Source organism: Nycticebus coucang, chromosome 24 (assembly GCF_027406575.1).
Source record: "Nycticebus coucang isolate mNycCou1 chromosome 24, mNycCou1.pri, whole genome shotgun sequence".
NCBI classification, from domain to species: domain Eukaryota; kingdom Metazoa; phylum Chordata; class Mammalia; order Primates; family Lorisidae; genus Nycticebus; species Nycticebus coucang.
Window position 1 is genome coordinate 15,998,948 of NC_069803.1, and position 576,716 is coordinate 16,575,663.

At 35.8% G+C, this 576,716-nt stretch overlaps 1 protein-coding gene and 1 non-coding gene across 3 annotated transcripts; both read right to left on the bottom strand.

Annotated features, from left to right (window-relative positions):
- Nucleotides 1–82,202: 82,202 nt before the first annotated feature.
- Nucleotides 82,203–422,312, bottom strand: SGCZ (sarcoglycan zeta). Of its 2 annotated transcripts, XM_053578621.1 has the most exons (7): nt 422,118–422,312; nt 232,780–232,881; nt 163,699–163,786; nt 120,378–120,500; nt 99,656–99,728; nt 88,416–88,539; nt 82,203–82,935 (listed from the first exon to the last, which is right to left on the bottom strand). In XM_053578621.1, the coding sequence occupies exons 1-7, from the start codon at nt 422,310–422,312 to the stop codon at nt 82,741–82,743; spliced, it is 900 nt and encodes a 299-aa protein (XP_053434596.1). In that variant the 3' UTR covers nt 82,203–82,740. The 2 variants fall into 2 exon arrangements, with proteins under 2 accessions (XP_053434596.1, XP_053434597.1); XM_053578622.1 differs by lacking the exon at nt 120,378–120,500.
- LOC128576615 (U2 spliceosomal RNA) lies at nt 119,885–120,075 on the bottom strand. Its single transcript, XR_008377451.1, has one exon. It is a non-coding gene; the product is annotated as a U2 spliceosomal RNA (small nuclear RNA).
- Nucleotides 422,313–576,716: the final 154,404 nt, after the last annotated feature.

Sequence of the window (576,716 nt, forward strand, 5' to 3'; positions counted from 1 at the left end):
TTTCACTCATGGCAGAGGGGAAGGGGAACCCACTGCCCGGTGAGAGCAGGAAGCAAGGGGAAAACAGGTGGTGCCAGGCTCCTTACAACAACAGCTCTCCAAGAACCTAAGGAGACCTCAGAAACTCCCTGAAGAATGACGGCAAGCCGTTCCCGATGGATCTGCCCCCATGACCAAAACACTTCCTGCTAGGCCCACATCCAACACTGGGGATCAAATTTAAACATGAAGTTTGGAGGGAACAAATATCCAAATTTGTTTGGAATGTCTTTCTTCAGGAGGTCCTTGGTCTCGGGGATTCGAAGATTGAACCCATGGACCACAGATCAGTGGTAAGATAGGATTTTATTAGACAGAAAGGAATATAATACGAGTAAATAGCACCAGAGCTTCTGGCAGAGGGGAAGGCCGAGTGGGGAGTCTCCTGCCTGTGTCCTCTGTCAAGGCGCATACATGGTATTAGGTCCTGGCAGTTTTTGCCTCAGGGAAGGGATTAGGGTGTGTGTTCCCTACTCAAGGTGGAAACAGTCAAAACATTTTAGGCAACTTTGCACCTGACCTTGCCAGAGCCCAGAACATGTGGCCTGGAAAGAGCAGCCTGTTTGTCCTGGAGACCAGGGTCTGATTTCTGAGCTCACTTGGCCTAGAGCAGTGGTTCTCAATCTTCCTAATGCCCCGACCCTTTAATACAGTTCCTCATGTTGTGGTGACCCTCAACCATAAAATTATTTTCATTGCTACTTTATAAGTGTAATTTTGCTACTGTTATGAATCATAATGTAAATATCTAAAATGCAGGATGTATTTAGATGACCCCTGTGAAAGGATCATTCAACCCCCAAAGGGGTTGCAACCCATAGGTTCAGAACTGCTGGCCTAGAGAATGGAGGGTTCCCCATCCAGCCTTAAGTTGGAGAACCCTATATCAATAGGATGCTCTTTTCTTTCTTAATATTTAAAATCAAACACTGCATAACTTGGAATTTTTTTTTTTAACAAATCCAGTATAAAGTTAGAGCAACTTCTGATCATAATTCCACTTTGTATTACAAGTATTCAATTACTAGAAACCCAGGAAAGTGTGAATTATCATTATTTTCATGATGAATAAAATAGCTTTTTAAGGTGAAATGACATCAGCCAGTATATAAAAATACCTATTCAATCCATGAATCTCTTCCCTGGAGTAATGCACGTCTTTGTCTCAGTTTTTGCTACAGTGGAGTGTTTGTTCTAAAGTGAGCGGCGTTCCCAGGCAGGATTCTTGGCAGCAGGACAAATGCAATCTTGGTGTCTCCTTTCCTGATCAAATTCCCCTGGGAAATATTCACTTCTCTTGAAAAAATACTACTGCCGTCTGGTGAGCCCTTTGTCCTGTCTTCTCAAGAAGAATATTCTTTCATGGCAGAAAACATGTCTTTTAATCTGTTGCTCTTCTACAATGCCTGGAAGAATATTCGGTATTTAAATAAATAAATATACGTGTTTTGAAACCTCAATGTCATAATCTGGGAGACTCATCCTCGAAAATCTCAATAGTGATATTTTGATAATAACAGCAATCATCTGATTTCAAAGCATTGCTAACGTGGGATAATTCTAATATTTTAAGGATTTAAAAAAATGTGATTTCTCCTCTTTAGATGATATGCTTTGGCAAGCTAAAGAATATTAATTCAACATCCCAAGTTAAACAAGAAAAATGAAATCATCTTGGTGTTAAGTTAGCAGTGATGTCTAGGTGTCAATGTTTTTCAGCTCCGTAAACGACTTGGGAATTCTTAACAATGACATTTGTAAGATGTTTTACAGTTTACAAAATGCTTTCACACACCTACATTGTTGCTAATGTAGGCGTCGGATTGTTTTTACTTCTATAGAAGAATTTTGGTAGTGAACCTTGGCTGTCCTAAATGTGCAGTGAACCAAATGATTCATTTTATTCCAAAAAAGGAAACCAAGTGGAGGATAGCCAGTGGTCTGGTGCTTCTGAAAGACATCTGACTTACCACAGGGGTGGAGAGAGTCCTGGGGAACCTTACAGATTGATTTTGCATTGATTTCAGAAACATTAGAATCCACCTTACGAATGTCCAAAAATAGAAATGCAGTACTTAGATCCGCTATCCAGTCAATGGCTTCCAGCTAGCCTAAGTTTTACTCATCTTACGATCATTTCAAAGAAAGGATGGGTGACGAAATCCAAATAGCTCCTTAGAAAATAATTGTTGAGTTTTTCCCCTTTTAAGTCTCCATTAAAAAAAAAATAAAAATTTTTAAATCCCACAGCAAGTTGAAGTTTTTATTATAGTATTCAGAGTTTGAGTAACCATCGTTAAATTTAAATGATGTAATTACAGCAATTAAGTGTGGAACATGTAGGACATTTTCAGTATATTGTATGCCATGTAGACAAATCAATAATCACCCAGGAACTTGACATTTTTCTTGACTTTTAACGTATTTTAAACTTACATCCACCTTTATATTAGTAGACCTTATGGCACTCCAAGAAAAACCACTCAAATATGTCAAATGATTGCAGGGAAAAATAAAATTTCACATCATTATTATAATTATTATTATTTCGTATTTGTATATGACACCCTCTTAGAGAAAGATAAGGAAATGTTCTAGCATTGTCACCTGGAATATTTAAACTATTGTTGACTCTGTGAATAGTATTGGGCAGTTGAGGTATACAAATCACCAGTTGGGTTCTATAACACAGATCTAAGCCATGGGCAGGAATAGCCTGTGTTGGTTGGTGAATGATCCTGAGGAGAATTTCTAGGTTTAAATACAGGAAGTAAGTTCATAAGCATTAAGCCCTGCCAGACATTGTGGGAATTAATTAATGAGTGGCTTTTTTTGTGTGTGTGTGGTTTTTGGCCGGGGCTAGGTTTGAACCCGCCACCTCTGGCGTATGGGACCAGCGCCCTACTCCTTGAGCCACAGGCGCCGCCCATGAGTGGCTTTTCAAAATAGGTGCTCCCATTAGATTTGCCTAAGTGATAAAACAGTGGAGGGGTATAAAAAAATATTGCATTTGACCTGTGTGGCAATTACTATTTTTTAAAGTCAGCAATTCCCCCAAATATAATGCTTTATGCGGGGGTCCTCAGACTCCACATGCAGCGGTGATTGTATTTGTTCCCATTTTGTTTTTTTACTTCAAAATTAGATATGTGCAGTGTGCATAGGAATTTGTTCATATTTTTTTTTAAACTATAGTTTGGACCTCCAGCGGTCTGAGGGACAGTGAACTAGTCCCCTGTTTAAAAAGTTTGATAGACCTCTGCTTTAGTGTGCCAAGTGCTTTGAAGATTGAACCGTCTTAGAAATGGTCTCTCTCTGACCACGTCCCTGCCTTCCTGTCTCTCTGATCCTCTTCCCAAAGCACTAGAAGAAACCCCACCTTTGGATTTTCTTATCTAAGAAAGCTTCTTTGCAAAACAAATGCAATTGTGGTGGCTCCCTCCCCAGAAATCTCATCAAATAACTTGGAAAGATCAAACACTAAGAGAGAAGACCTCGGAAGTTCTCGCCATGATCAGACAGGATTTATTCTTTTAATGGGCAGCTCCAGGAGACTTCCCAAGAAACTTAACCTGCATAGTAAGACGAGCTCTGTTCCTGTGAACCACTGTCAGAGCTTTGAGCTTATCATTTCCCATAAAAATTATTTATTTCTACATCTCCCATTTTCTTCTCCTCTGTGAAGAAGGCGTTTCAGCCTGAACCTTCTGGTCCCTGTTAGAGTTCACATTTTATGACTCCATGCACCTGCGTGCACACAGTAGCGATAAATTTGTCATTTTCTCCCATCGTCAACATGTTTTTCTGTTACAGGGGTGTTAGCTGTAAACCTTTATAATGAGGAGGAAAGGAATTACCCCTTTTGCCCATACAAAGTATTTTAAGTAATCTAGAGACAATTTAAAATGTGCGGGATTTTATATGTAGGTTATATGAAAATAGCGTTAGCTTGATAATTAGAATTCCAGTTCTGCTAGGGGAAAAGGACAAAATGGGTACTCTGCCATGGAGCTGTCTGCAGAAACCACCCCATCTGGGTAGGAGGACAAGGATGGGCCCCCTCTTTGTGCAGCCCACCTGCAACTAACTGCACACCCAGAGGAGGGAGGACCTCAAAGGGGCCAGGCAGCCCAGGCACAGTAGGCTTTGGAAAGTGAGTTGGAGCTAATGATCATGTCCTTACCTGTCCATCAAAATGTTTCCATGTGACATCTGAACTGGGGGGCCCCACCTGGACAGTATAAAACAGATCCCCACACCCTTACAAGAGGCTTTTCTTCTTGGGACAATGTGGTCCTGTTCCCTGTCTGTGGAGAATGCATATTGCTCTGTAAACCCACCTCTGGCTCTTGCTCTGTAAATCTGTCCTCTCTCCCTCAATTAACTTTTTTTCACACTTGCCTTGATTTGGTGGGTCTGGCATTTTTTTGGCCAAGAGCACGCCCAGAACCCAGACAACTGCCTGATACCCGACAATAGTAGGCAATCTTACATAAGAATCTTGAGAATCTGAGGATTTGGGTAGTTAAAGGGTTCCTAGAGCCCATCCCCTGTGGATAATGAGGCCCAACTTCATGCCAGGTACAGAGGTCTAGGAAGGAACGGAGACCAATATTCAAGAAAAGAAACTTGTGGTTGATGGAGGTGGGAGGACAGCCAGCTGAGGTGCCTTGTGGCAAAATGATGATTTCCAAGACCTGGCAGATGAGCTGTACTAAAAGTAAGAAGAGCAAGAAAACCCAGAAATCCTCACATCAATCTCCTCTTTTGCTATTTAGGCTGACGACAGCCTGCAAGCCAAATTCAGTCTACCATTTATTGTTGGAGAACTTGTTTGGAGGTTTTAGAAGGGGAGCACAGCTTTTCGTATATGCTTGACCAGAGAAATGTCTTCCTCTGTTAGGGAAGGTCATCGTCTTCCACTGAGAATGCACCTTCAGGACGGGAGGCCCATGGAGCAGTGAGGGAGGAAGGGGCACCGGCCTAGCCAGCCAGATCAGCCAAATCAACACCATATCAATGGGGCGACAAAAGTTACAGTACGTTCACACCTACTTGTTTTTATAATTAAAGTTGTATCAAAAGACAGCATAAATGTGTTTAATGTAATGGATTTATGTATTGTCTGTATCTTGTTTCCTAATGAGAGAAGTGACTAGTTGTAATAGAGACAATCTGATCTAAAAGATAAAATATTGAGTATTTGCTTTCTCACAGAAAAAGTTTGCTGAATTGTACAGTACAATGTCAATCGTAATCTGATTATTCTACTTCAAAGAGAATGAAAATCTGTGTGATTAAAAAGGAGATGGGTCTATTTTTGTTCCTAACGCTGAACGAATTATATCCTAGGTCATGTCCTATTCCCAGGGAAAGGTCCACCCTTCCCTAGTGCTTTTTTTTTTTTTCCTTTGAGACAGTATCTCTTTGTCACCCTGGGTAGAGTGCTGTGACATCATAGCTCATGGCAACCTCAGACTTTGGGGCTCAGGCCGTCCTTTTGCCACAGCCTCCAAGAAGCTGGGTCTATAGGTGCCCCCACAACACCTGACTAATTTTAGTGATGGGGTCTGTCTTTTGCTCAGTCTGATCTCCAACTCCTGTGCTCAGGCAATGCACCCACCTTGGCCTCCTAGCCTCATGCTTTTTAGTGAACTCAGCTCATTTGAGTGGACCCAAGAATTTACCAAGCATTTAATTAGGGGTGTCCAACCTACATCCTAGGAACCACATGCTGATTTTATGAGGACACTTTTTCCTTTTCTATGGCCTTAGATATTGTGAAAAGTATGCATGGACCTTTTGTTTCTTTTCTTTTCTTTCTTTCTTTTTTTTTTTTTTTTTTTTAACCAAGCAGCTTTCATTAGTGTTTGTGTATTTTTCTGTGGGGCCCAAAACACCCCTTTTTCTTCTCATGTATGGAATTACATAATCTCTATTAGTAACAGAAATACTTATACAATGAAAAATTCATGAATAGGACAATTTCTACCTAAATTTTCAAAAAAAATCATGCCTAAATTTTATTCTTAAATTAAAAATTTAAAAATAAAAATCCTAGCCAGGTGTGGTGGCTCCTGCCTGTAATCCTAGCACTCTGGGAGGCTGGGGAGGATGGATTGCCTGAGCTCATGGGTTCGAGACCAACCTAGCAAGTTCAAGACCTGGTCTCTAAAAATAGCCACACATTGTGGCAGACACCTGTAGACCCAGCTACTTGGGGGGTTGAGATGAGAGAATTGCTGGAGCCCGAGAGTTTGAGGTTGCTGTGAGCTGTGACACCACAGTACAAAGCGACAAAGTGAAACTCTGTCTCAAAAAAAAAAAAAAAAAAATTCTAACTCAGACCTGCTATTGTTAGTATTAGAGTATTTTTAATCTACAGTACAAAATTATTTATTCAAAGTAGTAAATGTGTGAAAATATAGGCCAACAGATAGAAGATTTATTAATTCTGTAGATCATTTAGTGGTAAATTCTGTGTGTCTTACACTAGACTGGGGATGGATGATGAGGTCACAGACCTTCCCCAGGAAATGGTCAAAATAGAGTGGCAGGAACCGACCTTTAAATATAACACGGGGCAAGCATCATAATAACCCTCGGTCAGCCTTGCCCTGATTAGCTTGGGCCTTTGGTGGAGCAACTGGCTTTGGTGGTGTAGATGGAGTCAGTCTAAAAAGCTCCTCCTCCACTGAGTCAGAAAGTTGTGAGATTGAATCTTGCCTCTGCCACTTTCAGACATGTAAGTTTGGGTATGTTTCTTAATTTCTCTTATTTCCTCCAATATAAATGTGACTAATGTACACTTGTGAAAATTAAGTATAATATTGAACCTGAGCTTAGCACATTCGTGACAAAACAAGTTGACTATTAGCACAATTATGGTCGAACTTCAGACTTCTCACATCCTTTTCTCTCTGACTTGCTACGTAATCTATCAACATGTCATTATCTGCCTCTACTTAATTTTTGTGCGATAAGAATCAGATAATAGTCAATACAATAATAAATTGGGTTCTGGGTTTGTTTTCTTTAAGTTGTTTTTCTTCTTTTCCCTCTTCTCAAATTGAGACAATTGAAGAAATATTGATTTATCGTCTCTACCTGAAAAAGACTACACTTGAAAAACTCATTGCTAGCTAAAGCCTTCACCTCAGTGATTTGACTATACTCTAATTATTAACATAGAAAAGAAAATGACAAAAAATGGTCTCTTAATAAAGCAATATATCACTGTCAAATAGCATATGGAGAGCCACATCAATATGAGCCCCAAAATCAGATCAAATTGAAATCCATTTTAAAGTAGGCTGCCTAAAACTTGTCACTATTTATTATCTTTATGACTACAGTAGACAGCATGGTATATTAAAAAAGCAAGGATTTTATTGTCAGAAACCAGCTTTAAATCCTACCTATACAATTTAGGAGTGTGGTCCTAAAGAAATCAAATATTTGTGAAATTTCACACCTGTGCTGTGTCATCAAGAAGCCAATATGTATTATGGAGCTTTCTTGAATTGCCTCTTTATTATTTCTTTTTATTATTATTAAATCATAGCTGTGTACATTAATGCGATCATGGGGCACCATACACTGGTTTTATAGACCATTTGACACATTTTCATCACACTGGTTAACATAGCCTTCCTGGCATTTATTAGTTATTGTGTTAAGACATTTTTATTCTACGTTTACTAAGTTTCACATGTACCCTTGTAAGATGCACCGCAGGTGTAATCCCACCAATCACCCTCCTTCCGCCTATCCTCCCCCCTTCCTCCCCTCCCTCTCCCCCATACTCATAGGTTATAACTGGGTTATAGCTTTCATGTGAAAGCCATAAATTAGTTTCAAAGTAGGGCTGAGTACATTGGATACTTTTTCTTCCATTCTTGAGATACTTTACTAAGAAGAATATGTTCCAGCTCCATCCATGTAAACATGAAAGAGGTAAAGTCTCCATCTTTCTTTAAGGCTGCATAATATTCCATGGTGTACATTGTGGTATATGAATTGCCTCTTTAGTCATCACATGCACTCCAAACCCTCCGGCTGTGTTGGTGATGACCCGGGGAATGGCACGTCCACCTCCTGGATACATTCCGGGACCTTCATATAGATTAGGATTGTTCTATAGGCTTTGAGGGAAAAGAAGTTGTCTTTCTTCTTGGTAAGCCAGAAGGACTCAACGTGCTAGCAATAATTTTGCTTCCCTAAGGAATAAAGTCAAGCAGGGATAGTGACAGGTGAGGGCCAGAGATATAAGGTAAAGACCTAACCCGTGCTGCGAGTCCATGAATCTAGTCCTGGAGGAGACCAAGCTGAAAAAAGAGCAGAACTGAAAGGGGGAGAAAGAGGCACCATGAGGCCATTCAGGGAAGATTAACCCCCACACATGGGATTTTTGACAGCACTAAAGCCGCGTCACAGCATTGGTTCAGTGTAACTCTGGATTTTGGCACCTGTCCCAGTGTAATAATAGTGTCCCATTCACTCTCTTTTTTTTTTTTTTTTGGCCGGGGCTGGGTTTGAACCCGCCACCTCCGGCATATGGGACCGGCGCCCTACTCCTTGAGCCACAGGCGCCGCCCGTCCCATTCACTCTCAAACACAACCCGGTTTGACAACGGTTTTCCCCTCCTCCTAGTTCACTCCCGTGCTTTACCTACACTGCAAATATTAACTAACATCTTCTACACCACTTGGAGATAAGCTTGCTATGAGGAGTAGCCAGTAAATAGTCAAGAAAATGCACAGAAAGGAGTAAATGATATGAATTTTTGGACTTCCATTACTGTTACGCTTTTAAAAGGGCAGAATATAGGGTTAAACTTATATAAATTGAGTGAAAACATTGACTTTGGGAGATAATGACCCAAATAAAAAACAAAACCAGAGTATGTGAGTTGACCACTCACTGACCTCCGGATGGATGATGAGGTCACATCCATTGCTGGGTGCTAGGACAGCACCGTCCCCATCTCTGTGTGATGAAGAGTCCATTTCAAAGGACATCTCTTTCAGACCAGGTTTCCACTTAGGATTCTGAGTGTTCACCATCCAATTAGAAAACTAGATGACGAGAAGCCCTGGCAGTGAAATGAGCCAATTTTCTCTTAGGCATCATGAACGATGGGAATTCTCATTTCTTTAGCTTTTTATTAAATTACACAAGTTAAACAATGGTCTCATTTTAAACAAAACCTTGCAGGACAAAATTTCATTTAAAAGGAAGCTAAACAATTAAAACAAGATTCAAAAGCCACGTTTGGGACCTTATTTGCTTAACACCTTGGTCTCTGGTTTTCTGATTCAAACGGATGGAGAAAGCTCTGCCATCCACTTCACCGTTGATGGTTCCAGCTCCATTTGTATCAGTCGTGTGATAGGCAGGGCACGGCTCACAGGGCAGTAAATAGGAGTCATTATACCCGTTCTGATTATATAAAACTCAATACCAACCGGGCTGTGTCCAGAGGGACGAATCACACGTCCCTAATTTCCTGTTACCTGTATCTCTATGTTATTGCTGTCATCCGCACACAATTATTTAGCTATTTAGATGGCTGGCAATGAGATAAGTTAGCTGTGAACTGAACATATTTAATTACTTTTTTCTGTCGTTGGAAAAACTGATTTTCATCAGGGGAAATTACACTTTCAAGAGCAATAAAGGAGGAAGGGAAGGGATGGCCTTTGTCAGAGTTTTCCCAAATATATAAAACAAATTCTCCTGGCTGCTATGTGAATTTTGAATATTAAATGAATAGACGTGAGATAATTATCTCTTAATAAAAGAAATTGGTATTTGTGTATATTTGACAGATGGTGTGTTGAATTGGTACCACCTAACTGAGGTTATCTTGTCCCCCAATAGAGGAATGAAAAACACAGCCCAGGTTTTGACAGCCTTATTCCTATGCTTCATTTAATATGGACCCCACAGCACTCATTTCAGTACAAAGAAATCCTGTTCCTTGGTGTCTGGCAAAACGTCACCGCAAACTCTGTTTAATTCACTCTTCATTTCTCATATCCAAATCAATTCTCAAATCAGTAATATGTGGTTATGTATCTAGACATCTAGTGCTTTAGTATCTATCGGCCGCCTCAATGATTTGGCAAGCTGAGAAAACAATTCAGCCAAATAGACAAATCTATCATTTTAATGAATACTATTAATTGCAAACAAATGAGAGGCAAACATATTCCAATCAGTGTTGGCCTTGCTGTGTATTGAGATAGGGATGACCAGAAATCTAGCAGAACATGCTCTTGTTAATGAATAATGTCCCTGCCATATTCTCCTCATGATCAAATTATCCAGTGTCTGCAAAGGGGTCCATCAAGAGATCTTTGTTGGGTGGCACCTGTGGCTCAAGGAGTAGGGCGCCAGTCCCACATGCCAGAGGTGGCAGGTTCAAACCTAGCCCCGGCCAAAAACCAAAAAAAAAAGAGATCTTTGTAGCTAAACTCAACTTTGTCATGCCCATCTGCCTATGTGAAAAATCCTTTGAATCTTGTAAAGGGATTATTTCTCACATAAGAAATAAATGTTTTAGATCGTAGTCTGTGCCCTTGGTAAGACCTGTGTCTTGGTAGGGAAAGACTGCCAAGAGTGGGCTAACTCGGAGGCATATTTTGTTTTATTAACTCTGTTGTTATTTCTCTCTCTCATTCATTACTTTGCTAGGGAGGAACAGTTGCAAATTACAATCTGTGACCTTAAAAATAAGACCCTTTCACACATAGGCAGCCCTTTGTTCTTCTCTTTGTCTTGAGTGTGAGGTGTCCACAGAAAGCACCCAGCTACCCTCCCCCTACCCACCACCAAACTCTTTTCTACGCCCCCGCACTCCAGCTGGAATTTTTTTTTTTTTTTTTAATGACATTTTTTTCAAATGCTAGTGCATTCAGATGTGGGGGTCTGGAAGTGAACCTGAAATATTTCCAAGGTACGCCTGGGCTAAAGTTCAGAATTTTTTCCTTTCACTTACAGTAATTGTACTACGCAGCTATGGATATTTTTGGATTTTCATTTTAGGATGCAAGTATTACTACAAGAAGGTATCTTCTAAAGGAATTTCTTTGCTTTAATTAAAAAAAGAAGAATGTAAATATCATACTTCATCTTCTTTTTATAACTACAAAACTCGTATAGGGAAAGAGGAACTCAGAGGAACTTTGAAAAGTGTAAGGGGCAGAACAGTTATTTATGCAGGGACAATTTTTGTACATTTCATGCACAAAGATTCTAATCCTCTAGTTTGTACCCCGACAAAAAGCCAATTTAACTCAAGGAGAATTTGGACTCAAAAGTCTCCTGTCTCAGCAATAACTAATTTTTTAAACTACTTTTTGAAATGGTTTAAACCTGTGTTCTAATCTAGTTCTGATGTAGCAGCGTCAGCATATAAGTCAAACCAACCAGCAACAGGAGACCAAAAATCATCTGTTTTAAGAAAGATGTTTTGTTGTGTTAATTGTGATCACATCGAATAATTATGTTAGTCAAATTAAGTCATAATTAGTCACAATAAAATCAGTGATGCAATTTGATAGTTTTTTTCCACTCATAAATATAGAAAAATGATGAGTTTAATATCCTGAACACGATACCTTGTACAAAATGCTCTTTCCAATTTGATTGTGACTGATGATCATAACAGCAATGTAAACTCTTTGTTGAACGTTTTCTAATTGCCAAGTACTATGCTTAATGCTTAAACCTGAATTCTGTCCAGTAACACTGGGCTTTATTTGGCTCTTTCTCGGTTATTTATTTATTTATTTATTATTTTTTATTTTTATTTATTTTTATTAAACCATAGCTGTGTACATTAGTATGATCGTGGGGCACCATACACTTGGTTCATAGATCGTTTGACACATTTTCATCACATTAGTTAACATAGCTTTTGTAGCATTTTCTTAGTTATTTTGCTAAGACCTTTACATATGTGAATCTCGGTTATTTATTTAAGCATTGCCTTTCTATCATTCTCTTTATCCTCTTTCTTGGGGGTGGGGAGGAAACTCCTGTTAGATTTTAAAACTATTTTGATCTTCTAAATTCTTTAACATTTCTTTGATCCTTTCCATGAACTGTTGTGCTGAATCCTGAGGAAGTTCCTTCACCCGATTTTCTAACTGACATCGTCCATTATCTCCTGATGATTTTATTGCATGCATGCAAAATCCTGTCATATCTTTCTAAATATAAAGAATATTCATTAGTACCCATCTACTTGTGACTTTAACTTTATTTCTGTTTTTTCTTTTTTAATTTCTGTCTTCATCTTGCAGACCTGGAAGTAAATGAATGCATAGTCTTCATGGAATTCTAGAGATGGAAGCAGGAGGGTTACATGATGTAAATCACTGTAAATTAAATAATAAATTGATGATTAAGTTCTAGATCAGCGGTTCTCAACCTGTGGGTCGTGACCCCTTGTAACAATGAAAATACATCCAGCATATCAAATATTTACGATTCATAACAGTAGCAAAATTACAGTTCTGAAGTAGCAATGAAAATAATTTTATGGTTGGGGGTCACCACAGACTGTATTAAAGGGTTGCAGCATCAGGAAGGTGGAGAACCACTGCTCTAGAGGATGAAAGAGAGAGAAAAAAAAAAAAAAAGGAGGAAGTGGAGGAGAAAAATAAGAAATATGTATCTGGATTGTGAATAAACTCAGTCTTTTTTTAAATGACAATGTTTATTTATTTATACAATATATTTAATCTATAATGCTCAAGCATTTTAGACCTGGAAATTGCAATATTTCTTTGTGTTCCTAAGAATATTCAGGTATATTTCAAACATCTCTAGCAATGGAAGAAAATAGTGATCATTATTTGTTCATTTTGGCATCGTTTTTGAATTATTGAAGAACCAAGGAGAATTTTTATTTAACTTTTACTCCAATAATCTTTTGAGGCACAGAGAAACAGCCAGCCAGAGACTCCTTAGTCCGAACTACATAGGACAGAAATGTAATTGACTGTGTTTGAGGTCTCTGTTATAGCATCTTAGACTGAATTCTATCTTAGTGAGTTAGAGAGACAGATTAATAGTTTGGCTAAAAATGTCTGAGGAATATAATAAATATTCATGATCCAAATTATCCTCATGCCTATACTGACCTTCAAGAAAAGCTGGTACATCTAATCTATAACTGGGTAGCCATGTGCCACGTTAAAACTTGAGACTTTAGTACAGAAAAACGATGAGGTTGAGAACTAGAGGGCAGTTTGTTCACTTTGCTTCCCTTGGTTCATGTTCTCACTTTTACCGCTGCCACCTGTAGCTGCCACCCCCACAAACTGGGTATTGAGTAAAGAGACACAATAGCTGTTCTTCAGTACACCAACATTTTAGCCTTGAGGTAGGCTGGACACTATTTTTTTTTGCAGTTTTTGGCCAGGGCTGGGTTTGAACCTGCCACCTCCAGCATATGGGGCCAGCGCTCTACTCCTTTGAGCCCCAGCATTCACCCATGGGCACTATCTTTTTTAACAATTCTCTATTCCCATTTACTACTTAAATGCTTTTATGCTTTTAAAGTAAGTCTTTGTACATTTTTTTATTTCTTTAAAGTTTTATTGGGCTATCAAGTCTACAGCTTTTTCTCACTCTATATTTTTGATGAGTTAATCAGTGTACACTCTAAAAATATGTTTAAGATTGGTGGGAAGGTAACTAATACTTATTAGCATCTACCATGAGTCCGTCACTCTACTAAACTATGTTATATATGCTTGTGGATGAAAATATTTATAAATACATATGTACCTATGCCAAGTACAAATAATTCAATCATTACAACTCTTTAAAGTATTTTAATTCTCATTTCATGAATGTATTCAATCCAAAAGACATTTATTAACCGTTTAGTATGTTCTAGGCCCCGTACAATGAATAGGAATTTCATACTAGTTGCCTGGATGGAGATAATATAAAATTTGCAGAGATAAATTAGTTGAGATCCAAAAGAACAGGTATATACCTAAGGTCACACTGAAAGTAATAACATCGAATCAACTAAGACAAGAAATTTCCATTCCTGAAAACAAAAGTTAGATAGCTTCCCAATACTTCTTTTTTTTTGGTGCAGATTTTTCTCCTTACCCATTTTTGACTGGGCAGTCAAAGAAATCTCTCTAACAGGTTCTCCCTGCCCAAGCACTTTTTACGGTAACAGCCTCTCATTTTTCATGGTTAGATAACATGCCAGTGATAGCGTGTCTTACCCCTCAATATAAATTTAACCAATCTTTTGTTCTTTCATAGTATCTTGTTCTTTTACTTTTTAGTATTCACCATGGTTCTTAATTATATACCTAATGAATGGTGATTTCCTTAGTATGTGATCCTCCCACTAAAATTTCATGGAAACTGGACCAATTGCTGTTAGTTTGCTTGTTTTTCCTAATCCAGTATATACCCAGGACCTAGAGTAGTATATATATATCCTTGAGATTTGCTTGTTGAATAAAAGCAAATGTGGACATTTAACTATTGGTCCAGGTCACTACTTACCAACGTAGATACTGGAGTTCCCCTATTTTGTCAGCTACTGAGTTTGTTGAAATGTGGGGAAGTCTGAGAGGTCCAGAGAGATGGCCAGTGTTGCTAGAGCAGCATGGATATGAGACCCGGCAGGGCTCGGCAGGCTGGGAATTTACCCACCACAGTGACACTTCCATGTTTTAACAACCCATAGAGCCACCAATGAGCATCAATATGAAAAAGTAGAAAAAACAGAGCTACTTTCTATCTTAAGTTTTTCCTCCATAACTTATCATTTTAAACCTCCTAAAAAATTTGAACAGTTTCAATGCATAGGATTATCACGTCGTGCCCACATAAGGATGTGAAAAAAGTATAAGAATCAAATCCATTTGAGTTTGGATTGATTTTTTTTTTTATAACTTATTTCCAAGGTAATTCTAAATATTTACTTACATGCTCATCTTTATTCCAGTGACAATATAATACAGATGTAAATAACTCATTCTTGTTTAGGAAAAATATTTGAGTTAAACATATTTTAGGTTTAAAATATTCCATTCTTATTTTTCTTGGTGTGTTGATCTATTTAAAAAAAAATCCTCTTTTAATAATAGGATTCAAACAAAATTTGCTGAAGTTCTTTATGATTATTGGAATCTTGTTTCTGTGCAAGAAACCCGCTGTAGGCACACATTTTGCCTATTCCTAAAGCAGCCAATGCCAACAGTTATTACTTAAATAAAAACATAAACATACGTCAATATTAGAGAAGGTAAACTTTTAGAAAAGTTTCATCAAATAAAAACCCTTGAATATACATTACTCAAAACAGTTTAGAGTAAGTTTTAATTTGACGAAAGGCCAAGAAACACATTAAAAAATGCTCATCATCCCTAATCATCAGAGAAACATACATCCAAACCCCGCTGAGATATCATCTAACCCCAACTAAGAATAGCCCACATCACAAAATCCCCAAACTGTAGATGCTGGCATGGATATGCAGAGAAGGGACACTTTCTATGGAAAAAAAGTATGAAAAATTCTCAAAAACCTAAAAGTAGACCTTCCATTTGATCCTGTAATCCCAGCATTAGATACATACCCAGAAGAAATATTATTTTTCCATAGGGACATTTGCAATAGACTGTTTATTGCAGCTCAATTCACGACTGTCAAGATTGGAAGAACCCAAAGTGCCCATCAACTAGTGAAACATAAGTTAACAAACTGTGGTATATGCACACCATGGAGTGCTAGTGAGCGATAAGAAAGGAGACTTTACGTTTTTTTGTGTTTATCTGGATGGACCTGGAACACATTCTTCCTAGTAAACTATCTCAAGAATGGGAAAAAACTATCCAATGTACTCAATACTAATATGAAACCAGTATATAAACAACTACATGCCCCCACGAAAGATAAACAGGAGTATATTACAGTGAGCAGGAGGGGAGAGGGGAAAGAGGGCAATCGGCAGGATCTCACCTAATGTGCACAAGGTGAGGGTTCAGCACACCTGGGTGACGGGTTCAACTACAATTTGAACTTGACCTTAGAAAGCTTTACCTTAGAAAACAATGTAACCTAAACATTTATACTCTTATATTAATCTGAAACTTTAAAAAATATATGTTAAAGGTAAAAATAACAATTAAAAAATTAATCTAACCACTATAGATTTGAAAATGTTAGTAGGTATCTCGTGTTATACACAGGTGCCACCCCAGAGCCATCTCTTTGCATTGTGAGCAGTCACCATTCTCTTCTTATAAATATTGTTCCAAATGCCATAAAAACACAATGCAATCTTTTTGTACATGTCCTCTATATTTTGTTTGAAATTGTTAATCTTTAGGAACTTGTTTATATTTTACTTAATTTGCTAATTTCTGATTCCCCAAGACAGAATTAGTCAGGCTTCTTTTAGGCTCCAGCTTCACTGTGAACAAATTTCTGTCCTGGCATTTTGAAGATAAGGGAAATAGTTTCACATACGTATCTTGTCTACTAAACTGCGAAATTCTCTATATCACTATTGCTATTCTGTTTTTTTTTAATCCAAGACGTATGTAATTTTTAAGACAGTGAAACAGGCTTCCCTTGGACATATGGGTTTTCTTTTTGTTTTCTAATTAGCACTTGTGCTTTTTTAATTCTTCCATAGTTTAGTTTTCCTTTTCAGTTTTGTAGCTCTCTTCCTCCTACCCTGTTTCCCCGAAAATAAGACAGTGTTTTTTTTGGTGTCTTATTTTAGTGTCTTATTTTAAGGTGTGCTCCCAAAGATGCGCTAGGTCTTATTTTCAGGGGACGTCTTATCTTTCCCATAAGTAGGTCTTATTTTCGGAGGATGTCTTATTTTCGGGGAAATAGGGTAGCCGTGTGACATAGAAATAAAATAAAATTCAAGAAATCGTCTGGTTGTTAAAATATATTGTCATAAACTTGTCGCCCTGGCACATTAGTTCTATTTACCTTTATGTAAAGCATTTTGATGCCTTGTGTATAATGCTTTTTCTAGCTCATCTATTAAGGGCAATTAAAACAAAAGGAGGAATAATGTTCTCCAGCTGCTTTTACTCCTGGGAACTTCTAGGTAAAGGAACAAGATAGGCTTTGGTATTTATGAAGTTTGTTGTCTGTTAGGACTCCTAACTGAGGCTAACACAACCTTTCACACAATCTTAATTAGATTTGATGTTTTATTTGTCTTCATTAAAAGGCAAATTAATTTTTAATTAAAAAGGAAAAGATTACTGCATCACTGGATTATTAAAAAACTTTCCATTTCTTAATTCTATGAGCAAGACATAATTATAAATGACTAACAAATAAATGCCTTAGGGCAATGATCTAACCCATGAAGTTACCCAATTCTATGGGGACAAAGAAAAATATTTAAATAGTTTTCATTGAGATATGTTAAAATTTTTCCTCTATGAATACTTTGTATTAAAAACTAAAACTCTTTTAAGAATTCTAAAAAACATAAGAAACCCGAATTCTATTTTAGTATCTTCTAGAACAACTGGACTTAGTTCAAAATGTACTTAGTAGCAGTGTGGATTTCTCTTGGTATTTATTCTTCTCTTATTTACTCCAGACAATAACAGGATAGTACTTTTATCTATGGGGTAAGTTAAAATACAAAGATAAGACATAGGAAGGAAAAAATTATAATTAAAACATTATATAGATAATAAGCAGATGTGTAAAAAATGGGTACTATAGGTAAATTATAAAATGGCATAGTGAATGAATATAAATGAAAGAATTATTTTTAAAAGATTATATATTGATTTGAAGAGCTGTTCATGGCAAGAAGAGGGAAATGGACGCTTAGTCCAAAACTATTGTTTCTCCTACTGCTGTTTTGAATGATGAGAGGAAGTAAATAGAAAATGAGGAAGAATTTCTTACTGAAGTTTTTGCTGTCTAAATGTGAAGTACCTGGACTGTTTGATGTTCTTGGAACCCGTGTCTCCTTGGGACAATCATCTGCCACCTGGCTGAAGAAATCAGCTTCAAGATGTGAACAAACTACGGTTTTTGAGACAATGGTCATGGCTATCTGACCAATCTCAACAGCAGGATTTTCTACCAATTTATCCTGGAAAAAAGTAAAAGTTAAGTATAATTTTTTGATGTATAATGTAGAAAGGAAGTTGGAGGGAGATGTGCTATTGGCTGTTTTGACTGAACCAGTGGCTCAAATTCATTACTAAAACACAAAGAAGAATCAGAAACCATTTTATAATTAGTGTACCTGGGTTCTTCATTTGGCATCCAATTCACTTAAAGTATTACTACTCCAGGGCGGCGCCTGCGGCTCAACGGAGTACAGCGCTGGCCCCATGTGCTGGAGGTGGTGGGTTCAAACCCAGCCCTGGCTAAAAAAAAAAAAAAAAAAAAAAAAAAAAGTATTATTACTCCAAGGGAATTTCTTGCATAATTATAACACTAATAATGAGAATTTGATGAAAAACATGATAATTGAATAGTATAACTGAAAACATCTCGCTCTAAAAGCTTATGCAGAATGTACTTCCATTATGAAAAAATGATTGCCTTCCATTTTAATCATTTATTTAACAACATTGCCTTAAATTTTTTAACTGTATTTTGGAATTTCAAAGGTGGTTTCTCCTCTGTGGTGGGGCAGTGGTCCATTTATCACTGGAGAATGTGAAAAACTATAACAAATGTATTCCTGCCTCTGTAATGTAATGTATATAGAACGTTAATGTAATTAATGTATATAGAATGTTAATGTAATTAACGTATATAGAATGAACTCATTGGAAGAACAAATTGGATCTCTCTCCTATAGAAACCTTCACTGGAGGTATAATGCCATTCAAATTATTTTATCTAAAATTTATATCTATATATGTTTTGCCCTTTCTGTCATAAGCCCTGGTCTAGGGTGAAGAGACCTGAGTTAGCAACAGAAAAGAGGGAGGCTTAGATCACTTACGTCATTTCTTTGGACACAGAAAGTATTTTCTGAAAAGCAAATGCAATCTCTATCTTACTGTCGATCTAAGACAGGGAAGAATGATGTGCTGAAAAAATTCCCAAAGCGTGAAAATGAAAGAGTCTATTCAAATCTATGAAATCAGGAAGTGAAACTCACGTTCATTTCATTTTATTAAAAATGGGTTTACTTATAATTACAAATGGGGAATTTCTTTTGGAATGTGTAGAGGGAAAAATCTGTTTGAACAATAATGAGAACTCAAAATTTTCAGTGGCTTACTTTTCCCCCTTATCAAATCAGTGAGTAGTAGTGAAATCAAAATGTACTGATTTGGGCCACGTGAAAAATATCTCTAAGCAAGGAAGAGTTTGGCAGTTTCTTAAGATGTTAAACATACTTCGCAGCAACCCGATGCTTAGGTGTTGACCAAGAGAAATGAAAACATGTGTCGACCCAGGGATTTGCACATGAATGTCCATAGATACTTCACAGAAGAGCAAAAACCAGAAACAACCTAAAAGTACATCAGCTGGTGAATGGACAAAACTGTTGGGGCAAATGGTGGTACGTCCACTCAAGGGAAAATTATTCAGCAATTATTCAACAATTAAAAGTATCAAGTTACTGATACCCTTAACAATGTGAATAAAACTCAAAAATATCATGCTAAAAGAAAGAGCTCATGTACAAAACAGTGGATATGATATGACTTGATTTATTTGGAATCTTAAAATAACCCAAACTAATCTGTGATACAGGACAGAAGATCAGATTTCACCATGGGCTGTTTCCCTGGGAGGGTTGAACAGTCTCTGTGGGGGTGTGATGGAATCTTTTGAGATGATGATCATGTTCTGTATTTTTATTTGCATGGTGGATATGTAGTTGTAGGTATTTGTAAAAAATTCAACATTTTAGACTTAAAATGAGTCTATTTTATTGTGCAAATATTATACCTCAATACAGTTTAATATTTTAAAAATCAATTACAGGGATGTTTGTCTACCCTTTATACAACACAGGAGCTCACAGAAACTATTAAAGCAACTATAGTATCTAATAACTCTTTACAGGTTTACAGCGTGTTATATTAGTATTTTGAATAGATTATTCTTACTCAAATTAATTTGCAGGTAATAGCTAAAATTTATTAAAAACTTACTGTGGTTATGTGCCACATAAGGACATTTCTGTCAATGATGGACCACAGGTATGATGGATCCATAAAAATAGACCTGAGAAATTCCTAAACTTAGTGACATCGTAGCTGTCATGGCCTTGGTGTGATGCATTACTCTTATGTTTGTGGTGACCAGTGTTACGGTCAAAGACATAACAGTTTTGTCCATTCACCAGCGTTAATGAACTGCCAGTCATGTAAAAGTATAGTGCACACAATTGTCTATAGAACCTAAAACTTGGTAATGACAATATGTTACTGTGTTGTAGGATTGTACATCTATTATCATATACTTTTATCATTAATGTGGAGTGTACTTCTTCTACTTACATAAAAACAATTTGTAAAATAGCATCAGGCAAGTCCTTTGGGAGGTATTCAGAGGAAGATATTTTTATCCTGGGAGATGACAGCCCCGTGCCTGTGTGGGGACCAGATGTAGAGGAAGAAGACAGTGACATTGATAGTCCTGACCCTGTTCAGGCCTAAGCTAATGTGTATGTGTGTGTCTTAGTTTTTAACAAAAAAGTTTAAAAAATTAAAAAAAATGTATTATAAGGCTCATGCCTGTAATCGTAGCACTCTGGAGGCCAAGATGGGTGGATTGCTTGAGCTCAGGAGTTGCAGACCAGCCTGAGCAAGAGGGAGCCCCCATGTTTACTAAAAATAGAAAAAAATTAGCTGAGTGTTGTGGCGGGTGGCGATAGTCCCAACAACTCAGGAAGCTGAGGCAAGAGGATTGTTTGAGCCCAAGTGTTTGAGGTTGCTGTAAACTATGACACCATGGCATTTGATGGGGGGCAACAAAGTGAGACTCTGTCTCAAAAAAAAATTTATTAAAAATTGAAAACAAGCTTACAAATTAAGATATAAAGAAAAATACTTAAATACTTTGTACAGCTGTTTGTGGGCTTTAAGTATTATTACAAAAGCCTCAAAAAGTTTTAAAAAATAAGCTTATAAAGTAAAAACGTTATAGTAAGCTACAGTTAATTTAATATTGAAGAGGGAATATTTTCAAAATTAGTTCAGCCCAGGTGCTCCATGTTCAGAAAGTCTATAGCAGTATAAGCAAGGTCCTGGGCCTTCACAGACTCTCACCACTCACTCACTGACTCATCAGAGCAACTTCCAGTCCAGTAAGCTCCATTCAGTGTATCTTTAGTATCATATTTTTGCTTTTTCTATGTTTAGATATGTTTAAGTACACTTACCATTGTCTTACAATCACCTAAGTATTTAGGACGGTAACATGCTGTACGGTGTATGGCCTGGGAGCAACAGGCTATATTTTACAGCCTACATGCATGTTAGCTAGACCATCTAACACCTACACCCTCTGTTGTTTACACAGTGAAACCCAATGACCCCTGTCTCGGAATGTATTCCAGTACACAGTAGGTGACGTGTGTCTGTATATATTACTTAAATGTTCATAGTATCTTCATAAAGGTTGTGCTATTATCTCTACTTTACAAATGATAAATCTGAAGGTTGGAGAGATTAAATATTGCAAAGGTAGTGAATGACACACCCAACCAACTTGTGTCTTCACTTTCTGTAGATAGTGAGATAACCTGAAAAAGCTGAAGTTGGGGAAATTCACTCTGTCTATGTCAGATCTGCTTTTGAGAGACAACAGATGGTAATTTTTTAAAAAGCAACCCATACTATAATATTTTTTTGTATTCCTTTATGTCAACCCAGACTTCTCAACAGAGAATTGGTGCCATTAAATAAAGAAAGTACTACATTTCTAGAGAGCTAAAAAATTCCAGGCTCTGTTCTAAAAACTTTGCATGTTAAATTCATTTCAATCTGACAATAATGCTTGAGGTGGGCACAGTTCTCACTGTTACCCTAAGGGACCGAGTAAGCTGTGTGGGCATACCCCTAGTCAACGCTGGTAGTATTGGACTGGAACTGTTTGACAACAGAAGCTGTACTCAACCACTAGGCTGTGCAGGCTGTGCTCATTTTGCACAGAACCATGTCAGCGCCTTCTCCCTGGATGTCAGAACCACGCAAAGTGAAACACAGTTCTGACATGCTCAGCTCCTGTTAGTACTGAACTGTGCAAACCCAGGGCTGCCTGTATCCCTTAGGGAAAATGTAAAGAAGATTAAAAATTTCAGTGCAATTCCATGCTGTTAGTAATCTGTAACATTTTTTATCTTACTATATGCTGACCAAGGGAGTATTTCATCATAATAAATGTCTTGGTATTTTCATTTTTAGTATGAATGTATTGGTGCATATTCATTACCCAGCAAAATAAGTTAGGTATCTTTAAAATTACCTTATTCTTAGGTAATTTATGATTAAGATATTTCTTGTATAGTTTTCAATGCATTTGTGCAATAACATGTGCATGAATATACACAGTAGGAAAATATTGACATATTTAAAAATAGAGACTTTTGCAAGAGTTCTTTGAAAGAGAAAAATGACTTGATGCCAGAGCATTTTATTTTGGTCAGATCAGCCCCCAGAGTGAATAGAAGTCAGATATATTTTCTTTCGATTAAGTGAAATGCTAAAACTAGATATTATTAACAAGGTACAGATAAGCTAGCATGCCTTAAGCTCCTCCTGGATATCAGGAAAAATCCCCATATCTGAAAACACTGGAGCTTTGGAAGTTGAAAGATTTCTTCCATGATCTATTATTAGTATATAGCAGTCTGAGATTTGAATCCACATCTGTCCCTAAAGCTAATTCTCTTTCCAGGAGAACAAGCTCCTTTATCCAGACCACAGATTTTGGCTTGTAAATTTAGCTAAATTTACTTTGCTAAACTTGGACAACTCTACTGGATTTATCTCTAGGATATATTAGCTGTTGAATTGGGAGCGTATATTTTAGAAAGTGATTGGACAGAAGTTAACTAGATGTTGCTTGCTTTACTGTCCAAATACTAGGAAAAAGAAAAGGGGCCTCTAGGTGGCTATAAACTCTCCTCATTCTCTAACAGTATCCTTAAGGGCTTCGATCTCTTCCCAAAAAATGTATACACATTTTGAGAAAGGAAAAAACTGTATTCAAATTGTAATCCTCAACTAATGTTTGACTTCTACCAATAAGAGGTGCTCAATCTGTCTTGTATTCATCTTTTGTTGATGAATTGGTATATTTCAAGTATTACAATTTTGAAATATTATAATTTCTGCTTCACCAAGTCAACCACAAGCACATGTGATGTTTGGTGTCAATTCTACTGTCCGTGCTTAGAAGATGACACGCTGGGTGTCACACAACACACTAGAATGAAAGCCACACTTATGTATAAATAGAGCATATGTGTGTTTATTAGACCTGACCCTGTGACACAACCCTATCATCTAAAAAGTCCACATCCAAGAACCACAAAATTGAGTTCGACCAAAAAAATTACAAAAAAAACTCATGTTTTTTTTTTTTTTTTCCATTTTTAAACCGTTTTATTTTGTCATAATTGTAGATTTACATGCAGGCATATTCAATAATAAAAAACCTGTATAGTCTTCACCCAGACTTCCCTAATGTAACATAGTATAATATCAAAAGGAGGAAATTGACATCGATAGAATCATTCTACCTTATTCAGATTTCAGCGGTTTTACATGCACTCCTTTGGGGGGGATGGCTTGTATTTTTTCACATGTACAGATTTGTGTGACCACCACAGTCAGGACACAGAACATTTCTAAGGACCCTTCATGGGTCTTTTATAACCCCACCTACTTTTTGCTTAGGCTGCCTCTTCATCCACTGTGCCCTAGTAACTACTAGTCTGTTCTCCATTTTGAATGTCATACAAATGTATGTTTCCACAATACAGTTTTTTCAAGTAACAGTGAGTCTGTCCGTCTGTCCTTCCTTCCTTCCTCCCTCTCTTTTATTTGTTTATTTATTTATTTATTGAGACAGAGTCTCACTATGTTGCCCTCAGTACAGTGCTGTGGTCACAGCTTACAGCAACCGCAAACTCTTGGGCTTAAATGATTCTCTTGCCTCAGCCTCCCAAGTAGCTGGGACTACAGGCGCCCGCCACAGCGCCTCACAATTTTTTTGTTGCAGTTGTCGTTTGGCAGGCCTGGGCTGGATTCAAGCCTGCCAACTCCAGTGTATGTGGCTGGCACCCTAGCCGCTGAGTTACAGGCAATGGACCATTTTCTTTCTTTTATTGAGACAGAGTCTCACTCAGTCACCCCGGGGTTGAGTGCTATGGCGTCATAGCTCACAGCAACCTCAAACTCTTGGGCTCAAGTGATCCTCTTGCTTTAGCCTCCCAAGTAGCTGGGACTTCAGGCACCCTCCACAACACTTGGCTAGTTTTTCTATTTATAGTAGAGACGGGATCTCAACTTGCTCATTCTGCTCTCAGAACTCCCGAGCTTAAGCAATCCACCTGCCTTAGTCTCCCAGAGTGCTTGGATCACAGGCATGAGCGTCTGCGTCTGGCCCTTGGTACCTCTTTAGATTAGTGTCCTGGACAATGTCCAGGCTGGTTCATTTTTTTTAAATTAAACTTTTCATTTTGGAAATAAGAATACAGAAGGATTGCAAGATAATTGCAATAAACCTTCTTATATACCTTACCTAGATTTATTTACCTATAATTAACATTTTGCCACATTTGCTTTATCTCTCTATATACATGTGTACTACATATTGCATAATAAGATCCTCAGTATTTCTTATTCTAATTTTTCTCCCTGAACTACTTCAGAGTAAATTCCAGAGATTATGACTTTTTAGCATTGAATACTTCATCGGGTATCTCCTACCAACAAAGACAATCTCTCACATAACCACACTGTAGTGATCAAATTCAGAAAACTTCATACTATGTGATACAATCAGTTGTATCTAATCAATAGAGTTCACATTCAAATTTTGTGAATCTGAATCAAGTTGTATGAATAATCCATATTCAAACGTTGATAAAATTTACAATCCATATTCAAAATTTGTTAATGTTTGTCAATATTGTCCTTTCTAAAACTTTTTTTCTCAATCCAGAATCTAAAGCAGAATACAGCATTGCATTTAGATGTTATATCTGTTTAGTCTCCTGTAATCCAGAAAGGTTCCTTAGCCTTTCATTCTCTTTTATGGAATTGACATTTTTTTTTTTTTTTTTATTGCTGGGGATTCATTGAGGGTACAATAAGCCAGGTTACACTGATTGCAATTGTTAGGTAAAGTCCCTCTTGCAATCATGTCTTGCCCCCATAAAGTGTGATACACACTAAGGCCCCTCCCCCTCCCTCCATCCCTCTTTCTGCTTCCCCCCCATAACCTTAATTGTCATTAATTGTCCTCATATCAAGATTGAGTACATAGGATTCATGCTTCTCCATTCTTGTGATGCTTTACTAAGAATAATGTCTTCCACTTCAATCCAGGTTAATACTAAGGATGTAAAGTCTCCATTTTTTTTAATGGCTGAATAGTATTCCATGGTATACATATACCACAGCTTGTTAATCCATTCCTGGGTTGGTGGGCATTTAGGCTGTTTCCACATTTTGGCGCTTGTAAATTGAGCTGCAATAAACAGTCTAGCACAAGTGTCCTTATGATAAAAGGATTTTTTTCCTTCTGGGTAGATGCCCAGTAATGGGATTGCCGGATCAAATGGGAGGTCTAGCTTGAGTGCTTTGAGGTTTCTCCATACTTCCTTCCAGAAAGGTTGTACTAGTTTGCAGTCCCACCAGCAGTGTAAAAGTGTTCTCTTCTTTCCACATCCACGCCAGCATCTGCAGTTTTGAGATTTTGTGATGTGGGCCATTCTCACTGGGGTTAGATGATATCTCAGGGTTGTTTTGATTTGCATTTCTCTAATATATAGAGCTGATGAACATTTTTTCATGTGTTTGTTAGCCATTCGTCTGTCAACTTTAGAGAAAGTTCTATTCATGTCTCTTGCCCATCGATATATGGGATTGTTGGCTTTTTTCATGTGGATTAATTTGAGTTCTCTATAGATCCTAGTTATCAAGCTTTTGTCTGATTGAAAATATGCAAATATCCTTTCCCATTGTGTAGGTTGTCTCTTTGCTTTGGTTATTGTCTCCTTAGCTGTACAGAAGCTTTTCAGTTTAATGAAGTCCCATTTGTTTATTTTTGTTGTTGTTGCAATTGCCATGGCAGTCTTCTTCATGAAGTCTTTCCCCAGGCCAATATCTTCCAGTGTTTTTCCTATGCTTTCTTGGAGGATTTTTATTGTTTCATGCCTTAAATTTAAGTCCTTTATCCATCTTGAATCAATTTTTGTGAGTGGGGAAAGGTGTGGGTCCAGTTTCAGTCTTTTACATGTAGACATCCAGTTCTCCCAACACCATTTATTGAATAGGGAGTCTTTCCCCCAAGGTAAGTTCTTGTTTGCTTTATCAAAGATTAGGTGGTTGTAAGATGTTAGTTTCATTTCTTGGTTTTCGATTCGATTCCAAGTGTCTATGTCTCTGTTTTTGTGCCAGTACCATGCTGTCTTGACCAGTATGGCTTTGTAGTGCAGACTAAAATCTGGTATGCTGATGCCCCCAGCTTTATTTTTATTACTAAGAACTGCCTTAGCTATACGGGGTTTTTTCCAGTTCTATACAAAACGCAGAATCATTTTTTCCAAATCTTGAAAGTACGATGTAGGTACTTTGATAGGAATGGCATTGAATAGGTAGATTGCTTTGGGAAGTATAGACATTTTAACAATGTTGATTCTTCCAATCCATGAGCATGGTATGTTCTTCCATTTGTTAATATCCTCTGCTATTTCCTTTCTGAGAATTTCATAGTTTTCTTTATAGAGGTCCTTCACCTCCTTCGTTAGGTATATTCCTAGGTATTTCATTTTCTTTGAAACTATGGTGAAGGGAGTTGTGTCCTTAATTAGCTTCTCATCTTGACTGTTATTGGTGTACACAAAGGCTACTGACTTGTGGACATTGATTTTATATCCTGAAACATTACTGTATTTTTTGATGACTTCTAGGAGTCTTGTGGTTGAGTCTTTGGGGTTCTCTAAGTATAAGATCATGTCGTCAGCAAAGAGGGAGAGTTTGACCTCCTCTGCTCCCATTTGGATTCCCTTTATTTCCTTGTCTTCCCTAATTGTATTGGCTAGAACTTCCAGCACTATGTTGAATAGTAAAGGTGACAGAGGACAACCTTGTCTGGTTCCAGTTCTAAGAGGAAAAGCTTTCAGTTTTACTCCATTCAGTAAAATATTGGCCGTGGGTTTGTCATAGATAGCTTCAATCAGTTTTAGAAATGTGCCACCTATGCCTATACTCTTCAGTGTTCTAATTAGAAAAGGATGCTGGATTTTATCAAATGCTTTTTCTGCATCTATTGAGAGGATCATGTGATCTTTATTTTTGCCTCTGTTAATATGGTGGATAACGTTTATGGACTTGCGTATGTTGAACCAGCCTTGCATCCCTGGGATGAAGCCTACTTGATCATGATGAATGACTTTTTTGATGATAAGCTGTAATCTATTGGCTAAGATTTTGTTGAGAATTTTTCCATCTATATTCATGAGTGAGATTGGTCTGAAATTCTCCTTTTTGTTTGGGTCTTTTCCTGGTTTTGGTATCAGGGTGATGTTTGCTTCATAGAATGTGTTGGGGAAGATTCCTTCTTCCTCAGTTTTTTGGAATAATTTGTGCAGTACAGGAATAAGCTCTTCCTTGAAGGTTTGATAGAATTCTGGAGTGAAGCCATCTGGACCAGGGCATTTTTTGGTTGGAAGCTTTTTTATTGTTTCTTTTATCTCAGTGCTTGAAATTGGTCTGTTCAGGAGCTCTGTTTCTTCCTGGCTAAGTCTAGGGAGAGGGTGTGATTCCAAATATTGATCCATTTCCTTCACATTGTCAAATTTCTGGGCATAGAGTTTCTGGTAGTATTCAGAGATGATCTCTTGTATCTCTGTGGGATCAGTTGTTATTTCCCCTTTATCGTTTCTGATTGAGGTTACTAGAGATTTTACTTTTCTATTTCTAGTTAGTCTGGCCAATGGTTTATCTATTTTATTTATTTTTTCAAAAAACCAACTCCTTGTTTCATGAATTTTCTGAATGATTCTTTTGTTTTCAATTTCATTGATCTCTGATTTGATTTTGGATATTTCTTTTCTTCTACTGAAGAAAGATTAGATCTTTAGATTGTTCTTCTTTTTCCAATTCCATAAGATCTCTTGTGAGATTGTTGATGTGTTCTCTTTCAGTTTTTCGAATGTAGGCATCTAAAGCGATGAATTTTCCTCTCAAAACTGCTTTTGCAGTATCCCACAGGTTTTGGTAGCTTGTGTCTTCATTGTTGTTATGCTCAAGGAAGTTAATGATTTCCTGTTTTATTTCTTCCTGTACCCATCTGTTATTCAACAGAAGATTGTTTAATTTCCATGCCTTTGGGTGGGGTCGAGCATTTTTGTTAGAGTTGAGTTCCACCTTTAGTGCCTTATGTTCTGAAAAGATACAAGGTAAAATTTCAATTCTTTTGATTCTGTTGATATTTGTTTTGTGTCCCAGGATATGATCAATTTTGGAGAATGTTCCATGGGGTGATGAGAAGAATGTATATTCTTTATCTTTGGGGTGGAGTGTTCTATATGCGTCTATCAGGCATTGTTCTAGGGTCTCATTTAAATCTCTTATATCTTTGTTTAATTTCTGTTTAGAGGATCTGTCCAGCTCTGTAAGAGGAGTGTTAAAGTCCCCTGTTATGATGGTATTATCAGATATCATATTGCTCAGACTGAGTAAGGTCTGTTTCAAGAATCTGGGAGCATTTAAATTGGGTGCATAAATATTTAGAATTGAAATGTCTTCTTGTTGTATTTTTCCCTTGACCAATATAAAGTGACCATCTTTGTCTTTTTTGACTTTAGTTGCTTTAAATCCACATGTATCTGAAAATAAGATCGCAACTCCTCTTTTCTTCTGAATTCCATTTGCCTGAAAAATTGTCTTCCAACCCTTGACTCGGAGCTTTAATTTGTCTTTTGAAGCCAGGTGTGTTTCTTGCAGACAGCAAATGGATGGCTTGTGTTTTTTAATCTAGTCAGCCAATCTATGTCTCTTCAGTGGGGAATTCAAGCCATTAACATTTATTGAGATAACTGATAAGTGTTGTAGTATTCTATTCGTCTTATTTTGTGAGAGTCCATTGCTTAGTTTTATCTTTTGCATCAGTGTGGAGGTTAGGTTCTGTCCTTTGATATCTGAGTTCTTACTTTGCTGCTGACCCATTGTGGTGGTCAGTGTGCAGAACAGGTTGAAGTATTTCCTGTAGAGCTGGTCTTGTTGTGGCGAATTTCCTCAATGTTTGTATATCCGTAAATGATTTGATTTCTCCATCAATTTTGAAGCTTAGCTTAGCAGGGTACAGAATTCTGGGCTGCAAATTGTTCTGTTTAAGTAGATTAAAGGTAGATGACCATTGTCTTCTTGCTTGGAAAGTTTCATTAGAGAAGTCTGCGGTCACTCTGCTGGATTTGCCCCTGTAGGTCAACTGGCGCTTACTCCCGGCAGCTTGCATAATCTTTTCTTTTGTCTTGATTTTGGACAGGTTTATCACAATGTGTCTTGGAGAAGCTCGGTTAGAGTTGAGGCAATCTGGGGTCTGATATCCCTCTGAAAGCAGTGTGTCAGAATCTTTGGTGATGTTTGGGAAATTTTCTTTTATAATATTCTCTAGTATGGCTTCCACTCCTCTGGGGCTTTCTTCTTCCCCTTCTGGAATTCCTATAACTCGTATGTTGGAACGCTTCATAAAGTCCCATAATTCCGACAGTGAACGTTCTGCTTTCTCTCTCTTCTTTTCTGCCTCTTCTACTGTCTGAGTTATCTCAAGAACTTTGTCTTCTACCTCTAAAATTCTTTCTTCTGCATGGTCTAACCTGTTGCTGATACTTTCCATTGCATCTTTAAGTTCCCTAATTGACTGTTTCAGTTCCTTCAGGTCTGCTATATCCTTTTTATATTCTTCATATCGTTCATCTCTTATTTGATTCTGTTTTTGGATTTCCTTTTGGTTATTTTCCACTTTATTAGCAATTTCCTTCATTGTTTCCATCATTTCTTTCATTGTTTTCAACATGTGTATTCTAAATTTCCTTTCTGTCATTCCTAACATTTCTATACTGGTGGAATCATCTGCAGTAGCTACCTCATGGTCCCTTGGTGGGGTTGTTCTAGACTGGTTCTTTATGCTGCCTGGAGTTTTCTGCTGATTCTTCCTTATGAGTGATTTCTTTTATCTGTTTCCTTGCCCTAATTTTCCTTTCACTTCCTCTTGCTCTTTAAGTTCTTGTGCCTGTGGACTAAGGGTTACAGGACCAGAAGGGTGAGAGGTTGAAGAGCAAAAAAGGGGTGAAGGAAAGGAGGACCGAGTGATAAGAAAGATAGAGAAAGGAGAGGGGGTGGGTATAAGGAATACTGACAAAAAGAAGAGAGGCACAGAAAGAGGGAGACAGGGCAATATAGGTGTACAGTAGAGTACTTTGACACAACTTTAAAAAAAAAAACCCACCTTCTGGGGGTGCCCAGTTGGGTGGTTCCCTTGAGGTCAGCAGCTCTTTGCTAACCTGATCAGACACAGTACCCCACCTCCACCAAGTAGAGAGGAAAGACAAAAATGTTATAAATCAAACCAAAACAAGCAAACAGAAAACTTTACAGGGATAAAATTGCGTGAAAAACCAAATGATAGCAGTAGAAACACTAGCAAAAATGAAGTTCTAGTTATTAAAAAAGGCAGCAATGGGAAATTATAATTAAACTAGAAAAATTGAGAAAGAAAAAGGGATCTGTATGGAAAAGATTGAAATTAAAAAACAAAAGAATATCAACAATGTGAAAATAAACAAAAAGAAAAAACAACCAAACCAAAAAAAAGAAAAAAATACACAACCAAAAACAAAGCAGTTTGTATATGTTATTGAATATTGTCTGGGCAACACGTGGTCTTCTGGGGTATGATATGTTAATCACAGTTCTGATACGACTGGAGGCTGCTGATTTCTCAAACCCCAGCAGGTAGACACCCTAAATCTCTCTTCAGCCCACTTAAAAGGCACTTTGAACTTGTAAACTTGCTGAGCAGAAGCTTTCCCAGCTTTCTCGCTGGAATCTCTGCTGAAGTGGCTATCCACTTACCCAGTGTGCCAAAACCGGTCTCACTCTGCCCCTGAGGGTTAGGGCTGCAAGGCGGCTCAGACCCCACCCTTAGGCTGCTTGGTTGCTGGGTTACCAGCTCCCACCCATTTCTAGCTCTGCGACCCTGAGGGCGGAGCTTACCGGGGCAGATCACTGACAATGGTTCCGTGTTACCCACCGCCAAACACTATTAGCTCCGTCTGGTTCAGTGGCTCAGACTGGGGCCCTAGACAACAGCCAAAGTTCTCCGCACTCCCGTTCAGGCCCTCCCCAAGGCAGTTCAACTCAGTGCCACGTCCAAGGGCACCAAATCAGTTCACAGGTAAGGCCTTTTTGGTTTGCAGTCTGGCTGCTACTGAACTTACAGTTGTGGGCGGGTTTAGACGAATTGAACACACGCGACCACTTGCTGATTTTCCAGTGTTTTAGTCCTCCTCTTGGGGTCCAGAAGTCTCTCGCTGACTCCCTGTATCCTCATAGGAGTGATGATAGGCAGATCGCACCAGCCAGAGATGCCTGGAGTCCTATCTCCCCAGACTCATGGTGCCCAGATGCAAGGAAGCTGTTACTCAGCCGCCATCTTGCTCCGCCTCCGAAAACTCATAATGTTTTAAGTAAGGTTATGATTTAGTGAGGTGGCATAGCCATTCTGAGCTGCATGAGGCCGGTGGGCCACAGGGTGGACACCCCTGCTTCGTAAAACATAACAGTGAAAGATTCCTTCAATTTGCTTTGTGAACATTGAAGGAGGTGCTTGGGAGAGCTATCTTTCCTTTCCTTTTAACATAAATAGGCGATGTTTCTATCTTATATGCCATTTTACTTTCACAAAATAATTAAAATACGAATAGGCAGACAGTGTGATTAATAGAAATACAGAATATTTATCCATTTAATTGTTAAATTATAAAACCAAGATCCAGAGACTTTAGAAATTTGCTGATCATCTTAGAAATTTGCTGTGGATGGACTTAAAGGAAGATTGCTTTGCAATTAACTTAGTGCCTCTTCCACTCTGCCCATCTTTTACATTTTTAATTCCCTACTTCCTCTTCAGTTATTTAACAAAGTACTAGTCAAATTTGCTGTCATTATTCAATTATGAAATTGCATATTAAAAACCAATACGTGTCTAGCAGAGCGCATGGGTCTATGTAAACTGCATATGGCCTGGGTTGAATAGTGTGTTAGGTCCACCCAGAACCCCAGACTAGGATTTATGTGGAAATAGGGTCTTTGCAAATGTAAGGTAAGGATCAAGATAAGATCATACTGGATTAGGGCAAGCCCTAAATCAATAGAGTGTCCTTATAAGAAAGAGATAAAAACAGGCGTGACGGTGGGGACAGAGATTTGAAGGGGTGAACGCCAGGGAAGGACACAGATTGCCAGCAACTGCCAGAAATGAGGAGAGAGTTTTGAGGCATTTTCTCCCTCAGAGCTTCCAGAAGGAACCAAACTTGCCAATAGCTTGATATTGGAGCCTCTTGAACTGTGACACAATATATGTTTCTGTTTCTTTTTTTTTTTTTTTTTTTTTTTGGCCGGGGCTGGGCTTGAACCCGCCACCTCCGGCATATGGAACCGGTGCCCTACCCGTTGAGCCACAGGCGCCGCCCATGTTTCTGTTTCTTTAAGCTAGAAGTTTACAGTGATGTGTCACGGCAGTCCCAGAAAACTAATACACCATAGAAGAAAATATCAAATTCCATGACCTGGAAAAGCAATAAAACAAAAGGAACAAAAACAAAGACCAAGCAGTTCCTTAATCTGTGGCCATCAGTGAGCATTGCCATGCGACCTCCCATTCAGTGGATAAACATGTCCATTTTTTCTTTGTAATTGAGCAGGAAAAATGAGGTTTTTATAATTTGTAACAGTGTTGTAGTTGACCTTACAAACACCATTGGATACGGTATTCATGGGCAGCTGCAAGCCCTTCAGGATTTATCACCTGCTTTTACACTGATGCTCCCATCATGTCAGTTGCAGAGTGACTGGAAAGGTGGTACATAAAATGGACATAAGAGCAATTATTTAATAACTAGATCCTTTCTACCAGGATCTGTGCTACATAGCTTTACATATTTTCGAGCATTTAATTATAAAAGATCCAAAGTGGTAAATGCATTCATTTTCTATTGCTACATAAAAAAATTACAACTGGCTTAAACACGTGACGCCCAGCTGAGGCTCAGAGCCTCTTTCGAGCTCATTCGGTTTGCTGGCAGAATTCACTTCTTTGTGCTTATAGAACTGCGAGCCCGCTTTTCTTTCTTTCTTTTTTGTTTTTTGTTTGTTGATTGTGATCAGCCACTAGCAGCTCCTGGCTCCCCATACGCAGTTCACAACATGGGAAGCTATTTCCGTGTAGGCCGGCGGGAGATCGTCTGTTTCTCTCACTTCAAGTCTCTAAATTTCTCTGTAAAGCCATCATCATATTAGGTCAGGTCTACTTAAAAGTCAGCTAATTGGGGATCTCCATGACATCTTTCCCACATAGCGTAACCTACTCCTGGGAGTAAAATCCCAGCTTATTTACAAATCCATCCCACACTTGGGGGGGGGGCGGGGAGGAGTTATACGAGGATTATAGACCAGGGACAGGAATTTGGGGACCAATTTAGAATTCTGCTTACCCCAGCAATACTAATAGTTAATGTTTATTGATTCGTAGTGTTATTAATAATCTTTCATAATTGTCAAATTTGAAGCATTAGTTCTGGAGAGGCGTTCAGAGATTACTGGCCTACTGTGCTGTTCACTTTCTGGTATTTCCTCCCTCTTTAACATTCCTCCTTATGTCACATGTTTTGAGAATTATAAACTTACATCGTAGGTCCAAACTTTTCACATTTTTTATTCTCATTTATTATTTCTAATTTTACAGGGGCTTGGCCTTCCTTAGATTTCACTTCAGAGTAGAAATACCTAAACATGAGTTATATATGTTATGAATGGAATTAAGTAGAGGTTATATGTTTTAGAGTTTCGATAATATGTGTACCTAGATCCCTTTTTAAAAATAAGGGTTTGTTTGACAGCTCTAATTATGAACTTTCCTACATTCTTACCGACATAGCTGCAGAACATTAAAAAATAAAAATAAAGGTGAAAACTCACAGCAAGATTGGGAACTAGGCTTAGCAATGCATACAAGGCAGAGAGAACCCACTGCACAGGGCTGGTGAACCTGACGTGAATAGTGGATGGAGTAATTCATGAACTCCCTTGCTCTTTGGTGAAAAGTCATGAACCTGTCCACCTGAGAATTTGTGTTTACAAAGATGACTCCTCTGTTTCTAAGTGTTGGCTCTTTTGCCTTTTTTTCAGAAATGTTGTGTTCTCTAAAGATAAAAACCACAGGACTACTGGTTTTTGTGGTGTCACTCAGGTTGATGTTTTGCTGGCTTTATACACAAACTAACAAAGTCAGTTTGTCAAATTATAGGAAACATGAAAAAAAATTAAAAAATGGATAGAGGAATCAAGGGGAGAAAAAAGGAGATGTGTGTGTGTGTGTGTGTGTGTGTGTGTGTGTGTAGGGAGACTGGTAGGGCCAGCCCCATCTGGGAATATAGTCCCCAGAAATAAAGCATTGTCCACAGTTAGGTGTAGTGGGGTCAAGATAAGACGTGTTCTAAAACAAGAGAATATAGGACCATAAAAGTGATAGTGAGTTAGAATCACATTTGAGTCCAGCAGAACTATGTATGTTTTACAATTCTAGCGTGTACATATATATATAAAATCCTAGCATATTAAACTGCCAGTGTGAAGAATAGCAAATCAGAACTCAAGTGCTAAGAATGGGGTTAGGGCCAGCTCACACGCTTGCATTTTAGTAAATAGTAAGAAGAAAACAATTTTCCATCATCTCGACATCACTAACCAAGAAAAAAATCAATAAGGTGTTTTTAAAACCTTTTCTGAAATACCAAAGGCCTTGAAGACTTCATTCTAAAGATTCAGAAACATAGAAGTTTAGGCAATATTAGAGATAAACACCTAGCAGACATGAAAAACAAAATAGTCACACTGTTAATTTGGATAACTTCCAATGTAGATAACAGAGAGTTGATATTTATTATACAGAAAGAACTCTTACTAATTGACGAAAAATGGGAATATACATCAATGAATAAAGATATGGAGTAACTATCTGAAAATGAAATCCTAACCCCAGAAGACAAACAAAATACTGTTCACTTCATTGGTAGTAGAGAAATTCAAATTTGAATAACAATAGGCTAGGATTTTACATTTGTAAAGTTTTCAAAAAAAACATAGCTGAGAATAGCACATTCCTGATAAAAGACATGAACTGAGGGGCCTTGTTGGAAAAGGCTTAATCATCTCTGAAAAATATTTTTGAATGAAAATTATGAAATTCAAGCGTGTAGGTAAACTCTTATAATTATAAAACAAAAGAAAACAACCTTCCTGCTAGCTGTAAATGACCTCATGATTATATCTAGGCATGGCCATTTGTGCAGAGAGAAAAATACACCATGATAAATGTTGAGATTTTTATAGCATTTACATTAGAAAGAGAAAAGAGTGACCCTCAGAAGTGATTTGGATAAATGGTAAAACAAGGAAAGGAGAATAGGACAGTTACCACGGAAAAGAAAGAAAAATGTGTGTATTAAATTTTAGTTTTTATTTGCTTAAGATAATGAGATACTGATAACATTTGTTACTGAGTTTTTAATATCATTTCCTATTAAGAGATAACCATATTTATTTGCTAATTACCCTGATAAAACAATAAAAGGCAAGAAAGTATTTAAAAATCTTAAAAGTCATTCCTTTCTGGGAGTGAAATTCAAAGTAATTTTCATTTTTTTCTAAGTCCATTATACGTTATATTTCTGTACTTTCTAATTTTTTAATAAGAAAGTTTCTTATTAGAATATATGGACTTATAACTGTTCACTCAATCATATATATAATAGCTATTCAATTAGGTAAATGATTTTTTAATAATGCTATATTTTGTTTAAGGAAGTACAGTGAACTTTAAATGTAATACCAAGGAATGAACGGTTTATAAACTCATCTGTCAGTTTAACAGAAACATCTAAATTAGGAAATTGTAATCACAGTCAAGTCAAGATATTTTGGTCACAAAATAAATTAAAAAAAATAAAATAAAATAAAACCTGACTTGTGTTCTTGGCTCAATGAAGCGTCAGAGTTCTTCACTGGAAGGTAAATTGTATCAGGTTTTAAGAGACTTATACTTTTTGGATTATTTGAATATGGTCTCAATTGAAACCCCAGAGTGTAGTACCAGTCTTGTGGATATAAAAATTTTTAAATTGGGGGGCAGCACCTGTGGCTCAAAGGGGTACGGCACCGCCCCATATGCCAGAGGTGATGGGTTCAAACCAAGCCCTGGCAAAAACAAACAAACAAAAACATTTTTAAATTGGGCCGGGCCTGTTGGTTCACACCTGTAATCCTCTGGGATGCCAAGGCAGGTGGATTGCCTGAGCTCACAGGTTTGAGATCTGCCTAAGCCAGAGTGAGACCTTGTCTCTAAAAAATAGCCAGGCATTGTGGCGGGTGCCTAAAGTCCCAGCTACTCAGGAGCCTGAGGAAAGAGAACCTCTTGAGCCCAAGAGTTTGAGGTTGCTGTGAGCTGTGACACCACAGCACTCTACCGAGGGCAGCAAAGTGAGACTTGGTCTCAAAAACAAAACAAAACACAACAAAAAAACCTTTAAACTTGATTACTTAATATCTCCACGCCCAGGCATGTTGAATGGAATGAAAGGGAATTAGCCAGGCTTCACAGCTGAGAGGCTGACATACCTTAGTCCTTAAAACACCTGTTTTTTTCAGGTTCTTTTTATACATTCCTACGATTTCCTTTCTTTCTCATTCATTTTAAGGGATTCTTAAGAAGCAATATATGATACATATTTTTTCCTAGACAGACTGTCACTCTCTTGCCCAGGCTAGAGTGCCATGCCATCCGACAAGCTCACCTAGCTCACAGCAACCTCAAACTCATGGATTCAAGAGATCCTCCTGCCTCAGCCTCGTGAGTAGCTGGGACTACAAGCACCCGCCAAAACACACAGCTAATTTTTCCAGACAGGATCACACTCTTGCTCAAGCTGGTTTCAAACTCCTGAGCTCAAGCCATTCTCCGGCTTCAGTCTCCCAGAGTGCTAATTACAGGCATGAGCCACTGCGCCTGGCCCGTATGTATACATTTTGAGAACGGAGAGAATTATCAATAAAGAAGATAAAATGACTGTCTTAAAGGATGTGAGATTACATTAGAACATAGGATTCCCAGTACAAAAGGGAAAATAATATTGAAGGAAGAAAATATGGCAGATACCTTTTTAGTTGAAATTTTAACTCTTAAAAAAATGTGCCATGAAGTTCTTTTGCTTGTAGATGAGATGATGTTGTCATTACTGGGATGTGTGTACAGAGGGCATGAATTCTCGAAGAGTCACTTCTGTCAAAAATAAGCCTAACACGCAACCAGTCAAGAGCTTGCTTTGGTCTGTCCACTGGTCTATTGGCTGGCTGGCTGCTGCAACACGTCTGTCTGGAGGTATAATCTGACTCCAGGATGTCTAGTTCACTGCTATTTTCACTGCTCCAACCCTTCAGCATGCCTCTTGAAAATCAAATTTATTTTTAGCATAAAGTTTGGGAGTGGTGTGAGATAAGCCCTTTGTTATATCTAGGAGAAATTGCCAACAAAGTCAAAAATTCTCTGACAAGTGTGAAGCGTGGCTATACTATGGGGTTAAGAGGGTTGTCTTTTCTTTAGAATAAGAGTAGACACAGTAGTTATAAGAAATATTTGCAATTGTTCAAAAGAAAAACCTGATCTCCACCGCTGGGTCTTTACAGAGAGAGAGAAAAATGGGGAGAACGGGGGAACTGATTTAGTTAGTCCTGTGAGCTGAATGATCTGAAAAATTTAGAGTGAAATTTTTGTGTTACAGTTAAGAAAAGACAGGAAGAAACTTCAGGCCTTTAGGCTGAGCATCAGGCTGGAAGCCAGGATTAAAAGTAAAGCTATGGGTCTGGTGGCTTATTTTTATTTTGTCTAGCTTTTAAATAACTGACAATTAGTGAATCCTAGCAGCTGTTCCTTTAGCTATAAAACGTGGTTAGTTCCCAGCACCCCGATATCATCTAGAATTCACCATTTCTTCCACCTGTTACTGAATTTCTTCAGAGGAACTCTGTTCTGGAATTTATCTCCTTCCAACAAGGGCCAAATATTTCATGACAGAATTGATTTTATTTTCTCCTTCATGGACATATTCTGTAGATACCACCCACCCAGCATGACGCTTGTTAAGTAGTTCAAGAAATCATTCTCCCGCTCGCTTGCCTTGCCGCCATTCAGGAGAAACCTGGGGTAATTGCCTCTGATGCCATCTTTTCAAAGGATCTATTTCACTAACCAAGAGGGACGTTTCAACTGTCCCACGAAATTCTCCCAACTGTTTTCAAATGAAGTATGGTAACTTATGCTTCTCTAAGGGAAAAGAGATTTTTGACAGTTTTAACTTCTGAAGAAAGAAATCTGTGACAAGGAGCTCTAACTTCTTCTGTACTTTGCTTCAGGCCATTTCTGCAGCTTTTTGGCATCCCTGATTTCTATGTGATATCCTTCAGTGGTTTCACATCCCCTTTGCCTATTGAAAACCAATTATGAATGATCCCCTGGTGCTTTCTTAGGCCACTACCTGATTTCTATCAGATTCTGCTTTCTAATCCTAGTCTCAGGGACAAGAACTTCATTTCATGTCTTAAAAATAATGTTAGGCATCTCATTAGGTTGCTTTCTTTTTTTTTAATTTGAAAGCTAAATTGGTGCCGTTGACGTAGTGCCTGATCCTTGGATTTCTCAATAAGCTCTTAAATAGTTGCCAGATTGAAGATCTACGGCATAATCCAGATACTTAGGAGAGGAACAGAGTCGCTAAACTCTTTCTGCACATCATCTGTTGTAAAATGTTGTTGGAAGATCAAAAATGCACTTGAGATATTGGAACCTCAAAAAAATGCAAATTCTCATTACTCAGGAAGCATCGCCACAATAAATAGCATTTTTTCATTGAGTTTTCTTACATATTCGTTTGTATCTTTTTAATTGTGACACAAAACTAAAATTATGAAGCATTCTTTAAAAAGACACCCCTATCAGCATGTTGCATGAAAAGCTAATCAAAGTTAGATCCTGGGGTTAGAAAACAGTGTTAAAAGGCTTGCTAAAAATCTCTAATTGCATCCTTAACATCATACCGCTTTTTTAAAACAATCGAAGAAAATTAAGAATAATGAATCAGAAATTTGAGCCTTCTATTTTTCTAACAAGAAACACATTTTAAAAATAAAGACCTCTCTTAGGTCTACAGAAATGCCAAATGGAGTATAATTAGTTTCATCTCTGTACTGAACAGAAAGTATAGCTGGGTTTTAAGGATGTTAATCTGAATTGCATAACTTTAAGATTACAATACTATTAGCAAGTGTCACTTTTGGAGATCAAACCTTCTGAATCTTCACAGTGGAAAACCCATTAAAGTATGTGTGAAATTAAGAATTTTATTGAGTTACATGATTTCTGCAGCCCTAGATCAACAAATACTTAGGCTGTCCTTAGTGGTCAGAGGATTTTCTTGAATGAGAAGTTTTTATACAATCAGAGTCATTTATATTTTCATTATTTTTGTTGAATATTTTACAAGGTAATAGAAGGTATTTTGTTTTGAATGTAGTTTAATTTTTGCTTGTATGTTTAGGTTTTGTATTATCAATAATGCAGAAGTTCTAGATGTATCTGGCAAATGCTACAAGGTTGTGATTTCATCTCTAAAGAGTAGCTCTGCTCATGCTGAGTAGATTTCAGTAAAAGAATATGAGTAAGCAATACCCTTATGCCCTATGAAATGCTCCAGCCTGTGTGAAGCTGTTAGGAAAGTCTTATTAGTGCATTTATCATTCCCAAAGAAGCATATCTGTAGTTCCTTTGAACACAGATGCTTTCAGAGCCAAATCAGTGCTGACTGTTCTTGTGTGACAAAGAATGATTTTTACAAATAAGCATGTGTAATAGATTTGATTGTCAGGAAGTCTAAGGCAGGGCCCTGATTAAATGAAATTTTATTTCTCCCATACTTGAATTCTGTTCTTCTTATCAGTATATCACCAAAAAATTGTTCTCAGTTATTACTTATTTCATTTTATTTTTTTATGGATGCATAATAGATGTACATAATCTGGGGGCACATGAGATAACTTAACACATTCATAGAATTTGTAAAGATCCAATCAGTGTACTTAGAAAACTCATTACCTTAAACGCTGTCTTATCTTTATACTAGAACCATTCAAATTTGTCTAGCTATTTTGAAATATACAATGGAGTATTGAAAACTATAGTCCTAGTAATCATCTAACACTGAGTCTTATTTCTTCCATCCTACCCAGATCAACTCTTCATCCCCACCCTCCTCCCTATCTTCCTGGCCACTGGTATTCCCCTCAGTTCACCTATTCACTCTCAATTATTGCAACTGCATTTTGAATTTTATTAATAAAAATATGTCAAACAAGTTTTATACCTTGTTATAGAATTACCTGTGTAATAACTTCTATTTTGTCTCTCAATCCCCAAGCTTAAAATGTTCACCACCTATCCCTTTACAGAAGTAGTTATCACTTTCTATTTTAAAGTATTATGAAAATCTATAGTAAAGGTTGCTAATTGGTTAAGAGCAACAGTGTGTATTCAAATGAGCCTAAATTGAGTCCAGGCACTGTCATTTATGAACTCTATGATCTTGAACAAGTCCCTTTCTTTACCAAAACTTCCATTATCTCATCTGTAAGTAAAAATCGTGATGGGGTTATATTGAGATTACTAATAATGGTACCTATTTCACAGGGTCACTACAAGATGAAATTGTCAGGTGCATGGAAAGGTCTATATAATTGTTTCCTATGGTAGTAAAACAAATGTTCAGATGTGCAACCTGGTTTTACATGGAAATTCAACTCTTAGCACTCTACATGAACCTTCACACACACTCAAGCAAAAACTTAATCTACTTCCTGATACTTCAAGTAAGAGTTAAAAGAACGAAACTTTCCATATTCAGAGTTTGATTTGTGTGTTTAGTTTGATTACTGATTAAGGCTTAGATTTAATGGTACATTACGATCCATTTCATTCTGGGGTTAGTCACAAATTTGGAAATCTGGGTCCCTATAAGGCAGCAGGGTAGGTGGAAAAGACCCCTTCCCACTACACCCTTTGGGCCTAATCCTAATTTTTCTAGAGGCTTGCTCGCTTCACTTTTACAGACCCACAGGAGTCTTATAAGGGTATATGTGAAACTTGGTAAATGTGGAATGTAAGTGTCTTGGCACAGTAACTGAGAGAATGCCAGGAAGGCTATGTTAACCAGTGTGATGAAAGTGTGTCAAACGGTCTGTGAAGCTAGTGTATGATGCCCCATGATCATATCAATGTACATAGCTATGATTTAATAAAAAAAAAAAAGGTCATAAGTCCAGTTGCCCAATTGAAATGGGCGAGTCTTTGTCAGAATCAACTTGCTTTCACGCAGAAAGGCTGAGAGTCCCTTCTACCTGTCTCCCTTCCACTATATCCTGGACTTACCCTATTGATCTCCTAATCTTTATGATAAAGAAAACTCACTCTGCACCAGAGCTTCACAGCTGACTTTTCCGCGGGAGTACAGCCGAGTTAAGTCTTGGTCTAAGAACTAACACTGACACTATTAGCAACTACATTGTGGGAATTCTTTTCCGAAGTGTCAGAGGACACTTTTATGCCTAAATTATTCTCTGCAGAGAGGGTTGGTAGGGAAAAAATCCAGTGCTGACGTCTGGGGTGTAAGGAGTGCTCCCCTAAGAAAGGGTGGGTCCCAGAAAAGGGCATCTTTTCTCTCTCTTCAAAAAAGTCCAAAGGGAGCTGTAAGTGGCTTTGTGTTTTTTCCCAGTGTCATGTTGTGTATCTCACAGCCCTGAGGAAGGATTTCACAGAAACTCAGACGTAGTTACAGGATGAAACGCTCATAAAATGAATAATAAAATGGAGTACGTTACATCGTAATGTTTTAACCTGACACTTCTGCATCTGGGAACTGTGAATGTCAGTAATAACAGCCCTTACCGGAAGATTTCCTTTTGCAATTGAGCAATCTTTTGTCTACGGAAAATAAAAGGAACCAAATAGCATAAATAACTCTAAATATTTCTCATCAGGCATTCCCTAGCATCACAAGGTACTATATCTTTTTAAAAGTAAAAAGGATCAGGTGACACCTGTGGCTCAAGGAGTAGGGCGCTGGTCCCATATGCCGGAGGTGGTGGATTCATAAACCCAGCCCTGGCCAAAAACCACACACACACAAAAAAAGTTAAAAGGATCGATGTGGCTGATATGCTTTACGGCAGCTGTATTTTCCCAAATGAATGACTTGCTTTTTATGAATATTCTAAAAGCAAATGAGAGATCCATTTGCAGCCCTCATTAATGATCCCTTTTTAGCAGGAACATGTTTCTAATTTTATATATCCATAAACGTCTCTTTTCATCGTGTGAATGAAAAATATTTTTTTCCCAGAATTTACACTTCAGTGCTAGAGTTTGAACAACATGATGCTAAAGATTTCAACATTTGGAAAAAAATGAATTATAAAATGACGTTAGCCTCAATGCGTTGATAGCATATTGGTCCTTCTACTTCTGGGCCCTGGCCTACATCCTCTTTCTGACTTGTTATTTATGCTTTCTAGTCTAAAAATGGGTGACGAGTGATGCTAAAAAACAAGTTTTCTATCTAGACATTTGATAAAACAGTATTTGCTGTATAAATATCATTTATAATCACAGATAATCAGTTTTTCCCAGAGGTATGTTTTTTTCCTCTTGCTCTTCTTTTCCACAGTAGGTCACAGTTCAGAAAAATAAAAAACTAATTTTGTATCTGAGGTATAATTTTCAACTCACACATTCCTACACTGAAAGATAGAACAGTAACCACAATTATTAGTCAACTTAGGTACAATGTAACTCTTAGTTTTCAAAATAACCCTCATAGAAATTGCACTAAGGGAATCGTAGGACGCCTTTGCTTTTCTCTATTCCTTCATTCAAAGGCTATTTGAGTGGCTGTTCTCTACAAAAATTCTACAAAGCTTTATATATACCCAAATGTATCAGGTAGCTCAACTGTTATAAATGTGCATAGGATAAATTCAATAAAAATAAGAGGAATAATGTATTATTATAGAGGTATGTGCATTATATTCTTTCTGATACAAGGTAGACAAGTGGCAGGGATGTGGTGAAGGGCTAAGAGTGGGGACTGAATTGTAGCTAGGAAGCAAAATTGCAGCTAGGGACTGTTGCTTCGTCGGAACTCGGAGTCAGGAGACCCTACTGACCTTATGCTGACCTGGGGCTCATCGCCACACAACTAACATGTGAAATTTGATCCCTAGTGCAGTGATTGTCAACTGGTGTGCTGTGAGAGGATCTTAGGTGTGTCAGGAACATTTTTAAAAATCATTAATTAAATTATTTTCAAAAGAAGTTCAAAGCACAGTAAATATAGTCCTTATTTTTTATTTTACTCCTTTTTTCTTTGACCAACATCATTGTGCCATGAAAGTTTAGCTATAGGTTCAAGTGTGCCATGAGGTAAAAAAGGTTGGGAAAAAATGCTACGCTAGTGGGTTCTTTGGGAAGATTATGAGGATGCCTGCATTAAATAAGGAGTTTGCTTTGTAATCCCAACCTGTCAATCACCTCAAAGTGGGGGGAATGACAGCCAATCCTGCCAATGGGGGGTTGGGGGGGAGGTGGGATAAACAAGTAAGGATATAAAAGAGCATATGCCCAGATGTTGGGGTCTGTTCTCCACTCCCAGACGGGGACCCATCTCACTCTTTGAGACATATTCTTGTTGTATCATGTGTTCCTTTTGCTCTGTAGTAAATTTGTACATATGTTATTGCTTTGTTTCTCTGACCACTCTGTTCAGCTTGACTTGGTACCAATATCTATTCTTTGTTTTGAGACGTAGTCTCACTATGTTGCCCAGGGTAGAGTCCCTGGGGTCAACCTCACTCACAGCAACCTCAAAGCCCTGGGTTCAAGTGATGCTCCTGCTTCAGCCTCCAGAGTAGCTGAGACTACAGACACCCACTGCAACACAGGCTCATTTTTTCTATTTGTAGTAGAGACAGGGTCTTGCTTTTGCTCAGGCTGGTCTCTAACTCCATGAACCACTACATCTGGCTTCAGCACCCATTCTTGACACTAGGAGCTGGGGGACCAGGGAATATTCAGCCAGATCTAATAGTCAGACCTTGAGAGGTCATAAGAGGAACATAGACTTTATGATCGGGGAAGGCTTCTCAGAAGAGGTGATACGTGAACTGAGCTTTCAACAATAATTAGGCATTAGCCAGAAGAGAAGAGGGATGCCATCCCTGAGCAGCATATGTGAAAAATCCCCGCAGCCAGATGACCATTAGGACATCGTACGCTGACTAGTGAGAGAGAAGTCTGAACCTATAGAGTGGGAACTAGCATTGTTATTTATCTTGGAATTCAGAATTTTGCAGAAGGTTAATAAGAGAATGACTACAGCGAGATTTGTTTTAATTTCACATCCTAACATTATTTTTATAAAATCATGATCTATTTTTAGAAGTCAACCTGAGCAATCTCTCCCTTCCCTGCCTTTTAAAAATGAAGACACTTGGGCATACAGAGTTAAGTGAATTAATCCTTAGGTCTTTGTTTTCAGTGGTGAAACAGCACTAGAAGCCAGAATTTTTCATTTTCTTAGATAAATGCTCAGGGACCTTACCCTGGATTCCCTTCCCACTTTCAAGATATGCAGTGAATAGTTTAATAAGGTATTTAAGTAAACCATCACCATTATAAACATGCAGATCCAAATTGGAATGATTTAGTTTGTCAAACATGAAGTCTATGCCAAAACCTACTCCGTGTGTTCAGCTGCTCGGAAAGAGCCTGTCAACTTGCTAGAAGTGGTCATCAGTCAGAGGACATGTCTGTTCCAAGAGCAGACAGCTGCTCTTGTCTGAGGTGTAGAAAACCGCTATGATAATACCCTGTGTGTTAGCCATCTCATTTGTGCTGTTAGAACACACCTGTGAATTTCCCTAATAAAATTATAATTGCCTCTCAGTAGCTATAGTTTTCAAATCATTAGAAATTCAACATTTTCTACTAAAAATGTAATATCATTGAAGGCATGAATACTACGCCCATTCAATTAGTTTTCATACACAAAAATGTTTATGTCTATATTTACTAACAATTTGTACTGTGGAATTAGGCTGATTCTAACACATTCTGTTCAAGATATGTCAGAAGACAAGATGTATTATCATTGAAGAACAGTTGGGAAACTAATCATCATACGAGACCACTAAGCATATTTCATGTAGACAAATAGTATGGACAATATGAGTTATATTGTTATTATCAACTGGAAAAAATTAGTGACATTAAGGGGAAGAAGAAGGCTGTCCCTTTTCATTCACTCATCATTCATTCCCAAATGGAATTATTATCTCTTCCATTCCCTTCTCCTTTCTTCTTGCATTAGACTTATTTTAAAAACTATGATAAAGTATTACTGATACGACCAAGCCCAGCCTTCCATTGTTTCTCCCTCTTATGCCGTCTCTTCCCAAGACTCTGACATTGACATACGCCTTTGCCGTACACGTCCAGTATGCGCTTTTACAATATAAATGTATATCATTGGACTTATTCATACAAATTTATTATTATGAGTCTTTTATATTCCTAGATGATAGGACACTGTTCTATTCTTTTTGATTTCAAACATACTTTTTAGATTTTTTTTAATTGCTGATGTTTTTCATCTGTTTATATCAATATTAGGGAAAACTGAGCTTAATCGTCCTTTTCTTTACTATGTATTTTTTTGTTATTGATAAAATTGTCTTGAACCAAACATGATTACCTCATCTACCACCCCTATTGGCACAATCATAAGCCAGCGCCTAGTGGTAACAGTTCAGATGGGCATTCCAGAAAAAGAGTTCCAAAATTGCTCTAAGATGAGACAGAAGAGGCACTGATGTTGGTGCATAGCTACCTAAGGGGAGTACGTCGAAGGTAACTGTAGTGATATTCAGCCATGGGGTATGTAGCACTTTTTCTAGAATGAGTTTTTTAACTTAATTGTCAGGACTTTGTGTGTGTATACATATATGTAATCTTTTTCATCGAGCAAGACTGACCTAGTAAAATTCAAAGAAAACTGCTTTGTTTTGCTCAAACCAGTGCTTCAATCACATTCCATCAGAGCTTCAATGGCTTTAGATGATATTTTTGACAGATCCCATATGCATCAGTCTGGGTCATATCAGGAAACAGATGGCACAGTCAACATTGAGATTAAAGAGAGTCTAACAACGTGGTTTTTACAGAGATATGGTAAGTCTGAGAAACCAAGAGGAAAAAAGTTAAGCCCTCAGGGACACCTCACCGTGGGTGCTAATCAGCTGTGGGTCTTCAGAGGTAAAGCTGGAGAAAGATGATCGGAGTCCTTTTGTCATTCGCATGGTACTCGGTGTGAAAGACACCATAGGGGAAACACAGGCACTAGCCAGCTTCACTGAGGCCTGGCAGTGCCAGTGAAATAAAGGCTTTGTCTTCCCTTTCTTTCCTCTCTCTGAGGTCCGGCCACTGCCCTCGTTGTCTGGACATAATCAGAAGCAGAGGGCATGAGAACTTGGAACTGCAGTGTGCACTGAGTGAGGAGCGGAGCAGAAAACAGGAAAAAATTTTTTGCAAAAGTACAGACCTAGGATAACAAGCATAACAGCTTTCTGGTGCATTTTCAGCAATAGAATCATCTCATTTCGTGTTAGAGCACCCAGCCGGTCTATACAAACCCTCGAAGCTCACATTTGGTTTCTGACTACTCTCCCTTCACTTGACCGGCCCTCGGTGAACTTCCTGTTGTGTGGTCCTTTCTTCTTTCCCTCCTCTGCCCACTGCTCTGCCTCTGGCCGCTCCAGGGATCCAGCAGGGCCTGGGGATAAGAATGAGAATTAAGGGAACATAGAGACCTTTTTACCGATTAGTGTACTGTTTCTTGACCTCACTCAACTGATAAATACTTTTCATCATGGCAAGCATTGAAAATGGTCCTTCCCTTAGCACTACTTTCTGGGAAACTTAGGGACTGTCACCTGTGTCCTTGACACAGACCATGCACTTTCAGATGTCTCTCCATGTCTGTCCTTTGGTGATGTCAGGATAGTAGTAGCCAGTCTCATGTCGGAATTATTTTCCTTCTATTTTCCAACTCTGTACACTGTAAGAAAACTGATAGAAAAGAGAGTTGTTCTTGACCACTGTATGCAAATTATGATGGTGGAATGTATTGGATTATTGCCCTATAGTTTAGGCCAGTTTTGCATCTAATACGCAAATTCATTTCAAAATTTCTGATGGACATATTTATCTGTTCTTTGGATTTTCCTTGTGTTCTCTTACTGACACTCTCAAAAGCAAATGAGTAAAATCATTAAGTGTTTATTTGATATGAGAGTCGTGATTCTCCCCTCTCTCTTCTTTAAATGGTCTTTATCATGATGACATAACCCCATACTTCTAGCTCTGTCTTTTTGTTCTGGCAGAAACTCTTTGTGCTGAGGTCCTTTCCAGGTGACTTAGCTGGATCGGACAGCTCCTTCCTGCCCACAGGAACGCACAGACCCTTGACCCACCTGGCAATCATCCTTACACTTTCACTTTTTTCTGTTCAGAATGGCCCCAAACAGGTTTGGACTAAGGAAGAAGCTTTATTTTCTTGAAGGCATACCCAATTTTCTCAAGGTCTGTATAGTTCTTTCTCTGATGACTTTTTTTTTTTTTTTTTTTTTGACTTAAGATTAGGAGAAAAATAATTTCTTCTCTCATAAAAACAGAAATAGCATAAACTGTTCATACCATAAACATTCTGCAATCATCTTCACCTCAATCGCCTCATTCTGCAATTGTCTTCCCTTGGTTTTTAGGGATAGTTTACTACTGTTGCAGACCAAATTCCCTGGGAAACAGGCTCTGATATAAAGCGAGGTATGCAAGACAATGTGGGGTTACTTTTAACATACATGGTACAGGGAAGGAAGCAGAGTTTGGAAAGAGGTTTAACAGGTGATGTGATGAAAGCAAAGGCCTCAACAGTTAATCTGGAAACCTCTGAAGCTAGGAAGACCATTTAGAGTTTTCCTGATTTGATTCAAGGAAGTCATTCCTTCTAAACTCACCTGCCATTCTTTAGCTATGCCCTGCCTCTGGGAAGGAGGTGTGACTTTGGAAGTGCCAGTATCCTTTAGCCTCATGCAAGTTGTGAGGAGACACTCAAGCTGCCAAAACTCAGAAGTTGGGAAGATGAGTGTTTTGGTCCTGGAGGGAATGTCTGGGCAGAGAATCGTGAATAACAATGCAGCCATCTGTTAATCAATCATATGCCACTGTGATTAACACTTTGATTTACATGTGGAGGCACTTAGTCTCTGCTGTCAGCATCACTGGCCTCTTGCACAAATTTGTAAGACATCAGGAACTGTCTCACTATGCAGGTATGAAGAATGTGTGTATGAGTGTGTATCTGTATAATATTTCAAGGCATAGAGAGAAACCTGAAAAGACAGTCATTCAAACTTTAACAGTGTGAATTTCCAGGTGGTAAGATTCTAGGAGAGTTTTTAACTTTGCATTTCTCTTTACCTATTCTTGAATTTCTTGACTTTTCTAACTACAAATTCAGGAAATAAAGTTTCTGAATTAAAAAAAAAAAAAGCAACAACAACAAAATGCAGCTGCGTTAGTTTTATTAAAAAAGTATCAGCAGCTCTTGGCTTTCACAATGAAGACTTCCCCACACTATATGCCTGGGCCAAAACCCCAGAAGTTACATTCCTCACACTGGGCCCAGGAGGCTGTGACTACTGCCAAAGATTCTATGACTCCATTATCACACTTGCCTGAAAATACATTCCACGTGGAATCTTGCTTAAAAATCAGTTTTGCATGGGGGTGTCTGATCTATAGTATCTGTGTCACCTTCAGGATTCAAACGCTAGAAAAATCTCCAAAATAGAAATTGTATTTTAAAGGTATTTCATAGCCAGAAAACATCACCACTGGCCATTACCTTGTATAGTCTGTCTGTCTCTCTGTACACACACACACACACACACACACACACACACACATACATACTCACATGTGGAAGAAATTTTTTTAAGAATTAAAAAGAACACCAATTTCTGAATTTTTAATCACCTTTACACAAACCTGTTTATTCCTCAAAGTGCATTTTTATTCTTTTTTTTAATGTAAAGAGAATTTCTTTTCTTTCTTTTTTTTTTCTGATACAGGGTCTCACTTTGAAACCCTGGGTAGAGCGCTGCGGCATCATAGCTCAGAGCAACCTCAAACTCTTACGCTCAAGTGATCCTCTTGCTTCAGACTCCTGCATAGTGGGACTGCAGGTGCTGCCACAACACCAGGGCTGTTCCTAAAGATGGGGTCTCACTCTGGCTCAGACTTGCTCTAGCAGCTGAACTCAAGCAACCCCTCCACATCGGCCTCACAGAGGGCTAGGATTATAAGCGTGAGCCACTGTGCCTGGCCTAAAAGTGAATTTTCTGAATCACGTTGAAATATGATCAACTGGTGAAATGACGTTGTGTTTATAGTTCTGTTTCTTCTTCTAAGGTGTATTTTCCCTTATTTTTAAAATAGGTATAATGGTATCTGTTTTGCAGGGTTATTATTTATAGTTAACAAAATGATTAAAAATGGCTATAAACATTAAAAAGTAACCGTATCATTACTTTTTTTATTTATTGATTTATTTATTTTTATTTTTTTTTTGTAGAGACACAGTCTCACCTTATCGCCCTTGGTAGAGTGCCGTGGCCTCACACAGCTCACAGCAACCTCCAACTCCTGGGCTTAGGCGATTCTCTTGACTCAGCCTCCCGAGTAGCTGGGACTACAGGCGCCCGCCACAACGCCCGGCTATTTTTTGGTTGCAGTTTGGCCGGGGCTGGGTTTGAACCCACCACCCTCGGCATATGGGGCCGGTGCCCAACCCGCTGAGCCACAGGAGCTGCCCTACTTTTTTAAAATTTCAAATTAGGGCAGCGCCTGTGGCTCAGTTGGTAAGGCGCCGGCCCCATATACCGAGGGTGGTGGGTTCAAACCTGGCCCCGGCCAAACTGCAACCAAAAAATAGCCGGGCATTGTGGTGGGAGTCTGTAGTCCCAGCTACTCGGGAGGCTGAGGCAAGAGAATCGCTTAAGCCCAGGAGTTGGAGGTTGCTGTGAGCTGTGTGAGGCCACGGCACTCTACCGAGGGCCAGAAAGTGAGACTCTGTCTCTACAAAAAATAAAAAATAAAATACAATTTCAAATTAATGGGAGAGTACACATGTTTATGTTGCATTGTTTTCAATTCTAAGGTAAAGTTCAAGTTGTACTTGAGCCCGTCACCCAGGGGTCATGTTGAACACACTCTCATTGTGCGTATTAGGTGAGATCCTGCCAATCGCCTGCCCTCTTCTCTCTTCCTCACTAAACTGTATTTGTGTTTTTTTTTTTTTTATTTTTTTAATTTTTTTTTAATTTTTTTATTAAATCATAACTGTATACAATGATATGATTATGGGGCATCATACACTCACTTCATAAACCATTTGACACTTTTTTATCACAGTGGTTAACATAGCCTTTCCGGCGTTATCTCAGTTACTGTGCCAAAACATTTATATTCTACATTTACCAAGTTTCGCAAATACCCCTGTAATATGCACCACAGGTGTGATCCCACCGATTCCCCTCCCTCTACCCACCCCCCCCTTTCCCACTTCCCCCTGTTGTTAAGTTGTAGCTGGGTTATAGCTTTCATGTGAGAGTCCCAAATTAGTTTCATAGTAGGGCTGTGTACATTGGGTATTTTTTCTTCCATTCTTGGGATACTTTACTAAGAAGAATATGTTCCAGCTCCATCCATGTAAACATGAAAGAGGTAAAGTCTCCATCTTTCTTTAAGGCTGCATAGTATTCCATGGTATACATATACCACAATTTATTAATCCATTCGTGGATCGATGGGCACTTCGGCTTTTTCCATGACTTAGCAATTATGAATTGGGCTGCAATAAACATTCTGGTACAAATATCTTTGTTATGTTGTGATTTTTGGTCTTCTGGGTATATGCCCAGCAGAGGAATTACAGGATTGAATGGCAGATCTATTTTTAGATCTCTGAGTGTTCTCCATATATCTTTCCGAAAGGAATGTATTAATTTGCATTCCCACCAGCAGTGCAGAAGTGTTCCCTTTTCTCCGCATCCACGCCAACATCTCTGGTCTAGAGATTTTGTGATATAGGCTAGTCTCATTGGAGTTAGATGATATCTCAAAGTAGTTTTGATTTGCATTTCTCTGATGATTAAAGATGATGAGCATTTTTTCATATGTCTGAAGGCCGTGCGCCTGTCTTCTTCAGAGAAGTTTCTCTTCAAATCCCTTGCCCAGCCTGCGATGGGATCCCTTGTTTTTTTCTTGCTGATGCGTTTGAGTTCTCTGTGGATTCTGGTTATTAAACCTTCGTCAGAGTTATACCCTGCAAATATCTTCTCCCATTCTGAGGGCTGTCTGCTTGCTCTGCTTACTGTGTTCTTAGCTGTGCAGAAGCTTTTTAGTTTGATCAAGTCCCAGTAGTGTATTTTTGAAGCTGCTTCAATTGCCCGGGGGGTTCTCCTCATGAAATACTCACCCAGACCAATTTCTTCAAGGGTTTTCCCTGCATTCTCCTCTAGTATTTTTATAGTTTCATGTCTTAAGTTTAAATCTTTAATCCAATGAGAGTCTATCTTAGTTAATGGTGAAAGGTGTGGGTCCAATTTCAGTCTTCTGCAGGTTGCCAGCCAGTTCACCCAGCACCATTTGTTAAATAGGGAATCTTTTCCCCACTGAATGTTTTTAATTGGCTTGTCAAAAATCAAATAGCGGTAAGTAGCTGGATTCATCTCTTGGTTCTCTATTCTATTCCAGATATCTACTTCTCTGTTTTTGTGCCAATACCATGCTGTTTTGATCACTATCGATTTGTAGTAAAGTCTGAGGTCTGGTAGTGTGATTCCTCCTGTTTTGTTTTTATTTCTGAGTAATGTCTTGGCTATTCGAGGTTTTTTCTGATTCCATATAAAACGAAGTAATGTTTTTTCAAGATCTTTAAAATATGACAGTGGAGCTTTAATAGGGAGTGCGTTGAAATTATATATTGCTTTGGGTAGTATGGACATTTTGATAATGTTGATTCTTCCTAGCCATGAGCATGGTATGTTTTTCCATTTGTTAACATTTTCAGCTATTTCTTTTCTTAGAGTTTCATAGTTCTCTTTATAGAGATCTTTCACGTCTTTTGTTAGGTAAATTCCCAAATATTTCATCTTCTTTGGCACTACTGTGAATGGGATAGAGTCCTTAACTGCTTTTTCAATTTGACTGTTGTTGGTGTATATAAAGGCTACCGATTTATGAATGTTGATTTTGTAACCTGAGACGCTGCTGTATTCCTTGATCACTTCTAGGAGTTTTGTAGTAGAGTCCCTAGTGTTTTCCAGATACACAATCATATCATCTGTGAAGAGCGAGAGTTTGATCTCTTCTGACCCTATATGGATACCCTTGATCGCCTTTTCTTCCCTAATTGCGGTGGCTAAAACTTCCATTACAATGTTGAAAAGCAATGGAGACAATGGGCAGCCTTGTCTGGTTCCTGATCTGAGTGGAAATGATTCCAATTTAACTCCATTCAATATGATATTGGCTGTGGGTTTGCTGTAGATAGCCTCTATCAGTTTAAGAAAAGTCCCTTCTAGACCAATTTTTTTGAGTGTTCTGATCACGAAGGGATGCTGGATATTATCAAAAGCTTTTTCTGCATCAATTGAGGGAATCATATGGTCTTTGTTTTTTAATTTGTTTATGTGCTGAATTACATTTATAGATTTACGTATATTGAACCAGCCTTGACACCCTGGGATAAAACCAACTTGGTCATGATGTATAATTTGTTTGATGTGTTGCTGGATTCTGTTTGTTAGGATCTTGTTGAATATTTTTGCATCTATATTCATTAGTGATATTGGTCTATAATTTTCTTTTCTTGTTGGGTCTTTTCCTGGTTTGGGGATCAGGGTGATATTTGCTTCATAGAACGTGTTGGGTAGTCTTCCTTCTTTTTCTACATTTTGGAACAGGTTGAGTAATATAGGTACTAATTCCTCTTTAAAGGTTTGGTAGAATTCTGACGTGAAACCATCTGGTCCCGGGCTTTTCTTTTTAGGGAGGTTTTGTATAGTTGATGCTATTTCTGAACTTGATATGGGTCTGTTCAACATTTCCACTTGATTCTGGTTAAGTCTTGGAAGGTGGCGTGCTTCCAAGTATCGGTCTATTTCCTTCAGATTTTCATATTTCTGAGAATAAAGTTTCTTGTAATATTCATTAAGGATTTTTTGGATTTCTGATGAGTCTGTGGTTATTTTGTCTTTGTTGTTTCTGATTGATGATATTAGAGATTTTACTCTTTTTTTCCTGATTAGGTTGGCCAGAGGTTTATCTATTTTATTGACCTTTTCAAAAAACCAGCTTTTTGATTTATTGATCTGTTGTATTATTCTTTTGTTTTCAATTTCATTTAATTCTGCTCTAATTTTGGTTATTTCTTTTCTTCTACTGGGTTTGGGGTTGGAATGTTCTTCCTTTTCCAGTTGCGTGAGATGTCCCATTAAGTTGTTAACTTCCTCTCTTTCCGTTCTCTTGAGGAAGGCTTGCAGTGCTATAAATTTCCCTCTTAGAACTGCCTTTGCAGTGTCCCAGAGGTTCTGATAGCTTGTGTCTTCATTGTCATTTTGTTCCAAAAAATTGGTGATTTCTTTCTTAATCTCATCTCTGACCCAGCTATCATTCAGCATAAGGTTATTTAACTTCCATGTTTTTGTATGGGTATGCAGATTCCTGTTGTTACTCAATTCAAGTTTTATTCCATGATGGTCCGAGAAGATGCATGGAATAATTTCTATTCCTTTAAATTGACTGAGGTTAGACTTGTGACCTAAAATGTGATCAATTTTGGAGTAAGTTCCGTGGGCTGATGAGAAGTATGTGTATTCAGTTTTGTTGGGATGAAATGTTCTGTAGATGTCTGCTAAATCTAAATACTGGATGGTTAGGTTTAAATCTAAGATTTCTTTGCTCAGCTTCTTTCTGGAGGATCGATCCAACACTGCCAAGGGAGTGTTGAAATCTCCAACGATTATGGAGCTGGAGGAAATCAAGTTACTCATGTCTGTTAGAGTTTCTCTTATAAATTGAGGTGCATTCTGGTTGGGTGCATAGATATTAATAATTGAGATCTCGTCATATTGAGTATTACCCTTAACAAATATGAAGTGACCATTCTTGTCCTTCCTTACTTTTGATGGTTTAAAGCCTACTGTATCTGCAAATAAAATTGCAACACCTGCTTTTTTCTGATTACCATTTGCCTGAAATATGGATGACCATCCTTTCACCCTGAGTCTGTATTTGTCTTTTAAGTTGAGATGTGACTCTTGTATGCAACAAATATCTGGCTTAAGTTTTTGTATCCAGTCAGCTAACCTATGCCTCTTTAGAGGACAGTTTAAGCCATTCACATTGATGGAGAGTAAGGATAAGTCTGGTGGAATTTTGGGTATCGAGTTTTTCAAAGGTCCAGTGGACATTTTTAATCCTTTCGCCAGTGTGGAAGTTGGAGTTTGATCCGAAGTTTCTGAGTGAGTTTACTTTTGTGGTATAGGATTGGGTTGGTCATTGTGGAGGATAGGTCTGAGAACATCCTGAAGAGCTGGTTTACTTATGGCAAATTTTTTCAACATATGAATGTCATTGAAGTATTTAATTTCTCCATCATAGATGAAACTCAGTTTAGCTGGATACAAGATCCTGGGTTGAAAGTTTTTTTGCTTTAGGAGATTAAAAGTTGATGACCAGCCTCTTCTTGCTTGAAAAGTTTCAGCAGAGAGATCTGCAGTTATTCTAATATTCTTACCTTTGTACGTTATAGTTTTCTTTCGCCGGGCTGCTTTGAGAATCTTCTCTTTCATGTTAACTTTAGTGAAGCTAATTATGATATGTCTGGGAGATGGCTTATTGGGGTTGAATCGTGCTGGGGTTCTGAAGCTGTCTGCTATCTGAATTTCAGATTCTCTAGGCATGTCTGGAAAATTTTCTTTCATAATTTCATGTAGAAGGGCCTCTGTGCCCTTGGCTGCCACTTCATCAGTCTCCGAAATTCCTATAACTCTTATGTTATTTTTTTTCGAATTATCTGAGAGCTCTCTGAGTGAGTGATCCGTTTTTGCTCTCCATTTCTCTTCCTCTTTGAGAGATTGGGAGCGTTCGAAGACTTTATCTTCAATGTCAGAAATCCTTTCTTCTGCTTGCTCCATTCTGTTACTGAGGGATTCTACTGTATTTTTCATATCTTTGAGGGCTGTAAGTTCTTGTTTCAGTGTGTCTAAGTCTTTGGTGGTTTTGTCTTTAAATTCGTTAAATTCTTGAGACAGTTTTTGAATTTCTCCTCGAATTCCTAATTCCATTTTATTAATCTTGTCTGCAAACCAAATTCTGAATTCGACTTCTGACATCTCAGCCAGTTGTTTATGAATGGGATCTTCAATCACATCTGCCGTATCTTTTCTTGGGGGGGTTGATCTATTCTGGTTATTCATGTTACCAGAGTTTTTCCGCTGATTCCGCCCCATGGTTTACTCCCTTTGGTTTTTCCCCTGGGGTTTTATCGAGGGCCCGTACAGTGTTGTGGCCTGAGAAACTGGGGCCCTGTCTGGTGTGGTGGAGCAAAGTGGTTCTGTCTTGTTTTCAGCTGGTTTCTGTTCGATCCTATTGCAACTTCTACTCTGGCTTGAAGTCTCAGCTGTGTGGAAAAATCAGCAATTAAGTCACCCCGCCTGCCCACCTCTGGCCCCAGTTGGAAAAGGAGAATCAAACCTTCCTACAATCGCACACCCAGGGCACCACCTGAAAAGTCCTCAGTCTATTAGCCCAGTTCAAAAGGTCCGAATCAACTGTCTCAATCGGCACTTGTCTCAGGTGGAAGGGTTCAAGAGGTCTCTGGGAACTGGATCACAGGGGCCTGGTGACTCTTCTGAGACAGCTCACCCCAGTGCAGCGTGGAGTCAGGAGGAGCCACCCTGCAAACAGAGCAGTCTGGGAAGGTTGACGTCTCCTTCCCCACTTTGCCCCTCCGTCGGACCCAGTCACTGGTATCTCTGCAGATGGCTAACCCAGTTGCCTGCAGTGAACAGACACTCCAGGGGTTTGCACCTGCCTGAATCGCAAGGAAGTCTGCCAGGCCCTCGCAGACTGCCGCTATCTAGCAGGAGGAGATGGGGCCTGACATCTTTGAGTGTTTGATGCAGGTGATGGGAAGGAGGTGTTCACTCAGGCTTAGCCCCGTCCCTGATGGATGCTGCTAACAGAACAGAACAGACAACTTTGTGAGGTTCTGTCTCTGTTCCTGTCGTCGCCTACAGGAGACGGGCTGTTTTGAGTTCAAACGTCTTTGCTGCTGGAGAATTGCGTCTGAACACCTCTCTGGGTCGGCCCCGCCCTGGAGGCTTCTGGGTTTGTGAGCCGTGTCACCGGTGGCCTCCTCTGGTTGCCCAGGGAGACAGGGGGTGTGGCCTCAGAATATCCAGAAGTGAGCGTTCTGCCGTTAAAGAAAAAACGGCTGTTGATCTACCTCCAGGGAACTGCTGCTCTGGTGTGGGCACTCAGGCGACCCTTTTCTCCTCTGTCCCGCGCCCCAGAGTCAGCACTGAGCGGCCGCAGTTTGTGCTGGGTCCACACCCCTTAAGAGATCCCCCAAGAATCAGAACTCTTGGGGGATGGGCCCCCAGACCCGGATTGGGAGTTGGGCGGGGGGAAGCTAGAGTTTCATTCAGTTTCACGCAATACTACGGTCCGGGGAGGGCTCCTGCACTGCACCGCAGGGAAGTGCCGCCAAGGCTTGATTTCCCCTCAGCAGAGTGCCCTCTCCTCGCTCACGTGTCCCAGAGTCAGCGCTGACCTGACGCAGCGCAGGCACTGTGCACTCTCCTCGAGAAATCACCCAAGGAGCCGAACTCCTGGGGGATAGGCCCTCAGACCCCGAGTGAGAGTAGGGGTTCTCAGCTCTCAGCGGGGAGGCCAGAGTCTGATTCAGTCTTGGGCCCCCTATGCCCGGGGAGGGTTGGTGCACTGCACCGCAGGGAAGTGCCGCGAGGCGTGACTCCCCCTCAGCCCGGTGCCCTCTCCTCACTCAGCGCGCCTCAGAGTCAATGCTGACCAGTCGCAACTCGGGGACTGTCCACTCCCCTTGAGAAATCACCCAAGGATCCGAAGTCCTGGGGGACAGGCCTCCAGACCTCAGTGGGCGGGAGGGGAGCGCCGGGGATTCAGGGTTGCCGGCAAAGGATTCCCAAAGTTTTATTCAGCCCTATGTCCGGCAGGAGAACGCCACGGCACCCCAGTAGGGGAGGTAGGTCCAGTTTTTAGAAGGTCTCTCCCGTGGAGTGTAGTGGGAGGGGCTTTAATTTCTGCCCGCTTGTTCAATTGTGGGGCTCCAGAGCCGGTCTCATGGGGGAGGGGGACTCCCGTCCGCTTGGTGGTGGATTTTGTACCTTTTGTTTGCGTCCTTGTGATCACAACTTGCCTCAGCGGTGTTGATGTGCGTTCTTCAGCCTTCTCTCTTGGTGAGGCTCAAGTCTACCAGGATACTTACTAAATTCCTGTCCCTTAACTCTCCTTCTGGACGGGAGCCTTTGTTGAAAGCTGGCTTCAGTCCGCCATCTTGTCTCCCCTCCACTGTATTTGTGTTTTATCTTTCCCGTTGGCATGTAGCCAGTATTGAGTACACTGGGTATTTCTTTTTCCATTCTTCTTCCTCCCCTTCCGCCTCCTTTACTGCTGGCCTCCAACATCCCTGAGAGAGCAAGATCAACCTCTGCTCATTCTCTTTCTCCCCAGTCCTATCTTGATGTGCTTGCATTGCTAGTAATAATAGTAATAACTATCTTGAGATAGTTTACTAAGAAGAATGTGTTTCAGCTCCATCCAGGTAAACACGAAGTTGTGAAGTCACCACCTGTTTAGTAGTTGAGTAGCACCCCACCTCCCTGGTGTACATACTTTGTTAATTCATTCCTGGGTTGATGGGCAATGGGATGATTCCATGACTTGGCCATTGTGAATGGAGCTGCAGTAAACATTCTGTTGCAAATGACCTGGTGGTAAAATGATTTTTGCTCTTCTGAGTAGATAATTAGCGATGAGATTGTGGGATCAAATGGAAGAGTAGCTTTTCATTCCTTAAGAATTCTCCATACTTGAGACTCTGTCTCTTAAAAAAAGAAAAAAAAAAAACATTCTTCATACTTCTTTCTATAGAGAGGTTGTTTTAGGTTAGAATCCCATCAGCAGTGTAAAAGTTGAATATCATTGCTATTACTGACATTATTATACTTACTTTATTAATGTAAATAAAGCAGAGGTGACAAATGTTTAGGTTGGTTATTTCTCCTGAGAGTGTTGTTGATTTTGCTATGTTGAAGGAAGGGAAAGAATACCAACAATTTTCCTATATCTAACTCAACAGTTTTCTTGCCAGTATATAAAATATATAAATATAAGGAAACTTTTCAATCAATATTGCACCAAATGTGCCTGTCTCTTCTTCCCCCGCCCTTCTACCTCTTTTTTCTCTTGCCTCCGTCATCCCCAGGAGAGCAAGACCAACCCCTGCTTATCCTCTTCCTCCCCATCCTACTCACTGAGAAGAAAATGAGGATGAATATGTTTATTCAGATCCACTTCCACTTAGTAAATAATAGATATATTTCCATTCCTTATTGCAGGTGCATGCGGGAGTACTTAACAGAAGAGTCATATCTTGATGTGCTTGCATTGCTAGTAATAATGATTTAATAAGCTTAAATACTCAAGTGTTAGTTATAAGTAGGTTAGGAATTGAATTAAGAAAATGATTGCTGGCTTGGTGCCTGTAGCACAGTGATTATGGCACCAACCACATACACCAAGGGTATCAGGTTCAAGCCCAGCTTGGATCAACTAAACAATAATGACAACTGCAACAAAAAATATCTGGGCATTGTGGCAGGGTCCTGTAGTCCCAGCTACTTGGGAGGCAGAGGCCAGAGAATTGTTTAAGCCCAAGAGTTTGAGGTTGTTGTGACACCACAGCACTGTACCAAGGGTGACGTAGTGAGACTCTGTCTCAAAAAAAAAAAAAAAAAAAAAAAAAGAAAGAAAAAAATTGCAGAGGATAGGCAGAGGAAAATAGAAACAGGAGAATAGTGGATTCAGAAAAATCCTGACCCCAGTGCAACACATGCTGCTGGAGGCCTGGCACCTTTAAAACTGCAGAAGTATCTTGCTGGAATTTCACCTCTTCACCAGAGCAACTCCACAGCCACCGAGGTCTCTAAGCAGACCAAGACTTGTCTTGGATGGGTGGAGGTCTCTTATTGCCCCGCGATAGGGAGTGCTTTTATAAAGTTAGAGTATGCAGAATGCTTACACTTTGTTAAAGACAGCAAGATTTGTTCCAGACCAGATGAGGAGATAAAACATCTGTTTGCTTCTGTCACCTTGGTATGACGAGAAGCATCTATCTGAGCAACAAGCTTCTTGAGTCTTAATGGTCACTACAGTGATTTGTGCATTGGCCTCATCGAAGTCTTCTCTGATGTCCTGCTCTCAGCCTGTTTTTCACCTTTCCCTACTCTGTTGGTGTTAAAGATCATAAATATCTTAGAGCAATAAAAGTAAACAGTAAACCTGTCCAAACGACTTAAAAATTAAAGAAACAATTTAGTTAGGAAAATGCAAGTTCAGCAAGAACCATGTCAGAATTGTTTGCCTTTCCCTCGTGAAATTTGTGATTAAAACAATGGTGTATAAAATAACAGAGCGAGCCTGGGACAAGCTGCTGCCTGTGTGTCGGTCTTCACAGGAAGAGCACACAGACTCCTGGCCCAGCCAAACTCTTAAACTTTCTCTTTCTCTCTTGTATTTTTGTTCCTTCATCCTCTCAGTTTGACCAAGCCACTGGGAAGGAACCCATAGCATTATTGGGGCTGGTACCTGACCCCTTATATTTTTTTAATAGCATTTTCATTTGTCTCCCTTATTTTATCATAAGAATGCAGTATATAACATACAGCATACAAAACATGTATTAATTGACTATTTACATTAATGAGTCTGGCCTCTGGTCAGCAGGAGGCTACTAGTAGTTCAGTTTGTTTTTGTGCAGTGAATACATAATACACACCACATAGTTGTATTCTCAGGAAAGCAACAAAACCAAAATAAGCAAAAATATTTATACCTAAGGTTTTTTATTTTTTATCAGACCTTTAAAATATTGGAGAAACAGAAAGCATTTATTTAAAATCCAGGCAAACTGGAAAAATTCTGTTTAGTTAGATATGGGAAAAACAATGAAAAAATTTTGTTAGAAAGTCCTTGTTACTCCCTAATGTCCCTCAGTCTTTCTTTATTCTTCCTTTCCATTCTCATTTCTCTGGAGAAAATCAAAACAAGAAAACAAATACAAAATAAAGGATGGTCAAGATTTCCACCTACTTTGTGCAGGGAGGTTCTACCCTTGCTGTACCCTCAGAGTCTATAATACTGTTAGAAAGTCCTTGTTATGCCCTAATGTCCATCAGTCTTTCTTTTTATTCTTCCTTTCCGTTCTCATTTCTCTGGAGAAAATCAAAACAAGAAAACAAATTCAAAATAAAGGATGGCCGAGATTTCCACCTATTTTGTACAGGGGGATTCTACCCTGTGCTGTACCCTCAGAGTCTATAATACTGTATCCTGAGGCCATCATATTCATACCCAAAGACCCCCTAAGATATATTCTCTGCACCAATATATTCTCCATCTCTCAGAAATATTCTACTATTTCAGATGGCAGAGCTAAAGGGGGCTAGGAATGCAGGGCTTGGCTTGCACACAGCCCTAAAAGATGCTCTAAAAGAGAGTGAACCAGCCAGTTCCTTACAAGAGCTTCCAACCTATAGCCCACTGTTTTTTTGTTTTTTTTTTCATGAGGCTACTTTTTTTATTATTAGATTATAACTGTGTACACTGATGCATTTATGGGGTACAATATGCTAATTTTATATTTGGAATGTTTATATCAAACTGGTTAACACATCATTCACCTAACGTATTTGTGTTTAGACATTTTACTCTATTATTCATGTATTTGACATGTATGATTGTAATATACATAATAGGTGAGGTCCAGGAGGGTAATCAGAGGCTATTTTATAATTACAAAAATGCTATACAGTGCTGAAAACTTTTTTTCATGTTTTCTACATTGTCTGAAGTCAAATGTCTTCAATCAATTGATATATCAGACTGTTACAAATTTCCCCTGCAAATAATATCAGTGAGATACCCAGTTTATACTGGAAAACATCAATAAAAACAATTTAATTGACAATTCCTACACATGCAAGAGAAGTTAGAAATATGAATAGTGAGATATTTAACATACAAACATACACATTTTTATACATTCTTAAGAATGCACATTTGTGAAATCTGCACATTTGTGAAATCTGCACACAATTTCATCTTGTCTTGCTAATACAGTATTAACCGTTTTACTGATAAAATGATACCATTGTTGGAATGAATGATTAATCCATTAAAAGTAAACTCAAAGTTATAACTAGTTTTTTAATCTATTCGTACATAGTCCTTTTCTCCCTACATGACAGTTGCCAAAATAATATTACTTTCAACAGCTGTTTAAAAACTAACATCAGAAATAAGGGTGATGTTATTTAAGAAATTTGCAGAATCAATCACTCAAGTCCACTGACTTTTTGAAAATTGTCTTAGGATTATTTTGTTTGTCTATGGTGGCAGACATCACAAAATTATGCAAGGATTTTCTTATGGGTCATCATCAACTTTCCTTACGGTTTGTGTATTTTTTCAGATTAATATGAGCGTACACATGATTAGGTTACATTGTTTACATTTGAAAAGTAACCTCCAAGTTGCAATTAAGCCCCTCACTCAGGAGGTGTGCCATATAGCTCTACATTGTATGTGTTAGATGGGAACTTACCTAGGCCTCTCTCCTCCCCTGCCCATCTTGAAGTTATTTGTGTTTTTCTTTCCTGTGGGTCTGTAGTTACTCATCTACTAGTTTCAACATGGTATTGAATGTATATGGGATGCTTGCTTTTCTATTCTTGAGATACTTTATTTTAGGGGACTGTTCTCCAAATCCATCCAGGAAAGCATAAAAGATACAGTAATTCACATTGCTGATTCTGTTCTTTGTAAAATTTAACTGTTCTCGCAGAGATCAAATTTTGGCTAACACTTATCCCTGCGATAGCCAGCATACCTTAGAATGATACAGCAAATCCCCACTCAATACTTCATCCTTCAACTCTAGTATGTTACCAAACTGAAGATTCTGTGTTGAATTTGCAGGGATATAATTAACAACACTTACAAATTTGTTGCAAAGTGTCACTTATAATAGTACCTTTAGCTACAGAGATTTTGCTGAGACAATATACAGGGAAAAGAACGCATCTGATCTCTTAATATATTTTTAAATATGTACAAGAAGCCCTTCATGTTATCTGGTCATGGAAGGTACACCATTTGCATATACTCACTCAATTCACCAAATTCCATCCAAGTAACTTCATGACCTTTCTCTTGAAAGTTTTTGAAGATAACTATTCTCTATGTTCTGTTCTCCAGAGTACCTAAAGCAAGTAACTTTGATGCTGAGTTGTGGTTCTCTTTGAAAGGGGCAGTTGCTTGTACTTTGAAATGTTATCAGGGTCTAAACATCCTACAAGTTAGACGAGGAATTCTTTAACCGTTTGCATCCACTTTGTCTTCTCTTCCCCTGCGCCTAGAGTACAAACTACTTTATAAGTTGCTTCCGTGGTCTTATTACCAGGTCTTTTTGCTGCTGGAAAGAATTGTCTCTGCTTTTGTTTTTCATCTTTTTAACGTTTTCAGTACAAAGTCTTCTTCCTCTAATTTAAAATGTCATGGTCCTTGTGAATATTAGAGTGCCGATGAGCACCAACTTTCTTTATGTTGCTATTGCAGTATCACAAAGCAAGCAAAACATCTTTGGCAGAAACAAGGTAATATCGTAATTCTCAATCCTCATTAAAAAAATCGGTTCTCTTAGTCTTCTTTGACGTGAAGGGCTATAAAAATAATTAAAACACACTGTTGAGCTGTGCAACTATTCCCAAACTCCACTTCAAAGAGAAACACAGTGCACCATTGTCAAAAGGTGAGAACAGACTGGATGGATCCCCATAAACTCCCACCAAGCAGCCTCAAGCGGCACGAGTTACCTGGAGAAGGTTAGAACTGCTCTGGGAGCATCTTGGCTATCATTTTAGCCTTTCTGACTTACTGCTGTTTTCCGTCTGGGAGGATTATTTTGTTGAAACCTTTGGTATTCTAAATATGTTCATTTTAGAAGTCTTAATAATGTAAAAGATGAACACAAATATTCTAATAAAAATATATATTTTTTTGAGACAGAGTCTCACTACGTTGCCCTTGGTAGAGTGCTGTGGCATCAGAGCTCACAGCATACTCCAACTCTTGGGCTTAAGTGATTCTCTTGCCTCAGCCTCCCAGGTGGCTGGGACTACAGGTGCCCACCACAACGCTGGGCTATTTTTTTTTTTTTTGCAGTTGTCATTGTTGTTTTACCTGGCCTGGGCCAGGTTTGAACCCGCTAGCCCTTGTGGCTGGTGCCGTAACCATTGTGCTACAGACAATGAGCTCAAATAAAGGTTTTATTTTGTAAAATTTGGATTCAGCCAAAAGGTCACACTTAAGGACCTAGAAGGTCACTTGTGGCCTAAAGGCTTTAAGACCACACGATCCCCATCCATCTATTTAAATATTTCCATTTTAGTATGGTCAATAGTATGGGAATTAAATGGGTAAAATTATAATTGGTACATATGAAATTAAGCAAAACCCTAGGTTTGCCCTAACAGTGTGCCATGTTGGTGAACATCTTGAATTCTATTTGTCCTGGGAAAATATGAAACTATTCATTCAAAAGATATGACAACCACAAAATCTCCCCAACCTTATCATCAGTTCACTCTCTATATATGTAGAATGGGACTTAGTTGCATTTGAAAGATTCTTTATTTTCTGAACCGTTTTCACAAAGCTAAATTTCGCATATTCTTGACTCATGGAAACTTAGTTTTGACATCAGATACACAGCTGGCTTTTGTTGATTGAGAAGTATGTTCTGTGGTAACAGTCAAATCCTCCCGTAGATGTGAAGGACTTTGATGTCTCTAACTTTAAAGTGATCCATAGTATATTTCTGATTTTTGAAATTTATACTTTTAAATCTTTCTCATAAAAACTGCTCTATTTTTCTACCAATATACAATATATGGTAATGTATTCACATATATTGACACTATGTCTTAGATCTTTCTTGATTACTGGATTAAATTTTCTTTTAAAATTTCAATTTGAACGGGCGGTGCCTGTGGCTCAGTCGGTAGGGCGCTGGCCCCATATACCGAGGGTGACAGGTTTAAACCCGGCCCCGGCCAAACTGCAACCAAAAAATGGCTCGGCGTTGGGACGGGCACTTGTAGTCCCAGCTACTCGGGAGGCTGAGGCAGGAGAATCACTTAAGCCCAGGAGTTGGAGGTTGCTGTGTGAGGCCACGGCACTCTACCGAGGGCCATAAAGTGAGACTCTGTCTCTACAAAAAAAAAAAAAAAAAAATTTCAATTTGAACAAGTTGTGATATTTTGCAAACTCCAAGATGAGGAATGAGAAAATTATTTAATATGTATACTTTATGAATTCTCTGGGCTTTTCTTATGCTTTGGAGATATATCTTTTTTTTTCTTCAGCATTTGTTTGAGGTAGTACTTCTTGGTTAGAATAAGTAAATGCATTATTTTTAAAAATAGTGGAACTTTTTTTCCTAAATTAATCTGATATTGATATGTTGTTGCAAGGGCAACCATGAATTCAAATTTATTAGGTATAGTGTAGAATTAATGTGATATTAATGCTTATGAACAATAATAAAAGAAGATTTAAGAATTTGAAACAACAAATATTAAGTTATTAGACCACTCTCTTATCTTTAATGTTAAGCTTATCCTCATTTTCCTTTTTTTTTTTTTTTTTTTGAGACAGAGTCTCAATATGTCGCCCTCGGTACAGTGCCATGGTGTCACAGCTCACAGTAACCTCCAACTCTTAGGCTTAAGCGATTCTCTTGCCTCAGCCTCCCAAGTAGCTGTTACTACAGGTGCCCACCACAACACCCAGCTATCTCATTTTCCTTTTAACAGGGGAATATGTTCATCAGTTTGTATATTTTTATTTCAACAAAGCTTTTACAATTGTCAAGGTCCATATTTTAAAAATAATATATGCAATTTACGGTACTCTAGGAACAAATTTTTCTTTAATATTCTATATAAGGAAATCATTAAATTATTACCAATGTTTGTTAGTTCCACATACATGCATTATTACTACATACAAAAATGTCTCATACTTCTCCAGATTCTTCATTTTCTAGCTTGAGCTCAGATGTCATCTGAATTCCTGGATGAGGCAAAATGACGATCCATTTTCAACCAATTTGTAATTGATATATAATTTTGTATTCTTGTCACAAATAACATTCTGTCAAATATTTATAGGAATGCATATAACTCCTCAGGAGTATCAAAGGTAGCCATATGAGATAATCATAATTCAAAATGGCAAGCTACATGTAACAAATTGAAAATTCTGAGGATAATTTAGAAAGTTTCTATTTTTCAAAGTGTTATGTTTTCTGAGCAGTGTTGGCTAGCTGGCTTGAGAATATTTCTTTGCACAGTACTGTGGTGTGATTTATTTATGTATTTATTTATTTATTTTAAGACAGAGTCTCACTTTGTTGCCCTTGGTAGAGTGTCATAGTGTCATAGCTCACAGCAATCTCAAACTTTTGAGCTTAAGTGGTTCTCTTGCCTCAGCCTCCCAAGTAGCGGGGACTACAGGCACCCACTGCAACACCTGACTATTTTTTGGTTGTAGTTGTCATTGTTGTTTGATAGGCCTGGGCTGGATTCAAACCCACCAGCTCTGGTGTGTGTGGCCAGCACCCTAGCTGCTGAGCTACGGGCACCCAGCCAGTGTGGTGTGATTTATGCAGTCAACGTGTAGTCCTAGCTACTTGGGCGGTGGAGGCAGGAGAATCGCTTGAGCCCAGGAGTTGGAGGTTGCTATGAGCTGTGATGCCATGGCACTCTATCCAGGGTGACAGCTTGAGGCTCTGTCTCAAAATAATAATAATAATAATAATAATAATAATCTCAAATAACAGTAGAGCACAGTGCATCAAAACTTAGAGCACATACACTTCAATATATCATTCTCTGTTAAAAAAGAAAAAATTCTCATTAAACAGCTGGGAGCGTGTATTTGGAAACACTGATTCAGTGATACATGATTCTAAAGTAGGAGATTTACAATATCCCAGTCTGATTACAGATGACTATTGCTGCCTTCTGTATGATGGTTCTTATAGAAAAATTGATTAAAGAAAGAGACCACAAAGGTATTTGGAGAATAGTCTTATTTATGAAGACAAAATGTTATATTATTATCATTATAAAAAAATAAAGCATTGGTTTGCATTAACTCTTTCAATTTAGCATTTCTTTTTATTTTAGATACTTTGATCATTATTTTCCCAAAGGAATATTTTTCCTAAAATAAATAATATTACTAAAATAGCAAAAGCCTTCTATTTAATATGAGAAACAGATATCATAATTTGAAATTTGTACTAAATGTTTTTATTTGTATTTACTTTAAAAAATCAATGTCATGTACAGTTTAAAATTTTACAGTGTATTACACATATTTTTTCAAATAATTCCAATATAAACATATTTCTTAATATAATACACCATGTAGAAATTTTATTGGACTGTAAATACTTTATTATAGCAATAATTTAACTAAACTGATATTTAAAATTAAACAATACAATATTACATTTTTGAAAGATACGCTTATACATCTTAAAACTATGTAGGAACATCGTCTAAACTGATATAAATTATATTGTCACAGTTAAGTATAGTTATGTTATAAAATGTTTTTTCCCTTGTTTCCCGAAATATATGTCAATTCGTAATTTTTGTTCATATATAAAATTTTCAGTTTCTTCAAAAGCACAAAAGGAACATTAATATGTGGAAGTTATTACAAATTCAACATTAGCTTTAAAAACATGCAAGCCTTTGAAATTAAAGACAACAACCAAGGGGAAACGTATGGTGAGATTCCAGTACACTTTTAAGCTAGGCAAGATTTTTGTTGTTTTGTTTTGTTTTTTCCTCCAAATGAAGCTTACCATCATTAAAAAGTATAGATTTTAATTGTTCAATGGGAAAAGTTCACATATTGCTCCTAAATTTCCCCAAAGAAATAATGTATGTATGTCAGATTACCTAAATTTGGGGTTATATCATTCAGAGTTTCCTATACATTTTGAGTAACCACAAAGGTATTTGGGTGAATGACCTTATATTTGAGCTCATTTGAGTTATCCACTTTTCAAACCAAAATGAGATGGAAGACTAAAATCGGATGCCACTGACGGAATTTTCTATATTTAAGCAATTAAGAATTGCTTAAGAATTAAGAATTAAGAAACTCTACTTAAAATTTGTCCCTATATTTTAGGCTGAGAAAATATAATCTTTTATTTTAGAAAGCAGCCTGATTTTTTTGTTTTTGTAATTGTCAGGGTATGCAGATAGGAAACATGATTTTATTTTATTTTGATAGATTTTCTTCGTAAAGAAAAGTGTCCCCACTATATCTTCATCTGTTTGACAAGGATATTTGGAGAAAAGTGCAGAGAATTAAATGAAACGTTTTTAGGTAGTAGATGATTATTAGCTTAAATACATCTTCAGAACATAAATAAAACTCAGAAAATTGCCAACTTACTCAGGGAGGCATTAATATCTTACCCATGTGCTTTACTTTCTCTTGTGATTTTTGAAATGATTTTTCTTTTCTGGGGTCGTAAAAAAAAAAAAAAAAAAAAAAAGAAGAGAAATCTAGACATTATAGGCAGAAGCCAAGCCTGCAAAAATTGCCTTCATATGTGGGTTATATGTATTTATTTCAATTGGCTGAAGCCATCACTGAAGGGATCATATTTGTAATTGCTATGAGTTTAAAGCAAATTATGTATTTTAAAGGAAATAATTGCCTTCCGTCTTCAACTATTTCTTGGTTATCTGTATCCCTTCAATTTTTAAAGCATAACATCATTTGTACAATTCCTTCACGTTTTTGAACACAACTATGTTTTGTGAACAATGATTCATCCCTGTTCTGCCGAAAGGAGACATGTGGAATTCCTTTTACTATCCATTTTCAAAGCAATGCAGGACAAAAGTAAAATCATCTCCTGATAATTGGGATAAAGTTTTTACCTTTACACACATAGAGTAAATGGATTGCTTCACCATCACAGAACGATTTAACGCAATATTGCAGATAAAATGCCAATTGTCTTTGACATTTTCAGTGTGGCATTTTAATTTCAATATATATGCATGAGTTGCAGAAAGCATTTTAGAAAAAAAATCACCACATTTTTCCAATATCGCGCCACATTTTCTTGTATATAGTCTTCGACAGTTAACAGTTTTGGCATTTATCATGTCATCACACCAACCCAACCAGATCAACCTTGTCTTCAGTTATAGGAGCATGCTTAGTAGGGCACAGTTATATATAGGTGTCTGCTAAATGTGGATTAAGATGTTGATTATAAATGACATAAAGCCAAAATAAAGATAAAAAGATAAATCTGAGGCAGAATACGTTCAAATACTTTTATTTTCTAATTCCTGATCTTTGATATTTTTTAACCTTCATGATCTGAATTTTGGCAGGTGACTCTTGGGCCACTACGAACAAAATAATTTTAACTTAATGCAAATTATCATATGATACTTCAATACCATCTGTTAGAAGAAATGTGTATTATTTTAGTAGTCTAAAGGAAATTTGTATTTATTTGGTTCTACCCATTCAGGAGGTGGCAAAAAAAAAGTAGTTAAAAAAAATATTTTTTTCTAAACAAGTATGGTGAAATTAAAAGTTCAGACTAGTACCATAGGAGCCTGGAAATTTATTTTTTAGTGTTATCATTGACCATTTTCCACCTCTATAGCACCAAAATGAGCTAATTCATTTTTGACAACCAGAGAGTTATTGTAAAACAAAAGATAGTTACCTCTAAGTTGCAAATATTAGCTATTGGTTCTCTGTTTCATTGTTTTCCTCTGCTTTAATTGCTCTAATTAATTAGTATTTATTACCATGAACATTCTATACTAGCTTTGATAAGATACTCATGAACATAATTATAAGCTAGATTGAAGAAAATGGTATCAAATGGCGTAGAAAGATTTGAATTTTCTCAGTTGGAAAGTTATCTGATCAAAACTTCTCTATATAATTTGTTGAATGGTTTTAAGGTTGAATATTGGAGCTTCTAAATACTACACTGTTTCTAGGCCAATCAATATGGTTGGTCATGAAGATTTGTCAGGCTATCCTCTGGGGTACCCTAAAGAGCACACAACATAAGGATAACCAATTTTTTAAAAATAATTTACTAGACCACCCTATCTCACTTATATAACTCCATATCCCCTTAGGGACACATGATTATGGTTTAGATTCATAATTTAGTGTGTTGGATGACAAATTTTTCAGCTGCCTTCCCAGTAATTCAAGCTACTAATCATTTATTATTCCATCATAGAATTGAAGGGATAGAAAGAATTATGTCCAATTATTAAGAGAATCTTGCAAATTCATGTTGAGACTTCAAGTAAAATGTACCATAATGATGTAGTAACAGCTGAGAGAGACAATTTGAGAGAGACAAAACTGTGTTAGCTTGGGATACATTTCATGGCGAAACTCAGGTTAATTTTACACTTGACTCTACCAGGCCCCACATCAAAAGAATAAGTATCCCTGAAACATGTCATTTAACATGACATGAGCCACACTGAAGGTCGAAGCACTTTGTAAGGTCCAGAATCCAGAGTAAATGTGAACCCCAGTAGAGAGTGATTATGCAGTAAGAGTTAATATTATTTTGGGAGACATCAAGGCTTGTATTTCTCATCATTAGAATACCATTTTGAGAATTTTTTCAGGGAGAGAGACATTCCATAGTAATTTCAATTTTTTTTTTGTAGCTGCTAGGTGATGTATCATACTCAAGCAGCATAATTTCCCGCATGCAACCAAGAGCCACCATTAACAGGAATAAGGGGCTGAGTGACAAGAGGGTTCGACCAAGGCCAATAGAAGGACATGTAGGAATTAATGAAATTATAAAATTGGTTGATAACTTACATTTTAACTGTAGATTAAAACTTGTAGCAAATGCTTATTTTTAGTTTTCTTTAGATACAGCATTCTTTTATATTTTGAAATCTAATTATAAATTTATTAGTCACTCATCACATGGTTCTGTTTTCCTAATTGATATTCAAGTGGTTGGGCTGTCACATATCCTACTGTAGAACAAAACGAAATGTACTAAAAAGGCCTTGGTGAATTGAAACGATAACACTCTCCTTACAGTGTTTATCATAATGAATCTCAGCCTGTTAACATCTTACTGCTCATTTTCTCCATAGACATTATGTTTCCCATTAGGACATTATCTTATTTATTTATGTTATGAGTGATCTGACATTTCCCACCAGCACAGAGCTCCCTGAGAATTGAGGCCTTGTCTGTATTTGATTGACTACTGTTTACCAGTGCCTAGGATAGCACCTAATATATAGAGGTACTCGTTACTGAGCAGGTGAATGCACTAAAATGTTAAAAAAAAAAATGGTAATAGAGGTGTGTTACTTACTTTCTCCAAAACACAGCTTTTTTTTTGGTCTATAAAACTTAATCCAACATTGTTGAGATTGTAATTTTACAAGTAACATTAATTATCTTAATTCACTGTATAATAAACAACATATGCTTAATTCATGTCAGTTTGTTTACTGTGTTTTGAACAGCAGACTAATATTACCTAGAATTTAACTTGCACAATCCAGATAATTCTATTGTATACTGTAAATTACACAATGTTCAATCATTTATTAAACGCAGACAACTTTCTACCTCTATTCCTTATTCCTTTCTTTTCAGTACATTGTTATATATATTATACTTCCACATTAGAGTAAATGTAAATTCTACATAGCATGGAATTAGCCAATTTAAAACTGTAAGGAATATGAAGGTAATACTGATGCATGTAAGAAATATTTGACATTTAATCACCTTATTTTACAATTCAGGAAACTGAGGCCCACTTTTGAGCTGTTGAGTTGAGATATCTCACTGTTAAAATAGAGCATGCAGGCTACTATTAATGAGTCATTCCACTACCCTTAACATTATAAATAATCATGCCACTCTTTCCTAAAAAGCTTAAACTTAGTCTTAGAATCATTTTCAATACACATACAATGTTCCATTTTCCAATATCCCTTTTCAATTGGTAAGAGTTGGCATGCAAATTGAAATCCATGTGTAGTCACTGGTAAAGCCTAAACCTCTTACTGACATTAGGAGTATATACCTTATTGAGTGACATTCAAAGCATTGCAGGAATAAGATTCTGATTGTTTGAATTTTAATTTATTGGTGATTTAAAAAGCATCTTAAATGGATTTAAAAAATCAAATCCATTTTACTTATGGGAAGTTTATTACTTTAAGATAATGTATTACAGTAGAAATAAATAATATATTTTTTTTGGGGGGGGGGACAGAGCCTCACTCTGTGCCCTGAGTAGAGTGCTTTGGCATTCTAGCTCACAGCAACCTCAACCTTCTGGGCTCGAGTGATCCTCCTGCCTCAGCCTCACCTCCTGGGACTATAGGTATTGGCCAGCCATCATGCCGTGCTTGTGTTTTCTTTTTTTTGTAGAGACGGGGGTCTCCTTTTGCTCAGGCTGGTCTGGAAATCCTGAGCTCCTACTATCCACCCACCTTCTTCCCAGAGTGCTAGGATTACAGTGTGAGCCACTGTGCCCCGCCATAATTGACATACTTTAAAAGATGAAATGTACAAGGAAACGTTTATTTATTCTTTTAATATTCCATTTAGAAGTTTCAATTCTTATTTTATGAATTTTTTTCTATTAGCGCTTTCATTTGAAGCTCTGACTTACTAAGTTTATTTTTTAGGACCTTCAGCCTACTTTTAAGAATACTCACTTAATATTATCTGCTAGATATACTCAAAACATATTGGAATGCCAGTAAGTGAGCTATAAATTCAAGATGAACTATAAGATCTAATTTAGTAATTAGGTTGACTTGAAACAAAGTAGTATATCTTTCCAGAATTTTACCTATGTCTTTCTTTGTATTTATATTTTCTTAATTAATTTTGAGAAATTAATAGGTTACTTTCTCTATATCTCAAAGTCCTTAGTTGTGGTGACCAGTGAATTCAGAATCTTGCAAGAAGTAAACAGTGGGAGAGTACCGAGTTCATCGTGTTGTTAAAATTTAAATACTGTATAGTTTTGCCAAGCCTTTTCTGCAGGTGGACCTGAGGGTACAGAAGGGATGTGCTTGCATGGCTAGAAATAATGATGTAATAAGCTTAAAACCAAATTTCAATTTTTTATTATAAGTAGGTTACAAATTGAATTAAAAAAATGATTGTAGATGATGGGCAAAAGAGGGAGCAGAGACAGGAGAGAAGTGGATCAGAGGACAGCATGCTGGTGTTTTCAAACAGGGAAACTGTCTTGCCAGAGTTTCACCCCTTCCCCAGTGCCCCTGGGCTCAGAGTTTACAGAGCACTGAGAGACCAGGCTCACTGCCCTTGCAGGGAGAGTGAATGCATTTGGGGAGTTAAGAAAATAGCAAGGGAGTAAAAAACGGGCTGGAGACAGGGCAAGGATCTAAATCTTGCTAAGATACAAAAGGTCTTTCAGGGAGATAAGGAGGAAAATGCCTCCTTTCTTCTGTTTTCTCAGTATTGGCAGCAGCGCCCGCTCTTCTGAACACGGGATTTCCTGGGGGTTTAATCGCCACTCCTGAGATTCGTGTGCGTGGTCTTATTGGGGTCTGCTTTGACATCTTGCTCCTGGACTGTCTTCCCTGTCCCCTGCTCTGTTTGTGTTAACATCATAAATAAGTTACAGTAATGAAAGTAAGAGGTAAATCAGTCTAAGGGAGGGAGGTAGTTAAAGAAATAGTTTGGTTAGAAAATGCAAGCCTAGCAAGAACCATGACATAAGGGTTTAGCCTTTTCCATCAGAGGGATGATTAAACATGATGACAGTGATGTGTGTAATACAAAGGGAGCCAGTCCAGAGTTAGGGGCTTTTTATTGGTCCTCATGCTGGGAGGTGGAAAGCTCTCTGGCCCAGCTTTTAAAAACTTTCTTCCTGTGTCTTCAACTCTTCATGTTTCCCTTTATCCTCTCATCTCTGCAAGTCCCTGAGAAAGAACTCACAGGGTAGTTTGGGGCTGGTCTCCAACATGTTCCCCTGAAATTACTTTTAAAATTGTTACTTGCCTGCATTATAATGTACATGTATTTATATATACTATTACATAATACATATAAAATTGCATAATCGGAGAAATTGTGCATATTTCAAAAAGTGTCTGCAAGTTTGCAAATGCTTTGGGTATATTCAAGTTTGACATTTTACCTTGTGGTATTTTATGCTTATTTTAATAATGTATAATTGTGAATTAAGACTGTCATTCTCAACATTCTAAACAAGCTCATTACATCTTATCTTTTATGAATATTAGGTAAAATGATAACTTTTAATAAAATTTAAAATAGTAAAAATTAATAATAAAATTTTAATAAAGTTTTATTCTTTCTTTATCCATGAATATATATGACAGTAATATTCCTGAGAATGAACTAACAAAATATTCATATGCTATGCAGAAGTGGTACATTTGTTATTCCAAAATGATGAAAATATTGTAGCCAATACCATTCTCCTTTTAATCTTTGGCTTTTGGGAAACTTAAACATTCATATTATAATCAACACAGTAATTATAGTGACTAACCTTTTTCTTTCTTCTGTCTTTCCTAATGTTTTCCTTTAATTTTATTTTTCCTGTTTTAAAGGTGTAGTCTAAATGATAAGAAATCTTACATCCTTCTTGAGACAAATAATATACATAACTAAATAATTATTACCTAGAAAATGTATCTAGATCAGCTAAAACATATTTGCAAAATACCTTGACTTAATATTTAATTGTAGCATGTAAAATGTACCTAGCATTAGTTTTGAACCAAATCAGTCTATTCATTTTATCATCACAATTTATACCGACGACTGTGTGTGCGCGCGCGTGTGCTGGGTAGGGGGGGATGAGTAAATTGGGCGTGTTTTGAGAAAGTTTAGTATGTATTTATAAACTGTAATTAAATTTTTTATTTTCTGACAGTCTCTTTTTAGTAACAATATTTATTTGATAAATTGAGTTCAATTTGTATTTTCAATAGTTTTAAGTGATTCCTTTTTTGATTTAGAATAGATTTTTATCTGAACATGTGTAACTTTTTAAAAGTCACTGGTGAATACTATAATATCGTGATTTATCCATTACCACAAAACCTACTTTCATGGTAAGTGATACTTCTTACTGAGAGGGAAAGAAAAATGTACCTTCCACTCAAAATTCACCATGTCACCTAAAGAAATCGTAAGCTTCTGTCTAGTAATCAGAAGAAGCTACAGGAATATTTAAGGCTCACACAGGAGCTGTTGTCTGGAGCAGGTCCTTTAGTGATATTTGAGTGTTCTAAAAGTATAGAATATATTATAGATACAATATATGAGAGATATAAAAAATAATATTGCATTGAAGTTACTGGCTTTCTATCTGCTCCCAAACTCCATTCTCTACTACCCCCCATGTGAAATAATAAGAAATATGTCAGTACCTGTCCTTGGTTCCTGACACCAAGCTCCCAAAACCCTCTTAAATAAGGATGCTAAGAGACCCTTTTGTTCTAGTATTTGGTCTTTGAGTCTGCTTCTGAGACAGAGTTTCTCAGACCTGGGTAATTCCCTGAGTGATAGGAGTGTCTTTGTTCAAATGAGGTGGGATTCTGGGTGGGAGCCCGTCATAGGGAGACCCAACTTTAAATGAGAAGCTTGATATTTTTAGCCCCACTTCCCCATTGCATAGGGAGAAAACAGGGAGAAATGGAATTAACGTTATCATAGATCATGCCTGTATGCTGAAACCTTCATAAAAGTCCTGAAACTATGAGGCTCAGAGGTCCAGAGTTTCAAGTTTGGTTAACACACACACTGGCATAGTGCCACACCCCACCTCTCATGCTTCCTTACAGATCTCGCCTTAAATCCCTTTACATCTGGCTTCTCAAGTTCTTCAAAATATCCTTAGTCTAACGAGTCAGCAATAGTTAAGTAAACTTTTTTCTGTGAGCCACGCTAGCAAATTATTGAGCTATGAGAATTGTAGCCCATTGGAACAGAAGTTGTCAGTAACCTGGGATTTGAAGGAAGGGGAAATCATGCAGGGACTTAATCTGTTGGGTCTGTGCTAACTTCAGCTCGTGTCAGAATTTATTTGAATTGTAGGATACGCAGCTGGTGTTGAAGAACAGGTTGTGTAGAAAAACAAATCACACATCTGGTCCCAGAAATATTGAGTGTTTTTTTTCCCCATGTACCCTACCAAATCCAGGCATTATTACCCTGGTTGGTATATGACTGGAGGTATCTGCTAGAAAAAGTAGGCAGAATTTAGTTGCCTATATTCTAGAAAGATCCAAAACTCTGCTGTGGATAAAGTCACAGAATATATATATATATATATAATAATTCTCCAAACTGAAAGCACTCCTTTACGTTCTGTGTAGACTAACATTTGAAAGTCTTCATGAGGAATATAATAGGTTCTGTGTTTGTGTTTGTTTCTAAATAGTATCTGGATCAGTGTATAGAGATATCTGGACAGCAAAGGAAAAAATTTAATCGTAACTCTTAAATAAAAACTCTCAATAGATGCTGCTTCATGGAATGTGGGAGGAACAATGTTACTCTCAAGGCATGGGTAGCAATGGACTGAATATATTGTTAAAAGTTAATAGTGTCCATGCCATTGTTTTAAACTATGCTGATTCTTAATAAGACAATGGAGAAAAATACATTACTAAACATGTAAATGATGATTAGCACGTTTCTATTTCAAGTTGCACATATGTGTATTTGTGTGTGTGACTTGATATATGTACGTGGGCGTAGTTTTGTACACAAGTACATAGCAAGTGGTCTTGTACTATCTCAAAATCAAATCAGGAATTCTAGAATAGGTAATTAGCTAGTCATTGGTAAAATGTAGCAATTTTCATAAGGGAAGTATCTTTACCAAATATAAATACATAGATGAAACTTACATTTAAAAAAGTACATCTTAGTAGAATTGATCTTAAAACGGAATTAAAAAGGTTTCTATTTACTACTAATACTGACACCTTCATTGAATTATATTTTTTTCGGTAGAATAAATGAAATGATAGCATGTGAGTTTTGATCCTCTTTGTTTTGACTATCACATTTAATCATGGTTACATAGTAGCACCAAAATTAGGACAAAATACAAGAATTACAGGAGAGATATTAAATTATATGAGCTCATTACATGCTTTAAAAGGTCTCATTTCTGAAGGGAAAAAAAGGTTTCCAGCTGCTAAAACTTTGCTGCATTTTCTCCCCCGGCAAAGCATACCTCAATCCAATCTAAACAAAAGATACAATAGACTGATTTTTGAATAGATATGTTATCTACAGTTTATAGGACAGACAGTCCATAAATAGAAAAAGATTGATTTTACATAAAGCAAGATAGAGTACAAAAGCACAGCTTTTGTAATTTGGTAATATTGCGATTTTACAAACATGTTGCATAGTATGTGTAAGAAAATAGTTCCGTTTTCATATATCTATATTTACAAGAAAACATTTACATGAAAGTACAAAACAAAATAAATGAATAGTGGACCCGATTTAAAGAATCGTATAAATAACGAGACACTCCAACTATAAATTACATATTTCCATTGTTAGTGAATGTCCTTGCATGTCTTTAACCCTGTTTGGCTTTTATTTATAAATATTCAAACAAATGAGATATTAAGACTGAAAAAAAAAGAAAAACCCAAAAAGAATCACGGTTCATTATACCTCATTTCCTTTGAAGTTTTTCATTGACTTTCTCAAAGAACAGAGCCACATCAATTAATGCTTAAAAATATAGCCCTATTATTCTAAAAGTATTTCAAATTAATATATTTTCCAAATAATTATTAGAAGACATTGAAAGTTTCAACTCAGCTGAGTAAATTCATCTTAGGCCCATTTGTAATATAGTCTTTATATACTGGTTTTATCAATAACAAGGAGTTTGCTGTGCATGTATAGACCAGACGTGAACCACGTGGACCAAGTTTCCCTTCTATAACAAAAGAATTAATGTCTACAGCTCAGAATCCTGCAAGGAGAATGTTTATCATCTCATGGAATAATTACAAGCCCCTTTATTTGTTTGAATAAATTAATAGAAGCAGCAGTGTTTTAGAGTTAAATGTTATAGAAATCCTGGTCTTTGGTCTTTGACATTAAAATGACAAATGAACTGCAATATAAAACAATATAAATAACATTGCTCAATGATATTATTCATTAGTTTGTAATTGTTTAAAAAGAATAAAAGTACAGTGTATTTTTACTTTATAATGATATTTTGCAATATTCATTACTATAATATATACTGGTATATAGAGCATGTATTTATGCATATGGTCTCATGAACAATTATAATCAGACCAAAGCTACTGGAAGAATAAGGTGCCAAAACCTCACTCATAGGAAACTCAATATGAACTTGGCGTTAACGGCCAAATATTTTATAATAACGTTCAAATACCTTCGACTATTTTAATCATAGAATACTATTATATTGACAACTCCTATAAAATATTAATATGCATTAGACACTCTCCAGGCGATTGCTGCCTTATACAGTGACACCATGATTGCAATGATATAATTCATTCAGCGTCTTACTGTAATAAACACCATTTTTGTAAAATGAGGCATTGTCTCCTTGAGGCATTTGCATGGTAGCCTATGTAGGAATTTTGAATGGCATAAAATGCTATAAAAATTCAGTCATTGATCCCTGTGATCATGACACCTTTCTTGAAAAGACCAATGGTTTTTAGCTTAATGGAGATAAGTAATAAACATTCTGTTGATCTTTCTGTTGTATTTGGTAAATACTTCTCCTAATTTCCTAAATAGTCATTGTACATAATATTCTTTTCCTTTCTCCTATCAATTACACACGATTTTTTTCCAAAGGGACCTTAATGTTCAAATGGTAAGAGCAACTAAGGGAATATGGAAGAGGCTACAGGCAAGTAGGACGCAGAGAGGATTTGCATTTCAACCTTGAAGAGCAGATTTTTTTTTTTTTTTTTTTTAGAGACAGAGTCTCACTTATTGCCCTTAGTAGGGTGCCGTGGCATCACAAGGAGATTTTTAAGATACAGAAAGAAATGATGCATGCTAGCTCAGACAAGGCTACTGAACTCAGGGTTGCTGTCTTTTCTTTTTTTTAACGAATCAGTGAAATTTCAATAAAACTTTTTCTGTATCCTTCTCACAAATAAATAAACTGTGGTCAAGGTGATTAAATATTTCTTACAGAATTTCACATGGCTGCCCAGGAGTGAAACTGGGATTGGAACTCCCGCCTCCCTTTCCTGAGATTTGGAGTATGTATGTGTACAATTATCTTAAATCTTTAGATAATTATACAGATTATCTGTCTAACTATTGTAACTCTCTATTTGGTTCATAATAAAATAAAAAAATAGGACTGTTAAATGCAGGGTAGGAATAGAGAAGGTATTCAGCCAAAGAACAGGAAAGTTTGGAAGATCTTTTTGTTATTGTTGTTTAAAGTGCTTTATTAAAATAGTCTGATAAAGAAAAGATTAATGTGACCTTATCGTATCTCTCCTTTTCATTCACACATCCCAGTTTATCCATTTCTGGCAAAGAACTTCAATGCTAGCAATACATCTTACCAAAGCTCTTTCTTCCTTCCCACCTTCCTAGGCTCAACTGCGTATGACGTTATTAAGATGCAGCTAAGAAGATAGCTGAGCAGGGCCCATGTAGTACACTTTAAAGGAATCTTTTTCTGAGTGTCATTTAGGGACAATAAAATTTACATTATGTAAAACTGCATTATATTTATAGACGTTGCATCATAATGATGGTACTGAGAATACAAATATAAATCACTTTGACTAGTGTGCAACAAAGGGACCTCTATATAAAGAAAGAATCAAGCTTTTTTTTTTTTTTTTTTAAAGGAAATCAAAGACTTTGAGTCACATTTTTCCAAACTCACAAGAAGCTCGAATTCTGAGGCTGGGTCTATATGTAGATTCTGGGGAAACTGAAATGGCTAATGAAGTAATTTAAGCCACTTATTTAGTGTTGGATAGAAAAGCCATCTCCATCGTTATTTTTGTCTACTAAATTGAGCAGATATTTTTATAGCATCTGGGGATAGTTTAAAACGCTCAAGCTTGTATATAATTTTTGAATTGTGTCTATAATTTTGGAATATATTTGAATTATAAATTTGACAACCCTCACGGGAATTGGTTTTTACATGTTTTTTTCTTATTCTTTCCATCTTTTCTCCTCTTGTGACATATAATTTAAGTTTTCAATGGTCTTTTCTGCAACGTATAATATTTGTTCTTGTAATTAGAACATGTTAGAACTGGAAGGAAGCTCAAGAGACCATTTGATTGGATAGTCTGTTGTAAAGTTGAGGAAACTGAAGCCTGGAGAGCTTCCCAGACTGCCTAAATCAGCTCAATTGATTAGCAGAAGACAGCTGAGATTAGAAACAGGGCCAACTGCTAATCAAAAGTATTGTCCCTGTCTGACTAAGAAAAATTTCCAATTGTTTTAATTTAGGAATGATTACAACTTCAATATGTCTCAAATTAATACATAATGTTTCCCATAACATGGCAATTAGCACTGATAGTTTATCATATTAAATTTTATTTTTAACTATAAACTCATTGATATGATTTTTAAGCAATTATATATCTTAATTCTCCCTCCAATTTTGATTTACAGACTTATAGCCCCTCAAACACAAGTCAAAATTTATTTTTAAAAAAGTGAGCCAGCTTTCCAAGCTGATAAAACTTTTTCAATTATTCAATATCTTGTTATCCAAACAAGATAATTCTGGCCTAATAATTCACTTGTCTGCTTTCATTAATTCTACTTTCACTGAACAAATTTCTTCAACAAGCTTATAGCCCTCTCTTTACTCTGAGCTGTACAGATCTGAAATCCAAAGATTGTATACCCCTTAACCCTCAAAATGAAGCTTCAACCCATCTGTTAAGCATGGGTGTGGGGGAGAAAAAGAATGACACATGAAAACTGAGGACTTACCTTATAGGAATCATGTCATCTTCCCATAATAGGAAACATTTAATACATTCTTGGATTCTGTAAGTTTCAATAATTTAAGTCAGGGAATGTTGTGATGAATGAATGAATCTACAGGGTTCTAGAGTTGTTTATTTTGAGTTAATTTACAAAAATAAGCAGGGGAGAATGGAAAGAACTGTGATTTCTGATGTCAGGGCAGCTACACGGTCTCATGAACATAACTAAGCATTAACAGCTAAATAGAAAAGGTGACCAAATTACTTGAAATCTAAATCAGATGGAATAGACACATTTTTCAATTTATGTCTTTTTTACTGTTCAGTTGAGGATTTTTAATTTCAGTCCCCCCTTAAATCTTAACCTCCAGTAAAAAATAAATGGAGAATAATTCTGAAGATGATATCCCAACATTCTCAGAATTATGCATCACATTAGTATTTATTGAGAAGATGATTGGATTTTCCCAGAGTGAATGGAGCAAACAAACATGGTGCTATTAAAACCTTGGTGTCGGCGGTGCCTGTGGCTGAAAGGAGTAGGGTGCTGGCCTCAGCTGCTGGAGGTGGCGGGTTCAAACCCAGCCCAAAAACTGGAAAAAAAAAAAAAAAAAACCGTGGTGTGAAGGATAGCCTGTGAAAGTTTAAAGAAGTGACCTGTGGATCCCCATCATCTGTATGTCCCTGTAATCCTCTCTCATATTGCAATAAATTAGATGTTTTGTTAAAAGCAAGTACGTCGCATGCAGTAGCCAAGTAAATACCATATAAGGCCGTCCAAATCTGGCAAATGACAATATAATGGCATTTTGTTAAGATTATATTGCTGAGTGCTTTCAAAATTACCTAGTGTACAAAATTCTAGACTTAGTAGACAAAGAGTAACAACACACTGAGTCCAAAGAAACTAGGATAACTCGGGGAGAGATCCTGTCTTGTTTTGTTAAAAAACCAGGTAGTGAATTTAATTTTTACTAACGCAAGCATTACAGAATGCTTCAGAACTTTAAAATTTGGGGATAAAAGATGACATCCAAAAAAGATGAATGGAAAATTGTGCTTTCAGACTGTGGGGTGAGTTTTCTTACAGGGTTAACCGTTTCATCTCTCGCCACTGGGAATTAATTGATGTGATATATAGATGTGCAGTTCAAATCCAAGTCCTGCAAAAATCTAAAACTGTGTGCTTCACTGCATGTAGCAAAGGCACCTATGTTTCTCTCCCTTTTGAGCAAAAGTTCTGATCCAGTTGTCCTGCTGACAGTGATTTTCGCACTGCTGTGTCACTCACACTCTCTGGGTAGAGCAGGTGGCGGCGGATCCCAGCTCACACTGGAAGACGTCGCTCTGTGGACCATTGGAAGCAGCTCTGACTGATCACCAGGGAAACCGAGCAGCAGTGTGAAGCAGACAGACAGGAACAAAAGGCTATTCTGGTGTGAGGAGAAATCAGTCGCTTCAGCTCCACAAGCAGATGTTGCTACGGGCCTGACAAGTGGAACTCAGTCCGGCTGGAGAAAGGTAAAGTTTACCGTTGGGGCAGACACAGAGTTCGTACACAGTCTGTCGAGAACTTGAGGAGCTGGGTAAAGAAGATGAAAATGAGCCGGTCGGTAGATTTCCCAGCCGGATTGTATCTGCATTTAAAAATATCTAGGGAGAAAGAAATGGCATTTTAATTCAGGGTAGTAATCTACATTCCTCAGAGCACTGAGTAATCTGCTTCCCTCCCCAACATGGTCTAATAAGAAGTGTGACCCCACAACCAATTCTGCAGGCTTTAGCGGCCATGGTTTGTTGAACAAATTACATTCCTCCAGTATAGCCCAGAAGCACCGCGGTCATCTTCTCCTTTGAGAAGGAGACACCAAGCCCTCACTCTGACATGCAATATTATACATTCTGTTCAAGTGGCCCGCTAGTCAAACACCATGGAAAATTGATGATTTTACAGGGTCTCTTGATTTAACTTCTGAACTGTGCATAGTCTAAAGAATATACAAAGAAATAAGGACGTGAGTATAACATTACTGAAGAGATGGACAATTATTTCAAAAAAACTGATTTTTTAAAAATACATATAAAAGCGTGTTGACTTTTCGGTCCAAAGGTTATGCCAGGTAGATAAGGATCATACTGAACGTAATTAGTGTATGCAATCAGATTTGAAGTCACCGTGAGACATATTCGCTGCATTCAAACGCCTACTTCACTCGATCTTCTAACATGGGAAATCACTTATTCTAAATCAGGCTCATCGTTTCAGGAGCAGCAATTTGACAAGCATGGGGAAAGCGCCGGAAAATTGGACCCTGAAATTGAGCAAAGGAACAGCTCTCTCCAGCTGTTCTTGATCCCCTCACCGTCTAGCTAATTATTGCCTAAAGGGCATTGCTAAATTGACAGGGAAAACAGAGATACTAAGATTTGGAGTCGTGCAAAGGTGCAGAAAATGCACTGAGTTGTACGAGGAATTCTGGAGTAGTTCCCTAAATGGCCTTTCAGCCACAGGTTCGTTGGCTTTGCAGTTTTGCCTAGTGCCAGAGTGAACTTTTGAGAAATGCAAATCGCTGATTATGTCACTTGATTGCTGGAAGGTCTCTACTGCCCTCCCCCACACTTCAGACTAATCCTGGTGTCTTTCCTTGGTCCACAGGCCCTACAGAAACTAGCCTGCCTCTCTCACATCATTTCCTGTAATTTTTCAAGTTCTCAAAGAGTGAAAATATCAAAACCACTGGGCTTTTTTACTATCTGGTTCCTCAGGCTGTAAGTATCTCCAGCTGTCTACAAGCAGGGTGCGCTATCAACTTGATAGTTGGGGACTGAGATTTCATTGTTTAAATTTTTAATTATTGGAATCTATTTCTTATGCAAATAAGCCATAAAAAGAATTCATATACCATAAGCAGATATATTTGAGATTATATGCAAACCAGTTTTCTCCAATCTTTAATAAAAGGTACCCTGTCAGAACTTTCCTAAGCACTCTGTTAAAATATCACTCATCCATACATCTCTAATAGGTACAATTTTCTCTCTAATAACGATCCCTTGATAACTTGGTTCATTGATTCTCTCTTCCACTAGCAAGTAAGACCTATGATGATCTGAGAACAAGGCCTAGAATTGTGCAGTGTGAGTTGCACAACACGATGTTTCTCCTTCACCTTTTCCTTGTTTCTCCTCTTTGTCAATATTCCATGGATCTTTCTCTGGCTTTGAAAATGGAAGAATTCTTATCGGGCTCTCCCATTGCAATTTATTACTTTTAATATCTTATTCTGCTCTTATAGCCCTGTTGGTATCTTTCCCTAGCAAACCATATCTTCCTTAAAGATACCATCATTCCTGTTTTTTAAAAAATCAATTCAGAGTATTTGGCCCTGCACATTACACCTTTTATATAATACAAATAATTGCCAAATCAATAAATTATAAAATGGCTGCATTTATCACCACTTTTCAAAGTTAGAGAGTATGATTAAAGCTTATGTTTGTAGATATCAAATGTCGAAATATATTACCTTATAGTTATGTTCTGATTTTTTAATAACTTCTCTGCACTTAATACATCAGAAAATAAAAGTTATCACAGTCTGAAGCTTGAGTATGCCTGCTATCCACAAGCAGGCTAGCTCCTCAAAAGTAGTGGGGAAAAGGACCGGAGCTGTGTAAGTTTACATCCTCCTAGTGAAAGGGGTCCTCTCTCCTCCCTGTGCTAACCACTGGCATTTCACTTACTGATGTTCCTCAGTGCAAAACCCAGCGTGAGAAGGTCTGAGGCCCCAGGGCCACACCAAAAAGCAGGAGCTAGCATGCTTGTAGACAGCAGGCATCCTCGAGCTTTGAAATGGCCCAAGAATTAAGGAACAAGCCCTGGGAAGGTAAAGTTGAGGTCTAAATGTTTGGAGGTGAGTTAAGAAAATGAAAATGCCAGGAAGGCTATGTTAACCAGTGCGATGAAAAATATGTCAAATGGTCTCTAAAACCAGTGTATGGTGCCCCATGATTGCATTAACGTACACAGCTCTGATTTTAGATGTTAGGGACTGGTAAAAGCTCAAGCACACGTAGAAGGGAAGACCCAATGTTATGAGGGGTGACTGTGAGATTATGAACGGTGCATTTATTTATAAGCACAGAGCATATGTATCACCAGTGAGCCCGGTGCCTCTAAGGGTCTGGCTTATACGGCACCTCACCTCGGGCTTTTAAACACAGCTAGGCCTTGCAGGTGGCAACTTCATTGATGAAGTGAGGCTTGGAGCACTTGGGCCTGACGATGTGCAGGCTGCTGCAGCATAGCCACAGGGCTGGTCTCCAGCCTTCCTAGGGGTACCCAGGGCAGTGGCTGGCTAGAGCCCAATACTTAACTCCATAACCTTCTGATATCCAAACGGGAGCTTCACCCATATAAAAAAAGGTAGATTTTATTAATAGAGAAATTCATTCATAGGAGGTCCTTAGAAAAAGTGCAATTTTCCTGGCTTGAAATAGAAAAGTCAGCCACAAGGTCAAAAGGACTTTTCTGTGTATTCCTTCCAGCTGTACATTCCGGGGCAATGTGGATGGGCTCAGCCATGCCTTTTTCTGTTTTGCCAAGGTACGTACTTACTATGGTGCTGTTCATTTTCCAACTTCTAACATGGGTGTTGGTATTCTACATGGCCCTGTGAGTCATAGAATCCAAGAATTCACTCATCCAGTTCTTAGCTGTTGAAAAATTGATTTTCCAAATAAAAATTGTTTCCCCTCTGATCTTGTTAAGCGTGCTGTACTTAGCATTATACCACTTAAAATATTCCATGTGCAATTAGGATTGGTGGGGCCTTGGTGTGTGCCACACCTTTTGGGGGCAAGGCACGATTGTAAGAGGGACTTTGCCTAACAAAAGTATATTGACTAAAAACAGAAATTCCACACACTACGACATCTGAAATGAGTTGCAATTTCATTCTTCTACAATTTTATCTGTGATTTTAGAAACCTCAATATCACATCTCCTCTGACATGAAGTAGTTTAAGGACAGGGGTGTTATATCATTTCTATTACTCAGTAAATGATCAATCTGCCTTTCTGTATTATTAATATAAAAAATAAACCAGTGATAAAAAGCTCCAGCCATGATTTATGTACAGCATAATACTCAGTTGACAAATGCCAACCTGTAATTGAATCACAGGATTGGGCTACATACTGAATAAAAGAACACAAGTAATTCATATCCACCGATAGGGATTACGGCATCATTTGTTATGAATAACGTGAATGAAACAGTTAGCATGAGAAAAGCAACTCCTTAAAAAGAATGCAAGATGCCTAGGAAAGATTTCTGTTTTGCTATGTCAAAGAAATCCTGAAAGGATACATGGATGTAGTTTAAAAATATTATAAAGCAGAGTTCTAGATCATTTCAATTGTAATATCCACTAAGACCCTAACATGGTCCTGCAAAATAAGTAACTATAACTGAGAAAATGGCATAAAGGTACCAAAAAAAAAAAAAATAATCCCCATTTTGCTTCTATTAATTTACACCTTCATTGTTACACCTGAGGAGGTTGTGAAATGCTCCAAAGCATCTCACTCAACTTCTTTCAGTGCTCAATTTGATTTTTGTGAGTTTATACTAAAAACAAATACAAGAAAAAAAGGTACTCAAGAAATGAATTGGTTGGAACAGTATGACAGATGGAGAGCTTCAAAGATGTTGAGAATTCTATTAAAAATACCCAGACCGGAATATAAATCATGTGTAAGCAGTTAGAACAATTCAGATAGAATTAAAAACAAACCAAAGGGCAAGATGTCCAGGCAGATTTGAAAGACAACAGATGAGACTCCTAGAAATTAAAAAGATAAACTAAGATTAAAAGCAATGTATGAAGACTAGATATTCAGGAGAAACCCAAGAATATAGACCTGAATTCTATGCCAGAGGGACATCAGTGAACAGATTCAAGTACAGAGAAATATGGAAGCAGAAACTGGGAAGGAGAGGCTGAGAGATCTCGAGGGTAAGAATACAAAAAGGTATAGAGTGTCAACCAAGACCATAGAGAAAATGTATAAGAGCTAGTATCTGAAGAGAGAGTGCTGAGGAATTTCCAGATTTGACAAAAATGTGAATCTGGAGGCACGGACATCACTTTTTTTTTTTTTTTAAGACAGTCTCTCTCTCTGTCACTCTGGGTAGATAAAGTGCTGGGAAGTTCACGGCAAGGTCAAACTTCAGGGTTCAAGCAATCCTCTTGCCTCAGCCTCCCAAGAAGCTGGGACTACAGGCATGAACCACCACGCCTGGCTATTTTGTCTACCTTCAGTAGAGATAGGGTCTCGCTCTGGCTCAGGCAATCCACCCACCTCAGCCTCCCAGAGCACCGGCATTACAGGTGTCAGCCGCTGTATCCAGCCTACAGAAACCCTATTTTATATAGCGAGCAAGGTAAAATACATGTACGTCTCACATTATACTGAAAGTGGAAGATCAAGGAGAAAGAGTTATTTGAACAGGCAGTGGTTTAAAAAATAGTGTTTAACACTTAATGTTTTTCTTCCATGTCACTTTTTTCCCTTAAGCATTAACATCTATATCCTTATCCAGGAAATACCATTAAGATACATGATAAAATAAACTTTTTCTTTTAGAAAAATATAGGCACTTTGTCTATGGAAACAAACAACCAATGTACTTTTTTTGGAAGAATTTTTTGAAGAACAAAAGAATGCACAAAAACAAGGACTGTCTTCAGTCTTGATATTATCTTTTTTTTTGGAGTTTTTGGCCAGGGCTGAGTTTGAACCCAGCATATCAGGCTGGCGCCTACTCCTTTGAGCAGTCTTGATATTATTTGATATGTTTATCTGCTGATTTTGAAACTATAGAGATTTAGATGCCCCACGATCACTGATGAATAAATGAATATCTTTCCGTAGAAAATAATGGGTATTTAATTTTAAAGAGTAACATAAGGCTTACCACATTTCCTATTTAAGAAGTATTAATACTTGGAGAAGTCAGACTTTCTCACAAACGAGTTCTTCATGTTTCACTTCAAAGTACATGTATATAATTTGAGAAGACGCCCGCTGACCTGTAAAGGCCCGGTCTCTGCCCCCGGGGACTCACCTCTCCCTCTGTCGACTGCAAATGCATCTGCTTCCTGCAGGTTGCCTTGAAGTCTCCTGCAGCCGCGCTCACCTGGACTCCGCGAGGAGCTTCCATTATCAAGGATCTTGTTGGTGATTCAAGTCTAAGGGTGGGTGAGGGAATTATTAATAGAAGAGAGAAAAATCCTGGTGAACTAAAGGACAATATTAGCTGAAAAGACCAGCCAGACAAATATACAGGGGGATATAAATAAAAGTCCTTGCCCTTTCAAAAGAAGCCAAAATGAATTTTAGAAAAATTTCAGACTGCCTTCTCTGTCTGTTCACATCAATCGTTTACCCTCATTTATAAAATAATTTGGTAGCAGTTTCTTATGTTATTTCTCTTCACAATGTTCTTGTAACATAGATTGTGATAAGTTTACTTGTTTAAATCCATTATATTTTATCAATAGAAATGACAGAATTTTAATAAATAATTACAACTTAGGGCACATGTAGTCCTCTGGAAAGAGTCCCTGTCTTGCAAACGTGAGAGCTTTAATAAAAATCATTAACATTGCAAACTTCCAGGCATGCACAGTCAACATTCTGCAAACTTGAAAAGTTCAAAGTTTATATTATACCTCTAGGAATTCATTAAAATGAGAAAATAAGACATTTCCGATATCACCTAACCTCTACTGGCCCACTAAAATGTCCACAGAATGAGTGGCATTAAATAAAATGGAAGCTAATATGCAAAAATCAAACAGAAGGTACTAATGTGATTAGAGGGTGCTTAAAGAAATTATGAGGGGAAGAAAGTATTTTAGATAGATGTGCCTACAAAAAAAGAGTGAGAGGCAGCATCAAAATTACCTTCAAATATAAACTAGAGAAAAAAAAAGCAAAAAAGACAGAATAGAGAGACTAGAATTCAGTGGTAAGAAGTGCCAGCATTAGTATCTGAGAGTCATACTGCTGGGGTAAGTGCTCTGTCCTGGGGTTGTATGTGTCTGTGTTCCCCTCGACCACAGGACCTTAATACAAGGACGGTTTCCTTCAGGCTCACTGGCCATTATCCAGAGCAGCTGATTTTTTTTTTTTTTCAAGGCAATATGTTCAGAGTCGTTTTGCAGAAAGAACTACAGCAAATGGTTAGATCTCCGAAGTTCAGCTCATTCTTAGAATTGAAGTTGGACTTCAAGGTTTAAAAGTGGTACTGAAAGAGCAGAGCAAGCATGTAGAAGCGATTTCAACATTTTCACTCTCTGGTGGTGTTTTCTCCACTCACAAAAGCAACTTTGGAACTTTCATCTCTATGGGCCCCTTGGACACCTTCATATAATGCCTAGAAGGGTCAGGTTTGGAATATATCTGATTTTTAAAAGTATGTTCTTATTTTTATAAATGAAAACTCACATTTTTTGCACAAAACATTTGAGTATTTCAAGGAAAAAAATCATTCTACTTCTTAGTAAAATTTACTGTTAACGTGTTACACACAGTATCTGAATGTTAAAATGTGTATTTTATAACTGATTTCCCCAATGCACTGTCAAACATTTAATACCTTGAGTGCTATTATCTGTGGGCACTACTATTTCCATTTTCTCATGATCTAAATATTAATTGTACAAGTTTTAAATATGATCTAAATACTCATTGTAATTATGTAAGTTTTGGATATGACTGAATCATTCACACAGCAGTCAGATAAGAACTGAAGCAAAATAAACTAATGTTCTAAAACAAGAACACACTTGGTGAACTTATAGTCAGTGTGCTTTTGCTCCCATTTATATCTGGTAATATGCTTTAGTTTATGTCCCAGGATAATAGGTTGGTGTTACTATTCATATACTCCATAGTTGAAGATGTACATTAAATGTGCAAAAGGTTAATATATATTTGACTTTGGAAAAGGAACATTAATTATTAATACTTAACAGAAAACATTTACTATATTTATATCCATTTTAGACCTCAGGTATTTGTTGCCAAAGCAGTCTCATATGAAAAGCAGTATTCATATGAGTACTTTTCTGCCTGGGGGATCCCTGTCCAAGAAGCAGGAAAGATTGAGAGCTGGCTGGATGGGTTCAGGAATGGTGCCCAGCAGCATCCGTTTCATCACCTCTAATTTGACAATTACAATGTTTATTTGTAAAATTGCTATATGGATTAAGGGACATAAGTGTTAGGAAAGCACTTTGAGACATTAACGGGATCTCTGTCCCTGTCTTATTTCTCCATGCCGTTGGTATCCGCCCCCTTACTAACTAATAAGCATCCCTTGCCACAGTGGCCACGATAGAGAAGCTGATAGAGACTCCCTGAAGAAGTTTCCTAACCTTAAGGATCTTTTGAATTAACCACCCTCCTTTAAAAAAAAAAAAAAAAAAAACTTAACCATTTGGTACAATGACTCAGAACAAAACCCAAAAACATCAGAAGGAAATTAAGATTCATGACTCTTTTGCTTTTGGATTTGAAGAATTGTTTTCTTGATTTACAGGATAGAAGAGATGAAAATCAACGTAATTGGTCTCAAATAGTTCACTGTAATCTGTTACTTAAGCCAAGTCCCCAGGGGTGGGATGTTTATTCTGTAGGCCTTAGAGCAGCAGTTCTCAACCTTCCTAAGGCCATGGCCCTTTAATACAGTTCCTGTGGGTTGAGACCCACAGGTTGAGAACTGCTGCGTTAGAGGTTTGGGGAGGGTAATAAATAAAAACACCAGCAAAGTGGTACCTTTTTATAGCAGTGCCAAATGCTTTCAGTACTGAGTTATTAAGACTTTGAATCACACAAGTTTCCTTCTATATTTTGTAGCAGCCGGTAAGGCAGATGGCTAGGAGGAGTGAGAGTTGTAAGAAACACCTGTGTAGCTCAATAATGGAACACCTTGGTGGAAAGGGCATGGAGAGGGATTTAGCTTTCCTAACAAGCATGAGAGCTCGGGAGATAAGAGCAGTGGTGAATGGGCAGTCTCTACACCTGTGATGTTGAGAGGCACGAGATTAGCCTTATATTAGGCTGGAGGAGCAGGCGGTCGGGAGCATGCACATTCTATCACGGACTCGCTTACTCGGTCTCCTCTCTGCCTGCAGAACGCCAGCACGTCTCTCTGCTAAAGATTACCAAGCTGTACTAAAAGACTAAGATCTATCTATTCTAAGAAGACTGCTTTTCTCTAAGCTAAAGTAGATACCCAGCTAAAGTAGATACCCTCAGGCACCTAACAGACCTGACCAAGGTAACTTAGCGGTCCATGTCCAGAACCTAGTTAAGCCGGGCCGAGACCTGGCCAGTCCTGGGCCCTGACAAGTGGTGTCACGAATGAGATGTGTCAATATTTTGCTAATGTGACAAAATTAAATGTAGTAATCAATAAGAAGTGATGCAAGTGTTATTAAAAATAGCATTGTTTTTAATAGTATCCATTATTCAAGCAAATAACTTCATGATAGACACTGGTAATTTAAAATTAATTATAAAAAGACTGTCCAGTTAAAGGGTCTATAAAAAACTTTATTAGACTATTTGGAGAATTTAATTCCAGGTTCAAATGAACATGTTGTAGTAGTGAAATTGTTTGATGAACATAAAAATTAAGCAGGAGTATAACTAATGTGTACGCTTTTCTACAGCATCAACTACCTTTCATAGGCAAAAAAATCCTAACTGGGTTACCACGTATATGGAAACTGAACTACTTTAAGCTGATGCTAGTGTAATTAGCATAACTTCATTGTGAACACAGACAGAAGCCCGTGCCATAGTTGAATTATCCAAAATCAGTATCTAGAACTGCAGAGGTATCTACCTTTACACATAAACTATCTGTAGCTGTACAGTATCTATACATCCATCACATGCTAAGTAGGGGAAAAGTACATTTTTCTACAAACAGTGTGCAAATTTTGCTCTACACCTCCATATGAATTCCAAGAGAGTTAAACTGCATGAAGTTTGATGATAAAGTAATATTTGCATTTAAGCACAAGCGGTTTCATCACATTTGGAAAAGGCACTGAAATTATGATCTTATCTATCCAAAAATACTGTAGAATATGTATGAAGTTCAAATATTTGAAATAAAAATAGGCATCTCATATTTCCAGCTTATCAAATGGGTTGAATATTGTGTAATATGTATACATTTCACTGATTATTTTCTAAAGAGTATTTTCCTAGTTCTGTTAGATTATTCATTACAGGATAACAGAAGAAGCATTACCTGTATTGAAAATGTTGTTGCATACTATAAAGTCATGTAAGTTATGACCAAAAAATGACTGGGGAAATTGAGGTTAAAGACTCATTGAAATTAATGACTATGTTCAAAAGTTACATCAACCTAATGAAAGAATTAAATGAAGGACTTTGGATAAGAAACACATGAATTCTACTTCCAATGTTAAATCTAGTTCCACTCTCTCTCGATACAGCTCAGTTGCCATATAAACAAAATCATAGTCATAAACCACTTAGAATCATGTACTCATAACAAAACATGGTTAGATTCACCCTCTTGTATTAGTAAGCTATCCATATAATTGTAGGAACATAATAAAAGCTAGTGTTAATACCAAGAGCTTATTCTGTACTTGAAACGTGGTGTGGATTATCTCTAAATCATCCAACCACTACTGAGAAGTAGGTGCTCTTCCTATATTTTACCTAGGACATACTCGAAGCTAATGTAGAGTGGGTATTTTCTCAGTATTCTGCAGCTAGTGCAAAATTCCAGAACATCCAAAGCAACCTTGTAAACCAAGACAATGTTGGAGAACTTTCAAACTTAACTACATAACTACAGTGGCCAAGACAATGCTGGAATAAGGATAACAAATAGAACAAGGGAGTGAAATAGAAATTCCAGAAATCGACTTTCACTTGGGTGGTCAACTGATTTTTGATAAAAGAAATAGAGGTATCCATTGGGAAAAGCAAAGTCTTCTCAACAAATAGTGCTAGGATAACTGCATATCTTTATGGACAAAATGAACCACAGTTGTGTAGCCGTTCTATATACTTTTACTATAACCAAAAGTAAAAGCTAAGACAGGCAGACACAGGAAATCACAATTTACCAGAGCAGAAGCCTCCATGGAAACAGTTTTGGGTAGAGAAACCATTGATGAATGGCTGGAAGCTCAGTGTGGACAAAGCTGAGAAAAACTCCAGGGAACTCAGTCATGGGGTAGGGAGTACCACATGTTTTTTTTTTTTTTTAATTTTCTTAATTTTCTTACTGTGGTAAAATACACAAAACATACTTATCATCTTAAAAAAAAAAATAAGTAAAAGTTAAGGTTCAGCACGGCGGCTCATGCCTGTAATCCTAGCACTCTGGAGGCTAAGATGGACCTGAGCTCACAGGTTCAATACCAGCCTGAGCAAGAGAGAGACCCCATCTCTAAAAATAGTCGGGCTTTGTGATGGGTGCCTGTAGGCCCAGCTACTTTTGAGGCCAAGGCAAGAGGACCACTCAAGCCCAAGAGCTGGAGGTTACTCTGAGCTGTGAAGCTATGGCACTCTACCCAGGGCGACATAGTGAGACTCTGTTTCAAAAGAAAAAAAAAAAAAAAAAAAAAGTAAAAGTTAAAAACATAGGGTTTTAAAGGAAAATATCTTAGCGACTTGGGAGTAGGCCACACGTTCTTTGTTTCCAAAAAAAAAAAAAAAAAAAGTTTTCACTTTGTTGCCCTCGGTAGAGTGTCCTGGCACAACGCTTGGCTATTTTTTGTTGTTGTTGCAGTTTAGCCACAGCTGGTTTTGAACCCACCACCCTCAGTATATGAGGCATATGCCCTACCCACTAAGCCACAGGCACCACTTTGAAGCTACATATTCTTAACATTTGATCAAAACATCACAAGTGTCTATCATTAGAAAAATATGTAAATAAAATATAAAATGTTCACATAATGGAATATAATCAGCTTATTGCAAAAGTAAAAAGCAAAAATCACTATGGATACAGAAAATATCATAGATGGACACAAAGACATTATGAAAAGTAAATGAAATCTTAGAGACTACATAGTGTTTTTGTTTACATTCAGCACTAAGTTGTAAATATCATCATAATACAATATAATAAGGATATTTGATCTTTTTATTTTTCATCTGAAAGTTCAATAATTTGATATATTCCTGGGTAAAAATAAATGCACCCAATATCAATACATTTTTTAAATAATAAAATTTATAATAAAATCTTAACAAATATTTCATTGGAGGCCTTTGAAACAGAAAAAAAATTATGTTAAAATATTTGAGAGAGAAAGTATGTGTGACAACTGTCAAAATTTTTAATGATTATAAGATGGGAATTTTAAAAATTAGTACTCAATTTATTTTAATTAAAAGCATACTAGAGTAGCAATAGAAATTTGCTTAATGGAACACATGACAATCTAAAACAGATCATAAGAATTTCTTATACTGAGAAATTAATATCTGTCATTTCATGGCAAACTACTAGATTATCAATAAGGCTTATAAATTGACTTATTTGTATTAAAAATAAAATTAAATTCTTAACATGCTGCAAAAATAATTCCAGCTTTATTCAAAATATGAAAATAAATTATAGGCTGTAATTTTCAGTAGAAAATTAGAAAAAAATGTAGAAGATTTCATCTATTGCAAATAAAAACTAAGACATAAATAACCTAATGTACAAAATAAATAACAGAAAATTGGAAGTACAAGGGATATCCAAATTCTAGTAAATAGAAACCTTTGAAACCAAGCAGAAAGTCTGTTTAAGGAAAATAATTGATAAAGTTTATTACATAAAAATATATATGCATAGAAGCATATTACTTTACATATATATAAGAACACACACATGTTGCAGCAATAATTAAGGCAAATGCTTCATTATGAGAAAGCAGTTTCAATGTGTGTGACAATTATAGCATTAAAATATTGAAGATAGACAAGACTACCAAATAGATATTCAAAGATCATAAATGAAAAGAGAAACACAATGATATAAAAAAACACAGGCAGTCGGGCGGCACTGTGTGGCTCAAAGGAGTAGGGCACTGGCCCCATATACTGGAGGTGGGTTCAAACCCAGCCATGGCCAAAAACAAAAACAAAACAAAAATGCCCCACAGGCAGTCTTTGAAAGTGTACCCATCACAATGTGTGTAGAGAGAGGATTGTACGTTCATTTGCTTAGAAATATTGAGCCTCTGTGTAGTTTGCTGACATGATAAATGTAAATATGTATATAAGTATGCTTTTAAGCCATTAAGAGAGTAAAATGTAGCTGTGATTTTTTGTTTGTTTTTTCCTGCTTAAGTCTTAGCTGTACAAATTTCCTCTAGATATCTCAGACTTCTCAAATCACCATGCAATCCCTATTAGAATATTGTAGACTCAAGTTTTCGAAGTAAAATCAGAGTAAATCTGGATTCTCTTTGAGAACTATGAATATAGACTCTTAGCAACATAGTTCATATGGATCAATAGTTAAATAATGCCCTACTTCTCTCCCATACAGAATTCTTATGCCTCTGCTGAAGAGGGTTTCACAGACCAGCTTACTTACATTATAGAGGGGTTTTCCTTTTTTGTTTTTTCATAGTAGGGACTTTCAATTAAACTCTTCACTCTATTATAATAACACCCTCTAGAAAGGCTTCTTAAAAAATGAAACCCAAGTTTATTGGCAATGCTTGTGGATTTCTATATGATCAACCAATGATAGCGGTGAATTACAAGTGTATTCATTTTGAAAGTGTTATAGCAGATGTATCAGTGAATTTCATACTTGCTTTCACTGGGTACCGAGGGATTATTAGAGAGAAGGACTAATGTCAAACTGGAGTCTTCCCACCACCTGTTTTTCTCAAAGCACTTCTTTTTTTTTTTTGCACTTTTTGACTGGGGCTGGGTTTGAACCCACCACCTCCAGTATATGGGGCCAGCACCCTACTCTTTTGAGCCATAGGCGCCACCCAGCAATTCTGTTTTTTTTTTTTTTTTTTTTTTTTTTTTATGGCTTTTATATACCAAAAAGGCAGAAATATTTTGTTTCTAAGGTGTTATACAAATGTGTAACCTAGATCTTCAGGAGAATTCTCACTATTCTGAGAAAAGAAGAATTCAAACTTGTTTTTTTTTTTTACAAAGTAAGTTATAAGATATAATTGCTAAAACTTAAGCATCAGAAGAAACAGAGGGAAGGGAGGAGGCAGGGAAAAAAAGAAGAAAGATAACTTTCTTATAGTTCTTTTCTCATAAGTAGAAAAACACCAGCAAAGTAATTTACCCCTTTATTGAGGAGATGTCTGAGGGCAAAATTCTTACTATTTCACAAATGGTAGCTTTTCTTTGAATGGGAAAATTATGCAAACCAGGGCTCCATGTGTTCCCGGAGATTAACTTGGAGCTTGTGAACCTTAACATTTCATTTTAAAATTGTGTTTGTACAAGGATGATGATGAAAATGTGTCAATTATATGATTAAATTTTAATTCACTTTACTAATTCCAAGTCCAGATTATTTTCCTCTTCTTGGAACATTAAGAGATCTGATTGCCAAACAATCTCTGGGTAATGGGCATTACATAATGAGTTTCATCACTCTCACCATACAGTGCAGAAACTCTTTGAACTGTAGTCATTTAACTACACATTAATGTAAGAAATAGAAAGAACATCAATGCTTGGACAATTTCAGGCAAATTTACTATTATGTCTTTATCAACTACTTGGCATAAATTTTTTAGCTTTTAAAAATTCAGATCCCCTCTACAAAACAGTGTCATCTTATGTAACAAATACAGGAAAAACTATACTTATAGGTTTATTTATTTGTTTTTATTAAATCATAGCTGTGTACATTGATATGATCGTGGGGCATCATTCACTAGCTTTACAGACCGTTTACCAAGTTTCACATATACCCTTGCAAGATGCACCGCTGGTGTAATCCCACCAATCATGCACTTGGAAACTAACACAGAACTTGGTATATATTAAACAGTCATCAAACATCTAAATAAATAAATTCTGCAAATCTGCTCCACTCCCCAACCAAAATATTATCTACATTCTATAATGAACGTTAGGAATGTTCTAAAGTCTCTCATTCCTGACAATAACAAATCCAGAGATAACACAGCTACCCACACCCCAAATGATCGTTTTACTCATTGGCCAACTAATGTTACCTTGTTGATTAGAATTAAATGTCAAGTAGGCATACTTCTTACTGCTCTGAAAGGAAATGTCTCACCAAAGCTTATGAATAGCTTCTTAGACACACCGCTCTTAATCACCAATCACAAATAAAGACCGAAATATCTCCATAATTACTATGCCTTACTTCTATCTCAGTTTTGGAATTTCTTACCACTCATTTTGGGGGTTGCCAATCTGCTTTTAACACTCGATTGTAAGTCTAGTTTACTGCAGTGTTTAATCATGAATAACTAGAAAATACAACCCAGAAACACTGCCTACCAATTACAATTTAGTCACATTCATGTTTTAATGAATTTGGAGACACGTTAGCAAAAATAATTTTAAAAACAGTTGATTCTTATTTCTCCCTTGGCAATAGACTCTTCATAGTCAAAATTATAGGACAAGTATATAATTACAAAAATGTTAGAAGCAAAAATGTTTCTTTCATAACTTAATAATGTTTAAACATTTTATTGACTAAATTGGTAAACACCAGTATTAAAACACAGATGAAAAACAATTGGAATCAGTGCCAGTCTTTATAATATTAATACAGTAACTGTCGCCACATTCTTTGTATCCCACTTATTTAGTTTCTTCATTATTCAGTTTTGCTAAGTTTCAGTAATTTAAATTAACTACCATTTATCACACTATTAGATACAAGACACAGTGCTGGCTGCTCACTACTGAAAAGGAAGATTTGAGTCCTGTTCCAATGGAACTTGGAACATGTTAGGTAAGAAAGGGAAAAATTACCCTAAAAATGTTGAGAAAAACATTTTTTTACTGGCTTACTGGCTGAGAAAAAAACCCTAAATCAAGACTACAGCACATGAAGAGGACATCAAGAGGATTTTTACACACATTCTTCAACACTTGTAAATTGTTTATTGCATACAGTAAATAATCATTTTGCTCTTATAAAATATGCCCTGGTACATGAAGTGGGTCACCTTTTTCTAATTTTCATTACCTCATTCATTAGTTCATTAGCTGTTGCTTTCACTAGTGAGAAACTGAGTTCTTTAGGAAATTTGATCATAGAACTCTAAAGTTCTACAAAATTCACTACTGTGAAAGCATGGAGTTTGTTGCCTTAAAATTTTCAACTTTATTTTCTGTTTTAAGCATTTATCCACGCACTAAATTAGAAGGATTGAACGCCGATCTTTATGAAGGGCTTAAAAACAGGCTTTGTTTACTTAATATTTTTAATGCATTTTCCAAGTCAAGAGATTCTGTCTGATATGTTGATCCGATATTAAAAGTGACTTTTAGCATGTGACTTATTTTTTAGTATCACTGTTATTTTTTTATTTTTCTTATACAACAGCAAATGTATTTTGGAACATAATTTATCTTTCTGAAATAAATTATGTAAACCATCTCTAATCCCCTAACAACAATTTCCTTGTTGAATTAAGAACACCCAAGGATCTGCAGTTTGACATTTCAACTTTTATCAACAGAAGTCAAAACTCTGGGAAGGATTCAAATATTAATAATTCTTCATGTTGACACCTGACAATCTTTTTGGTAAGGAGTGCTTTTACATCTAACTGTGCCTCCTGGAAACATCACAATTTCAGGAAGAAGCTGACTGCATTGGAAATATCAGACTAAGAAACCCATCATAGGGTAATTAATTCTGCCCTTTTCTACTTAGTTTCTATTTTGTTCCATATTTCTCTCTGCATGACACTCGGAGATCATCCCTAGCTTTCTACTTTCCAGCTTCTCTCTCTCTGTGCCTGTAGACGGCATATATTTCATTATGTCAGAAACTGTCACAAAGAAAACTTTTTCTTTTTCTTCTCCATAATCCTCCTGCTGATATATTTACTATTACATTCATAGTAATGTTAAGAAAAAAATTAGAGAAACTTAGAATAACCCACATTACCTTGTCCTTAACACCTATTTACCATGAAGTTGGACAAGGTCAATTCTCCCTACAAGTATGTCGCTCGTATTTTATTTTAGTTCTTCATATACCAAGGATGGATGACCTACAGGAATGGAGATGATGACACAGGCGTAAGAAAGAGCACTTACCTGAGGTCTTGGGATGGTTCTGCTCTGATGTGAGGGGTCTCCACAGAGTGCCCAAACACTGCTCCTTCAGTCCCTGGGGAAGCAAGAACACAGCAGTCAGTATAAACAAATTCAGAGACACAGTGGGTTTATTCTCTATTTTCAGGCATCAAATATTCTTCTAAAAATGGAACAAACTAAAAACAAGAGCATAGAAAATAAAGAGAAAAATTGGAAGAAAAATACAAAATAGTGAAGAGTCAAAGTTCATAAATTCTAAATGTCACTATGTTAACCGATTTTAAGGTTTTATTGTTTATGTAAGTTTAGATAGAGACTTCCCACCCTCTGGTCAAAGACTAAAAGAACTCTGTTTCCCCTGCCGTATTTTTTAGTTGTGTGAATTTGAAGGAGAAATAAGTCACAGCACTCATTTTTGTTTTTTAATAGAAGGTCATTAATGAACAGGTGGAGGGTGAACTCTAGTGTGGGACCTATCATTTCACAGAATATTTAGCAACCCTCTCACACACAGCTCCATCCTTTGACATACAATCAACATCAAATGTCACAGAATGTGTCAAGTTACTTTGACCCGCCTACAGTTAAAGCTCTTTCTAAAACCATGAACTGCTTTATATTTTATTTTAGAAGGTTCTATATGGGGTCATGGTTTTCTAAAGAGGTCATGTCCTTTAACCCTCTCCTTTGGAAGTTGAATGATATCTATTTAAACTTTCATTTACTGACTTCATTTGATTTTCCAGATTCCCCAAACTTTTCCATATTTTAACTGAACAAAACAGAATGTTTTTCTGCTTCAAAAATCAAGTGAAAATAAAACTTTTTTGTACAAAACATTTTTTTTGGTAATTTTATTATTTCTTTTGTTTTAAGAAATCTGTTTAATCTTCTTTAAACATCTTGATGTAAGAACCTCACGTCGGCTCTATCCATGGCCTTAACACTGGCTTAATAACGCAATGCAATCCCAAAACATAAATTTTAAACCTATAAAACAATCTGCTTCTGCTTAACGTGAAGTGGAAACATCATATTAAATATATTAACTCAATAAACAATGATGAGACTGCCACTAGGAAATTAGAGCTATTTTCAAATTCTGTAAAAATAAGTGGCCAGATAGGGAAACCACCAGATGAGTCCTTTAAACAAAAGAGCAGGATCAACCCTGACCTTCAGTCACACAGGAGGGCAACAAAAGAAGTGGTTTTTACATACTGATGAGTGTGGCACACAAGAGGTTCTACAAGCAGAATCCACAGTCTTCAAGGCAAAGGAAGTTAACAAAACACAAGCATCTCCCCTCCCCCAATCCTCTTCCCACAGTAACTCATAAAAATCTTAGGCAGCATTTTAAACTCTGAAACTAGAATACGGTCCTGGGTAAATTCATCCAGATCTCAAGACAAATACTCCTTCAAATTTCAACCTGAGTCAGTGAATATATTCAAATCTTTTTTTATTATATATTCAAATTTTTTGCATGTCTTCATCTTGCTTTCCCCCCCTTTATTTGCACCTGTTTTCTCTGAATGTAAATTGATAAAGTCACAGCCTGAACTGGAAACAGTTTAATTTTATTCCCAGGTCTTCCTCTAATTCTTTTTTTGATCTTGGACAAGTATTTAAAGCCCTCTGGTTCTTATTTGTAAAATGAGGTTGAACAACATGATCTCTATTGTCTTTCAATTTCCAATGGTTAGAGCTACGTGATTGTCTATTCAAACATGTCAAACCTTTTATACTACAACTCTTTTCATTCTTCCTCAAATGCAATTGGAAATGAAATTGTTCCTTAAAATCGACAGAAATGAAATTATTTTGGAGGAGTTATTATGTTTGAAAAAATGTATTAACTGTCACTTTTATTCTATAAAAGAGTTACTCTGAATTCTGAAAGCAGCATTATCTTTTAAAAGAAGTAATACCAATCTGTTCCAACATACGCTACATCTCCTATTTGTATTATTTTCTTCATCTAAATAGTGATCTTGCCTCTGGCTAATGCCACAAACCCAAGCTATATGTTGGTATTTGTATCAAACCTATTCATATCTCACCTGTACAAAAAACTGTACTCTCTTGAACACTGCTTTTGCCCTGCCTTCAATACTTCTGTAATCTTATCCATTCCTTTGCTTGGACATCTTTCCTTTTACTCATACATAAAATCTCTTTGTGAATTTTCCCAAGTCTTTTTTTTTTTTTTTTTTTTTTTTTTTTGAGACGGAGTCTCACTATGTCACCCTTGGTAGAGTGCAGTGGGGTCACAGCTCACAGCAACCTCCAACTCCTGGGCTTAAGCGATTCTCTTGCCTCAGCCTCCCATGTAGCTGGGACTACAGGCGTCTGCATGTAACACCTGGCTAGTTTTTTTTATGTTGCAGTTGTCATTGTTTTTTAGCTGACCTGGGCCAGTCTCAAACCCGCCACCCTCCACCCTCGGTATATAAGGCCGGCGCCCTACCCACTGAGCTACGGGCACTGAGCCCATTTTCTCAAGTGAGCTCTTCAGTCGCTGAACATATCTACTACCTATAATATGCTCATTGGGAACCTATAATAACTTTCTGAAATTTTATGAAAGTGGTGTTTCTTTTTTAGGCTAAAATAAACATCAAGGACATATTCCTAATATGCTGCTGTATTCTTGTCAACACCACAATGTACTGCATGAGGTAATTAATAAATTTTGATCAAGATTAATATTTCCAAACCTTCTTGAAGTCTTTGAAAGCTTTTTCCTCCTGTTTTTCATCCTAGTTTGATTATTGCTATAACCATGCCCAAACACCCGAGGCAGAACTGTGGAGGTATATGGAAAAGGCCCTTTCACACTTAACTTTCCTATCAGTCTGTTTCTTCCCACAGCTTTAGTGACACCTGTATTATATTTTCTACGAATTATTCCTCAGGACTACTGTCAAATCGTGTTCTGAAACACAAAACTGTGTAATTCTCACTTACAATGCTTTGAGAATCCAATTGTTTCTAGAAGTCAAACCTAAATCCTTAGTAGGAATGACTATACCTCAGATATAGTAAAATTATTGTGTATTGTTTGATGTTTACGGTCTGGCCTGGGAACTATTTCTTCTTCCCAGCATACCTCTACCTATTTAATACCAATTTCACTCTCCAAAATCTAATTCTGTTTTTTCAATTTTATATTTTTATTTACTTATTTAGCCCGAGTCTCACTTTGTTCTCCAGGCCACAGTGCTATGGTATAAGCTTAGTTCATAGCAGTCCAAACCCCTAGGCTTAAGCAATCCTCCTGCCTCAGCCTCCTGAGTAGCTACAACTATAGGTGCCTATAACATAGCCTGGCCAATATTTCTATTTTTAGTAGAGATGCAGGTCGCTCTCTTGCTCAGGCTGGTCTCAAACTCCTGAGCTGAAGGGATTTGCCTGCCTTGGCCTCCCAGAGTGCTAGGATTATAGGCAAGAGCCACTGTGCCCAGCCTAAAGTCTGATTCTAGATTATATTCTCTGTAAAACATTTTCTGCATACTCACCCTCTGCTTACTTTCCCCAGGCGCTTGTAAAAATTGCATTTCTAACATGGCATTGCAATTTGCTTTAAGCTTTTACCCAGTAACTTATGAATTCCTTGAATTCAAGGGCTTTGTCTTAATCAAATTTGTATATTTAGCACAGACCCAGGCTTCTAACAGACAGTGGAAGATCACTAAATGAAAGAATAGTAATGAAAGAATAAAAGTATGAATAAATCAATTTTACCTATTTATATTTGATATGTAAAACATGCTAAGCTTTTGTTTCCTAGCATATTTCTTGGTTTGATATCTTAACACAAACATCCTGAGGTGATGACCTGAATTTATTTAAATGGTTATTATGAACCTAGACAATGTAAATTTTTCTAGGAAACAGGGAAATGATATCCTTGAATTGTTCTTTCAAATGAAATTTCAAAAAATCCTACTGTGTATTGGAGACTGGAGAATAACCTGCCAAGATTTCTGTAAAGAAATTGTTTCATAATCTGTATTTATTTTTCATTCATCTTTTTTCATAATTTTTAAAGTGTCTCAGGGCACTTACTCTTAGATGCCCAATCAGTCCTCTCGTCCACGTCTACGGTTTTCAAAAGTTAGAAAGAGATAATGGAAAAGATATTTGGTGATCAGATGGAAGAATGTATTAGAATAGAGCTGTTTTTTTGAGATGTACATTTTAAAAAGAAATTATTCATTAATAAAAAATTAGCTTAAAACCCATTAAGACCAAAAATGATGGCGTTCTTGTTTACCAAGAATTTATAGATTTCAAGTAGCTCGTGTTTTACTAGGTTTTATTTCTCTCAGGTTTTTCTTTCTTTTTTTTTTTTTTTGAGGGGGAAGCCCTTTATTTGTTAATTCTTCCTGTGCTTTTTAACAAATAAAAAATAATTGAAATTTAAAAGCACATGTCAAGATAACAATTATAAGAGGGACTTGATCTGACAAATGCAATCTGTTAACCTAATTCTTTGTACCCTCAACGAATCCCAAACATTAAAAAATAAATGAATAAAAAGATTTCATGAACGATCAGTTATTGATCTTTCTGATGAGATTCAGAAAATTAATCAAATAAGATTTCTAGGTAAATTTTCTTTTACCAATTTAAAGAAAGTCTACAGAAGTTTGTAAAACACTTAATTTAACCAGTATATTTTTTTCTTGAGATTTGGACATTTTATCAAATACAGGTATTACAGCTGATACTAGTTTTATCTTTTTTAAGGACATTTATTCTTATTCATGTACATTTTGCATATCACTCTTTCCTTGATAACGATGATGATTAATACATCCAATGAAATTTAATCTTTTCTGGTCCTTATAAAAATTCACTTATGTAAAAATCTGTCAGCAGCACCACAAATTCAGATTTCTTTGTGGGGTAGGGAAACAGTAAATTTCTGAATCTTGTCTTTTGGCCTTATTTTATGCTTCAGGTTTTCACCTCTATTTGGATTACTTTCTGAAGAAAAATAAGTTGAGCTTCCTACTGCTGTTAGTCAAACAGAGGAAAGCAGTTGCCAACTGGCAAAACATTACCAAATGAAATGCACAATGATAGGGTTTCATTTCAGAAGCACTCTAATTTCTTAATTTTATTTCCCATCAGAAGTTTTGGTACATTGACATCAAAGAGCTTTCTATGGGGAAAAAAAAAAGTAGAGAAGTTGTCCAAAGAGAGATACCAGCTGATTGTCTTCAACAGCTTAGATTTGTTTATGGATTTGGAACTTCTACAAACATTTTTTATTATCCTGAAATAAAAACAACTCTTGCATGCTGAAAAGATATGAATTGTATCAATAGTTTTTTGAGCCAGGGATATATTTTAATTTACATAAACTGACATGTCAAATGATTTTTAACATGGTTTCTCGTTACACACACTTTAGTAAAAAGTTAGACTTTCTTTTATTTATCTCAAGATAGTAAAGAGATTTTAAAAAATCAATGATTCTCCTGCCATTTTCTGGGCCTCTCTGCAAATATGTACAAAATCAGAATCTGAGATCTTTGTACAGGCAAATTGAAGGAGAGGTGAGTAATTAGTCTGATTGTTGAAAGTTTATCTTGCTCCAGTTATTTTAAAGACCAAAATAACAAAGATAATTCTCAATATCTCCCCATAAATAATTCATTTGATTTCTCACTCATAAACTTAAAAGGAGCCATAAATAAAACAAAATACAAGCAATAAAATACAAATTACTAATCAATTTTGTTTGCTTGTTTTTTTTTTATATGTGGAAAAATGAGTTACCTTAAATAATTTGAGAATTTGATCCTTATTAAACTTGATACTGAGAGATTTGAAAAAATCATATTGGAATTAAATCATTCTTAAACATCATCTTCCTGAATTTTCCAGGGATAACATGAGATTGATATTTTATGTGTAGAACCATGATTGAAACCTATGCATTCTATTTTATAAAAAAATTGGGCAAATGTCCCCAGATCACCGATCCATTCAGCCACAGATGTGAGGGACAGGTAGCTCCAGGATGCCTTAGATTCATATTCACTTCCTCCCACCTCAATCATCTCTCTGCTTCTCAGAGCTCCAAGAAACATACTCAACACACACACACACACGAAAAAAAAAAAACAAAAGAACACCCCCAAATGCCTGCTGAGTCAACACCCCAAGGCTAACCTGCAATCAATGTGGGAGAAGAGCTCATGAGTAAATGCACCAGCTCCTGTCTTCAGGTTGGACAGTTTAGAGAGGCGTTTGGGGAAATCTTCCCAGTTGACCAAACATCAGATTCTTTTTCAATTTGGCTACATTTTGAAGAGAGAAATACTTTGCCCTAATTTCCAGCTATTTGTACAGTATTTTCTCACTCATGATACCACCTCTCCTCAGATTGACCTTGTGAGAGGATCAGAAACTCTCAGAGGAAGAAACTGGCTCTGCAATCCCTTCTAAGGACACTACTGACCACATCAGGGCTGGCCTCTTGGTGGACTGGGTCCTGCTTCTTTAGCTCCTTGCTTGGAAGAATCACAAGCAAGGCAGGTGGGCCGGAGTCATCACAGACAGAAACTTCAACCCATGCCTTGTCTCCCACACTCACAGAGACGGGCCCGTTCCTCTCTCTGGAACCTATTTTCTACTTTGTATAGCTTCCTTCTTTTCTGCACTAAAACCTGGACCTGACAATGGTCACGGCGGACATGTGCTGTATATTCAAATCACAAAAGTCACAAATTACCACACCAAAACTCAAAGATAGAAAATAATACTAATAATCCCATTTTACAGTCGAGGAAATGGAGACACAGAAAGAGTAAGCTTGTACATGACCCAGCTGGTACTCTAGAAAAAGTCCGAAGTAGTCAGGGCTAGTGCACACACACGATCATTCCTATTTCAGTTTCTGTTTCATTTGTCTTTTAATTAAAAAAATCGTCGATACATTATATTTATACATATTTACTGGGTACGTGTGAAAGTTTGTTACATCCACAGAATGTGTAATGATCAAGCTAGGATATTTAGGGGTCCAGTCATTCAAGCACTTTTTATTTCTATACAATGGGTACATTTCAGGTGCTATTGAAATCTTGTAGCTATTTTAATAAATATAATGCATTAATGTTTGCTATATCACCCTATTCTCCTATCAAACATTAGAACCTGAGCCTTCTGATTGTAGGTTTGTACCCATTAACCAGCCTGTCTTCCTCACCCCGTCCCATACCCCTTCCCTGTCTCTGGTACGCACATCTATTATTTCATTCAAGATCTCCATGTTGCTTTGTTTGAATCACCAATCCTGAATTTAAGAAAGTAGGAAACTTTTATTGATTGCTCCTATCTTACAGAAGATCCCAATTTAGTAAGGAAATGTACCATTTAATGAAATTGATCAACTATAGATTAGTGTGGGAGGCAGCGTCTTGCTCTCCCCACCCCCAAAGATCTCCATCCTAATCCCCCAAATCTGTGACTATGCCACCTTACAGGCAAAATGGAATTTACGTGGCAAATGGAATTAAAATAGCTAATTGGATTATTTTTAAATAGCATTATCCCATCCCTAGAGGGCCCAACATGATCATTAAAAATGGAAGAGAGGCAGAAGAGGGAGAATCAGACAGACGCCCGGCGGCATGAGAGACTCCGGAGAAATTGCAGGCTTTGAAGACGGAGCGAGGGGCATGAACTGAAAAATGCCAGTGGCCAACACACGGAGAAGCTAAAGAGGCAAAGGAAGTTCATTTTTCCAGAAAGGAGCACAGCCCAGCAATGACTTTCACTATAGCTCAGTGAAGACCACTTCAAACATCTAACCTCTAGAACTATAAATACTACATTCATGTTTCTTAAGCTTCTGAATTTTTGGTTAATTATAATAGCAGCAACAAGAAATTAATACAACTACTTAGTAAGTTACAAATGTAAGCAACCCATTTCAAGCTTGTAACATAGTTTTCCTTTTATCCTTCCCTTTCCCTCTCTCTGTCCCTCCCTTCCCACCTTTACGGTCAACTGAAATGTTGCCCTGTTTATCATTTATATAGACATTAAACGGTCAACTGAAATGTTGCCCTGTTTATCATTTATATAGACATTACAATTTTACCCAATTTATGCAAAGACATTACAATTTTTACCCATAAAATTTTACCCAATTATGCATAGGTGAAATTAGGAATAAAATTTGTTTTTACACATTCCAGCAGGTTCCTTTTAAAGACAACGGTCAGCTTGAGTATGAGGGTATTGTTGGCTTAAAGCTAAAATTTGTTATTTCTCAATTTGCAAAAGACCTTTTAAGCTTCAGATCAACATTATATTGCTGTATATCAAAATTGACAGTAACATCAATCACTTATTTTAATCTCATCCCTTAACATTGTTAGGCATACCCTAAGTTTTACATTTACATAGCTTCATGAAGATGAAGCGGTTTCTCCAGGAATATCTGAGAGTTAGTTGAGAAAGTTAGATATGAAGTACTGAAATATGCTAATTTCTTTTTATCTCTAACTTTTTCCGGTGCACTAAATAAATCGGCTTAATAATAATCTAGCTACTAAATAAATCAGACCCTAAAGCTCTTCTTCTTGTAGAAATTCTTGTTCTAGATCTGAACGTATTGTATACACATGTGCAATGGCACAGACAAAATGAAATGAAACTGAACTATCAGTGAGGAGACACAAGTCTGATTCCTGATCTGCCCCGACAGGTGGATGTATGGTCCACAAATCACTTAACCTGAGACACCGTTTGCAAATGAAGACAATATTATATGTCCCCAAGTACTGAGGAGTAAATGAATTCCTCCAAATGACTGTACTTGGCAAATGACATGCCTATATGCTGTCAATTTCATTATTTTAATTTATCTTATTATTGTAACAATGTTTTATTTTTGTTTCAGAATTCGTTATATACTGTCACCATTTATTTTTCATCTTTTTTTTTTTTTTTTTTGGCCAGGGGTGGGTTTGAACCCACCACCTTGGGCATATGGGGCCAGGGCCCTACTCCTTTGAGCCCCAGGTGCTGCCCTATTTTTCATCTTAATGTGATCTTCTGCATCTTTCTTCCAAATACTTCTGAAAGAACTCCTAAATTACTTCTGTTGAACTGGACTACATAGAATGCAGTATTATAAAACAAGTTCAACATTATTTTGTATGTAATTATGTATATACGAGAGAGTGAGAGCCAGAGAAAAAAGACAAACCATTAAATTTAGGAAATCTTTACAGTAAATGCTACAAGAGGAAAAGAGTCATTTTATTAATACCTAATAGTGTGTTCTAGAAACACTAAAGCTAATAATTTCTAATATTTATGGACCACTTTACTATGTGTCAGAAATGCTTTGCATGGATTAGCTCACATTAAATCAGTGAAAATTCAGAGAGGTATTATTATTTACCAACCCCCTGGTTTACAGATGAGAAGTTGATACCTTTGAAACCTTTTAACTAAATGGTCCATAATTACTCTTACAGAAAGCAGTGGAGTTACAAAGCTGGATGCAGGCTCTTAATAACTATACCTTGAATCCCCCCAATAATTACTTCCCAGCCTGATCTTCATCCAGCCTATGCCCCTGCCCATCCTACCCTTAAAAACACCTGCACTGGCATGAAACTGAACACACTTGGATTCAGCAACAGACTGTCATCATCCAGAACTTATGTTTTGAACTCTGATAGCTCCTTCTCCGTGAGCCAAAATTAAAAATTTCCTTTAGTGTACTCCATCCAAACAACAATTCAAAATAACTGTTAAATAACTGCCAAACCGGAGGTAGAACCAATAATAATGAAAGGATATTAGAATATGATTTATTTATTGGGTGTAGAAGTTCATTTTGTGGCTTTCCCCATTTTTTCCTATTTTTTTGAAACAGTTTTGGCTCATGACATTTCTGTTATTTAAAATTCTGATATGAGGACAATTAAAGTTCTAGTACATGGTGGGGGGAGGGGAGAGCTAAGAAAGGGAAAAGGGGGGGTGGAGGATAAAGGGATAGGGTTCACCTTTTGGGGGCAGGACATGAATATAAGAGGGTCCCTATCTAACAAAAGCAATCAATGCAGCCTGCTTCTATGTACCCTCAATGAATCCCCAACAATTAAAAAAAAAATTGCCACTTTTCATCACAATGTTTAAAAGACAGACCCATTCTGATGACTTTGAAATAATTAGATTTTTCGGTCTGAAACTGTATTTGATTTGTGTGAACATAAGTAACTCTAGGTTTTCCATATGCCTATCTAATTAGATATACATGTGGGCTAAGTGATGTTGGAAATGACTGATAAGAAAGTAATTCACACAAGGGCAGACAATTAAGTTCGCAAATTCTTCCTGTAACAGTGCTCCTTACCTCATGGCTGAACATCAGTTGAGATACTCCCCTCATCACGGGGAGACCATAGTGATATTCTGCAATGAGGTATTAGCACATTTTCTAGGATGACCTCATGACCTTATACAACCCTTAATCTTAGAACAGACTGGCCAGGACCTCACAGGGTCTGGACTTTTTTTTCCTCAACATTTCTTTAAGAAACATCTTTTTTTCTCCATTGGACTTTTGGACTTTCTGTAAGTGTTGTTATTGAAAATAAGAATTAAAAGTACTTTTTATAGGGTGGCGCCTGTGGCTCAAGGAGTAGGACACCAGTCCCATATGCCGGAGGTGGCGGGTTCAAACCCTGCCCTGGCCAAAAAACAAAACAAAACTAAAAACAACAACAACAAAGTACTTTTTATAGAAATTATTAAATAAAATTGTTGCTAATCACAAAAGGCCATGAATGGTATTTACTTAACAATAGGGGGAAGTGGGAAGGGGGAGGTGGATAGAGGGAGGGGGATCGGTGGGATCACACCTGTGGTGCATATTACAGGGGTATTTGCGAAACTTGGTAAATGTAGAATGTAAATGTTTTGGCACAGTAACTGAGATAACGCCGGAAAGGCTATGTTAACCACTGTGATAAAAATGTGTCAAATGGTTTATGAAGCGAGTGTATGATGCCCCATGATCATATCAATGTATACAGTTATGATTTAATAAAAAAAAATATATATATTAAAAAAAAAGAAAATTAATGAATTCATCAGTCTGCACCTGCCAAGGATCTTTGCTTATGGCCACTTGAATGGAGGAAGTCTTTTAACTTCTTATTAGCTCTGCATTTTTCATTTTCTTTTCTGTTTTCTTTCTTTCTATTTCTCTCTCTCTCTCTTTTTTTCTTTGTTGTTGAGATAGTCTTGCTTTGTCTCCCTGGCTAGAGTTCCGGGGCCTCATCCTAGCTTAATGCAACTTCAAACTCCTGGGCGGACATCCCTCAGCCACCTCAGTAGCTGAGTCTACAGGCATTCGCTACCACACTCAGCTGATTTCTCTATTTTTTGTAGAAAGGGGATCTTGTTCTTGCTCAAGCTGGTCTTGAACTTCTGGCCTCAAGCAATCCTCCCGCCTTGGCCTTCAGAGTGCTAGGATTAGAGGCATGAACCAGCACGCCCAGACTTTTGCTTTTTCCTTTCCTGTTCAGGACTGTTCTGGTTCTGTTTTCTGTATCATTTCTTTCTTTTCTTTTAAAAATTTGTAACTTTGTAATTGGCACATAATAATTGTACAAGGAACTTCAGATGTCAGCAGTAATAATAGTAGTTGCTGAGAGATGCCTGTTTACCTTTTCACTGTAAGAAGTACCTCCTGGGGCGGCGCCTCTGGCTCAGTGAGTAGGGTGCCGGCCCCATATGCCGAGGGTGGCGGGTTCAAACCCAGCCCCGGCCAAACTGCAACAGAAAAATAGCCGGGCGTTGTGGCGGGCGCCTGTAGTCCCAGCTGCTCGGGATGCTGAGGCAAGAGAATCGCGTAAGCCCAAGAGTTAGAGGTTGTTGTGAGCCGTATGACGCCATGGCACTCTACCCAGGGCGGTACAGTGAGACTCTGTCTCTACAAAAAAAAAAAAAAAAAAGAAGTACCTCCTGGTGCACACAGACACCAGGGAGGAGATGAGGCGACAGAGGCAGGGTGCAATATTTTATTTTTCTTTCTTTCTAGTTTTTTGTGTCCATCGGCTCTCAAATTTTCTCTCTGAATTATCAAGTTCACCTTATCCACCAATCTTTTGGACACGATGCTTGTGGTTTGCCTGATATTTCAGTGTCAGAACACTTCCATTGCCCTTGACTCCCTTCATCCAGCTTTGAACATTGAAAGTTGTCTAATGGTAAAATTTTCCACTGTAAAATTTAATCTATGCAAAGCAGTTCTCTGTTCAAGAATTTTGAGTTGCAAAACGATGGGAAATTGAGCGAAATAACGGACATGATTATAGAGTGTCTATATGGAAAAGAAATAAACAAAATCCTATATCAAAGTTTTTAAAAGTCTCAATATGGGTTTCAAGTTTGCTGATGATGAGAACAGAGAGTGAAGATATGTCCTGGATAATAAAACTAGGAATGTCACAATTCAATGCAAAGGAGTGATAGGATGACATGTGATAGTGTAGGAAAGACTGTGGCGGATTGAAAAAGAGTACAACTTTTGGCTCAGCACTTGTAGCTCAAGTGGCTAAGGCGCCAGCCACATACACAGAAGGTGGCGGGTTTGAGCCCACCCTGGGCCTGCCAAACAGCAATGACAACTACAGCCATAAAATAGCCGGGTGTTGTGGCAGGTGCCCGTAGTCCCAGCTACTTTGGAGGCTGAGGCAGGAGAATAGCTTAAGCACAAAGAGTTTGAGGTTGCTGTGAGCTGTGATGCCACATCATTCTACGGAGGGTGACATCCTGAGGCTCTGTCTCAAAAAAAAAAAAAAGTACAACTTTAGAGGCTATTGTGAAGGCCAATATTGTCCAATGATATTATAATTATTCGTTTTACTTTCTTTTCCTTTGTAGTTACATATTAGAATTTCTAATTTTTTTTTAAAACCCTCCTGTGCCATAAATAGTTTGTTGCTGACTTCATAACTCCTTTATTAATACAGGTTACTACGCCATGTTTAATGAGGAACTTAGCTGTCATTTGGAGTATGCAGGTGTCTGCTACCCTTACAGTTGCACATAAGCACATGACTGAAGTTTCATAAATGATGAGTGTTAGGTCCAGGTTGAGACATTATATAAAATTGTTTTCCCTGTACTTCCTCTCTCCCCCGCTTCTCCCGTGCTGGAAGGCACGAGTGAGAGTATAAGATCCCCTAGTGACAGTATGAGATCCCCTAGTGACAGTATGAGATCCCCTCAACCTGGTGAAGGACAATGACCTGGGCCTCGGCCATTGCAGCTCTCCATGTTCTCAGTCACCTCCGTTACTTGATGGCTTACAGAGCCTGCTCATGTCCCCAATGGCATGTGATAAATTCATGTGATTTGATTTCTGTATTATGAGGCGTAACTAATATTACATATCTGTCTTTTATCCTTTTTACATTTTCTCAGCAACTCTTCGAATATCTCTAAAGGTCTAGTAAAGAGTGAAACCTTCGATCTCTGACACTGCACATACAATTCCCACTTCATACATTTCAACCTCCCTTATTTTCTTCCTTTCATCCATGTCCAATGTCTTATTTTTGTAGACGAGTAATTGTTATACAAATAACAAACAAGGACAACAGTAACGATGTTTACAACTATCATTTGGTGGAAATAGCATTTATCAAATACCAAAATTGTGCCAGTGTTGTTCCTAAATTATTTTTGCATGTCTCTTCTTCTTCAAAGAAAAAAACACTGTGTAGTAAGTGCTTCTTATAATGCTCCTTTTATAGAAGGAAAAAGAAGGCTACAGAGATTCAATAATGTGCACAGTAGATAAGACAGAACAAGGACCCTTGCTCCCAGCAACAGTCATTTGCGCTCTAAATGCTGGAGACTATGACTATGTTATGCTATCTGGCCAAAGGGGTTTTGTAGATGTGATTAATGTTATTAATCAACTGACCTTAAGCGTGGATTTTATCCTGGATAATCCAGGTATCCAGATAATGTAGTCTGGCAATGTAATCACAGGAACTAGTAAAGCAAATGACCATTTTGCAGCTGTTGGCAGAAAATGAAATAAGAGAGAAGCAGTGGAAGGGACAATGCAAATGGAAATCATGAGGGGGAGTCAACCCTCTGCTACTGAGGCAGGATTCTTAGGGAGCAGAAGGATGTATAAGCATCCCGAAGATGCAAATGCCAGGTCCTGACGGACAGCCAGCAAGGGACCAAGGAAATTTCAAGCGATTCTCGCTCATCAGTCTATCTGTGATATATTTTTTAAACATCATCATGATATACAGGGAAGCAGACTACTCATTTACACAAAGGGAGGTTAAATTATACTTCCAAGGGATTTTGTGATCTAACACCTGTAGCTATAAGAAGAACTTTAGGGCGGCACCTGTGGCTCCATGGAGTAGGGCGCTGGCCCCATATGCTGGAGGTGGCAGGTTCAAACTCAGCCCCAGCCAAAAACTGCAAAAAAAAGAACTTTAAATAGCAAATGAAAAATTTTGAAACCACTACATAGACAAGTTGGGTGCTACAATTGCTTTTTCATGTAATTGAATGGTCTTCTTTGAGGACTTTCCTCACAGTTCACATTTCTATTATTCGATTACATTTTCCAGAAGTTTTGCTTTAATAAAAAATAGGAAACACTGGATGTAAATTTGGAAACATAAGTCATGGAGAGGGCTGCCAGAGGGGTGCCTGGAGTAAACAGCTTATTTTGTGTAGATGGCATAGTTTATTGTTGATATACTTCAAAACCTGAAATAAGTTTTTACCTGGAAATTTAAGAGGAATGGAGTGGCTCTAATCTTTAATGTTTCTGAAATGTTTATCTTGGGGATGTTTAAAAAGTAGCTAGAAAACTGAGTTGAATGAATGGTCCAGGTCTAGAAACTTAAAAATGTTTCACCAGAGAAAATTAAGTGATTGCACGCCCCTTTTCTTGGCACCTGATCTAATCACATTTTTTCCGGGGCTACTCAGACAAAGCAGCTCTCTCCCGTTGTCTGAGTATTATCACATTCTTGGCATTTGGACAGCTCAGAAAAACAATGGTCTCCCTCATGGAAAGGCTGACTCCAAGCTGACCCCATCACTGTTGTCAATTGAATAGACAAGAACAAGGATGCAGGATGAACCAATAAAAACAAACCAGCAAATATTGATTTTCACCTAGAAGCATGGTGTTTCATTTAAACGACAGCTCTTCAGGACATCCTTCATTTTGTTGTCAAACAAGCATCGGAACTTGTCTACCCTTCTAATCATTCCATGAGAAGCTCTGTCCTAATTGGCAAAGGAGAAAGGACTGAAGACCTGGCTTTCAAGCAAACCTCAGAACGCAGGGTGGATTCATGGTTGGTTCTCACTATTCTTTCAGGTTGGCAGTTTTAATCATTACTGTTCAGAAAAAAAAAGAGAGAGAGAGAGAGAGAGATTGCCTTTCTCTTTGAACAATTAGCTACTCTCCCCTTTTCTCTCATAGGCAAAATAGGTTTAAGTCAGAGTAACAGATTTTAATCTAACATGAAGCTATTCTACAAGCCTAGTCTTTCACTTGTTAAAGGCAGGGGACTTACAATTCCACTTTGATTTTTAAAGTTAACACACTTCTTGGAATACAAATGGAACGGACTGCAGATTGCAGTTGACTGATTCTGCCTGAAAGCACCATATTTAAGAGTCTTCTGTGTGTAAAGGTTTGCTCCTTTTATTTGTTTACGAGGTCTCCAGAGATAACTGCGTTAAGGAACATCGATGGCCAATAGTAGGGAACACAAAATGAAAATAAAGCTTTCAAGTATACATAGGGGGCTAAGATAGAAATCTCTTTATATAGTTAGTGATACAGAGAGAAAGAGAAGCTCAAATAAGTATGTTTAGATTGGGCGGCGCCTGTGGCTCAGTCGGTAAGGCGCCAGCCCCATATACCGAGGGTGGCGGGTTCAAACCCGGCCCCGGCCAAATTGCAAACAAAAAAAATAGCCGGGCGTTGTGGTGGGCGCCTGTAGTCCCAGCTACTCGGGAGGCTGAGGCAAGAGAATCGCTTAAGCCCAGGAATTGGAGGTTGCTGTGAGCTGTGTGAGGCCACGGCACTCTACCGAGGGCCATAAAAGTGAGACTCTGTCTCTAAAAAAAAAAAAAAAAGTATGTTTAGATTATGATTTAAGCTAACTGTTTTTTTCATAAGTCAAGTAATATCAATAGTAAAAATGACAAATTTTAAGCATAAAGTATGTTTAGATTATGATTTAAGCTAACTGTTTTTTTCATAAGTCAAGTAATATCAATAGTAAAAATGACAAATTTTAAGCATCTGAATTGGGGTATAGACAGGCGATGGTGTCTAGTAACTGTTTATCATTTCACTTCTAGTTCTCGTATCCTGGGAGTATCTGAACATATCAGGTGAATCGTTGCTGCTTTACAAACAGAATAACCATAAATATGCTGAACTACATTAGATCGCTGAATGATTTTAGTTTTCATTGGTTTTGCCTTAGGTGTCTATACACACCCATTGTCTAAATTAATTCCAACCACTTTGGTCACTCTGCACCAAAAGTCTGTTTATAAAATGCCATTGTTCATAAAGTGTCAAGCCAGAGGGATTCATTTTAATTCTTATCAATATCGCTTAAATATAAAGTTTTACACCGGAAATTTAAAATTCTATTAGAAACTTCACACAGATTTCTGTCACAGGTAACTTTGAAGTTCTTGTCAGCACAGCCACCTAATTTATAGGAAGCCCCCTGGAGTTGGCAGCGACGCTTTGTAGTGCGACTGGTCACGTGATCCCAGCACGGCCTCCAAGTGTGTTTCAATGCCCTAAAACTGCACACTACACCATGCACAAGTTTTTCTTCTATGCATGTGAAATTCCAAATTATATTTGCCTTTGAAATCTTTATTTTAGGCAAAATAAGGAAAACAACCATGGGAAGGAATAAAGTGACTATAAAGTTAGTATCCGTTATTCTGGTGAAGGAGTGAAGGTCTGGTCGGGACGTGAGGCGTGTGCTTTCCTGTGTATCTGTGTGTCTCTCTGTACGTCTCTGGGCACATGGGCTTTGTGTGAACACTGGAATGTGATTGGACAGTGAGGGGAGCCCTAATCAAACTACATATTCTCTATTATAACACTTATTTGTTCAGAATGTGGAGTCTGATCTATATAAATCAGACTAAAATTTGGCATTGCTTGCTATGTGCACGCTGACATATCCAAATCGGACCAAAACTGGGCATTGTGCTACGTGCACGCTCACAGCCCTTTGGCCTCTCTTTCCTCCTAAGTGTTACACTTTGGCCTCTTACAGAAACTGACTTAGATTCCACCGTATGATCTCAAAATCGTTACTACTTTATTATCTAAGGTCTTCTGAAAGCCTATGATACAGACCTCAGTTGCAAAATTAATGAGGGGTCTCTGAGATCATTGCCAGATATAGATTAATCAAGAGATTATGAAGAATAAATGCAAAACGGTGTGCACGTGAGACAGACTTGAAAAAAGGGATCCCGCAGGAGGCCCATTGATTTGTCCATCTACACAGACACGCGTACCCTCCAGCCAACCCAGTACAGGGTGGCCACAAGGTTCTTGCGCAAGTTAAAATAGTTCAGCATAGAAAGTGCACAGAAATTCTGTGTCCACCCTGTCTGTATTCTAGGCACATGGGGTGGCTGATGAGGGAGGGAGAAAAGGAGGACAGAAAGAGAGGGGAGAGGAGGGGACGGTACAGACGACTGCTCCAAGGCATCTGGTTCAAAAGCAGAAAAATTTGGGGGCGGTGCCTGTGGCTCAGTCGGTAAGGCGCCGGCCCCATATACCGAGGGTGGCGGGATCAAACCCGGCCCCGGCCAAACTGCAACCAAAAAATAGCCGGGCGTTGTGGCGGGCGCCTGTAGTCCCAGCTACTCGGGAGGCTGAGGCAAGAGAATCGCTGAAGCCCAGGAGCTGGAGGTTGCTGTGAGCTGTGTGAGGCCACGGCACTCTACCGAGGGCCATAAAGTGAGACTCCGCCTCTACAAAAAAAAAAAAAAAAGAAAAGCAGAAAAATTTATAATAGGAAGCTCTTTTTTCCCTGACTTTGCTTTGCTGACAGTTTAAGGATGGCTTCTAGGCCACCGGGCAAAAGATAAAAAGTCAATCAATGGGCCTAATTTTGTACAGAAAGCACTTCACTGGAACTAATAGGAGATCAGTCATAAAGAACAGAGGAAGTTAAAATTCCACGACAGCATAAAAGCTGCCAAGAGCTCCAGAACTTTCCTTTACTTAGGACTACAAAGTGCCCAGTTGGACTATATCTCATTATGGATTAAAGAAATGTTGAGTAAATGCACAATACCCTAAAAGCTATCTCAGGATTATTTTGATTACAAGAGCGACAATCAGTAGGCATTGCCAAGTTTCAAAGGTTATTAATGTTACCCAACCCTCCACCCTGAAGGCATTTTTATGCTAGGTCTCCCTGATTCCCCAGGAATCAACAGTTCAAATGTTAGTGCTCTGGAACCTAAAACCCAGATCCTTTTGGATTTGCCTGTGTTCTAAGCCAGACAAAACTCTCATCCTTTTTCTTGTTGTTGTTGCTCCCTTAACTCAGGACTCAAGGTCACCCTGGGTCTCCATGCATGTTTCATTTCCTCATCTGCCCAGGAAGTCTGAAGCAAAAGGGGATCAAGCACCTGGGCATCCATGGGGAGCGCCCAGTGGTGCAGACCCGACCCCTGAGCAGGACAATCTCACAAGGAAAAGGAGGTGAGATGGAGACAGTAGCGCTGAGGATGGGACTCATGTATCTCAGCCTAGGGATGCCCAGTTAATATTCCCATTCAGTCATTTTTGTGGAATTTCACCACCATTTAATAATACACCATTCTTGAAATCAACACAAACCCTGGTGTCTGGGACATTTGCAATATTAACATGATCTTTATTAATAAATAAAGAACTAAAACTTAAAACCACTTCACGATGTACCGAGAACATACTACAAACTCACCTGCAGGCAAGTAATGTAATTTGAATACTAAAATTGTTATCATTTTAGTCATGCAGATGAAAGGAACTCAGAGGCATGGACAGTTTCCTTAAAACACTGAGTGTCTGAGGCAAGGTTTAACTCAAACAGCCTGAAAATAGGTTGTACTTTCTTTAATTGCCATGATAACTGCCCACACATGGCCCAGAGCACTCAGTTTGACCTAAGTAACTATGACTGACATCGCATGAGCTATTCCCAAACTCAACTTTCAGAAGCAGTAAGTCAAGCAAATTATATTTTTTCTTGTTTTTTTTTTTAAACAATTAGCCTCTTTGTATTCTATTATAAAATTTTAAAATATTTTATCAAAATAATATGTGTCTAGCTGGGCGTTGTGGCAGGCACCTGTAGTCCCAGCTACTGGGAAGCTGAGGCAAGAGAATCTCCTAAGCCCAGGAGCTGGAGGTTGCTGTGAGCTGTGACATCACAGCACTCTACCGAGGGCAATAAAGTGACACTCTGTCTCTAAATAATAATAATAAGTCATGGTTGCAAACCAAGTAATTGGAAGAGATGGTACTTGAAATTGTGTTTTTACATCAACTGGCAATTTATTTCAATGACCCTAACATTATAATGATGAATGACTTTTTTATTTTTTTGTTTTTTAGAGACAGAGTCTCACTTTGCTGTCCTCAGTAGAGTGCTGTGACGTCACAGCTCACAGCAACCTCCAGCTCTTGGGCTTAGGCGATTCTCTTGCCTCAGCCTTCTGAGTAGCTGGGACAACAACCACTTGCCACAATGCCCGGCTATTTTTTTTTTTGCAATTTGGTCAGAGCCGGGTTTGAACCCGCCACCCTGGGTATATGGGGCTGGTACCCTACTCACTGAGCCACAGGCACTGCCCAATGAATGACTTTTAAATAATGTGTATGTCATTATTTCTTTATTTACAAACTTTGAGGATAGTTTCATAGTATTCTCTATGAACCCTAGAGAATACAGATTTAGTTTATTTATATAACCTTTCCCTCCTACTTAATTCTATAGCTGATATTTCCATTTGAGTTCTTTCACTTTTTTTTAAACTTTTAATCGGTATCCTTAATTTTATTTGTCTGTTACCTTTAGCCACCTTGAGTATTTGCATTCCATCTTTTTGGTTATTTTTTTTTTTTTAGCCCCCGGAAGGGGTGGGTGCACCGTTCCCAGAACTACTGCAACACCAGGTCGATGTGTGGAGTGGCCGGAGCAAGCTCCTATTCCAACTCCCTGTTCCAAAAATCCATTTAATATATTGTCCTCGGATAGAGGACGTATCAGATATTAAACTGGTAAGAACAGATACTACACTTGATCTTAGCCAAAAGGCCAAGAAGCGATTGCATTCCATCTTTTCTTCTGCTTAACTTACCTCCCTCCACCTGAGAGAAACACCATTACTTTTAAATAAATCAAGGCTGCTAATATTCACATTCTTTCCTCTAAGCGCAACCAGTGCCTTCCACATGAAGACTATTTGAAAATCAAATGCTGTGACATCATGATATTTATGTGAGACTTCATGTTAAGTCTGGCAATCATGCATCTTATTAAGGAGCTTCTTGGGCAGTTGCATATTCTATTAAGAAGTAAGATATTCTATTAAGAAGTAAGCAATGGTCCAAGACCTCAAACTAGAGTACCTGTAACTTTCAGCTTTTCAGCCCCAATGGTAATCTCATCTTCATCTGCAGAAAACAGCACCCTGCCATCTTCACTGGCTCTCACTTCAAATCTTTTACACTGAGCTTCCACAGCGTCCGCTCCTACGGTCAGAGGAAAGGTTTACAGATGAAACTGGGATGCGCAGACCATGAACATGTACTTTGTTTTAGAAAGAGAATAGAAATGCACATATTATTTGGTTTGTTTTTCTCAGCTGTTATGTTTTACATTTGATTTAATAGTTTTAAATTATTGCCCTCTTCAGGAAGCCGTCTAATTTGGTCACATAGTTAGTTCCAGGCTAAGTTGGCTGAGCATACAAGTGACCTCTAAATTTCTGGCATTTTCTTGATAAAGTCTATGGGTTAGCTGGTTAAAAACACTCCACATATCCACAAGGAGAGAGAATGTTTGCTTTGTTCTCTGTTGAAGGCTGAAGACTTGGCATTACCCTTGGCCCCTGCTATAAAAACTATGAACAGAAAGACTTAGGCTTTCTCTCTACAGTGCAGACTACAGTAGCTATACGAGCTACATCACAGGCTTCTTGTAAAACATTATTCAACTGTGAATATTTAGTTATTCTCCATTTCATAGATTCTCCTATTAATATTTTCACCCTTTTGCGTAACTGAACTAGAATCCATTTTATAGTCAATCTCACAATTACAGAGTGTTCTTACTATTCCCTAATGTATCTTCTAAATAATGGTATTATTTAAATAAAGAATGAAATTAGAAATGTATTTCCAATGGTTTTGCCAACATTGCAAATCAGTCTAAATCGCAGGCACCTCCTATATCTGAAACATAATTAATTTGAGAGTTAGGAGAGCTTCTAGAAGATCTAATCGGGCCTTCTAGATGAATATTAAGAAAAAAACTTGGGATAGTGGACGGGGTGAGAAATTGACATTTCCATAACATGAATTTTTTTGCACAACCCATCTGGTATATGGGTGTGTATCTTCTGCTTCTGTTAAGATATGAGATATGCCTCCTCGGCTATTTGTATCAGAAACTCTTGCCAGATACAATTCTTCCCAGCCAAAGATGTAGACGTGCCAGAATTTGTGCATACTTCTTTTTATTTATATTTATGTATTATTTTTTATTTGCTATATGACCCACTCCCCCAGGAACTCAAACATGAGATCATCTTTGTATTAAAAAATATCCTCAAATTTAAAATCATGACTGGTTTCTAATGGCCTTTGAGAGACACATGGTAAGTAGGTCAGTGTGTGCTAGACTTAAGCTTTCTTCCTCTTTGGTTCCCAGTTCCTCTGTAGCATTATTCCCAATCCTAGCGTGGGCTGCAGAAAATGACACCTCCCCACTGTCACAGCTTCCAAGGAACATTACATAAGATGCAAAAACTAATTAAAAACCTTGTAATATGCACCATAATTTCTCTGAAAAACAAGATAAATATTTTCCTTATATTCTGAAAGTAAAAACATGTTTTTAGGGCCACATAGAAAATATGAACAGCTTCAACTAGGTCTATACTAAGATAAAAGTAGTATTACATTGGTGGACAGTCAAGTTCAAAACAGTGTGAGTGGTGTTTTAATAACCCGTTATCTTTTTTTCATTTTTAAAATAAAGACCTATCCTTATAGAATTTAATGACATTATTCTGCCTGAAGTCCTTGGTTTTATTACATTTGATCTTGAAATTGTTATTTAAGCCACTTGCATTCATCTGAGTACGCTTTCTCCTAATCACAGTCTACTTTCATGTATTGTGTTCTAGTAACACATGAGCCATCATAACCCAACCCCTGGATGATGTTCAAAAAACTATGCTTGAGGACAATGTGTCAATTCAGGTGACTTCTTTTTGGTTTTGAAGTACATTTGTATAAATCTACCACTGAGGGACTCAGGGATACATTAATCCTGAACAGCCTGAAAGATACCACAGATATTTTACGTGTAAAACCTTAACATGTCCACTCCATGGCCTCCTTGAAATATACCAAGCTGCTGAGCTTAATTAATTCACCAGATACATCACTGACTTCAGTGGCATTGAAATGTGTTAGACCACTTTATATACTTACATGCATTAGGAAGACTTTTCTTGGCATAATTCCCAAGATAAATTGGGAATTATGGAAGATAAATTGTTTAACATAAAAATCCTATCTTAGGTGTCATAAAATACATTAGAAATGTAGGTGGAGTGGTGTCTGGATACGGTGAAGTGAGTTGAAATCTTAATTCATTAAATTTAAATAAGCCAAGGCAAATAAGTAAACGCAAAAATATTTATGCACTCAGAATAGATGAGATGCATCTAAGCCATAAATAAATGCGTGTGGAATCATCCAATTGAAAAATAGATACAAAAATTAATATTGCAGGCTACATTTTATTCACCATATTAGCATAATTACAGAAGGAAAATTTATAAGCCATTAGCCATGCATCGACAGTAAATAAATATTTTAAATCAGAGAAATAATTTCGATTATACACGTACTGCATTAACATATATTGATTTTATGTATCCAAATGGAAAACGGCAAAGTACGTCGCTAGAGATGGAATGTTTTGCCCCCTCCAAATCTGAGGTTGAGACTTGATATCTGGTGTTGGAGGTGGGCTAAGTAGGGGTGGTGTTTGGGTCACAGGGATAGACCATGGATGGCTCAGAGCCTTCCCCATGGTAATGAGAGAACTCTCACTTCTGAGTTCAAGGGGAGCTGCTTGTTTAAGAGAGGCTGGTGCCGCCCCTCCTCTGCCTTGCCCTTTCTTCTCACCACCACCCTCCTGCTAGCTTTGCCTGCCACCTTGCCTGGAGATTCCCTGAAGCCCTCCTGAGAAACAAAGGCTGGTGCTCCTGTCTGTAGAAGTCGGAACCACATGAACGTCTTTTCTTTATAAATTACGCAGCTCATGTATTCCTTTACAACAACGCAAAATGGACTAAACCCATATAGTCCCTTATTTGAAACATTTATGCTTAATGTATAAGACATTATGAAACTGATTTTATCGTATCCTAACACGCATTTTCTCAATTCATCTTAAGCATCAACTTGCTAACTACACTGGGAAGACAAAATGCTTCCTTAGGAAGACCTCTGAGACGGCGGTGCCTGTGGCTCAAAGGAGTAGGGCGCCCGCCCTGTATACAGGAGGTGGTGGGTTCAAACCTGGCCCCAGCCAAACACTGCAAAAAAAAAAAAAAAAAAAAAAGACAGACCTCTGAGGAAATTCATGTCAACAACTTCAAAATCGAACGAAGAGACGCTAGCAATAGAATAAGAAAGAAAATTTGGGGCAGCGCCTGTGGCTCAGTCAGTAAGGCGCCGGCCCCATATACCAAGGGTGGCGGGTTCAAACCCGGCCCCGGCTGAACTGCAACCAAAAAATAGCTGGGCGTTGTGGCGGGCACCTGAAGTCCCAGCTACTCGGGAGGCTGAGGCAAGAGAAACGCTTAAGCCCAGGAGTTGGAGGTTGCTGTGAGCTGTGTGATGCCATGGCACTCTACCGAGGGCCATAAAGTGAGACTCTGTCTCTACAAAAAAAAAAAAAAAAAAAGAAAGAAAATTTGCAGGTGAAAGAAAAAACATATGTACACAAAATAATAAACTTCATAAAAGGACTTAAGGATTGAAGATACATTCAAATATTTCCTCTAGTTTTTTAATGTTCTTCATGCATTCTCTAAATCCTATAACTACATACAACTCCTGCTTCTTTTTTATAGTAGAGTCTACAGGTTTCCTTTTATTAGTAACCCTGAACCCATATGAAGCACCATTATCAATGTGAGATAAAAGTTCTTTCGCTCAAAGTCCAAGTTTTTGCCCCTGTTAACATAGCTGCAGTGATGGCTTTACAAATTTCCTTTCTTTTTCATTCATTCATTCTTTCTTTTTTTTTTTTTACAATAGTCCTCACACAAGATTCACTTGTCTAGAAATGCTGTGCAATTACAGATACAGACCTCAGTCTCTGGTCTGTATCAAGCAGTTTCACTTGTTCTTGTAACGTCACGACTTCTCAACTTCACTTTGTTTCTTGGGAGCACCTCACAGCATCAGCAGGAGCACTTCATGTGGGTTCAGGGTGTGTGTCATTGCACTAACACAGTGAAAAGGACCAGAGAGCTGCAGGGCTCACTTGTTACTCCGGTAGGCCATTCATTTGAGAGTTCACTGTTGCTACTGCAGTGAGCTCAAGGGTTGCAAGTGTCTTTTTAACACGCCCTGCGACGTTGGTCTCTCGTGCAGGGTGTGTTAGACACCTGCAACCCTTGAGCTCACTGCAGTAGCAACAGGCGGAGGCTACAGAGTCATCACAGGAGTATCGTGTAGACTGCCGTTCATTTGATGCAATTATGATTTCTCCTTTCTTTCAGTTTTCTTGTTTCATTTTCTCTCTTTCCATATATCGCTTCTCCAGCCATGCAAGTTACAGAGGACCAGATTATGAATTCTCAAAGAGTTTTCTCACCTTTTCCCAGATTCAAGAATGAGATATCTAAGATTCCATAATGTGTCAGTGGTATTTTATAAAAGTGATTCCCCCTGCAACTAGTTTAGGATGCCTGGTTTTTATGAATGGGCTTCTTATTTCAGCTATTTATCTTGTACAAGGGCCAGGATTTATCTATCCTTGTGAGGGCATTTTTCAAACCCCAGGCTAGATTAGAGGCGCTCTGCCAGTGTTCTTCCACCAGCAATAATTTTAGTACAGGCACAACCTCTGAAGTTTCTGGTAAGGCTTCAGCGGTTTCTGACGATTTTCTTACATTTTTTTTTTTAGGTTTGACTGTACATTTTAAGTAATGTGTCCATGTGTGTGGGAGGGTTATGTAATCAAGGTAGTGACACGTACTACAACATTTGCAATATAACAGAAAGTCTATTATATTGCATCCCTGAAAAAGGCAATGCTACTCTCTCTTCACTTTGTCCCTAACTTTTCCAAACAAAGCTTAGAAGTAACCATCTGGTGGGCTGACTGCGTGCGAGGCAGCAGTCTAGTATTTTACAAACAGAATTTAATCTTCATAACAACCATGGGATGTGATCCCCATTTGACCGATAAAGAAACAAAGGAGTAAAAAAAAGAAAAAAGAAACAAAGGAGTAAAGGTTTAAAAAATTTGCCTAATATCTCACAAGTAATATCCTCCAGAGTCAGGATTCAAGACAAGGCAAATGGACAGTAAACTGTAACATGTTGAGAGTCTGTGTTGCTAAATTACCTGCCTATTGGGAAAGGTACCATTTGGGATTCTATAAGATTAGTACTTTTTGGAAATACTTTTGCTAAAGATGTATGACAAAGTTAATGATCACTTTCTAAAGAATCTGTGTTGACTCTATTTCCTCTCCAGCAACTACCCTTACCCCTCTGCCCAGTTCCCCCCCATTCCAGGAAGAAAAACTTCTGGAAAGAGTCCAACTAAAATACCATATTAACAACAAAAATGTAATTCTTCCTATTACACTCTCCTTAAAGCCAACTCCAGGCATTCTTTCTTATGAGTATTATCAATAACTGTATCAATAATTAAATCAATAATTGTCAACAATTATTGAGAAATACCAATACTATCCATAAATTAATCATTATCAATAACCTGGAGAGCAGTAGATTAAATGGCTACCATTTATATTTTTTAATAAGGATATTTCAAGTGTGCTTATTGACATTTACTTTTACTTAAAAATAGTCTTACCCCACCTACACCCAGGTGGAATAAAGCCATTTTAATTGTACAAAGAAAAAAAGTAGTTTTGCATTTCCTCTTGATAATCATCTATTTTCTTATCACTGAAATTCATTTAGTGGGGGCATGGTTTTGGTGTTATAAATCAGTGAGTTGAACACTAAATAAAATTTCAAGATAAAAAATTTAAGAAATAGTATAATACACTTTTATTATAACATGACCATAATAAATCATGATATTCTTAGGCAGCTGTGTATTATTATTGATTTGTTAGCGCTAATGCACGTTTTTATGATTACATAGGGAGTTTAGAATTGCTTGCTTCTGAGAACATTATTTATAATTTTCAAAGAAACATAAAATATTTTGGATTTAGATGAAAGCTATTAAATCAGAAAGAAAGCTATAGTTTATAATGTTATTAAATAATCCTCAAAATATGAGTGGCACAGATGTGTTTTATGTTCATGCTCATTTCTAGCATAGGTCAGCAGAGGCATCTTGATTCCTGCAATCACTCAGAGATTCAAGGGACGAAAGAGTCATTTCAACACCTTATTTGAAAATTGTGACAAGAAAAAATGATATGGCTAATCAAGCACTGTCTTAACCTTCATTTGGAAAAAACACATCACTTATTTCATTGGTGAATGAAAATTATGTTGCCGGGCGGCGCCTGTAGCTCAAAGGAGTAGGGCACTGGCCACATATGCTGGAGGTGGCAGGTTCAAGTTAAGCCCTGGCCAAAAACTGAAAAAAAAAAAAAAAGAAAGAAAGAAAAGAAAATTATGTTGCCCAGTCTGTTTTAGGAATGCATAAAACTGCTACTAAAGTAAAAGAAAAGGATTACTGATGACCAGCCCTAATGACAACACATCTTTTGAAAGTCAAGATGGAAAAATGAGTATTAGACTTATTTTCTCATGAAACAATTATAAAACTGGACAAAGTATATGGAGCAATTGTTTTTCAGATATTTGTCAAAAGACTCAAGGAGGTGGTGATCTCTGAGAGAAGAAAGCACAGCATGAACTCCACATTCATTTCAATAATCTTCCTGGGACCATTTGCAAGTCACAGCACAGGAACACAGAGCTCAGGGGTGTTGATGGGGAAAGAAAGGAGAGATCAGATTTCAGACATGTTGATGTAGAAGGGATTTATGGGGCCATGTAAGGGAGAAAAGGTGCTGAGTTTAGAAGCAGCTCTATAACTCTATAAAAAAGTTCTCTTAAGACTTTCTCCAAATACTGTGATGTGCATGCATGGGGGATAGTACATGATAATTATTGGATAAGGATTACTGGAGGATTTTTGACATAAACAAAGGTTATAAATATAGATTTCTAGATGTTGAACTATCAGCCTATTAGACTGCAGATCCTTCCGTGGCACCCTGGACACTGAATCGAGGCCTCAGAGTGCCATAATTTACAAGTAAAGGTAGTCTAACTCAGAGTGAGGACTACTCTACATCCACTCTCGCAAGGCTAAAGTCAATCTTGAACAGGATCGAGCTGCCCTATCAATAAGGTATCGTCCTTCCTTGAAGAAATGAGTACCTTTAAGACAAATCCATTCTTTTTTTTTTTTTTTTTATTGTTGGGGATTCATTGAGGGTACATGTGCAAGTAAGTAGGAAAAGATGACCCCAACCAGGAGAAAATGATTAATAATAAAGGAAGCTCAGGTTTGCCCAAAACGTTAGCAAACAATGATTTGAAGATCTTATAAAGATGTTCAAGGATGTACTCTAAATGAAATAATTTTGTTGTCTCTTATGATTTTTTTTTCTTTTTTTACCAAGTGCAAGCACAATGGTATTTTTCTATAGGTCATAAAAATTTTACATTGTCTGTGTTTATTCCCCTTTCTGTTACAAAATGCAGCATGCTTTTTTTTTTTTTTTTTGCAGTTTATGGCTAGAGTTGGGTTTTGAACCCACCACCTCCAGCATATGGGGCCAGCACCCTACCCCTTTGAGCCACAGGTGCCACCCTGTAGCTTGCCTTTTAATAATGTTTTTCTAATGCTTTTTAAAAAATATATACCTCATCGCATTTACTTAATTCTTGTGTTAAGACATTTATACTCTACACTTAAGGTATGATAATTGTAGTTGTGAAAGGATACAATAATGTAAAACCCAAACTTGCCTGGCTAGTCTGCTTGTCCCGCTTATCAAACTCACTTGGTTTAATGTGTGTTTATTTTACATTTGCATAATGTTATTCTATAACATTATAGATACCTTGTAACTGCTTATAGTTTAGTAAGAAAACTCCTATCTTGAACATGTTTTATGAGTCATTTTGATGAATACATTGATACCATATTAAATTTTCACGTCACAATGAAACCGGAAAGCTGATAGCTACGTATCAGAATTCCCAGCAATCTTGATATGTCAGAAGGATGGGATGATAATTTTTAAATAAACATTGATATACACAAACAAAATATTTATCTTAGAAATAAAGATATGCTTTGAAAAACTGCATCAGAAATAGAACGTGAAAGAGATTTATCAATTTTTATTAAAAACATTTCATGAACTTTTAGATGACTTTAAGAGGTAAGTACCATCTTAGACTGTATAAAGAGAAATGCAATGCAATTGAGGAAGAAAATGGTCTCTGGATTTATTAAACCATATCCGTATGGATTACTCCATCTCATTCCAGTACTTTGTTATCTGATTGTTTGAATTTAAAATGAAAGCAGAGTGTAATCACCACTGTCAGTGAAGAGATACAAAATTCAGAACGCTGTGATCTTACTATCAGACGTCTAATATAATCTTAATTTGAATTAATGAGAGTGTGACATAAAGCACAGAGAATAAGAGCCCCAAACATCTTAGTCACATTTTACATGAGTGTTCCAGTTACGTTTTGGGTGCTGAGGTTTAAGGTGGATGCTGACAAATCAGAAATTAATAAGAAAAGAATAATCAAAATCCTAAATAAATATTTATATTTCTAGGCAAGATAGAGTAACTTGAATAGGACTTACTCTTTCATCTGAATAACAACAGAGAGATAAAATGTACAAAACTATATTTTCAAAACACTTGGCATCAGAAAAGTGCATGCAATAAAACCTTTTGGAGGTGAAACAAATTCAAGATTATAGTCGCAGATTTCAGATGTCATATCATAATAGTAATATTAACAGGCAGAGCAAAATCAGCAAAGATGGGGTAAACAGGAGTAACACACCCAAACAACTTGACCTAATTGTACAGAAAATTCTACCCGATGAAGCAGAACACAATATTTTTTCAAATTAAATGTAACATTTTCCAAGGTCAGAATACACTTGAAAGAATGCCAGTAATACAAATGATGTAATGATAATTACATAAGGAATAGGAATTATGAGTAGAAAAACTCCAATCCCCAAATTATTTAGAAACTAAAAAAATACACTTCATTATAGTCCATGAGTTGAAGAAGAAATAAAATAATGTAGAATATTTAGAACTAAATGAAATGCAAACTAAATATGTAAGACCGCGTTAGCACTAAAGTTAATTTAAGTACAAATGTACAGAACTAAGCACCTATTTAAGACAAGTGGAAAAAACTAAAATCATGACCTCACTGTGCATTTTAAGAAACAAGAAAAGAAGACCATTTTAAATCCAAAGTATCAAAAGAAGGAAATAAAGATCAATGTAGAAATTAGTGAAATGTAAAACAGAAAAGCAATATAGGATATCAACAAAATGAAAATCTATTTTTAAGAAGATCAATAACATTGATAAACATTTAGCCAGACTAATGAGAAATAAAATGAAAAGACACAAATTTAGCAAGATCAGAAATCAGTAAAGTTAACATCACCGATTCAAAAGTGACTAAAAAGTTAATAAAGATAAAAACAATTTTATTACTGTAAATTTGATAGCAGATGAAATTGACAAATTTCTTAAAAGACACAACTACCAAAGCTCACTCTAGAGAAGTAAAATTGTGTAGCTTTGCATTTATTAAAAAAAAAAATTTATGTTAAATAACACATAGTTCAGAAAGGAAGAAATAAAAGTCTTTCATTCACAGATGACATGATTCTGTTCATAGGAAATCTTGAAGAACAATGTAAAGCTATAAAAGGTAATGTGATCTTAGAAAATTTGAAGAATACAATATCAATATCCAAAAAGTAATTGTACATTTTTATAGTGGCAATAAACTTTTGGAAATTTAAGCTAGATCGAATGCTGTTTGTGATAGCAGCATGATACAGTTTGGGAGGGCCCTCTGATCTGCAGTTTTGCTTTCCAAGATTTCAGTTGGAAAATATTAAATGGAAAATTTAAAGAAGAAACAATTCTTAAGTTTTAAATTGCATGTCTTCTGAGTGGTAAAATGAAATCGTGTGCCAGCCAGCTCATTTCTACAAGGGATGTGAACCATCCCTGCCCATTAGATGGGTAAGAATTTATAAAGATGAAATAACACATGGTGGTGTGGGTACAGAGGAGTGGAAATCCTAATAAAGGAGGGTGGAAAGTGCAAAATGATATGGGCACTTTGGAAAACCGAAGTGTCTTTGTAAAGTGAAACCTACACATATCCTATGACATTGTAATCCTCCTCGGTATTTACCTATGATCCAGCATCTCCACCCTGTCTACACTACCTTCCAGGGATCACTTAGTTGCTTTCCTGTTGTGTGTTCAACTTATCCTTATTTTACTTCATAATTGCCACAAAACTCAAGAGTAATAATGCTGGTAGTTTGAGTCTGCCAAAGAGAAGCCAAAAGTGGTTTATTTAAGTGAAAAGTTGAAAGATCTCAATTTAATAAGAAAAAAAAAAAATCCTATGCCAAAGATGCTAAGATCTATAGTAAGAATATCTACAATCCATGTGATTAAAAAGGGAAAAAAATGATAATTTTGCTATTGTACCTCTAACTGCAAAAGTTACGGCCATGATGTGTGATAAGTGCTTAGTTAAGATGGAAACACAGTAAATTTGCAAGTGCAAAACAGAAATATAAACTTGTTCTGACCACAGTTGGGTACTAGTGATTTCAGGCATAAACATTGGATCTTGGAACCTCTCTCCCATGGATAAGGGGGAACTACTCTATTTTATTTTACATCTCATTGAATACATGCAAGTTCTATATGTTGAAAATTTCACATGACTCAAGAATACAAAGAAAATCTAAATAAATGGTGACATAAGCTGCGTTCATGCGTTGAAAGACTGAATAGTAAGATGTCAATTTTCCCTTAAGGAGTATATTCAATTTAGTGTCAATAAAAACCTTAGCATAAATTTTTGCAGAGATTGACAAGTGATTCTACATTTTTTAATAGAGATTCAAATAATCTAAAATAGCCAGAACTATTTTTATAAGGAGCAAAGCTGAACAACTCTCTGTAGCTAATTTCACAGTTCACTATAAAGCATCATATACAGGGCAGGGTTTATGAAAGGAGAAACCAATACATCAATTGAGCAAGATAGAGAGCCCAGAAACTGCACATGTAAAATCGATGTTTTTCTTGTCATATTTTAATGAGATGTAAAGGAGGAAAAAGAGCCTTTCCAACAAGAGGTATTGGAACATATATAAGAATTAAGTGAAAGTGGATTATATATTATAAATATTTATAAGTACTTATATTTATAAAACACAAAAACATCAGATAACAAACATGGGTTCAAAATATACAAAGAATTATGGAAATGCAATAATTAGAAAACAACCCACAAATAAAAGGCAGAAAACATCAAATAGATATTTCATCAAAGATCTGCAAATGTGGGGGAGGGGCAAGATGGCCCACTGCAAGCAGCTTCTGAAAGAGGCTCCTCTCCAAAAGGGAAGATAACGTCCAAAAATAGTCCAATTAAGCTGAAGACTGGGAGCCCAGCTGAGAGAGAATTGAAGGCTGAAGGTCACCTCTGAGGCAAGCTGTGACTTCAAGAAACCAAGCTTCAGGTACAAAATTCATGTGAAAGGAAAAGTGTCCATCACCTCCCCCAAGAAAGCTCTGGTCTTTTGTTCTTCTGTCTCTTTCTTCTCTTTGTCTGCTCATGCAGGTTTTCTACAGACAAATGGTGAACTGTGGACCAATTGTCTCACCCCACAGGGACATAGGGACTACTTCCTCAAAGGGACCCTTCTGTGACTCTGAACACTCTATCACTAGGCAGACAAACTGAACTAAAGCCTTCCCCACCATTCTGAACTTCCAGCACACCCTTCCCCCCTTACCTGATGAACTAGAAGCCTAACCCCTGCTGAGACTAAGGGAGGAGGTTCTTGAGCAGTGCCCCCACTCCCAGTCTGCTAGACCAAGCACTCCCCCAGCAAGAGACTCTGGGGGCCATGCCAAACCCCCACCCCCCCATTCCACCCCCGCCAGGAACTCCGCTGGCTCCCCGTGACCCAGCGAGCCACGCCTACCCCTGCTGGCAGATTCCTCAGGCACTCACGTGACCCAGCGAGCCAAGCCCGCCCCTGCTGGGGGATTCCACCAGCACCCCGTGCAACTCAGCAACCCAACCCGCCCCAGACAGGGGACTCTGTAGGCGACCCAGCAACCCGCACCCACAGCCGCCCAGGCCAGGGACTCTGCCAACAAACACAAGGTCCCGTGCCCAGCACCCACCAGGCCTATGCCAGACCCATCCAGGAACTCCGGGAGCCATACAACCCTCATCCTCCCTCCCTCCTGTACCCTCCCTGCCTCGGCACAGGCCTGCCTATTATGCCAGGGACTCTGGTAGCTGTGTGGCCTGCGCCCTCCCTGCCTAGGCGCAGAGCCCTCCTCCTGGCCAGAGACTTCTGGAGCCTTGGGCTCTCTGTGCCAAAGCCACTGGGCGCCAGGTACTAAAAGAACTGTGTGCACCATCCCCTGCCCTGTTGCGGGATCCAGGTGTGCCATATTCCGGAGCTGCTCATACAGCTAGAACTCCCTGGCTGGGGCAGTCCCAGAGGAGCTACACAGGGTCACTCCCTACAAAGATCCAGCAATAGTATAGTGATCCTGCCAGGATCTAATCTCGGAGAGACACCTCCTCAACTCTGAGGATGGCCACAGACAATGGTGAAAAACAATCATGAGGCGGAATAAATGGAAAGCTCTGGCAATATAAATAATGAGAATAGATCAAATCTCCCAAAGAACAACAAGGCAGACACAGTACGAGATCCCATGCATAAACAAATGGCTGAGATGTCAGAAACCGAATTCAGAATCTGGATAGCAAATAAGATCGAATTAGAATTCCAAGCAGCAAACCAAAAGATGTCTCAAGAATTCAACGAATTCAAAGACCAAATGACCAAAGATTTTGACACATTGAGACAAAAATTTGCAGCCTTCAAAGACCTGAGAAATACAGTACAATCCCTCAGTAACAGAATGGACCAAGTAGAAGAAAGGATTTCTGACATTGAAAACAAAGCATTTGAACACGCCCAAACTTTCACAGAGGAAGAGAAATGGAGGGCAAAAACAGATCATTCTCTCAGAAAGCTCTCAGATAATTTGAAGAAAACTAGTATTTGCCTTATAGGGATCCCCAAAAACAATGAAGTAGCTTCACAAGGCACAGAGTCTCTTCTTCATGAGATTATGAAAGAACTTTCCAGACATGCCAAGAGGTTCTGAAATTCAGATAGCAGACAGTTTCAGAACTCCAGCACGACGCAACCCGAATAAGACATCCCCCAGACACATCATAATCAATTTCACTAAAGTTAATATGAAGGAGAAAATTCTGAAAGCAGCCAGATGTAAGAAAACCATAACCTACAAGGGGAAGAATATTAGAATAACTGCAGATCTCTCTGCTGAAACCTTTCAAGCTAGAAGAGGATGGTCATCAACTTTTACTTCCTAAAACAAAGTAACTTTCAACACAGGATCCTGTATCCAGCTAAACTGAGTTTCAGTTGTGATGGAGAAATTAAATACTTTAATAATACTCACATGTTGAAGAAATCTTCCATAACTAAACCAGCCCTCCAAGATATTCTCAGACCTATCCTCCATAAAGACCAGCATAATCTACCACCACAAAAGTAAACTCACCCAGTAAATTTTGATCAAATTCCAACTTCCACAGTCACAAAAGGATTAAAAATGTCTACCGGACTCATGAAAGGCTTATCAATATTCTCAATTAATGTGAACGGTTTAAATTGTCCTCTAAAGACGCACAGCCTGGCTGACTGGATACAAAAGATATCTGTTGCATACAAGAATCTCACCTTACCTTAAAATATAAATATAGACTCAAGGTGAAGGGATGGTCATCCATATTCCAGGCAAATGGAAAGCAGAAAAAAGCAGGCATTGCAATCCTATTTGCAGATACAATAGGCTTTAAACCAACCAAAATAAGGAAGGAAAAGGACAGACACTTCATATTTGTTAAAGGTAATACTCAATATGAGATTTCAATTATTAACATTTATGCACCCAACCAGAATGCCCCTCAATTTATAAGAGAAACTCTAACAGCCATGAGCAACTTCATTTCCTCCAGTTCCATAGTAGTCAGAGATTTTAACACCCCTTTAGCAGTGTTGTATAGATCCTCCAAAAATACGCTAAGCAAAGACATTTTAGATTTAAACTTAGCCATTCAACATTTGGATTTAACAGACATCTACAGAACATTTCATCCCAACAGCACCAAATACACATTCTTCTCATTAGCCCATGGAATATACTCCAAAAATCGATCGCATCCTAGGTCACAAGTCTAACCTCAGCAAATTTAAAAAAATAGAAATTATTCCTTGCATCTTCTCAGACCATCATGGAATAAAAGTTGAACTCAATAACAACAGGAATCTGCATACTCATACAAAAATATGGAAGCTAAATAATCTTGTGCTGAAGCATAGACGGGTCATAAATGAGATTAAGTAGGAAATTACCAAATTTCTGGAATAAAACGACAATGAAGACACAAATTATCAGAACCTCTAGGATACTGCAAAAGCAGTCCTTAGAGGGAAATTTATAGCACTGCAAGCCTTCTTCAAGAAAACAGAAAGAGAGAAAGTTAACAACTTTACAGGACATCTCAAGCAACTGGAGAAGGAAGGACATTCCAACCCCAAACCCAGCAGAAGAAAAGAAATAACCAAAATTAGAGCAGAATTAAATGAAATTGAAAAGAATTATTCAACAGATCAATAAATCAAAAAGTTGGCTTTTTGAAAAGGTCAATAAAATAGATAAACCTTTGGCTAACCTAACCAGGAAAAAAAAGGGTAAAATATCTAATTTCATCAATCAGAAATGGTAAAGACGAAATAACAACAGACCCCTCAGAAATTCAAAAATCCTTAACAAATATTACAAGAACTTTACTCTCAGAAATACAAAAATCTGAAGGAAATGGATCGATACTTGGAAGCACGCCACCTACCAAGACTTAGCCAGAATGAAGTGGAAATGTAGAACAGGCCTATATCAAGTTCTGAAATAGCATCAACTATACAAAATCTCCCTAAAAAAAAAAAAAAAAAAAAAAAAAAAAAAGCCCGGGACCAGATGGCTTCCCGTCAGAATTCTACCAAACCTTGAAAGAAGAACTAGTACCTATATTACTAAACATCTTCCAAAATATAGAAAAAGAAGGCATACTACCCAACACATTCTACGAAGCAAACATCACCTTGATCACCTTGATCCCTAAATCAGGGAAAGACCCCACACAAAAAGAAAATTATAGACTGATATCACTAATTAATATTGATGCAAAAATATTCAATAAGATCATAACAAACAGAATCCAACAACACATCAAACAAATTATACACCATGACCAAGTGGGCTTTATCCCAGGGTCTCAAGGCTGGTTCAATATATGTAAATCTATAACTGTAATTCAGCACATAAACAAAAAATAAAGACCATATAATTCTCTCAATTGATGCAGAAAAGCTTTTGATAATATCCAGCATCCCTTCATGATCAGAACACTTAAGAAAATTGGTATAGAAGGGATATTTCTTAAACTGATAGAGGCCACCTACAAAAAACCCACAGCCAATATCAGATTGAATGGAGTTAAATTGAAATCATTTCCACTTAGAACAGGAACCAGGCAAGGTTGCCCACTGTCTCCATTGCTCTTTAACATTGTAATGAACATTTTAGCCATTGCAATTAGGAAGAAAAGGAGATCAAGGGTATCAACATAGGGTCAGAAGAGATCAAACTTTCACTCTTCACAGATAATATGATTGTATATCTGGAAAACACCAGGGATTCTACTACAAAACTCTTAGAAGTGATTAAGGAATACAGCAATGTCTCAGGCTACAAAATCAACACCCATAAATCTGTAGCCTTTATATATACCAACATTAACCAAGCCGAAAAAGCAGTCAAGGACTCATTCCTTTCACAGTAGTGCCAAAGAAGATGAAATATTTGGGAGTATACCTAACAAAGGACGTGAAAGAAACCTATAAAGAGAACTATGAAACTTTAAGAAAAGAAATAGCTGAAAACATTAACAAATGGAAAAACATACCATGCTCATGGCTGGGAAGAATCAACATTGTTAAAGTGTCTATGCTACCCAAAGCAATATATAATTTTAATGCAATTCCTATTAAAGCTCCACTATCATATTTTAAAGATCTTGAAAAAACAATACTTTGTTTTATATGGAATCATAAAAAACCTCAAACAGCCAAGACATTACTCAGAAACAAAAACAAAGCAGGAAGAACCACACTACCAGACCTGAGACTGTACTATAAATTGATAGTGATCAAAACAGCATGGTACTGGCACAAAAACAGAGAGATAGATGTCTGGAACAGAATAGAGAACCAAGAGATGAAACCAGCTACTTACTGTTATTTGATCTTTGACAAGCCAATTAAAAACATTCAGTGGGGAAAGGATTCCCTATTTAACAAATGGTGCTGGGTGAACTGGCTGGCGACCTGTGGAAGACTGAAACTGGACCCACACTTCTCACAATTAACTAAGATACACTCTCACTGGATAAAAGATTTAAACTTAAGACATGAAACTATAAAAATACTTGAAGAAAGTGCAGGGAAAACTCTTGAAGGAATTGGCCTGGGTGCATATTTTATGAGGAGGACTCCCCAGGCAATTGAAGCAGTATCAAAAATACATTACTGGGACCTGATCAAACTAAAAAGCTCTGCACAGCCAAGAACGTAGTCAGTATAGCAAGCAGACAGCCCTCGTATTGGGAGAAAATATTTTCAGGCTATACCTCTGACAAAGGTTTAATAACCAGAATCCACAGAGAACTCAAACATATTAGCAAGAAAAGAACAAGTGATCCCATCTCAGGCTGGGCAAAGGACTTGAAGAGAAATTTCTCTGAAGAAGACATGCGCATGGCCTACAGACACATGAAAAAATGCTCATCATCCTTAATCATTGGAGAAATGTAAATCAAAACTACTCTGAGATATTACCTAACTCCAGTAAAATTAGCCCACATAACAAAATCCCAAAACCAGAGATGTTGGCATGGATGTGGAAAAAAGGGCACACTTCTACACTGCTGGTGGGAATGCACACTAATACGTTCCTTCTGGAGGGATGTTTGGAGAATACTTAGAGATTTAAAAATAGACCTGCCATTCGATCCCGTAATTCCTTTACTAGGTATATACCCAGAAGACCAAAAATCACAATATAACAAAGATAACTGTACCAGAATGTTTATTGCAGCTCAATTCATAATTGCTAAGTCATGGAAGAAGCCCAAGTGCCCATTGACCCATGAATGGATTAATAAATTGTGGTATATGTATACCAGGGAATATTATGCAGCCTTAAAGACTTTACCTCTTTCATGTTTACATGGAAGGAGCTGGAACATATTCTTCTTAACAAAGTATCTCAAGAATGGAAGAAAAAGTATCCAATGTACTCAGCCCTACTATGAAGCTAATTTATAGCTTTCATATGAAGGCTATTACCCAACTATAGCACAAGAATATGGGGAAAGGGCCAAGAAAGGTGAGGGGGGAAGCTGGGTTGGAGAAAGGGTAACTGGTGGGGCCACACTACGGTGCATCTTAGAGTGGGTACAGGCGAAACTTACTAAATGCAGAATACAAATGTCTACATATAATAACTAAGAAAATGCCATGAAGGCTATATTAAACATTTTGATGAAAAAAAAAAAAGGATTTGCTAATGGAAAATAAACACGTAACAGACACTCACTACCATTAGTCAGTAGAGAAATGATAAGAGTGTCACTTTATCTTTCTATAATTTCTGAAGATCAAAATATATTTAACACTTAAACTATAGTAAGCAGAAAACTGCCCCTCTCAAAAATGCTGATATCCTAATCTTCAGAATTAGTATGTTTTGCTGCAATGGCTGCAGATGGAGTCAAGGCTGTTAATTATCTGAACTTAAAATAAGGAGAATATCTTCTATGATCCCAGTGAAATCACAAGGATACTTGAATTTGAAGAGGTAAGGTGAAGGAAAACCAGTGTTAGAGTGATGCCATTTAAAAAAAAGGCTCAACTAGCCATGCTGGCTTGGCAGATGGAAAGGGGGCATGAGCCCAGGAATAATGCCAACCTTTAGAAACTGGAACCAGCAAAAAAATAAAATGAAATAAATTCTCTCCTGCAGTGCCCAGAGAGCACAGCCTTGCCAACATCTTGATTTTCAGGACAATGAGACCTGTTTCAGACTCCTAACACTCAGAGTTACATAACGATACTGTTATATGGGTATAAAATACTAAGTTTGTAGAATTCCATTGCAGCAGCCATAATTAATATAATTAATTGAGCTTCACATTGAGCTCCAAAAAGAAAAAAATAAAAAAGGAAAAAAATCCAAACTTTGAGAGTCTTTTAATACCCTACATTGACAAAAGGCAGATGGATGTAGTAAGTTTAATTCTGAAGCTAGGTTGGTGTAAGAATGCAAATATTTGATTAAGGATTTTCTATTTATCTCCTTTCAAGATATTTTACGAAGTTCAAAGATCCTTTGATAATTTTGTACATTAGTCTAATATAGGAGTTACACTGAGTTCACCTTTTGTGTATACAACCCCGTCTTATTCCTTCCTCAAAAAAACTGGCATATTTTAAATAAGGAGAAAAGTGCATTTCTTTAGTCTTCACATTTGTAAATGATAGAGTATGTCTGTAGGGCTTTTAATTAAAGTCAGTAAATACCTATTAAATAGATATTAAATCAGGGGCTGCCGTGAGACCAGAAGAGGGTTGAAGATCTTTTCTGATCGAGGTTTATAAATGAGAAATTTTATTGGAACTAAAATTGAACTTGCTGCTTATTTTGGTTAACACAGAATGTTGTTCATTTTTTAACAATGAATACAATTTTCTTCCTCTTTATTTTCATATCAAGAATTTATGAGATTCACGTGATCTGATACAAATCTCTCCTACTCACATGTATATAAATTTAAATTTTTTAGAATAGATTTGATGTCCTCCCCAATTTTACCTTTTATATACTTTTTCATAGCTATAGTGAGATAAGTGAAACCAGGCAAATTTGATCAAAGAGATAGATACCCGACCTTAAAATGTCAAAGTTTGAGTGTTTTCTGACCTTTGACAAGGTCCAAATTGTTACCATGGGAGTGTCTGGGTAAAGATAAACAGAGGTGAAGGTCCCTGGAGGCGAGCAGCAGAAATACACTCCCAAATGAGCCATGGTCTTTGTCCTCAAATACCTTACAGACTAGTGAGGGCCATGGATAAAGAACCAGGGAATCACGGCATCAGACAATTACTACAGTAGGGAAAATTAGAGGGCAGCATCGAAGTACACAGTAGGGACAAGTAAACCAGACAGGAGTCACATGGGATTAAAGTATAAAGGATGTAAAAGAATTATCTAGGTAAAAATGTGGGGGATAATGTTCCAATCAGAAAGAATAATATTTTAAAATATAAGAAGAGAAAAGAGAGCTTGGTGGACTTTGGAAATGGCACACATTTCCATACTGATAAACAATAACCCTATCTCTAGACTAGAATTGGGTTCTTTGCTGAACTTTTGGACCTTTGCCCCAGCAAGGGCATGGAAGGAAGGTTATGGCATGATAGGAAGGAGACAGCCCAGGGTAAATGACTTCTGTTCTTTTTCTCATATTTGTTACTTGGAGATGGAGCTTACTCTGTGGCTTCTCCACGCTTCATTGTGAATAGGGTTATTTTGTGTGTGTGTCAAGTATCAATATTACTCAAAACATGAATGTTACCTTCTGTCTTATTTGTGAAGCCCAGGTCTATGTTGGCAAATTTACATCCTTCCCAAGTCTTTTGAAACCAGGGTAAGCATTATCCACTTGTCAGGGGGCCCAGACAGAACAAAAAGGCAGAAGAAAGGTAAATTCTCTGTCTCTCCTTAGCTGATGACTCCCCCACACTTCTTCTCCCACTTTTAAGACAGAAGAACTTAGAAATCAGAACTCTACATCTCCCTGGCCTTAAGATTCCACCACTTACTACACACTGCCCCCATTCCCTAGTTCCACAGGAATTAGGCCTCCAACTGAGTTACGGCATTACCCCATCAGCGTCTGGTTCTGAGGCTTTGCAGATGGTCTGTAGTGGGACTTCTCAGCCTCCATATTCATGTCAGCCAATTTCCGTAATACATCCCCTCTCATCTGTCTGTCTATCCATCCATCCATCCAATTTGTTGTTTCTTTGGAAGACACTAATTCACATAAATCCATTTTTAAAATACATGCATCAACCTTTAATCAACCATTGCAAAAGTAGCATCCCAGGTATTTTTAAAGAAAGAGCATCACTCTATAAGCAGATTACAAAATAGTGCTTGTCAAAGATTCACTGGAGACATCAATTGAAACAGACTCCCCACCTCAACATGCTAACTAGTCATTAGGCTATGTTCTCTAGCCTTTTTGTGTATTGTCAAATCTTCAGAAAACAATGTACCTGGAAACTCTGTCTAGCAACCTGATAAAATGATTTGGAGACAGTTAAAATTTCATGCTGTTCCTTGGTTTTTATGCAGAGGTTATATAAAAAATGTCCATTCCATAAATATTTCAGTATTTTTGTTACAAAACCATCGTCTAAAACATTGGCCATTATGTCATTCATTGTTACTCATGTAAGTATTAAGCTACAAGTTCAAGGCCTAACGAGAAATTTTTCTGTCTAAAATAACATAGTATGCTTTCCTTAATCTGACAAGTGAACTGTATACCAAATATCTACCTTTTTACTTGGTTTTGGTCTTATTTTGTTTTTAATATAAGTTGCCAGACAGGCAGCTCAGAACCAATTTTAAGGCTCAGTTGTAGACATCAGCTTCATATAAATTAGTGACATGATAATTTTAGATTATTTTGAGTTTTGTTATTTGTTTCTTTTAAAAATATATATCCTTTCTGATGCTTTGGGATATTATAAGCTATATGAAATAGCATTTGTAATTTAGAAAGACACTTCGAAAAGAAGTGAACCAATTTTCCTCATAATAACTCCATGTTTTGTTTTTCTTGCATTTTACATAGAAATAATTTGAAGTTCAGATAAGTTAAGAAAATTGAACAAATATCTAATGTAAATATTTGTTAACTGTGCAAGTTACACAGTTAACATTAAAAGCCAGTTTTTCTACCACCAAATTCTATTTATCACATTATCTGGTTAAAGATTTCTCTACCATTTAACATGCCAAAATTGTATTTTTATTTACAAGTAATCTTTTTAAGTTTCTTAATACGTAAGGTGAAGTTAGTATCAGAAAACATTATATCTGTATCTATATAGTATAAAATAAACTTTATATCTTGGCCATTTACTAGCATTCCACCTTTAATGGTTGCAGTATAGTGTAAGAAAACTCAGAAATTATAATTTAGATCATTATGCCTTATGTCATAAAAAAAAAAACTTTGAGTAAAGGCTATGTGTAATATAGTCAGTTATTTAGAGCTTTCACCTCTTACTGAATAAACATACAAATCAGTATAGACATCCGAAATTATTCCCTTAAAAAGTTAAATATAACAAATGAGAACATTCCAATCCTTAAGAGAAAGAAAACTAAACTGGCAAATAAAAAGAGTGGAAAATGTGTGAAATTCACCTTTCAGTTATTTTATTGGAGAGCATCTCATCCCATAAGATTTGAAAGCACAGACTTGAAGTTTATGATGTGATTTTCTTGAGATGCATCTCCACCTACGTTACAATGGTAACAAGAAATACGTCCATTCTTTGCTCATTTTCATACAATGTGTTCCATATAAAAAGCGGCAACTCTGGCCTGCAGCTCACCGTCTCTGATACGTGTATTATTTCGAATTACCCATTTTTAGTAATGGTTATGACCATTTATTTCCAGGCGGTCAGACAATTAAGTTTGCAAGGTCATCCTAGAAAAGGCGCCACATACCTCATCGTGATTATCACTGCCGTCACCTTCCAAGGGCTCCCCCTGGGAAGCTGTGCCCTGATGCTCCACCTAGCTCACCCTGCAGAGCACTTTTCCCAGAATGAGTTTGTGAACTGTCTGACCTCATATAAACAAGAGGTCCTATTTCTGTCATTTTAGGCAGTTTGGTTGGGCCGTCCCCCTTTTCTGTGTGTGCTGTTATCTCAGAGTCTTGGAGAGAAGAGAATACCTGGGCATAGCCCTGGTGGCCTTCAGTCCACACCTAGTCAAGTGAGTTCTCGCATGACATGTGCACATAGCTATGTAAGTCAGTCAATCACATCTCTTTTTTGGATATATATTTTTTTTACATAGCAATATTTAAATTCAGCAACTACTTGCTGAACTAATTTAGTTTTCTTTTTTAAATAGGAACTATAAATCTCCTGCAGTGTAAAGAATCATCTTACAAGAAAGGTAGAGGGTAATGGTGACTGTTTTTTTGAGAAAAGTTTATTTTTTTAACAAATTCTTTTTTTTTTTTTTTTTGCTTAAACTAGGATTAATGACAGCCTGATTTCTATAAATAGAACACTAAATTAGCTAGGTAAGCAACTTGTATTTAATTAGTTTTTCCATTTAAATAAAACAACCTGATCAAGTTTGCAGAGAATGACTGTTAACTGATAAGCTAAATTAGAAAGGGTCAGTTTTTTTAGTTGCATTTAAAATGACCGTATTTTGCCATGACAGAGGGGCATAAGGATTCATTGCAATTATTTTAGTCTCATCCACACATTTGTAAAATAAATATGCAATTCAGAAAGGAAATATTCACACCCAACCTTTCTTGATTATGATGTTAATGGTTACAGTTTTCTTAATGCTAGTTGAGTTGACATTGAACTAATTTTCTCTATTTAAGTTTTCTATTTATTTTTATAGTACATTTTTGTTTACCATGTTAAGATATTATGAACATACTTAAAATACTCAATCTGATTCTTCCATTTATGTGGTAGTGTTCTACCATGAAATAGACCCAGATGACCAAGGGAGGAACTAGTTGCCCTATGTTAGATTATCTCAAGAAGGAACATTTATGGTCATTCTACCTACCACAGCCACCTATTTAGATTTAAACTCATAAGGGCAAAGGACTAATTCGCTTTTCACCAAACCTAACACAATCTTGCATAAGAAAAAATATATACTTGACTTGAAATTTGGGGTAGATTTGATCAGGTGGCTAATGTTATGTATAAACTGGCTAGTGGCTGTAGTGAGCAGACTACAATTTATTCTAGAAGATTTTCTTTCCTCTGTGTAGAGTAGTTAATGCTGAACTCTCCTTGCACACAGGGTGATGCACTATTAATGTTTCTTGTTCAGACTGGACACGATTGCAAGAATAAGTATAGGAAACTTTCCAAGCAGATAGGTTATGGCCTGTTAGAAGGCTTGGAACTTCATAAAGAAAAGAAAAAAAAAAAAAAAAAAAGAAAGAAAGAAAGAAAATGGGTAAATGTAGAACAGTTATAATGGACTACCCTCTTTATAAACTTCTTAAATCATCTTTTTCATGTAGACCCATCTGATACACGTCTGTCACTTCCTGTGAAACTATGATTGTTTCAAAATAAACAATGGAATTTACTTCATTAGCAAAAATAAAGGAGGAAAAACGCATATCTTTATTTCAATAAATGAAGCAAAAACATTTGAGAACATTTAAAATCCATTAAGGATTTTTTTAAAAGTACAAAGTAGGTAAAGACTGGAGCTTCCTCAACCTGATAAATGGTGTCTACAAAAAATACACAGCAGACTGGATACAGTGACTCATGCCTTTAGTCTTAACACTAGGAGACCAAGGCCATGGATTGCCTGTGTCAGGAGTTTCAGACCAGTCCAAGCAAAAGTGAGACCCTCATCTCTACCAAAAACAGAAAAAAAACAGTAGGTGTCCGTAGTCTCAGCTACTCAGGTGGCTGAGGCAAGAGGATTGCTTGAGCCTAAGCGTTTGAGGTTGCTGTGAGGTATGATGCCATGACACTCTACCTACCTTGTTTCCCCGAAAATAAGACAGTGTCTTATTTTAAGGTGTGCTCCCAAAGATGCGCTAGGTCTTATTTTCAGGGGACGTCTTATCTTTCCTGTAAGTAGGTCTTATTTTCGGAGGATGTCTTATTTTCAGGGAAACAGGGCAGCAAGACAGAGTAAGACTCTGTCTCAAAAAGATAAAGTAAAATGCAATGCAATGAAATGAAATAGAAAAACATATAATTTAATAAGAGCAAAATATTGAACATTTTCTCAAAGACTAGAAACAAAAAGGGATTTTACTGAATCACTCCATTTAATTTTGACTGGTTATCCTAGCCAAACTAATCAGGTAAAGGACTTAAAGGAATGAGAGAAAGGAAGAAAGGAAATTCTTTTTCAGATGACATAATTTGGTTCATAGAAAATAGAAACCAATCTATAGACAATTAAAATTCATGAATGTATTAGTAACATAGCGTCAATATGATTTTCATTTTTCTGTATTAGCAACAACTAAAACATGAATTTTTAAAAAATATACCAGTTGTAAAAGCATAAATAATTAAGATAAACTCCAGGAGTAAAATTAATGAAAGATCTTCATACTCTTTCACCAACACGTTTGAAATCACTGCCAAGAGAAATAACTGACTTAAATAATGTAGGGGGTGGATATTCTCTTTTCCTTGATTAGAAGACTGAACATTATAAATATGAAAATGTTCCCCCAAGTTGATTAATAGTTCAATGCTTCTACTTCTATTTATATACCAAAAAGATGCATATGAATGCACATCAAAAGATAGGCATAAAAGTGGTTTTGGCCCTTTTCATAAAAACTCCACACTGAGCTTAACTGAACTAAAAATTTCATTATGAGTAGAATAGACAGCTAGATTATAATATACTTGTATGTATTTTTCACTAGGCATAGTAAAAAAAAAATAGAATGACTGCTACATTCATAATCATTTTAGACTATCAGAAAAATATTTAGAGAAAGACACCAAGTGCAAAATAATGTATAATGTGTGAAATCATTTCTATAAACTTAAAACAATCAGAAAGGGGATTAAATTTGAGGGTGGTAGTGACAGAGAGCAGAATACAGACTTCTAAGCTCCTGTTCTATATCCTGACCTCACTATTGTTTGCACATTGCATTCACTTCACAAACATCCCTCAGAGAATAACTTTAAGATTTTTTTTTTACTTCTCTGTATATATGTCGTAATCCAATAAAAACTTAAAGAAAAAAAGATACTGTAGTCCAGCTGTTCTCAACCTGTGGGTCGCGACCCCTTTGTAACAACAAAAATACATCCTATGTATCAGATATTTACATTACGATTCATAAAGGTAGCAAAATTACGGTTATGAAGTAGCAGTGAAAGTAATTTTATGGTTGGGGATCACCACAACATGAGGAACTGTATTAAAGGGTCACGGCCTTAGGAAGGTTGAGAACCACTGCTGTAGTCACATCAACTATTAAAAGTTGTATGAAGCGAAAAAGAAAGGACAATTTAGAAATCTATATATATTAAGTTGGTATAGATATTGTAAACATGTTTTAATGGTTAAGAGAGAACCCACATGAATCCTTGGCCCTAAACACTGAGGTTCAAATCAGAAAAAATCATTCATCATGTGGTCTGCCTAATTTAGAAAGGAATATTAAATTTCAATGGGAAGACTAAGGAGAGGTAGCCCATAAAATTGAGAGGATACAAACCTTGAAGTTTGTAAATGAAAATATAAATCTATTCAGCAGAGTCAAAATGTAGATAAAATCTATAATCAATGGCTCATGTGTATATGTCATTGTGTATATAAAACCAGGGAAGGGGGGTTTGGTTTATTTCTTGATAAATGGTAATTCTAAACTGGGAAAACATATTTTGAAAGACAATCTTTAAGTTATTTTCTTTGCATTTATATGTACAGTTAGATATAAGTTTATGATTGATCAATGAACATTATAAATTCTGGGAGAAGCAATCGTCATTTTGCTCACTGTTGTATATTCATTCTTAACACAGTGCCTGTCATGTGACAGCATCCAATAAATATGTGTTAGGTCAATAAAAATACTGAGCCAATTTACTAAAATAAAACTAATAGGAGAGCGAGCTGACAGATTGTTTTTTACTGAAATAAGCATCATGCTGTAAATACATTGATTTAATTCTTATGACAATTACATGGATGTAATCCTATAGCTAGTTTATTACAGTTCAGATTCCAATAGCTGTGAGAGTGGGACTCAAACTAAGGAGACATTAGGGAAAATATATGCTGACAACAAGAGTTCTCAGTGAAAGTAGGATATGCCACCTACTGGAAGTTTTCTCTAGGATCTCAACTGATATGGGACTTCACTTGCTATTCAGGTGACTCCATTTGTATTTATTGGGAGTATTGAATTTCAGAATACTTTTAACTTTAATACACACAAATAAGTAAATCTTCTCTTCTGTATATTCTGACATAGAGTATTTGTTACAGAAGACTTCCTTAGAATACTTTTACATTATGTTTCTCCCAGTGTTTATTATTTTGAACTTCATAGAATCTTCATACCATGTTTAATTTGGAAACATTAATTTATTGTTTTATTGTATAAAGATGTAGAGATCTTCCTTGGGTTCTAAACATTACCCAATTGTGTCCCCCTGTGGATTAGTGTTTGGCATAGGCTGACATTCCCAAGGATCTGCTGGCAACATCCTAGATTCCTTGACCCCCCACCCTGTACTGAATAAAGTACCTGTGGGACACAGCCAGGGAGTCAGTAGTGTTTGGGAATTTAGACAAGGATCTAAGGGTCATGGGCTGGAAAAGTCTCAAAGGCTGAAATTGCTTAAGGGTTCCAATATAAATTAGCAACATAGACTAGGAAAGTTAAAGTTTACCCCTAAGACACTGTAATCCTTTCATTTTTTTTACTTTATACACTTACGATAATCTCTTCTTTCTTTCCATGGTTCTCAATCCACTGACATTATAAAACTTTGTTTCTTTTTATCTGTAATTAATTTTGTATGTTTCCTACATCTCGTACTTTTTAATTTTTCCTGGTTCAATAAAAGACCCTTGAGGTTTTTGTTGTGGGTGGCACTTCTTGCTACCTCTTGGCATGTGAAGCTGCTCACCTCTCATAGCTTCATAGGCTATTTATTTGAAAATAGCTTAGTGTAAGAGTTTACTTTTCAGGCCATCACCTCACCCACCATTCCATCCTTGGGAGCAGAATGACAACATCACCTCATTTATTTAATAAATAATTCCCCTGCTTTCACTCAGTGATTTGAAAGGACATCACTGTCTTATACTGAATGATGATAAATACATGGTTCCTTTCTGGGGTTTATAGCCTGTTCTCTGCTCTTAAACTGTCTATATCTATGCTGATCTCACACTGTATTAATTATTGTGCTTATAATATCTGATATACATATATTTTTTATTTGAGAGTATTTGGAAATATTTCATCATCATAAGTATTGTCATTTTAATTGCTTTCCATTTGTAAGTTAATTTGGGAGAGAACTGATAAATTTAGTAAATAAAAATATATATTACAAAAATTGCTTTTCAATGTCTATTTTTAATAAATATCAATGTAAAGTAATTTATAGAAAGCATTACATTTACTGCTAATTTTTTATGTTCACCTGAAACATTCACATCTAGCATAGTATATCCACCAGAATTAATGAACTGTTGGAATGTCAGAAAACTAATAGGGAATAACTATAAAACTGTAATGTCCCGTCAATGATTTGTTAAAGGGCCAGATACTGTAGGTAATTTAATTGTACTTAGCACCCTGCAGCAGTCTCGTGAATGTCATGACCCACAGAACCACCTGCCTATGCTGATAAATCAAGTGACAGCCCTTATAAACATAAAATGCTGGGATTAAATGTTTCATTAGGGTAACTCTAAGTAAAAGCCATCTTATTGTTCTCTTATTAAGAAATGAATACTGCTATTATTAATAATGACAGCTAGCACTTCTATAAGACTTAATATGAGTTGAGAACTTCACTTACATCAACTCAACCATCAAAATAATCCCACAAGGTAGACATTATCATCTGGCCCATTTTACTTTATGAAACTGAGCACAAAGAGGTCAACTAACTTGCCCAAACCATACAACTTATGAGTGGCAGCATGAGAGTTCCAGAATCCATGCTCTTCGCCATGATGCCTTTGCCTTCCAGGCCAGTTTGAACAGATGCCGAACTTCCAGCACCAGTTGGGTTTCTAAGATGCTCCTTAAAGGATAAGCTGAGGTCTGAATTGCAGGGCACAAGGGGCACCTTGTTCCCCTTTCCAGTCTTATTTTTCTATCCTGCTCAGTTCCTTACATGTGTAGCTTTCAAAACCACTCTTCTATCCACTTTCTGCACCCTGCTCTCCATCTGTTTCTAGGAAAACTCTAAGGCACAAACTAAGTACACCTTCGCCCCCCCAGACATACTTGACTTCTCATCAGTTGTCTTTCTAATTTACATCATAAAGCATATCTTTGATGCTATCTTGCCACACTGAGCTCAAATTTACGTGGACTTTTCCAAACAATGTCCATACTTTTCTTTCTTACATTGAAAATAACACAATGTGGATCCAAGCTTAAACCTGGATCTTCCATCTACAAACTACCTTTCCTGACAAAAATATAATAGACAACTGTTATTCTAATACATCCAGAAATATATTTACTAAGGGGTGGAAACAGAAAAGATAGAACAGAACCAATAGTAACATTGCAATCAGTTTTAAGATTCCTCTAGTCAGCAAATAAGATTAGCTCCGGGAACTATGGTGAATGTGAACTCAGGGCAAACACAGAGGAAATGTCTCTAGTTCTGAAGGCAAGAGAGATGTAAGGACAGGGAGATGGAAAAGCATTTAAACTTTCTAATTGTGTGTCCATGGAGTTAGCCCAGAACTCAGGCCACCATTCAGTATATGCTATTTAGTTTTGTGCTTCTTGAAATATATATATCCCTATGTGAAAGCTCAGTTAGGCTAAATATTTCTTTACTTTGATTACTTTGATTATGTTGACTATCCAGAAAGAAAAAGAAAATGGGTGATTTCAGATCATAGAAAAGCTTTTAATATGTCACCCTAAAAATTATAAAATTCCTAGGGGGGAAAGAGGAATAACAAAGGAAAGACTGGATGGAGGCCAGAAAGCCCATTTAGAATCATAGTTACAATTACTTGTAACACGACATACTATTATTTGAAACACTTATGAAATTCTATTTCAAAACTATCGGTTCTTATGCTTGTACTGTGCCCCTACTAACATTTTCCTCAATCTGCTAAATATCCTTCATATAAAGAAAATCATTTGGTTTGCTGAAAAGGCATATTTGGTGTTCATCATTTTCTATGCTCAGCCAGTGACCCTGTGAACTTCCACCTAACACTAAATCAGCCTTTTTGCATTTATCCCTTTTTATATATATTGTAAATACACTTTCGTTTAAAACTACTTATTCCTAAGAATCACAAATTTAATTCAATAGGCTATGTGTAATTTTCAGTACTTTTATGTTATTTTCATTCATCTCTTTCCTTTTGTTATCAGTGTTTCAACAGGTAAATATTATGAATAATTTCTATTTTTACTGTGTCTTAAAGAGGTTATTGAAAAGCAGAGATGACCTCTTTAGTGTTTCACTTCCAAAAAAATATAAGCCTTCTAAATGGTCAGTTGATTATAGATGGGAAAACAGAAACAAGAGCTGTTTTTTGAAGGTAAGTTCATTAGATTCATCAAATCAAAATACAACCCAATAAAAATGGATTGAAGTAGTGAGGAAAAGAAACTTGGCTACTCTATCTTTTAATACTAAAAACTGAGGCAGAAATAGGTTATTTATTAGTGTTTTGAGGATAGCCAGTTGTAGAGACCTGTTGAATTTAAAATCAACATGGCTGTCAGGGAGACACAAACAAAAACAAGCTGGTTTATTGGATTTTGTGCTTAAAGGAAAAGAGAGGGAAGGCTAGAGGAATAGATTTGCATGTTCTTTGCATATATGCAATATGCCAAGAGAATACATCATGACTTAGATAACATGTAGATGACACAAAAACAGATGGAGAAAGCTCTAGGGATGAACATTCTCAGCTGGAAATTATTTGAAATAAATGCTGTATCATTAAGACTGAAAATGAGACTAATCTAAATTTGCTTTCCACCAATAAGGAGGATTTAGTTATTTCAGTAATGAGGATCTATAAAGTAAATGAGCATTTTATGATAACTGAGATGGAAATAGACATGTCCTACAGACTTTATCAAAAGTTTCTGAAAGTGATTTGACAAGATACATGCAATCGCAGGGTGAGATCTGAAAGGACAATGGTTCAAAACTAGAAACTTTTTCAATGAATGTTCAGAAAAAATATAATTGCAAACGAGAAACAAACACCAGTCAAAGGAATTTGGTTATTACCGAAGAAACTCAATGTTCCAGAACAGGAAGATTATGAAAGCCTCCATATTTCAGAACTATAAAGAAAAAAAGGAAATATGAAGTAAAGAATAAACAAAATGAAAACCAAGAATAAAATAGTAACATAAATTTCTAAAACCTATCTCATGAATAAGTTTACCTAGAAAAATATTAGGTCTTGAAGAAAATGTTCAAGATAATTTAATCATACATCAAATGATTAAATGTACTGTACATAGGGGCTACTATATGTCAGGTATGATTATAACAGCCAGACAGAGAAGATACATTTCTCACTGGACCTCAAGTACAGTATTTTCTTTAATAAGTTCCATGTAAAACATAGTAATGTTAATGAGTTACATATAAAAAAGACTGGCACCTTTCAAAATTAGTAAATACTTAGATAAGAAGTGTTTATTTTTATTTTATATTTTTAAATTAATATGCAGTAAATCTTTTGTATATCAGTTTAGTTTATCTCATTTAGCATAATAGCAATAGTTCTTTTTTTTTTTTTTCTGATTGTTGATTATCATTCCACGTGTTAATGTACCACTGTGTATTTACCAATTCACCCGATGAAGAATTGTGATGCTGGGTTTTGGCAATTGTAAGTAAAGCTCCTGTAAACATATATAAAAATTTTGTTTGCATTAGTTTTCATTTAACTTGAGCTAAGACCTAAAAGTGGGATCGTTTATAAGGAAAGGCAAACTATTTCTTTTTTTTTTTTTTTTTTTTTTGTAGAGACAGAGTCTCACTGTACCGCCCTCGGGTAGAGTGCCGTGGCATCACACGGCTCACAGCAACCTCTAACTCCTGGGCTTACGCGATTCTCTTGCCTCAGCCTCCCGAGCAGCTGGGACTACAGGAGCCCGCCACAACGCCCGGCTAAAACTATTTCTCAGAGTGGTTGCATTATTTGGCATTCCTAGCAGGAACAGTAGGAAGGTCTCAGCCGTTTTACGACCATTCTAGCACTTGGTAATGTCAGTATCTTTTATTTTAGTCACTATAATTATGACCAAATTATTTGACTGATTTGTGATTTCTGAGAGTCTGTAATGTGCAAATGGGTATGGTTAATTTCTAAGTGTATAATTTCTTTAATCCCTAGCTGTGTTTACCTGTAATACTCTAATGTGACTTGCTGTCATTTAAGAGCAGCTCACAGATCAAGTGAGTAACGAGTCTTCCAGTGAGAATAAGAAGCTTGCATCATAAGAGCTTAGCAAAAAGTATGAAGAAAGGGGGTTCCTTTTCCACCTACTCCTCACTGGACTGGTGGCCTATTCTTTATATACATGTTTCTAGAATGATTATAGAATGAAGAAGTGTGGCAAAAGCAATGTAAGACTAGAAACTAGAGATATTTTTAAAAAATATTATGTGGGAAAATTGGTTCCAAAATCTATTATATTAACATGCTTTAATTCTTATGGGAGAGGATAAAGAAGGGTAACGTATTTATTGTAAGTTAAACTGATGAGTTATAAGCTTATAGAAAACAAAGCAGGTGCATGTGACCAATTTCAGAATAGAAAGTTCAAAACTAAGCCACACCAAAATGAACACATTCTCCTTTTTTCTATAGTATCATAGGATAAATACATAAAGGAAACACATAGGATTACAAATTTCTGACTTCAGGCAAATACGTAACAAAACAACTAGAGATAGTATTTAAGAAAGAACTTGCAAATGTATTCAGAGCTCAGTGTATATTTTGTCCAAGAAAGCTGATTAAGGGATGGATAACAATCTTCAGAAAGTCTTCAGAGATTTGGGCAACATCGTTTCTTCATTATGTGTGAATGAATTATGAAGTGTGTATTGTCAGGAGTTTAATAAATAATTGACAACAGAGGAATTGCTGTGGTTCACTTTTTTTCTCTTCCGATGCTCAATTTTCTATTCCCTCTGTGGTTTGTTTTCTAGTGTGTGCATTATCTAACTTGGAATTTCTCCAAAAGTACACATAAGAATGGACACAAAATCCACAGTGAAACTTAGGAGGAAGAACGTACTGTAAGTAACAGCCTCAGACCATCATAAGTAATGTCCCTCTACCATTTGTGTCTCTCTATCCCATGACCACACTAGTAGGACTGCATGCAGTCTGGGCTTGGCTGCGATGTCATCAAGAGCCCCTAATACTTAAGTAAATGATCTTTTGTGTACACATGGACTCCTAAACTTTATTTAGTTTCTTACCTCCAGATGTTTTTGTATAATTAGTCTCATAACTTTACATCTGTGAACATTATGCCCCATTAACCAAATTTCCAAAAATGAGTTTCTTACTAAGGCCAACACAAAATTGCAATGTTCAATAAGTCAATTATATATGAAATTCAAATGCACCTGTAAATCCAAGGTCCTGGAAAGGGCCCCTCATTAAAAACAAACCTTCATTAAGAGTATAAGCTATAAACTCATTAATTACAAATAAGTCATATAGTTATAAGGTCTAATTAAATATCTAAAATATAAAGTTTAAAACTACTCTTTTGCTATGTTGTTTACTTTATTGTATTTTTATCCTTTAGCAGGCTCTATAACATATCATTTTTATTACATATTATTTTTACTTTACTATTTAATTTTTATAACATTAGTTTTAATTTATATGATTGCATAACAAGTCTTTTTTTTTTTTTGGCCGGGGCTGGGTTTGAACTTACCACCTCTGGCATATGGGGCCGGTGCCCTACACCTTGAGCCACAGGCGCCACCCTGCATAACAAGTCTTAATATTAGAATTTAACACTGAATTCTGATATTTGGAATAAACACATAATTACAAAATTAATAAAATATCCATCTTCTTAGGGCCTTCCTTAGTATTACAAACTTAATAATTAGTTCTTACATTATGTTTATTGAAAAACACTTGTATTATTTCCTTATGTCAATATATAAGCAGATGGTTTGGCCTAGGTAGTGCTAAGTTGGAGGAAGGTGCCATTTTTATAATGCCTTAAAAGAAACACCATTTCTCACCTTCATTCCTAAACACTCAAGACTAGATTTCTTTCTTTACCAACTGAAGACATTATTATGAAAGACATATTTGGAAACACATATATTTTGCCTGGAGGAGGAAACATTTTGAAGACATCTTCCTAGTAGTCAAACCATTGGTATTTCCTGCTCTATGGGCATGAACTACATTAACCAATTAACTATCCCTGATCTTGGGAACTAGAGGCTGTTACTATGCTGGCATGCTCTTTATTAGCACTGTTGAGTGGAGATGGCCTCATGGAACTACAGTGATTGATTCTAGACAAGGAAGGGCATGAGGTACTTGGAAAGAGGAGGGTCCAGGAAAGGTTGAAAACGACCAGCAAAACTATCTACCTCAAGTGTTACTCTTGGTCCTCTAGGAAAAAAAAATCTGTTAGTATTCCTTGATTCTGCACATATACATCTACAAATAGTTGTAAATGTAATCAAACATCTGAGCCAGTCCATTTTTCCGTTTTTAAAGTAACAAAGAGTAACTTCACAAAGTCAATGTAAGAGTCAGACTATTAAATATATATATATAATATTCCTGTGATATAACTTTTCAAACTACATGCATTCATTTCTCGCCTTTAGATATAATTCTCAATATACCTGAGTTACAAAGATTGAGGGCCCTAATTTATAAGAGTGCCACCCTTCTCCTGATATCATAGGCATCTTCAACTTACAACTTTCCCAAACTGATTAATATCAATTTATTTAATATCAGTTTAACAACTATGAAGTAATTAACTGATTAACAATGAGCTCAAAATCAACAACACTTTCAATCCTTCAATAAGTATATTCAGGCAGGGTGTGGTGCCTCATGCCTGTAATACTAGCATTCCGGGAGGCCGAAGTAGATGGATGGCCTGAGTTTGAGACAAGCCTGAACAAGAGTGAGACCCCTCTCTACTAAAAATAGAAAAATTAGCTGAGCATGGTGGCACAGGCCTACAGCTCCAGCTACTCAGGAGGCCGAGGCCAGAGGATTGCTTGAGCCCAACAGTTTAAGGTGGCTGCAAACTATGACACCAGGGCACTCTACCCACGGTGACAAAGTGAGACTCTGTTTAAAAAAAAGTAAGAGAATTATAAAACCCTAAGAAAAGAAATTGCCGATAATACTAACAAATGGAAGAACATACCATGCTCTTGGCTGGGAAGAATCAACATTGTCAAAATGTCTATTCTATCCAAAACAATCTACAGATTCAATGCAATCCCCCCCAAACATCAATACTATATTTTGAAGAACTGGAAAAAATTGTACTTTGTTTTATACAGAACCAGAAAAAAAAAAAAAAAAAAAAAACATATAGCTAAGGCTATTCTTAGCAATGAAAACAAAGTTGGAGGCATCACCCTGCCAGACTTCAGGCTACATTATAAGTCCACAGTAATCAAAACAGCACGGTATTGGCACAAGAATAAAGACATAGACTTATGGAACAGAATAGATGAAACCAGTCTCTACTTGTCATTTGATCTCTGATAAACTAAACAAAAACGTACAGTGGGGAAAAGACTCCCTGTTCAATAAATGGTGCTGGGAGAATTTGGATAACCACATGTCAAAGGAACCAACCCCACCAACCCAGGAATGGATTAACAAGCTGTGGTATATGTATACCATGTGGTATATTATACCAGGCATTAAAAAAGATGAACATTTCACATCTTTTGTATTAACCTGGATGGAGGTAGAACACATCCTTCTTAGTAAAACATAAGAATGGAGAAGCAAGAATCCAATGTACTCAATTCTAATATGAAGGCAACAGATGATCGAATACAAGCTGGGGGGTAGGGAAATGATGAATTTGGGAGAGGGGAGGTGGGAAGGGATTGGGGGTTACATGTACGGCATACTTCTTGCGGGGGGGACACAATTACAAGGGGGACTTGACCTAACAAGTTCACTCAGTGTAACCTAATCCTTTGTACCCTCAATAAATCCCAATAAAAAAAAAAAAAAAAAAAAAGAAAAATGTATATGCAATATTAAGCCAAAAAGTTTTCTTGATCTTTTCTTCAAGATTTACCCAGGTCATTTTATAGAAAATATTCATTTTTATTAAGACATCCCAAACCATTAAAATATTTTCTAAAAAAATGAGCCAATCACAAAATACATAAATTTAGTATGTGAGAATAATCAGTAACCTTCTACTTTTTACATATCCTACACCATCTGCAGTCAATTAAGTGATTCCCAGGTGTTCACAGTAATTGCTTTAACACAAGATTACATGTCACTTTAGGGTTCTTTAAATATTTATTATAAAACTCTCATCTACATTTTTTTTTCCATTCATTTAGGAAGAAAACATACTTAGGCTTAGTACTAACAAAAATAAGCTGATTGTACTTACATTATTTTGTGGACTGAATTTTACATAAAATTATTTTTATAAGCCAAGACTCGACACTGTCTTAGTTTTGCTTATCTTCTTTCTTTTATATTTTAGTGCAAAACTCCCTACCTACCCTATGTGGCTGAGATGTCAAAAATCACAACACATGTCATTTTGCCAGGACTACTGAATATTAGGGAATATAATGGACCAGAAAATTCACCAACTAATTTCCTTCCCTACAGGTAAAAAGTAGTTTTTCATTTTAACTCTTGGAATAGGAAAGAACCCTAAAGACACTCTCGTAATATACATTTATTTCCTATGAAGGGAAAATAAAGCCCAGAAGTTTGGTCAAGTGCATAGAGTTATTTACATGCAGATCAAATAACAATTACAATCACTAACTTGTACATAATGCATGCTCTGCTCCAGGAAGTGGCCTTTCATATATATGAAGTTTATTTAATTTTTGCATCTATTATAGGAGGTGGATACTCATATTATACCCCACAGAACCCTGGAAAGGATGTCTAGAGTAACTTGTAAAGGTCACATAGCCAAGAAACAGCAGATATGGAATTTAGCTGGCTCCAGAATCCATATTATTAATTGTTAAATTTTATGTCTTTCCTAAAACTAGTTTCAGAAGAAATCTTCATTTCCAGGTAAAGTATTCTTACAACATTTGATGTATTGTGTAGATCGTATGATTTTCCTGATTTCATTGTGAACTCAATTCCATATATTCCTACAGGTTTTAATAATTTTCATTAATCTTATGTTCTGAATTTTTATGGTTTTGTATAAAATCTCTTCATTCATCATAATCAAAGTGTCTCTCTAGTAAGCATGTTCTGTGTCTGATATTATGAAATTTTAGGTTAACTTAAATTTTTGGAACATTAAAAAACTTCCCACCAGTTGAAGAAATAGAGTAATATAGTTTCCCTTAAAATTATTTTAGTCACTGCTTACACTACTGAGGTTTTATTTTGTCATCGGAGGTGAATGGAAAATACTCTCATACTTTATGGGGGCAAGACATGATTGCAAGGGGGACTTTACCTAACAATTGCAATCAGTGTAACCTGGCTTATTGTACCCTCAATGAATCCCCAACAATAAAAAAAAAAAAAATTAAAAAAATTAAAAAAAAACTTCCAGACTCAAATTATCTTTTAGCATCTTGCATAAAATAAAAGGCTTATGTTTTGATCAAATCCTAAGTGTGTGGACTCAGAAAGAGTTTTCTAAGCTGTTATAACTTTGCTTCCCAGCACTTTCTTGTGAGTGTGTGTGTGTGTAAGACAGACTTGGATGTTAGAGGATGTATTGAGGTGGGCAGAGAAGCAGTGACCCAGTTAAGTCCTAGGATCTTGAATTTTTACTAAATAATATCAACTATATCATCAGTTCACGCTATTTCTGAAATGAAAAGATCCAGCCACAATCACTGATGTTTGGGGATCTCACCTCAATAGACCAGTACAAACACAGCTCGAAGTATGTCATTTAATGAATATTTAAAAGACACACATATGCTCTTGAGAGTATGTCTAGATCTTTATTCCTAAACTCAACCTACCATATTTCTTAGTCCCCACTCATAATTATTTTATATCCCTGCAGTCTGTTGTCATGTATTCAGCTTTCTTTAAAACTTTTTGGCACAAATATTGTTAGGCTCAATGCTTCTTTCTTTTCTTTTTGAGACAGGGTCTTGCTCTGTCACCAAGGCTGGAGTGCAGTGGCTTGACCATAGCTTCACTGTCATCTCAAACTCCTGGGCTCAAGCAGTCTTCTTACCTGAGCCTCTCAAGTTGGGATTACAGAAGACAGGGTCTTACTATTTTGCCTGGGTTAGTCTTGAATTCCTCACCTCAAGAAATTCTCCTACTTCAGCCTCCCAAACCTGAGCTGGGTTTACAGGTGTGAGCTACTGGGTCCGGCTTCAGTGTTTCTTTTGATAAAAGTGTTATTAAAAATAATACCTACTATAGCATTCAGATTTCTATTAAACAGTATGCATATTTTAATCACCATACGTGAAAAGAACACTTGTTTCTCCAAGATCACGTGTTCTTCCAAAGTAGAGTGTCATCATATCATTGGTTGTATTTCCATTAACACCTTTACTATCCAGAAGATCACTGTATTGAATAAACGTGCATTCATAGAAAGTTTTTTAAATTAGGTTTAGTTTTATGAATTTCCTATGTTAAAAAATTGGTTATGTCATTACATGTACAGTATTGTTCATGTTTATTGACTCAAAAATACAAGAAGCCAAATCAAAGAAAACGATTGCTTACCATATTCTAATGTCTAATTTTCCTGATTGAACAAATCTCTTATCATAATTTTGGAGAAATTTGACTTTTAAGTGTGGAGGTGATTGACAGCCTCTGGAAAGGGTCACAACCAGTCCTGAGCCTCTATTCTGGCACATCTGATGGTTACCACTGCTATTCTTGGACATCATAAATCTCCCTGGGCACAGAAGGGAAACACCTCAGACCTCTGAAGGCATCAGAGCCACGTCCGCTACAGAAACTGTCTATATTTCACTGCTGTGAAGTTTTTAATCATTAAAGTGTGAAACAGGATAGAAAACTAGTATGGAATATAAATATCACTTAGTTTAATTGCTTGCAAAAGACATTTTGTCTACCATATAGTGAGGCCTATTAAGGCAGTCGCCCCGCTAAGCATTCAAGAATTACTGAAGAAAATCATAAAATAATGGATTAAAGATTGTAACTAAGGTTTTTATACAATTTGGGTATGTCACTGATTTTTGAGAAATGGAAGTGAGAATATCAAAGATGAAGAAATGATTCTGACCATAACAGTCAACAGTTCTTAGTTCATTCATTCAGAATTCATTCTTCCAAATTTGTTGACATTCATGGTGAAATATGAGATATTGTTTGAAGCATACGTTTGTTGTTTTAAGTGAATACTAAAACTAAACTTTTGGAACAATGACATTTCTGTTTTTTAAGACCCAATCAACTCTAACATTTTTCTGGGATAGTAATATGATGTGGCATTAGAGAACTTCTTATGATGTTTGTGACACAGAGCCACAAAAGCAGCCTTACTGGGTTTCTCAGAAGTCATTGCCTGTGACTGAAAGGCAAAATGAAGGAGGCTACTTAAAAACCAAAAATAAAAAATAAAACTAGCTCTATCCTTAAAGACTTCTTTTTCCAACCTCTCAGGTTGTCCTTTTTTATTTTTATCTTCCAACTATAGGCTAATGGCAAAAAGCACAGAAGGAGGAAAAAAAGCACATGAAAGTAGTTAATTTTAGCCACCGCTTTATCAAAAACAAAAGATCATCTGTTAATGTAAGAAAATGCGATCTATAATACCTTAGCTAAGTTGGCTAAGATTTATTGGAGAGTAATACTTTTGCTGCAATCAATTTACATTTTTAAGCTACTCATAAAAGTAGATTAAATTTATTCTATTAAACATCAATGTAATGTTATTGGTAAATAAACTAAATACGTGCAAGAAATTACGGAAAAGATCACTACATTTTTAGCAAATCCAATTACTACAACATTAATTACTATCAATACTATTGTAAATAAAGTCTGTATCAAAACTACATGACAGCATTTTATTTGCACTACCCTGATGAAATGATTTTTATTCTATATATCACATATTGTAGCAGTTTCCTAAGAGAATAAGGGAAGCTTCACAGATGGTACATAATTCACCTCTTGTACTCACATTATTTTATAGAAAGTCACAAAAAATATCATCATGCTATGCACACATATGAATATGTAACAAATGTAAAATCACATACTCTTTTGTCCCCTTTTTTAAAAAAAGAAATGTTCTGCTAGGAAAAACAGAGTATTATAGATTGAATAATAGAAATTTTTGACCTGGAGAATGACTCTGAGACTTAAGAAAGTCCTTGCTCTTTCTTCAAGGAGTATGACCTCTTGGGATGTTGTACTTTCTTTAACCACTTCTCAGTAACAATCTTATTCCTCTCTTTCAGCTTTATTCTAAGAAGAAAAATTTGGAGGAAGAATTCTTGAGTTCATTAATATCCTCCAATGTTATGTAGGTCATGAAACTTAGAATATTAGACTTAGTGGGGGAAATTCTGATATTACTGGGTCAAAGTGAACAGAAATCCTGGAATTGCTTAAATTTAGAAAATTATCTGTTGAATTGATTTTTTAACCCCAAATCTAAAAATGTCTAGATTTAGTTTTAATTATTCTTGAACTCAAACATATGTTATATATATATATATATATTTGCATTTATTGGATTAGAAAGAATTTAGTTTCATGATCTTCAAATACATCTGGATTACAACTAGTACTTGGGGTCTTCTGAGTCCCTGCACTATCTATATTCCTGTGAGTTCAGCAAGTCGGAAGGTAAGTTCATAAAGAAAAAGGAAGGAATAAGGGAAATGAATATTTTCTATTGAGAAAAATGGTAAACATATGTAATGAAAACAAAATCTAGAAAAACATTCAAATTTTAGTTTGCTACATTAGTGGAACTGACTATAGTTTTGTAACAGTAATCAATAGGTTCCATCAGCAGTCAATAGAATTGTTTCAGTATTTTTTCAATATTATAAAATGGTGTCATAACTATAGTATAATCAAGGTCATGGCCCTAAGATAACTAATTATGCTCATTATATTGTGTAAAAGATAACATAAATAAAAATGAAAATAAAAATAAAATAAAATAATGAAAATAAAAGGAATAGAAAGAGGGGTTAAAGGTTACTTTATGTCAATAAGATTAGAATTATAGTCTTTTAAAATGAGGGCTGATTGTTTACCTTGCTTAAATTCATTAAATTATGTCTTCAAATTCTACATAGAAGTGAATTTATCCCACATGAATCAAAAGTTTCCATATATCAGATACATTTTCTATAATAGGTTTTATAGCATATTTCTACAAAATTATAATTTATTGGGTGCACTTCCCTATCACAGAGCTACACTGCATGGAAAGTTTCACTATAACTTATTAATACCACTAATCACAATAATCATCATCAAAATAACTGTAGATTCAATATGTAATTGCCTCTCATTTTCAGACATTGAAATAACCCAAATTCTTAGAGAAATACTCAATATAAGTTTCATTATACCAATTCTAGAGAACTGAAAATTGAGTCTATAAAAGACACATTAATTTTTTGGCATCCATTCAATTAGTAAGTTGCCCCACATAGTTTGGTTGCAAATGTGAGCACCTTATCTTCCCATCCCCAGCCCACTTCATTTGTTCCATGATCATTAAAAAATAAATAAAAAATACAAAGTAGTGAAAAGATGTAAGTCATCAACACGCCCAGAAGACCAGGATATTAACCAGTTTTTAAGTTTCATTGGAATAAATGCATATCCCTGCACAGAAAAAACTTCTATATTATCAGAAATTTAGACATTTGCTGCATTTAGAACATGCTTAACTTTTCTCTCCAATTCCCTTTCTCTTCTTCTCCCTCTTTTTCCTTATCTGAGAAAAATTAAAATTAGGTCAGAGGAGTGAATGAAAATGCCAGCACCATACATTCTTTATATTCCTTGCAGGAAAGCATGCAGCTAAATGCCAAACAATATTTGATTATAGCCCCATATAATCAAATAGGTAGGAATTACACAGCTATTGTGTTTGACAGTGGGCACTGGTATATAGGCTTTTTGTGCTTTTGACATTTTGAATTTTTCACTAAGATTTCTTTCTATATTAAGAAGTGAATGTAAAAGAAAGTTCTATTTAGCTCAAGAGTTCTCAACTTTAAGAAAATTACGATGTGCAAAACATGCCCAGCTAAGGCCATTTCTGGAGGCCTGCTTCTGTAGTTCCAACATCACAGTAGTGAACTGGCGGGGACATTTAAGTGGAGGGCATGATGCTTCTGAATCAGCTTTGCATCCACACACATTTTTAATTTTTTTTTCTTTTTTTTATTGTTAAATCATAGCTGTGTACATTAGAGCAATCAAGGGGTACAATGTGCTGGTTTCATATACAATCTGAAATAGTCTCATCAAACTGTTCAACGTAGCCTTCATGGCATTTTCTTAGTTATAGTATGTAGACATATGGTTCTCCTTTATAACTGACATTTATCATAAAATGCTACCCAGTTATAGCAATTAGTATGCAGGTATAGACAAAATTTTATGATTTAAATAATATAGAAAATAAAACTGAATTTTTATAAATAAAATGCAATTGTACTTTTAGAAAATACATGTATAGCTAATATGTTTCCCCTTTGGCCACATTAACACAAATAACATAGCAAAAATATTTCATATACCCACAAATAAACTGCCTAGAATCAAAATTCATTCATGTTTATAAATTTTACTTTTCAAATTTGATATTAGAAATATTGGAAACATACATTCACATTTAAATGATGCTTAATTTCTCCCTAAGAATAAGTTCTCAAAATGCAATTTACATTTCTCTTTATTTCTCTTTTTTCTCCCTTTCTCCTTCTCTAGATATACATATAAAGATACATCATGTAAGTGTTAGATAATTTCCCCACAGAACCAATACACTTCTAACAATATTTAATATCTACACACAAATCAAAACTTTGCATAATTTTACATAGTTACAAATCACTTTTGTCTTATAAAAATTAAGTAAAATTCTTTGTAATTGGCTATAACATAAATCTATAAAGTATTTATTAGAAAAAATACCAATAATTTATCATTAACTTATAAGTTCTAAAGCCTCTAAGCCTTAAAGTATTGGTAATTTCAACAAATTTATAAGTATCTAGTACATGTTAATATTTATTATACTTGATTTAGAAATTTCTATTTATACTATGCAGATAAATGTTTATTTAAAAATTATTTTTCTCAGGAAGTATACCGAGTCTTCATGATGGTCTATCACCTCACATGTTTGTTGAAGTCTAAGTACTATACTTTCAACATATGCTACGGGAATAGTCATTAGGAAAATACCACATTTCATGATGCAAGAGTAATGACCAGCAAAATTAACGTAATTCAGTCTTATAATAACACAATGGTAAGAGTAATAACTACCAAATACAGGAAAACATAACTAGCCTATGACACATCAAAGCATGTACAAGACTATTGGGTTGTCATGAGATGTCCACATATCAGGTAAGTCACACACTTTTATTTTTCCCAATTAAAACAAGCACAGAGTTTTCAAGTAGTAAGAAGATATGAGTATGTGTCCCCCCTGAAACACTCACCTACTGTCAGCTGTCCAGTTAACTGTCCCCTGTGATTTCTTGCATTCACTGTCACATTCCTGTCAGACTGTAAGACTAGTGGACTGTCCTGGGAAACATGTATAAAATAAATAAATCACATTATAAACAGAAACATACTGAAACTTATGTAAAATTATACTGCATTTGTTCGGATATTATCACAACTATATTTTTTGCTTTATGTTAGTCAGTTATTTTAACATCCTAAACTTTGGTTAACAATATAAAAACCGTAAGTGCCTCATAGTAATTACTTGATAGGAAAGGAATGGTTTGTTTTTGTTTTTTTTTCTTAAGGAGGGGATTCACTAGCAGTTGCAAGCCTTTCCAATTCTACTGATTTTTGCTAGCATGCTTCAACTAAGATTTTGTTGTTTAATTTCCTATATTTGAGGGAAATGACAAAAACACAATTATTGTTGTAAAGTGAGACATAGTTGTGCAAAAGCCACAAACGTTAATTCCATTGTTTTTCATAACTCGTTTTTTTAAACCTCAAATCAAAAGTTTTATTACTGCAGCTTTAAAACGTCTAGTCCTTTTTCCACAGGTGGTAAATATGCTTCAGACTTTATCTCTGAAAAGATATTAAATGTTTTGAATTAACTCTATCATTTATTTCAACTGGTATGTCCAAATCTAGGTTGAAGTATAGTTCCCGGATTAAGGACTGTGTATACAGCTATGTTATACCCAGTAAGGATAATGCCACAAAGGGAATGGTTCATGTAAGAACACAGCACAAACACACTCAGACACACACAAGCTTGTCTTCAATGCTGGCAAAATTCAACTTGAGTGTTTAGAAGAGGAGTCTTCAATGAAACAGAATAAATTTGAATGACAGAGATAGCAAACGCCTATAAAACACCCTGCAGTTCCAGAAATTGTGAAAAAAAAAGTATGGGTTGAATTTGTACTTACGTTATTTCAATATTTGTACTCTATAAAACATATAATTATTGTTTAGGCTTTTAAAATTTAATGAGACTATGTGTTTTCATTGGAGTTAGTAGACAGAGTAACCCTACATTTCTATGAACATTATCATAGTAAATCATGTAAGTTATGTATATATAATTTATGTATTGTGTAAGTATATTAGACATAATTTAATTTTATTGTTTTTCATAACTCGTTTTTTTAAACCTCAAATCAAAAGTTTTATTACTGCAGCTTTAAAACGCCTAGTCCTTTTTCCACAGGTGGTAAATATGCTTCAGACTTTATCTCTGAAAAGATATTAAATGTTTTGAATTAACTCTATCATTTATTTCAACTGGTATGTCCAAATCTAGGTTGAAGTATAGTTCCCGGATTAAGGACTGTGTATACAGCTATGTTATACCCGGTAAGGATAATGCCACAAAGGGAATGGTTCATGGAAGAACACAGCACAAACACACTCAGACACACACAAGCTTGTCTTCAATGCTGGCAAAATTCAACTTGAGTGTTTAGAAGAGGGGTCTTCAATGAAACAGAATAAATTTGAATGACAGAGATAGCAAACGCCTATAAAACACCCTGCAGTTCCAGAAATTGTGAAAAAAAAGTATGGGTTGAATTTGTACTTACATTATTTCAATATTTGTACTCTACAAAACATATAATTATCGTTTAGGCTTTTAAAATTTAATGAGACTATGTGTTTTCATTGGAGTTAGTAGATAGAGTAACCCTACATTTCTATGAACATTATCATAGTAAATCATGTAAGTTATGTATATATATGTATTGTGTAAGTATATTAGACATAATTTAATTTTATTGTTTTTCATAACTCGTTTTTTTAAACCTCAAATCAAAAGTTTTATTACTGCAGCTTTAAAACGCCTAGTCCTTTTTCCACAGGTGGTAAATATGCTTCAGACTTTATCTCTGAAAAGATATTAAATGTTTTGAATTAACTCTATCATTTATTTCAACTGGTATGTCCAAATCTAGGTTGAAGTATAGTTCCCGGATTAAGGACTGTGTATACAGCTATGTTATACCCAGTAAGGATAATGCCACAAAGGGATGGTTCATGGAAGAACACAGCACAAACACACTCAGACACACACAAGCTTGTCTTCAATGCTGGCAAAATTCAACTTGAGTGTTTAGAAGAGGGGTCTTCAATGAAACAGAATAAATTTGAATGACAGAGATAGCAAACGCCTATAAAACACCCTGCAGTTCCAGAAATTGTGAAAAAAAAAGTATGGGTTGAATTTGTACTTACGTTATTTCAATATTTGTACTCTGTAAAACATATAATTATTGTTTAGGCTTTTAAAATTTAATGAGACTATGTGTTTTCATTTGAGTTAGTAGACAGAGTAACCCTACATTTCTATGAACATTATCATAGTAAATCATGTAAGTTATGTATATATAATTTATGTATTGTGTAAGTATATTAGACATAATTTAAGGGCCATTTAGGTATAAAAATTATTGCTCTAGTTCATCTGTAAGATAAATACAAGTAAGTCAAAAAAGACAACATACATTTCATTTAATAAAGAAATAGACCTGGTAGAATTGAAAATTCAACCATTATGCACCTTTCTTTGTAATACAGGAATATACTTTAACCACAGGGATCCTGGTGAAATTCGGTTCTCAGCATTTTTCCCTTCCTTTCAAATTATTCCCTAAATTTCCTCTCAGAATTAAGTTTTACATCTAAATTAAAATTTTACTGTGACAGGCCAGGTGTGGCGGCTTGACACCTAGAATCCTAGCACTCTGGGAGGCCAAGGCAGGAGGATTACTTGAGATCAGGAGTTCAAGACCAGCCTGAGCAAGAGTGGAACTCGTCTCTACTAAAAATAGACAAATTAGCCTGGCACTGTGGTGAGCACCTGTAGTCTCAGCTACTCAAGGCACTGAAGCAGGAGGATCTCTTGAGCCCAAGAAGTTTGAGGTTGCTGTGAGCTACGCTGACACCATGGCACTTTTGCTCAGGCAACAGAGTGAGAATCTGTCCCAAGTTAAAAAAAAAGAAAAATTACTATGATAGCAATAGCAATTCTTTTACATACAAAAACTATTAACAAGTTGTGATCTGAAGTAAAAAAGCGATTATCTACACCATATTCCAGTATGTCATCCATGTTATTAAGTTATACTGATTTGGTAAAATGTGATCATATAAACTGAACCAAAATCCAGTACCAATTTTTGGCAAACAAAATAAAATACTTCTAAAAAACATCATTTTCTTTGACAAATTACAGAATTATTTCTTCATTGTCCACAAGTACACTAATAACTTCGGGTATTAGAACCATTGCTCTAGGCCTGATACGTGGCACGCTATCCACTCAGTTCTAATTAAAATACAAATATATAATAAAAATCTGTATGATGAAAAATGGTGCAAACTCTTTCAGTCCTCTAAGAGACCCAGAATCCTAAGCAGTTTAGTCTGATACTGCACATTTTTAGGTGAGAATATGTACAAAGGTAAAATGATTAGATTACGTTGTTTGCATTTCTAAGGTAAATGTTAAGTTGTAGTTGGGTCCTCATGCTCGTGGTGTGTTGAACACCCTTACATTCTTACATTGTGCACATTAAAATTAAAAAAAAAATTGCTGGCTTGGCACCTGTAGCTCAGCAGCTAGGGTGCCAGCCACACACACCGGAGCTGGTGGGTTCAAATCCAGCCCGGATCTGCCAAACAATGACAACTACAACCAAAAAAAGAGCTGGGTGTTGTGAAAGGCACCTGTAGTCCCAGCTACTTGGAAGGCTGAGGCAAGAGAATCACTTAAGCCCAAGCGTTTGAGGTTGCTGTGAGCTGTGATGTCATGGCACTCTACCAAGGGCAACGCAGTCTGTCTCAAAAAAAAAAAAAAAAAAAAATTGTCATGCTTGAATTAAAACATAATATTAATTTCCCACTCACAACTTATCAAAAACTAACATTTAGATCATATAAAGTATTTTATAATATGATCCAGTTCTAATTTTTTAGTCTGCATAAATAATTGCCACAAGGCAGCGATTCACCAAATTTCCTGTTATTCTCAAATATCTACCATTTCTATTCATTTCCATACATCCTCTTGTTTTTTATGCTCGAAATTCAAACCACTTTTCCTTGTTTTGCAAAGTTACAGATATTTTGAAGTCCCCATCATAATTCTGTCCACTGTGAAGCCTTCCTGCTTCCCTGGAGTTAAACCCGCTCTGCAGTTTCTCAGACAGTCACTGTTGATGTTTCTAGCACAAGACTTGTCACAGGCTCTTTGCCTTGTTTCGTCTTAATCATCCATGTGCTTTGTATCCTCCTTTTAACTGAACTTTCCTGAAGACATAGTGTGCTGTCATCTTCTTTTTCCCATACATACTTTTGAAAGTACAGTTTGTGTCATGCTTGACATAGAGTTCATGTTTAATAAACGCTTGCTGAGTGAATGAGCTGAACTGAGACATTTGCAATATACTGTGCGCAGGCCACAATGTGATCATCAGGATTTGTGTTCAGATCACAGAGCACTTACAAAGCTCTTGCTGTTTCTTCCTCTTTATTTCTTTCTCTCCTTTTTGTTTTTTATTTTTGGCCTAGAGCAAGGATTATAAAGAGCTATTTAAGCATAACTACAAGTCACACCCTATTATTACTTGACTTATGGTCATAAAGCCTGCTGCCCAAGGCAGCCTTTTCGTTTCTTTTCTTAAGTACTACATATCTGACCTGCATAAGAAGGTACAAAACGGGTAATTTTTTAAATTACTATTATTTTTTGAGACAGAATCTATGTCGCCCTTAGTAGAGTGCTGTGGCAGTACAGCTCACAGCAACTTCAAACTCTTGGGCTAAGTGATTCTCCTGCATAAGCCTCCTAAGTAGCTGGGACCACAGGCGTAATGCCCAGCTATTTTTTTTTTTTTTTTTTTTTTTTTTTGCAGTTGTCATTGTTGTTTAGCTGGCCCGGGGCCAGGTTCGAATCCACCAGCATCAGTGCACATGGCTGGCGCCATTACCACTGTGCTACAGGTACCAAGCCTGAATTCTTTGTTTAATAAAAAAGATTACTTGAAATTTAATTTCTTTCAGAATGCAAATAATTATTGAAACCTTTGTTTTATCTTTTTTTATTAAATCATAAACACATAGATCATGTATACATGACTGCATTTATGGGGTACAATGTGATTTCATATAGAATTAGAAATGCTTACATCACACTGTTTAATATATACCTCATCTTGTTTACTTAGTTATCGTGTTAAGACATTAACACGATAGATCTGACACATACTTTTGCATTATGCACCATTGGTGTGATCCCAACTTTATTTGAAAGAATAAAGTGAAGTGCTCATCATGAAAAGAAGTAGCTCTAGGGCTGTTGACGTAATGTCTTCAAACTCTCAGTGTTCACTCTGTCTTCAATGGAAGTCATGCAGGTGAGATTTACTCACCAATCAATGTGTGTGTATTCCTACCTTGACACTTTTATTGTGAATTCTCCATTTAAGTTTATTCTCAAATAATAAATTTTCTTTTTTTTTTTTTTTTGTAGAGACACAGTCTCACTTTATCGCCCTCGGTAGAGTGCCATGGCATCACACAGCTCACAGCAACCTCCAACTCCTGGGCTGAAGCGATTCTCTTATCTCAGCCTCCCGAGTAGCTGGGACTACAGGCGCCCGCCACAACGCCCAGCTATTTTTTAGTTTGCAGTTCAGCCGGGGCCGGGTTTTGAACCCGCCACCCTCGGTATATGGGGCCGGTGCCTTACCGACTGAGCCACAGGCGCCGCCCTCAAATAATAAATTTTCAAGTCATAGAGGCCACTGCCAGGAATATCTTCGAAGAATATTTTATAACTCCCCATTGTCCTTTTGCCTCCTGCCCCCCTATTTAAAGCTAAGCAGTAATCACAGCAGTGTAGACCTGTGCCTCCCAAGGCCCTTTTTATCCCGACCCATTATATTGATAATACTGATGAATGTGTATCCAGAATGATGCTGTAGGGAGCAGTTATACACAAGGCATTCCATTGACAGAGTAGCTATGGTATTCTGACCCTCCCTATATCAGTATTACAGGGAATTATCCCACTCAACTCTAGCCATGGTTGATAATCCAAAGAATTATGTCTACCTAAAGTAACAGCAATCTGGATAAACAGAAGAGTGCTATTGATTTAATTAGATTGCACAAAATTCCCAGAGAAACTTCTTTGTTCCTTTTCCTCTCAGATGTTTGCAGCAGAAAGGAAATATCCTCCTCTCAGCACGACCAGGTTGGGTGCCACCTGTCCCCTCTTGCTGCCCCTTCAGTCTTGTTGAGGGGACCTGGTGCTTACTTACACCAGCTCTAAGATGGCAACCTTATTCACTCTGAGCGTTAGCAGTCTCTGCTTAATCAGAGCACCCACGATGAGAGCCTGGCTGAGGCATACCCTAACTGATGAGGGAAAGGATATGGGTGTTACCTAGGTAGAAAGTAAATATTTTATCTTATTTCGGTGAGCTAGACCCTTTAGCATACATGAAGATCTACTTTGTAGAGTGGGGAGGAAAATTTGCAGATTTAAAGCAAACGGCTAAAGCAAAGTAAGTGATTTGCAGCCATTGGATACCTTGTTTAGCCAATTTAGATGTCCTAAGAAATCAAATTTTAAAGGAATTCCTTTAAATAACCTATTTGTATGAGTGAAGGAAATACTTAAGTCTTCTAGAATGGAACCATCCAGTATTGAGTCAGTAGCTATGTCAGACCAAGTGTTGTACAAAGTTTTTCCACTTAATTTACTAGGCCCTTAGAAGTCTTCCTGGCCACAAGTTGTCTCCACACTCTCTTTCCTGTAACCATGCTAACTTTTCTTATAACTCTAAAATGCTTTCAGGAACATAAAAGGCATATTCTTTATCATTCAGAATCTTGTATTTTTGTGGATGAGAGACATAGAAGCCATATGATGACATATATTTTATACAGATCTATAGAAGCACCAAGATGATTTGTCTAATATAAATGGGCATGTTAAAAAGCATTTTCCGGAGCATATTGCAAGTACAAGTTGGATCTATCTGGTATAGACCACAAATGTCTTAATGCTGTAATTAGGTAAATAAGGTGAAGGCAATTTGATTAGTAGGATGTAAACACTCCAATTTGTACAATCAACATATTGAATCCCATAATGGCATAAATGTATTCATGATCTATGTCTGAATGACTTAAAACAAACAAAAAATAACAACAACAACAGAAACATTTTCTGCAAGATAGAGTGCAGAATACCAGGCAGAAGTTAGTTAGTAGTAGGTAGGGACCCAAGAAAAAATGCAGAACATAATTGGTAGTGAGAAAAGACTAAATGGAATCAGAAGGAAAATAATAAGGTGGGGAACTGAAATCAATTCAGCCAAACACAGCAAATCACAGAGAAGTTTGTGACATGAAAAGAAGTGAACATGTAGAAATTAGAGGTCATATGAACCATTCTAAGGAGGAAGGATTTTTTTTTTTATTGCGCTTCATTCTTTTACTAAGCTTCTCTGATACTGTATTTTTCATAAATTGAAGATACATGGCAAACCTGAGGTAAGCAAGGTTGTAGACATCATATTCCAAAAAGCTTATGCATACTTAGTGTATTTATGTGTCACATTTTGGTAATTTTCATATTTCAAACATTATCATTCTTCTTTTTTTTATTAAATCATAGCTGCGTACAATAATGCAATCATGAGGTACAATGTGCTGGTTCCATATACAGTCTGAAATATTTTCACCGAACTGGTTAACATAGCCTTCATGGCATTTTCTTAATTATTGTGTTCAAACCCTTATACTCTACACTTAGTAAACTTCACCTGCACCCTTCCAAGATGCACCCTAGGTCTGGACCCACCAATCACCTCCCTCCCCCCCCCTTCCCCATATTCTTGTACTGAGATTGGGTTGTAGCCTTCGTATGAAATCTATAAATTAGTTTCATATTAGGGCTGAGTACATTGGGTACTTTTTCTTCCATTCTTTGGATACCCTGCTAAGAAGAATATCTTCCAGCTCCATCCATGTAAACATGAAAGAGGTACAGTCTCCATCTTTCTTTACAGATGCATAATATTTCATGGTGTACAAATAGCACAATTTATTAATACATTCATGAGTTGATGGGGACTTGGGTTTTTTCCATGACTTAGCAATTGTAGGATAATATTTAGAAATAAACACATCCTACATCAAGCACACAAAGTGAATTCAGTGTGAGTTTAAAATGACTTGCTTTTCTTCCAGAGGCTTAAGGGACCTGTGCCCCCCTGGGATACATGCAGAGTTGGCTTCCCTAGAGTTACACATTCCATAAGCCATTTCTCTGAAGCTGTACACCCCTTGAAGCCTGAGAACAAAGGGCATGCCACCCTTCCTCAGAGATATGGGCCAGAGGGTTGACGTATGTTAACAACATATTGTCAGAGGTCTATAGGTACTCTGCCCTGAAGGAAAGACACAGTCATTACTTCATACTGAGTAAACAGAGTGAACGCTTGAAGATATTAACTCTGTTCCCCTGTGGCTACTTTCTTCTTTGTGATCTTTATTTAGACACCTGCTCAGAAATTAGTCAGTGTTTAGAAGAACAGGTTTACTACAAAAGTGATTATATTGATATGATAACAAAATATTTCAAGTTAATTTCAGATAGGTAAAATAAGATAATGATGGAACTAACAGATAACAGATTAAGTGTGTACATAACTAAAAAAGTATAAAATCAAAACCCTGAATAAAGCTTTTCATACACGCCATCCCATCTCGTGTAGTCGTTTCTTGACTTAATAATTACAGGAGCGAGTTTACACCTACAGCAAAGCTGCTGTTCATTCGTGTCTCTGGTCACGCAACAGCAATTATGAATTGCGCTGCAATAAACATTCTGGTACAAATATCTTTGTTATAGTGTGAATTTTGGTCTTCTGGATATATACCTCGTAGAGGAATTATAGGATCGAATGGCAGATCTATTTTTAGATCTCTAAGTGTTCTCCAAACGACTTTCCAAAAGGACAGTATTAGTGTGCATTCCCACCAGCGGGGCAGAAGTGTGCCCTTTTCTCCACATCCACGGCCAAGAACACAGTAAGTAGAGCAAGGAGGAAGGATCTTAACCGAAGTTAAAGAGACAATGGCAGACTTCAAGTTGTCTATGCTCAAAGCAACTGAAGACAAAATTCATGAGATCTAAGTAAATGGGGTAAAAATGAAGTTAACTATAAGGAAACCTCAGAAACCCAGTTCCAACAAGGACTGGTAATCACTACGAGAATGTTGGGGTCAGTCTCACCATGGTCACAAGGTGAAGTAGAGAGGCTACTGCCAGACACAATATGAAGAGCTTAAGATTCTTTTACCAACTATTTAAAGATTTGTGAAGGAACAAATGGAATTTGAGTGAGTCCTTAAAGCTTAAAGTCTTATGAAATATGTCATGGTATGTTTAACCATATTCGGCTTTGTCATACTATTTTTATTTTCTTTCTTTTTTCATAGATAAGGGGATTTATTTTTCAATCCTATTTTTATATTCTTATTTAATTTGAAATATAATGAGCATTGTAGATAAAGATCCCTTTACCTTTTCCCACTCCCTAGTAAAAACCACTAAGTTCTGGTCTTGTTGTACTTTACAGATTAAGCAGACTCCTTGACAATGTGCATATGAAGTATATACACACATCATGTGATGGTCCCAATACTGAGCAACTGTTACATAAGATGATAAAAGACGTCAAAATGAATATAAGATCAATGAACAATAATCTCATGGAAAAAGCACATTAAAATCTGAGTAGTATTATCATGTAAATTCATGCATCTTGTTATTTTACTAGCGCTACTGGTATTATAGGATGTGGTTTACTGTGAGGTTCTAATAGAAGTAGACTGAATTCCATGGAATTAGATTATGTGACATAGTTTAGGCTACATAAATCATTTTTATTGTTTATTGCTTAGAGCTTATTTATTATTGCTCTCAAATAGCCTTATAATGCTGTAATGCCTAATATAGTTAACTTCATTAACATTCACTCACTGTGATGACAGGCTTTTGTTGTCACTGTTTTACTCGTGATGTTTTAAGGAGTTTGTGAAGATGGATGAATCACACAAAAAAATTTTTACAAATTTGTAAAAATTCCTTTGGGAACTCAGTTCACTTACCTGTAGAGTGATAAGTTTGGTCTCACCGGTCTAAAATATTTCCATTTAAGTTGTTGCCTATATTTAACAATCTTTCAAAGATTTTCTTTATTTATTTTATATTTATATCATATTCTTTGCTCAGAAGTATACACTCTTATGATATTAAAAAAATCACATTTTTTGTATTTAGTTTTTTTCTTCTTTATTTTTCTTACACCTGTTGGTAAATCAAATTTACTCTATTCAAAACTGGCCAACTGTAGCATTTCAGAGAAAAAAAGTCACCATGTATAGACTTACATATTTACATATATGAAATAGTTATACCCAAGTTTCCTTTACATGAAAGTTTTGGGAATTATATTATTCATATCTCTGCAGTGATAATATTTTGGTGATAATATCTACTATGATCTTTGAAAGACTTTAGTGACAAAGTATAATGGCATAAATAGATATAATAAAAGCACAATACATGAAATGTCATACACTACATATAGAAGTCACACAGACACACACACACACAACATCTGCACTGCCTTTATCTCTGCTATGTACTATATTTGCATGTAACTTCCCAGATTTCAAGTTAAAGTCTGGTTGGCATTCAAATAGTTAGTACTTGTTGTATTTGCTACAACCCAGTAGAAAGTCATTATGCTTGCTAACAACTCACAGCTAATTTTTCATAAACATTTTTTGCCTAAGAATCAAAGTTAGGGAATAGAATTTTATTAAGTTTTAGCTATACTATATTTGTAGAACCTATAAATTATATCATTGACTTGCTTCTCGATTATCATAACTAGATCAAATCCAGTGAATTACTAATTTGTTAAAAAATAGTCATGAACATTAAACATGCTCATCAGAATGTCTGAAGTTTGTCAAATAATGTAGGAGAATGCAACATCTTGACTATAACTTAATGGGAAGAATTTTCATAACTAATTTAAACATAGTATCTGTTTATTTCAAATGACTAAATTTTTATCTTAAATAAATTACAAGTTTGCAGAATTTAGACACTGTAAATCGAAACTAGAAAAGAGGAAACTAGGAAAGGGTATTTAAAACATAATAATATTAAACACAATTGTAAGCATTTCATGCTTGCACATTTTTTATGATACCATCACAGATTTTGTCATTTCTTTTCAAAACTATGGAATTGATCTTTTTAGAGATAAGTTTAAGGTTTCACCATAGCATACCAAAGTATATGTTCAGCATTTTCACCTTCAATTATTAATATTCTGAGACTATGATTTTAATAGCTCAAAAATTTTATGATAGGAAATTAATTTATTCAATAACAACTGCTCCTGGACATTAAGGAATTTCTACTTTCTTGCTAATAAAAGTAATGCTGATGTAAACATTCTATGCCATAATCATTGTGTAAATCTGTGATTCTTTCATATTCATTTCCAGAAATAGAATCACACAGGTTTCATTATCTTTTACTTATTTCTAAACTAAGCTTTGTATCAGAAATATATGCAGATCTCAGAGGACAAGCCTAAGCTACCATATGTCTGCAAAGCTCCCAAGGTAATTATGACACACACTCTGTAACACCACTGTGTATTCAATTTTCAGCCTTTAGATGATCTTTATAATCCATATTGATCTCTGATCTCTATGACAGAGAAATTTCTGATAGTATGGAGAGTTCTTTAACTTGAAAATTCTGGAGGACAAACAAGGTCTTATGATATGATGATGTCATCTTCACCATCTGTAGTCAATGTGCTGATGGGAGATGAAAAGGAACTCGTCTGGAGATATTCCCAAGGAGTCTGCCAAGGTTTGATTAGACAAATGTCTTCAAATGTTTTTGACTGGCTATTTCTTAAATAATTTTAAGAAACAATTGTGTTTTTATATATGCTTAGTGTCAGTTAAGTAATTAATTGTAATTTCACATGTCTTTTTTGTTAATAAGAAAAATATTAAACATTGTATAAGGTGAAATAAGATAAAGATTGGCTGTAAATAGAATATTTGAGGACATGACTCTATAGACGTCTTTAATTTTCTTATTGAAATAAAGATTAACTCTGAAAGGTATCACTTACAAATTTGAATGTCTTAAATTTTTTTCAATGTCTTATGAGATATGTGAAAAAATTCATCCTGAAAAATATTTTGGTTATATTTTAAAATGAGTCTATCTTGTTCCCATCTGAAACTGGAACTTCACAAAATGGGCCAAACTTCAAACTCAACAAAAAATAACAGAAGACAGGACCCAAATTGGTTTTGATTATCAAATTAAAAATATTCCCTAGGGTGGTGCCTGTGGCTTTGTGAGTTCACCGGCCTCATATACCGGTGGATGCAACAAAAAATAGCTGGGCATTGTGACAGGTACCTGTAGTCCCAGCTACTCAGGAGGCTGAGGCAAGAGAATCATCTAAGCCCAGGAGTTGGAGGTTGCTGTGAGCTGTGATGCCCCAGCACTCTATGGAGGGCAACAAAAGAATAAAAATTATTCTCTAAAAGAGAAATTAGTCTCTAAAAGAATAAAAAATAATTATAATAATTCCCTAAAATAATATTACTAATCATCCCTTCGCTTACTGGCTGAAGAGATGTTAATATCCCTGGGTATTATATCGGGTGGTATGAGGACTATACTTTTTTTTTTCCATAAAGTGGGGAAAACATGAATGCAAGCTTTATAAGGTAGCTTCATGAGAAATCATATATGGTAGTTGAGTATCTAATACTTAGAATCTTAATTAAAATGTTCTGTGAATCAAGTTTTTTGGAAATATCTTCCCATTTTTGCAGGATTATCTACATTCTAATCTAAAAACTTTTAGAGCAGTGGTTCTCAACCTTCCTAATGCCGTGACCCTTTAATACAGTTCCTCATGTAGTGGTAACTCCCAACCATAAAATTATTTTCGTTGCTACCTCATAACCGTAATTTTGCTACTGTTATGAATCGTAATGTAAATATCTGATATACAGGAGACCCCCAAAGGGGTCGCAACCCACAGGTTGAGAACTGCTGTTTTAGAGAATGATAATTTCATTTGTTTTTGTATGATTCCTATGAATTGGTAAATGTGAACTTTTTTTTTTATTAAATCATAGCTGTGTACATTAATGCGATCATGGGGCACCATACACTGGTTTTATAAACAGTTTGACACATTTTCATCACATTGGTCAACATGGCCTTCCTGGCATTTTCTTAGTTATTGCATTAAGACATTTACATTCTACATTTACTAAGTTTCACATGTACCCTTGTAAGATGCACCACAAGTGTAATCCCACCAATCATCCTCCCTCCACCCATCCTCCCCCTTCCCTCTCGTCCCTCTCCCCCTTCCCCATATTCTTAGGTTATAACTGGGTTATAGCTTTCATACGAAATCCATAAATTAGTTTCATAGTAGGGCGAGTACATTGAATACTTTTTCTTCCATTCTTGAGATACTTTACTAAGAAGAATATGTTCCAGCTCCATCCATGTAAACATGAAAGAGGTAAAGTCTCCATCTTTCTTTAAGGCTGCATAATATTCTAGTGTACATATACCACAGTTTATTAATCCATTCGAGGATTGAATGTTTATTGCAGCCAAATTCATAATTACTAAGTCATGAACTTTTCTTTTTTGAGATAGAGTTTCACTCTGATGACCCAGGCTAGAGTGCACTGGTGTCAACCTAGCTCACAGGAACCTCAGTCTCCTGGGATCAAGTGATTCTCCTGCTTCAGCCTCCTGAGTAGCTGGGACTATAGGCACCTGCAACAAAGCCTGGCTATTTTTTTCTACTTTTGGTAGAGACAGGGTCCCAGTCTTGTTCAGGATCCTATGGCCTTAGAACTCCCAGGGTGCTAGGATTACTGGTATGAGCTAATGTTCCTGGCCAGAATTTTAACATATAATACTAAAGTTCTCTCCTTGAGAAATGTAGATACTTTCATATCCAGGAACATCAGAAAAAAAATGGTGTCTAAGATGTCTCATTTGACCAACACGACATATTTAGAAACATTGGTTCACTACAGGGGAGTTCTGGCGTAATAATTTTGACTTTAGTATTTCTCAACGAACTTGTAATCCATGCCCCATATATAACCCTGCTTTTCCTCTAACTTCCTATTTGTTTGTGGTTTTCTGCTGGGGATAAAACAGTCAGATCAGGCTGCTTATCTGGAGTTTAGATAACCTGCCTTGCTCTGAAAAGTGTGTACCTTCTTGTCCCTTCTTAGAACCTCAGCTGTCCAAGCCACGATCCTGATCTATATCCGCTCTAAAGCATTTGTACTTTCTAGAAACAAGTGACCGACTATTGCTAAACCTCCATCACAGTTTTGCATCTCTCCTTTATGAATCGTGTCTTGACAAACCAAAATTAAATTTCTCTATACTTTAATTTTTTGTAAGTGTGATGTTGATATAATCCCCTTGGGGCCATTGAAGAATTTTCATGTATTTCATACTTGTACTTACTTACCAATGTCTTAAATAAAATGTTGATAGCTGAGCTATATAAATGCAATTAAATAGGGCAACCACGTATCACTATTTTTCTGAGACAATCCTAATATGCAGTATTGTCCTGAATAATCATAATTATTCTGGTAAAAAGCTTGCTCTCCAGGAATAAAAGCTCTGATTTGTAGCATTTGGATATTTCTATGGTACAAATGATGTCAATCCACCAATATATGACATCATTGAACTTGGGGGTGTGAGTCAATACCCACAATTATCTCTTGCAAACTTCTAGGCATAGATTCTTACATGCTGCCTAAACAAGGGAAATAAATTATGTTTATTCTAATTTTAAGACACTGGTTGTTTCTAAGGTACCAGGGAAGGACTCTTGAGTATATTAATCTGAATCCATAATATTGGTGAACAGCTTGTTAAAACCTCAGCTTTGATCTGTGTCAGAAAAAATAGCAAAATTTGAAAGAAGCCAAATTTTACATTTCAATTGTCATGTCCTGACCTATCCTTTTTGTTTTTTCCAGAAATCACATGGAGTAACTCTTTAGCAGAAGAGATGACAAACTATTTTTCCATTTCTACACCGACTCAAATATATCATCATGAATGTCAAATTAAAAATCAATATTAAACATTTAAGTCAAAAAGTGCTTTAAAATTTCATAATTTTGTTTGTGAGATATTTTAATCACCTAAGTGTTATCATGAAGAGGTTTTCCTCAATGATAATATCATTAAAGGGCTATATTTCAAATAGTTACAAAATTATTTATTAAGAGATTTAGTGATAATTAAAATTAAAATAGAAGATAATTTACCTTTTCTGTTATTTCCTTCATAGTCCTAGGCTTAGCGGTACTATTTTAATTACAACAAACTTTATTATACTTTGAAAATAATTGACTATTTCCTTCCTTTATATTCCAGGAAAGTGTCTCTGGTTTTCAAATAGCAACATTTCTCCTATGCTGGGCAGATAGTTCAAGACCTTATACTCCCTAAGATGTGAAAAGAAGGTGGGGCTCAGCCAGTCTTCTGGGGGGTTTTCCCAATCTTTTAACAGTATTTAAACTTGGATTTTTTTTTTTTTATTGTTGAGGATTTATTGAGGGTACAATAAACCAGATTACACTGATTGCATTTGTTAGGCAAAGTCCCTCTTACAATTGTGTCTTGCCCCCAAAAGTTGTGGCACACACCAAGGCCCCACCCCCCTCCCTCCTTCCCTCTCTCTGCTCTTCCTTTCTCCACCCATCCCTTCTTTCTCTCTCTGCTCTCCCCTTCCCCCACCCCCACCGTGACCTTAATTGTCATTAATTGTCCTCATATCAAAATTGAGTATGGAGAAACCTCAAAGCACTCAAGCTACCCCTCCCATTTGATCCTGCAATCCTATTACTGGGCATCTACCCAGAAGGAAAAAAATCCTTTTACCATAAGGACACTTGCATTGGACTGTTTATTGCAGCTCAATTACAATCACCAAAATGTGGAAACAGCCTAAATGCCAATTCGGCCATTAAAAAAAATAGAGACTTTTACATCCTTTGTAAACTTGGATTTTTATTATCAGCCACTACATTACTACACTACCCCCAATTCTTATGTTAAATGAGTGATAATTTTTGCACATTGTTTCAAGTCTTCAATCATGAAAATCCCCAAATATGGGATAACACATTAAAAATTACTACCATACTGTATGGAGTAAACTCTCTGGGTACCTGTACCTGTCGTTTTTGCAATGTACAAAAACGAATGAGCATTGTAATAGCCTCCCAGGAGCTGCAGGACAAAGATTTTATTTTGTGTCTTATCTCACCTCAAAATATAGCAACTTTACTAGTATCCTAGAAAACAGGAAGAGGTTAAAGTTGGTTTTGTCATTTTACAGAAAAAAAATGGAATCATTTTTAGCAAACATGATCTGTAAGTTTCTAACAAGCAAGCCCTCAAACAGATGGGCTTCCTGCCTCCTGATGGTGTGTGTTAGAAACAGGCTTCAGAGTAAAATCCTTCAGGGTATCTTTCTCTTTGACAATTGTCTCCTAAATATATTCTAATAGTTTAATGTTTGCTTGTTTTCTTGTGTATGTTAAAATAGAGTTTGAACATGCAATTTCTTATGCTACTGTTGTTGCTGTTGCAGATTGTACTAAAGTTAACCTTATTCCAAACATTTGACAGAAAAGTATTGAACATGACAGAAGGTGAATCCTGACCTTGATTGAAGAATTGACTGGAAGTTTCGATTGAATTCAATACCTGGCTATCTTTTAGCATTCTTAAGGTTAATTACTAATTCTGCAGAAGTACATAGTTGGTTTTCATAAATATTTCATTTTACTAGGCTATGTACAATCGGTTGGTTTCAAATTTGGATGGACATTATCTAAAAACATGTGACAAGGGCTCATAGCATTTAATTTCAGAGCACAGCTTTGGGTTGTAAGAATGAAAATCTATAACCCAGTTACAACCTAAGAATAGGGAGAAGGGGGAAAGGGAGGGGAGGGAGGGGGGAGGCAGGTGGAGGGAGGGGGATTAATGGGATTATACCTGCGGTGCATCTTACAAGGGTATATGGGAATCCTAGTAAATGTGGAATGTAAAGGTCTTAGCAAAATAACTAAGAAAATGCCACAAAAGCTATGTTAACTAGTGTGATGAAAATGTGTCAAACGGTCTATGAACCAAGTATATGGTGCCCCATGATCATACTAATGTACACAGCTATGACTTAATAAAAAAAGAAAAAAAAGAAAATCTCGACCCACTAATGATCTGTTATTTGTTTTTTCTAATGTTGCCAGGATTTAATACAAGCTTCTCTTAGCTTCCTAAACATGTTATTGTATATGACAATCTCCTTCAAAACTTGCTCCCAAAATAGTTTTAAACACTGTTCATTTCTATGCTTCTTAAACATATATTTAGAAATCTTCAAATATTCCCTTTCCTTATATCCCCCCCTTTTTATTAACCAAAATTCACTCCTTATAATTTTGCATTATGTTTCTCAAGTATTCACCTAGGACAGACTATTATTAAAACAGCAATACTGCCCTAATAATAATAATTATTATCACCATAATCTCAGTATTGTATAAAGTAAAACATGTGGCCCTAAACTCATATGGTCCTTAGGCTTTTGGCACACTCTTCCCCCGTCTCAGGTTTGTATACCTATTAACATGTTTTTAAAAAGTAAATGTACCAGCTCGGTGCCTGTAGCACAGTGGTTATAGCACCAGCCACATACACCGAGGGTTCAAACCCAGCCCAGGCCAGTTAAACAACAATGACAACTGCAACAAAAAGTAGCCAGGCATTGTTGTGGGCGCCTGTAGTCCCAGCTATTTGGGAGGCTGAGGCAAGAGATTGCATAAGCCCAAGAGTTTGAGGTTGCTGTGAGCTGTGATGTCACTGCACTCTACCGAGGGTGACATAGTGAGACTCTCTCAAGAAAGAAAAAAAAGTAAACATACCAAGGAAATTTTACGTGAATATACCAAGGACATGTTTATCTAACACTTACAATTTAAGAATTCAAAATCAGAAAATGATGAAATTAATGAGTTTCACTCTTTTACATATACCTGTAAATACAGAGAACACAGGGTCTGATACTGTACGCCCATAGTAATACAAGGCAGAGCTAAAAGCTAGGTTTCCGGACTTTGAGTCAAATTTCAATTAACAACCAAGGTCAAATATGCCATTCAAACATTTCTAGGCCACAAACTCTCCAATCCTTAGGGAAACCAAATGTAAACCCTGAAGGTGAAATTAGCTTTCAAGTTAGAGTTGCTTCACTGCCTCATCTAAACCACTCAGTAGGACGACTTCTTCCCAAGTCCCTTTGGATGTAGTCAGAGCCCCGCGAGTTTTCTGGATAGCCTCAGAAAATGGAAATAATGTGATAATCAGTATTTAACCTAATAGGCCCTTTGAAAGCTTCCAACCTTCCTGCTCTCTCAGCTGGAAACTGCTGACATTAGCTGCCTGAACACTTACCAGGGAGGTCACCACTTTTCCCTCTTAGACTCCAATCACTTCCGTCTGCTCTTCCTTTTCCTTCTAAGGATCACATTTCTGGCAATTTGAAGACATAAAAGGAAAGGGGACACTGTTACCTTCCTGATACTGTCTTGGGCAGGTGCTTAGACACCACTCTCTTTTTTTCTTTTTCTCTGTCTTGGACATTTACTCATTCATTTATTGGAGACACCTCACAACCGCGAGGGATTCCTCCCTTGTAGGATCCTCTGTGTGATGGGAAGCTTCTGTTCCTACTGCTGGTGGGAGACTGCTTCTGTATCCCCGGGAATCCCACGGTGTACCCCTGTAGGGCTTCCTTTACCCATAGCGATAGCTCACTTAGAGCTAGGGTCACATAGGTTCAGGGAAAACACTTTGCATTCTTCATCTGCTAAATCTCAGGAGCAAAAACCAGTGAAAACTGCCACAATCTGTCAGACTTTCACGTTTTAATTGTCTCAGGCTGAGTCAAGCTCTGGTTCACTGCATCTTCCGAGTCCTAAGAGAAACACATCACATCCTCCAGGTGGAATCATTCGTGCTCTATCAGTGCTGGAAGGGGACAGCTCCCTGGTGAAAATCTCTCTAAAAATTAATTCCCTAAAAATCATGCACCTGTGTATCCTTGGTCTAGGTAAGCATTCGGATTAGCATAAATGATCTCAGACCTCTTTTGCAAGTTTTGCATGGCAGTTTCATACCTTACTTTTGAATGCATTTACTTGACCCTCACCTGAAATCGTGATTCAAACCATTCCATTTAATCATCTTGTAACAGTTTCTTAGGGATCTTGTAGCATTCACTTTTGCATTCCCAGCACACAGCGCAGATATTGAACCAGAGCAGGTAGCCAATAACTGCTTGTTTGTTTTTTTTTGTACAATTGAAGTGATTGTTAATTTACATCCTGTGCTGTGTGCTCTGCAAAAGGAAAATGTAAGTGGTTCTTATTTCCCTCAGTGAGTTCAACAATATTTCATCAAGTATTAACATTCCTGCCTCTTCTCTGTCACTTGACTTTTTGTATTCTTCACACCTTCTCTATACCCACTGACTTAGCTCACTTGCATTGTTCTAAAACTTTCCGAATTATTTCCTTATCACATTATCTTCACTTTCTAATCAGAATTTCATACCGTCTCCAAGGTTATTACTCTAAAAATTCAAATTTGATCATTTCATTCTACTCCACCACTCTGCTCCGGTTTCTTCTCACATACTGAATAGCATTCACCATTTCCAGAATGATACTTTTTGAATGTAATATTGAATAGTTGTCCGCTATTGATTTCTATCTTTCTGCAGTTTTATGCTTGTAACGTCCAACAATGTTCACCTATACAGAAACTAACAGGGTCATGCTCTTTCATAATTTTCAAAATTTGCAAGCCTCTTTGCTTTGCATGGACTACCTCTCATGTTTCCCTGGTGAAAGCTCAAATGCCAGCTCAAACATTTCTGAATGGAGTTTGCAGCTCCATTCCAAAATAGTTACTTCCTCATTTATTTTAAATGTAGACCAGTGATGCTCCTATCAGACACATCATTCTACACTATTTGTTTACGTGATCTGTGTATTCACCTTGACTAAAAGATAGTCTCCTTATCATAATAAATAAAGATCACAAAGTCAATGAATTAAAAGTCACTAATGTGCTAGGATGCCTGAGGTGGGGGGGGGGAAAAAGGTGTCACAAGTATTGGGGCAGAGAATGATGCCCCAAGTAGGGTGCTCTGTTACGCTGAGGACTTTGAATTAGGAGAAATTGAGAGGCCTTAGAAAGCTGCCTCACTTTTGTGTCTTCTGTTATTTCTTCACCCACAAATACAGGGAGGGACTTTGTCTGGAATTTCCTTCCTGAGATAGGAAACTTCTTCTCTCCCCCCAAAATATAACAGTCTTAAGACTCCCTCTAGGAATTTCATCAAATAATCAAGAAAGAGTAACCATCGGAGAAAAGAACAGACTAAAAGTCATCAGTATTCCCAGTCTATTTTTTAAAATTATTCTTCTGAAGGCAGCTCCGAGAGATTACCTAAGAGCCTTTTATCGACATATGACAACCTCTGTTGACAGTGCAGCGCTGCCCCTCACGTACCCGTAACTTGTCAGTTCTATTCAGTTTCCAAAGAGAATAATTTATACACCACTGCCTGCTATTCCAAATCCATTCATTCCCCTTAAAAATTATTCCTACCCTTTTAAAACTGCCCACAGCTCCCCGCCCTTCCCTCCCTAGGCTCCATAAGCTTCAGCCATCTGGCCCTTCTTTGAGCTGTATTTTCATAACTCCTTTGTCCATATAGTTATAAATAAATTTGTGCACTTTTTTCTCTTATTAATCTATTGTCAATAATTTCAGTGAACCTTTAAAGAGGGCACAACAGGGGTATCTTTCCCTATTAAACCTGTTAAATATGATAACAGATCTCAGATTTATTTCTTTATTTCCCTTTTCTTTTTGGTCAGGGCTGGGTTTGAACCCGCCACGTCCATCATATGGGGCCGGCGCTCTACTCCTTTGAGCCACAAGCGCCGCCCCCAGATCCCAGATTTCTGTACTCTCTATATTTCTACTTTCCAGGATGAACACTTTGTACCAATAAGATAATATCAAATAGATGCCTATTAGTATATAACTGAATATATTTCTAAATAGCATGCCAAATGTTCAAGACACTTTCAATAACAGGACAACATCAAGTTATCATAAAAAGAGGCTCGTATTCTTCTATGAGCTACCTCTGCATGGGACTTTATGTTTGTAATATACTCAAAATATGCACAAATCCTTGAGACATGTCTTTAATAATCCACAAGGTAGTTTTAAATGGTCAGCCGACAAAAACCAGGGTAACTGCCATCGTAAAAGACTAGAAGGCCATATATTTCTCCTGGTAAATTGATGTATTAAGGAAACAGCCCTGGTTCCCAGGCTTGGCATTTAATGGGGAAATGTCTCTGCAAAATGAAATAATAGGAAGATATTATTCCACTTCTGCTCTTGCTATATAATTTAATCTTAATTACCATCTTAAGTTTAATACCCTAGAAATCAGAGCCTGAGGTAAAAGCTTAGGTGCAGAAACTTTATTAAGGAGTACAATAAATCAATGGGGAGTGTAGGGGGGAGCAATGTGTTCACGTTTGGTTTTCTTTGAGAATTTAGATAAAGAATGCCCCTAAAACATAACATTTATCAATTTTACAAAACATAAAGTTACTTAGAATTCATCTGTAAGCTGATTTTGTTTTGTTTTGTTGTTTTGAGATAGTCTCATTATATCGCCCTCGTAGAGTGCCATGGTGTCACAGCTCACAGCAACCTCAAACTCTTGGGCTTAAGTGATTCTCTTGCCTCAGCCTCCTGAGTAGCTGGGACTACAGGTGCCTGCCACAATGCCCGGCTTTTTTTGTTGCAGTTGTTTAGCTGGCAGGTTCGAACCTGCCACCTTTGGTGTATGTGGCTGGTGCCATAACCACCGTACTACAGGTGGCGAGCCTATATGCTGATTTTTTAAATTACACAACAACAGATAGACAGGTACTCAAAAGCTAAAATATAGTGAATTACAGGTTACCTCAATAATATGCATGCAAATTTTGAACTCTTTAGAAGAATCTACCTTTTCCTCTACTTTCCCCTTTGTTTTTAACAAACTCTTTAACAAAGAGCAGGAACATATATCTAGACAAAGGAGGCTGGCTTAGATGACTCCATAAATCTCGTCTCTTTAAAAAAAATAAATTTTGAATCTACTTTATTAACAACCACAAAACAACACAAAAGCATGGAGAATCTGTACCTATAGTACACGTTAACATGCCACAACTTTTGGCAGGTTAAAACCATGTGTAGTATCCCTATTATAATAGAGAAAGCCAGTTCTAGCATCTACAAAGTAAGTTCACAGCCTATTCTTTTGATATCTAATAACTCTGAATTTTCAGGACATGTGATTTCTAATCTGAATCATGTATCATAATTCATTTTTTCTAATTTATTCCTTAGAGTAAATAAGTTCAGCTGGCTTCCTGTGCAAACTTATTCTTTAATAGGTTAGCTAACATCTTGATCTTCGTCTAAATGAGATAGGTCTAAACAGAAAAGTCAACTAGCTTTCGAGCTTTGTTCAACTCCTTTTTATTTGTCACCATCTTTTTGAATGCTAGAAGTCAAATGTAAAACTTCTGATCCAAAGGACTAGAGATTTTGGTCAAATGGGATTAAACCCAAATTAGGAGGCAAAAATATTATAATCTACTTTTATAGGTATAGGCAGAAAACTATACATACAATCTTCCATCATTGTCAATTATAAAGGTAAAAAAAAGTGGATGATAACTAGGATAGTTCTATTTTGAATACATGCAGATACAAATGGTCTGTGTGTTATGGAATGACAAGAGGAAAAAAGTATTATATTACTAATTTCACACTTTCAAAAATAGATAGGGATATAAATCTGGCTAATGTAATATTTATTATACCAAAGTAAAAGCGAATCAAGATGATTAAATGTTTCTGTAACCTCAAGGTAGATTTTTTATTCATTTATCTAGCACTCCTAAACTTTTCTCTTTAAAAGGAAGAAATATCGCTGTCACTAAATTTTTAACGGACTGGAAAAATGCAATTTTATAATTAATATTATATCCATATGAGATATGACTCTAAAAAGATATTACTTTGACTTTTTTTAGTTACTATTGTTCCTAAGTCCTTAAATCTGTAATCTCTGATGGTGTCTGAATGTCACTTAGATTTTATATATTGTCTTCTTAAATATTAAAGGATGAAACTAGTCATTATTATTATTACTGTTGGTTCCCTTGTAGTATGAAAGACAAATTTTTAAAAATTGACTTTGGATATTTTTCAAACAGGGAAATTATGTTTTTAGACTTTCATTGCTATTAGTTTGACCCTTTTCTCAATGTGTTTAAGCTATAGGTTTAGGCTTTTATACTGAACTTATATCAATGATGGTTTTATTGCCCTGTTATCATACATATTGAGGAAAAATTTGGAACAAGAGAGAGGGAGAAATTACATAAGAAAAGAAAAGGTCAAACAATGTGGAGCATAAAAGTGGTTTTTATAATTTGATAATCATATCCACCCTCAGTTAAGGTTATTCCAGATCAGACAATATGTTTTTCTCTGCTATTGCACATATTTCATCACAACTATGCATTTTGAGACCTTAGATGATTTCCACTACTGTAATGGAATAAAAGATTTTGCGGTCACATTTTTGGGATGAAGATAGTTTAGAGTAGATTCTTTCCCTTTCATTGTCTGAGCCACAAGGAGATCTTTCTTTGGCTCTTTGTCAATGAAACATTATAGGTAGAGGCTTGCAAGAAGGTGGAGCAAGATGGCAAATTATAGACGTCTCCTTGCCGGCCACTCCTGGTGAGACATGGGAGGGTCCACTCTGGCCACCCCTGGGTGGGGAACCTATCCAGAGGTATCATTCCAGGAGCAAAGTGAAGATGTGGGAGACTACAGGAGCCAACAAGGAGGTCTGGAGATGAGGAGGACCAGCACAAAGACAAGAGCCTGGGTACTGGCAGAGGCTGACTGGCCCCTCATGTGCAGGACAGGGGATGGGAAAGGGCTGTCCTGCAGGTTTTTTGTTGTTGGACGGGGCTCCTTGGTGGAGCTTCCTTGGAAGGTATTGAGAAAGTGAGCAAACTCAAACAGCCTAGGGTGGCCAGGATTGAGTATCAGGAGGGGTGGATCGCCCAATGGCTTGGCTATGGGCAGGGTGCCACCACCGTGGGAAGGCTGTGTGGGACGTACAGTCCCCTCAGGGTCCTGGTGCATGGCCAGCTCTTTCTTGTGCATCTGCTGAGCTCAGGCAACTATCCCTCAGGTGACCTGAACAGCCCTCAGATCCCCCAGGAAAGCTTTTTTTTTTGGTAAGGGGGCATTGCTTGACATACCTGCTAAGAAATCTGGTGAGAGCTTCAGGAACTGAATGCTGATGAAGAGACCAGGACCTAACTGATGCCAAGTAAGTCAGAAGACAGGACTAGGTCTCCTCTGCAACTAGAGGGTGGCTTCTAGCATCCATCTTATATAGCAAAATCAGCATGTGTGCTCTCCATCTCTTAACAGTACAGGCAATAGATTTGTATTTCTTTTTGTTGCTGTTGTTATTGTTTTTGTTTTATTTTTGTTTTGGTTGTATTTTTATTTTATTCAATAGCAAGGACTCTTCCATTTTTTTTTTACAGTTTTCAGGTCCTTTTATTTTTTTTTTTATTTCTCTCCCTTTTTCTCTCATTTGGTAGAAATTTTCTACTTTTTTCATATTTCCCATATAAATTTCACATACAACAACTAAGATATCCTTTATTCTTCATCTTATATAATTTTATTTTTCATTTATCTATTTTTATTTTACTTTTAAATTATGTTTTTCTTTACTCTAAGGGCTGGGTCTGGCTCAAGGAGGCAATGAGCTCAGGGTCTAGGGTACCTTTCTAGCTTTGGCCTTTGCAAGGATAATATTGGTAGATCTCCAGTGTGATGTATTACTGATTTTTTTCAATATTTGGCAGAGGTGGGTTTTTGCTTTTTCCAGCCTGGTCAGAAGCTCATGCATGACCTTGAGGGACCCACCAACCCTGGGCCTCTCAAAGTCCTTGAATTGTGCCAGTGGGTCAAAGCACCCTGTAAAACATGACTATTTCTCCTGTTGCTCTCTTTCTCTCTTTCTATTCCCGTTTGCCCCTTTTCTTCCTTTCATTCCTTTCAATCCTTTCTTTTTCTTTCTTTCTTTTTTTCTTTGGCTTTTACCTTTTAATTTTTCCTTTTCCCCTTCTTGCTCATTAACCTTCTCTTACTTTTGGCCTTATACCAAAGGCCACTTCAATACCTAACTAGAGAGACTAGGTGATTCAAAGAAAAGGAGGTAGTGAGAAGAAAAAGTAGGGAAAGAAAATGAACAAGAAGAAAACACACATGAGGAAGAATCAGCAGAAAATTTTTGGCAACCCCAAAAAAACAGAACAGAGCAACTCACCAAGGGACCATAAGGTTGCCACTGCAATGGATTCTACCGCCAAAGAATTAACGGAAATAGTAGAAAGATAATTTAAAATATGGATGGCAGGGGGCAGTGACAAGATGGCTGACTGAAACCAACTTTCCACAGAGGCTCCCGTCCAGAAGGAGAGTTAAAGAACAGAAATTTAGCAAGTAACCTGGTGGATTAGAGCTGCACCAAGAGAGAAGGTTGAAGAATGGATATCAACCCCGCTGAGGTGAGCTGTGACCCCAAGGATATAAGCAAAAGGTACAAAATCCATCACCAAGCAGATAGGAGTCCCTTCCCCCATGAGAACGGCTCAGAGTGCCCCACAAACAAACGAGCAGAGTTCAAAGGTCCTCCCACTACACTCCATGGGAGAGACCCTCTAAAAACTGGAACGACCACCTATACTAGGGTGCCATGGTGTTCTCCTGCCAGGCATAAAACTATATAAAACTGTATATATTCTCTACCTGCAACTCCCAGCACTCACCTTCACTCTCACTCTGAGGTCTGGAGGCCTGCCCCCCAAGAGTCCAGATTCTTGGGTGATTTCACAAGGGGTGTGGACAGGACCTAAACTACAGCTGGTCAGTGCAGACTCTGGGGCATGAGAGTGAGGAGAGGACTGTCGGCTGTGAGGGAACCACACCAGAGCAGCAGTGCCCCGAGGAGCAGAACATCAGCTGTCTTTTGGCAACAATTGGGCTCACTTCCAGATATTCCGAACCCACACCCCCGTCTCCATGTGAAACCAGAGGAGGCCGGGCATCTACTCAGGTGGCAACCATCACAGACCTGGGATGGAAACTCAGGCGCAGTGAGTAACTGGTTTGTCTGAGGCGGTACTGGCCTGGGTGGAGCGCGGGGAGTAGAAACACATGCGCAGAGCCGGGAAATTCCCAGGGCAGGGCTGACCCAGAGGACCACTTTACTGAGCCTAAGATGCACCCGGCCCTCAGGGGATCATCAGCCTATAGAGAAAGGAAGACAGGTGGCTAGAACTGACAGCTAACCGAATACAAACCTGCAGGAGTGAAGACAGGGACTGAGGCACAGGCTCTGGGAACTCAAAACACCTTCTCTTCTGCAGGGGAATTTAGCAGGCACAGAAACAAATTCCCGCAAGGTTGTTCTGCTCTGTTCTGTCAGTAACATCAATTGCGGTGGGGCTAGAACTGAGTGAACACTCCCAGCCTCCATCAAGCGCCTGAGGTTGTCAGGCCTCACTTCCCCCTGCTAGATATTGGCAGAGCGCAGCGGCCTGGCTGACCAGAAATAGATGTCCTTGTGATTCAGGCAGGTGCAAATCCCTGGAGTATTTGTTCACTACAGGCAACTGGGTCACAGCTGGGGCTATAAGTGACTGGGTGTGACAGAGGTGCAAGGTGGGGAAGGAGGCATCAACTGTCCCAGACTGATCTATTTGCTGAGTGGGTTCTCCTTACTCCAGAAAGCACTGGAGCAAGCCATATATGAGTAGTCACCAGACCCCTGCCATCCAGTTTCCAGAGATCTTTTAAACTCTCCTACCTGTGTGGTTCTACGAACGTTTGATTTTCCTTTTCCAATTGTTGCCTGTGGGGAGTGGGGTGACTTAATAACTGGTATTTCTCCACAGCTGAGACTTCAACCCAGAGTAACTGTTTCACTAGGATTGAACAGACACCAGCTGAAAACAAGACAGAACCACTTATCCCCACCACACCAAACAGGTTCCCAGTTTCTCAGGCCATAGCACTGCCCGGGTCCTTGACAAAGCTCCAGGGGAAAAATCAAATTGTGTAAAACAACCATGGGGCAGAATCAGTGTAAAAACTCTGGTGACATCAATAACCAGAATACATCAACCTCCCTGTCCCCCCCCCCCAGGAAAGATAAAGATATGGCACATGTAACAGAAGATCCCATTCATAAATAGCTGGCAAAGATGTCAGAAATCGAATTCAGAATTTAGATTGCAAACAAGATTAATAGAAAGGAGGAAAATTTGAAATTAGAAATTCAAGGAGCAATTCAAAGTAAGAATTAGAAATTTGAGGAGAAATTCGAAAGTTGTCTTAAGATTTTAACAAATTTAAAGACAAAACCACCAAAGATTTTGACACACTGAAGCAAGAATTTGCACCCCTCAAAGATCTGAAAAATACAATAGAAGCCCTCAGTAACAAAGTGGAGCAAGCAGAAGAAAGAATTTCTGACATTGAAGACAAAGCCTCTGAATGCTCCCAAACTCTCAAAGAGGAAGAGAAATGGAGAGCAAAAATGGATCATTCTCTCAGAGAGCTCTGGGATAATTCAAAGAAGGCTAATATCTGCCTCATTGGAATCTCTGAAAGTGATGAAGTGACCTCGCAAGGCACAGAGGCTCTTTTCCAGGAAATTATGAAAGAGAATTTTCCAGACATGCCAAGAGATTCTGAAATTCAGATGGCAGACAGTTTCAGAACCCCAGCACGACTCAATCCGAATAAGAAATCCCCCAGGCATATCATAATTAACTTCACCAAAGTTAATATGAAGGAGAAAATTCTGAAAGCAGCCAGATGTAAGAAATCCATTACCTACAAAGGGAAGAATATTAGAATGACTGCAGATCTCTCTGCTGAAACTTTTCAAGCCAGAAAAGGGTGGTCATCAACTTTTAATCTCCTAAAGCAAAGTAACTTTCAACCCCGGATCTTGTATCCAGCTACACTGAGTTTCATTTATGATGGATAAATTAAATACTTTAATGACATTCACATATTGAAGAAATTTGCCATAACGAAACCAGCTCTTCAGGATATTCTCAGACCTATCCTCCATAATGACCAGCCCAATCCTCTACCACAAAAGTAAACTCACTCAGAGACTTTTAATCAAACTCCAACTTCCACAGTGGCGAAAGAATTAAAAATGTCCACTGAACTTTCGAAAAACTCGATACCCAAAATTTTACCAGAATTATCAATACTCTCCATTAATGTGAATGGCTTAAACTGTCCTCTGAAGAGTTACAGGTTTGCTGACTGGATACAAAAACTCAGGCCAGATATTTGCTGCATACATCACATCTTACCTTAAAAGATAATATAGACTCAGGGTGAAAGGATGGTCGTCCATATTTCAGGCAAATGGTAATCAGAAAAAAGCAGTGTTGCAATTCTATTTGCAGATACAATAGGCTTTAAACCAACAAAAGTAAGGAAGGATAAGAATGGTCACTTTTTGTTAAGGGTAATACTCAGTATGATGAGATTTCGATTATTAACATCTATGCACCCACCGAGAATGCACTTCAATTTATAAGAGAAACTCTAACAGACATGAGCAACTTGATTTCCTCCAGCTCCATAATAGTTGGAGATTTCAACACTCCTTTGGCAGTGTTGGATCAATCCACCAAAAGAAGCTGAGCAAAGAAATTTTAGATTTAAACCTAACCATCCAACATTTGGATTGCAGACATCTAGAGAGCATTTCATCCCAAAAAAACTAAATACACATACTTTGCATCAGCCCACGGAACATACTCCAAAATTGATCACATCTTAGGTCACAAGTCTAACCTCAGTAAATTTAAAGGAATAGAAATTATTCCTTGCATCTTCTCCAACCACCATGGAATAAAAGCTGAACTCAGTAAGAACAGGAATCTGCATACTCATGCCAAAACATGGAAGTCAAATAACCTTATGCTGAATGATAGCTGGGTCAGAGATGAGATTAAGAAGGAAACTGCCAAATTTTGGGAACAAAACAACAATGAAGACACGAATTACCAGAACCTCTAGGATACTGCAAGGCAGTCCTAGGAGGGAAGTTTATAACACTGCAAGCCTTCCTCAAGAGAATGGAAAGAGAGGAAGTTAACAACTTAATGGGACATCTCAAGCAACTGGAAAAGGAAGAACATTCCAACCCCAAACCCAGTAGAAGAAAAGAAATAACCAAAATTGGAGCAGAATTAAATGAAATCAAAAAAGAATTATACAATAGATCAATAAATCAAAAAGTTGGTTTTTTGAAAAGGTCAATAAAATAGATAAACCTTTGGCTAACCTAACCAGGAAAAAAAGAGTGAAATCTCTAATTTCATCAATCAGAAACGACAAAGATGAAATAACAAGAGACTCCTCAGAAATTAAAAAAATCCTTAATGAATATTACATGAAACTATGTTCTCAGATATATGAAAATTTGAAGGAAATTGACCAATACTTGGAAGCAGGTCACCTTCCAAGACTTAGCCAGAATCAAGTGGAAATTTTGAACAGGTCCATATCAAGTTCTGAAATAGCACCAACCATACAAAATCTCCCTAAAAAGAAAAGCCCGGGACAAGACGGTTTCACGTTAGAATCTTACCAAACTGTTAAAGAGGAATTAGTACCTATATTACGCAACCTGTTCCAAAATGTAGAAAAAGAAGGAAGACTACCCAAAACGTTCTATGAAGCAAACATCACCCTGATCCCCAAACCAGGAAAAGACCCAACAAGAAAATTATAGACCAATATCACTAATGAATATAGCTACAAAAATATTCAAAAAGATCCTAACAAACAGAATCCAGCAACACATTAAACAAATTATACATCGTGACCAAGTCGGTTTTATCCCAGGTCTCAAGACTGGTTCAATATACGTAAATCTCTAAGTATAATTCAGCACATAAACAAATTAAAAACCAAAGACCACATGATTCTCTCAATCGATGCAGAAAAAGCTTTTGATAATATCCAGCATCCCTTCGTGATCAGAACACTTAAGAAATTTGGTATAGAAGGGACATTTCTTAAACTAATAGAGGCCATCTACAGCAAACCCACAGCCAATATCGTATTGAATGGAATTAAATTGAAATCATTTCCACTCAGATCAGGAACCAGACAAGGCTGCCCATCGTCTCCACTGCTCTTTAACATTGTAACGGAAGTTTTAACCACTGCAATTAGGGAAGAAAAGGCGATCAAGGGTATCCACATAGGGTCAGAAGAGATCAAACTTTCGCTCTTCGCAGATGATATGATTGTATACCTGGAAAACACCAGGGAGTCTACTACAAAACTCTTAGAAGTGATCAAGGAATACAGCAGCAGCTCAGGTTACAAAATCAACATTCATAAATTGGTAGCCTTTATATATACCAGCAATAGTCAAGCTGAAAAAAAAGTTAAGAACTCTATTCCACTTACAGTAGTGCCAAAGAAGATGAAATATTTGGGAGTTTATCTAAAAAAGGATGTGAAAGATCTCTATAAAGAGAACTATGAAACGCTAAGAAAAGACATAGCTGAAAATGTTAAATGGAAAAACATACCATGCTCAAGGCTTGGAAGAATCAACATTGTTAAAATGTCCATCCTACCCAAAGAAATATACAATTTCAATGGAATCCCTATTAAAGCTCCACTGTCATACTTTAAAGATCTTGAAAAAACAATACTGCGTTTTATATGGAATCAGAAAAAACCTCGAATAGCCAAGACATTACTCAGAAATAAAAATAAAGCAGGAGGAATCATGCTGAACCTCAGACTATACTATAAATCGATAGTGATCAAAACAGCATGGTAGTGGCACAAAAACAGAGAGATAGATGTCTGGAACAGAATACAGAATCAAGAGATGAATCCAGCTACTTACTGTTATTTGATCTTTGACAAGCCAATTAAAAACATTCAGCAGGGAAAAGATTACCTATTTAACAAATGGTGCTGGGTGACCTGCTGGCAACCTGCAGAAGACTGAAACTGACCCACACCTTTCACCATTAACTAAGATAGACTCTCACTGGATTAAAGATTTAAACTTAAGACATTAAACTATAAAAATACTAGAGGAGAGTGCAGGGAAAACCCTTGAAAAAATTGGTCTGGGAGAGTATTTAAGCAATTTAAGGAGCTTCAAAAATACACTAATGGAATCTGATCAAACTAAAAAGCTTCTGCACAGCCAAGAACACAGTAAGTAAAGCAAGCAAACAGCCCTCAGAATGGAAGGGCAATTTAAGCAGCTTCAAAAATACACTACTGTAAATGTCTTGGCACAGTAACTGAGATAATGCCAGGAAGGCTATGTTAACCATTGTGATGAAAATGTGTCAAATGGTCTATGAATCGAGTGTATGATGCCCCATGATCATATCAATGTACACAGCTATGATTTAATAAAAAAAAAAAAAAAAAGAAAAAAAATACACTACTGGAACCTGATCAAACTAAAAAGCTTCCACACAGCCAAGAACACAAGAAGTAAAGCAAGCAAACATCCCCCAGAATGGGAGAAGATATTTGCAGGTTATGTCTCTGATGAAGGTTTAATAACCCAAATCCACAGAGAAACGTATAAGCAAGAAAAGAACAAGTGATCCCATCACAGGCTGGGCATGGAACTTGAAGAGAAACTTCCCTGAAGATGACAGGTGCACAGCCTACAGACATATGAAAAAATGCTTATCATCTTTAATCATCAGAGAAATGCAAATCAAAACTACTTTGAGATATCATCTAACTCCAGTAAGATTAGCCCATATCACAAAATCCCAAGACCAGAGATGGCGTGGATGTGAAGAAAAGGGAACACTTCTACACTGCTGGTGGGACTGAAAATTAATACATTCCTTTTGGAAAGATGTTTGGAGAAGACTTAGAGTTCTAAAAATAGATATGCCATTCAATCATATAATTCCTTTACTAGGCATATAACCAGAAGACCAAAGATATTTGTACCAAAATGTTTATTGTAGCCCAATTCATAATTGCTAAGTCATGGAAAAAGCCCAAGTGCCCCTTGATCCACGAATGGATTAATAAATTGTGGAATGGAATGTACACCATGGAATGTACACCATGGAATATTATGCAGCCTTAAAGAAAGATGGAGACTTTAACTCTTTCATGTTTACATGGATGGAGCTGGAACATATTCTTCTTAAAGTATCTCAAGAATGGAAGAAAAAGTATGTAATGTACTCAGCCATACTATGAAACTAATTTATGGCTTTCACATGAAAGCTATAACCCAGTTATAACCTAAGAATAGGGGGAAGGGGGAAAGGGAGAAAAGGAGGGGAAGGATGGGGAAGGTGGCGGAGGGAGGGTGATTGGTAGAGTTACACCTGCGGTGTATACACCTTAGAAGGTTGTATGTGAAACTTAGTAAATGTAGAATGTAAATGTCTTATAACAAAAACTAAGAAAATTCCAGGAAGGCTATGTTAACCAGTGTGATGAAAATGTGTCAAACGGTCTATAAAACCAGTGTATGGTGCCCCATGATCGCGTTAATGTACATAGCTATTATTTAATAATAAAAAAATAAAATAAAATAAATAAAATATGGATGGCAAAAGCAATAAAAGGGATTGACAAGAGAGTAGAAAATATTCAAAAGGAAATCCAAAAACAGAACCACATAATGGATGTAATATATAAATAATATAGAAAGGATATGGAAGAGCTTAAGGAATGGAAGGAGTCAATCAGGTAACTTAAAGACGCAGTAGAAAGTATGAATAACAGATTAGACCACGGAGTAGACAGTATCTCAGAGCTCATGTATAATGTTCTTGAGCTAACCCTGGCAGTTAAATAGGCAGAAATAAAGTGAGAGAAAGAACAACATTCACTGATAGAATTACGAAACTTCACAAAGCATCCAAACATACCAATTATAAGTATGAAGTGAATGAAGAACATCCAAAGGAAGGGAAGCCCTACAGGAGAATATCATAAATTAAAATTTTCCAAGAATCACTAAAACTTCTGAAACACTCCTTTTTAAGAAATATTGAACCCTAGGTCATCTCAACACAAACAGAGCGTCTCCAAGACACATTGTAATTATCTTGTCCAAAGTTAAGGGGAAATAGAAAATTCTGTATGCAGTGAACAGTAAGTGCCAATTGACCTTAATGTGCAGATCCATCACGGTGACAGCTGTTTTCAGTTGAAACTTTCAAACCAGAAGAGAATGGAAATCTGCATTTAATGTTCTTAAACAAAACATTTTTTAGCCCAGAATTCTATATACTGCTAAACTGAACTTCACAATAGATGGAGAAATCAAATCTTTTACTGATTTTTAAACAATGAAGAAAGTCACCGCAATAAAACCAGCTCTACAGAAAATACTTAGACCTATGCTCCACAATGAGCATTACAATGGACCACCACCAAACAACCAGAAACTAATGGACAAAACCTACCATCCACAATGGTTCAAAGGATAAAATTACATAATAAATTTTCACAAAATAAGATGAATAGAACTCCACCACACTTATTAATTCTCTCAATAAATGTAAATGGCTTGAATTATCCAGTGAAGAGGCACAGGCAAGCTCATTAGATAATGTATTTGTTATCTTCAGGAATCACACCTGACCTCGAAGGACAAAACAAGAAACAAGGTGAAGTGTTGGAAGACAGTATTTTAAACAAATGGAAATCAGAAGAAATGAGATCTGACACTCTTATTTTCAGATGCAAGTGTATTAAAGCAACTGAAGATTAGAAAGACAAAGAAGGTCACTTCATACTGGTCAAAGGAACAATGCAAAAGAAGGATATTACAATTCTAAATACTTATGTACCCAACTTAAATGCTCCCGGATTTATAAAACAGTCCTCAATTAGTCTGAGCAATATGATAACCTATAAAAACCATAATAGCTAGGACTTTAACAGTCCTCTAACAGAACTGGACAGATCCTTTAATCAGAAACTAAATGAAGATACAAGAGACTTAAATGTGACCTTAGAATAAATGGGCTTAAGAGACATATACAGAACACATCATCCTAAAGGTAAGGAATATATGTTTTTCTTATCAGTCCATGGAATATATTCCAAAATAGATCATATCTAAAGACTCAAATTAAATCTCAACAAAATTAAAAGAATTGTAATTATACCTTGTATCAGACCACAAGGCAATAAAAGTGGAGCTAAATCCCAGCAAATATTTTCGTTTACACACAAAGAATTGGGAACTAAACAACCTTGTTTTGATTGACAGTTGGTTTATAAAAGAGATAAAGAAATTACTCAAACATAACAATAACATATTAAATTCCTCAAACATAACAATAACGAAGCTACAAGTTACCAAAACCTGTAGGATGCTGCAAAAGCAGTCCTAAGAAGAAAATTTATTACATTACATGTCTACATCTGAAAAACAGAAAGATAGCACATCAACAACCTAATGAATCATCTAAAGGAAATAGAAAAGGTTGTGGCGGGCGCCTGTAGTCCCAGCTACTCGGGAGGCTGAGGCAAGAGAATCGCTTAAGCCCAGGAGTTGGAGGTTGCTGTGAGCTGTGTAAGGCCACGGCACTCTACCGAAGGCCATAAAGTGAGACTCTGTCTCTACAAAAAAAAAAAAAAAAAGGAAATAGAAAAGGAAGAGCAATCTAACCCCAAACATACCAAAATAAACAAAATTAAATCAGAAATCAATGAAATTGAAAAAAAAATCATTCAGAAAATCAATGAAACATTCTTCAAAAAGAGAAATAAAATTGATAAACCTTTGGACACTTTAACTAGAAACATTAAAGTAAAAATCTCTAAAAAATTCAATCAGAAACAAAAAAAGGAGAAATAACAGATACCACAGAGATATAAGATATTTTCTCTTATTAATACAAGAAACTCAGTGTCTAGAGATTTGAAAATAAGGAGGAAATTGACTAATACCTGGAATTACATCATCTCCATAGACTTAACCAGAAAGAAATAGATCCGCTGAACATACCAACATCAAGCACTAAATCAATGAAACAATAAAAAAGCTTCCAACGAAGAAAGGTCCTAGACCAGATAGTTTCACACCAGAATTCTATAGAACCTTCAAAGATGAGCTTGTACATATATAGCAGAACCAATTTCAAAACACTGAGAAGGAAAGAACCTTTCCCAAAATGTTTCATGAAGCAAACATCATCCTGATACCAAAACCAGGAAAGGACCCAACCAAAAGGAGAACTACAGCCCAAGTTCAGTAATGAACATAAATTCAAAAATACTCAATAAAATCTCAGGTAATAGATTATAGCTACACATTAAAAAAATTATACATCATGATTAAACAGATTTCATCCCAAGAATGCAAAGCTGGTTGAACACATGCAAATCCTATAATGTAATTCACCATATCAATAGAAGTAAAAACAAAGAACACATGTCCTCTCAATAGAAGTAGACAAAGCATTTGATAAAATTCAGAATCCTTTTCTAACAAGAACATTTAAGAAAATAGACATAGGTGGCACATTTCTTAAATTCATTGAAGCCATCTATGACAAACCCACAGCTAATATCATACTGAATGGAGTAAAACCAAAATCGTTTCCACTTAAAACTGGAACCAGACAAGGTTGTCCTCTATCACCACTATAATTCAACCTAGTGCTTGAAGCGCTAGTCAATATAATCAGGCAAGAGAAGGGTATCCGAATGGGGGAAGAGGAGGTCAAACTCTTGCTCTTTGCTGATGATATAATCTTATACTTAGAAATTCCCAGAGAATCAAACATAAGACTCCTTGAAGTAATCAACAAATACAATAATGTTTCAGGTTATAAAATATATGTCCAAAAATCAGTAGCATCTGTGTGTGCCAAAAATAGCCAAGTTGAGAAACTAATCAAAGACATAATTTCTTCCACAGTAGCTTCAATGAAAAAGAAACACCTAGAAACATACCTAACAAAAAAGGACTTCTATAAGAATTATAAAACCCTAAGAAAAGAAATGACAGAATATATTAACAAATGGAAGAACACACCATGCTCTTGGTGGGGAAGAATCAAAATTGTTAAAACATCTATATTACTCAGAATAATCTACATATTCAATGTAATCCCTATTAAAATACCAACATCATACTTTGAAGAACTGGAAAAAAATAGGATTTCATTTTGTATGGAATCAGAAAAAAACTCATATAGCCAATACAATTTTTAGTAACAAAAACAAAGCTGGAGGCATCTACCTATCAGACTTCAGGTTATATTACAAGTCCACAGTGATCCAAACAGCATGGTATTGGCACAAAAATAGAGACGTAGACTATGGAACAGAATAGAAAACCATAAAAGCAGAAGAGATGAAATCAGTCTCTTACAGCTATCTTTAATAAACTAAACAAAAGCATATGCTGGGGAAAAGATTCTCTATTCAACAAATGGTGCTGGGAGAACTGGATAAGCACATGTAAAAGACTGAAACTGGACCCGTAGCTTTCATCACTTAACAACTGACAGATAAAAGATTAAAATCTAAGGCATGAAATTATGAAAATCTTAGAAGAAAGTGTGGTACAAACTCTTGAGAAAGTCACCTTGGAGAAAGATTTTATGAAGAAGACTTCAGTGGCAAGACTTCAGTACAACAACAAGAACAACAACAAATAAACATACGAGATTTAATTAAACTGAAAAGCTTCTGCACAGCTAAGGAAACAACAATTAAAATAGACAACCTTCAAAAATAGAAAAGGTATTTTCAGTTATGAACGTGACAAAAGCTTGATAACTAGAATCTATAGATTACTCAAATTAATCAACAAAAAAAGAGCAAACAGTCTCATCTATCAATGGGCAAAGACATGAACAGAACATTCTGTGAGAAAGACAGATAAATGGCTAACAAACTTATAAAAAAAAACCAACTCATTGTCTCATCATCAGAGAAATGCACATCAGAACCACCTACAGGTATCACCCAACCCCAGTGAGCATAGCCCACATCACAAAATCCTAGAGTTGCAGATGCTGATGTGGATATGGAGATAAAGGGACACTTTTGCACTGCTGGTGGGACTGCCAACTAAAATAGGCTCTTTGGAAAGAAGTATGGAGAATCCTCAAAGAACTCAAACTAGACCTCCTATTTGATCCTGCAATCCCATTACTAGGCACCTATGCAGAAGAAAAAAAATCATTTTATTATAAAAAAGACATTTGCACTAGATTGTTTATCACAGCCCAATTTAGAATCACCAAGATGTGGAAGCAATCTAAATACCCATCCACTCAGGAATGGATTAACAATCTGTGGTATACGTATGCCATGGAATACTATTCTGCTGTAAAGAAGAGACATTTCATCTTTTTATTAACCTAGATGGAGCTGAAAAACATTTTCCTTAGTAAAGTATCTCAAGAATGGAAAAGTAAATATCCAATGAACTCAATACTAATATGAAGCCAGTAGATGACCCAATACCCACCCATATAAGAGAAAAATTCAATTAAACTTGGAGGGAAGGGGAACAAGGAGGGGGTAGAGGAGAGGGGATCACTGTGCTCCTACTTTGGGAAGAATTTAAGGGCATAGGACACACCTTTTGGGTACAGGACATAACTACAAGAGGGACTACACATAACAAATGCAAATATTGTAACCTAGTTTTTTGTACCTTCACACTAACCTGAAATTTTAAAAAAGATAGTTTAAAGTAGACAACGTGTTAGTTTTTGCTCCCTATCCTTAGCATAAAAATTCACACATCTTAGCTATTATAATTGAATAAAGTAAGTTTATATAGTACTGATAAAAATGTATATTATGATTACTTAGGTGCCAAGCAGTGTGTCAACGTGATTTATGAATAAAGGTACTTAAAATAAGTCTATATTATTTGCATTTTCCTCCATCTTCAGTTTTCTATGTGTTATTTATAATTTATGTATACTTTATTCAACAAGGTCATGATTCTTTACCTTTTGTATCACAAACCTTTGAGGGCAATATGGAAAAATTTCATTTCACTATCCAAAAAATCAATTTGAATATGCATGCAATATTTAATGTTTTGGGGGCTCAAATTTATAAATTTTATAGTAATCTATAAAATCTAAACTAAAAACACACAAAGGAGATAAATAGAATTAAGAAGACCATGTCAAAATTTTTTTCTGCAAACATTTTTAGTAAATAAACCGTACTCCAAAATGGCTAAAGAATATTTGACTCAATTATGCACACATAGTACCGCCAATGAAATACAAATTTATGATTTAAAAGTCTCTCCAGATTGAATGAAATTGTTGAATCAAGTACAAGTTTATAGAGAATCTGCATTTCTTGATAGTTGGTATTTCCCTGTAGCTCCAGCAGGCTCTGCTGTCTAATTAAAACATGTATAGAATGTAAGATAATGTGCCCTAAAAATGACACATCGCTTTCTGGTGTTGGAAGCCAGTCTGAATATGTTGGAGGCCTGGCTTGGAGATTTCTTTTTGTTTTTTAGGCTTTTTTTTTATTAAATCATAAACACATAGATCATGTATACATTAATGCATTTATAGGGTACAATGTGCTGATGTCATATAGAATTATGAACACTTACATCACACTGGTCAATATATACCTCATCTCATTTACTTAATTACTGTGTTAAGACATTTATACTCTATACTAATGGACCCGACTTGTACCTTTGCATTATGCACCATAGATGTGATCCCACCATTCACCCTCCCTCGATCTGACCTTCCTCTACCCCCCGCCCCGGGCCACAGTTGTGATCTATTCTTCATATAAAAGTGCGAGTGATTGTAAATTGGTTTCATAATAGTACTGAGTACACTGGATATTTTTTCTCCCATTCTTGAGATACTTTACTAAGTAGTATATGTTCCAGCTCTATCCATGTAAACGTAAAAGAGGTAAAGTCTCCATCTTTTTTAAGGCTGCATAATATTCCATGGTATACATATACCAGTTTATTAATCCATTCATGGGTCTATGGGCACTTCCCATGTCATATTTTCTTAATAAAATACATTTCTTTTTCTTTCTTTCTTTTTTTCTTTTTTTTTTTTTTTTTTTTTTTGGTTTTTTTTGGCTGGGGCTGGGTTTGAACCCGCCACCTCCGGCATATGGGACCGGCGCCCTACCCCTTGAGCCACAGGCGCTGCCCTTTTCTTTTTTTTTTTTTAATGGTTTTTGGCCGGGGCTGGGTTTGAACCTGCCACCTCTAGCATATGGGACCAGCGCCCTACCTCTTGGAGCCACAGGCACTGCCCAATAAAACATTTCAAAAAGACACTATTTTTGAATTTAAAACACACAATTGAAGAAAGCAGTAACGAAATCTTGGGGTTGATCCAAAACCTGTGATATCACACCTTAGGGTAATAAAAATAAATTCACTTACCAAAAACAAACAAACAAAAAAAAACCCACCATGTATTTACTTCTGGGAGACTTGAAACACAAGATTATCCCTAAATGATATCATTGTTTCTTTTTGTATTTTTCTCCTTATTTTTTTCTCCATCTTGTTCTGTATTTTGATGCCCATCCATCTCCTTTCATGAACATTTATCTTACCAGATGTATTCAGCTTAATCTATATCCAACCAATCATCAAGCCACAGGCCCTAGTCAAATGGAGTAAACTTAGTCTTCCATTTCTTTCATACTATCAAAACTAGGAATTTGATAAATGTTGATTGCACATCTACTACGTGAAGAAACAAAACTTCCATATGCCCTAAATATTATTCAGAATAATGTTTCTCCCTTTGCTTTAATTGAATTCAGATTATCCCTTAAGAATAATACTGTATAGGATATACGCTAAAGGATCTTAATTCTCAGATACCTTTGTTTCTCAGAGTCAGAAGGTACAGCCTGTATCTTTACTTCAGATCCATGTAGTCATTTCCTCTTCCAAAAATCCTTACATTAAGAATTTTATTATCAATTTATTCTATTTTCTCTCTGCCCTTATTGAAGGGATTGTCTCTTCACCACTCTCTGTGCCTCCTTTGTATGAACTCATGCACACATGAATATTTTATACACCAACTCACTCTCTTCCTTTATATTCCTATCCTTGGCGTTTTGGGTACCTAGTATTGCATATATTTTACTTCCTCTCTAGAAAGCTTTCCCTCAACATTTTTTCCTCAGCCATCCACTCCTAGGGTCACATACTGAAGTTAGAAAATCACAAAGTGAAACCTCCCATACTGTTTCTAGCTACCTATCCATGTCACTTGCTCAGTGCTCCACTGCAATTCTGTTTTATTTTATCAAACTCTCCAATCCTCAACCATCCCTTTCTCCCCACCTATCATCCCTTCTGAATACACTTCATTTTCAATCTCCATTTTCTAGTTCAAAAAGTCCTTTATAGAATTTTTTTCTTGTTCAGAAACTATGATATCACCTTTTAAAAAAATCTTTGCTTTATATAATTTGAAGTGTTATTAGACATATGTAAATTCAGGATTTTTATATCTTCCTTATGAATTGACCATTTTATTAAGATATATCTCTTAATTTTTAGTGATAAGATTCTTTGCTAAAATAAACTTGTCTGATTTTACTATAACTATGCTGATCTACCTTTACTACGTAAGCATGGTATATCATTTTATCTTTGGGTTTTCAAATTACGTATGTCTTTAAATTTGACATATATCTCCTATCTTTATTCATTCTGACCACCTTTGCTCACTGGGGGTTTAATTCAATTTACATTTAACTTTATTGTTGATATATTATTGAGTTATGCCTATCATTTTACTTTTTATTACAACTTATCCCACCTGTTGATTTTTCTGTCATTTTCTGTATCTATTTAATGTCATTTTTTACTTAAATTTTATTATAGAATTTTTATTTGGTTCCAAGCTTTAGCTGGAATTCTTGTGTATTTTTTCTCCACTATTTACATCTCTAGAACATTTATAGTTATGTTAAAGACGTTGTCTGCTTACTCCAATGCTGAGATCATCTGAAAGTCTTAGCATGTTGTCTTTTTTTCTATTGATTTTTGGTCATGTATTCTTGCTTTTGGTATGTCCAGTAATATTTAATTTTATGCCAAGAATTGCCTATAAAGGTTTATGAAAGGTGCTTCCAGATAATATCTTCCACCAAATTTACACTTTTATATATAGGGTAAGTAGAGCAAAATACTTACTACATCAATCCTTTCAGAGGTTGATTGTGGTCAAACCTGGGTTTCAGCCGTTTTAAATCTCGACCTTTCCTGGTTAAAGTCAAATCCTTGGTCATGGTCCTCTTAGTGTTTTAACTAAAAATAGACCTACCATATGATCCAGAAATCCCACTACTGGGTATTTACCCAAAGGAAAAAAAAGAAATTCTATCACAAAGACACTTGTGTTTGAATGTTTATAGCAGCACAATTCACTATTACAAAGATGTGGGCACATACGCTCACCAATATATGAATGGATTAATAAAATGTGGTATATGTATACCACAGAGGATTGCTCAGCCATTAAAAAAAGTGTCTATTATCTTTTGTAACAACCTAGATGGCTCTGGAAAACATTCTTCTAAGTGAAGTATTGCAAGAATGGAAAAACACACACCACATAATACTCAATACCAAAATGTAACTAATTGATCAATGCTTATGTGCACAAGTGGAAGTAAATACTCATTGGAAATTAAGCTTGGTGGTGGCGGGTAAGTGAGTAAATTCACACCTAATTGGAGACAATGCACACTTTCTAGGTGAAGGGCACACTTTAATCTTCGATTTAATGTTTACTAAATTAAACTACGTAACTAAAATATGTGTACCCCCGTAATATTCTGAAATTAAATAAAAATAAAAGCCTGACAAATCTCTGGCTGTTCCACAGAACATACACACGTGTTATTACATCCTTCTTTTTAGAGGATCCTGAGCTTAGTTTTATCTTGTGCCCTCCAAAATTAAAAATATCCCAGGTATCTTAAGGGGAAGCAACCTGTTTGCTTAAGACTCCAATCCTCCTCATACTACATACTAGAACTTTGTACTCTAGGCACCAGGAGATTATCAGAGAGTTTGCTCTGTCTTTTAGATACATTCAGCCTAACTCCCGAGTCTTTACAATCTAGTTTTCTGGCTCCAGAAATATAGAGCTTCATATAGAAATATAGTCTTCCTAGCATTCTATGAATAGAAAATTAAACATGGTGTTTTTGAGGAATATTTCACATACTTACTGTTTATTGAAAACATTATTTAATACCTAGAATGTTTGATTCTGGTGTGTTATTAAGGAAAAGAAATAATTCTTTCCATTAAATAAAAGATAATTGGGAAAACTGATATTTATATGAGGGGGAAAAGAATAAAGAACCTCTGATTATCCCCAGGACAGTGGAGCGTTTCCATAGAAACCAATGAAGGTGGTTTCTACATCTCTACACTTGTCACTTCTAGACCAGTGGTTTGCTAATATAGGATAAACGCATTGTTCACAACTTTATCAATCTTTGTCTATGGGTAAAGATTAAGGAGAAATTCATGCTGTAACCTTAGTGGCTTATATTCATTGACAATTTTGTGGGGAAGAAAATGGGGACTATTCTCTCCCTTAGGAGAACACATTCACTATAGAAAACACGTGTTTTTGGTTTTGCCTAGGTAATTTGTAACTGCTTTGTAAACAAGAATGATCGATTGTCAGGACCAATTATTAATAATGAAACTATTTACCATTTGAAGATTGGCTTCATGCTAATGCAGTCAATATTATTTTATTTTTTCTCTAAAGGGTCCTCAGGTCCTCAGATTGGCATCCCACGTTCAAGTTCATGCATCAGTCTTTACCTTTCCTACAGACAGTCGTTTGCTTCCTTTCATGGAACTCTCTACAGGATACTGAAGTGTCCCGCTAATTCCTGGAAATTGCTTTATCTATAGCATATTGTTGTAATCACATTTCCATTTACCATTTTAGGCATTTGTCTAAGACCTACTTTAAAAATAGCAATATTCATGGAGCCTTGGCCAACCAGCTTAACTCACTATTTTGTGACCGCCCCAAACACTTCTAATTAGTGAACATGTGCAGAGTATATTTAAAATGAGATGGTTAATCAGTTGAGAGGAAGCTTCTCACAAAAGCTTCCACTGTTTGGCAAGAGTGTGCTGAGCTGGATCTGAGTTTAACTGACAGCCATGCTTTTATATAATACTATATTAGACATTACAGAAAAATTTTGTCATGATCATTGCCTCATTTTAAAAAATTATTTGATCATTTAATTTTTAATGAAAGCACTAATATCACATTTATCATACTGTAAGTTATTTTCAAAGTTTGTCTTTTAGATTTAACGCTAAATTATTCATTGTATTCCTAGGATATATTTCCAGAAATAAATCTGTACACAGCAGTCTTTGAACATTTTTAAAGCTGTTAAGACATATGTAAAATTGCTCCTAGAAAGACTGAAGCAATTTATATTCCTATTAACACTTTGTGAGTGCATGTATCATCATAATAGCAAAGCTATCATTAAAAATTTCATTTGAAAAGTAAACAAATGTATCTGTTCATAGAAATAAAATCACACTTTTAATATGCATTTTCTTTATTACTAATGAGTTGACTTTCTTCCCCTTTGTGTGTAATAGGGAAGTTTTTGAGAGTTATCTGTGATTATTTGTAAATATCTCAATTTCTCGAGTATTTTTATTTTCTTATAAATACATAAGTAATTTTTACATAAATATATAACATTTTCAACATTATATAACTTTTTAAAAAAGCATTTGACTTTAGTTGTTGCTAATCATTCCCCCATCTTGCTAATTGTTTTTGTTACATGTCATTTATTTTTTCAATAGTCATATAACATGAAAATCTTTAAGCTAGGAGTTAAACTGGTAGTCATCAGGTGTTTCCAATGTCCTATTGCTGGTATGTGGCAGACTTACATATTATTTAACTATCTAGGGGAATGTGCCTCTATTTGGCTTTGCTATTTAATAATTAAGAACTTCGAATCAATGCAGATACACATTATAGATTTTTGCATAAAAGAAAAAATATCACCCCCAAAGTTACAGTAAATTCTCTATGAGATATTAATAAGTTTGTTCTCTAATTTAGCAAAATTATTTCAAAACGTCTTTCCTATTCAAAACTATTTTACAAAATGCTCTTTGAACTACTGTTGCCATCTACATGTTTATAGTTCTAATGAGATAATCTTTGACATGCTAATGTTTCCGCGTGTATGATAGAAACATGGTTTTACTTTTAGAAAAATCGTATTTTGGAATGTTTTTTATGTTCCACCAATATTCCCAATTGAATTCAGCTGTCAGCCCCCATAAAGCTACATTGACCAAAAGCCTACTTCAGAGACTATTTCAATAGTTCCCTTGGTTTCCGAGGTTATTCATAAATAACACTGGAGCTTTATTTTTGTGGAGTCATCATTTGTAAGAATCGGGAATAGGGTTTATTTGAGCATTTGGTGGTATCTTTTAGGGAAATGATAGGATTTCTTCTTTCTCTGGTGAGGGATGACAGAAAAACTGGTTCATTTTTCCCCCATTATTTGTGAAAAGAAAAATTTTATGCCCTATGGAATAAAGAACAATTCTTTGAGGTAAATACAATGAGTTATTAAACCCTGAGTGAGGTTCTAAAATGGAAGACGTAAGATCTTTGTTGGTGTATAATTGAGAAAATCCTTTGCCTCTCCTTATGTGAATGTGGAATACTTTCTTACCCCTCAAGGCATTTTTAAATTTAATTATAAATCTCTGAAATTGACATATGTTTGTATTTGTTGCTCTATTTTTTATTGTGGTAAAAACTGGAAAACAAAGCTTATAGCATTTCAACCATTTTAATGTGTACACTTAAGTGGTATTAAGTATATTGACAACATTGTGCAATCATCATTATCGACATCCAGAACTTTTATCATCTCAAAGAAATCTTTTTCTGCACATCTCCCTACATGCAGCTACCAGTAACCTCAAACCTGCCCTCATTCTCCATGGATTTGACTATAATGGATAGTTCATAGAAATAAAATCATACAACATCCCCACCACCTTTGCATTTCATTGCTTCTACCTACCATAATTTTTCAAGGTCCATCTGTGTTGAAACATGACATATTTTGTTATCAGTATTTCATTACTATTTATAGCTAATTAGTACCCCATTATATGGATGTACCATATTTCTTTCATTTATTCACTGGTGGACATTTTAGTTGGTTCTACCTTTTCGTTGTTGTAAATACTATCACCATGAACATTTGTGTACAAATTTTTATTTATATACTTGTTTTCAGTTCTTTGAATAAATACCAAATAGTGGAATTGGCAGGTCATACGCTAACATTTTTTATCCTTTGGAGGAAGGGCCAAGCAGTTTTCCACAGTGGCTGTTCTAGTCTACGCTTCTACTACTAAGGTGTGAGTGTTTCAATTACTCAACATTTCCACCAAGACATGTTCTTTTCTTTCCTTTTTATGATAGCTATTCAAGCAACTCTGAAATGCTATCTAATTACAGTTTTGATTCGCATTTTCCTGATGGCCCTTGATGTTGAACATCTTTAACGTGCCTAGAATCTATGTGTATATCTTCTTTGGAGAATGTCTATGTAAGTTGTTTGCTCCTTTTATAATTGAGTTGATTGTCTTTTTAATTGTAGAGTTTCTTTATATTTTCTCATGAACATTAGCTCATGAACAGATATATGAGTTACAAGTATTTTCTCCCACTGTGTGTGGTATTTTCCTATTTCTCTGATGCTCTCCTTTAACTCATGTTTTTAAATTTTGACGAAGGATGATTTATCTAGCATTTTGTTATTGGTACATTTGATGTGTATCTAAGAAACCAGCGCCAACCCCAAAGTCATGAAGATTTGCTGTGTGTTCTCCAAAGAATTTTTAGTTTTAGTTTTTATATTTAGTCCTTTGATCTTTTAAATATCCTTTCAAATGAGTTAATTTTTGAATATGATGTTCAGTATGGTCCAGCTTCACTTGTTCTTATATTAATATCCAGTTTTCCCAGGGCCTTTTTATTGAAGAGACTGTTCTGTCCCTATTGAATGATTTTGGCACTTTTGCCAAAAGTCACTTGACCATTGGTCTTCGAGCCTGTTTTTATGCCAGTAACATGCTGTTTTGGTTACTACTTTTGTATAGAAAGCCCAGAAATAAACTCAGGTGTCTATAGCCAAATGATCTGGACAAAGGTGCCAAGTATGCATGTAATCTTGACTAATCCAGATGATGCTTACACGGGTTTACTCACTCCATTCATTAAATCAGGCATATTCTGCCTCTCCTGCGTCTTGCAGGGAAGCTTCTGTCACACATATTAGCAGATTAAGGTTATGATTTTTTTTTTTCATGCTTTAACTGTCTTACTTTTCCGACTGCTACTCCTTTGGGACATCTTGCTCCTTCCATCAAAACACCCCATCGAGCGTCCTGACCTAGGCTTTCTCTAATCTCATTCAATTATCATTCCACTTGGAGGTCTTCAGTATCTCACCATGTGGATGGATCCCTTGTCCAACTCTCCGGATTCATGATTAAATGAGCTACAATTTTCCAAAGGCCTGATGAATATTTCTATTAAAATATCCAGATTAAGGTTGTATTTTTAAAAGAATACCCTGAAACACGAACCCTGTTTTCTTTACCTATGTTTTCTTTATATTCACTCTGTATATAACTGCCAGAATCTTATTTGTAAATATAAGTTATGTAAATTCTCAAAATTTTTTAAAAAAACAAACACTTAAGTTATGTAAATTCTCAAATTTTTTTTAAAAAACAAACACTTAATGGCTCTCATGTTTCATTAGGAAATTCTTAGTTCCTCACTTAAGATCACGACGACAACCAGGATGGCCTCAAACTTTCTTTCCAAGCTCAGCGCCCATACCTCAGCGATTAGGGCACTGGTCACATACACAGAGGCTGGTGGATTCAAACCTGGCCCAGGCCAGCTAAACAACGACAACTGCAACCAAAAAACAGCCATACATTGTGGCGGGCGCCTGTAGTCCCAGCTACTTGGGAGCCTGAGGCAGAAGAATCACTTAAGCCCAAGAGTTTGATGTTGCTGTGAGCTCTGATGCCACAGCACTCTACTCAGGGCAACATAGTGAGACTCTGTTAAGGAAAAAAAAAAAAAAAAAGACTTTTACTTCTTCCTCTTAGTATTTTCTCAAGTTCTCCTTTAATCTAGCAAGCCCCTTCTATTTCTCTGACTAGTATCTTACAAGACCTATATCCTAGGCCAATAACCCCCTGATGCTTTTAATGCCTTTTATCTGAGATAATATATGGAAAACATCTTAAAAATGAAAGAAACTACATTGAATTGCTAAACATACGTTGGAACTATTTTCTGCAAAGAACAATAAGCTTCTTATATTCTCACATTAGCCAAAAGCCAAAGCCATAATAAGAAACATTATAAAAAGGAAGGTAATTAACCTTGAATAAAATTCATATAAGATGAATGGTATAAGTATAAAGAATAGAGTTATTTTATACAAAAATATAACTTTTCACTGATTGCCTTGAAATAAAATGTCAAGATTAGGAACTCTAAATGCTACATGGGACACAGATTTATTTTAAAACTATTATCATACAAAAAGACACACAAAAGCTCATTGTTCATAGGCTAGTAATTTTGTGAATAGCTACTCATATAGAAAAATCAAACATTGCTTCAATAAACAATGTATCTATAGATTCATAGAAGTGCCAAACTAAAATTATTTGCTCCAAATATATATTTGTTAAAACTGAGGGACTCTAAAACTTCCAGTGAAGCTTAACACATCAGTGATGAAATACTGAGATGCTAGCATCCTCTTGATTGTCAGCGAAAATAGTGAATAACCAATTATATTAAGGAAACATCAATGTTATTTTATCCTAAAAATAAAGGAGTATGGGTTCATGTGAATTTTATTGACTTTCTCTTTTTTGTAGTAACTTCAACAATATTAGAAACTATAAATTTTATTGTTGAATCACTCGAATAACAAATGAAGTGGTATTACAACTATATAGGTGGAATAGAAATTATTCCCTTAGTTGGTGAGTTACATTTTTTTTTTTACCTAAAATAAATTAATATATTTCTAAGACAGCATAAAGCATATGGCACTCAAATTCTCATGTGTCCTATTTCCAATTTAGTTTGTATCTGAAACACTATAGTGAAAATGGTGACACATAATATATGATGTTTTTATAATGGTTTTACACGTTTGTGAAAATAGAAATAATAAAATCATAAGACCATCTACAAATGATGCAGGAATGTCATTTTCGAATGAATACAGGTATTTTTATAGTAGAAAATAACTAACTATACATAGCTCATACATACATAGCTTTACACATGAATACCACAGCTATGGAAATATATCATTATTCTTGGAACTTACTTTCCTTCCTAAAAAAGTGGCCAAAGTAAGTAATAAATATTCTCTGTGGCTATAATTTTAAACTTAATTATGTTGACTGTATAAAATTAAAATTATTCAATTGTAATTCCATAAATAGCACACATTTTGTATTGATTGTGGATATAATTTGGTTCTATTACAGCAGAAAGGCACTGACTAATAGAAAATAAGAAAGAATCGATTTTCAGAGATCTGTAGACAGTGAAACTATCAATAAGCGATAATTTAGAGAAGATATTGTGATTACATGAAAATCTATAATATTCATTAAATCAAGTCCTGAAGCAAGCAGCATATAATAATGTATTACAAAATTATATGTATGGTAACTTAGGGTACTTTAGGGTGTAAAGATTCTAGATAAAATAGATTGAACACATACTTTATTTTGACCAGTATTTCTTTTAATATAAAGCCGAAGTGTAAAACTTCATCAGCCAATCAATGTGAACAACTAATCTACCCATATTACTATTATAAGAACATAATTGCATAAATTTAAAGAGATGAGCAATTATAAGCATGATAGATGCCTTGTAATTCATAGTATTGCCATATAAATTACATTTGTTTATATATAATCACAGCCTCCAATATTTCTAATATTCATATTGCTCCTTTAGAAATATCAGGAAATATCCAATATCCTTTTACAAAAAAAAAACAACTCAATATTTGGGTTTTGCATATCTATACAAATCATTAAAAATTCTGCTATTAAGTAATTTAAATGGCCTAAATTCTCCTATAAATACACAATATTAAAAATACAGGAATTTCGTCCGATTTTAAATTAATAGAAATATCCATCTTATTAACAAATGTTCACTTCTTTTAAAACAAATGCATAAGACACAATTTCATCTTTCAGAGAAAGTGTCTTACTAAACTATAAAGTAAAGTGCTATAAAATTATTCAGACAAGAAATAATGATAGTCTTTGTAGTAGCTTGCAAAATGGCCACAAATTCCTGTCATCAGGGAAACCCCCTCAGCACAGTAACTCTACCCTTCCTATCAGGAGGTAGAGTCAATTTCTTAATCTTTTCAATCTATGCTCAGCCTTGTGACTTATATTGGTTAATACTTTAGTTGACTTGCCACAGGAGATTAGCAAGAGGGACTTTACCTAACAATTGCAATCAGTGTAACTGGCTTATTGTACCCTCAATGAATCCCCAACAATAAAAAAAAAAAAAAAAGAATTCCACTTTTAAAAAAAAAAAAAAAAAGGAAGCCCTTTACAATGGTGCTGCCCTCTGTTGCTGCTGGGAACCATTATGTCATCACATGATAAGCCTGATCTCTACCTTGAGTGCCATCTAATAACCATAACCAACCTGGACATGTGAGGACATGATCATTCAGGCCCAGACAATTTGCATAAACAAGAAAACTTGCCTAGTGAATGATAAAAGTTGAGGGACATAGTAAATACATAAGGTTTTATGCGATTACATTTTGGGCCAAAGCTGTTTTAATTTTAATTATTACCACAATAATTCTTGACAAAGATAATTGATTGAGATTGGATGACTTTCCATTTGATGAACTCCAGCAGGGTCAGGAGTATTTTGATTCCACCTCCCAGGCTTAGGTTTTGATGATCGAAGAAGAATGCAACTTGGTGGAAGTGTAGTAAGTTGAGTAAAATTAAACATGATGTGCTGATGACAAATCAAAGGGCAACAATGACGCAGGGTCAGATAGGCACTGATTCAAAAAGGTAAAAAAGTGCCATTGCTAATTTGTGGGCATTTGCATTACTTATGGTAAATTTCTCTTATCGTACTTCCTGATAAAATAAACATATGGTAACCTGGGTATGTTATCCAGGGAGATTTAGGAAAAGAATTTAGGAGACATACAAATAAAAACAAACATGTATTAGTGCATTGCTTTTTTGTCCTCCACGCAAAATGCTAATTTATACCAACTTGCTTTCAAAAATTTACAAAGAAATCTCCAGCAAGAAATAAAATTGTAGACCGTCACTAATTATACCCAAAATATACTGATGGAGAATATTTGCACTAATTTGCATTTCAGGAAATAAGAAAAATAGAAAATGAATTTTATCAGGAAAAAAGAACAAATATGTCTACACTTACTTTTACTTAACTGATCATTACTAGTGCATCTGAAAAGAAAGCAGTGACTGGCAGACACATTTAAGAATATGGCATTTAATTAATTGTTCCTCTCGTCTCATTCCTTATTTCCCAGTCATGCAAATTTCAACGTCAATACTTTTGTAACCTGTTTAAAGACCAGCAGTAATTCAGTTTCAGAATGGTGTCAGGGTATAAAAAAAAAAGTTTAGCCACACAAAGTAAATTTTACTAGTTGAAAATATTTGCCTATCTGAAAGTCTATGAAAAAATCTGAATTCCTAAGTCCTTTTCTACCATTATTTACTTTCCCGCTATTTGACAAATATCTCCAGTACTTCCTGCCCTTTGTCTTTCTCTCCCTACTGTTTTTCTTTTCCTGAATTATGTAGGTTGGCCTAATCTTTCTTTAGCAAAAATGAAAGGGCCTGTAACTACAAAGAGAAGAGAACAAATCACAGGGTTCTCTTTGGCCCTGAGGGACAGAACAGGAAGCTTGAACTGAATTATAGTTTGGTTGTACAACATATGCTTATTATGACAATCTTAAAAACACAGAAATGTCTAAATAAAAGTGTGCTCTGTCTTCATGTTTAATTTCATCATCTGTTATAAATTCTATTAACAAATAGGTGATGCTTTCTCAATTTTTTTTTTTTACTAAAAGTAGCCAAATAGATGGAAGAATTTTTTGGTTGTTGTCCATAAAAGGGAAGGAAGGATAAAAAGAGGATGAGCAAGAGAGTGAGAATGACTCAGCAAAATGGTAAAATAATTTTAGAGAATAGGATGTCTAATGTTTCATTTAAATTGTTTACATACCATAATAAACACTCCATCTCCTTAAAACCTTAACTGAGTCTTTACAACATGAAAAACCATATGTGGATGTATGTGTGACTTTTAGCAACAAGAAAGTAAAGAAATCTAGGAAATGATGGGATCTGTATTCCATATTTGACCAAGGAAAGAACTTTCATGTATTTATAATAATAGGAAAAAGAAAAGAGGGTGTTTCAGGAAATTGAAGCTAGGCAAAGTTTCCTGGAAATCCACTGGAATTTTATGGGCATAATAAGGTTATCCCCAGAACACAGAATAAGGATTGAAGGTAAATTTTTAAGTTTCGATAAAGCAAAATGATCAAAGGCAACATAGAGGTTCGCTTGTAACAAAAATTTTGTACTTAGCATCTTAATAAAATTAACAAAATCAAAACTATAACAAATATAATTTTTTCTTTTTATTCTTAATCCCTGGGGTTTTCAGGATCTTGATACATATTAGTAAATTTTAGATAGAAGTTATTCACTTTATCACAAATGTGCTGATCCAGAGCAAGTTCCAGTTCACAGGAGACCACTGTTACTTCAAAGGAAATTTCATTTACAGGTGACCCCTGGCGATTTCAAAGGAAATTTCAATTGGTATGGGGATAAAAATTCAGGAGAGATTATATCCTAAATTTTTCAGTTATTTTATCAATGTAGACCAAAGGAAAATCAGGAGGACAATATGGCTGAAGTTCAATGAAAGGCAAAAATCACCATGACAATTAATCATGAGACTTATTATCATGATGATAATACATGGTAAACTTTATAGTAAAGAGAAAATTTATCAAGATAAAATGCGGATAAAGTAGTATTTACAGAATTTTTGATCGGTTCTATTTTGATAGATCCACTGAGTATACAATGAAAAAACCATCAATGCCCCTACAGATAATGACCACAGTGAATGTTTTGAAGCTATAATTTAAGAGTATGAAGGGTGTGGCCAACACTTGCCATTAGGGAGGGGATGATTTTCCTGTCCCTGTGCTCTATATTGTTTTGGTTTTAAAATTATATTTGAAGAAACAATCCCTCATGTAAAAATTATTTACAAAATAGCCATCCAAACAACATTATTTCAATAGATAATAATTAAGAGGAATGGATGTTGGATTATGATATTGAGTGTTTTTATCCTTCATTGTTAATACATGTCTTTATACCTTACCACTATGCTATTTAATAAAAATTTTAGAACTCTATCTCATAAATATTAAGAATGTTTAACACATTAAACTACAATAACAAAATAATGTGAAAAATAAAAAGCTTTTCATTAGTGAAATTTCTGTTAGATATTCTTAAAGAAATATATTTTTTTAATTTGAAATGTAGTTGATTATAAAAGTGTAAATTGATATAGGCATGTTAACACTTTAGTGCCTTGAGGATAAATCCCAAATTCCTTAAGATTCAAAATTGTTTCCCTGCTTTTACATTCCTGTTCTTCAAATAATTTGCTCACACATCTCTTAAAATACTTTTCAAAAACTATACAACCTTGAATATTTTAAAGGTGATATTTGAAATATTTTTAATATCATAAGTTTAATATCTGCACAGGATAAAATGCCTAACAAGGATACAATAATATTGTATGTTTTCATTTGGTTTTTGGAGACAGAATCTCGCCCCTTCACCCTGAATAGAGCACTGTCCAGTCATAGCTCACAGCAACCCCAAACTCCTGGGCTCAAGCCATCTACTTGCCTCAGCCTCCCAAGTAGCTTGGACTATAGCTGCCATGATGCCTGACTAGTTTTTCTATTTTTAGTAGAGATGGAAACCCACTCTTGTTCAGGCCGGTCTCAAACTCTTGAGCATAAGCAGTGTATCTTCCTCAGCCTCCCAGAGTGTTAGGGTTATAGGTGGGAGCCATTGTTTACAGCCTTTAAGTTTTAATTCAAACTAATGTATTAATATTATCCCACCATGTCCAACCTATGGCCTACAGACTGCGTGCAGATGATCTGAGGACTATTTTGCTTATCTGTAGTGCTCAGTGTCACAAAATGTATGCACCAACCTTTCTCTTGCTCAGCTTTTGTTAGTGAATGTGTGTTTAATGTGTGGCCCAAGGAAGAGTGCATGTGACAGGGGTCCTCAAACTGTGGCCCGCGGGCCACATGAGGCGGTGTGATTGTATTTGTTCCCGTTTTGTTTTTTTACTTCAAAATAAGATATGTGCAGTGTGCACAGGCATTTGTTCATAGTTTTTTTTTTTTTTTAAACTATAGTCCAGCACTCCAACGGTCTGAGGGACAATGAACTGGCCCCTTATTTAAAAAGTTCGAGGACACCTGGTGGGAACACTTAAGGGAAGAGTCATTTTTGGTGAGCTTGCATTACTAGTAATAATGATTTTATAAGCTTGAAACTAATATTCAATTATTAGTTTTAAGTGAAACAGAAATTACATTAGGAATAGGATTGCAGAGACTAGACGAAGGGAAAATAGTAGTAGAAGATTTTTATTTGAGAAAGTTCCTGGCTTTGAGTGCAAAGCATGAGACCTTATCACTTTAGTATTCTGAAGCCTGGCTTGTTGAATAGCCCCTCTGCTTCCACAGCTCCTGCGGGGCTGCACGTTGCAGGCCTTATGGCTGTTCTCTGCTAGGGCAGGGCTGTTTGCTCCAGGAGAGTGCTTTTTGGGGAAGTTAAGAATGCAAAAGTTTAAACCTTGTTGAACACAATAAGAATTGCTCCTGGACCAAATAGGGAGATAAAATATCTCTTTTCTTCCATGGCCTTAGTTTGGCCAGAGGAGTCTGTCTGTCTGGACACAAGGCTTTCAGAGTATTAAAACATCACATCTGTGATGTGTGACTGTAGGTCAGCTAGGACCTTGAGTCGGGCTCCTGTTTACCTTTTCAGATTCTGTTTGTGTTAAGATTATAAATACTTTGAAACAATAAAAGGTAGCAAGAAAAACAATACAATTAACATAGTCAGTTAAAGAATTAGTCTCCTTACTAGAAATGCAAGTGCAGAAAGAACCATGATGGGATGGTTGCCTTGTCTTCATGACATTTCTGATTCTAACACTGATGTATGAAATAAACACAGAGCTAGTCTGATACTCAGGCAGCAAACTGAAGAAGGGTGTGCCGTCTCCAGAATCCCTGCTGCTCTTAAAACTATTTGTCTTTGTCTATTACTCTTTATAACTTTCCTAATCATTTTCATGGGTCTTTCTCACCTCACCAACCCACTAGGAAGGAGAACCATAGTGTGTTGGGGTAGGACCCCTGATAGCTCAAGACAACTCTTATTCCAATGTGCAGCAGAAAAAAAAAAAAGTCAGTGCACTCACTGCTTCCTGAATGAACTATGTCTTTTTTTTTTTTTTTTTTGAGACAGAGTCTCACTTTGTCACCCTCTGTAGGGTACCACAGCATCACAGCTCACAGCAACCTCCAGCTCTTGCACTTAGATTCTCTTGCCTCAGCCTGCCGAATAGCTGGGACTACAGGCGCCCACCACAACACCCAGCTATTTTTTTTTGTTGTTGTGGTTGTTGCAGTTTGGCCAGGACTGGATTAGAACCCGCCACCCTCGGTATAGGGGGCCGGCACCCTACTCACTGAGCCCAGGCTATGTGTCTATGTGTCACCCGAACTATGTCTTTTTAAAACTATTTATTTTGCTTACATAAATCAACTGATTTAGAATTGAGATCCCTATCATTCTTTCAATTCCAGTTCAAATTCTTTCACGCAGACACATCCAAGATCATTCATATACAGTAATTTAGTGTGCAGGACCTTATTGCAAGACAAAATATCATGAGAACTATCCCCATGCTTAGTTCTCAGGCCTGAGAAGGACAAGAGCAAAGATTAATTTGTAAACTAATGAAGGCAGTTTCATCAAGTGCCTTATAGTCTCACAGTCAGAACGTTATAGTAGGAGATGAAGAGACAGGGCAGAGACGAGATGTAGGGGCCTGCAGCTCAGGTGCAGGTACAAGAATAAACAACTTGAGCAGAAGCCAACTAGAGGGGCTGATAATCGCCCACAAGAACCCTCTTTGACCAGCTTGACAGCATCTCTACCACCTGACGTGAACTTTGGCTAATTACAGTATGATTTATAATCATTGTCGTTTGAAAATGACACTTGAAATTGCCATGACAGTTCTAAAACAACCACATACAGTATGAATATTGGACGGACACCAATTCTTACTAAAAGCCATGCCCTTCACCTTGAACATTCCTCCCTTCAATTAGTAGACTACAGTTGATCTGAAACCACTTCCTCCAAAGCAGCTGCTCTTTTCCAGCCTGCTTGCTCTCTTCCCTAAGACTGTAGTTTGTTTTCAGTAAAAGCTTTCACTTATTTGTCTCCCATGGTATGTCATTAAATTATTTTCCCCATGAACACCAAGAATGTGGAAAAACCTCCATTCGAGGGAAGGATTTTATGAAGAAGATTTTGGTGGCAATTGCAACAACAACAAAAAATAAATAAATGACACTTAATTAAACTGAAAAGCTTCTGCACAGCTAAAGACACACAATTAAAGCAAACAGCCTTCAGAATAGGAAAAGATTTGCATGCTATGAATCTGACAAAAGCTTGATAACTAGGATCTACAGATAACTCAAATTAATCAACATTAAAAAAAGCAGACAATCCCATGTACCAAACTGGGCAAGAGACATAAGAAGACCTTTTCTGAGGAAGACAGACAAATGGCTAACATTTGAAAAAATGCTCATCATCCCTAATCAGAGACATGCAAATAAAAACCACCCTGAGATATCACCTCACCTCAGCAATATTAGTAAAATCACAAAGTCCCAAGGATGCAGATGCTCACATGGATGTGGGGAGAGGGGAAAACTTTTACCCTGTGACTGCAAACTACAAGCTATAAACTCTGCAGCTTTTTTGGAAAGAAGTAAGGAGAATCCTCAAACAACTCAAATTAGACCTCCCTTTTGATGTTGCAATCCCACTACTAGCCATCTACCCAGAAGAAAAAAAAAATCATTTTATCTTAAAGCCATTTGCACTAGATTGTTTACCACAGCTCAATTTTTGATCACCAAGATGTGGAAAAATCCCAAAAGCCCATCAACTCTGGAAGGGATTAAACTGTGGTATATGTATACCATGGAATACTGTTCAGCAATAAAATAGATGGAGACTTTACATATTTTGTGTTAACCTGGATGGAGTTGAAACACATTCTTCTCAGTAAAGTATTATAAGATTAGACAAGCAAATACCAAGTATACTCTACACTAATACGAAGCCAGTAGGTGATCTATTTTGCGCTCACATAGAAAAAAAACTCAATTCAAGTTGGAGGAAGAGGGTAGAGGGCACGAGGGGGCATTGGTGTGCTCCCACTTAATGGACACAATGTAGAGGTGTATGGCACACCTTTTGGGTAGGGGACCCAACTACAAGACGGAGTTTACCTAACAAATTCAATTCATGTGACCTGCTTTTTGTACCTTCACATTAACTAGAAATTTAGAGAAACACACACACAAAAAACACCCCCAAACAATCCTCCACCTGGAGGCTAGTAACAAAAAAATAGGATAATATTCTGTAGCTCACGCATCTCTGTGCTATTCCCATTTTGTGCTATTTTTGTTGCATGCTACCAACACAGGGGAATAGGTGATGAGGCAGTGTGTTTACACAAAACTGAGCAAAACAAAGCCACAAAACTCTTAAAATTCAGAGGTAGATCTTCTGTTCTCTTCCAATCTTTTCGTAGCATGTAGTTTGTCTCTTTAAAACTCTGAAAAAATATGGCTACTATTTTTAGACAATATAAATTCCCTCTAGGATATAATTTACCAAGTGTTCATATTGGTAAAATCTTGTGAGTCAGAGATCAGGAGTAATGAGGTTACCTCATATACACGCAAAATATTCTACTTGTCTAATATAAGAGCAAAGTATTTTTTAGAGATTTAATTTATATCCTTTGAATACCCTAATCATTCATTTATTCAACAAAGAAATATTCATTGACATGGGTGTATTTTTTGTATACTCATAGACTATATTAAAAGTACGCTGGTTACTTAATATCCATAAGGCACAGCTGTATGCAGGGATCAAAACTCATAAGATTGTTGCTTTATGGAATTCACACCTTTTGCACTTTGTCCTTTGGAATTCAATTAAAGAATCCTATTCTCCACTTCAGAAGCCATTATGTATGTGACATCTGAGATAAAATATCTTACCACAAACTATTGAACGTGTTGCTTTAGTAGCTGTTACCTAGGGCAGCGTTTTTTTCCCAAACTGTTGCTCAAGCACATTAAAGGGTCATGAAATCAATTTAGGATGTTGCAACAATAATTTACACATAAATGTGCACAGAAGTATAATTGAATTACAATAGAATAGACTTGGCTAGAATATGTTAAAGGAGAAATTTTCAGAGTGTATAAACTGTGTTTTACTGTGGTTCATATTCGAAACAGATTGAGAAACACTGACATAATACACGTGTGTGTGTGTGTGTGGTCTGCTCCTAACAGCTTTGGAATTTAGTAAATCCTTATCTTCATAATGACTTAGAGGATCTTCTATAGCAATTGTCACCCCACATGCACATAGATAGGCGAATTTGGCGTAGTGAAGAAATTATTTAGAGAACAATTTATTTCAGCTCTATGACAAGAAATAACACCGGTGGTGCTCAGATTCCCAGATACTTGGGAGGCTGAGGAAGAAGGATTATTTATGGCCAAGAGTTGAAGGTTGCAGTGAGCTGTGATCACACCTGTGAATAGTCACAACATTCCAGCCTGGGCAAAGGAGCGAGACTCCCATCTTTTAAAACTAAAAAGAAAGGAAATAACACTGATGCCCCTTTAAAAATCTACTCACTGAATAGACTTTCTTCCCAAGGAATAAAAAAAATTAAGGACCCTTGAACCTATTTAAAAACAAACTCCATAGCATGAATCTCAAGAAAGATATTTTAGAAAAAGTACAGAGAGTTTCCCAGAACATGAATAATAATAGAATTCTAAAGAATTCCCCTTCACCCTCTTCCAGATAAGCCTCTGCTGATTCCATTCACTGCCATAGGGATTTTATAGTGGTTAAGAATGGGAGGATCAAAGCCTAATAACCCCGGATTTGCCCAAGGACTTTTTCCTGTGATACTCAGGTAATTTCTATAACTCTTTGGAGCCACATTCTTCTTTTCCTCTGTAAAAAGAACATGCTAATGTCTACTTCCTATGGGTGCTATGAGATTAGATGATGATGTGTGCCAGGCTCTTCATGTAGCAGTTAATATGTAAAAAGTACTTAATAATTGGTAGCTGGAGATTCAAGATGAATTATTAACAGGTACCTGAAATTTTTTATATGTGCTACTCTAGGGCAGATGACACTAATGCTGAATTACGTTGTCACATCAGATCATTTTAAGGCATTTGAAGACGTGTAATATTGACTAGTAACAATTTTTCTATCTGCTAATGCATCCCTGCTTCAAACTCTCTGGAATAGGCTGTTAACACACTGAAAATCTGATATTGTACAGAGAAATAACTAGAGGTGATATATACCTATGTTCTATGGTAGGCCTTTACTTCACTCTCTCACAGCTTTGGGCCACGTCATACGTGTGTGTGTGGTGTGTGTGTGTGTGTGTGTAAAGAATGAGAACTACAGACATATTTTTAAGTAGTTGTTTATATAGGCAACCAGAATGGGCTGCACCTGTGGCTCAGTGAGTAGGGCACCAGCTCCATATACCGAGGATGGCAAGTTCGAACTTGGCCCTGGCCGAACTGTAACAAAAAATAGCCGAGCATTGTTGCAGGTGCTTGGGAGGCTGAGGCAAGAGAATCACCTAAGCTCAAGAGATGAGGTTGCTGTGAGCTGTAATGCCACAACGCTCTACTGAGGATGACAAAATGAGACTGTCTTTAAAAAATAAAATAAAATAAAATAAAAATAAAGGCAACTAGATTGAAGATGAAGGGAATCTTCATCTCTTTGTAAGGCTTCAGGGATGTCTGTCAAGAGCCATTACCAGTGAGAGACAATAGCTTAATCCCTAGAAGAAATGTATCATAAGCAGAATTACTATAACCTCCCTAAATTTTCTTAAGGCCAAAAAATTATTCAAATATCTTGCCTACAAATAGTCATAATGACTACACAATTTCATGGTGGAACTGAACTGTATTTTTAGCCACAAATCATCTTATGTTATTAAAATTGATTTAGCACATAGGCAAAAAGTTAAAACCTCCCAATGAATTCTGTGAGGCTGATAATATTTAAAGCAAAAGCAACCAAAGCAAAAAATTAAAATATATGTAGAAAAAAAAATCCTAAAATCCTTACATAGGCAAATGCCAAAAATAAAGTATCAACAAACTTAATTTTCTAATCTACTAAAAGATCGATACTTCACAAAAGTTTGTTCCAGTAATAAAAGAAAAATTCATCATTTGGCTATCATTTCATGTAATTTACTCATTAAATAAGGAAAAATGACAAAAATCATCTTGATAAACATCTAAATATTTAAAAAACTCAATATTTATTTCCAAAACTATAATCAAGCTAAGGTAGAAAGATGATTTTTTAATCTTTATGTTACTTATTTACCTTTTTTTTTTTTTTTTTTTTTTTGAGACAGTCTCAGTATGTCACCCTTGGTAGAATGCCGTGGAGTCACAGCTCACAGCAACCTCGAACTCTTAGGCATAAGTGATTCTCTTTCCTCAGCCTCCCAATTAGCTAGGACCACAGGTGCCTGCCACAATGCCTGACTATTTTTGTTGTCGCTGTCATTGTTGTTTAACTGGCCTGGGCCAGGTTCAAACCCACCAGCCGTGTGCATGTGACCGGTGCCCTAATCACTGAGCTACAGGCACCAAGCCAGTTATTTGCTCTTTAACATGGAAACACTTTTTCTCTGTTTCTAGGCTATGACAATCCTTTAGTTTCCCTTCTCTCTGCTTTCAGGATATCATACCTGTCTGATTTTTCCTCCTACCTTATGTGGCTTTCCTTCTTAGTTTGTCATTGGTTCTTTTACTTCTTCCCAAATTCTTCAATCTTAGAGTACCCCAGGATTCATTTCATAGACTGCTTATGTTTTTTTAATCTGTGCTATTTTGGTATTATTGTCTAATCTCATGTACTAAAATATACATTTATTTACACACATGTACACACAATTTCTGTGTGTAGCCTAGACCTCCATTATGAATTATAAACTCATATATACACTTGCCTGCTCAGTTAATAGACAAATACAAGAGCTCCAAAGCTATTTGTCTAATCCTTCCCCACTCCCACATTTCAAACTCTTTTCTACATTGATGAATGGCAACTGCGCAGACAAAAAAAAAAAAAAAATTCAAGTTGTATTCTCTCTCCTTGATGTATTATATATGATCCGCTCTCAAGTCCTTCAACTCTATTTTAAAATTATACTCTCCTTAATGATATTCATTACCGAGTGAAGATTAAAATATGCAAAACATTTAATAGACTATTTGGCTTTCAGTAAATATAATAAGGAATGATATTTCTGGAGTTGGCCATTGTGCTAAGGTTTTTACTGTTCATCTAAAAATTACCACAACACCGTAGTCCCTAATATATTATGGGCTTCTATGAACTTCATTTTGCAGATGACAAAACTAAGGCACAAGGAGGTTAACTAAAGTTATAAGTCAGATCTCTTAAGTAACAGACATATAATTTGACATCAGAAATTGGACCCTAGAGCTGAACACAAAATTATTTGAAATATAACAGAAACACTAAATGTCAAGAAAATGGTGAGATTACATTCACAACATAGAAAAGAATAGCTTTTCTACCCAAGCCCAAAGCCTATGAGATAAGTGAATGGAAAGCTCAATCATTTGTTTTATTGCTTAAGTTAATAACAAGGTATTTGTGATATTCACAGGAAGAATATTGCTGTGAAATGTTCCTGGACAATACAAAAGAAGTCCTGAAAAAATTGAGAGAAACCATATTCCTAGAAAGGAAGACTGAATGTTACACAGATGTCATTCTCTACAAATTAAATATAACCATAATTAAGTTCCCAACAAAAAAGTTTTTATTTAACTTGACAACTAATTATTAAGCCCATTTGGAAGAGAAAATGCACAGAAGGCAAATAGGCAAATACAGCTAAAAATGGGCAATAACAAAGAACTTGCTCTATAAGTTATAAGACATTCCTTAAACCTAGAATTCAAGTTTCTCAAAAGTAATAGCAATACAAGTGAATAAAGAGACCAGAAGTAAATTCATGCACATCTGAGAATGCAGTGTATTAGAAGGGTCATGTTTCAAGTCAGGAATGGAAACAAAATTGAATGTTTAATTCATGAAGTTGTTTAAAATAAAGAGATGAGGAAGCAAAAGGACGAAGAGAAAAAGGAGAGGAAAAAGGAAGAGGAGAAAGAAGAAGTTGGCGGAGATGTAGGAAGGGAGGGGGAAGGAAAGGAAAGATAAGGAAAGAGAAGGGAAGGCACAGAAAAGAAAAAGGAGAGAGAGAAGAGAGAAAATAAAGAGAAAAGAGAGAAGAAAAAACGAGAAAAGAAGGAAAACAGAAAAGAGAAAAAAGGAAAAATAGAAAAGAGAGAAAAGAAAAGAAAGAAAAGAAAGACAGGGAATAAGAATCCCACATAATTCTATATATCAAACTCCAGAAAAGTTTTCAAATCTCTCTCATTTTTTTCTCTCTCACACACACATATACACACACCACATGCACCCTATTTAAAACACAATTATTGTTTTAAAAAATCTTTATTTTGAAAGTCAATTTCTTAATGCAAGCTTATGCTATAGAAAAGCAGATGTCAAGAAAAGATAGATGATTTCATAGCACCACAGAGCATATATCCCTATCCTATCCAAACCCACATCTCCAGAAGGAAAGAGCTGTGTAACATTTATGAAAAAAATCTAACCCAAATGAACTAAACTAGATAGAGGAAAAGGTGGTGAGAATTAGAGAGTCCTGGAAAAGTCTACCAAGAATGGAGGACTGTATATACCACTGGAAGGACTCTACAGAGACAGAAAGGCCCCACTAAAACCTACAGAATTATAATCCATCCATATCTGTCCATTCAGGTCTTGTTGGCATAAGTCAACTGGTAACAGCTCAGATCCTCAGAAATGAGAAAACAGCCACAGTCTGCCCTACCTTTCCAACCAGCAATCACTGTAGGGAAGCAAACCCAATGGGTCGACAGTAATTCCTCTGCCTCAAATTGTAACACATCAGACATCATTTGAACCAGATAAAGGAAGTGCTTTAGGTTTAAAATTAATAATATTTATATAATTTTAATAAAACCATAGCTCAAAGTCAGTAAAACAACTTTGTCAGATAGAAAAGAAGATTATAGAGCTATGCAAAATTCTGAGAAACAAATTACTCCCTTTATAAAAAAAAACATGAATTAGAGAGTGCAAGGGCAAAATTCATTTAAAGAAAAACATTAATTGAAGAAGAGAAGACTCTCAATGACAGTTACTTGTGTTTAGAGAAAAAACACATGAAAAGTAAAATATATTTATATGTAAACATAAGAAGTTTAAGATAATTAATGAAGCTACGATAGCTATTGAGAAAAAGATAAGAATTATTGCTTTCTTTAAAGAACTTAATGAAAAAACTGTAAGTTATTAAATGAAAAAATGAAGAAAATTTTCTGAAATGAAAGTAGTGAAATGCCATAAATATCTCATGCATCCAGGCAGAACTTTGATGTCATCCATGGGAGAAAAATGCGAGGCACCTCTCAGATGTTTTTGTGCCCATATTTGGTGCTAGGACATAATAGAGAAAAATGTTCACAAATGTGAGGCAAAGAAGGGACGAACCTCTAATAACAGTCCCAGAAAAGAATAAGGGCAATAGAAAGATACCCAAAGTACAAAATATTTCAGGGATTATAACAACAACAAAATAACCTAGTATTGTTACAGCTTTTAGAGTTTAGCAATTTCTTTTGTTTTTACCAGAAATCCCCCATCCAGAGAACAAAACAAAACAAAAAACAAAAACCAAGTAACAGTGAATTAGAAGAATGGATGATTTGAATAATGAACTGACATGGAGAATCCGTAGTACAGGATCCGTGACGAGTACTCAGCCATCTGTGTGCAGAATCAAGATCAGTCTGCTAAAGGCAATTAATGATGCAAGGTGGAATATAAATGTTACGAACTCTGAACAAGTGAAAACTACATAACTATCAAAAATCTAGATATAAAGAGAGTGAGGAAAAATAAGAAAGGAGCAAATCATCTCAAATTATACTGCAGGGAGTTAACAAAAGCCACTTGAAATAAAAACTTGGAACTAATGCATCAAGCCTCTTAATGATGTCCATAATCTTTTCTTCTTAACTATTATATTATGGTAAAGAAATATTGACGTTCAGCAACTTTCCAAAGTACTTAAGATTTTTGTGATCAATTTATAATGTTAATTGTAAATAACATGCACGTCTATATAAAAAAGCATATGCATTTTGTATGCTATGTTTAATGTTTACATAGATATATAATTAGACAAATGTGATGACATTCACCAAATGTTAATAGATTTTCTTTTGTGCATGTAAAGAGTTTGGAATGATGTTTGTGCTTTTAAACTCAATAGTACTGTGAAATCATAAATTTTACCTATATTCAACACCTAATTATAAAATAATAGTGATAATAATGTTGATAGAAAAATGATTATGGACGCCTTCAGATTCTGTTTGAATGAATTGATGAACTGACTTGTAAGGGAGGAAGAAACCTGCGGAGAGGAGATTTATCATAACACCTGAAAGATATGGAGAAGGAGATTGGCAGGTTGTGTAACCAGGAAATGTATTTGCTGTACAACCTGGTCCCCTGGCTGTGTGTCTGAGCTATTCACGTGTGTAAGAATTGAACACACAAAGTGCAAAACTAGTTGTAACCAAGAGCTGAGTTAGCATTTCAGCTTCAAAGCCATGTGAAATGGGCATAAGGTGGGAGCAGAGCTTCATTCACACCTCTGCTAACACAAGACTCCTAAGAACTCAAGACCTCTCTGCTTTGCTATGGAGTCCTTGGAATTGGAATAATCTAGTAGTAGTTTCTCTGGTACAATTATCAGTTCATCATGCAGGATGCTGGAGGCAGTGACAGTGGTGAGGATCACTTCAACTAAGGATCCTTGAATGGAGAAAAAACAAACATACACACAAACAAAACAAAAAAAAAAAACAAGAGGGCTGCTCAGCTCATCTCAGATAAAGTCTGGTGATGCTGAACAAGGTTCTAGAGAACTGCATGTAACAAATTTTACTAGTAAGAATCTGTGAAAAGTGTGTAATTTAACCACATCAGTATCTTGGCCTCTTGTGACTTTGGGAGATATACTCCAAGTTACATTAAAAAAAACAAAAGTCTGGTCATTGAAAGTCAGAATTTCCTGATATTTCCAAGACTTGGCCTTAATGTTAGACTAGCATCTTTAAGACTAATGCAGAAGGTTATCATTGACCCAAACGTCACATCCTTTGTATTTTCCTTGTCTGCAGGAAGATATACTTAACTTCACCATTGTTCAGTGGGTCATTCATCCTTGAGAATAATGTTAATTTTGAAAGATACATTGAATTCTAAGATGTTTCCAGACAATGTACAATAGTTTTCTGTGTACAATAGTTTTCAATGTACAACATTTTTGATGGACTACTTAGAAAAGATTTGTTTTTGACAAGCATAAAGATTGATGTCTATGGGTAATAACAGAATTTCAATTCTCTATAGGTATTTTGTGGGGTGGGGGTCATTTAGCTTTTAAAATGGGTCCAGCCCAGAGTTTAAGAGGTTAGATGATGAGATGTGTGTCTATAACCAACTACATTTTCTGCCCAGTAGAAATCTTCCCTTACCCTTCCATCAATTAAATAACTACATAACCAGAAAGTAACTTTGAATAAGAGAATGCGGTATGTCAGGGTGGAATACTGGATATTATGAACAAGGCAACAGGCTGGACTTAATGTGAGAGAAACACACGCATACACTTCAAGCCAAATTGTCATATATGGTAAGATTTTTCTCAGCTTAATTGAATCCTTAAAAGAGCCTTTTGAATTCAACAGATTTCTTAGGCCAGAGCTATAGGAACATTGAAATTTTATTATCAAAAAATTTGAATACATGAAAACGTGCAAAACTTAAAACGTTTAACTTATTTTTTTTTAATTAAAAAATCTCATTTCTATTTTGCTACTGAAATGTTCCTGTTTTTCTTAAAAGTTAAGAATTTTGGTAAGTTTCTACCAAACACATTTTATTTTTCCTCCCATTGGGTGAGGCATTTAAAAACAAACAAGTCACATACTTCAGTGTTCTAAAACTTATACATAGGGGGAAAAAAGAGCTATTCAAATAATCCATTTACAGTGCATAAAAGATAAACTCATGAAAACTGCCTTAATCTTATTTTTAACCTAATTTTACATACAAATAACAGTAATCATCCCATGAGTTTCTATAACTTGTTAAACATTCTGAAGGGCTTTTTCATATATTTTATTATTTATATTTATCAGGCATACATAAAGTAGGAAAGACAGATTTTTTTTTTTTTTTTTTAGACAGACTCTTAAGCTGTTGCCTTCAGTAGAGTACTGTGACATCACAGCTCACAGCAACCTCCAACTCTTGGGCTCAAGCAATTCTCTTGCAGCAGCCTCCCAAGTAGCTGGGACTACAGGTGCCCACCACAATGCCCAACTATTTTTTTCTTTCTTTTTATTTATTTATTTTTTTTTTTTGTGCCATTGTTGTTTTAGCTGGCCTAGGCTGGGTTCGAACCCGCCAGCCTTGGTGTATGTGGCCAGCACCCTACTCACTGAACTAGGGGCGCCGCCCTGGGAAGACGGATATTACACATGGGTCACTAGGATACTTTTGAGAAGGCCTGTTACGGTCTATCACTTCTGTTTTTCAAAGTCATTTTATTAATAAGAAAACTAAAGCTCAGAGAAATTGTGGCTGGCCTCTTAAAAGTAAATAGACTTTATAGCTGAAAATAAGCAACACTATGCATTCACGGACAAGCAAATCCTAATGTGGAATCTGCCTGTGAGATACATATATACACGTGTGCATGTATCTTTATTTTTGTTGTGTGTATGTGAAGAAATTTCCCAAGGAGTGAATGACTCTCCTTCTCTTTCACACTGCAACCAGATTTCCTGACTGATGATGTCCCCATCTGCCTATGCTTTGCATGCTTCCTGGTTACTGGGAATGAACAAGGCTGAGCATCTATTTGTTAATCAATGCAGTCAGGTCAAACAACGCAGCAGGTTTGGGAGATGTTCCCCAGCATTCACAGGGATGAAGGTTAGAAAGACCAATGGTATATAATGTTAGTGGACTCTGCCTTACCTGGTCCACAAGTGGAATCTTGATATATACCTGTTTTTCAGGAAAATCCTAATTTACACTTTTTGTTAAACTATCAAAAATATCCTGGCTGAGAAGATCAATTCTGTGACCTGCCTGCAGGGGACAGGGCTTCACGATCTTTTAAATTATGTTCCCAGGCAGCCACTACAAATTGGTCTAAATGGCTTAGGAGATCAATTATCTTTGCTGTCTCTGGATTTACCATTAGGATGATGCATTTTCAAAGAAACTTTGGCCTATCTTACTCTCAGCTTCTTCCCGTATTAAGAAATTTATTGATTTCCCTATATAATTATGATCCTTTCAAATATTAAGCTGTTTAAGAGTGCCAACACAAGAAGAGCTTAATAAATAACTGTGAAAGGCGAGACTTCCAATCAAGGAAAAAAACTTATGCAAAGCAAGCTAATTTTTCTCAGTTTTCATAAAAATAAAAGAAAGCAAACACAACCAACAAACTTTTTATTGTAATAGTTTTCAGAGTTTACTTATGTAAGGTCAGGTGTTTGTACATCTGTCTATAGTGTTACTTGTCTGACCAAACTTCAGAAAGTTAAGTAGTGTCAAAGTAAAATTTCAAGTATCAGAGCACAGTCGCTATAGCAGAGGTTCTCAACCTGTGGGTCACGACCCACAGGAATTGTATTAAAGGGCCACAGCATTAGGAAGGTTGAGAACCACTGCACTATCGTGTATTAGGGAAGCTCTGTCACTTCCCATGTTAAGAAATAAATACAAAGTTGATATAATGATATTAAAAGTTTTATGGATGAGAATCCTTTGTTCTATTATCACTTTGATATGTAAAGAAAAATGACTTTGGAGCAAATGATTCAAATTATGGCTTACTAGGCAACCCATTTGCTGATGTCTTATATTGATACCATTAAAGATTGCTTTAATCTAAAATATATTTTCATATTTATAAAGTAAGTATAATCTTTTTCCAACTTTATATAACAAGGTTTCTATTATTTCTGTCTTGAATTTATTTTCACAAATACATATGTCAGGAGAAATGTCTGTTAGACTTGAAAGATTCTAGTAAGATTTGGATGTACTCAAGAATAGTTACTGCTTTCTGAAAAATAACACACTTTAGCTAAAATGAACATAACTCAGCTACAATCTTTTGGTTTTTCATCATGCTGCCCAGGGATAAGACTCATATAAAACACACACACAAACACACACACACACTTGAAGGATAAATATTCTGGTTTAACTGATATACATCCAGAAATGAATTTCATTCCTTACTTAAAACTCTGTCACCCCTTTCAAAAATGCATGTCCATTTATAAGCTGAAGAGTTCAATATATGAAATTAAAAGCATCAATTCATGTCAGTACTTTTTGCAAAAATTATTCAAGATGCATCATGTACCCCCTTTGATTGACTGTAACTGTGTATTTTAAATAAAGGGCAAATTTTATAGACAAGCAAAAGCAGCTCTACAGTTTAGTTCAAAATGGTTCTCTGATTCATTAGTTTGAAACTAACCTTTGCCACTGTTTTTCAGTATTTTACTGCTTTGATTTCTACACATAGGTCTTTAGCTTAAGGAAACTAAATACGTGCTGAATAGATAAGGGGATTCTTTTCTATTTCAGTCTAAAACATAACCTCTAAATTATGTTTTACAGTAAGCCAAAGCCAGTATCACATACCTTTCGGGAATGAATTTCTTTCACATACAATGGAAGTAGAAACTCAGATATACCTTCAAGTCGAATTCCCTTCTTGGTGACTCTCAGATTTCCCATACCATCCTACAAGCAATGAAATATAATTCACTTTTAGGTTAATTAGAGAATGAATATCTGGCCAAAATTTTCTTAGGCCTAAATTGAGAAAACGAGCTTAAATCAGAGATGATTTAAGGAAAATGAGAGATTGAATCTGCTTAATGAATGATTGTAGCACATTGCATGCATATAGAGGGCTCTATTTAAAATGAAAAAGAGAACTAGGAAGGAAGGGTATCTTTTCCCAGGTCTATGAGAGACCAAGATTTTCTTTCTTCATGCATCAGTCAGTTAAACTAATTATTAGGCAATATTGATACTTACTACTTGACTATTGAAAACAACTTTGTTTGCCAAGAGATCTAGTAATATTTTTATATTACAATTATACAAAAATTGTATAATATTCAAATAACCCCATTTGCACAATAATGTTAACAAGTATTTAATTAATGACACGAGTAAGCATGGTGCTCCAGTATTCACGCCAGGAGGAAGCAAATGTTCTATCCTTTATAAAACACCATCTGTGAGGAAAAGCGAACACACACACAAAGAACGTTTCTAAAACATAATAAAGTAAAAACAGAGCACCCTTGGGAGTTAAAAAAAAAAGGAGATTCTACATCTAGTAAGAGAACGCACCATTTCTCACGAGAGATACTGTCTATGATAAAGGACTTGAAAATGAGGCATTTCGACGGGGGAGGTCTTTGGAGAGGGGAACAAAATGAACGTGCTGGTACATTTAGGAATTAGCACGCCATCTGATCTGGCCAATTTATGAGGCTTGTACTTTGAAATATTGGGACAGAAAAACAACTGAAAATATGTCTAGAGGCCAGAAAAACGAAAGTCCTAAAGTTCAAAGCTAAGGGGTATGCACTTAGCTAGAGATGAGAGGATTCTATCCATCTTCCAAGAGAAGAAACTGAAAAAAATATATTAAATGGCTCAATGGCTTAAAATGTTAAGATTTAAGCTTCAAGAAGAGTAAGCTGGCTAAAGGATTGTGTAGGGCTAACTGACAAAGTATTAGCAATAAAGCACAAATTATCCACCTGAGGAGTGTGGTGTAAGAGCCTTCCATAGACTCATGACTAATCTATAGGGAGATGCCAAAGGGAGGAACATTTAAGATTAATCTAAGGTTTCATGGACTCAAATAAGCATGGAAATGTAGCAATTTTTAAAAATTCAAATATTAAAATATGTAAGGTCAGGGTCAAAAGTAAATTTAGCTTTTTAAGATTCTGACTTTCTAACATGGATGTATCACTGAAGAGGCATAGTCCATTAACCAGCACATCTGTAGAAAAAGGCAGTGGAGTGACACTTACTAAGGAGGACTTGAATCTAGCATTGTGCATAAGCTACCCTGCTGCAGAAAGACATGAATAAAACAAAGGAGAAATTATTGAATGATAACTAGGTCTAGGAGTTGGGAAAGGCATTTTATATATCCAGGAAATTTGTGATCAGTATCTGAGGAACTGGACAGAATATTGTGGTCTCCCCCTCTGTCCCCTACCATACCCCCAAAGCAAGCCAGTGAGGTAGCATAACATGAAGGTTTTAGTCATAGGCAATAGTTAATGTAGAAAAGTTTGGATGAAGAATGAATAAAGAGAATTTCAAATAAGAATTGAAGGACTTTAAAAATACTTTTGAGTTGGACTAAAGGAAACTGACTAAGCAAGAGAGACATTTTGAGGTGGTAAGGTCTCCATTGTATCACAGACACAGTAATGGATCTTAACCGAATTAAATTTGGGATAAGACAGAAGGAATTCGTTTCTGGAGGAATGGGAAGAACCTCAAAGCTGACACTGGCAACCCTTATAGGAAACCAACTCAGAATGAATGGGTGAATGGATTCCAAGCAGAGCTGAAGACTTTAATAAGAAAACACATATACTTTGGGTAGTGAAGACACATGGAGCTGCTCTGTATCAGTTTTATAGTATCTGCTTTTATTTCCAAAAACAGATGGTGTCTCTGATTTAGACAGTAAATAACAAGGTCACACATTCATTAATCAGTGTGGTTTGGCAATATTATACCTATCTAAGAACTGACAGTGAGAAATAACTCCAAACTGAGAATTCGCTAGACAAGAATAGTGGGAATCCTGAGAATGTTGCATTCTAATGGATCAAAATAGATGTTTTCAAATAGTTGACCATTATTTTTCTTGTTGAGTGGTGACAAGTTAAGCAAGAAGCAGTCTTAGGCTACCAAAACAGAGCAAAGTCAAAGAATGGTGAATGGTGATAAATTAATGAACAAGTTCAGTAGAAGTTGTAAAATGAGAAATGTTCAGACAGATGAATTGTCAGAAAAGGAAACTGGATTTTGAGATCTTGAAGGGAGTGAATTTTCAATTCTGATGAGAGCTAAAGAACAACCCACGCAATAGAAGCAGAGGTACAGACAAAATTCTTGGGATTCAGAACATTAAAAGAATATTAATTAGAACATATTAATGTTCATTGGGGCTTTAAAAACATTATTTTGTCTTGACTAAATCTCATACAGTGATTGGCTGAAAGAATGGTTCTGAAATCCTCTCCATAGAGTAACTATGGAGATACCTAATGTCACTATTGGACTACCTAAGAGCAATTACAACAAGTTCGGTCACCACGCAATTCTCATTTCAGTTTTAATCCTAAAAAACGTTTTGATTAGATGATTAGAAATAAGAGCACTGGGCATCCAAATTTAAGTGTACAGCTGCTTATGCTATGTACATTTTTAATCTTTGAATGATTTCAAGCTTAAGCTCAATGAGTTGTCTTCTATTTTCTTCATAATATATGACTTTGGATATAGAAGTGATTTCTTTTAAATTTTATAAAGCAAAATGTCCCTGTATAAATATAAGACCATTTTATGATATTATGTGATAAAGCTAACCCCCTCCCCCATGGATATTTGTCTCTCATTTTTCCTGATTTGAATGAAACAAAGTGATGTTTCACATTTGATATTTAAATGGACTTATAAAATGCATAAATTCATATATCTATTTTACATATATTCAACTAATGGCTCACACTCACGCATCAAGTCCACTAACATTTATGAGTTCATGAAATAATCTGTTCTTCTTCTATTGGAATTATAGAAAAGGAATTAGAAAGTGAGTTCATTTTTACTGTCACTATAGCTTGCTGATTCACTATATTCTTAATCTCTTTAACACTAGAAAGGAAGGAAAGAATTTCTGATTTTTTAGTTAAGGATGCTATTGCCAAAACCTTCTCTTCTCCTTCCCACTCCCTTCCCTTTCCCTCTTCCTCCAATCTCTCTCTCTCCCTATTTAGCAGAAATAAATAGTTTTCTGCTCTTTTACCCACTTCGACAGAGATTACAGTGCCATTTTGGAAGGGATATGGGGTTGCATAGCTTGGGTTTGAAACTTCACTTTACTATTTTCTAAATGTTGATTTTGACATGTGGATTATCTAAACCCAAATGCATTTACTATAAACATCAGAAAAATCTCAGTATTCCTCACAGGGATGGTGTAACAAATTAATGAGGAAATAGGTGCATGGATTACTATTGGGCCTGGTGTATTTGCAATGCTTATTCCTTTTCTTGTAGTTTATTGAACATAATATTTTAACAGCAGATTTACTTGGTCTCCAATCAACACATTTTTTAAATCAACCACTTTTATTTTAATTTATTTCTGATTACCAATGGCACTGTGACAATTCAAGACCACTTTGTCTCTAATATAGCAATTGCCACCTAATCACTGCCTACACTATTACCTTACTACATTAGTATTTTTTCTTGCTCAAGAACCTACAAGGTCACTCTAACCTCTAGATAAAGACTTGCATCATTTAATTTAAACATTTAGTGTGCTTTCTAAATAATCCATTGTAATTGTCATCTTCATGTTTAGGGGAGATATTATGAAACAATCTCTTCCAGGGTGGCCTGATCCTCTCTTTTAGAATGATTTTCAAGTTTCTTTAAGTATTTCATGCAATCTTTTGGTGTTTTTTTTTTTTTTTCTCTCTCTCTCTCTGTTCATTTGCTACCTCACATTTCCACTACACTGAACTGTCAGGATTTCGTTTCAGAACAGATCTATGTTTTCCCATCTAAATTCCTGTAACCATGTATTTTACTTTTTGAACTGATCTACCCTATCTCCTTTTAATACCCTTTCCCATTATTCAAGACCCAGTCCAAACAATTCTATTGTTAATATCCTAGTCAGTAACAACATTTCTCTCTACACTGTCTCCAAAATGCTGTATTTGTACTTATAAAATATATCACATTCTGTTTCTATTTCAGTTAGCTGTATATTTATTTCTATCTCTTCTTGAAAAGTTTATAATCTTATTCATCGACGTGCCCATTCTCCTTTTGTAATCTTTTGGAGAGTGGGTTTTTTAGAGTATGTGCTCAGTAAATGCTTGACTGTCAAATTTATCAGTAGAACTTAGCATTTGAAAAAATGAAACAGAATTAAATTGATATCCTTTTAAAATTCATGATAATGAAAATTTATATATTTTTTCTTTAAAAACTGTAAGTATAATTTTCATGTGCCTGATTTTTGTGGCAAGGGGGAGCATACTTCGTTGAGAAACATTTTTTGGAATTTATTACGTGAAACTAACTTAAAAATGAATCATAGGGATGAATGTCAACAAGAGAATATTAACAGTCATGTCATTTTAAATTGAATATCCACATTCAGAACTTTGCAATGATCTGACCCAAATTCACTGTCCTCAACATTTTTAATGATTTTGGCTACCATGTATTAGAGGTTACTTAAGTGTTAACTATCTCCAATATTACAACTATAGCCCAGGATGAAGGAGAGAAATGGAGTGGGAAGGAGGGGGGAGGTTTGATAGAGGTGGGGGTAAACAGCGGGACCACATCTATGGAGCATATTGCAAGGGTACAAGTCAAATTGTCAAGTGTAGAACATAAATGTCTTAACACAATAATCACGTAAATGAGGCGAAAGCTATGTTGATTGGTTTGATGTAACCACATCAGATTGTATAAAAAAAACACACTGTACCCCACATATGCAAAAATGTATTCATAATCTATGTGTATATGACTTAATAAAAAAAAATCTCCAATATTTAAGGTACTCTTCAAAAAGAAAATGTACTTGTCAGAGTAATAAGCATATTAACAGAAAATTCAGAAAAAAATTGAAATGAATATATACACTAAAACATAGAAAATATACAATTTATTATCAATATTTTTAAATATGATGGAAGGAATCCACTAGCCAGAAGAGAATTAAATATAAATTTTAGATATTTTCCAGTTAAAACTGAACATCCTTTTATAAATTACTAACATTACATGTTTCGAAAGAAACTGAATAGGAAGAAAGGTAAATAGAGGTGTTTTGTGACTTTGAATATCTAATGATATTATTCCTTCTATACTTACATTGGCATGATGAAATGATTTTATAGAGTCCCTTTAGTGACAAATTGGAGCCTGGTATGACAGCTATTTGGGAGACTCTGAGCATTAAGTATTTTCAATGAAGTAAAAGAAGTACATAGAAAATGAAAATATTAAGTTGTTTAAATGAAATTGTAAGCTGATGTTGTTCTTTTCTCTGTAATGTTCACTAAATGGTTGAAAAATCTATTTAATTTTCAAAATCCTAATTAAAGGGGAAGTTTAAAATACCTGTGCATTCTTTTTCTTACTTCCTTTATGTTGATTACATTCATATACTTTAATGAGTTGTTTTTCATCAACTATAAGAGAAAAAACAAACAAAACATAATTTGACAGCCTGCTTTCTATGTGTAGTTTGCCAGAAGCCTTTATTTTATTTTCAATTTAATTGGCCTTGTTTTATTCCTAGATATTATTGGGAAATGAACTACAGTGATAACAAATGACAGATATAGGAATTTGGCCTCTAATTCAAATTGTATGGAAACATTTTAGAGATTGAACCTAATAATATAACTTATCATTTGAAATATGATTCTGTTTCATTGCCCACAGTTGTTCAAATTTCATAATTTATATATCTTAAATTGTCAAAGTTATAAGAGAAAATATTAAATATATTTCATGCTAAAATAACGGCAAATATTTTGTTTCTCTGACTTATACTAGTTCTTTTAGCTACGTGTAGGATTTTTTAAAAGCATAGTAAAATAAAATTTGTCTTCCAAAGCTTTTCTTCTGATAACACATTTATTTCCCTTATATATAAGGAGTGTGCCAAGAAAATACATAAATAATCTAAGGGAAAAACCATTACAATTATAATACTCACTATATACTGATTATGAAAGATGAATAAAGTCACATTGAGCACCTCTTATAATTGCAGAGGTCAAGTGTGACTTGAACATTACAAATTTAAAGTCATTTTTTTCCTTTCTTAAAATGTATACACTTTTTTTAAGGCACCCTCTGTGTAAGTTTCCTTTCTATTCTAACTAACCACATATCACTAACCTCACAGAACATATATGATTGCTAAATTAAAAAAAAAATCATTCAGGATAAAAATTCAACCAATCAAAATAAAATGAAAATACATTAATCTGGCAAGGCAGACAAGATCACAGTCACTCATGACATGGAGTAAAAATGTATGTACTCAAATAATCCAGCAAGAATATTGAAGTAAGGAGCCAGGCCAGCCAAAGAACCTGTAACTTGACATAAATGGTAAAATTATAAAATTTATTTAACAATAAAGCAAAACATGTATACATATACACAACATATACACGTATATAGATATATATGAAAAATTCATATAAGACAATGGAGACCAGACCATAGCTATTTAATTCAGTAGAGACATTTGAAATACACATACATTTTATATTTAATATTCCTCAGAAAAAATACATTTTCCCACAGGACATTGGAATCACTATCAGCAAAAAAATGCTAATGTTTCCCTGTCCAATATTAACTAGGTCGTACAAGTTTAAATGTCTGCAGATGCAACAGCATCCACCTTAACTTGAAGTTAAGGTTTGTACCCAAGGGATAGAATCAGTGGTTGTGCTTACTACCATGTTTCCCCGAAAATAAGACAGTGTCTCATTTTAAGGTGTGCTCCCAAAGATGCACTAGGTCTTATTTTCAGGGGACGTCTTATCTTTCCTGTAAGTAGGTCTTTTTTTGGAGGATGTCTTATTTTCGGGGAAACAGGGTATAAAATAACTGAGGATGTCATTATAAACAAATCATATTTCTTGATAGTAAATGGAGACTAATACAAAATCCTAAGGCATTTTACTTAAGGTAAATGATAAGTAATGGATTAATAATAATGTTCTATACCCTAAAGATCGCCATCTGTAAGTTGGTGACTGAGGGACTTCCATATGCTAATCTTTTAAGGAGGGCACAATGCTTAAGGGCTCACTATTAGCATCCTTCTCTTCCCAGCTGCACTTAATAGAACAGCAGAATTATAATTGAGTCAATGGGAAAGTAAAAAGAGTTATACTTTTAAAAATAAATTTAGAAAACAACTTCATGACATATTCCTGCTCAAAGAGTCATAATGAATTAGCATAGTAAGCATTCTGAAAAATTTGAAGAAACACACTTCTTTATTTCTAACAGTGGTCTCTAAACATGTTGCCCCCACTACTTCACCCACCTTTTGGAGTGGGTGGAATAATATCTCTTTAAATACACTGGGAAAATTCTGTACTAATCAGCTGTATTTTACAAACTCTGAAGAAAGATCTCTTAGAAGGAAGATGCATTTTTTAACACGGAGGCAGTTAAAAAGTTCCAAGCTTTCACATCTCCACAAATGTTTACTGAAGAGCCTATATGTACAGAAGCACCGAATGCCCTTATAACTTGGCTTCCCAGCTATCTTTAAATACCAAGGAGCATATGCTGGACACTGCTAGAAATTTGGTCTATTTCATGGATGTCATTTCTTATTGTTAATAAAAAGTGGGTAAAAGAGGTAATCTTGAGCACATGGGTGGTTTTGCAAATGATACTTGCCAGTGATTACCATTATAATTTAGTCCTAAAAGGAAGATCACCCCTTGCCTTGAATAAATGAAATGTCTGGACCTTTAAATTAAGGCTAAGACTTTAGTGTCTGATAACCCCATAAATGTACTAGTCACAGTAAGGCTATGTCTAAGAATTTCTTCCAGACTCCTAAGATAACATCTTTAATTTCCACCCTAAGTGTGGCTGTAAACATAACTGAGTTCATACAGCACTTTAGCAGATATTGAGACTGTAGCACATTATAAGAACCCTGGAAAATAAACTCATTCATTTTCTCATTTTATTTAAAACAGAACAAATGAGGTTAAGTGAGTTTTATGCTGCTAATAAGCTACTCAGCCTATGGATACAAGTTAACTCCAGACTACTATAAGGATAGGAAATGCAAGTTAAATTCATTTTATTATGTAAAACCAGCATAGCTGTCCCAATTAGTAGTCATTATTCTTTCTGAGTTAACTTGTATCCCTTGTTTCCTAAAATTTGCCCTTTTTTTTTTTTAGCATTTCCCCCTGATTTCATTGGCCAGCACAAATTTCTTATTTGGTTCAGGCCTGCATCATGGTCTCCTGAAAACAGCTCCGGCAGGACAAAACTCTAGTTGGAAATGATTATAAAATCCTCCCTGGAAGCCCTCAGAACAAACTATTGATATCTTTAACATAGTCTAGCCCCCTAGACTATGTTAAAGATAGCTATTAATAAAAATATGTTTCCATATAACAAAATAATTGCTTTTTACATTCATCATATGAACAGTTTGTAACATATTCATTGTCTGTAATGCAGTTGTGTATTTCTGCGTATTGCATGTGTCTGTATAAGAGTTGGGCTGCAGTAGTAGTTAAGTTGAAGTTGTTGAGCTTAAAATTGTAGGTAATTTTGTGAGCTGGAATTGAGGGAATATTAGGTGAATGTCAATATAAAAAAGACAGAAAGCTCATGAAGACGCAGATAAGTGAGCTGATTCTGTGGGAGTAGACAGTGGTATCATTCAAAAGAATTTTCTGGTGTTGGGTTGCTTTATGGTTCACAAGTCTAATATCCATAGTGATTTGCCATGTGCTTGATTTAGTTTATCAAACTGTAATATTGACCCTTGCAAACAAAAAAGTAGCTTGGGATTTTAATGTCTGAAAATTCTTTTAAACCTCAAGGAGAATGTGTCATTCAGAAATGCAACGGGTCATGTCTTAATCCAAACTTCAAAGACCCCGTAAGCTTCCTTGAAGTTTGCTATAGATTTCCATCTATTGCACCATGAATTTGGACGGTGAAATTCTTGTCTTTTGTTTTTGTGTCTTTTCCCTGAGTGGTCTGGCATCCCTTCTGTAATCTGATAAATTCCATTACAGACACTGGTAGGCACCCATTAAGAAACATATAACACTCGTTTATTTTTCTACATTTTATCCATTATGCCTCATTATATTTCCATGTGTCACTTATTTCTAAGTTTGGTTTGTTCACCAGATATCACAGACTGACATCCTGTAATGGAATCTTTCTTGTGGGAACTTCCCCCTTTGGCCTTCTCCAACTTCCTTCCCCAGTGTTGTTTCCATGAAAACTGCCATTTCCACAGATGATTCAAGCAACAGTCAGCGACTAAACCCAAGCCAGATCATACTCTTTCCCTAGAACTTCTTGAATTAAGGACAATAAAAACAGCCAATTAAGCAATCTCTCTTTGGACGTAAACGTGAAAGATAACTGTGACCCTACTTTATAAGTTACTTTATGTAATTTTGTGCTACATAAAAGAAACTAGTTTGCAGTGAGAGAGAGCGCGCGCCTAGGACAACCACAGAAGAAAAGAATAAATAAGGAGACTAATTTCTGTTGGTAACATGTCCTGGTTGCTTGTTGGTCCCGAGGCCAGGGTGCACGAATATCCTTCCCAGATTTCTTTTCACACTTCCTTTGATATCATGACCCCCCCCCCAAGGCTATCTCTCTCCTCTTTTTCCCACACCATTTCCTAGTATAGGACCAGAACACTTGAATCCATTTTAACAGATTCTCCGGCTTACACATTCCTACCCTTTCGCTTAATCTCATCTGGTATCACGGCTGACATTCTTTTACTTAAATTGAAATCATATACAGCTCCCTTTCTCCATCCCTCATTGTCCTCCATTTGGTAATCTCTGTCCTATCCTTTATAACAATCCAGACATACCTAACTGAAGGTATGTTCTCATACGAGCGCAGAATCCTCCTTACTATGGAGTCATAACCCCATATCCATTCCCTTCAGGAGCGTTAACAAAGTTTGTGTCCCTCTGTATCGTTTTCACATTAGCCTCTGATTACACCTGCATTAGGCTTATTTTAAAGGAGTGGCAAGACCCAGCCAGCACGTAGCAGCAGGTGCGGGCAGGGCAGGGGTGAGATTGATTTCTCAGAATGCTTGATCAGGTGCTCAGGAAACAAGGCTGCATTTGGGGGTGCTCTCCTAGCATATGTAATTTTACACTTGGGACGTACCTTAGGAAGTAATATAACTTGTTCAGAGAATGGCTCCTACACGCATGGAAAAAGTGAGGACCATGTGAAGTTAGGTTAAGATGCTCAAATTTTGGGCGGCGCCTGTGGTTCAGTCGGTAGGGCGTTGGCCCCATATACCGAGGGTGGCGAGTTCAAACCTGGCCCCGGCTAAATTGCAACCAAAAAAAAAAAAATAGCCGGGCGTTGTGGCGGGTGCCTGTAGTCCCAGCTACTCAGGAGACTGAGGCAAGAGAATCACTTAAGTCCAGGAGTTGGAGGTTGCTGTGAGCTGTGTGAGGCCACAGCACTCTACCCAGGGCCATAAAGTGAAACTCTGACTCTACAAAAAAAAAAAAAAAAAGAAGATGCTCAAATTTTTTTGACTGATGGTGAAGGAGCAGATCAAAATGTTGGTGAAGTGGCTGAGCCCGAGTGGATATTCCCTGTATAATCAGAACACCCCGGAGTGGATATTCTCACAACACCTGCCAGACCAGTATGAGATATGGGAAAAGCCAGTGGTTAGTCCAATTACCAAGTCCCTTAGAAATCACGGGTGAAAAATAACCAAGAAGTTCAGTGGGACCTTTCAGTATGGGTCAGGGCTGATGGGGGGAAATGCCACCATACAACTCAGCTCACAGGTAGTGACAAAAATGACGGAACCCTAACACAATAGAGGCCAGGTCATGCCCCAATCCAGGTGAGCAAAGTCATGGATATGAAAGGCTGGGTCAGAGGAACACCCAAGGTTACAACCCACAGAAAGAGGCTTCCTGTCTTTGTATCAATAGAGGCAAGAAGATAGTTAAGCAAAGATAGTACTGTTCAATTTGTAGCATTAGAACCTATTAAGTGTCAGTGACCAGGGAGCTAAGGGCAGTTGCCTCGATAAAGAAGTCTTGATTTTTTGCCCAGTTTTGATCACGAGCCCGTTTTTCTACCCCAGAACCTGTTGAATTTTCTTGGCAAATGTTGTCAGCACGTGGAGGCGGGTGCTCACCTTATCCCGAGAAAAACTCAGACCCGGCTTGGTCGGAGGCCTATGTGGTGGGCACCACATGTAGGAAGCAGCCAGTTGGAAGGCTCAGCAGGGATGCAGGACAGCGAGCCTGGGAGAGCTGGAAAAAGCCCCGAGCCACCTCCACGATTGCTAGTTACTGAGAGGTTAACAGGTGTGACGAGTGCCCAGAAATCAAGTAAAAGGGCTACGAGCTCAAGGATCGCCACGTGCTCCTTTCCCACGTGTTCGACTCCCATTTGCTCAAGGTCCAACACCTGCTCACTTAAGAGCGACTCCTCTCATCTGGTTCCCAGAGCGCTGAGCTGCCCGAGGGCTCGTCCCCCAGCTGCAAAACATCTCTGGGCTCCTACACATGCCACCAGATAAACCACCTGATTCCACTTCAATGAAGGATCTGCTCCAACTGCGCAGGCACCAAGCTTCAGCCTTCTCAGCTGCAGAAAGCCTTGATCGCAAAGGTGCATCCTCCCTGGAGTGGCTGACATAATGGAACAGCAGAGTGACAGTGTAAAGGCGCACCTTTGGTCATTCATCCAGGGCCATTCTAGCTCCAGATCTCTTTGTGGAGTTAGACAACAGTAATTACATGTAACTTTTCAAGTCTAGACAAATACTGCAGATGTAGGTTAGTTTCTATCTGCCTGAAAGACAAAGAAATGTCTCTTCTTTACGTGATCATTAAACAGAGTGTTGGTAATGGCTGCTTAGAATTGTGGATTTCTAACTAGAGAAACATTTAGAAAACTATTAAGAGACAAAATGTGACACTTAATGATGTTGAGAGGTGATCACGGGTTATAAATTCACTATCGATGCTCTTCCTGGATGTTAGTAGAAAATTCAGTCATTTTCATGGTTTCCTTTTTATCACATATAACAAATCAGCTGTTATGTCCTATGGAGATGTTTGAGGATGGGCTTGCGTGGTTTACTGGTGTTCATAGGTCTTGGGGTGTTGGTATTCAGACAAAAAAAAAGTAAGCATTCGTTACCAGAAAGGTCAATGTATAAAGTATAAGGCATGAACCTACAGAGAATCATACAGTCATGTGAAACAAAGGAATAGATGGATATGGAGCAAAAAAGATGGAACTTCAAAAAAAGTAAAGAACAGTACTTAGAAATAAAAGGCTATGAATGAGGATGATATTTATATGCATTAAAAATGTGTGCATAAAGTAGAAACAATCTGTAAGAACCCAAAGAAAAATCATTAGAAAGAATGGAATGGCTGAAAGAGGACGCTGATAATGGAAGGGTCATGGAGATACACAGAGGGAATGACAGAAGGAAAAGTGAATAAGAAACCACTGGTGAGGAATAAGAGAGGGACGGTGAAGGGATTAATAATATAATGAGGACAATGTTGCATAAAATGACAGGGCACTGGCCCCATATGTCAGAGGTGATGGGTTCGAACCCAGCCCCTGCCAAAAACTGGGGGGAGGGGGGGGCAACTTACTGCAGACCTGGTCAATTCCATCCCTTTCCCTGCTATTTTTCATTCAGTGTTTTCCTTTCGCTTCCAGCCTCAATCTGTACTATGAAATCAGTTGTCTCAATGTTCTCCTAGTCATTAATACATCCAATTTAATGTTGGATGTTGAATGCTTTTTCATAGAGCTGGCATTCATAATCTTACAAAGCAAATATTTTTTTGTCCATGTCTGAGGGGAAACTTAACCAAAAATGCTTTTCGGATTCTAAACCATACTCTGGTAAGTTATGATCCAATTATAGGAACAGTTTTATTGTTTCAAAGATGTATTTCCCGTCATGTAGCCTATTCTTTCTTTGTTTCCCTAAGTTTCTTTCTCTTTTATTTATGGATTTTTTGCAATGCAGTGCAATTCATTTTTACTGCATAGCCTCCCTGTGGTTTGGTTTCAGTAAGGAATGGGATTATGTTTTCCTTGACTTTTTATCTTTACTGTTTATCCAAATTATCTGTGTGTACAAACCCAGGTATTTGGAGGTACTTATGAATATTGACTAAGGTTAAAAAAAATTACTATGTAGAATATTTGAGAGGAATTAACCCTGACCCTAACCCTTACCTTCTCAGTGTACCCACTGAGAAATTCTAGAAAATCTATAATATACTGAAAAACTAATTATATTTGAAGGTAATATACTTTTTTTTTTAATTATGGAACAATATATGTAACAGAAAATGAACCATTTTTAAGTATACAGGTAGAGGATGCAGTTTTTATTGTTCAAAGAACTTCCAAGCCACCCAAGAGTGAGTGTCTAAAGAATTGACTGTCCAGGGAAATCTGGTGCAAGGAGCCAGCTCCCTGTCAGTCACCTCTTATTCTAAATAATTGTTGAATACTGATGAAGAAATTCCATTGAAGGAAGAAGCAAGTGTGAAAAGGCTACGTACTGGGGTGGCACCTGTGGCTCAACAGAGTAGGGCACTGGCCCTGTATGCTGGAGGTGATGGGTTCAAACCCAGCCCCGGCCAAAAATTGCAAACAACAACAAAAAAGGCTATATCCTGTATAAGTCCACGCATATGACATTCTGGAATAGGGAAATCATGGAGACAGTAAGAAGATCAGTAGTTGCCAAGAATTCAGGGAGGAAGAAGAAATAGCAGAAATAATATTTTATTTCCCTCCATGCTCATCAATCCCAGTGTGACTTTTTAAAAACTGAGAATAGAAGTTAGATTGTTTCCTTTTTCCCTTCTCTCTTGTAAATATTCTAACCCAAAGTTATTGTTTAAGAGAGTACTGTTTGATAACTTTGTAAAAGTCTCCCGTTATGTTTATTTCCTTAATTTTCATAATAAAATGCTTATCCTAACACCTGCTCAGGAAAACTATGGCATCTGTCCTTAATCAGCCGTAGAGACTACTAGCCCTATAACTTGCCAGAGGCTATAATGTCCTATTAAAATTCCAGCTGAGAGACATTATGTTATTTTAGAGAACAAGTCTCAGAGAAAAACTACCCATTTTTCTTAGAAGTCTACATTCTAGCATTTGATAGAACCTGGCAGCAGAAAGATTCCATATTGAGCTAATGTGAGTGTAGCCTCCGGCAGAATTCCTGTGCTGATGTGAACTTCAATGCAATGTCTTGAGTTTTTATTGAGGAGTTCTACAATAATCAGCTACATGAATTCTACTTTTTAAATTGCCATAAAAGTTGTGCTAAGAATAGTTTCCATTACATGAGTCATTGTTTATCATGTGTGTGAAATTTCCTTATGAATTCAATAGTGGGGGGCAGCATTTGTATTCCTTAGAAAATTGTGTGCTCCTTTTTTTCATAGTATTTTAGTTATCAAATTAAGGATTTATGCTTAGTTGCATAGCATAAAAATTATCATAATAATTTTCATATTTAGTTTTTTCCTCTCAACTTTTTGTGTTACTAATCTGAGAATACTTAGATTTTTAATATTTAAAATAAAATACTTAATACTTAAAAGGTAAATACTTCAAAAATAAAACAGTATCAAGTATTTTATAAAAGAGAAATATAATACACATATATTATAAATCTCAATATTAAATAAAATTATTTTCATCAAATTATTAGAGCATATTTCTAGATTTAAAATACATTCTATATGTCAGGTATTCAATTAACTTTGAGGGGCCATGGAGAGGACCTCAAGGAGATAGATCATAATCCTCTAGAGTAGCTGAAACTTAGCAAAAATTTTCACCAAATTTGTTAGGAAAATAATTTACTTTAGGCTATATTCTGAAAGACAAGGCAAGACCAAAAATAAGTGTACATTTTTATGACTATATAGACAATATTTAATGTCATTTAAACTTAAAAATTATCTGGTTCTGGGTCAACACTAAGCTTTGCTTTAGAATATATATATATATATATTTTTTTATAATGCGATTGACAAGTTAGTATTTCAAAAAGTGATGAAATTGGAAGAGTATGTTTGAGCTAATAGTACAAGATTTGTAAATATACTAATTCCTAGGAGAAACATTTAGCCTAGGTTATTTTCTTATATTTTGAGAAGTGTGCAAAAATTCTAAGATGTTAACATTCTTTTGGAAAATAATTGAATATTTTCTTAGATGGAGGGCTAATGTTACTATACTATTCTTTGAACTATGTTTACTATTGCTTTCTTAGTCTCAGCTTTATCTATCTAGTGAAGCAGGTGTTTCTTCAAGTTGTACATTTCTAATAATCAGTAGCAGCATCACCAGTGTGTTAAGGATACACAAGAAAATTCTTCCTATTTATTATATCCAAAAGTATTGCACTTTTGTTGAGACATAAATATTAAATACAGTTGATAACTGGTTTAGAGGCAACTTTCCATTTGTTTTTTAAGTACACTAAAAAGAGATGCAAAAATATTCTTATTTAATAAAATGGATATAGTTTTCAAAGAGTAAAACAAAAAACTAAATCAGTTCAAATAAAATATTTTCTTTTACTGAAATAAATTAGCCTCATTGCATTTTAATGTTATTTTATAAATGCACACATAAACACACATACATACACCATAAAGTTGATGAAACATAAAAACACAACTTAATGACATATTATAATAGAAACACCTACGTAGTTTCTAGCCAGGTCTAGTTATAATCATTGCCAACCTTCCTGAAGTCCTATAAAGATGTCTTCAGAATCAAAACTTCTCCACCCTTGCCATAAGTCACCACAAACCTGACTCTTATGGGCACTATTGCTTGGCTTTTCAATTTTTTTCTACCAGCTAAAATTGCATGTCAAAACATAATATTCACCAATCTCTGAATTTTTTCTAAATTCATCATATAGCATAAATTCCTTTGTGCCTGTCTTCCTTTATTCGATATTATAATTTTAAGACTTGTCTACATTGTTTCATGAAGCTATTCTTTTATCCCATGAAAGTATATTCTAGAGTTTATTTATGCATTCTAATGTTGAAGGATCTTTTAAGATTTGGGTGATTGGGGGGGGGGCTTGGAGTGTGCCACACCTTTTGGGGGCAAGACACGATTGCAAGAGAGGGACTCTACCTAACAATTGCAATCAGTGTAACCTGGTTTATTGTACCCTCAATAAATCCCCAACAATAAAAAAAAAAAAAAAAGATTTGAACTATTAAGAAAACAAATTCCTCTGGATTTGGGCTATTAATAATAATAAGTACTTCATTTAGTAACCTGGTATTCAATTAAGTACAAAAATAATTGCATTCCAGTAGGCAGATAGTTAAGAATAGGAAGATTCAGAATATGATTCAAATCAATGGACAAGTATTGTCAATCAATTGCCAGAAAGAAATTCATCGTCTTTCTCCCCACTCCTTTCTCATCCAGCTCAGGAAACTGAAGGCTGCCAACCCCCAGACAATATCTGTTGATCTCTTTGCATCCACCTTTTCCTACTGATCAAAGATAACCACAGTCCTTCTTTGTACAGCCTTTCTGTGACTTTCATTACTCTCTGTGTCCAATTGATTATTTTATTTCATAGATTGCTCCTCATACAGCTGTAAAAAACAATCCCTTTTTGTACTCACATTGACACAGAGCTTAAAATTTGTGTTATGTTCTGATGTAAACTTTTAAAATGCCTCTGTATTACATCCAGGCTTATTTTTCAGCCTGAAAGAAAATTGTATCATGACACACCAAGCTTGAAATCATTCAATAGCTGTTCTTAAGCCAAAGTCAAGATTCTTAGCACTGTGTTTTGGGCTGGGAATGTGCTTTTTTCCTTTATACCTTCTGATTTAGTTTTTCATCTGTTCCCTTTCCCAATCACTACAGTTGAGTGAGATGCCTTCCTGGAAAGCTGATTAACTGTCAGTCCTCCAAATTCTTTACTTTAGATCTATAACTGTAAAATACAAATAATATCCATCCATGCACAAAATGCAGGTTCTCAGTAAGTTTCCACAAAGTGAGTAGACTTGTATAACTACCATTATTTGCGCTGTATTTTAATCATAAATCTCCATTCCTCTCTGCTCCAATAGATTGAAAGGTTTTTGAGGTAGATATTATGTATTTTTAAATCAATTTTTCCCCAGTGCCAGCACAATATGTGGCACACAATTGCAACTCGACATATATTTTCTGAATGACTAGTCAATAAATAAAAGGCATGGTATCATCTCTCAAAGAGGTCACAGTAGTTGGGGGATAAAGCTAATACACTTGAAAAGTCAAAAAACTGATCTTGTGTCTGAAGAATCTGATATTCGGCATTCTGAAGAGACAGATGGCTAAGAATCTTAGCCTTTCTAAAAGATTTAAATAGTGATTTAAATAGTGATTTATATCTTTCAGCCTTTATAAAAGATTTAAATAGTGATTTTCTCAACCACGTACATGAAATACGAACATGATGCCCAACAGGTGTTATTACCTATTCATCTTCCAAGTCCCAAGGCTTCCTCAACTATTCTCTGAGTAACTAGTTTCACCAGGCAACTAACGTCTCACTTCACAATCTTGGGTCTTTTATGTCTTCTTTTCACCTGCTGTTTCTTCTATGTTCTCACCAACTATCTAATTTTTTCTTCTGCCTTCACTTACAGACAAAATCATCTAAAGTATGATGAGTATGACAGCTCCCAGACTGGTCTTCCTATGTTTGGTTTCCTGAAGTTTATTCTGTAATGTTTAGCCAGAAATCTGCTCATTTTACAATGTTTAAAATATTTGGATGTTCCCCATGTCAGCTCACTTTGATTTGTTTCTACTTCCATCTCTTTTTTTTTTAAAGAAACATACCCCACAACTACCCTTATTTCTATGAGCTACCTTTTTGTACTTGTAGACATTATTTGAAAAAGTTTCATGTATTCCTAAGTCTATTTCTTTATTTTTTTTTGCAGTTTTTGGCTGGGGCCGGGTTTGAACCCGCCACCTCCAGCATATGGGGCCGGCGCCCTACTCCTTTGAGCCACAGGCGCTGCCCCTTCAGTCTATTTCTTATAAATACACCCTGGGCCAGGAAATTAATTCCATCAACAATTTCATTACCTCCTACTTCATTTTCAATTATTACTTTAAACATCACTGTTTCCACTAAGTGTCTTTGATTTTAGGTAAGTACTAACCTTCTACATATATTTACAAATGTGCTTTTTACTTGCCTATGATTTTCCTTTTCTATTGCAAATAATAAGTCAAATTTACAATTTTACTGTCTAACATTATGCCTAAACAGGGAAACACACCATAAATAATAATTTATTTTCAATTATTATTGCTTGTGGACTAATGAGGCAAGGATAATTTTGAAGAATATAATCTGAGATTAATGTTACTAGAAAATAACCTTATTTTAAATTCTTAAAGTAATAATTTTATTTAAAAGATGGAAAATGAAGAAAAGCATTAAAAAACAAAATAATGCCCATAACTGCCACCATTTAGATGTGAACACGGTAAGGTATGTTCCATGGAGTGTTAGGAGAATTAAAACAAAAATTAATAAGGCTTGCAAATGAGGGATATGACTTTTTAAGAAAGAGAGGTTATATTCCAACATAGTAATATTCTAATATTTCTAGTATGCTAATATTATAATATTCTTAGAACACATAAAGAATCACCCAGAGGAAATGCAACATCTACCAAGTGAGTAAAATACAATGTAGTGTCTGTGTAAGGTCAAATTCCTAAGTAGTTAATCATAGTTTAAAGTAAATACACACACACACGTATGTATCCCTAAATGTGTATTTGTGGGACTTGAAATGTTTTTTTCAAATTTCTAGAAAATACTTTGTCACAAACTTCTAATGCTAAAGAAAAATTACTTTAAGTCCTTATATGATTTCTACTTAATGACCAATTTTTGGCCCTTTAATGTTTAACTATTCTGTTAGTGAAGCCACATGCATATTATACAAAGTTTATCAGATGATAAAACTTTATTTTCTGAAAAGTTGGCATAATTGAGCTGTAACCATCTGTATTTATTCCTAAGCAGTTTTTTAGTTCAACATGAATGACAAATATTTGCTGACTATATTTAAAAACCACATGTGTATCTTGATTTGATTTTGGCAAGCTAACATGTCCATTGGTACGAATAAGACGTTTATCCCCACACTACTCTTAATTCCCAATATGTTGTTATATCTAACTTATTATATTAAGCTCTTCCATCTTTATTACACATTTTATTCATTCCTGAAGTGCTCCGTGTATTTTGTGGGTTTACACACCACAACCAGATGTTTTGCTGTAATCATGTCGGGAATGCCAAATAATTTATATCTTCAATCAGCAGTAAAAGAAGAATACAATTTTTATTTGTACTTAAAAATTCAAAGCCTATAGTCTCTGCTTTCTCAACTCCATACAAGCTCATAATTTAATTGTTAATCATGCCAAGAACAGCAGATAAACTGATATTTCTTCCTTGTGAAACTAACACACAAACCTCAGGAAGAAGAGACTTTTCATTTATTCTTCAGCAAATACTGGCACATTTATTTGGCTTAGATGACGATTTTCTGAATCTTTAAATACAGCATTTTAAGATCTCGGTAAAGTTACTTAATCTGAGACTTAACTTGTTAATTTGTAACATTCAATAGTGATATATGGTCATTCTACTTCACAGAGTTAATGAAAAGATAAAATAAATCAAAACTTTGTGGAAAGCACTGCCTACTGTAAAACTTAATGACAGGGACAAATAGAAAGGCTGAAGGTCATTAACAAGAGTTATCAATTAAAGGACTGTCTCTGGGACTTCTGGATCAATCAGACAAGTTCTTGGATATTCAGTATATACAGCTGAGGCAGTAGCCACAGGAGGCGGCAAGGTTTTTACTCTTTAAATACAAGAATAAAAAGCACTGCATTGCCTGAGTACAGCATCAGATCCTCCTTCTTTAGATACCTGAGAAGGTCTGAGAAGTGTCTAGGTAATTGTATACAGCTGGTTCCCTAAGAGTTTGACAACAATTTTGACTTTATGACAGTGCAAAAGCAATGCATACTCAATAGAAACCATACTTCTAATTTTGCATTATCTGTTCCTGGGCGACCAATATGCCATATGGTATATCTCTTGTGGTACCTGGCAGGGGCGGCGAGACACAGCTCCTGGTCAGACAGACCGTGACCATGACTGCAGGCAACCCGTGCTGAACAGTGCTCTGTACTGCCAGATGGCTTACCCAACTGTAGGCTAATGTTAGTGCCCTGAGTACATTTCAGGAAGGCCAGGCTGAAGGCTAGGCATACAGAGATACCTTGGAATCCCAACTTAATCAGTTGCAGAACTTGTTAGAGTTCCAAATCCTTCGAGTTCCAAGACAGTCCCCTCTACCTTTAAAATAAAAGAAACTAAATCTACTAAGTGTAGAATATAAATGTCTTAACACAATTACTAAGAAAAGGAGGTGAAGGCTATATTAACCAGTTTGATGAAAGTATTTAAAATTGTATATAAAACCAGCACATTGTACCCCATAATTGTATTCATGTACACAGCTATGATTGAATCAAAATAATAAATAAAATAAAATATATTAAAAATATAATTATTATATTATTATAATAATTATAAAAAATATAATAATTATATTATTAATTTTATTATAAAATAAAATTAATCCATTCCTGGATCCCACAAACTCAAATTTTCAAAGTGATTTTACCAGTACATACATTGCATGTGAAGGTAAAAATGTTAACAAATAATAATATTTGAATAAAAATGTCTATTAATAAAACTAAAAATATAAGAACCTAAAAATATCAAGGCCTGTTTCATCACAATTGAACACCTGGTCCGAAACATACCCTCACTGTTAAAAGTCCTTCAACCCTTTTACAAACTTTTCCGCTGCTTCCAAATTAGGACTGGCAGCCTCTTCATTCATAACACCACTATGGATTCTAGTCCTTTTCTTAATGTTCTTATACCACCCCCTGCTGGCTTTAAACCTCTCCTTCTGAGCACCAGTATCAGGCTCGCCTTGACTTGGCTTTCTCATAAATTATCATTTCAGAAATCACATCAGCAGCCAGCTATTTTTCATTAATCCAAAGTAAGAGGCGTTTATTCCATCTCGTCCACACTTTTCCATCTCCTAGAGGTCAGCATCGTAATCCCCTTTGCCACATCAGCTGCTGTGATAGCTTGTTTTTCAAAATCATACAGTCAATTTAGGCATCCTGAACATAGTAGTGAGATCAGCCACACCGGTACAGCTCTCATGCTCAGCGATAAGCTCTTTCTTAACTTCAGCTGTAGCTCTTAACAGCTTTCCTCGTACTCTTATTCTCCTCACCACACTTTTTAGGACCCATGGCAAATACACTTAGTTGTCGTTAAATAAAAACACACACACAAAACAGGCACAAAAGTGTAAAATTAGCAGTGAAAATCCCACGAGATGCTTTCACTATAGCTCTGTAGTGAACCGAAGGACGAAGCGTCTGGGTGGCCGGCGGGCTGGGGAAACAGCACAAAAGCACATGAACAGCGTGCTGGGCCTTCCGATTCCAAAGCAGTGTTTGGATGTTGGGCCAAATTTGCTCAAAATTTCCATTCAGATTCCAAATTGTTCGAGTTCTGGGGCATTTGGATCCTAGGGCCAATGTTGTATTTAAACACATTTTCAACTTACACACTGGTATGTGAATGTTTTTCTTTTTTTTTTTTTTTTTAGTATCTTCTACCCCAATTTCCTGGAGGAAAACTAACAGACTAAAGAGAAAAAGCAAGATGAATAAAAGAAAATACTGCATATTAAGGAAAAAGAAATAATATGAGGAATGAATAATAAAATAATAGGGCGAGCTAACATGTCTTCAAGAATCAAGTAGGCTTTATTTAACAAAACATGAGATATAATGAAACTGGATGTTCCTGATGCTGATGGAAAAGAAAATGAAACTTACAGGTTTCTTAACAGCCACCTCTACATTTCAAATTAATGAAATATTTTGAATATTTTCATGGAAGCTATACTTACCTCTTGAACTCTGTTCAGGAACAATCTAAAATTACAGAAAGACCACCATAAAATACATAATATTTACCAATAGTAGAAATAATGCAATATGCTCTGCCTACAGTAAAGTGTGTACCATTTCTCAAACACAAAGCACTATTTCTGAATTTAAGTAATTATGTTTCTTATTACTAACACAATACTATAAAGACAAAATGAAAGAGCTGATGGTACTTTCACAGTATTTTAATATCCCTTTGAAAATATATAGCCTTTAAGATACCTCCTTGTGATAACGACCTGTTCTAGTTTCCCAAGTTTAGGAAGGTAACATTCATGCTATTAATGGTTCGCTTTAAAAAAATCATGTAACTATAGTCTGAATATGTTATAAATGGTACGTTTTTATTGTGTCTATGGTCTTTACAAGGGTCTCAATTAACTATATATTAAACAATATAGGAGATATTGTTAAACTAGGGTCATACTCGACATCTATATTATCCCCAGACTGAAAGCCTCAAAGAGTTTTAGAAGACAAATCAAGACATTAACACAAGTCTGGCTTCAGCTCTGCTTCTGTAGCTATAATGTAAATATTTTCAATTCATTTGTTTATTTATTCAATGAAAGGTGTACATCATTCAAGAAAGAAAACAGTTAAGCTTCAATATTTAACATCCTTGTAAAGACATGAAGCTACATGATATCAGTAATAATGAAGAAAAATACATGTTACTTAAGACCAAACAAATTGATTTCTTTCCCTGGTATGAGTTGAGTTAAAAATACAAGGTAAATAAGTTAAAATTTCAAAGTAGTTGACTGTATCCTAGGGTAATCACTGATATAACTGTCCTAATTTTCTCAAATCAATAAGGAGATAGCATTTTTCCTAGACAAGCCCAGATTATTTTTGAGGTAGCTACATTTAAAGTTCAAGCATTTGGGTAAGGGGCTTTTTGACAGGTGTTATAGCTCTTGAGTACAGAAATGTGTCATTTTCCAAACCCCAGTGAGAACTTTGGATTTAATCTTGGTAAATGTATCTAGTGACTAAACTGAGTGATAATACTACTGCTGTATTAATTAAATAGATTTCTAAAATAATTTCTATACATTTACAACAGGTATTCTCCTGTTTATTCTCCATTAAAACCAATACAATTTTATTAGAATTAACTATTAATATCACACACGAACAGTTTTCTTAGTTACAATTCCTTTCTCCTTAAGATTGATTCTAATAAATAATAACATTATAATAATGGCAGATAAATTTAATTCTTATGTATTTGGACTCTGCATTATATCATTTAATAGTTAAAACATCCTGAAAATTAAAGCTCAGAATATTTTAAGTATATCACCTAAATCAGAAAGTTAAAAATTGTTAAAGAATGTATTAGAATCCAACTCTGATCTGAGTTCCAAGTGTGTGCTCTTAACTATTATGCTATATTGAATAAAGTAACTTAATACTTAATGTTAGGTTCACAATAAAGCAACTTATTTTAAGTTTGAATTCATCAAGATCTATTTCATAAACACGTTGTTTTATGTTGCCTGTCTGTATTAGGCATTTAAGAAACAAAGAAGCATTATAACTCATTTATACACATACACACACATAAACACTTATACATGTGGATTTATATTATTATTCAATAGAGGTAAAAGTGTACATGAATAAGAAAGAACTGGAAGACAGGCAAAGCTCTTGTACCTGTCCTGGGATTAAGACTCTGAGATGGCATCACACCCACAGCCCCTTTATGAGTAAGTTAACCAAGTAGCTCCTTACAGATGATTACTATGATTGGCATCACACTCTTCTGCTGCCCTGGCTTGGCCAGTATAAACTAAACATCCTTTACAGATTCAATTACAGAAATGTATGCTTTCCATAGCTTTGTATGTTAGACTACCACAAGAATTCTATAGATAGGGAATAATTTATCCTGAAATCTGAATTTTCAATCCAATAAAATACTTTTTATTAAGGAGTTTGAATTTAGTGTACATAAGGAGAATTAACAGAGGGTAAGCAAAAAGATATGAAGACATAAAACAACAGTCAAAATTTAGGAGAGATTAAAGATGGCGGCCGAGTAACAGCTTTCCTGCAACTGGGAAAAGCAAGTCTGGGGAAACAAGACTCCAGGCATCTCTGGCCGGTGGGATCTGCCTATAATCATCCCTTTGACGATACAGGGAGCCATCAAGGGACTTCTGGACCCCAAGAGGAGGACAAAAACAGTGGAAAACTGGCAAGTGGTTGCGTGTGTTCCATCGACCTAATCACTCCAGCAACTGTAAGTACAAGCAGCAGTGAGACTGCAAACCGGAAAGGCCTTACCTGTGAACTGTTTCGGTGTTCTTGGACTTGGCACTCAGTTGAACTGCCTTGGGGAGAGCTTGAGCAGGAGTGTGGAGAACTTTGGGCATTGTCTGGGGCCCCAGACTGAGCCACTTAGCTGGGCGCAGGAAGCCATTGTGAAAGAACTGCCCCGGCAAGCTCCACCCTCAGGGTCTCAAAGCAAGGACTGGGCGGGTCAAAGTAACCTACTGACTGAGCAGCCTAAAGGCAGGGACTGAGCTGTCTTACAGCCTTAATCCTTAGGGGCAGAGTGAGACGGTTTTGGCACACTGGAGCCTTGGGCTGTTGCCCTGGGTAGAGTGCCGTGATGTCACAGCTGATAGCAACCTCAAACTCCTAGGCTTGGTGCCGCCCAGACCTCCATAAGAGCTGTGCAGCGACCCCCGACTGGTGACCCGCACCCACCGGGCCTCCACATTCCCTGACCAGGAACTGCGGGAGCCATGCAACCCTGCGTCCTCCCTCCTGTGTCCTCCCAGCTTCCACACTAGCCCATCCATCTGGACAGGGACTCTGGTAGCTGTGTGTCCTTTGGAGCCCTCCCTTCCTCTGTGCAGAGCTCTTCTCCTGGCCATAGACTGCTGGAGCCTTGGGCTCTCTGTGCCAAAGTCACTGGGCACCTGGCACTCCCAGAACTGTGTGCACCACCCCTGTTTCGGTGTTCTTGGACTTGGCACTCCATCCTGTTGCTGGATCCGGATGTGTCACAAACCGGAGCTGCTTCCACAACCAGAACTCCCTAGCTAGAGAAGCCCCAGAGGAACTACACAGGGTCACTCCCTACAAAGATCCAGCAACAATAGAGTGATTCCGCTAGGGTCTAATCTTGGAGAAACACCTCCCCAACTCAAGAGGACAGCCAGAGGCAATGGTAAAAAACAATCATGAGGCGAAATCAACAGAAAAACTCTGGCAATATGAATAATCAGAGTAGATCAACTCCCCCAAGGATCAATGGGGCAGAAACAGCACAAGACCCCATGCACAAACAAATAGCTGGGATGTCAGAAATTGAATTCAGGATCTGGATAGCAAATAAGATTGAATTAGAATTCCAAAAGTTATCTCAAAAATTCAATGGATTCCAAGACCAAATGACCAAACATTTTGACACATTGAGACAAGAAGTTGCATCCCTCAAAGATCTGAGAAACACAGTAGAATCCCTCAGTAACAGAATGGAGCAAGCAGAAGAAAGGATTTCTGACATCGACGACAAAGCTCTTTCGAACGCTCCCAAACCCTCAAAGAAGAAGAGAAATGGAGAGCAAAAACAGACCACTCTCTCAGAGAGCTCTCAGATAATTTGAAGAAAACCAATATTCGTCTTATAGGGATCCCCAAAAGTGATGAAGTGGCTTCACAAGGCACAGAGTCTCTTCTCCATGAGATTACGAAGAACTTTCCAGACATGCCAAGAGATTCCCAAATTCAGATAGCAGACAGTTTCAGAACTCCAGCACGACTCAACCCAAATAAGACATCCCCCAGACACATCATAATCAAGTTCACTAAAGTTAATATGAAAGAGAAAATTCTGAAAGCTGCCAGACAAAAGAAAACCATTACCTACAAGGGAAAGAATATCAGAATAACTGCAGATCTCTCTGCTGAAACCTTTCAAGCTAGAAGAGGAAGGTCATCAACTTTTAATCTCCTAAAAAAAAATAACTTTCAACCCAGGATCCTGTACCCAGCTAAACTGAGCTTCATTTATGATGGAGAAATTACATACTTTAATGACATTCACATGTTGAAGAAATTTGCCACAACTAAACCAGCTCTCCAGGACATTCTTAGACCTATCCTCCATAAAGACCAGCATAATTCTCCACGACAAAAGTAAACCCACCCAAAAAATTTTTGATCAAATTCCGACTTCCACAGTGGCAAAAGGATTAAAAATGTCCACGGGTCTCTCGAAAGGCTTATCAATACTCTCAATTAATGTGAACGGTTTAAATTGTCCTCTAAAGAGGCATAGGTTGGCAGACTGGATATAAAAACTCAAGCCAGATACCTGCTGCATCCAAGAATCGCTTCTTACATTAAAAGACAAATATAGGCTCAAGGTGAGGGGATGGTCATCTATATTCCAGGTAAATGGAAAGCAGAAAAAAGCAGACGTTGCAATCCTGTTCGCAGATGCAATAGGCTTTAAACCAACCAAAATAATTAAGGATAAGGATGGACACGTCATATTTGTTAAAGGTAATACTCAATATGATGAGATCTCAATTATTAATATTTATGCACCCAACCACAACACACCTCAATTCATAAGAGAAACTCTAACAGACATGAGCAACTCGATTTCCTCCACTTCCATAGTAGTTGGATAATTTAACACCCCTTTAGCAGTCCTGGATAGATCCTCCAAAAAGAAGCTAAGCAAAGAAATTTTAGATTTAAACTCAACCATTCAACATCTGGACTTAACAGACATCTACAGAACATTTCATCCCAACAGAACTGAATACACATTCTTCTCATCAGCCCATGGAACATACTCCAAAATCGACCACATCCTAGGCCACAAATCTAACCTCAGCAAATTTTAAAAAATAGAAATTATTCTTTGCATCTTCTTAGACCATCATGGAATAAAAGTTGAACTAAATAACAATAGGAATCTGCATACAAGTACAAAAACATGGAACCTAAACAACCTTATGCTTAAGGATACATGGGTTATAGACGAGATTAAGAAGGAAATCACCATATTTTTGGAAAAAAACAACAATCAAGACACGAATTACCAGAACCTCTGGGATACTGCAAAGGCAGTCCTAAGAGGGAAATTTATAGCACTGCAAGCCTTCCTCAAGAAAACGGAAAGAGAGGAAGTCAATAACTTAATGGAACATCTCAAGCAACTGGAGAAAGAAGAACACTTCAACCCCAAATGCAGCAGAAGAAAAGCAATAACCAAAATCAGAGCAGAATTAAATGAAATTGAAAACAAAAGAATTATACAACAGATCAATAAATCCAAAAGCTGGTTTTTTGAAAAGATCAATAAAATAGATAAACCTTTGGCCAACCTAACCAGGAAAAAAAGAGTAAAATCTCTAATTTCATCAATCAGAAACGGTAATGATGAAATAACAACAGACCCCTCAGAAATTCAAAAAATCATTAACAAATACTAAAAGAAACTCTACTCTCACAAATATGAAAATCTGAAAGAAATCGACCAATACCTGGAAGCACACCACCTACCAAGACTTAGCCAGAATGAAGTGAAAATGTTGAACAAGCCTATATGAAGTTCTGAAATAGCATCAACTATACAAAATCTCCCTAAAAAGAAAAGCCCAGGACCAGATGGCTTTACGTCAGAATTCTACCAAACATTTAAAGAGGAACTAGTACCTATACTACTAAACCTCTTGAAAATACAGAAAAAGAAAGAATATTACCCAGCACATTCTATGAAGCAAACATCACCTTGATCCCAAAACCAGGGAAAGACCCAACAAGAAAAGAAAATTATAGACCAATATCACTAATGAATATAGATGCTAAAATACTCAATAAGGTCCAAACAAACAGAATCCAACAACACACCAAAAAAAGTATACATCATGACCAAGTGGGATTTATCCCAGGGTCTCAAGGCTGGTTCAATATACGTAAATCTATAAATGTAATTCAACACATAAACAAACTTAAAAATAAAGACTATATGATTCTTTCAATTCATGCACAAAAAGCTTTTGATAATATCCAGCATCCCTTCATAATCAGAGCACTTAAGAAAATTGGTATAGAAGGGACATTTCTTAAACTAGTAGAGGCCATCTCTACAGCAAACCCACAGCCAATATCATATTGAATGGCATTAAATTGAAATCATTTCCACATAGATCAGGAACCAGGCAAGGTTGCCCATTGTCTCCATTGCTCTTTAACATTGACATGGAAGTTTTAGCCATTGCAATTAGGGAAGAAAAGGCGATCAAGGGTACCAACATAGGGTCAGAAGAGATCAAACTTTCACTCTTCGCAGATGATATGATCGTATATCTGGAAAACACTAGAGATTCTACTACAAAACTTTTAGAAGTGATCGAGGAATATAGCAATATCTCAGGCTACAAAATCAACACCCATAAATCTGTAGCCTTTATATATACTAACAATAACCAAGCCGACCAAACAGTCAAGGACTCTATTCCTTTCACAGTAGTGCCAAAGAAGATGAAATATTTGGGAGTATACCTAACAAAGGACGTGAAAGATCTCTACAAAGAGAACTATGAAACTCTAAGGAAAGAAATAGCCGAAGATGTTAATACATGGAAAAACATACCATGCTCATGGCTGGGAAGAATCAATATTGTTAAAATGTCCATACTGCCCAAAGCAATATATAATTTTAATGCAATTCCCATTAAAGCTCCATTGTCATACTTTAAAGATCTTGAAAACATAATACTTCGTTTTATATGGAATCGGAAAAAACCTCGAATAGCCAAAACATTACTGAGCAATAAAAACAAAGCAGGAGGAATCAGGCTGTCAGACCTGAGACTGTACTGTAAATCGATAGTGATCAAAACAGCATGGTACTGGCACAAAAGCAGAGAAGTAGATGTCTGGAACAGAACAGAGAACCAAGAGACGGATCCAGCTACTTACTGTTATTTGATCTTTGACAAGCCAATTAAAAACATTCAGTGGGGAAAAGATTCCCTATTTAACAAATGGTGCTGGGTAAACTGGCTGGCAACCTGCAGAAGATTGAAACTGGACCCACACCTTTCACCATTAACTAAGATAGACTCTCACTGGATAAAACATTTAAACTTACGACATGAAACTATAAAAATACTTGAAGAAAGTGCAGGGAAAACTCTTGAAGGGATCAGCCTGGGTGGATATTTTATGAGGAGGACTCCCCAGGCAATTGAAGCAGTATCAAAAATACACTACTGGGACCTGATCAAAGTAAAAAGCTTCTGCACAGCCAAGAACATAGTGAGTAAAGCAAGCAGACAGACCTCAGAATGGGAGAAAATATTTGCAGGTTATACCTCCGATAAAGGTGTAATAACCAGAATCCACAGAGAACTCAAACGTATTAACAAGAAAAGAACACGTGACCCCATCTCAGGGTGGGCAAGGGACTTGAAGAGAAACTTCTCTAAAGAAGACCGATGCACAATCTACAAACACATGAAAAAAAGCTCATCATCCTTAATCATCAGAGAAATGCAAATCAAAACTACTTTTAGATATCACCTAACCCCAGTAAGAGTAGCCCACATAACAAAATCCCAAAACCAGAAATGTTGGCGTGGATGTGGAGGAAAGGGCACCCTTCTACACTGCTGGTGGGAATGCCCACTAATATGTTCCTTCTGGAAGGATGTTTGGAGAATACTTAGAGATCTAAAAATAGACCTGCCATTCAATCCTATAATTCCTTTACTAGGTTTATATCCAGAAGACCAAAAGTCACAATTTAACAAAGACATCTGTACCAGAATGTTTATTGCAGCCCAATTCATAATTGCTAAGTCATGGAAGAAGCCCAAGTGCCCATCGACCCACGAATAGAGTAGCAACTTGTGGTACATGTATACCATGGAATATTATGCAGCCTTAAAGAAAGATGGGGACTTTACCTCTTTCATGTTTACATGGATGGAGCTGGAACATATTCTTCTTAGCAAAGTATCTCAGGAATGGAAGAAAAAGTATCCAATGTACTCAGCCCTACTGTGAAGCTAAATTATAGCTTTCACATGAAGACTATAACCCAACTATAGCACAAGACTATGGGGAAAGGGCCAAGGAAGGGGAAGGGAGGGGGGAGGTTTTGGTGGAAGAAGGGTAGCGGGTGGGGCCACATCTATGGTGCATCTTAGAATGGGTACAGGCGATTGCACTAATCTACACAGCTATGATTTAACAATAAAAAAAAAAGAAAAAAAAACAATAGTGAAAATTTATAAGGAAATAATAAAGAGGGAAATCAGCGTATACAGATGGCGGGGCTTGGAAAGGAATGACAGGTGTCAGCTAATCACACTGTCAGGGCACTAAAGTTTAAACCCACAAAATCTTACTCCTGAGAGGATGACAAGTTAAGTGGTTTACTACAGCAATGTTGAATTCTGAAAAATGTTTGTTAACTCCATAATGCCTTGTGTATGAAGCCGCTGAAACCATGGATCCAAGATTGATCCCAAGAGCCAAGCGACTACTGAGTGAGATACTCCAGTTTAAATCCTAAGCTCTACTGTTTACTAAATTCTACACTAGAAATTGAAGGGATAGTCCTTTCTTTCTTTTTTTGAGAAATAGGATAAAAAAATTAGGGGCTTAATTTTATGGATTATTTCAAGTCCTTTCTTAGCCTAGATAATTCCTTCTAACTTAATCCTTTCAAGTTCTATTTAAAAAATAGCAAAATTTATGAACTAGGACTTGATATAGTATATCAAGAGAGAACGGGACCTGTTAGTATATTTAAAAAGTATTAAAAGTAATAAGACAATATAAAAACCAAACATGTTTGCAAATGCTGCTAATTCACATAACAAGCCCCACCAATTTTTGAGTACATATGCTAGAATGTTTGCTAGAAGGTTCTAGAAATAGGTATGTCAGCAGTAGTTTCACCACTTGTTAGCAAGGCATACTTTGATGAGCATTTCGGTGCACTAAACGTCTTAAATATTTATATCCTCAAATTAATATAATAGTGTTTAAGATTGTATGGCTGTGAAAATTCATTGCAAAATTAAAAATATGGTTACTATAATTATAACATTGACAATAATCACTATTGTTTCAAATATTTTACTTTGGCTCTTAAAAAGAATGCTTTTGTAGTATGCAGAGCTACATACTTTACATTTGAATTGAATGGAGTACATCAGAAAGTGTCAAAACAGGTTAAGATATAGAACAAGAAATACTTGCTACTTCCCCATAATGTCTCCACACATTAACAATTACTTATTCAATATCAATTTGCCCTGTGAAGTATAAGAGTAGAGGCATAAAATGCCAAAAGCATTGAGGGTTGATTATTGGCCAAACATTTTATCTGTATTATCTTATTCAATTCTCACAAGTCTTGCAAATAGGTACTGCTATTATCCCTCATTGGCAGTTGAGAAAATTGAAGCTAAGAGAAAATAAGGAACATGCCCAGGTCATACAGTATAAAATGGAAGAACCAGGATTCTCTCTTTGCTAAACAGAAAATTTGATCAATCAGCTATTGTGCTGTTCACATGATAACTAAAACCGAGCTAAATGCTAGCTTAATTTTTCACAATGACAAGACATATTTTCTTAAGCACAAAATGACCATGAGGTCAATCTCTGCCAACCTTTACCATGAATATATTATCAGTCTCTAAGTTTGCCCTGGCCCAAGTTTATTCACGTTATTTATTCACTCACTCATTTACTCACTGACCTCTGTGCCACCTCTAAACCATGAGCACCATAAAGATACGCTCCACATATTTATGTGGGTGTGTCTTTATCTCCCCATCATTAGCTACAGTATTGAATGTGCTACACATTCAATAAGTGTGCTAAATAAATAGATCTACATACTACAAATATATGAACCCATTTTACACTAACATTCAGGTTAATATTTAAAATGGAGTAACCAATGCAGAAAGAGTTTTAATGAGATTTGTCCACCTCACCCAACTAGAAACTTGGGACTAATTAAACCTACGTCATTCATATGCACACGTCACGTTTTTCTATTACAAGGCCCTCTGTCATCTCTCTGAAGCTCTTTCAAGTGCAAATTATATAAGCAGAAAATTATATTTCCTGACTATATTAGGGTTACAAGTAAAGGGTGGCGATAAATTTAAAACATGTTGTACTTTCAATGTAAGTTGTTTCTTATAATGAATTTTTGACTCCATAATGCTGGTGATTAGATATAAGAAGTCTTATTGTCAACAGATGGTCACACAGTATATGGTTAAATTTTAGTTATATAAATATAGCCAGTGTTCAAGAAAATAGTTTAGATTTTAAGATATGATGCTATGTACATAACTTAGAAAAATAATTAGGTTAGAAAAACTTCATGCAAGATCCAGTATTCACTAAGTGAAATTTAAGAGATTAATTTTATATTACAACCAGTTTTAGAGCTGTTTTTGTTTTGAAAATTAATAATTTTGAAATGCTTTTCTTTTAAATGGGGTTTTTCTTAAACATAATTCCTTGTTACTTGAAATGTATTGATACAAATTTGCAATTGTAACATTTATATTTACATGTGTGCATAACTAAATTAATATCTTTTGTCACTGAGTCCAAATGCATCATTTATTTTAATTACAATGTAATGAAATGAAATGGTAAATGAAATCACAGGAACATTTTTTTTCCTGGAAAACACATATATTACATATTTACATGTTTAAAAATGTAATTAAATTTAGTGTTTTTTGTTTCAGATTAATGTAAAGGTGCACACTGTGATAATTTTAAAATTAAAATGTAATTGGAATATCAGGTCCCACATGACAACAGATTCGAATAGTATCACAGATGAGCTGCAGTAAACTTTATGCTAGGCTCTATACTACCATTTATATTTTGTTTACATACCCACTCTTCAATTTAGAAAGTGGGGCTTAATAAAAATCATTTCTTTACAAGGCTGACATGGTGACCAACATATATTCACAGAACTGTGCCTTCTTTTATCTTTTGTCAAAACATTGCATTGAGTTTGTACCACATTAAATGCATTCATGAGATATAGTGTCTTGCTCAACCTCATACAGCATCCACTCTGTACAGAACAGTTACTATTTTATTTCATATCTTTGAACATTAGTGAGCACGCTGATGTAACTACCTACAGCTCATGGTTCAGCCTGATTACACTTTAGAAAACTCTGCCATAGCTGAAAATGCAAATTTACAACCTGGCAGACCAATGAAATTAATGTCAGGATAATTTCTTTCCCATTAAGTTGACTTGCCATTGGAACAGAAACTTCAGAGTTAAGGATAAATCAAATTATAATAAATACATGGGTGTGTTTTGTGTGTGTGAGAACAATAATACTCCATGAGTTGTTTTATAACATAAGAAACAGACTAAGATTCAGTAGCATTCTTTTTAATGATTAGATCCTACTGTGGTTAACAAAACATAAGAAAGGAATCTTCTATTCATTAATATAAACTATAATTTATTAATGACAAACTGTAATTTATTAATGATATAAATTATCAGACATTTTTTGTGGATTCAGTTAGAATCATACTGCTTATCTGCAGATTTAATGTGTTTCACTACTAAAAAATGACAAAATATAAGTCCCACTCTAAGTCCACAGGATTACTTCATGAGAAAGGATTTATAGGACTATAACATTTTAAATCTTTAAAACAGTATCTTATTATATACTAGGATAAAAGTATCAAAATGGATCTCACAGCGTATGCATATATAAAACACCCGAAATGATATCTTACATATTATGACTATTTTTTCTGAGATGTAAGAAATTATAATGAAGTCACAAATACATCAACTTTAATTTTTTCATTAATCAGTTGGTAACTTATGTAAATTACAGGATTACACAAATAGTTTGTCTCCTGAGATGTTAATATACTTAGTAAAAAATACTTTGTGCTGTAATTAACATTACATTCATAACTTCAAGGAATAATAGCTGCCTACTATCAACAAAATGGTCTAGGTAAATTATTTATGAGCAAGAAATATATGTATATAATCTCATTATGTAATTGAGATACTAGGAAAGAGTAATTACCAAAAACATCTAAAAAGTTTGAGAATGTTTTGAATCCATGTTTTCTTCTGGAAGAAACTGAGAACAATTATCTCAAGGACAATTTCAGTTTTTTAACTAACAAAAATTCTGAAAAAAATTGTAAATACGTAGAGTTAATGATAAAAATTATAAAATAAAGTACTTAAGTCTATCATTTGTGATTATTATTCCCAGACTTCTGGTTGAGTGAGTAGAGGTGATCGAAAATGCTCAGCAATCTCAATAAGTGTGAGAGGGAGAAGGATGGAGAAAAAAAAAAAAAAAACAGCAGAGGAGAAGGAATAAACAGAACAATAAGAGAAAAGAAAGAAGACTCCCAGAAAAAGTAACAGCAATAGCCAATAAACTTAAGAAAAAAATGGTTTTAATAGTAATTAAAAAAATTAAGTAAAAGTGGCAAGACTATTAAACCAGCAATATTACGATTAGAAATAATGCTTGCAAAAGTGCAGCAATGCAAGTTCCCTAACATTGTAATATTCTCCTTGGAAACGTGACTTCCCTAGACTTGGACAGGGAGCTATTCAAATGAGCTTAAAAAAATTAGAATAGTTATAATTTGATTGTAGGAAACAAACTGGATGAAGCTATGTTGACATTTTATAAAACTTTCCTCATTCAAATATTTCTCACTTTTAAAACATTTTAACCTTTCCAAAATTATAATGAGAAAAACACACTTTGTTTAATGACAAAATAGAGCACATTAGTGTATCCACATTTATAGATAACATCGATATGTCTGGTCTCAACCATGTAATATATTTTTTTTAATTCTCAAGTAATATTTTTACTGATTCACATGGGATTTTTTTAAATTAATTAATTAATTTATTTAAGGACTGGTTGTTGGATTTAATAGGTCTCCAAAGCTCAGACCTATGATTTCATAATCTACCAGTCGAGCCTCCCTCAAAGGGGATTTTTCTTGAAAGCTACTTTTTTTGTTTTTTTAAATTAATATGAGAGTACAAATTTTTAGGTTACCTTGTTATCAAGGCCAAGTTCAAGTTGTAGAAGACCCCTTCACCTAGGGACATGCTGAACACCCTTACATCGTGCACATTTGATGAGATTCCCCCAATTGCCCTCCCTTTTCCTGCCAATTGCACCCCCCAACCTCCTCCCTCCTTCCTCCTCACCCCTCCCCCTAGACTATATTTGTATTTTATCATTCATATGGGCATGTAATTGTTTATATATTGGTTCCATATTAGTACTGAGTACATTGGATTTCTTTTTTCCATTCTTGGGATACTTTACTAAGAAGAATAGACAATAAGAAAAATAGACCATTTTTATCCTTCATTCCGTCTGTGCCTACATTAGATCTCTCAAAATTGTAGTATACCATCAGACCCAGGATGTTGATATTCATACACTCCGTTGTATTGTTATGCAGATGACTAGAGTTTCTACCTGTAATAATTTGTGTTTATATGTCCTATGAACTTTTAGCATGTGAATAAGCTCACCATAATCAAAGTACTACATAATCCCAACTCCACAAAGATACCTCATGCTCCCCTGTCTTAGTAGACCCACCTCTCCCCTGTGTCGCCATCCCCTCTACTGTCCCAGGACAATCATGGCCCATTTTCCATTTCTATAATTTCATCCTTTAAAAAGTGCTATATAAAATGGAATGATGACTAATTATATGTTGTACAACATGGTGAGATGAGAGTTTTTTAAATGATTTCACAGACTTTTTCAATACATTTCTTATGTAGTTCAATAGGTGGATACTGATTTTGCATATCAGGGTGACTAGTCTAGAGAGAACTCTAGAGAAAAGAAATAATATCATTAAAGTATTTCTAATCTGGAGTTTAAATGCAAAATCATTTCTTTATTGCCTTTCTTCTTCCATAAGACTAACGACAACTAAAAAAACTCTTGTGACTGACAGTTGACATATTGCACTTTTGATGTAGACAGGTACCATAATGACATTCTGAAATTTATGAGACTTTTCCTACCATGCTATTTTTCCTTCATTCTTAATTCACTGATCATCATCAAAACTATGAATGTCCACAGCCAGGTAATAAGGGAAAAATACTGACTTTTTTCAGGCTGAGACTAAGCTACTATAGTTACAATCTAGAGACACCATCTTTCACATCCAAAAGCTACAACACAGCACTATTTAATTTTGGATCAGTTGCAAACAGCACTCTGGCATTTTGCTCTATACCCACAGGTAATAAGCCCCAGACATGCAGTTAGAAGAGAAAGGTATTTGTGTCCAGATGGCCTCATTCTGTTCTTCTCACTTTTTTTTTCCATAAGCAACAGTTTACTTTTATTATTTATTAAATCATAACTGTGTACATTAATGTATTTATGGAGCACAATGTGCTGATTTTCTATACAATTTGGAATGCTTACATCAAACTGGTTAACATAGCCTTCACCTCACTTACTTAACTGTCGTGTTAAGACATTCATACCCTACTCTTAATAGATGTGACACGTACCCTGGCAACATGCATCATAGCTGAGGTCCCACCAATAAAAATCTGATACTTCGGTACGCTTCACAAAATTTCACTGTAACACCTGCCTAACAGAAAGAGAGCTTTCAATCCTTTGTTCAGTTTCATTCAGTTAACAGTTATTGCACAATTGTTTTGTGGCATCTGCCAGAGCAGATATTGAGGTTTGGAAAAGCCCCGTGTACAAATGGCAGACTGTAGCTTCTCCACTTCCAGCATTTCCTGCGAAAGACCTCTAGATTTACTTGACATTTTGATTTCATAAACCACAGGTTTCATCTGCAATTATTATTTAGAACATGGTTATTCAGACTACATATCACTGTTACCACTTTTGTCTTTTATTTTTCTTTTCTGCCAAGGTGGGGCAGTAAAACTCAGTGCGGGAGTGAAATTATCCCGCTCCTCACTCCTGGCACCCCACGAGTATCCATCATCCATTGTTACTTCCCCATGAGTATCCAGCATCCATTGTTATTTCCCCATGAATATCCATGATCCCTTGTAATTTCCCCCTGCATCTGTAATCTCTAATTCTTTTCTCCCTCCTCTGCCCAATAGATATTCTAATTTGTTTCTAAGCAACTTTCAAAATACAGTAGAACGTCTTGTAAGTTGACCACCCCAGAACTCTAACAAACTGGCCAACATGTGGAGGTGGTCGACATAAGGAACTATGTCTATCAAAAGTATTTTGAAGGGTAGACTAGGCACTGGTGTGGGTACACAGCTTCCCCAGGGGATTCCCAGGATACCATAGGGACATTCAGTAAGGAGGTATGCAGCACTTTTTCTAGGATGCGTTCGCAAATTTAATTATCTGACCTCATATTCCAAATTACTTCGTTTTTTAAAATTTGTTGTGGGTCCTCATAGTACTCAGGAAAAGTTAATGTGGGTCAAAGTTCCAGGGGCACTTGCAAAGAATGTGAATTCTTTATTTTTTCTCTGAAATATTATAGGGGTACAAATGCTTTTGCTTACATGCATCATGTTTGTGATGTGGGAATCAGGATGATAAGTGCTCCATTCTGTCAGACAGTACCCTGTTTCCTGGAAAATAAGACAGTGTCTTATTTTAAGGTGTGCTCCCAAAGATGCGCTAGGTCTTATTTTCAGGGGACGTCTTATCTTTCCTGTAAGTAGGTCTTATTTTCAGAGGATGACTTATCTTTCCTGTAAGTAGGTCTTATTTTCAGAGGATGTCTTATTTTCGGGGAAACGGGGTATTCACTGTTCTCATCGGGTAGATTTTCACCCATGTCATCCTTCTCCTCTCCCTCCTTATGTTCCACAGAGTTTTACTTCCCTCTGTACACGTGTGTGCTCCTTGGTTAGTGCCAATTTAATAGCGAGTACATGTAGTGTTCTTTCTTTAGATACTTCACTTAACATCATTTCCAGTTCTGTCCAAATTGTTACAAAAGGCATTAATTCCTCCTTCTTCATGGCTGAGTCATATTTCAAGGTGCATCAATACCACATTTTGTCCATCTACTTATGAACTGATGTACCTCAGTGGGCATCATTCAGCTGTTTTCTATGAAAAAACATAACATAGAAGGGTTTCATACTAGGAGTTACAACCAAAAAAAAAAAAAAAATGGCTAGATATTTGGGAAATAGCTGGAATTATCCACAGGTAAGTAAGGGGTTGTCCGACATTGGCAAATGGATAAAGTAGGGGAATTAGTGAACTTAGAATTAGTGGTCCCTGAGGCCTTTGTCCTCCATACACAGACTTCAGCCTGACTGTATGAGACTTTTAACTCTTCCAGGAGACTTGAGGGAAAGGTACATAAGAGGACAAAAAATAGGACAGTGCCCACCTCGCTAACTGGAGTTTTGCACTACACGGCAGGACGCTTTCTGAAAGCAGAGAGAACACGGTCCTTATGATGATAAAAGAAATAAATATGTCCCAGGTTTTAGTCCTTGATGTCTCATGGCTCTCGGAGTTCCTGGTTTGTTTTCCTCTTCTGGATACCGTCTTGGCTGATAAAAAAAGCAGCACTGTATTTTTTATGTGATGAAACCAAAAGGCCCCAAACAATATGGAATGCAACTGTACTCAAAAAATTTATTAGGTTATTAACTTGATGGAGGAAAGGAAATAAAACACCATGGACAGCTGTGGGGGGTCAACTTAGGAGTCTATCGGAGTGGGTCTGTCACTGTGTCCAGGATTGTTCTATCTTTTTGGATAGGAGTTAAGGAAGTAGGTGCATCTATTCTAGATTCTGTGCTGTCAGAAAACAGATATACATTTAAATTTTATAATTATACATAAATATATATTTAAATTTTATAAACTTATATACAAATGTTGTAAATATATATATAAATTTTCCTAAAAGTAACAGTATTTTCTATTAATACAGCAGAACTATGAAAACTGGGAAATTCATTCATTTAATGATATTATATAATGTACAAAGCTTATTTATATTTCATCAATTATTTCAAGACTGTTCCTTGTAACAAAAGCAAAACCAAAATCAGGTCCAAAAGTCCAATTCAATTCAGTCTAGGATTGCGTGTTGCATTTAAGTGTAATGTCTGTCTTGAGATTCTATCCCCACTATGTTGTGTAGTCATGACTTTGATATTTTCGAAGAGTAGATATTAGTTATTTTTTACAACATTTCTCAATTTGAATTTCTCTATTTCCTCATGAATAGATACAGATTTTATGCTTTTGTTCAAAACACCATGGATTCCTGCTGTGTCTTTTCCAGGGTCACATAGGAGACAGGAGATGATGGGAGTTCATCCCATTAATGAGGTTGTTAACTTTTTTCACTTGTATAAGATAGTATGTCCCAGACTCAGTCCTCTCTAATATTATCATTTAATTCACTGTTATTTATAAGTATTTATTAAAAACTAAATATAATAAGTAGTTGGAGAATATGTAAATATCCTATTTCTTCACAAACATTTACTACTTTCATTCACACAAAAATGATTCTTCCTTCAATTATCTAATGGAATATTTATGAAAACTAATGACTGTTCTAACCCCATCATTCCTTCTGCATTTTTTATTTGCATTTTACTATGAATACAATACTTTTTTCCTTCCCTACTTCTTAATTGCCAAATTAACAACTAAACACTACTTATTTATTCAGAATATAAATGACTTGGCATATAATTGCACAATTAATTAGTGTAGAAAAATCAGGTAAACATATTATTATTAGGTAAGAAATTATCATTTAATTTATTTATATTTTAATGACAAACTGATTTTTATTTTATTAAATGGGCTAAAATTCCTTACCATGAAATTTTGTTGTTTTTTTTTCTTTCTTTTTTTGCATACTGTAATTTTATGTATTAAATCTCACATTTTAGTGGGTTGCAGCCTTAGCCCCAGCTTGACCTTCAGAAGTATTTCAGGAACACTCAGGGAGATAGAGTTGGATAACTGCCTTTCTTTCAAGTAGAAGAATCTGGAAAAGTCTTTTTCCTGGAGAATCTTTTGTTATGGAAAATGTTCTGTGTTTCTTCTGAAGTAGGTACATTCCCTCCCTGCCACAACCCTAGAGCACTCTTTTGGACCTTCATAGTGAGAAGCTGCCGTAGTCCTGATCCTGTGGGAGGTACAATCTGGGAAAGTGTGAAAGCTTCCCTAAAACTGGGCCACCGGGGGGTCTCACGCTTCGCCTAATCCATACTCAGTTGCTATTAATTTGTCAAACTTAAACCATTTATATGTTTCTACTAGATTATGATCAGGGAAACCGATCCAGCAGGTGACTCTCCATATTTGGCTGTTATTCTATTTTCTGAATTAGCTCATCTATCGGATTTTTAGGTGGCATTATTTTAATGTTTTTGCTTTATGTTCTGTCATTTATGGGTATGTAACCTCATACCCTTTAAAAAATTTGTCTAGACTCTTTAATTCAATACTGCATAGGGCTATTTTAAAATGAAATTAGTACACAGAAAAAATCATGGTTCCACATATCTAGAAAACACTCAAAACACCATAGCTAAAGGGAAAATGCAAAGTGTAGTTTCAAAATGTCTTATGCTTGTTTTTTATTTAGACATGCATGACTTCAGATGATATTTATACTACATTGAATGTTTACATAATTTATAGCTTCTATATTATTTATAGGAACAATGTTTACTTTCAGACTCCTAGGGATTGTGGTATATAATGACTTAAATAGACTTACTTTCTAATCTCCTTATAACAGATGGAAAAACATACCATGCTCATGGCTGGGAAGAATCAACATTGTTAAAATGTCCATACTGCCCAAAGCAATATATAATTTTAATGCAATTCCTATTAAAGCTCCATTGTCATACTTTAAAGATCTTGAAAAAATAATACTTCGTTTTATATGGAATCAGAAAAAACTTTGAATAGCCAAAACATTACTGAGCAATAAAAACAAAGCAGGAGGAATCATGCTACCAGACCTGAGACTGTATTATAAATCCATAGTGATTAAAACAGCATGGTACTGCCACAAAAGCAGAGAAGTAGATGTCTGGAACAGAATAGAGAACCAAGAGATGGATCCAGCTACTTACTGTTATTTGATCTTTGACAAGCCAATTAAAAACATTCGGTGGGGAAAAGATTCCCTATTTAACAAATGGTGCTGGGTGAACTGGCTGGCAACCTGTAGAAGACTGAAACTAAACCCCACATCTTTCACCAAAAACTAAGATAGACTGTCACTGGATAAAAGATTTAAACTTAAGACATGAAACTATAAAAATACTTGAAGAAAGTGCAGGGAAAACTCTTGAAGGAATCGGCCTGGGTGAATATTTTATGAGGAGGACTCCCCAGGCAATTGAAGCAGTATCAAAAATACACTACTGGGACCTGATCAAACTAAAAAGCTTCTGCACAGCCAAGAACATAGTGAGTAAAGCAAGCAGACAGCCCTCAATCATCAGAGAAATGCAAATCAAAACTACTCTGAGATATCACCTAACCCCAGTAAGAGTAGCCCACATAACAAAATCCCAAAACCAGAGATGTTGGCGTGGATGTGGAGGAAAGGGCACCCTTCTACACTGCTGGTGGGAATGCCCACTAATATGTTCCTTCTGGAAGGATGTTTGGAGAATACTTAGAGATCTAAAAATAGACCTGCCATTCAATCCTATAATTCCTTTACTAGGTTTATACCCAGAAGACCAAAAGTCACAATTTAACAAAGACATCTGTACCAGAATGTTTATTGCAGCCCACTTCATAATTGCTAAGTCATGGAAGAAGCCCAAGTGCCCATCGACCCACGAATGGAGTAGCAAATTGTGGTACGTGTATACCATGGAATATTACGCAGCCTTAAAGAAAGATGGAGACTTTACCTCTTTCATGTTTACATGGATGGAGCTGGAACATATTCTTCTTAGCAAAGTATCTCAGGAATGGAAGAAAAAGTATCCAATGTACTCAGCCCTGCTATGAAGCTAAATTATAGCTTTCACATGAAGACTATAACCCAACTATAGCACAAGACTACAGGGAAAGGGCCAAGGGAGGGTAAGGGAGGGGGGAGGTTTTGGTGGAAGGAGGGTAATGGGTGGGGCCACATCTATGGTGCATCTTAGAATGGGTACAGGCGATTGCACTAATCTACACAGCTATGATTTAACAATAAAAAAAAAATATTTACTTTGTCAAAAAAAAAAAGCAAAAACAAAATAACAACACAGAATGCATTTCTCAAGATATCGGTTAGATTATAAATTTGTATTGGTTACATATCCTAATCTCCATACACAATTGATGAAGACTCTAAAGTGATTTAGATGGATTGCAGCTCCTGCAGTTGTAGCCAAGAAATCCATTTCAGAACTCTGTCGGGAGGTTAAAAAACCATTAGTTCTGATGAGGTGACAAGTTTGATAGGAGCCACAATTAAAAAGGAGAAGAAAGAAGTGTTTTTAAATGGCAAAGACTAAATTGACATGGAAACACAGATTTCTTAGTTCTTTGAACACTAAACAAAGTGTTCTAGAACAAAGTTCTAGATTATTCAATAATCTAAACAAAGATATATTTTATCAAGTGGCTATTAAATATAAGAAATTATTGGTTCAGTCATCCATCTGATATTTTTAATGTAAATAATCTGTAGCACATTGCTTTCATAGGGCTATATTAATTTTTTCATAAATATAGCAATTGAAAATCACAACCCAGTAATCCACTTATCTGTTTAAGTTCCTAAAAAGAAATAGGTTACATGTATCTGACCAAATTCTTGAATATGAAAAATGTGATATAATTCCATCATAGTAACATAACAAATAATCATATTTGATACCCAACTCTGGATATTTTTACTCACATTCTCTTTTTATCACTAGTCTAAACTATCCTCTATGCATATCATATAATTGCATTTTAAAAATGAAGCTTTATTCTTAATATGTGTATGATTAACAAAGAGCATCTTAGAAACTCTTAGACATACTAGTTACACAGGTGGGCTTGACTTTCTTCTGCCTGTTGAATAATCTACATTTATTTCAAGGAGTATATCATCTACTGAATAATTATACATAAAGTGACTCAGTAATTAATAAAATGCATAGTTATTGGTAAAAATTTAAGTACGTTAACACAAATGCAGCTTGCAGTTGTCTTACTGAGCATGTTGTCTTACAAATGCAATATGGAAGCATCACCAAGGGAGGAACTTCAGAGTGCCTGTCTAAGCATCTTTTGCTGTTCACAATAATGAATATATCATTCCATAGAGGTTTTAACTGACGTATGCAAATAAATAAGCTATCACAGAAAAGGAGATGTATAATTTTTACCCTGTAAAGTAAAAAAAAAAAAAAAATTACTCTTCTTGCTCTTTTGTTTCATATAAAAATGTTTCCAATAGTCAAGGAAATAAGATTCCCCCCAGATGGTAGACACCTTCGGGGAAATCTCTGGCATTTATTAAATTTGGAATTTCAAACAAACTCTGTCTGCAAAGAATCCAGATGTGCTCCAAAAGAGTATAATTTGCTCTAACATTCTCACAGGACAATTAGTGACTAAGTCTCCTGAATAAGATACCAGAAACAACCGTCATTAGAATTATTAAAAAGTATTTTTGTAAGCAATGTTCAGTTAAGCGACAACATTTTCTGGTTTTAGGAATAAACCTTGCCTATAACAACTACCTAAAATCTGATTCTAACAATGATGTCCATTAAAATCAGACACTCTAAACTTTTAAATTTCCACGGTGATTTTTTTTCCTGAATTTTAAATAAGAATTTTAAGCTATTTCTAAATTTGGGGGGCATTTTAAAATCATCCCTCTTTTAAGTAACCTTTCAGCCTTGGTTCCCATGTGTGAAAAAAGAATTCCTCTTTACAGTCTATTCCTTCTGTCCTTGCCCCTAAAAATCAATCAGTCAATCTATCAATCAGTTAACCACTCCTAGTCAATCATGGAGTCAATACCTGAAAACTAGACATTAGTAACTATATGCCTGTCATAGTGATAAGTAGAAGGTAATACAAAAAAAATTAGAAACTGTTATCTTTATTCTTGTATTATTTGTTGTACACCTGTATAGATAAGGTTCACATATAGAGAAGAAAACAAAAGTTAACTTTATAGAATAATCTTTATATGCCATGAGAGTTCAAAGGAAATAGAGATCAATTAGGCTACTATAAACCAGGGAAAATGAGTAGAGATGGAGAAAATCAATGGATTTGAAGGGATTTTAGGATATTTTGCAAGCAAGAAAATGAGACCCTGATAACCAGGTTAATAGGTCCTGAAGGCAGTGTTTGAAGAATTCCTCAAAGTAAGCAGTTCCAGGAAGAATGCTGAAAATCGCATGAAGACTAAGTCTGTGAAAGGGAAGTCTGGCAGTAACCACCTTGTGCACAGGCTAAAGATTCTACGGAGAAGGTATCTATCTTATCCTGAGTGTCTATTTCAAAGATGTGTATATCTTACCATTGAGTTATCTATTTGAAAGAAACATCGGGGAAATAATTCCATTATTTATTCTTTTGTTGAACAAATATTTGGGGTTTTATTCAGTAGCAGATAATCTTCTATATCTTAAGGATAGAGTAATATGCATAAGACAAAAATGGTGGCGTCAGAGCTTCCATTTGGGGAAGAAAGACATGAATCTCATAAAATACGTTAAATTATATAGTAAAAAAATGTTGTGGAATAACATAAAGAATGGAAAGAGGACAGTAACAGCAGTTTGCTTGGGGGAACATTAAGCAAGTTGGTAGGGGCGGCTCACTGAATAGATAGTATTGTGGAAAAATACCTGAAAGAGGCAATGGGGTGACTCTTGTAGAGGTTTGTGAATATTTGGAGGAAGCATGTTAAGGCAGAGGAACAGGTGCAAGGCTCCAATACAGTGAACTGCACAGCGTATCCAGAGGAACAGTGAGGGAAAAATAAGTCATGAGGGGTTTGCAGTAATTTAGGGGAAAGAAAATGATGGCTTTGGAAAGGATAGTTATTAGCAGATTTAATAAGAAATCACAAGGGGTTTAACCTTTGCTAAGTGACTGAATGAGGTTAAGCAAGAAAGAAAGGGGGGGCTCTCAAATTTTCAGCCTAAGTCATTGGAAAAGTGAAACTTGGCATCTCCTAAAATAGGGAGTAGTCACTGATCATGGATAGATTATTACGAGTCTCACTGTGGACGTGTTACATCTGAAGTTCGTATGACTCCCAAGTGGTTGTATTGAGGGCAAGTTGGATATGCAATTCTAAAATTGAGGACAGAAGTTTGGGCTACAGACATTAATTTGTGAGAACTCAGAATATAGATGACATTTCAAGCAATGAAAGACATGATATTTATAGAAGACAGTAAAAAAGATGAGGTCTCAGGACTCCCCCTGAGAGACTACAACATTGTTAGATCTAACAAGACAGAAGATATGGGAGATTAGAGATAAAAAATAAAGCAATGGGTGATATTCTGGAAAACAAAATAAGGAACAAATTTTAAGGGAGAAATGAGCAATTAAAGACTGAAAACTAACTGTTGGATTTGCACAGTCACTAAATGATTCAAAAAGATCAATTTTAATGGAAGGGTATGAGCAAAAGAGTAAGACATGAAGAGAGAATGAGATGAGAGAAATTGTAAATAATAAGTTTAGACACACTCTGGGAAGCAGAGGCGTGTAGATCACCTGAGCTCAGGAGCTCCAGAACAGCTTGAGCAAGAGGAAGACCCTCTCTACTAAAAATAGAAAAAACTAGCTGGACAATGTGGCTGGTGCCTGTAGTCCCAGCTACTCCAGAGGAGGCAAGAGGATTGCCCAGGGCAACAGAGTGAGACTGTCTCAAAATAAAAAAAAAGAAAAAAAGAAAGAAAATTTAGACGAAATTCTGAAGTTTTCATGTGAATGATAGCCAAGAGCTAGAATTAAAACTGGGGGGCAGGGTGGTTTTTGATGAGAAATTGGTAATGCATATAAAATATGAAGGAGTGGAGAATTCTTAAGATGGAAAGAGGAGATTTAGTACATAGCTGGATCTTATTTAACAAGAGAACAGAAGGCACATATGCAAACAGGTTCATCAGTCTGGTAGTAGAACTTGATGAAATTCTTATCTGATTGAATACATTTTCTGTCAGTGAAATATTAATGGGCATCTACTGTGAATGAGCATAAACCCAAGTATTACCTATTTTCTTCTCTAGTTGAGGGTCTTCTTCTCTAAGTGAGAAGAAAATTGACTTACTGAATAGCTAAATACCAAATTTAGAATTAATGTACCTGAATTTATGGAGAAACAAGATCCTGTACAGCCATGTTCTTCTTCAGATAAATTCATCTATTTGGGAGTAGATATAAAGTGATCAGATAACTAGTGTTAGTTCAAGGGAAAACAAGGATGAAAGAAAATGGTAAGGTAGTTGAGGTTATATGAACGTGCCATGGAATTTACCTGGGAATGAGTTGTAGGGAATATCATGGGATTATCGAGGCCGAAAAAATGGGAATTTGACTGGTTTTACATCATGTCACAAGAAAAAAAAATGCTACAACAGTAGGAGTTGGGAACCAAACAAGTGCATGTTCAAGTCTGGAGTTGAAATGATGGAGCATTTGTCACTTTGGCAATGGGACAAGTCCTTGGTATTATCATGAGAATAAGTCATTGAGTTTGGGCTAAAGAGAAAGACATTGTAGGAGAAGAGGTCAAGGAACTGCGAAACCAGGAAATGGGGATAATCATAAATCAATATCTTTATATGTGGCATGAATTGCAAAGGAAGAAAAAAAGGATGACATTTAACATGAAAAACTGCAAATCACAATGTAGGTATGACAATTTGATACTGAATAACATAGTAGCCCCTTTTTAAATCAAGAAAAAAAAAATAGGAGGGGCGGCGCCTGTGGCTCAGTGAGTAGGGCGCCGGCCCCATATGCCAAGGGTGGCGGGTTCAAACCCAGCCCCGGCCAAACTGCAACAAAAAAACAGCCGGGCGTTGTGGCGGGCGCCTGTAGTCCCAGCTGCTCGGGAGGCTGAGGCAAGAGAATCGCGTAAGCCCAAGAGTTAGAGGTTGCTGTGAGCCATGTGATGCCACGGCACTCTACCCGAGGGCAGTACAGAGAGACTCTGTCTCTACAAAAAAAAAAAAAAAAAAGAAAAGAAAAAGGAAAAAAATAGGAAATGCATGGAGAAACATACTAATAATTAGATATGTTGAGATACTACTCTTAATATTAGAAAGGTCAGGTGACCAAAAATACAGGAAAGTTAAAAAAGACCTAAACCACATATACATAATCAAGAAGACAATCATTAAGGAGATTGACTATTTGTTATAACTTATTTAGATCTTTATATTAGGCTATAACAAAAACATGAGTCAGTATCATACAGTGGAATTATTAAAACTCTGATTTTTGATGTAATAAAATAAAATAAAACTGATAATTGATGTAATAAAATTTACAGTGGAGAACAGAATTTTACAAGGACTTCTATATGAAAAAATTAAAATTATTCCTACTAAATAATATCTGATGTATGTCTCAAAGTGAATATATAAACCAAAATTACACAATTAAATAAAAAAGCATCTCAGGCCTAAAAACATGGGAAACATTGAAAGCAGTAACAAAGTCAAAATAAAGTCAACATCCTTCAACATGATAAGTGCTTAAAAAGAAAGAATAAAATGAATAAATTAAATTTCCAGATAAGAATCAGAAATAGAGACAATGGACACTGAAAGAAAGGAAAAAAAATATATAAAGAGAAAAGCCAAAATGATGATGTAGAAAACACAAAAGTGAGAGCATGAATTGTCATGTTAAAATGCTGGCTTGGAAAAAGTTAATGCTATATGCATACTATTACCTAATGTAATCAGGCAAGAAAAATAGCATAAATAAGTGAAAATATACAAAATTTAAAACTACAAGAGAAAAAAAACTACATGAACTTACTTTGAAGACTTTATGTTAATAAATTTTAAAAGTTAAATGAAATGTATAGTTATGTAGATAAATAAATACACTTTATGAAAATTAATTCCATTACAGATAGAAAACTTACACTAATTTATGCAGAAAAAATAGAGAATGGTAAACTAATTCAGACCTAGTAGGTATTCAAAGGAATGATAAAATACATCAGACCTGGATGGTTTTCAAAGGGAGTCTACCAGCCTTCAGAAAAGATAGTCCTGAATGCTATATAAATTGTTCTAGAGCACAGAAATTAAAACAATTTTCCAAGTTCATTGTAGCAATAAGCATGATATAAATAGCTAACTTAGATAGATACCCCGAAAGAGGAAAATTATAGAACAATCTTAGCTATGAATGTCTAGGCAAATACCAAAACATAATTTTGGCTAACAATATTCACTATTGCATTAAAAATAATAATGGATCATCAAGTAAGATTTATTTAAGGAATGAAAGGGCTGGTTAAATATTGGAATATCCATTACCATAAAATCTATAATACATAGTGTTAACAAGAAGTATATATTTAGTTTTTGTTACCAGTTCCTGACACAGAACTTCCAAACCCTGGACATTTTTTTTTTTTTTATAAAATCATAGCTGTGATCATAGGGCACCATACACTGGTTTTGTTTGACACATTTTCATCACACTGGTTAACATAGCCTTCCGGGCATTTTCTTAGGCACTGTGTTAAGATATTTACATTCTACATTTACTAAAATGCACCACAGGTATAATCCCACCAATCAACCTCCCTCCGCCCATCCTCCCCTCCCTCTCAACTTTCCACATATTCTTAGGATATAACTGGGTTATAGCTTTCATATGAAAGCCATAAATTAGTTTCATAGTAGGGATGAGTACACTGGATACCTTTTCTTCCATTCTTGAGATACTTTACTAAGAAGAATATGTTCCAGCTCCATCCATGTAAACATGAAAGAGGTAAAGTCTACATCTTTCTTTAAGGTTGCATAATATTCCATGGTGTACATATACCACAATTAATCCATTCGTGGATCGATGGGCACTTGGGCTTTTTCCATGACTTAGCAATTACGAATTGGGCTGCAATAAGCATTCTCGTACAAATATCTTTGTTATAATGTGATTTTTAGTCTTCTGGATATATACCTAGTAGAGGAATTATAGGATTGAATGGCAGGTCTATTTTTAGATCCCTAAGTGTTCTCCAAACATCTTTCCAAAAGGAATGTATTAATTTGCATTCCCACCAGCAGTGCAAAAGTGTTCCCTTTTCTCCACATCCACACCAACATCTCTGGTCTTGGGATTTTGTGACATGGGCTAATCTTACTGTTAGATGATATCTCAAAGTAGTTTTGATTTGTATTTCTCTGATGATTAAGGATGATGAGCATTTTCATGTCTGTAGGCCATGCACCTGTCTTCTTCAGAGAAGTTTCTCTTCAAGTGCCTTGCCCAGTCTGCGATGGGATCACTTGTTCTTTTCTTGCTTATACGTTTGAGTTCTCTGTGGATTCTGTTTATTAAAACTGTGTCGGAGACACAACCTGCAAATATCTTCTCCCATTCTGAGGGTTGTTTGCTTGCTTTACTTACTGTGTTCTTGGCTGTGCAGAAGCTTTTTAGTTTGATCAGGTCCCAGTAGTGTATTTTTGATACTGCTTCAATTGCCCGGGGGGTCCTCCTCATAAAATACTCACCCAGACCAATTTCTTCAAGAGTTTTCCCTGCACTCTCTTCTAGTATTTTTATAGTTTATTGTCTTAAGTTTAAATCTTTAATCCAGTGAGAGTCCATCTTAGTCAATAGTGAAAGGTGTGGGTTCAGTATCAGTCTTCTACAGGTTGCCAGCCAGTTCACCCAGCACCATTTGTTAAATAGGGAAATTTTCCCCCCTGAATGTTTTTAATTGGCTTGTCAAAGATCAAATAACGGTAAGTAGCTGGGTTCATCTCTTGGTTTTCTATTCTGTTCCATACATCTACCTCTCTGTTTTTGTGCCAGTACCATGCTGTTTTGATCACTATCGATTTATAGGATAGTCTGAGGTCCGATAGCGTGATTCCTCCTGCTTTGTTTTTATTTCTGTCTTGGCTATTTGAAGTTTTATTTCTGTCTTGGCTATTCAAAGTTTTTTCTGATTCCATATAAAACGAAGTATTAGTTTCTCAAGATCTTTAAAGTATGACAGTGGAGCTTTAATAGGGATTACATTAAAATTGTATATTGCTTTGGGTAGTATGGACATTTTAACAATGTTATTCTTCCCAGCCATGAGCATGGTATGTTTTTCCATTTATTAACATTTTCAGCTATTTCTTTTCTTAGAGTTTCATAGTTCTCTTTATAGAGATCTTTCATGTCCTTTGTTAGATAAACACTCAAGTATTTCATCTTCTATGGCACTACCGTGAATGGAATAGAGTCCTTAACTGTTTTTTCAACTTGACTATTGTTGGTATATATAAAAGCTATCGATTTATGAATGTTGATTTTGTACCTGAGACGCTGCTGTATTCCTTGATCACTTCTAAGAGTTTTGTAGTAGAATCCCTGGTGTTTTCCAGATATACAATCATACCATCTGCGAAGAGTGAAAGTTTGATCTCTTCTGACCCTATATGATACCCTGGATCGCCTTTTCTTCCCTAACTGTGATGGCTAAAACTTCCATTACAATGGTAAAGAGCAGTGAAGACAATGGGCAGCCTTGTCTGGTTCCTGATCTGCGTGGAATTGATTTCAATTTAACTCCATTCAATATGATATTGGCTGTGTGTTTGCTATAGATGGCCTCTATCAGTTTGAGAAATGTCCTTTCTAGGGCAGTGCCTGTGGCTCAGTGAGTAGGGTGCCGGCCCCATATGCCGAGGGTTCAAAACCAGCCCTGGACAAACTGCAACAAAAAAATAGCTGGGTGTTGTGGCAGGCGCCTGTAGTCACAGCTGCTTGGGAGGTTGAGGCAAGAGAATTGCGTAAGCCCAAGAGTTAGAGGTTGCTGGGCTGTGTGACGTCATGGCACTCTACCCGAGGATGGTACAGTGAGACTCTGTCTCTACAAAAAAAAAAAAAAGAAGAAGGAAGAAAAATAAAAATCCCTTCTATACCAATTTTCTTAAGTGTTCTGATCATGAAGGGATGCCATTGCAAGCCTTCCTCAAGAGAACGGAAAGAGAGGAAGTTAACAACTTAATGGGACATCTCACGCAACTGGAAAAGGAAGAACATTCCAACCCCAAACCCAGTAGAAGAAAAGAAATAACCAAAATTAGAGCAGAATAAAATGAAATTGAAAACAAAGGAATTATACAACAGATCAATAAATCAAAAAGTTGGTCTTTTGAAAAGGTTAATAAAATAGATAAACCTTTGGCTAACCTAACCAGGAAAAAAAGAGTGAAATCTCTAATTTTATCAATCAGAAATGACACAGATGAAATAACAACAGACTCCTCAGAAATTCAAAAAATCCTTAATGAATATTTCAAGAAAGTTTATTCTCAGAAATATGAAAATCTGAAGGAAATTGATCGATACTTGGAAGCACGTCACGTTCCAAGACTTAGCCATAATCAAGTTGAGCAGGCCAATATCAAGTTCTGAAGTAGCATCAACCATATGAAATCTCCCTAAAAAGAAAAGCCCCGGACCAGATGGCTCAGAATCTACCAAACCTTTAAAGAGGAAGTAATACCTATATTACTCAACCTGTTCCAAAATATAGAAAAAGAAGGAAGACTACCCAACACGTTCTATGAAGCAAACATCGCCCTGATCCCCAAACCAGGAAAAGACCCAACAAGAAAAGAAAATTATAGAGCAATATCACTAATGAATGTAGATGAAAAAATATTCAACAAGATCCTAACAAATAGAATCCAGCAACACATCAAACAAATTATACATCATGACCAAATAGGTTTTATCCCAGGGTCTCAAGGCTGGTTCAATATACGTAAATCTCTAAGTATAATTCAGCACATAAACAAATTAAAAAACAAAGATCATATGATTCTCTCAATTGATGCAAACCCTGGACATTTCTTAATTGACTGGGGTGAGAGTAACATTGTTTGTTATTACTAATAAGCCCCCAAACACCATACCTGAGATCATGTGAACAGGAGCCTTCTGGTGGGCCCCTAAATAGCTTCAGGGTGTGCCTAACTGCCGGAAGAACCATGAAATTAGAATGTTCTGGCTTTTTGCCCCACCCCTCAACCTCCATTGTAGAGAGAAGAACTAGAGATTGAGTTACCACCTGTGGCCAACGATTAAATCAACCATGCCTATTAATAAAACTTCCATTAAAAAACCCTAAACAATAGGGTTCAGAAAGCTTTTGGGCTCCTGAACAGTGCTGAGTGGGAGGTGTGCCTGGAGAAGTGTCCCTCCCACTGAAGTTGCCTTAAGAATCTCCTCATTGGGCTGTTCCTGAGTTGGGCAGTTTATAATCCACTGATAATAGTAAGTAAACTGTTTTCCTTATTTATCAAATGTTGTCAAAGCCAAGGAGAGGATTCTGAGAACCCTTGACTTAAAGCTGGTAGATCAGAAGTACAAGTGGCTGAGGACTTATGACTGGCATCTACAGTGGGGTTAGTTTCGTGGATGGACCATTAACTTGTGGGATCTGATGGTAACTCCAGGGAGAGAAAGTCAAAATTTAATTCAATCGTAAGACACTCAGCTGGCATCTCAGAACTGGTTGATATGGGGAAGAAAACTCCATACATTGGTGTCAGAAATGTGAGTAAAAACAGATCATACATCCAGGTTGTTCATGTGGGAGATAAACTCAATTAAATTCAGGTAAGGAGGAGCGGGGAAGAGGTTGGGTAAATTCCCACCTTCAGGTACACTGCACAGGTATATTACACACTTCTTGGATGAAGGGCACAATTACACCCCAATCTTCAACCTTACCAAAGCAAACTATGCAACCTAATTGTATGTACTCCATATTCATCTGAACTTTGAAAAAAATGCTAAGAGAAGCCCAGACCCTGCATATTAAAAGATCTAAGAAAACTATCTCTTTAGTAGACTTCTAAAAACTTTTTACTAACCCAACTTTGTTTCTTTAAAAAATGCTTTAAAATAAGAATTGATGGATGCTTTCTTAAATGATGATAAATTTAGTTCAATCCTTAACCCAGCATCTTACTTAATGGAGAATAACTAAAGACTTTCCACTAACATAAGAAAAATGACAAGTAGGCACATTATTTCCACTACCATTTATAATTCTTCTAGAGGTATCCAGAAATGTAAGTATAACAAAAGCAATTAGAATCCTACGAACGTGAAAAGAAATTCTAAACCTATTTCTATCTGCTGAAGACATTATTATGTATGTACATGGAAAACCCCTGTGAATCAATGAAAAATGATCACATTTTAAGTAACAATAAAAGAAATCAGTAAGAGAACAGGAGATAAAATTAAATGACAGAAATTGATAGCCTTCAGAGATTACACAAATAATTAGAGAATATGATGGTAAGCAAAATCCTATATTTACAGTAGATTGTAACACTGTAATGCAACACACAAGATAAAATACTTAGAAATAATCTTAAGAAGAAATGTGCATAACCAACTGAGAAGAAAACTGTAAAGGGCTCCTTTAAGTCATAAGTATCATCTTTTACAAATGGAACATCCTCTTTCCCCTAGTAAAACAATTCAGTATCATAGAGATGTCAAATCTTATTATAATTAATAAAATTTGTAAAAATCCACAGGAAATACTAATAGGCTATTTTTAGGTCTAGTCAATTTGATACGAAGCTTATGTAAACAAATAAGCATGTAATATAGTTAGGCAAACACTGGGAGAGATTTGAAATAACTAGGGTGGTGAGATGGGGGCTCTTGCCCTATGAAATCTTGAAATATCAGAATTAAAATTTTGTTTTAATCATTACTTCTGAAAATGTAAATAATTCTAATTATATCAAGCCATATGAATTTTCACTTCTATGAGTCTGTAATATTCTTTTATTAAGGCATGAGAGTGTATTATAAATTGCATTAACATTTTTTTGTCATTAACTGTGAATATGTTTCTCAGTCTGGAGTTTGAGGTTATCATGCTACCGACACTGTTAAATCCATTGACTTTTTCCTTTCTTCCACTGTTTTGATTTTTTTTTTTTTTAAGGCTTTCATCAATCCATATTAGATAATCATATATACGTGGTCTTGTATAGTGTTAGATGTCATAGTTTAAGCTTCTATTCTAATCCATCTAGAAATTAGTTTGGAATACAATCTAATGAAAAGTTATCAAAGTATGTTCTCCAAGTAACTAATCAGTTTTCTCAATTCAATGTATTAAATAATTTATTGACTCTTCATTCATTTTGTTTGCTTTTTAGTCTCACTGAAGAAATACAGGCATCAAATGTCAAGTAAAGAATTGTATTATGTACAAAGTAAAAGTGCCTTTCATGCTGTGACCCCACAGTAGACCCATTACTGTACATTCCCAATGATTCTCATTGCTTATACAGTTCTCTCTTCTACCAAGTAGGGCCAGTTTCTGCCCCATACTATCTTTTTTGTCTGAGCTGATAATAATAGGCAAAAAAGGAAGAAGATATATCTTTCTAATATTTGGTAAAATCTGAACCAGCCAAAAGATTCATAAGATTTGGATAGATTGATGACCGTGTTAATTACTAATGGTCAAACTCTAATGCTTTTGGCCTGAGGCCATTACAAAGCTTCTGAACAAGGACTATATAATTCAATCCCCAGGAAAAAAAATCTGTAAAGATTCAGAGAGAACAGAGAAAAAGATTTTGAACATAAAATGTAATTTTCCACATTCAGTAATTGTTCATGCCTAGCCACCCTGGTAGTACAGATGGAGTCACATCAAGATTCATAATCCACATTTTACAATTTATTGCCCTCATTAAACCCAAATGACTACCTTCTAAGCGTCACCCCTAAACATATGGAAGCCCCCAGAAATTACTCACACAATTATATAGTTTCACAGAACAGTCATTAACCCCCAAAGATGCCTCTACCTCTCTGCTAAGTGTTCTAGCTTCTCCTGACGACTCACCAGCCTTCTCAGCCTCTGGGGAGAACAGTTGGTTAAATTTGCTCACTGTATACACCTTTACCATTTCCTGAGATTCAGTTTGCTAACTCTTCCTGAAATTCATTGTAAAGGATATTGAGCAAGAGTGACAGGACACGTGAATACTTTCTTCCTCCAGCATTTCTGACTTTGCATTGGTGACAGGGGCCACACGGGTGTATTGCACGTGGGGGAAGCACACCACCATTTTCACACACTCCATTACAGCTTAGCAGAGATACAGCTCATGTTTTATTTCCAGAATTGCTTTTGAAGAATGGTATCTGCTGGGTGTGACCCAATCATCTCCCATATACAAAGTCTGGAGTAGATATCAGAAGGCTATAAATCAAGATGATTCCCTGTTAAATATGAGCCATCTGAAAGTTAGTTATATAAAACCAACTAGTTTAATTATTTACAGTGTCAAAATTATAACTCTAATTTAAAAAATGATACATGATGAGGTTTTCCTTTTGCTAATCACCATTTAATAAATACATAATATGTTTTGAATTTCTACTCTCCAATTTAATCATTATGGATAGTTTATAATTATGAGGAAAAGGTCTAACAATAGACTGTATGTCCCAATTTCCCCTGTCCAATAATCCCAAGTTATATACCTGTGAGGTGTCCTAGCCTAATTACTTTCATGCTCCAAAGTGTCCCACTCTGGGAAGAAAATTACACGTCTGGATAAAAAACACAAGACACTAACAATCATATCAATGCTAGATGGCAAAGAGAAAAAGAACCTGACAGTTAAATGGTAAGCTAATCCCAGAAGGTAAAGATCATGTACTGCTAAAGTATTTCCACTAAAATACAATGTCAAGAAGTAAAATAAGGGTGGGGCCTTGGTGTGTGCCACACCTTCTGGGGGCAAAACACGATTGCAAGAGGGACTTTACCTAACAAATGCAATCAGTGTAACCTGGCTTATTGTACCCTCAATGAATCCCCAACAATAAAAAAAAAAGAAAAATAAGAAAAAAAACAACATTACAGTTATAGAGACTTGTGAGAGCAAACAATCAGTTGGGAAAGAGAAGAGTACATTCCAGGAAAAATGAGTTTTCCAGTTTTATAAACAATTGAATGAGGGAGTAGATTCAGGGACGGTACAGTTGAATTGAGGCCAAACCACAGAGGACCTTGAAAATCAGGCTACAGGGGTTGAGCATTATTTGGTAGGAGAGCACAGAACCTGGAGAGTTTACAGACATTTAGGGACATGTTCTGAATTTCTTCTGGAGAAATTCATCTGGGAAAGAGATTTTAGAGTAGACTGGAGGATCACCGAGTGTTATGAGGAAACAGGGCATTTTGAAAATAACCTTTCAGACATGTTGACTAACTTAAATTATTTTTAATTTGGAAATTTTTTTGTAAGTCCCAATTGAGCAAAATTAATTAAGCTAACCAGTCACAGCCTAGAGTATCTTGCAGAGGACTTATGAGTCTCATCAAGGGGATAAAGACAGCAAGAACAAAGGTATCCCATAGGATTCTTGGTTAAGGCTTATTCTATAGGCCTGAAGTTACTAGTGTGCTGACAAATGATTAATAACAATCTCTGGGGCTGGGGAGGAGGCCTGGTTTATATCATTTGCTGATTTTACTATAAATACTCCCACCACTGGGAATTTCAAAATATCTGCATGGATTAATGAACACAGATGAGAGAAATGTACACAACTGGACTCCAGCTGGTGAGAAGCAGCCCTGGCACATTATTGGCAGAAGTCTGCTTACTTGTATCAAGGATGTAACTTCTAGTTATGAGTTAACTAAAAGTCTTTTTCCAAGAATACATAACTCGTGAATAAATAAAGTAAAATGCTCTAGGATACATGCTGTCACAATGAAGTTATTAAAAACCAATCATTCTTGAATAGTAATAGGAGTACACATACGACACGGATGCCCTGGCTGAACATTTCACCTATTAGGGAGCTAAGCCATGGTCCCTGCCACACACGCATTCCTTCAAGATGCACCAACCTGCCAGACCATAATGCAGAGAAATCAGAAAAAAATGGGAACTTAAATACAGGAAGTAAATCCAGGCTGAGCCATTCTGACTTTGAGTGCACAGAGGATAGTCTATGCTACAGTGGTTTTGTCACTTATACGGTGGAGTAAACCACAACTTGTATTTATTTTCCTGTTTGGTGAAGCTTCCCTCCCACTCCCTTTGGCAATGAGCATTTTAAAAGTTATTCACTGAAGTATGGAGAATCCTCAAAGAGCTAAAAGTAGACCTTCCATTTGATCCAAAGATCCTCTAAGTGGAGACCCAATCTCATTACTAGGTATCTACCAAAAGAAATACAATCATTGTTACCATAAGGACATTTGCAGTAGAATGTTTATCACAATTCAAGTCGTTATGGTCAAGATGTAGAATTAACCCAAGTGCCCATCAACACATGAATGGATTAACAAGCTGGGGTGTATGTATACCATGGAATTCTATTCAGACATAAAAAGTGGAGGTTGTACATCTTTTGTATTAACCTGGATGGAGATGAAGAACATTTTTCTTAGGGAAGTATCACAAGAATGAAAAAGGAAATATCCAAGGTACTCAATACTACTATGAAACCAATAGTAAAATAACTACAGGCCCACATGGAAGAAAAACGTAATTACATGCAATGGGGGAGGGGGAGGGCAGAGGGGAGATGGGAGGGGATTATGTGCTCTCACCTAATGGGCACAATGCAAGTGTATAAAACACATCCCTAGTGCAGGGCTCACCTACAACTTGGGCTTGGTAGACAAACACAATGTTACCTAATTGTTTGTACCCTCATATTAATCTCAAATAAAAATTTAAAAAAATAAATGAAAGCAATATACCAAAACAAACAAAAACAAACAAATACAAGAACAACAACAAACAAGAGTTAAGAAAACCTAAAATTGATTTTCAAAGACAAATCAAGTACAATTGTCATCTTAAGACCCATGGGATTGGTTCCAGGACCTCCAGAATACATCAAAACCTACAGTGCTCAAGGTCCTTATATAAAATGGCATAGTATTTGTATATAACTTATGTTGATGTTCACACAGTCTAAATCAGGCATCCTCAAACTTTTTAAACAGGGGGCCAGTTCACTGTCCCTCAGACCGTTGGAGGGCCGGACTATAGTTTAAAATAATAAAAAAAAAACAACTATGAACTAATTCCTATGCACGCTGCACATATCTTATTTTGAAGTAAAAAAACAAAACGGGAACAAGTACAATCACACCGCCTCATGTGGCCCGCGGGCCGCAGTTTGAGGACCCCTGGTACTATAGGGATTACTTATAGTACCGATTACAAGTAAGTGCTATACAAATTGTTGCTTGCTCTCTAAATTTGTATTATTTTTATTGACACATACTTATTTTTTATTGACTCTGTTCTATCCCTGGTTGGTTAAATCTATGGAAAGCTGACTGTATTACATTTCTATTTCTCAAGAAAGTTAATGATAAATATGGATTCAAAGCAATACTTTTATTAAAAGTGAAATAGCTGATATAATTGCAACTGCTATGGTAAATTTGGTTTAAAATTTCAATATCAAAGATGAAATATATTTGACTTCATAAGGGTAAAAAACAGCATTCTTATTCATCGTGAAATATATGAAAAAGAAATGCATGTAGATTTGATGGTTACACATAAAATTAATATTTATATCCAAAATGGCTCTGAAATTGTAGCAAGTGAAACAGAAGCTGTTGTTGTAAAAATCTCAAATAGTTTTATATTTATGCAAACCTGATACTGAAAACACAAAAATTAAAATTAATATGGCAGTCACACTGTTCTGTTTATCTCTCCTCAAACATTTTTTAGAAATGTTTCAGGCATTATAAGCTGGTTTGTAAGTCAATGATTGTGCTCTTCAATGTCAATGACTTTTTGAAAACAAATGATTAAATTTCATTTGAATTTTGTTCAATGGCAGTTTTAAAGTTTTAATCAATGTTATGCAAATGAACTGCCAAACGATTATTTCAAAGCTTTCAGCTTATTACAAATATTAAAAACAAAGTTTATAAAAACAAAGATACCAAAATCTATACCTACAAATACAAGGTAGAATTAGATGATGAAAATTCATATTGATATTAGAATTTTAATATTAAAATACATATTTTGGAATATCTTTAATACTGGTTAGAATTTTTTCATTGATTTAATATTTTAAGTTAATTAATGTTTTATATAGTTTTGTACCAGTATGGAAATAGCTATAAGTTCATAGAATCCAAGTTTGGTGAAAGGTTTTTGAAAACTTAAAAAAAAATACAAGTTATGTAATGAGATCTGTCGAAAGAAAGTGTTTATTGAAGAAAGATCCTCTAAGTGGAGACCCAAATTTGAAATAACCCCTTTGTGTTCTTAAATAAAAAACTAAAATTAAGAATAGCCACCAATAGTTGAATTTATTCTAAATTTATCAGTGACTTCTGAATCTTTAAAAATAGTACTACATTAAGAATCAATTTTAAGTGTCAACAAATAAATGAATTTCAAATGCATTTATTATAATTGTAATGTTAAGTATTCTGCTTTTAACATTTTAAAATATTCAGACCATCAAGGTATATTATTTTGTTTTCATATCAACATTGCTATTTTTTGGATGGCATATGTCTTTGAAAAATTCTTTATGAATAAAATGATTTTATATGTTCAGGAGTATAATAAAACTGATTTATTAATGAATGGATAAACAAACGTTTTAAATATGCATAATTTTATTATTTTAAATTTCTTAATTACTCTTATAAATGCTCTGTTTGGACACTCCATGTATATTGCTGCAAGCCAAAGATATCATCGAGCCTTTGTGTGTTTTGGTATTTAATGTAAGGAACATTCTAGAATAAAACTATTGAGTTTATCACAACCCTGAAAGAAGATAATAAGAGTGGAAGGGAGAGAACTGGAATGAAAGGATGGAAGAGGTTTAACAAACGTAGAATTAGGAGAACTTCTACTGATATGGTGATGGACCATATTCAACATAATATGGTAAGAGTAAGATACCAGTGGACTATAACCTATTGTCTTTAATAGGAAGAGGATATTCAATAAAAGAAATGATTTGGTATAGGATACTAAGTTTGAAATGAAATGCATTATTCAGCAACTGAAAGTTTGGTTCTGGAGCTAGAAAGAATAAGAGTATATTTTAAAAAATAATATTTTAAAAATACAATGCCTAATTTTTAAAAAAGAGAAAAAGATAAAAAATGTAAAATTATGAAAAAAGTCCTAATTTCCAAAGTCATAAAGAAGTCAGAGCCACAATTTTGATTATTAACTGTTAATTAGAGTTGCAGCCATGTAGGGTTTGAGATGTGAAGATACAGGTACTAAGGCCCAGGAGTTAACTGTGTAATGTCCTGGGAGAAAAAGCAGAATTGGCGTAGGGCCAATAAGCCCTAAATCTCAGACTTCCTGGGAGAAATTAAAAAAAAAAAAAAAAAAAAAGAATAATAAGATCGGGAAGTGTTAGGAAAACATGTTTTATTTGGCCTGGAAAATGATGACAAGATTTTGCTATCTACCTTGTGACTTCAATTTGAAAATAAATACATGTGGCCAGGCACAGTGGTGCAGGTCTATAATCCTAGCACCTGGGAAGTGGAGTGCTAGTGGAGTGTATTCTTGAGCTCTGGAGTTGGAGAGAGACACAGCCTGAGTGAGAGTAAGTCTGTCTCTATTAAAAGTAGAAAAATTAGTCGGGCCGTCAGCCCAATCACGTAGTCCCAGCCATTATGGAGGCTAAGGCAAGAGGATTGCTCAAGTCCAAGAGTCTGAGGTTGCTGTGAGCTATGGATGATGCCACGCACTCTACCCACGATGACAGAGTGAGACTGTCTCAAAAAATAGAACCAAAAACTGAAAATAAATACACGCACACACAGTGAGAAATAGAAATCGTAGGTATCAACAATGAATGGGTAAGATCTGATTTTTTAATGGTCTGAGACTATTAAGCCAAAAAATGAACTTGGAAACTAGCACAGAAACCTGAAAGCCATAGAGTTCAAATAGATTATACTCCAGCGTCAGCCTCCCAGAGTGGAAGGCAGATCCTACCATTCAAATAGCTTGTCCTCCAGTGTCAGCCTCCCAGACCAGAAGGCAAATCTTTATGAAAGATGAACCAGTTATAAAGGAGTTAAAAGCACATGACAAAATGGAGCATCGTGAAAGAGACTGTGACAAAGAGAAGAATTAATGTTCAAGATGCTTCAAATAATAATCTAAAATTATCTGATGTTATACAATAAATATCTTTTTAACCTATCTCAGAGATAAAATAATTGACACAAGTATAATTAAAATAAAGGATACTAGGAAATATAAAATAGCAGTAGAAATTTGAAACACCAATTTTAATATTTAAATGTGAAAAATAGATCCATTGATATAGAAACACGATGGAACAGATATAGTACAGTTTAAATATAATTGAGGGGAGAATTATAATACTGGACAATTACATTTGGGGAAATACCTGGGATGTAACACAGAGATATTAAAAGCATATAAATAGAAATGGTGAGGTAAATCAACGGAGAATGTAATAGAAGGTTTCCCAGTAAGAGTGCAGGAGAAAGTAGAGAAAATGGAAGAAAAATATTATTGATAAAATAACATACTAGATTAGCGGTTCTCAATCTGTGGGTTGTGACCCACAGGAACAGTATTAAAAGGGTCACAGCATTAGGAAGGTTGAGAACCACTGTAGTAGAGTATTTTATAATTAAGTATAAGGACTCACAGTAAAATAGTAAATCATGTTCAAAGTAGAAAACACATAAGTAAACGGAGAATAGACATCGTGTTGAAACTTCAAAGCATCAGGGGCAAAGAGAAAAATCATAAACACTAACAAGACAGGAAAACAAATAGATTAACAAAATCATGATCATCACAAATAAAATCAGACTTTTGTAATCACTGAAACAATGAAATGAGAATTTCTCACGATGAATGAGAGGGGAGCAGTGGGGGATAGGGATCACGATGTATGTCACAGTTGGAGGCTGGCCACAATTATAAGAGGGACTTTATCTAACAAATGCAATCAGTATAACCTGATTCTTTGTACCTTCTATGAATCCAAAACAATAAAAATAAAAAATAAATAAATAATAAAAAAACTTCTGACCTACTTCCAGTTTCACAGAAGTAAATAAAGCATAAAGTTAAATGTCTCCTATCTCAAACACAACCCATTAAAAAGTCTCTGGGGCTAACGAAATCCAATTATATATGCCTTTAATGAACACTCTATGGATGATCTGGAAATGTACTGATGTAATGCCAGGTCTGAGACGGGAAAAAGTAAGATCAGTCAAACGAAATGATCTCCTGTCAGCGGCAATGAAAACATTTCTTCTCAAATAGGGTCTATCTTCTGGTAGAGTACCCTTTACAAGTCTTCTCCTATTTTTTCATCTGATAAAATATTATAAAATTATTATTATATAAATAATTAGCAGGGAAAAAAACCTCATGCATAGCCATACAACATAAATGAACTCTGAATCGTCTATGAAACACATTCTAAGAGGTGAATTTCCTATTGCCACCTTTGTATACATTAAATTTTATTTACATTCATTCACTTCTCAGCTTTATGTATAAATTAAATTTCTGGCCATCTTATTTACATTCATTCATTTCTCATTTCTCATTCTTCATTTCTCAGCTTTATGCATTAATGTGTGAACTTTAAAGGACCTTTCTTTAAAGGTCATATTCCTGTGTCTTTAATTGATGAGTTTTATTTTAAAACATTTCTGTTCGGTGTGAAAACCAAAGTAGAATATAAAGGTATACTGTCAGCACCCTTCGATCAAAAGTATACCATGCACATCCCCACCCTCCATAGCCTCAAAACATATTGATATTTAATTGACACTTTCTAGTGATGACACATTGTATAGCTTGAGTCAAGCTCCAATAGTTGATGTCATTCCTGGCTTAAGGGCGCTAAGACTCTCATCCATTCATTAATTAAGCAAACACATGTGTTTTTTAACCCTCTCCTGTACAGTAATGTGTGGGTTAAATGACAAAGCACTGGGGATAGTAAAGAAAAAGTGGAGGTATTTAGAAATAAATAGGATTATAGCTTTGGTAATCAGAAGAGATAATTATTGACATAGAAAATGAAGGCTAAATAATGAAAATATTATATGTAAGTTACCTGTTTGAAAAGGCTGGAGTCATTTATGCTTCTGAAACATGCTCTATCTTTGTATGGGTGATATCAAGCAGGTGTCAAGAGCATAATTATCATAGTACTTGGATTTCTATCCAATATCCACCATTGACTAGATAGTGATATAGACAGATTCCTTAGCCTTCATTTCCTAAGTTGTGAAACTGGCATAATAATCATGCCTACCTCTGAAGATTATGTATGTAAAATATTTAGAAAATGTATGGGAAAGAGATGCTGAAGATTAAATCAAATTATGTAGGTAAAATACTTACAAAATGGATGGGAAAGAGAATGTGCTCAGTAAATGCTATCATTATTCTGTTCCTACCCTGTTTCCCTGAAAATAAGACATCCTCCGAAAATAAGACCTATTTACAGGAAAGATAAGACGTCCCCTGAAAATAAGACCTAGCACATCTTTGGGAGCACACCTTAAAATAAGACACTGTCTTATTTTCGGGGAAACACGGTAGTTTTTCTCTCACAGTCTGAATTATATCTCTGGCTCATTTTAGCTATTGTAATGGTTTCCAATACTACATGATGATTTAAAAATCCATGTATTAAACATAGACTTTACCCTTGAGATTCAGATGCATGCATTTAACTAGAAGTTACTACTGTGGCAATAAGAAAGAAATAAAAGAGTAGGATACTGAAAATGAAGAGGGTCTAGTTTTCATCAATCGAGTTAGCAGAAGGAAACAGATGGCATCGGAAGACTTGGATGTTTGCGGAAGGTTTAGTAAAATGGACTATTGCAAAGGGAGGACATTTTACAAGGGGTTGGTTCCCCTTTGACAAATAACAATACTGTTATTAACTAATAACAGCACTCATGTATTGGTCAAAGGGACACGGGGAGGGCATGGCCACTTGAAGCAAGAAAGAAGACACTGGATAGAAAAGGCAGGACTGAAAGGAACATTAACCTCAATTACAGGACACAGCCAGTCAGAGATAACCCCACAAGAAGGCGCCAGGGAAATAAATATTCCAAAATATTCTGACCTCATTTTCTTTCTTCCTCTTCTAACCCAGCAGGCTTATCTATTGAATGAACACAGCAGAAATCAGAGGGCAAGGAGCTCAATGCAACTATCAGAATAAACATAGATATGTAGGGGCAGCCAAAGGATATCTGGCATATAACGTCTAACTAAGCAATTCCCAAACCATGTAGAATTATCAATAAATTTTCTGCAAAAATATCTACTAGCTTTTTAGTAAATTCTAACACCTTTTTTATGGAAGGACAATTTTAGTTTTAAAAGTATTAAACTAAAAGTCAGAGCAAGCTTAAAAATGTATACTCATTTTACATATATTTAGACTCAGGGAAAGTACAAAAGAAGAGAAAAAGCTCTAAAGGTAAGAGCAGGGTGAGGTTATTACTTCCTTCCTTTTCCTGGCAATCTTAACAGTACCACTGTGTGTTCCTATACCTTGCCAATATTCTCTCTATTACTCTCAAGGTCTGGCCAGAAGGATCACCCAAGTCATTGATAAATAACCTTAACACTAAGCCACTTATTTTTGCTCCTGGGCAATATGCTTTCAATTTTGTGTGAGGACTTCCAATGAACATATTTTCTGAACCAGAAAAGTGGAAATTATTGTAATGTTTCCCTTTTTTGTTCTGACTTCCTATGGCTGATTTCAATCCTTGACAATCTCTGAAGAAAGGGGAGAGAGAACTAAGCAATGGCTCAGATGAGATCCGAATCTGATGCCACATCTTCCTGGACAATAGTTAGAACTAGACCAGTTAGGCCTTTCTCCCATAGTCACATTTATTCATTAGTCTGATACTAAATACACAGTAAAAAATTCCTCGTACTTGGTGTTAGAGATGTGGAAGGAGACAAGATAGATGCTCCCCTCCCCAGTTTCCTTTTCTACTCAATATTGCATCTAGAGAACCTCAAAGCTAATATAATGACCATTCCACAGCCCATCCAAATCCCTCAGGTTTTTCTAAGAGCAGTTTTCATGGCCAGTCCACTGAAAGAGTTATTTCTGAGCTCACTGGAGTAGGGTTACAAGATGGCGAGCTTTAGGTTGACTGTGGCTAGCCTGTCATTCCTCCCATGCCCAAGAAAAATCACAACCCTATTACATATCTGTAAGAGATCAAATGGTAACATTGTGCTATTTGAAGGAAGGCAGAGGAACAGATTGGCTTATTGCCAAGTGTGGGCGTTAATCAATGAGGATTTGCATAATCACCTTGAGAAGCAGTTCCCTCATATTCACCAAGGTCAAACTTATTCTCCCTCAGCAAATTGTTAAGAAAAACATGTCAACAATTGGAAAGGACTCAACACTAGTTATTTGAACTTTACAAGACTCATTTTTCTCATCACTATGATAAGAATAATATTCGTTATCCCTACCCAAATCTCTTGGCTTTTCTGGCTTTTCTGTTTTATTTTACTGGAAAGTACACAACAGTGGTTAACTTTGCATCTCAAGAGATGTTTATTCCTTACTGCTTATTATGTTAGAAACATGGAATGCTAGTTATAACTTCTTTACAGTTGATAGTAGAAGCTAGTTATATTAGTATATAGCATTTCTGGTATAAAAAACAAGCATTAGAATTAAATTTAGATATTCTATAATTAGGTCTTCCCCATTAAAATAAATATTACTACATCTTGTAGGCATTTGCCATTGTAGAATGATGAAAGTATTTCTTTTAAGACATAATTTTCCTTGATTTCTATTTTCTTTTTGTTTTTTGCATTACCATGAAATAATTCTAATCAAGCTGTAGTTTCACCTAAGTTAAATTTAATGACAATAATGGAAATAACTACCTCTTTCAGTGTATGTATCCAAAGTCTGCAATGTTATTATACATAATAACTAGTAAAGTAATATTTTTATTTAAACAATAAAACATTCTATTACTCTTCCTCATGAAGGCCAATATGAGTAACATTCCATCTTTACTGAACATGTACGTTAATTTCTTCTAGAGATTAGGTACATGAAATTATTTCAGATCCAAAGACATCTCTCAAATATCACAGAAGCTTACTAGCCCTACCCTTTTGCATCTGTCACCAGCATTTTCACCCTATGTTAGGGCAAATCAAAGTTCTTTTACAAGGCACTCCATTTAAGATCATGAATTGTGAGCACAACACTGGGCACTTCCGTCTACTTTCATCAGAACACCCTCCTCTTTACATTCCATTCCTCTTACAACAGGGAGCCAGGGAATCTGAGAAATGCCCTTGAACAAATCTTTCTTTAACTGGACCCACACCTTTCCCCACTCACAAAAATTGATTCAAGATGGATAAAGGACTTAAATTTAAGGCATGAAACAATAAAAATCCTCAAAGAAAGCACAGGAAAAACACTGGAAGACATTGGCCTGGGGAAAGACTTCATGAAGAAGACTGCCCTGGCAATTGCAACAACAACAAAAATAAACAAATGGGACTTCATTAAACTGAAAAACTTCTGTACAGCTAAGGAGACAACAACCAAAGCAAAGAGACAACCTACACAATGGGAAAGGATATTTGCATATTTTCAGACAAAAGCTTGATAACTAGGATCTACAGAGAACTCAAATCAATCCACACGAAAAAAGCCAACAATCCCATATATCAATGGGCAAGAGACATGAATAGAACCTTCTCTAAAGAAGACAGAAGAATAGCTAACATATGAAAAAATGTTCATCATTCCTATATATTAGAGAAATGCAAATCAAAACAACCCTGAGATACCATCTAACCCCAGTGAGAATGGCCCACATCACAAAATCTCAAAACTGCAGATGCTGGCATGGATGTGGAGAGAAGGGAACACTTTTACACTGCTGGTGGGACTGCAAACTAGTACAACCTTTCTGGAAGGAAGTATGGAGAAACCTCAAAGCACTCAAGCTAGACCTCCCATTTGATCCTACAATCCCATTACTGGGCATCTACCCACAAAGAAAAAAATCCTTTTATCATAAGGACACTTGTACTAGACTGTTTATTGCAGCTCAATTTACAATCGCCAAAATGTGGAAACAGCCTAAATGCCCACCAACCCAGGAATGGATTAACAAGCTGTGGTATATGTATACCATGGAATACTATTCAGCTATTTTAAAAAATGGAGACTTTACATCCTTTGTATTAACCTGGATGGAAGTGGAAGACATTATTCAAGTAAAGCATCACAAGAATGGAGAAGCATGAATCCTATGTACTCAATTTTGATATGAGGACAATTAATGACAATTAAAGTCATGGGGGGGAGGAAAAGCAGAGAGAGGGAAAGAAGGAGAGGGGTGGGGCCTTGGTGTGTGTCACACTTTCTGGGGGCAAGACATGATTGCAAGAGGGACTTTACCTAACAAATGCAATCAGTGTAACTTGGCTTATTGTACCCTCAATGAATCCCGACAATAAAAAAAAAATGTCTATTTCATTAAATGGTTCAAACCATCAACTCAATTGAAAGCTTTGTGTGACCCTCAATTGACATCAAATAGTCTAGATTTCCCCTGACTGAAAAAACAACAGAGTTAAAGTGAAGAATGGAAACTGGTCTGTAGATAGACTGGAATTAAGCTAACAGCCTCGATTCTTCTCTCATCTTTTGGAAGGTGGGTGAATTATTTGAACATTCTAAAACTCAATTTTCTCAGCTTTAAAATGAGAATAATGTCACTTATCCATTAGCATTTTTGCTTGAATTATATTAAGTCATATCAATAAGAACTATTCTTGGTAGCTCTCTGCTGCTGACACGTTTTCCTCTGAGATATGGACTTTTACTATTACACCATTTAATAAAAATATACCTGCCTTTGGCCATCCAGTATGGAACTTCATATGTAAATTCTCCTTGAAATAAACAGATTCAAAACTTAATTTGCATATTTGTTAAAACTGAGCTTATTACTTGCACGTATTAATACTAAGAGGATCAATTCCTTTTCCCAGGTACAAATCTCCCACACCCGTCAGGTTCAGAAACTGAACCTGATCAATATTATTTTGAGATGTGAAAAGAATGTGGCACCCCCATTGATCTTGCACAGTAGAATGCCATTTCAGAATTATTTGAAATCTTGTCTAAATAAAAGCTTCATTAGATTATTTTCTAGTGATGTATCAGATTTCTTTGAATGCCCTTTGGTTGACATTGTTGTATGCTAAGTATTATTTCTTATAAGCTGTAATTATGATTGCTTAGATAGATAAATTAGAATTAATTTCTTACACCCCTTGTTTTCTTTACCAGTAAAATCTTGTAGGTCTGAAAATCCACCAGTATTTTAATAGTGCCTACCATGCGTTTACACAGCGATGCTCAAGCAAACTTGATACGTATTTTTTTAAAAAATGTCTTTCTCATTGGTTGGTCTCATTTACACTCTGAATATATAGGTTCTTTCATACCTAACAAATGTTTCATTAATGTGAAGAAAAATATTCTTTCTTACTGAACATTAGAACCACTTCCTTTTAGAGAGATAGTTTATAATAAATTTTCCAGTACTTTTCAAGTTAAAAAAAATCTGTTATTAAACTGCATAATGAAGTTATTGAATTAAAACATCTTAATTAATTAAACCTCAGAACTCATTATCATGCTTTGAGTTTAATCAATATTTTTCAATTATTTGCAGATATATTTTACATTTCTTAACAAGGCTTTTTCAAACACTAACAAATAGCTGATCATATTCATCTATAATTTAACTTTAACTTTCTTGATCCATAATTCATATTCTATAAAGCGTATCTCCTGAATGTATAGTTCAGTATACTGCAGAGTTGGTCAACTGGTTTCCATTTTCCTCTCCCTGTTCTGCCTTTAAATATTCTTCTTCTCTCAATCAGCCCTAGACAATTGCTAATCCACTTTATATTTCCATATTTGCCTATTCTGAACGTTTCATATAAATGGTATCATGTAATCTGTGGGCTTTGTTATTGGCTTACTCTAATATTGTTTATAAGATTAATCAATGGAATAGCAGGTGTGACCATTTCCTCCCCTTTTCTGAACAATAATATTCCATTGCTGGGATTTAAAAGATTCTGTTTATCCATTCATTAGTTGGTGGACATTTCATTTATTTCCACTTTGCAGACATGTACAAACAAGTGTGTTCAAGTTTTTGTGTGGAATATAAATATATTTGCATTTCTCTGTGGTAGATACCTAAGGGTCAAATTGTTGGGTCATCATAGGTGTTTCATTCTAAGCAAAATTTCTCTAGAATGTGATAGAAGCATTTTTAAATTATTATGATCATTTTCTTTATACAAATTATATTATGTGAGCAAGCCACATACTGAATATATGAACTTGCTTGCCTTAGTTACACATGGAATGTTTGAATCATCTTAGGTCATTTCCATGAGGCGCCATACCTAGGCTTGGATTTTTAAGAGTGCAAAGCTATAACTTCCTAATCAGTAATTTTTATTTTTAAATGGAAAAGCAAAATATATGCAGAGAGATATCAAAGAACGGCTTCCATGGAGCCCTCAACATTAGTTAGCCTGGGAACCCAAAGTGGTGGATCTTCAAGGAATTCAAATTAATTCATGTAACTGAACATGTGCAGTGATTGTATTTCTCTTTTTTTAAATACATTTCAAACAATGAAGATCAAAGCATGTGTATGCATAATATTTGAAGTCCTGGAAGTCAGTGGAAGATATTCTGAAAACCAATCATAATTTACCGAAAGCAGATCAGTTTCACTTTTTGCACTGAATTCCTTCTATTTTTAATTGTTATTCCTTCTTTCTATTCCACCAATCCAAACCATTCAAGATACAGCTCAATTCACATCTAAAACAGGTAACTGCCCAGATTAACTTTGCCCATATTAATGCTACAGCAAGTACTATTCCTTATCTTTCTTTAAATTATTCATCATATCAATAAAACACATCATAGTACATACTTACAAAATATATTGAGTTTCTCCTCATACTGTTTTATTTTTTAAACATGCTGGAAGCAACATAGGTTTTATAAAACAGACCTTTTGAGAAGTTTCTCTTGTTTTTAAATACCGCTTATATTATACTGACAAGGAGAGAGATATATTCTTTTACTGATGAGGGAGAGAGGGAGACTCAAGAAGAGAGAGAGGGACATATCTTTGGGGTCTGAGAATTTCTGCTGTCAAGTATTTACTTTGTACCAGCCTTTCAGTGATTGCCATAGAAAAAAATCCATACATTTTCAGTGATAAAAAAGAACTGTCTTTGCAGTGATTTCTTTCTTTTTATCGTCGATAGAAAACTTAGTTTCGCACATCAATATTTCTCAAAATGTTGTGTTTATATTCCTGGGAGTTTAGAAGAATAGTTTCCTTTTTTCCCTCCTAAAAGTCTATGCCTTATGCAAGTTTAAGAAAAAGTATGCAAGCAACATTCATGTCAACTAGATATTGAAAGGCTTGGATAGCTGCAGAGAAAAGCCCGCTAAGCCTGTTAATTTTACACTTTTAATTCCTCGGAGCTTTAAAATCATCCGACATATTTAGGAAAGTATCAGTTTTACGTGGGAGAAGTATTTTGAGAGGAATTTGAAAGAAGACAAATGAGATCTGGCCCCTGGCTATGTAGAATGAATAAAGCTCAGAGAGGAAGAACAGAAAAGGAGACAGAAAAGATGGATGGGGAAACCAAGAAATAATGTACCTGAGGGCCATAAAAAAGCGAGAACGGGCCCTCTGAGATGAGAGGCGAGGATGCCAGAGGCGGAGCTGCATTATCGTTAGCTCAATTTTAAATTTCACTCACACGTTATAACAATCATATGTTTAGACTGAGCTGTAAACACCCATTTATCTAGCACAAATTACTTCAAAAAACAAATCACAAAAACTTTCCCAGGGTTCATCGTCTGTTAAAACTGTGCTAGACAATCTTTACGATTATGCTAAGGAAATTGTGTAATAAATGGTAAGAAAACGCCTGTTTTATGAAACATGAAACAACGTAATTGTAACACATCCTTTAAAAAAGAGGCTGCCTTTTAGAGGACTTGGGCATTTACGAGCATTTGCAGAAGTGAGGGGACAAGAGGGACGTCCAAAGAATCTTAGAAGTCTTTCATACTCAGAAATAATGATCAATGATGAAAATGATATTTAGATTTTTAAATGAGGTGAGGAAATTCAGACTTCAGGTTGTCATTTCAAATTAGCTGTTTTATTATTTTTCTTTAAGAGTCAGAAAGGATCTTTTTTATTTGGCACTGCTGAAATTCATGAGGATGTTTGTGACTATTAAAAGGAAGTAGAGATTCTCAGGATATTTCCTTCTCCAGGGCTGTGTTTAAGTCTTTGTAACTGACATCCATGCCACGCGTGTTTCTATTTGTTCTCAGCCATGGCCTTCATCCTGCTCTGGTCTCATCTCAAGGAGCTGACATAAGGACATTGTATTGTCTAGATGTCAATGCCCACCCATTTCCGTTAATTCTGGCCAGTGAATGGCACTGATGTGAGACTGGGAAGCAAGAGGAAAGAAACAGAGAGTGGATCTGCTGCTGCTTCTCAGGCCGTGGGACTCTTCTGGCTGTGGCTTTAAATCCCCTGGGCTGCAGATGTGCCTAGGTGGCCTGTCCTTCATGATCGAAGGCCCTGCCTGGCAAGGAAGCTGCCTAAGCCCACAGTTATCTGCTTCTTTTTCTGGTTAGCCCTTGCTCCTGAATTTTGGGCCTACCCTCTCTTTTCCTTCTTCTCCACCCTAAATTTGATAAGGGCTACCTGCCCGTGTTAACTCTGAGCTGCCCATCTTCTTCCCTGTACCACTCTGTAATTAGCTCACCTTGTTAAATTTCCTCTTTAGAAATACATGACACTAATTCTGTTTTCCTGACTGGAGACCAACAGGTAAAATGTAGTTCAGCTGAAGACATAAACCTTGCAAGCGATGTCCCTATTTTAAGGCTATGATGTGAGTGATTTTTCCTTTGTATCTTCTCACCACTATTTTTTTTTCTCATGTATATTCCATTAAGATTTAAAGTAAAATGCACTCGGAAAATTATATACCATCAGATAAAGAAAAAACTTCTTTTTGACTCAGGAATTATTTTTATTATATGGCACTGGGCATACCATTGGTTTAGGAAACAAAACAACCTCCTCAACAGGATATCACATGTGGCAAACAGATCAATTTGCTTCTAATATACCCCATGTCAAGGACCCCCTCGCCTAAATTGGGTCTGATTAGTACACTTAAAAAGCAGATAAAGTACAGAATTAAATGTGATGGTAATGCTGACATAATTTTTCTCTGAGACTCTAGAAATGTGACCATATCAGAGCCTTAACGTTCCTGATTTTCAAAGCTGTGATTGTCAACTATATTGTGCTACACAGCTGTGGTGTATGTCATGTAATTTTTTAATTAAAATAGTAAAATATTGGGCGGCGCCTGTGGCTCAAGGAGTAGGGCGCAGGTCCCACATGCCGGAGGTGGCGGGTTCGAACCTAGCCCCGGCCAAAAACCAAAAAAAAAAAAAAAAAAAAAAGATAAAATATTAAAGTTGACCTACAAGTTGATTTTAAATACATTAGAATACTCCATTATTATTATTAGAATAATATCTTAACACTTGTGTTTCAATAGGTTTTTCTTTGCAATGGGTCTTAAGCAGGTATTTTGAAATATAAAAAGCAAGCTTGCATGAAGCAGCCCAGTTGACTCACCTTTACCATAGTTATTTACATTCTTGTAAAGAGCTGTTGGTTATGTCTTGGCAAATAAGCGATGAGATATATGCATCTTCTCATCTCCTATGACCCTGACCTTTGCTCAACAAGCTACAGCTTCCACATCTTCCTTGTGCTCTTTGAACATATCAAGCCTACGCCTTCTGGAGAGAAAGCTTCACCTCAGTCCCTGCACTTCTTTCCGCCCATGTCTTGGCAAAACTGGTTTTTTCTTCCAAAGTAGGACTCAGTTCTCCATCTCACAGATGCCTCCTTGATCACCTAGTCTGAACTGAAATTGAATTTCCCTCTCATCCCACGCCAGTCACTTTCTTATGAAGTTTTTCCTTTCATTTTTTGCCCACAGCACAGATTACTGAAATTAATTTATCAAAAATGTTTGTTTCTTAATTATATTATGCCTCTATGATGTAAATTGTAAGAGAAGACAGATCTCATTTGTTTTGTGTCGTTGCTAGAGGTCCAGCTCCTTCAATAGTACCTGGAATACAGTGGGAACTGAAAAATCATTGCTGCACGGATGTGACTGATAACATGAACACAAGTAGGACCAACACTATATGGTAAGTAAAGACAAGTTTCTTTACTTACCACAGCCAATGTGTCACACTTTATGGGGGCAAGACATGATTGCAAGAGGGACTTTGCCTAACAATTGCAATCAGTGTAACCTGGCTTATTGTACCCTCAATGAATCCCCAACAATAAAAAAAATAAAATAAAAAAAAACTAAACTTGTAACACACTGTCTGTCAGATTATAGACAGAAGAACATTGAGATTTGGAAAAGTTCAGATGTTTCCCAAATATAATCCAGCTGTGTAATGGTGAATTCAGGAAGGAATAGGTCAAAGTGGTCGAGTAACTAGTTCTAGGTCTCCACCTATTCATAACCAAAACATCTCTTCCAAGTGTCAAAACATTAACTATTAGATTATAAATATACGTTAAAGAGACATTATGTCACTCTGTTACAACATAGGTATATTATATAAAATATATATCACATATATTACATACTAACTCATCAGACGAAATATTGTTTCAATGTCAAGAACTGAGAAAGGATTTCTTTCATCAAAAATGAGAAAATGTTCATCCATTTCTCACAAATCATTTTGACAAGTTTCAGCTGGCACATTTTTTTCCTTTGCATGTATTTCCAAAATTAAGCAGAGACTTTCAAAATAGTGACCTTGTCCAATTTTTTCCAAAGTAGCTCTTAAAGCACCTGAGTACACTCAAAGCACCTGGATACACCACTCAAAAGTATTGTCACTGAATTTTGACAATAGGGGAAGAAGGAACCTCTTTCATCCTGTGTTCTTGCTTTTGTTTTACTCATTTGTTTTAAATGAAGGTGTTAAAAAGTCATCCAGTGGAAGGATAGTTATTTTTGGAGAGAATGATGATACACATAAATAAAGAGGAAATACAGATCACATTTTAAGAGTTGATTTTAGGCGGTGCCTGTGGCTCAAGGAGTAGGGCGCCGGTCCCATATGCCGGAGGTGGCGGGTTCAAACCCAGCCCCAGCCAAAAACTACAAAAAAAAAAAAAAAAAAAGAGTTGATTTTAATGCATGAAAATTCATTCTCTTTCCACATTCTCCAACCACCTCCTCTACTTCAGTAGTGCATGTGGGGTAGAGATACAACACAAAAAACATCAAAAGAAGTAGAAATCGAGAAAGACGATTTAGGATTTATTCAGGCATCACAGAATGAGGATAAGTGTGAAAGGCAAATCGACAATTCAGGGGCCTTAAGGCAACTACTGAATTTGCTGTTATGGTACTTAGACCATGAGCTATGTAGACTATTTGATCACATTTATGACCTCAGAATTTATTCAAACGAAAGAAGCTGTTTCCAGATATATCTCAATGTCCTAAATAAGACCACTGGATTCTTGAGAGTTGTTTCCTCTACAATTTCCCCACTGCTCCCAGCCTCAATGCCCAGTCTCTAAATAGATCTTTAGTCTTTACACCCTCTCCATATTTCTACCACATCTTTACCAGGTTGGCACCATCTCTCTCCTGAATGTCTTTACCCAGCTTCTTGTCCCTACACTTCCAAATTTACTTCTTCTCAATTCTTTTCCACAGTGGCCTGAGTGACCATTTCTATATAAATCAGCTTATATCACTCCCTGTTTAAACCCCCTCAACCACATCCCATTGCAATAAGATGGTACCAGAATTGTGAATTACCAAAGTTACAACTCTCACCTCATCTGGAGTCCTATGTAGAACCTTGTTTGTGAGGTTCCAGTATTTTTTTATTTACTTGAAATTTCCACGTTTCTGTCTTTATCAGGGGTCTTTATTCTTTCTCTCAGAACTCAGCTAACAGTTTTCAAGTTTCAGATTAAAGATTCACAAATAAGTCATTCCCTGAGCCCTATTCAAAATTAGTCTTACTTTTATTCTATTTTATAAACATATTTTTATATTACTGCATAGAGCTAACACATTTTAACTGTATAATTTGGTGGGTTTTCAAAAAATATTTGTCTTATTAACTAGGTTTTTAATCCCAAAATCATTTCTGTTTTGGGGACCCAACACAGAGCCCAGAGCTTGGGCCATGCTAGATTTTCAGTAAATAGATGATTAAGTTGACAAATTGATGATTACAGATATGACAGTAAAAATCAAGTAGTCACTCATTCAAATAAAAACCCATAGTTATTCAATATTTATTTATACTGGACAAGAGCATTTATAATATGAAGCCTTAGAACAGTGAGCCTCATATTATATGCTTCTATCTTGAGATTCTCATATGTGGCTATATAACAAAATGGGAGGGAGGGGGCAGGGCCTTGGTGTGTGCCACACCTTCTGGGGGCAAGACATGACTGCAAGAGGGACTTTACCTAACAAATGCAATCAGCGTAACCTGGCTTACTGTACCCTCAATGAATCCCCAACAATAAAAAATAAAATAAAATAAAATAAAACACCTACTCCCTAAATATGTACACTTATAAATCAATGAAAAAGACAAAAATAGGATGTTACCTAAAAAAAAAAAAAAGAAAGAAAATGGGACCTCTTATTCTCTCCCAACCTGAGTGGCTATAAATGAGATGAGAACAGCCTTGGAGATGAATATTAATCATGTCATTAAAAGTGAATATTTCTATCCTTTTATTATATGTATGTGTTTGTATACATTATACGTGTATATATAGTATACACACACACACATATATATATAAATATAACTTTTTTTGAGACAGAGAGAGGATCTCACTATGTTGCCCAGGCTAGAGTGTAGTAGCCTGATCATATTCACTATAACCTCAACTTCCTGGGCTCAAGCAATGTTCCCACCCTTAGCTTTCCAAGACTGGGACTGTAGGCACACTCCATCACATTTGTCTAACCAACATTAGAAAAATTTTTATAGAGCCAGGATCTCTCTATGTTGCTCAGGTTGGTCCTAAACTCTTGGCCTCAAGTGATCATTCTGCCTCAGCCTCCGGAAGTACTGAGAGTGTAGCTGTGAGCCACTGCACCTGGCCTAAAGCCTCTCTTCTGACCAGACATTCACCCTTTGGTAATTAAAGTTGTCTGAATTAGAATAGGAGAAAATCAGAATATTAACTTTCTTAAAAACGTCCTACATGGATTCCTCATATGAAATTATCAGAATTAGAGACAGGAAAAGCTGTATAATTTTTATTTTGTATAAAGATACCAGGTCCAAAAATTTGCATTAATTGTATTAATAAAATATTTGCTATTTAAGACACATCTGCTGTCACATGTCAGCAAAAATAGCTAAAGCTAACCATCACATTTCTGAATATGCTAAAAATTACTTGTTAAGAAGCATTTTTATTCTATCCCTTTCAGTCTTACACAAATGAAATATATTGATATGCATGTATTGCAAAACATGAAGATATACACTGATTTTTAAAGCAGATTACTAGTACGCAAATTAGATTGCTTTACCTCTTCTAAATATGAACAATTATTCATACATATTACAAATATGATAGATTGTGTGGGGAAAAGTTCTTTGAAAGTGAGCTTTCACTAAACAAAGTTAAACCAATAAATTAATGAGATGATAAATGCTTTGACATCCTGGCCTTAAGTGTGTCAATTTGAAAGGTAAAACTAACTTCTATTTTTGCAACAAGATAAGAAAAAACTGATTTTCAATGACTCAAATGGATCTCCAAGTAGAATTATTATATATTAAAATTCACATAAGAAAAAAAATTCACATAAGGACAAATTCTATTCTGGGACTATAACATAGGTATTCTCTGTAATGCTAATTTTTTTTTTTTTTTGTAGAGACAGAGTTTCACTTTATAGCCCTCCGTAGAGTGCTGTGGCATCACACAGCTCACAGCAACCTCCAACTCCTGGGCTTCAGCGATTCTCCTGCCTCAGCCTCCAGAGTAGCTGGGACCACAGGCACCCGCCACATAATGCTAATATTTTTTAATAAGAGTTTCAAAAATCACAATTGAACTTTCATTGCAAGTACACTTCTTTTCAAACTGAACCCTGCCATCTCTATGGTACAGTTAAAAAGTAGAAATTTTTTAGTTTGTTAGTTTAAACAAAACAATAGTACTGACTTTTTCTTCAATTTTTTTCCTTTTTTTAAAGAATTTCAATAGCAATTTTTAAAACAAAAGCACTTGTTTTTAAAAATTCCTATGCTCTTCAAAACAAATATGATTATAGACAGACATGTTTTAAAAAGTCAAAGGACATTTAGGTTTAAACCCACTGCATTATACAATTAAAATAAATGTGATTATTGAGCCAATCAATGGGGTTTTTCTTAAGATTTCTCAAATTTGAAATATTTTAATAATACTTAAATAATGATTTAAGTATAAATCATAATAAATAATATGCAAGATTATTATAAGATCATAAGTATGTTAAGTATGTTCCTCCCTAGCAACAACCCTACAATTGTTGCATAGCCTGTAGGGACTCCTTTAAGACATCCAGTTTCTGCTCTTGAAAAGAAACCTTGGAAGTTTTTGCATAAACATGGGTATAGAAACCATTGTTGCTAGACATAAGACATATAAAACACATTCGTGTTTCCTATTACTTAGAGAAATGTCTTAAGGTCATGTCTGCTTGAATTTAGAAAACTCTTGGTTCATTACACATAAGTTTAACTATGCTAAAACCAAGATCAGACATACCCCGGGACAGATTGAGAATATGACATTTCACCCTACTGCCTACAGTATATAAATGCCAAGCTGACATAAGAATAGTTACATACAGTATTTCTAAATTACATCCCTGAACTCTAAGCTTTCTGAGGATATGGGCCATGTATGTTCTTGTTGACCATCCCATACGCACCACCCACTAAAATGTCTAGCACGTAGTTAATCCTCATTAAATATTTATTTCATGATTACCTGTTATTTTAAAATATTAGCTACATTTTCATGATTATATGACATTTCCTATCTGTTTTTAAGGAAACGCGTTCATGTGTTTCATTGAGTTTAAGACACTATTAAAAACATGTTCTCTTTCCAGTATAGTACAAAGGGGGAACATTCTCATGTGACGGAAGGGAGAGAGGATTAGGAAATATTTCCATCTCATAGTACCTTGGAAGGAAAGCCGCAGGCAGCTGACTAAAGGGAGATGTAACCCTGGGAAGAGGGTATTCAATACTTAAAGGCAGGGGCACAACTGTCCAAATGATGTGAACATCAGTCCCACCAAACCAACCTTGAACTTAGAATTGACATTCAAAAATCAATGTTCAGAAAGGAATAATGTATGTTGTATGGTGTTACCAAATTCTAATTCACAATGAGGAACGGCAATTAGCACGGTCTTTGGTCTCCCAGAAGAGGACTCAAATTCTAACTCTGTGATAATGAAAAAAGCAAGCTTCAGTTTTTACTTCTGTTACAAAATCGAACAATCGTTAAGACCCTGAGGTATTTTTGTAAGTGTTAGAGAAAATATATGAAAGCCGCGCAGTAGAAAGTTTGCCACCTTGCTGCATCCAGGATACAGTAGCTGTGATAATGATGTGTGTTTCTCTTTGGATCGCTGGTTATGGGTACACATGAATGTCTAATTCATATGGCTGCAAAAATGTGGTGAAATATTCAAATGAATTGCATTTCCAATTTAAATAGATAATCTCAGCATAAATGCTGCCAGGTCTTGCCTTTTGCAGCTGTTCTGTTTAAATAATTCACCTAGTCATCAGGTAAAAACACATACTCTGCATTAACTTTAAATAGCTCCACAACAGTGTGCATCTTAATGAGTAACTTAACCTTTTACTTGGCCTCATTTTCATTTTAATCAGAAATTACAGCTAACCGTGGAAATCTCTCACAAGGGCTAAGGTATTCAATACACACTCATGCCAATATTTTAAACATTCAGTAATAGTGCACATGTGAGAATGTATCAAAATATTTAGCAGCAACTACAGGATGACATAACTTTAATTAAAATGGTTTAATTTGAAGAGTATTTGACATTCTGAAACTTGGTAAGGACTAAAAATAGAAAAAAGAAATTTATGGTGTGAATTATGTACGTGAGTAACATGTAGTTAGGTGTATTATGTGGGAAAATAAAATCATAACAACTAAACTACAAATTATAAGTTAAGCTTAAATTGTACTACAATTTGTAAGTTTAAGCTATTACTAAAAACTACTGATGTCAGACATTGCTCCAAGATTTTAAAATAAAAATGTTAAGAATTGTTATTCTTTGCATAAAGATCAATGTATTAAAATGTTGGTCAAATTCTGATCATTAAATTTTAATTTTAGCATTCATATCAATATCTTTCCTCAAAATAAGGTGGCATGAGATAATATTTCTCACTAGAGAAACATAATAAGACAAAAATATATTTTATGATATTGCTTTAGCTACCTCTTTGTTAATATAACAATTATTTTAATTCACAAAAAGTGGAGCTTATTTGAAGGAAGTCCAGAATAACTTTTGTGTAGGCAAAACTAGTTCATTTTTCATACCTCAAAGACAACCTTATTCTTTAAGCTTAATTATTTATATTTCAATACTATATTCACTAAGTTTAAATACTTGTTGCCTTTCTTGTCCCTTTGCAAAATAAAGTGCATGTTCCTAAGATTACTATTGATAATAAGTGAATGGTCCTAATAAATCCTGTTGAATACAACAATCTTGTGTAAGTTAAATGGATGATGACGGAGATACTTGAGATTGAACTTAGTTTTAAATTGCTCGCATTCTAAAAATAAGACCCATTATACCTTTCTGTCCAGCTCCTTAATTCTAGACCACTGAAGTTACATTTCCCTTGTCTATACTTAATTGTCCTTTGTAATCCTATGGGAATACACCCAAGAATCTGTTTTATAAATCTATTTATACATATATCCTGTAAAAAGACAATAAATCCTAGAAGAACAGTCTTTTTTCGGTATTGATATACCTCCAGAAGTATCAGAGAATAGACAAAAGGAGACTTCTAAAATTTACAATAAAAGTATATTAAATAAAAGAACACATCTCTGCAGTAAGACTGATTCAGTCTCCTACTAGTCTATAGATTATTAATCTGGACTTTTTTTTCAGCTCACATCCCATGAAAATAAGGTAACATGATTTGAATTTATACCTTTCCAAAAGCTGAGATCCATAATATTTGTTTTATAACAGACAAATGTTTGTAATCTTAGATATATAAGGGGATTTGGACATAAATTTGGAGAGATTAAAAAGAAAGCTATAACCCAATTATAGCCTAAGAATATGGGGAAAAGGGAGAGGGAGGGAAGGGGAGGGGAGGGGGGAGGATGGGTGGAGGGAGAGTAATCAGTGGGACCACACCTACGGCGCATCTTACAAGGGTACATGTGAAACTTACTAAATGTAGAATATCAATGTCTTAACACAATAACTAAGAAAATGCCAGAAAGGCTGTGTTAACCAGTGTGATGAAAATATTTCAAACTGTATATAAAATCAGCACATTGTACCCCATGATTGCATTAGTGTACACAGCTATGATTTAATACAAAAAAAGAAAAGAGAAGACAAAAAGTAGTACAGAAATTAATCTTTTAAATGTAAAACGGATTGTACCTTCCTAACCTCTTATCAGCTGTTAATCTCCCTGTTATTGAGAGATGTCATAGATCTGCGACAGTATGGTCTTCATTCACATATTTGAGTGAGCCTCAGAACTTCTTGGAGAATTCAAATTGGATTCCTGGGTTCCCAGCCTCAGAGATTCTGATTATGTAAAATTCAGGCTGGAGTTGGAAGGATTTTTAACTACTATGCTTTAGAATCTGTCCAGGACTCATTTGGGCAAATAAAAGGGCAATCATTACTTCATCCATCATATACTCAAATAAAATTATACATGATCTGAAAAGAATTAACAAGCATGGAATTATTAAAAGATTTAGTTTAAGGACATCAGATAAAATATGCAACATGTCCCCTTCAACCAATGCTATCATACTTATTCTACTATAATTACAAATCATAATTATTCTACTATAATAACATAACAGTAAGTTGGGCAATCATGGCTTAAATGTTTGTGCCCTAAGGAAATTTTTTTTTTGGAAATGATGGGAAAGCCTTCCAGTCAATATGTGCAGATCTAGGTAAATGAAGACATATGTTAGTTTTCGAAACATTTAATAATTGTTACCACAAAGTACCATGAAATTATAATCATAAATTTGAAATTGAAATTTTTAATGTAATTGGAAACATACTTTGAGATTTTGTTTCTAAAATGCTGATTAAAATAGATACTTTAAATTACAAATGCACTTCAAGAAAATCACTGTTATTCATTTCTTAGCTCATTTAATAATATTTTGGAAAATTGTGCTTAATGGGGTGCTTGAAGATTTTACCAAATTATACTGCTACTTCTATCATTTCTTATTAATAGAAGAGTGTTTTTACAATGCCCTGAAGTAGGATTTTTCAATAATTTCAATAAATTTCAAAGAAATACCACTTGATTCATTGGGTCTTTTGATATTAATGAAAAAGAGAATATTAAATAATGCTTCACAAGAGTTCATGATTTATTTAAATATAAATACATGTTTTCAATCCTATGAGTTCCAAAATTACATTATAATAGATGTCTCCAAGTTAAAAGCATTCCATTTATTATAACAGAATATGAGCACATTCAGAAATAAAGAATATATTACATATCATCTCACTATAAAAATTGTGTAGGAAAATGACTGAGAAATAAGTTTGAGCCAATAAAATAACTCATTTTCAAAAATGGAAATAAAATTTGAACGATTAATACATATTTTAATCAAAAATTAAACCGCCATAGTTCACAAAATAGACAGGAAATAAAGAAAAACTTCATGTCATCATAGAAATCATATCATTCTTCTAAATAAGAAAATGACTATAAAGTAATTGGCATGCTCCTTGTAACATTAGATGCTTTCAATCACATCCAAGTTTAGCACTTTTGAATATTTCCTTAACAAAAAAGGGAATTTACTGGAGGTATATTTTGTTTGTTTAGATATTTTCTTGAGGCAATGGCTGAGAACATATCTTGAACTTTAAAAAGGCTTAGGTAAACCACTTCCAATCTTTGACAGAAATGAAAGTGTGCCTGAGATTTACCCTCACTGCTGTGTACAGATTCTCCGTGGAGTGAGTGAATATAACCACATCAGCGTGGCCAAACCACCTGCAGCTGTCCTGGTTGCTATAAACTATATCTTTTCTCTGCTCTGCTTCAGTATAAGAAAACCTAATCACTATCATCACTTCTTTGCATTAATGGCAACATGTTTATTTATTTTATAGTTTCCAAAAAACTTTCTAATATACTACTTACTTTTATCACCAGCAAAAGCCTGCGAGTTCATGAGGGAAATTTCTGTTACTATTCTAATACTACTTCAGTAGATTAGGCAGCATGTCTAGAGAATAAGGAGAGAGCAAGCCCAGGAGCGGATATGATTGAAACCCAGCCACACAGATACCCCCACAGACAAGCCCACACAGAGACACACTCACACAGATATCCCCCTAGACACGCCCACACACAGATACCCCCCAGACACACAGATACCCCGATAGACACGCCCACAGAGACACGCCCACACAGATACCCCCCAGACACGCCCACAGAGACACGCCTACACACAGACATACCCCCACAGACACACAGATACCCCCATAGACACGCCCACAGAGACACGCCCACACACAGAGATACCCCCCAGACACACAGATACCCCCATAGACACGCCCAGAGACAAGCCCACACAGACATACCCCCACAGACACACAGATACCCCCATAGACACGCCCAGAGACACGCCCACACACACAGATACCCCCCCAGACACACAGATACCCCCATAGACACGCCCAGAGACACGCCCCCACACACTTTTATACCAAAATGGGGAAACAAATGATTGCCAAAGGTGCCTGTTAAGATGAATATTTCCCATGAAAAGTAACGTATCTAGAAATTGAATTATAGATGAACGTGATAAGACTGAACTGTTGTCCCAGAGAGAAAAACTATAGTAGCTCCTATTTGATATTTTATGTCAATGACAAATTTCCATATTCTGAAAAAATAATCTTATTACAAGTAAGAACAGAGTAAAGATATGTTCTGGAGAATGGAAGATTACCTAGGGCCTGAAACTGCACCCATGAAACCTGCATACAACTGAATAGACACACAATGGGGTGAAAAATGTAGAGAAAATGTTGAGAAATGGGGTACAAAAGTAAAAAAAAAAAATTTAAGTAAAAATTAAACTAAAAAAATTTTTTTAAAGTAAAAATTTGACTTGTTTTACTCTTCTGCCCACAGGGATCAGTCACAATGGTAAATTATAGTAGATACTAATGACCTCTTTACTTGGATTCAAAAGTAGAATTCCCCCTTCTTATGTTACAGAAGAAATATTTTACTATAGGAAAAATTTCACAGTGTGTCTGGCCAATTTATTAGCTTGCAGGCCTTATTGGTAGCATTTAGCTTGATCTAGCCTCAATTTCTTCTGTAAATTGAACAGAGCGATATCGATCTCACAATTTATTGATGATTAATAGAACCATGGATATAAACATGCCTAGTAAATTCTGTAATCTTATACAAGGAGTACTATTATGGAAAAAATAGCATTTGGGTGACTCACTTTTCTTGCCACCAACAAAACCCAACGTAAGTGAGGGTTATGAGGTATGTATGAAAAGAGAATGGGGGTTAAGTCATTATTTTTGGTATTTCTTCCCAGGATCAAGCTGGTGGCTGAAATATCTAAAAGATAATGAACCTGAGGAAGATATATGGAGATAGGTTATTTCACACTCAACCTGTTTTGCAAGTCCTATTCTAAGAGCCTATCTCAGAGATTTCTGAGACATGAAACAACGTGTAGCTGGAAAGGTAATTCTAATGAATAAGAATTTTGAATACTGTCCCAAGAGATCTCTGACTAAGTTCTAAGTGCACCTGGCCAGTGGAACCCACTATTTCTTCCTTCAGCAGTTTCTAGGCAGCAAGACATATATTCTTTTCTTTATATAAATGTTTTAAATGGTTCAAGTTTGACTTTATCTGGTAGTTAAAATAACAGACTTACAACTCAGTATTTTTATTCATTGAAACAGATGAGATGACTCTTATAACAAGCTCTTCCTCAATCTCTCAGTAATTATTGCTTTTGTTGTTGATTTATCAGTTTGAAAAGAAATACGCATGCATCTGGGGACTGCTCTATCTGCTGTAATCATTATCTCTTTTTGCCCTCCCTCTCTCAATTTCACCACCTACATTTTACCAGCTACATTTTGTCTGCCTTGTGAAGATCATAAACACCTACATTTTTTCCATAACCTTAAATAAGAGTATAGTCTCTGTCCACAGATTGGCAGAAAAAGTTGAAAGCAGGGAAGGTAAATTACATTATTAAAATACATAAACTTTGGTGGTACCTGTGGCTCCAGGAGTAGGGCAGAGGCCCCACATACCGGAGGTGGCAGGTTCAAACCTGACCCTGGCCCAAAACTGCAAAAAAAAAAAAAAAAAAAAACACAAAAACAAAAACATAAACTTTGATGTTAAGTCATGTGCTAAGACATATCTTCTTCATCATTTCAAAGCCAATTTTCATGGGCCACATAAAGGAAAATATTTCTAGCATGAGAGGCCAATTTTTTTTTGCCAATAAATTTAAACAATCATATAAAATTATGCACTTTATTGCTCAGACATCAAGTACTAGTTTTAGTGGGTTTTTAAAATATTTTGAAGTGAAATTTTTTATTTATATTCACTAGGTTTTTAACATAGATTAAAATATTTTCATCACACATGACTTAGTATTTGTTGAAGAAGTTTATTTTTCCTTCTAGTTCTAGAAATGTGTATTTTGGGTCTAGATCCTGTTGTACCAGTTATAACCTACGTCTGCCATATTCTAAGCAATTTTCTAGGTGGTATGACTTGAATCATAAGACACGCCTTTTTTCAATCGGATTTTATTCTGAGGGGAGGATAATTTTACATATTAAAAAAAAGCAGATTAATTGGTATATGCTATTAAGGTATCTGTCATCACATTAAAAGCATTATATTATGAATTAGGCCATTAGTTTTTTCTAAGGGTTGCAAAATTAAGAGCTAATGTTTAACAATTGAGAAGAATAAAAATTTGGTTGGTTATAAAGAATTTCTTCATTTTTTTAACAGAGGATCAAATAATTTATTTTTGTTTAATTTCAGATTATGAGGGGTACATATTTGATGGCAGAGTTTCTTAGCCCAAGGAATTCAAAATATTAAAGAAATATGACTCCTCAGAGATAACGAGAAAATAGGAGTAGATTGAGATGGGAATAGAGAACTTCTTGTAGTATGAAAATATTAATTTTGCTACTAGAAAGCATTTATATAAAAAAAATTAAGAAAAGCATTTACACCTTTCTAAGAAACTCCTTTTACAAAAATAAAATTATTTTGACCACTTCTTTGCTTATAAAAGTTTTTATCATTGTTTGATCTACTACCATTAAAATGTGGTTCACAAATTGGTGTCAGTTTTCAAAGTCTGCAAACCACTGCTTCATGATCAACAAGTGGGACAAAATATTTAAATACTTGCTTAGCAATATGAATTGTCCATAATAAATTTATTATATTTTATAACAGTAATTTAAAAGGGACTGGAAACAGAACAAAAAACAATGAAATGCAACAGAAGGTTTGGCTAGCCTACCACTGCTGCCATACAGTCAAGAAGATAGTGAAATTGGGATAACCAATCAAAACTTTGTGGGTGTTCAAAACATTTTAATCAGAAATATATCAAGAAGACATCACTGGATGACCTAGATGCATATTTCACAAGTGCAGGTTGAAATAAAGTCACATATATCTCAATGTTAACTGTCTACTGGCACAATAGATTAAACTCTATGGCAATGTCATATGTATGTTAATATTAAACATCTGACGGAACTCTGGGTTTCAATCACAGGGCAGCATAAGCCCAGGAACAGATCTCTACTGAGTTCTTTAAAGATTGAGAAAAGAATAATAAAGAAATCATAAATCAAAAAGAAAAGCTGATCTAAAATGTACCCTACTCAATTCAGAGGCTAAAAGAAACTTAAAAGCCAGATATTAAGCAAGTTAGCTGGTGTGCAATATACAGAAATATATCTGAGTTCTTAGACTAGGAAATAATAATAATAAAGCAAGTTACGTAACTCGTCTTATTCCTCTCATTGTTTTAACTGCTGAGAGCTTAAGAAATAACTTCTGGTAAGTGGTTCCTCATTTGGAGTTTTGATGCGATATTCTCTGCAGATACTAATCATTTTTTTCAATTTGTATCCTGTATAAGGTTTTTTTCTCTTATTGCATTATACTCTTTACGATTAGTCTAAGAGTTATTCCATCACCTGTGTGCACCTAGCCAGCACAAAAAAAAAATATTTTCAATAACTTATTTTGTCTCTTGATTAAGTGCTATAGAAATTGTATTTTTTTAGTTATTTCTTAATTTACTGGCAGCAATAGTGTTTGATGAAAACAAATTCCCAATCGCCCACTTCTCTATTACCCCTATTACAACAAATTAAGGTAAATGTGCTTTTAAGTAATGTATGCCTAATTTCCGTTTCTGTTCAACTTCTACTTTAAGGTTAATCAGTAGGTGTTGTTATAAATTTCGTGGAACTCAGAATATTGCATAGTGAATTTGTTCATTTGAAAGTCTAACCTTTATGCTAAGTAACCTTTGTTTCCATAGTGATAGAAAGTGTGTACCCTTCTCATCCCCAATATGATTATAGAACAATGATTTATTTTCTCCTTCACAATTCATTGGGCTGAGCACTAAATGAGATTTGTTGGAAGTATTTTTTCTTCATTTGCTGGTAACAATCCTTTCCAGGATCTCCACTGTACAGACTATATTAATCTTATTTTATTTAGTGCATTCTCTTTCTACAACAAGAGTGCTAAACTGCATCACATGGTTATGATTCTGGGTCCCTAATAATTCTACCTGCTTTTTACCCTATATTATTCACTAATTTGACTCTCCTCTGTTTTCTTAGCCTTTTTATTTTTTGTTTTCGTAGTTCTCCCAAAGAGGAACAAAATGAAACAAAAGAAAAAAGCAAATTTTTACAGCCACACTTAATACTTTACATAATACTTTAGCTCAAACAATGGGACTAATCATCATTAATTATTGCTCTTCACAATTACCCCATTGCCATTTATAATAAAATCTTTGCTTATCTCTTAAGTCTTATTATCTCAGCTTTGGGGTTGGTGTTTATTTACTTTCTCTATTCTGGTTTTACTATAGTTGAGTATTACATTGTATATTTGCTATCTGCTCTTCAGGAGCTCTAAAATTTTCTCTAACCATTTTTCTTATTATCGTTAACATATCCCTTTTTTCTTCCCTCATTTACAAGACAGATATCAAAAGGATCCTCCCCTCTGAAGTTCTGACGTTAGAAACTTGTTGGCACAACACAGAGAGGTCAGGCCCTGCTCAGCAGAAAAAACACAAATAACAAATGCAAATTTCCTCCCAAGGCCCTAGTTAGAGTATGTTTGTTCAAGGCAATTAAAATATCATTTCTTTCCCACTGAATATGATTCTTTCCTCTTTTTTCTTTTTAAAAATATTTTGAGTATTTTATTGCAGCACTATTAGAAGAAATAACTAGTTGCTTATATTAGTATGCAATTCTTTGCAGATCTAGGGAGATGACCTGTAAAAGTTCATGGTCATTTTTTCCACTTTATAACATGTCTTTAGAGATTGATCACATGACTTCAAAACATATTTGTACAGTATTTGAAAGTTTTGGAATAAATACACCCTAACATTAATAAAATGAGATTATTCTAAATTATTCTTGGGTGGCGCCTGTGGCTCAGTGAGTAAGCACCGGCCCCATATACTGAGAGTGGCGGGTTCAAACCTGGCCCCAGCCCAACTGCAACCAAAAAATAGCCGGGCGTTGTGGCGGGCGCCTGTAGTCCCAGCTGCTCGGGAGGCTGAGGCAAGAGAATCGCATAAGCCCAGGAGTTGGAGGTTGCTGTGAGCTGTGTGAGGCCACGGCACTCTACCCGAAGGCCATAAAGTGAGACTCTGTCTCTACAAAAAATAAACAAATAAAATAAAATAAATTATTCTGAAATGTCATTTCCTTTTTTATTCTTTGCCCATTAGGTTAATCAAAATGTATCTCAACCAAAGGCAAGAAGATTATGTTACAGTGGTTTCATGTGACTAGTCAACATTCCAGGGTATGAAATTGTGTCATAAACACCAACAAGGCTGAGCTGTATTGATATAAAGCTTTTCTTTTTCTGCCATCCTACTTCAGGTCAGCATTACTTCACATTGTCTTTTAAAAGGACTTTACTTACTCTTTGCTCTGTCTTCCTCTTCTTCCTTCTATAAAACAGTAAAGGCAATTTGAAACATTTTCCAAAATTTTACTAGAATTACTTCTATCAGAAGCGTCACTGTTTATCTAAAATGCACAATAGTCACCGAATCAGTTCCTCCGGATAGCTGGTCTTGGGATCCCACAGCAAATGAGATGTTATAATATCAGCGATGACTCAAAGATATTCTAGTGTGCAGAGTTTAAATTCTTGGACATGTTACATTTACCTAAGTCATTACATAATAACATACAAGAACACAATTAACCAACAGTGGACTGCCCAGGGAGAGATTAAGTTGGGCCAAATGAGAACAGGGATTTGTTCTACCCTTTCCACACTTCAAAAGAAAAAAAAAAAAAAAGGCTTCTGGATTAGAACAGCAGAATAAGCTCTATTGGTAAGGACTGTTGTCTATCTTGTGTGCTCATGTACCACAAGAGTCCAGAAGAGGACTTGATACACAGAAGCAGTCAAAATTTACGTTAAATTTAAAAATCTAATGGCAACATCGGTTATGTAAAGAAGAAAATCATTTTGAATTCAGAATCCTACCATGAGACATTTTAAGAATGCTGGTAGAAAGTCTATGGGCCAAACGTTTTAAAACAATGAAAATTTCAGCAATGTTTTAATTAAGAGAGGCAAATGAGATTTTGATATGGGCAAAGTCTACAAAATAGGCAATGATATGGATTTAAATAAAAGTTTAGACTACCCAAGAGACTGTAACAAACTGGTCAGCATAAAGGGGTGATGAGGAACTAGGCCTACTTAAGGAGGTTGCCAATGTAGGGAGGTGGTCAACTATGGTGGTTCTACTGTCTTTTAAATTTGGGCACCCTGAGCCACTGGGATTCATTTTGAAGGACTGGCTCTTTGAGGTTCACATGTGTTCACATATATTACCATGAAAACCAAATCAAAATATGATATATCCATGACATTAAATACCAGGATAGACTAGTACATTAAAGTTTTTAAATGGATAATAAGAGTTCCAAAAAATATTTAATACTCAAACTTCCTTGATATACATGTAAGTGCAAAGGCTTAAAACTCACGTGGTTTTAAGAGCTAAGCTCTTCCAAAACTACAGATATGTGAAAACACAAATCTATCTAAACTTTCACACGAGGAAATAAAGTATGGAAAAGGTCACAAGAAATTTATGTTTAATCAAGAAATGCTAGATTAAATAAAACAACAAATATTCACGGAAGAGCTATTTTAGCTTCAGCAATAAGAACAGTTTGATTTTTTGTTTGGAAATATGAATCTATTGGAGTACTGTATGCTAACTATATATAATACATGTACAGGGTAGACAGAAAGTTCATGTGCACACGAACTTTACATCACCCAAACTTTATGTCCACCCAGTAAATACACACACGTGTAATTTATATAATTAAATAGCATATATATTTAATACGTGTGTGTATTTACTAGCATATATATTTAATTTAATGACTTGATAGACTAGATTTGGCTAGGCCATGTGACTTTCCTTCATGGAAATCGCCTGGCAGACAATTTCAGACTACTAATTTAAGCACTGAAAATCTCACTTTGAATTTCAGCTTCAACCTTGTCAGAAAGGCCTTAGGCACTCACTGGGGCATGACCAAGTGAAGTTCTCTAATTGGAAAATGTAAAGATCTTTCCCTCTTCTTCCTCTTCCCTCTCCCTCCCGTCCATGACTTTCTCTTTATTTCTCTCCCTCCCTCTCTGCTGCATAGCAAATATCCTCAGGTAACTTACGAATCACCAAAGTATAATAAATGCAGAAGTAGAATGAGTATAGAATTTATGATAAGCTAGAGAAGAATATGAGCTATTGTTGAGGAAGAGAAGTAATGGAAGGCTTTAAGGGACAACACAGTTCAGATGGATTTTGAGAGAAACGGTCAGTGGGTCTGTTGATAGAACACATAGTTAGGGAATTTTCAAATGCCAACAAATAGAAAATGATGATGTCCCTTATGCTGTTCACAAAAAAACTCTTTTCTGGAATGTAAGGAAAAGGAAGGTAGGAATTAAAAAAACGGAAGACCCTATGATGCAATTATGAGCAGGCTTCTATCCAATGTTAGATATTAAAACTAGCTTTGCTCAGGCTAATAAAGCCCATCACTGTAAAATACCCAAACACTATGGATTAAGAGAGAAAATATATGCAAAGCTTTTAAAGAAGTGATTGATGTTCAGTAAATGCTTCATAAAGGTCGGGTATTACAATTATATGTTAAGTAGAAATTGAAGGTCCTGTCAAAAGAACCCCATCCTCTCAACCTCATACAGACAGTATATTGGAAAATACACACAGATATCCTACATGGTATGAGTATCAAAATGTACATTCTATATCTAGAACTATGATATCATTCTGTAATTTATACTTCTTTATTGAAGAGAATATATTGACATTTTTACGTGTTGGTGCATATTTGCATTTGTGCCATTATTTTATCTTTTAACCAATCCTCTATTGATAAGCATTTGAATCTTTACAAATTTTTACTATTTTCATCCATGCCACCATTGAATTTTCAAACATGGTGAAAACCAGTAACTTTTTCCAATATTTTTTACCCCCTTCCACATTTATCCTTGTACATTATGGTGATGTACATCAGAACTATTTTTTCTGGTGTTGAACGGCTGGTAGAAATGTATGGGAAATTTTAATGTTAACATGTCTTATAATTTAACCATTCGCACTGTGTAATTCCAATATATTTTCAAAGCCCTTTTCGTTGTAATTGGAAAAATACATAGATGTTTAAATTTTCCTATCTTAAATCTTGAAATATATGTGCTTTCAGTTTGCAATTTTTTGTTTTTTATTCCATTTTGTACTCTGTTATGTTCATGTTTTTTGTTTTGTTTTTCCAGAAATAGAGGTCTAGCTATGATACTCAGGTTGCTCTCAAAGTCCTAGCCTCAAGTGATCCTCCTGTTAGCCTTGTAGGCATAAGCCATCATGCCTGGCCTATCTTTATTTTTTTCTAATTGATTTGTAAACACTCTTCATATAGTGATAGTATCTCCCAGACCTTTCTAACCAGTGAACTGTGGTTCATGAGTATTCTGGTAAATAGAACAGGGTAAATAGAACATGAGTTGATGGGCACGTGGGTTGATCCCACATCTTTGCAATTTTGTACCACTTATTCATCTGTCTTCACAGTGGTTGGTTAAAGCCTGAGTCTGTGTAAGTGCAGGCTTGTCATCACCAGCTGAGAATAGGATATTTTGTTTATGTCAGTTTGACAAGTAGTATTATCATTTTCATTTGTGTCATGATATAAATAACTTAAAGACATCACGCAAATGTATGATGCAAATAGTGCTTTTGTTTCTAAATTCAAGTTTATTTAATTATAAGATTTTGATACCTGTTTTTAGTTAACTTTATCATCTTTATCATTGTAATTGAAGATATAGCAAAAGTGAGAGAAGTTGCAGGCCTAAGATAGTAAAATGTCAGTGTGAACTAAATGAAGACAAGAGAACAAGTAACAAGAAAATTAAAAAGATTACAAACATTTACCATTTATTGATGAAAATTCAGTGAAGTAGAGGGACAGACTGCTAAGGGATTCAGTTTGTCCTTCTACTATGTAGATTCAGAAATTTTAAAGTCAATAATAACTACCTAAATATTAACCCCAATTGCCATTTAATCTATAAAGGAATTAGATTGCTTTATATTAGAATGAAAATTATTCATCATTTGTTCATTCAATAAAGGTTCACAGAGTGCATACTATTTTCTTTTCTATTTCAAAGTATTACAGGAATACAAATGTTTTTGGTTACACAAATTGCTTTTGTAATGCTTGAGTCAGGGTTATAAGTGTGCCTATCACCCAGACAATGTTCATCACACCCACTGGGAAGGTTTTTGCCCATCTTGCTTTGGCTCCTCCATCCCCTGTTTGATTTCCAATGACTTTTACTTCCCTCTATTCTTATGTGTGCCCAGGGATTAGTTCCAAGTTGAAAGCAAGTATACACCATTGTTTCTCCATTCTTGAGATACTTCACTTAGGATAACAGTCTTCAATTCTTTCCATATTGTTGTAAAAAGCCATTGAGGCATCCTTCTTCATGGCTGAGTAGTTTTCCATGGTACAGATATGTGTGTACCACATTTTCTTAATCCACTCATGAGTTGATGGGCACATGGGTTAATCCCACATCTTTGCAATTATGAGTTGTGCTACCCATTATTTCTCAGGTACTCCTGTTCTGGATGCAAGAGATTCAGCAATGAACAGAAAAGAAGCCTATCATGCTCCCATGAAGTTTAAATTCTGCTAAACAGAGATCTACTATATAAAGCTAAGAAACAAAATTTGCTGCACACCAGATGGTAAAAAGTATTATACAGAAAAATGCAGGCACACACGGGGGTACGTAAGGGAAGAGTCATATCTTGATTGCTTGCATTGTTAGTAATAATGATTTAATAAGCTTAAAACCAATATTCAATTATCAGTTGTAAGTAGGTTAGGAATTGAATTAAGAAAATAATTGCAGATGATGGGGAAAAGGAAACAGAGACAGGAGAGAAATGGATCAAAGGAACCATAAGCTTGGTACAAAATGCACTACCAAAGGCCTTGTCTCTTTAAAACTTAAGAAACCATCTTGCTCAAACTTTACCCCTCCCCCAGCACAACTCCCCTGCAGAGGTTGCTGAGCAGGGCTGCAACTCACTCAGGAAGAGTAAGTGCTTTAAGGGAGTTAGGGAATGCAGAATGTTTAAACTTCAGAAAAGACAGTAAGATTTGTTCTGGACTAGATCAGGAAAAATATTTCCTTTCATCTGTCACCGTGGTGTGGTCAGAAGTGTCTGTCTGAGCATAAGGTTTCTTGAGTGTTAATTGTCACTCCTGTGATTTGTTTGCGTGACCTAATTGGAGGCTTCTCTGATTTCCTGCTCCTGGACTGTGTTCACCATCTCATGTTCTGTTTGCGTTAAGATCGTAAATACCTTAGAACAAGAAAAGTAAAAAGTAAATCAGTCCAATTAAAGAAATAGTTTAGTTAGAAAAATGCAAGTATTAGCAAGAACTAATAACATAATCGTTTGCTTGTTTTCATTAGACTTGTGGTGAAACATGGCGTATGAAATAAAAATGGAGCTAGCCTGGAGCAAGGGCTGTTTTGATGGACCTCACCATGAAAGGCAAAGCAGTCTCCCAGTCCAGCTTTAAACTTTCTCTTGTGTCTTGTTTTTTTCATTTTCTCCTCATCCTCTCGTGTCCACCAGCCTCTGGGAGGGAATCCATGGTAGAGTTTGGGGCTGGTCCCCAACAAAGAAGGACTAAGAATAATTGCCAGAGTGAGGAAAGCAAGAAGAAGAATATTTTTAATAGGACAGTGAGAAAACATTTTTGTTCAACAATTTGGTTGATAGAAGGCAGTTAGTAAACTTCACAAAAGAAATGTACTGTTATAATGTGATTTTTGGTCTTCTGGGTATATACCTAGTAAAGGAATTGTAGGATTGAATAGCAGGTCTATTTTTAGATCCCTAAGTGTTCTCCAAACATCTTTCCAAAAGGAACGTACTATTTTGCATTCCCACCAGCAGTGTAGAAGTGTTCCCTTTCCTCCACATCCACACTAACATCTCTGGTTTTTGGGATTTTGTGATGTAGGCTAACTTACCGGAGTTAGATGATATCTCAAAGTAGTTTTGATTTGCATTTGTACCAGAATGTTTATTGCAGCCCAATTCATAATTGCTAAATCATGGAAGAAGCCCAAGTGCCCATCGACCCATAAATGGATTAACAAATTGCGACATATGTACACTATGGAATATTATGCAGCCTTAAAGAAGATGGATTCCTTACCTCTTTCATGTTTACATGGATGGAGCTGGAACATATTCCTCTTAGCAAAGTATCTTGAGAACAGAAGAAAAACTATCCAATGGACTCAGCCCTGCTATGAAACCAACTTATAGCTTTCATATGAAAGTTACAATCCAAGAATACATGGAAAAGGGATCGGGAGGAGAGAGGAGGAGAGAGGATGGGTGAAGGAGGGTAATTGGTGGGACTACACCTATGGTGCATCTTACAAGGGTACATGTGACATTTACTAAATGTAGAATACAAATGTCTTAACACAATAACTAAGAAAATGCTGTGAAGGCTATGTTAACCTGTTTGACAAAAATATTTCAAATTGTATATAAAACCAGCACACTGTACCCTACGATTGCATTAATGTACACAACTATGATTTAATAAAAAAAAAATTTTTTTAAGAAAGAAAAAAATGTATTATGGTATTGCTAATGCACATCAAATGGATATTTACATGTATACCATGATGGTGTTAATAAAAATAGATTATATAGAGCAAGACGAAAATCCACAAGCGTTTTAGTTATAGGAAGGAAAGAAATGGAGACAGAGATTGAAGTGGTCAAATGTGTCAAATTGTATCTGTTATTTCTGCTTTAATTTAGAAAAATTTCATATGTCTCTAAGTTGAGGAAAAGAGTCAGGAAATAATTAATGCATATTGGATTCTGGATAAAATGGGACAAAGAGCCATAAATTCTCATAGTAGGAAACTCAGATAATGAAAAGCATATATAGAGAAAAGTGTACAAGGCGTTTTGCCAAAATAAATGAGTTAGAGCGAAGATTGGAAGTACATCCTGGAAGCGACGAGGAAATGGAAAAAATGTCTAACATCAAGTAACAAAAGTTTCAGTTGTCTCTAAACCATGTTTCAAAATTGTTGTCTTTCTTACTGGGAAGTTTGAAAGGAGATATGTTACTGTTTGTTTGGGGAATGGTGACTTAGCAGCCCTGAGCCCCGAAGTATTAAAATGAATGAATGACTGAAACAGTTTAATATGCTTCTTGTTCAAATAGAAGCAATGTATACACTAAATTCTCATTATCAAGGCTCTTTACTAACATAGGAACTATCATAAAGATATATCATAAAGAGTGAAGACATTTTAAACCAAGTAAGTTCTTTGAATATTTCAGATAGCATCATACATGTTTTCCTTTTACTTCTGGAGTATGTTAGGGAGTTTCCTCTCCTCATTTCTTTCTTTCTTTCTTTCTTTTTTTTTTTTTTTTCTTGTTTGCAGTTTCTGGCCAGGGCTGGGTTTGAACTCGCCACCTCCGGCATATGGGGCCGACACCCTACTCCTTTGAGCCACAGGCACCACCCCTGCTCCTCATTTCTTATGTTTCCATGGGTAAACTTTTTTCCTCTGCCTGGGAGATTAGAATATTAGTGTGGTAACTTCTAACCCACTTGCACTCTCCATTTCTTAAGGGCCACCTTTCCTGGCCATCATAATCAGAGGTAAGAAGCAGTATTTTCCACCAGTAGCCAGCCAAAACGCTGCCTGCTTTGCAATCTCTCTGCGGGTAGAAAGATATCACAAGGAATAAACAGAAGTGAAAATTCAAAGAGGCTTAAACTGGACATGGTACAGTAGTTCAGTTTTACAAGTAATTAACTATACAGTCAGCCCTGCCTATCCTCAATTCCATGAATTCAACAAAACATGGAAATATTAAAAATAAATTTTAAAATGACAATAATATTATACAAATTAAAGACAGTCTTACATCTATTTAAATAAATTTACATTATATTAAGGATTATATCTCAGAGGGGATGAAAGAGGTTAATTGATCTACCTTTTCAATCTTATGTTTTCTTTTCAGTACTACAATGAAGCCTAAATATGAAGTATTTCAGGAGCAATTAAGCACACAATATGACTTTTCGCACTTTATAGACATTTCAGGAATTCTACATATACAGTATAAGTTTACTAATAGTCGGTTCCAACTATTTTATAATTAGGGCCTTTATTTAAAATGTGTTTCTCCCAAACTGAAAAAATTTACTTTCAACTCTGGAAATGGATTCAAAATGAAATTATGTGTTCAGCTTTAAAATTCAGCAAAAGTAGAGTTAGTCAGTTGCATCAGAATTACTGATCTATTTGGAAATGCATGGACAGCCCTGTGCTTTAACAAGCCTCTGGTGGTTCACACACAGAGGAAGTTGGCTTCGGAAGTGACAAGTAACACTTTCATTTGTCAGTTTCCTGCCCTTGGATATAAATTCACATTAAAACTTCGAGGTTCTACATTCTCATTTAAAATATTTTTACAAGTTCACAACATACCTTCACAGTTTTCAATACATTATTTGTGGACAAGTATAGAAAAACTTTTGTTTTAGTTTTGGTTGATAAATCAGGCTGGTAAAGAGGCATTTCATTTCCAAAATAGCCATTTCACTCCCAGCAAAGGTGTTATGAAGGACTTAGCACCCTGTACAAACATTGAAGGAACTTGCTTCCTTAGGGTACATCAGGGAACACGACAGACAAAATTTCCTGACCCTCTGCAGCCTAAGTGCATTCCACACACAGTAAGCATAAACATAGCAAATAATTTATAGTATTTTATAATAAGAAGGTATTAAAAGTTATGGAGGATAAAAATGTTCAGCCAGGTATGGTGGCTCAGGCCTGTAATCCTAACACCCAGGGAGGCCAGCGCGGGCAGACTGCTCAAGCTCAGGAGCTCAAGACCAGCCTGAAGAAAAGCAATACCCCATCACTACTTAGAATAATTGAGGCAAGAGGATTGCTCAAGCCCAAGAGTTATGCCATAAGCTATGATGATGCCATGGTGCTCTACCCAGGGAGACAGAGTGAGACTGTCTCAAAAAATAAAAGAAAAGTTGCACAAGTCTTGCTAAGAGGAATTGACAATGATGATTTGGAAGGTGGGGTTTTAGGAAGGGTGTAATTCAAAAGCCTGGAAGGTAAGATTTGATCAAAGACTAGAAGGAAATGAATGAATGAAGCCTTTTAATACAGTTCCTCATGTTGTGGTGACCCTCAACCATAAAATTATTTTCATTGCTACTTCATAACTGTAATTTTTCTACCGTTATGAATTATAATATAATATCTGATATGTGGGATGTATTTGCATTGTTACAAAGGGGTTGTGACCCCTAGGTTGAGAACCGCTGATCTAAACAATGGAGTTATTTTATCCTTTGTCCATTTAACACATGTAATAAATGAGCTTCCACTTTGTGCTGGTATTACTGATATACAGATAAATAAGGGACCTTTCCTTCCATCAGGGAGCACCACAGTGAATCATTTCTTGCAATGATGTTGGTGAGTACTGTAACTAAGTTATATGCAAGACATACTACTGACAAAAAGTACAAAATTATCAAATCTCGGTGTTGAGATACTGGAAAAACACTCAATAAGGACAAACACAAATATGACTCACAAATAACCCAGCCAAAGCCCTACTCTAATTTTCCTTCATGATCCTCCATCAGTGTATCTAAATTCTTCACAGATAATTCAACTAAACATGTTGCTTGATGTCATGATAATAGCCATGGTGTTCCCTTTGACTAGAGTGCTCACTTCTTCTTCACTCCTTTGTCCAACTATTGAAATCTCAGTTCTCATTCAGGTCCAGTTCTATGCTGCCTTTTTTTTTTTTTTTTTTGAGACAGAAGCTCACTATGTCACCCTCGGTAGAGTGCCGTAGCGTCACAGCTCACAGCAACCTCAAACACTTGGCCTCAAGAGATTCTCTTACCTCAGCCTCTCAAGCAGCTGGGACTACAGGCGCCCGCCACAACGTCCAGCTATTTTTTGTTGCAGTTGTCATTGTTGTTTAGCTGGCCCAGGCTGGGCTAGTACCCGCCAGCCTCAGTGTATATGGCTGGCACCGTAACCATGGTGCTATGGGCGCTGAACCCAGTTCCAAGCTTCTATTAGAATCCTTTGCTCCACTCTTTGCTTTCCCAAAGCATTGGTATAACTGAAGCAATAAATTGTTTCCCTTTTGCTAAATGCTTTTTACACCTCTGTTTGCTCTTACATACTTTTACCCCAATCATATAAGAATACACTTCCATTAAAGAGAGATCCTTGGAGATTTTTTAATTATAGCAACTTTCTAGCCATGACAGTAAGTCAGCACAAATATGCCACTGTCTATGTCAATACTATGAAATACGTATCTGTTAATATATTAAATTATATTCTACATCATACTGAACATTCACCCATCTGACCTCAGACATGGGAATACGCTGAATGCTTTATAGATCCTGACATAAAAATTTAAATGCAACTAGTGAAATTTGCCAACTAAACACATACGGCTAGATTGCAAATATTTGAAAATATTAAGTCGTTCATTTGGAGGGACATGCTACACATCATGATATGTATTTAACTATGCTGTCCCATTCTCTAGCCAATCTAAAAATATTTTAAATTCTTACTATATTTATCCTGGACGAAATATAGAGTATACTCCCAATGGTGACTGAAGAGAAAAATGAAAAGGCAATTATTAGAAGTATTTCAACTTTCTTGGAATCTGCAGAATATGGTGAAACTTCAAGGAAATACTAATAGTGAGAAGGGAGTCAGAGAATAAAGACCCAGTATTTTTATCTCCTGCCCTCTAATCTCTTATCAGTGTTCCCACTGGCAAAATTTACTAGAAGCCAATCAGCCAAGGAACTCAGAAGACAAAGTCTATAGTGATTTACCTTTCTAGGCACAGAGCAGAAAGGAGAAAGAAATAAGAAAGTGGATCTGGAAGGGCAAAGAATTACACAGCACGTATTATACAAGTAGTTAAAGTGCACGTTCTTTGTTCCTCCCGTTAACTGCTTTTTACTTGGCAATCTCCAAAATTAATAACAACACATTTGGGATAATCTAACCCACTGTACTGGAAATATGGCCCATGGACTCCTGAAGTGGTAAGATCCTTTCAAGGGATCTTTGAGGTCCAAACTATTTTAATGATAATGAGACCTTATTTCTCTCTTAGTTGGGTTGGCATTTTCATGGATGGTGGGAAAGCAAATGTAGCTGTCCCTCTGTATGGGTCAAGGCGGAGTTGTTAAACTGTACCAGTAGCTGAAATACCCTTTACTGTCATCTTGCAAGATGAACGATTTGTCACGGTGCAGTAGAAGTTATTACTTTCATTAACTATTGGACTCCGATTACACCCATTTTTAATGACAAACAGAAAGTCCGAGCAAGACCCTTCTCCAGGATATCAAAGTACATTTGTTACCTGGAGATAAAGAACTAATATGATTGAGCTGAGAGCTGAACTAGTCTGTTCTTTGATAACAAAGACTTTTTACTTTAAAGAAAAACTGACAAAATATGATTACTCAGACTTGGAATTTTACCAGATCTTTTCCCAAGAAATAAAGTTAGGGTTTTTTCTTCAAAGGCAACACCTGACAGCATCGGTTGATGAAAATTCAAACTTCTAAGCAAAAACTAGAATTTTGAAAAACATTTTTTACCCAGAGCTTAATAGCTTTTTAGTATTTAAAGACTTTTTAAATGATATTTTTGGTGACATTAGCATGTTTTTTGTTTTTTTTTTTTTTGATGTTATATAATGAGATTTGTCAGCATTTGGAAGTTTTACATAACTTAAGAAATGACTATTTTCAAAATTGCCTTTTCATGTGAACAAAAGATCTGGTTAAAGAGCAACACAGATCAATGGATTGTTTTTTATTATTAAATCATAGCTGTGTACATTAATGCAATCATGGGGTACAATGTGCTGGTTTTACATACAATTTGAAATATTTTCATCAAACATGCTAACATAGCTTTCACGGCATTTTCTTAGTTATTGTGTTAAGACATTTGTATTCTACATTTAGTAAATTTCACATATACCCTTGTAAGATGCACCAAAGGTGTGGTCCCACTGATTACCCTCCCCTCCCTATCCCTTTCCCCATATTCTTGGGCTATAATGTTTACATGGATGGAGCTGGAACATATTCTTCTTAGCAAAGTATCTCAAGAAGGGAAGAAAAAGTATCCAATGTGCTTAGCCCTACTATGAAACTAAGTTATAGCTTTCATATGAAAGATCAATGGACTTCAATGACATTTATTAGAAAAGATTCAATGGTATGATATCTTATACTACACTGGTAGTAACTCTTAGCAAATGACCACCTGCCAAGCTTTCCTGTCGATTCTAAGAATATCCACAATTTTATGAAAACTGCCCCTGGCTTTTCTAAACACTTGTCTGTGTAAGGGCAGACTTTGTTCATATTCTTCAAAATATTATAGTAAAATAATATTATATATAGTAATAATATAGTAAAATAATATTCAAAAAATATTATAGTAAAAACTGTTATGTCGTCTATTATAACAAACATTAAAGAGATCTGCAAACTGACAAAGAATGACATTCTTCTCAGTAAGTATTTTCTAAATTACATTTTTCATAAAAATGTTATTTATGTTAAGTAACTGAGTTTTAGTGTAATATTAAATGTACTAATAAATGAACAAAATTTTTCTCTAATTTCTAATATAGTAAATAACAAAAAATATAATCCATCATGAAAAGTCAGCATGGGGCGCTCAATAACATTTAAGAATTTGAAAGGAACATGAGGCCACAATGTCTAGAACTACTAATCAAATGTTTAGACTCCACATAAAATTGCAAATCCAGTAACCAAAATGTGTGCTGTACCCTCAAACTATTCTAAAACTAGAAGGATGTATTAAAGTTTTCATACTGTTATCCAGAAAATACATGTCATTATGGTTTCATATTTTGTACATTTTACTTAAAGAAAGATTTTAATATAAGGATTTGTGGAGTATGAACAACATTGTATAAAGTCATACTTCAGAAATTATTTATGTATTTCAAAGAAATAAAGTTAAGTGATTATTGATGTCTATTGTAAGTAGCTTGGCATATAAACTCTGGAACTTATTTAATAGATAGCTTACTGGAAATTTTATGAGAATTATAATTAAGAAGTTATGAAGCCATAAAATATTTTCTCAAATGGTTACACATGATAAATAAACCTTTCATATTGTATAATTTATGAGTATTTTAAGAGCTAACATTGAATAATTTTCCCAAAGATTCGGAAGGAAAACAATAGCTATTAATTTCAAACTTTAGCACGTCCTAACAATAAGTTATGGAAAATTTATACATGTTTAATCACAAAGACTCAATTCCAGATGATTAAATTATGGAAGGAATCCTGGAATTCTATTATTTTGTATATTCATAATTTTAGAAAATACATTAATAAAGTATATGTATTACAAATCTTACTTATTACACGCATTTTCCAAAATGAGGATCTTTAGACAAGTTTGCCTTAGATTTCATAAATCTGATTTTGTTTTAAGACTCAAATTATGACAATTATCATTAATTTTTAGGGAGAAAAAATAATATTATACCTTACATAATTTTAAAACATGGACAGTAACTGTGGCTCTCCCTTAGATTCTATTTCAGACTTACGCTTGCCTGGAGAGACTATGTAGTCAAATACGAAAAAGCATGAAAAGTGCTGTGAGAGGGATTTTGGAAGAAAGGCTGATTTGTAATTCAAGTCACAAATGAATAATTTGGATATATTTTGTATTTGAAATGTAAGCCATTATCCCATCAGATATTTGAAGAGACTAAATCAAGATGTTTTTCAGCAATACTTAATTTTTTAAATTAAAGAAATTTCTCTGAGAAACAGCCTAAAATATTACTGCAATACTATATTAACTGATTATTAGAAAACCATAATGTTGTGATCACACCTGAACATCTTCATCACAAAGCCCTATTAGCCTGTCATTTGCTGGGGGGAAAAGAAAAAAAAAATTAATAAAAGAAATGCTATTATAAAGAACTTCCAAAAGAAGCATTCTTCTTCCTTTTAAAACACCTTTATAATTCAAAAAATAATTTTTGTAAATTCCAAGCGACAAGAGATAATTACAATAGAAGATCTTACACAAAGCTTCCCCTGCAAAGGTTTATTATAAATGCTAAGAATTAGCCCTGCCTACTGGCATGATTAGCCTCTCAGTGACAACAGGGTAGAGGGACTTGAATCTCCCATTACACATTTGTTAAAGGGAACATTTCTTTTTTCTTTTTCTTTTTCTTTTCTAATTTTTATTATCAACGTCAGAAAGAGAAACTCTGCAGAATAATTTAGATATTAACATTTTTTTCAATAAATAGATTCATTCAGTATGTTCAGTTTCCTTTCATTCTGAGCCCTTTGTGTGAAACTCAGGAACATTTAATGAACAATACATAAACCAGGACAGCCTTATCAGCTCTAAGAACAGGCAAGTCCTATATTGAGTAAATTTAGGGACCATGAAAATACTTCAGAGTTTCCAAGTATTTCCCCCCTCCGCAATTTGCATGCTAATTAACTCTTTAAGTTAAAGCATTAAAGGTAAGTTTATAGACTCAGGATCTACACACACATGAAAAAAAGCTCTTCAGAGAAGTTTCTCTTCAAGTCCCTTGCCCAGCCTGCGATGGGATCACTTATTCTTTTCTTGCTTATACGTTTGAGTTCTCTGTGGATTCTGGTTATTAAAACTTTGTCAGAAACATAACCTGCAAAATCTTCTCCCATTCTGATGGCTGTTTACTTGCTTTACTTACTGTGTTCTTGGCTGTGCAGAAGCTTTTTACTTTGATCAGGTCCCAGTAGTGTTATGGCTTTCACATGAAGCTATAACCCAGTTATAACCTAAGAACAGGGGGAAGGAGGAAAGGGAAGGGAGGGTGTGGGGAGGGGGGCGGAGGGAGGATGATTGGTGGGATTATGCCTGGTATAATACCCTTACAAGGGTATATGTTAAACTTAGTAAATGTAGAATGTAACTGTCTTAACACAATAACTAAGAAAATAGCAAGAAGGTCAAGTTAACCAGTGTGATGAAAATGTGTCAAACGGTCTGTAAAACCAGTGTATGGTGCCCCATGATCGCATTAATGTACACAGCTATGATTTAATAAAAAGAATAAAGGAAAGAAAGCTCATCATCTTAATCATCAGAGCAATGCAAATCAAAACTACTTTGAGATATCACCTAACCCCAGTAAGAGTAGCCCACATAACAAAGTCCCAAAACCAGAGATGTTGGCGTGGATGTGGCGTAAAGGGAACATTTCTTGATAAGAAAATATATTTGTACAAACTGAGTTAGAAGTTTTGGTAAGGCTTTTAGCAGTTTTGGGCTTGGTGTGTTTGCTATCAGCGCCTTGATTCAACGCTACATATAAAAGAAAAAAAAACATAGATGTAAATGCACATATTTATATAGTACATAAATTTTCTAAATATATGCTATAGACATATGCTCATGCATAGACAGAAAGTATATTTATACATTATACTATATACTATAAATAACATATGCATTTATATCCTATATCTCATGTTTATAAGATATATACTTATATATACATATATATTTTAATTTGCTTAATATACATTGCCCAAAAGCTTTCTCAATTCTCTACTACTTATATTCATTACCATAGAAAGTTGATAATTACTAATTATAGGTGACAAGATTGCTTTCATATAGACTTACACTGAAGCCATCATTTTTATTCCAGTCATTATGTTTTTATTGCAAATAAATCCTAGTAAATCTGGAGAATAAAACCTGGAGAAAATACTTTTAATGAAAAAACTCAGCTTTCAGGCCATGAACTTGCAAAGACCGAGAAAAGGGACATTCAAACTACACCTAGATTATTTTAGGAAGAATTGTTTTAAAAGCTCTTATTATTCACAGATTTTAGCAACATTTCTTAACAGACACAATACTTTCAAGGCAAAAAAAGTTCTCTGATTTTAGGAAAATAAAGAGGACCAACAACACTCAATTTATATTCTTGTTTGTAACTTATCTTCAAGTTGACAGGACCTATTCACAGGGGAACTACTTAAAAATAACAAAAATAATTCAGCTTAAACCACTACTTCACATTAATTTGGATTTAATCCAGTTAATCTCAAGTATCAAAACCTGATTCATCATTATTATAAAGAAGTGAGTTCTCCCAGAGTTACATTATGATGTTATAGTATGCCCCTGTAATGACACTGATTTTCTTTTCCAAGGAAACTAGTCAATTACATACCATCCGTCAAATACAGGAAAATAAACATGTGAGAATAGCAACGAAAAAGCTAATTTGAGCCAGCAGTGAGAAGTAGACTTATTAAACATTAACTGTTTTATAAACCTCTTAACATTAAAACAATACAGGGGCCTACGGAAAGATAGCAAAACCAGCGGTTTAAAAAAAACAGAAATAGAATGTTGATGGGACAACTTGTTAGATATTTATAAAATTACAAAGAAAGATTCTTACCTGCATTAAACACAATAATAAACCCCAATGTATCAAGAATCTAATAGAGAAACATGAAGGAACGAATAGTACTGAAGTAAAACAAGGGTAGATTAATTACTCTGCGTATAGGAAAAGGTTTTTTCAATTATGATTCAAAATTTACATGTAAAAAAAAATACTGGTAATTTTACAACATTTAAAAAAATTTGCAGGTGGTGCCTGTGGCTCAAAGGGGTAGGGCACCGGCCCCATATGTTGGAGGTGGTAGGTTCAAACCCAGCCCCGGCCAAAGACTGCAAAAAAAAAAAAAAAAAAAAAACGCATGGCCAAAAACACATACGCACACAGACACAACAATCCAAAGTCACACAATTGCCAAACTGTGAGAAAATTCTTGCAACGTGTATCACAGGAAAAGGCTAAGAACCAGAATACACAGAGATGTTTTGCAAATCAAAGGGTAAAAGACAAAAATGCTGATGAAAAAAAGGCAGAATGCATAAACAAAGAAATAAACCAAATAATCCAAAGAGATATAAAAAGGCTCTTAAACATATGATAGTTGTTCACCCTCACTCATAATAAAGGACATACTAATTAAAGCATTTAATATGCCATTAAACATCATTCACATTCATTTTCATCATGAAAGATGAGATACCACCTCGCATTTTTGGAATTGGCAAACATTCAAAATGATAAATACACACTGTTGAGTAGGCTGTGAGGAAAGGGGGAATTTCATACACTGCTAAATAACCAATATTGATTGGACACTTAAAAGACAGGCCCTGGGCTTAGTGCTTTATATACAAAATTTAATTTGGTATTTACAACTAATGAGGTTTCCTATTTCCTCCATCGAAAAGGTTCAGGAACAAAAGCATCGAGTGTTGAAATAACTGTCCCAAAGACACACAGTTGAAGTTGCATCCAAGTCACTTGACTGATTCTAAGGCCTACATGCCCCACAACCTCTAAGCTATAAATCATAAAATGTCAAGAGTTCACACTGAGAAAGGAGAAAGGGTGTCTCCCAGGGTAGATTAATTACTCTGGGTGTCTTTCAACAAGAAGATAATTCATTTGGTTGCTCCTAATGAGCTAGGTCCCTTCCATCCCACCCAACATATCCCGACTAGCTACCCACTGTTACCCCACATGTATATGTGCCTGGCCCAAACTAGATCAAGCAGAGCAACATATGGCAAAAATTATCCAGTCAAAGGACTGATGAATGAAGAGCCAATCAGAAGGACCTCTGGCCCGGCCTCATCATCTTTAGAAGGTACAAAACCTGTATTCATCACAGCTACTAAAACCAAAAGCTATAGAGCTGGGACTGTGGTGGCCGCCTTCCCTGATACAGTGAAGCAACCTGTTGGCTCTAATTGGGAAAAAAAAGGTTATCAGAACTTAAAAATGGAGAGAGAACAGAACTGCTGGAATCTGGATTTAGCATTGTCAAAGTACTAGTTCCTCATCAAATGTTTTGAAAAATTAATTGTGAAGAAAAGATATTTAACATACTTGACTAGGTCTTATTAATTGGAACAACAACGGGATTATCAGGGGAAGTTTCTGATCTGGAAAATTCTTACTAAAAGCCTCATTTTAGAATGGTTAATGTGGGGGGGTGGTGCCTGTGGCTCAAAGGAGTGCCGGGTTCAAACCCAGCCCCGGCCCAAAAAAAAAAAAAAAAAAAGCATAATGTGGTATTACGGCACGATCTGAAGTGAGGGGGATTGGAAGAAACAATCTTCTAAACCAAAGCCTAAACTGGTAGCTGATGTCAAAATGTAACAGACGGAGCTGAAGATGGGAAGGCATTAATCTGAAGCCAGAAACTGGCAAACGCTACCATCGCTGATTTCAGTAAAACAGTTATTAAAAGAATATAAATGAAAAATGGAAGAATGTATCTTAGATCCTAAAATTAGAAGGCTGTATAGTCAAAGTAGGGTAAGCAAATGAATAAAAAGGTTAAGGGAAAATGAAAGGAGAGGTAAAGTCAAAAACAGGACGGGAAAGACACAAACTCTGCTTGCCCAGTTGATTTTGCTTCACACGTGTTATAAATCTAACGTAACCACAGGTTCCTACAGATTGGTTTTCACTCTGACTTGCAAAGTCCCTCATGAGTCTAATTGGTTTCAGGTAAAACGGTAGAATCCTAATGAAGACTAAACAACCGTTCATGGACTCAGCACTCCCTCTCGTCCTCCCGATCTATCCTGACCATTCCAGCCTCCAGGGCTCATTTTATGCATGTATAGCACTGATGCTTTTCATGCATGTATTTTTTTTTTTTTTTTTTTTTTTGAGACAGAGTTTCACTTTGTCACCCTCAGTAGAGTGCTATGGCATCACAGCTCACAGCAACCTCCAACTCTTGGGCTTAAACGATTCTCCTGCCTCAGCCTCCCAAATTGTTGGGACCACAGGCGCCTGCCACAATGCCTGGCTATTTTTTGGTTGCAATGGTCTTTGTTGTTTAGCAGGACCAGGCCAAGCTCGAACTCTCCAGCCTCGGGGTATGTGGCCGGTGCCTGACTCACTGAGCAATAGGTGTCAAGCCAAGCATGTGTGTTCTTAATATAATTTACTGAGTTAATATGTATATTTTGTTTAATTGAGTTAATATGTATTATTTTGTTTTTAATGTTTTGGAAAAACATATTTGCACTTAAAATAATGCTAATGAAAGAAAATACAATTCATTTGAATGCTGTTTCTAAAGTTATGTATGAAGTATTTTTTTTTAAATAGCAGTAGAACTTTGTTCTGTAACAATTTCACAGATAAACTGGCCTGCTGCTATTACAGAGGTGAGATTTAGGAATATTGTCTTTCATTGGCATGCGAACTGCAATGCAAATCAATTATTTATTTTTTTTTTTTCAAAAAGGAGGCGGGAGAAAGTCTCTAAATATGGATTCTTGAATAAGAAGTGAAAAACAATAAAGGAACAGATGGAGGCCTGGTTCTACTTGGTGCTGTTCAGGATTAAAGGCGAAGTGCTTAAAGCCACTCTGCAGGAGAAATTGCTCAAAATTGCAAATGCTATCTGAATTCCTGTAATAGCATTTTGTAAAAGCATGATTCAAAAGGATGAAGCAGACCTTGAACTTTGCAAGTTGATTCCTCTTTTCTCACTGACCTTGCTACTTCAAAATTCCTCATTTTAAAAACCAAGACATTGCTTTACCATAAAATGCAATACTTTCAAATATCACTGGTGTAAACATTATTTCAGTTTTTTTTTAACTTTCCAGATACTGCTAGCTTTTTGAAGAAAATATTTCAATATTCCTTGACATTTTATTTTTATATATTTTTTTTTTTTTGTAGAGACAGGGTCTCACTGTACCGCCCTCGGTAGAGTGCCATGACGTCACACGGCTCACAGCAACCTCTTAACTCTTGGGCTTACGTGATTCTCTTGCCTCAGCCTCCCGAGCAGCTGGGACTACAGGCGCCCGCCACAATGCCCGGCTATTTTTTGGTTGCAGTTTGGCCGGGGCTGGGTTTGAACCCACCACCCTCGGCATATGGGGCTGGCACCCTACTCACTGAGCCACAGGCGCCGCCCCTCCTTGACATTTTATATCTAAATGATGCATATGAAAAAAGAACCCTATAGTAATTCTACTTCCAGGATAATGCATTAGATGTATTTTATATAAAACAAACAAAACAAGTCTCTGAAAAAAGACAGAAGTTAGACTGGCTAGGAATCTCATTTCAAAGCAGTGGCAAAGGACTGCAGGTAGAGAGCTCCTTGGGTTTTCTTTGGGTCTGCTAGGTCCTGCATTTGAGCTGAGGAAGGTATCAACCTGGAAACAGCTACAGGGACAAATTTCAAAAGTCCCAACAAAAGCTCCTTCTCTATACCCAAAGGACAACGAAGTGGGGAGCCCATCAAGGAAAGAAACTTTCCAGGCAGTGCCTGTGGCTCAAAGGAGTAGGGTGCTGGCCCCATGTACTGGAGGTGATGGGTCCCTGACATTAAAACCCAGCCCTGGCCAAAAAAAAAAAAGAGAAAAGAACCTTTCCAGAAGGGTCCAACCTGTGGTCCACATCTAGACTATTTGAGAACTGTTTTATTTGGGTTGTCAGATAAGGTGAAATTATGCACAAACCTTTTTTATTTTTTCTCATCTGCTTTCCTTACAGTTCGTGTATTTAATACGTGGCCCAAGACAACTCTTCTTCCAATGTAGTGCATGGAAAAAAAAAAAGGTTGGACACCCCTGCAAATTAGGCAATAACCTCCCTACTTCAGTCAAAAATTAAGAGTGGCTCCCCTCACCCCTATGGCAGAAAAGACCAAGTACACAACCCAGATTTCTAGCTACCCTGGACTGTAACAAGAATTGACACCCTGCCCTGTCCGGGTGGTGTCAGAGAAAGCCATGTGTAGAGCCAGAGCATATAAAAGGCAGAAAAAAATATCTCTACTGTCATTCCTGCCCCTGATCCCTGAATCAGAAAAGACTAAGTGGAGAGCTGGTCTTTTATCCTTCTCTGACAGTAACAAGGGCTCTCCACCTTTCCTCTTTGAGATCCTTTGAAAGGAGAACTAGTGGAAACTCAAAGCTTATCCTCTTAACCTAGTTTTAAGACTTTCACCTCTCATGTATGGACAGAGCCAAGGAAAGAATAGAACATTGCCCCTTTCAAAGTAATAGGTGGTCCTGTCCCTTCCCCTGAAAGAATGGTTTCAAAGAAAGCTAGCTAAAATAGGTTTAAATAAGATCTATAGCCTTATAACATAAACTCTGGCCAGGTTTCAAGAGAAAATCACTCGCCACATCAAGTTCCCCTTTCAAAACCATTTTACAAACTAAATTGACGACGACGTTGTTATTTAGTCCTGTTCTTTCTCCTTTTCTAATGTTCTTAAAGCCAGGATTTTAACCAGGATAAAAATAGCCCAAAGGTTTGAAAGGAATACTAATGTGACTAATAAAACTTGAAGCCAGACTCCAGAAAACTTACCCTGAAAAACTTTCCCTTTTAGCTTCTTACTCAAACATGGCCTGGGTCCCTGACATTAAACCTCACTTGCTCCCTGATGTGGAAGGACAGACCTCTAGGGTCAAGTTCATCTCAGAGAGGCAATTAAGCCTGATTTCAAGCCCCTGGCTAGCGATACTTTCAGAGAAAGATATTTCTGAAAAGGGAGAAATGTAAAAGTTGATTATATGAATTGGGTCTCTTTTATCATATCCGACTGAGCCAGAGCTGAGAGGTGGAGGGAAAAAAACATGGGGGGCACAGAGCCCCACCTCCAAGAATTGAATTTTCTGCCATCCTAGCTGCTGAAACTGCCTCCTGCAAGTGCAAGACCAGTTGTACCTAGTAGCTGCTGAAATGACCTGCGTGGCTCTTCACATTAGTTTTCCTTACTTCAATCACTCACCAATCTGCGACTGTCAGCTCCCGAAAGCTTTTCTTTTCTTTATATATATATTATAAATATATATATTTTATTAAATCATAGCTGTGTACGTTAATGCGATCATGGGGTACCATACACCCGTTTTATAGACCATTTGACACATTTTCATCACACTGGTTAACATAGCCTTCCTGGCATTTCCTTAGTTATTGTGTTAAGACATTTACATTCCACATTTACTAAGTTTCACATGTACCCTTGTAAAATGCACCGCAGGTGTAATCCCACCAATCACCCTCCCTTCTCTCCCTCCCCCCCTTCCCCTTATTCTTAGGTTATAACTGGGTTATAGCTTTCATGTGAAAGCCATAAATTAGTTTCATACTAGGGCTGAGTACATTGGATACTTTTTCTTCCACTCTTGACATACTTTACTAAGAAGAATATATTCCAGCTCCATCCATGTAAACATGAAAGAGGTAAAGTCTCCATCTTTCTTTAAGGCTGCATAATTTTCCATGGTGTACATATACCACAATTTATTAATCCATTCGTGGATCGATGGGCACTTGGGCTTTTTCCATGACTTAGCAATTATGAATTGAGCTGCAATAAATTCTGGTACAAATATCTTTGTTATGATGTGATTTTTGGTCTTCTGGGCATATACCTAGTAGAGGAATTAGAGGATTGAATGGCAGATCTATTTTTAGATCTCTAAGTGTTCTCCAAACATCTTTCCAAAAGGAATGTATTAATTTGCATTCCCACCAGCAGTGTAGAAGTGTTCCTTTTTCTCCACATCCACGCCAACATCTCTGGTCTTGGGATTTTGTGATATGGGCTAATCTTACTGGACTTAGATGATATCTCAAAGTAGTTTTGATTTGCATTTCTCTGATGATTAAAGATGGTGATCATTTTTTCATATGTCTGTAGGTCATGTGCCTGTCTTCTTCAGAGACGTTTCTCTTCAAGTCCCTTGCCCAGCCTGCGATGGGATCACTTGTTCTTTTCTTGCTTATACATTTGAGTTCTCTGTGGATTCTGGTTAGTAAACCTTTGTTGGAGACATAACCTGCAAATATCTTCTCCCATTCTGAGGGCTGTTTGTTTGCTTTACTTACTGTGTTCTTGACTGTGTAGAAGCTTTTTAGTTTGATCAGGTCCCAGTAGTGTATTTTTGAAGCTGCTTCAATTGCCCGGGGGGTTCCTCCTCATAAAATACTAACCCAGACCGATTTCTTCAAGAGTTTTCCCTGCACTCTCTTCTAGTATTTTTATAGTTTCATGTCCTAAGTTAAAGCTTTTCTAGTGCAAATGAACTTTCTTTCAAAATAATACATAATATTTCTCATTCAAATAAAATCCCCTACCTTCTCTTTGACCCTGAGACTTACAGAAGACCAACCTGATGTGTGGTTGTGCCATAAATTGCAATTGTGTGATTCCCAAATAAAAAATATCCAGGTAATTTAGAGATCCAACTCCTTTATTTTTGCTCTGATACAATATTCACAAAGTATGTTTTCCATAAATTCTAAACCTGCTAAGTCAATTTGGAAATGTATTTTATTATGTTATAAAATGTTTACGTTTTCTTCTCTGCCCACATTATTATATATGGCTTTGTTCTTAATTTATGAGCATTTAAGAATTCCTTTACTTTATTTACGATCTATATTACATATAACAGTGTGAGGAAAATTAAAGCACCCCTTTTTCATTTGGATTGTGTTGACTGAAACTGCACTTGACTTTTTCTGCACACTGGTATAACTGAAGTTTCATATACATTAACTGTAAAAATGAGTAAAAATGTGTAACATACTATTAATTTTTAAAATCATAAAAAGCACAATATTTTTACAACAAATCAGTTTTCATATTTATTGCACTGAACGTTATAGGGTTTAAAATTAGTTTTCTCATAATTTTTCCCAAGAGAATAATTTTCATGCAAAAGCTTTAGCCCTTTGAAAATAATGAAAGCAAAAAGTAAAATAGATCCACCATGCATTTTAGCAGATTTCTAAGATATACCACATTTTCCAGGAAATACATAGTCTTATAAGATATGACATTATCACATCTCTTTAAGATATGACATTAATGTTTCAAACGGGGGCCCACGCCATGCAAAGTACTAGGCCTAAGTCAGCTAGTTTCATGAAGGAAACATTGAGATGAAGATATTCTAGTGATGTATTTTAGTTCACACTCTTATTAAGTGAAAAAGTTATCAAACCAAGATTCTTTCTTGCTAAAATCATCAGCTTTCTGTGATACCTAACGCATATTTTTTAAATTGCGGGATCAAAATACAAATCTTTACAAATATGTTATCTGGTTGAGACATGAAACTCAGCTTCTCTAAACATTTAACAGAATCCAAGATATAGTAAAACAACAAATTAAATTTTACAAAAATATTTAAATTGCTAATAATGAAATGAGATCATTTTCTACGTAAAACAAGCTTATAATGAAGGAGTCATTAGCAGACATCCTCAAAACCATTGCTACATGCAAAAGCAATCAACATTCCAATTCTTAGAATGTCCTTTAAACTCCATAATCTAGTACGGTCATTAGTTTATTCACTTGCTTGATCCAAATAAAAGGTGAGTTAGGAAAATCAGAGCAATCAATTTAAAAAGGACAATCATGGATACTGTGGCAATAAGCACTAAGCAACTGGTGGCATTCAAGTTTCCACCTGGTTTTACCTTGGCAATACTTTGAAATACATGCAATGAACCGCCTTGTGTTACTTGATCATTTTAGTCTTCTACAGCCTCTCTGGGAGGCCACAACAGACCAATCCATCAGGTGGGGTAAATCAGATAAATTACTTCACATACGGAAAAGGTCTTGTACTTACTTGTGTCATCATAAGTTCCAAGAGCCAAAACATATACATGCTCATGGGGGGGTATTTCCTTTCTGATGTTAGAATAGTCTGCAAATGGAGTAAAAAAAAAAAAAAAAAAAAAAGGAAGGGAGAGCTTACAAATAATAAAAATGTACAATGCAAATTAAAAAAATGAATACCTATGGAACTAGTAGCAGTTACACAAACAGGCAAGAGATAGAATGTAGATGCTCAAAAAGATGTCAACAAGGAAAGCACAGGACTCCAGATGCTCTCTAGTAAAATGCACATCTAAGCTTCACCATCTGTAGTATTCCGTGGCCATCTCATCCATGGCCACTAGTACTGGCTAAAAAGAAGATCAATATTAAGAAGGCATCAAAAAAGACTTCATAGGAGGCACTTTCCTGATACCAAGAGACTGGTTTAACTACAATTATTCACAGTTGCCGATTTCCTCTGTAGTAAATTGTCACCCTGGGCCTTGTGCATCCATTTCAGAATCCAAACCACCCTCTACTACATCATCTATCTAAAAATACTGTATCATGAGGCTTGGATTTGTAGAACTGAAAGAAATTCATAAACAGGACAGCAATATTACCTTTGTCTATGGGAATTGTTGAGTCTAGTAAGGGGAAAAAAAAAAAAAAAACTAGGGAAAACCTAACTTCATCATTCCACCCAGGCATATAGGCTGTTCATCTGGATGAAGTGAAACACACAAACACAATTATAGCCACTATAAAAACAGTAATTCAAATTTCCTCAGTTCATAGATTGTTTGGAATTTTTTTCTGAATATTTTTATATGGTCTCCCCCAGCCTCAGACATGACCCCCGATCCCAGTTGATGCAAAGGCAGACACCACATGTTCCTCTCTCCTCTCTCTGCCCTGCCCGTCAACTCGGCATCCATCTCTTCCCTATACTTCCACACACATGCCTAAGATCTAAATGGACAAAATGGGACTCTTTACTTACTGATAAGGGTATCTCTTCCTTCTTACACTAGGCTGAACTGAACATGTCGGTCTGGATTCAAAGATTAATGACAATCACCACTCAGTTTTATTCATGGTCAATTATATTCACCATGCAAACAAACACAAGTTATATTCCAGACAGGCAGATTTAAGTGAGTGGACATGTTCCCTCCTGGCTTCTTAGCTGTTCCCAGAGTAAGTCCTGCCAGCACCTCCCCGCAGCCTAAGCAGAGCAAGGAGACTCCCACAAATGAAGAGTGTCACACAGGGGATCTTACTGACTTTGTCACAATAAGGAGCACTTACCTGTCTGCTGACTAAAATGTAAGCAGATTCCACTAGGGCATAGTAATGAATTACCTTTTCTCTATTTCTAAACAAATCACTGGGTCCAGATGTGGCCTGGACAAGATGTTCCACTTAGGTACTATCTACTTGTCTGGAGGTTGTGATTTCCAGATGACACATTTAACTAAAATTATAGCTTTATAAATTTGTATAAAGAATTTATCTTTTCTTTTTCTCCAGAAATACAATATGAATGGTGTGGTGCAATACTGTGGCTAATGGCACAAATACTTTTTCTAGATCTTGGTGGTTTGTGTCCCTAAGTTTTGTGGATTTTTCTTCTTACTATGTCTTCAGTTCCTATTTCTATTATACCCCGTCACGACCACAAGCTCAGTGATCTACATATTCCATCAAAGTGTCCTCAGGATCACCATTCTTAGCTGAATATACCAAGGCTTTATGTGTACGCCAGTTCATCCTGCCTGGGTCTTCCCCTCCTTTTCCCTCCCTCATCTCTTCATAGCCGGAAACATCCTGATAAGAAGGCTTATCAATAACCCTACGAATAGATCCAACTTGTGTTTTCATCCAGTAATCCAATACAAATACAATATGAATGGTGTGGTGCAATACTGTGGCTAATGGCACAAATACTTTTTCTAGATCTTGGTGGTTTGTGTCCCTAAGTTTTGTGGATTTTTCTTCTTACTATGGCTTTACAAAGGCTTTATGTGTACACAAATGAAATTGTTCTGTCATTTCTTCAGTTGACAAGATGGTAATTGTGGCCACATCCTAGGCAAAAACTGAGATCACTTCTAGTCTTTGAATTTTGGAAAGAATTTACCTGATATAGTGGAGGGTCCAAGAAATGGACCTGAGACTGAGTTCTATGGGATTCATCATGGAACCATCTCCTTCATCATAGTAAACAGAGTAAAAATGAACATTATGTACAATATAGAATGTAGACAAAATGGTGAGAATAATACAAAACAGTATATAATGGTATATATTTTTAATTGAATCTAATCTCATCTCATCGAATCCAGGACTCATTTGAGCAGTAGGAAGATAAAACTGTGAAAATGACATTGTATATTTAGCATGCACAACATTGAAGTAGGAAGGAAACAAGAATCTTCCAACACTTTTAGACAGAGATACCACTGTACATAAGTCAAAAAACCATGGTAATAATGAACTTAAGATACACATGACCAAATCCCAACAATCGCTTTTACTAACAACCTTTCTATCAATAAGTACAGTTCAGATTGTAACCAGTCATCATGATTCTGTCTATAAAGTCACGCTTAGAACGTCCTAAGCATGAGAGTATCAGGGTTTTCATACGCCTATTTGATTTCAATTTCCAGAGGGGAATTAAGAAAACAAAATGTAGAAATGGCTTTAAGGTCAGAATAACACAACATAAACTCTTAGGAGGGTTATGGGCAGTATTTACTTAAACATGTGGGAGGAAAATGTCCTTGTTGAAATACAATCCTCTGCCTTATCAAAAGTGTTCTAGTGTTTTTGGTAATAATTTTAAAGCAGCTATCATTTTAGTTAAATGTATCATCTGGAAATCACGACCTCCAGGACCACTGCTATTTTATAGAATCAAACCTTTTTTTTTGTTTTGTTTTTTAACATATGAGGAAGTGTGCCAGTCTGTAACTGTACCACAGTGACCACTTAGATTTTAATTTAACCTATTTTAACATTCTCAGAAAGTTTAAAGCTCTCATCTCTGTCATTATGATGGATCTCTGTGCCATTGCTACAGGGCAAAATTGTTTGGAGGAGAACTCTCAAGTACACACTAAGGACAGAATTACCTGGGATCCAGCTCTATTTTTTCCTGATGTGTGTATTATTTTCAAGGATACTACAGAAGTGATATTTCAAATCCCTCTAGCAACATCCACTGAAATCAACTTGGGGCAGGCAGAATGCGGTAGCTTGATGAATATTCATAACAGCACATGGCCCATTATGATTCAATGTGCTGTGCAAAATACAGCTGCTTTGCTCCTAGCCTACCAGGAAGAGAGAGGTACTTGTTTTAAGTGGTCCCCAGGGTCAAAACTAGTTAGCAATTTCATAGTTAGAAAATTATCCCTCTCACTATACATGTTAAAAGCAGGGTCTCCTTTAAAACACTCAGGGATCTATAAACCAGCTTTTCTCCTTTCTGTTAAAAGCAAACTATTTGAAGATGACGACAATAAAAATAGATTGTGTAGGAAATTTAGCTCCCTTCATGTTCTTTATCTTTTCTGCCCTGTGTTTATTTCTGATGAATATTTGTATTACAGCAGGGGAATTTGGAATAGAAAAGATACAATCTGTCAGCAACCTACTATTGACAATAAAATTCAATCATATCAAGGTACAGTGTTACCTAGTGGAAATGTCATTTAATTAAGAAGAGTCTCCCTATAGTCCATGTTTTTGCTCTAACCCTAACCTTAACAACCCTAACCCATTTTGTTACCTTTTCATTTTTAATATGGGACCAAATAATTGCTCATAGCTAACTTCTCCAAAGTAACTGGATCAAGAGGATAAGAATTCAAGTCACAGAGTAAGAGAAAATATTTGCAGAAGACTCATCTGGAAAGGACATTTATCTGAAATATACAAAGAATTCTTAAGTCTCTGCAATAAGCAAATGAACAGCCTGATTTAAAAATGGGCAAAGACCAAACAGACACTATACCCAAAAACGATGCATGGGTGGCAAATAGGCACTTGAAAACATGTTTAACATATAGGGAATAGCAAATTAAAATGAGATCCCACCTTGTTAAATGGCCAAAATCAAGAACACTGAAAATTTCAAATGCTGATAAGGACACAGAGCAATAGAACCTTTTATAAACACCTAGTGGAAATGTAAAATGCTGTAGCAACTTTAGAAGACAATTTGGCGACTTCTTACAAAACTGAACATACCCTTAGAATATAATCCAGCAATTACACTCCTTTGTGGTCCGTATAAAACCCTGCACATGGATACATACAGCAACTTACTCATAATTATGATGATTTGGAAGTAATCAAAATGTCCTATAGCAGATTAGTATAATATCCAGATAAAGAAATATTATTCAGTATTAAAAGGAAATAAAATATCAAGCCATGAAAAGATACAGAGAGTTTTACTATGTAAACAAGGCCAATCTGAAAAGACTACCTACTGTACAATTCCAACTATATGACATTATGGGAAAGATAAAACTATGGAAATACTAAAAAGATTAGTGTTCCTAATCTTTCCTTCCTAATCTTTTCCTTCCCCCAGAGGTTCTTTAAGACCTGTGGAACTGGCAGTGATCGACGGAAGAAAAATAAAGTTAAAAGCGAGAGGTAAATAAGACACACAGAAAAGAGTTTTCAAAGGGGGGAACACAGCAGACCACTGCTAGCTTGTGAGGTTACAACAACTGGCAGTGAGTGTTTGTTCCACTCCGTTTTTATTGAAGGCTACTATTTCAGTTAGCCCCGAGAGTAGCTGAAGAAGGGAACCAAAACATCAGCAGTTTCTCCAAGTAAGCGTGTTAGTTCTTATTCTGTCTATAATCATTAACTTGCAGGGTCTGAGCAGCCTTGAGAAATCCCAAACCTGAGCCTTGTGTGGGGGCACCATACACAGATTCCTTAGAGGAGGTTAAACCCCTTTAGTCCTTTGTAGAGTAGATGCCACCATGTCAGTCTCCTCTGAAGAATTGGTGGAACGGAAGAATTTTCCTCTGATCTCCACCCCAGAGGTATCTTTCTCTGTGATAAAGGTACAAGTCCTCCCTCCCCCATATTTCAGGACTCAAGCTGTTCCCTTGATCTCTGCCCTGGCCATAATACAAATTCCCACACTGTGTATTTGCTTTGACTATTCAGTGGGCAGGGGACAGCCTGGTTGATGATTCTTGCCAGGCCATTCTCTTCTTCATGACCCAGAAGACATGTCTGCAAGCTGTATCCTTCATAGGCAAGGCTTCTAGCAGAAACAGGAACTGCTCTGATAAGTAATTTAGCTGTTGGTTTAAAAGTAAACTAGCTAACTGGTTTTTATTCTGCCTTGATCAGCTTATTTCTTTGTTTTCCCTTTTTCTGGGGGTGTTTTCCCTTGCCAAGAATGGAGTCTTCAGACCCCATTCTGCCTGCAGAAAGAATTCATTTGCAGAGCACAGTGGACTTTTAGGGTAGGGAGAGTGCTTTGTTTAGCATGATGGTAGACAGATGTCATTATATATTTCTCCAAACCCACAGAATGTATAATATCAAAGGTGAACTCTAAATTATGGATTTGAGGTGATAATGTTGATAGTGTTGGTTCACTGGGATGCTGGTAGAGAGAGGGGTTGGCTGGAAGAATGGGATAACATAGTTTTTATTAGACTTCTCCATACTTTCTCATCAGTTTTGCTGTGAACCAAAATATTCTCTTAAAAATAAAATTGATTAATTAAAAAAAGAAACAGAAGCATGAAATATTCTGTATAAAAAGAAAAGTAATAATTCTCAGGTTTAATCTAAACCTGAATATACATAAGTATTTATATGTGGTGTACCTTAAAGGGCTTGTAAAATGTAAGAATTTTGTGTTGAACTTAATTGTAAGCAGCCTATGTGTCAAGATATCTTAAGGCTTAACTTTAAGATATATTACACTTTCAACTTAACTTTTTTAAAATCAACAATTTCTTCAAAAAATTGTAAATGTTTCTCATTTATAGGAATTGTTCCAACTATTGTTTCAGATTTATATGATTTTATAACAAATGAATAACTCTTTTGCTATATAAATTAATGCTTAAATTGTAGAGATAGACTTGAATTTTTTTAAATTGCCCTTATTTCTTTCTCCCTCATTTACAATTAAAATATTCAATATCATATACACAAGAAGTGAACAACAGGATATGTTTATTTTTTCATCAGTGGTAAATTTCTTGTGACATATTACTTATGAATAATTTGGATTCTAGAGACGATGGTTGTCATGAAATTCTCTGGCTGGGAGGAGAAAGAGAAGTCCAAATTATCAGTCAGTCTTTTAATAAGAAGGTGATTATTTAATAAGAAGGTGATTGAAGGTGGTTATAAAAAATATTATGAAGAAACTGAAACTATTATCTGCTTTACTTTCTTAGTCAAAATTCAGAATTTAAGCCGCATGCCAATGGCCATCCATTTTCAATTTATGCAAAAGTAAAAGATGGTCTCATTTCAGCAATACTCAAAAAGGTCTCAGAATTACTTTCATTCAAAATCTACCTTGCAATTGTTTCTAAATAGTGTAAACAAATTCTGCCATTTGCTAAAAAAAAAAAAAAAAAAGTGTATCATAAAATACATAGAGCTTTAAATACACGGAAATCTCCTTAAATCACTTTATTCTAAGAATTTCAAAATGATTTAATGGAACATAAATTAAATCGAGAATATATTATATTGGTTATTTACACATTAATGACAATGACATAAACGATAATTGTTTTAATGATTCCTCATGGAAAGATGCTACTGTAGAAGGATACTGATTCCAAATTGCTCTCTAATAGGACATTTGCAGTAGCAATTTGGGAAATGGCCTTTCATTTAAATTATAACACACCTGCAGATTTTCTTATGTCACCTAGTACAAGTGAGGTATGGTGGCAGGATTTCAAATATATACCATAAGAAAAGTTGATTGGTATATTTCACCAGTAGAAGAATCACATTTTGAATATTGGTGCACTTAAAAGAAAAAGTAGTCTGGTTATGAGGAGTTTAGAAGATTTCTTCATCATAATGAAGCCAACACAGGAAAGGCACTACCTTGGTTTTGCTAAGGATACACACTTCTAACAAAATGTATATAGTTCAGAAAATATCTTTACTCCAAATATAACTTTATAGTCTTTTCCTAATTTGTGCCCCCCTTTCCCTAACCTCAGTGAGAATGGCCCACATCATGGTCTCCATTTCACAGATGCTGGTATGGGTACAGGCAGAAGGGAACACATATGCAAAGTTTGTGGGACTGCAAACAAATATACCCTTTTTGGAAAGAAGTATGGCAAATCCTCAAGGAACTAAAAGTAGACCTTCCATTTGAGCCTGCTATCCCATTACTAGGTATCTACCAAAGTGTAAAAGTCACTTTACCATAAGGACATATGCACTTGAATATTTATAGCAGCTCAGTTCACAAATACAGATTTGTGTATCTGTATGTATGTTTTTTTGATGTGGAATCAACCAAGTGGCCATTGGCCGATGAACGGATTAATAAATTATGGTATATGAATTCCATGGAATACTATTAAGCTATAAAAATAGATGAAGATTTTTCATCTTTTGAAACAACCTTGACAGATTGCAGAATATTCTCCTAAATGAAATATCACAAGAATGAAATAAAAAGCACTGCATGTACTTAGTACCCATTTGAAATTAGTGCATTAAGAATTATATGATCACATGAGAGAAAAACTAAATTCAAATCAGGGAGAGGGCAGGAAGGAGTTGGGTAAGGTCCCACACAACGGGTACATTGCATGGGTATATGGCTTACTTCAGGGGTGAAGAACACAACTACAATGCAGAATTTAACCTTATAATTTATTTATCCTAATCATATGTACCCTCCATTTATATCACCCTGCTGGATTCCCTTGAGTATTTCTTGCAGACCAGTTTTAGTGATAATAAACCCAGAAACTTTTGCTTATCTGGGCATGTCTTAATTCCTTCCTTGCTTTTAAATGACTGTCTGTTGTGATATAGAATTCCTAGTTGACAGTTTTTTTTTTTTGTTTGTTTGTTTTTACTACTTTGACTATATCTACCCAATGCCTACTGGTTTTCAAAGTTCCTAATGAAAGATCTATCGATAATCTTATTTTAGTAAGTCACTAAATTCCTTGTGTCCTTATGTTCATTTCTTTCATCAAATATGGGAATTTGGGGCCATTACTTCCTTAAATGTTTCCTCTGTTCATTTTCTCCCTCTTCTTCTGGAACTTCCACAATGCATATATTGTTCTGCTTGATGTGTCCCACAGGTATTTTAAGTTTATTCTCTTATCTCAATCTTTCATTTTGTTACTTAGACTTAATAATTTACATACTTCTGTCTTCTAGCTTGCCAGATTTTTTTTTTTTTTTTTTTTTTGTAGAGACAGAGTCTCACTTTATGGCCCTCGGTAGAGTGCCATGGCCTCACACAGCTCACAGCAACCTCCAACTCCTGGGCTTAAGTGATTCTCTTGCCTCAGCCTCCCGAGTAGCTGGGACTACAGGTGCCCGCCACAACACCCAGCTATTTTTTGGTTGCAGTTCAGCCGGGGCCGGGTTTGAACCGGCCACCCTCGGTATATGGGACCAGCGGCTTACCGACTGAGCCACAGGCACCACCCGCTTGCCAGATTTTCTTCTCCCAGAAAAAATTTGCCTTTGAATCTATCTAGTAAATTTTTCATTCCAGTTAATGTGTTTTTCAGCTCCAGAATTATCTTACATTTTTTAGAATTTCTATCTTTTTATTAATATTGTATTTATAATTTATTTCATTTTCATTATCTCTTTATTAAGTTTTTTGAGCATCTGTAAAATCAATGTTTTAAAATCTTTGTCTAGCAGATCTGCCCTCATGTTTTTTGTTGTTTTTTTTTTTCTCCAGGGAAATTTATGTTTATGAGATTTTTGTCATTGTTGAAAGCTACACATTTTAATCTAAGAATGTGTAACTGTGAAAATCAGATTCTACCCTTCGTCAGGATTTCATGATTTTTTAAAATATGTTTTGTATGCTGTCTCTATTTAGTGAATCAACTTAGTTATAAACTTAAGATCTTTATGAAGTCTTTTCTGGCCCTATACCTTTCCTGAGGTATGTGCGGCAATGTACTAATTTTCCCCATATTTGAGATTGTTTTTCAAGATCCTGGTGTTCAATGTCTGGCTCCCAAAAGGAAAAGAAAGTGGGAGAAGACGACTTTGGCCCTTTAAATTCAATGGAAGTCACTACAGCCAGGGAAGAGATTTTCAATAATGAAGAAGGGTGAAAAAAAACAATGGTCTCTTTGCACTTCCATGATCAGAAGCTGTAATATGCAATGAGAACATAAATCTCTTATATTGGGAGGAATCCATCCTTTTGGCTACATGAGTTTTGTGTTAAGACAAAACTGTATATTAGCTCTATCACTTTCCAGCTATACTACATTTCATAGTTTGTTTAATATCTGTTTGCTTCAGTCAATCGGTATAATAGAGATAGTTTGCTATTATCTACATTAGGTTATATGCATCAGTAGTAATCTACTTCATTCACTAGATTTTTCAAATACACTGAAACAATAATCATACAAAAATCACTACCCTTGTCTTTAAAATGAAAACATAAAAATAATTCAACTATCATGATATGGTTAATTTCAATTTATTTTAACTATCTTGTTCCAATAAGATGTTCCCTCTTCAGGAATTTTTTACACTCTCAAAATATTCATTGAATGCCCCTTTCTAAAATGAATTACAACTGCTTCATACATGTCTGATCATACCGTGTACTTTATTATGCCTTGTCAACAAGGCAGTGCCACTTCTAATTCCATAATGATGACTGTGCAAGAAATGTTTGATTTAACATATTTAAAATTTGAGCCCAATAATAATTCAGATAATTATCAATTTTGTCTTTTGAATGCTGCAGATAAGTTAACTGTAGACCCTGATATCTTAAGTGATTCATTCAAGTTAATTCATATTTTCAGAGAAAAGTACAGAAGTCAGGCTTCCCAGATTTTAAAGTCAATAAATTTTCATAAAATTGGCCTGATAACTTTCAAATTCAACTGAAATGCAATAAGTATACTGGGCCCAAATAACCTCAAAAAATTAAGCTTTCATCATTTGACAACATTTGAAGATGAAATAATAATTAGTGTTATGTTTAACATACAATTAGGGCTCATGTATATGCTGGCTTTCTGTAAAATTCATTTCCACCATAATAAAATCTACTCTCACCCAGGGTTGTTTCCACTGCTGTAACCTACTCACTAGTTTTCTTGCATCACTTCAGCCTACTTCCTTCCAGTTACTTCATATAACAACCACAGTTATCATTTCAAAATGGAATTTGAACAAGCCACCACCAGCACTTTTCTTACTCCTTCACCTTTTGATTGCACGTTTTTAATGCCTCTCCATCATTCCGAGGGAAAAACAAAGTCTCTTGTCATGACTTTTGAAGTTCATCACCTTACTATTATCTACCCAGCAAGGTTTCTCAACCTCACCACTATCAACATGATTAGCTAGATTCTTTATTGTAGAAGGTTCTTGAATTTTCCTATTTAGCTTTTACCCATTCCTTATATCTGAACTTAAATATCACTCAGTCAGGGAAGCTCTATCTGATCTACTTTTTATCTCATTTCATAAGAGAATATCAGGAAACTCTCCTTTATAGCATCTTTCAAAATTACAAATCCACATTTGTTTGTGTTATTATTTGATAAATGATTGTCTCCACAAGATAAGCTAATTATTCTCCTCTCACTATTTAATAATTTCCAGAATCTAGAGAAATTTCTGACACATAACAGTGTTTAATAAATGTTAAATGACTTAAGGAACATGTTTTTCTCCATGAGGTAGATACTATTTGTAATTTCATCTTAATGATGAAATAAACCATTAAAAAGGTTATGAAAGTTGTCAAAAGTTGCATCTAGGAAGTGCCAAAGCAAAAATAAAGCCATTAAATTCTAGAGACAACACCCTAGCCCTTGTACTCTTGGACAATCACTCAGAAAATCACTTTAGAAAATGACTTTTGATCTATTTGTTTTATATCCTTTCCAAGTGTATTTCTGAGTACATAGCAAAGACTACATATATGACGACTGGGGTCTTAGTACTTAAACTGAGAACCATTCTGATGCAGAAGAGAGACAGTAAATAAAGGGCAGAGGAAAAGTGTCAGGGATAAAATTCACCCTCCTTGAAAGAACTTCAAAGAAAGTCATTTCAATTAGATAGAGTTCTGAGCAAAAGATTGGTTTCCCATTGCCCTCCATTTTATTTTATTGTTTTTGTTTGTTTTTGAGACAGTGTCTCACTCTGTAACCCTGGGTAGAGTGCCATGGCATCACTGTAGCTCATAGCAACCTCAAACTCTTGGGCTCAAACAATCCTGCCTCAGCCTCCCAGTGTCTGGACTAAAGGCACCCACCACCATACGCACCTAATTTTTCTATATTTTTTTTTTTTCCCCAGTGGAAACAGGTTCTTGCTCTTGCTTAGGCTGGTCTTGAACTCTTGAGCTCAAGAAATCCACCTGCTTTGGCCTTGCAGAGTGCTGGGATTACAGGTGTGAACCACCAGGCACAGCCATAGCCCTCCATTGATATCAACATAGCCAGTCCTTTGTTGCATTCCGATAGTCATACCAACAAATAAGTAATGCTAACACTTTTACTCACTTATCAGATCTAAGTCTCGGGTACAATAACCACTTCACCAGTACCAGTAAGAGAAACAACTCCAGGCTGATAGACAAAGTGTCTTCAGGAAAACCCGCTTTCATTTATTTGGATACATTGGGGGAAAAAAACCATCATTTTTAGCCAGACATTTTAATTACATCTAATTAGTGCTTTCTAATTTTTTTCCATCAAAAACTCAATAAATCTTTCATAATTTGTATTTTCTTCAAAAATGTAACACAGATGAAAGCATGGCAAATTAATATTATTTCCCCAAACAATTATATGGCTTGAAATATAGATAATCTCTATTATTGTAGAACGTTATTATGCTCAACTCATTTAATGTACTTGGTATCACATAATAGTGAATAATTTGCAATGCTTAAAAATATGGTAATTAGCATCAGTTCATAAATTACACTCTTATCAACAGATATTATTAAAGATGCTAATTAAACGCCTGTAAGAGATATGCTACTTTTCTGGCAAAAGCTACACATACTTTTCCAATCTAATATTAAATTAAAGGTACAATATCCAATTATTCTGATGACATAATCTCTGTGGTGAGTTTCTCAATGGAAACTATATATCCCATATAAATTCTCTCAAAAGAAGATCCCCTTTTCTGATAAATTATTCAATATAGCCTATAATTATTAACAACTCACTTAAAAAGTAATTTACCATAAATGTCACCTTAGCTCCATAAATTTGAAAGCTAATATTTACTAAATATTATAAGTACACTATTAAATGAATAAAAATGATAATTTCAGGGCTCATTTCATAGCCCTTAATTTAATAAATCACTCTAAATATTAATTTAAAAATGAAATAAATGTCAATGTTATGATGATGATTTTAAATAAATTAATAATTTTACTTTTTAGGTTGGTAAACTTTACAAAGATTTCAAATGAATATCGTCTCAATGTCAAAGAAATGATTATGAATAAATACCTCAGTATTTGAAATAATTAGAAATGTTCCCAGATCTTTTCAAATATAAACCCCCAGATGTGTGATTAATTTCCCTGTAATACAATCAATAATAACAGAAAATGTTATGATTTTCTTTTGTAAGACTTTTTCCACTAAACCACATTTTTCAAAAAATTTAAAATTTTCCTTCCCAGTTTTTATAATTTAGCATTTTCAGCAGGTGGGCACTGGTTTATTATATTAATTTTAAATAGTTCCAACTGTAAGCAAACAAAATGACCTTTACCTGACCTGAGCAACGTTTTTGTGACTAGAACTCCCATTAAACTTTAGAAATACTGGAAAAATTATTGCTTTTATCTAAAAATCTTCATTTAATAAAGCCAATTCTCCATGGTTTTAACTGGATTGAAAGCCAAATATAGAAATTTATCCCATCATTCCCTCTCCGGCAGACTTAATATCATTCTTACTATCAACTCAAGGGCTAATGTATTTATATTCACTTTTTAAATTCCTTTGTCAAGTCTTAGATACACACAGAATGACTCAAACTAGTTTTGTGGTGATTGTTCCAATTGTACTTGGGTATCATTAATTGATAAGAACTCAGTGATGATGTTTGACACTGCAGGAATGGATCTTTCTTCAAATTAGAAGGAGTTTCTTTATACTGATACCACAAGGCACAGCATAATGCCCTATTAAATTGGGGGAAGGAATGTACCAATTTGTAAATTTTCTCCCTATATATATGAAAATATTATTTCTATACTAATGCGCTTCTGTATGTATAGTGATTTAAAAAGTAATATTTTTCTAGAAACCTATTTATAAGGTCTTATTTTTCATTTTAAATATGCAAAGGTGATGGTATCAACAATAAGAAAAACTTATTTAGTGAATATCTCTCTAAACCGCAAAAGGAGTCTATTTTCTTATGTTTGTTTCAAGAATTGCAAGACCCAGTCTGTGTTAACTGATGGTGAAATGATCATCAAAGAGTCTTGGAATATTATGCAGCCTTAAAGAAAGATGGAGACTTTACCTCTTTCATGTTTACGTGGATGGAGCTGGAACATATTCTTCTTAGTAAAGTATCTCAAGAATGGAAGAAAAAGTACCCAATGTACTCAGCCCTACTATGAAACTAATTTAGGGTTTGCACATGAAAGCTATAACCCAGTTACAACCTAAGAATAGGGGGAAGGGGGAAAGGGAGGGGAGGGAGGGAGGAGGTGGGTAGAGGGAAGGGGATTGGTGGGATTACACCAGCGGTGCATCTTACAAGGGTATATGTGAAACTTGGTAAACAGTCTGTAAAGCTAGTGAATGATGCCCCATGATCATATCAATGTACACAGCTATGATTTAATAAAAAAATAAAAAAATAAACAGTATTTTACATTTTGTGGGTTTTGATAGTTCTGAATGATACCTAGGAGGAATGCTCATTAAAATAAATAACTGGGTCACTGAACATTAAAGATGCAATTTAGAATAAATTGAAATTTATAATAACATTCACACCTGCTCCCAAATACATTAAATGTATTACAATGGGATATGAAGTACTCTATGTATTATTATATAAATAAAAACATCTATTTTACTATGATAAAATAGCTTAAATTATAACTATTTTCAAATTGCATTTTTATGGATAAGATAATTAAGAATTAAAAAGAAAACCTTTCTTCTCCATCTGCTGTTACCATCAGGCTAAAGTCTCTAATTTTATTATCACATTATACAGGTGTGATAACTTCAATAAAAATCTCTATCCACCATCAATGCTAGAAAAAATATTATGCAAAAGATTATATATAACTTGAAGAAATAATAAAAATACATAAACAAATGTTTCTACCCCCAAATAAAATGCTATTCATGTTGATCCAGCATTTTCAAACTACACAGGTGTTAATAAAAACATTTGTTGAAAATCACAAATAAATAGAATTGACTGCTTTACTGTATTTCAAAAGAAGTAAAAATAGCTTCTGTGAAAAATAATATCTCTAAATAATACCCCATTGGTAGTAGTTATTCACTGTTAAATTCTAAGTCATGGCATATATGTGAGATAGGGAAGGACTGAAGAAAAATTGCAGATGAAATGCAAGTCCCTTATTGAAAGGAATAGAATTTTCCATAGAAGAAGAGCTACCTGCAAATGGGAAGGGTGATGTACAATGAAATAATTTGCCATTCTCTAAATAAACAAACAATTTCTACATTAAAAACCGGTGTACTAAAGATACTTTGTTAAACACATGAAAGACATAATCCAATTATTTTCAATTTGTGTTTTTTTTTTTTTTTTTTTTATTGTTGGGGATTCATTGAGGGTACAATAAGCAAGTTACACTGATTGCAATTGTTAGGTAAAGTCCCTCTTGCAATCATGTCTTGCCCCCATAAAGTGTGACACACACCAAGGCCCCACCCCCCTCCCTCCATCCCTCTTTCTGCTCCCCCCCCCATAACCTTCAATTTGTGTTTTCATATCAAATCTACCGCTTCTACTTCTGAATATCCAAACTTTTGATCATTTTTCAAATCATACAAATTGAATGTAGATCATTAAGACGCTTCCTTTGGTCTATGCTTTTGTAAATCTGTAGGCACATACACACATACACATGTGCACACACATTTAAGCTCCTGTATTCACAGAGATGCTAGAAATAAGTTCTTTAACGTATTTGATTAATATCAGAAGTCCTTTTCTTCTGTAACAATCGTAATAATTCTCCAGAGTTTAAGCATGGTTTTGTTTTAGAGAGTGCTCTTTGAATTAATTTCAAGAATGAAAAAAACAAATCATACTGGATCACGCTACATGTGAAATTAAAATATATCTAATAGGAATACAAACCATCCTGAAAATCAATTACTTGTCATTGAAAAAAACCTTTTATTATATCCAAATGATTTTAGCCACCAAGGAGTTACTGAAATTTTTAAAAAGTCACAGACAGTTTTAATCTTGCAAGAGCATCATTCCAAAATGTATGAGATAAACTTGAAAAGGTCAGATCTGCTATAATTAAAATCATTCTTTAGAGCTCTTTATAATATCTCGAGTTAAATATCAAGATAAATATTTTTCTCTCCAATCTAGCATCATACTGTAGACTTATTTAATGAGCTATTTTGTTGCTTTAAAAAATGGTACATTTTACATTGCCTGAGTAGATTATGCTGGAGCTCTAAATCTTACACTATTTACAAACTGACCATATTTATATTTAATGCTGTAGTATTAGAGAAAATAACCATATTTTAATACAGTCTAATAAAAATGTATAGCTTTGTTTTCTTTCTTACTCTATGTATATAACATCAATATGTAAATATTATCAGTATCTATCAATTGCAAGTTTTTCAATTAATAGTAAAGTAATTATGAGATTAGGGTCAGGGTAAAATTAAAGAAACTGATAAGTAATTGCAAACATGAATTTTTGTGAACATACATTTTTACTATTTTTATATACAAAGTAGCAACATTATTAAGACATTTTTATGTTGAAAGACCTTTTCTTGCCATTCAAACACAGGAGATCTCTATGAAAGATTCATTTTCATTCCCGTAGTTGTTATGAAAATAGAATTTATATGATTCAAAATACATTAAGATTAAATTTTTCATTTGCGATTCACAATAAAGCTAATATTTTAACTTATTTCACATCTTCCTTGGTTGGCTTCAATTTACAAAACACTTTTGTGGTAGAAGCTGCTTTGGATGAAAACCAAAATTCCTTTCCCAAATTTCCAACAACTTATAATCATGGTTTTATAGCCAGAGGATAAGATAATCAGAATTAATTACAAAGTAAGGAATTATATGACAAGCTCCATATAGTTGATATATTCATGGTTTTATAGCCAGAGGATAAGATAATCGGAATTAATTACAAAGTAAGGAATTATATGACAAGCTCTATATAGTTGATATATACACACAAAAAATTATTTCAAAAGATTCAATGTTGGATATGCACATTGTGATGGCTGTGTCCACTTGACTGAACTACGGGATGGCCAGAAAGCTGGTACAGCATGACTTTTGGATGTGTCTGTAAGGGTGTTTCTGGACCACATTAGCATTTGAGTGTCTAGTGAAGAGTCCGGAGTAAACCATCAGCAACAAAAGACATTCACAATCAAAAATGTGGCTAAACATTATCCAATCCACTGGGGACATACCCCCAAATCATAAAAAGGCAGAGAATGGGGTTTCCAGCTTCAAGACAGTATAATATTGGCCTTCTGAACCTCCATAATAATGTGAACCAGTTCTCACACTAAATCTCCTCTTATGTATACCTATATATCCTATTGCTTCCATTTCTCTAGAAAATGCTAACATACATATATGTCCTTGTCAAAACTTATTCTCCATTTCTCTAGAAAACCCTAACATACATATGTGTCATTATCAACACCTTTATCTGTATGTATATATATGTATATGTGTGTGTACATGTGTGTGTTTTATATATATGTGTGTTTTACATACTACCCTGCTTCCCTGAAAATAAGACAATGTCTTATTTTAAGGTGTGCTCCCAAAGATGTGCTAGGTTTTATTTTCAGGGGACGTCTTATCTTTCCTGTAAGTAGGTCTTATTTTCGGAGGATGTCTTATTTGGGGGAAACAGGTTATATATAAAACATACACACGCACACACACACACATATATATATTTAACAACTTATTCTCCTATGTGAACTAATGACCTATGTAAAACACACACATATATATATAAAACAATTTATTCTCCTATGTGAACTAATGATTCAGATAAATCTCACAGGTGGTGCCTGTGGCCCCAGCCCCATATACTGGAGATGGCGGGTTCAAACTTGGCCCCAGCCAAAAACTGCAACAACAACAACAAAAAAAAAAAAAGAAAGAAAGAAAGAAAATAGAAGAAGATAAATCTCACAATGATGCCAAATCTCCTTTTTAACTCTTGAGAGAACACCTGCTTACCTGGGGCTTATGGTCAATCAGCATTTGATGAGATCAACATGCTTCCATTTATCAAACATTTTCAGTATTTCAAACCCTGCCCAAGTCCTATTATGTATGCTAATACGGTGATTATTACAACAACTTGGTGAGGTAGTTATTACTACCCATACTTTCAGATGAGAGAATAAAGCTGCAACAAGTTAAATTAGCTGCCAGAGTCTTGCACAAATGACCAAATAAAAACTAGTCTGGTACTATTTAATCCTATATTTATACTTTTACGCTGTGAGTCATTGTCTTGAAGAATCAATTTCTTTTTTTTTTTTTTTATTGTTGGGAATTCATTGAGGGTACAATAAGCCAGGTTACACTGATTGCAATTGTTAGGCAAAGTCCCTCTTGCAATCATGTCTTGCCCCCATAAAGTGTGACACACACCAAGGCCCCACCCCCCTCCCTACGTCCCTCTTTCTGCTTTTCCTCCCCCCCCCCATAACCTTAATGGTCATTAATTGTCCTCATATCAAAATTGAGTACATAGGTGAAGAATCAATTTCTATATTCCTCTGTGCATTTCCAGAAAGAGACATACCTTCATTGACTCTATACCGAAGTGTTATAGGCCTTATTGAGCTTTCTATAAGGTATAAGAGCTGGCTGCTACTCTACCTGTCACCAACACAATAGATAGATTTTGTTGCCTTTGGGAAAACTCCTAGGAACTCCTACGGGTTGCATATGTTTTTCCTCTAATTTATGATTTGGGTAAACTCTACTGATTCTACTTACTAACATTTCCTTCATTTCAAGTTCACTCTTTATAAACTCCCCAATATTTAACTCTATAGAATGTCTCTCTATAAAATTATCTGCATGGATTACCACAAGTCTGCCACTGTTGTCTTCCATGAAGAAAGAGAAAGCTGCTGGCCAAAAAAATCCTTTAAAAAAAACTTAGAGAATCTGAAGTACTTTGGATTTAAGCATTTGAGTTTATGAGCTCATTAATGAATGTTAATATTCTTCATCCAAATCTGCTGCCTATATTTTTATGCTTCTTACCACCATGAGTTGTTTTACATACTAGTGATTTTATTACCCTATTAGTATTCTATTAGTATTCTAAATTGAGTGTGGGTAGTAGAAATGCCACAATTATCTTATTTTTATTAGATACCGCCTTGTGGTAATTTTACACAATTTTATTCCCTTTCAGTAGTTTATCATTTACTAAACCTGTCTAAAACAATGTGTGTAACAGGCTAATAAATGGCTCTGTTTAGCTAAATCTAGTCTAATTACCATGAAAAAGTTAGGTCTAAATTTCTAAATATCATAAACCATTTTTGAAGTGCTCTGATTTTCATGAGAGAATACTCAATATTATCTGATGTTTACAAATGTAAAAGAGAAGGAAATACAGAAAATATTTATGGCAATGCTATTCATCTTCTATTGTAGTTCGTATTTTTCAGCTGAGTTTTTATTTTATCATTATTTTAGTATCATTCTGCAACCTTCTGCTCTTAATGTAAACTATTTCATTTCCTGGATACGTTTAGATTTTAAGAAGCTCACACAAAAATTATTTAAGAAAAGAGGCATGGGATAAGTTGAAGATATTTACTTTAAAACTATTTGAAGAAAAAAATAGTGGAGATGGAAGCCGACTAAAACAAAAGGCAGACAAGCACCAAGTTTGTAGAGCAGCAGAAACTCTTGCTCATTGCTGGTGGGACTGCAAAATGGTACAGCCAGCAACTTTGGAAGATCATATATGGCAGTCTCTTACAAAGCTAAGCATACTCTTAGCATATGATCAGCAATCATGCTCCTTAGTATAGACTCACGTATGTTAAAAATTAATGTGCACATAAAAACCTGCACAAGGAAGTTTATTCACCATTGCCAAAACTTGGAGCAACCAAGATGGCCTTCAGTAGGTGAATAGATAAATGAACTGTAATATACCCAGATGTTGGACTATTATTTGCCATTAAAAAGAAACAAGATCAAGCTCAGCGTTCTTAGCACAGTGGTTATGGCACCAGCCACATGCACAGAGGCTGGTGGGTTCAAGCCTGGCCCAGGTCAGCTAACAATGACAATCATAATAATAGCAACAAAAAATAGCTGGGCATTGTGGGGGGGCACCTGTAGTCTCAGCTACTTGGGAGGCTGAGGCAAGAGAATCGCTTGAAATCAGAAAAGGTTGTGGTATGATTTCAACTATATGACATTCTGGAAAAGGTAAAACTATGGAGAAGATTTTAAAAAATCAGTGTCTGCCGGGCTTATGGGAGATGGAGGGATGTATAGGTGGTACACAGAGGGTTTTTGAGCAGTATATTATTGCTATGATAATACACACCTGTCACTGTACATTTGTCAAAAACAATGGAATATGCGACACCAAGTGTGAACCCTCATGTCAACTGTAGACTTTGAATGATGATAATGCGTCAATGAAGGGTCAACATTTGCAACAAATGCACCGTGGGGGGTGAGATTTTAAGAATAGTGGTAGGGGATTAAGGGATGTATGAGAAATTACTGTGTCTTTTTCTCAATTTTGCCATGAACCCAAAGCTGCTATAAGAAAATAAAGTCTATTAAAATATGAAAGTGTAGTAACGACAGTATTATATTTCTAGGCCTGTAAGACTGAATGGAAATTTCTTCTGAATCCACCAAATAAAGAAAGGGTTCTCTCTCTCTCTTTTTTTTTTAGAGGCAGAGCCTCACTTTGTCACCCTCGGTAGAGTGCCGTGGCGTCACAACTCACAGCAACCTCCAGCTCTTGGGCTTAGGCGATTCTCTTGCCTCAGCCTCCCAAGTAACTGGGACTACAAGCACCCACCACAACGCCCAGCTATTTTTTGTTGTTGTTGTTGTTGTTGTTGTTGTTCTAGTTTGGCCGGGGCTGGGTTTGAACCCACAACCCTCAGGATATGGGGCCAGCACTCTACCCACTGAGCCACAGGCGCTGCCCAAAGAAAGGGCTCTTAAAGTGAGAACCACGCTAGAAATATCATCATCTGTTCTCTTGATCTCTGCTTCTTGACCTTCTTACCTCTTCCGTGATATTCTGGCTTCAACCTTTTGTACACAAATACTTGAGATGAAGAAATGATCAGATACACAAGAAAATGACTATGTTAGTTTTTTTTTTTAATAAATAAAAGTGAAATTTAAACTAAAAGAGCTAAGTGGGGATCAAGTTGATTGGTTTCAACTTAAATTCATGATCACAAAGCTCATGTACTTTCATTGCCCAAAAAAAAGTGATCACGTTATCATTTCCTGCTCCATTCACTCTTACGCTTTCCCAGAGTCACATTTCATAACTTCTTTTATCTCCTCCCCATTTCCATTCTTTGATTTTATTTCCTATTTCACTTATAAAATAGGAAAAAATGAACAAAAACTCCAAAATCCCTGGTCACTATGTCTGTTCACCAGCATACATCTATACCTACATTTTCTGTTTAACCTCCTTTTCATGTGTATGAACTATCTTTGATCTTAATTAATATCGACATGACTGTTTGTGATATGGTCCTGCCTCCTACTGTTGACTCAAGACCATTACTCCAGCCATCTTCCTGCGTCAGTAACTTTTCTTCCTGCACTAGATCCTCCTTATCATCAGTTGCAAACACAGCAAAATGGAGTTACTCTATTTCGCGTTGGGAAAAAAAAAGTCGCTTACCCCCCTCGGCCTCTACCTCAAACTGCACTGGTCCTTTTCTTCCCAGGAAGGTTGTTTATCTCTAATCATTTTTCTCTTCCCATTATTTCTTCCATATATTTTATTCAGCGTTATTTTCTTCCACTTTCACAGACAAAATGTGCTATTTTCATGATGACTGATACAGGAAACTCTTTATTTGTACATGAAATGGCCAATCACTGTGCCTCATTATTGTTAGCAATGGCATTTAACATAGGCTGGCCGTCTGGAAAGTATCCATCCACACCTGTCTCTATTTTTTATACTACATGACTAGATATTTTCTGGACAGTGCTCATAAATGATCAAGGATCCTTGAAATATTTTTTTCTTTTCGTTAGGGCAACATTTTTTCTTAGGTTTTTTTTTTTCCTTCTAGTCTCCTTGAAAAATTCTATTCATCCTTCTTTGTCATTTTTTAAATCTTTTCTCCAACACTTACAGTTTTCCAAATGTCTTCATTATGAGGATCTTTGCTCTTTGCTCCATACGCACACACCTTAAATTCAGTATCACAGTTAAAATATGTTTTCTTACTACCAGGCTACTTTTTTTTTTATATCCAATTGGATATTTTCTCAATCTTTGTGTTGAATCTTTCTCATCATTCCGATTTCTTAAGGAATATGGTTTTGTTCTTGAAATTCTTAACTTTAAAAATAAATCTAGACTTATTCCACATAATGTGTACAAATAAGTTCCTTGAACTCCCTCTCTCCCTTGGCGTTGCCTGGCAAATAGCATTGCTTTAGTTCTTCTGGAAACAGAGATGGCAGCCATTTGTTGAGCATGGTAGTACTAAAAACTATCCAATAGGGGTGTCTGGGAAGACACATGGAGCAGAGACTCCTACCAGCCCTGGGTCCCTCGATTCTATATTGTTAGCCCAGAGAGAAATAAACTGTCATCTCATTCATTAAGTCATTTGGTGCCTTGTTGCTATAGGAGCTTAGTTTCTAACTAAAATATCCCCTAAAATAGTCAAGTTCAATCACTATGTTTACGTATTATAATAGAGGTCACTTATAGAACACTACAGACTACCTGTACTTCTGTGGAGTGATTAGGTTTTCAAATTAATTATTAAGGGGAAAATCTTGCACAGCAAAGGTATCGGCGTCCATCTCTCATTGAGCCGACGACAGCCCGACACATTGCAATAGAGCACAGGTTGAAGTTGTTCCTAGCAGGGAAGGGTCATGCTGAATATTACAATCAGAACAAAGACTTGTTCACACAACGAAATACCATGAATCACTGAACTCTGACTCACAGTTGTCATTTTTCACTCCCCCACAGTACATAATTACATGATGGAATCATTTGCCCTTCGTGGGTCATCCAAATTGTCCCTGTTAGCTTAGCTGTCTGATTATAGTTTACGACACTGAATCTGCAGGGCCCTTTAACACTTAGCTTCTACTCAGTTAGCTATAGGCTATCTAACAATTTCCTACTGTAAAGTTAAAAACGTTCTTATAAGTATCTTACTTTTTAAAAAAAATTATAATGTTTATAAGCTAAGAGGAATGTAATAATCTTATGAGACAAACAAAATATAACAAAATATAATAATTTATTCACTATGGATCCTGCAACATCAGCTTTCTACCTTCCTGCTCATTGATCTGTCCCCTAAAATGTGCTGATTAGTACTGTGTCTATTTCTTCTAGATTCTAAGGGGTGAGTCTTGAAATGTTCCTTAGGTTAAACCATTACTCTTCTGCTTAGTGACAATTTATTCCAATTGTATTTCCCAGGGGTGAAGCTTATTACTTGAGAATATTTTAAAACCTAGACTATCTCTGCATCTTCAGCTGACATCATCTTACCCAAAAGAAAAAAAATGTTTTCTTTTGGCCAGGTACCTTTGGAACTAGCATCTTCAGAATTAGCTTAATACTATTTTTTAAACATAGACTATGTCACAAATTTTGCATCTTATCTTTGCAGAGAGGCCAGGCTAATCTTGTTGCGTTGTTCCCAATTTAATATGTGCAGTGCCAAAGGGAGCATCACAGTACTGTTTTAAGGATTAGGGCTTCCACACTGCAGTATGTGTTATAACAAGCTTAATTCTGTTTTATTATTTCATTCAGGACACAGCCTTTTGGGTTTCCAGACAACCTTGGTGGTCAAACAGGGTCCTCACTTGTGACAAGCTTTGTCCCTATGTCCATGAGGTTCCCAAGTGTGCTTCCTCCAGAAGTCACATCCCCTGATGTGAAAAGAGTTTGATTTCTTCTTTCTGGCTTCTTCTGGTCCTAAGTAAATCTCAACCTGATTATTCCCAACTGTCTCACTAGTTCTTTGATGCTACGAACAAAACAATGTTATCTTATCAAGAAGCTTGAGATTAATAGCTTGACATTTGTTTGATCTTATTTCATGGATTAAAGTTTGACATAACTATCCTGTATCTCATTGAGATGTTCAAAATAAATTATTTTTAGTTTATTGCTTTTGACCAAGAAGGTCATAACTTTCCCCTTAGCTTGACAAAAGTTTAACTGAGGTTTCTCTTGACTGTAGGCCTCTGACCTCTGTTTCCTTGGATCATATGCTTCAGGTAAAGTAATTCTAAGTTCTTTCTCTGCCTCTTTAAAATGTAAATCTCCCAGCCTCTGGCCAATTATTTTTCTTTTAATTTTTTTCAAATATTTTAAATGTAGCTCGAATTGTAGGAGTGGGAAAGAATCTGTGCCAGATCAAGATATTAAAAATAGTTTAGAAAAATTCCCCAACTCTTTTCACCAAAGTCTTATTTATGCTTTTCTTTGAATTGGATATATAATATTGTAATTTTGACATTTATCATGCTATTACCTGATTTTTTATTTCAAATTAATATGAAGGTACAAATTTTTAGGTTACATTGTTCTCACTTTCAAGGTAAAATTCAAGTTGCAGAAGAGCCCCCTCACGCGGGTGTGTGTGGGGGGATATGCTGAACAGCCTCACATTGAGCACATTAGGTGAGATCCGGCCTCTTATCCTCCCCTACCCTCCCTCCCTTTTCCCTCCTCCCCCCTCTCCCTTGCTAGACTATATTTGTGTGTTATGATTCATATGGGCATGCAATTGTTTATATATTGGTTTAATATTATTATTGAGTGCATTGGATTTTTTTTTCCAATCTTGAGATACTTTACTAAGAAGAATGTGTTTCAGCTCTATTCAGGTAAACATGAAAGCTGTAAAGTTTCCATCCTTTCTTATGGCTGAATACTATTCCATGGTATACATATGCCAGAGTTTGTTAATCCATTCATGGGTTGATGGGCATTTGGGTTGCTTCCACAATTTGACAATCATCAACTGAGCTTCAGTAAATGTTCTGGTGCAAATGTATTCATGGTAAAATGATTTTTGTTCTTCTAGGTAGACACCTAGTGATAGGATTGTGAGATCAAATGGTAGGCCAACTTTTAGTTTCTTGGTATTCTCCATACATCTTTCTATGGAGGTTGTATTAGTTTGCAATCCTACCAGCAGTATAGAAGTGTTCCCTTCTCTCCACATCCACACCAGCATCTGAGGATTTGGGACTTTGTGATGTGGGCTAATCTCACCAGGGTTAGGTGATATCTCAGGGTGGTTTTGATTTGCATTTCTCTGATGCTTAGGGATGATGAGATTTTTTTTCATGTATTTTTTGGCCATTCAGCTATTATCTTCAGAGAAGTTTCTATTCAAGAAACTTAGAAATGGGGTTTTTTTTCTTATTGACTAACTTTAGTTCTCTGTAGTTTCTAGTTATTAGGCCCTTGTTGGATTCCTAACATGCAAAAATCTTCTCCCATTCCAAAGGTTGTCTGTTTGCTTTAGTTGCAGTTTCCTTAGCTGTGCTTTTTAGCTTGATCAAATCCCAGTTATTAATTTTAGATTTGCTGCCATTGCTGGAAGGGGGTGGGGAGTCTTCCTCATAAAATATTTCCCAGTCCAATATTTTCAGGTGTTTTCCCCCACAGTCTCTCTTGAATTTTTATTTTTTCATGTTTTAAATTTAAATCTTTTATCCAGCAAGAATCAGTTTTTGTCAATGGTGAGAGGTTGTGGGTCCAGTTTCAGTATGCTTGCGGTATGTCAAACTCTCAGTCTTGTGGATGATATAATCTTATATCTGGAAAACCCCAGGGACTCAACTACAACACTCTTAGAAGTGATCAAGGGACATAGCAGCATCTTGGGATACAAAATCAATGCCCACAAATCAGTAGCCTTCGTATACACCAACGACATTCAAGCCGAGAATAAATTCAAAGACTCTATACCTTTTAACAAAGAAGATGAAATACCTGGGAATATATCTAATGAAGGACATGAAAGATCTCTATTAAGAGAACTATGAAACCCTAAGAAACGAAATAGCAGAAGATGTTAACAAATGGAAGAACATACCATGTCTAAGGCTGGGAAGAATAAACATTGCTAAAATGTCCATGTTACCCAAAGCAATCTACAGATTTAAGGCAATCCCCAGCAAAGCACCAATGTCATACTTTGAAGAACTTTTATGGGGGCAAGACATGATTGCAAGAGGGACTTTACCTAACAATTGCAACCAGTGTAACCTGGCTTATTGTACCCTCAATGAATCCCCAACAATAAAAAAAAAAAAAAGAAAAAGAAAAAATAGGACACCATTTCATATGGAGCTGGAAAAGATTCTGAACAATCAATACAATTCTTAGAAATAAAATCTGGAGGCATTGTGTTACCAGACTTCAGGTTATAGTACAAGTCTATGGCCAGTTTTACAATAGGTAAATGCCTCTCTCCAGGACCTGGGACCTGTTCCTTTGAAATATACTATCAAGGGCCCTCATTTTTGCATCGCTGGAGGAGGTTAGGAATGTAACTTCCATACACTAAATTAGCAAAGCTGTCTGGCCTAATCACATTGACAAACCTCCCTTCTAACATCACCGGGTAGATTCCCTCAGCTCATGTCAGTACTTAAAATCTCTCCTACCCTTTCTTTCAAAAGAGCTGAGTTCTAGTCTGTCTATTACATTGTAGGTTTTGTTTGTTGTCTTTCTTTTATAATCCTAGGGATCAATAGAATTGTTTTGACTCTGAGTTATTAAAGGGTATTAAGTGCTTTGCATATGGTTTATTGAGGTTATCAAGTGCTCTTTTAAACATGTGCTTAAATATGCAGTGTTTGTTCCTTCTGGTGAGACTGAAGTGTGAGAACAAAAGTGCCTGAGTAGAGAGCCCCTCTCAGAAGCCAGTGCTGGGAACTCCCTATCTTAGATGGCTCTGAACTTCTCTGCAGTAACTAAACAAATCCAAGTGCAGATTGTGCCATGTTAGTAGTTGGGAAGTGAAGGATCTTAGTGGCGTAAGAAAAGAGCAAGACATAGGATACAATGCAAATCCCATCATTTTTGCTTTTTAACTTCCTGTGTTTTCTCATGAGATTTATGTCGGTGTTTCACATTCATTTTTCTCTTTCTCTTTGACTGTGCTCTTGGATAGAGTTTAGAAGCCAAATCAGCCAGTCATGCTGCATAACCATTTCTTCACGAAACCACAAGTACTGGCTCTGTAGCTTCCACCGAACCCTCAAATGCAAGTTGCTGAGAACCATCCCAAGCTGCTTAGTTCCTCATGTGCCTGTGTTACCCTATATCTTTTTTTTTTTTGCGACAGAGTATCATTATGTCGCCCTCGGTAGAGTACCGTGGCATCACAGCTCACAGCTACCCCAAACTTTTGGACTTAAGCGATTCTCTTGCCTCAGCCTGGGACTTTTGGGCTTAAGCGATTCTCTTGCCAAGTAGCTGGGAATACAGGTGCCTGCCACAATGCCCGCTATTTGTTGTCACAGTTGTCATTGTTGTGTAGTTGACCTGGGCCAGCTTAGATCCTGCCACCCTTGGTGTACATGGCAGGCACCCTGCCTACTGAGCTATGGGGCCACACACCCCCATCCTTTTCAAACTTCCACACTTCCTTTCTCATTCTTTGCTTCCTTATCCAATGAAAAGTAATCAGAAAAGATTCCCGACAACTAAATTCCCAACACATCTACCATTATGTCTGCACGTGTGTTCATATCCTCTATCTTCTTTTAGTATCTCCTGGTCAAGGTCAACCTCTCTTAGAGCATTAGATCCCACCCCTCCCTACCCACTCAGGAGGGCAGCTCCAGATAATCTCCACTCTCTCTTCTGCATCATCATGTCCCCTCCTGCTGTGTCAACTCATTGTCATTAACCAACCAACCAAAGAAACACAAGTTATTATTTCTTTCATATTAAAAACCGTGGTCTCCTGATTCCACTTCTCTTCCCAGGTATATCTGTATATCTGATTTCTTTCCCTTCACAGACAAAACCTTTGACAGGGTTGTCTTTTTCCTACATGTCAAATGTCTCCTTCCCCTTCTGCCTTGACTTCCATCAGGATTTTGCTCGTGGTTCTCCATTTACTATTCTTATCAGGGACCTCAGAAGCTTTTATGTTGCTAACGGTAATGATTAATTCTCAGGTACTTTCTTATTTAGAGGGTGCTTGATCTATGTGCATCTCTCTTCCCTAAAACAAAACAAAAAACAGCCCTGTTTATTTGACTTCAAATAGCCCATCTCCTAGTTCTCCTGTTTAGCTCAGACAGCCTTCAATGCCTTTTGAAGGCTCTTCCTCCCTCCCTGGCCTTTTTAAACTTTGGTGTTGACCAGGGCTCAGTTCTCACATCTCTGTTCTTTTCTCCCCTGGTGAACTTTTCTAGTCTTAAAGATGCACATCCATCTATATGCCAAGGATTCCTCACTTTGAATCTCTATTCTGATTGTCTAATCTGAATTGTTGATGGTCCCACTTGAACGTTAAATGAACAATTCAAAATTAGCAGGCCCTAAGTGGAGATTCTCTATTCCCCAATTTGTTTTTGCAACTGATCAAGGACAGAAAACGTGTAACAATCTTCAACTCCTCTCTCACACACCGTATCCAATCAGCAAATCAAGTCAACTCTGTATTCAAAGCACTGTATATCCTAGCGTGGCCAGTCTCACCATCTCCACTGCTGACAACTTCATAAAAGCCACCATCTTTCTTACATCAACTTAGCTTTCTTCATCCCCAGTTGCCTGTTAAATATCTGTTTGAGAAGCACAGTATCAAGGAAATGAGCTTTATAGTTAAAACATATTAAATGTTCTCTTTACTTTGTCCTGTGTTTTAATCTATTTGTGATATACCAGGTATAATAATCTATGACAATATGTTGCCTACCTTCAAAAATTCTCCAATGTCATCCCATCACCATCAAAGTAACAACCAAGATTCTTAAAAAATCCCAACATGATCTGGCCCCTATTTCTTCTATGGTCTAATAACTTACTCTTTACTATTTATTTATTCACTCTGCTTCAACAATGCTGGTTTCCTTCTACCTAGATCTTGATATAAGAATAAAATAAAAATGAAGTTTGTTCTACTATTTGGATAACCACATTTTTATATGCTTAAACAGAATTAACTATTGCTTGACCTCAGGAATTCAAGATCAGTCTGAGCAAGAGGAAGACCCCATTTATAGTAACAATAGAAAAATTAGGCATGGTGGTGCTTGCCTGAAGTCCCAGCTACTTGGGATACTGAGGCAAGAGGATTGCTTCAGCCCAGGAGTTTGAGGTTGCTGTGAGCTGTGATTATACCATGGTACTCTACCCAGGGCAACAGAATGAGACTCTGTCAAAAAAGGGAAGGGAAGGGAAAGGGAGGAGAGGGGAGGGGAGGGGAGGCAAGACAAGACAAGACAGGACAGGCCAGGACAGGAGAGGAGAGGAAGAATTAACTAAATTATTATAGACACTTAGCTATTTTCAGTTTTACCTCAATATGTTACTTTCTTTGTGAGACCTGCCCTAGTCTCTGCATTTAAACTATAACCCCTGTCATCTTCATTTCCCTAAGAACTTATCACTATCTAATACAGTATATAATTTACTTTTTCGTCTTATTTGTTATACCTCTCCCCTCACGAGAGAATCAGTTGCCTGATGTCAAGGATATTTAATTCTTTTGCTCACTGCTCTATCCCCAGCATATAGAACAGTGTCTCATCAGTGTCTGATACTGCTATGACTCCAAAAGATAGTTGCTGATTGAATGAATGAAACAGAAAACACTTATTAAGAACTCCGAAAAATGATGAAGGACTAAATGTATTTGAACGCTGCTATTTACACCTACCTGCCCAAACGAGGGCCCCACAGACAGAACCCATGAAGCCTTTCCACCCCAATCTTATTTTTCACTCTACCACTTGAACTATGCAATTTCATTTTATAAGATGTATAAATTAATTTCTACAAATCTTTGGGGGAAATTAAAATTCCAGGGATATGCCTTCGTGGCCTCTAACTTTTCCCGACAGCGGCATTCCATCAAATATTTGTTTGAGGAGCGTGGTATTGAATAAAGTCCTTGTCTGGCTAATACAGGTTAGATTGCAATGCTGACCAAATGGGTTGTCAAGTTTTAGGCACAGTTAGTTTTAATTGATTTTATTTTATCACAAATATTTAAGAGTATTCTTTAATTACTCCGATATAAGAATAAAATAAAAATAAAATTTGCTCTACTGTTTGGACAAAAACATTTTTATATGTTTAAACTGAATTTGGATTAACTATATTATCATAGACACTTGGATATTTTAATTTGCTTTATTACTTTACAAATATTAAATCAATGTGTATTATTCATTAATTGATTGAAAACAAAAAATTTAAATGCAAATATAAGGTTTTTTTAGTGTTGATTCAGCACATTCACAACATTTGTTCACTTTTATTAGATATTGGGATTAACACCACTGAGAAAGGTATAAAGATATTTATATATTGAAGAAAAACTAGAAAATTAGTGTACTACCATTAAAAGTAAATCTAGACTAGGTCAGCTAGTCATAAAATTTACAAGTTGTAAACTTGTAAATTTAAATAATTAGGAAATTTATCATTTCCAATGATTTTTATTAAACAACCTTTGTCAATTCAAGAGAAATTCCTGTGTAAATTTGCTCTATTTGTTCAGTCAATGCAAAATAAAAAGCACTATTGTAAAATTGTTTTTCTGATTCTACTTGCAACTTAGAAGAAAAAGTGAGTAAAAATGACAGAAAATGATATAAATATTATTAAAATCTTGGTATAATTGCTTTGAATAGACCTATTACTTGCATAAGAATATGATGTTCCAGACTTATAATAACTGTGTTTTCAGAATTATTATGATTATTTTGTAGTTTTTGGCCGGGACCGGGCTTGAACCCACCACCCATGGTATATGGGGCTGGCGTCCTACTCCTTGAGCCACAGGCACCACCCCCCTTTCAGCAAAATTATTAATCCTCACTTTTATACCTCTACAATAGACATCTGGTAGAGGTCATCTAATAGATTAGGAATGTTGAAATGAAAGCAATTTCTCACCATAAAAACACCAACCATCTTTACCAAGGTGAGATAACTTTAGAGGTCTTTCAGTTTGAGAGAACTTTTCAGTGCCCAAATTAGTTTCAATACATTGTAAAACATACAGAGTATACTACTTGATGGAAGAAACATTAAACTCAAAGCATAAGGAATTAAACATATATGTATGTATGTCAATAAATTAAAGTAAGTGTATATACTAAAATAAATACAGTCACTTTCTGCTGACATTCAAATTTAAATACAAAGGTTAAGATAATTTTTAAGTAAATAAAATTGTATTACACTCAGATGACTACAAACAAAGAATTTTAATCTAGGTGGGAGATATTACAAAAAGGGAGAAATAATAGAATTTTGTATGTATTATATATAAATATCAAGTGTATCACTATGGAACACTTGAAGTATGACAATGGCAAAAAATAATAGAAACTCTTTAAAGGAATCTTGCCCATGTTAGCTATTTATCCAAACTGGTAGTTTTTATATTTTATCAAAATTTAGGTTTTGCAAAATAATGAGACAAACAGCTATAGAAAGGAAACTATTGAATAGTATGGCTAAAAACTTCAAATTTAAAACTTCATATCTATGTGCTTAAGAAATGAAGATCACTTATTTTACTATGAGTGATGTGTACATGTGCATATTGGGACTGTAATATGATAAATATTGTCTAAATAATGAGGTAAACAATGCAACGTTTCAAGAGTTGAAGTTGCATTTTGATAGTTGTGACTAATTTATTATCTCTGTTTTGTTTACTTCCCCAGTTAAATAATTTCCAGTGCGGTTAACAAAGTAGACCGGAGACTTTTAGAAATTACATTTGCAACCATCAGAAAAATACAATTTTATATTTACAAATGACTAATAAGTTTTGGGTTTGACATCATAAATAGCTTCCTTTATCTAAAATTGTATTTTATAAAAGTAAAATTAGAGGCACAGTGGTATAGCGGACAGTGAATCAATGATTAACTTCCAAATTCTAGTTCAAGTTCTGTTCTTAAGTAGATACATCAATGTTCACTTGCCTCGCATCTGAAAAATTTTAAGTTATTATTTTGGTAATCTGTAAAGGTTTTTTGATGTGAAAACCTATTATTATAAAATCCATCTTTGTCCTGTGGGAAATACGCTAAAGAAACGTTCTTTGTAACAACAGATACCATCCATGCTGGTAACCTTAGTGATCTAAAAATGGTAATCCATTAACAAGAGAGAAAAATAGAAATTAAACTGTAGCCATATCAAGCGACCTTTCTCTCCTAGAGTTACGTTGTGATTCAGACTTTGCTTGTAAAATACATTGGTAGCACATTGTGAGTGTGACGCCTTTAAGGATAAATGCAGATATAAAAAAAAGATGAAAAAAATATCTAATTGTCCTTGGTTCAACAGAGAAAGAAACTTTTCCTCCTTCCATTGTCTTAGAGCACTCACCCTTGTAGTTATGAACTCTATTTTTCTCTTTTGAGATGTACATAAATCTTTTTAAAAGGTAAATAAGCCTTTTGCAACTGTTATAACCCAGAAATGTTATTTCTTAAGGACCTGGGAGGTATCTCTTTGAAAAGAAAGCCCCAAGGAAGACAGTACCCCATGTCCCAGTTTCTGGGGGACTGTAACTTCAGCTGGTACCTGGCTCCAAAGTTGCACCACCTACCTCTTCTTACAAAGATAGGAGAAACTTATTTTTCTCAAGAATAAAATCAATAGGCAAACGAAAGTGGTTACCCAAGTTACTAGGTGAATTTAGGTTGAATTATGTGTGACAAATGGCGCTGTCAATTGCCCTCACTTGAGAACTTATTTTTCAGCTTGAAAAATGCATGCGTAGATTGTATGGTGTTCACTACAGAAGAGAACGAAATTTCACTCCATCTTTGCAATACCTTTGGTGGAGCGCCTCTGATACACATCACATTCTAGTGTAATATTTATTTAACGATAAAAACGATTTTCTTTTTCTTCTACTCAATATGTAAGAGGTTTGGGGGACTGGGAGGACATTTCCTTTTTTATTCTATTTCCTCACTAAGCCCAAAGGTTATACTGTTAAAAAGAGATGACTAAGAGTCCCAGAAAAACTGAGAGCAAATTTTAAGAGAAGAACAAACAAGTGTGGGCAGATCAGCAAAATTGGTAGGAGGCCAAACCTGCTTAGAGACTGCAGGGAGAGAAGGGTCTAGACCAAACAAGGGCATTATAATTAAATATTAAGTTGTTCATGCCTTTATCCTAAGTGCTCAGAACGTGCATGAAATACAAACATTCCAATGCTAATAGTATTTTGGAAGGGAAGAAACTGAGACAGAATGCAATATGAAAGAATTTGGGGAAGAAAAAGACATTAAAATACTACAGTTCCATAGCAAGACAGCAGCCAAGCAGGGGTCCTCAAACTTTTTAAACAGGGGGCCAGTTCACTGTCCCTCACACCACTGGAGGGCCAGACTATAGTTTAAAAAAACAAACTATGAACAAATTCCTATGCACCCTGCACATATCTTATTTTGAAGTAAAAAAACAAAACGGGAGCAAATATAATCACACCGCCTCATGTGGCCCGCGGGCTTCAATTTGAGGATCCTTGATTCCCTACTAACTCTTCAGGATTTTCAGGAAGCTTGCTAGATTGGCTGATTTCTTTTGTCCTCTTCAAGGATACGGTATCCCTTAATTATTTCTGGGTCATATCAGGATCATCTACTCATTATTATTCTTTTTTTTTTTTTTTTAGTTTGAAAGGTTTATAAATTTTGGATAAATAAAAGAAGCTGTATAATTGGGCTTTTAACTAGAGGGCAACAAATATGTTTTATATTCCCTGCAATCATAAACAGGGCAAATGCATGTGAAAAGGTGACCTTTCTTTAGGGAAAATAGCTCTCCTCTCTACCTCTCTCATTTTATAAGTGCCAGCTAGAGCCACCTACATGGGCTGTGTTGAGCCACTACGTTAACACTTCAAGTGCCAATGAAAGTAAAACTCTGTCACTGATACATGTATTCAGGGAAACATGTTTTCAACACTCACTGGCTCATATAACATTGTTTTCCCGATGTATTTTTTCTCAGAGTTTCCCAAATACTTTCTTGTAAGTTGTAACATTTACAGATAAGCAATTTTAAAATATTTAGCACTTTTAGAAAGTTTCAATAGCAGAAAGGATATGACAGAATCATATTTCCAGAATGAAACACCATGTACACTGATACGTATCTTGTTTCTGATAGCAATATACCATTAGCAAATATTCAAGTAATCTATGTATTCAAGGATCTTAATCCTTTGTGAATATACAGGGTGTCCATAAAGTTTATGTACAATTTACAATGTAATACTATTTTCAATTGCACATGAATTTTATGGACACCCTGTACATGTGAATAGGTGTCACTGGCCTTCCAATGCATTTAGTTTACTTTTGTTTATAATATAGACCATTAGGCAATAAACATCCTTATAAAAATGTCATGTGTCTATTTGTAAGTTTATGGGTTAAAAATTTTCTGGGTCTAGGGCAGCGCTTGTGGCTCAAAGGAGTAGGGCGCCGGCCCCATATGCTGGAGGTGGTGGGTTCAAACCCAGCCCCAGCCAAAAACTGCAAAAAAATTTCTGGATCTTTAAGATATGTGTTGTGTTTTAAAATACCGATGAATATTGGTCATTGAAATTCAAGTGAATGATTTACACTTCCAATAATGGTATCCAACTGAGCCAATTTCCTAGCACCTTTGCCAACACCATTTATTACTTAAAATTCTGGTCTTTTTCAATTAGCTAAGTGCTTTCCTTAGATTTACTTTGACAGTGAATGATTTTGAATATATTTTAATATGTTATTACATCATGTGTGATTTTTCAATCTGCGCCTATTGTTAGCCGTTAGCTAGATATGACAGGGCAGATAACAGATGTGGTTAGGCTCTTTTGGACTGATTTGGGTCCGGCTGACCTGGGCTATTATGGAAATGAGGTTGATTAAGACCTTATAGGTGGGTTGTTATCAAGAGTTTGCAAATGAGTTGTTTTCACAATTTTGCATGTGGGTTTTTTTTTTTTTTTTTTGAGACAGAGTCTCACTTTGTCACTCTCAATCGAGTACTGTGATGTCATAGCTCACAGCAACCTCAAACTCTTGGGCTCAAGTGATCCTCTTGCCTCAGCCTCCCAAGTAGCTGGGACTGCAGGCACCCACCACAATGCCTGGCTATTTTTAGAGATGAGGTCTCGCTCTGCCTCAGGCTGGTCTCAAACCTGTGAGCTCAGGCAATCCACCTGCCTCAGCCTCCCAGAGTGCTAGGATTACAGGGGTGAGCCACCACACCCAGTGCTGGGTTGTTTTGAGAACAGAGTTAATTAAGACCTTGAAAGACTTCCCAGAAGCTGCTATTACTACTGAAAGTTGTGTATAAAACCTCAAAATATACTTTGTATGGAGCCTGCAGTCATTAGGACAGGGCCCAGCTTGCTGTGCAAGTCATTAATAAACTTTCTTTTCTTGCTAAAACTTTACTAGCTCTTACCAATTATTTCTGTGACTAACTTGAACCACTGAGCCACTCTTTTAATTATTTTTTTATTTTTATTTATTTATTTTGAGACAGAGTCTTACTATGTCACCCTCAGTAGAGTACTGTGGCGTCACAACTCACAGCGACCTTCAACTCTTGGGCTTAAATGATTCTTTTGCCTCAGCCTCCCAAGTAGCTAGGACTACAGGTGCCTACTACAATGTCCAGCTATTTGTTGCAGTTGTTTAGCTGGCCCTGGCTGAGTTCAAACCTGCCACCCTTGGTGTATGTGGCTGGCACCATAAGCATTGTGCTATGGGTGCTGAGCCACTGAGCCACTCTTAAAACTATAATCCAATAACCCAGTAAGAAATATCTCTTTTTATTTAATAATACTATGTGAAGTACTCCCTCTCCTGGGTTATTGCTTAAAATAGTGTGAACAATTGCCCACTGAAATAGCGTAACAAATATATTTTATATTCCCTTCAATCATAAACATGGAAATGCATGTGAAAAGGTGACCTTTGGGTGGCGCCTGTGGCTCAAGGGGTAGGGCGCCGGTCCCATATGCCGGAGGTGGCGGGTTCAAACCCAGCCCCGGCCAAAAAACAAAAAAAAAAAAAAAAAAGAAAAGGTGACCTTTATTTAGGGAAAATAGCTCTCCTCTCTACCTCTCTCATTTTATAAGTACCAGCTAGAGCTGGAGGTCTGTGAGCCACCTACGTGGGCTGTATTGAGCCACTACGTTAACAGTTCCTATTGATGCCCTCCCAACATTACAGTTGGTTTTCAAAAAATAAGAACTGCAAATACAACAATCAACAAGAATAGCACAATATTCCAATATTTACATGTCACTGCAAATCTTAGTTTATAAGTGCACACGTGTACGTATGTACAATACTTAAGTAATATAAATAGTACACATGGAATAAAGATTCACTCATGTATGAAAATACTATTGGTTAACATTTTGTTTCAACATGCTGATTATTACAATATGGCATAGTAGCATATTACTGAATTGGGGAAATTCAGTGAATATATATTAAAAATTATTGTGGAAAAAATACAACTATTTCTAAAATTTCCTTTGTATTAGAACTCAGACCTCCCTAAGTTCACAGAGCCATTTCTTTCTTTCTTTTATATATATATATATATATATATATTTTTTTTTTTTTTTTTTTTTTTTTTTGTAGAGACAGAGTGTCACTTTATCATCCTCAGTAGAATGTCGTGACATCACACAGCTCACAGCAACCTCCAACTCTTGGGCTTAGGCGATTCTCTTGCCTCAGCCTCCCAAGTAGCTGGGACTACAGGTGCCCACCACAACGCCCGGCTATTTTTTTGTTGCTGTTTGGCTGGGGTTGGATTTGAACCCGCCACCCTCAGTAAATGGGGCCGGCGCCCTACTCACTGAGTCAAAGGCGCCACCCCACAGAGCCATTTCTTTCATGAACTGCTTTTGGCAGCCTTATATCAACCTGGTGCCTATGTTAAAAAAAATAATAGCATTGTACTACAGTATTAAGAACCATTTAGCTTCAGTGGGGCTATACACTTTGAAGGTTATTGATCATTTAATATTACACACACACACACACACGCATATATGCTCATACACACATACAACACTGTACATTCTTTTTCATCATGATTTTAATTCTTATAAATTAACTAGATCAATTAAACTCCAAAATAAAATTGTAAAAATTATGTAAATATTATGGAATACTATTTGGTTCTTGATGCTTAGGAAGCTTTTTTCTGAAACCTAATAAACTCTACCTACAAGTAACTACAGTCATGTTATAGTAACAAAATGGCTCTACTTCCTAGAACTATTTTCAGAATAATAGAATTGATAACATACATGACATACAAGTAACCAAAATAAAACTTCATAAGGAAGAAATATGGAAAGGATTTTTTGGCATGAAAAAAATCCCAAGTGCACTGACATATTTCTAATTAATTCTCTACTTTTTATAAGATAAACTCTTTCTTATACAATGTATCATGAAAGTCAAGAGAATGAACATACTTGAAATCCCACAGTAGGAAATATTTTATCTTCTATTTTCAAGCATAGTATAAAACATGATTTAAAACATAGTTAAGTTTTATGTTAGAAATCATCTATTGTTTGTTTGTTTTTGAGACAGAATCTCACTCAGTTGCCCTGGAGTCGAGTTCCATGGCATCAAAGCTCATGGCAACTTCAAACTCTTGGGCTCAAGAGATACTCTTGTCTCAGCCTCCCAAGTAGTTAGGATTACAGGCGCAAGCCATAACACCAACATAGTTTCCCTATTTTTAGGAGAGATGGGGTATCACTGTACATCAGGCTGGTCTCAAACTCCTGAGCTCAGGCAATCCACCTGCTTCAGCCTCCCAGAGTCCAGGATTATAGGAGAGAGCCGCCATACCTGGCTGAAATCATCTATGGTTTAAGAATAAGTTAGTGATAACCGGTAGCCTACATAAGAATCAGTGCAAAACCAAAGCACACTTTCTGGCTTTCCTTATCTTTATTATTTTATTTTTTGATTTTTACTTTTTGAGAGAGATTGTTACTCTGTTGCCCAGGCTGGAGCACAACGGCTTCATCATAACTCACTATGCCCTCAATTTCTGGTGTTCGGCTGATAATCCTGCCTCAGTCACTTAAACAGCTGGGACTACAAATGCCCACCACCACACTCAGCTAATTTCTCTATTTTTTTGTGGAGACAGGGTCTTGCTCAGGCTGGCCTCAAACTTCTGGCCTCAAGCAAAATTCCCACCTTGCCCTCTTTAAGTGCTAGGACTTAGGTGTGAGCCACTGCACCAGGTCCCTATACTGTTCCTCAAGTAGTTTTACATCTTGAAAACCCAGTCTTTGCTGTACATTCATTTATAATAATCTCTGTTGTGCTTGTCCTCATTTCTCAAGTCTTGCCTTAGAACGTGTGGGTTTTCTGTTGATAGTAATCAGGAGCATATCAGTTATTTTCTTATCTATGATCTTTTACATTTTCAAAAAAATGACATACCACCTTCCATGTTTTGTGCTTATTTTTGTGTCTTTCTTTCTTCAACATTAGTTTCTTATGCAGTGGTTGTTATCTCATGTTACCAACACATGCCACACTGTTTAAAATATTATGTTCATTCCGTAAGTGCTGGTTATAAAAACTTGAATTCTAAGAATATGGGGAAAGGGAAGGGAGAGGGAGAGGGAGGGTGATTGGTGGGATTACACCTACGGTGCATCTTATAAGGGTACATGTGAAACTTACTAAATGTAGAAAATAAATGTCTTAACACAATAACTAAGAAAATGCCAGAAAGGCTAAGTTAACCAGTGTGATGAAGGTATTTCAAATTGTATATAAAGCTAGCGCATGGTACCCCATGATTGTATTGATGTGCACAGCTATGATTTAATAAAAAAAAAAAGAAAGAAAAAGAAAATAAGATGCCTAGTGTGATATATAACACACAGAAAATTTCATTAAAAATCTCTATGAAAAAAACCAAAAAACTTTGAATTTAGACTTTCCTTAAGATTAAAACAAAAGAGTGATGATAGAGTCAACAACAAAGAGTTTTCATAATAAATATTTTAATAATAATAATCCTATAAACTCAACATGGTTTATATAGTGCACCTTGAAAAATCCTTTAAAGGCTATACATCATTAAGAAGATATTATGAAACTCACATTCTCCAGGCAGTGCCTGTGGTTCAGTGAGTCAGTGAGGAGGGTGCCGGCACCATATACCGAGGGTAGCAGATTCAAACCTGCCCTGGCCCAAATGCAAAAAATAGCTGGGCATTGTGGCAGGCTCCATAATCCCAGCTGCTTGGGAGGCTGAGGCAAGAGAATCACCTAAGCCCAAGAGTTGGAGGTTGCTGTGAGCTGTGATGGCACAGCATACTGCTGAGGGCAACAAAGTGAGACTGACTCTAAAAAAAAAAATAAAAAAATGAAACTCGCATTTTCTATACTGTATAATCTCTCTTGTGAACATTAAAAATACTCACCTTATTCAATTGCAAAAACCATTGATAATGCCATGTAATTATCTTTATGCTACTGGAAATGGTAAGCACAAGCTACACATTCTTCTTTAAGCTTAACTTTTACTAAATTAAAATAAAGTTTTTAAAGATTCAGTTCCTTAATCATGTATTCAATAAGCACAGCCCCAAATTAGAGCATTTCTTTTATGTTGGAAAGTCCTGGCGAATAGCACATACTCATGACTTATGTCCACTTCATATAAAACATGGGCGAGGTCATAACTAGTTGTAATATTCGGATTGAATTATTAGAGCTTTAAGTTTTTTTTTTCTCTTATGATCCTACAGCCATATGTTGAAGGGCAAGTAAGACACACCTGGGGGGAGCCCAGATCGCACTCATTTCAGCACACCTGCTGACTCCTTCTACATATAGACCCTGTATTCCTGCTGACTACAATTTTACTAATCCTCTGACCTCATAAAGCAGCTTTCATACTGCTAATGTGATCATTGTTGAGTGTCTTAATAAATATTCTATAAATTATTAAAGTGGTAGAAAATAAAGTGGGTACTATGAATACTTACGCTATAGGCAAGAATATTTGCATGGATATTGATTACACATGTGAACGCAGACATTTCAAAAATAACTAATAATATGGTTGAAGGCTGACTCCCCACTCATCTCTTAAATTGATCAATGTCTTAGTTTCAAATTAAATTTAAATGTAGACTTTACTTCATACAAATAACATTTCTGTTCAGAGCCCTCTATATTATATGTTTTCACATAAAAAAGACACATAAAAATAGGTTGATGCCAAATTGTTCAATCTTTACTGAAGAAGTCACTGTAAATTTAGAACCTTCTCAAGTTTGGGATGAAGGCTGTATCAATTTTGGCTGTAATTTTGTAAATTAATTACCCCATCTGGGATAAGAGAAAGAAGGTAATGGATGAGAAGACAGTATAGGACTTCAGTAACAATGTCACATTACGATTGTAGCGATCTATGTACGCATGGTTAACTCCACTTCAAATAACTCCATTGTCTTAATTCAGACTCTCAAAAAGATTAAAAGAGACAGCGCATAATAGAACAACGTGTACCAAATAAAAACAATATAAAACTCTGACTTGTCATATCTAGCTTGGTGATATTGAAGAAGATAGCCATTCTGAGCCTTTGTTTTATTTAAAATAAACTTGCTCTATGGTTGTCAGACTAATCCCCAACCCCCTGCCCCCATGTAACCTAATTACAGAATAGATATCCATTAATCACTTTGATGAGAAAACAGGTATCTATAATGAAAGAAGGTAAAGATGTTTTTCTTCTCTGTTTTCCTCTGCCCCAATTATATTTCCTCCCACTTAATAGTCACTGAATTAATTGTGCCTCTGTCTCATGTAGTAATACATCAACATCAACAACAAACAAATAGAACAAACATAAAAACTCTAGAATTTTGAAATTTGTTAAACAGGTATTCTTTTTTAAACTTTTGGAAGGGATCCTCCTTGTTATCAATGCCTCCATATTCTAATGTTACAGATGAATAAACTGAGAAACCTAGAAAACCTGAACCACTGGAATAAACAATGGCTCATGGGCCAGCCCCATATCCCGAGGATGGCGGGTTCGAGCCCAGCACTGGCCAAAAATTGCAACCAAAAAAAGAAAAGAAAAGAAAAAAAGACATCACACATAAGCCATTTTATGAATGGTCATGAACATTTAATTTTATAAAGAAACATTAAAGTTAACTTCAGAACTTTTTGTGTAGTCCAGCTGATATGTCCACTTCATATGCAACATGGACGAAGTCATAACTAGTTGTAATATTTGGACTGAATTATTTGAGCTTTAGGTTTTGTTTTGTTTTTTCTCTCTTATGATCTGACAGCCATATGTTGAAGGGCAAGAAAGACACACCTGGGGAAAGCCTGTACCGCACTCATTTCAGCACACCTTCTTGACTCCTTCTACTTACAGACCCTGTATTCCTGCTGACTACAATTTTACTAATCCTCTGACCTCATAAAGACTGGCAGGGGCTGGCATACGTGAGCGCATGAAATAAAGTGTGCCATATTGTTTAGCATCTGTTCCTAACTCCCCATGAAGTTCTCTGCAACAGCAGCACAGGGCTGTCAGATTCAATCAGCTTGGTAGTGAACTGCACTAAGATGCATTAGCCTTCATCTATGATTGCTCTTTCCATTATTATAGCTACATAAAAAGCACTTGGGTGTACAATGAAGAGGTTTAATGTTAATAGATCCATATTACCAAGACAAATTCCTTAGCTTTTGCCCTGATATTTCTGTTTCCTGAGATCCAAATGTTAAATATGTCTCCCAGGATGAATAGCACAATTTTTGCAATGATTACATGTCTATCTTTCTCTTTAAAATGCATCACTTCATTCTTTAATAAACTCTTTTGACTTTAACTCCCCAAGTACTGCCTTCCTCTCATCGTCATCCCCCCAAATAATTCAATTTAAATATATGAATTCTCTTTCATACAAACACATGTGCAAGGCACTTTGAAGTTAGATATATTTAGGTTTCTTATCAGAACGCTCATTAAAAATATTTTATACATTAGGAATATATAATACTGCAAAATAAGCAATGATTGACATTAGGCTTTTAACACACAAATTTAAATATTTAAAAATCTTTAATCTGCCAAATGCTAAATCTGGTACTAAATATCTCCACATTTCTGAGTATACAAAAATGTTAATTTGCACATTATGGTAGTACAGATAATCATTTGAACTCTGATAAAAATTACATGCTTATTCTTGAGAGGCTTAAGAACAAAATAATAAAGAAAATTAAAAGAAATATACTATGTATTTGTTAACCTAAAATAGAGCAATGCCTTTTCATCTTCTAATAAGTCCCAAATATCAGTAATTTAATATGAATTGTTCATAACATGATTTTCTCACAGATCATATATCAGATAATTGATAGTACTATTATTGCTAATTTCAAGTTTCATTTATTGTCTTTTTATGCAGAGAAAAATTTTATTGGACTCTTTGACTATGTTATTTGTGAATAGTTTCGAAAAGCTGATGAAATATTTTCTGAACATTTCAGCTTTCAAATTAACATTTCAGAATATTCCCGATTGTCTAGCACGTGCCAACTACCATTTAAATGTACAAAGTACAGAAGTGTCCGGGTAACTTCTTTGAAAGTACAATGAGGTTAGCATAAGACGGAAAATGAATCATCAAAAAGTTATTCAATGATTTGAGATGCTACAGGTTAAAATATTTTTACCAAGAATAAGTTTTAATAATTTTTGAAGGAATAACATTATCAGGACAAGTCACTCAGATAGGCAAATCCATTTCTTGACCACAAAGGGTCAGTGAGGTTGTACCATCTGTGAATAAGGACCTGAGATTTCATAGTCACTCACTGGCAGTCTACAGGTTCTCCAAAATTCAAGAATCCTGAAATAACCCGAAGAGTTATAAAGATGACAGAAAGATAGACATGAAGATAATGGGGAGAAATGCGACATGCCAGGATGTCAGGTAACAGCTACTCCTCTCTTGTTTTTCTTTTACTTTCCAATCACAAATGCTGTCTATTTTTCCACTAGCTTCCTTTCCCACTCACACTGTAACCACACTCAAAACACCTAAGCATCATAACGTAAGGTGGACTACAAATTTATTAACGTAAATAACATCATCATATATAAAGAAGAGGTTAAATAAGTTTGGCAGTTAATTTGCATCCTTAAGCAAGAATTTTCTAAGATCCATTAAACCAGGCTAAATGGAATAGAATATCACCATTAAAATTCTACATATATAATTTGATTTAAAATAGAACTAATTTTGTCAAACAAACAAATATAGAAGTGATTATTTTAAAGCTTTTATAATATAAAATTGTTTTCCTCTAGGGTTCAGTATGTGTTACATTGTTTTAGGCAGATGTTTTAGTTAAAGAGAATAACTAAATGACACTTAATAAAAAATCCTGGAGACCAAGTATACCTGTATGATCAAAGTCAGGCACTAAAAATCACAAAGAAGGCCAATTGTGGAGAAAAAATTTATTTGTGCCCCAGAATTCAAAGAAAAAGAAACTTCACACAAACACTGCCATTGTTTCCTCTAGGAAGCACCCGAGTCTTCTTTTGATAAATGAAGGGACTCAAAAATGACTGAACAGGTTTTTCTGATGGACAAGATATGGGAGAGAGAAAGGAAACCAGGTTGGCAAGGTGGTCTTGTTATGTGGCTAAGTCTCATGATAAAATTCATTAGGGAAATGTTTTTTTCAGATCACAAGAGGTGTCAAACTCTCAGCAATACTGTCCCAGATCAAATGGGCAGGGCTTGGCTACCTTGAACAGAAATTCTCTATAGATGAGAATTTCTCTTCCAGTCTACCCACCTTATAACATTATTCCTGTGTGCTTGTTGCCATCTCAAAATATGTGAAGGAAATGTATTTGGGGTTAAAATAGTTCTTATTTCTATCAGCCCTAAAAAAGAACTCCTTCAAGATATACATCCCCTATAAAATGAGTATTTGTCAATTATCACCTTAGGGTTGTATCCTAAATAAACGTTTAAAAGTCAATGTTAGTTTATTTCCATAGGCAAACCAAGAAAGAGATGTGATCACTCTATTACCTACCATGAGAACAACAGTTTTACAAGGAGACGCAAACTAATACAGCGTCTTTGGAAAGAAGGATGCAAAATTCTCAAAAAACCTCAAATTAGAACTCCCATTTGGGCGGCGCCTGTGGCTCAGTGAGTAGGGCGTTGGCCCCATATGCTGAGGGTGGCGGGTTCGGACGCAGCCCCAGCCAAACTGCAACAGAAAAATAGCCGGGCGTTGTGGCGGGCGCCTGTAGTCCCAGCTGCTCGGGAGGCTGAGGCAAGAGAATGGCGTAAGCCGGAGAGTTAGAGGTTGCTGTGAGCCGTGTGATGCCACGGCACTCTACCCGAGGGTGGTACTGAGACTCTGTCTCTACAAAAAAAAAAAAAAGAACTCCCATTTGATCCTCTAATCCCAACACTAGGCATCCTCCCAGAAAAATAAAAATTGTTCTATTGTAAGGACATTTGTACTAGACTCTTTATCACAGCTCTACTTACAATCTCCAACATTTGGAAACAACCTAAGGGCCCATCAAACCAGGAATGGATTAACAAGCTATGGTATATGTACACCATGGAATACTATTCAGTCATTAAAAAGGTGAAGACTTTACATCTTTTGCATTAACCTGGATGGAGGTGGAACACATTCTTCTCAGTAAAGCATCACAAGAATGGAGAAGCAAGAATCCAATGTACTTAGTAGTAATATGAAGCCAGTGGATGATCTAATATGTACCCTAAGAGAAAAACATGATTCAATTCAAATTGGGCAAAGGAGTTCTGAGGGAGGAGGATCAAGAGAGGAGAGAGGAGAGGAAGGACAGGGATTGTTGTGTTTTCATTTAATGCTACAATGTAAGGTCATAGGGCACAACTCTTGGGTGCAGGGCACAACTACAAGAGGGCCTTTACCTAACAAATGCAAACACTGTGACCTCGTTGTTTGTATCCTCATATTAACTTTAAATCAAAAATAAATAAAAACAATGTTTAAGTATAAAGAAAAAACTAAGATCTTCTAAAAGATCAAAATAACCCTCCTAAAGCTATGAAAGCAGACAATGGCCTTCATATACAACAAGAGCATTTATATGGCAGTAGTTGAAACCTGATGTCTTATGAGTTGCTGTTTATTAGGTACCAGTAACTAAAGCTCAGTGACACTTACTGAGCATTTACTATTTACCAAGCACCAGGTTTTGGGGGAAAACAAACTACACCGTGAGTTCTTTCCCAGTGACTGGTGGAGATGAGAGTATGAGGGAAAATCAAGAGTCAAGACACAAAGAGAAAATTTTTTAAAGAGCTGAGCTGGGAGTCCTTCCACCTCCAAGCGTGAGGACCAGTGGATGCCCCTAGCTCTGGCTGGCTCTGTTTTTATTACACATCACTGTTTTAATCATCAGTCTAATGGGAGGAAGCTAAACCCTTACTTCATGGTTCTTTCTGGGCTTGCATTTTCTAACCAAACTATTTCTTTAACTACATTAATTAGACTGATTTACCTCTGACTAGTATTACTCTTTTATTTATTATCTTAACACGACAGAGCATGAGACAGGGAACATGGCTCAGGATCCGGATGTCAAAGCAGACCCCAATCAGACCACGCACAGGAATCTCAGGGGGGACGATTAAACCCTGGAAAGCCTTGTTCTCAGACTAACTGGAGCTTCTGCCCATACAGAGATGACAGAAGAAAGGAGGTATTTTTCCTCTTATCTTTGCTGAGAGACTTTTTTCTCTTTTCAGGTGCTTGTCCTGTTCTCCAGGGCATTCTGCATTCCCTTGCCAACTTCTGATATGCACTAACTCTCCTTGAGAAGGCAGCCCTGCCTGCAGTGAGCCTTGTCTCTCAGGGCTCAGTGACCTCGGAGCCGAGTCACACTGGGGGAGGGATGAATCTCTAGCAAGACAGTCTGCTTGAAAACGCCAGGCTTTCAGGCTGTTGAACTTTGAAACATATTTTGGGTTTCTCCGATCCACTTCTCTCCTGTCTCTGTTCCCTTTTGCCCATCATAATACTTTGTTTTACATGGAATCAGAAAAAAACTCAACTAGCCAAGACATTACTCAGAAATAAAAACAAAGCAGGAGGAATCACGCTACCAGACCTCAGACTATTGTATAAATCGATAGTGATCAAAACAGCATGGTACTGGCACAAAAACAGAGAAGTAGATGTCTGGAACAGAATAGAGAACCAAGAGATGAACCCAGCTACTTACCATTATTTGATCTTTGACAAGCCAATTAAAAACATTCAGGGGGAAAAGATCCCCTATTTAACAAATGGTGCTGGGTGAACTGGCTGGCAAGCTATAGAAGACTGAAACTGGACCCACACCTTTCACCATTAACTAAAATAGACTCTCGCTGGATTAAAGATTTAAACTTAAGACATGAAACTATAAAAATACTAGAAGAGAGTGCACAGAAAACCCTTGAAGAAATCGGTCTGGGTGAGTATTTTATGAGGAGGACCCACTGGGCAATTGAAGCAACTTCAAAAATACACTACTGGGACCTGACCAACTAAAAAGCTTCTGCACAGCCAAGAACACAGTAAGTAAATCAAGCAAACAGCCCTCAGAATGGGAGAAGATATTTGCAGGTTATGTCTCTGACAAAGGTTTAATAACTAGAATCCACAGAGAAGTCAAATGTATAAGCAAGAAAAGAACAAGTGATCCCATCGCAGGCTGGGCAAGAGACTTGAAGAGAAACTTCTCTGAAGAAGACAGGCGCACGGCCTACAGACATATGAAAAAATGCTCATCATCTTTAATCATCAGAGAAATGCAAATCAAAACTACTTTGAGATATCATCTAAGTCCAGTAAGATTAGCCCATATCACAAAATCCCAAGACCAGAGATGTTGGCGTGGATGTGGAGAAAAGGGAACACTTCTACACTGCTGGTGGGAATGCAAATTAATACATTCCTTTTGGAAAGATATTTGGAGAACACTTAGAGGTCTCAAAATAGACCTGCCATTCAATTCTATAATTCCTCTACCAGGTATATACCCAGAAGATCAAAAATCACATTATAACAAAGATATTTGTACCAGAATGTATATTGCAGCCCAATTCATAATTGCTAAGTCATGGAAAAAGCCCAAGTGCCCATCGATCCACGAATGGATTAATAAATTGTGGTATATGTACACCGTGGAATATTATGCAGCCTTAAAGAAAGATGGAGACTTTACATCTTTCATATTTACATGGATGGAGCTGGAACATATTCTTCTTAGTAGAGTATCTTAAGAATGGAAGAAAAACTAAGGTACTCAGCCCTATTATAAAACTAATTTATGGCTTTCACATGATTTATGGCTTAGGTTATAACCCAGTTATAACCTAAGAATAAGGGGAAGGGAGAAAGGGAGGAAGGGTGGGGAGGGAGGGTGATTGGTGGGATTACACCTGCGGTGCATCGTACAAGGGTATATGTGAAACTTAGTAAATGTAGAATGTAAATGTCTTAACACAATAACTAAGAAAACGCCAGGAAGACTATGTTAACCAGTGTGATGAAAATGTGTCAAATGGTCTATAAAACCAGTGTATGGTGCCCCATGATCGCATTAATGTACACAGCTATGATTTAGTAATAAAAAATAAATAAAAAGAAATGTCAAGGTCAGTTAATGAACTCAGAGTGCCTGACTCCAGGACTTGTACTCTTTTTTTTTTTTGTAGATACTTGTGCTCTTAACCAGTTAGCGGTACTGCTACAAAGAAATTTGTAAGCCTTCAAGATTTACAACTTACTAGATTGAACATACTAAGTTATCAAAGAAAAAGACTAGGTCAATCAAAAAGTACTGTGCCCTGCTACATAGATACAGAGAAAAGACCAAGGGGAACTCTGGTAGTACCAATCCAAGTACCGCTCAGGGAAGCATTAGCCTTGGCCAGTGAATATTTCAGATAATTTCAGCCTGATAACCTCAAATAGCAAATTTATTTTAGTCTTTTCATAGTTCTGTTTCTATGGTCTTTGAGTAACTTTTTAAGTCTGATTTGCCCTCCCATGTATGTTTACCTACTGAGAGAAACAGCACTAGACATTGATTCTTTGGGTACCCAAGATGTATTTCTCATCTATTAATAACTTTGCATTCTGTTTGAGGATCACAGTCATAAGTCAGTGAGGAGAATTTAATATCAAATAAAGAGTTATCCCAGGTGTGATAATGAAACCAGATTTCTGAGCTTGCAAGGCTGACAGCCATATCTTAGACTCAGTTAAATTCGCAAAATAACAACCATTATTTTGAGAGATTGCTGGGGAAGAATCCAATGATTATACACATATGTTCATATTTGTAGGCAAGTACAACACATACACATAAAAAACACACTACAATGTCAGTTTTACAAATGATATGAAAGTAGTTTCTTTTAATCTTTTCAATTATCTAAAATACTAACCTACAACAACTAGTACATCAATATGTGGGCTTCTAATCAAGGCTACGATGAAATACATGTTTGCAGGAAATATCATGTCCAAATAATGATGGCCATACACCTTTGCTACTAATGCTTTAAATTATCTTAATATCAAAACATATAATAATCTTTCAGTTTTTGCTAGAAAAAAAATCAGATGTGTTGGTTGAAAAGTGACTTACATGTAATAATATTGTGTTTGACAAAAGTCCATAAAATTTGCCAACAAGATATAAAAGAAAGCATTATAATAATTTCATTACTATTATTAATTAGCAGCTGATGAGCTCTTTAATATTACTCTATTAATTTGGGGGGCAGAAATTATTAATCACTGAGCATTTGTTGAGGATACTTGCTGAAAAACTCTCCTTGCCATTAGGAGAGCTGTTTGATTGTTTTTCTGTGAGTTTTTTTTTTTTTTTTTTTTGCAGTTTTTGGCCTGGGCCGAGTTTGAACCTGCCACCTCTGGTGTTTGGGGCTGGCACCCTACTCCTTTGAGCCACAGGCGCCGCCCAGGAGAGTTGGTTTTCATATGAAAAGGAAAAATAAATCTCTGAATTTAAGTGGAACAAGATCTATTATAAATTATATTAAGAAACAGAATATTGAGCACAATTAGGCTAATAATCTTAGAACATTTTTGTAAATCTATTTTCTAATTCCATTCATTACTAGATACTAAAGCAGCAGTTCTCAGCCTGTGAGTCACGACCCCTTTATAACAATGAAAATACATCCCAGCATTAGGAAGGTTGAGAACCACTGCACTAAAGTAATTAAGTTTGCTGTAATGAAAAAAGTTTCACTCATAATAAATGTAGTCATTACAAACCACCTTCCCACTCTCTTTTATGTTTGTTAGTTTTGGGGTTTTTTGGACCTTCCACTCACATTTGACATATTGAGACATAATGATTATGCAGTGCCTATAATTTACATGCGTTGGGATCAAATTTGGACCACGTCCATATCTGATATTTGTTTTACTTCTCCGAAAAAACTCTGTGGCTCATTATAGTTTTAAGACCTACAAACTTGGTAACATTTCTTTAGATATCAGGAAAATATTGAAATTTCTGTTTATAAAAGAAAACACAACAAAAGGTTAATTCTAGAATCTGTAAATTAAAGCACTAAAAAATTTTCAATTACTTAAATTCTACATGTTTTCCACCAACAATTTTAAAGGAATAGTTTTTCCTATCTACCTACAAGTAGCCCTCAGGGAGATATTAATGGCAAGTCTATAAACATTGAGTTGTTCTGAGAGACCAGTGGCCAAACAGAGCTATCCATAGCAACTAATATTTTGTATAATTATGTAAATGGAGATGTGTTGATACTCTTTTTTATGCATCTAAAGAGTTGCGGTTTTTTTTTTTTTTTTTAATGAGTCAGAAAAATGAGCTAGTCCTTTTTCTTGTAGGAATGGAGCCACACACATTCAAATCAATAAACTTTTCCAACTCTTTCATTAGGGAATCAAAACTGTCACCAACTTTTAAACTAATACCTTACTTGCTTATTAAATATAAATTACATGATATCATAAATGTGACAGTTGTTACATTTATGATATTACGTAATTTATTAAATATAAATTACATGATATCATAAATGTGACAGTTGATAATTACATTTATCATTGCTTTATGCGAACAACTGTCACATAGTTCTAGAATTTTCTTGGGTTTTTGTCTGTTTATTTTAGTGTTTGGATTTCAGAACCAGCTACTCCAGTAATTTTTCACTGGTGTGCCATAGACAATGTTAAGTATGCTTCAAAAATTCTTAAAAATCATTAATTATTATCATTTTTTGAGATGGAGTTTTACTATTAGTAAAATAGTAAAACTATTTACTAATTTAAATAGTAAAACTATTTACTATTTATTTTACTATTAGGTTAGTTTTACTAACCCTCAGTAGAGTGCCACAGTGTCACAGCTCCCAGCAACCTCAAACTCTTGGGCCCAAGTGATTCTCCTGCCTCAGTCTCCCAAGTAGCTGGGACTACAGGCACTTGCCTCGATACCTGGCTATTTTTAGAGACGGGGGTCTCGCTTTGCTCAGGCTGGTTTTGAACCTGTGAGCTCAGGCAAACCACCCACCTCAGCCTCCCAGAGTGCTAGGATTACAGGTGTGAGCCACCTGCCTAGTCTCTTTTCTCACCTTTTAGATCCTTACTGGCCACCATGATCATTATGGTCATTGCTTTCTGGATGCTTATTGGTATTGGATATTATGGTTCACACCCTGAATTAGGTGAGTTGTGATTTTGACACATGCTAGACAATGCCATTGCTCCAGTTCCAATCCGTCAAACCTCCCACAGATCCTCTGAGTCCTCGGAATGATCATTACCCACTTCCTGGTGAAAGATGTCTATGCTGCTAGCTCTGTAACCTCCCAAGTCCCATGGAAGTGCTGTTGACTATCACCATAACTCATTTCCATTCTCTTGGGAGCATATAAATACTCCTGAATTTCTCCAACTTCACACAGTTGTTAAAGGGGGATTGGGGCAGCATCTTTATCTATCTCTGTCTAAACATATCAACCACACTTCCCCTCTGTTCCGCCAACCCCACACCAAAGGGAGAGCTCTCTGCAAGGCACTCTGCTCCCAAACAAGAGCTGGGGAAAACATCACTGGTTTTCAGCCTTTTTTAATGGAGATGGGATTTCAACAGTCGGTCCTTATTCCTCCCCCAGGGAAACGTAGGAACCCTAGTGACTGCCCGCCTCTCTCTATTTTTCTTTCACTTCTGGAGCTCCTCTCAGAACTCCTGGAAGTCTCTTCACCTCTCCTTCTCATCTGTCAGAGACTTGCTATTCTCGCCTCTTTCCACGCCTTATAATTGAAAAAGTTGGTAAGGAGCAACGCACCACAGTCATTCCAATATATGAGAAAGAAAACATGTTGTTATGAACTTGATCGTGTTCAATGCACCATTGAATATGCCCACTCACTGAGTTCCTACAGGGAAATTACTAACACAAGAAACTGTTTGCCAACTCACACTAGCTGTTATAGTTTCTATGGAGGAGGCACACAGTGGGAGGTGAGTTCTATGTAAAGAGCAAGGAGCACGGAGAAATAAGCAGATAAAAACAGAAAAAAATATTTGCAGATACAACTATTTTGGTTTGGTCTGGTCTGGAGTTCCCATCACTGTTTTTTTTTTTTAATGAATGAGCAAAAATTTTATTTACTAGAGACTATACACCTTAAACAAAACTTGGGAACTATGTCATTTCCTTTTCTATAATCTCATTTCTTTTTATCTTTCAAAAGATGGAAAAATAATCTGCGCAAGCCCCTACTGACCTTTGCATCCTGCAGATAATCTGGAAAGTTCCATTTTCTTCCACTTTTCTGCAGCCGACAGTGAAGGGTCCTTTAAGTCTGACTTTAGCTTCTACTTTAGCAGAGAGCTGAGACCCCATGTCTGCTCGCTCTTGCCAGTGCTGAAAGTGCTGAACTCACAGCGCAAGTCCCAGCCTTGGCCCTGGTGGATCTTCAGATTTCTGTCCCTGCGGACCCAGCCTTGGGTAACTGTAGGGGTGCAAGGCCCCCCCCACTCCAGCTCTCTACCTCAGTTCTTGTCAGGAGTACATTTCACAAACTCTATTAATAGAGTCAGCCTCACAGAAAAAAAGAGAAAATACATAAAGATCACCTGCAGCAGTTTCACAGCTGCTCCTGTTACCAGTCTGCTGAAGCGGTAAAAAAAAAAAAAAAAAGCCAATTTTTTTTAATCCTTTAAACAAGTACCTGCTTTTCCTCAGCTGTCTGATGCTTTAATGCTGTCATTCATGTGCTGTGGCCACCCCCTTCCTTTTCTCTTTCTTTTTTTAGAAAAAAAAAAAAAATATTTTGCTACTTACTAGTCTATCCCTGGCGTAAGAAATCTTTCTCCAACCCACATTGTGAGATCCTTGTGAGTCTACACCCTAATAATTACTGAGAAAAGAAATATAAATCACACATGGGCCTTGCCTTCCAGAATTCTGGAATCAAGTTGGGGTGAGTGTAAACAGGTGCTTTCAGCATGATGGTGTAAATGAGGCAAGACTGGGTCAAATCCAGATGCCACGGGATCAGCAAACAAGGTCCTGTCGCCCATCTGTGGATGTGAGGAAAGTGGCCCTCATATTGGCTTTGTGTGAAGAAATTACTAACACAAGAAAAAGGGTAGGTGAACTCTAGATAATGGTTACAGTTTCTATGGAGGTGTCAGAGCAGAGGTTAGAAGAATGATTGTGAGTTTTCTCCTTAAGTATAACACAGAATGACCTTCTAGGAAGATGGAATTATAAAAGCAAACACATCTACCCACAGCTGTTCATTAATGGAGCATACAGTCTTGGATATTGCGTGGTGCAAGTGAGGCAGAAAAGTTAGGCAGGAATTAGGTTATAAAAGATATTGCATGCTATTCTAAGATGCACCTGGACTATAACTATGAGGCAATAAAGAGTCGTAGAAATATTTTAAGACAAACCAATTATGCATTTTAGATGGGTCACTCTAATTACAGTAGGAGGGACAAGGTGCATCAATTAGGAAATTACTTGAAGTACATGGTTTTTAATTTGCTATGTCAACCTGGCTATGCCAAACTACACACATATTGGCAAAAACTGGCCTAAATTTTGCTGTGAAGGTATTTTTTTAGATAATCTCAACATGTAAATCAGTGGACTCTGAGTTAAGCAGCTTATCCTATACAAGATGGGTGGGCTTCATTTCATCAGTTAAAAAAGACTGACCTCCCTCAAGGAAGATGAGACTGGGGACAACTGGTGTCTTGAATTATAGCATCATCTTTTCCCTGATCTTCAGTCAGATGGCGTACCATGAAGATTTTGGACCTTCCAGCCACTTATGTGAGTCAATTCCTTAAAATGTAGATGTATACATACACTTTAATGGTTCAATTTCCCTGGAGAACCTTAGTTAATACAAAGTGCTATGGATGGAAGACTCCATGTATATATCCTTGATGAAATGGAACTCAGGGGTCAAGGGAGGGGGAGGGAGAGAAGAAAGGCATTTTTATTTCAGGCAACCTCTGCTTAATATGATTCTGGAGGCAGATCAGTGGGGCTATCCAGAAGCTGTTCCTTTACAGAACATTCTAGAAATCAGAAATGTCAGATAAAAGTTTTTTTCTTTGTTTTGATTTTAAAATAAGGGTGCAGTCACTGACAAGACCCTAACATAGAAAATGAGAAAAGGGCAGGCACAAAACCTTGAGACAAAATTTAAGATTGACTTTATTTTGAAAATTAAATTCAAATACTCCAAAAAAAGGGGGGGGGGATATAGATAAATGAGAACATCACAACCCTTGTGATCACTGTGTGTAAATAAGCAGCCAACTCATAGGACAGCAAATGGAAACTATATAATTATTCAGAATTTACTGGAGGAGGTTCATATCTAAGCTGAAGAGTAAGAAGTATTGATAATGAAAAATAGGGAAAACGGGGCCGTGCCTGTGGATCTGGGGCGGTGCCTGTGGCTCAGTGGGTAAGGTGCCAGCCCCATATGCCGAGGGTGACGGGTTCAAACCCAGCCCCAGCCAAACTGCAACAAAAAATATCTGGGTGTTGTGACGGGCACCTGTGGTTCCAGCTACTTGGGAAGTTGAGGCAAGAGAATTGCATAAGCACAAGAGCTGGAGGTTGCTGTGAGCTGTGACGCCACAGCACTCTACTGAGGGTGATAAAGTGAGACTCTGTCTCTACAAAAAAATAAAAATAAAAAGAGAGAGAGAAATAGGGAAAAAGGATTTAATATGCTCTCATTTGGCTTGTTGATATTGGGAAGCTGGTGATGGGTGAACTAGCATGTAGACATTTTAGGGGATTTGTTTGAATTTTTTCTTCTAGTGTGCTGAGTTGAACAAGAAGGGAAAAAGTAGGGAAGCTGACATTCATTCACAAGGTCCTGACTATCGTGGGCCAATTAATTGTGACAGAGGTTGTGAGTCAAAGTTTTACACTCACAAATGGTCTGCGTATTTTCCACTTGTAGTCTCTCAATTAGTGAATTCTAATAGTTTTAAACAGCAGTTGAGAGGCTGTAATTATTTCTCAGTTTCAGAGCCTATGCAATCTTTTGATTTTCAACCAGTGTTCTGTGAGAGGATCTTAGGTGTGCTGCAAAACTTTTTAAAGAGGATTAATTAAATTTTTTTTGAAAGAATTTCAAAGCACGGTAAGTATATCCTTTTTTTAACTTTTTTTTTTTATCAACATAATTTAAGTGTGCCATGAAAGTTTAACTATAGAGTCAAGAGTGCTGTGAGATTAAAAAGAAAAATTGAAAAACATTGCTTTAGATATATCATGAAATGTAGTTTAATTTTAAAAACTATTTTTCTCTTTTAAGAACATTGAACCATTCGTTTTTTTGTGTTTGTTTCTTTGTTTGTTTGCTTTTTGGAGACAGAGTCTCACTTTATCTCCCTTGGTAGAGTGTGGTGTCATCACAGCTCACAGCTTCCTCCAACTCCTGGGCTTAGACAATTCTCCTGCCTCAAACTCCTGAGTAGCTGGGACTACAGGCACCCGCCACAACGCCCAGCTATTTTTTGTTACAGTTTGGCCAGGGTCGGGTTTGAACCTGCCACCCTCGGTATATGGGGCTGGCGCCCTATGCACTGAGCAATAGGTACCACCCAGAACATTGAGCCATTAGTAAACAGGATATTTGAGGCTGGAAAAGCAAGATTTTTAAAGTTATCACCTATCTATAAAATAAAAATAAAGAGATAAACAATCTTAGATCTGTTTTGTACATGACAGACAAGAACCATGGTAATATGACATCTTAGGTCTGAGTTCAAAGGCAGATTCTACTACTTATTAGCGGTGTGCCTGGGGGAAGTTAATTTCACTTCTAAGTGGGGATAATAATAGTAACTCTTTCACTGGGATTTTGGGAGAAGAGAGTTAATCTGAAATATCTCATTAGCTCTCATTGTCATAATCATGTATTTTACTATTTAATTCTTTTACCTCTAACTACAATGAAGTAATTTCCACATTATAGTTATTCATCAAGTGAGAGTATATTGTGTACTCCTTGTATATAAAGATATGTTCCCAACCATCTGTGATATTATATGGATAAATATAATCAGAGTAAATTTACTATTAAAAAAATAAAAATAAATTGCCCTCTGGAAAGCTAAAATAATTTATTAATATATTCTGCTTTTTTGAGTAGATATATTTATGTTAACAAATTATGTCTCTATTTACTTGGCAAACAGGATTTCTATTTATGTCTAATGGAAACTATTTATATTCCAACGATTTATATTTTTATTTATGTCTAATGGCAACTATTTATATTCTTCAAATGTCTATTTGGTATAAATAAGTAATTGCTTTTTAATCAGATCTACATAAATATTTTTGTACTAATTATTTCCCACAGTGTATATTGCTATGACTGTTTTGATATTTTCTCTATCAATTCTATGAAAAGATTCAAACAAAACCACACTTTCTATTATATTATTAACCAAAAGGTCTACATCCTTCAGCAATTAGGATTTTAAAAACCTTGTTTTAATTCTTTATATCATATATGTTGTGTTTTTATAAGATAGTTAACATGTGATTTGAGAACACAATTTTAAAATGGGATTATAAATAAAATTAATTTTTCATATTAATCACTTTGAGTTAGAAATATTAATTTCTAAGTGAAATACCTCAGAAAATTTCCCAGAACATTTCTATGAGAAATTTTAGTCTTCTGCTGAAAATACTATGTGCTACCAATTAATCAATAAAGTTATAAATTCAGTACACAAAAATAATATTTCATATTTGATTTCCAAAATACTTTATACTTCAAGTATAATTACTTCTAGGAAATATGCTAGCATCATTTTTATCATTCCTATCACTGACCAGTACTGCATAAGTCTATCTTTTCCATTTATTTTGCAGACTTTAAAATACACACCTCATAAATAAATTTAGTGTTATTTTCCAAAGAAAACTTTAAACCTAATTAAATGCAATCACTGTTTTAGATTTATGAAATCTTAGATTATAATAGCTGATTATTTATGTTTAACACCAAAAATTCCTCTTTACATAATATTTCTTCAATGGATTTTTTACTATTATCTGAAAATTATTGAATTAATTAATCAAAGCATAAAAAATGTAATACAATGGAATTGCATGAAGTTAGATACCACAGAAGATAAATGCCTTTGTCAGTTAACCATTCACCATAAATCAAAAAAAAAAAAAAAATAGATGCTTCTAATTTAAAGAAGATGTTTTAAATTCAAAACTTACCTGACCCAATTTTATCAACAGCTCAGCTTTATCTGAGAGGTAATTCCTATTTAGGATCTGATCTACATAGAAAAATCACTAGATTTAAAAATAAATCTGAAGACAGATTTATGGCACCTAGAGTTAAAAAAAAAAAAAAAAATTATAATGGCTCCTTGCCAGACTCAAACACAGGCCAATTCATTCCTGTACTTTATTTGAGATACCAGTTAGGAACACAAGTTCAGGAGAGGTCCAGATTGCTAAAACCATTAATTTCTGTTTGCCATTTCAGAATTTAGATTAAAATCACTATTTGGAACATAGTAGGATTATCTTGAATATTCAATTTCCTAATTCACGAAAATGAGAGGCTTCTTTCATTCCCCTGTTGGTTATGTATGTAAACATGTTATGTATGTATTTATGTGTGTATTGTTTATGTCTATGAGATATGAGTGTGTTTGGGTGCACACACTACTTTCATACTATCAAGGGGCTGCCAAGCTTATATGGAATTCAAAAATAGATGCTCTGTAATTTTTCTACACAGAAATCATTATTCACGTGAACATTCTAAAAGCCATATGCCTTCTAAGATCATCACCAATAATCTCAAGCAGTGATATAAACAGTTGTGGATGTAGAGTTTAGACTGAAATTTTCCATATTTCTTTATAAGTAACTTCTTAATAAAACAAAAGTTCTACAGAAAAAGTTTATAGGCAAGCTTTTATAAAATAAAAGGTTAAGGCAAAATGCTTTAATAAAACTTACTGTTAGTGGCGGCGCCTGTGGCTCAGTGAGTAGGGAGCCGGCCCTATATGCCGAGGGTGGCGGGTTCAAACCCAGCCCCGGCCAAACTGCAATAAAAAAATAGCCGGGTGTTGCGGCGGGCGCCTGTAGTCCCAGCTGCTCGGGAGGCTGAGGCAAGAGAATCGCCTAAGCCCAAGAGTTAGAGGTTGCTGTGAGCCGTGTGACGCCACGGCACTCTACCAAGGGTGGTACAGTGAGACTCTGTCTCTACAAAAAAAAAAAAAACAACTTACTGTTAGAATCCCACTGTATATTACGACATTTTAAAGAAAATAGACCTATATGATCAGAAAACTCAAAGCTTTTTTGGTAGGTAATATAGTTGACTGTAAATGAGGGTATTGGTGCTATTTTTTTTTTAATTTCAGATTAACACAAGGGTAGAGATGATTAAGTTACATTGTTTGCATTTGTTAGGTATAGTTCAAGTTTTGGTTGTGTGCCCTGCCCAGGAGGTGTGACATATTGGCTTCTATTGTGCCCATTAGATAAGAGCACCCCAAGTCCCCTCTTTCTTCCTCCCCCACCACGTGAGTTTAATTGTGTCATTCTCTTATATTGGTATGTATTTGTCTACTGGTTTCATAGTACTATTGAGTACATTGGATACTTGTTTTTCCATTCTTGTGATACCTTACTAAGTAGAATGTTCTCCAAATCCATCCAGGTATACACAAAAGATGCAAAGTCTCCATCTTTTTATGGCTGAATAGTATTCCATGTATGTATATATCACAGTTTATTAATCTATTCGCAGGTGAATGGGTACTTGAGCTGTTTCCACACCTTTGCGACTATGAATTAAACAGGAATAAACATTCTGGTGTATATGTCTTCACCTACTAATGAGATTGAGGCATGAAATGAAAGGTCTACCTTTAGCTCTCTGAGGATTACTGGTTGATTTTGATGGTAAGTTGCTATGATGTTTCCCCCATCCCAGGAAAAGAACATCAAAGTATACATCTAGATACTGGCTATAGGAAAGAATAAAGAAAAGGAGAACTAAACTGAGTCACAAATTAATTTCTTTCATTAGCCATAAGATTTTCAAAATTAAGTCTATATTAGTATAGATGATCAGATCTTAAAGTAGAGCTTTATGTTTATATACTTAAAACACAAAGATTTGAATTAAAGATAATAGCATTCAATGACAACTACTGTAGGTCAACATTTTCATAATCACTGTGTCAGGTAATGTACCGATATCTAAACTTTCAATAGCTCCCTAAAAAAATACTTAGAATGCATCTTTAACTAAATAGTGGATAAATCAGCTACTTACACTCCACATATTCTCTGAGGAATAATGCAAATAGTTGCACTGAATTGGCTTGAACAATATTCATGCTTGTGAGATAACTCATTGCTCATAATTTAGTGAACAAATAAAGAAAACATTTCTTATTTACTAAGATGGGACGAAGTCATTCTATAATATTTGATGTTCTCAAAAGAGAAAACCAGAGTTCTCTTAAGTGAATAGATTTGGTTTTGGTTGATCTTTCATACTGGAGAAACTTCGCAAGGCATCAACAGTCTTTAAGTTTTACCTGACTCCAATCTTGATATATCTACATTTGGAAGACACTTTAAAAATATGTAGGCTGCATGAGTACAGAATTACCCAAGAATTAGGGTATTAGCAGTAGGAAATACTATATGTTATGAGGTAAATAAAAGCCAGGAAGTATTTTTATCCACATTTTACATGAGGTAGACTACACTGATTTATTTTTTGAAAATATAATTTTCAAATAAAGCTCAATGAATAGTCTGTTATTTTTCACTAATTTTGTTTAACATAATACATATTTAGAAATTATTTTAGTAAAGAACTTAAACTTAAGACATGAAACTATAAAAATTCTTGGGGAGAGTGCAGAGGAAACGCTTGAAAAAATTGGCCTGGGAGAATACTTTATGAGGAGGACTCCCTGGGCAATTGAAGCAACATAAAAAATACATTACTGGGATCTGATCAAACTAATAAGCTTCTGCACTGCCAAGAACACAGTAAGTAAAGCAAGCAGGCAGCCCTCAGAATGGGAGACAACTTTTGCAGGTTATAATTCCGACAAAGGTCTAATAACCAGAATCCACAGAGAACTCAAACTTCTTTTTTTTTTTTTTTTTTTCAATTTTTTTTTGTAGAGACAGAGTCTCACTTTATGGCCCTCGGTAGAGTGCCGTGGCCTCACACAGCTCACAGCAACCTCCAACTCCTGGGCTTAAGCAATTCTCTTGCCTCAGCCTCCTGAGTAGCTGGGACTACAGGCGCCCGCCACAACACCCGGCTATTTTTTGGTTGCAGTTTGGCTGGGGCTGGGTTTGAACCCGTCACCCTTGGTATATGGGGCCGGTGCCTTACCGACTGAGCCACAGGCGCCGCCCGAGAACTCAAACTTCTTAATAAGAGAAGAACAAGTGATCCCATTTCATTGTGGGCAAGAGCCATGAACAGAAGCTTCTCTGAAGAAGACAGGCACACAGTCTACAGACACATGAAAAAATGCTCATCATCTTTAATCATCAGAGAAATGCAAAACAAAACCACTTTGAGGTATCATCTAATTCCAGTAAGAGTAGCCTATATCACAAAATTCTAAAACTACAGATGTTGGTATGGATGTGGAGAAAAGGGAACACTCCTGCACTGCTGGTGGAAATGCAAACTAGTACGTTCCTTTTGGAAAGAAGTTTGGAGAACACTCAGGGATCTAAATGTAGACCTGCTGTTTGATCCTGTAATTCCTTTACTAAGTGTATATCCAAAAGACCAAAAATCACTTTATAACAAAGATATTTGCACCAGATTGTTCACTGCAGCTCAATTCATAATTGCCAAGTCTTGGAAGAAGCCCAAGTGCCCACTGACCCATGAATGGATTAATAAATTGTGGTATATGAATGACATGGATACTATACAGCATTAAAAAAGATGGAGACTTTAACTCTTTTATGTTTACGTGGATGGAACTGAAAATATTATTCTTAGTAAAGTATCTCAGGAATGGAGAAAAAATATCCAATGTACTCAGTACTACTATAAAACCAATTTATAATCACTCACACTTTCATATGGGAGATGAATCACAACTATATCCCAGGATGAAGGAGGGAAGGGGAGAGGGATGGGAAGAGAGTGGAGTGGTTTGACAGAGGGAGGGTGAATGGTGGGACCACACCTATGGAGCACATTACAAGGGTATAAGTCAAATCTATCAAGTATTGAACACAAATGTCTTAACACTGTGATTAAGTAAATGAGGTGAAAGTATGTTAATTAATAGGATGTAAGTACTCCAATTTGCACAATTTTTGCACAAATAATCAACACATTGAATCCCACAAAGGCATAAATGTATTCATGATCTATGTATATATGACTTAATACAAAAAATGGAAAAAAATAAATTATTTTAGTATAATAGCCCATTGTATTGCACTTGCTACTCTAAAGGTTATCTTCAGGAAATACTGAATGTATATCCTTTTATCAGCTCTTCAAGTACATATATATTGAATTCCAAGTAGAAATCTTTAGTGAGTAGACTATATTAGAAAAATTAATGAAGGAGCTAGTCCATATAATGGTTAATGTAGAACTATGTTAAGTTTTACTATTTTATGAAGCTTATAAGTTTCAGGGTGTCCCAAAAGTCACAAAGCGAAATTGGGGAATTGTAGCTAAATGTACCTTTATCTACAAAATATTCATTACAAAATTTTACCAAGAGGTGGCCAATACATAGAGAATATTTAATAATATAAGTATTTACAAAATATGCTTGTGTGTTAGTCTGGATTTTGCATTTAAGGAAAAGTGATTTTTAGACTGTATTGTGTTTCCAGATATTGGTCTATCTCCTCTACATTTTCATATTTCTGGGAATAGAGCGTTTTGTAGTAAGTGTTGAGAATCTTTTGTATTTCTGTGGCATCTGTTATTATTCCCCCTTTATAATTTCTGATTGTACTTATTAGAGATCTTATTTTCCTGTTTCAGGTTAGTCTAGCCAAGAGTTTATCAATTTTATTAATCTTTTCAAAGAACCAACTTTTTGTTTCACTGGTGTTCTAAATAATTCTTTTGTTTTCAATTTCATTTAATTCTGCTCTAACAACTCAGCCAGGAATATTTAGAAATCTTGAATAGACCAATATCAAGTACTGAAATAGCATCAATTATACAAAATCTCCCCAAAAAGAAAAGCCATGGGCCAGATAGTATCACATCAGAATTTTATCAAACTTTCCAAGAGGAACTAGTTCCTATAATTCATAAATTTTTCCAAAATATAGAGAAAGAAGGAGTCCTCCCTAACACATTCTATGAAGCAAATATAACTCTTTTTTTTGTGTGTGTGTGTGTGTGATTTTTTTGTCCGGGGCTGAGTTTGAACCCGCCACCTCCGGCATATGGGACCAGCGCCCTACTCCTTGAGCCACAGGCACCGCCCAGAAGCAAATATAACTCTTATCCCCAAACCAAGAAAAGACCCAACAAAAGTTAAAACTAAACCAATATAATTAATGAATATCAATGCAAAAATATTAAATAAGATATTAGCAAACAGAATACAACACATTAAAATGGTTATACGCCATAATCAAGTGGGTTTTATCCCATAGACACAAGGTTGGTTCAACATATGCAAATCTATATATATAATACACCACATAAATAGAATTAAAAACAAAGACCACATGATTATTTCAATTGATGCAGAAAAGGCTTCTGACAATATCCAGCATCCTTTCATGATAAAAACACTCAAGAAAATAGGCTTAAAAGGAACATTCCTTAAGCTGATAGAGGCTATGTACAGCAAACCCACAGCCAATATCATATTGAATGGAGTAAAACGGAAACATTTCCACTAAAATCTGGAACCAGACAAAGATGCCTACTATATCTAGTGCTGTTTAACATAGTGTTGGAAGTCCTAGCCATTGTGATCAGGCACAATGATGTCCATACTACCCAAAGCAATCTGTAGATTTAATGCAATCCCCATCAAAGCACCAATGTCACACTTTAAAGATCTTGAAAAAATAGTACTTAAATTCCTATGGAACCAGAAAAAAACCCCTGAATAGCAAATACATTTCTTAGAAATAAAAACAAATCTGGAAACATCACATTGCCAGATTTCGGGAGATCAAAGGAATTCAAATGGGGACAGAGGAGGTCAAAGTCTCCCTCTTTGCAAGATGACATGATCTTATACCTGGAAAACTACAGGGGACTCAACTACAAAGTTCTTAGAGGTGATCAAGGAATGCAGCAGCATCTCAGGATACAAAATTCCCACAAATCAGTAGCGTCCATAAACTGTCAACAGTTGTCAAGCCATGAACAAAATCAAAGACTCTATTCCTTTTATAATATCACCAAAGAAGATGAAATACCTAGGACTATATCTAACAAAAGACATGAAAGATCTCTATAAAGACAATTATGCAACTTTGAGAAAGGAAATAGCAGATGTCAACAAATGGAAGAACATAGCATGCTCATGGCTGGGAAGAATCAACACTGTTAAAATGTCCATACTACCCATAGACTAATAATAATGTCTATTATTTTATTTCTATTTGTTTTAGAAATAAAAACAAATCTGGAGACATCCCATTGCCAGATTTCAGGTTGTATTACAAAGCTATAGTGATCAAAAGAGCATGGCACAAAGGTAAAATGTACATCTATGGAATAGGATAGAGAATCTAGAGATGAACCCAGCTACATATTCTCAATTAATCTTTCATAAGCCCAACAAAAGCACACAATGGGGAAAAGAATCCTTATTCAACAATTGGTGTTGGAAGAGTGGTTATCCACATGCAGAAGACTAAAACCAGACTCACACTTCTCACCACTGACAAAAATTTATTCTCATTGGCTAAAAGATTTAAATTTAAGACACGAAACAATAAAAATTCTAGAATCGAGTGTGGGGAAAACACTTGAAGATATTGGCCTGGGTAAATAACTTTATGAGGAAGACCCCTCCCCCCAGCAAACTTATTTACTTATTAACTATGTGAAATTGGATGTTTTATTTTATAAATAGAGAAACTAATATGTATCTCATGGAAGTATCATACTGTGTCAAAGAGTATAAAGTAAACTGTTTCATTAATACTTGTTCCTTTCTTTCTTTACTAACACTACTTTTCTGTTTTCTTCAAGCATTTAGGTATATTTTAAATAAATTTATAAAAACTATTCTATTCTATCACTGGGTATTTTATTTTATGTTGTTTGTTTTTTGTAATTCATTAAGTACTTGAAAACAAAGCTCTTAGAGAAGTATAAAGTGTTGCTGTTTATTTTAGGTCACCAATCAGAAATGAAGCATATCTGAAAAAACAGACTAGTTTAACTGAAAAATAGAATTCTATTCATAAAATTGCAATTTTTCAATAAGATGGATTAAAATGCATATTGTAGTGGAAATAGACACATTTTAAATGTGTAAGCAATTTTATTGCTTTCTAAAAATCATGTATTTTGGAAATTAACATACATTAAAAATAATAATACCTCTATTGGTAATGCATACACACAGATACACACCCAGATAGGTCACATATATACTTAGGTTTTATACTTCCGAGCACTGAAAAAAAAAACTAATGATACAAACCTTGTCAGTTTACATAAAGGATTTTAATAGTTTTTTGATGATCCGCCCACACATTTCATAATATCCTAAGCCCAGAAAAATGTAAACTTCTGAAAAGCTAAAATATGTGAATTGGAAGAAAATAGTTATACACATCTCTAATGATATTATTCAATTACAGAATTTAAAAAAGAAGTTGAATTACAGTTGAATACTCTTGGAAATGTGTCATGGCCCATCTCCAGTGCTTTGGGGAATAGATTGGTTGCCTACCCAGGAAGACTCAGCTATCAGCTGACATTAATAGCTTTGAGCACAGAGTAATTATTTGCAAGGAATCTTTAATGTGATTTCCCAGAAATATTCAAAACTACTAGCATAGACAGAAAACTTCAAATCTGCTACTAATATTAATTTGAAGATGATTTAACAAACCAGCAATGAAAGGTTGACGGTGCTATTATTATTTAAAACAACAAATTCATATAAATTCTTAACAAATAAGTTTTTTATTTACATGTTATTATTTTTACTGAAAACAGCAAGTATCACCTCTCAACTATGCTTTTGAAAAGCAAATGTTACCTTTTTTTCTGAAAAACAAAAACATCAACTCTTCTAAAGATAATTAATCACTCTTCTCCCTCTAATTTCTTACTAAAATAGTTAAATTAGATAAACTGTATTCTATTATTTGTGAGAATAAGTACACATGTGGAGATACCCACATATTTCATTAAATTCAATGTGATTTAATTTATTCTGTATCTTGGCTACGAGCTATTCACAAGAACAACTGATTTTAACTTTCTAGACATTTATTTCCTCTTATGCAAAAAGCCATCACTGCACTAAAGTCTTTTCCAGCTCTAGAATATTATACAATGTATTAAACATATGAATTAACAAGTCTTTAATTTTTATAACTTTTTATTCAATGGCTGACTCTTTTAATCCTTTGGTTTCTCCTACAACATATCCACTATTCTAAAGAACTTCAAACAAATTTTGTGAGTTATACCACAATTGATTTTTGGTAGTTTATTTCAGTAAAAGGAACTGCCACTTGGTAGTTGTTTGAACTTGGTTTACAATGACTAGATTTTTCTTTATAAAGTCAATGAAAGAAAATGTACTGCAGCACTAAGACTAAGCATGAAACATGTCATAGGAGAGGACAATTTGTCAGAAAATTAGGAAGAGGTGCCCAGAGAGGGTTCTAATGGAAGCGGTTCTGCAATACTAACGGTATCATTTGCTCTCATCAACTCTGTAACAGATCCACACACACACCACTGAGGGACCTGCAGGCTGCTGCGGGCACTCACCTGCAGAGCTGTGGGCCCGCCCCACAAGGGAGCCCCTGTCTGCTCCAGAGTGAGCGCCATGACAGGATGCCCAGGCTGAGGAATGAACTGGAAAAGTGGAAATAGCAGCCCAGAAAGGTGCACAAAATACATGATTATAAATCACCTCCAGAGTCCTCTCTTCTCACGGCCAGTTAGTTACTCTTCAGCAAAGTACAGTTTAACCAGGGCAAAAACTGGACTGCAATCATAGGGATAAAATAGGCTTTCTGAAAATCACTGTTTCCTTTTTAAAGGGGCCATTAATAAGTGTCGTTGCTCAATCCAGAAATTAAAACTAATGCCTACTCTACAAAATTCAAAAGTGTAGACATGTTTGGAACTTATGAGCGGTTTTAACCATTCTAATTACTCGACTAACTATCACAGATTAAGTACATTCACCATTAAATTAATAAGAGTTGAGGGTATCGAGGTGTCTTTTACCCAACAAAGTCAAAATATAATTAAAAAGCAGTGATATCATGTTGATATATTTAGTGGTGCTGTATTAATACATTTATAGGGAATAAACTAATGAAGAATATTGAAAGGATTAATTTAAATTTAATTTTAATAACATTAATACAATGAAATGTCCTTGGAAAAGCAGGAATTATGAAATTGCACAGCCCATGCTTCTAATCTCACTTATCAGTGTTATTCTGAGAAGTTTATTTAATTCCCCTAAGCTTCTGTTTCTTCGTGTATCAAAGGGGATACTATATTTGCTTTGCAGTATTGTTGCAAAATTCAATAAGGTCTGTTCTATAATGATATCTTGTTAATAAACTACACGCTAAATAAACAGGGTATCCCCAGGATCTTAAACTTTGCTCTTATATTTAAAGGGTTCAAGCCCAAAGGACATAATTCAGTGTTATAAAAAATAATTGATAATAAATGATCTCAATCAGGTAATAATTTAATACTCCAATCATTAAAGACACTAAGAACATTCAGAATCAAGAATAGAAATTCCACTCTAATGTTCAGACAATTTTTAAGTATTATATTTTTCTGATGGTTCAAAAAGGAGATTAGCTCTGACAAATAAGCTCTCTCATTCATGCAGGCCAGAAAGGTCCCTTTCAGGTAATGCAGGTTTTCAAAATAATCAGCTTAGCATCATTGAAATAATAATGATAGTTGACAGCTGAACTGTTCCACTTAGATGTTTTATGTAAACTATTTTTATATTTCAGCTTTAAATTAGAATTTCATAAAGAATCTTTCTTATCCCTTCATCATCAGGGAATGTTTTCCCTGATGAAAAATGTACCATATAAAATAACTTTTAGTTATTCACAGCTAATCACACAGGGAATAGTCATTTGTAATTATTCTTGGCCGGCACCAGTTGAGTATTCAGATTTATTTTAAGAGCTTTTACAAGAGTTCACTCAATTAATACTTCTCATGTCGCCGTGAGGTCAACATTATTCTTACCCTTTTACAGATGCAGAAACTGGAGCGAGAGAGGTTGAGTAACCAGCACGGTCACCTTGCTCAGCAGCCAGACTCGGAGCCTGCATGGGACTTAGGCTGTCTGAGTCCAAGGTTCATTCCCTCAACCTTTGTGAGTACCATCAGTATTAACAAGATTATAAACCGTCTTATTCAGTTAGTTATATATTTACCTATCCACATTTATTGAGATCCTTTTATGTGTCTGGAATTGTTTTAGCCAACCTTAATAGAAAGAATCAAGTTAATTCACACAGTTGATAGAATTTCTGTAAAAATGGAAGAGTGGAAAATGACTAAGAGTGATCACACATGGTGACGGCAGGGTCTTCAATGGCTGTCAGTATAGGCTGGGCACGTCTTTCATTATTTTATTTCTTTGGATTTCTATACCAGCCTAATGAAATGGATAATACTACCACATACGACTCTCATTCTATAAAAGAAGAATTTGAGTCACAGTTTAAAATTTGAGTCACAGTTTAAATAACTTTCCCTAGGTAACATAGTTAATAAATCTAAAAGCCAGAATTTTGGCAAAATGGTTTGAGCCAGAGTTTTCACTTTGAACTGCTGTTTGGTGGTTATTTAGAGATGGTTTTAGCCGTACCAGGGATCTAAGGAATGCTTGCTACCACTTTTGCATAAGTGGCTACCCCAAATGTTATATAACCAGAGAACACATCTTGAGTCTAAAAGAGACTGGTTATATAACATTTATGGATACAAAAAAATAAATTCATTTCATGTATTTCTGGAGTTCTAAGAGAAATGAATGATTACTAAGTTGGAAAGAGCATGAGGTATAGGTTTCTAGGGCTGCTGTTTCTAACCCTTTTGATTTTTTCTTTCACTAGCTAGAGATTAGATTATCATTAGTGGAAGAGGTATTTTGTTTGGGGGATGTGTGTTTGCATATACTTTTATAATCAAAGGTAAGTTCAGAAAATCACCTGACGTGAGATGATTGGATCACCAAACTGGGTCACCAAGTTTCTCTAGAAAATCTTAATACTCAATTGTTTCCAATTGTAAAACGAAGACCTTTTTTGGAGAGGTCTTTATGCCTGACTTTGATGGGTAGACTGAGGCAGTGGGGAGGCTGGCAGTCTTGAAACACACAGTTTTGTTATCTCTCTGCTAGAGGCCAGATGACTTTTTCTAGAGGGGTGTGAATAAGTGGTGGTACAGAGATTCTGGTAGTTGATGGCAACTGACCAGTAATGGCCAGGCCATGCTTCCTCTTAATCACCAATATATCTTGCCTAAAGGAAGAGGATGGAGGATACTGCAGAAAAGAGCAATCTTAGATAAAATCCAAGTGTGTGTCTGTGTGTGTGTGTGAGAGAGAGAGAGAGAGAAAAAAGAATGAGACAGAGATAAGATACATGAATAAAGACATATGACTAAAAATAAATGTAAGAATAAATCTACCTGAAAGGAACAAATAAATAAATTAACAAATAAGTAAATAAATAAATAAGAGGGATCTTAATGAGACAGATGGATGGTCAGATTCGTGGCGTACAAGGCGACCAGTTACCTTAGGCAGGAATTGTCTATTAAGAATTAAATTGACAGTGTCAGCAGGAGACCTCCCCACAGGTTGTTTGTAGTGGTATAAACAGATTCAGTCACATTGAAGAAAAAATAGCATTAAAGGTTAAGATGCCTAGACCTACCACCTGGACTCTAGAATATAAGAAAGTGCTTCACTTGTGCAACTATAGTTATCAATATGGACCTATCAGAATGTTCATAGGATCACTGTGATAGCAAGTTAAACAGTAAGAATAAAAATAAAAATAAGAATAAAAATGTAAGAACATTGAATACAACTTCTGAGAATGGTTATATAAGAGATATTCATTCAATTAAATTACAGCATAAGTAAATACATTACAGCTGCACAAGAGATAAAGTGCACAAACATATCGTTGAGGTAAGAACAATATAGTGCTGGATTTTATATGAGTAACTGTACACATAAATTAACCTACTTAAGGGCAGGAAGAATGTTCAGGATTTTGCTTACCTCCAGATAGAGTTAGGAGATAAGGGTAAAGTTTGTTTTTTTTTCAGCTGGGCGATGGTGACACTGTTAATATTGTTCCTTATCATTATTAGTTTTAATTTAAATCTATATTATGTTTATGATGTATTGTATGACAAAATATTTCATTATGCATGGATTAAAGAATAATAATGGCAGCTGTCTCTATTACTGCTATAGATAATTGAGACTGGTCCTGCCTCCCTGGAAGGTGTGATTTCTTAAATGTCAAGGCTTTTGAGAATGATTAAATTTACATTTATTTTATTCATATGTCTTTATTCATATGTATTATCTCTATGATATGATTTGCTATGCTTAAACTATTTTCTCAAGGCAGAAATTTAATCAAAGCTACTGTGTGGACCCAGAGAGTGTCTCCTGTGCAGTGGGGGCTAAATAGCAATGGAGTGACTTTCAGTCCTTGCATCAACTCTTCTCAGCTCAAGATGGCTCTTTGGAAGGACTTACATCATAGTGACATGAAAAGTCAGCAGGGTTTCGAGGCAGGTAATGTCAAAGGTGGATATTTATTCCACAATAACTCATTAAGTGCTGTTATCTAGCAGACACTGTCTTCTACAGTGGGGACACAGAAATGGAAAAAGTATCACAAATTCTGGTCCTGTAGAGCTTACAGTATTTCTAGGGGAGGAGAAATAGATCATGAACAAAGTTATATAAAAAGGGACTGTTTTGTGATGAACAGGGTAAGGAGAAGAGAAAAAAAACAAACCAACACTTAGGGCCAGACACAGTGGCTCATGCTTGTAATCCTAACACTCTGGGAGGCCAAGGTGAGAAATCATTTGAATTAAGGAATTTGAGACCAGCTTGAGCAAGAGCAAAACACCATATCTGGGTATTGTGGTGGTTGCCTGTGGTCCCAGCTACTTGGGAGGCTGAAGCAGGAGGGTCACTTGAACCTAGAAGTTTGAGGTTGCTATAGCCTCGCCTGGAGCAACAGAGACTCTGTCTCAATTAAAAAAAAAAAAAAACAATTAAAAACAAACGAAACCTGTGTTTATTTCAAATTTAAATTTCATGTATGTCTATCCACATCTACTCAGACAGTAAATAAGATGCGTTCAATTTGAGAACACAGCTTTGATAAATGTAAGAACTGCCTGGTCACATGGAGATGAAAAACTTCCCACAAAAGTTACCCTATCGGAGAGTGGATGAAGAAACCTGTGAGATCAATAAAAATAGATTTGTCTTTGGAAAGCACGGTAACTAATGATATTGTACAACTGGCCTCTTTAGAAGAACAATACTAGCTATGAAAAGTCACTGGATGAAAGATGAAGATTAAAAACAAGAATAGGTTGCAAGTATAACGTGAGAACATGTGATATTTCATTAAACAATGTATTGGGACACAGAATTTGAGATTTATAAATGTGGATTTTATATTACAAAGGAAAAAAATTTAAAAAAAATGTAACGTGATGAAAGAAAGGAAAATACTAATATGGTAACATATGTGCTCTCATTTAGAAAGGTGCGCTGAAAGAATATGGAACGATTCAAAATGACTCCATGGCCGACAGCTATAAGGAAAATGATGTCTCGAAAGGACTAATCCTGTAAATATGCATTTATGGTCACGCAATATACTTAATATTTGAAATGAAGGAGAGCAGGTGGCAACTAAAGAAATCCAATGATTACATAAGGATCCCTTTTCCATATTCTGATTTTTAAACACTGCAAATGTGATCAAACGTATGTGTGTTTGTGTTCTGAGTGTATGAATACACATACAATGGTCTTCATAAATTAATTTTAAAAATTCCCCTTAGATTGAAATAACAGAACTAAAGCACGCTGTTTGACAAGGACACCACAACAAAATATCAAGATACTTAATAGTGATGAAACTATACAGTGGTTGAATGGGATGGTTTGCTTGTTAGCTAAAGCCAGGTTTAAGCAGATACCACGTGACCAAATGGAGGGCGTATCGGAAAGTGACCTCTAACAATATATGGATGGTTGAACTAAAATTTCCCAGTTCCTTGTCAATCCTAAATAATGATGACAATTTTAATTTTTCTTTCCTTGGGATTTCTTTTCAGCCAATATTGTTCCTAATGACCCTATACAACTCTAATCATTTTTTTCTCCAATGTATCCAGTTAATTGCTTCAATTACTACCCTTCTCTGTGTTTTTTGACTTCTCAGTCACAACATGTAGGACTTCCCTCTCTCCTTTTGCTTAGTAAATGCTGTTTATGTATCTATTCTTTGTTTTGCAGGCTTCTCTAGCGTATGTAATAGAACTAGGTTGCACTTGGATGCCGCCAACTGTTAGTCAGTACTCTTATTCTTAAAATGAACACTTTCTTATTCTATTCCTTTACAATTTTTAAACACAGAGCTAACTTATTAAAATGTGTATTCAATATAGAGAAGAATAGAGTAGGAGAAAGGCTGGATTTCATAGACCTGTCAGAATAGTCCATTATATTGAACCACAAAAACATTACAGCAGCCTACCCACCAACAGTGACTAACCATCTTGTAACTGGGTTGTAACGATCTTGAAGGAATGAAGTTTCAGAATCTCCCTCTTCAAGTCATAGCCAGGCTATTACTGTTTCTATCTATCCCAAGTCTTTCACCCTGTAGTATAAACTCATTTCTTTTTTCTCATTTCTCTGCAACTGGGTCTCTTAATGAGCAGGATTCTTTTATTCATCACAAAATGAGAACGACAAATTATTCAACAAAATAATATCACATCAACCACACAGATCATGCACAACATTGATTATAATGATCAACTCCAACAAATCCTATAAGACAGGTTAGCAGCTACCCTTGCTATGCTGAAAATACAATAGTTTAATAGCAATAACAAGTCTAGTTTGTTCAAATAAAAGATGTTAACAGCCGCATATTTCCTGTTTGGGGTGGCAACAGTTAAAATGAAAAAGAAATACATTTTGTACAGATCAATAATAGTCCCCAAACAATTTTCACATCATTTTCTACTTCTTGCTATAGTATGGCAACTAATCCTTGGCATTCTCTGTGGAGATAGATACAAACGTAATGTACTAGGGAAAACATAAAATTGATTCTTTTTTTACTGCTCAAAGGTAAGAGGATTGGAAATGATCTAATACTACTCAAGTACGTACAACTTAATCTGTGGTATTCAGAACTGCCAAAATCTGCAGCTACGGAAGGAATCCTGAATTTCTCTTAACGATGAAGAACAGCTACATTGCAAACGAGAGTGTGTTTGCAAAGACTGTCTTTGCAAAGAGAGTCTTCACAAAGACTGCCTTGATAAAATCATCACAGCTTCATCTGGGTATCTATTCTAGCTACAAGTAAATAGCTTTCATGACTGAAGGAAGGTCAGTCTCTCCTTTGAATATAAAAAGACAAAATCATAATTTAAAGGCATGCCTCAAAGTAAAAAGGAAAAACAAAAACAAGATTCTTATGGAAACAACTCTAGGACTTCATTACCACACAGTCTATGTTGGCATTTACATTTCGGCCAGCTGAGGTTCAAATTAGATAGCTCCATGGGTGACAGAATCCCTGAGGCCCGGAACTATCCTGAGGACACAGGTGATTGTTCCAATTATTTCCCATGAACGGCTTATCCCGCCTTAGTGACAGCATGAGGCAGGGGATTCGGAATATGATACAACAGCCACATAATTAATTCATTTAATTATATTTTTCTAATTAATTTAAATACACTTGAGAAGCTTACATGGCTAGAACTTGATAATTCCCATCATCTGGTCATTGGATAGAATCAAGGCTCTCTGAAACTAGAGGCAGATTCTATCTTTTAGGAGCTTTTGAAAGACACCTTTTGATAAAGGAAAACAAATATTATACATGAATTTTAAAAATTTAGAGAAAACTCTACTCTTTATCACCTTTCCAAATTTTACTTTCTTTCTCTCTCTCTGTTAAGAAAAATGAGGTTGAAAATGTTGACATCAGCAACTGATAATTTGGCTGATATTGAAGGTAGCAGAAAAGAGTTGGCAGGAGCACAGACATTGCCCCATCATGTGATAAATGAAACCCAGACACTCGTCAGACAAGGTGGGAGCAATGCAGAGAACAGAAACAGAGGTAGAGCGGGTGACATTCACTCCAAAATACTCCCAAATGAGTGGGGAAACCAAGCCAAATCTTAGACAAAGGAACGGTTCCTATGCATCACCGGAGAATATTATAAGCAGTCATTTACCTACTAGCTCCCAACTCCACCTCTAGACACCCACAGATAACCCACGTGGCCTGATCCGTGGTCCTGAACACACACCCAGGACATCATTACTATTTTCCAGCTTTGGGAACATATTGAATCCTGCTCATCTTTCCTTTGTCTTTAGTTTCTTTTTATCAATACTCTTCAAAACTTGTATTTTATTGGAAGAAATGGAACCAGTGCTCTGCTTATTTCTTTCTGTACGCATATGCTGCTTTATCATAATTTACACAGTTATGGTTTTTCTTCTCTGGAAGGTGAGGCCACCTGCCCTCCCAGGCTCCTGACATACAAGACTGTGGGTACTGGTGCCTCACAACATGGACAGAGGCTGGGCTCATTTTCCCTTTTGAGATTGTTTCCTGCATTAGCATTAGGTATTAAAGAAGTGATAAAGAGACAATTCCAATATCGAGGAGAGGGGGAAATAAAATTTCCAAGTGCAGGAATCTCAGTGAAGTTAAGGAGCCAGCTTTTGACTCACCCCAAGGATGCAGAGTTCTAAAGCATAGAGCAGCTTGTTCAGCAAGTGAAAGATAACTATTATATGTGAAGACTTCTGAGGTCTCCAAACAAAGGCAGAATGATTTAAAAGCACAGTAGAGAAATTTAAAAATTTTAGCTAGAAAATATGAAATGATCTAAACTGGACTTTGCCAAGACAGTAAATTTTTCCCACCTAAGTCTGTAACTCAAGCTTATAGATTTCTTTTCTTTTTTTTTTTTTTTTTTTTGGGTTTTGGCCAGGGCTGGGTTTGAACTCGCCACCTCCGGCATATCGGTCCGGCTACTCCTTGAGCCACAGGTGCCGCCCTCAAGCTTATAGATTTCTTGCACGCATTCAATAAACCAAAGCAAAAGTCATCAATAAATTAATTATACAATCATTTTATAAGTATTAATTGTCCTAACATTTTATTTAATTTCTGCTTTATCTCCTATTTACCAAGTATGTGCTGTAAAAGTCACGTATGTGCTGTAAAAGGGGTCACCATTTGATAGCAATTATAGACAGCTCAGGAGAAATCCCAGGGTTTAGATTCAATCATGCAAGGCGTTGTATAGACAGCAGATATAAAGAGCTAAAGTAGCACATACTCAAAGTCACTTATTATTTATAGCATTAATGTTAATTGTAATGTGAAATATTATCTCTAAAAACAGAGTCCTTAAATCAGGAGTAAATTCCAAGATGTTGCAAGTGCTGGTTTATGCTTACTGGTCAAATGCCTCCTACCTCTTTAATGAATCAATGTCTGTGCCGTCTTATGAAACAAATTTCCCACACTTCAGTGGCAGGTAGCAGTATCATGTGTGTGTCAGGACTAAAGGAACGAAATGCAGGCTTAAATTAACATGACTGAATTTTGTTAAAGATACATACTTAGAAAGATTAAGATGAATAACTTTTGATTGAAAAATTTTAAAAAAATTAAAAGCATAGCTGGATAGTCTTTGAACCCAAAGCAATAGATGTAAAATCATGGTGGTACTTACCACAGTGAAATTCATAACTTTCAATATCCATATTGTCATGGCTAAGTTAACTATCATGGTTACCAACAGCAGAAGGACAAAGAGGTATAAGCACCTCTTTCGCCATCCATAAATTCCCACCGGGTAAAGTTGTGCATTCTCAGTCCTTGGCAGGTTATTCTGTGGTGTTGCTAGAATGTATTGTTCTCGCGTCATCTGGGAAAAAAAAAAAAAAGGAAGATAGACGGAAGGAAAGAAAAAAAAAAACATTAAAAACAAACCAATACTTTTTATTAACCAAAATATTCAATGTATCGAAGAACAACAGACAGTGAATGCTCAATTAATTATTATTGGGTTATTAAACTATTACCAAAACCTTCAACAATTATCATCACTGTAGTTTATTAGAGCTGTTTCATCTACAATACACTATTTAGTGAGGTTTTCCCAATCCCAACAGTAGCTTTTTGTTTTAGGAGGACTTGAAAACTATCAGCATTATTTCCGGTTCCAACAACCTAACAACTCTCCTACTGAGTCCAAGAAACTCTTGGAATAGGATTCACCTGTTTGTTTGTTTTTTGGGTGGAGTGGGTAAGCAGAGACTAATCATGTTACAAGGTTTTTCTATACTTTTCTCTAAAATTGCAGGATATAAATATAAATTGAGACGTATTGCACATACGTCTCAATACAAATGTTGATACATTTGCGATTACCTATGAAAAGAAAATACACTTTTATTTAGCATAATGTAGATCTAGCTATCTGTTTAAAAGTTTTAATCAGGATTGTGTTGGTTATTTAGTTTAGTTGTATTTTAATGAGCAATCAGAAGAAAACTGATCTCTGGAAGAATGGGACAATATACTGTGTTATATACTATCTGATAATTATGATTCATATAGTAAAAAAGAGTTGAATAAGGTAAATCATTATTTTAAAGGAATTAGAAGTGCTAGTTAGATTGTAAACAACAAATTCATTCATAATAGAAAAAAATTGTCTGTTATTATTTAAGGTAGTATGTATTATTTCCTTGCAACTACCTATACGGCTTCAGTTGTTAATTATACGACACTTTGGTTTAGACAAGAAACCAATTACCTGTTATGTAATAAGTGTTATAAAAGATAACAGCTTGCCAAGGAATTTATTTTCCCTGAGGATTTTAGTGGAGATTTTATTGTTCTGATAGTGCTTATGATTACAAAGTAGAGAATGCATTACAGAAAGAGGATGAAATGAAGAGAAGTTGGTTAAGGGTTACCAAAATTCCGTTAGAAGGAATTAGGTACAATACTGGATAGTATATTAGGGAAATTATAGTTAACTATAATTTGTTGTTTATTTCAAATCATCTGAAAAAGAAGATGTGGAATGTTCCCAACACCAAGGAACGATAAATGTTTGATTGGATGGATATCCCAATTACCCTGATTTGATCATTGCACATGGAATACAGGTATCAGAATATCACACACACTCCCAAAATATATACAAATTTTTTAAGGCAGAATCTAAATAGGAGAATGTGAAAAAAACTCTGGGAACTATCACGATTAAAGGGAAGAAAGAGAAACAGATGGAGAAGGGAAAGGATGCAGATATATAGAAGGGCAGAAGAGAGCTGGAGACTGGACAGTGGTGGTTAAATTAAATGCTATAATTCTTCAGATCATCAAATCCCTTTACTCTCATGTTAAAGCAATATTATTTTCTAGAATACTCTATTTCTACAAATTCTATTTAGACATAAAGGTGAAAATAGCATGCCTTAGCAAAGAAAGGGGACATTAATAAGTCTTGAAAGAAAATACAAAATACAACTACAAAGAAAATGGTCTTTTAGTATTACAACTGAATTTTTTTGACATAGCAATAGCGATTCAATAAATATATCAAATGCCTCTTCCTAATTTTGAAAAGAAAATGGGACAAAAAAAGGCCAAATATAGTTATGAAAATAAAACAAATAAAAAGTTATTGAATTAAAGCTATTTTTGTCCTCTAGTAATTCAATATTATTTAAATAAAGAAGAATTTAATGTTATTATTTTATATGCATTCTTCATTGCAAAATACTTGAATCCAAACTGTAAAAAGACAACACGATTAGAGTTTTCTTTAAAAAATTCCTTTTTTTTTCCCTTAAATTTCACAGGTTGAGTGTTTCTCAAAATAACAAAATTTTTCAGGGACTATCCCTACTGCAGTAGAGGGCCATAGTAGTATTAGAAGAAGAAGAACTCATCGTTTTAAGTGATTAACTGTCTTAAACGTGGGGTTGTATATCTTTTTCCTAAATTGTTAAATGTTGACCTATTTTTATTTATTTATTTATTTATTTATTTATTTATTTATTTTTTATTGTTGGGGATTCATTGAGGGTACAATAAGCCAGGTTACACTGATTGCAATTGTTAGATAATATTTTGACATATCTTGGCACTCCTGGCATTATGAAGATTCCATAAATAAAACAGATTTCTTTTTCACTAAGTGCTTATTGTCATTCTAAAGGAATCAGCCAAACCAATGTACAACAGAGGTACTTATTTTCTCAGAATAACCATGTAGATTTCCAGAAAGAGAAATAATCATGATTTTCTGAAAGACAGTATCACAGTACAGAATGTTCCTTTGCTTTCAAAGTATTTCTCTACCTCCCATGCAACATTAATTCAAACCTCCAACACCACCCTCCTCCCTCTTTTCTTTTTTACAGTTCCTTTTGTTTTCAGGGTTGTGTACGCTATTCCTGGCTACTTAATTAGAACCTTCTTCATCTTAGTTTTGCTATTCTATTTTATATAATATTTTATGTCTCAAAAGAATTCATTAGTATCAAATAACCTCTAAATCCCAGTCTTCTTCATTAATACCAAGGAAGTTATCAGGCTTCTTGGATCTAGACAGTTATCAGCATTGCTTACATTAATGTAAACACATTTCCTCGCAACCTCCTTCAGGGAAGAGCTGGTTTAATTTTAACCCTGAACTTTTTCTCTGAAGAAAAACACTTTTAAAACCTTAACACTGTGAATAAAAATTTTAGCGAGCTCTTATGGAGTGAAATAAAAGAAGTGTGGGCAAATAGAATCAGTCCTTGTGAATTTTTCAAGACTTTTCTCTTAAGTATGGAAAATAAGGCTTCGAGAAAGGGTTATTTTGTTCATTAAATTTAATAACACAGCCTAAAAAGACCAGAAGAGAAAGAATTAATTTGGACTGACCTAAACATGGTTCATCATTAATAATCTAGCCCTGGGGAATTCTAGTGAAGTCCACGGATCAGAATGGAATAGGACAGAAATTAGCAGAGTCCGTTTGCTACTTACTGTCTTACCTCACTGAAGGGGACAAAAGTTCAAGATATTAAGGCCCAGGGAATGGGCTAGTTATTCCAATCTAGCTGGCATTGGTTCAATATCTTTATACAAATGCATACAAATACTCAAGGCTGGGAATAGTAGTTGAAACTTTGGGCTGAAGAAGGTTCTCATTTCACAGAATGTGTGAAGTCACAGCTCTGTGCAGATAGAATTCAAGACAGATGTACTCATGAATTTCATTTTGGGGAAGAACTTAACAGCAAAATAGAAAATGTAGTAACGTCACATAGTAATATGCTCCGGATATTACAGACACAGTAAGAGAATAAATATCTAATATAGCATCAATTAGTGAGAGATGCTATGAAGGTCAAGAGGAAGGGAGGTGAAGGAGGTCTGTATTTGAAGGCTGAATTGGAGGGGGTTAAATAGAAATTGAGGAAATGGAGATAGTGAGTACAGACGATGTTCCCGAGTAAAGAAGGGCAAATAAATGTCATTACAGATGAGTGAACGGGGTCTGGTGTTGGATCATTACATCAGGGCCCAGAATATGCCTGCACAAAGGATATGAAATATGAAGTGAAAAAGAAATGAAGAAACTTCCATTCTTGAGACACTTTACTAAGAAGAATGGAAGAAAAAGTACCCAATGTACTCACCCTTATTATGAAAGTAATGTAGGACCTTCACATGAAAGCTATAACCCAGTTACAACCTAAGAATAGGGAGAAGGGGGAAAGGGAGGGGAGGGAGGGGGGAGGTAGGTGGAGGGAGGGGGATTAATGGGATTACACCTGCGGTGCAGCTTACAAGGGAATATGTGAATCCTAGTAAATGTGGAATGTAAAGGTCTTAGCAAAATAACTAAGAAAATGCTACAAAAGCTATGTTAACTAATGTGATGAAAATGTGTCAAACGATCTATGAACCAAGTGTACGGTGCCCCACGATCATACTAATGTACACAGCTATGGTTTAATAAAAAAAAAAAAAGAAATGAAGAAACTTAATACAGGATCAATAATTAAAGTGACAGAACTGTGACCAAAAGATACATCATGCGTTCTCTCAGTGGTGCGGTGGCCGAAAAGCTAGACACAGTGACGGAAAATCAGCCAGGTATCTACCCTAAGTAGGGGTAATAGAGACAGGTTATAATCGTAAAAACCCAATGAAAATATTCCTTGGTCTTTTTTTTTTTTTTTAAGAGAGGAAAGGGCGTGGCATGAAAGAAAAAAAGAAGTACAGATCCCAGGGATGGGAGGCCAGGGCTTTTATTGGAATAAAGAATAGAGTAGTTATTGTTGCAAAATGATTACATCTCAAGAATGAAAAAATATATATCCAATATACTCAATACTAACATGAAACAAATATATAAACAATCCCTTGGTCTTATTCACTAATATCCTGACACCGAGGACTCACATCAGCACATGCCAAACTGAATATAACTGTGCTGGGGGGAACGTCTGCAGGCGTCCAGCTTGGGGATAAGTGGTACTGAGATTCACGTCCTCTGTGGCTCACTTCCTCAGGGACCCGTTACTCTGTGCTCTTTGGAATTCCATACCTAAGACCTAGAAGACCCACAGGTGTATGTACAATTTTCTCATTTTTTTTTCTTTTTACCCCAACCATCTTTTCATTCCTTCAGTGAAGTGTGATTATCTAATTTCTCAAAATGGAAGCAGAGGATAAAGGGCATAAAAGAATAGTATCAGACGTGGCATCTTTCTGGATATACAGAAAAGGGTTTTTTTAAAAAAGGTTAAAAATTAAAATACCAGAATTTAAAAAAAAAAAAAAAGCTTTCTATTAACATATGTGTCCAAAGGAAGAAAGAGTTAAGGAAGTTTGCAATGCCTAAGACCATTGTTGCTGGCCCTATTAAGAGTAAAAATAAAAGGTACTAGTGGAACGTCTTGTTTTATTTTCTACAAGGGAGAAATCGTGTCTGAAAGGACGACTAAATGGCCCTGCCAAAGGATGTGCCACTCATTCGCATGCTCACGATTCCGCAGATGGAGGAATTTGAAAAATTTAGAACTGGCAGTAAGAACGGAAGTTTAAAGGTTCATGATGGGACATAGACTTTTAAAATCCAAGCTTTGCGCAAAAGATCAAGCTTTGCACAAAAGCTTGAGGAAGTTATAAAGGGAGTTCAAGTAAGGTGTTGATAACCCACTAGTTCAAATTTTACCTTTCCATTTCCAATCTAATGATAAAGCTGGAAACAGACCTAATTTGATATTGGAAGACATATGACTGATGTAATTGTTTATAATATCACACTAAAAACATACAATATTACTCACATACACACTGAGTAGAAGGCAGAAATAGGTAGAAAGGCTTAGAAAAGAACAGTCAATTATTTCTTCATCTCACTCACTAATTTGATTCCTTACAATTATAATATAACATGAGCTTTCAATTTCTGCTCAAACCTGTGTTCCCTATAATGAGAAATATCAATATGAAAGAGAAGCATGTGATTCCTGGATCATAAGCTAGATCATTTGGAGAATTTGTTTTAATTTCTGATGATAAAGCTAGCATTTGGCACACTGAAGTAGAAACAGGAAATATCCTGTGGTTGTAAAAATTTAATCTCAGTGCAAAAACCTCTGAGTCTGTCACGGGAAACGCTTACATTCCAGGAGAAGTGGTAAATCATGTTGGTGTCACTGTCCATTAAGTGTTGATCATGTTAGATTTAACACTACAATAATCTGCTGTTGATTCAAACAAGGAATGGAACACAGCAGATGAAATTGAAGACTTATGTGCTGAGTGGAGATCTCAGCCTGGCCTTTCCTTTCTCTATAGCCTGGGCCACGTCCACTAGCCTTTTTCTTCCCCAGTTTCTTCAGCTCTCAAATGAACACCACATTGATTTACGTAAAAGCAATCCGGGAGTAGAAAAGCAGACTGCTAAACTGCCCTTTTCATTTTAAGCAATAAAAACACTTATTTTTAAAATTTATCTTCTAACTCTAGTGAGCTCCTATCTAAGGGTTGTATGAGTTTTTATTGGAATTCATTTTAAAAGACACAACTGGAATATACAAGTTTAAAAACAAAATGCTTGATGTGTCCAAGTTATATGGCATGAACTGTACACATCGGAAAGGCGTTTTGTTTTCCGCTCTAAGAAAATGAGTCTCTAAACAGCTACTAATGTTGAGAGAGATTGAAACAATACCTTAAAGTCTACTTACGTGGCGATTTAAACTTCTCTCTGTCTACGATACTTAATGCTCAAAGGTGCATTTCAACCTAACGATAGTCAAAATTTGCTATTTAAGAGAAATGGCCACTTGGAATGGATTATTTTTTTCTACTTGCTTTATGGAATATGGATTTGTGACATAGAAAAGAAGCAACCTAGCAACTGAATTTCAAGAATGAGGAAAGATACCAGATTCGAATGGGCTGCCTCTGGAGAGAGGAAATGGGAGAGTCTTCTAAGCCACACGAGAGAAGGAGATGCCTGGAAAGGCATTGAAAGCAAAACACAATTCCAGATGAATAAAGGTCTTATTAAAATGTGGACGTTTAAGAAGAGATTTTTTTCAGTCACTCTTAGCTTATTACATAGCTCATGCACCCTAAAAGTAGGCGTTTGTAGATGGGAAAATACTTCCGTAGTATTTATTTATTTATTTTTATTTTTTCACTTCTGTAGTATTTTACTGAAAGAAAATTCAGTCACAGTTTTTGACATTTCGTTAACCATGCACTGAGATTTAGGCCTTTAACTTTGAATTCAGAAGCTCCGTTCTCAGATCTTTTCCTGCGGTATGAATAAAAAAGTTTAGCCATTAAAGCAAGTTTGAAGGAGGCTAAGAAGTCTTTGCTCACTCATCAGTTATCAACACCAACAGATAAAACAATAGGAACAGCCCATGGGCACCACTTAACGCAAGATTGCAAGCATGGGACACCCTTGGACAAACTTTTGTACGCTGTAAGGGAAAAAAGGAAACATCTTTAAGGAAAAACAAATTTGCTAGAACCACAGCAGGAGAGCTTAACGGGGCAATAGAAAGCCCACACTACTTAAAACAGTAAGGATCAGCAGGAAAACAGATTCGGGAAAAAAAAAACAAAAAATAGTAAGAAAAAGTATCTAAGAAAGAAAAAGGGATGTTGACTTTTATTCTAACACCAAACAGAAAAACCTAATAAGAACAAGAATGATAAAATGTGGCATCCACACCCCTCATCAGACATCAGAAAACAACAATGGTTATTAAGGTCTTGTAAATAAATTTTAAAATATTTACTCTACCGAAAGTCATTCTTCTTTTCCTTTGGACCACCTTCATTACATTTTACCAGATTAAATCATTTATAGTACACTCACATTTATTTTGATATAAACTTTTCTAACACATACCTAGAATGAACCTGTAAGAATTCGTTCCATTTCGGTTGCCTCAGTTGTGAATACAAGGAAAGAGGAGAATTGTAATGAATAGGTCTTAATTTAAAATGTACAGCTTTAAATGAATTAGCAGAGATGACCTTGCAGAGATCAAGAGAATCTGGCCTAACCACGGTTTTATTTCTAGCATTATTAAATGTACACCATGTAGATGAAGTACCAGCAGTCAGCACCATAATTAGAGATCAACTCTCTGGCATTGTTCTGAATTAAAAGAAGGGGAAAGATGAGGCTTATCAATAAGGTAATGACTTAGAGGCAGGGAAGAAAAGGGGAGCATTTCAGCATCTGATGACATGGAGAAGAAAATAAAAAGAAGGCTGAATGGTCATCATGAGGGGGCCAGGTGTCCCCATCAGTGCTGGGTAGATGTCCTGCTCAGGCTGGACCCTAATTCTCCGACTTTTCCCCGGTTGGATCTTAGCAGAGACCATAAGAGAGACGTGGCTCCAGAGAGAGGTAAATACTTTACCTACTACACTTACAATGACCTTGGCCAGGCACACCTGTATCATGAGTATGTAATCTGCCTGTCCAGCAAAGGTGGAGATAGACAAGAGAAAAGAACTGATGCTATGTTCTCCGTTTGTTTTACACACCAAGATCAGCTTCCTTTCAGTGTTGGTGCTAAGAAACTAAACAAGACAACTGCCTGTCCTCGACATCCCAGGAGACTTTAGAAGGAGATCTATGTCATACTCTTTTTTGGTTACTTTATTCTTATTTCTTGTCTTAGCTCACAATAAGATTATAAATGGCTTTGCTTACAATCAGTCCCCCCATAGTCACCCTACGGTGAAACACAGACTTAGGTACACTGTAAATCAGTGGTTCTCAACCTGTGTGGCGCGACCCACAAGAACTGTATGAAAGGGCCATGGCATTAGGAAGGTTGAGAACCACTGCTGCAAATGAAAGAGATTAAAACTCACTTTTATTGTTTAATCTGTTCCCCACCAGATATTGTTCTAAAGGTTTTCTTGTTTAATTCAGCTGAAATTGAAATGATTTGCATTATAACTCAGAAAATGGGGCATTTGGGGAATCACTACAGTGCTTTTAGCATATTGTCACACCCACAGGCTTCATTAAATAATTAAATAAATATTTGTTGATCCCATGGACAGAAGAATGTCTGTAGAAAGAATATGATTCAAGTAACTGGGAACATATTTAGGCGCATGGTGAGAGAGAGTAGAATTGTATCTGATTCAAAATATCATACAATCATAGGTCCGTCCTTCCTTCCTTCCCTCCTTCCTTTCCTTCCTTCCTTCCTTCCTTCCTTCCCTCCTTCCTTTCCTTCCTTCCTTCCTTCCTTCCTTCCCTCCTTCCTTTCCTTCCTTCCTTCCTTCCTTCCCTCCTTCCTTCCCTCCTTCCTTCCCTTCCTTCCTTCCTTCCTTCCTTCCTTCCTTCCTTCCTTCCTTCCTTCCTTCCTTCCTTCCTTTCCTTCCTTCCCTCCTTCCTTCCCTCCTTCCTTCCTTCCTTCCTTTTTTCCTTCCTTCCTTCCCTCCCTCCCTCCCTCCCTCCCTCCTTCCTTCCTTCCTTCCCTCCCTCCCTCCCTCCTTCCTTCCTTCCTTCCTTCCTTCCTTCCCTCCTTCCTTCCCTCCTTCCTTCCTTCCTTCTCTTCTTTTCCCTTCCCTTCCCTTTGTTTTTTGAGACAGAGTCTCGCTATGTCACCCTGGGTAGAGTGCCTAGAAGGGCCGTGGTGTCACAGCTCACAAACTCTTGGGCTTAAGCTATTCTCTTACCTCAGCTTCCCAAGCTACACATAGGACTAGATTCTCTCTCATATATTCTCAATATATAAGTGAGATAATGTAGAAAAAATTATTTTGATTGCATTTTATCCAATTATTTATTTGTAAAAGTACATTTTTCTCAGAGACCTAGAGATTTATATTCCAAGACACAAAACCTAATTCTGGCTTCTATCTAGTGATTTGAAAAGTCCTTGGCCGTATTATAAATTTGTGACCTTTGTAGATTTCATTTAATTGGTTTAAAATATCTATCTTACAAACATGAAACAGCAAAATTATTAAGGGAGTTTTACCAGATACAAATAAAAAAAAATTATTTAAAAATATACCAATTACTGAGCCTGTGAATAACTGAAAACATCAACAGCCAATGTGATCTTGATATTTGTTTGTTCCTTTATTTATTCAATTTATATTATTTACTTATTGTACATGTAAATTTAGAAAGTGTAGTTTGGAATAAATAGGGTAAGGATGCTTATTTCTTTGAAACACTTAAAAAATCTAATTTGAAACAGTGACAGTTCATGCACTGAAATTCATTTGAAACATCGTATGGATCTAAGGATGAATTAAAAAGCACTTACTAAATTATTTCCAGGATACATTATACAGTGAATTGACATTTATTAGTGCATATTCTGATGCTCTGTGCAGCATTTTGCATTTAACAGTTCTTTAATGGCACTCTTATATTTCTACGTTTCTAAACTAAGAGGCTAAGTGCTCCTATTTAATCTGAAAATGAATCCAAATCAAGTAATTTATTTTTATTCACACCACTAAAATAATTTTCTATAGAAAAATAGAAAGGAATCTTTTCCAGAACTGCATATTTTCAAACTGAATGATCCCCCATTTAAGGATAAGGAAGAGAATTAACAATAGTAACATTAACATCAAACAATCACGAGAGATAACCACGTGCCAGACACCAGTATCACTCAAGTGGTAACTCACTTAATCCTCATCCAACCCAGAGGGGAAACTATTACTATTACTATTATTATTTTGTTATAAGGCAAGAAAAATGAGACCCTGAGAGGTTAAGAAATGTTTTCAAGAGCTACTTGGGGCAGTGATGGTAGGGGCAAAAGATATAAGAGGAGACCTTTGATTCTCTCACTTTCCCAGTCAGACCCTACACAACCTGTGGGCAAAGAAGCAAGTTAGCCCTTTGCAAAGATTATTTCCTTCATTCATCAACACAACTTAAGATAAGTGGTTTCATAAAGCCTCTCTTCATAATTAGCAATCTGACGCCCCCCAAGCTGAATATACTCGAAGTTCCACAAATAAATAAAAAACTGATTTTTGAATTGAGGTCTGTAGATTGATATGATAGCTGTTGTTTTTATTTTAGTTTCCTTAACCATACCACACTACTTCCCTAACAAATATTTACTAAATAATTATTACATGCAAAACATTTTAAATACTACAATATACGCGATACTGTCTCTAATTTTCAGAAGACATGAATCTATCTTTATTTAGTATCCATAAATAAAGATAAAAATGACTAATTTGTACTCCCTCCCCCCCACCATGTGAGACTGATGTTGCTGGTGGTAGGAAAATTACTTTTAGTGGTAAACGTAATCAGTCTATACAGCAAATAAACATGAAATCAAACAGCTTTGATTCATATAAAGAGATCTATTGCCTTAGACATTTGCTTCCTAACTTTCTTAGCATTTCACGTAAAAAGCCTTTTTTTGTGCTATTAAGTATATAATGCATTTCTCTTACACCTCCCCCCACCAAAAAAAAAAAAGAAAGAAAGAAAAGAAAAAAGAAAATAGTTATTAGAGCAATTGTCAGGCAAACAGTATCTTTCTAGTTGGAATATGAAAACTTTTTAAATTTTCGTTTTATTTATCTTCCCTGTTACCTGAAGGCAGGTGAAACTGCATCAGTATAGAATTTTCTTTAAAAATACATTTACTTAAATAGAGGTATTGGCTTAATATGAAGAAAAATATTTAACAAATAATAAATGACAAGAAGATGGGGGAAATCATGAAGCTTTTAGGAATTGATTAATGTATCATGAAGCTCTTAGGAATTGATTACTGTTTGGAAGACACTATAAGAAATGGAAGAATTTTCTGATTTGGCTGGCAGGAAATTAAATGTTCCAACTCTTAAGACGGTGAATTCTCTTAAACTGTAGAACGGATTTAGGTGCTGTACACCTGTACGAAAGTTTACACTGAAGATAGATGTATACATAATAGGGAGGACTAGAAGGATGCTTAGTTATTTAAACTCCAGGAAGCTATGAGTTCCCTAGAAATAGTCCAAATACTTTTTTTTTTTTTTTTTATTAAACCATAGCTGTGTACATTAGTATGATCGTGGGGCACCATATACTTGGTTCATAGATCGTTTGACACATTTTCATCACACTAGTTAACATAGCTTTTGTAGCATTTTCTTAGTTATTTTGCTAAGACCTTTACATTCCACATTTACTAGGATTCACATATACCCTTGTAAGAAGCACCGCAGGTGTAATCCCATTAATCCCACTCCTTCCCCCTCTCTCCCCCCTCCCTCCCCTCCCTTTCCCCCTTCTCCCTATTCTTAGGTTGTAACTGGGTTATAGCTTTCATGTGAAGGTCCTACATTAGTTTCATAATAAGGGTGAGTACATTGGGTACTTTTTCTTCCATTCTTGAGACACTTTACTAAGAAGAATATGTTCCAGCTCCATCCATGTAAACATGAAAAAGGTAAAGTCTCCATCTTTCTTTAAGGCTGCATAATATTTTGATAATGTCCATGTGAGTAACAGTTGCTCCAGGAATTTGATGAAGGGAAGGATCACTCTCTGTGTAGGTGAGCAGGGATCTTGACAAGAGCATCATACAGGTTTCGTATAATGTTTCATGTTATAATAAATAAATAATAAACCAAGATGGCCAGACATGGTGGCTCATGCCTGTAATCTTAGCACTCTTGGAGGCTGAGGCAGGTGGATCTCTTAGTTGGAGACCAGCCTGAGCAAGAGTGAGACCTGTTTCTACTAAAAATAGAAAAACTAGCCAGTCATTCTGGCAGGCACCTAGGGTCCCAGCTGCTTGGGAGGCTGAGGCAAGAGGATTGCTTGAGCCCAAGAGTTTGAGGTTACTGTGAGCTATGATGATGCCATGGCACTCAGGGTGACAAAGAAGGAGTGAGATTCTGTCTCCAAAAAAAAAAGTGTAAACCAAGATGATGGTGTCAGGGCTCAGAAAACAATACCCCAAAACGAAGACCTCAAAAGAAGACTTGGAAGCGAAGTTGCTCTGACTTTCCCCTGCTCTCCTGTCCCTGGGCCCTCATTCTCCCTCAAGACTAACCATACAAACTATAATTCCTCTTCCCAAGATGGGTGACAGAAATCGGACCTCCTTTCCCTGAAGCCATACAGCCTAAAAAGATTAACTTCCTCCCACCTTTCTGTGTAACAGTCACCCATATAAAATTAGGACCCTCATTCCAGTGGGGTTCTACCCCACACCAGGGAAAAAGAAACGCTACAACAGAAGGGCCAAGAAGAATCTGAGCAGGCAGGCCCTGCCAGTTTTCCTCTTGATCTATTAACATCAGCTCAGGCCCCTTTGGCACAATCACAATTCCACACGACTGCTCCCGCTGCATCAAACTGAAGCATAAAGGCAGATAGCTTATCCTGTATTTTTTTTTTGTTTTTTTTAAGTTTTTGGCCAGGGCCAGGTTTGAACCCACCACCTTCAGTATATGGGCCGGTGCCCTACTCCTTTGAGCCACAGGCACCGCCCTTACCCTGTATTTTTTGGTGTTCAATGCGGAGGCGCCAATGACACATGAAACTATGATCAAATAAATGTGCTATGCTTGTATTTTTGTTAACTCATGTTTGTCGTTGTTGTTGTTGTTGTTATAGTAATGTTGGCCATGACCCATGATGAGAAAGAAAGGAATCACCACCTTTCTGCTCTTATAATGACATTTCAGACAAAGAAAAAGCAAGAAAACAGGAATGCAAAAATTATAAAGTAGATCTTGGAGAAATTAAGCAACCCAGAAAAAAGCATCAAAATAACATTTTGAGAATGAACATATAAAAACCATGAGAACAAATGAAAATGACTGAAATTACTTTATAATAAAAGACTGATTTTTCAATAAAAGAGAATTATTTGTGGCTCTTTTCACAGAAAATAATTATGTTTTCTCAGACTATGACTGCACCCTTATCATCCCACTGAATTATTTTTCTAATTTTGAATTACAGTCAAATAATTTTCTGTTTCAAAATGAAAACAAATTTGTATTCATTAGCAAAGGATGGAGAATGATCAATTTTGAAAGAGTAAGATCAGTGTTTTCCTTACTGGTATCAAGATTTGTAATAAAGCTGTATTATACCAGCTATTGTTGATTTGGGGGTAGATAAATAGACCACTGGAATATAACAGAGATCCTAGAAATAGACCTATATGTATTTTTTTTTCTTATTGTTGGGGATTCATTGAGGGTACAAAGAACCAGGTGACATTGATTACATTTGTTAGGTAAAGTCTCTCTTATAATTGTGTCCCACCCCCAAAAGGTGTCTCACACACTGTGACCCTGCCACTCCCTTCCTTCCCTCTCTCTGTCCTTCCCTTCTCCCACCCCTTCCCTACTTCAATCTCTCTGTTATCCCCTTCCCTCACCCCCTCCCTCCTTCCCTCTCTCTGCTCTTCCCTTCCCCCACCTCCCAATCTGTACTAGGTCATTAATTGTTCTCATATCAACCTATACGTATGTTTAATTTGAATTGACTGAATATACCAAGTGGAACAAAGAAAACAAAACAAGAATCCTCAAAAACTACTTGTAACATATGAATTGGCATCACCACTTTAGAGAGAAATAGGAAAATACCTGTTGAGATTAAAATATACATATTCTGTATAAAAAACTTTCCCAATATATATGTTACACAAACCCAGAACTTACTAAAACAAAATTCAAGGATATTTCTGTAATAGTAAAATATTGTGGAAAACATAAATGACCATTAATAGAGAAAAATATAAATTTTGGTATATTTAACAAGTAAAATAACACAGAGCATTTAAAATGAATTGGATAAGATTGACATGTACTGAGACATTTTGTAGATCACACAATGTATGTTAAATGAGATAAGAAGCAATACTGCAAACACACACATATGCACATGTATTTACACATATAGGTTATGCTCACAGGCAGAAGCAGTGTCAATATCAAAGCAACGCAGAATAAATGTGTTTCAGGATAGTAATGTCTCTCCGTGTGTCAATGTGTATATGAAATCTGTGCTCCAGGTACCGTTTCTGTAAAATCTGCCAGAGTTTGTTGTAGGTTGACTATGTCCTGCAATTGTAAATGTTTGGATGATGCAAAGTGAAAACTGGGTGAGAAAAAAAAGGAGAGAGATCAGTGGTTTTTATCATCACTTCATGAAGAAAATCTGTTCTAAATGGAGTCTTCTAAAAGGAAAAGAAAACTGAATTTTGGGATCAAGCCAAGAAGTAGGAAGACCGAGGTTCTGAATAACACAAAGAGTCATAAACTATAATGAAATAATATGTAGTGGGTAAGATCTCCAGAAAAATTGGCTAAATTAATGGAGAATGGAACATTTATTATGCAGCTACACATAAGAAAAATAGCAACATTGAACTTGAACGCAATTCTTTTAAGAATTGATTTTTTATGGCTAACACAGAGATAGTCTCCTGGTAACTGTGAGCTGGAGATGCTTGCTTTAACGTGACAGGCATTCTCCAAGCATCTGCTCTTTATGATCTTTTTAATGTAACAGGTAAGAGGGAAATAAGACACAGATTATTGCAACCTCTTTGGATAAAGCTCAACATCAGTGGAAGGAACATTGTGTGTTAAACATAAGCAGATGTATACACCAAGAATATGACAGCTACAGCTGGTCAACACATGAGTCATCCTTCCCTACTTTGGAGTTTAGTGATACAAATGAGAGGGCACTGCACTCCTTTCATTGTGAGGAGATGTGAAGGATGGAAAAAAAAATGAATCATTTATGCTCATTTGATTACCCATGAGGATGTTCACGTAAAGCATCTTCACCATCAACAAGATCCTAACAAACAGAATCCAGCAACACACCAAACAAATTATACATCATGACCAAGTCGGTTTTATCCCAGGGTCTCAAGGCTGGTTCAATATATGTAAATCTATAAATGTAATTCAGCACATACACAAATTAAAAAACAAAGACCATATGATTCTCTCAATCAATGTAGAAAAAGCTTCTGATAAAATCCAGCATCCCTTCATGATCAGAACACTTAGGTAAATTGGTATAGAATGGACATTTCTTAAACTGATAGAGGCCATCTACAGCAAACCCACAGCCAATATTGTATTGAATAGAGTTAAATTGAAATCATTTCCACTCAGATCAGGAACCAGACAAGGCTGCCCATGTCTCCACTGCCCTTTAACATTGTAATGGAAGTTTCAGCCATCACAATTAGGGGAGAAAATGCGATCAAGGGTATCCATATAGGGTCAGAAGAGATCAAACTTTCGCTTTTTGCAGATGATATGACAGTATATCTGGAAAACACCAGAGATTCTACTACAAAACTCTTAGAAGTGATCAAGGAATACAGCAGCGTCTCAGGTTACAAAATCAACATTCATAAATCGGTAGCCTTTATATATACCAACAATAGTCAAGCTGAAAAAAACAGTTAAGAACTCTATTCCATTCACAGTAGTGCCAAAGATGATGAAATATTTGGGAGTTTATCTAACAAGGGATGTGAAAGATCTCTATAAAGAGAACTATGAAACTCTAAGAAAAGAAATAGCTGAAAATGTTAACAAATGGAAAAACATACCATGATCATGGCTGGGAAGAATCAACATTGTTAAAATGTCCATACTACCCAAAGCAATATACAATTTTAATGCAATCCCTATTAAAGCTCCACTATTATACTTTAAAGATCTTGAAAAAATAATACTTCATTTTATATGGAATCAGAAAAAAACTCAAATAGCCAAGACATTACTCAGAAATAAAAACAAAGCAGGAGGAATCACGCTACCGGACCTCAGACTACACTATAAATCTATAGTGATCAAAACAGCATGGTACTGGCACAAAATCAGAAAGGTAGATGTATGGAACAGAATAGAGAACCAAGAGATGAATCCAGCTACTTACTGTTACTTGATCTTTGACAAACCAATTAAAAATTTTCAGTGGGGAAAAGATTCCCTATTTAACAAATGGTGCTGGGTGAACTGGCTGGCAACCTGTAGAAGACTGAAACTGGACCCACACCTTTCATCATTAACTAAGATAGACTCTCACTGGATCAAAGGTTTAAACTTAAGACATGAAACTATAAAAATACTAGAAGAGAGTCCAGGGAAAACCCTTAAAGAAATCAGTCTGGGCGAGTGTTTTGTGAGGAGGAGCCCCCGGGCAAACGAAGCAGCTTCAAAAATACACTACTGGGACCTGATCAAACTAAAAAGCTTCTGCACAGCCAAGAACACAGTAAGTAAAGCAAGCAAAAAGCCCTCAGAATGGGAAAAGGTATTTGCAGGTTATGTCTCCAACAAAGGTTTACTAACCAGAATCCACAGAGAACTCAAACCTATAAGCATGAAAAGAACAAGTGATCCCATCGCAGGCTGGGCAAGAGACTTGAAGAGAAACTTCTCTGAAGAAGACAGGCGCATGGTGTACAGACATATGAAAAAATGATCATCATCCTTAATCATCAGAGAAATGCAAATCAAAACTACTTTGAGATATCATCTAACTCCAGTAAGATTAGCCCATATCACAAAATCCCAAGACCAGAGATGTTGGCGTGGATGTGGAGAAAAGGGAACACTTCTACACTGCTGGTGGGAATGCAAATTAATACATTCCTTTTGGAAAGATGTTTGGAGAACACTTAGAGGTCTCAAAATAGATCTGCCATTCAATCCTATAATTCCTCTACTAGGTATATACCCAGAAGACCAAAAATCACATATAACAAAGATATTTTTACCAGAATGTTTATTGTAGCCCAATTCATAATTGCTAAGTCATGGAAAAAGCCCAAGTGCCCATCGATCCACGAATGGATCAATAAATTGTGGTATATGTACTCCATGGAATATTATGCAGCCTTAAAGAAAGATGGAGACTTTACCTCTTTCATGTTTACATGGATGGAAATGGATCATATTCTTCTTAGTAAAGTATCTCAAGAATGGAAGGAAAAGTATCCAATGTACTCAGCCCTACTATGAAACTAATTTATGGCTTTCATATGAAAGCTATAACCCAGTTATACCCTAAGAATAGGGGGAAGAGGGAGAGGGAGGGGAGGGAGGGGATGGGGGGAGGATGGTCAGAGGGAGGTTGGTGGGATTATACCTGCAGTGCATCTTACAAGGGTACATGTGAAACTTAGTAAATGTAGAATATAAATGTCTTAACACAATAACTAAGAAAATGCCAGAAAGGCTATGCTAACCAGTGTGATGAAAATGTGTCAAACGGTCTATAAAACCAGGGCATGGTGCCCCATGATTGCATTAATGTACACAGGTATGATTTAATTAAAAAAAAAAAAGCATCTTTACCAAAAAAAGCATTCCACAAAACAAAATAATGAGGATTTTCATAATTTATATTAACTATATTAAAAATATCTAAAATGTACATTTCTTGACTTCGATTTCCAAATTCCCAAAAGAGATAATTAAATGAGGGCTAGTCTACTAAACTAACACTAAAAACCTGTAAACCAAGGAAAGGGCATTTGAGAAATAGTCATTAATTGAACAAATGAGACTATCATGGTATATGGATTTAGTAATCATTAATAACAATAGAATTCACTAAAAACGACTTACTACTATTTTCCTGCTCTAATATGTAAATATAACACATATTTCAATTTTTACTTAGTCTCACTATTTATTTTTTTTGAGACAGAGTCTCACTTTATCACCCTCAGTAGAGTGCTGTGGCGGTGTAGCTCACAGCAACCTCTAACTCCTGGGCTTACGCGATTCTCTTGCCTCAGCCTCCCAAGGAGCTGGAACTACAGGTGCCCGCCACAACTTCCGGCAATTTTTTTTGTTTGCAGTTTGGCGGGGCCGGGTTCAAACCCGCCACCTTTGGTATATGGGGCCGGCACCCTACTCACTGAGCCACAGGCACCACCGGGGTCTCCCTATTTTCAACATTATCCAATTGACCCCACAACTATTTTATATATGTTTAAATAATAAATAAATAGAAAAAAATATCATTTTCAGTAATAGATTGGAAATACAGTCAATCTTTTACCCCTCCATTATGCTCACAACAAGACAATGTATATAGTTTTATTTGAATTTCATGAATCCAGTTTAAATTTTTGTGTTCCTTGTAATCAATCATTCCATGTTGTGCTGATTGTTCATATCTTATTCAATTACTTATTTCTATGGCCAAGGAGCCTAGACAATGTAAATGCTAAACAAACACTTATCAAATAAATGAGGAAAAGGATCAAAGAGCGTAATGATTTTAAATGTACTTTTCCTGGTCTCAGCTGGGTAACAATCTCAGCTGCATTGTAATACGGTTACATGTGCCGTCAGGATCAGGATATGATGTCAGACTTTCACAGTCCTTGCACATTTTTTCTTACGCACAGTCCACCTGGAACATTGTTATCTATTTTTTTGAAATTTGGGGGAGGAACAGTGTACATTTTAGAAATAAACAGCAGATTTGGGTCATAGGAAGAGAAATGGTAAGGGATTGATGAAAATAAAACTCCTCCATAGCCATCACTTGAGTGAACCAGCTGTCAAGTTGCATGTAGGCACTGTCTTACGCACGTCCTTCCCAAGCGACACCTAGATCTCCTCTGCCTGCCCCTACAGGTATTGTGATGCCCATCAGTGACCAGCAGAGCAGCTGGCTCCAGAGGGCAGGCTGTCCCCTCCCCACTCTTCAGGTTCTTCCAACTGCTTCCTGGGATCAGGTGCTGGCTATAATGCGGCTTCACATTTTATGTGACCACATGAGTAAATAACATATTAGAACGATTCTTCTAGAATTCAGAAAGAGATTATATGTTATTGCTCCACTCAAATGTAGTTTGGAACACTTTGAAAAAGTGAATACCACAGAGTTAAAATAAGTATGTCTAAGCACCAAAATGGTTGATGAATTCTAGGAGACATTCTGAGGTCAATTTCAGAAAATTCAATAATGGATAGGAGGTAGATGACTTATAATTTTTGAGAATTGCTTGAAAATGATCCACGAATAAACAGGAATAAAATTCACATGTATTAGTCCATGAAATAAAAATCCTTGTGTATAAGGTTCTAGCACAGTTATTAAGACATAGTCTCTCTGTATACAAAGGGGATATGTGAAACTTATTTTTCATGAAATAATATCTGCTTTGTAAATCGTATCACTATTTAATTAATTTTGATTGTTGAAAATCTATGATGTTTTTTGCATGGATCATTCTTTTCTATTTCTACCATTTACTTTATGATCTACAAGAGATTTTCTTTTACATTTGAAAAAGTTTTTATATTTACTATCTAGAATTAAGCAATCTTTGCCTCTATCCCTACCTCTAGCAAGATCATTATTTACACAAAGCAAACACACAGTAAGTGTTTAAATAATGAATTTTTTTTTTTACTTCCCAGCAACAGAAAGAGCAAAGAAAGTATTTATAGTTCAGGCCAACTCGTCATTTTTTATTTGCACTCTATTAGGTAAAAGGATAATAACTGGTATGGCCAAAGTGATCTCAAGTGTGGAATACTTTACTGAAGAAGTCACTCCATCAGGATACAAAGGCGCAAATGTGTTTAGACATGTTTAAATATTTATGAAATACAAACTGAAATGGCCCAGGTAGGTAAATTAACAAAACAGAGGCCCTAAAGGCTTCTCCTTATCTTCCTTTCTCATTCAATACTGAACCAATGACCCACATTCAACACTCCTATCAAGCTGGTGTCTGGCATAGCTTCATCTGAACCAAGTGTACTTGGGTTGAGAAGGATTTACCTCACTGATTCTTTACATTATTAAAGTTAGTAAAACTGTTTGGAAATCCTATTAAGTATGGTAGCATGAGAAAATACAAACTTGGGAATTAACCCATTTCTAGCAATCACTTATTTATTACCTTAACATGTTATCTCTTTAGTTTTTTGAATTACCCCCACTACCTCGTCCCGGAGCATTTTGATTACTGAGGATTTGGGACACAGAAAATTAGCTGAGGTTTGCGGGGGTGGGGGGGTAGCGGGGTGGGGTGGGGGCATGATCCTGCAATAAAGACATGGGTTCTAGGTCCAGAGGAGTCATAATACTCTCTCTTGGTTCCTTTTGGTGTATCTAGATGAAGTGTGGCTCTGCATTCAGGCAAACAGATTGAAAAGTCATTGTAAGTTCCCCCTGAGTCTAAGCAAATGTGATTTGTACCAAGAGTGCTGTGGTCTGAGATTAGTATTTGGCTTCTAGAAAGTACTATGTTTGTCTGCTGAAATGATTTAATGAGCAAGTGGTTGTGAAGTACTGTGGGTTCCTTCAGCTGAAGGTCTGTCTAGTGGTGCATAGCACATTTTGTATACTGCTTCCCAACACAAGACAATATGAAGCAAGGTCTTGGAGAAAGGTGGACTTGGCAGAAAATCCCAAGCAGAATGGCTTGTTAAGCTGTGGAGGGAGAAGGAAAGAGCAGTCCAATGTTGAAATGGGTAAACATTAAAACATGGTTATACAAGGCAATTATTTTGAAAATAGAATATTTATCCATTATAATAATTTTGAATATCAGTGCTTAAATGAATAGAATTAAGTGCTGTTTTCTAGTATAATTTTTCTCTCATCTGAACACGTTTTAAGGAATTCAATTTGGAAGTTTAAAAAAGTTCATAATTAGCTGGGCACAGTGGCTCACAACTGTAATCCTAGCACTCTGGGAGGCCAAGGCCGGTGGATTGCCTAAGCTCACAGATTCAAGATTAGCCTGAGCTAGAACCATAGCAAGACCTGGTACCTAAAATAGCTGAGTGTTATGGGGGGCACCTGTAGTCCCACCTACTTGGGAGGCTGAGGCAAGAAAATCCCTTGAGCCTAAGAATTGAAGTTTGCTATGAGCTGTGATGCTGCAGCACTCTACTGAGGTTCTTAAAGAGACAAGTCCCCTCAAAAAAACAAAAAAAAAACAAAAACATTTTAACTGGTCAAGAAATACTGGTTTTTGTCATTCATTACATACACAATATATAGTGTACGTTATGAAAACATTAAAATCAAGAATATTTTGCTCAAATGTATAATCATGTTCATCCCTTAAAATGATGTTTTTATTCTTCCCTTCATTCTTTAATCTAGTCTTTGCTCTCTTTGTGTTATTTTTCATAATTCAAATACTGGAGTAAAGTTTGTTTTAAAGTGTATTTTATAAAAGTAGAAGAACCTATGGAAAGACTTTTTTTTTTTTTGCAGTTTTTGGCTGGGGCTGGGTTTGAACTCACCACCTCCGGCATATGGGGCTGACCCCTTACCCCTTTGAGCCACAGGCACCGCCCCCCATGGAAAGATTAATAGAGGTGTTTTGTGCTGGTGATCCACTAATTAAACGACAAGTCGTGTAAGGTCATGTTATGTCATTTTACAGAACAAGTTCACTATAATGCAGCATTTATAACATTTTTATTTTTTTAACAGATTTAGTGAGTACAAGTGTTTTTTTTTTTTTGTTTTTTTTGGTTACATGGCTATCCAATGGTGAAGTCAGGGCTTTTATTGTAACTGCCACCCTGATACTGTACATTGTACGCAACAGGTAATTTTTCCTCCCTCATCCCGCTCCTTCCCTCCCCGCTTCTGAGTCTCCAGTGTCCATTATAACTCTCTGTATGACCATGAATACCCATTGTTTAGCTTCCACTTATAAGTGATAACATGCAGTATTTTTTTTGGAAACAGTGTCTATGTCACCCTTGGTAGAGTGCAGTGGGGTCACAGCTCACAGCAACCTCCAACTCCTGGGCTTAAGCGATTCTCTTGCCTCAGCCTCCCAAGCAGCTGTGACTACAGGTGCCTGCCACAATGCCCAGCTATTTTTTGTTACTGTTGCAGTTGTCATCGTTGATTTTAGGAGGCGCGGGCTGGGTTTGAACCCACCGGCCTCGGTGTATGTGGCCTACCCACTGAGCTGTGAGTGCTATTTGACATGCAGTATTTCTGTTCCCTTTCCTTGAGATACTTCACATAGAATAATGACCTTCAGTTCCACCCATGTTTCTGCAAAAGAACTTATTTTCTTATTTTTTAAAGCTGAGTAATATTCCATGGAAATGTGTGTGTGTATGTCATGTTTGTTATCACCTCATCAGTTCATAGATAGTCAGGCTGACTCCATATCTTTTGCAACTGTGAATTATGCTGCACTAAACATAATTAAAACATAACATAATTATGCTGCAAATAAACAAGCTCAGGTTTCTTTTTGATATAACGACTTCTACTTCTTTTAAGTTGGTGTTTTTCTTTTTTTCTTTCTTTCTTTATTGTTAAATCATAGCTGTGTACATTTGTGCAATCAAGGGGTACAATGTGCTGGCTTCATACACAATCTAAAATATTCTCATCAAACTGTTCAATGTAGCCTTCATGGCATTTTCTTAGTTATTGTATGTAGACATTTGTATTCTGCATTTAGTAGGTTTCACCTGTACCCATTCTAAGATGCACCGTAGGTGTGGTCCACCCATTACCCTCCCTCCACCCTGATTTCCCCCCTCTCCTCCCCTCCCTTGGCCCTTTCCCCATATGCTTGTGCTATAGTTGAGTTATAGCCTTCATGTGAAAGCTATAAATTAGCTTCATAGTAGGGCTGAGTACATCGGATACTTTTTATTCCATTCTTGAGATACTTTACTAAGAAGAATATGTTACAGCTCCATCCACGTAAGCATGAAAGAGGTAAGTTGGTGTTTTTCAACCTTTTTATTTTTTTTAATTTCCCGGTACACATGAACCTATAGTTAAACTTCTGTGCCACGCTTAAATTATGTTGATTTTAAAAAAGAATAAAAATAAGAATATATGTGAAGTAACCAAAAAGTATCCAAAAGTAACTTAATTAATGATTTTAAAAAAATATTTAGCAGTTGTGTAAATCTCATTATGTAATGGGAACATTTTATAGGACACATATAAAATACACACATATTACAGACTGCATATATTAAGTATATGATGCTTATGCCTAACTTTAACAATTGCTCCATCAGTTGTAAAATAAATGAATAATAAAAATTAAAGTTTATTTTTTGTTCACATAAGAATTCAATAAAGATATTTTATAAAATATGTGATGCTTTTTCCTCTTCATAGCAAAGATGCTATCATGACACACCAGGGTGCCGCAGCACACCAGTTGAAAATCACTGCTTTAGGTAGGAAGCCAGCAGTGAGATTGCTGGATTCCATGGTAGGTCTACTTTTAGTTATTTGAGAAATCTGCATACCGTTTTCCATAGACGTTGTACTTGTTTACATTCCCACTAAATTTTTTTTTTTTTTTTAATCTGGGCCAGTATCTATTGCTTTTTGACTTTTTCATAATAGCTGTTCTGTACCCATTCCGACAGGGTAAGACAGTACCCACTGTGGTTTTAATTTGCATTTCCCTGATGAATGGTGATTATTAGTATTTTTTTCATGTTTGTTGGCCATTGTTCTATTTTCTTCTGAAAAATGTGTATTAATGACTTTTGTCCAGTTTCCCATGAAGTTTTTCTTTTCTTTTTTTTCCCCCTGGTGATTTGAGTTTCACGCAGATTAGCCCTGTGTCACATGTATACTTTGTGAATATTTTCTTCCATTGTGTAGGTTCTCTATTTCCTCTGTTGATTATTCCTTTTGACATGCAGAGGTGTAGAACATCACATATTTCATAAAGTATATTTAATTCTTTTCTTTTAACTTTTTATTTATTTATTCCACCAATTATCCTCCCTCCAACCGGTCTCCCCCCTCCTGTGAACAAAAAATAAAACTTTCATTTTTATCATTCATTTTTAACAACTGATGGAACAATTCTTAAAGTTAGGCATAAGCATTGTATACTTAATATATACAGTAGGCAGTTTATAATATGTCTATATTTTATGTATTTGTCCTATAAAATGTTCTCATTACGTAAGATTTACCCAACTGCTAAATGGTGACAGTTCAAATCAAGCTTCTACAGAGGATTTAGCCAATTTTAAAAATAATTCACATCCTCACCTTTAAAAATAAGCTTTTATAATTCATAAAACAAGTGTTATAGCATGCATACTGTGAATATGTTCACATTATCTAGAGTTGGATTTTGAGTTTTACAAAAATAGAAAAACAAGCAATGAAACCAAGGATAGAGAGTTAAAACCAATCTGTGCTGAGTTTATAAATCCCAAAGACTTATAAACCCAGCAGTCTTTTACAAAATATCAAACAGGCAATCCATCAGTTTCACTTCCTATAATTGCTGCAAGAGAAGGCCTTTTGTCTAACTGGTATTGTGGACCAATCTATTTTAATATATGCCCACAACTTGTTTATCTTTTCTTATTACCGTTTAAACAGCACATATCACTTTAATTATCCACAGAGTGACAGCCTTGTAGCAGTGAATCTTAAATCTGTTAGCTATCAATAGAATAGATGCACCCAATCTAATATGAAGCAGATCTAATACTTCATCTCTATTTTATCAATTTGACAATTTCTTAGGTCACTGAGTTTTAAATGATAGTCAATCCTAAGTGTAGTCCATAAATCAATAAAATTAAACTGACCAAAAAATCTTATCTTTCCTTTTTACCTGCTCAGAACAAGAAATATTAAAATACTTCAGTGAGAAGTTTTGCCATTTAAGTTTACCAAGTGTATTTTGTGAAAAATTGATACCTGAGGCAAACCTATAATGGCATCCATTGCTCCCTTGTCAATTCTCCCTTGTCACAGATCACATCCTTCTCAGTGGCTCTCAGGGGTATCTTTAAACAAAGATGTTTAGTAAATTGGTGCAATTGTGAATTTTTATACAGAATTAACTGCATTCTTACATTTCAAAAATTTTGCTGATGTTCATGAATTCAAATTGTTCCTAGTATTTTACTAAGGATTTTGTGAGTGTTATCACAAGAAATTAAAATATGATAACACTTTTCAGAAATGGCAATCAGTTACTCAGAAGAGAAGAAATGGCTCATCTATCTCCTAAAAGCCCTAGTCTATCTTCAACCTAACATATTTGCATAAATATAAGATTTTAGGAAATCGACTCGGCGCCTATAGCTCAGCGACTAGGGCGCCAGCCATATACACCAGAGCTGGTGGGTTCGAATCAAGCCCAGGCCTGCCAAACAACAATGACAACTACAACCAAAAAATAGCTGGGTGTTGTGGTGTGCACCTATAGTCCTAGCTACTTGGGAGGCTGAGGCAAGAGAATTGCTTAAGATCAAGAATTTGAGGTTGCTGTGAGCTATGATGCCATAGCACTCTACTGAGGGTGACATAGTGAGACTCTGTTTCACAAAAAGAAAAAGAAAATAGTATACCTGATTTAATGTTGCCAAGAGAGCACTGATAAGCACAAAAATAAGAAAGTTCCTTGAATTATTACCACCAGGACATTTCAAAGATTATAATATAGGTAAATTCATCATGTTTAAATGTGGAGACATAGAAAATTTGATTTAATTTTTTATTCAATGAATACTTGAATGATCTGAATAGTGACTAATAGTGATCTGAATAGTGATTAGTGAGACATTAGTTCACTAATTAAGTTTGTTCCAGGACATTTTTTTTTTGTCATACAAATACCAGGGGCTACATTATTTTGATGAACAAATATAAATGTTCAAACTATGTAGGCAAAGAAAATGTATAACATAAAATGTTTAAAAGAAAAGAGAAACTTGTAAAAGAAAAGAAAATAACTGACAAGAAAAAAGTAATTGGATAATTTCACTAGGAAATGTAGTCCATGAGTTTAATAGATTCACAATAAAGGCTGTTTAATTTTTAAGACTTAACAATAACAAAAAATTATTTATTATTTTTATAGTTTTATTGAATAAACTTAACTTATGCGATCTGAAAAACTCATCTTTAGTTCTAGTCTGTAATTAAACAGAAATATTTATAATGGGATACTACCCCTGTCTGTAACTTAAAAAACTTATCAAAAGTAATCAGAGAACCTTATATTTGGTTTGATGTGATGATAAAATGAATTGTTTTTCTGTTTTTTTTTGCCTACCACTAAAACACATATTTTTCTTTAACTCCTCTATCAATTGTGATTTTGTTTTTGTATATGGAATACAGATTGGTATGGTTAATATTTACTAAAACTATAAACTCATTATATAAGCTATTGAGTTAGAATTCATTTAATATTGGTATCAACCACAATTAACAGAATTATAAAGAAATGTTTGAAGACAAAAATATAATACCAGATTTAGGCAATGTACCTTTGAAATCAGACAAAATTCAATTTTAGGCAAGATGACCTTAGCCAGTTTTTCAAAGGGAAATCTTGATCAAAAACCTTGATCTCTTTAAACTTCAATTTCACATTTATAAAATTGAAGAAGTATGACTAATTTCAGACTTTATTATTATTATTATTATTATTATTATTATTATTATGATGCATGGTATGATTAACTGTATTTAATTTGGAGGGACATAAGCAGATCTTCAGTGAGGTACGACTCTGCATATAGTCATAAGAAGAGACCAGAGGAATAGAACAATGGTTTTGTTGTTTGTTTGTTTGTTTTTTTGCAGGGTCCGGGTTTGAACCCATCACCTCCTGCATATGGGGCTGGCGCCCTACTCCTTTGAGCCATAGGCGCCACCTGGAATAGAAAAATGTACAGCACAGACTGGAGAAATCTTGAAATAAATTATCCATCTCTCTTATTTTACACATGTGGATATTGAGGAAAATAAGAAATCATACGTACTTTACTTTACTGGATTTGGCACTGACAGACTCGAAAGTCGATTGGTGACCACTATTCTCTCCTGCCTCTTGTAATTCCGTCACCTCATTCATGAACAATCTGATGGTTCTACAGGCCGCCTCGTTCACCACTGAAGTTGATTCAACTGATCTGACTGGTTAATGGGTTTCCTCCTATCCTCACTATTATTGTGTGTGTGTGTTGTAGAAAGGACAGTCTTCCCAAATAGAAAGCAGCATTCTTTGGTAAAAAAATGTACCACCACTCACTAATAATCAAATATCTCTATGTTTTTACTTTCTATGACAGGTATTTTGTGCTTTGTATACTTTGAATCCAAGTAGAACCAGATTTCAATTCCTTACTGTCTACTAGGACAAAAATGAATGAGTAAACAAGAATAATATAGGCTGAGAAGTGATCAGTTCCTTAGCACCTACATAGGAGTCTGAGAAAAAAGGATGAAAGAGCTCAATAGTTCTTCAGAAAATCATGAAGGGTTTTTGAAAAGGTGTAAAGAAAAAATTTTAATTGGTCAAGAAATATTGGTTTTTGTCATTCATTAGATGCTCGATATATGGTGTGCATTATGAAAATATTAAGATCAAGAATTTATTTTGTTCAAATGTATCATCTCCTTGATCCTGAAAATTATGTTTTTATTCTTTCATTCTTTAGTCTTTGTTCTTTTTGTGTTATTTTTCATAATTCAAATAATGGAGTAACGTTTTTTTTAAAAGTGGATTTTATAAAAATGGAAGAACCCATGGAAAAACTATAAAATCTCCAGTTGAGTTACATATAATGTATTCTCTTGCAGAGACAATTCTCATATATGTATGAAAAGCGGCCGGTAGCAGACCACTATTTATATACACACACCTGCACCTACCACAGGCCCACTATATTTCATGTATAAAACATTTGATGCACACACTCATGTAGTGCTGTAAGTAATAGGATTCTACTTTTCACAAATACTATGCTGTCATCATTTCCAGATAAACGTGACATTCCAAGAGACGTGTTGTGCAGTATGAGGAACTGGACACAAGACCAGCGTCATCTAATAAAACTCAGGCACTAGTCACTGCCTTTTATCGTCTCTCTTCCTAAACAGTGATTATAAATAAATGAAAGAAGAACAATTATTTTAATATCAGATGAACTACTCCCTATAAAATCGAAGCTTTGCTGTCCCCTCCTCTCCCTTTTTTTGAACTTTAGAAATTTCTTCGAGTCCTCAGGCGATTGCAAACCAAGTCTATTAACAAACTAATCATTAATTCTACTGACATTCCTAATAATAATTCCTAATAATTCAGGCTCCTATTAAATATACCAATTGATATGTTATAAATCTACTGTTTCATATCATACATAATCTTCATTTCCAGAGCTGTTGCTGATTCTAGGTTTGCCAATAATTGTGTCAAACACACTGACTGTGACAATAGCACAATTTTTTTTGGGGGGGGGCCACAGTGTTTTATTAGGTCAAGTACATTAACTGCCATGAGCTGTGCTTACCTCATGCTAGACTTGAACCTGGGACCTCAGGAAGTGTATATAACACCCACATTTATTGACCCAAGGACCCCAAGGAAAACTTTTCTTTTTTTTTAGTGTAGCTGTCAATGTGCAGAACACATGTGAGTTACATTTACTTCATGAGGCCCCAAGCTCAAAACTAGTATATGTTATGTACGACTCATAAGGCAGTTAATGTGTTAAGAAAAGCTTACTTGAAAAAGTGCACAAGAGGGTGGAGCCTTTGGCACAGCAAGGAGAACGCTGGCCCCATATACTGAGGGTGGGGGGTTCGAACCTGGCCCCAGCCAAACTGAAAAAAAAAAAGAAAGAAAAAGTGCACAAGATATTTTAAAACTTTGTCCAGAGTTAAAAATAATATTATCTTCAAAATATAAACAGTACACAAAAGAATCAAAAAATCTCTTATGCAAACTTTTCAAAATTTATTTCTCATCTTTGAATTTGTATTTTATGAATATTATAAGATGTTAGCATAATTGGATACTGAAGTCATTTCCCTATGAATGTATGGCAGTAAGAAATAAAATTCATAGTTTAAACCAAAGCATGACATTTCCTGCATAATTTTATGTTTTAAAGTTAAACTATTTAGAGAAAATAAACTTTAGCCATTTTTTAAAAAAAGTGTTTCTGACATTCACATCAACAGGACTTAAGTCAGCCTGTCTCTTCTGATGGTGCAATTTGCTTGGCTCAATATTGTCAATTATAATTCCACTTTCCTGCAAAGTCGGTACAATTAGATTGCTACAGGGACTTCATTACTGCCACAGGGAGGACAGAAGCTGAGGTCTACAATTTTCAATCTATGATGCCACCACTACTAAACAATTATTGGAACAATGGTCTATGAAGGAACAATAAAAACTGTTGTCATAAATACTGTTGTGCCATTATATCACCTCAAAACATAGAGCAAAGACATAAAAACATGTGAACGCCACAGAAATTTTGTTTTTCCCACTCATCTGATTTGTGAAGTTAGCTATAAATCAATTGCTTCTCATTTATTCATTTATGCATAATTCAGAGCATGTGTTATCTCCAGGTTTTAGATTCTGAGTGTTAAATTTGAGGGAGTTAGAATTTGTGGATATCTGATGTGACTCCAAATAAATCTTTAGCAAGGAAGAATAATGTTATATTATTTACTTGATATATTCTTCTTTATTTGTTTGCTTGTAACAACATACATTGCAGAGTTAAAGTTTGTATCTTATCCTCTTACAGTCCCAGTATTCTTTTTTCCCCCCCCCCGGCATGCACGTTCAGTTTCATCTCCTAGACTTTATTCCATTTAGAAATATGGGAAATTACATAACACATATAGTTCACAGATTTTTTATGACTAAGGATTAACATTTGTCATGTATACTTATGACTAAATTGAAATAATACAAAGGAATATGCTATCCATCTCCAATTTCTTCTATGTACATAACTTGCACTTAACCCATAATCAGTGCCTGTAGAAAGGACCTGACAGAATTCTGTTTTTTTAAGTTAATGTGGGGGTTCATACAATTAGACATTATTTGCATTTGTGAAGTCAAGTTCAAAGTTTTTTTAAGTTAATGTGGGCGTTCATACAATTAGACACTATTTGCATTTGTGAGGTCAAGTTCAAAGTTTTTTTAAGTTAATGTGGGGGTTCATACAATTAGACATTATTTGCACTTGTGAAGTCAAGTTCAAAGTCTGAGTTGTATTTTAGTTGTTCACACAGGTAGTCTGTCATATACCCCTAGCTTATACCCAATAGGTGGGAACTTACTGAGTTCCTTTTCCCTTCTTGAATTTAATAGTTTTTCTCTTGTGTGGCCCTATAGTTGTTGATCTACTAAATTAATACTGAATACATGGGAAGCTTGCTTCTCCATTCTTGAGATACTTAGGAGAATGTTCTCCTAATCCATCCAGGTATATACAAAAGATGAAAAGTCTCCATATTTTTTTTTCGCCCCCAGACGTAAGATAGGATTTTTATTAGACAGAAAGGAATATAGAAGTAAAAAGCACCAGAGCTTCTGGACAGGGGAAAGAATTAACTCAAGTCTCCATCTTTTTTATGGCTGAAAAGTATTCTATAGTACATGTATACCAAAAGTTATTAATCCATTCATGGGCTGATGGGCACTTGGGTTCTTTCCACATTTCTGCAATTATGAATTGAGCTGCTATATTTACATTTAAGTGTAAATATTCTTTGGGTATAACAACTTTTTTTCTTCCGGGTGTGTAGATACCTAGTAATAGGATTGCAGATCAACTGTGAGGTCCACCTTTATTTCTTTGAGGATTCTTCATGCTTCTTTCCAAATAGGCTGCACAACAACAGTTTGCAATCCTACCAACAGTACATAAGTGTACCCCTCTCTCCACACCCACACCAGCATGTTTTTTATCATGTTTATATACTTTAATATAGCTTTAAAGTATATATGTGAAGATTCATATTCAGAATTCTACTTTCAATTGGCATACTAATTGATTCCTTTCTTAATTATACAGGTTTTCTTCTCTTCTGAGTTATATGCTCTGCTTTTTTCTACATACCTTAATGTAATATACCTCATCCACAGTATTGAGTCTTAAAAATCCTAGGATATTGCATTACTTTCCTTATTATAAAAAAGCACCAAAATCTATAAAACTAAAAAAAAAAAATGTTTACATGGATGGAGCTGAAACATATTCTTCTTAGTAAAGTATCTCAAGAATGGAAGAAAAAGTATCCAATGTACTCAGCCCTGCTATGAAACTGACTTATGGCTTTCATATGAAAGCTATAACTCAGTTATAACCTAAGAATATGGGGAAGGGGGAGAGGGAAGGGAGGGAGGGGGGGTTGGCAGAGGGAGGATAATTGGTGAGATTACACCTGCGGTGCATCTTAAAAGGGTGAAAGATGTGAAACTTAGTAAATGTAGAATATAATTGTCTTAACACAATAACTAAGAAAACGACAGGAAGGCTTTGTCAACCAGTGTGATGAAAATGTGTCAAACTGTGTATAAAACCAGTGTATGGTGCCCCATGATCGCATTAATGTACACAGCTATGATTTAATAATAATAACAAAAAAACATACTTTTAAGCAATAAACAAATAATTCAAAGACTTTTTCAATGAAAAATTTTATTCTATGTAAAACTGATATTTAATTTCTACTGAGTGTTTATTAGTTTTCAGGTACTAAGATGGGTTCAGGGATTGCAATTTTTATTTTATTTTATTTTTTTCTATTGAGACAGAGTCTCCCTTTGCTGCCCTTTGGTAGAGTACAGTGGTATCACAGCTCATAGCAAAACTCTTGGGCTAAAGCAATTCTTTTGCCTCAGCCTCCCAAGTAGCTGGGACTACAGGCGCCCACCACAATACCCAGCTATTTTTTTGTTGTTTTTAGCAGACCGGGGCTTGTTTCAAACCCTCCAGCTCAGGTGCATATGGCCTTACTTACTTAGCTACAGATGCCACCAGAGGATTGAAAATTATTAAAGAACATAAAATTATCTTTAAAGGTATTCAGAGTTTAATAAGACAGGCAGATATACAAATAATTATAGTACAAGGCAATAATCTCACACCCTGATCCTTACAGTGATATAAATCCATTTATCACTAGATATTACAATCATCAGTTTAATCTGAATGTCTCTAACGTGTAAATCTATTTCTTTTGTTTATTTCTATTGCCTCAGACATATTGTCTTCAAAATGGTACTGAGTTTTTTTGTCAAATATTATCAACCACACCTGCTCTAGTGTAGTAGGATGAAAAATCACCATCCCAACCCCAAATATGTCTGAGTCCCAATGTCTAGAACCTATGGTCATCTTACTGTACATGGTTAATGAAATTAAATTACAAAGGTTGACATGAAGAGATTATCTTGGATTATCACAAATTTCCTAATCAAAGGGAAACAGCCGAATCAGAGTTATTAGTAGGTGATAAAAAATAATCATGTCAGAAGCAAGTGGTGGGATAGATGTGAGGAATCGGCTATCAACCATGAAATGCAGGTCAAATTTAGAAGCTGCAAAAGCCCAAGACCTGACTTCTCCTCTTCAACACTCCATTGAGAATGAATTTTTTTTTTTTTTTATTGTTGGGGATTCATTGAGGGTACAATAACCCAGGTTACACGGATTGCATTTGTTAGGTAATGTCCCTCTTGCAATCATGTCTTACCCCCAGAAGGTGTGGCACGCACCAAGGAAACTTGATTTTAGACTTCTGACTTTCAGGATGGTAAGATCATAGATCTGTGGTGTTTTAGTCACTAGGTTTGTAGTCATTCATTATAACAGCAATAGGAAGCTAATACACCAACTTTCCAAGAAAATTACAAGTAAAGTTTTTTGGTTTATCCTCACTCTACAGGCACTGAGCTTCAATTTGGAAAGTATTAAGTGTTTACAAAATATGTAAAAGCCTTGTGTAGGATACCACATAGCCATGTGACAAAAACATTCATATTTAATACATTTTTTGAAATAAAGAATGAGAAAAGCCACACCCAATAAATTATAAAAAACACAAATTATAATGTTTTGAAAATCAACTCTATATTGGAACCTACAAGTTCGGACAATTAAGTTCATGAACTCATCCTAGAAAAAGCGCCATGCACCTCATAGTTGAATATCACAATGGTCACCTTTGAAGTACTCCCCTTGGCCAGCTGGTGACCATGGTGATTTTCAGCAACCAGGTATGTCCCATTTTCTCTAGGATGAGTTTGTGAACTTAATTGTCCGATCTCCTATGATGACTGGTGTGATGGCCATTCCAAAGTTCCAAAATTTCTTTAAAGGGTCGACCAGGCACTGGGATCCGTGCATTGCTTCCCAAGTTGAGTACCTCGCAGGTAACTGTAGTGATATTCAGCAATGAGGTATGTAGCAATTTTTCTAGGATGCGTTCATGAACTTAACAGTCAGACCTCATATTACATATTGAAAGACGTTACCCTGACTTGGATTTCCTCTCTTGTTGCATCTTTAGGAACATGGCTAAATTTGGATATGAGGGTAATTATCTGATAAGACATCAGTGTTTAAACTTGAGTGTGTGTCCAAATCACCCAGAAAGATTTCTAAGTACAAACAGCTGAATCTCACCCTCAGAGTTTGAGGTGAGAGCCAAGAATTTAGGTCTTGAACAAATTTGGGGATGGTGTTGATGTTGCTGGTCCAGAGAACAAACCTGGGGAAACACTTACATAGCAGAAAAACCATGAAATGTAGAAGATTTGGGGTCATTTAATATTTCTGTCACTTTCTAGCTTTGTAATATTTTCAGTGTTTTTAAGCTTTCTTTCTGGTTGGTTTCACACAGTCTGTTGGGAAGCTCAAACAGGACAACAGATGAACATTTATGTAGACTTTTATAAAGTCATATAAAAGCCTAGGGCCTATAATTAACAAAAACAGTTTGTGTCTGCAGCCATGTTATTTAACACTCTGATAGTTTCCTCAAATGGATGCCATAATTATGTATTTGTCATTTATTTTCCAAGCATTTTAAATGCACATTAGTTAACTTTCAAAATACAAAGAAAATATGCATGTGTTTATGTGTGTGTATGAGTCTGCATGTATGAGTCTCTGTGTGTAGATATCACAAAAATTATGTGGATTCTAACAATTCAGTTTTTGCTTATTTGAAAGTCAGACAATATTCTCATTTATACCCTTCTAAATAAATGTTATGTACCTATTATTTTGTATATCTGTTACTACAAAGATTTTTGCTGTATTTATATTGTTGTATTTCATTGTTGAAAACCCAACAGGTATTCAACATGAAGAGGAGGAGATATTTGTGGATCCTAATTATTAGGATGTTTGTTTTATATTTTAGACTTTTTCTATATCATAATACTTAATCTAATTTTAACTTGTGTATTACAGAAATGTCTTTGTATCTACATTGTTTCCTAATTTGTTATCTCCTAAAAATTTAATGAATGAATGTCAATAATGGTGACAAATAAATAGGGATTAGATCCAATTTTTTTTTTTTTTTTTGTCGAGACACAATTCTACCCTATGCTCTGAGCAGAGTGCAATGGTGTCATAGCTCACTGCAACCTCAGACTCCAGCTGGGGGCATCCTGCTGCCTCAGCCTCGGAGGCCTCTGGGATTACAGGCATTCACTGCACACGGCTGTGTTTTTCGATTTTTTTCATGAGTTGGGGTCTCACTCTTGCTCAGACAAGCCTCGAACTCCTGAACTCAAGCAATCCTCCCGCCTCAGCCTCCCACAGTGCTGGGATTACAGGCGTGAGCCACCGTGCCCCGCTAGTTCCACTTTTTCAAATGTCCCACTAGACTCTTTTCTCCTGAAACATCACTCTTATCCACTACCCTTTACTTAAAGCCCTTCAGGCAAGATTCAATACATATCATCTCCAAAATGACAGTATTATTTTTAGAAAATCCATTAAACGTTGCCTCAAAGTCAAAGCACACCACACCTAGCAGGTACATATGCATCCGTGCCCGTGTGTATAATATGTATAAATGTGTATATAACACATATAAATGCTGGACATGCACACACACGCTCACACACACACAACACATATTGATAAGCAGCTGGGAAGAGGTGAGGAATTGATCCATAGGCAGAACTATAAGAGCCCAGCAGGTTTGGCAGCTAGAGGTGGATTGAAGTTCAGTGGCTGCTCTCAGATCCCACAGAGCTCCATCAATGAGCAGCTGGCCGACCTTAACAAATTTCCCACCTGTTTGCTGGACATGGGGTCTCACTCTCGTAAATATCCTTACGAAGGGAGGGAAGTGAGACTCCCTTCCCTCCCTTCGTAAGGATGTCAAAATACTTAGCTCTTCCACCTTTAATATTCTGTGTCTTGGCCTTGGCACAATGACCGCAGGAGAAAACAAATTAAACAAGAGATCCTTTCTATAATAACTTACGATGAAAACAAGGCAGCCCCTTGTTGAGGAGAAAATGTAATTGTTCTGATAATTGTCACATTTTTAGGAATGCAAGTCTGTCATGTTCATACCGCAGATTATACGATACAAACTCTGTATCAATTTGACTGAAGAATAAACATGTTAGGTTTTCTTGTACATAGGAAAAATAATGTAACTACTCAAAGGAAAGGGAAAATGCATGATTAGGAAGACAGAAGGGACACAGGCAGCCATTGGATACCCAGCTCATCAGCTCACACTGTTGAATAATGGGAGGAATAAAGCTGCCACCTTCAGATAGATGGACTTGGAATCCTCCACACAGGCTGTGGTCTTTATCTCACTTAATATCTGTCATAATGATGGGTGAGCACACACTCTGCAGTATTTGTAAGCCTTTCATTTGAATGGATTGATAGCCCCAGAGGCAGTCCTTTATGGCCGTCTTCAGGCAAAATATTTTACAGAACCTCCCGGATTAGAATGTTGCAAGAGGGACTTTACCTAACAATTGCAATCAGTGTAACCTGGCTTATTGTACCCTCAACGAATCCCCAACAATAAAAAAAAAAAAAAAAAGAATGTGGCAAAAGTAAAAGGCTTTGCATTAACTGCATTCTGCTCAGCAAAGTAGGGACAGGACCACCACAGAAGTTGTCTCAGAGCAAACGTGGCAGGAGAGAGAAATGCTTTCTAGGTAAAATATTTGGTGCAAGATAATTTATCATTCATGAATAAAAACCATTTAAGGTTTTAACCAGGATAATTAGCATTTTACGAGACCAGATATATATTTTAGTTTCCCACATGGATATTTCCTACAGTTTAAATGACAATAAAAAGTTACAGAATTTCTTTTTTTGTAATGAAGAACCCCTATTGTTTATTTTGTGTGTGTGTGAATTAAACCAAGATTTATCAAGATCCAGTCATTGCAGCAGCTCCAAAAACATTAAATGATTGGTTTAGGATACGCTGAATGTGTTTTAGTTAAAAAACAAACAAACAAACAAAAAACTGCAGACCACCTAAAGGGAACTCTGAAATCTAAGTCACGGTCATACATTAGAAAATTAAGGACAGTCCATAAATACCTCTCAATGCCTGAGGCAGTTTAGTAGATACCACTTTGATTAACCTATAAGCAGCCATGACTATTTACAGACATTTTTAGATCGTTTCAACTTTTGGGGGCATATTTTAAATTTTTTTAAATTTAACAAGCCTTAATTGCTACCTTCTTACAAAACCTGGCTTTATGAACATGGATGCTGGACTATTTCTTCAACCAAAGAAAATTCTTATTCAGTAAGCATTTTTTTTTTCTTTTCTTTTTTTTTTTTGGCCTGGGCTGGGTTTGAACCCACCACCTCCGGACTAGGCATTGAAGACATTTAAAAGGATGAAAGATTTTAAAGTTAGAGTGGGAGAGAAAAGCGGGAGAGAAAACTAGGAGGTAGTATTTAGAGCTTCAATAGTAATAGCAGATACGGAAATTCATGAGAAAATTGTTACAAATGCAAATCTCTTCCCAGGAGAACAGGCTGGGAAAATAATTTTCTTTCTTTCTTTTTTTTTTTAATGTCTCTTTCTGTCCCACTGGTTGACTCAACCAAAAGCACTGCAAGATATAACAGTAAACGTCTGTGCAGAGTCTTCTGTTTTCTCTAGTTTTTTGGTCTAAAGGATGCTCAGAGCATTTGTATTATTTCCAATTCTTCCTAATTGACAATAATGTTTTCAAAGATATTTATGAAACATCCATCTTTGAACCATTGAAATTTTACTAGGAGAAATTAATAGAGGCAGGAGAAAGTTATAAGTATAGTATAAAAGTATAGTTAAGTATTTTGCTATATGCTAGAAAGCAATTTTCAAAAATGTTATGCAATGGCCATCTTAGTTAAAAGTACTCATTTCACTGGATTTGGGGAAAAGTTGAAGACTATCTTTTTAAATGTTTTGATCATCTTATAGACAATAATGTCTATTTTATCTGATTTCAAGGGTTTACTTTGTCTGATTTCAAGCAAGATTTTCTCGTCTATTTCTTAGCAATGCATATTGCCTCTTTGAATTAACTGGTTAAATCTGTTTATTTGAATTGAGGGTATTTTTTTGCCTGTTTACATATGCTCTTTTATATGCCCTTGATCTATTATGTTTACTAATACTTTATTATATTTGTTACAAATAGTTTCCTAATTGCCAGTTCCCTTCTAATTTTGTGTCTGCTAATTATGCCTCTTGGATGAGAGTTTTTAAGACATTGTAGATATCCATCCTCCCGCTGTGACCATTTAGGGAACTCCAGGCTTACTCTCTATGCCCCCAACATGGTTTAGATTTTACTGTCAGGCTTGCTTTCTCTTTCTCTATCTTCACCACTACACCACATTAATTCTTGTGATTTCAATATTTATAATATCCTGGCGTCTTAGTCTCTAGACCTCCTCCCTTCAATGTTACTGTGCTCCACTCCTGCAGTCGACAACCTCCTCCTGCTGATCAGTACCGGTCTGTGGCCTGTTAGGAAACTGGGCACACAGCAATCATTACAACCTCACCTGTGTCTCTCTCATCCCTCCGCACCCCTGTGTTTCATGAAGCCAGTCCCTGGCGCCAAAAGGGCTGGGGACAACAGTTCTATCCTATCTTATCCATTCAATAGCATGATATATGCAAAACTTTGACATCAACATCTTTACCCTCACCATAATTCAATTTCAGACAACCTTTCCTTTGACCACTATGTGTTATTTTTTAAACCAGCTATGACTCAACACATTTCCTCCTTGAGGTTCTATTCCAATAATTCAACCAATGCACCTACAATTTCCTCACGTCCCTACTCACCTACCTATTATTGTAATCAATATGTTACATATATTCCCAAGTCCCTTATTTTATTTTTTTCACTCACTTCTCAAAACCATCTCTATATAGAAGCCCAGTTTTCATGCCTACTCAGCACATGCACTCTTACAGAATGACTCACAGCCCGTCGGAATGGTCACCCATTAATTTCAGGATTGCAAATCTCACGGCCATTAGTGGCCCTTATTTTTCTCTGGTTAATTTTCTTTTCTGCTCAGGTAAACGAACTTTTCACACTACCTTTATTCTAATTCCTCTCTTGTCCTTGCTTTCACGAGAGAAAAGTGAACAGGCAGAAGATGACTTCTCAATGGTCCCTCCAATAAATCTGAACTTGTGAGTTCATACGACCCATAAACTCTCTTTCTTTTCCTAAGGGATGGACCATGGTGTTCCTTTTAAGACAAACCCCTCTATTCTTCTTCCTTACTAAAGCTCTGACAATATTCCCCTCTCCTGAATCATCAGTTCTCTCTCTGTAGAAAATCTTGTACCATTTTATAAATGTGTTGTAATTTTTTTTACTTTATAATCAAAGACCCCGGGCCCCACATTTTCCACGTTCTTCTTGTCTTCTCAGCTACAGCCTCATGTCTTTGCTTCACTTCTTAGAGGGGAAAAATAACAAATATACATACAAAAAAATTAAGCAAAACATCTCTTCAAAGAATTACCTCTGTAGTCTCCATATTTTCTTTTAAATCTCATTTATTAGACTTTTACTTTCGGCCATGCAATAAACTATTCAATCAGTCTCCAGTGATTGATTACAAGATCTCTTTTCACTCCATCTAGCAATAGCATTTAACCCAAATGATCATTTATTGCTTCTTTGACATTTTTTTGACTGCCGTTCTAGGCACCATTCTCTCTTGGTTCTAATTCTACCTTACTGACTCAGCACCTTAGAATTAATTATTGAATTTTCTGCATTTACCCAGTCTCCAGTCCCTTGAGTGCTCTTGGGCTCAATCCTTGTTTGTTTAACCATCTAGTTTTTTAATCACATCTATCTACTGATGACTCAAAAATGTAAATCTCCAGAGATTTCTCTGAAACCTGGGATCTATCATTTCTATTTGAATAAGTTGCCTACCCACTGGGATCTACCCTTGCAGAGATTACTCAACCCAGAAAGGATAATGTTGGAATTTTATACCCTACTATTAGTCAGTTATTAATTAAGGGTCCTCCTAGTAAGAGGAGTTAAATCTCCCTGGCATTTTCTGAAAAAGTGAGTTAACATTAGCTGGGCATGATTCTCCAGTATAGCAGCCAGAGGATGAATGCACCTGCTGAGAATGGGAATCATGGCTTAAAACAAAAACAACAAAACAAAACAAAACAAATTAAGCCCCGACCCTCAACATATTCTGCACTCTAGATTGACTATGTTATGGGTATAACCATTATTTTAACTAAAAAAATTAAAAATAAATATTTATATATTTTAAAATTAAAGGTGTTCTTGCCATTATTATTAAGTATGAAATTGAGAAAGAAGAATTAGTTTAATTTATCATTTATAAGTATATATTAACACAATAATACAATAATATTACCCACCACTTTGTTAAAAAACATTAACATAGAGTTTAGTCCTTCTAGTAACCTTTTTCTGATCACTTTAAGCTCAAAGTAATGATAATTATGAATGGGCTACATGTGGTGGCTCATGCCTGCCATCACAGTACTTTGAGAGACCAAGGTAGGAGGATCTCTTGAGTCCAGGAGTTCGAGACCAGCCTGGGAACACAGGGAAATCTTGGCTCTACAAAAAAATTAAAAAAAAAAAAATTAGTTGCTCATGGTGGCACACACCTGTAGTCCAAGCTACTTGGGAGTCTGAGGCAGGAGGATCACTTGAGCCCAGATGTTCGAGGCTGCAATGAGCTATGCTCTTGCCATTGCACGCCAGCCTGAGTGACAGAGCAACACTCTGTCTCTAAAAAAAAAAAAATTAATAAATTGGGTATAAATTTTTCTGTACATGTCTTTACACTTATACTGTTTATATCTATATGATGTGTAAAATCTATGCTTATATACATAATAGAAAATAGATCATACTGTATATATCCTCTTATAACTTGATTATTTTTCTGCTAATATTATTTATGTGATTCATTCATGTTTTATGTGCAGCTATAACTCAGTCATTCTACTGTCAATTTCATTTATGGTTAAATCATAATGTATAAATTTAATATTTTTGATGGACATGTAGCTTGACTTTGTTTCCTATTATAAAAAGTGATTGACTAAACATTCCTTCTTTGTGTACATGAGTAAGATTTTTCTCTAAAGTTTATACCTAGAGAGTATTGTGGGTAGAAGGGCAGATACAAATATTATTAAAATAAAACAAATAGAAGAATATACTTAGTTTCTTGAACTTGGTTCCTTTCTGTCAAGAATGATGAAAATAAATATTCAAAGGAATGTCTGTAAAGTTAACTTTTTGCAATAGTTATATATAGGAATATAAATAGTACTTATAAATAATATAATATAGGAGCTATTTTCTTCCTCTGAACCAATTTGAATATGTGGATCACACTAGATGGTACCTCCTATTTCATTCTTCAGAAAAGCTATCCATAAAACTCACTGAGATTATCTTTTCTTTTTGGAAGAATATGATAGATCTGAGAAAATCTATAAGTCTACAGTGAAAAATTGCACTAAAGAGCAAAATAGAGGAAAAGGCATTTCTATTTGATTCCAAGTCCATTGCTAGAAGAATTTCATACATTCCTTTAAATTAATCCCTCAAAGAGTATGATGTTGATAAACAAAGATTTTTCTGCTTTAAGAAAAAAATTATCTGATTCACATATTTTTTAAAAACCTGAATTCGAGCTAACATTTGTCTCAAAATATGGTAGAAATTTGACTTATATGTATGTCATTTACATAAACTTTGTTTAATTAGCAGTGCATATGGAAATGCTTAGCCTGGACAATGTGTATAGGTTATATGCATTAAAATTCCACATTTCTTTCAAGATTCTAAACAATTTCCAATTTATCTCTGAAGCCAGTCTCTTTAAATAAGCTAATATTTTCCTTCCTCTATGATTGCATGACAACATTTTAATATCCTGTTATAGCATCCTGCATTTGTCTGTTATGACTATATTATCACTCACTGGAATTTAACCATCTTGAAAGCCGTAACTTTAAACCATGCATATATGGTATTTCATGATTGCCACTTCTCAGATGAAGCACCAGTGCCTCAGAGTCAGATCTTGGGAATCACAGCATAGAAAAGGAAGCAGCATCAACTAAGGAAAAGTAAGGTTGATAAGCAAGGCAGGGTTATCTCATGGTTTTAATTCAGAAATCACCTACTTGACTTACAAAAGTACAGTCAATAAGAAAGGGAAACAATGCTAAGAAAAATAATCAGGAATAATGTCTGAGACACAGGAGGGTCTTAATAGGGTTGATAAAACATTTTGGAAAAATATCATGGACAATCTACTGTGAAGTAGCAAAGTGGCCTTGGCCAAGACCTATTGTTACTTTTAGGCCAATCCAAACCTTCATTCTTGAAGGTTGTTAGCTTTGGAGATAAAACAATGAGGTTGTGTGCTCTAGGAAGTGTCCATCGATCCACGAATGGATTAATAAACTGTAGCATATGTACACCATGGAATATTATGCAGCCTTAAAGAAAGATGGAGACTTTACCTCTTTCATGTTTACATGGATGGAGATGGAACATGTTCATCTTAGTAAAGTATCTCAAGAATGGAAGAAAAAGTATCCAATGTACTCATCCATACTATAAAACTAATTTTTGGCTTTCATATGAAAGCTATAACCCAGTTATACCCTAAGAATATGGGGAAGGGGGAGAGGGAGGGGAGGGAGGTGGAGGATGGGTGGAGGGAGGGTGATTGGTGGGATTACACCTGCGGTGCATCTTTCAAGGGCACATGAGAAACTTAGTAAATGTAGAATGTCAATGTCACAATAACTAAGAAAATGCCAGGAAGGCTATGTTAACCAGTGTGATGAAAATGTGTCAACCTGTTTATAAAACCAGTGTATGGTGCCCCATGATCACATTAATGTACACAACTATGATTTAATATTAAAAAAAGGAAAGATGTCTTGAAAATAACAGACATACAGAGTCACAGAAATTTAGAAATAACTCAAGGCAACTCTTTATTTTACTTCCAGGAACATGGAACTGAGACTGGTAAGTTAAGTCTCTTGAGCGTGATCATACAGCATATAATTGTTGAAAACAGGCAGCTCAAAATGCAAGAATTGACATTGTTAAAATGGCTATATTACCCAAAATGAGTTATAGATTCAATACAATCCCCATTAAAATACCATCATATTTGCAGATTTGAATAAATAGTCTTTTGCTTCATATCAAACAAGGAGAGACCCCCAAATAGCCAATGCAATCCTATGAAATAAGAACAAATACAGAGGCATTAGTTTACCAGATCACAGGCTATATTACAAGGCTATTGTGATCAAAACAGCATGGTATGGACATAAAATAAAGACATAGCCCTTCAGCATAGCCCTTCAGAAGAGAGATAATCTAGAGATGAAACCATCCTCATGTGGCCATACGATCTTTGAAAAGTCAAACATATACTGGGGAAAAGAAAAGAATCCTTATTCAATAAATGATGCTGGGAGAAGTGGAAAACCTCATGTAAAAGAATAGAAATGGACCTACACCTCTTAATACTATAAAAAATAACTCATGATGGAAAAAAGATTTAACACTAAGACATGAAACTACAAAAATCCTAGAAACAAATGGGGGAAAAACTCTTAAAGTTATTGACTGAGACAAGGAATTTATGAAGACCCTATTGCCAATCACAGCAACAACAAAAAATAAATAAGTGGGACTTGGTCAAGTTGAAAAGTTTGTGCTCAGCCAAGGATACTCAATCAGCAAAGCAAATAGACAACCTACAGAAAGGAAGAAGAAAACTGCATTCTACACAGCTGACAAAGGGCTGATAATCAGAATCTATAAAGAACTCAAATCACCAAGAAAACATCAATATACCATTGAAAAGTAGGCAAGAGACATAAACAGAAACTTCATATGAAGATAGATTAATGGCCAACAAAGACATGAAAAAAATGCTCATTGTCTCTACTCATCTGGGAAATGTAAATCAAAACCACCGTGAGATACCACCTAACCCCAGTGAAAATGGCTCATAAAGCTCTAAAGCAACAGATGCTGGTGTGGCTGCAGAGAGAAAGCAAAAATTCATTCACTAGTGGGACTGCAAACTAGTACAACCTCAAGGGAAAGTAGTATGGAGATTCTTTAAAGAACTCAAAGTAGACCTGCGATCCCTCTACTAGATATTTACTGAAAGGGGAAAAAAGACAATTTCTAGAAAAGATAGTTGCACCCAAATATTCATAGCAGCAAAATTCACAATTGCAACCCGAGTGCTCATCAGTTCATGAATGGAGTGATGAAATGTGTTATATACATGCGTGCACACACACACACAACTTGGAATACTACTCATACAAAAAAATATATTGAAAGTTATTATCTTTTATAACAATGTGGATGGAGTTGTAAGACCACTGGCCTAAGTGATGTATCACAAGATTGGAAAAAGAAGTACCATACTTTCTACTCAATACTGAATTGGAAGTACTTGCTAAACACCTATAAATTCATATGGAAACAAGAATTAATGAAATTTAAGTAGCAGGGGAGGGAGAGAAGGGGGTGTTAAATTCCCACCTAATGGGTACATTGCATGGGTATGTCGCACACATTCTGAGGGGAGGACACACCTCCGACTTTATCCACACAAAAGCCAGTTCTTTACCACCATAACAATCTGAAAAAACAGTCAGGGAATGGTTATCATCTGCACAAGTATTTTATTTAACTTTCATTCATAAATAACTTTTAATTTTATTAAAAATATCTTTAACAGGCTGGCTCATGCCTACAGTCCTAATAGTCTGGGAGGCTAAGGCAAGTGTATTCCTTGATTTCAGGAGTTTGAGACCAGCCTTAGCAAGAGCCAGATCAACCCTCATCTCTACTAAAAAAAAAAAAAATACGTATTTGTGAAGGAATGAAAAGGAAGTCCTCCAATGAAGTGTCTTTAATGTTAGTGTTTTTGCTCTTATTAGCCATCTAACCTGTGCACTTTTCTGGGTCTCACAGTGTGGCCAGTGGGTTTTTTGTGGGATTATTTAAAGTAAGTTTTTATCGTTGAAACTATTACATATTAGAGATGTTAGGTAAGCCGTGCCCAGTAAGTGGAGAAGCCAGGATATAATTCAATGTCTAACAGTATCACTTCTAGTAATTCATGACCCTGTCTTCATATTCATCGAGTGAAAATTGAAATGGGAACATCACTCATCTATTTTCAACCAGTTGTAGATTTATTTTATTTTTATTAAATCATAAACATACAGATCATGTCTACATCAATGCATTTATGGGGTACAATGTGCTGCTTTCATATAGAATTAGGAACGCTTACATCACACTGGTTAATATGTACCTCTTCTCATTTACTTAATTATTGTGTTAAGACATTTATACTCTATACTAATAGAGCTGACATGTACCCTTGCATGATGCACCATAGTTAAACATTGACTCCTCTATTCATTGACTGGGTCTGGTCTTTCATTTTCTCATCTGTAAAATAAAGATAATAACGTAAAGCTTATGGACTTCTTCTGGAGTTGGAAAAACTATAAAATGTGTACCTGCTTACGAAGCAAGATTTTTTTCCCCCTGCCTTTTCCAATGATCATCAACATACACTTGGTCTCTTTTGGTTGCTAAATTGTTAACTGTCCTTCAAATTGCAAATTTCTAGCTTTGATAATTTTACCTCTATACCACAATTACCATTGTTCAATATAACTCTCACGAACTCTGCTGCTTCTTCAAGGTTTGTGATGGGTTCCATCTCCTGAACTATTAATTCAACTAATTGGATAATCCAATAACAGTTTATGTCCTGATTGAAAATGACCCACTTTCTAAATGGGACATCATTTTGCTTCCAATATGGTACATTGATTCTTCATAACATTTATGCAGAGAGATCTGGCAGCCGCTATCAACCACATGCACTCTTGAATGCTGCCCAAATTGACAACAATTTCAATTAACTGTCCACACTGTGAGACCCAGGAAAAATGCACAAGGTAGAGAAATAAAGTGACAATTACAAAATAGCTGGAAAATATTATTGATCTCGACTTGTGGGAGCTACATGAGCAAGATAAATGGAAAATGAAATGTACCCAAGAGAATATGAGTTTCAGGCTCCACTGGACACCAATAGATGGAAGCACATATCCAAACTATACCTATGCACCCATTGTAATCTCATAAACGTATTTGCACAATGTTAGCAAAAGGACTTCAGAGTACGACTTTCAAATATTTTTTAAATTGTAATTAAAAATCTGACCAAGCTGTTGTAAAAGACGAAACCAGCTTTCTCAAAGTTTGCAAAGAGTAATAGAATGGTTACATCATTCTAAGAATACAGGATTCTAAGAATGAAAATTGAGATCACAACGTCATTATTTGTTTTCAGCAGGAAAAGCTCCTTTGTCACTTGATTACTTTGACTACAACAAATTGTTAATAAGATAATTATATTAAAATGTTCTAAAGGACTGCTTTTAAAAAATGAATTGTCTTGGCAGGTGCCTATAATCACAGCTATTTTGGTCGCTGAAGCAAGAAAGTCACTTAAGCACATGAGTTTGAGGTTGCTGTGAGCTGTGACACCACCACACTCTACCAATGGTGACACAGACTCTGTCTCAAAAAAAAAAAAAATGTCAAAATTCTCCATAAGGGAATGGAGAATGGGTGGAAACAATCTATAAATTCATTCAATTTACATTGCTTTAATTGAAAATTCTTCTAAAATTTGTGCTACATGAAAACATATCATTTTAAAGTCATGGGGAAAATGACACAAAAGAAGAGCCAGATTTTCCCAAGCACATTAATACCTTAAAATAATAATTGTATTCTTAGGATAATTTAGATGAACTTAGACTTCACTGACTAAATAGGAAAAGAAAAGCAGAGCAAACAATTCCACCTCCAAAATTCATTGGGAAGGTGAAAAATCCTTTACCAGCACTGTCTTTCATATGTCTTACCTAAGGAAGCAATCATATATTTGTTTCTATTATTAACTATTTTAAAACCTTTTTAATTAATTATACATATGATTCTAGTTTCAGGGAAGATAATTTGACAATATCAATGGTTACCTTTGGCTAAATATAGATTATATGTGAGATTGTGATAGTACAGAAGTTAATGTTCTTTAACATCTGAGAACACACAGGATTTTTGCCTGTAGTGTTATCTCATTTATTTATTTGCTTAGCCATTCTCTTGTTTTTACATTATAGAATGTCAGTGCTGGTTTACGACAAACTAGATTAGTTTAGGGGTTGAAAATTACCTTGGAACTGTGCCAAATAATGTGAACAGAAGTTTCCAAGTAATAATATCTGTCACCCGATGTCTGTAAGTCACTTTGAAATCCACATGAAGGGAGGATGTTAGCTAAGTAATATAATTTCTTGGGAAAAATCTTAATTAAATGAGGCCTCCTGGCACAATGCAAAGTACTGCATGAAAAATTTAATGGACGAAATGAAGCTATATTTCTTCCCATTTATCAAGACTCTACGAGATTCAGAGTAATAATAGTAAGAATGCTGTTATGATATATAGCACTTTAAAAAACCCCAAAATTTCTGATACATAAATCTAAAAGCTAGAACTGGAGCCTGAGCTCAACTTGCCTCCTAGGAGGTAATAAAAGTGTTTTCTCAAAGACCAGCACTTCCTATATATCCTTCATTTCTCCGTGAGACACACAATAGGGGAAGTATTCAAAGCAGGTTAATGTGCAGCAGAGTTATCAACTATCTTCTGAATTATTTGTTATGATCGGAACAGTTTTGAGTACCCTGATTGGTTTAATGCATCAGTGAAGAAGCTCAACACAAAATATTTTTGGTACTTAAGTTATAAATCTGCACACAGTGATTATCCACCTACGGTGCATCTTACAAGGGTACATGTGAAACTTACTCGATGTAGAGTGTAAATGTTTCAACACAATAAGTAAGAAAATGCCAGGAAGGCTATGTTAACCAGTATGATGAAAATATGTCAAATGGTATATAAAACCAGTGTATGGTGCCCCATGATTGCATTAATGTACACAGCTATGACTTAATAAATAAATAAATAAAAAAGAAAGAAAACTAAAAAAAACAGCAAAACAATAATAATTAGTTGAATAGAGATTCAGGAATTAGAATTACCTAAATTGTCCATTTCCTTTACTTCTCTATAGTAATATATATTTCTTATTTAAACATCTGTGACTCAAAAGTTATACTTGCTTGTCTGGGTGCCCATAGCTCAGTGGTTAAGTCACCGGCCACATGCACCGGGCTGGTGTGTTCAAACCCAGCCTGGGCCTGCTAAACACACACACATACACACACACAAATAAAATAGAAAAGAAAAGAAATAATAGTCGGGCATTGTGGTGGGCACCTGTAATCCCAGATACCAGGGAGGATGAGGCAAAAGAATCGCTTGAGCCCAAGAGTTTGAGGTCGCTGTGAGCTATGACACCACTGCACTCTACAGAGGGCAACAAAGTGAGACTCTGTCTCAATAAATAACATAATAATACTTGCTTATTTTCGATTAGAGTATACTTTAAAACAACTAAAAGAGTAGCATTGGAATGTTTCTAACACAAAGAAATGTTAAATGCCAGAGGGATAGATTCTCCCCTTATGTTGATTTGATTAATTTAATTCACATGGCAGATGTGCCAATACTAAAACATTATATGGGTCTTATAAAGATATACAACTATTATGTACCCATAATAATTAAGAATTAATAACTCGACATGGAATCATTCCCCTGTTCTTTCAGATTATCTTTACATTTAATTCATTAAATTGTCTATCATTTTTATTCTTTGGAAAATAATATTCACTCTCTCAAAGGGAGAGTTTAAGTGAGTTTGTGTGGATTTGTCTGTACATACGCACGTGGGAGATATTTTAGGGAACGGTTTCTGAGCAGAAAATGTGACTGACAGAGATTACGGCCTTCTAATCATGTTCTAGGAACAGAAATATTTCACAGTTGCCCTAAATTCCATTTTATTTGTCTCTATTAAAAAGTTATAAAATCAAAAATTAGTATTAGATTAATAAAATTAACATGTATTAATCAAGAGATATATACTAATTTGGGGTGATCTATTTGTTCCTTTCCTGAAGAAATGTTTCTAGCATAACGCTCTTTAAAATGAAAAATTATTTTCATGATCACACCTTCAATTCTCCAATACAGAAAAAAATGCAGAGAAATTTATTTGAGCAATACTGTTCATAAAGAAATGTTCCCATATGTACCCTAAGTTCTAATGTCATCTATGCACTGAAAGGATAGAAACTGTCAAAATATATGGTAGGAGAACTGCTTGATACAGTGTGGTGTATCAACACACTATGTCACTATATGGCCATTGAATAAGTAGAGAGAATATTTTTGATGCAAAAGTATGTCATTCATGGGCCAATGTAGTAAAACATAGATAATATTTGTACTATGCAAAATCCAAGTAAGTATTTTAATATTATATGTTATTTAGTATTTAAAAAATTTGTTGGTCATTCTTGCTCTTTTAGGACAAGGCATCCCTCTGTTTAAGAGGGAGAAGGAATAAGTCCCCCCCACGTGGCCCAAAGCAGATTTGAGGCTTCAGATTAGAATTTTGAAAAACATTAGCTGTGCCAAGTTTTGTTTTCATATGGAAGAATGGTGTTTCTCTTTTTGATTTTCCCTGTGCTAGAAGAAGAGGTTTTAGGAGTTATGTAGACCCAAAGCTTAAAGCTTGGATTAGTAAGAACTTAGATTTATTTTTACCCCAAATGTAATATAATTAAAACAAAATACAAATATTGTATAAGAAAATTTGTATGTCTCAAAGATGACAGGGAAAAGATTTTTAAAGCAATAAAAATCCTTCCTGTAGTCCCAGCTACTTGGGAGGCTGAGGCAAGAGAATCGCTTAAGCCCAAGAGTTTGAGGTTGCTGTGAGCTGTGACATGACAGCACTCTAACCAGGGTGACATAGTGAGACTCTGTCTCAAAAGGAAAGAAAGGAAGGAAAGGGAGGGAAGGAAGGGAAAAGGAAAAGGAAAGGAAAGGAAAGGAAAGGAAAGGAAAGGAAAGAAAGAAAGAAAAGAAAGGTCCTTCCTGATCTGGGGGGAAATGTTCATTCATTGGGATAGGGGGACACCAGTAGAAAGTGCCTGCACCTTGTACCCTGTAACCAGCATGCACCTTGTGTGGCGCCCAGGTACAGTGAACCTGCTGGGAGTATACAATCTGATTAAGAGCCCGGTACTGAGCTTTGGAGAAACTCACTGTGAGATCACAGTAGAATTTTTACATTTTAAATAAATCATCAATTTAAGAGTAAATGCACATTGCTATCCTAGCTTGGAGATATTGTTTATAACACAACGTCATATACTATTTCTATTTTATTGAGTTGAAGGAAACTAGTAAGTTAACGAATGCATGTCTTAGGTGGATTATCAACAAAAACTGATAAACATCCTGGCATAATATTGTCTCTTGGGATAAAACCTACAACTCATTCTTCTTTAGGACCATTAAATTCACATACCTTGAATTGAAATGTATTGAATAACAAATTTAAGATGATATACTGAAGCAAATTGTATTTTGTTTGTTATTTGTATAGCAGGATTTGATAAATTCTTTGTTGATATCCCCAATCATTAAAAATAAATATGGCTGAATCACAGTGCATTCAGAATTTGCACTCTTAAATAATTACATTCTAAGACAAAGGCAAAGTTTGAATATGTAAGATAACACAGAAAAATAGAACGCAACAGCTTTACTAAACTATTAAAATATCCATTTAAAACCTAAACTTAATTATGAAACTAGGGCTAGGGAAAAAGAAAAGTAGCTGCTACACCTATTATAAAGAAATCAAAGAGCTAATCTTAAACCAAATAATAAATATATACAGAAAGTCGGTATTCTTCAAAGAGGCCAAGTACAGAGAAAGATTAAAGGTGAAGTTAAAGTTCATTAGTGTGTTATTGGCTAAAGGAAAGATAAGCTACTGTATATCAATGATAAAATCTGAACGAAGAGACTTGAATCATTTTGTAAATTTCACAGTTTTAGAGGTATGAATTATGAAAAGGATTGTAAGGTATGACAGTTGATCAGGGGGTCTAGGTTATGCTTTTTAGGAATAAAAATATGTTAGGGTAAAATTACAACCAATTCACATTATTAACATGGTATAATTTGAGGCTATCAAAATCAGTAGAGAGTAAAAAAAAAACAAAAAAACAGAAGTTAGCAGATGTTCTTGTGCCACAGAACAACTGAGTGACTTGTTAATGCCACTGTTTTTTTTTGTTGTTGTTGTTGTTTTGTTTTGTTTTTGTTTTCTTTTGCAGTTTTTGGCCAGGGCTGGGCTTGAACCTGCGATCTTCGGCATATGGGGCCAGCACCCTACTCCTTTGAGCCACAGGCTCCGCCTGCCACTGATATTCTTTAACTAACTTATTGAGAATTTAAACTATGTTCATTCAGCCACAGCCTTCAGTGAGTGCAAGTCACTGAAAACGTTTGAAAACGTTACAGTGAGTTATGTAACACTAGATTTAATCCTTCGGCTGAAATTACATTAACGTCAGACAGAACTACTTTGTTAATTCTGCAGCTAAATTAAATGTATTGCTAAGAAACTGATGAGAAAAATTTGAACCTTTTGAACTAAAAATGAATCAAATCTCCACAAGATCCCTGAAACACTAATGTATTTTGTAAACCATATACAAAAATAAAAGAAATAAAAACTGAAGCACCAATGTTCTCTGTATAATTATAGTACTCTGTATGATATCATTCCAACACCTACCTTATGTAAATTTACAACTCTCCTAATAAAAGAAAAAGCATTCAAACTAAAATTTTTAACATGAACATGGGTCTATTCACAAATTGAAATAGTACACATGGTTATATCTTTGGGGGTGTGTGTGTGTGGTGTGTTGAGGAACATTTTTGTGAACAGCTCCCAGTATTTATTTGCCAGAGAAGTTTAAAAAACCATTCTTTTGTGATGGGTAGCTCGCCTCATCAAAAATTCAAGTTCCACTCTTTATCTCCAAAAAGCTTTGATTGTATTTCATTTTTGATTTGGTACTACCAATGGCTTCTAAGTACAGTTAGAAAATGTTTGAAGAAATAAAAAGAGGAAGACTAGGGAGGGAAAACATGTAAAAGAAAAGAGTTCAGTGAGGAGAGAGTTTTTGATAAGAAAATACAGTTAAGAAAATAAGTGGTGGGGGATATATTTCAAATACAAATCAAAGCCTACATCATGAAATAGAACTAATAAAACTGAATAACAAAATATATGAAGAATAAATGAGAACGATATTAATTACAACTACATTGAACACTAAAATGTTAAATGATCCCATCATTAAACTTTTTATCACTTTTACGAATATAAATATCTTAATAAAAGCTTATTTACAAATTTTAATAGGGCATTTTGTGGATGTTTAATGTAATATAAAAAGTCATTTAACATAAATATCATTTTTACAGTAAAGGAGAAAAATCACATCCATGTTCACATTTGGATACTTTCGAACTTAACCATATATTAATACTATTCAACCTGGAAAAAAGAATGAAATCATGTCATTTGGAACAAGATGGATGGAACTGAAGGCCATTATGTAGCATCCAACAACTCAGAAGCAGAGAGTCAAATACTGCGTGTTTTACTTAAAGTGGGAGCTAAATAATATGTACATGTGGACATAGAGTGTGGAATAATATAAAGAGTCAGAAGGCTGGAAGAGAACAGGGGGGATGAGATACTAGAAATTAGTCAGTGGGTACGAGGTCCATTTTTTTTTTTTCCTTTTTTTTGGCAGTTTTTTTTTGGGGGGGGTGGGTCCATTTTTTTTTCTTTTTTCTTTTTTTTTTTTGCAGTTTTTTTTTTGGGGGGGTGGGGGGGGGGGCTGGGTTTGAACCCACCACCTCCGGCATATGGGGCCGGTGCCCTACCCCTTTGAGCCACAAAGCACCGCCCATGAGGTCCATTATTCAGGTGGTGATCCTACTATAAACCCAGACTTCACCACTATGCAATATGTGCATGTGAGAAAACTGTACTTAACCCCAACCTGAAGGCATAAAAGAGCAAAAATAAATAAGCAGGAGGCCATTAGCCTGAGGTTGTGTCCATACTTTAAGTCCCTACATAAAAAACTGTCAGCTAATTTAGTATGCAAATAACACCTAACCTAGAAATACAACAAGCCGCCAGATTTCAGCCAATCACAGGCAGCCAATTCATCACGCATGCCCAAACAAGGCGGCGCTGGCTGTGGCCAATGAGGCCTTGGAATACAGAGCAGGCAACGTATTGCTAAGAAACTGATGAGAAAAACCCAAACCTTTGAACTCTGTATTCTACTTTGCTTTTGTATCTGGTCTACAAAAACCCATGGCTCACATAGCTGTGCCGAGCACTCTGGAATACCTCTGAGTTGTAAGTTTCACTCAATTCATAAATAGTTCTTCACTCTAATAAACTTTGTTAAACTGAATTTGAAGTTTTTCTTTAAACCAGCCTTTAACAGCCTTTTAACACGTGTCAAGAATAGACTAAGAGACAAAACCTTACACATTTCTTTCATAAATGATGGATTCTAAATTGTTTTGAGGCATCCCTTCTGAAGAAGCCCGGTAAGAGTTGTGCTCCCTGGGTCTTTTTCAAGCAGAAAATTGTAAGCATCAGGTTTGGGGAAAATGTTCTTAAGTAAAGCAGCAGTTATAGCAATCTAGACGAGGGTTTCAGATATATGTTGTCACAACTTAAAGTAAGAAATGCACTTCACCTCACAGTTTGGAACATTGACAGATATTGAATTTATATATGGATTAGAATTCTGATGTGTGCACGTGTCCATTCCATTTTAATCTGTCCTCGCCTATTTCACTCCACTTCACTATAGTTCACTTGAAATAATATCAGGTAACAACTTACCCAATGTAGATTATCTGATCCACCAATGGGTCCTAACTACAATACGAAAAAAAAAAAAGAAAAGAAAAACTGAAATAAATTGATGCCAACACGATCATAATAATAGTTAGATATAAGTAAAAACGGCCAGTGATTTTCCTCCTTAAGTTCTCTAACATGTATTCTTGACACTTGCACGTATCATCCTTTATATTTTGGCAGGTAGGTTTACACATCCATGAAATAACTTTTTTTAATCAAAAATCATAAAATTAGTGTTATCCAATACATTAAATCACCTAAGGTCACCCTTATATGATTAATGAAAATTATCTTAGCATCCCTGCCTGAGTGTTGTCCCACCTTTTTTTTAAATAACTTCAGTGAGGGGAAATTCACTAATAGGTAAAGCAAGATGTTTTTCGGGATACTATTAATTTACACCAGATATAACCAAATTTCAATTTAAAACTTTGACAATGATCATTCAACGACATTGTAAAACCCTAAAATACAGCAAAATTCAAATTTTACTGTTCACGGTTCTTAAACTACATAACCCTTACCATTGCCTGTTTTTCAGCATGATCTCAGCTCTGCTCTCAAGGAATTGAGCATGTAGTTGGAGCACAATTACATTTAGATTCTCTCTCTGATCTCCCAGATACATGAACAGCCATTTATTTCCCATTTTTCCTACTTTTCACATTCCCTCGGTTTAATGGACTTTCATGCTTTGTAGTAGCAAAAAAAAAAAAAAAAAAGCAACATAGACATTTGTGAAAGGATGTTCCAATAGGATATACAGTTCTAAGAATTTAGGATAATTGCAATTAATATTAAATTGAATATTAAATTGTGAGGAAAAAAGAGTATCAGTCAAGCTTCTCTTGCTAGCTTTTAATTTTATTCCCATACCAAGAAAGTAAAAAATAAGTGTTCATTATTGTTAACTCTGGGGGTCATATTTTCCATACTCATTTTAAAAATCAAATTTATGATGCCAGAAAGTTGTATTTGTATGTGCTATTTGTAACTATACACAATATCCTTGTGTACACTATCCTCATGCTATTTTATGATATTTGGAACATTATTGCTCTAAATTATCCTATTTCTTTTATCTATATTTTTATTACATTAGTCATAGCTATAATTTATTTAAGCCATGTCTTGGCCAGAAAAGTTTATCTGCTTAAAATGTTGAGAGCTTTATGAGGCAGTTTCCTGAAACGTATTTTGGCAAAAACCCAAGGCATCTCGCCTCTAAGCTTTGCAGGCCTGCCATAAATGCACTTGGAATTCAAAGAACAGAGAAATAAATGTGGAGTGGATAATTCAGAGAAAATGTCCAGTTAGGGACATGGCTTAGCTAAGGAGTGCTATTTAGCTAGGATGAGAAGCAAAGAGATATGGTAAAGAAGGAATAGATAGACATGCTGTAAACTCCTCTCTCACTGGAAAAGATAGTGCACGTTGAAAAATGCGGAACAGTAACATTTGTGAAATTCTTGGGGGTGTGTGTAGGACTTCAAAATATAAAAATTACTTTCAGAGACCTGGACTTATCGCTCCATCCCCAAACTTAGAAGGTATATAAAATATATATCATATTCCTGTTACAAATAAAAATCGTGAAGTCTAGAAACCTCCTTGAGGCTTTTTTTCCAGTAAAATGGAAAGAATCTATAAAATAGTAGATCAAAGGTGAACTCCATGCCTTTTTTTTTTTTTTTTGCAGTTTTTTGGCTGGGGTCAGATTTGAACCCCCCACCTCTGGTATATGGGGCCGGCGCCCTACTCCTTTGAGCCACGGGTGCCAACCATGCCTTTTCATATATCTGACAAATATCTATGGAGCAATGACTATGTGCTAGACACTACTACATACTTAGAATAATTTGGCAATAAAACAGACAAAAATATCTATCACTGTGAAACTTATATTTTCTAATAGGAGGCTAATTATGTCTTAATAACTATAATTAAGACATAAATGATACAGACTCCTATACCGATGCTTTGGAGGAAAGAAATGGAACAAGATTAATTTGGGAGGCAGGGGTTGAGTAAAGCCATACTATCTTTATTATTTATTTGTTCATTTATTTATTTAGAGACAGAGTCTGACTCTCTCACCCTAGGAAGAGTGTCATGGCATCACAGCTCACAGAGACCTGAAACCTTTGGACTCAAGTGATCCTCTGGCCTCTGCCTCCTGAGTAGCTGGGACTACAGGTACCCACCACAAATGCCTGGCTGGTTTTTCTGTTTTTAGAGATGGAGGCTTGCTCTTATTCAGGCTAGTCGTGAACTTGAGTACCTGGGATTATATGCACCTGCCACAATGCCTAGGCTTTTTTTTTTGGTAGTAGGGAAGGGGTTTCACTTCTGCTCAGGCTGATCTTGAACTCCTGAGCTCACATGATCCACTAGATTCAGCCTCCCAGAGCTAGGATTACAGGCATGAGCCACTATGCCTGCTCTTCTACTGTAGTTGTCAACAGATTAGTTACGTCAAGCCCTGTTGAGGAAATCACAGGAGAACTGAGACTCAAGGAATCCATGCAGATATCTGAAGGAAAATAATTCCAGCAGGGAGAAGGGCCATGGTAGAGGCCCTACAGCAGAAACTCTCCTGGTATAAACCAAGGACAAGGAAAACTAGCAGGGCTGAGATGAATACCGGAAAGGTCAACGAGGGTGGACTTGAGTCCAACAGCCCCTGCCATGTTTTATGTTCATTAAAATGACTACTCTTCACTCACTAAGCGGGGGCATTGGCAGATCTTCAACAGAGGGGGTAACATTATCTGATTCAGGGGGCTCAGGAAGAGAGGGATGAAGTAATATAGGAAAGAGATGAGGGGTGTTCATCCAGGACGCTCCCCAGGGAGGTCACCAGCAGTCGGAAGAATATGATAAATGGTATTTTTAAGACAGAACCAAATAATTGCTTAACAATTAAGATGGGGAGTGTGAAAAAAAGAGAAAAGGATGATGCCAAAATATAGCCTAAGCAAATGTCATAACAAAGTAAGGAGAAACTGGGAGGCAGGAAATGGGACCAGAGGATGTTGGTGGAAAATCAAAGCTCTGTCTTTTCGATGTCCACATGAATAAGTGAATCTGAAGATCAATGGAAAAATCCGGTCTATAGAAATACATTTTGAGATGTAGATCATCATATAGGGGATGCTTATCGATTTAAGATTGTGAAGACTTATTACATGAGTTTGTGTAGGTAGAGACAATGTCCCTGGACTCAGCCCATCAAAGAGAAGAGGTTTGGGAGGACAAAGCTAGGAAAGGTGACTCATACTTATTAATTGACAAAGTTAGAGGAAAACCCAGAATATGTCTTTGACAGTCAAGTAAATGTATCAAGGAAGAGTTAATGAGCAAATATCAAATGTAGCTGATACTTAAAGATGGGCACTACTAGGAACTGACCATTGATTTCACAACATGGGACCCTGCTGTGAGCTTCTTGAGGTCAGAATTATGTGCCTATTGGTTTTTCCTGTAATCCAACACAGAGTTTAAAAAATGTGACTTCTGGGGCAGCGCCTGTGGCTCAGTGAGTAGGGCACCGGCCCCATATGCTGAGGGTGGCAGGTTCAAACCCAGCCCCGGCCAAATTGCAACAAAAATATAGCCGGGCGTTGTGGCGGGCGCCTGTAGTCCCAGCTGCTCGGGAGGCTGAGGCAAGATAATCGCGTAAGCCCAAGAGTTAGAGGTTGCTGTGAGCTGTGTGATGCCACGACACTCTACCCGAGGGCGGTACAGTGAGACTCTGTCTCTACGAAAAAAAAAAAAAAAAAAAAAAGAAAAATGTGACTTCTGATTCCAAGTTCAGTATTCTTTATATCACAAGTTCTTCACTATAGGTGAAGTGCTACCAGAACCCAGATTATTTCAATTAGTTAGACCATGCAAAACGTAATAAAAAACAATTAATAGATGTTACCTGAAATTATATGTTGTTATTTTTTCCTTTTTGTGTTTTAGTTTTATTAAATACAAATATGTAATTATTCAGGGTATATTAAGTCAGTAAAAAATGTGAGTGGACATGTTACCAAGTGAAGTTGGCAATTTCCTAGGGTGACACTGTTAAGGAAGAAATAATGAGGTTATGTGAGTATAGTATAAAAAATATACATTAGGAAACTTGGAGGTGAATGGTGGTGATAGTAAATTGAAATCAGTTTTACTGATGATATTATTAACAACTCAGTTATTTTTGAAATCAAAGTAAAGAAGACCTTTCTTTCTTTTTTTTACTATCAGTTATGAAAAATTGTAATAAATGCAAGTAATGCCCCAAACCACCTCTTTTCTTCAGGCAAAACCCCATGTATCTATTTTATATCTTCAGTAGAAAGGATGAAAGATCACTTCTATAATAAAAAGGTTATGGCTTTCTAAATACCTTAGAGCAGTGGTTCTCAACCTTCCTAATGCCGCAATGTATTTTCATTGTTACAAAGGGGTCGCAGCCCCACAGGTTGAGAACCGCTGCCTTAGAGGCCAGAATTCTCTCCAGGAACACACTCCAACAAGAACCGCCCTCATGAGTCTTTTCAGAGTTGTATTCAGTCACTTTAAAATTTTCAATCTATGACTATGAAGTATTTTTTAAAATAAAAAGAATGTACACACAGAAAGGCAAGAAAATAACAAAAATAGCTCATCAAGAAGAACATACTAAAGAAAAGTTGGAAATGCATAAAGTTAAAAAACAAATTAAGTAGCTGGAAAGCAACATTCATACAACTATCAGTTTGCACCAAGCCTAATTAATAAAAGAAAAGTGCATACAAAGTATTTGCGTATTTTTTTACTTCAAAGAAACATTTCTTAGTCTAAGGATGGCCTGCAGAGACATATGCAAGCATCCCACTGTTGAGGTCACAACAAGCAAAGAGGCAGACGTCCTGACCCCTGTGTCTCACTGGATAATAAGAATAAGTATTAATAATATATCCCATGAGAAAGACTGGAGGAAAAAAAAAATCAGCTCTTGAGCTTTTAGGCAGTATCTTCAAATTTTTACCCTAAAGTTATCCTTTTTTCTTTCCTTTTAATGGGATCTTAGCTAGACCTTACGATTTTCCAGGCTCCCTTGCAGCTTCCCTTTACGAATAGAGTGATGTTTCTAATTTTTAACCCTTTTTCTCTTGAGGAAGCTGCTTGGGTTCCACTAGTTTTCTTCTTCCCTGGACTTGAGATGTGATTATGGTACCAGAAATCTGCTTTCACTTGCAGAGAAGGTCAATAATTAGATTGCATTTATTTTCTTATTTCAGACTAACATTACAGGGCACAATTAGGTTCAATGTTTGCATTTGTTAGGTAACATCCCTGTTCTAGCTGTGCCCCACTCCCAGGAGGTGTGCCGTGCACCCTTACATTGTGCCCATAATTAGAATTTAGAAGATGACTGTGTGATAAGACAAAAAAGAACCCAAGCTTCTGAATGGCCTTGGGGAACTGAACTGCTTACCTAACCTGGACTGAACACAGCATCTACTTCTCGACTTTTCTATAAAGGATTAAAAAAACTATTTTATTAGACCATTGTAATCTTGGGTTCCTTTGTTACTGCAGCTTAGCCAATACCCTAACATTCCCTAACTAATTCAGGCAGAAGGTCCTAGCATAATTTCTGCCACATAAAACCTACTTCTGCCTCCATTTTATCCCATATATATTTAATAATATTTACTTAGTGCCAGATAACTATTTGCCCTTATCAGTCCTTAAATTTGACATCAGGTTTGATACATGTGTGTTTAATCTCTGCAGGGCCAATACAGACCACGTAAAACATTATTTTTATGAATGGCTTTACACTGTCAGATTTCACAAAGATAGCAAATAAACCTCTCGTGAGGTTTGAAAGCCTTAGAAATCCCCCAATAACAATTTTATAACCTCAAGAAAGTTACTTTTTTAGAGTTCTAATACCTCTTGTGCCACATCCGTTGCAGTTAAATCCAATTTATGGTAGTAAAGTAAAATTAGTCGATGTGTAAATGGAGTTAACAATAGAAAAATTGAATAAAGATAAAAAGATAAGTTTATTACAAATACATAGAAACAATCCCGTGAAGATACATGGTAAAAGAAAAAAATATATATAAGGAAACATTAATACCATCCCCTTGATACAATTCCTGATATTAATTCTTCTACAAATGAAGCTCATAAAAGATACAATCTTCTTTTATATTTAGGATCATTCTCCCGTAGGTGTGATATTTACCACACGTGAATTCCTTAGGACTGATCGTCTCTTAGTCAATTTCTAAATGTTTAAATGTATTTGTCTGAGTGTATTTTTTTTTTTTTTTTGTAGAGACAGAGTCTCACTTTGTGGCCCTCTGTAGAGTGCTGTGGCCTCACACAGCTCACAGCAACCTCCAACTCCTGGGCTTAAGCGATTCTCTTGCCTCAGCCTCCCGAGTAGCTGGGACTACAGGCGCCCACTACAACGCCCGGCTATTTTTTGGTTGCAGTTTGGCTGGGGCCGGGTTTGAACCCGCCACCCTCGGTAAATGGGGCTGGCGCCCTACCGACTGAGCCACAGGCGCCAATAAACATACAAAATTCCCTTTTGTCTCTTTGACAGTTACACTGATAATACTGTTGCCACAATAACAAAGTGCTATTTACATTTGTTCATTTTGTTCCCTGTTCCATAACCTAAGGATACATTATTGCTCCTTCAGTAGAATTAAAATGTCTTTTAACATCCTACAGTATGTCTTGATTAAATAGCACATTTTGAAATGTTTGTAATTGATCAATGTTTTCGTTTCATGGATCATCCAGTGACATTTTACGGGAACAACTTCTTCTGGTGCATGGCAACTTGGTTCAAAATACAGGCTTTTTAGAAGGAAAACAGACAATTTCTGCTCTGCTGCAATGTATACTTAAGCCTGGAGAATATATATTTTATTACGATGTCCTTGTTTTACATAACATATAGTATCTTGATTATCCTATGAGCATTATATGGGTAGACCCCACATGGGGGGAAATCTTACCGGGGCTCCACATCCAGAGGATATTTTATCATTATGTGAATATCACTACAAAGTAAACAGTCTTAGCATAGTTCCTCCAGGGCGGTGCCTGTGGCTCTGAGTAGGGCGCTGGCCTCATATACCAAGGGTGGCAAGTTCAAACCCGGCCCCAGTCAAACTGCAACAACAACAACAACAACAACAACAAAGAATAGTTCCTCCAGTTTGAACACCAAGGCCCATGATATAGTGACTCCAAATAATGACGGAGATGAATTACAGACTGGTTCATTATATTCAAAGATAACATTAAAGGAAGCAGAATGAGCCTCACCTTAAAAGGTCAAACTAGAATTCACAAAAATCTGGACTGCGTAGAAAATGCATTCAATTAATTAACTAGTGAATTTAGGTGGGAAAGTTTCATCTGATGTCAGAATCCATTAACAAAGTAAAAGGACAGGTACATACTGTTAAAACTATAAATGTAGGAGGAATAACGGCGGGTTATATTTTAACAGGCTGAATGTGAGTCCCCCAAACATTAAATGACTAACATAATTTAGGATTATAAATATTTAGCTATCCCCTATCTTTCCACATCCTCTAAATTCGCAAGGGTTCTCCACTATATTTTTCAATTCCTTCCAGCTTTCAATACCGCTGTCATTATTTTTAGTATCTGTTCCCAGATGCTATGGCCCACACATCACAATGTCCCAGTTTATTCCTATCATTTCCCAAGGTAAGAGTAGGCTGGCATCATGGACAGTTTCTCTTGCTGCTTAAAACAGTCCTCAACATTATGCTCAAACATGCTATTCGACTTTAAAGATATGAAATCAATATAAGTACCCATACACTGAGGAGTGGAGACAAACAATGTAGTGTATATAAATAGGGGAGTACCATTCAGCCATTAAAAAGGAATGAAATAATGTCTTTACCCACAACTTGGATGAAATTGGAGACTACTATCCAAAGTAAATTATCTTAGAAATGGAAAAACATAGCCGGGCGTTGTAGCGGACGCCTGTAGTCCCAGCTACTCGGGAGGATGAGGCAAGAGAATCGCTTAAGCCCAGGAGGTGGAGGTTGCTGTGAGCTGTGTGATGCCATGGCACTCTACCGAGGGCCATAAAGTGAGACTCTGTCTCTACAAAAAAAAAAAAAAAAAAGAAAAGAAATGGAAAAACAAATACCACATGTTCTCAGAACTGAAAGCTAAATAAGAAATGTATTAACATATGGTCATAAAGTAAAAAACTGAGAATGGAGAAGTATGGGAGGAATGAGGGATAAAAATCTATCTATCTATTTATCAAGTACAATGTACACTATTCTGGTGACAGGTGCACTGAATGCCCTGAGCTCTGCCTTATACAAGTCATCCGAGTAACAACAACAACAAAAATCCACTATTTATGGAAATAGAAATATACAAAATAGACTGTAAGTTTTAATACTACACTGGCTTTTACTTTCACATACAGAATAAAAGAGATAATAAGATGAGGGTTCCAGTTTGCTCCAAGCAGATCTGTCAAGTTATCTCAGAAAGATCCAATCTTGATCATGAAGAAGCTAGAACAAGAATATTGTCATTTCATCTTGTCAAATTTGTATCAATTTTTAAAAATTTACTTATGAGAAAAAAAAAGGTGGCAGATTAACAACCTCTCTCCAGTTAGGAAAGAATACTACATTGTCTCACAATCTCTTTTTTGGCTCTGGTATTAGGAAAAGAAGAACAAAACTCACAGAGGGAGAAAGATTCCCAGAAGTTGGGTTAGATCCAAAAGCAGATGAAAGAGTTAGTAAGAGTAATCATTCCAAGTCACACTAGCCAGGTCAAGGCCCAGACTCATGTCCTCAGATCTGAAACCAAGGAAGTAGTAAATTCCATGGACTGAAATCATTGTGCTTTCAAATGCAAGAGATGAACTTTCATCAAATAGATGCTCAGGCAATATTTCTATCAGGAAATGGCAGTGTTTAAACAAACGAACAAAGTAGCATAGTAGTATCTCCCCTAAAATAAAAGTGCTTTCCATTTTGGCTCTTTCGTCACAACCTAACAACTAGAACTATCTGCTATCACAGTAAGGCCACTTATCCACTTAAATATGCAACCTTCTAATTTAAAAGAAGCAAGTCTATCTGAATCTTCCTTTGCCTACACAGCCTGGAAATTAAGGCGTCATTCTTAGAATCTGTGGGCACACTGAATTGAAAATTTAGATGGTGGATAAGAATTACCTGTATTTTTGCTCGTGTGAGTCATACCATCTCTAATCAAAAGCAACTTCAAAATTATTTACATTTGAACACATGATGTTTGCAAAAAAGCAAGCTGTATTTATTTTCTCTTAATTGCCCTACTAAGGAGAAAAGATTTTACCAGAGTTGGGAAAAATGTCTAGCTACTAGTAGAATGATATGCAACAATTCCAGAACTTCTCCAGGATACCATACATGGCACTGCTTTCTTTTTTCATAAAACATTTTAATTTCTATGTTCAGAGTCTGACACCCATGATTCGAGTTTTGTACAAATTAAATCATGTAACCTCTCTGTACCTCAATTTCCTTCATGTAAAACTTAGATACAAACAGCTGACCTCATGTAACACGTAAATAAATCACTCAGCTTATTGTTTTCAAAAATAGTTATAGGTAATTTTTTTTTTACTTTTTTTTTTTTTTATTGTTGGGGATTCATTGAGGGTACAATAAGCCAGGTTACACTGATTGCATTTGTTAGGTAAAGTCCCTCTTGCAATCATGTCTTGCCCCCAGAAGGTTTTAATTGCCTTAGTGACTACTAGATATAATTTCTGAAACATATTTTTACCATTTACTATGTACAAATAAATTCAAAATTAAATTATTCATTGAGCTTCTTTATACAGCCAGTAAGAGTCTAGGTTCTATGGCAGCCATTAAAATGCTATGACACTGGGAAGTAAACTGTCATCAGCAGGCTTGCCACCCACTCTCTTCTTTGCCTGGAAAGAGTTCTTTGAAAATAAAGATTGGTTCTAATCTCTGTGTGTCTCTCCCCGTTTACTGATGACATGATCTTATACTTAGAGAACCCCAAAGACTCAACCACAAGACTCCTGGAAGTCATCAAAAAATACAGTAATGTCTCAGGATATAAAATCAATGTCCACATGTCAGTAGCCTTTGTATATGCCAATAACAGTCAAGATGAGAAGCTAATTAAGGACACAACTCCCTTCACCATAGCTTCAAAGAAAATGAAATACCTAGGAAATTACCTAACGAAGGAGGTGAAGGACCTCTATAAAGAAAATTATGAAGTCCTAACAAAGGAAATAGGAGAGGATATTAACAAATGGAAAAACATACTGTGCTTATGGCTGGGAAGAATCAACATTGTTAAAATGTCTATACTTCCCAAAGCAATCTGCTTATTCAATGCCATTCCTATTAAAATACCAACTTTCAAGATTTGGAAAAAAATTATTCCGCATGTTGTATGAAACCAGAAAAAACCCCATATAGCTAAGGCAGTTCTTAGAAATAAAAATAAATCTGGGGGCATCACCATACCAGATTTTAGGTCATACTACAAAGTCGTAGTGGTCAAGACAGCATGGTACTGGCACAAAAATAGAGACATAGACACTTGGAATCGAATAGAAAACCAGGAAATGAAACTAACAGCTTACAACCACCTAATCTTTGATAAACCAAACAAGAACATACACTTGGGGAAAGACTTTTTTATTCAATAAATGGTGCTGGGAGAACTGGATATCACATGTAAAAGACCGAAACTGGACCCACACCTATCTCCACTCACAAAAATTGATTCAAGATGGATAAAGGACTTAAACTTAAGGCATAAAAAAATGAAACTCCTCAAAGAAAGCATAGGAAAAACACTGGAAGATATTGGCTGGGGAAAGACTTCATGCAGAAGACTGCCACGGCAATTGCAACAACAACAAAAATAAACAAATGGGACTTCATTAAACTGAAAAGCTTCTGTACAGCTAAGGAGACAACAACCAAAACAAAGAGACAACCTACACAATGGGAAAGGATATTTGCATATTTTCAATCAGACAAAAGCTTGATAACTAGGATCTACAGAGAACTCAAATTAATCCACATGAAAAAAGCCAACAATCCCATATATCAATGAGCAAGAGACATGAATAGAACCTTCTCTAAAGAAGACAGACGAATGGCTAACAAATATATGAAGAAATGCTCATCATCCCTATATATTAGAGAAATGCAAATCAAAACCACCCCGACATATCATCTAACCCCAGTGAGAATGGCCCACATCACAAAATCTCAAAACTGCAGATGCTGGCGTGGATGTGGAGAGAAGGGAACACTTTTACACTGCTGGTGGGACTGCAAACTAGTACAACCTTTCTGGAAGGAAGTATGGAGAAACCTCAAAGCATTCAAGCTAGACCTCCCATTTGATCCTGCAATCTCATTATTAGGCATCTACCCACAAGGAAAAAAAAATCCTTTTATCATAAGGACACTTGCACTACACTGTTTATTGCAACTCAATTTAAAATCGCCAAAATGTGGAAATAGCCTAAATGCCCACCAACCCAGGAATGGATTAACAAGCTGTGGTATATGTACACCACGGAATACTATTCACCCATTAAAAAAATGGAGACTTTACATCCTTCGTATTAACCTGGATGGAAGTGGAAGACATTACTCTTAGTAAAGCATCACAAGAATGGAGAAGCAGGAATCCTATGTACTCAATTTGGATATGAGGACAACTAATGACAATTAAGGACACGGTGGGGGTTGGGGAAGGGGAGAGCAGAGAGAGAAAGAAGGAGGGAGAGGTGGGGAAAGGAAGAGCAGAGAGAGGGAAGGAGGGAGGGGGGTGGGGCCTTGGTGTGTGCCTCACCTTTTGGGTGCAAGATACGATTGTAAGAGGGACTTTACCTAACAAATGCAGTCAGTGTAACCTGGTTTCTTGTACCCTCAATGAATTCCCAATAATAATAATAATAATAATAATAAATGTTCGCCTTCAGTGAGTTGCTCTGAGGGAGAGGTTTGGAGTAGTGAAAAAGAAGATCATTTCGATCTCAGGATAAGTCATGTCTTTTAATTTATCCTTTATTAATAAGAAAGGTAATTTCCACATTCTATCTCCTTACTTTCTTATTTTCATAATTGATTCCTAAGTTAATATGTAAGAAGAATGCTATTTTTTGTGGCCATTAAATCTCCAACATATTTACCAACATGATGCCTCTCCAGGCTAAGCTGATCAAATATGAAACAGTGGAGTTAAATGATTAGCTAGTGTAAATTACTGAGTGTACAAAATGCGTAGTAATTCTTTAGTAAGAGCATCCACTATAAAATAGGTAAGCTGTGTACCTCAGCGCTGGTTTGTACTTACTCAGGCGTTTCATCTGTGCACTTCTCTTCCCAACTTCATGTTGAACAGTATTATGCTACAGCATAAAATTGGTCATAATAAGAACACAGTATTTATAAGACAGAAATTAGGAAGCACTTTGGCTGGGCATTGCGGCTCATGCCTATAATCTCAGCACTTTGGGAGGTGGAGAAGTGGAAAAATCAGCCAGGTGCACTAGTATTCACCTACAGTCCCAGCTACTCAGAATGCTAAGGCAGGAAAATTGCTTGAGCCCAGGAATTTGAGGTGACAGTGAGATGTGATGACACCACTGCACTCTACCCCAGGCAACAAAGCAAGACTCTGTCTCAAAAATAATAATAATAATAATAAAATGGAATAGAATAGGAATGGGAATGGGATAGAATAAGAATAGAATAGAATAGAATAGAATACCACTCTAAATTGTGGCACTCTCCTGTCCCAAAAGAATTTGTTTTTAAACATTTACCAACACCCGTGAGCTTGTCCTAAGTGGACACGAGTGAAGTCTCAGTCTGAGGGAACCAGAAAGGAATTTCTGTTACCTAAAAGTGCACCCTTCCCTACCCAACCCCTTGCGGCAGATTCTGCAGTGTCAAAGAATACTGCGAGATAACAATAATATTAAAGATTGCATTGACTTTAACTATTAGAGTGTTATTACTACCTGACATAAAATATAACAGTAAGATTACAGAACTGAGAATAAGCAAATATTTCTAAGCATGTATTTATCACCAGTTGATAGATCATTATTATGCATGTTTCATTTCAAAAAGAAACAACTCTCTTAGCCTCAGCTAATATAATATTTGCCTTATAGGTATTAAAATTGGAACAAATGATAAGAGAAACATATTTAATAGCAGTATTTGGTAGGAACTATATCATGGTTGCTACATAATTATAAGAATCAAATTAAACTTTTTAATATTCTCATCAGTTCTTACATTATAATCTAGTTCTCTATAAATTTAAAAATATGTAGCTAAATCAGAAAATTTCAGAGACACCTGCTGAAGACATACAAAAATATTAAAAGAATTCTATTCTATTCAAGCTAGTATGAGGAGCTTATCATTTGAGCTGAATGGATTAACTGGTGTTAATTTACATGTGCCTAAAAAAATATGTAAAAGTAGTGAAATGTATATTCCTACATTGATGGATAGTGCTAGGGAATAATAGGTTGAAATGATTTTGTTAAAGAATTTATAGCCACATATTTGCTGGATATTATACAATATATATACACAATGTGTATGTATGTTTGATTAAGAGTTTAAATATAACATGATTAAGAGTTTAAATATAACAACATATTGTCAATTCTCTTTGATTAGTTAACACATTTTCCAGAGGAAATCAGGGCGTTAGTGTAAGTGAAAACTTGATTTGCTCTCAAATTTGTTATTCTATTTCCATATAGATTTAAACAGCCAAAGTAAATAGGTTTAGGATAAAGAAAAGTAATACAGTAATTTCCTGTACATAGAGGAAATACAAATATAATGAAAAAATAAAGGAAAATAAAATCCATCAGTAAATTCCTTTAAACTTTATAACAATAAGGCTGTGTAAGCAAATAGTGATCAATAAGAAACAAAAAGAAAAAACTGCTTTTGTATTTGTTCTATATTGTCATAAGTGTATTACATACAATATTATTTCAAAGGAAATTTTATTTAAGAATTTAGTCTCCAAAAGTTAGAAAAGTGGTTGAACTGTACACACTCTTTCTCTACATCTGCCTTGCAACTGTCATAACCATGATGTTTGCAATATCATGAAAGTTGAATCAAATTGCATTCATGTTTCATAAATGACTATACCTTGTAACATTTACTATCTGCATTGTTCATCTGATATTCTATTTCTCTTTCTTTCATATATATATATATATATATATATATATATATATATATATATATATATATATGGAGCAGAATATGTTCCAGCTCTTAGCAAAGTATTCTTCTTAGCAAAGTATCACAAGACTGGAAGAAAAAGTATCCAAGGTTCTCAGCCTGACTATGAAACAAATTGATAGCTTTCATAGGAAAGCTATAACCCAATTATAGCCCAAGAATATGGGGAAAGGGGAGAGGGAGGGGAGAGTGGAGGATGGGTGGAGGGAGGGTAATGGGTGGGACCACACCTACGGTGCATCTTACAAGGGTACATGAGAAACTTACTGAATGTAGAATGTAACACAATAACTAAGAAAATGCCACGAAGGCTATGTTAACCAATTTGATGAAAATATTTCAAATGGTCTATAAAACCAGGGTATGGTGCCCCATGATTGCGTTAATGTACACAGCTATGATTTAATAAAAAAAAAAAAAAGAGAGAGAGAGCAGAGTTTGTTGGATAAGAAATTTAATTCTGGATAGGGATATATTAATATTTGAATTCTTGCATTCCCTTTAGCAGCATGACCTTGGGGAAGTCAATTGCTGTCCTGCCAAGATTTAGTTTCTTTCATCTAAAATAGATGTAATAACACCTAATGTTTTGATGAAAGGAAATATTGCTTAACCCCTGAGGAACATGCAGTAAGTTATTACAGCAGAATGAATACATTCTTAATCAGTATCATTTATTTTTATTAGCAAGCTTCCCTTTCTTTCTAACCAGAAAAAAAAATTGGCAAATGAATATAGAAGCCATACTTTATTCACCTTTCTGGGCATAGGGAAATTGATTGCCTATAACATGCAGCTATTTTCGCCTACTTAGATCAGTTGTATCAAATCTGTATCTTCCTCTTCTACCTCTAATTTTTGATTGACTCTTTTATTTTGGTGGGGTTTTTTTTGTTTTGTTTTTTTTTTTGTCATTAAGGGTTTTTTTTGGTTACATGGATTCCTTTTGTAGTGCTTTGGTCAAATTTCTAAGTGTGCTCATCACCTGGATAGTGTAAATGGCTTAGATTCAAGGAAAGGAACGTTTTAGAAATAGACAACTTTCTATTAATAACTGAAAAAAAAAAATTGCTGATGTTCAGAGTTAATTCTAAAGGCTGAATTCAGCAGTTTGGTTTTCTTACCATTTACCAAAACACACAGGCAAACATGCTGCCCATTCTGCTGATTTTACCATTAAACAAACAGAAGGTTTTACATATTTAATTACAAAGATCAATTCTGGCAGTCCAGAAGTGAACACCAATACTTATTTTGCTCTTGGTTGAGATCCAAGAATATCAATGTAAATAATTCTAGGACATTTTCCAGAAAATCTGAGAAAGGGGATACAATTTAAGACAATATGTAATTTGATATTTTACATATTTTTAAACAAAGGAAAATGGCTATTCTTTGAAGATATTCTATTTCAGGAAGGTTTTTAAATTTTTGGATAAATTTTTGTTCTCCACCTTCATTAGATTTCTATTAAGCTGACAAAGTAAGATTTGTGTGAGTTATAACGTGTACACGGTATCAAACTCAGCTATGAGATGAGAAAAATAGCTTTTATAAAACGGATTGAGGAGAACACAGATTTTCATAAGGATAACTCGTGGCTTGGGCTCCAGAAGCACTCTGAGATCCTAAGAGAAGCAGTTTTCCTGTATTAAAAGAGCAAGGGTTCTAGAACCTAAAGAGAGTTTGCAGGAGGAAGGGGTGTGTTTCACCAGAGCCCTGAGACTTCTTATCTGCCCAGAGTTGTCAGTAGCAAAAAATGAGGTTGAGAGTAACCAGACTTTGTATATCTCAAACAGTTTTCCCATTAAAGGAAAGATGAAAGGTTTTGGCTTGAAAGCTGTTTTTTAAAGTTACTCATGTGTCTGGAGTTTTCTTGGTTCAATAATGACATTCTTTGGTATTTTAAAGTGTTTTTATAAACTGTAAAAAGGAGTGTACTGTTCACATAATTAAGTCATGGAAAAGTCTGGCAAATAAATAAATAAATAAATTTTTTAAAAAATGAGAATTTATAACCAATGTAAAGAAGTGTTGGTTTCATTTTCTTTGTTTTGTATCTATTATTTTATTTCTTAAACCATTCAGACTCAATACCACACATTCAGGCTATTTAAAATATAATTAAACATTTCCTGAAGCCATACTGTAGCACAGAAAAATGCCAAGAAAAAAATCCTCTCTTATTAATGAATGGAAGCTTTTTACAATATCAGATTCAACCCTTACTCAGTTGAGCAAAATCAGGTAATTTATCCAAGAAATGACTGTAAAAGAAAGATGCCTTGAAGGAGTAAAACCATGAAGGTCTTCAATTTCACTAGAATACCCTGTGGGTATCAAGAGGAACCTGACAAGAATGAATGACTCTCAGACATAGGAGGAAAAAATAAAATCCAGTAAGCTTTTTCTGGCCTTACTAAGAATAAGGAATAGCTGTTCATGCCTACTTCAAGGGAAAAAATGCTTTCCAAATAATTTCAGAAGGAAATAAAAGTGCTGATGATCAACATTAATACATATTTACATATTGCATTTTTTGAGGGGTATGAATGAAACTCATCTGGATATCATAAAATGATTTTATTAAGAAATGTACATAAGGGTGGCACCTGTGGCTCAGTGAGTAGGGCACTGGCCCCATATACCGAGGGTGGCGGGTTCAAACCCAGCCCCGGCCAAACCACAACAAAAAAATAGCCGGGCGTTGTGGCCGGCGCCTGTAGTCCCAGCTACCCGGGAGGCTGAGGCAAGAGAATCGCGTAAGCCCAAGAGTTAGAGGTTGCTGTGAGCCGTGTGACACCACGGCACTCTACCTGAGGGCGGTATAGTGAGACTCTGTCTCTACAAAAAAAAAAAAAAAGAAAGAAATGTACATAAGTGCCTATTGATAAAATTACTTATGGATTTAATTAATGCATCCTAATATTTAGGGAGAAAATTTATTTTTATATTTGGGTCTCTATTAGCATTGTTCTATGTAAATATTACATTGAAATAGTATTATTTTATATTGAAAATTTACATAGAAATTTGATTCTGAATGCTCAAGCACTGCACATATTTTCACATCAAACTCTTCGTTTAAATTATTTATTCCCCCAAAAATAAATAAATTATTTATTCCCAGGTGTCAGGAAGCCTTATGTAGATTATGAAGATCCAAAAATAGACATTTGTCATAAACCTACTCGTTTTATTTAACTTCAAAAAAAATATTCTATGTCAATTTCCATTTACTTATTCACTCTTTTTTTTCTTTTCTTATATAAGGACAACTTTCCCAGACACGGGAAACATTTCTACTTATACGCACAATCAACACTACTCTCATTTAACCCAAAATATTGCCTAATCTATTATTATTCATCTAATATTATATAAGAAAAACTCTCTCTTTTACTTAATATATTCACAAAATATGTATAGAGCATGTATTTTCACCTACAGTCTGAAAATATTAAATGGAAAATTGCAGAATTAACCAGTTCAGAAGCTTAAATTGCGTACTGTTCTGAGTAGTGTGATGAAACCTCCCACCTTCTCATACCAGGGCCCTGAATCATCTTTGGTCCTTATACTGTTTATGCTCCCTGACCTGCAGTCACTTAGCAGCCATCTACGTTACCATGCTGAAGTTCACCTTACCTCAATGCTCGTGTTCAAGTCACCTATATTTCACTTCATAAAGGCCCTAAAGCCTAAGAGAAATGATGCTGGTGGTTCACATCTGCTAGAGATTGCTTCCTTCATGTAAAAAGGTAAAAGTTCTAGACGTAATGGGGAAAGAAATGGTCTATGAAACTAGTGTATGATGCCCCATGATCATATCAATGTGCACAGCTATGATTTAATAAAAAAAAAAAAAGAAAAAAAAGAAAGAAAAAATCACACACAGGTTGCTAAAATCTGTGTTAAGAAGAAATCTTCTATCTGTGAAACTGTGAAAAAGGGAAAAGAAATTGATGCTAGATTTGCTATTATACCTCAAGTTGCAAAAGTTAAGGTCACTGTGTGTGATAAGTTCTTAGTTAAGATGGAAAAGACATTTGTGGGTGGAAGACAGAAACATAAATTGCAACTGAAGCCAGTTGGGTTGGTACTATCAGTGGTTTCAGGAATCCATGGGGCCCTTGGAACCCTTAGATCCCTAGAATATAAGGGACAACTACTGGACTGTAGATGCTGGGAACAAAATGGAGGAAAACAGATACATTTCCTACCTCAGAGAGATTATATTTTGCACAGGGCTCCATATGAGGAAATAGAATTACTGGTAATGTGCTCTGACGGTTGACATAATGGATGTTGTGCTGTCCCAATTAAGTTGCACCCAACAAAGACTTGGTCATTCAAAGGAAGTACGCAGAGGAAAGATGACCCACCTAGGCCTGAAAATTGAGAAAAAATTCATCAAGTAAAGGGATAACTGAATTTGTATATAAAAAGATGTGGAGATGAGTAACAGCTTGAAATGTCTAAGAACCTGAAAGAAATTCAGTCTGGTTAGAGATGATAGGGGGAGAAGAAATAGACTGTTAGATGAAATCTGGAAATACAAGCAAAATCTGATTACCGAGAATCTTGCAGTGATTATAAGAAGAATTAATTTATAATAGCAGTTAGGAGGTCGAATAGTTTTAAGTAGGAAAGAAACATGTTTTCATTTTCATTTTAGAAAGATCACTTTAACTACAATATGAAGGGCAGATTAAATAAATCCAAAATAAGGAAAGGAAAACCTGTTGGAGTCATTTTGGTGACCTGACTAGGTCGTGAAAGTGAGAATGAAGAGACGTAAGTTCAAGATGGTGTCATGAAATGGATGTAAATGAAGAGAGGACAGAACATTAAGCTGGATGCCAGAGTTTTTGATGAATGGGCTGTCAACGGGCAGGGGGTGGTACCCGGCAGCTCAATTTGGGACATTTTCACTCTCTTAGAGATACACAAGTGGTGATGTGTACTTGACAGCTGAAGCAAGGATCAGAAGCTCAAGAGGGAAAGTATATCTAGAAAAGCTAATCTGTGTTATCAATAACATATGGAAAAAAATTAAATCTTAAGAATGAGACTGAATGAGTGACTATCAATGCTAAAGTTCTAGCAGAGGAGTTCTAATAGTTTCATTTACTAAAGGACAAAAGAACTAATAACCTTAAAAATAAAAGCAATGTCATTATGAAAACCTAGAAGAATAAAATATATATGGAAGTGATATAATCCTAGATAAGAGAAATGCTCTTAAATCCCTATATTTCTTGACAATGGTAATATTTAGCATTTTAAGTTGTTCTGTTTTTCAGATTCTTAACATTGTTTTTGACTCAAAATACTATTCTTATTCTAGTTTTTTTCTACTTCTAAGCTTCATAGCAGGCTCCTATTTCTTTGTCCATGCATTCTCTGAGTTTTGTCTTTCATTCTCTCCTCCTATCGTTTTTGGTTTTCTTCCTGGTAGGATTCCTCCTACCTCTGAATTTACCTATGACTCTGTGTAAAAGACTCAGAATCTTTCACACTACTCTCTGTTAAGTCAGAGCTTTACACTCTACCTGCCTACTGGAAATCTCAACGAAACATCTGACCAGAATGCCAATTCATTATGTCCTGCAAATCTGCCCTCTCTTTTTTTATTTCTCTATCAATGATCTCTACTTACCTGGTTCAGTTGAACAACTCTATCCTGATGCATAGTCTACAATCCTTATTTTCTCCCCTCTCTCTTATCCAGTTGTACAAGAATTTTTGCTGATTCCCCTGGGTCAAGTTTTTTTAAAGTCTACTATATTGCTTCATTAATCATCATAATGCTAACGTCTAGAGCAGGGATCCAAGGAGTGCTTTTTTTTTTTTTTTTTCTTTTAATGAAATAACATATTCCTCTTCTATCTGACCCAACTTGAGTTTATGTTCCCCATTACTCTTAGCTTACATAGTGGAATCCATTATCAAAAAGTCTCCCATTATAAATCATTTTTCTTCTTCCAACTCATCCTTTCAATTGAAGCCAGATTAATTTTTGTAAGTCTAAATTTAATTGTTTCAGTCACTTTCTTAAAATTGATTGATATCTCCCTAAGACAAATTATAAACTCCTTAGCATATTTATGGCTTTTTCTACTTTGACAGCCTTATTAACTGCTGTCTCAGTAAATCCACTTTATCTTTTCCTAGAACGAGAATTTCTTCTTTTCAGGCCATGAACTCCTCTATCTCCTTGGACTCCACTCAGTTTTTATCTTCCCTAAGGGACACCTGACCCAGCCAATCCACTCACCAGAGGGAGGTGCACACTTCCTGTTCTGTGCTTCTAGACCTGTCAATGGCTAGTTACCCTCACCATCTCCCACAGCTGCACTACGAATTTTATAAGGATAAAGATCTTCTGAAAAATTAATTTTCCTACATCCACATTTTGAAAAGGCACAAAATCATGGTAGTCACTCAACAAATGCTTCTTTAGTAAAATAGTAAATAGAAAAATCTCATAACTCAATTGTACTAACAATAATATATCAAAAAGTGAGACTTTGAAATACAGAACAGGTATCTTTAGGAATACCACACTAAAATAAGCGGGATCAATTTTAATTCAAGCTTGGAAAAGAGCTAATGCAAAGAATTCTATTGAAAGTTATAGGAGACAGTAATCCATTTGTGTTATGGCTTCCCACTAATATATTCTTCCTAAGAGCCATCTGAGAACTGTCATTAGAATGACTTTTCCTCGAGCTCCATCCATTAATAATGAGCTAATAATGTCAGAGAGCAAAAGCTTTTAAGGGCCATATTCTTTAACAAATGGGATAGATTACTTTGTAGAAATATTAGGAATTGCCAAGGGGACAAATCAAATCACTTTCTCTTTAAGGAAAATTAGTAGATTACAAAATATGACATAGAAAACTGAAGATTCGATCATATTAGTAGTTAATGTGTTAATATCGTCTTGGATAACTTGGAAGCACTCTTGATTATGTCTATTTTCTGTATGCACAATTTTTACATGTTTTTAAATTACTCGTTGTCCAAAATGTATTTAAGACTATGTAAGTAATACTGGATACTATTCTTTTTTTTTTTCTCTATACATATACATGTGTTTATTTGGGTTCTACTTTTTGCCTTCACAAAGTTAAGAAGGCTTAAAATTTAATAACAAAACAATGTTTAAGATAAGGACTAGAAACAAAAACCTTGTAAAGAACAAACGAAGATAAATACATTCAGAAAAGAAATAAGATGATTGCTGCAATGAAATATTGAGCAATAATAATAATAATGCAAAAAAGTAACATTCACATGTCAGATAAAAGTATGTCTATTATAGAATGCTTTGACTCTGAGGTTCAGTATGAAGTCATCAGTTAACTTCTTATTATTTTTCCAAAGTCTCAAAAAATAGACAACTAATATTTATAAATAAAAATAAAAGATAATTTCAAAAAACAGATCATGCCAAATCTTACAGACAACAGAAAAAGAAGAAATACTTCAAAATCATTCTACTTCATCTGGATACATCTGATGTTAAAATTGGAAAAAATATATTATTATAAAGGGAAATTACAAACATATTTCACTTATAAATGAGTATGCAATATCCTAAACAACATATTAACAAGTTGAATTCAAAATTAATGTTCAAGTAATGTACTTTGGTTAAAATTAAATCCAATTTATGTGAGAATTAGTCACTAGTGTAGGGACGCCCAGGTCCTTCTGAATACTATTCTTTAAATATAAATGTCCAGAACTTTATTTTTTAAAAAATGATAAGAATTTTATACGGAGAAGGAAAATAATCTTCATGTTTTTCTTGGTGTAAGGTTATTAGAAAGAATTTATAAATGTATGTGGTTCTAGTAAGTCAAGATGGGCATAATTGTTCTCCTTGAAAATCTCATGCCAGAATTTCAGACACTTTGCAAAGATGACAGTAGGTATTCAATTTAGAACAGAAAAATAAATGCTGAGATATACTTGTCGTTATTCACCTTGAGAATGAACCATATACGCTAATGTATTAACTTTAATTTCACTTAATAAAAATATGCTGTTAAAGTAGTCACATAACTTTTAGGTAGTATTGCCTATGTTCAACCCACAATTTTGAGAGAAGATTACATTGATAGCAAGATATGAAGAAACAAAAACTTGGGCAGAGTAGTGAGAGCAATTAAAACTGCTTTACCTTCTAGGATTATTTTTCTCTTCCTTTAAATGCCTCCTTCAAAGTTCGTTTCATAAAATATATTTTAGTAATATATATATATATAACATTTTTAGTAAATTTGCCCTTGTTTTTAAGAAATATGAATGCATAATTCTCAGTTGTCGGTTAATTTCTCTTAGCAATTTGATGATATCACTCTCCAGTCCTCTAGTTTTCTTTTCCATTATTGCTGCTGGGAAGTCAACTCTCAGTCTAAACATTGTCTTTCTTATAGGCAGTTTTTCTTTGTGTTCTGGATTTGCTTCTTAAAATCTGGATTTTAAGGTTTTTTCCCTGCCTTTACTGTTCTTCAATTTTACAACACCGTATCTTGCTGACCATCGATATTTTTTTTTTTAATTTCACACACCAGGGAACTAGCTCAATTTTTGTTTTTGTTATTGTTTTTGTTTTTGAAGCAGAGTCTCACTATGTCCTCCTCAGTCGAGGGCCGTGATGTGTGACAGCTCTCACAGCAACCTCAAACTCTTGGGCTTAAGCAATTCTCTTGCCTCAGCCTCCCACGTAGTTGGGACTACAGGCGCTACCACAATGTCTGGCTATTTTTTGTTGTAGTTGTTATTGTTGTTTAGCAGGCCTGGGCCAGGTTCAATCCCACCACCCTTGGTGTATGTGGTTGGTGGTATAACCACTGTGCTACAGGTGCCAAGCCCCAACTGTATTTTATAATATTTTATTACAAATAAAGAGCTGACAGGCCAAACATATAAATAAATAAAATTACTTTAAAATTGAGCTTCAAATTTTACTTTATTTTCTCATCCTCCAATACGAAAAGCCCTCAGAGAGCTCATCTTCTGTTCAGAGACAGTTAAAGCACATCTCATTTTGACTAATGGCTGGAACTTCTGCAAACAGCTCCAGTCAGCTGGGACATATGTCTTACCTGGGATAATACCTGGCAAAATGTGGTTAGGATTGGGCCGCGCCTGTGGCTCAGTCGGTAAGGCGCCGGCCCCATATACAGAGGGTGGCGGGTTCAAACCCGGCCCTGGCCAAATGGCAACCAAAAAATAGCCGGGCGTTGTGGCGGGCGCCTGTGGTCCCAGCTATTCGGGAGGCTGAGGCAAGAGAATCGCTTAAGTCCAGGAATTGGAGGTTGCTGTGAGCTGTGTGAGGCCACGGCACTCTACCGAGGGCCATAAAGCGAGACTCTGTCTCTAAAACAACAACAAAAAAAAATGTGGTTAGGATTCATTACAATTTATTCCTCGTACTTGAAAAACTTAGGATTCATACTGATAGGAAATCTGCCTCTATCAATTCAGAAAAGACAAAACGGATCTGAGAATTGCTTTAGCAAATTAGAAACAGGAAAATATGCTCTGGACTCATCTTCTCCAATGTTTCAAACTAAACTAAAACTACCAGAAAAGACTGGAAGAAGTGAGACATCAAGGATTCCTTCCAACGCTCTTTCCCCAAACAGTATCAACATTGTTTTGGTTGCTGTGACAAGTAGGCTGCCAATCATGTTTTGGCTCTTGGCTTACACTAGTACATATTTACTTAAGCGCAGACACACACACACACACACACACACATATGGTATGTACGCAGATAAATTCTTAAGATAATTTCAGAATGGCTCCATTTTCAAGCTGTTTCTTTTTTTTTTTTTTTTGGTTTTTGGCAGGGGCTAGGTTTGAACCCGCCACCTCCAGCATATGGGACCGGCGCCCTACTCCTTGAGCCTCAGGCACCGCCTTCAAGCTGTTTCTTATCTAGACTGTATTTTAAGAATTTTAACATTATTCTTGTAAAAAAAAATTACATTTGAAATAGCAGTAGTTTGAAGTAAGCCACAGTAATTTCCTCAGAAGCAGTTTGAGGATTCTACAAGTCTCCTAATACTGATCCCATTTTTAAACTCATATTAGAGTTCCTAAATCACGAGTCCTTTCACTCTATTTTGTTCCTTATTCAGAAACATAAGGAAAAAATGTATTGTGTTTAAGGTAATTCCCAAACATTGCTTGGGTTTCATTTATTCACAATATTCAAGATACAATATTTCTTATTTTAAAATATATCATTTTTCCGTTATTCCCCGAAGGACATAGAGTTCCTGGTATTGTAATCTATTCCATGAGGTCAAATGGTATTAATTATAAACCCACTGTCTAGCCTATGGCTAGTAAAACTCTGGAATTCCTTACTTATTCCTACAATCTTTACAACTATGGAAATAAAAAGTACGAACATTAATGGAATTCTATTTTTTGCAATAGTTGGTAATGAGTATAAACCAAATAGCATCGAGTGACAGAGATGACAATGATGGTCAGTATTACTTGAAGTGTCTCTGCGGGGAGGAAGTGCTTCTGAAAATGACCTGCGTGATTTTCTATTTTAGAACTATACACTACATCCATTTATCAATGCATCATTATTACTTGTAAAATAAAAGAGAGAACCATCCTAATTGGTCTCTATAATTAACCTTAGAGTATTTCAACATGGAAAAGCACAGGAATCTCAAAGCACGGTCATGTAAACCAATTAAACATCCAAGTCATGGCTGCTGAAGAGCTCGAATGTGAATACTTCTGTGTCTTTTAACAGTATTAGGAGTGGATTTGAAAGAATCACGTGAGATAAAATCATTTACATTTACAAAGGGGATAATTTTTTTTTGTTTATGTTAGGTATGCTCATTATAACTTGTAAAATTATAGAGGTACTATACCTTATCCTTGATAAGTCAGAATAACTTTGTACCTCGTTATATTTATCGAATGAGATGCAACATCAAAGAGAAGGTCATATACATTTTCATTATGGATAATAATTTTTATTAATAAGGAAGAGTCTATTTCAAAGTAAGTGTTAGAGAAAGTTACCAGTTATATCACACATATGTGCTTCTTTGAAAACCTTAGTTTCACTCTCAGTTGAAAATATTTTATTTATAACTCTATATGACAAATATTTTTATTCCAAATGTTGCTAATATTCATCAGAACCTTCCTTTTTAATGTTCAAAGCCACCTTCATTTAAAAATCAGTATAGACACTAGAAAACTGGTCTGATGTTTGAAAATATGGTAAATAGTTATTTGTTAGATTTAGAAATTTACCAGTAATAAGGAAATAAATGATTTAATATATCTAAAAAAAGTAGTACAAGAATCACTTTCTTTTGTACTGAAACATAGAGTGATTGTCCAATAGAACACATAAGGTTTAGATTGTTTTGGAAAGTATAGAGCAGTATATGGCTTGAACTTTATATTATTTAGTATAGGCTGGAATGTAAGCCTAGCACGGGTAGATGTTTCTGTTCCCTTCACTGATAGGATTTCCATTTGGAACTGTATATGGGAACTGTATGTGTGTATAGAAGATGCAGAGTAATATTTGTAGAATGAATGTTTTTGTTTTTTTAATTAAATCATAGCTGTGTACATTAATGCGATCACAGGGCACCATACACTAGTTTTATAGACCATTTGACACATTTTCATCACACTGGTTAACATAGCCTTCCTGAAATTTTCTTAGTTATTGTCTTAGGACATTTACATTCTACATTTATTAAGTTTCACATATAACCTTGTAAGATGCACCACAGGCGTAATCCCTCCAATCACCCTCCCTCCGCCAACCTCTCCCCTCGCCCTTCCCGCTTCCCCCTATTCTTAGGTTATAACTGGGTTATAGCTTTCATGTGAAAGCCATAAATTAGTTTCATAGTAGGGGTGAGTACATTGGATACTTTTACTTCCATTCTTGAGATACTTTACTAAGAAGAATATGTTCCAGCTCCATCCATGTAAACATGAAAGAGGTAAAGTCTCCACCTTTCTTTAAGGCTGCATACTATTCCATAGTGTACATACACCACAATTTATTAATCCATTTGTGGATCGATGGGCACTTGGGCTTTTTCCATGACTTAGCAATTATAAATTGGGCTGCAATAAACATTCTGGTACAAATATCTTTGTTATGATGTCATTTTTGGTCTTCTGGTTATATGCCTAGTAGAGGAATTATACAATTGAATGGCAGATCTATTTTTAGATCTCTAAGTGTTCTCAAACATCTTTCCAAAAGGAATGTATTAATTTGCATTCACACCAGCAGTGTAGAAGTGTTCCCTTTTCTCCACATCCACGCCAACATCTCTGGTCTTGGGATTTTGTGATATGGGCTAATCTTACTGGAGTTAGATGATATCTCAAAGTACTTTTGATTTGCATTTCTCTGATGATTAAGGATGATGAACATTGTTTCATAAGTCTGTAGGCCGTGCGCCTGTCTTCTTCAGAGAAGTTTCTCTTCAATTCCCTTGCCCAGCCTGCGATGGGATCACTTGTTCTTTTCTTGCTTATATGTTTGAGTTCTCTGTGGATTCTGGTTATTAAACCTTTGTCGGAGACATAACCTGCAAATATCTTTTCCCATTCTAAGGGCTGTTTGCTTGCTTTACTTACTGTGTTCTTGGCTGTGCAGAAGCTTTTTAGTTTGATCAGGTTCAAGTAATGTATTTTTGAAGCTGTTTCAATTGCCCGGGGGGTCCTCCTCATAAAATACTTGCCCAGACTGATTTCTTCAAGGGTTTTCTCTGCACTCTCTTCTAGTATTTTTATAGTTTCATGTCTTAAGTTTAAATCTTTAATCCAGTGAGAGTCTATCTTAGTTAATGGTGAAAGGTGTGGGTCCAGTTTCAGTCTTCTACAGGTTGCCAGCCAGTTCACCCAGCACCATTTGTTAAATAGGGAATCTTTTCCCCACTGAATGTTTTTAATTGGCTTGTCAAAGATCAAATAACAGTAAGTAGCTGGGTTCATCTCTTGGTTCTCTATTTTGTTCCAGACATCTATTTCTCTGTTTTTGTGCCAATACCATGCTGTTTTGATCACTATCGATTTACAGTATAGTCTGAGGTCTGGTAGCGTGATTCCTCCTGTTTTGTTTTTATTCCGGGAGTATACCCTATTATTGCCAAAAAAAGGCTGCTGCTCTGCGCCTCGGGGCACCACTGCTCCAGTGTGGTTCCCTCTCAGCCGACCATCCTCTCCTCACTCCCATGCCATAGAGTCTGCAATGACCAGTTGCAGTTTAGGCTCTGTCCACACCCCTCGAGAAATCACCCAAGAACCTGGACTCCTGTGGGACAGGCGTCCAGACCTCAGAGTGAGAGTAGAGGGGAGTGCTGGGAGCTCAGAGTTGCAGGTAGAGAATATATACAGTTTTATGCCTGGCAGGAGAATGCCGTCGTACCCCAGTAGGGGAGGTAGGTCCAGTTTTTAGAGAGTCTCTGCCGTGGAGTGTAGCGGGAGGACCTTTTAACTCTGCTCATTTGTTTGTGGGACACTCCGAGCCATTCTCATGGGGGAGGGGACGCCCGTCTGCTTGGTGATGGATTTTGTACCTTTTGTTTGTATCCTTGGGGTTGCAGCTCGCCTCAGCGGGGTTGATGTGCGTTCTTCAGCCTTCTCTCTTGGTGCAGCTCTAATCCACCAGGTTACTTGCTAAATTTCTGTCCTTTAACTCTCCTTCTGGACAGTAGCCTCTGTGGAAAGCTGGCTTCAGTCAGCCATCTTAAATGAATGTATTTTGACTCTGATTTTCTTTTCCATAAAGACAGGTATTATGCTATTGCTTTCAATGAAAATTTTTCTTCTTTTTCTCCAATATACTTCTTCCAAAATAATAGATGTTTAAAAATTAATAGCAAAATTTTAAAAAAGGGTAAAAATAGAGAGAAATAAGATAGAAGTTCCTCATTCATATAACGAAACAAAGGAAGTCAACTAAAAACACGTCATTAGACTCTGGGGCTACAATGGTGCCAATTTGTGCTCCAAGTTAAAGCAGGAGGCACATGTGTATATTTGTGTATTTGCATATATGTGTGTGAAATGCTGTCTATTAGAGATTTATTTAGCTTCATGAATATTATGGCTATAAGTGCAAGTAACTCTGAAGGTTAAAGAATTAATAAATTTCTTTATTAGATACTTAATACCTAAAACTTACATGCAATAGCTTAAATCTAATAGAGCAAAGGCTCTCTTCCAAATAAATATAAGTGATTTCAGAACAGCTAGGTAAAGGAGTCAGTCAGGAATATATATACAAGGCAATCTGAGCATGGTTAGATTTGGGGATTATAGACAATGCTTCCAGGAAATGGAATAAAGGTGTAAAGAGAGAAGTGGAATGATAAACTTTGCATTTTAGTAATTGCTCTAACCACCTCTTGCTCTCATCATTTTTTGGGTGGGGGATTGTAGGGGATATCCTTCTTGTTTTTTTCCCTAGTGCACTATTGGATGTCTACTTTCAGAGAGCATATGAAGTTCACAGAGTCTTCTTGGACCCCAGATTTCAGAAATGCACATGATTTCAACAGGTTCTGGTGGCTTAGCAACACCATTTTTGAAAGATGTATATTTGTATGGGAAGGACACTGTGCCATTATGTACCCTAGATCATTTCACACACACAAAAAGAAGCCATAACAGAGAGAGAAGTGACTTCTTATATCACACAGCTGGTTAGTGAAAAGGTAATCTTTCTCCAGACTGAATTCACCGCCCAACACAAGTTTCCATAATACTGTAAGGTTTCTGCTCTTTCTGTGGGAAAATGCGTTCTGAATTCCTCAGTGACTTACATTACAGTGTTACTTCAGGAACATCATTATTTCAGATGGCAGATGTCTGAATTGAAAAAGTAGCCAAATGCAATGTAATACAAGGTTTTGTAATTCATTTATAATGCAAATAAATTGGTACAGCTCAAGTAATCAAAATTCGGTAAATAAAATCCAAACATAAGATTGAATAAAATTGATTTAGCAAATGAGAATAAAAGGGACAGAGGTTTATAAACATAAATTATATGGAACACACAGATGAAGAGAAAGAAAGGCCAGGAAGGTAGATGAAAATATTTTTCAAAAAACAAAGTTTAATTCATTACAAAACTAAAATTATATGATAATGATTTGGTTTTGAACGTATTCCCTCCTAAGGAATACTGAGAGATAAACTATATTTAACAAGAGCATCACTAGTGTTGATGATGGAATCTTTCCAATCTCAAGGCATTGAAGAGTCAAAGCTTAGAAATATCTGAAAGACGAACCAGATCTGTCTTGCATAATATAATGTTTTCATTTTTTTCTCCTTCAAACGAGTCACATCCTAGACTGAAGGGTGCGTCTGTTATGAGTCACAGAAACCTGCTCTTCCCAACACAATGTGATGAATAAATTAAGATAAAATCATAAAAAACAAACAGCTAAGATACAGAAGTGCCATTTATGAATAAAAATATATTAGAAGCCAGTGTGAATAAAGAAAGATCAGTAACTTTAAAAACGTTTAAAGGGTGGCGCCTGTGGCTCAAGGAGTAGGGCGCCGGTCCCATATGCCAGAGGTGGCGGGTTCAAACCCAGCCCCAGCCAAAAAAAAAAAAAAAAGGTTAAAAATATCTAGAATCTGATGGTACTGCTACATGTCAAGTCTGGCGAAGATAATTGGAAATAAGAATAAAATCATTAAGTCTTATTGCCTGGCATACTTGTCACTATTCTCTTAGTTATTGTGATGGTAAATGGCATGTCTCAAGCTGGCGAAGCTACGGTGCCCAGCTTTTTAGTCAAATGCTAGTCTAGATGCTGTTACAAAGGTATTTTTTAGATGAGAGTAACATTTAAATCAGTAAACTTTGAATAAAGCAGTGCACCCTCCAAAAGTGGGTGGACCACATCCAATCAGTTGAAGGTCTTAACAGCAAATACTGAGGTTCTCCAAGAAGGAATTCTGCCCTAAGACTGCAACATAAAACCCTGCTGAGTTTCCGGCCTTCCTGCTACCCTGAAGAATTCAGACTATAAACTGCAACATCAATTCTTACCTGAGTTTCCAACCAATAAACCTGCACCTCAGACTTCAGACTTGCCCGCCCCCGCTGTAGAATGCTCCCAATTTTTTAAATTACTTTTTAAATTATTGAATAATTTTATTTAATAATTTTAAAATTATGTTAATATTTTTAATTATTTTAAAATATTATAATTATTTTTAATTATTAATTATATATAATATTTTAAGTTATTTAAAAATATAATTGTAAATTATATTTTAATTTTAAATTATTTAATAATTTTATTTATTAATTTTAAAATTATTTTTAAATTGTCCTATTGTAGAGCTTATATATGTATATTCTACTACTCTTAATTGTATAAAGATTTGGATACATAAATAAGATGCTTTGTAATAGAACTTTATTAATAAATGTGTATCTCTGCCCAAACAGCTAGAAAATCAAGGAGTTTTAAGTGTAGGAGCCTGTGGCTCTTAAGCTCCTTTATTTGGGGAATTTGTTTTTTGTCACTGCACTTATTACTACTTACTTCAAAACTCTCAGGAGATGAAGTAAAAATCAATGCAGATAAGTACATAATATGAGAATAAAAGATTCAAATGTACTTATTTGGTAGCTAATAAAACGGGTTCATGTTGAATGAGTTTGCCAGCTAGTTTAAGTTAGGGAGAAATTAATCAAATAACTTGATGATCAAGAAGATCAACTCTTTCTCAATGATTCACATGCCAGCCACTTGACATAGATAAATATATAAAATCATTGAATAATTACATAAGTAAGGAAAACAATAGCCATCTCAAATGGTGTTTCTTAGACTATGTTCTACAGTCTATACTATAAATGTCCTTGGTCTCACCTGAGCCTTACTAAATCAAATCTTTTGGAAGGTGTTCAGAAATTTATATGTTTAGCAAGCATCCCCAGGCATTCCTCTGACCCCTAAAGTTTGAAAACCACTGATCTATCATTTAATCTTTATAAATCTACTTGAAATTCCAATTTAAATCACAAGGAGGGAATTATTTACAAATGACTATTTAAAATTACCCTACTTTTTTGGCTATAAAATGTTTATATAATGACACATTATTTGCCTTTTTAATATAATGGTAGTTTTTTGTTGTGGATTATATTTTAGAAATAATCATGCACTACTTTGTCATTATGACACAATTGAAGGCCAAGTTTTCATTTATCTCTGTAATACATACCGACATTCTCTGAAATATTTTACATAAAAATTGTATGGGTTCAAGTATTCCTCTTTTTTATTTCAAAATATTAAGGGAATATAAATGTTTTTCTTACATGTATAGAAAACATTTTCTTACATGTTTTTCTTACATGTATAAATGTTTTTCTTACATGTATAATACTGACATCAGAAATTTCAGTGTGCCTATTACCGAGACAGTGTTCATTGTACTTGACAGGTGAAATTTTATTCTTCACTTCCCTCCCAGCTTCTCACCATTAGTCTGCAAATGTCCTTTACATCTCTTTGTACTCATGCGTACCCATCATTAAGCTATCACTTATTTGTAAGAACATGTGGTATTTATTTTTTCATCCCTGAGATACCTCACTTACGATAATGGTCTACAGTACCACAAAAAGAAATGAAATAAAAATGTCTTTTATGGCAACTCAGAAACATATAACGCTGATTAAAACACTTACATGTTTCGCTATGACCGTTTAGAACAAAAACAATGTCATCCAATCATTTGTACCCTTGTATTAATTGGAAACAAAAACAATAAAATAAATTTCAAATTATATATTAAAAAAGGACAAGTATCATTGTTTAGGTATCTACAAATAATTACATATCTTTAAATAATAATGTCTATTATGAGTAAAATATAAACAAGCAAACCTCAAGCTTTATTCCTGGTATACTTGAAGCTTTGCTAAAGAGTATGAGCTTTAAAATGATCTCTTAGTACACTTATCACACTATTGTACCTGGATCACCCCTTTTCAGATATCCTAATACACTGTCTTACATTCTATCTATACACACACACACACTCTTAATTTAATTTCAATCTTGTGAACTTCTATGCAGTAGGTTACCAAATAATATTTGTTGATTAACCAATACACTGATTAAAAAATGCCAGCAAATACAAGCATTAGCACAAATTTCATCTTCTGTGCATTATGAAAACACTGTCTTAGTCAATTAAACTAAATTGAGATGTCTCATGAAATACCTCGTGATGGTTTAATTATCTTGCTTTCTTCAAACTGTTCTCTTACTACATGCAATTTTATTCCATAAAAATGACCAGAAATGGAAATTCTGAATATCTGAATCCTAAACAATTTGAAATAAAATGTCATATAGAGATAGTTTTCTACTGGTATAAAACACAACCGTTTTGTCTAAAATATTGGTTTGGGGAAAGCATTAGTAGAAATATTGAAAAGTAATATTTTATTAAAATATAGTTCTATTTATTCATTTATTTCAGTGTTAATTTTCCTGTCCATGTACCCATTCAAAATACACATTTTTGGCACCAACCATATACCCAGAACTAAGGAAGCTAAGGCAAGGAAGATATGGAATCTTCACTAAAGGATTTTTCATTTGTAATGATGATAGCATTTGGTAATTAAAAGAGAATATTGATTTTTCTCCAAAAGCATAGTTGCAGCTGTCTGGAGGCTCACAATTCAGATACCATGAATGGAGAATTCAGTTCATACAGCTTCCTCAAGATACAGTTCTTTAGTCAGTCTTGGTGGAATTTGGGGATAAGAGATGAAGCAAAGAAGTGACAGATCTTCACGAGGAACTACAGAAAACTGATGCAAGATCATAGATGACACAAACACTTTGAAAAAAAAAAACATCCTATGTTCATGGATTGGAAGACTCAACATGGTAAAAATGACCATATCACTCAAAGTGATTGATGGATTAACATAGTCCTCATCAAAATGTTCACCAACATCATTTTTCAGAGCTCTAGAAAAAATAATTCTAAACTTCAACAGATGCAACCATAAAAGAGCCAAATAGCCAAAACAATTTTAAGAAAAAAGAACAAAGTTGTAGGCATCATGTTACCTAACTTCAAATTATCCTACAAGGCATGATACTAGTATAAAGGTATAGACATAGAACAATGGAACGGAATAGAGAACCAAGCAATAAAACCATATAGCTAGCATCAACTTTTTCTTTTTATTATTTCAGGTTAATTTGAAGGTATAAAGTATTAGGTTACAATGTTTGCATTCGTTAGGTAGAATCTCTCTTATAATTGTGTCCCACCCCCAAGAGGTGTGCCACATTCCCTATCATTGTGCCCAAAACTAATTTTTGACAAAGTAGACACAAAAATAAATGCTGGAGAAAGGACCTCATATTCTTGGATAGTCACATGCAGAAGGAAACAGGATTTCTATTACTTGCCATATATAAAAATGAACTCAAGATAGATTAAAGACCTAAATGTAACACTTCAAATCACAAAATTCGGGAAAAATCCATAGGAAAGTCTTTCCTAAACATCAGCCTAGGCAAAAACATTATGACTAAGGCCCCAAAGACAAAAAGCTCAGTAAGAAAAATAAATGGGGGTTAATTAAACTTAAAAGTATCTGCAGACCAAAGGGAATAATTAACAGAGTCAATAGACAACATCCAGATGGCAGAAAATAGTCACAAACTACCCATCCAACAAATAACTAATATCTAAAATCTATGAAGAACTCAGATGAATCAGTAAGAAAAATGAAATCATCCCATTATAAATTGGGCAAAATACATGAACAGAGGTTTTCCAAAAGAAGATATACAAAGGGCCAACAAACATGAAAAAATGCTCAATGTCACTGATAATCAAGGAAATGTGAATTACAACCATGCGATACCATTTTACTTCCATGAATGGTCATTAATATTATTATTATTTTTGGTTTCCAAAACTATTTTTCCCAAACTTTATTCAAATCAATACGAGGGTACAATATTTAGGTTACACTGTTCTCACTTCCAGGGTAAAGTTCCATTTGTAGAAGAGCCCCCCGGTGTTTTACACCCTCACAATGTGCACACTAGGTGAGATTTTCCTCCTGCCCTCCCTCCCTCTGCCATACGTCCTACCTCCTCCACCCTTGAACTTCCCTCTACCCTCAAACTGGACTATGTTAGTGTTTTATTGTTCTTAGGAACATGTAATTGTTTATATATTAATTTCATATTAGTATGGAGTACACTGGATATTCATCTTTCCATATGAATGGTCATTATTAAAAGAAATCACAGAACAATCAATGCTGGCACAGATGTGTAGAAAAAATGAAGGCTTATATACTATTTGTATGACTGTACATTAGTACAGTCTTTATGGCAAACAGTATGGAGATTCCTCAAAAACTAAAAGGAGACCTACCGTTTGATCCAGCAATCCCCATACTGGTTATCTACTCAATGGATAAGAAGTCATTCTATCTCAAGACCCCCATCCCAAATGTTTATAACAGCACAATTCACAATTGCAAAGATGAGTAACAACCTAAGCGCCCATCAATTCATGAGTGGACAAAGAAAATGTATATATACACACACACTCTCTTGGCCATAAGAAGGAATGAAATAAGGTCATTTGCAAAAACTTGAATGGAACTGAAGACCATTATCCTATGTGAAGCATCCCAAGAACGGAAAACTAAACACCACATTTTTACTAATAAATGGGTGCTAAATGGTTGGTGTGTCTAGCCCAAAGTGTTATAAATGGCACTGAAAACTAAGAATGGGGGAATTGGGGGTGGGGGGATAAATGCAGGGGTCCTCAAACTACGGCCCGCAGGCCACACGCGGCGGTGTGATTGTATTTGTTCCTGTTTTGTTTTTTAGTGTGCATAGGAATTTGTTCATAATTGATTTTTTAATCTATAGTTCAGCCCTCCAACAGTCTGAGGGACAGTGAACTGGCCCCCTGTTTAAAACTCAAGGGTTTTGAGGACCCTTGAGTGAAACTCACACTAAAAGGCCTGACTTCAGCGTTATACAATTCATCCACGCAACAAGAACGCTTGCATGCCCTAACATTTTGAAATAAAAATTATTAAAAAAGAAAGCAGAAGCCCATTTTACGTTACGACTTCTACTTTTACATGCCGAACCCCCTCCAATATCTCCCTTGAGCAGAAACATCTGAACTGTATTTTAAGAGCAAATGCTTTAAGAGACATGCGTTTGTTGATTAACAACGTAGCTCCCTGGAGAAATATATAGAAAAATGGGCCCACAATCCTTCAGCTTTTACCTACTCTTTCAGGACATGTATAACAATTAACTTACATTAACAACGATATTACTGCTGTAGATTTATTGCTATATCAGCATTGAGAAGAAAATAGACTTTATTACATAGCATAAAAGGACACACATTTAAAAATAAAATGTTACAAATGAAAAGATAAACATGTTTATCTATTCAGAAACCTAGATTATTTATATTTACAGCTGTCCATCAATCTCTACCTATATGTAATGTATACCCGTACAAATATATGTAGTCCATTTCTCTCTCTCATTATATATAATGTGTATATATATGATGTATATATTTATAATACTCAAGGCATGTTTGACTCCTGCAGTTACAAGAGGTATTTGACATGACTTGTGTTCCTGTTTTGTTGTCAGGCTATGCTGAATGTTACAATTTCAGCACAGTTTTTCTCCTTTTTTATAAGGTGTATTCATTTTTTGGCACCCTCTATAAATCAAGCCAGGCATATAATGACACAGTTGAAACCATTGTATTAGTGCTTCTCATGGGTTCTAGACATGGTTATGGAATGAAGAGTTTAAAAGCATATAAACCATTAAATGTGATTTGAACATAGTAGAATCAATTAGATCATTCATTCAAAATGTGTCATTCAAATATATAATTGTGGGGTAGTGACATCAAGATGCTTGTAGACAACAACTAAACTATTCTTTTCTTGAGTGTCATCATCGATAAGGTGATGATCTTGATCATCTTATAGTTTTATGACCCTTATGCCCAAATGGAAGTACAGCATTAAAACTATTCTGGATGTTTTCCTTCTTTCTGGAGAGAGGTGGTTCTGTTTAACCATGTGCCCTGCACCAGAAGCATGCGTGGAGCGGAGTCTGCATCTCAGAGCCCTTGAGGTCATCAGAGGCAGACTTCAGCCATCTCCTGGCAGAAGGATCTGACAGCGTGAGACCTCAAGGGGAAAGTGCTCCAGTCGCACAGAACTCCACCTCCTCTCAACTTAAAGCTGGTATACGGACAGTTGGGGACAACAATACTAGGCGAACTTTGAAAAAAGATCATCATAATTGAAAATAATCAAACATAATATTATGAAATTTAAAAATGATAGTGTTAATACTGTTGGCAACCAGGGTATCTTTGGCTAGATGATATAGATAGATGGATGACTGATAGGCAGAGACAGACAGGTGTCTTTTTCTTTATCTCAGATGTTTAATCCAGTGCTGTATATAAGGAACACACTATTTCTTCAAAATTAGAAAAGCCTTATTTACACAGAAAATGTCATTAAATATTTGATGGCTCTGGGTTATTTCTCTTTATTTGGAGCAAACCAGCCAAATATCATGAGGCCACATCCTTCTGAATCGTATTTGTAGTACATTGTGTTACGTTAAGACAAACGTATAATTAAAACCATCGAGTTCCAAACTGGGATACAGCAATAAATGAATTCCTCTTTAGCACTAGAATCCATTCATCAAAAGAAAGTGTTTTTTCACCCGTTATACATATATGTGTACATAATGTTTTCCATAAGTGAAGGAAATGATCAGAGAAACTCATCAATGATCATTTGTAAGAAAACGCCAGCAGTTCTCAACCTGTGGGTCACGACCCCTATGGATCATCGGAAAATACATTGTGCATGGCAGATAGGTATTAGATTGTCGTGAGGGGCATGCAACCTAGATCCCTTGGCTGTGTGGTTTACAGTAGGGTTTGACTTTATGTAAGAACCTGATGCTGCTGCTGATGTGACGGGAGTGGAGCTCAGGTGGTGACACCAGTCCAGGGGAGCAGCTGTGAATGCAGATGAAGTTTGCACCCTGGGCTCACAGCTCACCTCCTGCTGGGCAAACCAGTCATCACGACCAGGGGTTGGGCCTGCAGCTCTAGGCAATGGACCAGCTAAGCCACTTCAATGATAGTTCAAACTTCATTAAAAAAAAAAACATTAAAATCGGAACTCGAGAATAAAATTAAAGGTATTTCCACCTTTTAGTAGCAATTTCATATAGGTTTGTGTTTTTATTGCTGGAATATATTCTCAGAACAAGCCTTTGGGAAGAATATATTATGTCTTCATTACAATAATCAGAGCTTGTAAAAATTCTTCTCTGTACTCTCTTATTTCAAAAGTTCTGTACCTCTCCTCCTAGTAGCCATACCAACTATAATCCACACCAAAAGCAATACCAACTCCACCCATCCCACCATGGTTACTTGTAAGATTAGAAAAAATTGACCATTTCCTTACATTTTAAATAGATGTAACACAGGGGCATCAATATGAATATACTCCAAATATTCATTATTTATTCTGGGCAGAATCAATATCAATAACATATTATTGACAATTAAAATTATCTTTTGAGAAAGCAAAGAGAAAGGACTTAAAAAAAAAATGGAGGTAGCAATGCTTTTCTTTGTTGCAAAAATTTCTGAAACTCTCAGTGACAATCTCATGTCCCTTCCCTACTCTTCAATATGGCAAAGGAAATCATTAGCTAAATGGAAAATGTTTTTCCTACAAGTTGGACTATCAGTGACAAATAGTGTCTTCTATTATTTCTCCATTATATTTTTCTGCACTTAGACCAAGAGCCAATTCATGCTCGGAGCATATGTAATTTTTACAAACTGTAAAGATAGCACCAGCTAGCATGCATACATAACAGGAATTTAACATATTGTGGGCCAGGAATATTATGTAACATCCTTGATGGCACTTGGAAGGGAATCAGTGAATAAATATATTTCTCCTCAAACACATAATTAGTCTGTAAATAATCCTGACTTACTTTACAAGCTTCCCACCAAAAGTCCCATGTATACTTGTTTTTTGATGTTTGTTTTTTCCTCTTTTAGAAAGAAGTCACCCATTTTATTTCTTACTAGCAAGAATTTTCTATCTTATCCTTAAAAATTCTTTTTGGTATACCTAAAAGATGACTGTGGTATGTGTGAAAAATTTCTGAAAGTATCCCTCAATCCATGCCAGATTTTTGGTAAAGTTTTATGAAAGGTGTTATTCTAGAGACTCCTTAGGGGAAGGAATCACCAAACTAATCAAATCAAATTTTCAGCAATTATAAACCTCATCTCTATTCACAAGTTTAATTTTTATGCAAAGCCATCAGTAGACCTCAGATTCTGCCCCAGTGTTCTATATGTTTATTGGAGTACAGATCCTAACTAGATTTATAGAGTCACTCTCAGTTTTACTGTTTATGTTACTATTTTCTTCATTAATTCTGTACTTTGTCAAACCATTTTTGTTCCACCAAAGTGTTAATTTTATGGCACTGGGATATAAATCAACAGAATGGCAACAACAAAAATTCAAATGAAATCCACATAAATAATCCTATGCAAATGATGAAAATATTTAACCTGAGGTAAACTGTCCAATGTTCTCGAACCAAAGCACTGAATAGTGAAAGTCTTTAGAAGGTGTTTTGAATTCTAAAATAAAAGTCAAGGATAGCATCTATTGGATAATTTCAAATCACATGTTTTGTAAACCCTTTCAGCCACTACATCTTTCAAAAAATATACTCTCTAATGCTTAAGGAAAGTCAATGGATGTTCCCAAAGGGAATACTGGAAAAGTCCTTTCTGAGGATAGGGAAGAAGAAATATTAAATCATATAGTGTTAGTTACTTGTCAAAGATTGATTCTTTCTTCTTTTATTTTAATAGTACTTACATTTTTGAGTTAGAAAATAACTCAGTGTATGCAGAATCCTGGGAAACCAAGGGTATCCATGTCATGAATTCTTTGCTTTCTAGAAATAACCTGGGTGTTTGAGCATTACTTTCCTGACACTGGGTGTTTGAACATTACTTTCCTGATACTGGGTGTTTGAACATTACTTTCCTGACATTGGGTACCAACCCCTCCAGCTTTCACTTCCTCCTGCTTGGAATAGAGGTTTAATGCCTCAAACTGCAGCAGTTTGCTAAGAGGTACACCAAAAAATGGAAGAATAGGAAAATGGAAAGAGTTGGTCCCTGAGATATCGTCCCTGAGAAGGACATCAAACTTTGAACTATGTCCAGACTCACTGGATATGAAAATGTAAGCCTCTAAACTATTGAAAGCTCAGTTCTTTAGATTTTATCTTCCTGGAAAAGGAATACAAACCTAATTACGAGACATGTGGCTTTCCCACTCCACTTCTCATGATAATCGGTAACCAGCCTACCATTTGAACAACCACTGTGATGCTGGCTGGGGCTCCTATGGCAAAGTGAGGAAAGATGACCAGCACAGGAGCAAACTGTATCTCTACCCAAAGCAAAGTGTATCTCTACCCAAAGCAAAGGCAAAGGTATGTGGCTCAGGCAGGACAGATTGGGGGGGTCATCATGGTAGACCAGCTAGCCCAGAAATCCTTCACAAGAGCACTATGAGTTCACCATCACAGAGTGTTTATATACTTCAGGGATGCTGGAAGCAACAGGTGTATGGCAATTTGTCAGCAGTCAGAGAGTGTGACATTCTTTCTAGGAAATTGTACTTGATAATTCCTGGGCAAGGGAAGGTTTCTCAAAAAAAAAAAAAAAAAAAAAAAACTCAAAACACAAAGATAGTTTGACTAGGCATCCATCACCATGCCAACCACCCGACTCCATTTTTTGTTTATTTTATATTGTTTTCCTTAAATTCCTCAAAACCACTAAACTTAACATGACCCAGAGGTGGACAGAGAGAGCCAGAAGAAGCTGACCCCCAACTCTTCCTGCAGCAACCTTGGCTAGGACCAGGAAGTTGGTTCAGTGGGGATAAGATTAACTTTAATATTGGACTGGACGGGAGTTTTATACGCTGAAACCAAAGATAAAGCTTGTCTTTTTACCTGACAGGAATGAATAAAACTGTGAGATCTGGCTGGAATACTGCCAGGTTAAAAGAGATTTGTTGTAATAAGGAAGAAAGACAGCAATTTAAAGCACAAAGTCATTTACAGTTTGTGCCCTGCCTAGAACAGCTTGCTCATTATTGCAGTTTTATCAGTATTACAACAAATGTTAATGTTGTAAACTAGAAAGAGGAGAGCGCAACTATGCTTATGTCAATTATTAAATCATGTTATATAGATAAATGTTTGAGGTGAAACCTATTTACAAGACAGAGAATCTTAAGTCACTAAAAGCAGAATGTTACATCTTGAAATATAAACTATGAAACTTAGTCTATTTGATAAATGCGACTTGCCTATTGGTGACCATTATCTTTACCCCTAGGAAATATCATGAATCTGAATAACCAGCAGATATCAGTTCTTCCTAGCCCACTGTAATTATATATACACTTAAGAATATTATTACAATTAATATAATCCTGCTAAAGTTTACATTTATCTTTAAAGTATGTGTGAAGTGAACAAAATATCAGATATGAAAAAAATAATTTAGTACCAAAAATTTAATACTCCTTAAGACAGAACAGACAAACTGGAAGATAATATTTTGGGACAATATTTTTAACATATTTATCTTATTATTTAGAGTCATTTTAAAATTATATTTCACTGTTGGCAGAGTGGGAGTTGAATGTGAGCACCTCTTAAAAGACAGAAGGTTGAAGGAAATTTTAACTAATGATTTTCGTAAAATAATTTCTGATCAATGTTTCCCAAACAATAGACAGTGGCGTCATTACACCACAATATACAAGAGTTTGGGTTTTCATGCGTTGATAGACTGATCAATTACACTTTTTTGTTTTCAAAATCTTTTTACTCCACCTACTTACACCTATCTAGAAACTAGCTCATCATAAATTAGCACACCAGTTTGAATTATGCATCATCCATTTTTATGTACAAATTTTGTAGTATGATGATTTTCTTATTTTCCTCTTCTTGAGCCTCAAAATTAAATATTTTCAGATTCTCATCTTGTACATCTTCCTCTAAAACATTAAAGGTTATATAATCTATACTATGATAAAGACCTACCCAGTATTTCTCAAAACATGGCAAGAATAGTTTCTTGGAATGCTTACCTAAAATACATTTTCAGAAAATTCAGAGTCCCTACACTGTTCCAGGAAATAATATAAAGCATCTTTGAGGTGCAGATGAAAAGGCTCAATATAAAACCCACCATTCCCTGTTACCACCTCTGGCACAGGTAGAGAAGTAATTGAATTCACTATGGCTCAGTTTCCTCATCTCTATCATGAATCATATATGAAATATGAACTTCTGATCTCATAGATGAGAGGGGTTGATACTTAATGTATGATGAATTATCATAGGAGGAATAGATGAGCTCAAGCAGGAAAAAACCTGAAATAATGCCTATATACTCATAATAATCTTTGAAAAATACATATGGTGACAGTGATGCTCTTATCAGCTATTATGTATTTCCTATACCATGGGAATATTTCTTATAATATAATTGAATAATATATTGCATATTATATAGATATAATTGGAGCTATTGGAATAATGAACAAATTATATATATAAATATGCATAGCCACTTTTTATTCAATGAATTTTGAGAGCAAGAATTTAATCCAATAAACATATATATGAACACTCTGGTAAAGAATGTTTACACTTAGGAAATAATACATTTGACCTATTACAATCCAAAATTTGGTGCCATTTTGTCCATATCACAAATTTATTATAATTACAAATAAATTATAATTAACACTGGAATTAAATATGGAAGTTAGGACAATATGTTAAGATTTTTGGTAGGTTTATTATCATCAGAAATATGAACAAATTTACAATGACTACATTTGTAGAAGGTGCCTATTTAGAAACAGACAGAGTCTGGGATAAAGGTGGACAATGGTCTAAATGGAGTTTGAGTAGCCATTGAATAACATAACCACTCTCTCATTGGACTGCTCCTTAATTCCCATTATTTCCGATTGGAAATTTTCTGAATGATCTATCATTCAGAAATGTTGTGATCTATCATTCAGAAATGTTGTGATTGTAAATCATGTGCACACATGAAAGCACAGTCAAATGACCTCAAATTATATTAATCAGCATTAAAATTATGAAAGACCAGCAGTTTGACAGCAAAAAATGATAATCTCAAATTCATATTTTAGAATGTGGGATAAGTTCCCACATGTGTGCCATTGAGGCAGGGAAAGGCAAGTTGACGTGATTTTTGCTAACATAGTAGCTGGAAGCCAGCTGCTTTGGTCAGCATATAGGGCCTGCGTAATAGGAAGATAAAATTCCATTAGCAGTGACTTTATGGTGCGGTTAAGCCCAGATAAGGTCACAGGTTGAGAGCCTGCCTGCTGGAGATACAACGCAGAGGTTGACGATGTGAGAAAAACATTGTCTTAACAGCTGTATAGCTTCAAGCTCTGTGGATAAACAGAACCATAAAGCCTGTCTTGTTAAATCTCAATGGACACATGGAAATCCTGAGCATTATCCCCCCAAGTTTCTGATTTTTACAGATAGTTGAAGCATGTCCATAAATAATGTAAGATGGGATGTTTTGAATAGATATTGTTGATTTTGAGAATTGATGTCCTCAAGCAAAATTAAAATTAGCTAAGAATTATTAAGAAGGAAAATTCTTTCATTAGAGATTAATGGAGTGTATGTGACTACTTGACTACATAAGGTGGTCCCAAATAAAGCTCATTTGCTACATGCCAATCTGAGATGTAGCCTGTTTCTTGTTTTTTTTTTTTATTATTAATATTAAATCATAGCTATTTACATTAATGCGATCATGGGGCACCATACATTGGTTTTATAAACAGTTTGACACATTTTCATCACACTGGTTAACACAGCCTTCCTGGCATTTTCTTAGTTATTGTGTTAAGACAATTATATTCTACATTTACTAAGTTTCACATGTACCCTTGTAAGATGCACCGCAGGTGTAATCCCACCCATCACCCTCCCTCCACCCATCCTCCCCCCTCCCTCCCTTCCTCTCCCCCTCCCCCATATTCTTAGGTTATAACTGAGTTATAGCTTTCATATGAAAGCCAAAAATTAGTTTCATAGTAGGGCTGAGTACATTGGATACTTTTTCTTCCATTACACAAGCAAGCTTGCAGTCGCGGCAAAGCTGCTGTTCCCTAGCGTCCTGTCCTTCACCGCAACATAGAATATTATTCTGCCAGCCGACAGGGTTGTCCTCATTAGTCAGTAACTACTCAGTATCCGACCTCCTCTGCTTTCTCAGGCTCCTTTGCAGAGAGTTTAGGTCCATTGATTAATTCTGACCAAGACATATGCAAACACGTGACTTGTGTCAATTCCAGTTTGAGGGAATTACAACTAACCTGTTTCTTCCCCATTCTGTCTTCCCACCAGCAATGAACATGAACGTCATGAGCTCTATAGGATGCAGTTACCAAATTGATGAGAGAATTGATGGTAATGAGAGAAATGCTCATACCACATAGACTTTACATGAGTATCAATTATAGATTTATTATGCTTAGCCCTCATATTTTTTTTAGTTTCTCGGTTGCCACAAGATAGTTTAGCCTTTCTTTACGAATATATACAAGGTCTCAAAATCACTCAGGGGCTCTGTATTACAACTGTATTAGAAAGAAACTAAGACATCTTCATCTCAGAGTATCAAACATTTCAGCAAATACGTTCTGTATTCTGACACTATTCTCTAACAAAAGGGCATGAAACGCTCGTGTTCATTTGCAGAATCCTATCTTTGCTCTGGGTAGCCTTTCTTTATCTTGATTCTCACTGAACTGGTGATCCTCCTCTCTCCAAGGACCCCCAAACCAGCTTTCAAAGCCAAGGCCATTTTCAACACATGCTAGAAAATCTCTATCCAACATTAACAAAATTGAACACCTCAGTTTATCTCCAAAAACCTCGGTTATCTCAAAAATGTTAGATTTTCAGAAAAGCAAACTTTTAATAGACTCTTGTAACAACTGAGACAGTATTTCACACATTCAAGGCTAGATTTTTCTTTTTCTTGTTCAAAGTACAGATGACTGTCATCTGCCATGTTCATGGTCAATTGAATGTCTTCACTGGAACAATTTAGCCTAAGACATAATAAAGCATATTATATTTGCAAAAAAAAAAAAAAATACAAGTCAGTCATTGAAGTGAACAATAACTTTTATATACTACAAAGAATATTAGGATAAACTACAACTAAAATCCAAATACACCATGGCATTTATTCTTAAGTAAATAAATTTTAAAAAATATTTTTACATCTTTTAGGAAATTAGGAAAGTGCCAGCATGTAGTAAGCACTCAATAAATATTAGCTATTGGTGGTGCTGCTAGCACTACTTAGGCTAACATCCTTGATACTAATGCTACAACCACGTTAGGTATCAGATCAGGCATGTGTTACAGGAGATATTATACAATGTGTTCCGTTTGTCTCCAGAGAAATTTTAGATTCTTTCAAAACGTGTAAATGTGATAAATATATAGGTGTAGAATCATCTCAGCTTATTTGCTGAACAAATAATTATAGCTCCAACAGAAGGAAAAATGACATAATGTATATAGGTTGTGAACTGTTCATTATTCTTAACCAGTAGCCAAGAAATTTCTCAGTCTTTTAGTCATGATCTTTATCAAATTTGGACTGAGAATCTGTTCAAGATTTTATTACATAACTACTCATAGAATCTGGTTTTATGGTAAATATAAACTATTCAAGTATTTCATGAAAATAAAAATTCAGCGACAGCTTTCTGTTCCTATCCCCAATACTTTGAACATTCTTCTGATTTCCTGCATGACTCGAGGGCATCTTAAAGAAGCAACTTATTGCTACTTATAAGAATGGAAATTTTAATAAGACTTATTTTTGAAAGGTATTATGGGAAATCAACTTTAGTTAGAAGGTCAATTTTAAGTGTGTTTCTAAAGGTTTTTAATGAAACTATTTACTTTGCGATAATTAGAGAAACTCAAGTCGTTACAAGAAATGATAGAGATGCCGTTTCCCCTTTCCCCAGGTTTCCCCAAGGGAAGTGTTAGGGGTCGTCATGATTTCAGCCATTCTGATGAGTGGCTTAATTAAGATATTATGTATTAATATCTTCCTATAGTTTCAGTTTGCATTTCTCTAATGTGTAACGATGTTGAGTTCATCTTCAGATGCTGTCTGAAACTTTTCCGTCTTTCTGGGTTGCCTTCTCCCTTTCCATTTGTCTAGAAAGAGCAAAACTTTGTTGCAGCACTGTCTCTTTTCTTTTCTTAGTACATTGGCATTTCTGGGCTACTACCAATCTCAACATCAGTCTGGAACATACGAGATTTATGGAACCCATATCTCTGATACCTTTCCTGAAAGGCAAATGGTGAAAACTGAGGCTGTAAGTGACATTGAGGCCAGTAGAAAAATACGACTTTGCTGAAACTATTAAAAGGGGTCCTCCAAGTAAGTCTTAAGTCCTATATAAACAGATATTTCTACATTTTAAAATACTAGAAACTAAAACAAAAGTACAGTCAACCGACAAAAACACATGAGTTTTTATAAATATTATTTATTTCATGCATTTGAACCTGAAATTATGTGTGGCGTGCTGCTATTTCAGAAACTATTTGGGGTCATGTATTTTCAGTAATAAAGCAATGAAGTTTTAGAAGTTTACATATTTTTAAAAATTAGAGATTTTAAAGAATTTTCTTTTGTGTTCACTCTTGTTCCTCTACAGTCTAATTTCCTTACTTGAGTAAAATAAGAGAGTTAAGTTTGTCTCAGCACCTGTAGCTTAAGCAGCTAAGGCATCAACCACATACACCAGAGGTGGCGGGTTCAAATCCAGCCCAGGCCTGCCAAACAACAATGACAACTACAATCAAAAAATAGCCAGGCCTTGTGGCGGGTGCCTATAGTCCCAACTTCCTGGGAGGCTGAAGCAAGAGAGTCGCTTAAGCCCAAGAGTTTGAGGTTGCTGTGAACTGTGACGCCACTGCACTTTACTGAGGGCAACATTGTGAGACTCTGTCTCAAAAAAAAAATTCTCTTTTCAAATGGTAATACCCTTAGAGTTCTAATAGTGAAGTGTGAACCCACATCTGAACTTAGTGCATCAATAATTAGTCACCTCTTACTTCTTAAGAGGTTAATAAACCATAACACATCACAAGTCAGTTGCATTTCAGGACATCTGGCTAAGGAAAAGTTAGAATTCAGCAACCTCAGATGAAAACATAATGTCCTAGAATCTCTCCCAGGTAGTTGGATCAACTTAAGGGAGGGTGTAGGGACACATGAAGTATTGGTGGGAGAAGAAAATTAAAAGTTCTAATTCACAAGCTTATTTACCCATAATGATAACTTGTTAACTCAGTGACGTATAAATTCCAGAAATTAAGATAAGATGTTATATTAAACAATCTGTGCTTGCCTTGTCCCAAGAGCCTAGTGGGAATCTTGATTATTGATAAACATCGGGAAATATATAAGCATTTCAAATGATTGGTTTATTATTCTTTTGTTAGTAAAATCACTCAATGCATTTCCTTATATCAAAATATTTGCGAAAAATAACTAGTAACTGAATGGTATGAGGTGATAAAAAACCTTTTACATGTACCATAGTAACCTGGTTAAAAGACTCAACGTTGGACTCAAGACATTGAGAAACAGATGGTTCTTCCAATGCTACTCTCCCTCCCTTCCACTTTGCTTTCCCTGTTTCCGCCACATGCTATTATTGATCCTCATTCCAGGGTCTTTGCTCATTTAATTCCTACCTATATCTCAAGACTCAGTGTAAATCCTGAAGTTGAACAGATTTTTGGATTCAGGAAGATATTAGCTCCGTTTTTTGCTCTGCACCCATCGGGAGACGTGTGTGATCTCCAGAGAGTCATGGAGATCTAATACGTTATCCATATAGATGTTGTGCTTCTGATATGTTATCCATACAAATGGCATGAGAAGACAGAAAAAGTATCAGGTGCAATTCCTGGCATGTATGGGGCATTCAATGAATGTTAATGCCTTCCTCAGTTTTTTGAACTCTTACCTGTCAAATCAGAAATAACATAATAGACAGAACATGGACTCCAGAGTAAAGTAGGGTTTCAATAGAGTTTTACCAATCATTAGATGCGTTCCCTTCACTAAGACTGCCACTGTACCCCTGTGTTAGGCAAGATAATGGTTCTCCAAAGATGTTCATGTGCTAATCCCTGGAATCTATGAATTTTGTTTTATTATAGGACAGAAGGAGATTAAGCTTGCTGATAGAACTGAGGTTACACGTCAGCTGAATTGAGATGGGGAGATTAGCCTACATTATCCAGGTTGGCCGCAGGTAATCATAGTGTCCTTAAAAGTAGAAGGAGAGTCAGAAAACTGAGTCTGATAGAGGCAACATGAAAAGGTCTTGACTTGCTTTTCTGGCTTTGAATGTGGAGTAAGGGGCTCTGGGCCAAGGAATGTGCGGGTCCCTAGAAGATGGGGATGGATCTCAGCTGACACCGGCTGCAAAGAAAACTGGACTATCACTCCCATAAATCCTAAATAACTCAATCCTGCCACTAACCCAAATAAACCAGGAAACAGATCCTAGAAGCTTCAGAAACAAACACAGTTCTGCCAGCAACTTGATTTTAATACTGAAATTAAAACCTACAGAACTGTAAGATGACATTGCTTTCCTGAAGCCACTAAGTTTATGGTTAATTTATAACGGGCAATAGAAATGTAGTCTCCTAATTCTTGAATGGCGAAGATTACACCCACCCCGTTGTATCATTTTGAAACTTTAATTATATTAGGCTCACACAAATCCTGGCACATTTTAGCATCTCAATGATAAATGCTCCTTTGGGTGGCACCTGTGGCTCAATGGAGTAGGGCACCAGCCCCATATGCTTGGAGGTGGTGGGTTCAAACCCAGCCCTGGCCAAAAAGTGCAAATAATAATAATAATAATAATAAATGCTCCTTTTTTTATTTTCTTTTTTCTTTCATTTAACTCCACATTCCTATAAATGTATGTTGTCTGCAGATGTTTTTTGACAACTACTTATGAGTATATGCTGGTGCCATCTCTTCCAGTATTAGTTCGTATTATACTTTGAGATCTGTAATTTACTGGCTATGGTCTGCGGGCAAGTTGCATATTGTCTTCTGTTTATAAGCTTCCATCTGTCAATGGACATAGTAATAACCAATTGTGATGATTGAATGGAATGCTGCTTACAAAGCAGTTAGAACAGCACCTGGAAACTTCCATATGCTCATCAAAATGAGCTATGTTGGGTTTGTCCCCATAGGCTTATATTCCACGTCACTGGCTAAATCAAACGGTATGATCCGTGATGTTCTAATAGTACCTTGGTATAGTTCTTATCTCACATGAAACCTGAAAAGAAAATGTCTAAATGAAAGTAAACACTTAAAACCTATTTGTTGACCCAATTTTATGCCCTTTTATCTAGTAACATATTATTAGCATCTATATCCTTTTTTATCACCTTCCCAAGCCCTAAGGGGGAAAAAAAAAAAAAAACAACTTTCAATAAAAGGAGAAATGGAACCAACCAGTTACTCACAGTAACCAACCAGTTACTCACAGAACTGGTTGTCTGGAAACCAAGTTACAAAACAGGTTTTTTCCTGTATTTTGTCAGAAGAGAGAGCCTTAATGTAAAGTTCACACCTACTTTCACTTTCGCAAGAGCTAACTAAATACATTTTCGTACGTAGATAAACAATGAGGAAGGAAGACTAATGGGTCTCACATTATTTTTTCAAATTCTGAAACTCTAAAGTTATTATCTTTTGTGGCATAAAGCAGTGATCTTTTGAATAGAGTTTGAACTTAAACCTTTTTCCATCGCACTGGGCAGAGAAAGGCTAACTCAAGGACTGAAGTGGGGTGACAGGAGGCAGGCCTGCCTCACTGAGCCAGTTACAAACACTCCGCTGAGGCAGGTAAAAGGAATCTGTGTCTATCATTATGTTAGAGTGCTTGAAGCGAGGGATCATATTTTACTTGTCTTGTGCGTAGGACAGTGTGTCAAAAATGAGGGGAAATCCCAACATTTGTGTAATTGAATTGAATGAATTTAATGCTGTTTAGCAGAGTATATAGGAATAGAAATATATATGAGCCTTCCATGAGGAAATCAGGATGTTAGCAGAGAATGAAAAATACCATTCATATTTTCAAGAGGACATGAGCTTAAATCAGCAGCTCAGATGCTTCTCATTAGAAACCAAGATGTGACCAGCTGGTGGGAATACATTTTTTAAGTGTCTTCTTTAAGGACATTTCATTCTTTCAAGCGTTTCAGTTAGTGTACGTCACACAACTCACCTCATTAAAATGCTGATGTATTAAAATTAGGATCAACTATTGGTATTATTTGCATTCATGAATTTGGTCCTTATAAACAAAAATTATAAGGCATGATTTGCTCTGAAAAACCTATTCATAGAAAAGTCAATAGCACCTGCTCCTGTGTTGCTCCAAAGCTCTTTGACATATGGATTGTGGTGAGACGGTCATCTCCTTCCGGATCCCAGTGTTGACACTAGGTGATCCTGGTCAAGCTCTTTATAAAATAGCCTTTATATTTTAAAATAACTCTGATCATGTTACCTGCCATACCATAAATAGTCAATAAAATTAGCTATTTTACTTACTAGTTGTTTTTAAAAGCAATGTTTTCTGTGTGGCCTTGCATAAACTATCTTTACCTGGATTTTTTCACATCCTATTCATCATCGTTATAGAGTTTAATACAAGGAACCAAAAAAAAAAAAGAGTTGTTTGTATATTTTCCCATGCTTTAACGTCTATATAGAAATCTTTACCAGCTGTCGCTAAAGAATAACAAAAGTCCCATGATAATTCTGAAATTAAATAAAAGACATTCAAGAGTGAATTTATGTGTAGACTATTTGGATCGAAAAACTTTATGTTTTCACTTTCATTTTTAGTGATTTTTGAGCTTCAAAAATGCAAGTAATACCAATGAAAGGCTTTGAAGAAGAAATGGGCAGAGCCTTCCTCCCTGGGCAGCAGGTGCCAGCGGCAGCATTACGCCTGGCAAATGATCAAATATCTGTTTCCTTGTCAGCTTTTAAGTATTCTCTCTGTATATCTAAAATGATCACGTGGTTTCTCATCATTCTGCAAAGTAAACACTTCCCTTTCAAATGTCCTAACAGATACTTTGGTAACATCCAAAACCCATGAAGCGTCTTCTTATTGAAATGTTTGTAGGGCATAAAAGAAAGGCTGCCAGGGTGTGAAGTAACAAGTGCCTTCCCTGTTGTTAGTAATTTCCACAATGCTGTTTCCATCAATTTCCCACAATCAAAGGCTTGTGGTATGGCAAAACTCACTTGCAAGCTCTCTCAAAATCTGCCTTACAAGTGAATTAATGTTTTTCATTTTATGACCGTAATTGGTGACCAGCTGCAGGAAATTGCAAAAATGTTAGTGTCCCTTTCAACCTAACACACTTTTGTCTGCTTAACAAACAGCAGGTTAAAAGCCATAAAAGCGAATCAGAAATAATATGGCAATTATATCTTATCAGCACCATTATTTTCCTGGCTTATTCGCTAGATAAACCAAAACATATTTATCAGTGTTTGGAATTGAGAAGGAAAGCATAAGTTATTTTCTCAATACTCTGACAGAAAGACAAAGACATATTTTTTTTCCTTCTGGATTTACAAAAAAAAAAAAAAAAAAGATTTAAAGTATAAGTTTCTGAGGAAAAAGGTAACAAAACTAGGGCATATTTAACTATTCTTTTATCCTGTTTGAGAAAAATAAAATCTGTTGGTATCTACAAGTGTTAAAGGGTTGGGATGTAACTCTTAAGCCTCATTATTTTTAAAGAACTACTCTATTTCCCTCTAAGCAAATATTAAACTATTGTATAAGAATAAGCTCTACAGAATCCAAGAGATCAAGAACTATAGTAATGTCTCAGGGTATAAAATCAATGTCCACAAATCAATAATTCTGTCTATGCCAAGAACAGCCAACTTGAAAAACTAATGAGTGGCACAATTCCCTTGACAGCAGCTACCAATAAAATTAAATGCCGAGGAATATATCTAACAAAAAAAGGTGAAGGACCTCTACAAAAGGAATTATGAAACCCCAAGAAAACAAATAGCAGAAGACACTAACAAATGTAAGAGCAAACAATGCTCCTGGCTGGGAAGAATCAACATTGTTAAAATGTCTATTATACCAAAGCAATCTGCAGATTCAATGCAATCCCTGTTTACACACCAACATCATACTTTCAAGGTTTGGAAAAAATAGTTCTTCATTTCCTATAGAATCAGGAAAAAAACCTGTATATAGCCAAGGAAATTTGTAGAAATAAAAACAAAGCCACAGCATCACCTTCCCAGACATTAGGCTATATTGTAACTCCATAGTGATCAAAACAGCATGGAATTGGCCAAAAAACAAACAAAAAAAAAGAAAGAAAGAGAGACATAGACATATGGAACTGAAAAGGAAACCAAGAGATAAAACCAATCTCTTATAGCCATGTGATTTTTGATAAAACCAACAAAAGCATGCAGTGGGGAAAAGAATCCTTATTCAATAAATGGGACTGGGAGAACTGAGTAACCTCATGTAAAAGAATGAACTGTGACCAACACCTTCCACCACGTACAGAAATTGATTCAAGGTGGATAAAAGATATAAATCTAAGGCGGGAAATGATAAAGAATCCTGCAAGAAAATATGGGAAAAACTCTTTAAAATGTCAGACTCAGGCAAGAATTTATGAAGAAGCCAACAGTGGCAATTGGAACAACAACAAAAATGGGACTTAATTAAATTTAAAATGTTCTGCACAAGTAAGGACACAAAAATAAAAGCAAATAGACAACCTTCCAAATGGGAAAAGAGATTTGCATATTACAAATCTGACAAAGGCCTGATAACTAGGATCTTTAGAGAACTCAAATGAATCAACAACAACAACAAAAGAGCTAACAAGCCCATCCATCACTGGGCAAGAGACATGAACGGAACTTTCTCTGAGGAAGAGAGATGAATGTCTAACAAAGATACAAATAAAATGCTCATCATCCCTGATCATCAGAGAAATGCAAATCAAAACCACTGTGAGATATCCCAGTAAGATTAGCCCAATCACAAAATTCCAAAGTTGCAGATGCTGGCATGGATGGGGAGAGAGAGGAACACTTTTACACTGCTGGTGGGACTGCAAACTAATATAGCCTCTTTAGAAAGAAATACGAAGAATCCTCAAAGAACTCAAATTAGACCTCCAATCGGACCCTGCAATCCCACTACGAGGCATCTACCCAGAAGACAAAAAAATCATTGTATCGTAGGGACATATGTACACGTTTATCACAGCTTAATTTACAATCACCAAGATGTGGAAACAACCTAAATGCCCATCATCTCAGGAATGAATGAACAAACTGTGATATATGTATACCATGGACTACTATTCAGCCATAAAAATGGTGACTTTACATGTTTTGTATTGCCCAGGAAGAGTTGAAACACATTCTTCTTAGTAAAGTACCACAAGAATGGAAAAGCAAATATCCAATGTTCTCAGTACTAATATGAAGCCAGTAGACAATCTAAATCACACCCACATAGGAGAAAAACTCATTTCAATTCAAGTGGGAGTGAGAGAGAAAAAAGGGAGGGGGTAGAAAGGAAGAGGGGTCTGGGGTGTTCCCACTGTATGGGCACAAAGTATGGGGTATATGTCACACCTTTTGGGTGCAGGACATAACTATAACAGGACCTAAAAATTTCAAATATTGTGCCTTAGTTGTTTGTATCCTCACATGAACCTGAAATAAAAAAAAGCTCTAAAACGTATGTGTATTTATACATATGTTCTAGTGTTATAGTTCTGTATTTAATATTTGCATTGCCCAAATCACATATGATATTAGTAGAAACTTGAAATACTTCAAGAAATATTTTGGAACTTTCTCAGAATAGAAGAAGAGGAGAGAGTAATGTAAAATATTTGGAAAGGGTACTCATTCTTAAGGTAATGATTCACAATTATGCCAGCATATATAATTCGTAAAGAAACCAATTACACTAACTTACTCAAGAGACTAAAAGTAGACCTACCATTCAATCCTGCAATTCCTTTACTAGGTATATACCCAGATGATCAAAAATCATTATACAACAAAGACATTTGCACCAGAAGGTTTACTGCCACCCAATTCATAATTGCCAAGACACGGAAACAGCCTAAGCGCCCATTGACCCATGACTGGATTAACAAATGGTGGTATATGTACACCATGGAATACTACGTAGCCATAAAAGAGATAGAGACATCACATTTTTTTGTGTTTACCTGGATGGAGCTGGAACATATTCTTCTTAGTAAAGTATCTCAAGAATGGAAGAAAATGTATCCAATGTACTAAGTTCTACTATGAAACCAATATATAATCACCCACACTTCCATATAGAAGTTATAACACACTTATAGCCCAAGATGAAGTGGGGAAGATGAGGGGAGGGCAGGGAAGTGGAGAAGATGGGGAGGGAGGGTAATCGGTGGGACCACACTTAAGGTGCATTTTCCAAGGGTACATACATGTCAAATCTATTAAGCACAGAGTATAATATCTTAACACAATAATTAAGAAAGCGAGGTGAAAGCTGTGTTAACCAGTTTGATGTAAGCCTTCCACATTGTATATAAAACCAGCACATTGTACTCCATAAATGTATTAATGTACACAGATACGATTTAATAATAATAATAAAAAAAAGAAACTGGGTCACTAGGGAGAGCCAAGAAAGGGAAGGAGGGTGGGGGTGGGGGACAAGGGGTGTGGTACACCTTTTATCGTGGGACAAAATAATGAAGAGGGCTGTTATCTAACAAAAGCAATAAATGTAACATGGTTCTGTGTACCCTCAATGAATCCCCAACAATAAAAAAAAAAAGAAAAATCTTTAAGCCACTAGAGATGTGAATGAATAAATTAGACTCATGGGGGTATTTTCATGAAATACTTCTCAAAGCTTCATCTCATGATGCATCACTTGATGCATTAAAAATCAAATGTAAACAATGTGGAAGATCATAGCAATTATGGAATATGGCCTTATGTTGTGCTGAAATTATTATTACCATCAAATAAAATTCATAGAAATATATTTGAACAGTAATTTCTAAAAGAATTTTTACTAATAAAATATCTGTAGCCTACTTTTTGAAGTATCAAACAATAACAGAAACATACAACTATCCCTTCTGACACCAAATTGAATAGTAGATATTCATGTTCTGTTTATACCACAAATATGTCCAAGAATCTAAAATCATTCTAGACTGGTAAAATCTCAATTTTTTAATTATTGTCATTATTGAACATTTGCAGATTTTTATTATGCTAAGGACATTGTTCTCATTTTGGAGTGAATAGAACACAGTCCCTTTAATCAAAGAGATGGTGTTCGAGACATGTTATAAAAATTTAAAAAACTGAATGAAAATAATTAGATTATTATAAAAATAATAATTTTTCTCAGATATCTTGAATATATCTAAAAATAGACTTTACATATACTTCAAGGAAAATTTCAACTGTTATCTACTAAATGACCTGGATTATTTTCAAATAAATTAAATCCATGCTTATAGGCACAAATGATTTTTCAGTGTAATCATAACCCTGACTCTATATACTTGGTTTGATTGCTCTAAAAAATAAGACCTAGGGTTGTTTGAATCTCTGAAGTTAGGAAAAGAAAAAATATGGAATGATATATTGGGCTGGTGCCTTTCTAAATGATATTTGAAACCTGAAATTCTATCCAAATTTATAATCAGGTCCTAGCTCTGTTTGGAACTCCATAACTTATTTCAAAATACAAGTTTTAACTTCTCTTTCCTCTATATATCTTATAAGAAATAGCCTTTGTCCAAAACCTATAAATCCTGATGTGACCCTAGGCTGAAGTTTGAGGAAATATGAAGGCATTATATTGTCATAGAACAGCAAAGGGGCTGACCTAAAATGATTTATATGATGGGATTGAGTGAAAATGCCAACGTCACCCAAGTTCATTACCATTGCATTTTTCTCTATTTTTTAAATTAATAACATTTGACAATTAAGCATTGTATCTACATAAGGTGTAAAGTTTGATGATCTAATATACCTGGTGAAATAATCACCACGATCAATCTCAATAATATATTCATTACCTCAGATAGTTAGCATTTTCTTTGTGTGTGTGTTGTGAGAATGTTAAGATCTACTTTCTTAGTAAATTCGAGTGTACAATAAAATATTTTTAACTATAGTTTCATTGCTATAAATTAGACGCGCAGAATAAACTCATCTTGAACAACTGAAATTTCGTACCCCTTACCCAATAACTATCTATTTTCCTTTCCCCCCACTTTCTGGTAACAACCATTCTGCTCTCTGCTTCTGAGGTCAACTATTTTAGATTCCACATATGAGTAAGTTTATACAGTATTTGTCTTTTTACTTCGGAATTATTTCACATAGAATAATGTCCTTAAGTTTCATGCATGCTATTGCAAATAGCAGGATTTGCTTCTTTCTCATGGCCGAATAATATTTCATGGCATATATTTATATATGTATGATTTTCTTTATCCATTATCAACACACACTTGGTATGTGTCCATGACTTGGCTATTGTAAATAATGTTGAAGTGAACATGGGACTGCTGTTATCTCTATGAGATCCTGATTTCATTTCCCTTGATTTATATCCAGAATTGTAATCTCTGGATACAATGATAGCTCCATCTTCTCCACACAGAAACCACACCAACACTGCATAGAAGATCCACTTTGTGTTACAGAATCTGCCTCTAGTTACTCATTAAAAAACATATATAAATTTACTGTAATATTCTGGAAATAATAACTAAGTTTATGTCTTTGTTAAAACAAGTCAAATCCATCCTTAGATTCAACTCTAGCAGGAATTTAAAAAGTTGGTCGACAATTTTAATAAAGTAATCAAATTGTGTTTATATATCTTTAAAAACTATGCCAGTTTACATTCCAGGTTTTAGAATTAGTGAAATAAGAGGTTGAGTTTCTAAACACTGATAATATAGTTTTATGTTACAGCTATAATGCATCCACTATAATTGGTCATTTATATATTAATTTGTAGCATAAATACTTATTTATAATTCCCCAAATCAGAGTAAAATATTCAACATTATATTTAAAAATGTCTCAGTTGTATTGTACGCTATTATTATCAGTTTATTGTGACTCCCCCGTATTGATATTTTTCAAGGACCCTAGAAAAGTAAGAGATGATGCTTACAACACAGAGTTAAAGTATTGTCATGTGTTTTTAATTTTTCTACCACACTGTAAATTCCTAGTGAGGACACAAACAATCAGTTAGATTAGTTTGACACCAGTGGAATATCAGCAGCTCAATCATACTTAAATTACATGTACCTGATGAAAATTACACAACGAATGCATATAAAGTTTGACATACCCCATGCAACAATAACAACAAAATTGGTGCTGTCAGTGTTCCAAGTCTCGTTCTAAGTTATTCACATCATCTGACTCATTGAATCTTCAAAACAACCATTAGGTAGAAACAATTCTTGTTCCTCATTCTAAAGATGAGGAAACTGAGGCCCAAAGAGTTTGATTACTTGTCCAAGTTTACGCAAACAGCAAGCACCCAGGGTGACCTTTATTTTAAAACCAGGCTATCTGCCTGCATAATTCCACGGTCTTAATCCATTATATTGTAGTAATAAAGCACATGTTGGAGACAGAAACAACTAACTATCTCTGGAGAGAAAGAACAGATTTGTGCATAAAGGAACCGCGCTTGTTATCCTCAGGTTTCCTTGCTGTGCCTGGGCATGGACTGAGGACCGGAAAGCAGTAGTCCTGTTTATTAGATTCTTCTGGCATAAGTCATAATTCATTTGTCCTTCAGGTTCCATACCATGAAGGATGAAATCACCCATTTATAGAACTGATTTCTTTTGTGACTTCCTGAAATATTTGCAGATGTTACAGAGGAGGGAGTCTGATGGTGCTTGCAATGGTGCCACATGACAGTGGGATCTCTTATACCCTCTCTGCCTGTCTCTGCTCGGGCGTTTCATAACTGGCCTTCAACCTCAGAGACCTAATTCACTTAATTGGAGTTCCCTATCGGGTACTAAAACAAAAACCCATTTGTTAATAGATGGAATGACATTTCTGGATTGTACTTTTTATCAAGGAAAAGAAAACTTCAAGTTCAAAATGTATTATATATTTAATGCTACTCTTTTTTTAAACAAAGTACTATGGAATTCATGAAAATGACTTATTATGGGCTAGTACAAACACAATTAACTTCTTCAATATGGATTGCTTTTGCAACTTTTTATGACAAACTTTACTTGATGGTACCCGGTAAGGACACTTCTACTAGACTGTTTATTGCAGCTCAATTTACAATCGCCAAAATGTGGAAACAGCCTAAATGCCCACCAACCCAGGAATGGATTAACAAGCTGTGGTATATGTATACCATGGAATACTATTCAGCCATTAAAAAAAAATGGAGACTTTACATCCTTCGTATTAACCTGGATAGAAGTGGAAGACATTATTCTTAGTAAAGCATCACAAGAATGGAGAAGCATGAATCCTATGTACTCAATTTTGATATGAGGACAATTAATGACAATTAAGGTCATGGGGGAGGGGAGCAGAGAGAGGGAAGGAGGGAGGGGGTGGGCCTTGGTGTGTGTCACACCTTCTGGGGGCAAGACATGATTGCAAGAGGGACTTTACCTAACAATTGTAATCAGTGTAACCTGGCTTATTGTACCCTCAATGAATCCCCAACAATAATAAAAAAAAAAAAAGAAAGAAAGAAAAAATAAAACCCATAAACTAAGTGTGAGTCATTTATATTCTTAAACTCAAATCCCAAATTTTCATGTCCAAGCCATATTACTTATAATAAATATTTACATGTAATAGTAAAAGTAATAATATTAATTGGGAGCTATTCGGTGGGTATACACAGGTACAGGAGATGTAAAGATCATTGGAATACAAGAAGGGAGAGGGAGGGAGGGCAGGAAGGGTAGAAGCTTACTTGTTACGTGCAATCAACACTTGTTGGGTGATGAGAACATCAAAATCCCTGACTTACAGATGATATGAGGTATCCATGTAACAAAAGCATCTGTGCTCCCTTAATATTTTGAAACACAAAAGAAATAATAATATGAGTAGTATCAAAAATAAATCATAAGCACAGGAAAGGAAAAAACCTCTCAAACACTTTAATTCTCTATTAATTATAAATATACATCAGAGACTTTGATCTCCCGCATGTCTTATTCTGAAATAAGACTTCCTTGTATAAATATATCAATGTAGTGAATTATTAATTATGATAATTTGATTTTCCAGCATGTCTTCATCTTCTCATTAAGTAGCATTTCAAAAACCTGAAGACAGAGCTACCTTGAAAAAAACAAAAGACTATTTCCCAATTTTAGAATAAATATTGCAAATCTTACCTACAATTGTAGATGGTATTTTGACACCTTCCCTTTTGGAAATAAGGTACAAGCAGGGGGAACAGACAATGAAAGATTTTTAGAAAGGGCTCCTGGAATTCTCTCTGGCTTCTAAATCCCTTGAATAGGAAATATAATAACTTTTAGATTTATTTTGCTGTTAATTTAATCTCATTTTGGGGAGATGTTTTATTTTGCTATTTAAAATATGCAGCTATTAAACACTGCAGTAGATAGGTTATTAATAATGTGTTATTTCCCAAGCTTCGAATCCCCGGTGTGTAATATTCTATACTTTCTAGGCCAGCTGTAAATATTTGTTGATTGTTCAGATATGCTATTTTAAGAATACTCTTGTGGGCGGTGCCTGTGGCTCAATCGGTAAGGCGCTAGCCCCATATACTGAGGGTGGCGGGTTCAAACCCAGCCCCGGCCAAACTGCAACCAAAAAATAGCCGGGCGTTGTGGTGGGCGCCTGTAGTCCCAGCTACTTGGGAGGCTGAGACAGGAGAATCGCTTAAGCCCATGAGTTGGAGGTTGCTGTGAGCTGTGTGAGGCCACGGCACTCTACCGAGGGCCATAAAGTGAGACTCTGTCTCTACAAAAAAAAAAAAAAAAAAAAAGAATACTCTTGCAAGAAACTTTATTTAGCTTTTGAATTACAGGAATGAAACTAGTAGTTATTTTGAAAATTCATCCCTGTATATATTCAGCTGTCCTCCCTGAAGTCTACTATTCATCTGTGAATCCAAGAAAGATCCCTGGATGAGTAAGGATCCTACTTGATCTTAACGTGTGCACAATTACCTATGACAGGTACTGTGATAAAGGTAAACACAAAGATTGGATCAGGAAGTGACTGCCCTGGTGGGGAAGACACAAGACAAGCTTTCCTGAAGACACAAGACTTGCTTGAAGACATTGGTTGTAATTAGGACAAACCTCCATCCCTGGGAGTTGCACGTTCTTTCTGTCACATCAGACAAATGTGAAACTCTAGTACTCTCTTAACTTGATTCTGTTGTCTTACCTAGTACATCCAAGAGCTCTTCATTTTCACTAATAAATTGTATAAATGAATGGTCTACATCAAGGATCAGCAATCTTTATCATTCACTTACTATTTTTTGGTAAAGGCCAAATAATAAATGCTTTTCACTTCTGGGCCCCCTCGTCTCTGTAGCAGCTACTCATCTCTGCTGTCACATAGAGAAAGGAACCAGACAAAAGGGAAAGACGTCAATTTATAAAAAAGGTAGCAGGTGAGATGTGGCCTGCAGGCTCCAGTTTGCCAACTTCTGGTTTAGAAGACCCCGGTGAGATGTCCTGCCAGAGCCTCTGCCATGCTCCCACGGTGCTCCACCCATCATCTCCTCATTATCACCCATGGTACTTTAATAACATCACTAACGTATGACCTGCCTTTCCTACCACATGGCAAGTGTATAGACATCAGGAATGACTCCGAGTATTCCATATGTTTTGAATGAACAAACCAAGAAGTTTACAAAGCATACAAGTCAAAAATTGAACAAAAATAAAAGCATAGAACAAAGGACACTCTGGTGCCCAAGGCAGGTGCTACTTAAGTATTCTAGTGCTTAAGACTTATATGAATGGAAAAAAAATATAAGTACAACATTCTTAAAAATACACGATTTATAATATAAAAATATATTCATTTTTTTCTAAATTCCATTAATAAAAAGTTAAAGAGAGAAAGGTATAAGCATTGAAATATCTTTGTTTTTGAACACACACTCACTTTCAGACACTTTCAAGGAAACATAGGCACAAAGGCAAATCTATAATTTTCTGATAAAGTTCTATAGCTAAATTTATAAACTTTATTTATTTAGGAAATATATTTAAAAGTTTAACTTGGGATAAAAATATAACCTGAAATAAAATACAAATAAATAGTTAACTGTTCGCATTTTGTTGTTGTTGTTGTTGTTGTTGTTTTTTTTTTGGCCGGGGCTAGGTTTGAACCCACCACCTCCGGCATATGGGACCACGGCGCCACCTAACTGTTTGCATTTTAACAAATCATTTTTAAAAAATGAATCACTTTTTCTTGATTTTTTTCCAAATCTGAAATCACTACCTTTACCTGTATTCAAAATGCAAATGTAAAACTTTCATTTAAGTTGATTCAAGGGAGTTCTTTTCTTTTATATTTAAAAAATAGAAAAGTAAAGGGGTGATGAAAATTACTAATGTCCAAACTAATCAAGACAGGTCATTTTTAAGATTAAATTCATAAGAAAGAAAGAAAAAGCCTTCCATAGCTAAATGAAGTAAGTTGGTTGAACTCTCCCATTTGCTAAAATACTACAGCTATAGAATTGTTGAAAATAAAAGGCTTAGTTCACAATAAACCTATGTTGCCTATTTTCTTCATTCTATAATTTTAGTATTCTATAATAATGCATGATACTAGAATAAAATATATTTCTCTCTTTGGAATATGTAATATTTATTATTTCAGAAAGGTCCATCTTTGAGTTAGGTGATTCATACATTAAATACAGAGAAGAAATTAAATAATATTAACCTCAGACATTAAAATCATATTTTAGACTATTTATTTACCTCTGCACATACATTCCATTAAAATTCTATTTTATATTGACATATAGAGTTCCCTGTGTTCATGTGAGAAAACATATTATTAAATCATTCAACACATACACATTGAGCTCCTAATGTGTGCCAAGCACTTGGAAAAACTCTGGAAAGGATATAGAGCAAAAACCTGAGAGAGAGAGAGACAGTCACTCCTGTCTCAGATTTGCTATCTTGCCTTAAACACCTGCAACTCCCAATAAAATATATAAAATATTACCTATTCAGAGAAAAAGGCAATAAAGAACAGTGATATCTAAGATAAGAAATGCAACTGAGGTGAGCTCTGTGAGGGCTCTTGCTCAATGCCTGAAGAGAATTTCCAGACTTTTTCACAGCATTGGGAGACCCAAACAAAGATCATTACTCTTGCTGAGTGAGGAGACGTGTTTCAAAGTTCAGGGAGGCCAAGATGACTTGAAGTTTGAGACACAGTAGCAGAGAGGTGGAAGTTAAACAGAAATGCCTCTGTATATATATGCACAGTGATTTTTTTACAGACCTTTGGCTGTACTGATCTCTGCAAGGATTTGGGAAAACTACTGAGACTAGAGAAGTAACACAGACTGAGAAAGAAGTGGGTAGAATAGTCACCAGGGCTCGACCTGTAAGGAATAGTATGTATTCTGGTCAGACAGAATAAAGTCCACCCAACATGTGAGTCAATGCCGGACCTATGGGTCTTGTGGCTGTAGTCAAAAAGAGCCTCCAAATTATTTGCAGTGATTTGACATCATTATGTAAAAATGTCCAGCACCATTTAAAGAAACAACAAAGCAAAACAACAAAAAACCTATGGCACAATAATGCAAATCATGATGTCTGTCAGTAAATAAAAATTACAGGCCAGGTGTCAGGGCTCACACCTGTAATCCTAGCACTCTGGGCAGCCAAGGCAGGTAGACTGCCTGAGCTAACAGTTCAAGACCAGCCTGAGCTAGAGCGAGACCCCATCTCTAAAAATAGCTGAGTGTTATGGAGGACACCCGTAATTCCAGCTACTCGGGAGGCTGAGGCAAGAGGATCACTTGAGCCCAGGAGTTTGAGGTTGCTGTGAGCCATGATGCCATGGCTTTCTATACCAAGGGTGACAAAGTGAGACTCTGTCTCAAAAGAAAAAAAAAAAATACATACATACATATATATACACATATATATATAAAAACTTTATATATATATATAAAAACTTTATATATATATATATATATATATATATATATATAAAAGCTTTGCAAAGAACTAGGAAAGGATGACCCTTAATGTAGGATAATATTTAGAAATAAACATATCCTACATCAAACACATAAAGTGAATTCAGTGTGAGTTTAAAATGACTTGCTTTTCTTCCAGAGGCTTAAGAGACCTGGACCCCCCTGGGCTACAAGTAGAGTTGACTTCCCTGGAGTTATTCCATAAGCCATTTCTCTGAAGTTGTACACCCCATGAAACCTGAGATCAAAGGGCTTGCCACCCTTCCTCAGAGATATGGGCCAGAGAGTTGACTATGTTAACAACATATTGTCAGAGGTCTATAGGTACTCTGCCCTGACGGAAAGACACAGTCATTACTTCATACTGAGTAAACTGAGTGAATGCTTGAAGATATTCTTCCATTAACTCTGTTCCCCTGTGGCTACTTTCTTCTTTATGATTTTGTTTACACACCTGCCCAGAGATTAGTCAGTGTTTAGAAGAAGATGTTTACTGTAAAATTGATTGTGTTGATGTGGTAACAGGATATTTCCTTTTTAGTTGATTTCAGATAGGTAAATTGAGGTAATGGTGAAACTAATGGATAATAGATTAAGTGTGTACGTCACTAGAAAGGTATAAAATCAAACCCCTAAATAAAGATCTTCACTGCACACCATCTCATCTTGTGTAGTCTGTTTCTTGACTTAATAATTACAGGAGTGAGTTTACACCCACGGCAAAGCTGTGGTTCATTCATGTCTCAGGTCACGCAACACTTAAGGACAGTAAAATCAACTAATGAAACACTATCTGAACATATCAATAGATGCCAAAAGGCATCTGATAAAATGCCTTCATTGGCAAGTGATGCCGGACTCGCTGACATTCTCCAAAGGCAAAGCTATAGACATAGGAAGGGTATCTGTGGTTGCCGGGATTCACAGTGTCAAGGAAGATAAATAGGCAGAACATGGTAGATTTTTATTATAAGGCAATGAACCTGCTTTGTATAATACTATAATGAAATTATATGTACTAGTTACATCACTGCAAACATATCAAATCCCATAGAATGTACAACACCAAGAATGAAACCTAAGGTAAACTATGAACTTCAATGACAAGGATGTGTCAAGTTGGGATCATCAACTGAAACAAACATCCCACTCTGGTGGGGAGATATTTACAACGGGGAGACTATGAAAACTTAAGACTTTTCTAAAAAGTAAATTCTACTAAAAATGAAGGGAAACAAAATCAACTAACAGAAATAGAGCCAGAAACACAGACATAATTAGCAAAAAAGGACGTTAAAAGACATTATAAATATATGACATATATTCCAGAGTTAAATAACTGATGCATATGGCGAGGATAGACACAGGTTGTACATGAAAAAAGACCCAGATTAAACTTCAAAAGATGCAATACAATAGTTAAGAAAAAGTATATATGGAACAGAATTAACAGCACATTAGACGCTCTGAAGAAAAGGTTAATAACCCGAATACATGGCAACTTAAACTATCCAAATGAAAAATACAGGAAAAAAAAAAAAAGACTGGAAAGAGAAATAGAATCTTGTAGAATTCTGTTTCAATATCAGGGAACCTAACATACTTGTTGTGGAAATCCTGAAAGAGAGAGATGAGGTAGAGACAATAAATATTTAATGAGATAATGGCAAGAAAAAAAAAAACTCACAACCACTATATACCAAAAGATACAAGAAATTCAAAGAATTCTGGGTCAAAGGCACATAAAGTAAATAACACCAAGATACATCATAATTTCTGAAAAGTAGTGACTAAGAGTTGAAATCAGACTGATGAAGGAAAAAGTCTTACTAAGTACTAAGGAACAAAACTAGAAATTATTGTAGATTGCTAATCAGAAACAACCTAGGCCAAAAGACAATGAGGTGACATAATTAATGCATTAAAGGGGGAGAAATTGTCTCCCTAGAATTCCATACCCAACAAAAGTATTTTTCAAAAATAAAAGAGAAATAAAGACTTTGTCAAATATAATCTACACCATCACATTTTGACATTTTCAATTGTAACAAGTTTTCCTCTGTGGTTCAGGTGTTTAAGGGATATTGATATTTTCCATCTGTCTTGATCACAGTGCTCAGACCTCTGTGTAAAGAAATATAAGGAAAAATTATACCGTCTGAGAAGGGGAAGCTGAAGCTATATTATCTGAGACGTGCTGCATTTACAAAATTAATAGAAAATGCATACTCATACCCCTAAGATATTAGATCTAAAAATGAACAAATATGACTCAGATATGAAATGATTGAGCTCCTGATTATAACTTCCACAATACAGCAGCTATTTTAATCACTCTTCTTTTTAAGGACTGAATATCTTAGAGAGCCCTAATGTTTTTAAAAGTTCACTTGTTTCGTTAGAGGAAGTCCGGTTAGCCACTGAGACAGGAAGAACCCCCCACGGAGCACTGAAGATGGTCTTTGGATGGTACAAGAGATGTCAACAGACATTCCGGGGGGAAATAGTTCAACTGATAAATGGGCAGGACTACAGCTAATGTCTGTTAAGTACATTCTTGCTCGGGGTACTTTAATATTAATAAAATAATAACCCTTAATGTTATAATAATAGAGAAAAAAATCTGGGAAAATATTTCCCTGGGAAAATAAGACATCTGTCCACAGATAGTAAAGTGTTAAATACAAACTTCAATCCTAGGCTGTCTTATTTCAGGTTGACTGTTATTTAAGCCATTATACACTGATGCTTCAAGTATTAACTAAAAGGTAGGAAAGAGTCAGGGAAAAGATGATACATTTTTTGACTAAAGTAATGCTCAAAAATACAAGAGGAAATATAGAAAACTGTAATAGGAATGTAAAAGAGGCTAGGGTTATACTATGGGGAAATTTTCATTCTAAAATGTAAGCTCATGCTTAATTTGTTTAGACATAGAGAACCATTAAAAGGTGCCTCCTACCCTCAGCCCCAGATGGTGATTATAACAGCTATTTATTTAAAGGTCTAGACAACTTTGTATATATTGAACTTTATTAAAAATAAATACACACATATTATATAATGAAACCTGCAATTAAAACTTGAAAAAATGACACATTCTTTCAAGATAAAGATGTATTTTAGCATGCATACTCTTTCATCTTAAACACTCCATTTTTACATTTAGATAAACCAATTGAATTTCAGTGCCTAAATCCTAACTGATTGATTCAAAAATAAAATAGGCCAGGTTCAGTATTGCCTAACATTTTATCCATAACTGTGTAGATGACATCAGCTGGCAGATGGTGAAGGTCAACACCTCTGAATATGTTTGGAATTCATAATTATCATAGCACAATAGAGGACTATGACAAAAAATGCAATTTAATTCAATAGGACTCATGGGCAAATAATTCTATATGATTGAAAATACGCAAGTTGTTTTTTGGGGGGCAAGACACAATTACAAGAGGGACTTCAACAAATGCAGTCAGTATAACCTGGTATCTTATACCCTCAATGAATTCCCAGCAATAAAAAAAAAATAAAAAGAAAAAGAAACAACAGAGACGAGGAAAAAAAAGGAAATAAGTAAGTGGTGCTAACACATGATGATAAATGACTGTGTATTTGAGGCTCTGACAAGAACAAATTAAGGGTGTTAGAAAATCAGAAACCAAATGGCTCAAGAAGGTACTAGCATATAAAATGTGTTTAAATACCACAAAGAAAACTTCAGATAAAAGCCTAATTTCTAGGGCAGTGCCTGTAGCTCAGTGGGTAAGGTGCTGGTCACATATACCCAGGTTAGTGGGTTCTAACCCAGCCTAGGCCAGCTAAACAGCAATGACAACTGTAATAAGAATAACAACAAAAATAAATAGCCAGGCATTGTGGTGGGCACCTGTAGTCCCAGCTACTTGGGAGGCTGAGGCAAGAGAATTGCTTGAGCCCAAGAGTTTGAGGTTACTGTGAGCTGTGACGCCATGATGCTCTACAGGGGATGACATAGTGAGACTCTGTCTCAAAAAAAAAGCCTAATTTCTAATGATAATAAAAATGGTTACGATTACCTTCTAATACTTGATGTATACCAAGAGTTAATAACAAGAAACTAACGATGATGTTTAGGGTTGCTGATCATTCAAATAGCACTTAGATAACCTTAAAATTTCAGAACTTTGAGAGGGTTTAGAAATGAGATTATATAAAAGGAATTTACAAATTTGAAAGACAAATAAAATTCTTTATTCTAAAATGATCACTAACTCTGAAAATGGAAAAAAAAATAACTTTATTACTATTAGCTTGAAAAAGAAAATGTAAATAACTTCTCAAATCAGGTACATCATGTTGACCATTAAGAAAAAACTTACATAAGTTCTGATCAAGATTACATTTCCAAAACAACAAGAAGTTTGATTTCTTCTAAGTTATGAAGTTATTTACATCAGATAAGTACACTAAAATAAAATAGCATAGTTCAAGTGCATAACTCTTTCCTTAAATTTCTTTTGGTTATTTCTTTCTATCTTCATAGAGTTTTGTAGGGAAGTATCATCATCTTTCTTGTACAAAACCATGATAACTTACAGCTCAGAAAAAATAAGGGATGTTTCTCATTTAAAGATTAATTAGCTGGAGAAGTTGAGAAAAAAAATTAATTAGCTGATCTGGAACTAGAAATCAATTCCTCTGACACATACTTCAGTGTCATCAGCGATAGGATTTTATTAAATCTGAGATGTACATTTTCACATTGTAACATGTTTACAATCTGACGACATCTCACCTCATAGTCTGTGGTATGCTATAGTGCTCTAAGTTGTGATTTTCTTTGCTTATTTTATATATATATATATACACACACACACACAAACAAATGGATTATGGTCTGAAGTTTCAAAGATAATGAACATACTACTTCCAAATGGATAAATTATGTACTTTTCAGATGATAAGAATGTGCACTAAATTACTTCTTAAAGTTTTCAAAATGATCATTTCTAATTAAAAGAAAATCTAAATGTGCTCCCTCCCTTCATAATATAATTTTTACTCAATCTGATGGCTTCTTAAATGATGCTTGGGCTCAGTTTCCTATAATTTTCTCTAAGGAGTTGGTTACTTGAGTACTACATACGAACCAAATTCTATAAGGGAAATGGGATCATTTCCCATTGAACTGTCAAGGCAACACATTTGTGTACAGACATATTTTGGTTTGCTACTTCACACTTCATTCAACTGATAAAAATTTCACTAATATTTTTGTCTTTTCTTTGGCTATAAGAGTTTTGGGACTTTATAGTAGTTGGCTGGTCTGGTAGGTTTTACTAACCAAACACCTCCCAAGCAAAACACACTGCAAAGATGGGGATATTTCTGTAGTGACTGAATAAAGTCTTCCAGGATAAAAACAAGAACATGATTTATGTCTCTTTCTTTAAGTTACTTGAAAAGGGTAGTCTGCAAAATTCTGTAGTGACTGAATAAAGTCTTCCAGGATAAAAACAAGAAGATGATTTATGTCTCTTTCTTTAAATTACTGGAAAAGGGTAGTCTACAAAATTCTTATGGGAAGATTTTTAAATATTCTATTTCGGAGGTTGTTCACAATTGCAAAGATTTTCTTCTAATAAAATCTCATTTTATGCTACATTGAACTTGGTGCCCATTATTGCATTTACATCTCAACTTGCTAGCAACAAAAATGTCTTTTACTTCAAAATCAACCCATGGATTTCCTGAGCTTCATTAGTTGATTGAGACTGTCCTATGAAGTGTCTTTATAAAAGAGGAAGGATACTTCAGTCCCTTCTTAAATTAGCTCCACGAATTAATGCAGTCATTTTAATAGATTAAAAGTTATTAAAATTCACACGTTTTGCTATGTCATGCACGCTTTACAGGCTCCGTCCCGGCTAGCTCCCCATCTTATCCTTCTTCCGTCTTCTCCACCCCCATTCCTCTGTCATAACTTGTCCCTACTGATTCCTGAAAATCCCCAACCCTCCTTATCTCAATGCCTTCTTGATCTTTCTTTCTTTTTTTTTTTTTTTTTGTGGTTTTTGGCCGGGGCTGGGTTTGAACCCGCCACCTCCGGCACATGGGACCAGCGCCCTACTCCTTGAGCCGCAGGAGCCGCCCACCTTCTTGATCTTTCATTGGTAGGTTCTGTCATCAGATAGACTCATGCAAGACACTCTTCTTCTCATTCTATTTTATTTTATTAATTAATTAATTAATTTTTGATTGTTGGGGATTCATTGAGGGTATACAAACACAAGTTATATTGTTTGCATTTGTTAGGTAAGTCCCTCTTATAATTATGTCCCACCCCCAAAATGTGTGTCACACACCATGACCCCTTCTTCCCTCTCTGTTCTCCCCTTCCCACAACCTCCACCACACCCTAGATGATCAAATATGAGGATTGAGTGCATAGGATTCTTGCTTCTCCATTCTTGTGATGCTTTACTAAGAATAAAATGTTCCACTTCCATCCATGTTAATACAGAAGATGTAAAGTCTCCATCTTTTTAATGGCTGACTAGTATTCCATGGTGTACGTATACCACAGCTCGTTAATCCATTCCTGGGTTGGTGGGCATTTAGGCTGTTTCTTCCTCTCATTCTTAAACCTTTCCCAGTAATTCTACATCACGGAAGCTTTGTCTATCAACCCTATTTAAAATATAACCTTTTCTTTCTCCTTTCTTTTTCCTCCTACCCTACTTATGTTTTTCTTCATAGCATTCATTATTAACTGAATTTGTACCCATTGTTTATTTGTGATCTGTCTCTACCACACAAAGTAACTCTATAAGAGTGAGGATTTGGCCATTTTAATCAACATCCTCCACGCCTAGAAGACCAGTGTCCAGTCTATGGAAGGTGCTCACGCATTATTTGTATATTTTATTGAGTGACTATGGGAATATGTCTGACTGAAAAGTGTTATCTTCTTCCATTACACTTTGGGTTTGTCCAACTTTAAGGTAACCAAATATAAAAGTCATGGGTGTGAATTCTCTCCCTCATTAATATCCTTTAACAAACAGATAGTTTATTTGCTACTAAGCAATATTTTTATTCTAGTACATACATAATGCTTCTGCATTATTTTCTGAAGAAAGATATTCTATCTCAACATTTTTTTACGAATAAAAATATTTTGTTCTAAAGCTAGATAATAGATATTACTTTCAATAAATGTGCCTATTTTATATAATTTCAATAGCAGCTTGAATATTCTTAAATTATCTTAAATAATACATTCTTAAATGGATCAGTTACAGAAAAATTATTAACAATATATTTTTATCATTTTATCAATTCCTGTATTGGTGAATGTCTTATTACATAAACAGTTTTACAGTTATTTAAATGTGCATTTTCATCTCTAATTTTTATAACTTAGTAGCGGACTGACAGATCTTTCTTATTTGAACAACACACTTTTATTTTTGTTTGTTTGGTTTTTTTGCAGTTTTTGGCCGGGACTGGGTTTGAACCCACCGCCTCTGGCATATGGGGCTGGCATCCTAACCCTTTGAGCCACAGGCGCCGCCCACAACACACTTTTCTTCTGGTAAGTTAAAAATATTCACAAAACTCTCAAGCAAATAACAATGTAAACATTTTAAAATAGCTTTAACATTTAAGTGAACAATGTATCTACTTCTCAAGTGGAAAATTTTGGGACTTTTTTGTAAAGCAATTTAGCAGAAATCACATCATATATGAACTTGTTACAAAGATGTCTTTTCTTTAAAAGGAAAAATATATATATAATGCTTTATACTCTGTTGGCAGTTGTACCTGGTCATTCCAAATAGCCAGCACAGCCTTCACTGGAACATACGTGTGGAGGAGGGAGGTCTGTTATCTGTGCAGGCTGTAATTCCTGGTCATCTGTTTAAACATGCAGCAGCATTTCTAATTATATTGAAAATGTAATTAAATTTCTGATTGTATATCTAAACTTTATATATGCATTGGAAAGTATAATGATTATGATTTATAACTGTTAAAAACTCTTTATTTGAAATCTGGGAGTCACTTCTTTAACATCTTGACTATACCCCAAGATTCATGCTTTCAGAAGCTATTTAACCCATATAAATTTAAGATTAAATATTCTAAAATCAATACCCATGGAGGAGTAAAACTGAATTTTCAAGTTACATTTGTCTTAGGCTATTTTTATATTCCATGATAGAGCAGTTATTTGCATCCAGAACATTAAAATAATAAAGGTACACATATATAAATAAAGTCAAAGTTTCTAATTGCTACATGGCATTTTGGACCAAAATTTCCAATTTTAGAGTAAGAAGGATTAAAACCATTTCTTAATTACTATTGAGAATTGGACACATTTGAAAAATTTAGCGTGGCTATTAAGGCTTGTTGAAAATATATCTGACAATTGACAAGACAGGTTTTTTTCTAAATCAACAATTTATAACCTTTTCAGTCATATAGCTTATGATATTCAAGGAAAGCTGTCATATGACAATCAGAATTTACAATACTCTTTGTTTAATCCATATCTATACCTACCATTGGGAATTGCTGAAATTCTCTATTAAGTCCATGCCAATTTTAAAGGCTAACTCTATCTATGGGGCTTTGGCATTTTCTACTTAATCACTTCATGTGAGTTGTTAAATATTTTAGGAACTCTTTATCTCTATACTGTATTCATTTAAATACTGATATCTCTTACAATTAAAGGTAGCTTATGCAAATTTCAACTGATGATTTAGAGAAAATTCTATTTAAATGTTATACATTGTCCAACAGCTTAAAAAAAAAAATCTGTTCAATAGCTGGGCGTTGTGGCGGGCGCCTGTAGTCCCAGCTACTCGGGAGGCTGAGGCAAGAGAATCGCTTAAGCCCAGGAGTTGGAGGTTGCTGTGAGCTGTGTGATGCCACGGCACTCTACCGAGGGCCATAAAGTGAGACTCTGTCTCTACAAAAAAAAAAAAATCCATCTGAAGTAACAAAACAATACTTTCAATAAATATTTATTAAACAGAAAGAGAACATTCTTTAAAGCAGTGATTTTCAACTAGTGTTCCATGGCACACTGGTGTGCTATAAGAAGATCATAGGTGTGCCCCCAAATTTGTAAGAACAACTAATGAATTATTTTTTGAAAGAAGTTCAAAGCCCAGTAAGTATATTCTTTTTTTTTTTTAACTCTTTTTTTTGTTTGTTTGTTTTTGGTTCAACATCATTTAATGTTGAAGCAAAATGTTGTGCTGCAGAAATGCAACTATAGGTTCATGTGTGCCATGAGATAAAAAAATAACTGGAAAACATTGCTTTGAAGTAAAAGGCATTCACCCAGTTTATTGCCCCAAACCAATATACTAGAATTCATAGAGGCAAGCCTTAGGTTCATCTGTTACGCTAATAAACCTGGCAGATATTCAGGCATAATATCATGGTCTAGAATAGAAATTACAGAAGCCCATTTTTACTAATGAATGAGTAACTAATTACTTCTAGTAAACTGGATCTTTCTTCTCAAATGGAACTTGAATCTTAACATCTAACTTGTCTCTTGCAGGGAGAATGGGACTGAAGACCCCATTCCAGACAAGAAGAAACACCCTCAGAGAAAGGGAAAAACAGAGAAATAGGCTGAACACGGTGGAATGAAAACAGCTTAGCAAGCTTACTTTTAAACTAACAGTTAAATTACATATTTGAACAGTTCCTGCTTTTGCTAGAAGCCTGACCTGTAAGCTTGCAAACACCCCTGCTGGGTCTGTAGACACTCTGAAGAGAATGGTTGTAGAGGGGCTAGTGCAAGGCCTGGGAGGGGACATTAACCAGGCTGTACTCTGCCCTGACAATGGTCAAAGCAAATACCCATTGTGGGGATTTATACTATGGTCAGGGCAGAGATCAAGGGAACAAATTGAGCCCTGAAATATGGGCAGGGGGGCTTCTACCCCTTATTACAGAGAAAAATGCCTCTGGGTGGAGATCAGAGGAAAATTCTTCTGTTCCACTGATTCTTCAGAGGAGCCTGACGCCATCAGGGTGTCTGCTCCACAGTGAAAAAGAGAGATTAACCTCCCCCAGGGAATCTGTGTGTGAGACCATAGACAGGAGGCTGCCCCTACACAAGGCTCAGGTTTCAGATTTCTCAAGGCTGCTCAGACCCTTAAAGTTAATGATTATAGAGAGAATAAAAATTAACATGCTTACTCAGAGAAACTGCTGACATGTTTGTTCCCTTCCTCAGCTTACCCTCTGGGCTAAATGAGATAATAGCCTTCAATAAAAGGTGACTGGAACAGCCACTCAGGGCCCCTTGCTGGAACCCCACAAGCCAGCGGTGGTCCCCTGCGGTACCACCCTTGAAAACTCTATTCTGCATGTCCCGTCTGTTCATCTCTTGCTGCTTTTAACTTTATTTTTTTTTTTATTAAATCATAACTGTATACAATGATATGATTATATTTCTTCAAATGGCTGCCAGTTCCACAGGTCTTACAGGACCCTTCACCCAGGGCAGGACCCCAGCACTCTCTGACCAGGTACTCCACGTAAAATCTCCTCTGAGTAACTAATACAGAGAACGATTCTTACCCTCCTACCACTTCATTGAGTGTTGTTTGATGCTGTGTATCTGTTTAGAATTTATAAGAAGTCTCAGCTCCACCCTTCATTTCAGTCCATAGAAAAGATGTGTAAACAAATAATTAACATGGTACATTCTAAGTCCTAAGTTAGTGGCAGGTACAATGTCCAGTAGTATAACAACAAATAAAGGAAAAAATCAACTCTGGAGAATTAAAGAAAATGTGTGTAAGGGAAAAACAGGAATTATAAGACTTGAAAAAGAGAGAGAACAATTAAGAGGGTGTTGTCATATTTCGGGGGAGAGATACTGAGATCCAAACTAAACCAAAAACAACAGAGTTAGAGAGAAGGTGGCTGATAGGACAGGTGTCACTAAGGGGGAATTAATAAAAGGAGGTCACTAACAGAGTTTTTAAGGAAACACAAACGTTTTAGGGAAAAGTACACACAAAACTAAGGGAATTGGAGAAAACACACAAACAGTTCAAAATATTTTAATGCAGTTCATTATTAGGCAACCAATAGAACAAAATGAAAAAAATGTTAGATTTTCAATAAAAGTCAATTTCATGCCATGAATTTCTACAGGCTGAATGGAAAAATCAGTTGATTTTCTGAATCTTACTTTAATGAAACACTGAAACAATTTGCGTTTCGCTAAATGAAATTCTAGAAGGTCTTAATGGAATCCTGTAAGGTATCATTCTTCAGTATCCATATTAACATGCCTCTCAGCTTTTCAAAACACTGGAAATCTCCAAATGTAATAAGATACAAACAAGGCAATTTCAACAGAGAAATGAATAAATTAAACCTTATCCTCTAGAGGGGGGAGGATAAAAAATTATGAATGCTGTAAAAAATGTAAAATATAAAAAATTACTGTAAAAAATTATGAATGCTCCTAGTTAATAAACACATGTTATAATTCAGTAAGTGAAAATATTTATACTTAGCCACACGTTCATTTTCAAACCATCATCAATTTACAAAAACGGAACATGATTTTTTAAACTTTAGAATATTCCACTTTTATTAGATCCTGAAAGATCTGAAATGGAACATTTCTTGGAAATATCCAAATATTTGTTTCACTCTGCATCTTTCATGTGCACAAATAAAGGCATTATTTAAAAATGTAAATTATATGCTAACGTTAAAATAATTATTTTTATTTCTCTTTTCATTAACACTAACCAATACACATAACCCCCAGAAGCAGGACTGTGAGAGATCATTTACATTTCTGCTCCATCAGGAACATTTCTAATAACAATTCATTTGTTTTATAGTCGTTATTTTGATAGAAGGGGCTGATATATTGGGGAATTTTTTATCACACTAAGGGCTTTTGTTATTGCTAGCATAATTAAATTTTAGATTTAGTGAATTATATTATATAGAAAAGTACACCTCCTTACCGGCGGGAGTAATTTGCCCTACAGAATTCTGTTATAATATTTAAATGAAATTGTTAATCAGGGACTATTTACAGCTGCACCTGCTCTTGTAGCATGAAAATGTGTAATCACTGTCAGTTCTAGACCAAGGCAGTGGATAACCATTAATACAAGAGAAGCATAATTAAAGAGAAGATCTGTCTGCTCTATCCTACTGGCTTTGTTAGAGTGAGAAGCTTGGGTACAGATAACACCAAGGAGAACATTGTTGACAATGTCACTTATTTTCTATACAGAAACTGAAGGAATGACCCAAGAAAGTTCGCTGATAAACTAATAAAGAGTAAGGTTTTTTAAAGGGTTAATGAATGAGACCATGGTGGATCTTCTACTTTTAAAGAAAGATTTTAGAATAGGAAAACTGAGATTGAGACAAATTCACCACGGACATTTCTAAATATATTTGAATATCATCCTTTTAAAAAAATTACCAATGGGCTGCTTAAAAGTCTATTTTGACCACCTGTTGTGTGCATAAGATATTAGAGGAAGCAATTTTTAGAGACAGGGTTATACATATAATGGTCTGAAAATTATTCATGTATCTTCCCAAGTAAGTAATTTCTCCTCCCTTTTTAGATAGTCCTTTTTCTTTCTTTTTTTTTTTTTTTTAATAGTCTCCCTCTGTCACCCCGGTAGAACACCCTCGTGTCATAACATACAGCATCCTCAAACTCTTGAGCTCAAGGGATCATCTTGCCTCAGCTTTCCTAGTAGCTGGGTCTATAGGCACCCACTACTACACCTGGCTAGTTTCTCTATTTTTAGTGGAGATGGGAGTCTCACTCTCACTCAGTCTGGTTTTAAACTGCTGAGCTCAGGCAATCCACCCAGTTCAGCCTCCCAGAGTGCTAGAATCACTGTAATCTGTGTGTTAGTATACACAACATAGAGATTTATCCATTCGTGATAAAGTTTATATGTGTTAACGATAGGAAGGATACAGTTACAGATATGACGACACACTGCCTTCCAAGTATTTCGGATTATGAAACAATTATAAACAACATATCTAGGTGAACATAAGCTTGGAATTCAACCTGAATTGAATGAAAGAAACATTTGAAAGAATCAAAAAGTAAACGTGAGTATTATATGTATTGCTTTTAAAATATACTTTAAACTTATCATGCGTATTGATAAATGTAAATTTACCAAAATGTAAATTCCTAGGAGACAAGATGTTTTCTCCTTCAAGGACAGAGGAAAACAATCTAGCTGGATAAAAAATACTTGGATGAAGCCCCTAGGATGTGCTGGATGAATGAGGGACTGAGTGTGATCTGAAAAATACAGAATAAACAAATATTCGTGTTGTTGTTTGAATTTTTACATAGAACTTTGGAGTATTTATTTTAGTTTAGTTTAGTTCAAACAGGTGAAAAGCTTCATAAGCAAATTTAGGTGTAGGAGAGTCTCCAAAATACAGACAACAACCAGTGTATGACCAAACAAGCCACAAAAGAAAAACAATGAAACACAAAAGGAAGACAACAAGTAATACGTTCGTTTTAGAAAGATATTTGGAGAATACTTAGGGATCTAAAAATAGACCTGCCATTCGATCCTACAATTCCTCTACTAGGTATACATCCAGAAGACCAAAAATCACATTATAACAAAGGTATTTGTACCAGAATGTTTATTGCAGCCCAATTCATAATTGCTATGTCATGGAAGAAGCCCAAGTGCCCATCAACCCACGAATGGATCAATAAATTGAGGTACATGTACACCATGGAATATTATGCAGCCTTAAAGAAAGATGGAGACTTCATCTCTTTCATGTTTACATGCATGGAGCTGGAACATATTCTTCTTAGTAAAGTATCTCAAGAATGGAAGAAAAAGTATCCAATGTACTCAGCCCTACTATGAAACCAATTTATAGCTTTCATATGAAAGCTATAACCCAAGCTATAACCTAAGAACAGGGGGAAGGGGAAGAGGGAGGGGAGGGAGGGGGGAGGATGGGCGGAGGGCAGGTAATTGTTGGGACCACACCTATGGTGTATCGTACAAGGGCACATGTGAAATTTACTAAATGTAGAATATAAATATCTTAACACAACAACTAGGAGGGTGCAGTGAAGGTTATGTTAACCAGTTTGATGAAAATATTTCAGATTGTAATATAAAACCAGTACATTGTACCCCGTGATTGCATTAATGTACAAAGCTATGATTTAATAAAAAAAAAAAAATATATATATATATATATATAGGATGACACAGCTGAGACATATGGAAGGATTGCTTAATCTCATGTTTTAATAACTCAACTTACACACTTGCAGAAGACTGGAAAATCCAAATAGGACCCAAATATTAATTCAATATAGGCACAAGTGTCACTTGGAAAGGAAGAACTAATCTTAAAAGCTACTGGTATGAATAATGACGATTAAAAAAAGTAATTTTTGACTTATCTAGTGCAACAATTCTATAGATAACAAGCAGCATATGTAACCATATGATATATGTCTATAAGATATAAACATTATTTTCACAAATCAAGTGTCCACATACAGAAGGGCAAAATAGTAATAGACAAATAAAAATACGGTTAATAATAATAATAAATTCAAGTTAATATAAGAAAACAAACAAAAATTTTATCCTAAGGTATACCTTTATAATTATTATTGTGCGGGCAGCACCTATGGCTCAGAGGGTAGGGTGCCAGCCTAATATACTGAGGGTGGCGGGTTTGAACTTGACCCCAGCCAGCTAAAATAGCAGTGGCAACTGCAATAAAAATAGCTGGGCCTTTGTGGCAGGCGCCTGTAGTCGTGTGTTGTGGCAGGTGCCTATACTCACAGTTACAAGGGAGGCTGAGATAAGAGAATTGCTTAAGTCCAAGAGTTGAAGATTGCTGTGAGCTATTACGCCACAGGACTGTACCGAGGGCTACAGAGTGAGACTCTGTCTCAAAAAAAAACAACAACTATTTTTGTGAGAAAGTAAATCACAGATTTGTTCCTACGTGTATTTGTGAATTTTCGTGTTTTGAAAATGAAGATTCTTGTTTAATATATTTTTATAATTTATCCAGGGTGGCCATAAAGTTTATATACAATTTAAAATAGTGGGAAATTTATAAGGACTTTACAGGTACCTTGTACATAAATATTAGTGAAATAGCTCATTTACAATTTTTATCAATATTCAATCTTATTGAATATTTAAATCTTTAAAAAATGTCAACAACATATTCCATTATTTTTACTCAGGAATCTCTTGTGACAAAGTACAATGAAGAAAAAATGAAATCCTGGCTACATCGACTACTGATTTTTTTAATATTTCAATTGCATAGCTAAACTGATGTTATATTTGAATGATTAATACTATGAATTTTAAGGACTTAAATAATTAAGATTAATGATATAACTCAGAATAAAGCCAAAGACAGGAAATTATCAAATGATCTATGAAAGACGTATAATTACAGATATTACTTAGGAAGTAGCCATGGGGAAAGATGATTTGCTATTACCATATCTGATAAGATGGCCCCATTGATATGATCAGAACTATTATCAGACAAATTTATTTGTACACACATATCCATACTTACATACACAGTAATAGTAGTTATATAGTTTTTTTAATTTAATATTAAAATTTTTCTTGTCACACACATGCAGTTCAGGCATAATTTCCTCTGATCCTTATCACGTGTAGCATTTATGAAAAGCTAAGCGCTTGCGGGGGGGGCATATATGTTGTTATCTAAAATAAAGAAATTGAACTTTTTATATTGCCATTTTGGATAAATTGAATGTAGTTTGTTGAAAAGCTATACCAATATTACTGGAATCATTTTTATATCTATCTTGAAAAAACACCGAGATTATTATATTTTTGGTTATATTATTTAACATAATTACGGATATGTATGTAATTGTATTTATTATATACATATTATATACATATATGCAATGTATTTTATATATGTTTCGCCATAATTACTAACCAAGCAATTCTCTTGCCTCAGCCTCCCTAATAGCTGGAACTACAGGTGCCTGCCACTATGCCCAGCTATTTTTATTTGTTTGTTTTGTTTTGGACAGGTTTGAACCCACCAGCCCCAGTGCATGTGGCCAGCGCCCTGACCACTAAGCTAAGGGCGCCGAGCCATCTTGGTATTTTGAATAATATATGGATACTGTATATGATTATATAGTGGGGTATTTCTTAAATATTCATTCTCTATATATAGATAGTGCTTAGGAAGCAGCCATGAAAAAAAGTGACTTACTATTATTAACAAGTGAAAGACAAGATAAAGGATGATCAACCACTGAGAATTTGAGCAGCAAGTCTAAAACCCCAACCTTAACGTAACCCGACCTTAACTTAACCTTAACCGTTGCTTAACTTCCTTAAGCAACAGGCGTAAGGAAGTTGTTCATTATAGCAGAGATAGCTCTAGGCCAGTCCTTCCTAACTTTGAGCATCTTAGGAAAGTTCAGACTCCATCATCTCTTCATAAAATAGCACATGGGCCCATATGTGCAAAGTTTTCCTTCCATTTTAAGAGGTTTCATGCACTTCCCAATAGTCCTAGTTGAAATTCCGACTCTGAGCCACGCGAGGCTGCATATCACGTTAAGCTGTGAGGTGTTTCTTCCTTTCTCAGACATCACCAATTACAATACACATTATTTTATGTTTCACTAAGAAAGCAAAAATGCAGCCACTTAATGCCTTCTTACATAATAGCTTTAAATATGTATTATTTTATATTTATTGAAAGGGCTCTTTAAGACAAACTTTATCTTTTTTTTTTTTTTTTTGCAGTTTTTGGCCAGGGCTGTGTTTGAACCCGCCACCTCCGGCATAGGGGGCCGGTGCCCTACTCCTTTGAGCCACAGGCCCCGCCCAAGACAAACTTTATTCTATCATGCAGTTCCTTTCTCTTCGTATCTATATAATGTTTTTATTTGTTGTAATGTTAGAGTATAATCATTTTTAGAGTATTCTGAATAGCAATTAATTTCCAGTCACACAGTACTATCAACACCCATCATGTAATTGAGCAGTTATAACCAAATTTGCACATTTGCAGGCAAAGACGACTATATTTTGACTAGTGCCTGCCTGACAGCAATTACATGATGCTGCTTATTACAAAATGCAGCACAAATCCTCCTATATTAATATAGGGGAAAATCATATCTGAAAATTAATTAAATATGCTACATATAAAAAGCAGTGGGTGAATCTGACCCATCACACACATTAAGCACAGTCTGGGCAAAGGGGATCTTCCCAACATAAATTACTTTGGTTTCACTGGCAAACCTCGCTCAGGATATCTGTTTTCAACTGAAAATTTATTGTAAAGCGGCGTACATTAATTTTTCTCTTATTCTGTGCTTACAAAATTAGTCTTTGAAATGTTGACTGCCCTTTAATATAGTCAGAGAATCTATTTGTGAGAGACAGCTTACATTTTTAGAGTCTCCTTAAAATTAATTCTAATTGTAAAATTAATTACCATTCTGGAGTTGACTTTAGCCTGCTCAGTACTGTTGTTATGAATCAGCCCTTCAGGGCTCATCACCCCTAAGTGACAGAAAGTATAGGTTGTTACAACAGAAAATCTCACGCTAGAACTCAACAGACTAGTTGAAGATTTGCCTAAATGCAGTCTGCTCTGGCAAATTCTAATTTTTATGGGAACAGAAACTATGCCTTTCTTATTCACATTCAATACTGCAGCATATAACAGACTGCCAAGTGCAATAAATTTTAGCTGAGAAAAGAAATAACCCTATTGCCATTTTAATATATCATTTCTTACAAAACCATATTTATTTAAAAAAAAATCTCAAATTGATTCATCCATATTTTTTTTTTCTTTTTGCATTAGCAACATATTTGTTCAGTAATTCCCCAGTGTGGTGGGGTGGGGCGGGGGGAATCAGTACTTTGCACTTTTCAAAAGTAATCCCAAACTTTAATTCAAAAGGCAACGTTGTATGTAAAATGAAAAGAAAAAGTGATTTCAAAAGAGTTACCTCTCTGAAGTGCTTTATTATACTTGTCTCTGTGAACCAGGGCAAGGGATAGAAGAGCTGGGACTTGCCATGCCTTGGAAAACAAATTACTTGTCTGGCCTGAAAAACAAAGTGACTGTGTCTAAGGAAAATCGATGTCTGTAGAAAGTTTCGGAAAATAGAACAGTCAATGCGAATTGGTTTGTACGTTAAACTAAAATCAGAGCCACAGACTAGAAATATTTTTATAGCTATAGTGATGGCGTTAATCATGTTTTACCATCAGGAATTAAGTATACCTCCCACAAAGGCTTTCCTCATAAAGTAATAATCTAGAACCATAAAGAGAGCTATAACATAAATGTTTGAAGGGATGCACAATTATTTTGTTACATAGTCATCACAACTATGTAAAACAGTAGAAGTGACATTGAGTACATATCACGTAAGTGCCATGAGCAATATTCCAAAGATTGTATTTCACATGTCAGAGAGTGGTATGTCAGAGGATACACAAAATTTTTTTTTTTTTTTTTTTTGGCCGGGGCTAGGTTTGAACCCGCCACCTCCGGCATATGGGACAGGCACCCTACTCCTTGAGCCACAGGCGCCGCCTCACAAAATTTTTTTTTGTAGCAAAATGATGTATGATGCAACTTGAATGTTATTACCTGGAGAGTAAACAAATAAAACAGGGAGCCTCATCGGATGGCATCCCAGGAAGAGGTCAGACTTTTAATAATCTAATGTATAACAACGTGCATAGATATATATATAATTTTTATTTTATTTATTTATTTATTTATAGAGACAGAGTCTCACTTTATCACCTGTGTAGAGCGCCGTGGCGTCACACAGCCCACAACAGCGTCCAACTCCTGGGCCTAGGCGATTCTCTTGCCTCAGCCTCCCAAGTAGCTGGGACTATAGGCGCCTGCCACAACATCCACCTATATTTTTGTTGCAGTTTGGCCAGAGCCGGGTTTAAACTACCACCCTTTGTATATGGGGCCAGCGCCCTACCCACTGAGCCACAGGTGCCACCCATGGGTAAACATTTTAATGAATGTCAGAGAATAAAGAAACTATGAAGTGTACATGCTACAATATAATAAACGTCTACAGAAATTGGGGCGGCACCTGTGGCTCAAAGGAGTAGAGCGCTGGCCCCATATGCCAGAGGTGGTGGGTTCGAACCCAGCTCTGGCCAAAAAAAAAAAAAAAAAAAAGCTGCAAAAAAAAAAATGTCTACACAAATTTAAACACACGTACACACACAAACCAATGTTATATATAATAGTTTTAAAGATGCAAGACAATTTAATGACCCAATTAAATTCCTTGTCACGTTTACAGGCGAAGGTGATAGGGAAGGGAGGGGCTAGAAATGATAATGGACATACAATGAAACAAGACAAAGGCATTGCCAAAAATTAAGAAAATAAATAATGAACTGAGCAGCATGCATACTTCGCATTTGTTCAACAAAAATTAAAATAAAAATAAAATAAAAGCTGAAACCTTCCAATTTGCTTCCTACAACAATTTCCAAATCAGATGAATTTTACCAGATAAAGGTTACCTGATTTGGTTCACCTTAAATCTTCTGGGAGCTCATGTGACAACTGATATGGCTTTATAGAAAGCTAATTCCTCTAGTTGTATTTTGTTCCTTTTCTCAAATATAGAAAATTGCATTTTCCTAAGAGGGTAAAGCTTTTGTTGTATATGAGTGGACATTACATCACATTTGCAAAAGTGAACCAGACATTTAATGTTCCTTTAATCTAAAACCCCTCTAAACTGTATGATTTAATTAGCAGATAATTAAATACTAAATATGAGAACTTTAGGGACCAACACATGGAAGCTGTATCAGGATGAAAGATGTTTACTCTTAACACAAAGATTCTCCCCTGGCTGGAGCTGGGAATTGTAAGCAAGGCAGAGGGAGAGCCAGCTGATAACAGGCTGTTCATTAAAGCATTAGCTCCCTGAGCTGAAAGAATGTCAAACTTCTTCTTCTCACACATCCAAGGAAAAATAATTGCAGAGCAAAAAGAATGCTCCTTTGCATTTGTAATAAGACGCAAAATATTACAGTATATTAGATTCAAAATTATTCATTCTTAGATGGTCTTTGGGATGGTCTTTTATTTTCAAGATTTATTATCATGACCATTTCATTATCCTATATCTATGCTACTTGTCTTTCTTATTTTACATTGTGAATTTACTTTTTAAAAAAAAGCAGAATATGTTGGGGTACATGTGTTTTGTTTACATACTTTATTTCACAAGTTGACTCAAGGTGATAAGTATGTTTCTCAACTCAGTGTGCACCATATACAATAGATGTGAAGTTATTTTTTTTTTTTTTAGTTGTTTTGCTGGTCCATTTTCTTGCATATTCTATGTTGGCTTTAACATAAATAACACATAGAATTCACAGGTGTATGTTTGACAAAAGGAGGACACAGCCTGGAAGATACCGTTAAAGTGAAGAGAGTAAGAACAAGGGGGGAAAAAGTTATCTCAAATAGTGATAGTGGAAAATAATTGGGTAATTTAATATTGATAAAGTAAAAAAAAAAAAAAAAAAAAAAAGGATGTTTGTTAGAAATGACCTTAACATAGTCATACATTAGGTAGGGAGGAGAAAAAGACCCATAGGATTTAGGAGAACTGACCAGAAAAGTACCACCTACTTCCCATCTTTCTAACATAACAGAGCATTACATACTAAGGATAAATTAGTAGTCAACACACCACACTCAATTTTTAGGGTGGCCAGCGTATGTGTGCTTAGGAGACAAGGCCCAGGAGTCTCAATGCTTTGATTCAAATTCTGGCTTTACTCCACACTGGAAATGCCTCCTGGAAGATCACGCTGAGCCTCAGTTTCCATAGTTGTAAAAAGGCAAAAATAATCCTACCACTCATAGGATTATTTAGAGGATGAAGCAGAAAAATAATACAAAACAAACGGCACAGTCTCAGGCACACAGCAATACTTTTATTTGCTATTTTAACTTAAAATCCCTTACCTAAAAATCTATTAATTCCTTCATTCACCAAATATTTGAATACCAATCACCACGTAAACTTGAACATACATGTAAACTGCAATACCCGAGGTTGAGAAGTGTGTGTATAACTGGTCCATATTGATTCTTTAGTGAATTCAATAATTACTGCATATATTTTCTTTCACTCTGACCCATGTGCAATAATATACTTATTAATTTCCAAATTCACACCAGTAAACCTTTTTGAAACATGGTTGAGAGCTTCTTTACCTTCTAACTTTCAATAATCTTCATTTTCCCATAAGACATCAACTGAAAATCTAACGATCTGGATATCACAATCTCTTAAGTAGCTTTAGCCTCAGGACTGAAACTCTAAAATCTTACTATAAAGATTTTATATCTTACTATAAGATATATTTTATAATCTATATTTTATAATATAGATATAAGATATATTTTATAATCTATATTTTATAATCTTACTGTAAGATCTCCCTTACACCTCAAAATGTGCTCTTTTTCACCAGTGACTTTCGAATTTTGATTGTTTTTATTTTTTGCCCATTGTCAACTTTCCCTAGCTGTATATTATAATTTTATAGCCAGAAATTCCAAACATTTGTTTCAAACACTCCAATATCTGTTTAATATTTAGTCTGCTTCAGGGAATTATTTCCATTTCAAACGGCCAATATTTCAGATTTTGCCATTTAAACTTTTAGAACAAATAGCTATGGGGCCTGAAAGGGTCTCTTTCTAATTAATAACACCTCATCATTCAAATAATCGCCTTTCTAGAGGTCAAACAAAATATATATGTGTTCTTTTTCCTACAAGAATGAAGTTTTACAGTGTTTTTTAGCACCTAATAACCTAAAGAAATTTTTCTTAGATGAAAGTATTACTGAAGACCCTGAAAAAGTACACCATAGTTCTCAGTATACTGACCCCATTACCTGGTCAAGAAACTGAAAAAATATAGTTTGCTAGACAGGAATATCTCTGGTTCATAACATTGCTATAATTTAAATTCAAATTAAATTTTTAAATTTAACTAGTCATTAAATAAAGACCTACAGACACATGAAAAAATGCTCATAATCTTTAATCATCAGAGAAATGCAAATTAAAACCACTTCGAGATATCACCTAACTCCAAAAAGAGTGGCTCACATAACAAAATCCCAAAACTACAGATGTTGACATGGATGTGGAGAAAAGGGAATACTTCTGCACTGCTGGTGGGAGTGCAAGCTAATACATCCTTTTTGGAAAGAAATATGGAGAATACTCAGGGATCTAAAAGTAGACCTGCCCTTTGATCCTGTAATTCCTGTACTAGGTGTATATCCAAAAGACCAAAAATCACTTTATAACAAAGATATTTGCACCATATTGTTCATTGCAGCTCAATTCATAATAGCCAAGTCATGGAAGAAGCCCAAGTGCCCATCGACCCATGAATGGATTAATAAATGATGGCATACGTATACCACATAATATTATGCAGCCTAAAAAAGATGGAGACTTTACCTCTTGTATGTTTACATGGATGGAGCTGGAACATATCCTACTTAGTAAAGTATCTCAAGAATGGAAGAAAAAATATCCAGTGTAGTCAGTACTATTATGAAACCAATTTACAATCACTCACACTAACATAGGAAGAACAGATCACAACTATGGCCCAGGATGAAGGAGGGAGGAGGAGGTGGGAGGGAAGGGGGGAGGTCAGATAGAGGGGGGTGAATGGGATCACACCTATGGTGCATAATGCAAGGGTACATGTCAGCTCTATTAGTATAGAGTATAAATGTCTTAACACAATACTTAAGTAAATGAGAAGAGGTACATATTAACCAGTGTGATGTAAGCGTTCCTAATTCTATATGAAATCAGCACATTGTACCCCATAAATGCATTAATGTACACATGATCTATGTGTTTATGATTTAATAAAAATGAATAAATAAAAAGACTAAAGGATAATAAAAATAGAATTTATAAATTTTATTAAAGTTCACTACATAAAATATGTTAAATACACAAGCATAATTTCTAATTATAACCCAAATCCTACAATTATAAAAATTTAGCACTAGATACAATGTTTCCAGAAAAATAACAAATTGCAGAGCTAGCTTGTTATTTACCAATTGTGTAACATAGCATATGTGTTAATGACCATGTGTATATATGTATACAATATCACACAGATGACCACTTACTGAATTACACCTTTTTTCTTAATCTCTAAAGAGAGCAATATAAACCTCAGCTTCAGAGACCACCTGTTCTGAATCAGCATGAGTATGTTATGTACACAGACTGAGTCAGCACAGACTAAATCCAGGGGTCCTCAAACTATGGCCCGTGGGCCACATGAGGCAGTGTGATTGTATTTGTTCCCGTTTTGTTTTTTTTACTTCAAAATAAGATATGTGCAATGTGCATAGGAATTTGTTCATCTTTTTTTTTTTTTTTTAAACTATGGTCCGGCCTTCCAACAGTCTGGGGACAGTGAACTGGGACCCTGTTTAAAAAGTTTGAGGATCTCTGATCCAGACAGTTGATTCTGTATGTGAAGAAAAGGAGAAGCCAAAAAACAATTGAAATTACACTTCTAGAAATGCAAGTAGGTTTTGGCATAGTGGCTCATGCCTGTAATGCAGCATTTGGAAAGCTGAGGCAGGAGGATCACTACAGGCCAGTCTGGGCAACACAGGTAGACCCTCTCTCTACGAAAGTTTAAAAAAATAAATAAAAATAGAAGTAGTATCAGTCACCAACCTTTTCCCTAGATGCATATATAAAATGTTTGCTTGCTAAATGGTACCTGTGGTGCTACTACATTCTGGACTCTTTGGCTCAGCTTTACAAACACCTTGAAAGGATGCAACTCTTTTATGTAATGATGAGGTCAAACTTTGTTGACTGGTGGTTTCCTGTGGGTTTTAAACTTAACCTCTGCTCCCTGATCCATTCATGCTCCCTAGTAATCATTTCCTGCCCCTCTACAGAATTATCCGCATTCCCCATTTCCCTCTCCCCCGTGAAATAAGCAATGAGAATGTGACTACCATTAAAATCAATACTTTTCCTAACAGCTTTGTTTTCTTTATGTACTGATCCACAATCAACTCTCAGCCCTGTATCAACAGTCTTCCCAGAACCTACTTCACCCGTGAATGTGGAGAGATGGAAACGACCAGTGATCACGGCTTTAAAATGAGCACCATAAACTGCACATGGCTTTGGGGCTGCCTGGTAACCCTACCACATTGTCTTTATCAAGGAACTTCCCTAACACGAATCCAAAAATTCTCCCCATTCTTCTAATTTCCTCTTCCTTTCTTCCCCTGCTCCTTATTCCACTGAGAAAGCAGGCCCAACCTTAAGAGAATGTCTTCCTCTCACTACCACCCGATCTCACACCTCCTGCCATGTTCCTGCGAACAATGCCTCCCTCCCACTAACAGTATAACCTCTGTCTCTCCTTCCAAGCAAAAGCCCCTTCAGCAGTGCACTGCATGCCACCCATTCTCATCTACTCATCCGCTCAGCTCCTCATTAAACCCCTGCCTGTCTTTCTTTATTAACTTTCTTCCTCTTTACTTGATCAATCTCATTCACTTAAAAATAAGTGGAAATATTTCTCATCTTGAACACAAATAATCCTCCCTTGACCTACATCTGCCTCTAAGTGATTTCCTAATTACATCCCGTCTTAATGGCCACACTCTTTCAACATTCTTATACTCACTGCCTCCACTTTCTCTACCCTCATTCCCTCTTAAATCTCGACCATCAGGCTCTTAGCTTCCCCCAGTCAACCAATCTGTTCCTGACAAAGTCACCAATCATTTTCCCGTTGTCAAACTCAGTGATCAATTGTTAGCCTTTATGTTACCCAATCAATGTCTACTTCTTCTCTTTGTGATTTTCCTCTACTGATACTTTTTGATTCCTAAGATTTAATAGTAGAATGCTCAGGGGCTCAGCTTTCTATCTATACACTCTCCTCAGGTGACCCAATTTGTCCCAATGTCCTCTGTAGTATAATGCACAGATTTTATCTACTGTTACTGTGAAGCACGTCCTTCCAGCCCCAGCCCTGTTCCTCCCGTTGTCTCCATATTGGCTCATGCATGTAGATTCCTACATGACATTTCCACATGAATAAATTACAGCCATTCTAATTTATGTCAAAAGTACAAAATGATTGATCCAAACCCTCATACCCAATCCCCATTTCAGTGTTCTGCATCTTAATAAAGGACACTGCTATTTGCTCAATTGTTCAAGTCAAACACCTGTGGCATCACCGATAACTTTATTTCAAATATCATTTTATACATCAGTAAATTCTTCTGGCTTGACGATAGACAATAGACAGACAGGTAGATGATATACAGATATGCCTCTTTATCCTGAACAATTCTCATTTCCTCCACCACTCCTATCCTGAAGGAAGCTTCCATCATTTTAATCCTGACTGATGTAATAGCTTTATGACTTGTTTCCAAAAGCACATTTTAGAAGCATCAATGTATTCCTTTACAGCTAACTCAGATCATGTTCCCACCCTAATCCTGATCAGCCTAACATTCCATTTCTTCTCATCACCATCAAAACTCTATTTAGGATACTTACTTTGGTCCTTGAAGTGACCTGACTGCTGTGGTTATTTTTTGACTACCATTGGCCCCTTTGCTCACTCTCATTGGCCATGATGGTCTTCTGTTCTTTGCAAACCCAAGATATATTTCCCTTAGGTCATTTGCATTTGCTCCTTGCTTTGTCTAGGTGGTATGATTCCAGAAGTTTGCATTACTTATTCTTCATCAGGATTTCTGCTCAAATATCATGTCACATGTGAGGTTTCTCTGTTTGTGCCAACAAAGAGGCATCTTCAACACACCCCATTGCCTCATATTGCATTATATTTTTCTTCCTAATACTGGAAGCAAGCTTATATAGCTCCATGAGAACAGAGTCTGTTCTCGTTTGATATTTACTAACTATTTAAAAATATTACATTCAAGAAAATCAATAAATGATATGATTTTACTTAAAGCTATACATTCATATATATTAATATTAATATATTTCTAAAACCTTCATGAACAGCAGTTGAAAAACAATGTTTCCTGAAACACTGAGTATCACTTGATTATATAAAACAGTTTTAGTTGCTGCAAACTCTTAATAGCACTAAGTTTGATTGAACAGTCATGTCAAGCAATTTAGGCTGTTAGTTATTAATCTGAAAACTGAGAATAAAAGAGAAGTTGATGAATCATGCCAGTTATAGAAAATTGCTAATTTAATAAGCCAGTCATTAGAATTTGCTATGGTGGCTCTGAAGTTTAATGAGCAGAAATTTTTCCTCTAATTTTTCTGAAGCAGTAAGATGTCAGTGAACTGAATTGATGCTTTAATAATAGTAATTTTTTCTCCACTTTCTTCTTCGTGAGAAATTAGCCCACATATCCTCTTATTCTCAACCCTGTGGAAACTCAGAAATTCTGTCAACTATCGCTGAAATAGAATAGTTAAAATATGTTACACAGCTTATATTTCAATGCCTTGATCTTAATTCTGTGGTAACCAGCTCACGATTATACTGTTATGCATATTCACAGATTTTTATAATGTATTGTCTAAAACAGCAAGCTAACAATAATAGCAGTAACTGTTGCCAAGACCTATGTCGAGCATTTAAAATACATTCTAATTCTCTTTAACATAGTTCTTTTGTACTGTCATCTAGAAAGATAAAACCCAATGCAATTTTAACCCTTTTTTGAAATTATAACTAATTCACACGTTTGTTCATTTCATAATGCTCATTTAAAATCATGCTACTTTTATAGATCTACCAAATTAAGATTAAGCTACCAAATTAGATCTTAATAGGGTGTTACAAGATTTTTCTCTCTTTTCTATCTGGTCAAATCTCAAAGATAGTTGAAGGAAGTCACCTTAATGATAATGATGGCTGAGAAAAGTATGTTTCTCTAAATCATGTACTTCAAAGTCAGAGAGAACTGAATTTAATACCAGGTCCTTCAGTTAGTAGCTGTCTGTGACTTGAGCAGTTAGCATAATCTCTCAAAGGCTTAATTGAGTTTCCCTGTCTTAAAATGTAGGTAAGTCTTTTACAGAGAATTACTGTGGGGGTCAACTGCATACACTTACATATAGCTTTTTCTATTTTTAGTACAGAAGCTTGCTATTGCTGAAGCTTGTCTCTGAACTCCTGAGCTCAGGATATCCACCCTCCTTGTCCTCCAAGAGTGCTTGTATTACAAGTGTGAGCCACTGCACACAGCCTGTCTACAATAATTTTTAAATGACAAAGCAGAATGATAAGCCACAAAGCAGACTATTTCAGCAAAATATCAACACATTAAAATTCTTTAGTTATATGTTTGTGACTTTTTCACAGAATATTAATTTCTTTAACAGAATTTCTTGAAGTATTAAATATCATCAGTCTCATCAAAATATTTGACATATACAAAGAGATTTAGTCATTTAAATCAGCCATAGATGAATATATTAAAAATAAGCAGTGTTATTCCAAATGTTCCATCTGCTTCGTGTCATTTGGAAATTTGTGCACTGTCACAGACATAAACATTTAAATAACAGAGATTTACATTTATTGTTGATCACTCTGTGTGTAAGCATGTGAGATTTCTTACATGTCTAGCCAACTTGGAAAGTGTATTTGAAAACCAACATACAGAGTTTTGCCTGTGGCTCAAGGAGTAGGGTGCCAGCCCCATGTAGCAGAGGTGGTGGGTTCAAACCCAGCCCTGGCCAAAAACTGTAAAAAAATAAAGCCAACATAAAATTTGATGTTTTATCAATGTGTCTACTAGAAAAACACATATCACACGACATCTTACATCCAAGTTTTTACAAATATTTTACATCTTAGAAAATGCATTAATTTCTATCATAATAGAATATGGGGTATTTAAATAAAACAGAATGAGATCCCATAAGATCTGACTTCAATAAGGATAAACTCAGAATTCTTTTTCATAGATATATAAATATATTCATTTTTATAACCCTAGTATTGATATATGTTTCTAATATACGATTCTCATATTTATTTTGTCTGAGGCCTTGTGACTGCTTAAACAATAACCTGTTATACAAATGTGTAAGGAAAGAACTTTGATACCCAGAATTTTATGAGTCTTGCCCTAATTTATAAGTCCTTAATTATGGCTGAAGTCTCTAATTCAGCAGCTTTCAAGGCCAAATATTAAAATCAAATTGTGATTAACTATACAGAAGAATAAAACGTTGAATCCTATCCTTTAATCCTCCTTTTGTGCTCTTATCATATAATGCAAATTTTTGTCATGATCTAGAAGCATCTTATTCAATAGAATATGGATCTATTATCAGCGGCAGACATTATCTGTACAGTAGCTTGAACTGAACTAGCCTCTATCAAACTCTCAGATAAAAAATTTGTTCTTCATGAAATGGTGACTATCTTGAGGATTCATGATCTGTCCCTCCAATCAACTGACACTTATATACCACACCACATTACTTTAAATACTTAGCTATCAGTAAAAATAAAATGCATATTATTTCTATGTAATGTCATAATAACATGCACTTTTGTCATTTACCAAAAGTTCAGTTATTCTTAAGGTATAAATAGAAGAAGAAAGAAATGGAAATACATCACTTTTAAAACAAGCTCTGCCAATTCATAATTGCCAAGTTGTGGAAGCAGCCCAAATACCCATCAACTCATGAACGGCTAACAGATTATAGTATATGTATACCACGGAATACTACATAATCATGAAAAGATGGAGTTGTTTTGGGTGGCACATGTGGCTCTGTGGGTAGGGCGCTGGCAGGTTCGAACCAGGCCTTGGCCAAACTGCAACAAAATAAATAGCGGTGCATTGTGGCAGGGGCCTGTAGTCCCAGCTACTCAGGAGGCAGAGGTAAGAGAATCACCTAAGCCCAGGAGCTGGAGGTTGCTGTGAGCTGTGATGCCACAGCACTCTACTGAGGGCGATAAAGTGAGACTCTGTCTCTAAAAAAAAAGATGGAGATTTTTAATCTTTTATGTTTGCCTGGATGGAGTTGGAACATATTCTTCTTAGTTAAGTATCTCAAGAATGGAAAAACATATATATCCAGTGTACTCAATATTATTATAAAATCAATATATAATCACTTACATGTTCATACAAATGATAAAACACAAATATACCCCCAGAAAGAAGCAGGGAATGGGAGAGGGGAGGTTGAGGGGAGGCAGGAGGGGTATTGAGTGGGATTTCACCTAATGTGCACATTGCAAGGGTACATTTCAAAACAACTAAGAGTACGTTATAAATGTCTTACCACAAGAAATAAGTAAGTGAGGTGATGGCTAGGTTAATCAGTCGATCTAAGCATTCCACATTGTATATCAAATCATCACACCATACCCCATAATTATATACAGTTATTATTTAATAAAAATGAAATAAAAATAGCCAAATATTTTAAACTGCAAAAAGAAAAAAAAAAACCTGCTCTTTGAGGAAATATACCCTTCTCAATTTTGTAGACTTCAGTAAAGAGTTTTGCTAACTCATTGTTTTACTACATAAGCAGCAATGCAAAATCAAAACATTCTTAAAGCAAATCTTTCTAAGTGATTTAAAAATTTAATTCCTGGGCGGCACCTATGGCTCAAAGGAGTAGGGTGCCAGCCCCATATGCTGGAGGTGGTGGGTTCAAACCCAGCCCCAGCCAGAAACTGCAAAAAAAAAAAAAAAAAAAATTAATTCCCAATTATATAGAAGACAATTTCACAAACCCAGACCCAGGATTTCAAACAGAAAAACAAAAGACATACTGTTTGGAACTAACTGTCAAGTTAAAATGGCAATGCTAGGATGATCTATATTGGTAGACCAAAGATGAGGATGTTGGACTGTATTCAAATACCTCTAACATTTACTGGTGACCTGTTATGTGTGGAACTTCCCTATGGGTATCTGATGTAACCCATGCTAGCCTTTTATGAATTATATACTGTCCCTATTCTATATTTGGACAAGTTATTTTTATAGTTTATAGAAAAATAATAGAAGAAATAGTATTCAATCAAGCTCAATATGGACTCCAGAAAGGAGTTCAGCACCCTTTTATCATAATCTAGTGTCTAATTCTGAAACCTGAGGAAATGTCTTAAAAACAAATCAAAGTCTGTATACTCAGAGTAGATGTTAGAATTCAGTAAGAATTTACACTTTAAGAAAATCTGAAAAAAAAAAAAAAAGCAAAAGGAAAGATAATCTCTAAGTGATGTTGATTCAATAAACTTTTGGTCTATGATGAAATAATTAAGAAATTGCAATCTTTACAAAGTTTTCACTGGCTTAATAAGCTGATAAGATTATTTTCCGTTAGTCCCTTAATTGTATGTTCTACCTTACATGTGCATTTATTTATTGGTGTAGAAATATCTTTCATCCAAGAAAACATAATAAAGCATCTTAGGAATATGTAGTTTCCATCAGAAAAACAAAGATGAACATTTAAAAAAATTTTTAAGTCAATCTACTTCCACACAAAAAGAACAAGAATACTAATTAGGAAAAATTTTTACTTAATGTTAAACATGAAATATTGCTTCTATCCAACAATGTACCATTTTAAAAAATCAATTAATTTTCTAGTTCTTAAAAAGGTCATTCAGAATTTTTATGAATTCAGAGATGATTGTTAAAATACACTCAAAATAAAGGCCCAATATTCATTTAAAATGAGTTCATGAAATAAGTAATAGTCATAATAATTTTAGAAGAAAGTTTCTATAAGAGGAGAACTAAAGATATCTTAAATTGCATTGTTTTCATAGGAAATATGATGTATGTAAATGCTGGAATTAAGGAACATGAAAAAGTGTATGCATATTTATAAATCCTCAATTACATCTTGAGTGTGCCTTCACAACACCAAAAATAGAATGCTTACTAACCATGTAATTGGAAACATAATAAATGCATATTAAAATAATAAAATTATGTATAAATATAGCATGATTGTGGAAAATAGTTTCTCTTGAAATCAATTTTCCATCTTGATTTCAACATGTTGTAGTCATTAACATTGTACATATGTCATCTGTACTCTGGAAACAATCTGGTGGTCAAGAGTAAGGATGTGTATAAGAAGTAATATTTACCAAGCAGGGTTCCTGTTAATGAGCCTTTGTCAGGCTGACTTCATTTACTGTATCAATAACCCATATGCAGTAACACTAATATATTTTCTTTGGTGTATTGTGTTAGGAGATGGACACAGAAGTAGACATTTATTGAACACATGACTGTTGCTAAAATAAAAAGAACAAACATCTTCGTTGGAGGTTACCAGACTGAGGCAGCTCCAGAACCCTGGTCCCTCCATAAGCAAACTGGAGCCCAACCCAGTGTCGACGTGTATATCCTAGAAAAACAAAACTAAAGCTTAACTGCAACTAATTGGGACAGGAAGGCCATTGTTCCACTTTAATCAGATATTTTCATTGCCTTGCTTTCAAGAACACTTTATGGAAGTCTTCCCTTCTCACCCCGTCAGTGTTGTGCTGAGCCCCCTGTAATCTGACGCTGTCCCATTCATGAGTCACTCTCAAATAAATTTTTCAGAATTTTAATGTGCCTAGACACAATACCACTTAAATCTCACAGCAGTCATTTTTACCACAGCACCATTACAGCCATTAGTTCCTTTCACGCTGTTTGTAAAGGTATTTAAGTCTGAAGCACGTGACGCTATTCAGGACTGTGTACTGGGAGCCTATGTATAGAATTTAAAAGTACCTCATTGGGGCAAAAAAGATTAGAAGAAAAAAATTTTAGTAGAGGAGACAAATGGCATCTCTGAGATGGACATGATTCTTCATGACTTGACAAGGGAATCATCTCCTGGATTCTAGCCCAAGTCACCCCCTTCCCATGGCTGCTTTTGGAGCAACGCGCCATCGTGCAACTGTATCATACAGTTTTAAAGACAGTGTTATTTATCTGGTTATTTATTTCATTATTAAATTCAGACTCAATGGTTGTTCCTGCAAACTCTATTAACCCTATTTATATTTGACCCTTTCAATAGCCGGGCATTGTGGCGGGCGCCTGTAGTCCCAGCTGCTCGGGAGGCTGAGGCAAGAGAATCGCTTAAGCCCAAGAGTTAGAGGTTGCTGTGAGCTGTGTGATGCCACGGCACTCTACCCGAGGGCGATACAGTGAGACTCTGTCTCTGCAAAAAATAAATAAATAAATAAATAAATAAATTTGACCCTTTCTTTTTTCATTATTAATAGAAATGGGTCATTGGATTTTCTATTGCATTGCCAACAGAACATGCATGTATAAGAACAGCAATTCCAAACTGTGATCTGGTTCTTTAAAAATAAACCAGTTAGGACAATGACCAGCATCGCCAAGGCACAAAACACTTTCTCCTCAAAACTGGGACGTTCAGGTGACAAATGTATTAATTTGGTGTAATATGGTGTGGGCCCCTAGTTGCTCATCTTTATTAAAAAGTAATTAACTAAGCATAATAGTTCCAAGCCTATTAAGAACGTTTCTTCGGAATTTAAATAAATTAGCTATGATGAGGAATAATGAAATCACTAAGAGTACCAAGTTTAACTCCAAAAGTTGTTCTGATAATATACCTAATAATTTTTGTAAGGACTATGAAGGAAATTAATGTCCAATTGTATCAAAGTCAGACACATTAAAATTCCAAAAACTTCATTGTAAATTGACATAGATTTTCAGGTATTTTTAGCTTTTATTTAAAATAAAATATTACAGGACTACACAATTATCACTGTTACTGTAATTTGAGGAGAAGTTGCAGATAAAAGAAATAAGGAAAGAAGTATGAAATCAAACAGAAGAAAATGGATTATTGAGTAAGGACACTCAAAATGTCAAAACACTGGCAAAACGTTAACCAACCAACCCAACACTCTAAAGTACATGTGTTGTCTAAATCAAAATGAGAACTAAACTAATCAGGTGCCATGATTTTTTTTATATATATATAATTATTGTGATTATTGCGGTGCTTGTGGCTCAAAAGAGTAGGGTGCCGGCCCCATATGCCAGAGGTGGTGGGTTCAAGCCCAGCCCCAGCCAAAAACTGCAAAAAAAAAAAAAAAAAATTATTGTGATCATTAATACAAAGAACTATGATTAGCCATTTCTGATCAGTGACATAGAGAATAGAATTGCTAGGAAATAAAATAAGGAAAATACTCCAGTATTTGAAAGTAGTAATAATCCCCCCTCTAATAAAAAACAAAAGAACACTACAATAAACTCAGAAATTTCAGACCTCCCATTTAATACAGTAATGTTACTTACGATAATTTGTTATTCTTACTAGCCTTTTTTGTATAATTTTCAGGAGTCTTCAGGGAAATATACAGATGTTTCCAACTTATAATTTTTTGACTGTAAGATGAATTTATAAGGAGATACCCTTACTACTGTAGGATATCAGGATCATCTGTCATCTCTACTCGTAATTGGTGCAACTGGTTTGTAGTGAATGTCTTTTTCTATGCATAAGCAAATTGACTGAAATATTCTTTACTGTCTATACCTAATACATGCATTTCATCCTATTTATTTTTTATCTTGTCCTGCCCCTATTTAATAAGATATATGAGGGTAGATATATCATTTGTAACTATTGTCAATTCCAGCACTCAGAACATACTTTGATAAGTAGAAAAAACACAATAAGCATTTCTGTATAGGAAATATTGTCTTCGTTAGGAAAATTAAGAAATCATTTTCATGGCAGGTACAGTGGTGCACATCTGTAATCTCAGAACATCTGGAGGTCAAGGCAGGAGAATTGCTTAAGGCCAGGAGTTCAAGACCAGAGTGAGCAACACAGCAAGACCCTGTCTCTATAAAATTAGGTGGGCATGGTGATGCTTTTTTTTTTGAAAAAAAAGTTAGTAAATAAGATTTCATCGTCACAAATAATAATTAAATATTTCAGGAATTTTGCCAATACATTGAAATGCTATTATACATACAATATATGAATTTAAGTGTATATATTCTATAGGTTTGATTTTCCTCACTAAAATGGGAAGATATGTATATGTGCTCATATGTATGTGTTTTACTACGTGTGTATATATATATTTATGTATGTACACATGTATTTATGTATGTAAAATGAGAATTAAATGAGAATTAAATGTGTTGCATTTCCGCGATGGTTTATATTGAACAAGATGATGCTTTAATCCAATACCAGTTCAATAGAAAGCAAAACCAGAATTCAAACCCAAGTGACTTAAGTCCAGTTTGAAGCTCCACCCCTTTATTCTAATGTCTGTTTCTACTGTGTATGTCCATGAAGCCAGGTGGGATCAGAAAAAAACAGATAAATGTTAGGTCAAAAATAAGTTATAATCACCAGAATGAGGCACAGTTTCTATGAAAATATATGTTCACATCATTTATTTTGTTTTAAATCATTTAAGTCCAAGCTAACATAATAAAAATGGCAAATCTTATTGATTCTCTTGGGTCATGTCTTCATTTTACCTGAAAAGTGTGTGAAAATGAAAAAAATAAATAGTAGAGGAAAACAGAGAGAGAGAGCTTGAGAGAGGGAGGGAAAGAGGGAGAGGAATTCCTTAAGCTTCTGTTCCTTTCCATTCTAAAATTGCATCTGTAGAATTGTGTGTCACGTTCTCAAACACCTACTCTACTGGGGACCAAGTTAATGATGTAATGATGGGTGATAAGATAATTGGCAGCATGAAGATGTAACCGTTTTGGTCATTGTTGTGGAATAATGACAGCAGGTGACTCAGCTGATACAGGTGTTAAAAAACCAGGTGATCCCACTTCTTCTAATTGAATGTGTTTGCAAAGAACTTGACTGTAATTGCGAAAACAGAGATAAAACTACTAATTAATCTTCTGAGTCAACAAAACATTTTCTTAATCCCAATTAAAGCAAGACATAAAACTAGAAAGTAAAACCCAGATATTCATTTCATTGAAATATGGAAAATAACTTAGGATGAGAAACAAGTTTACAACACTAAAAATTTTCTTTATATAGATAGATGTCCAGTACATATATATACAGATGCATATGTGCATCGATATGTATTTATATCACATGCGTATTTTATATACATTCAATATGTATGTAATTTACTATGTGTGTATATGTATATTTATGTATGTACACATGTATTTATTATGTAAAATAAGAATTAAATGTGTTGCATTTCCACAATGGTTTACATTGAACAAAGGATGCTTTCATCTCTGAATAATCCAATACCAGTTCAATGAAAAGCAAAACCAGAATTCAAATCCAATTTTAAGCTCCTCCCATTTATTCTATTGTTTATTTCTACTATTTATGTCCATGAGGCCAGATGGGTTCAGAAAAATTCGATGAATGAATGGCATATTATGTATATGTAATATTTAATTTTCTAATTAAAAAAAATATTCAGAATAAAGACTCTCCAAACTGTCTATTAATGGAATAGTGATTTCTTCCCATTATTTTGCCTTCATAGCATACTGATGGATTCTGACTGTATTAATGGCCTAAGACTTAAGAAAAATGAATAGCCTAGTGCAATGAGTATTTTATTCATACTCTTGATGTTAAAGAACAATTGCTTGAAGTCAATGAAATCTCAAAAGAACTATATAGCATCTACAGTATAATATGAAATAAGAATTTGAGAAAAATGTATTTCATCTTTAATACTCATTCTAGGGCTAACTGTATGGACACCAAAGACTTCCCAATGTTTGACTCTGAAGAATTTGTCTTGCTATTGTTTAGAGAAAAAGTCTTAAATGATACTACAAAGAAAACAAGGAGATTTAAATTTAAGCCACAAAATTATAAAAATACTAGAAAAGTGTGCAGGGAATATGCTTGAAGACATCAGCCCGGGAGAATATTTTATGAAGAGGACCCCCTGAGCAATTGAATCAACACCAAAAATATATTACTGGGATCTGATCAAACTAAAAAGCTTCTTCATAGCCAAGAGCACAGTAAGTAAAGCAAACAAAAAGCCTTCTGAATGGGAGAAGATTTTTGCAGGTTAGATTTCCGATAAAGAATCCACAGAGAACTCAAACTAATCAATAAGAAAAGAATAAATAACCCCATTTCTATGTGAGCAAGAGACTTGAACAGAAACTTCTCTGATGAAGACAGGTGCATGGCCTACAAACACATGAAGAATGCTCATCATCTTTAATCATCAGAAAACTACAAATCAAAACCACTTTGAGATATCATCCAACTTCAGTAAGATTAGCCTACATAAAATAAATCCCAAAACTACAGATTTTAGCGTGGATACGGAGAGAAGGAAATGCTTCTACACTGCTGGAGGGAATGAAAGCAACATGGCCTTTTTGGAAAGAAGTTTGAAGAACACTCAAGGAACTAAAACTAGATCTACTGTTCAATCCTGTAATTCCTCTGCTAGATATATACCCAGATGATCAAAAATAATTTTACAACAAAGACATTTGCACAAGAATGTTTACTGCAGCCCAATTCATAATTGCCAAGACATGGAAACAGCCAAAGGGCCCACTGACCCATGAATGGATTAACAAACGGTGGTATACATACGACATGGAATACTATGCAGCCATAAAAGAGATGGAGACATCACATTTTTTATGTTGACCTGGATGGAGCTGGGAACATATTCTTTTTAGTAAAGTATCTGAAGAATGGGAAAAAAAGTATCCAATGTACTCAATACTACTATAAAATCAATATATAATCACCTATACATTCATACAAGTGGTAAAACATAACTATAGTCCAAAAAGTAGAAGGGAAGAGGAGAGAGAGGGGAGGTGACGGGGAGGACAGGAGGAGGGAGGGTATTTGGGGGGACCTCACCTAATGTGCATAACGCAATGGTGCATTTCAAAACTATTAAAAAAAGAGTATAATTGTCTTACCACAACAAATAAGCGAGGTGATGGATGTGTTAATCAGTTTGATGTAAGCATTTCACATTGTACATCAAATAAGTACACTGTACCCCATAAATGCATCAATGTAC

Coding starts and splice junctions, on each gene's coding strand:
- SGCZ (XM_053578621.1), bottom strand. CDS start 422,312: ATGACGCGAGAACAATACATTCTAGCAACACCACAGAATAACCTGCCA. Junction 120,501..163,698: donor AACTGGACAGCTGACAGTAG/GTGAGTGTTTCA, acceptor CTCTGACCGTAG/GAGCGGACGCTGTGGAAGCT. Junction 99,729..120,377: donor TGAAAAGCTGAAAGTTACAG/GTACTCTAGTTT, acceptor TTGCTTCCCCAG/GGACTGAAGGAGCAGTGTTT.